General features: G+C 28.2%; 1 protein-coding gene across 1 annotated transcript; it reads left to right on the plus strand.

Annotated features, from left to right (window-relative positions):
• Positions 1-112,033: 112,033 nt before the first annotated feature.
• LOC129959637 (guanylate cyclase soluble subunit alpha-1-like) lies at positions 112,034-444,000 on the plus strand. Its single transcript, XM_056072516.1, has 11 exons — positions 112,034-112,114; positions 133,229-133,464; positions 170,154-170,224; positions 176,280-176,410; positions 266,589-266,785; positions 269,768-270,241; positions 296,734-297,052; positions 363,865-364,031; positions 370,968-371,111; positions 416,836-416,990; positions 443,292-444,000. The coding sequence occupies exons 1-11, from the start codon at positions 112,069-112,071 to the stop codon at positions 443,500-443,502; spliced, it is 2,151 nt and encodes a 716-aa protein (XP_055928491.1). The 5' UTR covers positions 112,034-112,068; the 3' UTR covers positions 443,503-444,000.
• The last annotated feature ends 132,716 nt before the right edge of the window (positions 444,001-576,716 follow it).

Raw genomic sequence — 576,716 nt, forward strand, 5'->3', positions numbered from 1 at the left:
TAAAATTATATTAATTCTTGTCTAACTTTTGCAATTTTCCTATTAAGAGGACGCCTTGAATAATATATATAATTTTAGACGAAAATAGATAAATAGAAAATCAAATAATACGCGATAGATGAAAATATTTAGAACGTATTCTTTACATAAAAGGAACAAATTCCTTTTTAATAAAAAAAGGTTTAAATTTTTTCTTGTAGAAAATGTAATCTATTTAAGAATCGGGTAAATGCAACTTCAGAAATTTTATTCAACAGATTAAAAATGTATTTAAGAACATTCAAATACCATTGTTCATGAAGTTAAAATCTTTTACTAAATAACAGGAATTGCAAATAAAACTATATGCATGTAACGATGATTTGCCATTTAAGAGAATACTTTTATTTTCGCTTGAACTTTATGATCGCCATATTTTGTGAATTTTATATATTTACGGAATTGCTCATGTTTCTTTCGAATTACTGTTTTCGTTTATTCGTTTGAATGTATTTGAGTAACGAAATGTGTTTCCTTATGACCTAAAAAATTGAAAAGTTTTCTGTTCTTATACTTTTAGTGTAAATATACATTTTTGAACTTTTTAGAAATTTTTTGAATGAATTCTGTTAATTTAAACCAGGTTCCACAAATAAAAATTCATCTCATTCAAGAATCTTGATTCAGATTTAAAAGTAAAACCCTGTGTAACCTGTTTATGAATTTGAGAAAAAATTACTTCCAGCTTTTAATTTATATTTCAGTACTAAATTTGAAGATTGAAAAGTAGAAAATAATAATGCGAAACCTACTTTTTTAAGAAACTATATTAACGGTACTTATAAAACATTTTCAGTAAACTGCTTCTGTACATATGGACATAATGCTCCTAGTACATATTTTGCAAAACTCAAATTTCAATCCATGTCTGCATATTCTATTTTTTATCAAAGTTCATTTTCTGTGGAGTGCTACAGACTTCTATTCTTAATGTAGCTGATTGTTATTGAATGAACAAATAATTGAAAATATTTCTTTTGAAAATACATTCATATTTGTGGCAAATATCAAGCTTTGAAAAATGTTAGTGAGCTTTAAACATAACTGGGTATTAATTACATATTGTTTTATATGAAATACATTGAAAATTTTGAATTGTGTATCATTGTACTAAATATAAATGTGTTGGTAATTTTAATGTGTTTTTATTTTCAAATATAAAGATGCGTTTGTACATTTAGTTACGTTTATCTAATTGGTAATTTAAAGATCTTATATTATTGAAACTAGATACTATATATTTTTGAAATTTAAATATGGTCTGATGCAATATAACATATTTCGCCCAGTTACTAAACCTAGTTTTACTTTTCACTAATTTAAATTCTTGTCTTAATGCTTTTTTATTTTAATTTTAATCAAAATATTTTTAGAACTAAAAAAATATTTTAATATCAATTAAGACTTAATATATCTATTTATTAAAATGTATTTTTAAGCAAATATTTTAAACTTAACGGATTAAGGAATCGTTTTACTGTTACTCCTGATTGTCTCGGCCGGCCAGGCAATCAGGAGTCCATTAAATTCGGGAAACATGATTTGATCACCATGCCTGATCACCATAGTGATTGACATGTTTCATACGAAAATGACTTTTTCAAAATTAATAAAAAAAAATAAGTTGAGGATAGCTCTTTCGAATAAACTTTCATCACTAAAAATAACGAACACGTGTAATGAACTGTAAAGAGTATATGCGCAGACTAATTTTTAACTTAAAGCATTTCTCTGTAGATGTTAAAAAAAATCTTCCGAATATTCGACTTCTATCAAGCTATTTGGTACCTTACTCTTTCTAAAAATAATTAAAGCTAATCTTCATTTATTTTCACTTTAGCTGCTTCTGCAAATCAATTGATTTTCTCCTACTCCAAATTGTTAAAACCCTATAAATGTGAAATAAATTATAAAAACAACTTTGTAACAAGAATTGCATCACAACTCTACCTATTATGAAATATTTCTAAAAATATTTTTAGAAAAAGGTTATTTCATTTTAAGAAAACAGCAAGTCAATAGATTAAATCGATTCTTTTAAATAAGTCTTAAGTTTTTTAAATTTCAATACGATTTTATAGAAGCTTTGTTATATTTTGAGGTCAAAGCTATAGTTAATATGGAATCGGAAATTTCAAAGTTTTTGTATATTTTGTTTATTTCTTAACCTGAAGTAATATGTAGAATCTTAATTTATATTGTGAACAGTCAATTTATGATATGCATTAAAATGGTTTGTCAAATTTGTATCCAAATATAAATTCTGTGTGCAGATTTTATAATTTTTGTATAACTTGTAAATAAAGTTCCTTGATGCGGTTTTTCCTGAATTTTATTTTTAATGTTTAATCGAGTATATTTGTTTAATTTAGTGTGTTGGATGTCTTTGTGGTTCAGTGTTTAATATATATAAAACCTTCAATCGTGCATTATACCTTAAATTGGAATTGAAAAATGAGCTTCTTAGTTTCTCAAATCGAGCAGTTAATTAGAAATAAAGGTTCGTTGTTTTGGAACAGTAAATTAGTATTGCATTGCTAAGAAAAATGTATTATTGAAAATCGATCATGCACCAGAGTGCAAAAAGAAACATAAATCAGCGAAAGAAAAGCTTAATAATCATGAAATTGTATTCCATTACTGTTACAATGAAGTAATTGCACTCAATTTTTCTAATTCTTAATTGTATAGTTAAGAAAAGTATAGTTTTGTATAAAATGTTCCTTTAAACTAAAGTAATTTTTAACCTGATTAATAATCTACTTGTATAGCTTTGCTGATGATTAAGAATTGTAGATAAAATTTCCGCTCAACGCCATACCAGGAGTTTTAGAAATCGGTTGAAAAGTTTTACATGGTGACAAACATGATAGCTTAATGCGCATACAAATTATTGTATATAAAAACTTTTTAGGTAGATAACGTAAATTTAGAATTTTTTTGTAAAGAGAATTTCAGCTATATATTAGCAGCATTAACATCAGCTCTGGAGGACTCTTGACTTTTTAAGAGGACTTCTGATGGTGAATGACTTTCCTTTTTTGAAATGCATTTCATTGAACTTAATTGTCACAAGATTCAGAGTGCTTCATATTTTGCATCAATTTAAATGTGTTAACTGAATCCGGTGCAATCTCTAGAAAACATGTTAAATATGGGACATTTTCATATCGGATAGGGTGTAATTTGTTGCGTGTAGGCATTATTAGGAATGAAATTAATTTCAGTTTGAATTATTTAACATCAAATAAGATTTAATTTGCTGGGAATGTTTTTAATGCCGATTCATATTATTTAAAGCCAACTGGTGCCAGGAATTGATAATTTGAATAAAGAATTTAAATTTCTAATTAGATATAACGTTTTAGACATGGAAATAACATTGTATAAGAGTGGAAAGAACACTTAAAAGAATCTTTTGAACACGCATAATATTTTAAATTAATTCAACTTGAATGTAGATGATTTGATGGATTCCTTACTCGGACTATTGGATAATTTGGCCAGTTTTCGTTGTTGTATTCACCATTTTTAAATCCTTGAAATATGAAATTTTGTAACCTAATTGCGTGAGGCATTTACCTATGATAACACGAATTTTTTTGCTATTGTGATTGAATTTTTAGATATAAATTAGATAAGGTGGCGAAAGATTTCAGTACTGGAAAGTAACCCTACCACCCCCTTTTACTCTACCAAATGAGAGTAATATATATGCTTAGAGCATACAATGGAAAGGAAACTATTGGAAAGCATATTAATCTATTGGCAAATAATGAGTCGAATTACTGAATTCTTGATACTTTAACTAGGTCTAATTGAAAGTAACAATTTAAAGCTCCTTAAAAGTTTAGGAAATTTGCTATTATTCGGTTTCGTGTTAATTAAGAGCCTATGGAAAAAATCTGTAATAATCGTTTCCATCTCTTTATCAACATCACAAATCTTTTAAAAATAGATTTGTCATTTCTTCGAGTTTTGAAATCCTAAAGAGAAAGATAGTCATAATTCAAAACCATGAACATTTCATTCTATATTAATTTCTTTTATCTATGACCCACATCTTGACTTTTTCAATTTAACCAATTTTTGAAATGTTTTCAAGTGACTACAGCTGCTGCTATTCACAAAGTTATCTTGAAATATTTTTCTTTTGGATTTGAGTATTGTAAATTTATTCCCCGTTGTAAATTCGTGTAAAATAAACTCCTACATTACTGGATACACTCGCCGGGTGAGGGTGATGAGTATTCCCGCAAGTAAGGGCATTAGTTTGGAGAAGAGGGGTGATAGCTAGTGTGTCGTCCTCGTAATCTTATAGGAGTTCAAAATTACCAGGTTCGCCCCTATATAGAAGTAGTGTTATAATCGTAAAATAGTCTTTTTAACGGTACGTTATTATAACTCAAACCGGAAAACCTTACCGTCAAATAAGATAGTTGCTAAAAGTGGCTGAAACTTTTCATTTAAAAATAGATGTTAACAAAAATAAGAAAATAAATGTACTCCAAATCGCTTCACCTAGATTAAATTGCAAAAATATCTTACTCTATATGTTTAAGGAAATTTTAAAACAATATATATTTAAAGATGTTATGAACAAGCATTTTGATTAGTCCATTGATTGATTGTAGGACATTTAAATTGCACATTTTATTCAATTTTTAATAGTAACTATTTTTAACTATAGTAAATAACTATAGTTACTATAGTTATAGTTACTATTTAACTATAGTAAATAGTAACTATTTTTAATAGTAACTATTTCTTAAGCAGCATTTAACGTTGTTCATTGAGATGTTATAATAAAAATTTTGTCCTACTTGTTTTGGTTGTAATTAGATGTCATATTATTTTTCTTTAAAAAAAAATTTGCCTTTAAAATCTGAAGTCTTAAAAGTTCATGTAGGTAGTTTAATTTCTTTTATTGAATGAAGTTGTTTCTTTCTAAATTTCATTTTTCAAAAAAAACTAAAGTCTGCCTTTCAAGGAGTAGATGAATATAAATTTCTCCTAAAATTGAATACCTTTTATGTAACTGAGTTTAATAAATTTCATTCAATTTTTCTTTGATTTTTCGCTGCAGATAATGTATTCAGAGAAGTACGAGCTTTTTTTAAAAATAGCTTTAATTGGGGCGGTTAGGGCTGCAATATTAACTGTCTAGTTGATTTATGTTTGTATGCATTTGATTTTGCTTCTTACCTTGTCCCCATTATTTTAAGTCGCCCTCTTTATCAAATATTTCTAAACATGATATTCGTTTTACTGAGCAAATGAAAATCTTTCTTTTCTATGTACTTCCAACCTAAGAAGGAATACAGATTCTAGCAAATGACTCGTGAGATTTAGCTAACAAAAAATAATGGAAAATTACAGAGGAGCAAATCTGCTTAAACATCACTGTTATATCCAGATAATCATTTTAAACATTTTCTGAATGGATAACAGGGAAAAAGAATGAGCGAAAATGAAACTCGGGTTCTAAGAGGAATTATGCAATCTTTTGTAATCTCCGTTGATAAACAAGAAGACTACGGTTGCTCAAGGGAGGGAATTTTAATTTCAATATTTCCAAAAGCAATGTTTTCAATTTGAATAAACATCATAATTTTATTCAAATGCTTTAAAATATTTCTCATAATAAAGATTAATGTATGCATTTGTGCACTGGCACTTTACTGGTCAGTTCTTTGACCAACATTTGGCACATATATACCTTGGAGGGTGGGAATGTGCACTTCAGAGCGATTTGTTAAAATTTTTAAATATAATTTTAATTAAAAATTAAGCTGGATTTTGGCATTTTCCTGTAATAATTTAGGAAAATATTATTGCACAAAAAGAAATTTTACACCGTTCTAAAATTTAAAGTCTTTTTAATGATACCAATTTAATAATCGGGCAAAGTTTTGCTGAATTTGGAAATTTTTTTATTTTTTCGTTTAATATCTAGCAATATATTAAATTGTTGCGTTGAAATTTAAACCACTTTCATTATTTCATCAAATTTTTAACCAAGTGATTTTTTTTCTATTGTTAAAAACTAAGGAAAATGGATTCTGTTGAATACCTGTGTGATTTACAAGACACACACACACACACACACACACACACACACACACACACACACACACACACACACACACACACACACACACACACACACACACACATAAAAAAAATGAAGTTGCGATTTCGGGAAATTTGGAAGTTAGATGAACCTGACATTTCAGCTAATAGCGCAATGATGTTATGGGACTGTCTCTATTGGAAGGGTTCATGTGCAGAATAAACAGAAAAGGCATGTTATTCTTTTTACTTGCTGTCAAATTATTAAGCGGATTCAAAACATGAAGTTATATCCAAACGATTCATCTGAAATCAAATATAACCAGTATTCCCAGCGAACCTTGCGATTGCTATAGGAATAAGATCAGCATTATATTAAGCAGTTCCCAGTGGATAATTTGATAACAATAAGCATTAGGATTCATTTTGCCCATTTATGATTTATTTATTCACCAGTAAACTAATGTTGGGATAGTTATAGCTAAAGTTGTCATATAAAATCTTAACGTAATTGCCAAATTTTGGGAAGTAGTTACATCATTGGGTGTTGAAAAATGCAATGAGTGATTGTTATCACAATAGAAGACACATACTAGAATGTGTTTCCATTTCAATTTTTTTCTAGAAACGTGATTGTCATGAGTAATTGCCAGCGTCACAAGCTTGACTTAGTGCATATATCAACATTTTTGTTACTATTTTTCCAGTAAAGTGAATGAAAGAATTTCCCAGAATTTTATAATCACTTGGCATTACATTCGATTGTGATTGTATGATTTTTTTAAAGTCATATGTATTGTCGAAATTAATTCGTTTGAGAAACGGATCTTAAGTGCTAAGTTGAATCATATTTGATTGTTTGAAATATAATTCTTAATTTATCACTTTAGTATTATTCACCTAACGATATTAAAAGGCGATCATGATTTACGATATTCTTCGTGAATTCATAGTCTTTTGTTCATATCATAGATGAAGATATATTGGAAAATTCGGAACATTTTATCGTAGAATTCGATTAATATCTTGTAATCATCCTTTCATGACGCTTACTGCTATTTGTTTTAGAAATCCCTCTTCATTTACAGATTATAACACGTTTTTAGACTAAAATATAAGATGGAACAAAAATAAAGCGACTATAAATTACCATAAAATTTAAAGGAGTCGTATTTATAACTTCCATAAATGTAATCTATTGTTTTGCTTACTTTATAACATGGTTTAACCCTCGCATTCCTAAGATGATTAGAATTCAAGTACAATGGAATACTAGATTGGAAAATCCTCGTTTCACTTTCAAAGTTAAGAAAATCCCTCCCTCTCCCCATAAAAGCAGCAATGACAACCCGTAGTCTAAAGAGATTGATATAGAAAAGACTAAGAATAGAATATAGAAAAGGACCAAGCTTAGCTAAAGACTATTAAGTTAATTTATGATTGGACATCTTTTGAGAGTTCTTAAAATAACTATACTCGAAACCTATCTGAGCAAGCGTATCTAATTAAAAAAGCATGCGTCTTGGTTTACAATCAATAACATTTATTGAAAGGGGAGGGATATCGCTGTGATATCTAGGCGTCTAGCATGCCTGTCATACATTCGCGAAACGGACATTAGTACAGATAGTTATACTTTGGATTGCCATTTTAAACAACTTTTCACTTAACATAAACTGCAAAAACAGAAGGATAATTTATAACGAAGGTTCAATAATCTTATTTTTCTATCAAGCCAAAATGTATAAACAAGATTCCTACTTCGAAAATGCAAATTCAGTTAGGATATACCTCATGAAAAACTTCTGTAACGTTGTGTTATTGATTATTTTCATCCGGAACTAGGAATCCCATGAATAAATAGCATTTCGTTTGAACAATTTATTTTTCAATTTTGTATTATTATAAACTCAAACTCTCTTGTTATGATATCTGTTCTTGTTATTTGAATGAATAATTAGGGTAATTAGTTCTTGGGAACCTGTATTATAAATATTTATCTAGATATCATTTTCTAATGACAAGTGGCTAGGGAAGTCAAATGGAGTCGATGTTTTTCGGTAGATCCGATAAGTTATAGCTTAGATATTGCAAATAAGTTGCTTAAATCTATTCAAATTTACTATCAAGGCAATCAAAGCCACCATAGCATACCCAATTCAGAGATTCAAAATGAATAGTTAATTTGGTTAGTATTATATGACACTTCTGCCCCATAAATTTATTATAATTATATTTGTCTAATAATTAGTATTTCTAATCAGATAAGAAAAGAATACCATTGCGTTAAGAAGGATCAGAATGTGAGTAAAACAATAGGATTTTAAAAAAGACTGCTGTGGAAACAAAATGGAGTGGAAAAGTGTTATCCTCATTTATAACCTACTTTCTGAAATACGAGTAAAATGATGAGGAGAGCACATGAATAATATAAAGCAAACAATTATTTTAAGCTTAATTTGTATTAGTTAGATATGTATCATTAGTAAAACACAAGCTTAATTTCTTTCCCGAGTTCACAAAATGTAGATTTATATATCCAAAAGAAATGAATTATTTGTACAGATTAAATGGCTCTCTATGATCAGTTTTAACAAAATATATAATTATATACTTCTTCTAGTTGTTTATTGATTCGTTTAAAATCTAAATCTAAATGTTTGTAAAATAATGAAAAAGGAAAAATACTATTACTTAAAAGGTAATGCATACATTGTTTTTTTTTTTTTTGCCGATTTGCTAAATATAAAAGTAAAATGGTCGCCTTAAACAGAAAAAAATATTAACAAGGGGAGGGCACAAGGTTGAAAATTCAGTTCGCGATGAGATTTAGCATAATGGTAGCATACATTTAAAATGTTCATTCACGAAAATATTAAAGCGCAATAGCCAGTCAATTTCGGGAAAATGACCCTCAAACTTTCTGCATAGCTTATATACTAATAATGTGTCGCCGTTTCCGAGGCGTGATTAGTATAGTAGTGAAGACACTGGCGTGGCATTCAGGAGACCGGATTTCGATACTCGGCTAGCTTTTTTTTCTTTTTTTTTCTTCTAATTTATTTCAAATTAATTTAACAATTTACAAACAGTTGTAATGAATGTTTTTCATTTTTTAAGCAAAAATAAATACTTATTCTCCTAATTCGTGAATTATAATTTAATTTTTAGAAGAAACTATTTTAAGTATGAATGCATTTTTTAAAATTTTCAGAATTGCCTAAATTAAATGAACATTTTAGAGATGGTTTCAATTAAAATGATACTCATTTTTATATGGAAACATAAATGTATTTTCATGTATTTACTCTTAATACCTAAATTATAATTTTAAAAAAAATTATCAACGCGTCTTTCTTTAAAAAAATTATTCAAATAAAATTACACAGTTTTAATTAATATTTAAATCTTTTATCAATCAAATATTAATGTTTAAAAAAATATGTCTCCCTCAAAAATAAATATTCATTCACTTAATACTTGAATTATAGCTTAATTTTTAGCAGGAAAAATAATTACATACATTACTTAAATGATGATAAATGTTAATTAAATTACTGACATCATGAAGATTTTTCATTATTTTTTATTATATACAAGAAAATGGTCAATGACTGCCCAAGTCAATAATCACTCTTATTAAATGATTCAAATTATTTTCATTAATGTAAATAATCAGTCTGATGCTAAACTTCCGTAGAGCCACTATTATTCGCGTGTGTTGTGTTTTCAGCCACTACTTTTCACTCCGATATCTCATTAACTGATCGTTTATTTTCATTGTAACAAAATAGTTACATGTCTCTTCCCACAGATGGTGCATTTGACCTTTGCCCTGCATAAAGAGTTTTCATAACCAGGCTTAACAGAACGAAAAAACAAGACCCCTTTTTACGCTTTTCAAATGGCAAACTTTTACCGTACGCGCAATTGAAGCTGAAATGAGACGAATCATCACAGAAAAGACATAATTTAGCTTTTGGGGTTTTACTATTATATATTACAAATAATTGACTCGCTGCCTTTTTCCATCCGCGCTCTTACCCAATTCGAATGATTGGCGTTTTGAAGCAGAAGTGGTTTCTCATTTATAAAACATAATTCAGTTTTCTCTTTCGCAACTAGAAAATCAAGCAAGTCGCTGAGTGAATATTTATCTCCGAATTCCTTATTAAATTCCAATACTAAGGCTCTTGGTAGGGACTTTAAAATCACAGGCGATAATAAAGTACTAAACGTATCTGATTCAATTTCTAATGATTCTAAACTTCTAATATGAGTTTGTATTTTATCGAACAATTGCCGAAAACTTTATACATCATTAGAGCGCTTAAGAGGGGAAATATATATCTAATAGCTGATTCATATGTGTATTTACTTATATGTATTTAAATCTGCAAGTGTCAATTTTTTCTCTATATTCTGCAGCAGACTAATTCTTTATCAATATCTTTAAGATGTAATATTTTCTCTAAATTAGAATCTCTTAATTTAAGCGAACTGATCATTTAGGGTTTCTACATAAAGTTCGAACTCGCTTTCATCTGTTGCATTTGCTTTAAGATCTGCTTCAATTTTATTGATGAGTTTTGTTACGGCCCGTCATGATGTTCATTTCTTTTTTAGTAACTCAATTTGCTCAGCGTTCTGCGTCATTTTTATTTTGCAGCTATTAATTAATTCAAACAATATGACATTCGAATGAGATTATATATATCAAATATCTTTATATAAACAAGCTCTCGTATCCCGGCAGGAATGTCATGCTGAAAAATTTCTTCTGATGTTCAAAATATATGTAAGTACAAATTATTCAAATAAATGAATTGTAAGTTCCTGCCTTTTTTTTCCGGGGGAAGACCTGCTCAATTTTTTGGTATACAGCTGCAAATAAAACCCATTAGTATAAAGCACTCGACTATATGGAAAGACGCTGAGCGGTGTTCTTTAAAGAAATATGTAGTCGAGTGTTTTATACTAATGGATTTTATTTGCAGCTATATACCAAAGAATTGAGCAGGCTCTCCCCAGGAAAAAGGTAGGAACTTTCGATTCAATTATTTGAATAAATTTTGTCTACATATATTTTGAAAATCAGAAGAACTTTCTGAACAATTCATCTATATATTTGAAATAAAGATTATATACTAAATTTCATCCATCTAGCTCAAAGCGGTTTTGAGTTATTGTGTTCGCGGATTTTCTAAAAATGTGTTTTTCTGATACATGGAGATTCTTCTGATACATGGAGATTCTTCAAAAACTCCACTTCTAAATTTTTGACGATTACAATACTTTATCTTTGCATGCTTCGTGTACGATAAAGTTAAAAATACTTAATGTTTAAGCATGAAATAAATTGATTAAATATAGAAAATAAATGATAAAAATTATTTTTCTTTCACTATCCAAACGTAAGTTTCATTGCAATCCTTACGAAAACATGAATCTAACTCATTTGGTATTTCCTTTGGTTGAGTAACAGGAGGCGATTTATAATGAGAGATGGAATAATAGTGTATTTTAAATATCTGAGTAAGAAATGAATTTCAATAATCAACACGTGTAGGGTTAACTTTAATAAATGTTCGAATGACATGCGCATATGAGTTATCATGTGTTGATTAGTATGAACAATATTCCTTACGCCATACTCTAGATTATGGATTTTCTAATCCCCACTTACATTTGAAAAGAAAATATGTTATTGGTTCCGTTTTTGTCTGAATTTTTGTTTATTTATTGCCTCAGAAAATAAGACCTACGAATTATTCGATAAAAAGAAAAAAATACTTTAATACAATTAAATAATAAGTATACATTTGTTTTATCTGAATAGTTTTTCTTCGGTAATACTGCACGAGTTTTAAACGTCCTGCCGACAGGTTTTCTCTGCTCCAATAGTACTTAAATATTTTAAATTAAGAATCCTTGTGCTATTGGTTAGAAAACAAAATTAATGATAATATGGGTAAAGGTTCTTAAGAGAATCGTAATTTTACATTTGTCTAAGATCAATAAAATAATCAAATAGACTTGTTTAAAATAACTTCGACGATAGCATTTTTAGAAAAAATTCTTGATTCAAGGTCAAAAATGTTTTTAACAACTGTTAAGCTTAATCAATTTTTATTAAGATATCTAAATAAAATGATATCATTTTATCGCAGTGCAATGAGACCTCATTTCTTTGTGGAATTTTTTAAAACTTAATTTATTTAGGCTATAGTCTTTATTTCTTTATTTAAAAATAATATCATGATAAGCATGGTTTGATTGCATTATGTGCTGTAAAAATGTTGAGTTGTAAATCGCTTACTTTTATAAATTTCTCAACAAAATAATGTTCTCTATATGCTCAAATTGATAAATTGTGATTTAAGATCTAGAAATGCTATTTCCAAAAACGTTTATCATATTGTGTCACATTTCCTTCGCTTATGAGCTTAAATTTATTTAACTATTACCGCAAAGAACGATTTTCCAACTGTTCCATTGCATAAGAATGCAATAATTTTCTAAATTTTTCATTCCTGTCAAATAAGACATCTTAGCATCATTTTTATTTATTCAGCTTTTTCATGCATACAAAAATTCCATCTATATTATCTCAGTATGCAACCAAGTTCCAAAAGAGCATAGTATGCCATTTTTCTCAGTTAGTGTGCTTGTAAACATCAGCTGGATATCTGCGTTTGACAGATTAATGCTTATGTCAACAGGACATATGCTCTCCTTTATTGCTTTCCTCATACTAATGTTCATAGAATATTTTCTTTATGCCCTTATGCGATGTTACAGTGGAAGCAAGGGCATTTTTACCTATTATCAATGTCACATAATAGTTAAACGATATTTCATCTGAGAAATATACTTTTTATTAAGGTTTCATTTTTAATGCATCCTACTTTGATCATTTATCATCATCATGAAACAGAAACTTAATATCAAGATAAGGGAACCTGACCCATCCATAGCTGCTGTGAAGATAAATAAATTAATATGGATAACTTTTTTACTATTGTATAATGAGATCTTCTTTCCTCAGTACTGGAGGAACTTCTGACTGTGAAAATGTAAAAATTTCATCAAATCTTTCGCATGCATAAAGGCTTTATGCATACGATGTGTAATGTACACTTTCTCTAATACATGTAATGAAGAAGTCATACTATATAAGAAAAACTGAAATTACACTTGTTTGCATCTAACGTTTAATTCATTTCTTTCAAGCCATGTCTCTTTTAGTTAAAGTAAATTTCACCTGGTCTTCTAGGATTATTTAGCTTAGAATTATAAATGAATTACCCGATAAAAAATTTTGTAGTTTGATTGAAAATAATATCGAGATGGAATCATATTTATAATAAAATTAGCTAATGTAAAGTGAAAATAAAGTAATTGTGGTTGAAATGTATAAGTTTCAACACAAACCTCTAGAAATACATTAACTAACTTCTAAACAATTTGAATATACTATAGATCTTGAACAAATAAATAGTTGTTCAGAGTAGTAACATGCTCGGAAAATGATTCCACCGAATAATTAGTATATAGTATACTATCTTTGAATTATCTAGACATGTTGTCATAGGACCATTTTCCTCGCAATGGTGAGTTATCGAAGATGCGGATGTTGGATCAGCTGTGATTCTAATTAAACGACTATAACGCGGATTGACAAAGTCAGTTTCTCTTATCTCTTGTGCTGTTGGAAAACCATAATTTGGAATATTTATCTTAAAATAAAGGATATGATATTAATTTCTAGGTATGTGCCACTTTTGCTGATTTTAACACTCTTAAATATTTTATCTTTAAAATAATTTATTATTAGTTCAGCTATGAAATTGTAAAATTGAAGTTCTCTCGCTTCCGGATTCAAAAAATTCTTCCGATAAGACAATTACTAAAATTGTTTATACAATTTTTCAAAATAAAAGCAGAACAGAAGTCTTCCAAACATTCATTACCTATCTAATCTTCTGTAGGAAATTATCAGAAGTCTTTCAAAAGTTTACCAATTTATATTCTTTGTATTAAAGCATAGAACCTTTTTTAAAGATAAGATTCCAATTGAAAATATGATAAAAGAATTAATTTAAAATTGCTTACTTTATGATTATTGCATAATTTCTTTGTATTACAAGATTGTTATTTGATCGAAGATTGAATGTTTCTATAAGAGAGAAATTATTTGATATTAACTAATTTAATTTGAAGTTAAATGATAATAATATTGATAATGTAGTATAAAATATTAGAAATAAAATTAAATCGCAAATTTTTTTTCCAGTTTATGTCATTCTTAATGTTTAATATGCATTTTGTCATTTTTTTTAAATTTTTAAATATCTTAAGAAGTAGAAAATAAAAGAATAAAAATTACTCACCAAAAAGATAGAGAATGGGGAAAAAATCTTTCAAAATATATTTTCTTAAAATATTTATGTGACAAAAATACACGCATCTTTTTTATCTTTTATTTGTAAAGAAGTGCCAAAAGAAAATAACTATCAACTAATGCTGTTTAACGTGAAATTGCTTTTATGAAGCCATAAAACAGTTATCAAAACCCGTTAGAGTGATAATGTTTTACCCTTAATTAAAGAAGAAACATATAAAAAGATGTATCGAAAGCATGTATGTTGAATTTTGAGAGGTAACTAAGTACAAAAATTTGTTATAATCCTTTTGGAGGAATTCGTTTACACAGTTAATAATAATGAAAGGCCATGAATCTTGCTCTGAAGAATTACATTAAAAGCACATATTCGTTTGAAAGTTTTAAATAAAACAAAGAAATTGGTACAAAATTTACATACTTAGATCTCATTTTCCCTATACGGTATCTCAATGAAATGGTTATATGGTTTTTTACATTTTGAATATTCTATAAAATGTAATTTTCCGTTAAGAATTTTTAGAATATAAATGTTTGTATTCGTGAATAATGCAATATTTGTTCGTAATGAAAAAAAAAAAAAAATCTGACTTTTCTGTTTATTAAAATTCTTGAAGACACGAGTCCTATAAAAATATTTCTGTAAGAATTCCTATAAAATGTTTTGGACAAATTATTTACCTCGCTTTATTATAAAGCTCAAAAGAAATTACTCATTCAGGAATACATAATGAACTAGTTTTCCAAGTGTATATTATTAAGAACTTTTAAGCTGAAAAAAGATTAAGTAACAGAGTAGTGTTAAAGTCAGATTTATCAAAAAAATAATAATAAAATAAAATAAAATAAAAAATAGAAAAAAAAAAGAAGGAATATCACCGAATAAATGTATTTTTCAAATTTCTAGTTGCAGTTAAGGTGATTTGAATGATAGCCACTCGAAATTTCAAAAGAAAATCTAAAATTGTTTAGTACAATTTGCATAATTTTTTCTAAAATATTCATAAAATTATTCCTCAAAAATTCAAAAGTATTAGATAATGACTGATAAAGTTTCACAGTTTCATATTTTGAATGGAACTCAAAAATTAAAGCCAAAGAAAATATAAAGTTAGTCTGATTAATTAAAAAAAAAGTCTTGCCGATATAAAAGTGTCACCATTATTATTAAATGTTATTTTGTTCTAGTTAAGGATAAGACGCTCGTATATGAAAATGATAAATGAAATAAATTTTAAAAACGGACCTAAAATTTCCATTATTTAAGCATGATAGTTTTTGAACTCATGCCAAAGAGGTTTTTTTTTTTTTTAATTTCCAAATTGCTCTCAAATCATATTAAAGTATCTTTGCTTCTTTATCGTTGTTTAATGTAAATCCACAAATCAGTTGTTTAGATCACCTAGTATGATTGGTTGAAAAATCTGGAGTTAAGCATTAAATTGAAGCCTATGTTCAGATTTATTTATAAATTTGTTATTACTTACATGTTACAGATGGTTCTTTCTGATATATATATAATATAAAGTACATTTTCACTCAAACCAAAACAGAACAAAACTAATATTTCAATTTCACGTGAGAAGAAAGTGAAATAAAACCTCAAAATAACTTTTCGAATGAAATTTATTATGTTTGCAACATTTATGAATGACTTAAAAAAGAATGAAAAAGGAAGTCCTATTGCATTCCAATTTTTCAAGCAAATTCGAATCTCATTTCATACTAAATCAGTATTGAACAACTATTCTTTAGTTTTTAATGCATTCCACGAAATCTTTTAAAAACCACGTAAATAGAAATTTATAAACGGTTTTAGCATATCTATTTCCATATTCCATCGACATTAAAACTTTTACCCGAAAGAAATTCAAACTTCGACGTCGGAAAAAAAAATGCAGAGGGAGAATGTATATTGAATAAAATATGAATGTTGGAAAGTACAGACAGTGTATAAAAGAATCTTAGAGTTAATAAAATACGAAACAGTCCTACTTGCTAAATTTCTATCAAGAAAAAAAGTGGTCAAGTTCATGATGGAAGCTAGCAAGGGTTTTAAATCAACATTAAAAGATTAATTTGAGCTTTGCGCTATATCATTTTCTGCATAACAATGGATCAGTATAGTTAAGCTAATTTCGCTTATAAAAAGGGAATAACAGAAATTGGCTTTAGATTTTTTTCTGATTATGGAGATTGCTATAAAAAGCGCCGATGATCGTAACCTATTCTGTGAAGGAATACGAAGTTTCTGTTACCTATCTTTTAGCTGTTACAAAAAAAAACATGCATGTTTAATTAAAATAAAAGAAAGAAAGAAGAAACTTAAGCAAATGTAATATTCTTCTTAGTTAAAAATCGCTAAACTTTACGCGTCGTTTTGAAAATGCGCGTTTTGGAGAATAATTTCCTTCAGCTTCTTAAATCTTCATTTCTTTTACAATAAGGCAGAGTCGCAAAGGTTTTATTTCTTCCAGATTTTTTTTATAATTCATTTTATTTCGTTCAAAAATCATTGAACATATTTTCTTAGACTCAATTGAATAAACATTATTCTAGAAAAAAGTCTCATTAAATTTACCAGATTGCTTAGTGCTTAAATTTATCTGATTGATCTATTAACAGATAAAAATCGCTTCTAAGGAAAAAATTGTTTCACCAGAAACATAATCCGTATGTTTCTGAAAAGAAAAATATGTCCATACAAAAACAATTTCTACAGATTACGAGACCCATAACAATACTCTATTCAGATTAGATTAAATAGAAGTACTAGTTATTATATGTTTCATATTGTTTTAAAGCATGATTGCAACTTGGAGTAAAAATAATCTAAATGTTACGATGAAAAAAGTCATTTCCCGAATCAACACATCCATAAGGTTACAAGTGCACACAAAAGTCGAATTCATTCTGACATTATGAAACATACTTTATTTACTAGAGGAAGAATTTACTAGAGAAGGACATCTGGAATATCATTTGCATTTGATTAAAATAAAAAATGTCGTTGTTTGAAAAACTTTCGAACTTAAAAATATAACCGGTTACTTACTTTATAACTCTACAATAAACAGTTTACTTACTTTATAAAAAACATTCTCTTAGCAATTTGGGCAAAAACAACAGTGTTTAAAAACATTTTTTAGTATAAAATTTTTAAATATATAAATGTTTAAGAAATATGGAATAATTAAAATCCTTTAATAGAAATGGACAAAAAAGTTGAAAAAATGATAAAGTACACTATTCATGGGAATGAAATGCTTTATAAAGTACTGCTTTTAATTAAAACATTTTTGAGAAAAAATGTTATATTTAAATGGTAATTTATAAAATATTAAAAATATTGTAGGATGCTGCCTAATTTTTATAAAATATGCACATAAAACTTCAGCTAGAGTATCCAACGCATTTCTGTTAGTTCATTTTTCCCATAATAAATATTGTATCCACTTTTCTCCTCTGATATTTTCAGAAAAGTTTCCATTAAAATGGCTTCATCGAAGTTTGGGGTTTTTGCTTCAGGGATATTTAGCATATCAGATTCGTACTGAGATCCCTCTGAACACTGTATATTCTGGAAACTTTTTTTTTCATAATTGAATCTCAGGCGTTTGATTTAATGTTCAATAGACTGTTTAACGTTGACAAATTTGGAAATATATTCTAGATTTATCATACTTCGAGTGTACCTTCTTTTTAACTTTCTAAATTTTTTTAGGAAATAATAAATGTGGATCTAGAAATCAAAGCCTGGACTGATTGGAGACGAAACTTAGCTTCAAAATGGGCTCTATGAGCCAAATATCACAAACATGGAAATAAACTAGAAAACAACAAAGAGATAATGACTTTCAGAGATTTATACTTTCCAAAAATACAAAAATGGAACGCCTTTTAGGTATAAAATCGTGTTACATCCACTATAGTGTTGATAATACTAAAAAAAAGATGGCTGAAAAGAAAACTTTTTGAATTGTTTCCACTAGATTGCAATTCTTAAAAAAGGATAAACTGATTTATTCCATATTTGTGATACTTCTTTTAGTATTTCTAGTATTGTTGCTTCATCGTTTCGAAATGCTTCTGTTGACATAATATCTACTGCAAATATTTAAAGCTCCCTTCTTGAAACCAAACTAATTCCAACTCAAATCTCCTGTGTATTCAGTCATGTGATCTGACCATTACCAGATATAAAGGCTTTGAACATCGATATTTTTATCTTACAACAACTGAACTTCCCTGAACCAAAACTTTAGTGGTTAGAAACCATGGAAACTATTCAATTCCAAGAAATATAAATGCATTTAATACCAAGAAATAAAAATCGATTCACTACCGAGTAACATAAATCCATTCAATACCAGGGAATATAAATTTCCTTTAGAAAAAGTTCCTTAGGCGAATTTTCTAATATGAAGCAACAATATTGTTATAATAAATTTAGAATTCGAGGATTAGCATTGCTGCAGTTGAGTCTCAGGGGAAAATTATTTTTCTATTTGCAGATTTCTAAGATAAAATTGGATATATATGATTTCCATGATGAATTATCATTTAAAATTAAATTATCATTTATAAAATAACAAAAATCAATTTCCATTTGTCTTTTCTGTCTGAACAATCAAATGAAAAATATTATTTTCTTGTCTTAAATACGGGGGAAATTTAAAGAAAATAATTATATTCTAAGTTCTATATTCATTATTTGATGAATATAGAACTTAGTTTTTATAAACAATCATTTAAAGGGATTAACAAATATAAGTAATTACTTAAAATAATTTTTGGATTATTTTATGATAGAACTTTTGGACTATGAACTCTGTAATCGATTGTGATTTTAGTGTGATTCTTATGAGTACTTTAAAATTCCTTGACTTATTTCTATCTGTTTTTAGTAAAATTATTTTATTCTTGAAAAAGTTTTGAAATAAATTTATGATTTTGAATAGATTCATTTTATTTCCAATAGCATAAATTCATTACCTGATAAATGACTTAATAAACTCCCAAAGAGAATTTTTCAACAGTTATTTTTATGGTTCATCTGAAAGCATATACAAGACATTTTGTTACTGCCTCCTTCTACAGCAGTCATAGCAAACATGAAGTATGATTACAGATCTAGCGGCTCACGTTTGAAATAAAGGTATACCGCACCTGGTGATCCCTACATAGACCGCCATGATCATTTTATCTGCTGTGCCATTATTACTTTTTCTAGAATCAACCGAATGCTTTATTGTTCAGTGAATGATAATGAGGAATTTATCTTATACTTTTTAACTGCCACGGCAATACAAGAAAGTCCTGGAATCAACCAGGATATTTCTGTTTTTGTGTGTCATACATATCAGGATATGCTCCTAAACTCGAACTTTTCTTGTATTAGAAATTAGCTGCATTTCCAGATATTGAAAATGAAATGACTTTCAGAAGGATAGAGCTAAATCCCACCAACAATTTGCGAACGCAATAATGGAACACTTTTTATAAGAAGGCGGAATTTGATGCATAACTGTTTATTACTATTTTAGACTGTATAAATTTTTAGTATATTCATCATAAAAACCTTATATTTTAAATCTCTTTGTATAATTTTTCATACTATAATCAGTAATATAATTTTTAAATTCCCCATTTTTATATTAAAATTCATCATCTGAAGAAAAAAGTATTTTTTTTTATCTACTTGATAAATAATTGGTTTTATTCAAAAAGCATAATTCTAGGAATTTATTTGTTAATAATGTTTCACTAATTATTGAGTTTTTACATACATAAAATGCGTTTTAATACATAAACGCATTTTATATAATAAAGGAAATCATTTATTCGGTGAATAGTAACCTCTATTAAAAAAAGTAGGTGCTTATTTACTAATATTAATTCACAATTGATCTATTTATTATACAAAATTGAAATCAGTTTGAGATATTTCAATGAAGAATTCATATATCAGCCATCATTTTAAAAAGTTAACAAAGAAAGTCTGCTGGCCTATATAAGTATGTAATGGAATAATTCCTAAAATAATCCAGCGAAAGTGGATTATTTTCACAGAACTTTCTTGCATATTCTCTATTAAAAATGTTATCCCCTTCACTAGCATTAATGGTTGTGGAACCTTGGTTAAGGCTGTGAAGGAATTTTATGGAACAATAGTTAAAAAATATAGATCTTTACTGGGAAATACAAAATCTGTTGTGTGATCTTTGCTATTTTTTTGGAGATTAATAACTTTCATGGCATACACATGCAATTACTTGAAAATTGAAGTTGTATGTTGTCCGCATTTTTTCCAACTAATTGAATCTAAAATTTGTTATAGGATCCCATGCCCAGTTTCATTTAAATCATTGCATTGACATGCACGATAAATTAAAGACCGATTGATGATTAACGCTTTGATAGATTTGTTTCAAAATTCGTTAAGAATCTACATTTAGATACTAAATCTGTGTTCAATTTTATCTGTCTATCTCTTTACATTTTGTAGTTACCAAGTTCTCTTGTACTCGAGAAATAGGACAGACAGACCTCCTCTGAATGAATTTCGTTCAAAATTCTAAGACATACACATTTTGTTTAAAGTCCAAACACCAAATTTCATCCATTTGCGTATTTTCGTGTACAAGCAGACAGAATGCAAAAAATGCATTTTTTTAGTTTCAGGGTAGTTTGGGAGGTGTAGTTCCGTCAAAATTTCATGTGCGAGTTTTTTAACGGTTATAGGGCTTTCTGTTTGCATACTTCGTATATGAGAAAGTAAAGATAATGTTTATATGAACAGCATGCATGAAAATAGGTCATTTGAAATAAGTTGTTCAAAAACTGACATTTTTTTTTATGAATGCAAGTATTAGGTGAAAGAAATTTAAATAGGCAAATATGAACCTCGACATAGGCTTAAAATATGTTTTAGAAAAATTAACTAAACGAATTTTAAAGGTGGTAATCTTTAAGTTTTTCTCAAAACGTCACGGTAATAATTCAGCTATTGCAAAATTAGTATTCTGAACTTGTTGCATGGATAACTTTTTAACCAATGATATTACTTTCATTCTTTCTAAATTCAAATTAGTTTTCAATTTAGTTTGGTTCATTAATCTGTAAATCTACTATTTCAATTTCCTTTTTCATGAGAAACATTTAAATCGCAGTCAGGCAAAGAATAGATTTTTTTTCTGGCAATAGAGGAAGGCATTGAATAAATTGAGAATCAGAAAGAGTGAATGCCCAATTATCGAATCACTAATTCGGAATTCTCATTAAATTTTACAAATACCCTATCTCATTTAATGACAATCCTATTTATGAACTGTAAACTTTTTTTTTACTCAGGTTTAGTTTTCAATAGTCATTCTGGAATTCCTTCAATTTACTCATTATTTTTTTATATAACTAAGTGTATTAAAAAAGCCTGCATTGAAAAAAATTATTCTGATGAGAATTCATACCTCTCCATTCCTATCGGATTTACAAAAATATCTTCTAACCAATGGTTTTCTTCATATCAGTATATATAAATCTATTAACAAAAGACAATTCAAGACCTGTTTCCCAGTTTCTTTGTGTGTGTGTAACATTTAAGTAATATTTTTTAACTTATTGACATGTGGATAAATTTCTTTTATAATTATTATGTAAGTTCGAACGGAGAAAAATTTGCGAATTAATATAGTTTTGAAAAATCATGAGTAACCTGCAAAGCATGATATAAATTTCAAGAGTAATTACAGGCAACAGAAAGGACAGTCAAATAGAAATTTCTGGTAAAATTGGATTAAAATACTATTATTGTCGATTTACGTATTAACTAAATTTGAATGTGATTTAATTGCTTGAATAGAAATTTCGATTGTATAATAAAGATTATCTTAGATAAAGTTTACTTTTAATGAACGAAATTTGATGCCAAAGTCAGTTAAATTTCTTATGACTATTTACTTTAAAAATTTACTTTTACTGTTATGAGGCGATATTAAGTTGCTCTTTACTTCTTTCAGGAAAATTCTAATACTATTATTTTTTCTGTGTTAGTCCTATGTTGTCTGTATTATGTACAGAATATCCTTTCCAAAACTGGGGCCGTGGTGACTTGGTGGTAAGGTCTCACCTTCCGGAACGGAGGATTGCAGGTTCGCGGCCCGATTCCTCCGGAGAACTCATCGTGCAAAGGACTTGGTGTCCGCGTATTTCGTTGGAGACAAGCGTCCTTCCACCTTTGTAGAACGACCGACTGGAGGTGGGGGAACCTCCCAATTTGGAGCAACTAAGTGCTGCTTCAGATTATGAGGTCCGTCCCAAAATAGCCGCGGCGTTGCTTTAAAAAGTGGACGATAATGTTACTAAACTCCCTTCAATAAGTTATCGTCCTTTGGTGAAAGTATTCTGGATGAATGACACATAATTTTTAGTAGTATTTAAGGCGAATTTTTTTAATTCTATTATCTCAAAGTTAGACGAAGTGAAATGTTCGGTTTATTTTTTATTATTTAAATGAATGAGATTGATCTGATTCACTGATCCTGAAATCGTTTCATTCGTGACAGAGCATGCGTTTCTCAAGTGAGAGTGGGCTTTAGAACGGTTTGTAAATGAGCATGGTTTTATAAGTAATCTGACTGTTCTGCTAGATATTATAAGCTGTTCGGTCGATTAGAAGCTGCTTTTCGATTCGGCATAAATTCCGAGATTGAAGAAATTTTTTAATGCACCCAAATGTCTCCTTACTTAATACTCTGTATAAATCCATGAAAATTAACAGTTATAATTTTAAAAATCAAAATGATTGTCAATGTTATAAAAGCACATATATTTTGTATCGATTTCAAAAATAGCCAACAGATAAAAATAACCCCATCCAATATATGTAAATTATAAAAATGTTAAAAGGTTGTTTACCTTTAATAAATAACAATATTTTATGCGAAAAATTAGAAAAAAATTATCTAATCAAAAACAATTATAGAAAATTGATTTTTTTTGTAACTCTGAAATTTTTATACTGCACCAGTTGAAGATAAAATTAAATAATAATGTTTAATAATGCTTATACCCAAAAGAACTATTTTCTTCAAACTTTTATTTTAAATTTAATAAATTTATTCCCAAGGAACAAAAATACTATTAATACATTAAACCAATAAGATAAAAGTTATCTAAACCAAAGTAATTGCCTAAATGAATTTTAACGTCTAGACAGTAAAGGAAAAAATTATATGCATTATTAATTTTAATTAAATTCTATCGTATTCTAAAAATCTTGAATTCCTATTGTTATATTTAAGATACTCATTATTGACGTCATGTATGTAAAGTTATATAATTTACTTTAATAAAGATTTTATTCGATATACTCAATCTAGGTTATTGCGCTCCAGAAACAAATATTTTAAAATTAAACAGACGTGAAAAAATGCATTTATATTAAAATTGTTTAACAGTATGAAGTGTTAAAATAATTTTAAGTCAAAATAGAATGACAAGAAATAAAGCGATGACGAAGGTAGATCTTCTTAGGGTAATAGGCAAATTTAATTTTGTATGTCGCGATTCATTAATATTAAAATTGAAAATATTTAAAAATAAAATTCAGCAAAATATTTATATCTAAAAATATTTAAAAATTATTCTTTAAAGGAAAACAAATTATTTTTTTATGAAAATATTTTTAAAAATTTAATTTTCAGAAAATACAAAGGTTTTAAAATTATTCTTTTAGTAGCATGTTCATTTTAAGAGATCATGCTATAAATATACCTATAACCTTAAAAAATATTTCATCTTATCTAGTAGATTTGAAGTAAGTAGTAAATAATTGATATTATTTTGTTAAGAGAAATGATGAAAAAGATCGGTGGAGAAAAATCTGGATACGAAAACATATAGCATAAGCCAGAGGATAATTCAAACAACGAATAAGAGAACATATCCTGATTGCATAGTTTCAGATATAAATTTGTTAGTTTTCGAAGCTCATCTTCTGAAAAACGTGTCACTGTCAAGTATACAACTAATCGAATTTAGGTTTTTATCTTCATATGCTGCTATATTTCTTAGTCTTAATCCGATTAAGTTAATTGTATTCAAGATTAATTAGAATCCCTTCTGAAATAAAAAGCTTTACTTCGTGTTTTTCGAAATTTCCTCTTAAGCATCGTTGTATAAGCTCGAAGAAAATACAGATCTTATATTGATTATAATGCTTAATAGGAATTTTAGTTGCATAAATATTTATGTCATACATGCATTATAATGTACATTTCAAAACTTTATTATGAATTATGTAGATAGAATTATTTGGATAACTGTCATACTTTTAAACTGGAATTATTGTTTATTACATTACTACTTTCATTGTAATAAATACATTTATGTCGTAACTTTGATACATTTTAAACGATATTTTTATTGGAAAAATTGGTGCACTATTTATTTAAAAAATCTATTGATAAAGTTAACGATTGTGTGCTTTTGAATCAGTTTCGTACTCTTCGTGGATCATTTGAATATCCATTTTGTAAGGAATAGTAATTCAAGATAAGAATTTTTTGGTTTTTAAAATATTATTCAAAGACAATGTAATAGATTATTTATATAGCACGCATTTCAATTTATTATTATTTAGCCTCAAATGCGAATAAATTTCCTTGACTCAAAATGTTATAACCTAAATTATAAATTCATAATTATAAAGAAAAGGTATGTATTAGTGAAAAAAGCTTTAAAATTTTAATTCTTAAAATCTAAAAATTGTTAAATCTTAGTAATGAAAAATTATAATTTTCTAGTAATTCATTCTGAATCTCCATTTTGGACAAAGTAATGTATGTAAATTATTAAAACATTTTTGATAACTAACTGATCAAGTTTACTTGGGAATTAGAAAAACTTCAGTAAAACTGTTAGTCAATAAACGACACAAATAGCATGCAAGTAGTACCCAAAAATAAAGTGAAAATGTGTGGGCCATCATCACTTGAGCAAATACATTGGGATCTGTCAAATGAGCGTGAAACAAATTCTTTAAAATCACATGCCCGATTATTTGTTGCTGGAATGTCTCCGCCACGTACGGCATTGGGGTTGATGTTCTTTGCGGAGGAGCCCCATATGTTGGAACAACATATTTTTCCAAAATATATCATGGTCTTCTTCTACCCAAGTTTTACGTTATCACAATTCTGGAAATAGAGAACAAACACATGTGCATTTCAATCATTCTGCTGTTAGCATTAATGACCAAAATATATCTTTTTATTTAGATCGATAATGCTCTGAAGCTTTGTAATTGAATTTTATCCGTACCTTTTACCGTATTTGAAAGAAACGCTATTTGCAAAAGAACAAAAATAAAAACACACACGTATTTTTCAATTTTAAGATATTTCTTAGTTCTTTTTCTTTCTAAATATGCAGATGGTCCATTCATACAATAACTATCTTAATAATGTGTTCGAATAATTAGGGAAATTTATAGAAGCCGATATTCTCAAACACGATTAAGACATTAATTCCTAATTATAAACGCCATGGAAAGTCAAATGGAATCCGTGTATTGGAGCAGATGTGATAATTCACTGTTCCCAGACAGCTTAAATTTCATGAATAGGTCTATCAAGAGAAAGATCCTTTACCATAAATAATCTATGATATCTGAATATAGCCTTGTTCCATGACTATAAATTAGTGCTCAATGTAGTTAATATAATCTAATACTATGGTTCATTCCTACTTATAACTAATTTTGTTTCGTAAGTGATATACTTCGGTGGATATAAAAAGTGCATTAGATAAGGAAGTTTTGATAAGACTGAAGCACTCCAAATTGATCACTACATAGAAAAACCTGAATGTTAGTTAATAAGAATGCTTTCTAATTTTTCTTGTCGAAGGAGAATAATTTTGAATTCCTTATTTTCTTTAAGAGTGTATGGACCCCGTTGGATTGTTATCTCGGTTTTATAAGTAAGTTATAAATATAATATCCTCAGTTTCTCTGGATGCATATTAACGGTGTTGTAACTGGATAATTGTTCCATAACTGATAATAGGATGGGACCCACTTGTGGGTAGAGCTTGGGTAAGTGAGTACGGATGAAACCGTTTAGAAATACTTAGATACATTTTTTCATTTCGAAATGTTTTCAATATATGGTAAATACGGTAAAAGGTCTGTTAATATTCGGTCCATAAAAATCTTTACTTTTCCATTTGAATTAGAATAAATTTCAATGATATAACCAAGAGTTTATTTTTATTAATTCAGAATTTTATTAACACCTTACATTTATTGTTTTAATGTGTTAAATATCTTTGCTACTGTTCCAGACTCAACGTTTCTTTCGCCAAGAATTTATTCTGATTGTTTTTCGCTATATTATTGATTGTGCTTTATATTTTGTGTCTTTCCGTCTCTAAGATTTAAAGATCTTATCATCTTGAGAAACTAACTACTTCTAGCTTCTCTGCCACACTTGGGACCACACTACGGATGGACTATACGAAATGACTCTAGACATGTAATTCACCGTGATATTTTGGTCAGTTGGCTGGTAAGTAACCCACAAATGGTTATTCTTTTCTGAATCAAGGGAAAAAATTATTTTCTAGGTCTTGACGTTAAGGGTAAACAATTTTCTCTGAGTTGACTTTGAGAGAATAAATTCCCTTTTGCACGCAAGATAGGTACCGAGACTGGGAATACCCAAAACCAGTAATAGTCTTCCATTTTTGGCTCCTCAAACTTGCAAAACCCGTCAAAACGTCATTATATTGACAAACTATTTCGAAATTTTAGAGTTTTGATAATTTCAGATTCCAATACGATGTCTCTGCTACATTTCACCTTTCGCAGTTTATAGATGGCCAACTGAAACTGCTGTTTGCGCACGAAAATCTGAGAAAGAATCGAAGTCAGATGATTTCATCATTGGAAGTGTTTACGCTTGTCTGATAAATTTCCCAGAATATGTTTATTTTGTTATTTGTCATTTTGTAAATATACCTATTAACAAAAATCCGTACCAGACAATATTTTTCGTAAGTAGTCAAAAACTGAGTCTCATCAAAAATAAGCTTCAGAAAACTATCAAAACTGAACAAATCCATGGTTCAAAATATCAAGATGTTATTCATTTCAGAATAATTATTATAAATAAAATATCTGACATAATTCCATTAAAAAATGTTTTAACATTCAATATGCATTTATAACCGAAGAAAGCTAGTTATCTAAATTTTAATGGCCACCCATTTGTATATTGTAATTCCCTATTTTCCATCTATTACTAATCTATGATCTTTCGTGAAGCTCTTGCAATCATCCAGCACTCGAAAACTGTCAAGAGACTTTCGCATCAACTTCAAAATTTTGTTTCCAAATTTGACAAGAAAAGAAGAAATTAATTACAATATTCATTCAGAGATAAATGCCCCAAAAATATTGCTTGGTAACTAGAAAATTTCTTCCTTCAGAATCCAAAATTATAGGTATTAAAACATAATCTTCTTTTCAAACAGAACAAATACCCACACAAACGGACCCAGTCCTTACTCTTATACCGTGCAACTCGCTGTGAAAAGTAGTATACAGATTTTATGATCTTCTCTTCGATAGCTTATTTTTCAAGAAAAAAAAAATGTGAACTCTGTTTCAGCAATTTTACTTATTTCTGAGAATTCTATCACAACACTTAATATTTCCGAAAATCAAAAATGGAATCTGTGTAAAATATTTCAGTAATTAGGTCATTTTGCTTGTTCTGATTTTGTATCAGCAAAACTTTCATCTGATATTTCACCATTTCGATCAGAAGCATTTTGAAATGGTCACTTCTAAGAGTAGACTAAAGAGAGAATGTTAAAATAGGTAACAAAATTAAACTGACTGAAAGAAAAAACTCCTGGTGTTGAAAAATCACCTATGACGCAGCTACGTATTTATGATGCAATAGAAATTTATATATTTTTTCAGGTGAGGACTGCACACCTACTGGTGTATATGAATCACCTGAAGATTTAGAAACAAGTCTCACTTAACCAGAAGGTAAAATAAATTGTCTTTTAATTCAATCACATGAAGTGATGTGATTGACACATGCATCCAATGGCAGAGTGTCTTTATTTAAATATGTATTACATCAAGGTCACAATTGATTTAAAATGAAAAAGAACTCATAACCTATGCAAATAAGATATGGATCAAGAATGTGAATTAAACCGACATAGATAAAGGATGTGAATTAAACCGACATAGATAAAGAGTGTGAATTAAACCGACATAGATAAAGAATGTTAATTAAACCGACATAGATAAAGAATGTGAATTAAACCGACATAGATCAAGAATGTGAATTAAACCGACATAGATCAAGAATGTGAATTAAACCGACATAGATCAAGAATGTGAATAAATGTAAATTCAATCAACTTAATATGTTGAGGTCACAAGTTACATAATAAAAAAATGGTGAAATAAGGAGGGAATAAGCATTTAAAAAACCTTTTGCTTTAAAATCTGCAGATTTTAATAATAAATATGTACCAGCAGGAGTGCTTTCCCCGAATATTTCTCAAATAATTTTCAAAAAAGGTCTTATACCTCTCCTTTCGCATAAAATTTTGAACTTGAGGTAAGGCCGCAAATGCTTTACATGACATTGGCGAACAACAGAAATATAAATGTTTGGCATGAATCTAGAATTTCTTCTGAATTTATTGATCTGATATATATTTTGGATACTTCTTTCTGACCATCCAAAACCAAAATCTGACAAGAAACTGCAATTTTAGTTACAAGATTACATACTAAATTTCATTGATTTAAGTCATTTCGTTTATAAGCTATTTTGTGTGCATGCATATAAATAACATTAAAATAGAGATCGAAGGATGGTCATCCACCTGACATATTTTGTTCAAAATCTGATTCGCATCTATATTTTAGATGATAAACCTGTACAACAAATTTTTATTTGTCTAGCCAAACTGACAGATTTCCTTTCTATGGATCTTCTTTAAAATTCGACAGAAATCTGCAAATTTGGTCTGATGCCCATTACCAAATTTCACCCGTCAACTTAAGGCGTTTTCGGATTATTGTGTCCACAGACCAACAGACATTATTCCTAAAATGTGTTTTCCTGGTTCAGAGAGGTCTGAAATTGTGAGATTTGGCAAAATCTCGACCTCAGATTTTTTGATGATTACGATATTTTCTCTATACTTCATATACAAGAAAGAGAGAAAGGTGATGCAGAGACAATATAAAAGATTTAAATGTAAGAAAATGAATAAAATAGAGAAAACAAACAAATTTTTACATTAAAATAAACGACCATAATGCCAGAATATTAGAAATAATGGAAAATGCTTGGGAATATTATTTTCTCAGAAAGAAAAGTCCTTTAACATTGCATAAATACACAACTATATTTTATATATCTTGAAAGGAAGATTCTCTAGCTTCTGCTAAAAGTAAGAATTTATTGTAATCCACATAATTTTAAGTATACTTCCAAAAACATAATTAGATTCTGTTTTCAAAAAGGACAGCCATTCGCCCCTCAAATCCAATGAAATGCATTGACAAATAGAGAATTAAATAGATTTATATTATCTTTATTGTGATATAGAAACAAAATTAATAAAATATTTTTTATTAATATCTTGAAAAGATTTGAATATTCAGCGGCTATCAAATTAATATTCAGGGGCTATCTCAATCGTCTTTCATTGTTAATGTTGAAACAAATTGTCTTCTTGGTGCTATATTTAATTTAAACTCCTGACCGGTATGAAGGTCTTGCGTGGGAGAGAGTTTGAACTTCTCGAGAAGAAAAAAGCCAATTAAGTTCTATAAATGGAAATGTTTGACATTTTTAAGTAGGTAGTCAAAGATTTACCCAACAGAGAACTTACGGAGCTGCATATATCCTCCAGCAGCAGTCAGTCAGTTTTTCTGTTCCTTGCTCAACTCTGTAATTCAAACAGAAAGAAATTAAATTCTGTAAGAGAATAGAGTGGGCATGAACAGAGGATATAGTTTAAGGAACAAAATTATATTTTGGTAGACAAATAAATGTAGTAATTTTGTCTTTAAAAATGCTAATAACTGCTAATCATAGAAGTTGACGGTTTCCAATACAGGAGTGAATAATAGTGATAATATTTTGATTAAGATCCATTATATATAATGAGTTAAAATGATCTCGGAATTATTTATTGATTATGCATTGAAAATGTCTCAAAATTAATTATTGAATGTCTCATGGTAAGAGGAAATAGTTTTTATGTTAAGTAAAGCACATGAAATTCTTTTTCGTATTAATGACTAATAGTTAGCGAGCAATGAGATGGAAATTTCCTTATGACATTGATCACCGAAATAAACTATAATTGTTTTTATAAAAAATAAATTTTCAGTATTATTTGTTATTTTCTGTGATATTATATGAATTCATCATTTAATTCTTTTTTAAGAAAAATTTCTTTATTTTGAAATAACAAAAACCTTATATTTATTATCCTTTCTTTTCTTAATATATACATATTTGATATTTTCTTTGTTAGATCATGCATTACAATATTAGTAAAACTTGCCCTTGTTACTTTAGAAAATTTATTTCTGTTTCACAGAGTAACTGCTACAGAATAAGCCTTATTACCCCCATTTTTATATGAAACACTTTATAGTCTATCTTAATTATTAAATTACTTAATTTTATTAAACGATTGAATGTAAATTGAACCTAAATGGCTAATTTTACCACAATATATTGTATGCTTAATTAGTATGTAATAAAAATTAAGAATTTATTGCGATATTAGAAATTAAAAATTTAATTCTTAAAAATGAAAAGTTAATAAATGAATATCCGTCAAGTGATTTAAATTACTTCAGAATAACCATATTTATAGAACAAATATCGTAAGATATACTATTCGTAAACATAACATTGAAAGTCGAAAAATTCTCTATCAATCCTTCATCTTAAAATGAAGAGTTTTACTATTAGAATTATGTAGAGTTTTTAAGATTTCGATATCATTAAAATGTATTTATTGTGCTTCTTGATTTCAGGCGATATACAATTTCAGTATATGGAATTGCCTGCATTGTCCGTAACGCTGGACTTAGTCTAAAAATATCTTTGCCAATACGATATCCAAACTTCTTGCGAATAAAATAAATAATATTCAGTTATGGGATCATATACTTCACATTTTATTGACAATTTTTAATGCTGATTGCAGCTAATGTTAATCAGTATATGGAATTGCCATCTTGTCTGTAATGCTGAGCGAAATTTCAAAATATCTTGTCGATGTGAAATCCGAACTTCTATTTAGGCATCTAGCGCTGTAGACAGTTATTTTTATGCGTGCGAATAAAATTAAGCATAATAAATAGTCATAAAACAGTACACTTAACGTTATATTGACATTTCTATGTTGATTGTAACATAGGTATGAGTTAATTCATAATATTTTTTCAGTTGTTGGTTATCGTTAATAATTTCTTCCAACATTATTTTTTATTTTGTTTTTGGTATTGCATTTTTTCTGTTGGTTAATCCTTATTTGTTTCAAATTGATTTTAGTAATTAGTTTTGATTTGAGTGTTGAATTGGGACAGATATGTTCCTATCACAGAGAATCAAAACATTGTTACAAATGACATTTTTTTAAGTGCTTTTTTGATGGTTATGAGATTTACTACTTCAACATTTCATTACTTATTTTGTGACATTTATATTCTAAATATTGTTAATTGGATAACAGCTCGTCTAAACAGACATATTTTCTAGCTGTATATAGTTAAAATGAATCATGTTAAAAGGAAATTCTTTCAAAAGAAATGCCGAATTATTCAATAAATAATGTTAGAATTTCAATAAAAATTTCTACAATTAAATCATCTATAAATATTACTATTTTTCTATTTTGTTAAAATCCATTTTTATGCAAACAATACTTATAACAGCGTAGATTCACACAACAGTTAAGTAAATAATAAAACAAACTACTGATAATGTATGATAAAAATTGTAGGTCGTTGTGATAACAAAATAAATGTTTTCCTCCTGAATGAAAACATATCAAAACTTCTGTAAAAGAATCCTTCACTAGATATAAGAGGTAGCTATCAAAAGTAATAAAAATAAATAAAAACTCTTCTAGAACAATAAAAGAAACTAAGGAAACTAAAGAATCTTGGCCAAGAAATCGATGATGATAAAATAAGTATTGGAAATTTTCAGATAACATTGACATACTAATACATCATCGTAGTTTTGAGCTCCAAAATACAACACTGGTAGGACAGCTTTATTTTCAAAATATGAAATGGAAAGTATTCCCATATGTTTATGTGATTTTATTATTTATAATATTTTGTTTTTATTTAATTACTTTATTTGTATTTTTGTTTCTTTGTATATGTATTCATACAGTAAAGATTAATACTGAACATAGATGGCGCAGTATGCGCTAACCCATATGTATGTTTGGAATGTGGGGGAAGCGCACTTAAGCTTTTTTTGTAAACACTTGACCCTGAGAGTTGGTGTGTAACTGGTGCAAGTAGGCACCGCTCGCTCTTTTGTTAGCGGCAAAAAGAAGTATTCGTTCGCTCTTTGTTAGCGGCAATTTCTACTTTAATTGTATATAGTATTATGTGTTACCTTATATGTGTGAAGTCATCGTCCATGTGTTGTTATATGTGTGTGTGTGCAAAATAAATAAGAAAAGAGACAAGAAAGCATCTTTCCTTGGCTTAAATACACACAACCAGCTCTACACATAAAAATTGGAGGCACCGACGAGATGTCAGCATGAGAAACAGATAAGTTTCTTTCATTTGTTTTTTATTATTATTGATTTGATGTTTTTAAAGAGAAGAACATCTGAAGAGTTAATAAGAAGTTCTCGAATTGCGAGCGAACATAATTTGCTTTAGTTTCGGTTCCGTTTCGCAAACGATTTGTTATATAATTTGTTTTCAACATGGACGATCCAAAAAGATATAAGGAACACATAACGCAAATTAAAATCGCAAGAGGCAAGGTTAAGGCCTCCTTAACTATATTAGAACATTCTGCAGATGAATTAGAATCAAAAAATGAAGTAGTGATTCGTTTGCAGAGGTTAGAAGAACTTTTGAAAGAATTCGAAAAATTAGATTCAGAATTAACTATTGAGGATTCTGAAATAGAGGAATTCGAAAATAGATATTTTTCCTTGAAATTAAAGTTTCAGAATAAAATTGATGTTTTTAATACATCACAATTTACTTCTGCTCAAACACAAAATTCTTCAGTGCAATCTATTTCGAATTTTCGTTTGCCAAAACTTACTATTCCAGTGTTTTCTGGTAAATTTGAAGATTGGATGAACTTTAAGGATTTATTTGTATCCACAGTTCATTCGCAGCTTTCACTAAGCAATAGCCAAAAATTTCAATATTTAAAGGGTTTGTTGTCTGATGAACCCGCTTCTTTAATTAAGCACATACCGTTGTCCAATGATTCCTATGAAGAAGCATGGGGAAAATTAATGGACAGGTATGATAAGAAGAAGAAAATTATTAATGCATTAATCAAAACATTTTTGGAACAAAGAGGCATCTCTCAAGCCAATTCAACGAATTTGCGAAATATAGTTGACACGAGTGATGAGGTTTTGAGAGGGTTAAAATCTTTAGGAGAAGAGGCATCTAGCAGAGATCCATGGCTAATTCATTTGTTATTGCAAAAATTAGATCCTGAAACAAGAAGACTTTGGTCCGTGAAAACTTCAGAAATAGAATTTCCTACTTGGGAAGAATTCTTGGAATTTTTAAATACCAGATGTTCATCTCTTGAATTAATGGTTTATAATGAATCTGATACTAAAATTCCTACTAAGTCTAATTTTGTTGCATGTGAAAATATTCAAAGAAATAAAAGTGATAAAAATTGTTTGAAATGTTCGGGAATGCATAAATTGTTTAAATGTATTAAATTTAGAAATATGGATCTGAATGCTCGGAAGAATTTTGTAAAACGAAACTATCTTTGCTTTTTATGTTTGAATTCTCATAAAATTAAGGATTGCTCTAATAGTCATTTAAAATGTACCATATGTAAAGGAAACCATAATTCACTCTTGCATGAAGATGTTAAAAGGGTAGTAAATAGTGCACGTGTTTCAGAATCCGAACCCGAACCTAACGATCAAACCCCAAAACACCCCTCCGAAGACGACATCCGCCCATTGGGAGAAACGCAACGCAATAAATCAGTGGAACCTCAAAGGCCTGTTAGTTCTAGCACATGTCTAAACAACTCCAAATTTATAACCTTCCTCCCCACGGCAAAGGTTTTACTGTATAATAGTGGGGGTGATTCTTTCTTATTCAGAGCTTTACTAGATAGTGGTTCGGAGTCCAGTTTTGTCAGTGAAAATGTAATAAATATTTTAGGACTAAAAAGAAAGAATGCTAGAGTGTCTCTAAGTGGGATAAGTGGGGTTCAAGCAGGAACCACACGTGGCTCAGTTAATTTAAAAATTGGGTCAAGATTTAGTGAAGAATGTGTGACAGTTAATGCTTTTATTTTAAATAAGGTTACTTCTCAAATCCCAGTTGAGAATATTAACATTAAAGAATTAGATTATTTGAAGGGCATCACTCTGTCAGATGAAGATTTTTCAAGGCCATCAGTATGTGATATAATTTTAGGCTCTGATTGCTTTTTCTCAATCCTTCGTAATGGAAAAATTAGTGGGTCTGAAGGACAACCAATTGCGCAAAGCACAATATTTGGTTGGGTTGTCGCAGGTCAGATTCGAAGAGATTCTATTTCATCATCGTACACACAATCGCATCTGATTTCCGTTGAAAATGATTGTAACATTGATTCTGTTTTGCAAAAATTTTGGCAAATGGAAGAGTTGCCGGATAAAAAGTTTCTTATGTCAGATGAAGAAGAATTTTGTGAAAATCATTTTAAATCGACTTACAGAATAAATGATAAGGGTCGATTTGTTGTAAGATTACCTGTTTATAAGGACATTAATCAGTTAGGAGATACAAAGGGAATGGCTATTTCTAGGCTTCTAGCTATGGAAAAGAAATTTAAATTTGACTCAGAATTTGAAATGGAATACAAGAGTTTTATGAGAGAATATGAAGAATTGGGGCATATGTCACCTAATAAAGATTTTGATTCTTCTAAACCGGATTGCTTTCTTCCTCATCATGCTGTGCAAAAGAAAGACAGCATTACAACCAAATTTCGAGTTGTGTTTGATGGATCCTGCAAACCGCCTAACTTTAATTCGTTGAATTCAGTTTTGGGGGTAGGAAAACTATTGCAACCAGATATATTTACTATTCTTGTCAGATTCAGACTAAATAAAATTGCTTTCACTTCCGATATAAAGCAAATGTATAGACAAATTTTAATTGATTCAGAAGATCAAAATTTGCAAAAAATAGTGTGGAGAAATTCACCTGATTCCACTATTAAGGAATACAAACTTTCTACTGTAACTTATGGAACTTCATCCGCTCCATTTTTAGCTACTAGATGTTTACATCAAATAGGCTTGGATTCTCAAATTATAAATCCTGAAATATCTAAAATAATTCAAAATTCCTTTTATATGGATGACTTGATGGCTGGAGCAAAATCTAATGAAGAAGCAATCGCGTTAATTCAAAAATTGTCGGAAATTCTAGATGTCCGAGGATTTCACTTAAGAAAGTGGCGTTCTAATTCTCCACATGTCTTAAATAATTTAGCTGAATGCCTGAGTGCTAATGAATCTAATGTGGAAATTCATCCCGAAAACTGTTCTAAAACTCTGGGACTTATTTGGAACTCTTCTACTGATTGCTTTGTTTTTAAAATTGACTTTAATTTTGAGAATGAAATCACCAAAAAGATCTTTTCTGTCACAATCAGCAAGGCTATTTGATCCTTTGGGTTTTCTTTCACCCTGCACAATATTAATAAAAATCTTTTATCAGCAGTTATGGTTGCTGAAACTTGATTGGGACAGTGCCTTACCGGAACATTTTGCAGTTAAGTGGCGTAAATTCAAAAAGGAATTTCAGCAAATATGTCACATTTCTATTCCGAGATGGCTTCTAACTACAGAAAAGGAAATTACTCTTCATGGATTTTCGGATGCATCGGAATCAGCATATGCCTGTGTAATTTATGCGGTTCAAAGAGCTGATAATGGTGTTACTAAAGTCACTATTTTAGCAGCTAAAAGCAAGGTAGCTCCGCTAAAGCCTGTATCCATTCCACGACTAGAGTTAAATGGAGCTCTCCTGTTAGCCCGATTATTATCTGTTCTAATTAATACTTTTCATGATTATGTTATTAATATATATGCTTGGACAGATTCTCAAGTTGTTCTTTCCTGGTTGTCTTCACCTCCTCGAAATTGGAAGCCCTTTGTTGCCAACAGGACTTCAGAGATCTTGGACCTCATCCCTCAAAATAGATGGAGGTATGTGCCGTCAAAGGAAAATCCAGCAGATATAGGATCCAGAGGTTTGTCTCCTAAGGATCTGCCAGACTGTCGTCTATGGTGGGAGGGCTCTACTTTCCTAACATCATCAGAGGCTGACTGGCCAAAGCAACCAGTATTCAAAACCAATGACTCTGTCCTTAAGGAAAAGAAAAAAAACTGCATGTGTATTTGCTGCAATTTTGAAAAATGACTTAATAGATTCATTAATTGAAAAATACTCGTCATATACTAAGTTAATTAATGTATTATGTTTTTGTATTAGATTTATAAATAATTGTAAAACTGGTAAAATTAATAATTCTACAGGTATAATTGAACCTATAACTTCAAAGGAAAGAATTTTTGCTCGTAATATTATTGTAAAATATGTTCAAATTGTATTTTTTGATGCTGAAATCAATTGTATAAGGTCAAACCAACCAATGCCAAAGAAAAGCCCACTATCAGCACTTTGTCCATTCATTGATAAGGACGGGTTGCTCAGAGTGGGAGGGCGTCTTCAAAATGCATCTTTGAAGTATAATGCAAAACATCCTATCATATTACCTAACCAGCATAAATTAAGTATTCTGATTGTAAAATATTTTCATATTTTAAATTTGCATGCATGTGGTAATTTGTTAATGGGTATTTTACGCCAAACATTTTGGATATTAAATGTTAAAAGAATAGTTAGAAAATGTGTATTAAATTGTGTTGTATGTTGTAGATTTAGAAGTAATATGTCAAAACAAAAAATGGGAGATCTTCCTGAGGGACGAGTGACTCTCAACAGACCATTTTTTGTCTGTGGTATTGATTATGCAGGTCCAATTTCTATATTGAAACACCGAGGCAGAGGAGCCAAAACAACGAAAGGTTATATGGTTGTATTTGTATGCTTTGCTACGAAGGCTTTACATTTAGAATTGGTTACGGATTACACGTCCGATTCCTTTATTGCTGCATTGAAACGTTTTTACTCAAGAAGGAGCACACCTAAACATATTCATTCGGACAATGGGACTAATTTTTTAGGAGCTAAAAGGAAGTTCAAAGATTTATACAACCATTTATCTAAAATTAATCTAGATCAAAGGGTTTCGTATTTTCTTTCTCAACAGGAAATTGAATGGCATACTATCCCTCCTTTGAGTCCGCATTTTGGTGGACTCTGGGAAGCTGGTGTAAAATCGGTAAAATTTCACTTAAAGCGAGTTTTAGGAAATTCAAATTTAACTTTTGAAGAACTTTATACTTTATTAACTCAAATAGAGGCGATATTAAACTCAAGACCCCTAGTTAGTGTAGATAATGATGATGTAGATAACTTAAATGTTCTAACACCATCTCATTTTATAATTGGAGATGTAATTAATAGTCCACCTGAGACACTGGAAGTGTCTACACTTTCATTGAGGAAGCGCTGGGATATTGTCCAAAAAATGAAATTAAATTTTTGGAAAAGATGGCATATCGATTATTTGAGCTCATTACAAAATAGGAGAAAATGGAAAAATTGTTATCCAAACATTAAAATCGGTGATATTGCAATTATTAAAGAAGACAATATTCCTCCAGCAACATGGCCTCTTGGTAAGGTTGTAGCTATACATCCTGGTAAGGATGGGGCCATAAGAGTAGTTACATTAAAAACTTTGAAAGGGCTTTTTAAAAGGTCTATAGTTAAACTGTGTATCTTACCTGTGCATCAAGAATGACTTCTTGATGGGTGGGAGTATGTTTATGTGATTTTATTATTTATAATATTTTGTTTTTATTTAATTACTTTATTTGTATTTTTGTTTCTTTGTATATGTATTCATACAGTAAAGATTAATACTGAACATAGATGGCGCAGTATGCGCTAACCCATATGTATGTTTGGAATGTGGGGGAAGCGCACTTAAGCTTTTTTTGTAAACACTTGACCCTGAGAGTTGGTGTGTAACTGGTGCAAGTAGGCACCGCTCGCTCTTTTGTTAGCGGCAAAAAGAAGTATTCGTTCGCTCTTTGTTAGCGGCAATTTCTACTTTAATTGTATATAGTATTATGTGTTACCTTATATGTGTGAAGTCATCGTCCATGTGTTGTTATATGTGTGTGTGTGCAAAATAAATAAGAAAAGAGACAAGAAAGCATCTTTCCTTGGCTTAAATACACACAACCAGCTCTACACACCATACTTAGAGAGAAAAAAAAAACACCTGCGAATGATATTTGTTTTGCTGCTGTGTATCATTATCAACTGCATGAAAAGCGAACCTAAAGAAGAGAAAAGCACAGTAGAAACATATGAGACACAGAATGGAAAATGCTGTTTTTTTTTTAAATTTTTTTTTGTTTTGCTAAAAAATCAATTGTGTATTAGATTATAAATTTCCTGTTTGTTTATGACATTTCTGTATAGAAATAATATGTATAAGATTTTTGAAACTTGGTATAAACAGAAAGTGTTTCGATATTAACTATTTTACATGCTACAATTATAGAATCGAAGAAACAAGCAGGCTATAGAATTTCCACTTTTTTTCTTACATATCTTTAACATAATATTATAGGATATTGAAACTCCTACCAACTATTTGGCATTGATATATCTATTTTGCATGTTATACGAAAATAAATGAATAAATTTCTGAATTCAAAGTATAAAAATTATTGCAACAACAGTACATGATTTAAAATACTTCATTTTTCAACATAGTCATTAAGCTTTTAAATGTTCTTTGTTCTTCATTGCACAAACTTTCCATAACCTCGTGAGCAAAAGTTTCCGGTTGAGCAGTAAGCAAAATAATCACCGCTTCATTCAGCTCTTGATCCGAGTAGCAAATCGCGTGATTTGTGGCAAACTATTGATCGATTGCACCTTGAAATATAATATATTCAAGTAGATCAAACTGATTGTCAAACGACGGGAATTGATCTGCATTTATGCAACAGGCTTCATACACTCTAAGTGCAGATATTGAAAAGCTTGAATGATGTGGTTGGTGATATATGGATATAACTTGTCATGTAAAAGAAACAAAAACTTGAGGGTTGTCCTTAATTGTCTTCTTCAACTTATTACAGAGTATATGCCTGCATCTTTAACTGTTTGCTATTGGACTCTTTCCCATATAATGTTCAACAATTGTCCATGGTGAGTACCAAATAATTGTGAACGCCACTGTTTCTGCAGAAAACTGACTCATAAATTTCTTTTTGATTGGAGATTCAGTATGTTTCGAAACCATGCTCACATTCTTTGTTCACTGAGTTGGATTAATGAATCCGTTTTCATCAGCAGTAGTCGTTTGTTTTAAAATGTTTCACAAAAACTTTATGCAAATTGAGCTTGTTAGGTATGATATGCAGGGCCATAGCTAATGTAAATATAGCTTACCGCTTCATTGCCGGCGTCCTGGCATAGGGGTAGCGCATCTTCCCCGTGATCTGGGCTCCCCGGGTTCGAGTCCTGATCCTGGGCGTGGTTGTTGTTCTTCTTCAGTGTTCTATCTGTGAGATGTGTTAATGTGTCACCCCCTCAAAAAAAGAGGCTGTGTAAGCGAATGTGATATATGAAGTAGCTGAGTCGTACTCTTGGCCCTAGTTGGCGCTACTGAAAAAACAAGAGACGTTCACTCGGCTTAAATCGCTGACAGATAACTGCCGGTGGACTTGTAAAGTGCCCTAAGTTAAAAGAACACAACTACTTCATCAATAGTCACATTTCGGTCATAAGCAATTAAGGTACAGATTTTTTCAAAGTTTGTATGAATATTAGATGTGGCTGAAGTACTGTACTGTACTATCTCCTCATTTAAAACGTTTTTCAGCTCGCTTTTGAAATTTTTCAATCAATTCACTGACAAACAGTTCGTTGTGGCAAAACTGTGTCCTCCACCTTGCTATTGGGCTAAAAACGGATTTAATTTTCTGGGACACTTTCAGAATACAGAAAAACAGACAACCGAAGGATGTTCTTCTTTGAGGCAAACATCGCAAAGTTATTACACTGAAACCTGTCATAAAAGGAGATAATTATGCCATGTACTGGTTAGTGAGAGCAAAATGCCGTACAGTCAACCTACAGACGATAAAAAAAATTGCAAATACATATTGACAATATATAAAATATTATGTAGATATTTTCCTTATATTTAGAAATATATATATATATATATATATATATATATATATATATATATATATATATAAATTATAAATTTCCTTTTTCTACGTCTTCTTTATAAAAGAAGTGTATCATTTTGTAATTTTTATCTTTTATTTGACATTTATAAACTTTCCTTTTTTTTGCTATGCAAGTTAAAACTGTTTTGAAGGATATCTAGGTAATGAATGATTTATTTGTGCATCTTTGGTATAAAGTCCGAATAACAAAAAGCAAATTAAATTTAAATATAATTGAGTTTTCAATAAAAATCCATAAATTTTTGGAACTTTATATTATATTAAAGCTTGTATATAAATTCAGTAGCAAGAATAATGATTTATGTTATAGTGAAGATAAAATTCGTTTCTTTAGTTACGGTAAGAAATTTACAGATTAATGTATCTGACTAATTACTTATTTTTTAAATATATTTTTTCAAAAAATGAGTAAATGCCAAACAGATTTTTCTTGCATAAATCAGAAACAATTTAGATTGTAATTTATATTTTGGTAACGTATAAGTTCGTATAAAATTTGTTGTTAAATTATTTATAATTTACTTTTAAATATTATGGGATTAATATTTAAAATTAAAAATTATTAAAATTATGGGATTTAGACATTTAGAAGTAATTGAAAGAATTCAGAAGCTGTTCTCTCTCATTATTTATCTTTGATAGGTTTGCAAAAATTATCTTAGTATTAGTCGAGTGAATATATCTGAAGAAATTGGATTACGTTACAAAGTATCACAATTATTTCTGATTGGTTAAGTCTAATGATGTAAATAATGTAATATGATAACAAATTAAATATGCCAATGCTATATAATCTCCATGTCATTCTGTTATAATTTAAATAATAACATTTTTAGTTTAGTATTTAAATCTATGACGAAGGTTTCTGTCATATTGTTTTTCCAGTCATTAAGAAGTAAACGGCAGTAACGTTCTGACTATAACATTTAAAAACTCGATTGAAATGATGCATAAGATCAAAGTGCCCAGGAAATAAAGTAATATATAATGCAATTAAGAATTTCGTCTATCATTCTGTCTGTTGACGGTATCGTCATATGTATGCTCGGAGTTCTGTTTGGAAGGTACTTTAGGGGCTTTCCTGATGGTTGGCCATACCTCAATGACCTGGAATCTTTTATCCCTCTTAATGTAAGATGTTCACATGGGAGTTCCCGATATTTCATTGTTGTTGTCCCCAGTTAAAGGTTTGCTTTCATATTGTATGCATACCTATGTAAGAGGATTTTAGTCATTTAGTACTGAATGAGTTAGACTAGCAACGAGAGATTGGTAAATTAGAGGGCTAAGTTTAAATGTGTTTAATTCTCAGATGTTCATTTTAAAGTTTCTTGATGTCTTTCAGTGTATGTTTAGTAGGGTTGCTTAGCACTGAATCAACAGCATATTAATTGAACTTATCTAATCCTGTAAATGGCTGATATAAAATTATTTAAAGAAATATATTCAGATAAGTATAAAAAAATCTTCATTAAAGATTTTTCTTTTTCATGGGACTACTGAAGAATGGATTGAAGGAGTAAGATTTTAACTAAGATAAATCAGAACGTATAACTCATTTTTTAAATTTTTATATTAGCTATTATCTGGCAGTCTTCTAGAATAGAACAGTTCTTGCTTTTTCTTAGCTTGGTAAAAGCAAGAATCATTAGTATCTTGGCAAATAACATACGAGTTATCTTTCATTTATAGAGATATTAGTTAGATAATATTTGTGTATCTATATCTGCAAAGCTGATAATCTCTGAAAACAACACTCAATAAAATAAAATGCCGATTCAAGTAAATAAATCCTAAGTGAATCAATGAAGAAATCCTAAATAGATTCTTGTTTTATCTAATTATTGCATTTATTCCTTTTTCAAAAGTAATCATCCTTACTTATCCTCTCTACATAAAATTATTGATTTTTTTAACTCCCTTGTTTTATACAAACTTCTTTATCCCTCGCTGAATTCTTTATATCCAGTTAAGTTATTACGAGGTCAATACTCATCCTCATTTTTTTAAATCTTCTTCTACACATAACACTTCATATTCTCATCTTCGCATAACATATAAAGGGACAATTATTTTAAAAAACCAAAATTCATTAAATGGTATTATTATAAATATATAGCGCACACATTGAATTGAGGCTTTTCTCTTTTTCGTATTTTTTTAAAGGGAAATAAGAAAATTAAAATAAATGTTATTAAATTCTTATGCCAAATGAAGAACTATCTGAATGAAATTAAAAATGCTTCTTTTGAATACGAATCTGCGATATCGTATTTGAAATTATCGTCCATTTAATAATTTTATGAATGATTAATTAAGATAAGTATTAATATTTCCTGAAAGTTTTATCATCAAAATATTAAAAAAAGTAAAGGCGAATTTCCTCTTTCAGAACTCCCAAAAATAAAAATAAAAATAAAAATATTTCATATTTTCCACTAAAAAGGTGATTGTAAACTAATAATTTTTTTTACCAAATTTATATCTGAATCTAGAGTTAGGATAAAATTAAATATTAACGTATGATTTTCTGCAAAGCTTATTCATATAAATCACATAATTTTGCATTTTTACAATTACTTAAAGTTTTTTTAAATGTGTTGTATCTTTTAATTTAATTAAATACGTACCAAGTAACTCTCCAAATCATCTCTCAACTGGTCGAAGGTATCCCTATGAAATTTCCATACATGTGGCTAAACTTGACGAAATGTAATTTGTTCTAATTCTTTTCTCTGTGATAAACATATTAATAACAATGATAATATGCTTCATTTTAACCATCTAGGGTGCCAGACGTATTATATAAATTATTGAAAATAAAGAAATCCCATAAAGAAATTACACTTTATTAAATTAGTCACTAAAAGAATAGGATGCTTGTTGTTAAGTAGAAGAATTTGTCGAAAAAAATATGGATAACTATGATAAATGATTATTTATATTACAGAGAGCTTTATATTTTCCATTAATCTACCTGTGCACCAATTACCATAATTAAGATTAATTGTCTCAGTAGTATGAAAGATATTTTTGATTTTCAGATATTTTCATATAAAACTGCATTTCGCAACAAACATGCAATTTCTTCATGTCGGTGGATTTCTATGAAAGAAGAAATATCCCGAAGGCGTGTGTGGTTTCTTCTGTCATTTTTACAACGAGTTCGTTTGTCTCGTTGGGTATCAGACATTCCACTGTCAGAGTGCATATCGATCTGGTTGTGTTCAGATTCAGAATTTTCTCATCTTTTGGCTGTGTTTTGCCTGACGTTTTAGAAGACTGATAATTTTTATGACAGGTGTGTATGACATTTATAGTATTACTCTGTCTTATCCATTTATTCAAATATTAATTTATGGCATAAAATGTAATGTTTTTCACATATTTCTATAAAAGAAGAACTTACCTAACTTGGACATTTATTTGAAGATAAAATTTTGTGGAGGAATTTACTGATATTAGTTTAAACTACTTTATGTCTAGAAACAAAGTTCATAGATACAAAATTTATAGCGGTAGAGACTTATTGAAAAACATCTAAAGATATTGTTTCCCAACCTAATTTAAACATTGTCAACCAAAAAAAAGTTGATTCGGAAATTTTCGAATTACTTCTCTTCGTTTGAAATTCCACCAATGAAAATATTCATATTTCAATTTTACTTTTTATATAGCTTTCTGGAAAACTATAAACATTGCGTTAAAATCTGAATTTAAGAATTTTTAATTAATTCAAATATAGAGAAATGAAAACATGAGAAAAAGAATTAAAAATATGCAACTGTTTCTAGCTGTTTAAATGTAGTTTCACATTTTTGTAATGTTTGATAATTGTTAAACATTCAAAATAGAAAATTCATTTAATATGGATTCCAAATATTGGAAAGCGCTATTATTTAAATGATTAAATGCGACTTCACAACCAGAATAATTTGCTCCAATTTAGGCGAAAATTGCATAAATTGTAAACTTCGCTATAGTTGGAAATACACCGAATGGAAAAAAGTTTAAAAGATATTTTTCATGTTTAAAAAAATGAGAAATTAAAATTTTCCCAATTAATCAGTATTAAAAAATACTTAAATTTCAATTTTTTTAATATTTTTTTTTCTCAAAATATTTTAATCATTTCTAGAAATGCACTTGTTAAAATTAGAGGTATATAAATTACTTTCCGAGAAGAAAAATTATTTTTAAAAAAAGTAAAGAAGTATCTTTTCTAAATTATTATTTTCCGTTTCTCTATTGCTGTAAATTTTTCATCAAACCTTATATAAAATAATTTTTTTGTAGTTCGAATAAAATGTGACGGATTTTGAGCATTTGTTGATGATGTCATTTCATATAATAAACAGATGGAAAAAATAGATTTAAAGTTATCATCATAATTTTATTTTAATAAAAGCAATTTATATTAAAGTTCTTCAGTACAAAAGTATCTAATGTTTATGTAAAACTTAAATCATAAGATAGTAACCTTAATGCAGATGTAATTTAGTTCAATTCCTTATCATATTTGTGAGATATACCAACAACTAAAAATATTTTGACAAAATTGAGATACTTTTAACTTTTGTTATTCTTTATATCTTTCTAATTCATATTAATATTAATTTTACCCAATTTAGTTTGAAGAAATATTTATTAATGCAATACAAATAATAACGCATTTGAATAAATCATAAGTAAAATTAATTATTCTGATATGATAAAACAAAAGAAATAAACATATTTATGGATATAAAAAAAGCTCATTTAAAAGAGTTTATATGAAGCATAATCAACAGTAAAATACGTTTTAAAATTTCGTTTTTGGCAACAAAAAAAATGTAACTATTATCATTTAGTATCATTCATTTTGGTTTTAATGTTTATTTACGGTTTATCTACAAATGAGACAGTTGAAAATTTGAAACTATTTCATTTGGTTTTTCATCTTTTATATTAAGAAAATTTTCGCAACTCAATTTATAGAAAGACAATGCTTTTTTCATTTAATTCGTAGGATTTTCAAACCAGCCATAATAAGAGTAAACTATGATACATTGAAACAATAAAAACGATTATTTTCGGGTCGAAAATAGAAAGATAAAAATTAATACAGATGCAACCATCAAAATAACAAATGTACATCAAGAAAGCATTTACTGTTTCAAAAAAAAAATATTTCTACAATTCACGGTAGAAAGTGAAGTGACTCATTATATTCCAATTGCTTAAATACTTAAAACTGTTGTACCTCTTTTAAGTTTTTAATTAAAATGGCTTCATTTTCAAAAAGTGAAGTCAAGGTTTCAAGGATTATTTTAAACATAAAATTAAATCGATGCTTTTATAATTTTTTCAAAGTTTTTTTAGTGCTGAATCTCCTTGATTCGTGATTTTAATATTCTTCTTTAATGTTAAGTAGATGCTTTTGTTGAAGGAGGTTATATTTTTGTTTTTAAATCAGTTAAGGAATTAGTTCGGTAATTTGATCTTTAAATTATCATGCCTCTACAACTCGAGGACTTTAGACCCTGTACAAATTCCATATTCACCACATCTGATTAAATGATGGCTTGTAAATGTTGTTAAAATATTTTTCTTAAACATTCTTCAACTTAAAAGCATATTTCAATTCATAGGAAGCGAGGAAACGATATCAATTTCATATAAAAAAATTTGGCGATAGTAAAACACAACATTACCAGAGACGAATACTGGACTGAAGATTTAGTAGATGGTTTAACTTTTTCTTTAGTAAGTTTTATCAAAAGAAAATTAATAAAGGGATCAAGTAACCTTAAGATTTATTATCAATAAATCAAACAAGTTCATAAAAAATCAACTAAAAAGAATTATAGCTGGAAATAAAAAAGTAATTTCACGTTACAGATTTTAAGAAAGGGCGTGGGGACGTTTAAATCTCACATTTTTTTTCTTCCAAAGAAATAAAAAGATTTTAACATTCTTTTCTGGTTTCAAATATTAGAACTTATGCCAGATAATTTTTCTATTCGTTTCAAATTTTGTCTCTATTTAAAAAGGGAGTTTTAATCTTTTATCATTGCGAATGCAGGATTGATTTGGTAAAAAAAACCATACTGGCATGTATTTCATTATTAGTGTAAATCTCGACATTTATGAAATACACTCTCTCTAGGTTAAAGCTTAATTTCAAGTAGTAATTGGAAGCAAATTATGTAAATATAATATAGAAAAGGGGTTTTTCTTCTTAATTTTTAGAGATAGAGGCCTTCTCTTCATATATCTTAGATTGTAGGCTTGATTGTAATTACTACGCAAAGTGCACACTCTAACTCTATATGACTATTGTCATCGTCAAATTTTTTTGTAATTTCTCTTTTTTCGGAAGGAGGAAATCAACATTTCCAAGAACTAAAAGGATAACTTCACTGATTTTGATATTTATGAGAAATAAAATTATCATATTTTTTCGATCGATTAATAAAATATATGTTTGTCATTGATTTTCAGCCATAGTGTTTTGACACACACACACAAAAAAAGTGTGGAATTGCTTAAGCAGATCTCATCATAATTCCTATTTTCGTCCCAAAGTCATATGGTTAAAATGACTTGTAGTTAAGGTTAATCGAACCCCTTTGAGCAGTAGGGGTGGTAACTTGTCATTATTCCTTTCTCATCGTGGAGAGGAAATGAACTTCGCCCCCTACTGAAGTAGATATTGAAAGGAAGTGGTTATGAAATGCTGAGAAAGAAGTGACTTGTTTTCAATCGCAACCTTCTGATTTCTAGCATTTTTCTGATTCAAGACTGAACAGAAGTGATTAAAATCAAACATATGGCAGGGTCTCATCCATATGATACAGAAAAATGGAAAGAATGTCATTCGAATGATTCAATGAATGGAAAATAATAAAAAATATTAAATGATAAATTATTGTATCAGCCTATTACTTTAAATAAAACTAACCGTAATGCACATTCCATTACGAGCGCATCGTTGATTGATTTACTTTTCCAATTAAAATATTAAATTTTGAAAGGAACTACCGCTTAAAAAAACTGATAGATCCAAACCCATTTTATCTCTTTACAAAAACAACTTTAAGAATTGTACATTTATTTTAGTTAAGTCTGAAATTTCTCTGTGGTATCAATAATAACCTTAGCTTGCTTTAATAGATATCTTATCTTTCAAAAAAGAAATATCTTCAGTGACAAAGCTCAGTAAATGGACGATTGAGCTTCAAACGGAAGGTGGCGGAGATAGGAAAGTTTTTTATATATATGGAAGAAATTTTTGATATCTTTGATACATAAAATCAACAGCGAATCATATTTAAACAATGGGCACAGAAGTTTCAAGAGTTTGGAGACCTCCAGCCATTTTTATCAAACGAAGTTCTACTATGGCACTTTCATTGCATGCAAATGATGCATCAAATATTTCTTTCTATTCATATGCTATATTTTGAATCAAACGTTTCTTAACCATTGATCTCTGTTAAATGGTTAATCTTATACTTATCAAAAGTGTCTGATCCTGAGGTTCAGAACGTTGTAACGATATTGTGGAACTGAAAGACTCAATATACCATTAAGTGTGAAGGGTGCCATGCTGATCTAGTTCTGACTCATGTGTCGTTCTCGTCATCGCTGATCAGATTTATGAGTTGTCCGTCCAAAATAACAGCTTCGTAGTTTAAAGAAGGAGAGTGACTAACAAATCAATTTTTGCCATTATCTTCATCAAAGTGTCTATTCATTACATATCTTTATTAAAAAGCTTTGATGCACACTCTGAAATTGGAGTAGTCTCTCTCATCATTAGACTATAATTTTTGTATCGTTCTTAGCCATTTCGTGATCTGTCAGTTATGAATATTCCTAATTTATGTGCAGCGCAATTATTAATTTAGGTAACAACACGTAGACTGACTACTTGAGAAGATTTTGAAATAACGAAAACCTTGAAATATATTTTTATTTCCTAAATCAGCATATATTTTTAAGCGTATTGGCTTATCTGGCGAAATTTTAAATAAAGATATCATATCGAAATTTTCATATTGCACGCGAAACAATGTTAGAGAATATGGCATCCATAATTTATTTCCAATATTTATGTTTTTACTTGAGAATGTAATGAGATAGATCAAGTTTCGAAACACAAGTGCGCGGAAGATGTAAAGAAAATTTTGTGCGTTAATCAACAAAATTTAAAGGTTGTATTCCAATAGGCGCGTCCTTTACTAAAGGAATTTCTAAATTATTTTTATGATCTGAAAGAAAACAGAAAGGAGTTTCGTAAATTAAAAGGGTAACTAAACAAATTAATTAAAATATCGATGATTCAAAGATTGGATAAATTGTTACCATAGTAACAGCTCATATTGCTTATTTTTTAAACACATTCTCCAAGACTACATAAACTGTAATTAATTTGTAACAAATTAATGAATGCTGAATAATCGAATTCTAAAGACTTTGAATACTTCAAATAATAAGTTTATGAAAATCTTATTTTTTATCTTAATCGACTGACATTTTTTCCCTATTTTGCTGAAATATCATATTTATAATTACGAGTCAAATGGCTGGAATTCAGTACCAAAGCGTAAAATCCTGTTAAAGATATTTACAGTTCATAATTTTTGCTTTCCATATCAATTTTCAACTTACCAGCTCTGATTAATTATTTTCATAAGCCTTATGAGGGAATTAATAAAATTTATTTTCGATAATTGAAAATATGCCTTTTTTTCCAAGACAGAAATCTAAATTATATTCTGACGCATAATCACAAACATATGCTTTTGACGGAATATTGTTTGGTCCAGAGAGGATGACAATTTTTTTTTTTTTTTGAAATTCGAAGGACCCCCCCCCCTTCTTTGGCGAAAGAAAACAATTATCCGAAAATATGGAAATGAAATTCTAAAAAAAAGCATTTATGGCAAAATATATTTCTTCGGTGAGGATAAATCTCTTTTGTTACACGAAGCAAACATAAAAGCATTATTTGGACCTGTATTCGTTTTCGTAACATAAACAAATATATATTTTTAATTATGCAGACGTATCAATGAATTTTAACTTTTTTCTTTTATTGAAAAACAAGGTTTTTGTTAGAACATTTTTTTTATTTGTTGGAGGATTTCCTTGCATCTATTTGCTTACATATGATACTGACAGTAAAAGAGCGATGTGACAAAGAAATGATTTACATAAAAAAATTACAAAAGCGAAACATTCTCATCAATAAAGCAAATTTGAATTTTATCCAAGTTTCTTTACATGGGAATGAATAAATAAAAGAACAAGAACTTTAAACGCATCAGTGCATTTTACATCGGTAAAATGGAACATAACATTAAAGAAAAATAATAAAAAAATAAACGTTCTCCCGCTTCATGCGGAAGACGCTCCATCAGTGTCAAGATGCAAAGAGAAAATCGTTTCAATGACTGGAATTTTTTCCGAGTAATATATTTATAAACACTGATATAAATAAATAAATAGTTGTTTTTAAGTATATGCCAGTAGTTTCTTGGAGGGACGAGTATGAAATCATTCGACTTTTTTGATTGCCTTTCGTTTGTAATTCGGCAATTTCAATAATTTTTGGAAATGGCATTTAATTATTGAATGAAATAAAAAAAATCCTTTACAAACACAGATATTCTTTAAATATTATTATATTGAAGGGATAATTTTCACCTGACCTTTTTTCCGTCAGAGTCTTTCTGCCTACTTGATCTATATTTCATACGAAAGGAAATGAATATTGACCATTTAATTCCAGAACTCAGCAAAAGTGCATTTAATCGAAGCATTAAAAATTCTACGAAAAATATAATTTATGAAGGTCCAGGTTTATTTCTCTCTCCTGTCCTTCAATTATAGTAATTAATAATACATTATCAAATAATAAATTATCAAAAAATAATAAATAAATTATCATAAATTAATTTCTTTATTTAGCAGTTTAAAGAGAGTCTTTAATTACGTATTTATTTCTTTATATTTATTTACGTATTTATTTCTTTATATTTATTTACGTATTTATTGCTTTTTTCATTCCTATTGAGAATTACGAAATCCTTAATTAATAGGCTACATGTAACTTCAAAACACACGGCTAATTTCTCTAATGAAATATATTCTGATTCCGACTTGGCAAACCGAGTAATATTTATAAATTATTAAAAGCCCTGTTTCTATTACACATTTTAAAATGTTCTTATAAGAAATAATGTAAGAATAAATAATATTGGTAAGGAATTTTTATTAAATTGAAAAAAAGGTTACAAATAAATTAAAATGTTATAAATAATAATAATTTGATATAAGAATTATTTTTAAATTTTATATTGAACAATGAACGAATCAAATTCACAATTAATTGGATTTAATTAAAAACCTTTTAGTTTTTATATCGTTATTTTATAATAGGACTTAAATTTTGCATATTTAAATATAAATTTATTAATATTTCTTGGATGGTTTTCAATGCTATGATATAATGATAAAAAAATATGAAATGCAGAATTTTTTGAATTAAAGCTCGCCCATTCAGAAGATTCTAGAACCAGTGCTATATGTCACAAAGGATCAAAATTTCACTAGTTTGCAATGCAAGTGATGAGCTCTGTAAAAACGAAAAACAAATAAATATTTCCGTCAATTGGTAGCGCTACATTCATATCTAAATCAATCGTTGCAAAATTTCTTTTATTACAAAATTGCCCATTTCAGTTTCCATAGTAATAATAAAGACACTGCCGAAATTCACATCTGAATGTAAAGTCTTTATTCACACCACTCCCCCCTTTAATATAAAAAGATGTACGAACTCACAATAATCCCTCAATTCTTCTTAAGGTTTCTGAAAACACATTTTATACAAAATATTATGATTGTTCTTTATTTTGAAACAATTCTTGGCCAGCACTATCACTTAATCTTACACTGTTCAATTTTCTACTATGGGATTTTTTTTAAAAAAATGCTTTGTGCTCAAACACATATGCCAGATGATCTTTGATCAGAAGATTTTAATTTCAAGATTTATGCTTGCTCAATACTACAAGACGTTCTACGCTGAAAAAAAATCAGAATGGAATGAACCATTAAGTATGATGGAATTTATTGCGCATGAATAATTTTACTTTTTTCTTTTGTTGCAGCAAAGCTGCAAAGTTTTATTCTTCTTTATTATTGTATATTGCATTACTTGAAATTATCGCGATATATTTTTCTGTAATATTTGGATCTACAGACCTGATGTTAAAGCTCTCTGAATAAGCGAATTGTAATTTTAATGAAAATGAAATAACTTTTCCGTTTTCATTTAACAAAATAATAATAATAATAATTTCAATCATTATTTATTAAATTTACCTTATTTAACACTCCCTATTGTCGAAACTTATACGGTTTTTCTATTTTTCAAATAGTGCATCACCTGCACTACGTAAAAAAGGGACTTTGGTCTCTTTGGAGCCATAGAACCAAACCCAAAGCTTTCAGAATAAGTGAATTTTTATTATAAACAATATATGTTATAAAATAACTGAATGGGATCAAGAGAAGATAAGGTGTCAACTACATGCATTACTTCATAGAATGAGCTTGTGATTAACTTAAATGATTAATAAAGAAATAAATTTCTTCTTGAAACATGAGACCTTTTCAGTATATATCTATAAGTTTTGATTAATATTTTTTAAAGTTGTTGAAAAATAGGCACAACACTACATTATAGAATGTCTCCTTACTATTAACTTATCATATGAGAAAGTCCTAGATAAGTTCTCAGCAAGAATGCCTGAACATATTTATAATCAACTGACTTTTAAGGCAGAAAAGGCGAAATATCTTCCAATGTATGTATCAAAAAGATCACTTCTTCTTATAAGCAACTTACTAAGTATCTTCATTCACGAAAATACAAAATTCTTCTTTCATATTCCACGCACTATCCAGCCCCAGAGCCCTAAAAATGTCTCACTAGATTACATGGGCAATACGTACATAAAGCTAACTTATTAATGCTTCTTATAAAAAAGAAACGTTCTTTTGATAAGACACATTCGTGAAAAATTATTTTAAAACAAAACCTGTTTAAAAATTATGAAATCTGAATACTTAACACTAAGATATATATATATATATATTCTCCATCGTAAGCAATGCATAAGTGCTAACGATCAACCAGACCCAGAATCTCTTTTAAAAAAATTCAGGCGTATTGTATTCACTTCTTTAAAGCTACTTCTTTCTCATCAATATCATCAAATAGTTGACCTTGAAGTCTGCTTTTCACTGGACGATCAGAATGAAGTCGAAGAATGTCAATATTGTGCTGCACGGTCAGTGTCCTTGCGTAAGGAAGTGGTGACCAATGCCTAATTTATTTGTTCTCTGTCATCATACCTGGATTAGCACTTACCATGATGTAATATTTTTGCCTTTTCATCGGAACCGCCCTAGAAAGTGACATAAACGCTTTAGGAGTTAGTATTCATATCACCTTTTATTACAAACGCCAAGGCACTTACTTGAGTTACTTGCTTCCCCCTCCACCATTATCCACTAAATACGGTGGGTGTGAGACCATGGATAAGCCTGATTTGGCGATCGTCTGATTTATTGATGAAAATGCACATAGTCATTTATTTTCATTGTGAATGTGGATTTGGGATTATAGGGAACTTTAGGGTCTCTTGGGACTATGGTTCACTTTTGCAGAATTTATGGATTCTGACTCCCCTTTTTACGCTAAGCAATTCAACCTCTCAGAGGTTGTAACTGATCTTCTGCAAGACGTGAATCATCATAAATATAGGTTTTCACTTTTTTAAACTTCCTCATCCATCTGAACATATTCATAAATGATTCCACTTCCATAAATATTCAGTAGACTTTTGTTGATACACGATAGCTTGCATTATTTCTTCATTAAATATTTAATGTAGACCATTGATTCGGTTAGCAATTTATTGGAATTGGGTTTGTTGAAGAAATTGCTTTCTAACATTTATCTTTAAAAAATTACAACACATTTTCTTGATAGATTCGTACAACCCTAATAAAGTTTCAGTTATGTAAAGCATCTTTAAGTGATCATTGTTGCGATTATATAAGCTCTCGTGCCAGATCTGTAACATCACTTAATATCTTATTTAAAAAAGTCAAAAAGCGAAAAAAAAAAGATTATTGCACTTGTTTAATTTTTAAGGATTCATTCATTCTGGATTCAGGGATATGAAGTAGATTTATTAATGGAGCGTCTGTAAAAATGATTATAGTAAATGACAGTGTAAACTATTTTAAAGATATTTAAAACAATCAGCTGATTAGAAGTTTTGCAACAGAGCCATGAATGTTAAAGATATTTATAAGAATTATCCATACGTCAAATGTTTCATCACACTAATGTAGGCAAGTGATGTCTAATTATTATGGGCAAAATTCAACTTTTTAAATTTTTTGCATTATTATACTAAAAGTTTTTTTAAGTCAATGACAGGAAATGTTCACGGATGTGCTAAACAACGATTATCTCGAAAAATAAATTGCATGAAATAGTAATTGATAGATTTTAATAACATATAAATTTAATAACATGTAAATTTACATTTTCTAAAATTTGAATCAAAAAGGTTTCTAAAAGGATTTTAAATAATACTTCCGGTTTTCCTGGTGATTATATTATGTAAAATTTTAACTGTCGTTATAATTTTTCAAATAGAGTTACAAAAAAAAAACAATACCAGCCTTTTACTATCCACTAAAAATACATGGCAAATAAAGGCGATAAATATAACATTATGTAATTCCATTTTTACTGATTTTTTAAATTTTCATTGCTTCCTTATACTTGTAAAATCTGCATTATTATACGCAACTGTTTATATACATTTTGGCATAGTTTAATTTGACTTGTTCATGTTCTGATAGAGGATATATCACAGAGGTAATTATTAATTAACGTGATGTACCTTCGGACAGATTTCATAGAATAGATGCCAATTCCATAATGGGATTTCAATCAGATTGTTGTAAATGTTATCAGTGCTTATACATAAGGACAGATCGAATACAAAGGTTAAATCTAAATTATATTTGAATTTCAGCGTTTCTGCAACAATCAATGTCGTTGTCCAAATTGATGTTTAGATGAAACACATTTTCGGATATGATATCAATTGGGAAGTCATGTAAACAAATGGAACACAAAGGTTTGCAATTGCTAAACCCTTTGAATAAATGAAGGCCTAGATTTCTTTTGAATGAAAATCAAATTGTTTTATACTTTTATGGATAACTTGTACCAAATAATTATCTAATCCTTTCAAACTTAGATTAAGATTATATTTCAAGGTATTTAGATAGTTTACCTATGCAATTTATAAGACAAAACATTTGTTAACAAATGGTAGAGATCTCGCATAAATATTTGAAAATTTATTTTAAAAGATAATAATGTTTTTTTTTTTTTTATTTCTTTGCGTTATTATGTGTGTGTTGGTTGTCCATTTTCAAAGAGCGACAATAACATACCACATTCACAGAATGATAATATCTCAAAATTCTCTCTCTGCCTATGTAAATTAAGTATTATAATAATTTAAAATTAAATAGTCTTATTGCTTTTGATCCGGTTGGTCCGGGAATTAAATGGTCCGGTTTATTAGATGCGCACTACGTGGGATTGGAAAATTGACTTAAGAAATAATTTTCTGTTAACATTACTTCATAATTTGTCTAAAAGCATGCTAATATATTAATATCGATCCTATGGCGTTTATTATTTCTATCGGATCAATATTTTAATATTCTACAAAACATTTCATTACAGTAAGTACTTTAACTCGTTTTATATTGTTTAAAATTTTATAAGTTTTACAATGATTAAGCACATTAATGGATTCATGCAATTATTGTGTCTTGATGTTATGTCATTTTGATGTCATTATACATGGAAGGTATGATTTTTTTATATGAAATTTTTACTTTGAATAATTTTAGCAAAGAGAATACATTTAAACTGATTAAAAGAGTAAGAGATAATCCCTCACAAATAATTTGGAAACATAATTTTTTATTTTTCAAAAATTAATGCTAGGACTTTTTAAATGTGTATGAATGGGTATATGAAAACGAAGAAAGATGAGTAAAAAAGTAATTTTACTAAACTAGAATTTATAACAAAAATTAATTGTTCAATTAAAATTTATTTTTAAAATATTCTCCATCTTCAGTTCAAAATGCAGCAAGCAAATTATTTTATGAGCCAAAGACTAACTTATTGGAAATAATTTTTTAATAAAGACCTAAAATGACTTTCATACAAATGTAAATCACACCGTAATGTCAGTTTTAAAGAAAAATGTTAATAGTTTTCTTTATTAGTTTGAAGTCGTGATTACAGCAATACTCTGTAAATTTTGAACTATCGAAATTAGAATTAATAGGCTTTCAGAGAACAAAGTTTTAAGATGGAAGAAGTAATTTTATTAAAATCTTTCTTTAACAGGCCTTTTATTTTGTATTTTTTTCTTATTATAAAAAAGTCTGTAAAAAGTTGAATGATATAAAAGAAAACGCAGAAAAAGCTCTAACTTTTTAAGGTCCATTAGCGGGTACTTTAACCTTAAGATCTCATTTAGGTCAAATTTGAACGGTGACGGAACGAAGGAGAGATAGAGAGAAACACATTTATTCTTCCCAAAGGAATTTCGGGATATCTTCACTTTTTAGCACGACAGAATTTTGTTCTCAATATTTGTGACTGAAACAAACAAGCACATTATTAATAATAAAATCACCACAAAACCCATTAATTTATAAATTAATATGTTTATTGTAAAATTGGTTTATTAGCTAAGGAAATGAATTATGAATTTTGCGTAATTCGGGAAGAAAGAATATTCATTTTCTTTTTAAATATTTTCTCATTCGTGTCTCTTTTCTTTTACAGTTAATGTCCAGTATAAATAAAAACTGAAGTTTGGAGATATTTCATATTTATTATGAGCCATTATTAAATGTATTGCTTTTTAAAATTTCCTTTAAGCCAATTTTATCAAAAAGGAAAATAATAGAGGTCGTGGATCAAATAAGCAATCTCTCTTTCCCACTGATATTTTTTATCCTCGTTTTCTTGCGAGGAGCACGAAGTGAAAAATCTGTTCTTCTTACTTATAATCACAAAAAAAACTGTACAAATTGCTAAGATTCTTAGATAAAATTAGACGTTTATTCATAAAAAAAGCAAGATCGTTGAAAAATGAATAATACCTGTATAAAATAATAGATTATTTTTAATTATATATACATAAGAATAAGATGATGCATCTTAATGAGATATTAATGCCTTTAATATTTACCATTCTGATTTGTGAATTAAATTATGAATGCCAATAAATTATATAAACTGTGTTGGAAAATATAGATGGATTGAAAGGTTTTTCATTTTTCTTTGACAGGATCTCTCTTTTAAAATTCTTTTTATATCGAGATTAAAATGTTACAAGCGTTTAATGCTATAAAAGAAAAAACCTCTTTTATCCTTAAAGAAAGAATTTCCTATTTTTAGGAGTATTTTTAAGAGATCATTTGGGCCCGTTTTAAAAGTTAACAAAGCGAAGATAAGTGAAAGTAAGAAAAATAATTTTCTTTTACCCAATAACAATTTTTTGAGCATAAAAAGCGTTGTTGAAGAGCGCTTGCAATATATATTCTGTATGGTTGAAAATAAACGCTCATGTAATTAAGAACAAATGAATTAAACGCAAAATGAAATATTAAATGGAATGAACCTATCTGATACAAGTTTTCATTGAATTCGATTACAATGAAAGTTCATTTCTCTTTCAAAAATTTCGATTTCAGAAATAAGTTCAATTTCAGTGAAAGAAAAAAATGAAGATATTTGCTAAAAGCAATTTAAAAAAAAAATGAGGATTATTTGTGAGTTACGCTTATCAAGTATGTATATCAGTTTCTCAATCGGGAACTAACGAATTAAACGCAAGGTTAAATGTTAAATGAAATGAGGCTATCTAATTTAAATTTTCTTTTGCAACGATTTCAATTCAATAACTTTCTTTTTTAAAAATCGGAAAGTCAGCAAAAGTTAAATGACCGATAAACAAGAGAGCTCCTTACTTTCTAAGACCTATTAATGAGTATTTTAGACCTTAAGAGCTCTTTTGGAGCAATTTAAAAATGTGGAAATGTCCCCGAGAAAGCCAGCTGTTCCCTTTAAATTGTAAGGTTTTTAGTATCCCCTTTGTAGAGATGTGAGCAAAATAGATTTATTTCTTCCACAAAACCTGTGATCGAAGGAAAAAAAAGCACAACTTATCGAGAATTCGGTAAATGCAAAAACACCTATCACTTATTAACACAGTGAAATGAATATAATTTTTCAAACTGGTTTGCAATCATAGATAATAGATTTTATTTAATAGAAGCATTAAATTTTTTCATTAATTTAATATAATATTTGATAATCCAAACATGAATCGCTACAGTTAGATTATAAAAAAAATTGGAAGGATTTATATAGTTTATAATATTGTAATATTCTGTTCATTTTTTTAGTTGTGTTGGATAACATTGTAATGAATTTTAAACCATTTTACTTTATTCAAGTAATTATTATTTTACAGACTAAAGATATTTCTTTGAAATTTAAGTTTAGAATGTATATTTTTTGAAACTTAAATATTTGAGTCAATGGTGAATATTGGGCGATTCGAAAAAGATGATTTTACCTTTAATATTCATATTCATACCTGTTTCGCAAATTGCTTTTAGTAGAAACCGAAAACTTAGCAAGCGTTCAATACATTCAAAAACTTCTCATTTTTCGTGAACCATGAGTGTTTTAAGAGCTCGTTTGGATCAATTTTGAAAGGTGATGAAATGAAAACGAGCAAGGAACGCTTTTGCTGCTTCGCAATGACAGTTTTTTTTTCTCAGTCTTCTCCTCTTAGTAATGCGCGTGAAGCGAATTTTCTCCTCCCTTTGCCTGTGGTTGAGAAGATGCATCCAAACGAAACGCGCGCAGAACATCCGCTTCACAACATTGGAGACCGCCTAGCGGGAATTCTGGGAGCGAATCGCTTGTCGTGTGATCGGCGCACCATTCGGAAAAAGAGTTCCAACTTCTGGCATGAAACAGAACAGACAGGAAGACTTTTAACGGAGTTCCATTCCGTCGGCGCTCTCAGAAAATCATCGGCCACTTGCTGGACGGCTCTTCAGGAGCACGAGTTCTGCTACTTTCAAGTTGTTTTTTGTCTTGCGAAGTTTGACTTTATTTCCAAACTGAATCCAGGTAAGAAAAGTAAATATTCTTTTTGTTTTTGTGCGCAAGTTTTACGAAAAACTTGATCCTCTATACGAAATTGAAAAGTAATTTTTTTAATGTTCAGAAAACCATTATTTTTTTAATGGGAGGGCAGTTGGAAATTAATTATTCTTTATTTTTCATAGTAAGAAGAAATTCTAGTCAGATTATATTTCAGCCAATTCTGCCACTATGTTGCTGATTAAAGACTAAACACGTGTTTGGATGGAGCTTATTGCGATTTTCAAAAATAGCTAAAAAATGATTTGCATGACGAATTAATATATATATATATATATATATATATATATATATATATATATATATATATATATATTCAGATGTTTCAGTATTTCTCTAAATTATAAAATTACAACTAAATGTATTTTGTTATCTTATTTAGAAGTAGCTGAATTTAAAATTTTAACATTTATATATTTAATTGATCCATTCAGCAGAAATTTTAAAAAGCTTTCAAATAAATTAAGTATGTTTCATTGGACGTCGGTTTTAAGTTTTAAAAAATGGAGAATGAATGGTTAAATATTTTTTGCAGTATTTTATATAGAATCGATTGCTTATAGTAAATTTATTTTACTTAACAATTAAGGAATGGCAAAAATATTATTATATTAAGCATTCATATATTTCCATCTGAGTATTTTATATTTCTGTTCCTCATTTTCGTGTAGTATTAATTTTTATTTAATTATATTCGTTTATTAATCATTCTCATTAGTCGGAATCAGATTATATTAGATACTTTTGAACAACATTTTAACGCTATTGAATTAGAAGGCATTGATCACAGCATGACTGTCAGATTGCTAGATGTTGAATATGATTTATTAATAAAGTTGTATTCAGTTTTTTAGAGTTTAGGGTTGCTATATTGAAAGTGACAGTTTGAAGTATTTTTTGTTAAGCAGTTGGAAACCTCATTATTAATTGTATTAGAATTCAGAATATTTTGCATTTGAATATGAATGAAGAAATATAATTTAATTTCTAGTGATATTTTTCTATACTTTTTTAAGGATAGTTGCCAGTTAAGATGACCTAATTAATTGCTAATTAAATAAATGTCTTTGATTTCAATACCTTCAAAAAGAAGAAAATATTACGTATTACTAACGAATTTCAAAAAAAGGTATTTTAATTTTATATAAGAATGAGGAATATGTAAAATGGTTTTTATATTAGAAACATAAGCGTCATGTTAACGAAAAGGGAAAAATTTTCCTATGAAGAAATGAAATTTAAGAGTGTTTTCTTAGGTGCTTAAAATATTACGGAACTGCAAATCTAAAATGCATCATCACGTTTAGAAAAAAATTGCATGTTTCTCCTAAATTTCTTATTGTTTTATGAATTACATTAGAGCTTATATATTGACTTACATATTGCGTAAGACTATTTTCCAGTGTTTTCAGGTATATATCTATTCTTGGGTGTATTTTTATTTTCGGATATATTATATATTATAACCAAAGTTTTCAGAATCGGTTCATATTTTAAAACTTTATTTAGAATGAAATTTTTGAAAAAAAGAGTTTAAATTGCGCACGTACTCTCAAGAGTGGACAATTATTTGAAAAAACGTGTAAAATTTTAATCCACAAAACAGTCTGTGGGCTATTGATGTAAGAAACAAATTTCATTGTTACGTCTAGTCACACATCAGAAAACCTCTTCATCAAAATATAAAATAAACAAACACATATGATGATTTTATTTATTTACAAAATGTATTTTCTCGCGTTTTGCACATTAATTCATTTTTCTTGGATAAATGTTTAAATTTTAAAAAAATGAATTAAACGAAGCTGAAAAAAATGGTAAAGACGCATGTGAAATATGAGGGTTTGTTTTCAAAAATATATTCTTTTAATCATCTAAAAATCAAGAACATCTTAGAAACTACACTATTTTTTTTTACCATAGTCAATATTCTTATTCGAAAGATTTAATGTTTGCGTTTTAATAAATATTTTCTTTAAAAGAATATTTAAAAATTTCCAAACATTTAAAAATGTATCAAATTATTAAATTCTTTTTGAAAAAGAATTAATTTCCCGGAAAAGGAACAGAAAAATATAATAAGTTTCTGCTTAGGTTACAAAAATTCGCATGACATCAAAGCAGTTATGCAAGCATTGTTCATACATTTGTTTTTGAAGTGTAAAAGTCAATTCATACGCAAAAATTTCTATCGCAAGGTGAATTATAAAATAAAATTATTATATAAATTAATATATTTAATTATTATCTATTAAAAACTCATATATTTATTTATTTAATTTATATAACAATCATAATAAATTATAATTATTATATAAATTAATACGTTTATAAATTTTAATTTAATATATTTCATTGTAATTATTATAACTGTTAATTATCATACTGAATAATTCTAGGAAAGAGTGTAGAAAGAGTTCAGTAATCAACTTTATGGATTTTCTCAAACCTTTAGAATATTTAAAAAATTTTTCCATTTTATATATATAAAATATACAAATGAAAATTACAAAATGAATTTTTATATAGACCATGTTTTGCTTTTTATTAAAAGTATCTTTATTCAAAAAAGTGACAGTTTCTACACAAGCAATAAAAAGAAAATTGTAACAGAATTATTGCTTCTTCAGCCAAATCATGCGAAAGAAATTAAATATTAATTATACAGTATTTGAATTTCACGTCACAGTTATTGAAATGCTAGTGAAACAGAATTAGCATAGAAATAACAGATTTTCAACTTTCATTGAGACGTTATCATTTCAACGAAGAAAAATTTGTACAGTAATAAATCAAAGATCAGTACTTTCCGGAGTATATATATTTCTTATATTTAGAATTTTTAGTGTTTCAGAAAGTTTAATTTAAAAATTTAACTTACTGTAGTCTTATGATGTGAAGTAGTTCTGATAATTTTGATAAACTAGGAAGTTTAGAAAGCAATTAAAGGTAGAAACATTTTTATAACGTATGCAAATTCTAAAATTTTGAGCAAATGTCTCTTGTGGAATTATAGTACGAAATAATGCCATTATTTATAATATAACAACGCCTTTTAATAAATAAAATAAAATTAAAATTAAATCAAAACAAGAAACCATATTAGTTTTAGAGAAATAGAAGCGGAATTCCGCTATCGATGATGTTTCTGAAGGAGAACTTTCCATGTATTTATATATATGTTCGTGCAGAGAACCTCTCTATTGTGTCTGTAAATAAATACTATAATTTTTAGGTAAATATATATATTATCCATCTATCTTTTCTCTCTCCATGCATTTATGATATATCTTCTTAATCATCTTTCATGATGTATCTTCTTATATTCTAACGTCATAAAGAAAATGCCCGTATATAAAAGATTACATATCCACTAAAATATTTTTGCAGAAATAATCGGTTTTCAGAAATAACCTACATTTAAAGGAAAAAAAGTTAAGAGGCCAATTTTTTGAGAGATAAGCAACTTCATCTAATGATTACATAATGAATACTTTAGTTTTTGAAAAGATGGCAATCATTCTTAAATGTAATAATGATGGTGCAATTATAATAATACAATTCAATTCTTCAAAGCAATAAGCAATCAATAAAGACCAAAATTATCTCAATGATGTAAGATTTATTATTACGTAATAACTTTGTCTTTAATAAATTCTTCTATTCCCAAAACTGTAGTTCTTAATCATCTTTCATGATGTATCTTCTTATATTCTAACGTTCTAAAGAAAATGCACGCACATAAAAGATTACATATCCACTAAAATATTTTTGGAGAAATAATCGTTTTTCAGAAATAACTTACGTTTAAAGGCAAAAAGTTAAGAGGCCAATTTTTTGAGAGATAAGCAACTTCATCTAATGATTACATAATGATGACTTTTGTTTTTGAAAAGATGGCAATCATTCTTGAATGTAATAATGATGTTGCAATTATAATAATACAATTCAATTCTTCAAAGCAATAAGCAATCAATAAAGACCATAATTATCTCAATGATGTAAGATTTATTTTTACGTAATAACTTTGTCTTTAATAAATTCTTATATTCCCAAAACTGTAGTTTTGTCCAAAAAGAAAGAAAAATAAATATGTTAGTGTCAATTGTAAACTAATACCTATACTATGAATTAATTGGAAAAAATGTTTAGTTAACTCAGAAAAATGTAACTTTTTGGAGATGCTTTTTTTTACTGTATAAATGGTTAATAATTATTCTTTTAGTAAATTACCGCAATATATTAGTAATAAAGAAAGAAATGATTCATTTATTTTTCAGTCATGGTTTACTTCTAAAGCTAGAAGTGCGATTTTCAGAAGTAAAGCAAATAAAATTAATAAATTCATTTAAAAACTAAAAGCAAAAAACGGAGATACTCAGCAGAAACGTTACTTTTTACTACGCACGTGAAGCAATTCAAAATACAGTAATGAAGGCTATATTCGTAGTTCAGATCATTTAAATTAATGCATGCGGAAATTTATTCTTTTTAAATTCAATAATTGCAGAACTACATTTATTTTATTTGAAAATCTGCAAAAGATAGTCTATAACCCAAGTGTCTGTTGAATGTTCCAAGTGCATACTGAAGAAATATAAGCAGCATTAAACGTATCATTTTTCATTGAAATCAGTATTTTATTTATATTTGCAAAGAGTTCGTAAGCTAGAAATCATTAAAAATTATTTTATATTAATATGATTTAGCTATCAAAGGCAATGCGCTAAATATATGAAGTATCTTTCTGAAATCAATAAAAATTCTAATAATATGTATATGAATTCTAAAAATTAATTAAAAAAGTATTTTACTTATGGATATAAAAACATTTTTGATTTGCAAAATGCCCCAATTAGCTTTTCTGTAGATGTTTTATTTTAATTTGTCAGTGATCATGATATTTATTCTCCAGTGAATTTTGTGAAATATATATTTGTGGAGAGATCAAGCCAAACTACTTTATAAAGTCATTTTCATATTTGAATTGATACAAATAAATTTATTTTGAATGAGATGGAGTAATAATTTGCATTAAAAATGCAGATAGGGACTAATTTAAAAAATTATCTTAAATAAATGCAGAATCATTTTTTTTCTTAAAATTTTCAGTTTAAGAAAATAATTTGGGATTTGCCAACTCTTTATCCAAAGTTTATAAAAAATGTGTAATTGTCTATATAAAATTTGGCGTTTGTGAAAATTTTATTATTTTTCTGGGATTATTTTTGTATTTATAGAATTACTTTATACAGGATATGTTAATGATTTCACTCCATTTAGAAAACATTGTACAAACTAAATGATAGAGAAAATAAAAAAATGAGTGAATGCTTTAAAAAAGTTATATATAAATATTTAATACTAAAAAAGCGCATATGACATAAAAAGTATTACAGGTGACTTAAAAAAATGTTAGATGAGAATGTTCCCTGATTTTGAAACCCAATATTTTCAAAAGCTTCAGTTAGATATATTCGTGAAAATTATTATAATGTCATAAAAAATTGTCTTTCCATAGAGTATCAAATGCTTTCTTTCATTTTCTTATCAATGTTTCTGAAAAATGTGAACTCAATTTAAAGTTTTATTAAATTTTCTTAAGTTACTATTTTCAAAAATGAGAAAACTCCTATTTTCATATGTTTTTTGAAAGATAATTCTCTTACGATTTCTCCTATTGAAACTTTAAATTTATCTAGAAACGAGATAAACTAATATTCAAGATTTAAAAGTACTCAGAGCTAAATAGTAAGAGAAAATTGAACTCGAGAATAATGGAAACATTTATTTCATCTGATTCATTCGTGCTTGTTTTCCTCTTTTGTAATAAATCAACAAATTAAATCTTTCAAATTATTTCTTTATTAATAATGTTCCATATTCTCCTACAGAAAGAATTATATCTCTTACAATATCTTCATAATTTAAAAAGAAAATATCGTTTTCTTTTACATTTACAAAAGCGAAAGATTCAGGACCAAACACTATTACTTATTCAAAGCTTGATGCTGTATCGCATTTATATCCTGTAAAAACTTGGAGCAGTTTAAGCTAATTAAAACTAAGATACGAAATAGTGACCTGCTCAATTTAAGATTTTCAAAAGGGCCAGAACATAATATTAATTAAACATTAACACAATGTACGAAAATGTTAATTTAGAGTCCTATTTTGCCGTAATGCCTGGAGGAAGGAAAAAGAGCTTTTTTCTCAAACGTGACGAAGGAAGCAAAATTTTATTCTTTTGTGTCTAGAACGTAAGGTATTGGTAGAAAAGAGTAGGGGATGTATTTTTCTAGAACACTGCACTGCAAAGCAGTTTCGTCTGAAACAGGCAAGGCTCCATCTCATTTCCTACAGTTAACTACACATTCTTGTATATCAAGAATCTCAGCTGTCCTCTCATATCTATCGTACTGTCTTTATTTCATACACATGCTTTGGTATTTATACATAAAATTCTACACCTATAAATCCCACATATAGTAAAAAATCTGCTTATAAGTGTTCCGCTTCTTAAAGAATAACACATTTAAATTCACAGTCTTCAAAATAGCGGTGTCTATTTTTAAGCTCATACAGATTGACTTTTTTGTAATTGGGGAGAATATGTTTGTTGCAAAATTGTTAATATAATAAAAGAAAAATTATTCTTTCTCTCTTTTATCTATAAGTTTAATAATTTATGCTAATCACTAAATTTTATTCAATTATAAAGAAATGTAATGGAAAAAATCCAAATAAAATTCTGAAGCAAAATCATTCATTTAGTAGTAGTGAAATAAATATCTAATACATCACCATGGTTTTGTAAATCTTTTGAGACTGATTTTATTGTGCACTTTTAGCAAAATAATGGGAGCAAACGTTTCTTTCAAAGAAAGACAAGAGAAGAAAATACCCAGTTCCTATGAATATTTATACTGAATTTTGAAGAGTTTATAGAAGGCTTCCGTTTTTGAATTATTAACTTTTCAAATTGATGATAGGTTTCATAACGTATAATCTCTTGTAATATATCTCTCAAAACAAAAATAACAATAAAAGTTTTGTATTTTAATAGTAAGTGTTTTATATGCACTTTCTTCCATTTCTTTAAAAATGTTTATTTTGTGAAGAAATTTTCTTATCAGGAATTCTTTATATTTGATTTGTTAAAAAATCGTCAGTTATGTAAAAGGAAGGTAATGAATAGATTCATAATGTATCATTAAATTAAATAACTCATAAATTCAACTAAAATCCTTCATAATGGATGCAATTGTAAAAGGATATTCCTGAAAAGTGAGCATTAAGTGTTTGTAGTATTGGAATTATTTCAATTTCAAAGAGTTTGAAAATGGGAAATTGGGCTGCTGTTGAAAAATGCATTACTTCAAAGCATGAATTATTTTATTCAATTATTATTTGTTAATGAATGAAATGATTATTTTTAGACGAAAAAAATACACCATTTTTTTTATCGCAGGTGCTCATTAAAGAGCTCCCTACAATTAAATTTTGGTATTTTGGCAAAAGGATACTCAAAACCAACAATCAAAACTTTTATATCCATACTTTCATCATCAAACTATGGAATAAAGAGTTAAAAAATTCGCCTACAATTGTTTTAGAACATCCTCTATGGTAGTTTTTAGCATTTTGAAGGAAGAAAATTGTTCTAGAGGCTTAACAAAAAAGATTTGAAGAAGGAAATTAAGAACAGGAAAGAAATTATTTTAAGAAAGCATTTTATTTCTATTAATATAAGATAACAGAATCCATCATGCTTCTAGAGCACCCAGTTCATCAAAAATCGTGAACTGTGACATAATAAGTGAAAACAAAGAAAAAATACGTTAATTGAAAAAGTCTGGGATAAAATATGGTGAATATTGTAAGTGATAAAGAAGGCAACTAATCACAAACTAACAATTAGGATATGGCTAATTTTAATAAATAGAGATAAAAGATTTGATTCATGTTAATATGGAACGGAAGATAACCTTTGAAGTAATGACCGTATTCTGCAAAAGAAAGTGTGACTCTTTTTCTTTTGAATTGATGATATGCAACCCTATCAGTCCAATATAAGAATTTTAATCTTTTCGATCTGATTCTGTTTTCTGAAGAAAAACTATATTCGTTTATATTTCTAATTTTTATTATATATTCTGTATTTTAATTATATATTTCTAAAAGGTTTCTTTAAGAAATAATATAAGAACTGTAAGGAAAATTTAAATAAATACTGAGTTGAATCTAGGTTCTAATTGAAATAAAACGTTTTACGGTAATATATATATTTCAAAATGTTTCTCAACTTTCTACTTACATTAAAGTGCAATAGTGACAAATATATTAAAATATCATGTTTTTTACACCTATATTTTCATTGAATGTCATGTAGAAAGTGTACTTTGAAAAGAGAATAATGACACTTTTATAGGCACAAAAAATAAAATACATTACTTTTCGAGATTGTCATTATCTTAACGTTACGCTTTTAGTAGAGAATAAAATATCAATATTTAATTTAAATTATACAAGTGCCGTTTTCATCATTAAATACGAAGCTGATAATTGTCGCATCTTGTCAAACAGAGGCATTATTCAATAATACATCCATGGAGAACCGAGAAATAGCGTGCTCACCATATATTGAACTTTTGAAGCTAGAGTTTTAGACAGTGGGTGATCTTCGTCTGGAATACAAATTAGATGTTGAGGCTAAAGCTGTTTTCATCGTTAATTGGGTACTTAACTATACACTTTATTTTTTAATGACTACAGAGCTGTCAATTACCTTGGTATTAAACAAAGCTTAAGAAAGGAATACTTAATACGAATTTAAGATGTTTAGTCTAGGTCCTGCGATCGAGGGAATCTACTGCAGGTCTATGAAAAAGAAAGAAAAAAAAACGGGTGGTAAACTTTTTGATATGAATAATGAATTAATTATGTTTACGGATATAAAATGGTTGAGAATTGCTGATAATTAATGTGTCACTAATTGGAATCCAAAATGTTTTTCAAACAAATTAACTGACATGTTGACTAAGTTTCGAAATTAATTTCACACCTTTTTTTTATGAAATTCTGTACTTTTAAATGAATCTTTATTAGATTTCCTACAATCCGTATACAAATGAATACAATAACTTATTTTAAATTCAAGCATAGTTTTCATTTTAATTTATAATTTTAGAAAATGACAACTATTATTTTTATTATTCTTGGGGGATTAATTCAATAATTAATCGAAATTGCAATTTTTTTCCGCCAGAAATTACAATATACTTAGATCTTCTTAGTTTTAAATTCATTTTATTTTAAAGGCTCTTAAGATATAAAGCTCTTATAAGGAATGGAAATCCTTCGAGGGCACCTCAGACTGATGAAAAAGAAGTTTCCGGAATGTTGGTTGATTCTCGCCGCCTTGGTGGCCACAGAAATATGTGACAGGGTTAATAAAACTACTAATTATGGGACGTGAATCTTACGAGAGAGGTTGTACCGTGGCCGATGATGGCCCTTAGGACTCAATCATAGTTCCTGACTATGCTGTCGTGGTGTCCAGCCATTCAGAATTTTCCGTGTATCTTCGGGAGAGTTGGAGTAGCCAAGTATGATTGTAAGGGGGAGAAGAAAAAAGATACCTTTATTCTCTTTTGACTCGTATGGAGAATGTACGATCTAGTTATAAGATATTACAGGTTGCAATAAAGGTGTTTAAAAAAGAGCAGTAAGCTATATAAATACACTTTTTGCTGCATTGTTTCTAAGAAAATAGTAAATTTTCTCCCAGAAAATTTTGAAATAATTTATAAAATACGGCAACAGGTGGAACTGATGTTTGAAAAAATTATGATACGATAATTTCGAAGAATCCACCACTTACTGCAATAGCATATCGAAGTCATCGAATAAAATTTATAGAAACTCGCATAGATATCTCTGCCTTAATTGCCTCACATACAACAAAGATGGCATTCTGTTTTCGCCATCATTTGATCATTGTGGCAATACATCTGACCTTTCAAATATCTTCAGATAGCTAAGCTGACCTGAAGCGATTAGAATAGACAACGCATATCGTTTCTTGTATGCATACGAAAGAAATCGTAAAATCTCCAAAATGTTTAGTGAGGAAATCTTTTGGAATTTGGTACAAGAGTATCTAATGGTCGGTGAGTTTCTAAGTTAATATTAGTTATAAATTTATAATATTGCTTCCCAGCGCATTTAATTTCATTGTAAAGAAAGCAGTTTTACAGAGAGCATTGCTAGATGTTGAATGGATGCTGAGTCAATGATCCCCGACCGTGGAGACAAAATTGACGTTTTCGCGATAAAATTCAAAATTCTAGAAATTACAAGAATCTTGGCGATAAGTTCATTATGAGACGATTTTAAGCTGTCTTTCAAGAAGCCTTTTTGCCTATCCATGGAAAATATAAAACGCTGGGAGCCAGAGTTCAAGTGATAGCTGAAGAAAGCTGATGAGATGAACTCAAGCGAAAAGTTGCGCTTCGTGTTGCAATTACAGTTATTGATTAATACTTTTCTGTTTGTCTGCTATTTTTTATTGCAAGTTCTGTTTTGTGTGCGCTTCATCATTGCTTAGCTTCAATGAATTCATGCTTACGTGGTGAATAAAGCTTCATTATTTGTCATTAATCCTGCTGAACTGTTCACTGTTCAACCCATGGACGGATTGTGGAGATTTTTTGTAACAATATACCTTGAATTCCTTAATCTTCAAACTAATTCTGGTGAATTGATAGCATCTATGGAAGTAGTATTATAGGGTGGTAGGACTTAAAACATACCCAAGGTCCACGTTTTTAGGGAGCTCCGACTTACGATGTTGCGATTATTAAAAGTACATGTGTACTTCGTCCTTTAAGGGATAAAAATGGAAAATTAGTTTATTTGCACTGCTGATATAAAGACTCTTATAAAAAAGCAGTCCTATTTAAAAAGACTAAAATAAGACTCATGTTCTACTGAAACTAAATTAAGCTAAATATTATATGCTAAAAAAGGGACATTATGACACCAGGAAAAAGCTTTCATATATCAGTACCGAACGTAAAGTTCACACTATATCTTATATTTTATATATATTTTATATTTTATTATACTATATAAAGGGAAAATTATTGATAAAAGGAAAACTTTAACTCTTAATCAGTTATAAATGTTGTAAAATCGGTAACCAATTATACCACATATCCTGTTTCAAAAATAAATTGTATGTTAAAAAAGTCTTTTTTCCCCCAAAACTCTTAAATTGTTTTGCATAATTCTTTAGAAATTTTAATAACATTAAATGTTGCATAATAAATTAAAAGCTGTTTTTCAAGTGAATCTTTAAGTAAAAATAAAATATTCACTCTTGTTTCAAAAATCGATAAAAGGGCTTTGAAAGTTTTTAATTAATACTTCATTTACATAGTAATTAATTACTGGTCTGAGGAAACCCCATTCGACATATTAATGCTAATAAATAGATGAAAAATGTAGAAACAGTAAACATATTTTAAGCCATTTAATATTAAAAATATTGTAAACAAAATTAGAGATATTTAATTGCATTGGCGCTATTGTGAAAATTATGTGATCAATATGTCATAAATAAAATTGGGTGATAAATGTTTTTTATAACATGTCATGATACAGTATATAACGATTCTTGTTTTGAAAACCAGTTCATAAAATAAGTCTTTCTAGCAAGTTTTCTTCAGTTTGAAGAAATATGAAAAATAAGAATTAGAAAAATTAACACATTACAAAATGGTTTTTATACAAAAAAAAAAAAAAAAAAATGTGAATTCATTTATTTCTTGATTGTAATCGTCATTACATTAAAACAAGAATGCTTTATTTAAATAATATAAAAGATTTTCAATAAAAAATTCTAATTTTGCTGTTAAATTGCTGTTTTGAATTTTAACAGCAATATATTGTTCACTCAGAATACTCGCAAAACTACAAAATTACCCAACAAATATTAAAGTTGCGGAAAAATATTGATTTCCTTTTTTTAAGGTTTCAAAAATCAAAAATGCAATTTTTATTTTGATTTAATTCATTTAAAATAATTTCTGCTTCATTGGCAAAATTTTGTTTAATTTACGGTAGAGTTATAATAGATAATCTTTTTACTAATATAGAGCTTGATGAAACACAATTCATGCAATTTAACTTCACAGTTAAATTCCATTTTACACTAGAAAGTTTTCAAGCAGGATTAAATGTTCATACATTCAATATTCAGACGTTGATTTTTTTAAATAATTTTTTTCAGTTATAAATAAAGTTAACACTGCACATTTTTAAATTAATACATAAGTTTGATGAAGAATAATTCATGCAATTTACTTCACAGTTAAATTCCATTTTAATGTTTTCAAACAGGATTAAATGTTCATACATTCAATATTTAGACGTTGATTTTTTTAAATAATTTTTTTCAGTTATAAATATAGTTAACACTACATATTTTTATATTAATATATAAGTTTGATGTAGCATAATTCATGCTATTTAACTTCACAGTTCAATTCCATTTTACAGTAAAAGGTTTTCAAACAGGAGCATCAGTAATTCTTGATTCCCAATAAATGTTCATACATTCAATATTCAAATTTTGATTTTTTTTTTAAAAATAAATTTATCCAGTCAACGAGCAGAAAATACCAAAACTATCTATACATTTTTATAAGAGCAGATAATTTATTATTTATGATAATTCAAAATAAGAGATGAAATAGGGATTTTATTATTTTGAATTTCTAGAAGTGATTATAAACCGTTAGCGTTAAATTTGAGCAAAATAACAAATTTATATAATTCGAATTTCTTGGTGCTAAAGATGGTAATATTGCAGTTTCGCTTTCAACATGATTTAGATTTTAAAATTCAAATCTGATAAATAATTCTTTTCACAGTTCTGGGCAACAAATCAAGTTCTAAATTCACATAAATTGTAATTCAGAAATTCTTTTGTTATTTGTTTTGAATTTTCAACAGAGATTCCATTTTGTAGTGAAATATGGGTTGTTTCTTGATAGGGTTCATTATTTAAACCATAATACACTCAATAGTAAATACGTTGCAACGAATGAAAATAATAAGTCTTATGAAAAAGAATTAAATTCATAGTTCATTTAAAATAAGATGCGTAAGATTAATAAATCATGATTAGTTAAATCGGAAAGCTTCTTTGTTTAATGAAGTTTTGTGCATATAAGCAAGCAGTCAGGTAAGCATTTCATAATCAGAAATAAATTTATATATTTTGTTAAATCACAATATTAAGTTTAATATGCCTACAGTTTACTTTACACATAATTGCCAATAATGAATGGTAATGTTATGATGATAATATAAAAATGATACTATAGCTGTAAAATGTTTCCATGATTTCTATAACAAGTGTAAAGATTGATCTAGTAACAAATTTTAAATCAGACTAGCTAAATTTAGCTAAGAAACTGAAAAAGAAGAAAATTTAATTAGAATAACTGAATGTTATATTTCAGTACCAAATCAGATATTATCACTAATTATATAAAATGCCAAAATAATAATTTTTATATAAAAATTCTCTTTTCTTTACATTTTAATTAAAAAATTAGTTAATGAGAATAAGATTCGAATGAACATTAATAACTTTTGAAAGGTATGGAAAACGGGCGAGTCTAAGTCTATTAAAAAGAATTCCTGATGTTAATTAATGAAGTTCTTATTATCGCACTTCTTTATGTCGGAAATCTTTATACATTCATTAAACTTGTTCGAAGTTAATAAATAACTTCAGTATCATGTAATTGCATATGTTATCTTCTGAAAAATAAGAGTTTTATGCTTTAAGTATACTCATGAAAGATAATTAAATATGTTAGAATCTTATTATTTCATCTTATATATATATTTATATCCATATAGTTTTAATAGATCGATCACAACAACGTTAAAATTTATCATTTCCCTATAATTAAATTCTTTGTTTGCTAAATTCTCGAAAGATTATTTCTTATGCTGTAAGAAAGAAATGAACTGAATTATTCTGAATCGCGTATAAGAATTTTAATAAATATTTATGAAGTTATTTCAAAAAATATACAATGTATCATATACTATACAATATGTTTTGAGGGGAACACTTATTTAGCTACATTTCTGAGGATGAGAATTAATAATATAGATATTTCTAATCAATATACCAATGAAACTATAAAATAGTCCATAGAGCAAACGTCCAAATTAGAACAAAAATGAAAATTGTCATTTAAAAGTAAAGATATATTAGATCATATTTATATATTCCGATCATGAAAGTGCCATATTATATAATGCAAATGTTTTAAATTATTTCTTTATTAAAAAGAACAAATTAAAGCGAACCTCTAAATTAACACTAACAAAACTCGTTTTGAGCTAAGAATTTATTTTTCTTCCATTCTTAAAAAACATTGCATTTTTTTTTAGTTGAATTATTCTAAATGCTTTTACAAAGCTAAACAATTAATACACATGAATCGTTTATGAAATTTGAAATTTTCAATCAATCAATACTTTTAAAAGGTGAAATGTTTTTTTTTTTTAAATAAAAACCATCATATCTGGTTGAAAATTGTGTGAAAAATTTTGTCATTTCTAACTACCTGTCTTAGTGTCTCTAATGATTCAATGGAAAGAATATATATTAGTTTCACAGTTGGGCTAAAATCTTTTTTATGCATTTTCAGTGAAAGGAAAAAATGTAAACATTCAAAATTTACAATCGGCGGCAGTGAGTTTTTATGTCTGAAAATGTTCTTATATTTTTAGAATATTTTTTTATATTATATAGGTTGTCTAAAACTTTAAGTAAGCATTTATTTTCCTAATTATTTCACCTAGAGATTTACTTCCAACTGCAGCATTTTGTTATATAGGTAAGCAATAGCATTGGATATTTTGCAGGTTGAAATTAAAAACTTTAAAATTTATCTTTTTATGCAGCCATAGTATAAAAGTGACAATTAGTAAAATGTTTCTTTTGTACTCATCTATGTAGAAGCAGAATTTCACGTTTCCATCTACAAAATTTGTAGCTATATGCTTACTTATAAATTTAAAAAGATTTATCACAAATTTAGATAAAATATTTATTGTATTTAAATTTAGTCATAGAAATTTATAATAATCAAATTTTGATGCAAGCGTTTTCATGTTGAAATTTCAATGTAAACATTTCATTTTATCATAGTTTAAGAAATAAAACATTTAATATATCTTAGAAAAGTAGCGTAATACCGAAGAAAAAAAAATAGTCTTTGTGAGGTGATATTAAGTTTTCTAATCTATTGATATTTTTCAGCAACAAGGGAAAATTTAAAATGTTGATGATTTATATTATATGAAATCGTAATAATGGTCTAATTTTCAGAAGAATTCTGATGTCATTTTCTGAATTTTTCGTATTTGTCTAGAAAATGTACGTACAGAAATGTTTAGCATTTGTAAATCACAAATTCTTACATCCAGGAGCAAATTATGTAAAAATTGCATTTTGGTCTATTTATTTTATAAGTTAGTCTACGAACACTTATGTGAAAATTCATATTACAAAAACGGCAATGAAGAGTATTTCAAAATAGTTATTGGCATCCATGGACAGCTACTATCAGATTATGATCAGAGTTTAGATTTTTACCCATTTCAAGAGGAATCGCATGTTTTTTTTCCCTCAGAAATGTAATTTGAGTAAATGAACTTTGCTTTGATTGCGATGAAAGTTTCAATAAAAAAACGATCACTTTTCAAACGAAAAGATTCCAGTCTTCGTACAAGAAGAACTAGCAGCAATTTAGTAATCATTAATATTTATTTTCTACAAATGTGTGGTATAGTATTTTTGGAAACTCTGTAATTTTTTTGTATAATATTAAGCTGAGTGGTGACCAATATATTCAGTTAGTTTTGAAGGGCCTTATTCGTAACGTTGGCTTTTGACATGAAATCTACAAGTGTAGTCACAAATAGATGGCGCAACTTTCTCACCATACGTCAGCTGTAAAATGTTGGATGAATGTTCCTTGATAGATGGATTGTTGAATTTCTTCATATATCACCTGACTTGACCCCTATTGTATTTATTTATGGGGTTATTTACGTTTTTCTGAATATAACACGTCTTCTGTGAACGCAGCAGATCTTTGTCTATGAATTCAAGATCCAGTTAATCAATTTGTGTTACTAGTGATGAATTGGATGGATGTGCGCTATTATCATTAGAAGAATGTAACTTTGTATAGGTACCAAAGCTGTTAATTTTGAAAAAAATATTTTAAGTGTTTCAATTAATGTTTTACCTGACCATTTTTCAAAATTTAATAAAAATTGATAAATGTTTCATTATGCAAATGCATTATAAATCCAAATATTTAATAATGTTTTGTGACATGTTTATAATCCTTGAAAAAAATATTACGAAAGATTTGCTCAAACATAAGTCTGAGGGCTAGAAAAATTATCTAACTCAATAAATATGCCTTTCAATATCTCGGAAAATTTTAAATAAAGAAAAATGAAATTTTGTGTGCTTATTGATGATTTTAAGAAAAGCATTTTCTTCATTGATACATTTTTGCTATAGAAGATAAGTAAAAATTAAATTTCTAAGGTTTTTCCTCTCACCCTCCACAGTAACCAAAGTATTTTCACGTGCTTGGGTACTTTATTTGGTGAAACTTTGCAATTGAAATTATATGTTCAATTACAATAGTTCAGTTTTAAATAAGCGTTTGTTCCCCTTATCTAGGACACCTAGTATAATCAATCGTTAGTTTAAAAATATTCATTTTCTAAGTAATTATTTTTAAGACTTTAAATTATAATGTGACAAAGAAAAATTATAATTTTATATGCATTTATTGAAAAATTATAATTTGTTTTTGCAATGACATCTTTATTTTATTTAATTAGAAAATAGTATTTGTAAATTTCTTAAATGAAAAAGTGTGTTTTCGTTACTTCCAAAGAGAATTAGTGCAATTCTCTTTTCCAAAAGGGCAACAATATCAATGAGATCATTATATTTAAAGGTTAAATGAGAGAATTGTTTATCTATATCTATACTTATAATAAAGCTCAATGTGTGTGTGTGTGTGTGTGTGTGTGTGTGTGTGTTGGCGCTCTACAGGCCAGGTCATTTGACATACAGCTATCAAATTTGGTACATTTATACCTTAGAGGTCAGGAATGTGCACCTGGGGTCCCTTTTTTTGAAATTTTAATTAGAATTTTAATTATTAATTAAAAACTAACTTTCCCGCCAAAAAAATCTTCCATTTTCCCCACCGCCAACATTTCCGCCAAAAAAATCTTCCATTATCCCCAGCGCCAAACGAGAAAGGCTTCAGTTATTTTTTCTCCCAACAGTAATGAGGCTAGGGTTAACATTTTTCGGCGGATTATTTCACACGATTCTGTTTATTTTCTTAATGTTTGATGCATTTAAAATTAAACATTGTTAATTAATCGATCCTTCAGATTCATTCTGAAGAACCTTTGAATAAAAATAAAACAGAATAAAGGAAATTAAAAATTTCTAATCCGCATAGCGTTACCCCAACTAGCGTAGAAAAAAAATCACGTATTTGCGTTACGTAACTGGCGTTGAAAATTCACGCATGCGCTTTGTGTTCTGAATTCCGCATTGTGTTGACGAATTATTATCAACCGATGCGGACTGGATTTAAATTTTTTTTAGGTTCGTTGCATGTTTTTGTAATTAAGTAATTTGTAATTTTGTAAGTTTTAAAAAATTTTGATGAAGAAGCTATTAAAGTAGGAATTGCATAAAATATTTAAATATAAAAATTTTAATGAGCATTAAGATTGGCGAACCGGTTGGTCGACAAATTCTTGAGATATTACATAAATTAAGAAAGATATTTTTTAGTTCCCATAAGGTTTAAATGCTCAGTGACTCTGTTTTCGTTAATCATGTTATTAAAAAAATTAACATTTATTGACGAACACGAACACACTGATATTCACCGTTACTCTGATTAGATATTATAAAATCTGAATAGATAAACATAAACGTGTAAACAGCTGTGCGCCGGTTTCTATGGCAACACAGCTGGAAAGGGAAAAGAAGTTTCCGAAGAAAATTCACGCATGCGCATTGTTCTGATTGTTGTCATGACAACCACTTTCAACAGACGATTTAAATTATTTTTAGGTGAGTTACATGCTTTTGTAAGTAAATTGTATTTATGTTAGTTATATATTTTTTGTATGTGCTTATAGTTTTAAGTACATCGTTTTTTAAGTAGTTTTTTTTAAACCTGTTTTCAATGATTTAAATTATTTTTAGGTTAGTTGCATGCTTTTGTAATTAAATTGTATTTATGTTAGTTATATATATTTTTTGTATATGCTTATAGTTTTAAGTACATCGTTTTTTAAGTAGTTTTTTTAAACCTGTTTTAGACCGATTATTTTAAACGATTCATTTTATTTTCTTAGTGTTTGATGCATTTAAAAGTAAACATTGTTCATTAATCGATCTGTTCATGATGAATCTGCGAAAATTTTGTTGACAAATTCTTGAGATATTACATAAATTAAGAAAGATATTCTTCAGTGCCCATAAAGTTTAAACGCTCAGTGACTCTATTATCAGTAATCATATTATAAAAAAAATGCTTTGTTTCAGTAAAAAATATTATTATATTAATTGCAGATGAATCATTTAAACTTTAATTTAAAGCATAAATTCTACAGAGGGGTAACAGAAAATTAGAGAGATACATATCAAGTTATGACTGAAGGCCTTTATAATATTATGAGTGAATTATATGACTATCAAAATTTGAAGTTTTAAAATATTTTGCTGAAGAATCTATTAAAGTTGGAATTGCATAAAATATTTAATTATTAAAATTTTAACGAACATTAAGATTGGCGAACCGGCTGGTCGCCAAAGGCGGCTAGTAGTATATAAAATACACGCTTAAACTTTTGATCTACTGAAAAAAATTATCCCAAACACGTATTTTAAAAGAAGTAAAATACAAAATTCTACAAAAATTTCTAAGCTAAGAATTTTGACTTTAAAATAGAATTAACCATTCCAAAAAATCATAAAATTACTGAATTTAAACTAACAAGAAAATAGTCAAAAAGATTTGGGCTTTCACTCTAAATATATTTCATCATCTTTTATATATATATGTGATCAGATGCATTCTGAATTCTGTTTGAGAAGCATTTCTCTGCAGGAAAATTTGTGTGAAATACGTTTGCATCTAAGCTATAATTGCAAATAAAGATCTATTTATTTCCGTAAAGTGAAGCAGAAAATTTACAATCTTAGTTTATTAAAATATGAGGAATATTTGTTTCTTACCGGCAGTGACTGTGGTTAAAAAGGGCAGAGGAGATATAAAATTCAACATCACATATTTTCAAAACAGTAATTTATTCATAATAGTTTATTAAAAGATACCACCTCTTTATTTCATCTATAAGCAGCAGAGCTTCATCATGATACAGCATTTTGTCATAAGTTCCCCCGATTACCAAAACCAGAAATATTTGTCATATAAAAATACCGAAAAAGACAGTATAGAATCAACACTTACAGACAGGTTACATTATAAGAACGCTTTTCTACAATGCTTTCCGTATATATCAACAAAAATGAGGTGAACAGAAAAGAGGAATGTCAGATGCACATAAAAACTTTAAGATCAGTGCTTATCGTTCGTTCATGGATTTGGAAATGAGCCTCTAATCAGACATCTTTGACCGACAAAAAATGCTGTAGCTATTATCTTGAAGCTTGACTGTAAAATTACAGCATCCTTGGGTTTAATAGTATCTACCATAAATATAATGTTGATGCATTGATGTTTATCTCAACGTTTCTGGTCATGACCGGCTGAGAAATGACTCTATCCCACAAGATTGGTCATCACGTAAAGAACTTGAGTCCATCTAATTTTATAAAAACATCCAATCTATTTTAACTCAAAACCGCTATATATACATAAAACAAGACTTTTATACTATATCTACATAACACAAAAATCCAAAGATTTTGAAGAAAATTGAGAAATGCTCTTAGTATTTAAAAATAATGAAGCAATCTAATAAAATCTACTTTAACGAGTGAAGAAAGAAGTTTTACCACATAATTTACATTGCATTGCATTTTATTTTCTTGAGAATAGCATGACACACGAATAAGGGAAAAATAGGTATATGAGAATTAATTGTTTATATCTTCACATGTGTATTAAAAATGATGCATTATTCAGTGAATTTCATGGAATAAAGACCAAATAAACTAACAAATGATGTGGGATGAGGATCATTTGGAACTGTGAGAGAAAACGGCAAAAGTCGATTTGGTATAGAATATCTTGCCAAACCACCTGTAATATCCATATTTCAGGTTGTTATCGCGCATTTTACTAACATACTTCTTGCATCAAAGTCGGGACACTAGATCCATATCATTGGTACTGTCACTGAAATTACCAATGAAATGGATCTCATAATGAAAGTACTATTACATGGAATATATTAGAATCTTATTATTATTTATCATAGCTTTTCTCTCTCGAGTCTGCTATAATTCTCCCACCACTTAAGCGAATTGGAATTATTATCTCTATGTTAATCATTTAAATTTTAAAATCCAAACTAAGTAAACCAATTTTCTACTTCTATGAGATAAATAGCAAGTTACAAAAAATAATTTTTGTTATTTTCTCTTTATTTATAACTAGCCGCCTTTGGCGACCAGCTGGTTCGCCAATCTTAATGTTCGTTTAAATTTTAATAATTAAATATTTTACGCAATTCCTACTTTAATAGATTCTTCAGCAAAATATTTTAAAACTTCAAATTTTGATAGTCATATAATTCACTCCTAATATTATAAAGGCCTTCAATCATAACGTAATATGTATCTCTCTAATTTTCTGTTAGCTCCTGTAGAATTTATGCTTTAAATTAAAGAGGAAAGAATTAATCTACAATTAATATAATAATATATTTGTACTGAAACAAAGCATTTTTTTATCATATGATTACTGATAACAGAGTCACTGAGCGTTTAAACTTTATGGACACTAAAGAATATCTTTCTTAATTTATGTAATATCTCAAGAATTTGTGAACAAAATTTTCTCAGATTCATCAGGAAAAGATCGATTCATTAACAATGTTTAATTTTAAATGCATCAAACACTCAAGAAATAAAATGAATCGTTTAAAATAATCTGTCAAAAACAGGTTTTAAAAATCTACTTAAAAAACGATGTACTTAAAACTATATACAAAAAATATATAACTAACATAAATACAATTTAATTACAGAAGCATGCAACTAACCTAAAAATAATTTAAATCATCCGTGGATAATGGTTGTCATGGCAACAATCAGAACAGAATGCGCATGCGTGAATTTTCTTCGCCAGTTACGTTAACGCAAATGCATGAATTTTTCTACGCCAGTTGGGGTAAAGCTATGCAGATTAGACATTTTTAATTCCTTTATTCTGTCTTATTTTAATTCAAAAGTACTTCAGAACGAATCTGAAAGATCGATTCATTAACAATGTTTAATTTTAAATGCATCAAACATTAAGAAAATAAACAGAATCGTTTGAAATAATCGGCCGAAAAATGTCAACCCTAGCCTCATTACTGTTGGGGAAAAAAATTGACGGTGGGGAAAAATGGAAGATTTTTTTTGGCGGGAAAGTTGGCGGTGGGGAAGATGGAAGATTTTTTGGCGGGAAAGTTAGTTTTTAATTAATAATTAAAATTTCAAAAAAAGGGACCCCAGGTGCGCATTCCCGACCTCTAAGGTATACATGTATCAAATTTGGTAGCTGTATGCCAAATGACCTGGCCTGTAGAGCGCCAACACACACACACACACACACACACACACACACACACACACACACACACACACACACACACACACACACACACACAAAGAAATTGTGAAGGATTAGACGAAACTAGTAAGAAAAACTAAAATAAAACAAAAACAGATAAAATTACTGCATTTAAATTAAACATTTTACTATATAGACGCCATTAAGAAAACGATTTGTGCTAAAACAAATCGAATACTCTAGAGGTTAAGTCCCCATTTCATGACTGCAAAATAGCAAGATTACGCCTGGAGCTTTTGTGGATATTTATTTTGAGCATTGTGCAATGGTACTGTTTCATAAATCTAATAAAAATAAAGATATATTATTCAATATTGATTGTAATTTAAATCTCATATCTTTTTGATGTCATTTGACATTTAAAATCTTTTGTTATTTCGAAAAATTCAAATATATGAATGAGTAATAAAAATTATATTATCATAACTGATAAATACAGTAAATTATTTAAAAACCTTTAGTTAATTTTATATCATTGAGAAATCTGATTCATACATGTTTTATTTGAAATTTAATTTGAAATATGTCCATTAATGCTTAATGTAGTAATATCACTTGCCAATTATCGCGCACAAAAGCTTCCAATACCCTTCGTATAGTCTCACAAGCTATTTTTCCAATAACTGGTTAATTTAATCTTCCTTTCTCACTCTCACATACTTTCAAAGGTTCAAATTTGTCCCGTAAAAGAGTAAACTTTTCTGTAATTGATAAAACTTCCGGTGACTTAATAAAATCGTCGTCAGACACTTCAGACTGAATTGTTTGTGTCTCATTTTCTAAGAGAACCTCTTTCCTTTTTTGTAGAGTACTCTCCGTTAAAGTGGCTAAATGTTTAGGAAACTTCGTTTTTCGCGATGCTTCTTCTTCCGTAAATAAATTACGTTTGTTCCAGTCTAAAAAGTTCTATTCTGTCTACGACTTATAAAAACCTAATTTGGTTATTGCTTCTGATTACAAGTAAGAAATAAGTGTGGAAGGGAAAGAATTTTTTTTTTTTTGCTTTCTTCCTAAATGTATTTCAAGGAAATCAAGTATATCTGCAGAAGAGTGAAATAAATTCCAATCAATCCGCAAATTGTTAATTATTGATGTTTATCATTACATAGCATGATAAATAAAAATTAAGATGCAGTTACTTCATTCCTTAAATAGCTCAGTAATTTAAAAAGGATTTTTATCTGTGCAGTATGTAGTTTCATGAATCAAATATAATATACTACTTATGACAGAAAAAAAAACGCACTCATAATCATTACATTATGTATTAGTATTGACAAGATTTGAAGTAAATTCCTATTTCTCCCAATAATTAGCAAATTTTTTGTAAAATAATTATTTTAAAGCATTATCTAATACTTAAACTATCCATACATTGATAAGAATAATAGTGTTTCATTAAGATAGAAATCTTAGGGCAGATCGGTATTGCATTAGAAAAATAAGAACTGTTGTGATCTATTGTTAATGGTAACGTCTGTGAGTTAATTCAGCAGTAATGATCATTGTTCTTGTAAAGTTTTCCTGTGGGTCCTCAAGTCCCTACAGACAAGACTCTCCAGGGTTTAAGGGAGAGTAGGCTGTACAGAGAATTCGATCAATATCCTCCCCTTGATGGGGGGTTACAACAGTTTAGCTTAGTAAGGGTGATCTTCATTGTCTTGTAAGATAAATGTTTCTTCTAAGCTCTGGAATTAAGACGACCAACAGAGTTCTGGTTGCCACCTACACATACACGTCTGTATAGACTTGAGGTTGAGATTTGTGTTAAACCAGGACACGAAGGTCGAGGTAGACAATTCGTGAAATCCTGAGACGATGTTATCAAATTTATGGTTATGTCAAATGAACACCCATATACAAAATAATTATTTGTCCTTTATAGAGGGAAAATTTATAACTTTGATAATCAAATTGGAAATAACTATCAAATAATTGGAGATAAACATGGCAAATATTAAGATGTTTATTTGAATTGATGCGATATGTTATGAAATGAAAAAGGACCATAAGTTATGAAATGAAAAGGAAAATTACAACTTAACTTATCTTCGGCAATAAAGAATAATTATTCATATTGTTTCTAATAAATTAATTCAACAAATATACTGAAAATCAATCAAATCTTATTTATCTCGTGGATAAATTTTTTTCTGAAAAATTGGTTGATGTGACCAACATTATAAAAATACGAGGTATGATCAAAGAGTTTGGATCTCGAGTTCTATACTCAAGGATGAAAAACGCCAAACTAAGGCGCTTGATCCCTTCTAAGAACTTACTTAAAATCATGCAGTTTCTGCCTTTACAGTACACAAAAACTTTAAAAAACATACATAATGTGTTACCACATATGTTATCATTATGACAGAGAAAGTTGAGCCGAGAATCTACATTAAATATTTCCAAAAGTTTGATGATGTCTATGATGAGATCAATGCAAAGTTTGTGGAGAAGATTGTATGAGAAACAAAAAAGCTTCTGATTTCCTGGACATCAAACCTTCCACTATGGTCGTGAAATGTGTTGAGAATTATGCCATCTGAAACACTGAAATTTAAAGAACTTCAAAAATATTTTAATTTGACAAAAATTATATAAAGTTTTCACCTTTTTCAGGATCACGGTTAAATGTGTGTATACTTATTAAATCAGTTAATTTATTTTTTTCGTTTCATAAGTAAAGTATGCTTAGAAAAAGTATTAACACTGCCAGAAAAAATAAAGAAAAGAAATCCATTAAAGAGTTTGATGCATTTTGAAGTTTCATATCTCCTTAAGTCGTAAAAACATTTCTTATGATTATGCGTATTAATCTGTTTGTTAGCTTATGTGTGTGCAAAATAACTCCAAAAACTCTAGGAGTTGAAATTTTGTACTGTTTTCATGTCAAGATAATAAAATTATATCGATTTTTGGATATAAATACGACTATGGATAGAGCACAATTCTAGCTTAAAAGTTTATAAACTTCTAGGAGGAATAGGGTGTTTTGAGACGATTCAGAATCCAAGGGGAGAGGGATTGGAAATGTGTTATTGACGTGGTAGTGTAGATATTAAACGCAAGAATGAAAAAAAAGAGAAAAAACGTGTTCATGACTCCTTATACTTACACATAAAAAACAAAATAAGTGCAAACCTAAAATACAATTAGCATTAAAGGAAGTATTCGAATTGACAACATGGAAGCTCAGTCATTCTCGAAGTTTCCAAACGTATACCGGATTCCCCGATAGTTCAAAGCTCGGTAGCTCATGAAATAAAGTCCTCGGTGCTGTCAACGGAGCTTTGATGTATTACTCCCAGAAGATGTAGTCACGGAGAATAAGTCAAGCTATCTGCCGTATCAATTCACTACATCGCGACACGTCAGATATGCTTGTTCTAAGTTCGCGTATTCTATTATATCCACTTGTAAAAAGGAAACTTCGGAGCTTGCCCCTATAAAACACCTGTGCCTTTGTTGTGAAATCTACGGTGCCAGGGCGGCGTTTCCTCCGTAGCTATGATGCCAATGATATGTGATTTTGAAACATCTCTGAGAACCATACATCTTTTAGAAGTTCTTAAACTTTCTGCTTGGGGACCCTTTAGATGATTATTATTCATATTAATTCCTAATATTTGTTTCCAAAGAATATAGATGAAATTATTATCAGTAACTGATTTTTAATAGGTTTAATAAAGGTGCAATTATTTTCAATGACTAGTCCTTAAATGAAAGTATATGAGATGATCCAGAAAAAACGCCATTCTTCTCGGAACTCTTATTATTTTTTTTTTAACTTTCAATATTCTAATATTGTAGAAGACTGCTACGCAGAAACAAAGATTATGTTGCTCTAATTTTAAAGAAATTGGATTTTAAACTAAAAAAATGTAACTATGAAAAGTTTTTGTTAAAAATAACTATAAAAAATCATGCTTAACATATTTACTGTCATGCAATTACATAGGAAAAGAATAATGTGCTCATAAAATAGTGTTAAGATTGCTTGCAAACTCATTATTGCCTATATATATTTTCCAAATGTAATCTGCTTCTGCATAGCATTTATATTTATTCATGGCTTAGATAATATATCAGTTCAGTAAAAGAAAAGAAATGGGCATCAAATCCAAGCCAATTCGCCTTGCTATGGAAATTTTTATGTTAAGTATTCGAACTTCTTAAAAAGTAAAAGAAAATTTATTAAACGGTTAAAAAAAGAATCGAGTGATAGAAACATCTGTAAAATCCATTACTATTTACTACAATCAACATTAAAATGTCACATATATCCGGTAAGAAATATGTATTTTATGAGAAATCTGTCTGCCTTGACATCTCAAAATGAAATACAGAAAATTAAGGCTCCTTTTTAGGCGCTATTAACTATTTATACAGTTATTTATTTATTTTTTTCATCTAGAAACATGAAGAGAGTTAAGAGCGACAGGGACTTTTTGCAGATTAAAATAAGTAACCGAGAATTTAAAAATATTTATAAGCCAACTATATTATGAGCTTTATTTTCCTATAAAATTTGACTTAAATTATGTCATTATTTTTCGGTCATATGAATTTCAAAATGCGTAATGAATTCTTTTAAATTGCGAGATAACTATTTACTACAGTTTAAAGTACTTAACATTATTTATGAATGGCATTTCAGCTATTTTGCTTTTTTCAAATATACAGCCTGTATCCATAAAACATTTGCCTGGAAGAATTCTAAAGTAAAAGTCATTTCTAAAATCCTGTAGCTGTATTTGAAGATTCTTTAAATGTTATTGTATTGTTGAGAATTTTTCAAAGGCCGTAATGAATTGTATTTAAACAGAAGCAGGGAATGTTAATTTAAATAATTCTGCATTCCATTTTAGTATTATTATTCTTATCTCAAATTAAGAGACAGGGAAATAATTTAAGAGATAACTTAATCTTAGTAAAATGATTAAATGCAGTGTCTAGTCTCACAAATAACCTGGGTATAATTTATGTAAATATAATTGAAAGATAATTTTTCTGCTTATAAATTTGAATCGTACTTCACAACAATTGCTATTTCATTAATGTATGACTTGATTACTGAAATATTAGACTGTAAACGGCATGGAATTGCAATGCCATTAAATGCCTCCATCGAAATTATTCATATCTCAGCATCGAAAAATTCTTTTTGACAGCACTTCTATAAACATCCTTTTAAACAAATTATTTTATTCTATCTAGAGAATAGCAATTGTAGGGATAATAAAACTGAGAAAAATGTCAGCAGAGAATACCACGTAATCCAAACTGTTATTCCAACACTGAAGCAACTAATGTGGACCTCGTGAACAACAAGTAGAGACTTAACTACTGAATCAGAAGATCATTTTCCACCTATTCCATCAAATAAATGCGATTCTAGTATTTAAGCATCTAACAAGCCGTAATGGGCCTGACAGTCTCAGCTTCTGAATCAAAGGATTACGACGACCTATAGTGACCAATGTAATCGTGGGTGAAATATCCTAATGATGGTAATAACTCGGAGAGTAAAAGACCTGATCAGGTGCCGTCCTATTCATTTATTTGTGAATCCTAATTGCCAAGCATTTTATGAATAGTTTTTCTCCTACTTACTACCGGTGCCGGAAAATCTTAAAGCTCTGAAAGGCATGGCACTGAAAATTGACAGCTTTTCGCCAACTATTAAAAAAGTTCAAATGTATTTGCCTTTCTTTTGTTGTGGAACGTGCATTTGGAGGAATATATAGAATTTTGAGGATATATTCACAAAGTGGTAGTCTGCTCTTTGTAAAACAAGATGCCATGTGTAGGGGAAGATGAGGAGGAAGGTCAGAGTCCTTGTGGATGAGAGCCAACTACTTTAAAAAAGAAAGCGAGACTGCAGAGAGTGATGACTACGGGCACGGGATTGTTTTGAACATGTCGCGTCCCTAGAGTTCGGGGAGGAGTTGGGAGTCTCTTAAAAGAATGCCAGCTAGGAGATTTGCCCAGTGATGTTGCCTGATGGTGATAAAGAAAACAGTCGGTCGCAACAAATCCTGTCGACATTCACTTCGTTCAGTCGTGGCGGGGTGGTTGACTATACACAAGAAGTATTTCCCCTGCTCTAAAATACACTACAGAATAATATTGTCATGGAAGAAATCGACAAGGCGTAAACTTATATGCTTAAGCCCCCCCCCCCTCAGAAAATAGAATTCGATACATGAAGAAAATATAAGATACACAAATCATCTGCCACTGGGAATCACTGACATTTTTACAATTCGATTATTGTTAAATATTAAAAAAATAAGCGCTGAAACCTAATCGTTGCACTTTTAATTGATGACATATAATTAACTCCAATTTTATACGATTTAAGTTGAAGTTTGATTATTGTATAGCTTTATAAATGTATCTTAATGAATAAATTTGCCTTATTTAAAATAAAAAGTAATTCAGCATACCACAATGGATATCTAATGCAAAATGTAAATATGAGCATATATATGTATGCACGGAAATTTTATACTTTGGGTTTAATGAAAAGAATGCTAAAAATTAAGTCATAAGTATTTAGAACTCAAAGAACAGTTAATTCAAGAGTTAATGTCTTATGTCGGAGGCTTAATTAGATTGCATATTTCATATTAAAGCTATGTATTGTTGCAACACCTTACAGCTTTGCTACAATACTAATTACACTGACATCAAATTATTATCAATTGTAGTATAATCTCCTCTAAGTTAGAAGTTTAATTGAATTGGATAGGAGTTACAATGCAGTTAAAACAAAGAATAATTTTGATATAGATGTAATTACGATTCGGGAACTTTCCACGACATATATGGTTTTCAAAAAAGGAATGGGGAATTTTAATTATACAAGAAGTTGTTACGAAATAAGAAAATTAAATTGTTTTCACTACGTACCATTCACTAGGGCCAACGCATGAATTCAATATAATTTAGAAAAATATCTTAAATTAAAACCCAATATATTTGCAAATTCACGACTTTCCAATATATAGGTGAGGTATTAAATAGAGCTTAAATGAAACATAATTAGAAATGAATTTTAAAAGATTAAATTTTTCTTATGGGCGATACAAATGATATACTAGAATATTTCTTACTTTTGATTAAGTTATAATGTAATTTATTTACTATTAGATTTTCATTCCCCTTTGAACTAGTTCGTCTTTCTTGTCTAAACTTACGGATAACTGTCGTAATCGTCGTGTTCCTGTAATTGTTAATCTAGTAAAGAGTTCTTAAATTCTGAATATAAAGGATTAATGAATTAATTTACTTAAAAAATACTCCCTAGAATGAAATTTATGTGCCACTTTCACTATAATTCTTCATATTTCTCAAAATGTATAGAACACACAATAAAATTTTCAAATATTTTATATCATAAATTTCTCTTCTGAAGTTCTGCTTAACTCATAAATCTAAATGAATGTTGCAGTTTTCACATTTAGGCCATAAACTTATGAGGAATGCAGTTTCAGGATATTATTGAAAATCGCTTGAGGGTATTAATTGCATTCCACCTGAAATGAAACGAGTGTTAATAATTGGTGAAGTTAGGTAATTTGAAGCAATTAGTTCTCTAATTTTAAAGGGAATCCCATCAGCAATTTTATAATTCATAAAGAGATCATTCCAATAATATTATAAAATATGATAGCTATACACAGCATTTTTACTTTAAAAATGTCTTATCACAGAATGGAATCATTAAACCAAAAATAAAAAGACAATTAAAACTTAAGTAGTAATAACAAGGCAAATTATTGGAATGTTCCAGCCACTGAATTATTTACCATCAACAATCGCGGCATTTGAAACAATCATTATTCAGTAATTACAGCACTTATTCTTCAAATATTATCTATTGTGATTTTTATTATTTTCATTCAAAACATGAACAAATTTCATTATTATTATATTTTTAGCAGAAAAGTAAATTAGATAATATCTTCGAGTGTATTATTTTAAATACGATACATTATATTTGATATGACTTCATTTTTTTTTTACATGACTATTTTTGAATTGAAAAAGTTTGATTGAAATTATCTTTGAAAATGTAACTGAGTCTATTAAGATACTTTATGTCCCCTAATAAAAAATATTTCACAAGGGCTTTTAATTTATCAAATTATTTTTAAAAAAGGTAAATTTTCATCACAGTATATTTGAGAAATTATGTGTCAAATTATTGTACAATTTAATTTCTTTAAGAAGGCTTTTAAATTGAATAAGACATACCTACCCAAGAATCACCTCAAATAAAATTGATCATTTATCTCCGAAGAAAACATTTTTGTATTGTCATGAAATCCAAATCCAAATTTCGCTTGGAAAAAAAAAGGGCATTACTTCAGTTTAAACGAATTAAATGCAATTTTAGCAAAAAGATATGCACTCTACTCCACATTGTTATTTAATATAATGAATGATTGCAATAATTTGAAGACATGAATACACCATGACAATATTTTTAAGTGCTACTTTGATCTAAAGCAGTGCATTATTGTACATTCTTATTCATTTTGTAGAAATAAACCCCATCATAGAAAAATAGTCGGATAAATATTAGCAAACACAAATATCCTTTCCATTTCTCTATAGAACTGAATATGAATGATAATCCGAACATGAATGCATCCGCTACATGAATGCATCGCAGATTTCAAGCTTCACTCTATGCTTTTATTTTCTTAATTTATTTTTTTATGCATATGTAGTGGAAGATACGTATACTTTAACAGACAAACGTGCTAAAAGGCAACAGACACAGATTAGGTATCAGATTATCTGAACTGAAATTCATACCATTTAAAAGAATTTTAATGTACCAGTTAACATTCGGAGCATTAGGGATTGCGCAGTAGGTATTCGGAGCTTTAGAAGTATTCGAATCTTCTAGGGTTTATTACTTTTTTTGCGATCGAATTTTCATAACAAAGATTGGATAAGAGTGCTGAAAGTATACACTTGATGTCCTTTCTTTTTTTATGTCGCAGAAAGTTCCTGAATTTTTTATTACTTAGAAAATGCCATTTCTTTTATATAATAATGTAAATATCAATCAAAATTTAAAAAATGATATGGCTTGAAAAATTTGAAATTTTTTCGTAGTCATTATAATTATTTTCAATAAAATATTTCTTATTAAAAATTTATTCACTGTCGAAATGTTTTAGAAAAATAAACCGCTTTCCTACAGAGTACACATTACGAGAAGCTCAAATAATGAACACAGTTCGAAGAAACATTCTTACAAACTATAAAAAGGACATACGAATTAATTAAAAAATAAATTATTAATTAAATTATTAATTATTAATCAAAAATGGTTATTGTTTTAATAATTTTGCCCAAACCAATTATTTAAAGAATTATTGTTGATTAAACTGCATAAATTAAAAGATTTTCTGTAATATAAAAAAGATGCGAGTCAAAACTTCTGAAATAATACGCACAGCAGGCTCTCTCATAATTTTTAAAAACCTTACCATTTTAAAAATCCAAACTTACAAAATAAACAATAGAAAACATAAAAGTAAATCGCGGCTACTTTATTCAATTAAATTTTGATTCATAACTATTAATAATTTTAATTCTTGAGACATTTTTATAATGTAATTTAATTACATTCATGAACATGAAATTATTTTACCTTTATCAATACACGTTTCCTAGTTAATAATTTATGTCATTACAATGCTCACAGTATTTGTCTAACTGATATGAAACGATGTCATTTGAAATCATACGTGCTTATAGCGTGGATTTTCAATTTCAAATCACATTTCTCATGAGTAACTTGTCAAACTGATTCAAGTATCACTTGCTCGTGACTTCTCTCTAATCTATTGGTAGAAGCAGTATTAATGCATTTATTTCAAGTGGGACAGAGATTTCATAGCCTTAGCAACATATGTAACATTTATAATGAACATCCCTATGGAAACAATCTTGAAGAATATTTTCTTTTTCAAGGCAAAATTCTGTCATATGATCTATAAAGAAATGTTGCTCTTTACTTCTCAGGAAAACATCATAAAAAACGCCAGTGAAAAACGACTTGAGTTCATAATACCATATTCAAAACAATTTGCATTCTATCGTTTTGCATTTTTCATTTCATTTTACTTAATAATATCCAAAGTGAATTTCAACGTGTAAATGGCATTGTGATTTATTTTATTACATCTACACAGATAAAAAAGAAATTAATAAAAACGACATGCTTTCCTTTAGGAATATAAAAAGGAATATTTCCAACATTTGTTCACCAGCATTGCATATCTTCATCATTTGAAAAAAAGATTTCAAACCGTGCTTTCACTTTGCTGAATTTATTGTAGTATTAATTTACTTTTGCCTAAATTTTAAAGTTATTTTTAATTTTTAGTGAATTATATTGAAATGATGTGATAAGCTTTCGTTAATAATAACCTCATCCAGAAATTTCCTAATATATATCAAATTCAATAATAGCAAAAATTAATCCAATTAGTAAAATTTAAATGTCAAGAAAGTAGTAATTTTGTTTTTTTTCACAGAATAGAAATGAATAGAATTAACAAAATGATTCATACTTTGATTACTGATAAGTTAAAATTTTTGTTCCTTATTTAATACATCAGATATAGGAGATTAAAGTTGCAAATGGCTGCTCTATTATTGTCTTCAGAACAACAGGAAATATTTTAGTCATTATATATTGTTCTAAATTAATTAATTACTTATTACAATATCATTTAAGATTTAAAATTTTAACAATGTAAGGAATATTAAAATAAGATGTCAATATTTTGCTAAAACGCAAGAAAATGAATTGTAAATTAAAAAAAAAAAATTATGAAAATACAGATTTTTTTAAAAAATTTTAATGTTTAGAAATTGTTATTTTAATAGTGGAATAGAAAGTATCAGAGCCAGATAAAGTTGGTTTATATATTATATTTTGGTTTGATTATAAATAAAAAAGCATTTTACAAATATTTGAATTTTATTGAAATAAAAAAAAATTTGAATTTAATATTTCCTTATCCATTGAAGATTATTTACAAACACTTTTGATTTAGAAGAAAATGTACAAGCAGAAGAAATTGAAAGAAAAGGAAAACATGGCCGCAGGTCAGCAGCAAGGGTAAATTCGATCAAGTAAGTATCTGAAGCGAAAAACATGTTGACCAAGGAAACACGCTAAGTAAACAAACTGCTTTAAAAGTAAGAAAGAAAATCAAAAAATCTCTAAAATTCTATGAAAAAAGTATCCATAGGAAGATTACGAGAATTCTATAAAAATGATCTAATAAAAGTTTCAATGTTTTAAAAGTAGAACAGAAACAGAAAAATATCAACATATTTAGGGCAGAAATGCGTAGCCCTTTATCTGTAATGAATCCTAAGCTACTAATTCAAAAATAATCCATCGTGAGATAAAAATAAACCATAATTAAATTCGCTAATAAGTCACTGAAGATATATAAATGTTGAACAAAAACAAGATTTAAAGTTTCTATGGTAGTTATTTTTTACTGTCAAATAACGCTTGCTGAAGAGTGACATATTGATATCCTATTTTCAAATAATTAATGCCAACAAAGATGGACCTGAGTTTCTTAGAAATAAGCACAAGTTCAAATACCACTCTAATACCGATATTTTAGTATCGAGAAGAGATCTTTTGCCTTTAAAATAGAATGCTTAATATGGGTGTTTTAAACTATCACTAATTTGATATAATATCAGAAACTTTAACCATAATTTAATTTCCCCTTCTAAAAATTAGTTAATTTGTTGTTTGACAAGGAATAAGAATGAATAATGGGCGCTTGGAGAGCTATTACATAGTTTAGGATAAATGGTTTCTAAAATTTCAAATGATATTTGAGTTTTCAGGTACAAATTTACTACATTTTCATTTCTCAGAAAGATTATTCATTTTGCATAAAAGCACCAGGAATATTTGATTTTCTGTAGATAATTGTAATAGAGTGAAGTTCGGATTCAATGAACAATTTCAGATACTGTCAACAAACGTTTTCACTTAAATAAAATTTATCATGAAGACGTCCTGCTTTTAATTTTTTCTCCATTTATTGCCCCTTTCTCTTTAACGACGTGATTTATTTTTATATGAGTTAGTCTTTCCCAATTAAGATGAAGTTTTAATGTCACTCAATTACGATTCAAGATTCCTGACATTCGAAAACTTAGAGAATAAATCTTTTCATAATGCGTCATTTTTTTAAGCCACTCTACAGGAGATATAGTAGATCTCATCCAAAAGTAATCTTTAAGTTTCATACATAGACATAAAACTAATGTAATGATTAAATAAAGTCCTAGCCTGCGAAAAAAAGTGGCAAAATGCGAAAAAAATTTCTTTTTAAAACTGTATAATAAGATTTTATGTTTAAAATTAAAGAGAATTAATTAGTTTACATTCTATGAATTAGACATCGAAGTAGAAATAATTAATTAATGAATAACTTTTTTCAAATACATTTTTACATTATACAAAATCTTTTGAACTCATAAAGATTTAATACCTTCAAATTAATATAAAAAAGACAGAAGATAATTTTAAATTTTAATTAAAATCGTTTTTTTTATAAAATGATGTTTTTTGATAAAATGATGAAGTTTTCTTGGATTGGATAACATGTAGGTATATTCTAATTGCTCTTGTTTTTAAAAACTACATAAATCGCATTAATATTATGAAGAAAATATTAAATTATTAACTTTCATAATTCTAATATACAAAAAGTCAAAAACCGATATTTCGCTGAAAATAATCTTAATTTTTTCCCTAATGGTTGAGGACAACAGTATTTGAAATACTTGAATAACATTTTTCATATAATTCTTATGGATTATATCATCATAGACACTCTTGATACTTGCCATTCTGATAGATAACAATTTATGATGGTGTGATTATAAAAATAAAGATTTTTAAACATTCATATAATAGTATTCCTAACTAAAATGGCAAAGAAAAATAATTTTTACTTTTTTATATAACGTTTTAAGCAAGTTTTTTTCTTCTTTTTTATTTCTGAGAACAAGTAGATATTTTAGATAATAAATTATTATCAGTTTCTTATTATTCACATTAAAAATTACTAGCAAATAAGTCCAATTATTTTTCATGTTCCTTTTATTAATAGATACAATTAATATTATTAGACCGTTACAAAATTCACCATGCATTAAAAACTGTCAAAAATCTGTAAATCAAAGTTTTCAACAACATATTTACACTTTAAATACCAACAATTTAGCACTAACTTTATGAAAAAAATTTTCATATTTTGTGCGACTCTATATTGTATCTTCCTTTATCGATAAACATTTCATATATCTTTCCAAAACATTAATAGATCCACCGCCCACGATGAAAGATGTTTATTTAGAAAGGATCATATGCCTAGCAAAAATGTGAACCTTCGTATCGCTGAAACACAACTTGAATGCAATCCTTTTTTTTTTCCACTTCAGGTACAAAATAAAATCTCCGTGGCTCAGAAATGCGGCAAATATTTGAATTTTAGAGGCACGGGGCTGAAGGTAATTTAGGAATGCAGCGTACTTCGCCTGAAATACGTCAGAGCAACGGAAGATTTTCTCTGTTCAGGTGACGTACTTTTGATGAAACGTCGATCAAGCAACAGCTCTTTGAGAAGGGATACGTATATTTTTGTGTCGGCTGATAAAGAATTTTCTCTTTGGGAAGAAATTCTTACTTCACGGCATTTACCTTGAATATCGAACATTTTCAAATGGTGCCAATGACAAATGGAGCAGATAACAGGTTGAAGAAGCATTCGTCTTGTGTCTGCTGCCATTCGACGTCTGGAGTTCGCTAATATTGCGGATGACGATTGATTTATTTCTTTCAAAAGTACTTTGCAAAGAGATTCGGTTCGTAGGTGGTATTTCGGAATTGGATGTCCGCACAGTTGCCGCATCATTTGCAGAAAGTCGATGGGGCTTTCTGTGTAAAAGATTTGTATTTAAATAAATGAGAAATGATATAATCCTCGGAATTTCGTTATGGATGACACATATTATTTGATATTTCTTATTCCGCATAGATGTCAGTAGGGATATTGTATCACAACGTCATTAGAGTCTTATTCTTCTGTTCTTTCTCTAATTATGTTCAAATATATTTATCTGCCTGTCTTAAAAAGATTCACAGAGAGTCTAGATTGGAGCGGGGTTTGGTGGTGTCATGTCTTATTGTATGACCCCGTCATGAATAATCCCTGGATTTATTAATGGCGATACAGGAATATGCGATATAACCGATAAAAAAGAAGTCAGAAGGAAAGATTTTTAAAGCAAAAGGATGAGCATGATTCCTGTTAAACATATGAATTATTGTTTTGGGAGGATATTTTGTACCGTCATCAAGAGATTGGTTCAATGATTTTTAACGTATCATTGAACTGAATTGGAAAAAGACAGAAATGGAGGTATGGTAAAAAAATATTCAAAAGAAGAAAAAATAATATGTTAAACTAACATCAACTGGAGTGACCTCTCTGAAACTTTCTCGTATATTCTTTATTAAAGAATTTTTTTCCCCAGCGTAAAATTGTGGATCTTGAGAAAGGCCGCGAATGCAACGAATGCGCAGATGTTTTTATTTTCATGCATGAGAGCTCTGTGCTTCTAAGTTAGAAAACCGACACTTGTGTATTAGCTGTATGCTAATGGACAACAATAATTAAGAAAGATCGATCTTTGACGTGAATTTGGATTTTTTAACTAAAGCGATCTATATCGTGCAATCTTTGGCAATGAATCGCTAGCACAGCTACTAACCAATCGAACATGTATTTTCATGGTTTTTTTCCCGACTGATTAAAATCAAAATTTCATATAGAACTACAGTTGTAGTCACAAGATCACATACAAAATATCATTTATTTAAATCATTGCGTTTTTGAACTATTGCGTTTATTTACATCATAAAGGACATGCCGGAAGATAGTCAACTCCTTCATATACGTATTTCGTTTCACATTTGATGAAAATCTACAACTTAGATGATAAATCTTCTTACCTAATTTTATTCGTCTAGCTCTTTTCAGTATGTAGTTATAGTGTTCACTTGAACATGTTCATTCTTAAATTTTAATATTCATTGGAAATAGCTTGGTACGATTGAAATATATCGAGAAGAAGCTAATATGAAACAATAAATGGCTGAGAATTTAAAATGAATGAATTAAATTTTTAAAAAATGGCGATTCTTACTTTTGAACAATGGAACCAGCAATCTGATTGCTTATTTTATAAAGAGCATTATTTAAATACAGACGAAAATCGAATCATAATCTTTTGTTCAATAATACTATTATTCAATGTAGGCATATTTTAAAACGCCAGAATTGATATTTTTATTTCTTTTTCTAAAAAAATGAAGATGCGTTTGAAAATTTTACAGAAATATTGTTTAATCAATAATGATTTTAGAAAGTGGAAAATTTCCTTAGCTGCTCCTTTATATTTTGATTCTAATTAAGATAAAGAAAAAGAGAAAATGCTTTTATTATATTTATTGTGATTTTTATGCTGCTGCTACTCTTTAATGCCAACTAAGATTTGTTGCTACGGTGTACAGAGGCGATATTTAAATTTCCCAACGGTTTAATACAAAAGATGCAGTAAAGATATTTGTAATCTCGTATCAGTGACAAATTCAGTATTTTAAATAAAGAAGAAGATAAAACTTCTAAGAAAAAAACTCTAAAAATGTCATTTTACTAAATTGCTTAGATTTCATAGATTCAATTAAAAAACTTCGACTGGTTTGAAAAATACAAAAAATATTTTATCGGAAAAACTCAGACAAAATGGATAGCTTGTATTTGCTTTCAGAACAGTCCAAGCCAAAGAAATGATTAAATAAACTACATTATTACATTACATTACATTAACATTATTAGAGTCAATAAAATCTAGTGAATTAAAACCAATCTTTAATACTACATTGCAGTTTCTAGCTGCAGTTAAAACTGAGGCAACAATTTTTGCGAAGAATTTGCACTCAACGAAATTTTTTGCATGAATTATTTGCCATGGAGAAAGTGATGATTTAAGGAAAATTGATATGATTTTTCTCTAAACGGAAATGCGTTTGCTTTTCACTACTGCATTAACCCTTGATGTTTTTCTATAGATGTTAAAATTGTTTTCAAACGCATATAAGCATGAAGTAAAATTATTAGTATTAATGAAATAGATATTCAAAATAGACAAATAGTATATGAAAATACTCTTTTTTTCTGTTCATTGTTGCAATTATCAATAGTTATCACTCATTTAGTAAAAATATTGATTAACAGGCTTTCAAAATCTTTTGCTTGAAATTTAATTGATTAAATTCTGTTTTTCATATTATTTGCTACCGTCGACTTTAATAAATACCATTGATGATTTCCATCCGTGTTTCTATTTTTAAAGGTATAGATATCATCTTGTACTCTTCTAAATCACTTTTCTCATGTGCTTTATATAAAATTTATGAAAATAATTCAAAAACTATTTTTATGTTGACAGATAAAAGTTCATTTCAAAACTTCGTATTTTATCAATTATTCTCTAAAATTATAGTACATTCAATAGATTCATTTTAGAATTTAATATTCTTCAGTAAATGTGCTTTAATAGTAAAATATAGTAAAGCGCATCTCGAAATTAAAATAAGAAATAAATATAAATGTTACATCTTTGCGATTTATTTAATAAATTTTTCAGTAACGCTCGGCAATTCGTAAAACATCTTGATTCTTTGCGAGGAAAAGTGGTATGAATCCGGACAGTTAGACCTCTTTTTCAGAGTGCAATTCTTTTCGCAAAAACGTAATTCAAAAACATTATTCATGAGCGCAGAATTTAAAATGCAATATGCTGTGTTGTGTTATCATTAAAATGAGTTTAACTTCCGACTCCTGTTTATGGACAAAGAAAGCGACTCTAGGGAGGGTCTCGCACCATACTGCCTCGCATTTTTGAAATTTAAAGGACGAATCAAATAGTACAGCTCATACAAACATCCACAAAATATCGAAGACATATGAACATGTACTAGAAAGTTAAAGACTAAGTGAAGATACGGTGAAACCTCTGAAGACGAAAGATATATTCCCAGCAGGAAGTTATGTAGTTTTATTGGTAGATTTCTTTCAAATTCTTTAGAATTCTTTCAGTTCTAGGAAAAATATTGAGTTCTTTTAACTCAGGGCACATCTGGTTCTTTTTATGTGCAATTCGGAAGTTATCTTTATTTGCTTCCTAAAGAAAGTATTATTTATCGTGAATTGCTTTTCTTTAATTCTTAAATCATAAATTTGATTATAGTTCTACAATACTCAGACTTGCAATTTCATAACATTCTTAATTTTATAAATTAGTTGTGAAACTATAATCTAAATCTTAGAGTATATTCAGTGTAGTTTTGACTTAAAACAACTCTCCTATAAATTGCTGTAATTTTTTTGGCGTTTCTATATATTAATTATTTAAATGAATTAAGTAATATGATGAGTTTCTGATATATAAAGACGTTATTTTATTTCAAATAAAATATCACCTTAAAATAATTTTATTTACTTTCGTATATACATGGACTTAAAAGGAATATTTTGAATGAATTTTCATATAAACATCATAATTCGTATTGAAATAGAAAAGAATGAAAAAAGTGCACAATCTAAAAATGTATGGGCAATTCAAAATTTCTTTATCTAAAAAGATAAATGCAGTTGGTAAAAGTAAAAACCAATTGTTGAAGAATTTTTTTTAACATTTCATTGTTTAAAATAAGTTTATTTTAGAGAGAAACAAAAATTATTTTCTCCTATAATCTGAGTACCTTTCCTGATATAATTTGTCTACATACTTCTAGTAGACATGAAAAAAAGTAAAGTAATTTATATCTTCTGGTCAAATCGTTGTGACAATTTTTCTATAAAACATAAAGATGATTATTAATATCATTACTATTGTTAAGGATGTCTTTGCTATCTTTGAATTGTTTAAGCATTTATATCAATTAATTTCCCTCAAGAATTATTACAACTAGAACATTCAATATAATGCTGGAAATCATCCAAAAAATTTTTTGAAGTTTTTAAATATTGAGTGAAACTGATTTTTTTATTGGAAATATTTCAACTAGACTTACTTATTCATGTTATCCTAACCGAGAATACCACTTTTCAAAAATTGTTTTAACTTTTTGCTTATTATGAAATTTCTATTATTCTTCACTGGCTATCTCCTCTAAGAAACATTGTCTTTCTATGGATTGAATAATAAACTGCATTTCACAAAGACAATGATTTAATTCAAATAAAATGTTGTCCCCCAAAAACGTTTATTCACTTTCCCAATTTTTTTACACATGGAGATAAGAGGTATATATTTTGAATATATATTCATGCATAAGTATAAAATAAATATTTCAAAATCATTTTGATTTAAATACCATGAATGAAGATCAAATACTCTGAGAATGGAAAGAAAAAAAAATATAACATAGAATTTTTTTTAAAAATTTTTCAAATAAGATTTTAATATATTTTCGAATTATACTATAAAATCCATCAAGCAAGCATTTTACGAACTTTTGTTAATGTTATAGATTGTATTTCGATCCACAGCAAATTTCGGACGAAATACTGTTTTTGATTATATGTATATTCTTAAAAACTACTTACCAGAAACATAAACACTGCATGAAGGGTTTTCTTTTAGTTTCTGTGTGGGGTTAAACTATGGACAACGCATTGGTCATAACACAACAATTGTATTGGTGGCGAGCTAATTCTGGATTGATAAGAAGTAATAAATCGATGTATTGTCCTCTTGTAAAATTTGATGAGATACACATAGAAGATATCCAATAATAGAAGATGGGTATTTATCCTACTAACGATCTATTTTTTTTTCTCCTTCATCTATAAAAAGGATAGTTGTTATGACATTGAATAAAAGGACTGTCCAAGTTGTTAACGATACTTCCCTTTCTGCATTACACAAAAGTGAAAGTTTCTCACATACCTTGCTTGTAATGGATTCAACTTATGGAACATTCTAATATACCTTTGTTTTTTTGCCCAAGAATATATCTTGGATTCATATGTTTTTTCCAATATATATGTGTATTGGCACATTCCAAACAGTTTGTTTATGACTCTAAGCAAGCTGTGGTAAACGGTGCATCTTCTGAGAGCAATGTATTGGCTCTCTTTAGTATGGCGATGTCCATATTAAAGAAGGCATCTGGAATCTCTATGTATTATGTCCTTTATATTTATCTTGTCAAGAAATTAGTCTAAGCGACAATTTTGTGAGGGAAAACAGTCATGATACGTAGCAATAATCTCTTTTTAATGCTGTTTATGTTCTTCCAGGTCTTTTCCGTTATGGTCGTCATCATCATATTTATACAAAATTTTATAAACAACTGCTGACCTCCATTCCATTCGTTAATTTGAGTTACTATGCATAATTCAAGCACTTCTTTAAAAATTCTTTATGAATTTTTAATTTTGTAAGTTGTATATATTTTAAAGAGATTTAAAATCATACCATTTTATTTGTTTGTATGAAGTATTGTATGAATTAAGTTGTTTCGAATAAATCTGCCCTTCAATCACAAACAGTGTTTTAAATCGCGTAAGTGGCGAAGAAATTATTAATATCTGCGTTTGAAGAAATTTTGCTTCAAAAATTTAGTTGTCCATATTTTTGAGACCCACCTTTTTTTTTTTTTTCTACAATTAGAATTTTAATGGCTGCTTCATTCGATTTAATAACAATATCTACATAAAATTAAAATCGAATCTAATATTATACTTAAAGAAAAATAATTTCAAATAAAAAAAATTTCTTAAAATTACTGAATTTAATAAAGATATATGAGCTTGCTGCAAAATAAATAAATAAATAAAATAAACTGTTTTATGACTTGTTTGGATTATTCAAAATATCTGATCCGTTAAAAGGTTTTCAGTTTTTATAAAATCTTCCAAAATCCTTCCGTTTATTTATCCTTGAGTAGCCTATTTGCACAGTTTTGTAAAACACTTGCTTCTGAATAGCTTCAATCCCCAAAGATAAAAAAAAATAACTTCATATTTATCGGTGAACAAGAATAAACATATCAAATACAACAAAAACTGCCTCATATTTTTTTGATGTAAAAAGGTCCTCTAATTTTCCAAAAATTTCAGAAATATGGTTTAATAAAAAAAGTGGTTTTTTTAGATAGTTGTTAAAAGAATGAAAATTGATTTTCTTAGAGTTGAAATGCTTCATTTAAAAAAAAAGCTTTATAAGGATTTATTTGCATTTGCTATTTAATTACAAATCTTAAAAGACTCTTTTAATTAGCAGGTGTAGTGGATCTCTTAAGATTCCTCAAAGGAGTATGTAGTTAAAAGCGAAAAATTAGTTTAGTCTCATAATAATTTTTTTAAAAAAATATTTCACATCACAATAAAAAGAGTTCAGAATCGAGCTGATTAAATAAATAAATCTAGTTTTTTAAAGTGAAAGGCATTCGAAACAGATTTTCATGAATTTGAGGTCAATTCTTCTTTTATTGAAGGAATATTTCAGCTGACTTTGACAGCTATATTTAAGTGTTTTAAATTTAGTTTAAGTAATTAAAAAAGCATCCGTTATATTGAATCTTAGAGTTTTTCATGATCAAGGAAGTATTCTTGAGAGTTTTAAGATAAAATAAAAGAAAGGTTTGCTTGGGAAATTTTCCGTCTAATTATTTTTCTAATAAATAATGAATTTTAGAATAACAAAAGAATGGTGGCGATGTGAAGTTTCTATCAAAAGTGTTTCAAATTCAGGTTTGACATAAAAATATTTGAAATGAATCGGAAACGTTCTGAATGAATCTGAAATTATTACGTGTTTTCGTACAAACATACGTATCTAAAAGAAAAATATTTTTCAGAAAATTATTGTTTTTCCTCACTAAGTGCGCATTTTTAGTGTACTTTATAAATGAAGTTTCATAAAGTATCTAGTACAAACTTTTATATTATTTTCTGTAACTTTACCTTACTTTAATTTACAGCTTAATATATGGAAATCCAGTTGACATTTTTGTCGTTTTATTACAAGATAATAAGTGATTTTACTTTAATTTATGATAAAATAACAATGGAAACTATAATAAAATTTAAATTAAACGCACTAATTATATTCCATGTACAACAAAGTGTTATTGATTTTTCAAATAGTAATAATTAGTCTTATATTAGTGTCCTTAGAAATAAATAAAAAGTGGAAAGTACATTAAAAATTGGTTGTCAATAATTTCTGGAAGATTAAATGTAAATTTATCATAAATGTAACAAAGGTATTTCCTTCGGGATGAACTAACATCTGCATGATGATTCAATAATAAATTAAAAAGTAGATGTAATACATTGACTAAACATTTAGATATACAAATATTTAATGCAAAATATATTTTTAAGCTTTTCAGCAGGCCAAGAAAAAAATGCTTACCAAACCCAAGTAAAAATTATAAGTTTATTTATTATTATTATTTCTTTATAGTCTTTCATTTTCAGGCTCAAATATTTTCTAATACTAAACTAAAAAAATGTTTTTTATGACCTGCAAATATCCAACTTAATTTTTTTTTAAACTCTAAGATGTGTTTTGAGATTATTTTTTTATCTTCAAAAAGACATGTATATGAATCGAAAGCACGTGTTTAAACTTAATTATGGAAAAGTGCTCGGTGTAGTTTGAAGCAACCTTTAGTTTATTTCGAAAAAATTTACTTTTAAATAGCCGTTATTACTATACCGTAAAAATGAAAATATAAAAATAATATCTTAATACTTTTTTTTTCATTTCCATTTCTAATTTCGCGATTTTGATTAGTTAATAATACAGTAAGATAGAACGTATTATTTATAGTGAATAAATCTATCTAGTAAAAATTCTTGTAAAAATGAACCATAATGAACTTAATAGTCATTCAAATTGTCACAAAAAATTCTTTTCTTTAATTACATTCCTTGTCTCTAATTAATGCTACAAAGTAATTAATGAAAAGAAAATTATTAACATTTCTTAAAATTTTACTAATCGTTTAAGAAAGAAATATCTGAAGCAGAATCGTTTTTCAGAGTTTTTTTCAACATAATTCTATAATGCTAAAGTTACAACATATTATTTGGAATGACTACTCTTCATTTTAAAAGTTCGTTCCTTATGTATAAAATGTTCAGTCTCCACACAAGAAAAACGATGTAACTACGTCTAATTAGACGTTTTTCTTGAGTTTTCCAAGCTTATTTCAGCATCAGGAAATTGCGGAAGGTCCTCTGCAAGTGAGTGAATAACAACAACGAAACACGCAATGCTATCTAGAACACATTTCATTAGGTAATTTTATCATTTTTTAAAATCTTTTTACACCTGGCGGAATATTTTCCTCATAATACTTTATCAGTAATCACTCTTTCGATTTTATTTATAGAATGTCAATATTTGAATGCGTGAGTGCAAATATTTCTAACCACTTTATCTAATCATCGCACGTAATAGTTAACCGTTGATAGTAAAACTGTCCAATCAAAGATTAATTCGCGCTCTGCCATTTAAACGATGTTTCATAAGTTTCTTACACAATCATTTCATGAAGATTAAAGAAAAACATTTCAAAACATTATCTTGACAACCAAAAGAGAGGCTTTATTAGGTTTACATAGACTATTTTTCGATTCGGTTTCAGAGACAATCAACAGATCTTATCTCAGAAATAGCTAATGACTTGACCAACTTTGTTAAAAGTTTTGTCATCGATTAGAATCTTCTTTTTTTACGCATACGTTGTTAATGGTCATTGCAAGGACGTTCCCTTTTCGAATTATTTGATTTTTTTTTTTCACATCTTGGATTTACTATCGCGTGATTCTATTTCAAAGTTTGTCCCCTTCAATATGCTCAAACTATTGGAGACTATAAAGTTTTTTTGATTATCTAATTTAGAGTAGATTTTCGTTAAATTTATGCTGATAGAATTCAGCAGAATTTGTTTCATCAACTATGTAAACTTTTTTCTTGGTTTTTGAAAGCGAATTACCAGAAATAGATACTATTTTGATTTATCTGAACAAATACATTTTTGGAACTACTGAAATAAGGTTTGGGAGAGTTTACAAATTGTGGCTTTGAATTCTTTCGATTGATAATTTTCTTTCTAAAGAGACCGCAGACCGACGTCGATATTAATATCAGATCTTGTTGATAATGATTGCTTATATAGAAGAAACAGATTAGTCTATTGTTCCGTTGGATTGGGTAAATTGTTCAACCATTTATGATATTATATATGGAAGGTTATGAAATTATAACATGAAAAACATTACTCACATCTTGGCTCTTAGAGGCAGTCAGTGATGTCATGACATTTAAAAGCTCAGTTAAAGCAAACTAATTTCCACTGAAATTTTGTATTTAAGTTCCTAAAAATGATTTTCATAACATCATATTAGATTATGGATGACATATATGCAGAAGGTAAAATATGTTATAATAAATGTTACTCGATTATTGTCTTTCTTTGGGCCTAATATTACACATTTAACATTAGAAACTTCTTGATTACACAATTCTAGAAGAATTTCACCGTCAGGAATATCTAATAGTTTTGGCTTAGGAACAACATTTCTATAAGTGTAAAAATTGCTGTGTGAGATTATTGCTCTAGAAATATTAAGCAGTTTCTTAGCTGAGATAAACCACTTGGTTGTAACAAAAGATTCTTCTTGGATTAGAATAATCAACTAATTTCAATATTTTGATGGATTTCAGATAACTACCAAATCCATGTGTGACATTTGAATAAAAAAAACAGACAATTTTGATAAAATGTTTTCTGAAGTTGAGACATTTAAAAAGCGAAAACTTGTATTCAAATTTTCTAGTAGCAGAAGGGAAGATACATGCTAAAAATTTCTTGAAGAGATTTATCTAAATATACTGAGTATTCGAAGCTCAAAAGCACTAATTAATTTCCAAGCCCAATGAGGGAAAAATTTAATGACCAGCCATTACCAGCCAAGGGAACTTACCTTTACGTGTCAACTGGAATTTGGGCTGCAAGGACCACTTCTAAGAATGTTAATTACTTATAAAGGCTAATTCTTATCATATTAAATTCTCAAGTCATAAACTATATATCTTAGATTGCGATTGTACTATTTCTCGAATATTTCGCAAAGCGTGGTCAACTCGTGGATTTATATAAATTTTACAGAGAACCCAGAAGAACGATTCTCGAGAAGTTCTGTGATGTAGTTTTGAATGAATGGTACCTAAAGCAATGTGGATCACCACACCTGTCATTACTCCAGACAATAAACTCCGCATCACAAAAAAATATGGGTACATCAGGCCTAGAACAGGTATCCCAACTTAAATTGACTGCCTGAGGGGTACATTGATTTGATAATCTAAAAGAAATCTATATTTAATGTTGTAAAACACATTAGGTTGGAAAATTTAAATGATTAGGAAATTTGACTATCGTGTGTGGTGCAGGAGTTTGGAAAAATTATCTTATTTATCATCTTTTTATTTTTCAAACATATACTTTTTGCTATAAATTCTACAGCCAAGTATAACCAGACATTTAAAAATGGGGATTGCTACTTCTTGTACTATTTTTAACAAATGCATTAACATTTTTATCATTTTATAGAATACAAAATGCACAGAATCTTAGTGATTTTGAAGGTCAATTCGGTTAAACTTACATAAGTTTAAACTTTCGTTTTAGTAGTAAATGGCTTTCTGTCTGGATTATCTTTTGATTTTTGACCAGTCAGTCATCTTCCGTTAAGTATTGAGAAACACAGAAAAAGGCTTTATTGTCCTTTATGATTTTAAAAACATATTATTGAAGTTATTTTAAAATCTTGTCTCGGAATAAAGTCAACAGACAATATGTTCCAACCTTTTAATATATATCAAGTTTTCTAAAGTTATATAATTTCTATTTGATTTAACTCTCCTAACATCCATTTTGATTCTTGGGTTTTCTATATCAATGCTTTTCAATATCTTGTTTTCTAAAATTACTTTCATAGAAATAACTTATTTTATTTTTCAAGTTAATCAAATATTTTGTGAAATGCATTTATTTCGTTAACGATATTTTGCAGTTTGTTGCAATGATATTTTGCAGTGAAGTAACAGATAGACGAAACAGCGTTAAATAACTTTTAATTTCGTATGATATTAGCTGTACTTTCTAAATTTTACATATAGTTTAACTTGTAGATGGATAAAAAAAAATAAAGAAATAAAGCTAAACTCATCACTTACCAACAAATTACAATATATATTCGTTACACAAATATTCTACCTCTACAGCTCAAAATTTGACTAAAATTAAATAAATATAAAAATTGTCTTTATTTTAAGAGTGTAAAATTCGGAAATGAAAGAATTTATACTTAACACCGAATTTAGCTAAATACCAGAATGTAGGCGTGATACAAGTTAAATTTAATATTTATTTAACAACCTCAGATTGATATGGAAAGTGATCAAAAAATTCATTTGTCTATATAATTTTACAATGATTCGGATTTATGTATTCCATCTACTTCTTCCGAGACGAATCTTCAGAATGTAAATCTAACTGTTCATATCAATAGTATTTGTCAAGGAAATGCTTTTTTTTCTACAATACTTTTAAGTATAGATCTTTTAGAGAATTTTGAACTTTTGATTGTATACTTGTCAGTGATATTATTTGTGTTGGTTTCCTTTCACTTCGCATTTTAATTTAAATAAACTCAGACTTTGCAATAATTAGTTGTCTTTTCTCCATCCGCTATAAAAACGCCTATGATTGTGTTGAGTCCTTTTTTCTGTTTGTCTATCATTACATTTTTTACAAAATACCACTTTCTTGTTACACTTTTGATGAGACACTCATTGGCTTTATAATTGTTAAATATCTTTACATAAAAAAGTATCAGAAATTTTCTTGTAAAAAGGGATACATTCGACAACAACCAAAAACTCAAAAAGGAAATAAATTATTTTGTTAAAAACCTTATTCTAAATAACGGGAAATATATAATTTTGAGTTAAACATTGCAAGTTGAAATTGCAATAAATATACTTTTTATAAAATCCAGCTGTTTTCAATAAATAATTATATTAATACATTTATAAGAAAACTGAAACAAAGAGAGAGAGAGAGAAAAAGAACAAGAATGAACAAAAATAAAAACTTAGTCAATTACATTTCTAGAAAATTACTAGTACGGAAAAAAATTTAGAAAAGTTGCTTGAATTATGAAAAGTTGAACACAAATCACACATACATTCTGACACTAGTATTAAAAAAGCGACAGCGAGTTAATCCCTTTTTTCGTTGAGAGGATCAGTTGTCAAATAAAGTCCACCCTGCAATCTTTCTAGAAAATTGGCTTTGACAAGGAAAAAAACCATGTAAATTATTTTCTGAGGTTTCTTTATTTCATTTTTTAAAAAATCCAAATGTTGTTTCAAGTGATTCTTAATTTTTTTTTACTAGAATGTAATCAGCAATTCGAATGAAATTTTTCATTAATTAATTTCAACTTTTCTTTTGAATAAATTTAAATAAATTTTTAAATTGTTAAATAGTACTTATTTGGATAATCTTTTAACAAGTACCCATACTGCACGATTATTATTATCATTATTTGCTCAAATGAAAGACACTATTATGCAATGAAAACGAATAAAATGATATAGGGTGAGTTTTCTTTTCATTTTAATTCAAACTTCATATCAGGTTTTAATAAAAGGACATACTTATAAACCTAGAATTCAATTGAAACTTGGTTATTGAATTATTGAAATTATGATTGATTGATTATTGAAATTATGATTAAATAATAACAGGAATCACAAATGTTTTAAAGCATCTTAACTGTACAAAAAATTTTCAAAAATTTTTTTTAACACTTATTGCTCCCATTTGAGGACAATTGCATTTTCCTTCCATGATTAAATTGAGCTCTGTTTTCTATTTGCTTAACATATCAACATGTGTTACTGAATTCGAAAAAGGTTTCAAGAGATATACATCACTCTTTTATCAAAGTAAAAATAGTCATTTTGAATTTTAAAATTTTTCTCCTTTTATTTATTTTCCAAATAATGCAAGAAAATCCATAAAAACTTTTATTTTTCAATTTTTTTATAACCTTTTAATTTGTATCTATGATTTGTCAATGATTGTTAGCTTAATTTTTGATTATTTTTCTCAAAAATGAAAAAAAAAAATTAGAATGAAATTTAATTTCTCATTTCTCCTAATCTTCGTGTCTGTAACATGACTTAAGAAAAGTTTTAATGAAATATATGCTTTTAAGTGCTTGTTAACGGGTTAAGGAAACAGTATAATCACTACATTATTTAATAAATTTCTTTTTAAATAGTTCAATCTGAAGTTTAAATTTCTTGCAAATAAGTGTTAAAGTGGCATGCATCACAATGCAATATAGGTTCCGTTTCAGTTCTACAATGCTTTCGAATTGAATCGTAAACTCACAGCTGCATGCGATGTCTGATGTTCAAGTGCGAATATGAGGCTACAGTATTTGCACTCGGCGACTGAATGATGGGTGAAATGAGAGACTACCTTTGATCATTCTGTCAAACGAAGGATTCCAAAAGCATGACCACGTGAGAATGGTGATTGGTCATTCCATGAGGCAACCGGAAATCAGTGAAGGATATCCTCGCTGCTCATATTAATGCGCATTTTGCAGTTACTCATCGGATTTTCAATCAAATGAGACAAGACTGATGGATAGTGATAACTGACAAATGACAGATGAGAATCCTTTTGAGCTTTCAAGATATTGGGGAAACAGATGGAACCAAGCTGCTCCTTTCAAACGTTTTATCAATATAGATTCAGCTGTAATGATATACACTCATAATTTGGTAATTTCAGATTAAAATGCAGTTTTGAAATAAATTCGTTGCATTTCAAGCTAAGCAAACCTTTTGTTTTAAAATATTAAACGATAATTCAAAGTAATTTATTGATACACATAACTTTACGTTGGATGCATGTATATGCATATCACATGTTTATATACACCTAAATAGGAATAAATGATTTAAGTATCACAAATTATGAAGAAAGTTTCATCTAAAGTCGTTGAATTTCTAATTAAGGAAACTTTTTTTTAAAAATATAGAGCGATAATTCAGGAACGTTCATTAACACATGATAAATCTATGGTACTTGTATATACACATATATTACATGCCTACACCATATGAATGCATATTGATTAGTTGAGGGCTCAAGACTAAGATGAAGTTTACGAAAAATTTCAATAATTTTCTAGATAAGTAGTTAATTTTAAAATATAATTCAGAATAATTTGGTTAGTTTGCATTTCTGTGTATGTATCTGCATATTTATATGTATATGTCTTCCCTCCAAGTTTGTACATGCATTTCAGAAATACCCTGTATAATATTGATGAATATTGAATAATATAATATCTTGCAATATTCACAATATGGGAACTGTGCTACCTGGGAAGCGTCAGTGAAGTAAGTTTAGCCATCGTTAGATATGTGTTTCTGCGCGGTTTTTATAATTTCATTCATTATGTTAACCAGCAAATAGATTCCGAATAAGGTTGTTCATAAAGTTGTTAATGAGTTGCAAAGATTCACAGTGTCGACAAGTAAAGAAAAACTAATGGCATTCATATTGAAGTATTTTAATATGATTTTTTTGAATTACTAAATAAAATTCAATAAGTGTATCACTTATTCTGTATCATTTATATAAAAATTTATCTGGTGAAAGATTTAAGGATAAAATGCATCTTTCTACCGGAAGTCAGTCACATCTGTTCCAAAATTTGGAAATTTATAAAATATTGTTGTAAAAGATACTTTTATTTAATCCGATTTCCTTGATAATTATCATTTGTTTGGATGAAACGAATTTTTAAATCATTAGAAAACCTTTATCTGATGATTGTTAGCGAGTGGGATACACTCATGTCAGAAATCCTGTAATTGATCAGTCTATTCGTTAAAACTTTGCACGGGCATAACTGCATGTTTGTTAAACATCATTTCTATCCTTTTTCTTTTCCAGTATAAGTATTTGATTATAATGGATTATAAATATTTTCGATCAAGTATTTAACTATAATGGAGTTTCATGAGAGTACTTTTGTGTAAAATGTATTCATATGCAACCTTTTATTTAAGTAAGTATTTCGGGTGATGCGGCACGTGATACTGGTATTGGGGAGGGGTCTCTCATTCGAAAATATATTTGAAAAGTAATAATTTCCGTACGAAAACTAATCGCTATTTTTTATACATCAGATCCATCAAAGGTAATTGATATATAATAAAATGTAATTAATATATTTTCTGCAACATCATGCTTTAGAACAAATTCGGAAGAGCGAAAATGTGTTTAACTTAATTTTAGATGAGATATCTTAATTTTACAAAGTTTATGTTCAAAATATTTAATGTCACGATGAATAATTTAATGTTTAAAAATGAAGAATTGGTTAATTTCCATTTTACCAATTATATATGCCAAATTAATGAACATTTTTGCATACTCCTAAGAAGAATTTATATGCATGATGCGGGTGTTTGCAATGAACCTCTTTTAGTGGGCAAATGAAATTTGCCTCTTTCATGCCTATTTACTTCATTATCTACTCTATCGCTATTTATGATGCAATTAACTAGCTACTTTTTAATCTCACAAGTCTCTTAAACTGACTAAAGAGTTTGGTACTTATACCATTTTGTTTCTAGTTCGTATTCTTTTTCATTATCAATTAGTTGTTCGTTAAAATCAGTATAATAAAGTTAGAAATTTCTTTAATTTTTTATGAGAAACATAAAAAAAACTTTTATTCATCCATTAGAAGAGTCTAAATCCTTACTAGTATCGTTGTTTGATTAATGTTTTAATTTCTATGTTCTAGCTTTATATGAGCGAAATCATCTATTAATTCTTCTTTCTGGAGTACTAAAGCAATTTATAACATATGAGCGTTTTTTAAAAGGTACAGGGAACGGAAGCTTTCAAATATTGTTCGAAAAGTTAAAAGTGAGTTTTATACGACATTAAAAGTTCCACATTCGATTGAAGTGAAAAGTTACACCGGAAAACTACATCGAAATCTACATCCGCACCGTCGGAGTAACTGCCATTTCCATCTTAATAAAACTTATTTCCCAGTAGGAACTGGCCTTTTATATTTTTTCTGTTAAACGGAATTCCCCCAAGTACAAACAATTGCCAAGAGCGGAACTGTAAACCGAAGATATGAGCTCTCGTGAATGTGCGTGTTTTATGATCTGGGTTATGCCTCTTCCTTATTGAGTCTCATTCGGATGGTGTGAGACTCATGAATGTCTGCAACAATCAACCGATCGGCTATGATTGCTTTCGAGGTACGTTAACTTGTTACTAGAAATTGCTCGGTGATAAAGTTATGTAGTCATGCTAAACACGTTTATTCTTCCTTAACGTCGTTTTATTTGCGGAAAATATATACTTTCATAAAATATAGCTATTTTGATTGCTTAAATAATATGTAACTTTTTATTACATTTGAAATGTGAATGAAAATAAGTTCTTATTTAACTTGAATATGTTTGAAGTATTTGATGCATACTATAAATAAGTTTGAAAGAATGTTTGAGTGTAATAGCTTTCCGGTTATGGTTTTTATTTATACTTATTTTTTACTTTAAAATTCATAAAACAATTTCAAAAATGAAAGATGAATAGAAGATTCTTTAATATTTTTAATTCATCAACAGAAATATCACACAGACATCCACCAACATATTTTAAATTCTATTTAAATTTTAATGTTTTAAATAATTTTAAATCAGTTTAATTTAATTTTTCTATGATCAAAGCATTTTACCCAAGCAATAAAGATAAAAGAAATACATACTAATATAATTTTCCATGATTTGTTTTTTTAATTTGTTACATTACTGAAAGAATTAAGAACTGCGAAAATATCCTATCTTGAGAATAATAAGTAAATTAAATGAATTATTCCTGCAATGTTAGCTTTAAAACTATAAATATGTCGAAATTAAATATTTCTGTAAAGCAATGCTACTTCAAAAGTCCTGTAATTGATATACATAATATTATTATTTAAAATAAAATAAAAAAAAATCATGCATTTCAGTTCTATAGAATAGAAGAGATTGGAGTTTAAACAATAAAAGTATTCACTTTTTTATTTCAGAAATATTTTACTGCTCATGTATTATTAAATAAGTATGTTGTGTGTATGTATAAGTATGTTGAGTAAGATAGCATAGATAGAAAGCACTGAAAGACATTTTATCAAGATATATCTGAAAATTAATTCGCTACCAATTATTTTAGTAAACGATACAGATTTAAGTTTGAGGTTTAGAGTTTCAGAAGAATATTTTGCCATAATTTTTGTAGTACTTTTACATAATTGGATTTACATAGTATATGTGCATTGATTTTTACTGCAAATATTTTTACTCGGTTTTTCAAATATTATTTACCACCAAAAGGGCCGCAGAAAAACTTTAGTGCTCCGTATTTAATTTAGAAGTGTTAAATACGAAGTCATTATTTACTTGTTACTAAAGAATCATGGAGTCGTGCTTCAAGTCAAAATAATCTTGAGTCACTTTTTACTCTTCTACCATATATAAGCTGATAGAAGTCTTAAAAGTTAAAACTTACGATGTTTGAACTTCTCTAATTCAGAATTACTAGTTAAAGTTAAATCAAGGATACTTAATACATGTAAGTGAAATTTCTTCATTTAGTTCTGCTTTAAATATGTTTCTAGCGAAAAGAAAAAAGAACTATTTCTGAATAATATTTATTAAAAAAATATTATTTAGCTATGTAGTATTTTTAATAGAATGTTTTATGTACTAAGAAAATTTATGTTAATGCTCTTTGCATAATAAAAACAGTTTTAAGCGAATCTATTTCTATCATAATGAAGAAACTTTTTGATGTTAAACTTATAGAAATTAGGAAGAATTTTTTTAAAAAAATAAGTTACATTTTACTACAATTAATTAGCACCAATTTTCTTTTTTATTTCAAAAAGCAATAAGGTGAAGAAATAAGAAGCTGTATTTTCTTTTTTTAATTGATAATTGTGTATAGAAATTTTCAATCTTTGCCAGTAAATACTGTCTTTCTTTCCTGTTCACATATTTACTATTTTAAAAAATCTAATTGAATCTTAAACGATTACAACTTTCATAAAAATTCGTTGTTGACATTCGATTAAAAGGCTATTATCTCAGAATTTTTCGGATATTTCGTTAAAAGCCATTTTTACTCTTTTCCTACGCTGAGATAGTCTTAGTCTTTCAAGTAATGTTTTCCAGCATTTAATTCCTGTTTGTATTTTATATTTTTTAAAATTTTCATTCTTTCCTTACGATTTTGCAATTATATCTTATCTTCTACAATTACTCTTTAACACGTTTGACGACGCCTTTAAATGGATTAAGGTTTGGATGTAATGTTAAAAGTGAGTAATTCTTCACCCAAAATTTTAGCAGGAATGTATAATTTCTTCGGTTTTGTTTTTTGGAGTGTTCATTGTGAATAACTGATTTTATGTTTTTCCATTAAGGTAGTAGATTGAAATTTGGGTTAAGCAAAGAATGTAACAAAATTCGAATTAATATACCCACGTTACCTTTATTTAATTCAACATTTTTGTCTATTGTACTTAAAAAAGGATAAATATTGAAAGAACTAGATTGGCTTTTATGAGAGCGTTTGCTTTTTATTATTTGTTGATGTACTTTTATTAGCAGATAACACAAGAGAAAAAGTAAATTAACTTTTTTGAGTATTACTTGATTTGTTTGTACATGATAAGCTGAAGCTTTAAAATGAAAATTACACAGAGCATGCTGGAGTCATTTATTTTTGCATGTTTTATGAGTATTAATGAGCTTAAGTTTTGCATGTTTTCTGTTTTACAGGTTTTTCCGATTAGCAGTAAAATATTAGAGAATGTTTTTGTATCATTTCATATTCAATTAATGCATAAATAATAATCCATTTAAGACATCGTTGCTAATAATCCATTTAGCATAAATAAATCTTTAAAAGTTATTTTGGAAAAAATTGGATTTAAATGCATATACATCTCAGATGAAACATGTATATGTTAAAACAAATAATACAAAATATAAAATATAAAATATTCAAAAATTAATCGCAATTTTGAAAATTGGTAATCCGTAAAAGAAGCACTGTCAGAAGATGCCGTTCACACAATAATAATACAAATGAAACTGGATGTTTTTTGTCATGAAGCTAGAATTATTTGGTACGATTATTTACAATTCTAACACCTCCGCGTAATTCAGTATTTGATGAATTAATGGACAATATAGTATTAAGACATGGGACAGAATACCTTCAATGCAATGGGAAGTCATGATATATATATTTCACACACACACATACACACACACACACACACACACACACACACACACACACACACATATATATATATATATATATATATATATATATATATATATATAATACACAGAGAGAGAGAGAGAGAGATTGAAGAATTGAAGACCCATTTTTACAAAAATAAACATACTTAAGTAAAACTGAACATGGTTTATGTCAAATTTATCATAAATAAGTATCTTCCCTCTCTTGATGTGCAGCAATTTGGAGAAGTGGAGGAAGGCAGGTCACGTGTCATCCGCTGCATCAGATGGCTGGCCAAAATTGAGAGGCTCGTCCCAAAATGGTTCTCACGTAGCACCCAAAAAAAATGTTAGTTACTTAAAATGATTGATTATATATTTCACAACATCAGCAACAACTATATGCAATCTTTATTTACAAATTTTATTGAGAAGGGAATTGTAAGAATATTTTTCGTGTTAGCACATAATATCCATTCACAAAGAATGACGTACTTTTATTGCTTCTTTCAAAAATAAAAAGCATCAGGACAGAAGAAATTATTTTTATTTGAGTAAGTTTCGAACAAATCTAGTCATACAAGTAATTTTGTGAGTCATTTTCTTAATGATATGTGCAAAAGTCCAGATGTTATGTCCCAAATACCAATAAATTACTTGATGTAGGAAATACTCATAATTGGTATAATTCAGGCATAGAGAGCATTTCATAGATGAGATAGTTTTTCTGCCACAAATCAAGTTCCTGAACTAGACTCTTAAAGCTTTTACTTCCAATACATCGACTTCTGAATGTTTTGATCTTGCTTTCGAATGCATTAACTGATTGATTTTTTTTTCTCTTTTACGCTCTGTCGGTTGAAAATTTTTACTGTCGTCTTACGTAATTCTGCAAAGAATAATTTGGTAAACACTTAATGTGGGAATGTATAATTCTACCTTTTGATAGACAGTAATATAAAGAAAACATGTTATCTTTCCGATTGATTTTGAAAAGCATTTTCGTTGTTCTTATTACAACATTTCTCCTTACAAAATGAAGACACAGAAATAACCCTTAAATTGCTTTGTAAAGTTCTTCCCATTTCGCTCTAACAGTACAACTCAATGATTATTTATGTTTTCTGGTAACTTTTATTAACCTTTCCGTACTTATCGACAAATTTATTAAAAAAAATTATCAAAGATTAAATTATAACCAGCAGGAATGGCCTCCTAAAAACTTTCTTCCGTATTTTCTAAAGAAGGTGTTATCGACCTTTGAGGAATAATCAAATAAAATTGTCGACCTTGGAGGAAGGCCGCGAATGCCTTGCAAAAAATAGTTACAAATATGGTTGTGTATCGAGCATTATTGAGATTATTGGCGATTAATCCAAGATAAGCGGTTTATACACAAGTACCCGGAAATCACACAAAATAATAGTCGCAGGATCACATGCCAAATCACTTTGATTTAAGTCACTGCGTTTCTGAATTATTCCTTTACATGCGCTTGAAAGTACTAGTGGAGTTGACGGTCACTGCTTTGTCGGATTTAGTTCAAAATTTAATAAAGATTTATATTTTATATTCCATGCCAGAGTACCAAATGGTATTTATTTACTACGTACGTTTTGTAGCTCTTGAGTTCACGTACAGACGGTGAGACAGACTTCCTCAGAATAGATTTCGTTAAAAATTTGATAAAAATAGAAAAATGTGAGGGAAAATTGTATACCAAATTTCATTTATCTTGTTTAAAATGTTTTTTGACCTATCGTGCTCACAGATAGACAAGAATAAATCCATAAATGGGTTTTTCGTATTCAGGAAGTTCTGAAAATTAGAGATTTATATAAATCAAATTTTTTGAAGATTACGATCATTTTTTTTTGTATACTTCCTACACGAGAATGTTAAAAAGACAATGAACATTGGAATTTTACATTAACACTGTTATTATAGTTGAAAATCTATTGTAAATGTATTTAAAAATTTCATTGCATTTTTTGAAGGTTTTGTGTTTACTCCAGTTTATATATGAAATACATAAGCTTAAAAATTAAATACTGCGAATGAATTGAAACGTTCATAATGTCAGTTGACAGTTTTGAGTCTTAAATAGTTCATGAATCTACTTTCATCTATCTTAGTAATTAATTTTCTTCTCAAATAATTTTTTTATTCAAATTCATCTTTTAATAGTACTTTAAGAAAAAAGATGGAATCGCACAAAATCGTTCACGCCATTCTTAGTGTGAAATGCGTATATAGATTTCATCTCATACTTTCCTTTTTTCATAGAGTGCCTAAATTCATTGTCAATATACATTATCTATATTTAGATTTTTCCGGAAAACCAATTCTCTTTTTAATTAATTCAATAGTAAAAAGTTTATTATTAGATAACATTACAGAAAATGTATATTTTTCAAGTTATTTCAAGTATATGAAATAAATTATTCCACAAAATTCATACCTCAACATTGTTCATCATAAAATAATGTAGAATGGTAAAAAAGAGAGTCTTATAACTTTAGCCTTATAACTTTTCTGTTCAACGTGTATATGAATCAGCGTAATAGAGACAACTCCCACAATATAGGGTGTTCATTAATTATTGTCGGGATTTCCGTACCTCATAACTTTCGAATAAAAAATATTACGCAAAAACCGATTACGTATTCGTAAATTACAACTCAAAGAATTTTATTAATGATATTAAAGTGTAAAGCTTGCACAATTTGCACTTTGTAGGCATTCAGCTGAAGGCGATTATGTATTCGTAAATTCGATGAACAAATTTTGACTCTTGATAATCGTGCGGGTTCTCCGAGCCCCATATTCTACAGTTATGTTTATTCACTTTTTCTGACACATGAAAAGTGGATTCGTCACTGAAGAACCATTTCAGAAGGTAATTTTCATCATCCTCAATTAGAAACAAAATTTGTTCAGCGAATTTACGAATACATAATCGCCTTCAGCTGAATGCCTACAAAGTGCAAATTGTGCAAGCTTTACACTTTAATATCATTAATAAAATTCTTTGAGTTGTAATTTACGAATACGTAATCGGTTTTTGCGTAATATTTTTTATTCGAAAGTTATGAGCTACGGAAACCCCGACAATAATTAATGAACACCCTGTATAATAGCGCTTAAAAATGTTATTGTCAGATTCATCATCTAGCTTTCGTGACATTGCAGTTCCACTTTGTTTTTAAAGTAATTTCCTTTGGTGGCCAGTAGATCCTCTGGGATTATTGATTGCCAAAAATTTTAAATGAACGAATTTTTAACTTGGTCTTGTGTGTTCTGTGTGACATATGGCACTTTACAAGCCCACCGACAGTTATCTATCAGCGATTTAAGCTAGGGTTTATACAAAAACAGACTTTTTGAAAAACCGGTTTTCGAATTCGATATTTCCAAAAAATCCGGGTTTTGCCGGTTTTCGAATTTTTGTCAAAGAAAAATTGAATAGGGAAAAATAAAATATTTTTCCCTATTCCATTTTTTTTATTTTATTTTAATTTATGTAAAATAACAAAAAACAAAATCAATATCAAAGTTAAAATATAAAAAACAAAATTAAAGATTATATATACATATTACTTACACAAAATAATGAAAACTGAAATAATAATTTCAAATATTATTTATATTATTTTCACTAATTTTAATTTCTCCTAAGAAAATAGGATTTAAAAAAAATATAAAATATCCACTGAACGGTGGCTAAGTCTCGTTCTTATTTTAGACACAATATTGCCTGAAATAGAAAATACTCGTTCACTAGACTAGCTACTGAGCTTGGCATCAAATTACAAATCTAAGTTTTTTGTTCTTTTATTAGTTTGTTCAATTAATGAAAATTCAGCTTTCAGTATCTTTGGATTTGTAAGTTTTTCTTCAGGGTCTTCAAGAAACTAAACAATTATATTATTTCCGACAGTTATTTTATCAACTGCTTTCAAATGATTATGTAGATTTCTCGTAGATGATCCTTTGCAACTCAACATTTTATTACAATGATTTCAGATTGCCTTGTCTATCCCGAACTTGTTGAAAGTATCCCAAACTTCCGACTTACTCATTTTTATCTAAAAATGATATTAAAGTTATTGAATAAATATTTTTGACGTTTATTTTACAATTTTATTATTTTAACTATTAATATTAATGCAATTTAAAATCTAATCTACACATTTTCTAGGAATTTTGAAAAAAAAAACAACAACACTTAATTTAATTCAGATGCTTGCTAAAGACATAATTTATGTTAAAACGTTGCGAAAGAAAATATGGGATATTTTAACACCCTGTGTTTTATTTAAAATTCCATTAAACAGAAACCAGAACTTTACACTAATTTACACTAATTTTTGATAGAAGAAATTTATATAATAAAATTTAAATTTTAAAATGTAAAATTGAAAATATAAACATAAAAATTAAACATACTTAATACTTACGTTATTTTTACCAAATATAACAACTTTATATTTTTGTTTCCAGTTTTCACCTTCACAATATTAAGCAAATCTGTAGTGACTCGAAACGGATCGGATTCTGAGGATCATTTCGACAATTCCATTTCATTAAGGGGTGAGACGCGGAACGATGAGCACATTTGACATTGGATTTCTCGTATTAGATACTTTTTAAGTTCTATTTTTTTCCACGTTTGTGTGAGTGTTATGTCATTTCTGACAGCATTTTATTTTAACTGAATATTTCGTATTGATATGGCTAGTTCAAGTGGTGTAAAAAAGCTTTCAGAAGTGGTACGAAGAAAATTTTATATGATATCATTAAATACTGTGATCAAGAAGCAGAAAACGGGGAATATTTTATTCCTTTCACACGTTCTTCGAAACGAGCCAGTCAAATTGCTGACGTTTCTATTAGCACCGACTTCATACCGATAGACAAAACATCCGGCGAGGAGCAAGAGATGAACTTTATCAAAATTTTGTTTCACCTAGAAAAAAGTGAAAAGGTATGTTCATGAAAAACATAAATTGACGAATTCGATTCGCAACTGTGCAGTGCAGAAGCACTGGCCAATGCAACTTGCAACGTTGAAAAAATGTGTTTGTTGCCCGTTGCATAGAATGAATAGCAAATCAAATAAGTTCAAATTTAATTTTTACATAACAATAGGAATTCTTAAAACCGGTTTTTTTAATTTAAAAACCGATTTTCGAATGTGACAAATTTACTTTAAAAAACCGGGTTTGAAAACCGTCAAACCATAATTTAAACCGAGCGAGCGTCTGTTGTTTTTATAGTAGCACCAATTGGGGCCAAGAGTACGACTTAGCTTCTTCATGCGTCACCTTCGCTTTTTACAAGGGGGGGGGGGCACTTTCACACACTTCATACATAAAACACAGATGAAGAAAAACCATGCCCGAACCGGAGGTCGAACCCGGTACTCCCAGATCACGGGGAAGACGCGCTACCCTACTGACTTGGTCTTAATGGCTTTTTTAGTCCTACAATATTTTTAAACTTGAAACTTTGATTGACATATAATTCATAATATTTTAGAAGTTCTATATCGTTTTATTCATTATGCTATACTTTTCAAATTTTTTTATCTACATATTTATAAGTTTAATTATTAGTTAATTATTATTAATATAGAGCATGGAAGAGCAGAAGAGTTTGAAAATAAATGTAAACCTTATTTATAAGAACGATAAAATTTTTAAAAAATATTGAAATTATACCTTACATTCAAATTTGCTCAGCATGAAAATTAGACAGAATCTTCACATCTCAACAGTGGAAGAAAGAGCGGAATTAAATATTAGTAGCGACAATGAAAATAATTTGAGTTTTTTTTCAACAATGAAATATAGTTTTTTTAAATACGCTTAAAGTGTTTTTAATTTGATTAAAATAATTATAGTGCTTCTATTCAAAAGATAATTTTTGGAATACTAATAAGAAATAAGAAGAAATAAAAATCATCTTTTGCTGTAATATTTTCAGAACTAATCACGGAAAAGCGCCAAAATTCCCTCAATAATTAATTAATTAAAATTCTAACTAAAACTTAAACACACACACACACAAACACACGTTCCTTTTTATAATGGGTAGAGAATTAAATGATTTAGTGAAAAATGAGGATCTCAATTTGTGATAAAAAGGGAGATTATAGTATTACTACTGAGTTCAGGAAACTAAATTGTATGACATTGAAATAAAACTAGAAAATATTTAAAGATTTTTTTTTTTTTGAATTTTGTAAATTTATAAATTTTTACTCTCATTCTCGGTAAAATCTCTCAAATTTAAAATAATTCTCACATTTGAAAAAAAAAGAGTCCCAAAATATTAAAATACTTCAATCATTTTTTTTTATTTTATTCCTTTTGAAGAAGTGAACGCAAAAATAATTTAGAATCTTTTAAATGTTTCTTGCTCTATCCAAAAAATATATTTTTGTTTCTAAGCTACGGGGACAATAATCAACAACACAGTTGCCTCAGAAAATATACGTGACTGCTTTTCAGAAACAGTGACTTGCTCACTTTGAATTCTTGCACGTCTCCGTGTGTGTATAGTCACAGATTTAAAGCTATTTCATTTGTTAACAAATTCCAAATTCTTTTCGCCCTTCTTCTTTCCATTCTGAAAATGGTGTCAGCATGTTTTTGTTATGTTTCTATGATTAAATTCCATATGTCAAAAAGCTGTGAGTTAAAATGATGTGTCTTATGAAAATACGAACCACATTTTCAATCCAAAAATATAACAATGGCAATCAAATAAAAAAGTTTATTTTCTTTATATGATTCGCATTCACCAAAAACTGAAGTATTTGCGACACTAATTGTAAGGTTTGGTTACAGAAAGAATCCTTTTTTTCAATTTCGTCAAAACACAGATTTAAACTTGATATATGAACGAGGAATTATTGAAGAGCTAAATCAAGGTTTCTGAATACGTTCGGGAAGAAATTTTTGAACAATATTATAAGATACTTAACTTTTTTCAGTTTTTACTTAAAATTGATTGAAAGAAACATTTGTGAGACAAAAAATATAGTTAAGTCCAACGTGTTTTAAAAATCGAAAAAATTATAGAGTGGAGTTGTGGAGAAGAGATAAAGACCAAAAACTTTCTAGCTTAGAAGGAATGTAACTTCTCAAAGAATGAATGTAGAATAAATTTCAAGCTATTTTATAAAGAAAGCTATTAAAGTATTAATAATTTTGAATAAAAAATATTTGATGTTTTATTGAAAAACATCGATTTTCCAACTTAATTTTCTACTTTATGAGAAGGAAAGATACTTTCTATTTAACTTAAAGCATCCATACAGACAGAAAGCCAATTATTCATTCAATATTTACTACTAAAAAGTAGATACTATTTCATAAAATCACAATGTGATAAGACAGGCCAGGTTAAAAGGTACTCTCCTGACTGATGATAAACTCAACAATGGGTAAGCTCTCAATTCTTTTAATGATGAATTGTGACCGTCGTGTTGGAGGCACAATGTCATTGATCTTTTGATGCATGGTGATTATGGCAGGGAAGTTATAGTGCAGAGAACAGTTAGCCTCATAATTTCTAGAAGGATTAATAAAAATAGCATTTAAAGAAGTTTCGAATCCGTGAATTTGTTTCTAATGTTGGATTGATTTTTTTTTCTGAAATCATTTTTTCCATTAACCATCAAACAATAAAAATGCCGCTTCCAGCCCGTTTCTCAAGATTACTATATGCTTAACATAAAGATAAATTATTATTTGGAATCAATTTGATAAAATATGTGGTGACATTTCAAATTAATCGATTCATTTAGATTGATTCTTATTATAATTATAATTTTAATTAATTCTATCTCTAGCTTATTAGCTTCTTAATCTAATCGCTAATATGCTATATCCTTTTAATGTAAAAATTAAAATTCTGAGATAAAAGGATGCATTTGGAACCTCCTATTTAGAGTTTTCATTGATTGTACCTTGGAAACTGATTTTATTTTTATATTCTATGAAAGTTTCGGAAAAAAAAATCAAACTTGATTATTTGTAGCCTTATTTGTTCATCTGAATTCAAAATCCATGACTCTTGTCCAAAACATTTCTGATCCAATCATGAAACACGTGCATTTGCTCCACCCACCCACCGCATTGAAATACACCGGCTTTGAAGCTTCCATTTGTGAGCAAAGAAAAGAAATTCTGGGTCAAATACATCTATATATTAGAAAGACTTTAGTTGTGTCGAAAGCAGGTAGATTGATTTTATTTGTACTGCTTGTTTGGTATAAAGAAAACAAGACCTACTTTTCTAGCAATCCACTGAGAAGAACGGGAAGAAAGCTTATTCTCTGTAAGGATTGACCTATGTGTAAAGAAAAAAAAACATATGAAGAATGATTGCTTTGGTTAACGCATACACATGTGAAAAATAACTTTAAAAGTCATGCTCGGATTCTTTAACCATCTTTTGGTGCAAAATGCATTTAGATCACTTGAAATTTTTCTGAACTTGAAACGCTGATATATGTTTCCTTCTCAAACAATGGATGAGCAAAACGTTTTTTAGTAGCTTCTGGGTTATTAATCATCGTTTTGTATGAGAACCATATAGCGCAGAATTTTATGGATATATCACTACTGCATTTTCAAAGTACAGTTGAGGATGATTCATAGCCAAGATTTCTATTCATATGAATACTTTAAGCGAGCGATCTTTATTTCTTATGCAGTTTTAAACAAGAAGAGATGCTCTAAAAGTTTTGAAAGCTTCGAGGTTATGTGTATTTATTGTAAGCTTTAGATAACGTTCCCCAATTGAATTTTGTTATCTGCAATATTCTAGTAAACATAACTACTAAGATGCTGAGAGTTCGCTATAGATCCAAGTCAAACTATAGTTATCCTACATTTATTTTACATCTAATAAATGCTAAATAAAAAAGTTACGCTGATTTTATTTAACAAGCGTTGATAAACCGAAAGCTATAAGTTATTGAGATTGAAGGCAAGAATCAGTAAATAGTGAGGTATTGAATAATCAGTTGGAATAAAATGGAGTATATCTATGAAAGCTAAATTTGTTTAATAACTTGTCAGTTTAAGCTGGTAGTAAAGACTAAATTCAAGCCAGGAACAAATGTAAGGAGAAAATATATTATTCTACAAATGTTTTATATGAATATCCCCCCCCGCTTAGTAATTCATCACTCAAATATATAAAAATTCTAACGGGAGAATTTTAGAACGAAGATTTCTTTATGATTTTCTATATTCATAAGAGGTGCTGCTTTCAATGATTTTACTCCTCTAAATGTTATAATTACTTGGCATGATGCTTCTACAGCTGATTCCATTGTTTATATCTATTCGCATTTTAAAATTTTAAGTATATGTATAAATATAATCTATTAAAATGTGAGAAGTAGATGAATTATTATGATCTATAGTAAATTCACGAAATTTTTCGTAGGAAGTATTAATTTTTTTTTAATAATTGATAATTTAATAATAATTTCCGTGTATAATTTCATACACATTCTGCGAAGATGCATGAAAAAAATTCGGAGAAAAGAAAAAAAAAATTAGAAATTTAAAATAATCGATAATATGTATCCCTTCTTTAGACTTTAATAACGCCGTCCTCCTGGTCTAGGGGTAACACGACTTCCCTGTGATGTGGGTGTCCAGGATTCGAGTTCTGGTTCAGGTGTGGTTGTTCTTTATCTTGTCTTCTATCTGTGAGGTATGTGAAAGAGCCCTTTTATAAAAAAGGGGTTGTGCAAGCGAGTGTGTGAGTGTTTTCTTTATTTGAGCTAGAAGTAAGACTTCTGCCCTTGGCTGTTGCGGGGCCTTTACCCTCAGACGCTATCTCACAAACTCGGCTTAAATCGGACTTGTCAAGTGCCATAAGTAAAAACAGCAGGCTTTAATATTAGATTCGAAAGTATATTCAGTCTTACTTCGATTTGAAAGGAATTCGAATGATTTTTTTTCAGTCAGCTAATTAATAATCGTTTACTATAAATACTTTTAAACTGATAAAATAAAAACCAATAATTTACTAATGTTAGTCTTTCCTAATATTTCAGTTTGTTTCTTATTGTTTGAATCTATTATCAATAGAATACAATGGGATAAAATGCAGTTTTATAACAAGCAGCGCAGGAAATTATCTATATTTGATATTATTGATAATTTATAGAGCTAAATACCACCTTAATTAAAGAAGCAAATTGAAAATATAGAAGTAAAAAAAAATAGTAATAAAAGAAATTAAAGTGAAAATTTTAATATATCAAATTTAGTAAATCAAAAATTAGACTTTAAAAAGAATTCTTAAACAAATTTATCTAAAATACAGAGTGGTTAAAATCAAAGTTCCACTTTGAAATGGTCAAAAAAGGAAAACTACTGGATCAAATGTTATCAAATTTAGCAATAGTTTAAAGGAGGTTCCAGAAATTTCTTCTCCGCCAAGAAAAAGGTTCAAAAACTCAGTACCAGGGCCAATATATTTAAAACAAAATAAGACATGATGAAGACATGGATTTAAAACGTGTGTAATCGTTTCTGAAATGAAACTCCATTTGGGGTTATACAAAACCGCAATGTCTTGTAATTGGCTTACGGCAGGAAGAGGCAAATGATTTATGCAGAGGCGAATTGCACGTCATTTGAATTTCCAGATAATAGTGAGCCTGTTTGTGAGAGTTCTCATTGTTACGAAAAAACAATTTCTCTAACCATGTAAGACCGTGCTTTTCTCGTTATATATTATTTTGTATGCAATAGTAATGAACGCCGTACTTTGGAAAGGTATCGTTTAGTAAGAGGAATATTCCAAGAGCCAATGACACTGCAGGACTTGAGGAAAATGATGGCAAAGTTTGAAGCAACGGGTTTGTTATCTGTTGGGATGGGAAGGAAATCTGCTTCTGTGGAAACCGAGGAGGCTGTTACATTAGCAGTGAGGAAGCAACAATGGAAAGCACACACGGTACGTGTAGCTGACGTGATGTCGCACCATGGAGTAAGGTGTATAAAATTTTCCTGTAAAGTGCTTAAGTTCTACCCATACAAAATCAAACATGTTCAAGAAATTCAACTTAACGATCCTGCTGCAAGAGAAACTTTTGCTTTGGAATTCCTTGCACGGATGGAAATGGGCGAACATTGATCATGGAAAAGTTTGTGTCCAGATGAGGTCCATTTTTACATAAATGGCGATGTAAACAGCATGGGTCAAACAAATCCCTCATGTTATCTACCCAGTTCCACTGCGTTCTCCTAAAAATATCGTTTGGTGTGGTATGATAGACAGTTTTATAATTGAACCATTTTTCTTTTAAGAGCGGTCGGCAGCTGGACCTGTTACATACAGTGTGACTGCAGCTCGCTTAAATTCAATGTTAAGACGTTTCGTGATAACTGAACTCCGGCAAAGTGGCATTTTAGATACCACAATTTTTTTGCAGGATGGGGCCCCACTGCACATTGGTACATGAGTCACATAGTTACTTAAACCATATTTCACGAATAAATGGATTATAGTCCGAAGGTCCCCCATTTCTTGGCCCCCCGGGTCACCAGACCTTAACATCTGTGACTTCTGACTATGGAGTTATCTCAAAAGTACTGTTTATGGTGATGATCTAAGCACCGATATGCGATTTAACTTGCTTTCAGAAAATGGTAAACGTCACATTGAACATGCTTTGTAACACGCTTCAAAAACGATTAAACACATTTTAAACCGATGTCTTCATGCCCTATTTTGTTTAACGATATTACATTCAGCGCCATCCCCCCCGGTGGTGAGTTCCCCTTCCTTCTTTTCAGAAATGAAATTTCCATGACATCCTTTAAACTATTACCAAGTTTGATAACATTTAGCCAGTAGTTTCCTTTTTATGATCATTTCAAAGAGGAACTTTTAGTTATATCCAGAGGAATATTTAGTTATTAGTTATATCCCTGTATGTCAGTTTTATAAATTTTACATAATTTTCATGATATACAGAATGTTCTTAAAGTCTCTTCAAAGTTAAAATCAATAAAAATTAATAATCAGTAATTAATTGATTCGTATAATTTTTATTTATTGCAATTCAAGAATTATGAAAAAATACATATAAATTTCGTATAGATTTAAAAAGCAAGTTTAGTATTTTATATCGAATATTTATTACTTGTCTGGGCATTTTCATTGAAGCTATACAAACAGACAGGTAACGAGGTACATTTAACGAGAATATGCATGTTGTAAATGTTGACTCTTAGTTGCAAATAGTTGTACTAATGAGAACTTTTGGTAATATTACATTGCTGAATAAATGATACACATCGCCCACTTAACATAACCATCCTATTTGTCGATATTTTTGATAAGAGCACTTAAAAGGAGAAGGTGTTCAAAAATGAATGAGCTGTCTAGCCAAGCGACCATATAGCAAAATACGGTTTCGGGTAGATTGAACGAGATTGCTAACTTAGAAGAAAAATGTCCTGTAAATGAGCTATTGCTGAAAGCAAGCGGATGAGATGATATATGGAATGTATTTTATAGAACTAGAATTATACGTTTCTTGCTGTCCATTTAAATTAAAATTTTAGAATAAACAGGGTGAGTTACCCCATTTTAATTTGAAGATTTTTTTTTGGAGTTTTATGCATTTTTGTTTCTATCCTTCTGAATTTTTTGAAATTGTTGTTTTCTTTTCATACGAATTTATATTCATGTTTATATCCATTATTTATTTTTTAATTAACGTTTAATATTCATGTTAATTTTGTATGTATGTAAAACATCCTCATCTATCTTTCAAAAAAAAAATAAGAAGAATTAAAGGTGAAATTGTTTTTTATAATAAAATGGTATTTTAAAACTTAATTTTTATGTTAAGAACATACTTGCGATTTATAAAAAAAATGTAATTACAAATTATAATTCAAATAAATTATTTACTGCTGCATGCTGGCAAACTAAGACTATGAATTATGTATTAATTACACCATGGAATGACAGTTTTTCGGTAACTTTTTTTTATAAAATTGTATAACAATTTAAATTTTTACTAAAATGTTGTGTCATAGTTAAGAAGGAATATTTTTTTGCTTATTTTGACCCTGAGAAAAGGGATATTAAAATATATCTTAAATATTAAATTAGGAAATGCTTATAATATTAACGTTAAATCTTATTTCATGAAAATTATTATGTGCAGTATAATTTCTTAACTAAATTTAAATTATATATATATTTTAACAGAGAAATAAACAACTACATACAGTTGTTTCCAATGAATGCTTTTTATTATTATATAATGCAATTATTTCATAGTAAAAAGTGTCTTTATTGTTAGATAGGGTTTATAATATAATGATTTACACTCATGTCCATAAATTAAGGATAATTCAGAGTCACGCGAAAATCGAGCTCTAAAATACATATATCACCCGTAAAATGACTACACAAATCTTCACAAATCTATGCAAATTGTAGGAAGCCACCAGACACCGATAGTACGTCACAATGACGATAGTGATGTATAAGGAAGACAGGCAAAGGAGTAAAACTGTTCGCAATCGCTTTATAAGCCTTTCAGTGAAATAACCGCATAGTTATGACACAAAGGACACATTTGGATGATTTTTTACATGGTAGAATTATCGGCCATCTGGAATGGGGGCGTACCCAGCTGGAAGTATCCGAGGAACTTGGAATCGCCCAGAGTGTCATCTCTAGGCTTTGGCAACAATTCCAAGATGATGGTAATGTGAGTAGACTTTACAGCACAGGTCGCCCCCGTGTTACAATGCCGAATGAGGACCAGTATTTGGTAGTTACTGCCAAAAGAAACAGCATCAGACTGTCTCGTCAGCTTTCTTCAGCCACTGGTACGACAGTTTCAAGGTAGACCGTGCACAGACGCTTAGGGCAGATTGGTCTATATGCTCGTAGGCCTGTCAGATGTGTTCCACTTACTGCAACTCACTGTCGTCTGCGGTTAGCCTGGAGTACAGAATATGCACTGTGGACACCGCAATAGTGAGCTTGCGTGATGTTTTCTAACGAATCCAGGTTTAGCTTGCAGTTAGATTCTCGCCGGACTTTCATATGGAGAGCGGATGGTACCCGTTACCACCAAGAGAAAATCATTGAACGACACCGTTACGGTGGTGCAGGATTGCTCGTTTAGGGAGGAATTATTCTGGGTTCCAGAACTGACCTGCATGTTCAAATTGGAACCATGACAGGCCTAATCTATCGGGACGTCATTCTGGAACAACATGTACGTTTGTTTCGCGGCGCCATGGGCTCAGAATTCGTGTTTATGATGACAACGCCCGTCACCAACGCGCGAGCATTGTAAACGAATGTCTTTGATCGGAGGATATCACCTGTATGGACTGACCAGCATTCTCACCAGACTTGAATCCAGTAGAACATGTGTGGAACATTCTTGGCCGACGAGTTACATCCCACCAACCACCTCCTACATTTCTACCGGAACTTCGGAAAGCATTGTTTGATGAGCGGTGCAATATTCCCCTAGATCAGATCGATAATTTGATACTCAGCATCCCTAGGCGTTGTACGGACTGTATTACATCGTCTGAGAGACATACTATGTATTAATCACCATACCAACCATGTAATATTCGTATTTGTAAATCGGTTTTTTTTTTTTGTAATTTGCTCCAAGGAGCAAATAATCGCAATTTTTATTAATGATAACAAACGTATAGCATCTTTTTTGCTCTTTACCTTTTGCTTAATATATAGGCTTTGCAAATAAGTCACATTTGTTTTGCTTCGAACTCTTTTTTTCATGAACTTGCATTATCCTTAATTTATGGACATGAGTGTATATTTACAAGTTATCATGGCGATCACCTAAAGCACAAACAAATTTTAATTTTCTGATATCTGTTCATTTTAGTCACGATAATAACTGTGTTTATAAAAAATTAAAAACTTCAAACTTAAATTTTCATTAAATATAAATATCTTTCAGATAGAGCAACTCCGAGTTTTCAAAGATAATGAGAAAATAGTTGAATTAAATTAATGGACGTTATTATTACGAATAATTAGTATGTTACTCGTATCGATTACATTTGTAAATAAAACAATTATTTTTGTTTATTCAAACATGAAAGCATGCTTTAATGCTTAAAACTCTTGAATTGAATAAATCTTTAACATTATTAAATATATTCATAAAGCTATCAATTTCTTGTTTCAGATATTTACCACACGGGGTTATTAAAAGTGACATCTTAATAAAGCTAAATAAAAATAAGCAAGAACTTCGAAATCTGGGTTTTATTGCATCTGTTGAAAAATGCACTTTTTAATCTACAAATAAACCATGAATTACATTTGCGTAAATTTGCAATCTTTCAAAAACAGAAATCTCATATTTATTCTTTATCCTTTACTCGCTTTCTATTTCAAAGGCTCTTGTTTCCTAGAATAAGCATTTCTTTCTTGCTCTTTCTCTTATTATATTCGATAAATAAAGTCAGTTGATGCCTATCGGCAATGTATTGCCTATTATTCTTAGCAGCATATTAAGGGAAAGCCATAGTCATTAACTGCGAATAACTCATTTCAGATAACGCTTTTGTCATAAGCGTTATTCTTCCCGATTTTTTAAATTATTTAGAGAAGGCTAATCGTGGCTAAGTCAGAACTTACAGAAGATAGAAAAATGCAATAATAATAATAATAACGATACACAAATCTATACAATTTTGTTAACCCTTATGTTCATTTTGTATACCATACATACAACGTTATAAAAATATACTACCACTATAAAATAATTTTTATAAAGTTGTATGTATGGTATACTATACAAAATGGGATGCTATACAAAATGAGGTATACTATACAAAATGTATAGCTACCTATATACATTTGTTTGTTTTTTGCTTTTCTTGAAAAAAGCAATCTTGCCACGATAAGGGTTAAATGCTAAATGATAAATTTACAGAAAATGTTTTTGTTTTAAAATGTTTTTTTTTTTTGTTTTGTGTCTTTCATTTTAGTGAAGGAAGCCTAAAAGATGAAAAACTGGTAAACAAAATAGGTTTTTCAGTTTATCGGATTGTAAAACATATTGCTTTACTTTGGAAATGAGAAATAAAGACCTTGTTTCTGTTTTGATTTATTAAATACTGCTCAAAAGGATGCTCTTGAATAAATAATGCGCAAAATAATCGAATGTAATTATGTGTAAAGTCAATTCCTGTAATAATGCCTCAAAGAATCTAATGTAATAATCTCTCAGAATACTGTTACGCTCAATTAATGTAATAGTGTAATGGCACTGGTTTTGAATAGTATATTTATAGCTCAGATTGAGTTTCTCAGGATTGAATGATCTGATGCTATAAACAGTTAAATCGTAATCAACTATTTATTGACTAATTTAATGAAATTAAATGCATAGGTTGGATGAAGTAACGTTTAATATGGTATGGAATAGTTTATTTTTAATACATAAATGACAGAATGTGTACACTTTTCAGGCTTTCGTAAATCTTTTTTAACCAGTAGAACATGTACTTAAATACAAAATCCTGATCTTAAGTTACTGTATATTAAAGTGTAACAATTAATCACAAATATAATATATTCCAATAAAAATAACAATAAGACAGTACCGTATGATGAGAAAAATGCCTAATGATTATTGCATTCCATTTCATATTTTTTTTCTCTCTCTAAGTCTTTAACAACGACTAATGCACCTTATTTTCTTCATAGATTAACAAACTTGTAGATTTCATACCTTCCGGGGAAAAAATTTCAACCAAATGAATTTTTTTTCCGAAATAAGGTTAACTATTTTATCTTGTACACTTAACAATTTAGATGTATATAACATTAAAATCCTTTGCCCCTTTGAAAAAGGATTTAATATAGTTATAAGGAAAATGATTTAGTTTAATATAATTTTAGTATAGTTACTTCGAAAACAATAAATGAATTGGAAATTGGTGTTTTTTTATTGTAGAATGTGAAATAGGAGAATGATAATAAAGTCAAAGAGTTTTGTTGAAAATATTATGACATGTTGTTTGAAAGGAGACACAGTACATGGAAGGGATTTTTTAAGTCCTTAAAACATGTTGTAAAGGTTGAAGAATGGATGAAAAATTGAATTCATTTCTATCCAGCGTATAGTTTCTTTGATTCGTTGATGGTAGGGTAGAAAATAATATACAAGCAGAAGAGTGAAAGATAAACGTCCGTATCTACCGTGAACATGACTGAGTCCGTTACCACTGTCTATAATGTAGCAATAACTTGCAAAATGGAACTCATTATAAGTTTCCTTAATCTTGTATGACCAGCTGTCAAACTAGGTCACTGTGACAGAATATTGCATTTAATAATGAGCGAAATATCTTCCAATATTTGATCAAGGACTTTGAATAAAAAAAGCTAAAAAAAAAAAAAAAAAAAAAAAAACAGAACATGAATTGCATTATTAAGTAAGGTTTTTAACAATTTAATGGATAGTGCAAGGAGGGTAAATCTCTTACTAAAGCGTTTGCTGTGACTTTATTCGAGGGAGGGAGTGCAATACAAGACAAATAAGATATATTACGTCTTGAATCAGACTTTACTGCTTAATTGAAAGTTCCGATTTCGATTTCATATAGTCGTACGAACTGAGTATTAATTTTGTAGATAAAACCGATTTTGATCATTTAAGGAATTGTTTCGTTTATGAATAAAAATAAATATTGCCCAAAACAATGCATTGGATTTTAAAAGGTCATATTTATTAACTAAGAATAATTAACATATATGCTGCTCAATGAAATATCAATTAGATACAGTCGAGTAAGTATAATAATTATATAAAATGTAATTAAATGCGAAGCAAGCATATTTCTATTTCAAATTTGTTGTATTTGATTTAAAATCCTTTTTCTTAAATCAAAATTATAAAATCTATTTTAAAGAGGGGATTTTAATTATTTAAAATGGTGAGTATATTCTCACATGTCTATATATGATTATTTTTTCTCTAATATAAAGCTTTTTTTGCAGAAAGCAACATGGGAATGGGTTGTCCCTTCCACTGCTCAGGGGACCGGGCTACCTCTACACTTCCCACATCGAGTAACACGTCTGGAACGCAGGAAACTTCATGCCGAGAGAGAATTGGTGAGAAGTCTAAACTCTACAGTCTTTCCGAAGAACACCAGGATGAAAATGAACACGAAAATGAACATTTGAGCTTAAAGACTCTAGCCACAGCTGTCAGGGTTCTCACTTCTCCCCCGGTAAGTGTTCCCTTTCCACACATACACAAAATCCCTTCTGTCTTCTTTAAAACTTTCTTCAGATTACTGTTTTCCTTCGGGCGTACATTCGAGAATTCAGGTCCTGCGATGAACGCTACAAAAGAAACGTGTTCCTAGAACTTCATCAAAAATTTAGAGCGAATTAAAGAGCCTTCCTTTTAAGAGATTGAAAACGTTCTAATAAATTAATCCTTTAAGTGGTGGCTTAATCGGAAGCTTTTATATAATTTTTTTTCCTTCTGTTCCCCAGCGTCTTTGGATAATATTTATATATTGGATATTTTTTCTTTAATATTTCCTTGCAAGAATTTGTCACTTTTCGCGATTTAATCTTTTGTTGTGCAATAAAGTATATTTTTATATATTTTTTAATCATTTCAATTAATTTAGAATTATTTAATATTTTGCTATTAAGTAAAACTCAGTTTTCTTTGAAGTACAAGAAATTCTTAATTTAAGAATTAAAGTTTGTAACTGATTATTTTAAATAAACAATTTAGAATTTTTGACTAATCAATTTAATCAGAAAATTAAAGATTTTAAGTAAATTTCTTGATGGAATTTTTTATTTCATTAAACTCTAATAAAAAAATAGAGCTTGCCAATTAGTAATTTAAATTTTTTCCATGCATTCATTTATGTAAATTTACAGAGTTGCAATTAAACGATCATAAATAAAACAGTGTAAGTTTAATTATCTTAATTAATAAATAGGTTAAAAAGGCTGGCCAGAAATTGAGTTATTTTCTCTGTGTCAATACATCCAGAATTATTTAAACGAGTGTAGTTATATCACCAAATGGTTTGGACTAAAGTAAGAGATCGAAGGGGCCACCATTGACACACCAGTCGTATTCTCTTCTAGCATCCCATCCCTTCTGAGGTGGATCAATACCTCACACTTGCTTTATGCAGCAAAGGAGACAGAATCCATTTATATTGTAACGCTCTATATACATACTCTTTGTATCCTTCTCCAATGGGACATGATTTAAGTAAGATGTCTAATAATGAATAAACTATTCTAAATTAATTAATAAATTAAAAAACAGACAAATACAGTAATGCATTCACTAACCAATAAATTTATGCCTAAAGATAGAGAATCAAAATTCTAAGGTGAATATTAATTAAGTATTCTTTGTAATTTGTGAAACTTCTGAATTATTTTTTTAAATATTAGAAGACAAATACAAAATTTTATCTTGTATGCGAGATAATATTTTTTCTAATTTCAACCAAAACTATTATGTAGTTTTCATTAAAAAATGCTTTTGATGATATTAAACTTCCTTAACAAATTAAACACATGGATTAACAATAAACAAGTGCACGAATCTATAAATTGAGCTATCGACCTTCAAAATTAATTTCTTAATTTTTAAAAATCCTCAAAATTAATAGAATTTTTTCATGTGTATAACAAAATATAATTTTGATCAATAATTTATCCTTAAATCTTTAGGGAAATAATAGTTAATTAGCTGAATTACTCTCAGAATTTGCTCTGCAAACACTCTTTATCAGTTTCGTTCATTCATTTATCATTCTTTTAATTCAGTTTTGAAAATTTATGAGCTTTCTGAAATAACCCAGTTTTTCCACCTTATAATGGAACATGTAAAATAACGATACAATTTTTTTAAAAATTCTGACAACTAAAGTGTTAAAATGTTTGCAATGTTCTTTTTTTAGGAAAAAATATTGAAGGAATGGGTTCTTGAAGATTAATAACAAAAAAAAAAAAAAAAAAAAAGCATTTGCTTTTTTGTAAATCATTACTCTACATTAAAGTCCAGCATTTTTAAATCGATACTTTTTTTGCTGCTTCTACTATCTGAAAAATCTAACTACAGTTTTTTTAATGTTTCAAAGATTACATCAATTATTTTATCATCATGCCTGCAGAAGTTGTATTCAAAATGTTTCATATTTGCATCTAATGTATTCATGTAGGTGTTGGTGATTTTAATATTTTTAGGGAATATAAAATCATTTTAACGTCTATATTAAATTTATTTATTTATTTTATTAAGATAATAGCACATTTAATGGATATAGCAAGCTGTTTTACAGCACTTATTTATGTATGTACTAATTTTTTTCAACTGTCAACAACAACAGCAAAAATGAGTGCCATCAATATTTGTAGATTTTTTTTTCTCTCAGTACTAACTATTTCTAAAACAACACATCTCTAAATATTTCTTATTAAACCTTGAGCATAGAATATAAAGATATTTTAAGTCATCTGTTATCAAAAATTTAAATAAGCAGAATGACTCTTAATGGCATTTGAAAAGTGATTCATAGAATTAGAGCCAAGTTCATTTGATATTAATGATGATTTCTATTCTAATAAAGATTATATAACATATGTATGTTATATTCGAAGTATTTTTTTTTAAATTCAGGATAAATATATGAGTTTATAAAGGTAATCCTAGCATTTTGCTAAAAATTATCTCCCTCGATGGATCCATATATTCTTGCGATTATTAAGTATCAGGAATGTTTCATTAAAGATGTATTAGTGCTACACATCCTTTGCAAACTTTTAGGAAGTATTCTTGTATAAATATCCAGCAATACAAAGTGTTTGCTTTTAAATTGTCTTCTGAAAATAAATCTTCTTTTAATGATATAAGAATTTTAACTTTGTTTATTTCAAAATATCGAATATAGCTTAATAAAGAATATGCATCAGAGAGGGTTTCTACTGTGCAATGATATCTAAAAATATTCGATATGTTTCAAAAAGACTTTAAAGTTAAATATTTATCTCCAACAAGAATAACTGAGTCACATAAAACGTTTAATGAGATAAGAATCCATATATCAAAGATATATCATGCTCTGGTAATCAATGAACTTATAACCATCAACATATCTATTGGATCAGATGATATATCAGGCTTCGTGATTGTCTTTTAACCGTTAAGGACCTTATTAATAAGTTCTCATATTTGAAACAACTGAAATGTGTAGGAAAAATCACATTATTTCCAACATAATTATGCAAGTTATTTCCAACATAATAATGCTCCTTCCCACAGTACAATGATTATTCTTGATTTTTTTGACAGAAAAATTATCAAATACAGTTCCACTGACCTTGTATTCATCAGATATAGCAGTTGTAGCTATATTTTATTTCCTTGTTTGAAGCCGCCTCTTTACTATTAGCATTTTCAGGCTGTTGATTAATCAAAAGAAAAATCGCTAAGAATTCTGAAAATGTTTCACGAAAACTTTCAAAAACACGATTCAAGGAACGAAAAGATGTTGGCAATAGTACATTGGAGTCAGAGGAGATTACTTTGAAGGAGAAATTGATTAATTTAAAGAAAGTTCGCTAAGAATTGTAAACCTGTGTTACAAAAACTTTTAAAACTCCGTTTCGAGGATCGAAAGGATTTTGTCAGAAATATAATGGGGTCAGAGGGGATTTATCAATAAAATTATAATTTTTGTTTTAATGACAATATTTTCGATACATTTTGTTAAAAGTAGTATAAACTAATTTCAAAAACCCATAAAATTATTTTTCTTTTGCATTTAAATGCAAGAAATCTCAAATAATTTTAAGTTAAAATTTATAATCGTTTAAAATAAAACCCTCACAAGGATTCCATTGCTCTAATTTTGTAGAAAATTCAAATTTTTAACATTGTATGCGTTTATAAAGACTAATTTTTTATCGAGACCTCATATATTGTCTCCAAAACTCCAGCTAAGAGTTAAAGTAATATAGGGATATCCAGAATCATTTCGAAGTCATGCGATGAAGAAACAGATGGCCCAAGGCTTTGTAAGATAGACTACCTCGCTTGTAAGAATTCTTGCAAGTCCTTTTAGGCTTCTGGGGGGAACTCATCAATGAAATTGCGAAATGAAGCTTTTAATGAAGGTGCTGTACATTGCCTGACGCTGGATGAAAATCTCGAGTAAGGCCCATTCATCTTTATTGAGCATTAAAGCATTATTAACTATTTGAAAAGAAAGAAATGAACACTGTTAAATTCTTTTTTTATTATCTTTTTGGTTCTGCGGGATAACAGGCTCTTACTAATTGTTCTGTAACATAGTTCATGCAGTTTTTAGGAACCTATTTTAGTTGTAAGATATATCTCTTTAAAGAATCTTCTTTAAAGAATTTGGGTGAAATATCTGAAGCCATAGTTATTAAACTAGAATTACCTGCAGATATCTTGCGTCAGAAAGAAGATAAAATATATTTTAATGATACCACATTCTTTTGAAGAATTATAAGCATTTTCTTAGCGTAAAAAAAATTGGTATAATCATGATTATGATTTATTGATTTCACTTAGCTGAAGACTAATATTTTGGTGGTTATTAATGAACAAACTTATTTAAATAATTTTAATACTGATGTATCAAAAATTAAAATTTATTTATCATTAAATTTTAATCAATTCTTATTATTTTCAAGAAAAACAAGTTAAATTCTCATTTACATAAGATCTAATTATATGAAATTTAATTGAGTATAGTCTAGGATCCAAGTGGTCTTTTGTTATTTATTAACGATAGTTTCTCTTTCTCTTTTGATTTTGCTTTCGTAATGGATTTTGAAATTGTATTTCTGTTGAGAAAATATATTTTCATTGTATTCTATTAAAGTTTTTAAAGAATTATTTTTAATCTGAATTCAAACACCAATATGTACAAAATATCCTCAACAGAAGATTATAAAATTGATGCATAACAGATTTATGATTAAAAAATTTATAAAATGACACAGAAATGCGCCCTATTTTTAGAATACCCGAATTCATTATTAATTTATATTAATAAATTATTTTAAAATTAGTTTTAAATAATACTAATATTGTTATACGAATAGCATTTTTATCTATAAGTTTTTCAATTAAATTAAACATTCATTCGAATATAAAAGTGTTGTGCATATATATAGTGGCAAAGGCTTTTATTATTTTTTAATAATCAAGCGTATTAAAAATTTCTAATTTGCTTTATATGTACAGAAATATATTCAAGAATAATGTTTTATTGTTCTTTCGTGGATTTTACCTTGAATACTAATTTAAATATATTAAATATTTTATAATTCATTAATATAAAAAGGCTTTTAAATTTATGTAGTAGAGTTTTTGCCAAAACAAAAGAAAATTCAGAATCTAATCTAATTCATAAAATGTCCCCAAAGAGCTATTTTCTCCGCTTCAAAATTAAAATTTGATATTCAGTGAATATTCACAAGTTGTCTTGAAGCTCATTAGCGAATGTTTAATCATAAATTTCTTCCACGTGTCCAATGCATTCTTTGCTTAAATTTTAACGTGAAGCCGCTGTTGTCGAAATCAATTTTCTTTTTGTACAGTAAGTCGTAATTTTTAAATTAAAACACATTTTCTCTCAAATTAACATTTGTTTGTTAAAATATTCTTGGAAACATACCTAAGACAAGTCATATTCCATTATAAGCTCTGAAACACCAACAAATGCAGAACATTAAAATTTTGATGGGCAACCATTCTTCTTATGAAGAAACCAGAGCTCTGTTTGTCATCTGTAAATTAATATAGGTAGATAGCACAGTTTTTTGTCATTATAGGTTTTTTCTCTGTCTGTCATCGTAGGTAGGTAGCCCAGCATGATGCACAATATTGTGTGAAATTTTGTTATATTATTCAGTATTCAACAATATTACGAATACGGTTTAACATTATAAAATATTGTACAATGTGTATATACTACTAGAGCAATACAATAATTAAATTTTCATACACCATAGAAAATCAGAAACCGCCTTTGTTTAAAAATGTGCCAAAATTTGAAATTATAAACAATCAGTGCAAATGGATTTTGTATATTTGTTAACGAATTTTACTGAACAGTAATGTGCTTTTTTTTGTTAAATGAATTCGCTAAAACTATTTCCCAATTTATTTGATGCTCACTACTGACATTGATTGCTAGAAATAAACATAATATCTATATAATATATTTAAATATCTATATAATAATATATAATATAACAATAGAATTAAAAATCGAATTTTATAATTCACCGAAAAATAAATCACATTGTTATTAAATAATTTAATACAGCGTATTCTTATAAGAGGTTTATAATTGTCTGGCTAAACAATTATTGTTTAATTTAAAGACATGCAAAAAATAGCATTTTTTTTTCAGGTTGGGTTATTTTTTTCCAAAAACAGAGGGACTTGCATACAGTTTTGATAGTTTCTTCATGTTATATACAGTTTTGAGAGTTCATTTTTAAATTTAAAATTCATTTTATGCTTAAGATTATTATTGATTGTCTACTTTAGTCATAATGTTTTTAGAGTATGTTTTAGGTAAGCATTGAAGTTATTTTAGAAATAAATAACATTGGAAAATATCTACTAAACAAATCTGAAATAAATTGCCATAATTATGAACATTTCAATATTATTTTTGCTTAAAATCTTCAGGGCAAACTTTTCTTGCATAAATATTTAATAACTGAAACTAGAATAACTAACAATAGTTACTAAAAATATTGCAAAAAGAAGTAATAAAGAAAACTTTAATTTTTGAAGGTGTTCTACGTCCAGTTGTTAAACGAATTGCTTTTACAGAACGAGTTATCCATTTTATAATATTAAAATATGTAAAAGTATTCAAAAAGCTAGCTATATTGTATTTATGTGTTGTAGAAAATGTTGTTATGCTTTATTTAAGTTTTTGTAATTTGGTAATAAAATAATATTGAGGTGCATTCTCATTCAAAATCAGTGTTATAATTGTCCATAGCTATTAAAAAAATCTTGCGGCTCGAGTTTTTCCTTTATTTACAGATATTTAATAAAAGTGACTTTTAAATTGTAAATTAGAGCAATTTTTGTTATTAAACTTATTATTTTTTTTGCATTGAGGCATTGATACTCAACAATGAAAAATTCAATATAAATTGAGGAATAGGTCTGTTGAGAATCAAACGTATTTATATTTCCGTGATATTCAAACCATATTTAAAAATAAGCAGCAGAAAGAAAAAAAAGTGGGGAGGGGGGGGGGTATTTATAAAGTATTCACAAGTAAAAAGTTCGCAACATCCAATTCCGTCTCACAAAATATTCTTGCTGCAGGTGAAGCGCGTTGCCATAAGGAATGCTATTCACAGGCCTTGTCATTCCTTTTTGTGAAGATACGCCTAATATTATTTCTTTAAAGGTTTAAAATTTTGCATTTTTTATTCTTCATAGATAAATGTATCCTGTAAATATGTAATAAGCATTTGCAAAAAGATTGATATTGAAATAATCAGCATTTAAACATTCTTCAGTGTGCATTTAAAAAATAATATCATTATGGAATAAAATGTAGCAGGATATTTCTACCGTTACAATATTTATTTGAACGATAATATTCATGTTTAATTTATCGGTTCTCATTCTATGTCTCATCACTCTCAAAGCAAACCTCAAATACTCATTTTAACTACTTGATTGCATAGTGAAGTTAGTTCTAATCTTCAACCAATTTTAAAGATGAAAAATTTCCATTTACTATAGTGTGATGGTTAATTAAGAGATTACAGAGTTTTTTTTTTCTTTCATTATTGCTTAAAAAAATAGCTTGCCATCACGCGAAGTTCCGTGATTTTGCCTAAGAGACTACCTAAGAGGATTGTCTGCCGTCATTTTACATCTTGTAGGTAATATTTAGAAACTGAATATGCGGTTACAAGTTAGTTTGCCATTGAAAATGAATTATCGTGATTAAACTTCAGCAGAACATTTTTTTCAAGTCCTTCGCTTGAAAATTAAATAACATAAATCACGGAATATAAATTTTTCTGTCTGTCCCATTTTTTGTCTGAACTCCTTTCGATGATTTTCCAGGTCCATATAAAAAGTCGTCTATTGAATAGAATTGGGTTTTCTTTAAATATATGCTATAAAATCAAGGAGGAAAAAAATAAAAGGTTTGGAAATAAAAAAAAAGGAGATGAGTCTCTAAATGTTTAATTGGAACCCATAATGATGTAGTTTTTAATTTAAGTAATTTTTAATGTAAAGAAACATGATTTTAGATAAAACTGATCAGGCATACTGATATACTGTGAATTTTGAAACATCAAAATTTTTTGATGCGTTAAAATCGTTTATATTAACTGAAATTGTAAACTGACGCTTAACTGACTTCAAATAATAAAAAAAAAGATTATGTGTGTTAGAACGTTTATTTTAGAGCTATCATATTTGGCGCATATATACTTTTGAAGGAGTCAGTGTACCTCATTGAGCCTTTTTTTGGAGCAAATTTGAAATATTTTAAATTAAATTAGATTTTAGTGTTGTTCTTCGATAATTTTTTAAAACACTGACAAAAATGATAAAAAAATATCCTTTTAAAGATAATAATTTAATTGTCATGTAAAATTTTCTGAATTTTAGAATTTTTTTCAATAATTTTTAACAATAGATTTTATGGTTTCTATGGAAATCCAACCCTTATTATTATCTTATCAAATCTCGGGATTTTCTAAAATGGTTAAAAGCTAAGGTAGAGAGATCTTTCTTATTTTTGACATAACTAACATGAGGAATCGAAAAGAAGAATAAAACTATATTACCACAAAGGGTCACTTGGAACCTCAAATAAATTTCACAGATTTTTCAGATTTAATGGTACTATTATATCATCGAATTCAACTCCATTTGGAATGTTCGCTTATAAAATAAAAAGAAGCGGTGAAAGGTTATTAAAATAATACGACTTTAATGTCTGTGGCGATTTATTACTTAAAAACATCTCGCTTAGAGAATCATGTACATAAGAGTTTTGCAGAAGATATTTATTTAAAATTTAGCATAATCAATATTCCCAGCAAATCATCTGGTCTCCAAAGGCGGTAAGTTTTCAATAAAGAAATTTTGCTTTAATTTAAGAAATGCTTCATTTCAATTTTATTCATTTATTTTATGAAGATAATTTCAGTGGGTCATCCTTAAAGAAGATGCCATTTCGAGTATTATATTCGAGTGACATTTGTTTGTTTTAAGTAGAAGTATCGACAGATGAAACAGGAACAAAAACGGTTCTCCATTTCCGTAAAAAGAATTTTCATTTAGGTAGATTCTAAACTTCTGGCACAAGTTTTTGAAAGTCATTCAAGGTCAATCGAATGAAAGTCCTGCTGTTTGAAATAAATGACTCTCTGCTTTTGTCCTGCTGTAAAGAGACATTCAGCTGCGAATGATAGATACTTTTCAATGCAGTCTATAACTAGGTTTAGATTTCTTCGGTGTGTTAACCTGAAATCTAAAGAAATGTCAATCTTTCTTATACCATAGGATTAATAGATTCCTTTTCTATAGAAGTAGAAACAGATAAGCGATCTTGTGTCAAAAAACCTATAGAAAATGTGAATTGCTAACAATTCTTTATTCATCATTTCACTTTATACCTGAGAAAGTTTTTAACCATACGTTGGAGGGTTTGGTATATGGTGCAGTTTCAATCGGGTGACTACAGAGTATGCCAGGTCGGTTTTTTTTCCATCTGTTTCAAGTTTCCATCTAATTATGTCTCCATATCATTTTTGTCTTATTCATATTAGAAAAGAATTAAGTAAAGAATGAAATAAAAAAACAGAAAACGGGAAAAAATTGTTTAAAATAGACACTAAATTTGAAATAACACTATAACTGAAGGGAAACTTTTGAATTTACATATGCTGAATCGTTTGTGAAAAACAGGCATATGTATATAATAAATGTGATAAACGAAAGAAAAAATTAAAGACATTTTGAATACTTTAATTTCTTCAGATTGTTCGTTGAAGCCTATTCTGAAAATGTTCACTGTCTTGCATATGTGGTTTTTGCAAGTGAAATTATATTCTTTGTGCTAAAAAATTTCTTCTAAAGTCAATGGGGTTTGGAAGTTTCAAGGAAGGGAGCTTGGGTGGAAAGAACTCATCGACGCATTCTTTAAGCCTTTTATCCGCATCACTAAAAGGCTAAACCTCTTACTACTAAATAGGCTTCTATACTGGACGACTGGATTTGGTCCGGTTTTTGTTGCAAATGGGGGTGCAGGTTGTAAAGCAAGTTATCATTAAGAGCGTCTTCGGTGTGGAGTTGTCAACAATTCACATTTGACAATGATAAAGAATTTTGCTTGCGGGATCTTCACAAGATTACGGAAAGAAATAGGAGTTAATATTAAGAAGTTTGCAATTGTGAATTAAAACTAACTATCAAAACAAGAAATATTAATATTAGTTTAGTTACTTAGGATTTTGTGGCACAAGAGCCATATCTGAGTATGCTGGGACAAATATTAATATTAAGCAAGCTATTATTTTTTTTTTAAAAATCTCTTTTCTATGAATTAAAGTCTATTGATTTGAATGAGAAAAATATTAAAGACTAAGATTATAGAACATAAATTTAAATTTTCGAGAAATTTACTTATTGAAATTTATTTTTTGACTATAGTGCTCTGCAATATTTTATAATTAAATAAATTGCTAGAATACAGGTTAAATAAATTTGTATTGAGAAAAAACCCCTTATTATCATGTAAGAATTGAAAAAAAAAAAAAAAAAACTTGCTGTTATTTCCCGTCATGCGCCTTCTTTTACTTCCTTAAATAGAATAACAACTGATGATTCTCAGTCACAACTCTATCAGTCAATTAGTGACACCTGCAGAATTTCTAAGACAAGACAAGTTCATTTCAGTTTTCCATCAGTAAACAATTCATCGTATAACAATTGAACTTAGATTTAAACTGTCTTTAGGAGAGAGAGGGTTAAGCTTATTTTAAAGATAAAGCAATAAAATTATAGAAATCAGAGGTGCTTAAATGGAATTTTATTCGTTCTAATTTATTATTTTGTATTTAATGGAAGTTAAATCTTATTTTTTCAACTACCTACATATCAAATATTGTTACAGGAATACAAGAGCTGTGTATATATATATATATATATATATATATATATATATATATATATATATATATATGTATATATCACTGAAAGTAAAAAACTTTAATATGAAAGCGAAATTAAATAATCGGAATGAATTATTTTCAATTGCTTGCGTTAAAGAATTTTTTTTTAATTAATTTTCCTATGAAGGAAAATTTTTTTAAAGTAAAAAATGATACATACCCATTTAATTTAATCCATCTTCATCTATTTAAATTTAGAACAAGAATATCCCCATGGTAATTTCATGCGTGGTTTACTAGCTAGAGCTTCTGACACCTGTGCTTTAAGCGCCAGTTAGGAGTTTGCATTCTATTTTTACCAAAGAAGCTTCAAAATATCTCCGCATGGAAACTTCTCCGATATCCAACAAATACCAACAAGAATGGCTTAGAGCAATGTTCTCAACCTTATAATATAATCCAACCTATCTTATGAGTTTTTTTAAACATTCCAGCTTATTAATATTTTCCCTTTCTTGTCGATAAGTTTCTTTAGTACAAAGCAGCAGAGAAGTATTTATTCTTATAACGTTACAAAAGTTTTAGAACCATTTAATTTTACTAATCTTCGTCTATTTAAGAATTAATTAAAATATTTTTACGTCAGTAACGCTGTGAACATTATGTAATGTATATGGTAATATTACTTTCCCTGATCTGAAATCCTGATGAAAATCGGCATCTGAGATTAAATAACTTAGTAGAAATATTAACAATAGGTTCGTATTTTGAGTACATGTATTAAAAAAAGTTTATGTATGAAATTTATTTATTATTTTCCTTGTCTGCTCTGTATTCGAAGATAACATTACGTTTATATAAACAAGATATGAGACCTATTCTCATGTGTACATCTTCCATCTAGGGGGCTGGTAGCTAATTGCTACAAGGTGCAAATAATCTAAAATGAACTTCTGACTATTAAAGAAAATGCACTCTGGTGCATGAGAAACTCAATTATTCACTCTCACTTAAGAAAAGAAAGAGTCGAAGAACAGATTTGGCTCGAAAACTTTATATTGGCCTTTCCAATTATCCAAATCCACTCATTCGTTCTTACTTTCTATTTTCTTAAAACAATGCTAAATAGAATTTTCCCAACACAACCACTAAGTGGACTCTTCCTCTTAAGCTTTTTTTTTTTTGCATTGTCAGACGAATTTTCTATCAGTCATTTAAATATTGGTAAAATCCATATCACTCACAATAACTGTGTTTTCAATACAGTTACTTATCTTTTTGTTTGGTGTATTTTTTTTTTCTTAATTTAATTTCCAAACTTACTGTTTCTGATGGGTCTATCTATTATGGTTAAAGCAATAATTTGCGACTGAGCAAAAGCACCTACTTCTATTGGTATTTATACAGAAAAACCAACCTTTGTAGTCTGTAAGAACTTTGCATGATCTGGTTCAATTTATTTCATGCCATGGCATATAAAAAAGCTATCACTATTTTTGTTATTTTACCAGAAAAGCTAAATTTAATTTGTCTTCCTTTAATAATCTTTCATGAATTTTGTATGTTTTAGTTGACTTGAAGTTTGTATTCAGATTTTATGCCTGTGAAGCCATATAGGTAAAATCAACATTTCACTAATATATTCTGTCATTACATAACTTTCTTATATATCATGCAATTATGCCCATAAAAATTAAAACATTTTGGTACAAAAAGCATACATTTGATATTTTATCTAAATATATCATATAATTATAGTAACTTAAATTCTGCAGAAATAGATTAAACAAAAAAATATTCTTCATTTTGTTTTCATAATATCTACAGGCTTCCGACAGAGAGAAAAAAAAAGAGATTTAAGTCCAATATACACATATAAAACGAATAAGAAAACGGCTTAAAATAATTTTATTTTCAACTTCAAGTTTATATCTGCTTAGGATTTTCAAAGAATTTTAATATTCTTGGCAAATAACCAACAAGAGTCGCTTTATGTATACCCAAACGTACTTTCCTCTAGTCCATTAACCCTCTTCTTATTCAACGACACATCAGGTGAATATATGTTCTATTTATGAGCTGGAGTACAAATTTCAACCATAAATGCTTTGTAGATGTTAGTTGCCTTGCATTTTCATAGCACTCGTTACATACATAATAAATTCCGCAACTTTGTTGTAGAATATATCGTTTTTTTATTTAATGGGCTTTTTATTCTTTCATTTTTGTATATATATATATATATATATATATATATATATATATATATATATATATATATATATATATATATATTCATTTAATATTTATTTTCGTGGAGAAATTTTGTTGTCTATTTATAAATAATAAATACGAGCTGTACGAAAAATCAAAGACTTAGGAAAACCTTGAATAAAAGTTACATATTCCAAAGCTATTGAATTACCAAGTATATAATAACGAATTTATTAGTATTTAAGTAAAACCACAGGAAATATAAAGTAATGTAATATTTTGTAAATGGCTTTTCAAGTTGTTTGAGGATTAATATTCAAAGAATTGGAAAAAACAAATTGAATTCAGAAAAGAATATACGTTTATGAATTATCTTTCAATGCAAAAAAAAAAAAAAATCACTAAACAACAAATAAATAAGAAATAACCGATCAAAAATTTTAAATCATTATCCTGAAACCTTTAAAGTAAATTTGGTTTCTACGAATAAGAATCAAAACTTATGGAATACCCAAACTCATTTCATCATAAATGTGACTATAGTCCAGAGGTTTAATTTTGTTTTGCCATTAGTGAAAAGTCATATATAATTGAATTTATATTCCTTAATATTTCATCATCGTTATAATGAAATGCTTCAAGCATGAGATCAAAATTAGCTAGCAGAACAGGAATGGAGAGAAGTATGCATTCAGCATATTTGAACAGCAGAATGTGATTTATCTTCCTAATGAGTTGTTTGAAACTCTCTTTAATCATTGTTGCCACTTTCAATTATTTTACATTACATCGAATATCGCATACCGTAGAAACATTGTCAAGTTTAGTTACTGGCATAAGATCCTATTTATGATAATTTCAACATGTTGATATTTCTTTATACATAATTTCTATTTATCGATCAAATTACAGGAATGATTAAGAAAGATGTCTTGATTAATCACAAGAGAAATAAATAATATGTTATGAAATCTATTTTCGTTTTTTAATCCTGAAACTAGATTGGAAAAGAGTATGTTCAAAAGTTTTCAGCAATCAAATCACTAAACACTTTTATTTAAATTTATTTGCAACAGTTTTGTTAAAATAGCATATTAAGCTTTGTATTTTAGTGAAACCTATAATTTTTTTTAACAAAAATGTTATTTATGATTTTGAAATTATATTTTATATATGAGTATTGAGATATTCAAGATCTATTTATTTGCCATTATTTTTGAGGAATTTCTAATATATAAATAAATAATTTCCAATATTCGTTATTGCATGTGATTCTAAAAAGGTTTTACAGAAAAATAAAACTTATTACTTATATCCATCAGGAGCATCTAGGATTTGAGAATCAGAAGCTGCTAGTTAAGTACTTGATTCTCGATTCTTTGATTGGAACAATAATGTTGTCGGATCAAGTTATCTCTTTTCCAATGACGGGACATACGTCCTATTGAAATGTTCGTACAATGGCCTGTGATACCCTTATTATTCAACCTTAGGGTTCACTCCTGAGCTGTCATAATTCAATTAGACTGGATGCTTTGACGGATTGTGAGAAACTCACTCGTGATCACGTGCTACCTATGAAAATCTCAGCAAGTTGCTGTTTATTTAGATAACACCATTTCTTTTTATCCTTGAAGCTACAGAATTGAAAGGAAAATTAATTTGCATGGCCATCGGAATGGCAAATTAACAGATATAAAAACTAGCTTTCTTTTTTTACTCTCTCTCTCTCTTCTACACATAAGTAAATAACTAAAAAAATTAGTGCTTTGCTCTGGATGTTTAATTTTAATACTGTTTGAAAATTTTGTAGTTTTTTTATGATGGATTTTGAAGTTATGTTGTCGATAAATAATAACATGAGAATATTGATCAATTCCATCATATCTAATTCACACACTGCAGAAATTCTTTTTGAAAGGTAAAGGAAAACAAACTGTTCTTCTTATTAATCATTTAATATAAAGACTCTCCAAAACTATTATTTTTCCAGTGGCTTTCACAATTTTCTATATAAAAATTGTTTAATTAAACATTACAAGAAAGGTATAAGAAATTACAAAAATGTAGGCAAAGTTTTTATGGCACAAAAATATGACTACACAAGACAATGTGCTTGTTGTTTACGAATCAGACCACATATACAAGAATAAAAGAATAAGCAGCTCTAGCTATAAAAATTCTACAATTCAGTATCTATTTAACCAAAGTTTATTCTCAATAACAGCAAAAAAGAATAAACTTAATGTATTTTTTTGTTACATTGTTAATTTTTAACATCTCAACAAAAACAGTAAAAGCGCAAAAATCTTTAATTATTCTTAAACAACTCATAAGACATTTTTTAAATTTATGTAATACTTTATAAACTTTAAATCAGAATGATTCTAGTGGAGGTGGTTCTCATTCCGAATTTCTGCACTATATTTGGCTCGTCAATGGGTAAAGGATTCATGATAAAAAGACAATGTTTTCTGGTGATCAAAGTGACCTTGAAGTTGGAAGATAGCATTGAGAGTCTAGAAGTCTTTTAGGGAAACTACCTCATATTTATATTTTGAATAGAAGAAAATTAGGTAATACTGGCATTTATCCTGACAACAACGAAAAATTCATTACGAAAGTAAACATCGCTCTTTCAGTTTTTGTATACTGTTGCTTAGGAGCACAGATTGAGTGCAAATTAACAATATATATTGTTAACATATTGACTACTTTTGGCTAAATATATACAAGAAGAAATAGTGAAAAGATAAATCTATTTCGGGCTAAGTTTTACAAATTTTCAGATATACCTGGAAACCAAAAGTAATGAGAAAGAAACATAAACAAGGTTTTCATACTTTACAATTTCTGCAAATGCTGGAAACAACATTATCAAAAAAAATCAACATAAAAAGAAATTTAAATTATCTACTCATGGAGTTTTTAAAATCTTTTCTCTTTGGCTGACTATCAGAATCATTTTCAAAATAATCTAAAGGACATAAGTCGAAAATTCAGGTCAGCCCGCACTTAAGTTATAAATATCCCTGTCTCACCAATACAGGAAAGAATTTATGCGTCATATGCAGAAGTTTGCAAATTTTATTTTTTTATGATGGTAAGTCTCCCCATCAGTAAACAAACTAAATAACGACAGGGAGACTTATAAGGCAGACAGAAATTCTAATAAAACGTAGAAACTCTGAGTGTCTTTTTGAAAAATTTAATTCAATTATTTATGCTGAATTAAAGTGAATATTTCGTTACTTCAATCTTCTTGTCTATTTTAAAAAATTCTGATTCAGAAATATTAAAAATTATATAAGTTGCATCTAGGAAATAAAATAATATATTTGGATACATCCAAACAACATCTTTGGATGACAATATAGGGTTTCTTCTTTTTAAATTTAAGATCTATGATTTATAATAGTGTTTATTCTTTCATTAATGTTAAAATCAATTTTTAAGCTGCATATTTGTATTTTAGACAAATATTTTCACCAAAAAGACGAAATAATAGTTTTAATACTATGAATAAATTCAATTAAATCTATATGAAGTCTGACTATAAGCAGAAAATTATTCCTTGTCTTTGCTGTTGAAGTTAAAACGTTTCTTAAATAATTTATATAAGCTAAGGAAAAATTTAATTTAGTAAAAAAGCTTATTATGAATAACAAGCATTTAAAAATTTTTAATTTATGAATATTTAAAATGTATAATATATCGTATCGAAACTTTTAAGAACTGTTTGCTTATGATGGTGGTTTGAAGAACAATAAAATTATTTAATTGATAATAATAATAGAAATATATACAAGCCTACTTTGCAAGAAACATTTGATATATAGTTCATTATAAAATTTACATAAATTCTCTAAACAATGGAAAGTTTTTCAGGAACTGAACTTGAGCTAATTTTTAAAGAGAAAAACAAAATACATAATTTTCGGCAAACAAACAAGTACTAGTTTTTACATAACGTTCCTTTCATTTGATTTTTGGAATTTCGCAAAAACTTCACTTATTAATTGTGAATGTACCAAGAATTTTAGTATAGAATAGGAGGCATGCAATTCCAAGAAATATGATTTCTATTTTTTAATATATACAAATATCTAGGGATATGACTTCGAGTAGTTTTATGATCAAAACGTTTTTTGTTTGACTTATGAATTGTAAACATATACAAAAGAGAAATAATATTTTTATCATTTCATTTCAATATTTCATATTTGTCCACCCGAAAGTGATTATATTTAATTTCTTTTTCCCATATTATCTTCATAGAAATTCACAATAAAAATATTATTTACAATTGAATAACTATAAAAACTGGCAATTACTACCGAGAAAAAAGTGAAAATTAGTTACTCACAAATAACTTAGGTAGTCCATATTTCATATGTTTTAATCTACTTGTCTAAGAATTAAAGGCAGCTATTTTTATATAACTGAAATAGTTTATTTCTTTCAAATTATCCTTTTAGCTTTTTTTTATAGTTTAATTTTCATTCTGATTTTTTTAACAGAGGTCTTCTATTATGCTTTGTGTACTTTTAACAAATAAAAAAAATGTTGTCAATATTTAGACAAATTAAAATAACATCATGCTACTTCGAAAATTCGGGCATTCTTCTTGATTTTTTAGGCAGATCAATTTGGTAAATGAATCGGGTAGGTTCTTGTATTATCCATTAAACAACAAACATCAAATAAATCACTAAGCTCTATTTAGGCTAAGCCCCGCTGAGCTCGGGAAAAGAGCCAGCAGCTATTTAACAGATGAACTAAAGTCATTGTTAATTTCTTTTTCTTTTTCCTGCATTTTTTTCTGATCCTATCTAGAATCTTGCTCAAGTTCATTTTCCTAATACCTATATCGAGTCCGTTTTCACATTGAAAGAAAAATAAATAACAAACATTGATCGGATATATTTTTCTAAAGTTTCGCAAAACCCTACATAATACCAGGCAATAGACTGATCAAGAACATTAAATAAATGAAAGCACTATGCATTTCTTAAACAGCTTAAAATGATATCTTATTGGTAAATACGGAACTAAACGAGGATATTTTTTATTTGAAAATCAATTTGGCCAACAAAAAATATACAGATAGTAAATATTAATAGACATCTATTTCAAAGATTCAAAAAAGTCAGAAAAAAGCAAATTATAAATGAATAGAAGCAAGAAATTAAACTGCATAAAGAATGATTGCATTCAGAAATTCAACTAGATTTTTTTCAGTCACTATTTTCTAGAAATTCATGTAATCATTATTTCGTTATTTTCGGGAAATATCTAAAGCGTGCTCCAAAAATGATATTTTTCTAAAATTAATCCAATAATTCAAATAGATATTATTAGCATTCCATTAGATTTACTTTTAAATATTTAATTACAGGCATATTCATCACGAATTTATTCACATATGTCTTACTTTATCTTAGTAGTATATAGAATTAATAACTGGATTATTATCAAATCCATATTTAAATTCTACGATAAATATGAAGAAAAACTGCATTACTAATTCAATATTTTTTTTGAAGAATAATTATAAAAATCCACTGGATGCATTCATTTAGTGATTGTTGTAGGAAAAATAACTGATTCTGGAATAATTTCAGATATATTGAACGAGACCACGAATTTTAATCTCAACATTACTAACTGCAATAACTGACCCTCTTATCCCTCTTCTGAAGCTCTTTTATCTTCTTATTCTTTTATAAGCTAATCTTCAGGACTTTTGCTCCTCGTCATCAGAACTTTCCCCCAAGACGAAATGATTCCAAAAACTCTAGGAAAAGTCATAACAAAATGTCAGGGAGATGAGTGATGAACCATTCAATCCAAGAATGGACCTTCACTCATCATTTGAACAGACACTGACGACTCAGCATTAAGGTACTGGATTTACTATATCCAATAATACTTCACCTGAGAACTTCCACTCTGAGTGTATATTAATAAACTGCTGGTATGAAAAAGATGAAAAGGAGATGAGGACTTTTATTAAAAGGAAAACATTTATTCTTATTTGAGCTTGCAAAACCCTTTGTAGGTACAAGATATCCCTGATCTCACTTTAATTATGAATACTTGTGAATTTGAATGTTTTTTAAAAGCTTACATTATATCGCTAAAATTAAGAAAACGTTTTAATAACCACACTAATATCTCTTACTTTCTTCTACCCTGATGATGAACCTTTCTACTTTGTGTAGATTCTGAAAAAAACCTTGCAGACATGAAATATTGAAACATTATTACATTTGCGAAACAACAATATTAATTATTTTTGGAAAACCATTTTCCTCTATGCTAAACTTTATTTTACGTTGCCTCTTGAAATAGCATAGTGAGATTTGACGAATTAATATAATGCATAGTTTCCGATTTCTAATTTTTAATTATTATTTATCCTCATTTTTAAGAAGAAGCTAATGCAAAGACTGTGGGATACTAAAAAGGTTACTCCTATTAAATAACCTGAAATATTTTGTAAAATAGCGTTATTGAGGAAGAATTTGCATGAATTTTCATGTAATAAAAATTCTACTGAATTCATTTAATCTCGCCCTCAACAGTGTAGCATTGCGATTTCAAGAACCGTTTCTATTGCAGATCTGTTGAGTACGTGGGTCAAATTGAGAATGAATGGACAGAACAGATAGTGATGCAAAGAAAACTAAATGCGTAAAGTAAATTTATACGAATTTGAGTTGTTTGGAATTTTGGAACATTCCAAATGGTTTTTTCGAACCCTTAAGCTGTTCACATAACCAAATATTACACTTATTACTAAACAGTGCAATTAAAAGTATTGAACAATTAAGAAATCATCATTTGAACAATCAGTTACATACTTCTCCGGATTATTCTTGCACTTCGGAGAGGAAAAAACATGGAGACCTAATCTTGTCTTAGGTATTGAAAGAATGCATCCAGTGCTCATGAAATTTGCAGATGAGTGAAACGGCCTCACATTGCCGGTTCAGGGCTTATACTGGTTGTTTGCCAATGGTTTGAAATGGCAAGGCTCATCTCCAACAGATATTAATGAAACAAAAAAAATGGAATCGTAAAATAATTTTAAATGCAGTTTAATTCCAAGTTTTCCAAATGATTTTTTAGAACTCTTTCGGTTGTTTTCAAATTTATTACCCAAATAAATATTACCATAACAGATCGATGCACAAATAAATTTTCATTTTTCAATAAGATTTGATTTTATCATTCTGCATATGCTTCTGGTATAAACACGGAATGGAAGTAACTTGGTGACTAAATCCGATCCTAGTTGATGTTGAAAGATTTAGAGTTTCAGAATTACTTTTATTGAAAAAAAACTCATGAATGCTAATCTGATAGAAGTGATCTCAATGAGTTTGGGTAAAACGTTCACATATTTTTGACTCCGGTCTCACCCTAGTTATTTGTCGAAGATTAAATATAGCAAGTTTCCTCTTTAATATCCTTAGAGTAGCTGTGAAAAAAGTAGTCGCATCAACAATTCAAATTATATGAATAACTGAATTCAGATAATAATACCGGAAAATGTTAGCATGAAAAATTTTGAAATACGTTAGCTGCGTTTCATTTTCAAATGTTCTTTTTGACCTCAGTTTTTTCTGCACAGCTAGATAAAATATAATATACATTTCCATATCAAAGTGAAAATAAAATAAAATTTCTATTTTAAACACATCCAGTCGAATTTTGTTGAAATAATGAGAGACATGGGTCACCAGATCTAAATTGAGCTGAGAAATGAAATTTCTCTCACAAATTTCCAAACAAATCACATGTTTACTAGATAAAATTCTATATATCCTCTTACACACAGTTTCCTATATTGGAGATGGCATTGCCAGAGAAAGACAGACATGCTTGACAGCTCTCATTCCAAGGAGTTACAAAACAACCTTTTAAGAGAAAAGCTTGTGTGTCAACTTATCGAATGTAAAAGTATCCAGATAAGTTCAAGAAGCATTTCAGAGGTTTTCTGAGCGTCTGAATTCCTCACGTATTCTTTTCTTTTTCTCACGTTATTTCATTTCTCGCTAGATATCCGGTTCAAATATATCGATCTCACATGCCCAAAAACTCTAGAAGAGAATCTAACAAAAATGGAGAGATATCTGATCTATTTTTCTTCCGCTCTGAATAATGATCAATAGTCGCTATGATTTATTATTTCCTTCTAAACTTTCTTAGGTATTATGTAGGGTAAATTGTGGGTTTTATGAAATAAAATATAACCTTATTCATAAAAGAAAAACATGGATATTTATGCAAAGAATGCAGGTATGCAATGGGATACTATGAAAAGGATTCATTTTTCAAGAAACAATTTTGTATCTTTGATTAACAACCATAAAAAATAAGAAGAAAGTGAATGGAGGAATTCATTTTTCCAATTCTCAAAAAATCTAATAATAATGCTCGAAGATTCGTCAGGTACCTCACATAATCTGCGGTTAAATATGGAAACTAATTATTCATTGTCAAATTTTTCTTCTTAAGCGTAAGCTTCAAAGCTGTAGTTAAATTGTTGAGAAATTCTTTCTAAGCTGGTTTTTAATAGTTATCTTCTATACAAACAAAGCAACGGACTAATAATAATTTTTCTTGCGATATTCCTTTAAAGTATATTGAAATGAAATCTTCTGAGTATGGACGGTAGGAACAAAGTTGGTCCTTTGCTCCTCTCCTTAGCGTCTGGACGATTACCATCAATATTGCCATAAAACGGCATCTGCGTAAGTAAATTGATTGTGCGTTACATGGGGAAACTACTTACAGCGTCACCTGGTGGCAAACTAGAAAATTAGCATTCCAATCTCAAAAACATACGCGATAAAAAGAAAAAAAGTCAATTATAATGTTGAGAATATTATAATTTAGTACAAAAAGAAAAAAAAATTGCTTTGTGGACAAGGATACAAAGAACAATATGCCTAATTGTTTTGAATATTTATAATTTAGTTAGGTATTCAGTGCAGGTCTTAAGTTTTTGTACTCTTGTAGTACGATGGTGAGATTCATTATTTGTCTGTATGCAAAATGTAAGTTTTGGGCATTCAAATCACAAAAATCTTTTATTTAACTTGGTTTACAACATATTTGTAAGGATAGCATATTGTAGCTGATTTTTCACTCACTTTTTGGCAGAGGACAATTTTAAAATTTAGTGCACTAGTTAATTCACGAAGAGAATACAGTACTTTATTATTTTAAGAAATTAAATGATAATTAAATTTCAATTCATTATATCACGTACTTATGCATAGGCACACTAACGCCCTTATGGTGGTCTTTGTAGATATAAATAAAAGTGTATTTTGAAAATTGTTTCTATAAAATTTATTTTGCTTGTATGAGGTTTACTTATTTGCTGTATTAAATAAAAAGAAATTCATAAATTAGTTTATATTTTTACTCCTTAGCAAACGCGCATTTTAACGTGTTATTTTCTGTTATACTATAAGCCACTTAATAAATTAAATCACAATTATTTATTATTAACCATTTTGCAATATTTTACATAATACTAAAATAATTTATGCTTTACATTTCGCTTATCAGATAATCTACATTTAATTTAGGAACAAATATTTGTTTCTTCACCTTATCTTATTTTTGAGATATTTATTTTCAACGATGACATGTATTGCAACGAACCAGTCTCTCATGTACTCAACGAACCAGTTTTCACACAGTTTATTGACATTACAGCCAAGAAGTAAGAAAATTTCTTTTCTTTTAAGATTGAAACGAAATGCAGCTTTCTTCACCGAGTTTATATATTCTTCTTTCTAGGCAGGGAGATATTTCTTATGTATAGAAGCAGGCACAAATGTTAGTTGCCAAATGAATGCATTTATGACTGAATCTGCTCAATAGGCATGACGCAGGGCGTTTGAATCTGTTTAGTAGTAACATTCAGACTATTGGGAGAAGGTAAATATATACTTTACGGGGACGGTATTGCCTTAGGCTGATTTTGGCTATTTCTATCTATCTATTTATCCCGCTTTAATGATTCGCATGGACTCTGTGACTTGGTCGTTTCAGATCAAACATACATTTCTTCGGTATATTGTCTTGATCTCAAACTATTCCCTTTATTTTAGTGCAAATGAGCATTTTTTTTAATAAAATTATTTTAATTTTATTTATTTTATTTTTCAGCCTGTTTATAGCCATTAAACTTAATGGCTATAAATAAATTTAGTTTTGCCTCAACGGAAACAATTACGTTGCGTTTTTTTATTACTTTCAGATTGATAATATGGCTTTTTTTTGTTTTTTTTGTTTAAGAATGCTTTAATTTTTTTTTTTTTTTTGCTTTATAGACCAAGATGATTTTTCTCCAAGTGTTAAATGCATTTTAATTTGGATATATTTATTGAAAAGGTTGATTTATCATACTAACCGGTGGTTTTGAACACAAAATTTGCTAAGTAGTTTAGTAATTGAGTGAATTATTTGATATGCGATATTCACCTAGTCTATAAATGCATTTAGTATTACATCAATGATTGAATAATTATTCGTTATTCCTTTCTTTACCATTTTATTATTTAGGAATTCTGTAATTTTCTCAATTACAGATATTGATGGTATTGCAAGTATTCGATGCATTACCATCAGCATTACTATAAGGGTTGGAAATGCAAAGAGTAAATTAAGTTGCATGAACGATATAAAGCGAATCCCGCAAAAAGGGTAAACTATATGTAAGTTTTAACCCATACATGTCTATAAACAGGCTGTTTATCGAAATCCATGTGCAGCTGTTATAATGCATAATAAGACGTTGTGTCTAATTCTGCGCAATAATGATGTACCATACTCGTTTGCAGCATATTCTGATGGAACACCTAGGTATGAGCAAAGCTGTGGACTCCGCAGCTTTTAAACGAATCGCATAAAATGATTTGATTCCAAATACCATAGATATTTTTTCACACCCATTGTTCACAGCGTTACAGATTACACTGGAGAACTAATGTTGCGTAAGAAGTAATTATATTGTTATCAATATTAAATTTTAAATCGTTTTATATGACAGATGTTGGAAATATTCCTCAGGAAAAAAAGTAATTTTTGATTCTTGATGATATTCTTTAATTTGAATTTTTTTTTAAATTCTATGAAAGGATTTCATTGAGATGAGCATAGAATATAAAAGAATTTTTACTTACAACAGAAAATTCAACAGATTTGGAAACGTGTTTTTATAGTCCACGGAAGAAAAAAATTTAGTTTTTTTTTATAGCTAGAAATCCAAGCTTCCCTTACAAAACAGTGTCCTTTGAGTAGCACTAAATCTCTACTTATATTGCTTTTTGGTCATCGCTTGTCTAAACTTTATACTAAACTTTGGGTACTTTTATTTATGATACGGGTAAGGAATTGTGCATTTTTAACATCACTCTTGCATTTCAGCTGACTTCCAAACGCATAAAGCACTGGCAGGGATGAATCAACGGAGTCTATACTGTAAATCACACCAAAGAAAATTACTTTAGGTTTCTTGTTTATAACTTTTTTCTATGTTTCCAAGTAGAAGTTTATCAGCTGTAAAAAGATAATGCTTTCTTACCCTTCCATTCCAAATTTTCCTATCATTATCAAATTGAAATACTTGAGGTAGAGGTTTGATCCGAATAATCACCACTTAGGCAACTTTGTGTTTTAAATTTTGATAAAACAGTTGATTTTTTGAAAACTTTTAACCTTCTACATTAATTGTATTGTACTTGCAAAAGTCATTTTTGAATTCTAACGTAGGATTATTTTGCGTGTTGAAACAAATGAAGGAAAAGAAGGAAAATTAGAGCTTTCTGTATTCTCATGTAGTTATGCAAATTATTTGAACATCCATAATATAGAGGTTTCCTTATAGCCCTCCATTTCAGAACACATTTTGCACAAATATACGTAACCTTAATAAAATATTCATTATTTAAGGATTATAATTCTATATTTAACTATAATACAAATAATGATTTCATTTGATGTTGAAAATTCCAAGATTCCATGAAGGTCGAAATTTTTAAGTTTAAAGGGTTTCCATTTTTTAAGTTTCCCATTTTATTTAGAAATATCGCGGAATTCATGAACTCTTTAATCGTTTCATTAGCTATAAATAAGGAAAGAATCAAAACTCGGATGAAAATCTAATTATGAAAAATTGTATGTTTCGCATACCAGTGGAATATATTAAAAGTCAAGCTATTGGAATAAATATTTTATATTAAATAAATATCAGAGATATATAGCTAACTTTAATACAAACAATTTTTCATAGATTTTTTTTTACTGTGGAATCTATCTTCTAATATTTCAAAGCAGTTTTAATAAATTCTACAGAAATTAACTATTAATTCGCAATTTAGAATTATTTAAGGAAAGAAAGCTGACAAGGATATGGAATGTTTGATAAGAATGTAATTGAAAATCAGGGTGGTCTTCTTGCCAATAATAGTCTGCACAATTTTCATTCAATTTCACAATTTTTATTTTTTTTAGTTCAACATGAAAAAAAGCTATGAAAATTATTTAAAAACATTTAAAGGGTCATCAGTAAAATTAAATGTATAGTAATAAATTCCTTGTTCTGGAAATGATGATGTCTCTGGGGTATTTATCAAAACGTCAGTCAAACATTTAAATACTCAACATTGAAGAAATTTTTGCGTTTCATTTTTTAATTTTAAGAACTTCAAACTTCTGCAGTTCCAACTGGATTATTTAACAAATAAAAATATCCATGATGAAGTAAAAAAAGAAGTTTACTTAAAGTAACAAATAAATTCTTTCAGAAGAAATTCTATTCTAAATATAACACACGATTCCTAATTATTTTAAATATTTCAGGATAATTCACCGACTGTTTTCTAAATGATTTAGGAATAAGAAATCCTTAAACATTACGGAACAGAGAGGGTATCATTGAAACGTATCCTCGAGAGATTTCAAAATCGACTCCCGAAATTTCTTTCATGGTAAAGATTTGAACTGCTAATAGCAGCTTTATCTTTATTGGGTTTCATTCAAAAGAAAGAACACGTTTTTACGTATTCGTTTGCGAATTACTATTTAAAATTTTCTTTTGAAGCGTGTAAAGAAAGCTTTATTCTTGTTTTGTCCTTTCCTACGGCTTATTTTTTTTTCTTGCTTAGAGAACGTTGTAAGGAATAAAGATTACCAATAAAAGAAAAAAAATCTAATGTTTGATTTAAAAATTTAATGTTTGATTTTAAAATAAAAGACTTAAATGCACCATTTTAACTAAAATAAAAGCATTTTAAGCGTATCTTTGTAAGAAATGTAAACATTTCAAAAATTATAATTCGTACAATTTAAATGGAATAGTGAACTCATTTGCTTTGATTATCATATTAGTTTGAAGTCTCACTGTGAGTTGTCAGGAACAATTTCTCAATTTCGGAAAGTCAATTGTTAAAAATCATCACAGGCTTTAAAAGTAAATAATAGCAATTCTTGCAAACGAAGGTACCGAAATTCCTTTTTTATCATATTCATGATATGAATATTGTATAATTTTTACATGTATATTAGTGTGAAACGAAAATGGCCTTATTTTTTTTTTTATTTTAGTTTGGTAATAGTGCGGAAAAGTTCCCTGTTAGGTTCAAAAATAATATTTAAAACTTTAGTTGGAAAATTGCATTATCTTGAGGTGCCGCAAAAAGCTTGAAATTTGCAAAAAAAGTGGAAAAAAAAGGAAATTTTCGTGAAGGGCCTTCAAAAATTTTTTCATAGATTTTAGTTTGGCAATAATGGTGAGAAAATAGCTTTTAGGTTTAAAAATACTTTTTTAAAATTCTGGTTGCAAAGAGCTTAAAGTTTGTAAAAAAATTGAAAAATTATAAATTTTGATAATATATTTTTATGAATTTTTGGTTCATGAAATGTTACAACAGATGATTTTAAATACATATATAAGCATTTCAATTGAAAAAAATTATTAATTGTAAAGTGTAATAATAATAAAAAATATTTTTTATGTCCAATTTTGTGTTTCTTACTTCTGTATCCTTAATGATTACAAATGTTACAGCTGTAAAATGTTTGTTTCTACTTCATCGTCACATTTAAACTATTATTTTTTTTATATTAAATTTTGGCATATTCACACATTTTTGCTCTTATTTATCCTTCTCTTATGATTGAACCACAGACATTTTGAGCCGATTCGGCTATCAGACTCAAATCTCTTTCCACTGCTTGCATGTGACAAAGAAGCTGGAGTAAGTCGATAACCGAGCCCCATATACTATTTGGTTCAGCTTCAGATGCCTTCTGTATAAAGATTTAAAATATTATTAAACCACAAAGTCACTTGGTAGTTGTATTGCTTCTTGTCTATTTGATGGATCTGGTTGGCTTGCCTCTTTTTGCAAAGTACACTGTTGTTCTTCAGCCTTGTCATTGTCGCCAGTAATAGTTTCTGATGCATTAGTATTTTTTTGCCCGTTCTTGATTAAATTTAACTATTCTCTGTAGTTCTTTGCTCTTTCTTGCTTCTTTCTTCCTCAAAGCTCCTGTGATAGCAATATCAATATTACTTATAACTATTTTCCTGTTAGAGTATTGGTCGTTTAAAATCTTTTATTTCATAAGTGACACTTTTTTTTATACAAGTCAGCAATACAAAAAAACGTCTAGCTTCTTCTCTAAATTCTGCGAGGCTGGAATTAAACTTATCTGAACATTTTCTGCTTTTAGACTTTAATAAATTCCTGTATTTAGCATGATAAGCTTTTATCATTTATGAAATTCTTTTGCTAGAAGCAAAGGGAGTTGAAGCTCTTGACCTTATTTGTTCTATTTTGGAATTAAAGTGTCACATATTTTGCTTACGGAAGAATCCTTTCGTGAAGAAATTTTGTCTAATATAACAGTAGCACTAGATTCGTCAGTAAGTGTTCAACTTCAAGAAAATCACTACTAAATTTCTCAAAAATATAACACTCCGATATTTGTCTTGTCTTCGTTGATTTAGACTGAGTCATTTTTACTCACAGCAAAGCACAAAGCACAAAGTAACAGATCAGTTACGTTAATCAGTTGCACAATAGACGGAAGGGAGACGCCAAATCAAATGAACTCGGCAAAACTACTGATTTGAAAGCAGCTCTGTCCTTGGTCACCGGAGGTAGACAAATCACCGCCTTACCTCAATTATAACCGCTCCGGTGACGATTCAGTTCCATGCCAATGCAATAATAAAACTATTTTTATACTCTTATTCATATGACAACGCCTATTTAATACTTTTTATTTCATAATCGAGACACGCAAAAATACTTGAAAAGTTGCAGAAAGTGTATTTTTATGAAATTTCAGCGTCCTTGCGACACCTCATGACTTACTCTAACATTTTTCATATTTATAATTTAATTTATCTACCCAAAATGCAGCTTTTCCACGCTGTTACAAATTAAAAATTGATTTTTTCGCTCCCCCCGTACGATGTGTCGTGAGTACTTTAATAACAATTTCAAATAATATTTATTTAATATTGAATTTTTTTCTTCTGATTCTAATTTTTTGGTTTCAGATATTATCTGTATCTGGAATAGCTATTCGTGCGTATGAGATTCGTCTGATGCATGAAATTTTTAGTATCATGCATCAGACGAATAATCAAAAAATTTTAAAAGAACTTCTTTATTAAAGGAATTCATATAATGCTTTGTCATATAGGTTGCAATATTTCTAGCCAATTTTGATTCTGAATTGCAGCTGATATGTTCATATTATGCATTGTGCTTACGCTTCTATGAAATTTTATTGTCCCATAAATTCACATATAATGTTAAATATAAAGAAAATCGAAATTATTTAACTGATGTGAAATTGTTTACTAAATATTGGGGAATATTTGGAGATTAATACATTCTGGATTTATATTTGTCATTACTTTTTTATTTATTTTTACTAGAAATTATTGCGCACATTCACTCAAACATCTTAACAACAGAGAATTTACAAGAAAACTATATTTTGAAATCAATTAACTTTTTATGAGGAAACTGCTCATGAAAGCAATTATATTTCAACTTTAGAGGAACGAAAACGGGCAGCTTTTCTATGTAGTATGGTTGAATGATACTCTGGTAGAACACAAAGAGATAAAGATTAAAACGAAATCTTTTCTACTTTGGTCTTTATTCAATTTTTTTTGTACTGTTAAGGAAATACTATCATCTCTTTCTTTATAACTTATATATAATTAATTGGATTATATACAGCAGTGAGATTATTACAAATTATTGAGATCCAATTCAGTTTATCATTAAGTACATCTGCACAATTGCAACACATTTTTTAACAGGTGTTTTCTCAATTTAAATATGAAATGTCATATATTAATTACATTTATTTCAAAGAGGCTTTCGCATTCCTTTGCATACGTTCTTTTATTCGCCTAATTGCCAGAATGAGTTGAAAAAGGTGTTCTCACCAATCCTAAAGAATATGCATGACAACTAACTGACAGTAAGTTTGATATTAGCATTCCTCTTGTGTTAACTGTCTTCATTATTTTTAAGATTTCTAATACTACTTATAATAATAAATATATATAAAATAGAATAAATATATATAGAGAGATATTACTACGTATATAAAAATAAATATATATAATATTACTTATAATAATAACTTATTAGTAATAAAGTTAATCGCTTAAATGATCTGAATCCTTAAAACTTTTTTCAAAAACACGCAATTCATTAGAAACTTTAAATTATTCGCACTAATAACTGGAATGTGTAAATTTTATAAATAAAAATAAATAAGCTATAAATGTAAATTGTGTAATATATAAAATAAATTCGCCTTGGAAATAAAGTCATACTGATCTGTAAGCCAATTTCCGATTCGTATAGAGGTATGTATTTAAATATATTGAATTCGAGTCATTTTTTAATATATATATATATATATATATATATATATATATATATATATATATATATATATATATATATATATATATATATATATATATATATATATATATATATATATATATATATATCATTATGGAATTTGAAAAAATTCAAGAATTGTATAATTATGAGCAAGAAATAAAATATTTCATTTTAATCTTAAAACAATGCTCTGAAATGCCAATAATCAAAATATCAAATGTATTGAACTGATTTTTTTTTTCTTTTTTTTTGCAATCTGAATGCAGAAAAATATAAAAATTTTCTATCTTCCTGATAATTTCAAGTACTGTAATAAATTATTTCACCTTATTTATTAAAAAAACTTGAGTTAAGAGTTCAGCATTTATCTCCATTTAAACCTGTCACCCAGGCTAATGTATCAGTGACATAAATAATGTTTTTATCAAAGAACATATTGATTCTAACGCATACAGTGATGTGTCTGATGCGAGCATCGAATTTCTGAATTTTTAGTTTTAAATCTGAGATTAAATGAATGTATTAATTAACTTTAAATGCAAAAATCATTCAGAAATTTTTCTATATCTCAACTGCTCCTTATATTATTATAAAGGTTAAAATAACAATTGGAGGATCATTTAATGAGGAAGTTAAATAAATATGTAGATAAAAGTACTGAGTGGAAATACCAAAGGAAAGGAAATACCAAAATCTAATTAAAGAAATTTAATTAATTTTCTAATTTTTGTCTTAATTTTACCCATATTAACTTCATTATAAAATATTCGCTGATTTCCTGAGGCAATTCCCATTTTTTTTATTTATTTAATTCTGCATGCGCTAAAACATCCTTAATGCTCTCAAGTTTATTTTTAAAATACCTAAAATTCCTATCCCTAATAACACGAAAAAGAAAACCCTGTCAAAATCCCTGTGTTAAAGAAAGCCCTGTCAAAATCTCATAGCCAAATCATTGAAGGGAAAATGTTTGGTCTCTTCTGCTCTTTGTGTCCCAATGTAGACTGACGCATGTTTTAACTCTTTTAATCTGTATAAATTGTGCCACCGGAATGAAATAATCGAAGTTAAAATTTTCAAAAGTTTCTTCTATTCGACCACGTAACTGCTGAAATAGGAATATATATTCATAATTTTTTATATTATTAAGCAAATCCTTTGGAAGATTACTTTATAAACACTTGGAAACAGCTTTTATCTATGAACCTGAAAATATATCATTAAAAAATAAATTTTTCGAATTTAAAATAAAAAACTGAGAATAAATGATAATCATTATTATATACTATTCACACTGCGAGAAAAACATATTAAAAGAAATTTCAAAATTGTGAAACTATTGAGCCATGATAGAAATCAGTTTTGTTTGTATTATTTTAGATGCATTACTCTAATCCCTAATGACTGCGAAAATCTTTCTGTATTTCTCAGACCTTGATTAATGTGATAATATGTTTTCAAAGTATCATAAGTATGAAAAGTAAATCTAAGCTTGAAGAATTTTACTTTCCAAAAGACAATTCGCATTGAATTAGAATTAGATATTTAATTGTATATGTCATCAGAATTTCTGGATAAAGGAGCTTGAAGTAATTGAAAGATAATTTCTCCTTCTAATTAACTAAGATTTGAGTATGCTTAAAGGACTATGGAAATAATCCAGGATTATAATTATGTTACGGTAATGAAGAATTAGTTTTCCCGACAAATTTGTTATCTCTGAAAAATGCAAGTGCCCACTGTTTAATGAATTAGATAAATTAGCATGTTCCAGCTTCTGAGAGGCAGCATGCATCTTTTTTATCTATATAGCTTATTTTATTCACTACTGAAATTTATTGAGCAAAATTAAATCATCAGTAAAGCATATATAATATATTAGTAATCCTGAATTGTTTTAACTAAATGGATAAAATTAATTTGAAATAAATTTTTTGTACTTGTAAATTTTAAGCTTTTGACGCACAAAATTAATTGTTTTATTCTATATAGTTAGCAATATATTTACCACATTTTTAAGTTAATATGTATGTGTTTTGGAAGAATATGACATTAAAAAGAATGTCATTTTAACACATTTAATTGGTCAATAAAGCAATTTTGAAATTTTTCTAGGATTTAAAAATAGCTTGAAATATTTCAGCATAAACGATACGTAACTCTCTATCATGATAAACAAAACCTTGAATAGTATTAAAATAAGTTTAAGTATAATTAATTATAATATTATATCATGATCAATTTTTTATGAAACATATAATATTTTTATATGTGAAGTTTTTCTATCTGCCTAGTTACTTTCATTGTTATATCAGTATAAGAATCTTTACTATGATTTGAGCTGAATTCCACTTAATGAATGAATTAATAAGTAATAAATAAAAAGATAAATAAATAAATGTATTTAAATGCAAAAAGGCATTTAAAATTGTGCGCTATTCATGAGTTTTGTAAGATGGATGCATTAAAGAAAAGCGTTATCATCAACTGTATCGTCGTTCACATTGTTTGCCATAGAAGACCAAGTACCTATTTTAAGAAAGCTATCACAGATTCTTCACCCGAATAGTTTGCGATCAAATATGAATGCGAAAGCGTGTACATTCTGATTTCGACAAAAATCTCGTGACAGCATTTTTTATAGCCCTTGTCACTTATCCAGCTAGGTAATTAAATTAGAGAAATTACATGGGATTTTAAGCCAACTTGGTGCAGTCTGTTGAGTAAATATGGTTATATAGTGTAATTATTTAGGAAAATAATCTCCATATTTCTACCTGTGTAGACAGTTTTAGAGAGCATGAATATTAAGTCACACATCTTCATTAACTTTTCTCTGTATTGTAAAATAAAGTCAATAGCTGATACTCTTGCACTACTGGAGTATTTCACGAAGGATTTAATATTCTTCAAGGAATATTTTCAATTAAATTATTCGAGGAAAGAATAATTTCAGCTGCTTCATATTTTAAAGGTTGCGCAATGTGTTTTTAATAAATGCATCTGTAGTCTTTCGTTGGATTTCCGTGATTTTAAAAACACTTATATGGCTTCAGAAAAACGAAATTAAAGAGCTTAAAAAGAAAACTTAAAATGAAGTGCTAACAGAGCAGCTTGGGGAGATTGAGCAATAAATGAAAAATGGATGAGATAATCCTTTCAAATATCGCAAGTATCATTACTAATACATATATTCTGATGAAGGAAATGAATTATATTTTGTTATATATCATTTTTTTTTCAAATTTTCCTTGTAATCAATTCTATATTCTTAGAGATTTCCAGCAGTTCTTTCACCATAAAAAATTTTGGGAGTTTGGAATTATTTTCTGTTGGCAAAGGAATGATGTAACTCTTTTTTTAAAACTAAACTTATTGGGTCGTGGTCCTTGTATAAAATATAACACAATATAATAGTGATTTATGATAATATATTTACTAAAGTAATAACAAAATGATATTTCTGAAACACTTTTTAGAATATTTTTAATAGAAAATATATATATTTAAGAGTTTTGCGACATTAATTTCGCTTTCCATTTGTTATGTAATCAGTGTAATATTCATCTGAAAATCATAAAAGTAATGACTTCATTTAACGCTTTTCAAAATATATCAATTTATTTCCTGAATATTTTATCTCACTTCTTTAAATATAGTTTTTTTAACCGAAAGTAGTTACTTTTGACATTAATTTTTCAATTTTTTCCCATTTTTATATGAAATTAAAAAATATAATATTTAGTTTCAGAATTTAAAAAAAAATTGGTTCTCTATCAGAAGATACAAAGTAAAAATCCACTTTTATATTTGAATTAAACAAAACCTTGAATATTATTAAAATAAATTTAACTGAACTTTAAAATGTAAAAAATGTGTAGCTTTGGATTTTTTTGAAAAAAAACTTATTATAATTTAATGTCGGTATTCAGGCATTACTGAGCACAGCTTATGTATATGAGAAAAAATGCCGTTTAAGTAATTTTCAGGAAACATAAAATTAAAATGAAACGAAGCGAAGAATACTTATACCCAGAGAGTGAAACCTTACTAAGAAAAGAGAGGAAGGAGGAATAGAATTAAAAAGCATGCGCTCTTACCTCGGGGAAACTCACCTATAGTTTAAAAAAAATATATAATTGTTTTTTTCTCAGCTTGGCTAACTTTTGCTTTCAACAGACCCACTAAGTGAAATGAACATTAATTAGGAAATGAGTAGCTTTAGAATAAGTCCAGAAGATGTCTGATGGAATGACGCTTTATTTTTAGTTTGCCCGCGAGAATAAGATTAAAAGCAGGGAGGAGGGGTATTAGCGTAACAATGGTCTGCTTCCATTTTGAGAGAAGAAAATCTGTTTGTTCATTACGCTTCAGAAATAAGCAGTGCATTTAGCATGAAAACGACTTAGCCATGAAAGAAGTTTAACGCGCAGATTCGCTTGCAAAAAAAAAAGTTTTAATTACAGACGTAATTTATGAAATTCATTTGTATGCTAGTATTCTCTCATATGTGTTCACATATAAGCAATGCAAATACACGGCTAAGTGCACTGCAGTAGTAATAAGAAATTAGAATGCAAAAAGATTAAAATTATGCTTTATCAAAAATAAATTAGTCTAGAAATAAAAATAATTAATCATTTTTAATAAGCATTGAGATCTTACTGGAGGTGGGATAAATTGATTCTTGAATTCTTATAAGGGACTGAAGGATTTTTTCATAAAAAATTAATAAAAAGCATGCAAATAACTATTATGTACTCTCTATCAAAAGAAATATACTGGTTTTAATATAAAATCTGCTTTGAAATTACAAAGCTGAAGATCTTTTCAAAGTGCGTAGTAATTGTTTTAATATGAAAAGTAGGAGAAATATATATTTACCAGAAATTTGTTTCAAGAAAGGTCTTTTCCGCATCTGAGATTCTTCAATTAAATTACTCCAGGTAAACTTACCTATGTGCATATCCATTTGTTAAAATGTGCAAATTAATGGTTTAAAATGGGAGTGTGTGTAATCAAAACTTTACCGAATACTTCAGCATTTAAAAAAAGAGAGGAGAAAAGAAATCGGAAAAAAGTGAAGGAATTTTAGTTTTCTGAAATGTATGCAATAATTGCTATCTTAATGAATGTTTTGTTTTACAGTAGAATTGCATTAAAGGTTCTTGCCCTTTTTGAAAGCAATCTTTGAGAATTTCCAATTTGATGCATTATTTACAGATACTGAACAAATATAGCTTATAATTAATTCATTATTAACCTAAAATGAACACTGGTACATTGAAGGCTATAAGCAGGTTTAGAGCCTGAGAAGTTATTTAGATATAAAATTCCTAATCTTCCAATGCTATTGTTTTAATAAATGAAGATATAAACCTTTTTGAGTGGATTAGTAAAATGCAAAGCCTATTTCTCACGTTTTTGAATTTTTTAAAAATTTTGATATAAATTAAAAATGGCTACGGAAATTCTTACCACTTTATAAAAAGTTTCTTATAACAAAGGATTTTATTTTGCTTATTTGACTGGATACTTATTTTATATATGCGGGGAAGATGCAGACATGAAGAACATAGAAATTATTTCCAAAGGCACCTGAAATCAACAAAAATGTTTTGCGATAGTGTGATCTGTGATAAAATCATGATTCTTCAGAAGTAATTTTTTGTGCAAAATAACTTGGAAATGCGGAACTTGAAGAACAGTGAAATAATAATTTTTTTGAATTACATCCTAATCATTCATTTAATGGACAATAACAAATCAGGGCAACATTAGAATTGCCATCGTTTATCCTTAATGGAATGCTTAAAATAAATGACTTAGGATAATTCATTTTAGACTTCACAATTTGATTTCTAAGAGCGGAGGTTGTAATTCCTACTAATTATGTTTGAATCATCAATAATTCTCTTTCTTTTGAAACTAAAAGATATTTTATTTTGCATATCATACTATTTTGCATAACATACTTGCTACAAACCAATTCTTGCAATGTTGTATTTTTCTGTCACACAATAAAAATAAATTCTTAGCAAATTATTAAATAGCCCTTTAAAAGCTTAAAATAGGGATGAAGTGTTCTTGTTAAAATGAAATGCAGTTTAATTCTCATTATTACTTTATATTAGATGTCATTTTGTAAAATTATGCCTCCAAAAATTAATCTCATCAAATAAAAAATTCGAAAGGAATCCATGTGGCATCATAGTCATATGACAATATTTAGTACACCATCAGTCTTCGCGTTATCATATGCTATATAGTGATGTAATTAAAAATACATTGAAAAGACGTTCAATGGATTTTAAAATGGAATTAAGTAGAGTATTTGATGCATATCACTTGAATAAGGCTTAACGCCATTACTTCAAAGTGTATTGAATTAAAAAAGTACCCATTTTAAAAATTAATCGTTCATTTTCATTATGTTAGTTGTTCTTTATATTTGTATTATCTTATCAATGTTTTACATTGTAGTTTTAAGAGCATCAAGATTGTTTTTTAATACTTCATTTCTTTTTTAGGCGCACTTGTTATGGATAAGCTTAAAAGAAATCCTAGTTGCTAAAGATCCGGCATTGTGGGCAGCTATCAAGTAAGCATTATAATTACGACTTTAAATAAATAAAAATAATTTTGCCACCAGTTTGAAAAAAAATATTTATAGAATGAAAGAAATAAATTCAAAATAGACAGAAATTTAATAAGTTTTTTATAAATTTATAGGCAGAAGAGTTGAATAAAAAAGTGAACTTGCATTTTTCAAGCATTTTAAATAATAGGTATAAAAAGCATAAAATCCCATCAGAAGCAACATAAAATTGCGCGGAGCCAAGTTTGAAATTCGTTTAAAAATACTGTTTAGAAGATAACGAAGATTCTTTCTTATGAAACAAATTGCTTTTTCTTCGATGTCTGTTATTTTTTTTTAAATTTTGGTCTCAAGGGAATGCGTAGATTTAAGAAATGAATCTGAATTATTTATGTTACATTATACTCTTTTTGAAGGTATGGAGATTTCACAATAAAAGGTAATTGAATGTGGATAAATAAAAGCTATATCAAGAACAAGCACATTTTTATATCGGTAGAACATATATTAATTTAAAAATGTAGCGCAATATATAGCTAGATATAACCATTCTTTTTTGTATAAATATAGACCTTGAAGTTTATACAGAATGCTTCCATTTTTATTGTTCGTAAATATACAGGAATAGACATTTCAAATTTTACTTCTTTGAATAAACTAAAAGAAATCAAATCAGTCAAGTAGATAAAAAGTAGTTAAACTTTTAAGAGAGTACGAAATATACAGGAACAGAAATATATAATAAAAGATATTCTATGTCGATAAAAAACTTATTACAAAAATTTATTATTAGCACTCTAATTTTTAAAGATTTCTCTTAACTTTCAATAGATTTCTAAGTTCATCTACTTTGATTCCCAATGCCTTCTAACTTAGAGAACTAAATTGAATTTAGTTTATATAGAATGTAGGATAGATATTCAGGGTTTTTTTTTTAAATTTATAACGAAGAAATAAATAGCTTACGGACGAATAAATAAACAGAAATTAAGAAAAAATATATAATGAATCATTATTCTATCTAGTATAACTGCTTTTTGCGATTTCCAGAATTTTTATTTCCTTTCTGAAAAAGGAAACAACACAAATAGCTATAGTTCAATTGATAAAAAAGCATTGTAAGTACATTATATCACCAAGGGAATAAGGAAATAAAGAGGTATTCTGTAGTAGTTAAGTAATTTTCAAGTTGATAAAAACCATTGACATCTTGCCAAGTTAAACGTATCTTGATGATGCGGAACTCTGATCATTAATATGCGCTAAAAACTCCAGAAAGAGTATAATGAGTTTTTTATACTTGAATACTATCTATTCAGAACGAAAATAAATGTAACATTCGCTAAGAAAGAGACATTGTCGCCTGTTTAGTAAGGATTCTTAATAAGAAATTCAATTATTCCTGTTCATTTCGATTATGTATTTGAAAAAGTGTGAACAGAAAAACATCTGAAAAAATTCCGATGCGGAATAATTATCTAGTTCCAGAAACGAAACTCAAAGAATAATATAAACCGCCATCAGCTTCTCTGGAGAAATGTTATCAATAGTAGAAAGATCTCCTGTAATGATCTTGTCATGTCTAAAACGTGTAATGATTTCGTTTCATGTTTTGGAAAGTTTCCCGACAAGAGACCAGATAATGGAGAAATTATGGACAAAAAGGAAAGTAAAAGAAAAAGAACGATAAGTATAATTGATAAAGAGAGAAATGTTTCAGATGATGTGTGATAAAAAGCTGAAGCGATTAAAAAATGAACTTTGGAATATTTTAATCACTTTGTATTTGTATCGATAATTTAACATTGAAGCTTAATCCTGGAGATACTCATCATCTTTTTAATGACGATTTCTCTAAGAAATTTCTATAAGACGATTTCTCTCTCTCTCTCTCACTTCTGAAATTATTATTACGTAATATTGCGTAATATTGTAATCATTCGGTTACAATAGAAATTGTATTTTATTTACAAAATTGAATGCTTTATAAATGAATCAGTCTAAAAGTCTTCGAACTTAATATTGATGTCTGATTAGTGATTTCTGTTAAAAAAAAATTTTCCAATAAAATCATTACAAATTTATTAATAAGCTTTGTTAAATTCTCGGAATGAATATATATTGAATAATATTTTCTTAACTGTGAAGAAAAGGTATTCTTTGATATTTCTGTACCAACTATTATGATCAAAATATTACCGTTTTTCCGAATATATCAGTAATTCGTACTTCAAGTGCTTCAGTAATTCGACTCTTCTGATCCGTTTTAATCACTTTGTGATAGTCATGTGTATATTTTTACCTATCCTAAATATATTTCGAGTTTAGGTAATTTTTTGGTTCATTTTGCAAGAAATTGTGATTTGTTGGTATGATATGAAGTAACGGAATAAATTATATTTTAAAATTATATGTATTCTATAAAAAGGGCCGAATGAGTAACATTAAAAAAAATGTCATAAGAATAACTTCAAAATGAAAATTTAACTCTGACTAAATAGCATTCAAAGATCTTTCTGTTTTCTGCAGAAGAATTTGCCATATTATAACAAATGACATTTCGAAGAAAGTATTCATCCCTCTAGTCATTCTTCCATTATATTTTATTTTAAGTGGCTTTTATAATATTTACCTTCTAAAACTCTTTTAGAAAAGTGCATGAGAGCATAGATAATGGCTTTGCCATTACTCTTTTCCATTTAAAAACTTGAAAAATGTATTCGAGATGTTTGAGGGTACCGAATGATAATTTTTAAAATTGTCTAGAGGAAATATCTAAAATTTTTCATTTATCACGAAGAAGCATACTGAAATACAGTATTATAAAACGTCAACTGCCTTACTTGCCACTTTGATTAATGGCTCAGGGTTGCACTTTTAAGTGAAAAAAAAATTGTTATTGAGCTTCAATGTTCTTACTTTCTTTTGGCAACATAGTGATATGCACAAAAAGAATGTTATCAAAGAAATTGCTATGGTTGCTTTTATCGAAAAGACATATCGATATGAATTAGATCATTCCCTTTTGCACACGCTTTTGCTCATTCAAATGTAACATTATCGATATAAAAATGCGAAAAATTGCAAGAAATTTGATATATTAGAAAAGTTAACAGATAATTCAACTCATTTGAATATGAATAAATATTATTCGCACCTCGAAAATGCAGGGACTAACATCTATACGAAGTTTATGCAAAAATGCAAGATTTATGAGGAAGACTGTCTGCGATACCGAGACGAAAATTGCGTGCATTTTTTATTTAAAAAAATAACAATAAGGTATTTCGAGGAAACGAAATGTAAACTATGCAAAGAGAAAAATTATGCTCAAACATATAAAATAAATAATTTCCTTTTTGGGAGATGACATACCATAAATATTGTTATTAAAGACAGAAAAATGGGCCCTTTTAAGATTACAGAAGATTGAGGAAATAATTGATGCAATTTAAACCTTTTAAGTTCGTCTTTTTAAACTGAAATTAGTATCATTTTACGTCAAATTTCTTATTTAGTTTCTTAGCTTCATGCAATAAGCTTGAAAAAAGCTTTATATTTAATCTGATTTTTTAAAATTAAATATGAAATTCCAGTATGTAAAGGATATTTTTTTCAATGAACAGATAAACGAATTATTTATACACTTTTCAGATCTTCAATAATATTTTGGATTAATCTTTTTAATTAATTGTAGCGTAAACTGACACAAAATGCGTTTGGAAAAATATCCTGAAAATCAGTATCAAAATTAAACTTGAAAAGTCACTTAAAATTCGGAGTCATTGGAATAGCGATTTAGAATTTTCTGTGATTTGTTTTGAAATAAAACTACAAACTTTAACATTAATTCTTATTGAGAACGGATGAAGTTTATGAAAAAATCATAGAAAAGGTAATAAAAACATTAAAATGAACATTAATATAATTAAAAAGAACTGAATTTATTTATTTAATGATATGCTGTTTTTATGATGTTTAATAGAATCTCTTTTTATCAGATTTCAAAAATCTTTCGGAATGTGCCAACTTGGAATTGGCTTAGGATTAAGAATATTGAAGTTTTTGCCGAATCTCTTTTATGCAAGACTAATAGGCCTGGTAAACGTCCATTCTGATGCTTTCGGCCAAAAGTTCTTGAATTGGTGTGAAATAGGAAATTAGAAGTGGATTGTCCATTGAATCTTTGTGGCTCTTGTTTTCAGATTACAATTCTAAATGTAGACTGTTCATGTTCATGTTATTCTCCTGAAATGAATACAATTTACGAATCCATCGAACAATTCGCAAAAAAAGGTAATGTCACAGAATGAATTTAACATTTTAATCAAAGTGAATTTATATTTTATAGGTTTTGAGAAATAACATTTTTCAAACGACTGTGAAGTCACCAGAATTTTCGCCTATTTTCTTAAAATTATTAAGGATAAAAGAGATAAAATTACAGGCAAGCCAATCTTCTAAGATTAAAATGCATAATTAGAGGTATTTTTACTACGAGGTATGCGTTTAAAAATACATGGAATAGCATGCATTTGCTACATTTTTTCTTAGAAATATAAATGTTAGTTTGATGTATGATGTAAGAATTTTGTCTGATAAAAATGAATTAAATAAAACAGTTGCTTTTAGTTTATATTATAATTATTCTATTTGCGGAAAAAATACTGAAAAACCAATAACCGCCAGACCACCGAACCAGTTCAGTTTAGTTTATTATAGTGACACCCCGTTTCGGAATAAAAGAAGTGCTTTTTTTGGGACTGATTTAGTGATTTTATTCTGTTGCCAGATGACGACATCAGATGCGCATCTTCCTTTCCAAAGTTCCGCTCTACACTATAGGGAAGAAATTTACCCCAGCGGATTTAACGTGCGCCAGACCAGCTTACAGGTTCTTCGGTAGGATTGGGTTCCGAACTTGAAACTTTCCTGCCTCTAGGATGATACCTTCCATCAAATCACCCCGATCCACCAGACCGTAAAAATAAGTGTTTTGCTAGAAGCTTGGAGTTTTTCGGGGTGGGGGTGGGGCATCATTCTATATTCAGTCATTTATGAAGATTGATGAACGAAGACTCAATAACACATTTCTTGAGAAACTTGTGTAAAACTTTTGCTAAAATTTGAGTGAGTTCAGGCAAATAAGAAACTTAAGATTTTAAAATGGATCAAACTGGAGCAAGGAAAATGCTATGTCCATATTAAGGACCTACGTCTGACTCATGTAATAAGGAAAGCCTAAAAAATTGTAATATCTGTAGAGAATTCTGACAGTCTTCTACTATTCAGATGATTTCTTTAATGAGCTGAATGTAGAAATATTGCATGTACAAGCGTTTCAGATAAATGATTTCATGTGAAAAAAAAAGTATGCAAGAACAATTTCATGGTTCTTGACATTCAAAAGTGACTCGGTGCCAGTTTCTATTTGTGATTCGATCGTTTCACTTTGTCACCCTCCCTACTCACCAAACACAACAGCTACACACATAATTTTGTTTCTGAAATGCAAAATTAGTTTGCGACAGCACCTCTGGAGTGATTTGTATACGCTGAAGCGTGAAACGAAAAAGCAGCTGATGGATCTGATTTTTGAGAGTTGTTAAAGATGTTTTAAATAACTGAAATTAAAATTAGACAATTGTATTACTCTAAATAGAGATTATTTGAGTCAAAAAATAGATGAAAGCAAAATTATGAAATAAAATTGCACGACCTCATTTGCATATAAGTTAAACAACAACGTATAGTTAAAAACGATAATTAAATTGTCATTTTTATAATTATAAAATAATATTTATAAAAATAATATATCTTCCAAACTAAAATTTATATTAATTGAAAAAGCGCAGTTTATACCTGCTTTTTCTAAGTAAAACAGCATCTATTTAGGTATGTGCATTTTTTAATAAATATAATAATTTTACCAATATTTCTGTGGTTTAATACTTTATGATCAATAATTTATCATCTTTTTTCTTAGAAAATATTTAATATATTGAAATTTCCCAAATCATAAACTGATAATATCAATTTTACTTCACTGTTTTATTAGGCACAATATCAAGCTCAAACATGAGCCCCCTGAGGAAGTTTCATCGATACATGAGTTGGTTTCCCAGGACGATAATGAAATTCTTGACGAAATCTTTATCGAGGCAGTGGGATTCATCGCTCGTCGATACGGTAAGTTATAATGATTCCGAAAGAAATTATCTTGCTTGCTTCTTTCCGTCACTCAAAGTCACGTGCAGTTTGAAAAATATTAAAAATCTTTGAGCTTTCTTTCAAATTTCTACGGAAAAAAGAAATATTTAAAGTTTTGTTTAACAAAAGCTGCGGCAAACAATAGAAAATTCTGATGAAAGAAAAATTTTACCAAAGAATTACAGAAGAATGATAATATAAAAAAAGGAAATACCTGTTTCCGATATAACGGCTCAGCCAAAAGAAAAGAATATTATTCTCTAGACAATATTAGCTTTCTGGACGTAAATTCTTGGATTATCACTTTTATTTTTGTAAAAAGATATTAAAAACAGCGCCATATTAAGATATTTTTGGATGAGATGAGAAGAAAATTTCTACTGGAAATAATAAAGCCTTTTCATTATTTCTTTAGAGTTTCGTTATAACCAAAATGCTAAACAGCCTTTTGTGATTTAAAACAGAGTATTTCCTATTCTGGAATGAATGTGTATATTTTTGGACTTAAGTTTAATATAGCTTTCTCAATTAAATTAAATTTCTCATTTCGCTCGTTTTAAAATTGGGGCTTAAGAAAAATATAAAAAAAAAAATCAAACTGTAAATTAAACTTCTTTATAGGAGTTAAAACCACTGAAAAGGTAGATTGATAGATAGATAAAATATAAAGATATGTAGAAAAGGTAAATTGATTGATAGATAGATAAAACACTTGACAGATATTGACACAAAGATCAAATTGTTGAAATAAACAGTATAATTGATGATTGATTTTTTTAAATTCATTTTATAATTATCTTAAAGCATTGGAGGAACAACTATTTAAACCAAGAAATTTAGGGAGAGAACTCAAAATATGAAATGATTTTAGATCGAAATTTATTTGAAAGAATTCCCTATTTTATTGTGAAATAAATCAAAACTGTTCTGTTTCGTTAATAAAAGAACTTGTTGCATGAAATAAAACAATTATATTTCGAAACACAAAATATAATTAGCAATATAAAATACAGATATTATAAATAATATGGTATAATATAAAACTTTTCGAAATGATTGATTTTTACTGAAATACAATAAACTTTACTTTTAAAACAGAGCTTTTTGAATTTTTTTCCTCTTAAGATGAGTTTTAAAGCAGAAAATGTCATATCTTAATCACATTTTTTTATCATAATTTTGTCTTGACATAAAATTTGGAAACGGTATAAAGAATGAAATATTGATCAGTGATAACTAAAAAAAGATTAATCGAGAGAATAAATTTCAAATTGAGAAAATTTTTAAAGTCTGTATGATTTCCTTAATTAATTTTGCTTACTAATATTAAGATATCTGCAAAAAGAAGTCATTCCGTAATTTTTATAACATTAATATTATTTTATGCGACCGTCTGACCTCAAGATCCACAGTTTTAGAAGATGTGATGACACAGTTTTGAAGCTCATTAAGCTTTGCAATAGGAAGCAGATTTATAGGAAAAATAATATTTTTATATCCTACTGAATTTTTATTATTGACTTATTTAAAAAAGATTTTTTCAGAAATATTCTCAAAATTGATGATTAATCTATGAAATACTACTTTAGATATAAATACTTATAAAATACATAATATAATGGAAGCAAATATTCCGAAACTTAGATAAAATACATACACTGATTATGTTGGCTAAATTTGGAATAAATATATTTCCCCGAAGTTTCTTGTACTTTTCGAAACAAATAAGCTAAATAAAAGTCAAATTCTTTTTCTTTTATAGCTCCCACTTTAAAATAAAATAAAATTCAATTTTTCTCTCGATCGGTTCAAAATGCTGGAGTATGATTACAAAGCATTTCTGAAATCACCTCTTGGTAAAACTTTCTTCGAACTACGCAAAAAGTCTCCAGAACTTGCCTTTTCTAGCCTAAAAAAAGTAACTTCTCTTAAATTTTCTGCGGCGAGTTCTTTTTCAATCTTTTGCGATTCAATAAAAGAAAAGTTCTTTCGTAGTATGTTTTATGACACAAATGCTCCGGACATTCACAGAGCCAACGTCAAGATCAAGTTTCCTTACCTTCGTAAAATCACTGAATTTGTCACTAGAGGTGATTTATCCGATCCTGAATCGCAGCCAATTTTATTTATTTTTACAGATATCCTATTTTAAGGCCAATTTTTTTCAATCTGTTTCGCGTTGTGCGATTGAAACTTGAGAAATATTTGTCTGTTCTTATCAAAATTCTCAGGCGCTGCAGTTGAAAGGATGAGTTTCAAAATTCATTTGATAATATCAATAATAAGAGACAGTCTTAAAGTTATTATTTTAGTTATTTTTTAATCGTTAAACAGCATCATAGGATGTTGAAAAATATGAAAAAATTTAATGCATAAAATTCTATTTTATATAATGATGATAAGTACACTACGGTGAAAAACTAAGCAACAGACTTGTTTTCATTCCATCACATATTCTGAGACTCACTTATTGAGTTTGAAATTCTTATTACGTCTCTCTAAAAATTACAAACCAACGGCTATTGCATAAATGAAAAGTGAGCAAACTGAAAGTACTTGAAAAAGATTGAGAGTTACTTAAAGAAAGATCGCCTATAAAAAGTTTAATGGTAAAACATATACCCGTAGTAATATATTTCAGCCGTTAGCTGCAATAGTTGCTAAATATTGGTTCCACATCATACAGGAAAAAGATTGAGAGTTACTTAAAGAAAGATCGCCTATAAAAAGTTTAATGGTAAAACATATACCCGTAGTAATATATTTCAGCCGTTAGCTGCAATAGTTGCTAAATATTGGTTCCACATCATACAGGAAAAAGATTGAGAGTTACTTAAAGAAAGATCGCCTATAAAAAGTTTAATGGTAAAACATATACCCGTAGTAATATATTTAAGCCCCTTTCCGTTAGCTGCTAAATATTGGTTCCACATCATACAGGATACAAATTGATCGAGAAGTGTTCATCATATTAGAACTCCCAATTTTGAAGAAGATGTGTTTTTTTATCCCTCTAATCAGTACACAATTGTAAGCCACGCGCTACCAATGGATGGGGAGGAGCAAAGATATGCATATTAGCCAACAACATGTGGAAAGATAACCTTCACGAAGGAGCTTGTTCGCATAAATATGGGAAGTAGATTGACACACGTAATTGCTCAATCGTTTACCGGTAACAACTTCTTTTTGTATTCAAAATGACACAATTCCATCTGTTGTTATCGCTTTTCTAGTACCAGAATCCTATATTTTTAATACATGATGATTCAAAAGTCAAGTGCAAAATGTTATGAGAGGTGGAAAATATCCCCCCCCCCACGCACATAAACTAAAAACTAAATAAATAAATAAACAGAGTCGCAAATAATACATGAGTTGGTTGCAGCTGCCACAATCGCTGGATTTCATAAGCCTTTATTTCTCTTTTGTAAGGGATCTTGAAATTCATGGTTTTAGAGACCATCATTGTTTCTGACATCAAATTCGTTGAAAGAATCACCATCGTAGATGCGCAAGGAGGCGTGTATAACTGTATAAGAACTTTGAATACTATCTTTAAAATTTTATAATGTAAAGTATCTTAAAATAAAGAGTTTTTCAAGCATTATTGACTTATCTTTCCTATATCTTCACTTATCCTTTAACTGATCAATTTGCAGTTTGAGATCATACATTCCTGTGTGATTCTGTTTTGCCTTTATGTTTTCTTTCTCCTCTAAATCTTTTAAATGTTTCATGTTGAAGTATGAATCACCCTGTATTTAAGTATAGGACTTTATGCTACACAAAATTTATTTTTTATTTCTAAAAGGTTTTTAATCATTATTTAAATTTATTCTCAAATTCAAATCATAAAAACCAGGTTTTTATTATTCACATCAATAATAGTATTAACATTTACACATTATTATCAAAATAAAGCAATAGCGCTGCTATATTTTTATGATCCTCACGTCCCAAGTAAGTCTCAATTGACTGATTAAATTTTATCGCTCACTGCATTAAAGTATATATTTTTATCCTCAATCTTGATTTTTCTTCTGTAAACGATCCATAGAAAACAGATAAAAATAATGGACTCGTAAACAGAAGACCAACAGCCGGTGGCTACGGAAAGAGCATCGAAATGTCTCGTTAATGACGAGATCGTCTAAGAATCGTGATTCGGCAACGGATCTCTGATCAAAATCATTTCGGCCGGAACACATCTCGGCATACCAATTCACAAAAAGCTTATTGTGAGTAGATTAAATGCGAGTAATACAATAAAGGAAGTCACTCCCATTTATTTCCCATCAGGTGTAATTCTTTATACGTCTATATATCTGTTATTTATGTATGTCTTTGAAAAATATTGTCTTAATGATATAAAACAAGTTTAATTGAAATACAGCTATTTTGACGATCTTAGATTAATGAAGAAGTAATTGCTTCCAATCAAAAGAATGAGTGCCGAAAAGTCATGAATTGAGTCTAGAAATTACTTAGTCAAGTCTATTAAGAGGATTGTCTTTTTAATTAACGGCAAAAATGCATTTCTTTTATTAAAATATCGAAATTTCAGCTTTATAACATGTAATACATTACGTTTATTGCATTTTAATATGGTTATATATGTTTTTGTTACTTAAAGCTCAGTCTAAATGATATATATTAGAAAAATTATATTTTCACCAATTGCATTAGTCAACGAGTTTCATATATTTTACAAAATTGGAAATTTAGTTTGTATTGAAGTTCCTAAGATAGGAAAAACAATGACCTAAATTATTATGTTTTATTTTATTTTACTTAATAACACACTTAATTTTATTTTACTTCACGCTTCTGATTTTCTTTTATAATTAACTAAAATTACTGTTCAGCAATTACTTTATATCTTTGGGCAATTGAATCATATCTAACCATCAATAAAATGCATTCAAAATACATACAAATAATTAATTTTAATATTTACAACTTTCGAGACATATAAACTGCTTAACTTTCCTTGACATTCAAGAGTGCTGCCTTTAAAATTTTGCTTTATCTTAAGATTCGATTTAACTCGTTGTTGATTTTGTGCTGAATTTCTACCTGCAGATTCTTAAATATTTGAATGCCTGTATTGTAAATACAAATTGATTTCGTTAAACATATTTTTAATAAATAATTCAATAAACTATAGGATTAGGTACATCCAAACTATATTATACATTATAGTAGGAAACTTCCATATACTTATATGTAATTTTTTCTACATTTTAATATCAAACTTTGAATTTTAAATTTTTATTAGGTTTTTTTTCAGGTGATTCTTTTTTTTATGTTATTTTTTTCAATAAAGATGTTCCAACAAATGCTAACACACCCACATCCATATATATATATATATATATATATATATATATATATATATATATATATATATATATATATATATATATATATATATATATATATATATATATATATATATATATATATATATATATGTAATATTATGAAGGCAATGAAGATACTTTTAATTTCGTGACGTCGTTTTATTTCATTTTGAAGAAGCAAGCATATGTACAAGCGACGAGCACACAGAACGACACAGAAAGGAATGAGGGAAGAGCTCTCGGACATTTTATCCCTGGTCTTATATAACCTATGATTTTGATAGGGAAAACATTTCTTCACAGTGCTAATGTATTATGAGATTTCGATAGGGATTTTCATTACAGGCGCCGAGAAGGTAGGGGAAACAAAGGGAGATTTTAAAAAAGAATTTGCTTCATCAGCGGTATGTTATCTCTTCACGCGTATTGTGGGAAAGTTAGAGTTTAGCTGATTCAACAATTTAACAAAGCTTCTCTTGAATTAATTAAGTAGAGACAGTGGAATTGGATCACGAAATAAGAGAATATTTTAGAATGAAGTTACTATGGGCTAAATTAAGATGAAGTTACTATGAAAATTAATTAAATTGAAATTAGAGTTAAAATATCATTACATATATATATATATATATATATATATATATATATACTGCATTTATTTTCTTTTCAAACAATATCTGAAATACTGAAATGTATCCCAAAAACTGTGCTGCAGCTGAAAAGTCAGTCAGTCAATTTTGTTTAAAAGGAAGAAACAATGAATTAAACTTCGTAGTTTTAGAAACACATTGTGAACTGTATTCCATTTGTAAGCCTTTTATAATATGAACAATAACAAGAACGACATTTCTCTTTGACAACTAGCGTATCTTAATATTTTACTTTCTGCAAGAATTCACAATCTGCTCTTAGAACCTTGAACGAAAATGGAAATAAAATATTCTCTGTTCATCCCGTTCGTGACAAAGTGTCAAGCAATACTGAGGATTACACATAAAATATATTTCAGAGGAGGGATCGAATCGACAAATTTCCAAGTCAAAGATGAGCAGACTTCCGCTTTTGCGAAATTCACCTTTTCCTTCACATTTATTTCACACGAAACACCCAATCACTCAGTCCCAGAGGAACTTTTTAAACCCATCCTAAGTAACGATACTCCTTTTTAGAGTTCCGGTAACTTTTGCTCACATTTTTCTCTGAAGAGGAAACCTTTTCAAAAGCAGAGTTGAAGAAGTTTTGTCAGGTGATCAAATTCCCTTAAGATATATATATCAAGAATTTACTGTCGAAAGGAGCCAAAGATAGCAAAAAGATATTAAATCTAGTGATAAACGAAATATATGCACATTTATCTTTGAATTATCATATTTCTGCATCACTAGAATTTTTAAATCGTTTATGGATAAAAATGAGGTGTATGAAGAATATATTTTTTGCTATTAATTGTCTTTTTTTTTGCTTAAAATCAATTGAATGAATATGAGGTCCATTATTTTTTGCATATTATAACACGAAAGTAAATGAAACAAATAAAAGCAGACTTCAGAATTTGCCTTTCAATTTTTTTTTTCATTTAATAAGGAATATGATAATTTTTTAATCTGCCTCAGTATTTTAAATTGAATTTCTTCACGCATTAATACATTCTGGTAGAAATTAATGTATTCTTATATTATTTGATATGAATGATTTTCTCTAAACATTTTAATTTGAATTACTTCAAAAAAAGGTAATCAAAACTGGAGCAAATGTCAACTAAAGCATATGGATGAATTGTATATATTATAATTACACAATTCATTACCCAGGATATTAATTTTGAACTAAAGAATAATAAAAGCTTTTTCCAACATTAAATAAAATAATATATCATAATGTTAATTAATTTTGAATGATATAGGTGCAATTTATAAATACTAATTATGATTATTTTTGAAATTTCCCACGTACAAGTATTGCCTTCAAGAAATTTTTATGTGTTTCGAACATTATCATTTAAGCTATTCTTATAAGTCAATCTCTAAATTTATACAATCTGTAACGACAGGTATTTGATTTAATAATTAACAAACAAGATAAAAGTCCAAATTCATTATAAAGGTAATCCTTAACCGAATAGAATTTTGACAACACATTTTATACTTCATAGGTCAACATAACTACTAATCATTTACTCATTCAGTTTAATAGATATAGTGTATCTCATATTACTTTATTGCTAAGAGATAAAACTCTTACATTTCAGACAGGTAAAATTTGATATTTTTTAAGCCTTCAGTTATATCAATGCCTTATAGTTATAGCTGAAGGAGTTATAGCTTTAGTACAAATATTAACTATGAACTGTTATCAGTAAAACTATGTTTCCAAATTCTGGTGAATTTTCTAGTGACTGCTGCTTTTTATAAGTATAACTTAGCCTCTGCACACAGGTTCACTTTTTAAACTCCTTTCTAAAAACGTTAAATATTTCGCGTTCTGAAGAACATTTTTATGTATTTAATGTTTATGTATTTTTGTATTTTTCTTTTTATTTTCATATCTTTTCTCAGAGATTTTTTTATTATCGGATACCTTCAAAGTAATTAATTGTTAACAAGACATCTTCTTACTTTGACTGAATCAGAAGTCGTAACTGAGAATCCATTAACAATCGATATCCGATTTATTCGGCAGTTACGTATATATATATGTACCACTCTGAACATTCAGGAAGAACCTACAGATTAAATCCATGATTGCGCTTCATGATGGTTTTTTTCCCTGTCGTTATTTCACTTACCATTGAAATTACGAGAAAGCTTAGAACATTAAACAGTACTTTTGGATGGAATAAAGTGCTTTTCTGCGACAAATGTTCTTGGTGAAATAAAATATGACAAGAGTTGAATATTAAGTAGATTTTCAACAATGCGGTGCGTTTCTAGTCTATTTTAGTCCCATTTTCTTTTTCTTTTAGTATTTTAAGGTATTTATGGATTATGTAAATGAGCCTTATGTAGAAGTACTTCGTTATGATGATATTGCAATGAATTTTATTTTTATTGCAATTGAGCAATTATTTTGATCTTGGAAATATGCTTGCAAAGAATATGCAAATATTTACTTTGCATTGTTTCGGCCAGCCGTCGATCTTTCAGCTGCTATAATCTGTTTTATATAAATTTAAATTAATGTTCTTCTTAGAATTTGTAATGAGAAACTGCTAATTGCAGACATCTGATCCTATAACATAATTTTATAACAGTTATTTGAACAAAGGAAAATATTAAAAAATTCAATCAAAATATTTAGTTGCAATTATTCTTTAACTATTCTTAATATTCATAAAATATTATATTTAAATATACTTAAAATATCCTTTAATGTGAAAATAAATCAAATTCTGAATTACATAAAATAACGTATATTTAAATATTTTATCGTTTATATAAGTTAAAATATCATGTGTCTTTTTTTTACTTTAAATAACTTTCAAAATTTTATCAATACTTTAGTTTTACTTTTAAGTATCGTATTATTTCCAGATTTTAAGGTAATACTCTTCAGAAATACCTTTGTTGAAACTATTATAAAACCAAAGAATTCCTCTGAAACAACAGCTGTTGACTTATTGAAATTGGAACTTCGACAGGCTGGTTCCTTTTTCTTAGATTAATAATTTTTCAAAAAATGGATAAATAATTCAGCAAAATCATATTAAATTTTACTGAACATTCATACTGTCAATATATTATAAAATTACAATAATTTGATATTGCTGGTATATTATAGACATAAGATGTTATAAAATCGTAAGCATAAGTAAATCATGTAATCCTAATGATAATATTGTTATCGTAATGTTTTAAAATTTCCTTTTATTTAAAAAAAATATTTTTAATATAAAATTATCAATTTTTTCACCAAATGGCATATTTTTTTTCGCACCTACTTCCCCATCCAAATGCTTACAGCCTAGCAAAAAATTAAATTCATTAATGAAAGTTTTCTTTTATACTATTAAATATTCAGAAATAGACAAAAAACTGTCCATTTTCCATTAGCTATAGCGAAATTGCCCGTTATTAGACATAAATGAGAGCTAAATTTTTATGAGAAAAAAATGCCAAGTGAAAATTGAATAAAAATTATTTACCACATTGTAATCATTCGGTTTTTTTTTCCAAAAATCTTAAAGCTTCGCCGATTTAGTTTTAATCATTAAAAATATTAAAATTTCACTTTTTCTAGAGAAAAGTCAGTGCTTTATTTTTTTATTTCTGTATCACAAATGAATTTTCATGGCAAAAAATATCTTATATGTAAAAGTATGTTGATCTTTGCCATTGAAATGAACTTCCTTCGAATTGAAAGAAAAATGCTCATTTTTTTCAGCAGAGCACTTACACATTTTTACAAGCTTTTCAAGTAAGTTTAACGACAACAATACATCCTCTTGGGACATTAGGAGAAAATGCCATTCTCGTTAAACCTGCTTTAGAAGTCCTCTCAAAGTTTGTGGTAATGTCTTCTTAAGCTTAGGGAAGCTTTAATGGTATGCATTATAAAAATGTACAACGCCCATTATCTTTGACAAAGAGTGAAGCATTAAGGCTGCCACCAAAGATTAAATTAGAAACAGCACATAATCATTTACATGGAGATGATGAGAAAGTTCTAAAATGGTAGTTCTTCAAAGATTGAAAAAAGTTTCACAATCGGGATTACAGCAGATAAATCTCATATTAGCTGTTACTGAATGTGATCTAAAGAGCCTGCAAGAAAAAGCTATAACTATAAATATTCAAAAAATAAGTTAATATATGACAAACATGTCGATGAAATTGAAAAGAAACAACTGTTGTTTTTTAATAAAACAGGGCAAAGTATGTTGGATATAACTGGATGTTACATAGATGAAGTATTGATTGAGGATAAAAGAATGCCTCCGTTTCCTCTGCCATAAGCAAGAAGAATGGAACTTTATAAATCTAATAAAAAAAAAACTGCTTTTGCTTATAAAATAATTTGCAAAAAGCAAAAGAGTTTGACACACCTGAGGATGAAATGAACTTTTGTTCTTTTTACTTTCTCCCATATAGAGTATGAAAAGAGAAAGCATTGTGATCGTCAAAAAGTATGAGCTCGAGCTATTGATGAATCTCTATGTTTCAGATTTCCCAGAATTCAGAAACACATTTTTGGAATTGTGTCTATTTCTCTGTAAATACCATTACTCAAAAATATTGTGAACTGGATGGATAAAATTTGGCATATGATTCTTACAGCAAATTTGCATTTTTGCATCAAATGATGGACCAAATACATTATGAGAAATTTGTCCGGATATCCGAATATGAGTAAGAAAATTTCAAAAAAGAATATATCTAAGTGGATAAAATTTGTTACATAGCTTTAACATCTAAAGTGCAGATATACATTAAATTTGAAACTAAATTCGTTCAAAGGATTAACGGTCTGCCGTTCTGTACGCTTACAAGTTAATTAGGTAAGTGAAACTCGGTTCTAAATTTTAGTACCTACAGTGTAAATCTTTTTCTTTAAATTTTGAACCACATAATCAATCACGTATACGTGCTTGTGAAAGTACGGACCACTGCCGGTTCGTACTTTCACAAGCACGTATAATTGATATCTCAGAAACACAATGGCTTAAATATCTGAAATTTGGTTTATGAGTTTGTAACCACAGTTGTAGTTCTATATTAAATTTTGGTTTCAGTTGGTTTGGTCGAAATAAAAAAAAGTCCGAAATTGGTATTCGGTTTTCTGATACTTATATATTAACCGAATCTCGGTAATTCATATCGATAACAGAAAAAAAATATCGACATTGTAATTTTATAGGCTCCTTCGTAACTATTGTTTACCAATGCCATGTCGGCTAATAATACATAAGTACCTACGTTTATTAGAGAGCATGCGAGGGGGTTTCGGGCAAGACATTCCAACTGGTTAAAATACATTTATGTAAAGTATATGAAAAATGTGTACACAAATTTTTAATTGCGTTTTTAAAATGCTTTTTCGTCCAGTATTTTATTACAAAGAAACTCTGAGTATATTCTGGCATTTGATTCAATTGAAATTATTACATGCTCATATACAATTAATTTACAAAATGACAATCATTCGGCATTTATTGGATAGTACACTTATCTGAATGAAAAGACTATTGAGAAAATTGATTAACATTTAAAAACATTTTTTTTTAATTTGCGAAACATAATTCGATATGTTGTTATTAAGAGAAAGGGGCAACTATGATAAAATCAGACCATAATATTTATAATAATATTTCCTTTTAAAAGTATTTTCCATTGTAAATATCCTTAAAACACCTTTAATACGCTTCATAAATACGATTTTGAATAGAATAAGAGAGTACATAAAAATTACGATTTTTTTTAATATTTTTCTTTATCATTTTTGACTTTTTGACACTTTTCTATGCTACGTCATTTGCTAATTTTAAAATATATTAATGGAAAACAGCATTAGTTGAAACTAAGATGATTTCCTCTATAGAGTTTCAAAAGTAACTATTATGTAACTTTATTTAAAGTGGTGGAAAATTTATAACTGAAACAAGCTAAAAGATCTCAGATTTTATATCCTTTTCACTTTCCTTAAAATAGATCAGAAAAAATCAAAATAAATTTAATTTCATGCAAACGTGAACTTAGTACAATTATTAATATATTTGTAACATCATCATGAAAGTAGTAATACATTAATGTGGAATATGCAAATTTTTCTTTATTTTATGAATACATTACTCTTCTTTATCATTATAGTATAGAAATGAAATGAGTTTCCAGAGAAATGATGGTGATTTATTAGAAATAATATAAAGAAATCGTATAAAAATATAAAACTCAATTTTTCAGTTCATGAGAAATTATTGTTAACGAGCTTTATGTCTCAAAAATATGTCAGATATAATCAAACAGAAAGAAAATTTTAAATATTAAATGGGATTTGTTTCCCGATTTATTCTCAATCGAATTCTATTTACATTTTCTGTCTTAATATATATTGATAAAAGGATGTTTATTGGAATTGCAAGAGGCTTACGAGTAGAATGGAAAAATGGTAAAAGCTATTTTTAAAGCTATTATAGAAGTCTGAATCTTGTTAAGTCTGAAATCTGAATCTTTTTAAACCTTAAAATTCTGTAACTTTTAATGACTGTCGTTTTCAGTAGCCTGTTATTCGGTCTTTTCTGTTTATAATGGGATCTGAGTCTCCATAATCAATGTAAAAGAAGATATTATAAGAATTACTGTTGTATATAATTACAATTAATACGTATGCATCAATTATGTTCCATTCTAGGCATTTTTATATCTACTTATTTTTAGAATATTATTTAAGAAATATTTATTAATGAAATTGGAAGAGTTATATGATTTAAGTTTTACTTTTATTCTAATTCAATTATATTTATTACACAGGGGTATTTTTGGAGAAGTAAAAATAATATCTTATCAGAATACAAAGAATTTTAAAGAGTAATCGAGAGTCCATATCATATTTATAGTTGCCATAAGCGTCATGCAAAAGAATCAATTAACTTCATTGTGACCTCAAAATTGTGACTTGTTCAAGCACAAAAATAAATAAATAGACAAATGAAAAATCAAACAATACATTATCATTTTATAAAAAATTACGATTGTTAAATTTTGGTCAAAGAATTTTTCTACCTTATTAGCAAAATGCTGGAATGGAGAAATTTAATGAAGCATTGCTACCCGTGAAAAGCAAAAGAATTATTTTTCTTTCAAGTTTATTTCTCAATTTGATAAATTAAATTATTTAAATTGCTATTCCTATGAAAGTAATACTTGCTTATCAATTCTTAACAAGCCTCAAAAATAATTTTCTAATATGTATAGTATACAATATTATGTATTGTATAAGATTTTGAATGCAAACGTTTGTTCATTTTACTACATACTAACCATATCCAATGAATGAATGTTTCTCAAATATCATATTTCTCTATCCTGTCTTATTAACTTACTTATTCCTGAGATGGGGTTTCAGCATCGAAGCTTTAAAGCAGAATTGCAGACAAATCTTGATTATAACAGCATGGGCACTTAAAGTGTCAAAGAAACATAACATTCATAGCTAGGATTCAAGGATTTTACAAGAGAGAATATTTAACTTAAAATATTTCAATAAAAGAGAAGAAAATCGAATGGAGCACTGATGAACCAGGGGGAGTTGTCTTCCCAAAACTTTCTCTCATACACTCTAATAAACTTATTATGCCAGAGAACGATTTGCATGGCATTGGCGTACAATAGTTACGAAATATTAACTTTTGGCGTGAATTCAACATTTTTATTGAGTGTATCGTGTCATCTTCGCCGAGTTATTTGGCAATTAATCCCTTGCATGTGTCAACAGTATACAAAAATGTATTTGTTAGACAAATTTTTGAACAACATTTTGACAAATTGAAACAAAAATTTGGCGCAAAACTGCATTTGTAATCACAATGTCCAACACCAAATTAAATATATTTAAGTTTTTGCAATTTTGAACTATCACGTTTACATGGTTCTGTAGGACAAGTAAATATGATGGATAACCCATCAATCCCTAGTTGGATTTGGCTCAAAACTTGATAGGTATCTGCTCTATAGATGTTAAATTAGCGAACCAAATTTTATCTACCAAGTTCTCTTCATTTTGTAATTATCATGTTAACTTATATTCGAACAGCCGGACTTCCTCTGAACTTTACTTAAAATTTCATAGAAATCTGCAAATTTGAAGTAAAGCCCGTATATCAAATTTCAGTCGTCTAGATAAAAGCGTATTAGAGTTATCTTTGTCACAGACAGACAGATGGATTTTTTACTATACGCTCTCTATACTACGTAAACGAGAAAGTAAAAATGGATGACTTCCAGTTATCATAAAACTTCAATAAATACCTGTCATTGTTTTAATATTTCTCAATGTGATGTGCTCAAATCCCTCAGTATTGCCGAAAAAAATATTCAATTGATCCTTTTCTTCATACACTTCTTATCATCACATCTTAAGAAGCTTTAGATTCGCTTATGTGTATTATGTTCGGAAATAAAAATGCTTTAATTTGTTATGAAGAGTTTTAATATTATATTAGCTGGTTATTGAAAGCATAAAAAAATCTTTTGCTTTATTTATCACCTTTTCTTGGAATTTTTGTCACCTATGGTGATTTATTTTCCGTTTTTTAACAAATTTAATAATGTGCTACATAATTTTTAGGCATGTTTTATGAACAACAGCCTTGTTACAATAATTGATTTAGAGAGGTAATTAGAATTAATTCATAACAGGTAATTAGAATTAATTTTGGAATTATTTACAGTATTAAGGAGTACTTTATGGAATACCAAAAAATATATAACGGAACTCACTATTGATCAATATAACAAACGTTTCGTATTTTACATTATTTCAATATTGTATAATCCTGTTTCTTCCACATTTTGAAATATTATGCAATATATTACGTTTTTTGGTGTTAATTGAAATCTTATTACATTATAACCAAGTTAAATGGACAGCCTACGTTTTTTTATTGACTCTTGGCACAATTTTAAAATCGACTGCTGACATTTCCCGAAAACTCCTACACTTCTGGAATACTTCATCTTTTCCTGTATTAAAACATTCTCCTGAGTTCTTAGTAACGAGATTATTAACCAGAAAGCCAAACACGGAACATACCTTCGTACAACAGACAATAAAAATCATACCAATGAATAAATGGTCTTTTAAAATCTTTTCACTTCACGTTTGGAAAGATAGATGGAACTCATCAGAAACCGTACCGAACTTTTCCATTTATTTTCTAGGTCAAGCGCTATAAAGGGAATGCTAGTTTCGGAGACGAATTAGTGAACCACAGCCTCGATTTCTTATCCCTTCTGGATTTTGATTACAGCATTTTTAGAAACGTATTTTCGGTTCATTTATTTATATATGATTTTGGTGATATCAAAATGGCGTTTGGGAAGATAATTGAACAATTTTTTCACTGTAGGATGACAATTGTAATTTTAGATGGCTTATTTACTAATTTTAATGTCGAGTTCACACCTGATAGAATAAAAAAAATGTTCTTAATAAAAATATCCAGGTACGCAGGTTCTCAACTTTAATTAGTCCCAATAAATGCCTTTTAATTTCCCTGGTTCCAAGAATGCTTTAAATGTATAAAAAAATAATATTTCATGTTGTTTAAGTAAACAGATGTCTTGCTGAAGACGATTTAGATTTTCATACTGATTTCTAGTTCATTTAATCTTATTTAATGAAATATTTCTGATACACTAAAATTTTAAACACTGGAGTTAAAGCTTTCTTCCGGTTTGAATAACACAATGTTAAGCTATTTATAAGATTTCATTGGTTGCATCCAGGAAGGTCTTTCATCCAATAGAATTCGTTTCCTCGAGATGATCGTTGATTGGTCTAAGATAATAAAATTCGGAAGTATATAAATTGGTCAGTTGTGGTCGCTTTGAGTTTTTTTTCTTGTTTAATTTGTTCTAAGAATAACATAATAGTCACACTAACCTAATCAAATGACTAATCTAACTAAATTAAGTTTAATAAAATTTAGTTTTTTTTTTGTTTGTTTTGTCTGATGTGTATTCATTGACTGAAACAATATAAAATGTAATTCGTTATGGCATTCTAAGGATTTATTTTATTGGAACTATAAGACTACCTCTAACAGTTTAGAAATTAGCTATGCGATCACGATTAGAGTAGAGATCCTGCATAAATTTGAATTTATTGTTCCCTTTTTCTTAATGGTCAGACATATATTCTGCTTTAAAAATGTCAAACTTTTTATCTGCATGATTTCATGCTTACGTTATTTGGGAACACAATATTTTTGAAGAATTAAAAGTTCCACTAAACTATTTAAGATGTAAAATAAAGGTTATTTTTACTTACGTGTACATCAATAAATTATATTTTAACAGACAAATCTTTAGTTAGGGATAATAAATTGTTTGCTGTATGCGTTTTACTTGCCAGAATTTAAGCGAAAACATAATAATTACTACCCTTTATTTTTGATGAATAACTTTCTGCGAATATCTACGACACAAAATTCGTCTGTGATACGTAATTTTGGTTTGTTAAAACGTCAGCGAAAATTTGTTAGCTCGAGCTCCATTAAGATACCGGAAGGTACGACTATCTGCCACAAATTCAGTATCCATTTTCTAATCATTAACGCTAGTAAAAGCGATTTCTTGCATCCTCTCACTGCGTGGTTGCAAGTTCAACAGACCATTTACTTCAGCTGCTCTTTCTAGTTAGAAAGGAATTTAGACTGCAGTTATCATCACATGTGGTCATTTGTTAAGATGGAACTTAATTGTCTCCCTTTCCAATCTGTACGCACATCGATTTTGAAAGCTTTTGTAGTTAACGAAGCAACTTGTACTTTCCTATATATTTTGATTTCGTAACTGAACATTTTCAATAATGAAGAATATTTGCATATTAAAACAATAACTTGAAACATCTTTCACACTTAGGAATATAAGTAAAGGCTTAGAAAAGTCTTATGGGTAGTAACTAAACAAATAAGTACATGATTATTTTCAATAGAACATTTGAAGAATGCAATTCTAGGAGAATATTAATATCTTTTTTTTAAATAATAAAATCCATTTCCTTTGCATATCCGTGAAGGGTGCATTCTGAATTGTGCAATGTGCCATAATAAAATTTATTCTTATTTTTTATTAGATATTAAAATCATCCTTTCCTAACTACTAATATCTGAAATTTTAGTTATAATATTTGTTTTCCTTTTAGCCTTTCAGTCATTATAAGAATTGCCTAATTTGAAAACCAGTGTTATAATATTTTGATTATGCTTTGTTATATTTTGGATTAAAAATATACTTTTTTTCAATCTTATAATTTTCTAAGAAATACCACATGTGACTTTAAGATATATCAAGTTCATTGCACAATTGAATCATATATTGTTGCTATTGCGCCTATACATTCAACCACCTAATAAATCACTTAGACAACGATTTCTTTCTTTAAAGTGTATCCATTTTTATTCACTTCCAACAAATTTACTGGTAGGCTAATGAGATAAATTTATTAAATTTTACATAAATTATTTAAATAAGAATAATAAATGATCTGGAAATCAAAGAAATTAACAAGCTCCATTCGCCAGTTATCTCAAGCTGTTATTGTACCTATATACTGGTTCGTACTTATAAAACTTACTTATATATCTCAAGTTCGTACTTATATATCTCAAGCTGTTATTGTACTTATATACTGGTTCATACTTATAAAACGTCGAAATATAAAATGTCTGCCTAATTAATTCCTAAATTTTAATTTTTAATTTTAGTTTCCTAAGTTTAAATTAAAATTCCTAAATTTTAATTTAAAAATTTAATTGCAATTAATTTGTATAAGATTACTTTCAATTGGTTTAAAAGTTTTGACAACCTATCAAGGAATCATTTATTTTGAACATTCGGAGATTATACTGATTTTATTCAAGTTAAAACTTGGCTATTATTAGTGACAATAAAAACTACTATGCTATTATTAGTTCTAAAAGGAATTACAAGCATTTGTTTCTCTTTTAACCGCTTTAAAAAAATGTAGAACTATAATGGGAAATATAACTTGTTATTAAATGTTGTCGTTGTTTTAGGCACCAGAGTATTGTTCCTTAATTCAGCGAATAAAGCTTTTGCCACGAAAATAGTTCAGCTGCGTTGACAAAATTATAATTTTTTTTTTTTTCATTTGAAGAACAGCTTTAAAATATAGGTAAAATATTTTATCTTAAAAGTGTTTAATAAACACCAATAGGAAATATATTCTTAAGTTTTGCGTAATTTTTTATGTATCATAGAATGAGAAGCAGAAAATTAGGTGTAAATACTTTATTTTACTAAGAAAATAGGCAATCATTGTAATTCTTGTGCTTTATTTATTTCTGTCTGTAGTGCTTTACATTAACTATTTAGAAAAGGAAATCCAAAGTTCTGGTTACTGCTATCACAGTGAACTAAGACAATATTTATTACCTTACTATGAAAAATGCAGACTAGCGGTATAAGGTTGTGAGGTGTACTTTCTTAAAGGTATGCAGTTAAGAAGTTCAGCACCGTAATAATGTTAGAATTACATGATTGCAGATTTCCATTGGTGAAATGATTGAGATATTTTGAATTTATCTATATAAAGTTCTGCAAATGTTACATGAATGTTTTTATAATACAAGCTGTTGTACTACATATTTCTTAAAAGATAATATAGGTTGAAAATTCTTTTAAACACAGAAAGGAAAAAATCCTTACATTTTTATCTTTCGTGAATTGAAACATGAATCATCATTTTAAGTAGTCTGATAGAGCTTCTATAACGTTCACTTGAAATTTAAGAATTATTTTTACCTTATCGTATATGAAGTACATATAGGGAATATTGTACTCGTCAAAAAATTCGGCAGATTTTGACAAATCTGCATATTTTAGACATCTATGACATTTTTGGAGTTCTATCTGTCTGTATGTGAGCAAGATAACTCAAAAACGCTGTGAATTAGGTGGATGAAATTTGGTGTATGGATTTTGCATCAAATTTGTTGATTTCTGTCAAATTTTAAACAAAATCCATTTGGAGGAGTTTCCCAAAACATTGGAAACATTTCCCCAAGTTACATGTAACCGAAAAAATACAAGGACAGGCATTGTCGGGCAATAACAAGGTACCTTTCGATAGCGGTACGTTTCTTTTCTTGCGAATTGCTTAGAACACTTCTCACATAATCGACCGCCAACTTCGGCAACTTTTTAATAAAGTTTCAGAACCCAACGATACAATAATCTCTATTCAATCATCTATTCTGCTCAGAAATACCATCTAATCCGCATCGGAAATTTCACGCAGTGAGAGCTTTTGTTACTTTAATTTTTGAGCCACTTTCGTAGATTTTTCAACGTTCTTTCTTCATATGTTTATCATATTTCATCAACGATTCAAGCATCTTTCAAAAAATATAGGATGAAAAAAAATACTAATTAAATCTAACACTAAAACTCTCTTTTTTCCCGACCATTTTTATTATTGGTTTATATGTAGAATAAACTTAAAGTTTTGATTCTTCTTAAAACCCTATGTAAGTGCAAAGCTAGTGCATTGTTAAGTCGGAAATCACAAGCCTCATGTTTGGCCTGACTTGTAAGCTTGCTAGGACAAACGATTCTCATCTTATGACAATAAAATTTTGCAAACCATGAATGGTAACCCTGGAGTAGCTTCAAACACCACAATATAACAAATCGCATTAATATGAAAAAGACAATTGTAATTTTTATAAGCAGTATTCAGATTTAATGTTCCATACAGTAATGTTGTTTGTTGCTCAAAGAATATGTGCCATTGAAAAATTCTTAGTTTCATTTGTTCTGTAAAATGATTATTGATAAAGTTATTTTTTAGAAAAGCGCTCAAGCATATAAGAACACTAGACGAAAGTAAGTTTTTTTATCATTTATTAAATTAATACCCTTCAAAAACTATTATTTTTCTTTAGCAATTTTTTAATTTACTTTTTAAGTAAAAATCTCGCCGCATTGTTACAATTGAACAAGATCTTTCAATGAGTGGTTTTATTCCCAAACGTGATGCTTTATGTAACAAACATAAAAGACCCAGAAAAGAATAAGTTCCTTTCGCTTTATCTTAGCGACAAAAGAAAGCTCTAGATTTGTATCCTTTGTTGTGTTGGTTTTTCTATCATGTTTTACGCTAAGATGGGCACGGAGCTGCTTGGTTGGCTTTGAAAAAAGAAGCTGAAGTCATATATATTGCAGCCTCAGTTACAGAATGAATAATCGTACTGATGTCTTTTATTTGCATGATAAACGCTCTACTTGGATTAGAAATTATGAACACATCTTAAATTTCATTTGATGTCAACAGAATTATCCCAAGATAGAATTACCCTTTTCATTTCTCATTCTTCAGATTATAGCATTTTCTCTCATGAAGATATTATTTTGGATTTGGGACAAGTAGCTTTATGATATAATACAGATGTAAATATCGATGTAAGCACACTATTTCAGCATTAATATTGCTACAATGCTCAAAATGTCCCAGAACTTATTTTAACATGCAGAAATGTTTATTTGGTATTTGATGCTTCATTACTAATTTAATAAAAGAAAATGTGAATTCGAATTACAAGTTTTCTTTTGCCTTATCCTCCATTGCTTATCCTCCTCGTAGCTGGTACGAACTCTCACTTCTTTGAATTGCAAAATTATTGATTCGTTTTAAAAAATTCACTTATACGAAGATGAGTGGAATGTGCTGGTAGTGTAAATATCAAATTATGTAGTTTTGGTAGGTGATTTTACACCAAGCACTTTATCGTAGCGAATAACAACCTTTTCTCACACCCGTTTCGGGACGTTTGGAATGACTAAAATCAAGTGGGCTGTTCGTATTTAAACTGAATGACACCACTTCTGACTAATTAGTCACATAATGTTCTTGCTTGTTTTGCGGGAAACAGAATAATTCAATTACATTTAGAAAATATTTAATAAATTCCGGGAATTTCTGTGACGCATTAGAATATGAAAGTATGAGTGCATATAATTCTTCAATTGCAATATTGACAAATTAAACCATTTAAAATTTAAATGCATAATTCTTCGATATACTGCTTAAGGTCAAACAATTTTAGCTTAAAACAATTAAAAAGGTCTTTTAAAAAAGAAAAAAATAATAATAATAAAGTGGAAATTGTTAAGTCATGTAGCAAAGGTTAATCTAACTAAAATCAGGTTAATCATGGGCACTAATTATGCATATTGATATATTCAGTACATGTTTTAAAGAAAAAAAAACTGTTGCAAATTGTGGGAGAATTATTAATAGCGAACATTCTAAAGACAGAAAACGCCATTTGTAGAAGTTCACTGCTCTTACAGATTTTTTTATTTGACTAATGACGCCAAATTCAGATTACAGCACCTAAACAGCTACAGAATGTATGAACTGGAAAAGGAGGTCCAACTTTTTCTGATATAAATGTTTGATAAAAGATTTCAAAATCAGGGTATTTTGTGAATAATTGAAGAGTTCTGAAATGAAAGGAACAGGAGATGGAATAGTGGATGGTATCTTTCATAAGGTTTTTGCCCCGATACCGATTAATAGGTCTATGTCGCGCTTCGCCATTCACTCGTTGACAGTTTATGTGCGAAAAATAGGTCTTTGAAATACTTGGTCAGCAGTAAACTGCTGTTGAATTTTACAGAAATTGTATGTTGTAAAAGCAAATGCAATTGAATATTTCAAATATTCAAAGAAAGCCTATTATATATTTCTGTTTCTAAATGATTCTCAAGAAAGCTGGAAACATTTGTACATTCAAAAAATTGATTTTTCCATTTTAGTCTAATAAAATGGGAGGTATTTCACTGATTACAGGAATGTATAATTTGTATAGGTTTGAAAAGTTAAAGTTTATAAATTTTCCTTTAAGAATGAGTCTAAGACAGTGATTCTCAACCATAATGCCACGGCACTTTTGTGTGCTGCCAAATTTTAGAAATGCATATAGTAAAAATTATGATGTTTTTTTTATTTCGAGTAAATTTGTTTAAATTAAAGAAAAGTACATTGTAAAAGAAAACTTTCAAGAAAAACAGTTTTTAACTGTTTTTATCTTCGATAACTAAAGAGGGAGAACTAATTTCGCTTTCTAATAATTGAGATATAATTTTAAAATATTCGGAAGAATAAATTAATTTCTTTTATATTAATATTAGATGCGATTATTCCATGATAGCCAAAAATGCTTTAAAAAATAGTGTATTATAGGTAAGTAAACAACTTTTAAGCATATCTTTTTCTTTGTGTGCTGCCAAATTTTGAAATCGTTAAAAGTGTTCCGCGACAAAAAAAAAAAAAAAAAGAGAGAGAGAGAGAGTTGAGAATTACTGGTCTAGGAGGTGGAGCTTTTTTGTTTTTTTTACCCTTTTCTCGAAATTTGTAGACACAAAATCCTTTCTATTCATTACAATCGTATGAAATTTTTTACAACAATATTTACAAATATTCTGCATCTGTTAAACATATTTTTATTTTTTTTTGTCCAATAATACTAATTTTTAAGGGTTATTTATCTTGCATAACGTCATATATTTTTTAGATTTTCACGTTACACAACATTCGTTACTTTTTTAATTTTTATATTAAGCAGATTTAAATGAAAATATGTTTACTGTATTTATTAAGCCTATGCTCACATTTTAAGCTGATTTTGGAACGATTTTAAGCAGAATTATTTTTTCTGAGCATACCGATTTGAGGTTATGAGCTTGAAAACTTTCGAATCATAACACATATTCGATTTGTCATTAAAAACAAATATGTTAAGAAACAAACATTTTCTATTGTTTTATAATTAAATAAATCATTTGCTTTGCACGTCCTAAATTTTCTATCAAATATTAAGTTTTGCTTGTAAGTCTCCTTTATATACAATTAAAATTTTAGCCACTTTCACTGTCGAGAACATCACACAACTCCTTTAAAAAATTGACAATATTCTGAGTAAGCATCATTTGATATGAAAATCTATATTTTCTATGAAATATAAACCAAATATATTAGATTGAGGGAGCAAGATAAAAATAAATTCATTTTTTTTAAATATAATGCTTGAAATAAAATTATTTGTCAATTGAGATCTGATTAATATCACATTAAAATTAGATGAAAGATCTATAATTTGAGAGGTGTCTAAATAATGACTCTCGATTCTTATTTGTTTTAAGATTTAAAATTCTTTCGTGGTTGGCAAAATTGCATATTTCGTATTTGATTATTTACGAAAGGCTGAATATTCGCATTATTTATTCACGTATAAAGAATTTGCAGCATAAACTTGTTTTTTTAACGTCTAATAAACAAAGAAATCAGAACTCCTTATCAGCATAACCATAAAACCCAGACAGAATTCCTCATAATTCTGCTTTATTACACCAGGAAATTTTTTTTCCCTACATGTAAAAATGGAAACAGTCGAAAGAGAAATTTTTAAAAGTTAAAAGATTTATTTGTTAGTTAAGTTTCTTGAATCTTTTTAAAAAAGTTATTCAAGCGAAAATGTTTTCCCCCCTTTTACAGGTCTTATCCATTTTTTAAACGACAAAGAGAAAGATAATTTAAGAGCAGAGGGTCAGACTGTCTGATGCATTAAATTCTATGAACTTGATTACGACAACAATTAGCAAAAGATCAATGGAATATTTTTATTGCCTCGCTGTGGGTATATACATTTCTTTCTTTTTTCTTGGGTAATGTTCGAAAATATCTAAAGCACTGATCAGTCTTGAGTTTTCTTACAGGCTCTTGGTTATATAAATCCTTTCTTTGGTTACATTATCAAAGGCAAATTATTAAACAACTTCTTATGATCTACATAAATAATTAGTTTTATAAGAAGGCACACTTTACGAATAAGTAAGAATGGATTTGCGTCATAATATATTCATTTTGAATCCTCTTAAAAATTCCTTTTCTATATTTTAATAACTACTTCGAATTCACAATGCATTGCGGTGATACAAATGACTTTCGGGATACTGAGAGATGCCAATCAACATGATTGCAGAATTTTCCATAACAAGTCAAGCTTTCGAACAAAAATTTTATTTTAGCGATCTTGAATAGTATTTTTATAATTTTGAATATATGCATTAGTCTGTTCAAAATAATATGGTTTATTTCTTATAATCTAATTTTTGATTATCTCTTTTAATTTCTCATAAAAATACATTTATTTGTCAAAATACAATTCCGTTACTACGAAAATGCAACAGCATTTTGCTTATTGAATACCCATCCTTCCCCGAGGAGAGAAACAAACATAGCAAAAGAAAAAAGAAAGAATACGGTGAATATTAATATTCGGGAAAAAATTAATAATTCAATTCAAAACAAAGAAATGCTCGTTTTTCTCATCCATTAACACCTCATCCTCAGATATAGATAGATAAAAGGAAATGAGAGCAAAATTATTTCAATGACAAGTATTTAAATTAGAAAAATTCATTTAAGAACGCGGTGTTAAAACAACATAAATAATTTCTCTGGGGTGAGATAAAAGATGATAAAATAGTGTGTGTCTCAATCATGAAGACGCAAGAAAACCTGTATTAAGGCATTGAATTAACTAAATAGTTTCCGAACAATATATATCAATAATGTATATATCGTCAGTGTATATATATGATGACTTACAGAAGTTGAAATATTATAGTAGAATCATTGGTAAGGGATACGAAATTCAGATAGAAAGGATTTCATTAAGACATATCAATAAGACACTTTAGTAGTTGGATAGCATACGAACATTTAAAATATGCGTTTAGTAATTATTATTTAATAATGCATTTGAGACAGGAATAAAGACATTAGAATAAAAATATCCATCTACAGGGATTTAGTAGAAGAATTATTCAGGAATTTTGAAAATCATTAAATTATTTTTAATTATACATGTTTATAAAATGTGAGTTATATTTGTTTGAAAATAATATTCGAACAATGACTACGAGCTTTAAGTTTTCACTCTTAATTTATAAGCAATAAAATTGCATTATAACTAAAATTACTTAATAATAAAGAACTGATGCTTTGGAAAAATAAAATCATGCATTTGTCCGTGATTAAGGGTTGCTCTTATACAGGATATGAGCAGAGAATAAGTGTGATTCTAAATGTGATTTTCAGTGTAATGTCATCTGACCTTTCCTTCGTAAATTTTTGAATTATCAAAAAACAGTTTAACAAATTTAGTTTGTTTTTAGATTTGGAACATTTTTGTTCATCAGTTATAATTCTCAAACGTTAGAAGATTATTATATTCTTAAACATTGAGAAAAACATTACTGTTGTGTTTTATGCTACACACGGGGTCTTCTGTTAAAAAAAATCTCCAAATCTTCCTGGATAATTTCAACATTTGGAGTATAGTTCCAATGAAAAGAAACATTGATGAACAGAGGAAACAGCTCTTATTTAAGTGATAACTCAAAAATTTTAATATTTCCGTATGTATCATAATTTTGGGGCATATTTTCAATTGATATTAAACTTTTTTCTGAATTTAATGAAAACTATCTTTTATTGTTACATCTGCCATGGCAGTCAACTGCATATTGACCGAAACAATCGTGTACATGTATTTAAAGACAAACGAAGGAAAGCCTTGAAGAAAAAGAAATAATCCATATAAAATTGTACAGTAAAAAAAGGATTTCCCAAGGTATTAGATACGTATATGAGAGTGGTATCAGCTTCTTGATTTCGACGACGATCGAAATTTCGATAACGGATAGAACTTGCTACGCTTTTAGTCTAACGATATGTTCGATATTTAGGAGCAATTTTTCTTATTTATTTCTCTACATTTTTTTTTTAATCTTTGAAAAGAAAAATGTATTGAAATAATAAGATTTTTTAGTTTAGTCATAACCCTTTTTGAAACTACATAATGAGTATTTTGAGACGGACCATAACAAATTTAACCTTGCTCAAAAAACTCGGAACGAAGTCAGAATTGGCAGCCCCTTCCCAGATGATTACGAAGAAGCTTTAAATGCAATTTTGAAACAAAGCAGATCTAACACCATGATGAATCCTTGGTGAAATAAGAACTCCATTGTATGATTATTCAACCCTGAAAAGATGATTTTACTAATATAGAAGTGCAGATGTTACATTATCTAGTACATTATGGAAAATTTAACAATATCATGTTTGACTTTTTATTATATCGCTAGATGCAAAAGTCCCTTATGAATTTCAAAAATGTACGTCAGCTTTCGAAGTTCAATTAGTTCATCTTTTATAGAAAAAGGTTTGAAGTTTTATTTTTAATAAAAAAAAATATTTAAAAAAAAAATTTCATTCTTCTTCGCGGAGATGTAATTATTCAGCGCCTGAAAAAAAATATGTGTTTTTTTAATTAATTTAAAACTTGTTTTTAGTTCCTCGGTTAGTTAAACCATCCATAATACAGTTTGAAATTTTTCTCCCAAGAGTTTTGGATATTTTTATGCAAGATTTTCCAAACTGCTTTTAAGTACCTTTATAAATATAAATGCAACGGGTTTTTTTATTTAAAAAAGGAATTCAATATTAGAGACCTTTTATTAATATTGAAAAAAGTCATCGGCAGAAAATACATACCAAAAAAAAAGCTGATTGCATATTACCTTCAGTTCCTTCCTAAAACTTTCGATTTTCTTCTTTGTATCTTTGTGTAATTCATTCAGTTTGGGCATAAAAAAATATTTAATATCATAATTATATAATGTAATGTTGATATTGAATTAAAAGTTTGTTGAGAATATTTTGAGGATATCGAAATGTTAAAATGAAAGCGATAAATTAACTTGTGATTTTTGTTCGTTGAGGACTTCGATAGAAAGTGATATTTTTCAGAAAGTTTTCAATCATGCACCAAATTTATGATTTTAAATGATTTTGTTTCTTCGTTATTTTAACAATAAGGATTCCAAAATTGACATATTTGAATACTGTAATAATTCTTTTCGTAATTAAAAATTGGTTTCTAAATTGGCAAGGTGCAGACATACAATTTTTGACTTCCAATGATTTGCTTATACTTTTTATACAATGTATAACAATGAAAAAATTTGAGTATAATGAATATATTGTACAGTAGTTTTCATCATTATACCATTTGTAAGAAAGTGCAATGAAAAGGATAGGGGAAATAAAAGTCCGAATTTTTGAGTAATTCAAGGGAAAAATTTGTCTGTAAAGAGTTTAAACTGTCTTGTGATATCTCGTAAAGAATTGCTTCATGCTTGCAAATATGAAATTTTGATATCATTTTTCATACATTTCCTGATGAATCAAGTTTGAAATTTTGTGCGCACTTTTGTTTTAGATAAATATATATTATTGTAATATTTCAAAACTTGATTATGAGTCCATTATTTTAATTAGTTGAATTTGTACGTAACACAAGAGACTCTAACCGGCAGTAAATTTCAAATTAAAGATTTATTTCAAGATTCTATGACATTTATGATTATGAATTTTAAATTAAAGATGGGAAAGTAAAATTTTTAAATAAAAAATTTTATGTTATATTACATTAATTAAAATGTTTATGTTAAAGTGGTTTTTATTAATTTATGAACATATCTATGTGGGGTATCATGTATCATACATCAACACTGATATATAAAAGTAAAACATAGTAATACAAAAACATTTTGAAAAAAACTGAGCATAAGAGGACCTCACTTTAGTAACAAAATGAATGAAATAAAAAAATGCTATTATAATTTTATAAGGTGTCTGGCCATCTCTGAGAGGCAGGTATGCTGAACAATGATTCCCAATGCTTGCTATGACATTGTGGATGAATTGTGGGTTTAAAGAATTAGCCAACGCCATGGTGATCTCCTTTCAGAAGACATTCTACGCATTTTAAATAGGATTCAGATAAGGTGATTCAAATGATCACCGCATGCCTTGGATATTTAGTGTTTCAAGGAGGAAATTATCAATAAGGCATGCATGTGGACGAGGTTTATTATCATCCGTAAATAGGAAGTCAGGATCAACAGCACTTCAAACAGGCATGCATAAGGTTCAAGAACTTCATCTTTGTAGTTTTTGGAAGTCAAAAATCTCGTCTAAAAGATATGGAGGTCTGATCGGCAGTCCATCATGATCCCTACCCACACCACAACTCCACTTGAAGGAAAGCGTTATAATTCCTTGTTTTTTCCCTGCTGAAATCGAGTTCTACGTTCTTGCCATATCTTTAAACTTTTGGTTGTGTGGTTATTTGAAGGACAATATCTACGGTCAAAGGCCATCATCTCTACCAGATCTGAAGGACAACATTCGGCGCCATATTCTCAATATTCCAGCAGGCTCACTCAGGTCATTTATAGAAAATATGGTTCTCCGATTAGAGCATATTGTTGAAAATGAAGGAGGACATGTTGAGCAATTATAATTTTACTTTATTTAACAATTATAAACCATATTAAACGGCTTTATGTGTATTACAACGCCACTTAACGGTAAATTTTTGCACTCATTTTTTTATTTAATAAATGTAAAGCACATCATCTCAATAATCTGTAGTTCAAATTTTATCTCATTTGGATCAATAGAACGCATTAAGAGCTCTCTGAAGTGGGTAATTTATTTATTGCTAACCCTGTATATTTGTACATCATTTTCAGAAGGGTTCGAAGGATTTAGAATTTAAAACAACGGTATGATCTCATTATCTTTAAGAAGTTGTATACATGAGTTATGAAATTTCTACATATAAATCATAAAATTGATATGAAATTTTTTGTTTACAATAATTTAATGGAAAGAAGTTTAGCTAATTTACTGGCTAGAATAAATAAAGTAATAAATGGCTAACTTACTGCTACAAATACTGACACTAAAATGAGAAATAAAATATTCATTTACAAAATTAAAGAAAATTATAAATCTAATGTTTGCCCAAAGGTTTTACGCTTATAAATCATTCCAAACTTAAAATGATAAGCAAGAATAAATTTTACTAATTTATAGGATTCGAGCTGATGCATTTTGTTTGGTTGCCAATGCTATATTTAAACGCAATTAAATCATACATGAATTAAGTATTAAATTCCTGAGTTAATAAAAATAATTTATCGTGAAAAATAAGTTTTCTATTGATGTTATCATTATCTTAAACTAATTTAGTAAATTTAGATATATTTCGTAACAACTGCCTTGCTTTCAATACTTATCATTATATTGATTTGTGTATTATTATTTAAATTCTTCAAAAACAGTATAATAAATCTAAGAAGCGGCGAAAATATTTTGCTAGTTTTAGCTCTAGCAAATATTAACCTAATCAGTTTCTATACACTCAACAATCTTATGATATGTTGGAGGCAAAATCAAACAAGCACAAATTCAATTTTCTATCCTAGAAGGAACATTTAAAAAAATATCGTATGTCAGATAGATAGAGAGATTATCTTCCGTAAATCAGATTAAAGGAACGAAAATTAAGTTTTCGAAGACTATTTTTTTAGAAACTTTTAAAACAAATGAACAAACAATCTTCTTATTTTTTCCGAGAACGTATGACGCTGAAGTGATAAAACTTCACCTCCAAATTTAGAAAGATGGATGATTTATTTCGCTATCGATCTATTTCAGTCTGAGTTTGAAGGTTCTGAAGCTGTAATGCAATACTTCTTGGCCCGTCCATGGTATGCATAGAAATTTGGAGCAATGGAAATTCAAGGAGCTTTGCTCCCGATAATTTATTGTTCATTTAATGTTGAATTTTTGCCTAAAATGCAGCATTAAATCTGAAAAAGGCAAAGTATATTTCATGCAGTCCTTTCATTTAAATTTATGGTTTTAATTATGCTAAATATATATTTTCACTCATTCAATTTGAAAACAAAAAGAAAAATTAAAAACTATTCAATATATTTTTTCTTATAAACAATGTATTATTACATCATTTCATATCACATGAACTTAGTTCCATATTGTATATATGAAACCAATAAATTAACATTTAACAGTGAAAAACATAATTTAATTGCTTGTTATAAAATGTATATTAACCTTTATCAGTTTCCTTATATTCAGGACATATGTCGTACCAGTAAATATTCCCATTACTTTTGAGCTCCGTTATGCCATAGCACTTAATCATAAATAGTTTACTATCCACTTGAGAATAATCGAGGAGAAGCTCTAACTACTAAGTAGATAGTTTTACCTCGCTTTCCAATTTTATCATCACATATGTATTGACTGAATTCATTTCGAAGGTGGAAGGATAAAAACGGGAAATTCACGTCATTCAGAAGTGTCAGCATATCTTATATTATAAGTGATATTTGAGAAAAAGACTCTTTATTATTTCTTCTTAAAAATACATATTTTAAGGAGACATCTCATGATTCTATTTAGCCATCATGTAAAAGTCTTATAAGAATTAAATTTTTAGTGGGCTGAATTTACTTCTAATGTGGAAAAATAAAAATGGAAAATCCGATTAAAAGTGACGAAATGTCTTATATTTTGAGTAATGTATGAGAAAAATTTTTCACTACTTCATCGTAAAAATGCACAATGGAGACATTTCGCGATTTTTCTTTATCGTAAATTAAAGGTTTTATCAGAATTAAATTTTTGAATCTGTTTTTCTTATTTTAAATTAAAATATGTTTACATTAGTTCATATGAGATTTTATGCTGGCATAAAGCTTGGTGTAATATTCTATCCAAGAATAAAAAGCAGTTACATACAGAAAATTCTCCAAACGAAGTTTAATTTTTCACAATAAAAAACAATTCAGTAATATAATTTTTTATCGGCAACTATTCAATGCATCACACATTTTAAAACAAATATTTATAAAATGTTACAAATTCAATAGCGAATGTCAATCGAAAAGGGTGAGATTCTGTTAATGAGAGCCTTTCATCAAACTTTGCAGAAACTTCCAAGAAACTCAGGACATGATTCATTGATCAAAATACCGTTAACTACATATGTGAGAGAATCTTTATAGGGTGAACTAGATGCATACGATGACCACATAGGCTTAGCATGGCTAAGAATTTGCATAGATATTGCATTTCTCAATGATTGTTAAAGCTCCCCATTCAATCTATGAATTATAGGCATCAAGCTTCTACATTAATTTCATCTCAGGCATAAATTCTTCCTCCTCCATAATAAATTTTATCCCTATGATGGTGACTGAGCTTTCAAAATCAGTAATGAGCTACGGAAATAGTATCAGGTGTATTCATGATGTTAAGTATTCAATAATGACATTGTTGCAGATAAATTTAAAAAAAAATATTCTCTAAACTAAAAATGCTCTCTAAAAAAATTCGGCGAAATCTGGGTTTGCATGTGAACAAAAATCATTAGTAAATAATCGTAATTAAATAAGCTATAATCTTAAAATGTGTTTTAGATGATAATATATATTTGGGTGATTTTCACTCTATTTTATATATTTTTAATTTATCCAGCATTTAGTTTGACTCAATAAATAATATATTGAATTCTGTTAATTGTGAAATTGAGAGTTTACATTTACAAATGAGTAATTAAAATTATATAATGCATTCATTGAGCAAAATTTCTAAGAAATAATCAGACTTTTACTATATATTTATCTGAAAAGATTCCAGTCATCCCTTTGATTATACAAGAATTTTTTTAATAGAAAAGATTTGTGCTTTATTATTTCAAATTTTTATCGACAAGTAACAAATAATAAAAATATTAACTGAGGTATATACGACAAGTCAAGAAAACGTATTTTTTCAATGCTTAAATACGCATTATCATTCTAATTATACATTTTAGCTTTTTGATATTTTTTTACCATATTCGAAATTAGCAAATTACTTGAAATTTATTTTCGTATTCATTTCATTTTGCTTGCAATGTAATAAAAATAATGCATTTATTAAATGAACCAGCATTACCAGATAAAATAAAAGAAAATTCTCCACTTAAATATTCATATATTCTAGAAGTTCTCTACGCTTTTTTAGACTCCTAGAAAAATATGCCATAGTTCTTTTTTTTATTTTTCAAATGAAAAGAGCCAAAAAGTATATTCCTTCAAAATCTTCTCACAAACCTGGTATTTATTTTTTTTCCTTAGTATCGTTGCAAGCTATTCTTTTCTAAAGCTCAACTCCGAAGAAATCCTGAGGTAAACCCATTTAAAAGCGCTCCTGCTGTTGTGCAGAATTTGTTTCCTCATCAAAAATACAAACTGCCAAAAGTCGTATCAAAAACTCTATACAGCTTCAAAGCAGTGTCAGAACAAACATTTTCGTTATTGATTATCTTCTGAAAAAATCTTTTCGGGAAAAATGTCTCTGAGCTATTAATTTAAGACAGTCATTAAACTTTTCCCAACTTTACGTTCGTTTTTAACATGAATGATGAGTAACTCATAATGGCATGCTCTTTTTATTGTTGGAAATCCTGAATTTCTGCGTTGTAAAATCGTTCTTTTCATTCCAGTGATATTTCAAGAATAATAATTCCAAAATATTGCTTGGAAAAAATTCCAATTTTGTTATTTTAATGCAGATCAAATGCATTAATTTGAAGAATGGATTAAGATATTACTTTTCAAATGACAGAAATGAACGAAACATATTTTTTAAGCTTTAATAATTTCAAAAACTCTCTCAAAACTGTATATCAATCTATTAATTCCTGGCAAAGTGCTCACTCAATGGTTTCCAATCATTTATTTAACCCATGTTTATTATAATTTCAAACTATTGTTTGAATCGGAATTAAAAAATATTTGTATATTTTTCAAAACAAAAAGTATTTTTATAATTTCTAAGTTTATTCCTTGATTTCTAAAATGCAAACAGTTGTAATTTGATTGTTTGCATTTTACAAATATAACTGAAAATTTTAGTAACACAAATACAAAAATCACCCATCTATTTGTAATAAAATATTTTGTACCTACACATTTAATTCCAAAGAGCGAAGGGACAAATGAAATGACATGCTTATAAGTATGTAATGGAAACAAATGATTCTAGATGATTAATGAAGAAAATAATCAGTTGGTTTGATATTTTCTGCTTGAATTTTTTTTTAGTTAAAAGCGTTTGTATTCAAGTTTGGAGGAATTCCAAGTTTCGATATGAGTTGTAGTCTTCCTTAATGCTTATATTAACTGGTTGAATTAAAATGAGATGCATTTTTCGGAGCAAATACTTCAGATTCTATAATAATAGCGTAATTCTTTCAAGTCTTGTTGCAATTGAATTTGTTCTTAAAACTGACCAGAACGTTTTTGGCAGTTTGCTGGAGAAAAATACTGGGTGCAGTTTTCGAAAAGAAGCTACATCCTTTGACCTGCACGAAAATTAAATAATTGACTGCTTAAGTTAAAATGAACCTTCATAAACATATATAGGTAGTTTTCATATTTTAATGGTTCGTACACTGGGTGAACATAATTGAAGTCTAACCGGTTAGAGCTCAGTTACAGAAACAAAAATGCTGGGTCAGACTATTTAGCCCATGGGGATTTATTTACATATAAATAGTTTAAATTTTTTTCAACTTTGAGCAAAACTGTCTCTAAAGGCTGAATTTAAGCAATAAAGTTGAAATACCAACAAAAAGAGGAACGTTTACATGATTGACTAAATAAAATTACCATAGAAGTGTTTTTAGCAATTACGTTTGTTTATTAGATATTTATGGTTTATCTTAAATATATATATAAAAAAATGTGAATTTTGCCATCTGTAGCTCACGTAATTTGCGTGTCAGTTGAAACGATTAGTGAACTCTAAAAACGTGAGTTATAACTCATGTTGCCGGCTATATTTAGCCGATTTCACGGGCCAAATAAATGAGTGAGCTACGTGATCGTGAGCTAGATCGATAGAGATGTGGGCAATATTGCTGTGAGAAGAAGCATCATAAAATAAGAGCAAAGAAAACATTGTGCCCACATTTTATGAGATAAAGAAAGGAAAGTTGTATAAAGTCAGCTCTGACTTGTTATGTCAATATGTGAACTACGAGTGTATAAAGATTCTGTTAAATACTAAAAAGAAAATTCAACAGACCAAATTTTATTTTTATCTTAAAATGCAATTAAATTTCCTTCTGTTACATAAAAGTGTCCTTTATTTAAGTTTTACATTTATTTTATGCCATATGCCTTCCAAATTGTTGAAATTGTGAACTTTTCGTTTTCTTATATATATATATATATATATATATATATATATATAATTTGATTATCATGATCTAAATCGTATGCATACTAAACCGCGTTACATTTGGCCCAGTGCTTGCTTTTCGGTTGAATTCTAAACACTTATACTTTAACTGTGATTGAACTGTAACCGAAATTTACTAAATGCCTCGCGATTAATTTGAACCTTTTGCATGTAGGTAATCTGTGTCTGAAATAGTTTTTGTTATTCATCAATGTTGCACATTTATTATTGAATAATTCATAACAGTTATTTGTAACCTCACCTAATTATTAGAACTATCAGACCAGAATCTTCTGTTAACCAACACAATGGGAAGCAATAGCAAAACTAATTGAGACATTATTAAACAATCAAATCGATAGGTTTTTAGACCAAGGGAGTTTCCCAAATAACTACAATGAAAGCAAGCACTATCCATAAGATCAATTACAAAATATGTCTCTATTATAGCCCAGCATGCAGAGGTGCTATCTATCAACAAATGGTATCAACTTACCAATTCGTTCTTATTTAGTTACCGATTGGCGAGGAACCCAAGTAATGTATATTCCTGTATCCTATGACCTATTTAAGTTGTTTTGTTCCCCTGTTTCCCTCTGGGACTTTCATTATTGAAACAACTAGGTTTTTTTCACGTGTGTTATAATGGACCAAATATGTGGTTATAAATGGGTATGGGAACCAAATATGTGGTTCCTTCAATGGGCAAAACCAGACTTAAGACTGCATGTTTCTAACCTTTTGATTGAAGTACGTTTCTATACATGTTCCCAAGATATTTTGCTTTGGAAATATTTAAACTTTTAAATAAAAAATGTTGAATTTTTGAACTTATACGAATTTATTATTCTAATTTTAACTGATACAGTTTTTGATAATTACTTTTAGCTAAGGATTCATTCTTGTTCAAAATGTCAATAGGGGCAATTTAAAAATGATTAACATATTTTTAATTAAATCCATTAAGCTTTCTGAAATTGAATTGCATTAAGCATTGTTGAAACTGAAATAACTAGAATGTTTAGGTATATGAAGATGCATTAGAGCGATAACAGTTTTTCTTACCATTTATCAAAATGACGTTTTCAGCAAATTTGTGAGACAGGAAGTTTCCTGAAAAGAAATTTTCCTCCCGTTTTGATATTTCTTTCCACATTTTGTTTATAAACAAAAACTTGCCACAAAATAAACATTTTTTCCTTGTTGTTTAGGTAAAGTACTGTACTTCATTAATATTTATATTTCTTTAATTTTACATGAATATTTATTAGTGTGAAACAGTGTTCTCCTGAACAATTCACGCAACAGCAAAATTTACGAAATTCCTTAGCATAAATAGATGTAAACAAATTCTACAGTTGGGGAAGGAAATTGGCTACGGGATTTCGATATTATCATAATTTTTAAAATATGACTAATTATTTTCCATTTTTATGAAGAGAAATTAGCCTTGCTCCCCTATACACGCCTACGAAATGGGTCATCAGTATACACATCGCTAAATAATGAATGACATAATAAAAACTTGAAAAATAAATACCCATTTTTCTCACCATTCAATTTTAATTATTGAAATAACTATACCGATATTGTTCATTTAATGATATAACAGGAGACAATTGAGATTTCAGTATAATTCATTCTTTTATTAGTAGTATTTGATTCCATTATTATGAAGAAATTCGATAATTAGAAATACTCATTTCCAAATCAATTGACAGAATTTAATTTTTTAGAAAATTAAAATATAATTAATAATGCATATGATTTAAGATATTGAATTACTTGCTTTTAGATTATACGCCTGAAAATGATTGACCTTTTTAGAACCTGCTAAATATTAGCTAATAAGTGTCCATCATTCTAAGTAAAACAAAGCATGAAATATTTAATAAACATATTCTATTGTATTCATTAAATAATATTTTAAAATTGCATAAAATAAATTTAATAAAATAACTTTAAGAAGTCGCACGACATCCAAAACGTACTAAAAAGTAGATTTTTTTTATTTTTTATTTTATTTTGTAATTGTCTTTCCTCTTTTAAATGATGATTCACTTGCTGATATACCCAACGTTGTTATTAATAAAAATCCTTTCATGAATAATTTTAACGTACAAACTACTTATGAATAAAATATTATGATATACAAAATTCTTTTATAGTCTAAAATAATTACTATATGCTTTTAATTAAAATTAGAATTTAATTGAGCCAGATCTTTTTTTAAATCTTTATTAGTGTACTGAAAAGTAAAACTCTTATTTTAATTTCTTTCTACTTACAGTCTTTAATTTGTGATTCATTATCAAAAAAATGACAAGCTTTTTAATATTCATGATCAGATGAAGTCGCATTCAGGGATTCAAAACTGTTCTTTTCATTGTTAATTAAGTTCTGAAATTAATAAAATAGTATACTTTCTTCGAGAAGTATGTAAAATTTTAAAAGTCGATCACATCCGGGAGTGAGTGAAAAATCGACTACGGAACTGTATCTTTATAAAAGTAAAAATAACTTAATCTAAATAAGCAGTATAAAAAAAACCGGTTTCAATAGGCTAAGAAAAAATTTATAACAAAATTCCTAAGTCTCATAAATATTTTCAACTTCTTTTTATGAAATGGTTTCTTTACTTGATGAGAATAATTTGTAAAGACGGAAGCACTAGAGGAAACCTTTTTTATACATATAACACAGAAAGGGTGCCGGCGTCCTGGCATAGGGGTAGCGCGTCTTCCCCGTGACCTGGGCGTCCCGGGTTCGAGTCCCGGTTTGGGCATGGTTGTTCTATCTGTGAGATGTGTGAATGTGCCCTCCTGTAAAAAGGGGTTGTGCAAGCGAATGAATGATGCGTGAGTGGCAAAGTCGTACTCTTGGCCCTAGTTGGCGCTGCTCTAAAAAATAAGAGACGTCCCCCTCAGGCTTAAATCGCTGTCTTCGTAACAGCGGGCTTGTCAGTGGCAAGTGCCATAAGAAACAAACAAACAACAGAAAGGGTTGGATTAGAGTGAAAAACTGATCTGATTGGTTAAGGAATTTAGTTACCTTAAATTGTAGAGCCACAAGAAATGACAAAAATAGGCATTCGGTATTTTATTTTACTCTTATTTTTAAGTTGAAATTTTGAAAGAATTTTTATTTTTTCTTAAACAAAATGTACTTTTATTCAAAATTTAGATAGAATCTTAATTTTAGCCTGTGTAATTTCATGGTAAATATAAAATTGTTTTTATTTAGAATAAAATTAGTTTTAGTTAGTCAAAGATGAAATGGGATTCGAATATTTTTTCAATAAATATGATTTATGTAAAGCTCAATTTACAAGCTTTCATCTTCAGAAATCGATTCTCCATTTTTATCATAAAACAATATTTTTAAGTTCTAATATTAGAAATGCTGTTCCCAGCTTTGAACTAAAATGAAACCATTTTATTCTGCGGAGAAACATTTAGCTTAATTTGCATAATTCAGACTCATGTACAGATAGACATTCGCATGTACGAAAACTAATCCTTCATGTCTCGCAAAACACTTCACAGTATCGATATAATTCCATTAAATCACTTCAGAAATACGTGACCGTGCAATAAGCAAACGGCTTAGATATGTCCCATTGGAATCGACGTTTTAGGCATTTACAAATTGTGTACAAAACATCCATTTGAGATGAAGTTTCTGAAAATGTCACTATGAAGAATTACTGCATCCAACTTGATAAATGTAAAGATGCTGATTTTGCAAAATTTATATCTTATAAAACTTTAAAGGATGTCGTTAGTAAAACTTAAATGATCAGAAACGGCTTTAATGATTTAGACAAAAAGAAATTTAGAGCTATTTTGAATACCACAGTATATTCTGCTTATACAGATTAGAACATACGTATTTTCGACTGGTATTAATTTCTAAGAATATTAGATCGGATTTTGACACACATAGATATTTACTCTTAGCGCATAACTCATTCGACTTTCCAAATAAGGAAAGCATTCATTGGCATCATGATAATAAATCAGTATTTTTATTTTTTTCGTTCAGATATTCAGTTTCGTTGAATGGTTAAATATGATAATTATTCTAGTTTCATAACTGAAAAGCTGAATTAAATTTTTCACGTCAATAGTGGAGAAATTAATTAAAACAGTCAAGATCATTTAAACTCGATTTATTGTTTCTCATCTTTAAAACCTGATTTGATTTTACTAACTACCTTTTAACCCTTTAACGCACATTTTTTTCTCTCTCACGAAGACGGCCCCAAAAGTCATTTTTTTAATTACTGATAATTGATGTGCTAATACAATTAAAGGTAAAAAAACAGTGCAAAGCAAATGTATCAACAATATTTTATAGTTTATTGATTATTGAAAATTCAATTCTGTGTAATATGTTTTAAAATAAGGAACATAAGCCTACATTACATTTTTCACAATAAACGCGAGCTTTCTTTTAATCTTTTTTCCCTTGCTAACCCTTTTACTGAAGCACGAAGCACACCGGATCTTGTCGGAGCAGGGGTTTTTTTTTTGGGGGGGGGGGGGGCTGGCGGAATGCATTCTGGAAAATGTCGTTCCGTTAGCCTGAGGGGCCCTGGTTCCTTTGGCCTACCGTGAGCCTTTATTCTGAATGATGTTTCTTTATTATCTGCTGCACAAGCGTAGTGCGGGAAACCAGATTTTCTTTCTTGCCACCATTTTTTGATATAAAATAAATGCATTGTATAGAAATATATCGAGCAAGTGAAAAAAAGTTTTTTTTATAATATTTTTGTCCCTTTCTCTTTTTACCGGGTAATTATGGAGGTGCTGATCTAAACGATCAACACCTCCCATTGTATTATTGTAATCCTCAACTAGCTTGGGTTTCATGATATCATTACCACATTAGCAGCCTTATCCACCTTCATTTTTTGAGTATTATGTATTGTTGATAAGAAACAAATATCCTTCTTATCCCGCCATTTCCTTGTCATTACTTTACCTCTCTGGAATGCAATGATATCTTTCCTTCAGCTTTGTTGTTTGTAATTCCTTTGGAACTTTTTTATCAACACTCATTGCGCCATATATATCAGTTTATATTGAATAAGATAATCGGCCATTTCTGGAGATGTGTAGAAATTATCTGTAGTTATGCAATAATCTTGGAAAAGTAATGGGTCAGCTAATGATGATTTGGGATGACATAGCCATGTTTTTGTATTTGTAGCTCAAAATTGTGCCTTTTTCTGTGTATATAATAAACATGTATACACATCCAGTAGAAGATTCACAAAGAAGATAGAATTTTATTCTAAATCGCGCACGTTTCAGTGGTAAATATTGTTTTCATCCTAATCTATCTTTGAATACCATAAGGCTCTCGTTCACTGAAATTTCTCTTTCGGGCACGTATAAACTTGAACATTTTTTAGTTATGTTTTCTGGCCAAATTTTGTTTAGTTTTGGATTTGGATGAGTAGAGGGGTCATATTCTTCATTATTGCAAAAATGTAAATTTTTCTTTATTTGTAAATACCTTCTTTGTGACATAAGCTTCGGAAAAACTGGAGTAGACAATATTTCAGCTGAAGACCGGTACATTCTCTCATCTGGTTTCTTTACTATTCCTTATAGTATGTCGATTGCCAAAAATATCATGATATCATTCAAAGTAACTAGTTGCCAAAGATTCGATGTAAAGTTAGATGATGTTGTTCAGCGTATCTATTTGTTTCAGTAACAGTCAAATTCAGCAATGAATTGTCAAAAAATAATCGAAAATACTCCAAAATATCGGTGTCATTTTTCACTGCAAATGTGGCACCTGGATTCCCCCAAAAAGGAAATCTGGGTGGTGGCGGATTCGGTGCGATTGTGCTTAGTTTGCACCAAACACTTGAAGAAATAGAATCATCTTCATCTGCAGATGCGTCATTGTTGGACGAAAAGTCATCAGGCATTAACTCAAAATCTTCTGAACCGCTGTCAGAAACTTCCACATATTCAAAATCATCTGTATCATCGTCACCTGAATTAGACATTTTTACTACCCCTGCAATTTCAAAAAGAAAATAAATTATAGTTTATATAATAATTTATTATAGATTATATACCTTACGTATACGTATATGTCGTTCGTTGCTGCATATAAGAGTATTGCTGCATATAAGAACATTCGTTGCTGCATATAAGAGTAAGAGTATTGCTGCATATAAGAACATTCGTTGCTGCATATAAGAGTAAGAGTATTGCTGCATATAAGAACATTCGTTGCTGCATATAAGAGTAACCATAAAATTTTAAACCTCCGAGATGAACTCGGGCTTCCACAAATTTGCCAGTAACTCGTACCCGAATCGTACTCGGGTTTACGCGTTTAGTGGTTAATTAAACTGAGCACTTATTCGTCACATTTTTTTAATCATCTAAAATTAAAAAAATGTGACGAATAAGTGCGCATTTTGTGATAAAATGAGTGAAATTTCAAGTACTTTTGCAAGGTTCATGATCAAATTAATAACCCATGTTAACGTTGGATGCAAGATTGGCAGTTTCAAATCTGCGTTATTATCACGGAAATTTATTGATTTGGAGAAAAGGCCTATTTCTAACAAAGTTACAAATGGACTTCCTCATTAACTCGATGTTCCTAGGATTTAAACAAGATCTTTCTTTGTTTGTTACTATAAGATTTAAAGATACTTCTAATCAGAAATATTTCTGAGTTGAACTAGCTTCTTCGCATTTGGAGAGAATCTTATCTGTGCTTGCGAATTCTCGAATGAAAATTAATCAAGAAACAACATATTTGTACTGTACCGCGCGCGGTATGAAGTATTCCAGAATAATCGTTTGAAAGGCTATTTCATTTGAGAAAGCTAATTGAAAGGTGAAGAATTTCATTTCTGGAGGATTCTCATGTTATTGATTGAGAATCCAGTACATCGTAATATTATCGTTGATGTGTAAGGCTCTGCTTTGGAAAGAGAGGACGAGCAATTTATTATGTGGTTCCATGCAGCAGTTATTAATTAATTAGTTCCGAGAAATTCTACTGGTCCTAAAATAAAAGAAGCCGCTTTGGATGAGCAGCTTTAGAAGCATACGGAGCCCATCTAATTCATTTATTTTAAAAGTGAAAAGACCCAAACCGTGTCGTTTACTGTCTAGTTTCAGCTAGTCTTTCCTACGAAAATAACAGGAAAATGCTAAACTATTTAGTTGAAACAATGTAACATTCGTATGGAATATGGAAAAGAGTGTTCAAATAATGACCATGAGGGATTTCATTTTCTGTCTAAAATAAACTGCTGTGGTTTAACAGATTGGTTTTAATTTTATTTCTGTATTTCTAGAACGAAGTAATAAGTACAATAATGAAACAATTAAATAAAAGATTTTCAGTTATGACTTTGGAATGAGAAAAGAATTGAATGGAATTAAACAATACTTTCAAAAGTTATTTAGCCTTTGCACTCGGAAAAGTAATTGGATGCCTTATTATTCAGTTAATACATGTATTTGTTTATTACTCCAAAATTAAATATATACAATTGTTTTAAATTGAGTTTTCCTGAGAAATTAATCTACATCTTTTTACCATTCTGTAAGTATTTTTAACAATTAAAATGAAATAAATAAATAAAATGTCAAAATGATGCCCCGTCTTGAAAGGAGTTTGGGAGAAGACATTTGATTGCAAAGGGTTAAAATTCTTGGTTTAATTATCTATTTGTGCATAAATTTTCATTTTTCTAAAATTTGGAATTTATTCTATGGCAGAGAAGAGCATGATGGTTTAATTTTCTCTTCTTAAAGAATTCAAGATAAAATAAATCTGAAATATAAGATGATCATAATTGGCCTCTATACATGTAACTAAAATACGGATTGATACAAAATTTTTTAGATAGGCAATTCAAAATCAAAGGATAAGTTAAATTATTCCGTAACTGACGAATGTGAAATTTATCATAAGTGGCAATTTTCTATAAATGTGCGATGTGAATTTTTTTAAAAACTCCTTGGTTGGCTCCGTTTTGTACTACATTATTCCCAATGTTAACTGATATATTGAGTTAGTTTTGATTGACATAATGCCTGAACTAAGAGATGAATTGGTTTTATCAGTATACGTTTTATAAATCTTTATCGACGAATTCAAAATTTCTATATTTAAGTCACAAGAAACGAACTCGATTGATCTTATGCACGTATTATGAAGAGAATGCAATTTTGTATAGGTTCTAAGATACTCATTTTGAACAAGTTTTAAATATTTCAATTAATGCATTATCTGGCCATTTTATAAACTTAATGAAATTTAAAAATTCGTTATTATTTTCTGATATCTCATGATATGAATATTATTTCTCAAAATTGCAATAAAAGTCTCGCTCAAACATAGTTAAAAGAAATGGAAAAATGGTCTAATGCATAAATTACCTAATAATATCTCAGCAAATTTTGCAGATACTAACAGATGAGTGCAGGAAAAACATTTTACTTATTGAACATTTTTTCGTTATAAGGGTTGTCAAAAATTTAATTTTTCGAACTAATTATTATCCGTCCCCCTTCCACAGAAAAAAACCTGATTGATTTCATAAAGTTGGGTACCTTATTTGATGGAGCTTTGCAATTGGAAGTATAAGCTTAATTGCAATGGTTAAGGAAATAAGCGCTTGTTCCCTTTTATATATATATATATATATATATTTAATTAACATTACTTTGTATAACGATCAAGCATTTAGTTAGAATTTTCTATCTACCTAGTTTACAATAATCTTTTCTATTTTAATCTTAAAAATTGCTATTCAAAATCAATTTTAAAGCGAAAAATGTATTTAATAAAAACATTAATTAATTAATTATTAATTTATTCAAAATTAAAATGAAAATGACAAAAATGTATCAATTGCAAGTAAGTATACGACACGATGGCGCAATATCGATTTAATTTTAATTATGCGCAAAATACATTGTTTATTAACACAAGCTCCAATTTTTCAAAATTGCATAGCTTGTTCTAAATTTAAGGAATTCTTTTCAGTTGATCACCTGAAGTTGTGCATCATAAAAAGTTTTCAATAATGAAATAAAGGAATCTTGGAATATTTCTCCTTTTCATTTTGTTTTCATAAATGTATGCTTAGATTCAAGTAAATCTATATCTTAATATTGTAAAATCATTTTACTGTACATCAAGATTTTTTTTCCATTTGGGAGAACTCAGATTTAATGAAACTCAATACGAGAAAAATTCATTATAAGGAAATCCGAGCTTTTCAGTAAATAATAGTTTGGGGCGGGAAAGTTGATAATAATTACTTGAATCTAGGAGTAAAAGTACCGTGAAAGAACTAATCAGTTAATTAAGTTAGCGAGTTACATGCCAACCCGATGGATGTAATTGCTTATCTATATCTATACTTATAATAAAGCTCAATGTGTGTGTGTGTGTGTGTGTGTGTGTTGGCGCTCTACAGGCCAGGTCATTTGACATACAGCTATCAAATTTGGTACATGTATACCTTAGAGGTCGGGAATGTGCACCTGGGGTCCCTTTTTTTGAAATTTTAATTAGAATTTTAATTATTAATTAAAAACTAACTTTCCCGCCAAAAGAATCTTCCATTTTCCCCACTGCCAACTTTTCCGCCAAAAAAATCTTCCATTATCCCCAGCGCCAAACGAGAAAGGCTTCCGTTGTTTTTTTCTCCCAACAGTAATGAGGCTAGGGTTAAAATTTTTCGGCGGATTATTTCAATCGGTTCTGCTTATTTTCTTAATGTTTGATGCATTTAAAATTAAACATTGTTAATGAATCAATCTTTCAGATTCATTCTGAAGTACTTTTGAATTAAAATAAAACAGAATAAAAGAAATTAAAAATTTCTAATCCGCATAGCGTTACCCCAACTGGCGTAGAAAAAATCACGTATTTGCGTTACGTAACCGGCGAAGAAAATTCACGCATGCGCATTCTGTTCTGATTGTTGCCATGACAACATGTATATGCTTATAGTTTTAAGTACAACGTTTTTTAAGTAGTTTTTTTAAAACCTGTTTTCAACCGTTTATTTTAAACGATTCGTTTTATTTTCTTAGTGTTTGATGCATTTAAATTTAAACATTGTTAATGAATCGATCTGCTCATAATGAATCTAAGAAAATTTTGTTGACCAACTCTTGAGATATTACATAAATTTAAAAAAATATTCTTTAGTGCCCATAAAGTTTAAACGCTGAGTGACTCTATTTTCAGTAATCAGATTATAAAAAAATGCTTTGTTTCAGTAAAAAATATTATTATATTAATTGAAGATAAATTCTTTCCACTTTAATTTAAAGCATAAATTCTACGGGTGCTAACAGAAAATGAGAGAGATACATATTACGTTATGACTGAAGGCCTTTATAATATTATGAATGAATTATATGATAATCAAAATTTGAAGTTTTAAAATATTTTGATGAAGAAGCTATTAAAGTAGAAATTGCATAAAATATTTAATTATTAAAATTTTAACGAACATTAAGATTGGCGAACCGGCTGGTCGCCAAAGGCGGCTAGTACTTATAATAAAGCTCAATGTGTGTGTGTGTGTGTGTGTGTGTGTGTTGGCGCTCTACAGGCCAGGTCATTTGACATACAGCTATCAAATTTGGTACATGTATACCTTAGAGGTCGGGAATGTGCACCTGGGGTCCCTTTTTTTGAAATTTTAATTAGAATTTTAATTATTAATTAAAAACTAACTTTCCCGCCAAAAGAATCTTCCATTTTCCCCACCGCCAACTTTTCCGCCAAAAAAATCTTCCATTATCCCCAGCGCCAAACGAGAAAGGCTTCCGTTGTTTTTTTCTCCCAACAGTAATGAGGCTAGGGTTAAAATTTTTCGGCGGATTATTTCAATCGGTTCTGCTTATTTTCTTAATGTTTGATGCATTTAAAATTAAACATTGTTAATGAATCAATCTTTCAGATTCATTCTGAAGTACTTTTGAATTAAAATAAAACAGAATAAAGGAAATTAAAAATTTCTAATCCGCATAGCGTTACCCCAACTGGCGTAGAAAAAATCACGTATTTGCGTTACGTAACCGGCGAAGAAAATTCACGCATGCGCATTCTGTTCTGATTGTTGCCATGACAACATGTATATGCTTATAGTTTTAAGTACAACGTTTTTTAAGTAGTTTTTTTAAAACCTGTTTTCAACCGTTTATTTTAAACGATTCGTTTTATTTTCTTAGTGTTTGATGCATTTAAATTTAAACATTGTTAATGAATCGATCTGCTCATAATGAATCTAAGAAAATTTTGTTGACCAACTCTTGAGATATTACATAAATTTAAAAAAATATTCTTTAGTGCCCATAAAGTTTAAACGCTGAGTGACTCTATTTTCGGTAATCAGATTATAAAAAAATGCTTTGTTTCAGTAAAAAATATTATTATATTAATTGAAGATAAATTCTTTCCACTTTAATTTAAAGCATAAATTCTACGGGTGCTAACAGAAAATGAGAGAGATACATATTACGTTATGACTGAAGGCCTTTATAATATTATGAATGAATTATATGATAATCAAAATTTGAAGTTTTAAAATATTTTGATGAAGAAGCTATTAAAGTAGAAATTGCATAAAATATTTAATTATTAAAATTTTAACGAACATTAAGATTGGCGAACCGGCTGGTCGCCAAAGGCGGCTAGTTACCAATAAAGAGAACAGCTCCATTTTATGCTGTTCTTAGTGATAAACATAGTTTTATTCATTCCAAATCACTAATAATATTGTACTAATTAGAGTGTTGTGTATAATTTGTGAATATTTTATGAATTCATTCTCATTAAAAAAAAATACAGTTTTTAAAAAATCTCCTATAATTATCTTACAAACCAGAAATTTCTACTACTTTACGAAACCAAATGTTGCGTATTAACAAGCATACTTAATCCTTATTAAAATGATCATACATAACGAATTAATAAAAAACTATAAAATTATATTATTATAAACACAAGAAATCAATTTATAGTAAATCAAAGATGAAATAAACAATTTATCGTATCACGTTTTGATAAATTCATGTTAAAAATATAGCCTCTGATTGATAGTTTATAGTGTGATTGTAAAAAGTCAATTTACGTTCATTCCTGCTTAATACACAATATGCTTGATTTCATTTGCATCTGAATGAAAAGAAATACGAACAAAACTGCAACATTCACAGCTGCATTACTTATAGACAGGAGTATGATGTTACCTCGGAAAAAATTTCAGTTATTCATCATTAATGATGATTAATATAAGTTAGTTTCATTTTATAATTATAATTTTCATTCTTTGAAATTATCTGTTAATAAATCGAAGCAATGTATCTAATATATTTTCAACATATAGTATATCAGAATCAGTCAATTAAGACTAAGAGTTCGATTCCTTTCCCCGCCAAAGATTATCATATATTTTGAATCAGTCATGAGGCTTGCTGGTAGTTGTGATGTGCCCTCTCAGATGTCGTTCTGCTATGGTACTGTATGTCCGTCATTAATAGATCAAAATGACACTTCAACAAGAATTTCAGAACAATTGCTTAAATATTGAGGGATGCGTTTCTGAATAATAGATCAAATGATGCTTATGCATCGAACAAATACTAACTTATTTAAGATCATGCTTTTCAACAAAAGATCAAGATAAAATTTCAATACAAAACATATGTAACAAACTATTTGATCCCAGATTCTGAATAAATTCATTTACTCCTTTAATTTTAATTCATTAAATTACACTGAATTCAAGTATATCGAATGGATTTTAAATCCTGCCGAAATATGGATTCCTTGCCTCGTTACATTCTAAATGAAATTTAATTAATTCATCAAAATGTTTTGAAAGTGGCATATTACAAAAGAGAGGTTTGAAAATAATACTCATCACATGATTAAGAATTTATTGCAGCATTTCGAATTATTTCATGCTATTCAACAAATGAATTAATTTATAAAAAAAAATCTCGACCGCAATGATTAAAGCGAAGTAAAAGTCACCAGATAAAAGCATCCGAGATCCGTTACTACGACTTAATTGATTACTCAGGTCACGCTCTTATCCATCTCGCCTAACTCGTGTTTTCTTTCCTTAACACCTTTCAAACCCTCGCTTAGTGTAGATCTAATAGCTAGTTCCGCCTTTCTTCATTTATCCTCCGGAGATGACTTTCATTGCCACCCTCAAATTGTTTCCTAAAATTTCCAAACTGACAGTCAATTACGTCGTCATAGATGGATGTGGCAAAAGAGTTTCCTATGTTGTCTTTTACCAACGGAATTTCCTTATCCCATGCCGTGCATACAATCTCCGTTGTACGCAATTAAATGTCCCACCTTCCGTCCCAGACCGATAAACCATGATCTCATCCGGGACGCGGTAACATCCATTTCTGGAGCCTATGATTATCTTTGAAAGGGAAAGGAAGGAGAAGTCGTAATATCTGGTGCTAAGTGCCTATCGAGAACTGATCGTTATTAATATTGCTTGTCGTCAACCCGATATTGTGCTCTGCTTGGCGATGAAGAAGATCCCACGTTATTTATACCTCATCTATTGATCGACTTCTTGGATGAGATCTCCACGAAATCCGCCAGCTACTTTGCTTGAAAATGCAGTTATTAAATTTTATTTCTGCGCTAGTTTAGTTTATGATTTCGAAGATCTGGGGGAAATGAAATCATTAACGGAGTTTATTCTGCCGTACTAAAACATGATGCATTTATGGCTGTCAGAAGTGGTGATTGGTGGAACAAGAAGAATAGGGCATATTTTTGAGGGAAAGAATCTCTTGAAATATACTTTATAGATGCATAACTGATTTTAATCTTTTTAACTATAAAACAAATGTGTTTCCAGCTTCATTTTTAACGATTTTAGAAAAGCAAATAAATTGTAATGTTTTAAATGTGCAAAATTTAAAGGGTGCAAAATAATGAGATACAGAGTGAGGATTTGAGAAAATTGCTTTGGAGTTTTGCCTTAAGGGGGTCCGGGACACATTTTGAAATTTTTTTTATTAATTAATTTAAAATTTTGAAATTTTTTGTACTGATTAACCATCTTATTAATAAGCAAAATCACAACATAAAAGTTTTCAATTTTTTTTTTTAAATTTAAAATTTAAATTTTTTTTGAAAAAAGTGACATTGTTTTAAATGATATAACTCAAAATATTTTTGATCAATTTTCAAAATTTTTTCATTAAATCAAACACAAATATATATTCTTTCATTTTGATTCGGCAATTTAAAAAATATTAATTTAAAAAAAATTAAAAAAATTTGAATGAAAATTTTGAAAAAATCTTTTTAAAATTTGCTGAATCAAAATTAAAGTAAACAGTTTGAAAAGTATGTGTTTCAAATTTCAGACCTCTATCTTTATATGATCTGGACTTATATCAATTTGATCACAACAAATAATGAAAAAAAGCAACATGGTTAAAAATGCGTTTAAAGTTTAAAAATAAAATTTATAAGAATTAAAACTATTTAAATACCTTTAAAAGCTTCCAGATGCATAAGAGACACCTCCCTTCCTCACAAGTGCTTGGTTTAATTTAATTTTTGCAAGTTCAACCTTTTTCCGATATAACTTAAAAATCTCGGTCGACTTAAATAATGCCTTTCGGAGATGTCGCGTTTGCACTTTCTTTAACATACTGAGAGACGATTGGCATGGGGAAAGGAAATCAGAGTTGAACATACTTAAAGTTGAGGGTTTGATTCCCTTATTAAAATCTGTTATTCCTCTAGCAGCAGCAATGTCAACTCTAACTTTTGAACCGTTCATATTTTTGGGACAACGGGTCCAAATCATGTTGTGCAGAGACTCATTTCTGTTTTGAGTTTCCCCTTTTGAACAACGCTCTAAAAGACTATCCGAGGCCAGTCTTTGAAAAATAGGCATCATTTTCACAATTATATTTTCACGCAACGGGGTTTTTAAAGCTTTTTTATGTGCAGCAGGTTTTTGATTTGAAGCAATGTCTCGTTGATAAAAACACCAAGATTCTTTTCCAGCAGGGCAAGTCGTATGTTTTGGTTTTGAGTCTGTAGAGCTGCAGTGTTGAAGAATGGCATAAATATCCCTTTTCATAGCTTTAACGTTGTTTTTATTTCTTATAATTGAATTACGGTAATACCTGGTAATTTTTTTTATTGTTGCGTCACTTAGACTGCCATATTTCTTTCCACCGAGTGTAAAGCCTCTTTTCTTTTCAGCATCTACTAAATTTCTCAAAGCAGTCCCCATCCTTTTCCCAACATGATTTATGCATTCTATTTTTTGTATCGAGACTTCCTTACCATAAACATTTGAAGCTTTTAGCTCGAGGAATGTTTTAGTGTCTCCATCTCCAACCAGTTCCACGTATCGAAATCCTAGTTTTTCGGAATTCTTCCATAATTTCAAAGCCATATTTACCTCCATTCCTCCAGAAGATCCAACGTAATTAACATCACAAGATGGAGCATGACCTTTTTGCCACACAGCGAATTCCGGTGAATCTTTACCTAAAGCTTTCTTCGTTTGAATACAGTGATTACAAACTTTCGATGAAACCTGGTGATCAATTACATATCCGGTCAGCACGTCGATCACACACCCCACAGCGTAATTTGACGTGTGACCTCTTTTATGCCAAGTAGCATCATAGCTTACAGCTATATCCAAAATATTAGATGAAGATTTGGATAAAAGGGCATGAACTTCTTTAACTTTTTTTAAAGTGTCTTTCTGTTGTTCTTGAAAGTTTTCTAGAGTAGAAGAATGAAAAGATTTTAAGTGTCTAGTGAAAGATTTAGAATCCATGCAAGGCAAGTTCATTATACAAGAAAATTTTTCAAGTCCTGCATGTCCTTTTCCGAGTTCAGTCATAGCAACCACTGTTCTGCGATTAATATCGTATGAGCTTTTCTTATTTTCAATCACATTCGTAGAAGAGTTCTTTGAAAATTTAAAAAAACAGTTCTTGCAAGTTACATTTATATCTTGGGCCAAACCAAACTGTTTGCCAATGTGAAGTTCTAATGTATTCTGTTTGCAACAGATACAACAACAACTTAATAAAATATCATGCAATACAGACTGTTTTAAAATGATGTAATTTTCATTTACTTCTTCAGGCAAGTTTTTCTTCACTGGAGAAATTATGTTTCGCTCATCCAAACGTTTAACAACTTTGCTTTCAGCAGCTACCAAAGTATCACAATCCAAGTTTTGTTTTCGATTTTTTTTTCATGATTTCAGACCGCAAAAGTTGAGATTTCCTTTTTCTACCCATTTTAACAGCTTATAAAACCAAATAACTGCGTAAACTTTCAGAAAAAATTAGAAGAAAACAAACTTTAGAGCAGGGAACTAAAAAGCACGTTGTCTCATGAAATGTAAACACAGAGATTCAAATAAACACTGAATCTCTTCGTTTCATTTCATTATTGAAGGAGTTGAGTTGTATACAAACTAAATCTAGGATTTAAAATAAATTCTTTAAAAATTTATTTCCAAAAAATCAAAAATTACGCTAAAACAACGCAAGGAAATGTTTGTTTACATTTAAAGAGATGAAGTTGCCATGGCAACGCCTTTTTGACAGTTGGAATTTCAAAGCAGTGGTCAACAAAAATTATGATATCTCCCGTTCTAATTAAGATAGAAACATAATTTTAATGTTATTTTAAGCAGAAACGCATGCAGGATTTTTTCAGCTAAAAAAAATTTCGAAAATTTGACGATTTATGTGTCCCGGACCCCCTTAAAGAATAAATGTTTCCTATTTTGTTTTTTTAATATAAAATATCGTTATTCACGCATATTAGTATTTAAAATAAAATTGAAACAATGTTACTAAGAATCTCTAATTATTGCTCATTAGATACACTTTCTACAACATTTCATTGTAAATGAAAAGCAGAGAAAAAAATTAAAAATTCATTTTTTAAAAATTATACTGAATATAAACTTACAGAGTGCTTTACAATGGTTATTGGAAATGTGTACAGCCATAAAATAATTGTTTTTAATAGATTCTTTATAAATTTATGAAGCTAAATAAATTAAAAATACATGAAACTAATCTATAATAAATTCATAAAAGAAGGCAAATTTTGAGTTTATTTTTTACTGTTCAGAAAACTAAAAAGCAATTCAAGTGGGGTTTCGATAAATATGCAGACTTTCTTTCTTTTCAATTCAGAGATTCACATTAGATATAAAACACATCTAAAATGGAAATATAATATGTAACGGAAAACCAAAATATAACATGTAATTTTAATAAAAGCAATGAAGCATTATTTTAATTATTTATTTGCATATATTAATAAAGTTCAATAATATTTGCATATATGAGGATGGAGGGAATAGAAAAAGTAATATAATGTTAGAAGCATACAGGGTTTATGCTGCTATCTAACGTCCCTATTTGGAAAGAAAGTCAAATAAATGAAGTTGGGAAACCGCCAAATCTAGTGAAGTTATATATTTTCTTGATTTTCCATAGTCTACTTTGAAGGCAATTGTCGGACATTATTGGATTTATTGAAAATGACTGTGGAGAAGGAAAATATCTTAGCTTAAGGTGAAAATACAAATGAATGCAGATGGCTTGTGACTCACCATTTTTTTCCAATTTTATTAAAGTATTTTCGTTGATAAGGATAGTTATTAAATGATAAATGGATGTTATTAATCAATAACACAATCGCATTGTGTCATGAACATAGAAACAGAAATTCTAAGTTTAATACCTATTGATAGTCATGAACATAAAACATGATTATCATTTTCGCACCATGTATCTTTGAGAACCCATGAATTTTTTTTGTAAATGCTGTATAAAAACATTGCTTAAATAGATATAAAAAGTTATTTCATATTAAAATCTAGAATGTAAAAAAAAAAAATAATAATTTTTACCAAGCTAAAATGTATGTATTCAGTTTTACAACTGTTAACTGAGTTTACAAACTTTTATTTCCATTTATTATAGATGGCATGTTATTGTTTGAGTAAGGCAATAAGAAAAAATAAAACTAATCATTTTATACCTGTGATGCTATGTAGTTAAGAGTTTCTTATAACGGAGTAAAAAACCATCTTCTCTGATTAAATACTTTTATGAACATCAAATTAAACATTCTTTAAATATCTTAGCTTGAAACTAAGAGTAAAAGCTAAAATTGACTTTTCAAGCCAATTGCCCTTAAATTAAAAAGAAACTTTGCAACCTTCTGATATAATTAGAATTTTCCTTTGGATTTAGATTTAATTAATTTCTCATACATAGTTCCTTTGAAAAGACAATTTTCCAATATCGTTTTCAAAACTTTCAAAGGTTCCTTCATAATTAAGCATTTAAACTAATCAATAATATTATGCTATAAATACATTTTTAAAAAATTGTTTGAGGAATAAAGGAAGTCTAAGAAGTTCATTTTTTACAAGAAAACTTTAAAACAAATATAGCTCACATGCTCTTTACTAGAACTCATTATTAAACTGAAAGTTTAAATTACAAAACTTTTTAAAGTTTTAGCCTGAACTTTAAACAAGAACTGAAATTCTTTCTTTTATTTTGAGAAAATTTTAAAATCTCTGTTTCTGTAGAGGAATTTGAGAGTGCCAAGATTATACAACTGTCTCATTTTTTGAATTAAAAATTCAAAGTAAAAATTGATGGAAAAATACATATATTTATTTTTTATATTTCTAAAATAACTTTTCAGTGTAAAGCAGATGGGAAGTTACCCAAAGAGTCTAATAAGTTTTAAGCATTTAATTGTAGTTTAAAATTTACATATGTCAATAAATGCTCTTGGATGATTAGATATCTATATAAATTTGGTATAAACATTTTTTGAAAATCTTTACTTAATTTAGTAATAACAATAAAATCTTGATTTTGTTGTTATTACAAATATCAAATTAAAGTAGAATTTGTAGAAGACTTTTAATAAATTTTTTTGCGCTGCAATAAAATTTTGAATGAATGCTTTTTTTTTATAGTTTCATCATGATGTTTCTTTGTGTATACACTAAGGTGGTAAAAATCATGGGATGCCACCTAATAATGTGCCGGGCCTCCCTTTGCCCTTGCGAATTGCATCACCTCGACGTGGCATGGACTAAACAAGTTGTTGGAAATCCCATGCAAAAATATATAGCCATGTGCGTTATATAGATGCCCATAATTGCGGAAATGTTGCCGATGAAGAATTTTGTGCTCGGACTGACCTCTCGATTATGTCCTATAAATGTGCGATGAGATTCTGGTCGGCGCCAAATCATTTGCTGGAATCGTCCAGAATATTCTTCAAAATAACCGTGAACAGTTGTGGCCTGGTAACATGACGCATTGCCATCTGTAAAAATTCCATCTTTGCTTGGGTACGTGAAGTCCATGAATAGCTGCAAGTGATCTCTAAGTAACTAAACATAACCATTTCTAGTCAAAAATTGGTTCAGCTTTACCATAGGACCCAGTCCATTACATGTAAAACAGCCCACACCATTATGCAGCCATTACCAGCTTGCACATTCCTTGCTGACAACTTGGGTCCATGGCTCCGTGGGGCCTCGAACACTACCATCAGCTTTTACCAACTGAAATCGTGATTCATCTGACGAAGTCACGGTTTATCAGGCGGCTAGGATCCAACCAATATGTCACGAGCCCAGGAGAGACACTGCAGGTTATGTTGTGCTGTTGAAGCACTTGAGTCGGTCTTCTGCTGCCATAGATCCCTAAAGCCACATTTCGCCGAACTGTCCTAAATGACAAGTCCGCCGTACGTCCCACATTGGTTCCTACATATATTTCAAGCAGTGTTGCTTGTCTGTTAACACTGATAATTCTATACTCACGTCGCTGTACACGGTCTTTAAGTGCAGTCAGTCCGCAAATGCGTTTTTCCTGATGGAAGGTTATGACTAAAATTAGTTACTTTCGGCACACTCTTGATACTATGGATCTCGGAATGTTGAATTCCCTAACGATTTCAAAAATAGAATGTCTCAAGCGTCTAGTTCCAACTACCATTTCGCTTTCAAAGTCTGATAATTCCCGTCGTGCGGCCGTAATCACGTCAAATACACGAAGCACTTGAATACAAATGAAATGTATCGAATACTAATGCACTGCCTATTTATACATTTGTAAACAACATTATTCCTATCTGAATATTTGCATATTGTTATCCCACTACTTTTATCGCCTCAGTATATAAAGGTCTTTACAAAACATATGAATATTATTAAGCCTAGATTTTACAGAATACGAAGTTGAGCCATTTGCAAAATTCATAATTCCATTTATTATATTAAGGACGTGTACGCAAAACAGTTCAGGCTCGATTTTCAATATTTTTCTTCGGGAATTTATTTTCTAAAAATCTAGTATCGTTAGAGAAGGTTGAAAACAAAAATTGTAAAAACAGAATAAATTAGTTGTTATTAGCATTATCTTCCATTAAGGTGCATTGTTAATATCAACATAATATTTTCTAATAACTACGATAACTATAAATGCATCAATAAGAAGCTTTAACCCTTTAAAAGACCATTTTTTGTAGTCATGGTACATAAAAAAATTCTGATTGAGATTTACTTAAGAAAAGTAATTAATTTAGCTTATTAGATAAATTTAATTCGGTTAATTAAATAATTTGGCTAATTTATACTTAAGTAACAAATTAAGACATATCATTTTGTGTGAGATAAGGAACTGAAGCATCTAAGTTTCAGTCTTATTGAAAAAATTGTCAGAACTTATGCCAACCTACATAACTTCATACAAAGATTGAAGAATTTGGTGGGAAGTAAACTTTCCACGACCCTAGAAAGGATTAACTGAAAAATATGGGTTGTTTCAATGTACTACACTGATTTAAAGGACAAGCATTATATCTTTTTCTGATAAGTAGTCTAGATAAGTAATACTTGAAAGCTGCTCCAGCTAATAGGCAGATTTGATATTTTAGAAATAAAGACCTATTTACCCTATTTGAGAATACGTGATCCTTTTAAGAATAACCCATAAGTTAAAGAATCTTTTTCCAAGCATTTTAAAGCATGAAAACCTATACATGAAAAATTTTTATTAGATATTCTCGAGTTTTTGAAAGTTAGTTTATGAGAAGAAAATTTTCATCCTGTCAATTGCTTTTTCGCACTTTCATGTGGTAATGCTTTTCACGTACTTCGTCAATGTTCAGAGTGGAGCAAGTTTTATTATGGTAGACTTCTGTTCTGTGACTTTTTCTCTAAAAGAATGTAAGTGTTTTTTTTTTTTTTTTCGCTATATTGGTAGGCGAATAAGTTAACAACTGTGTCCGTGGTTATATGTCAATGATGCTACTTACTGAATTTAAATGGCATTAATTTAGTAAGTTACGGTAATTTTCAGTATTTTTTTAAATATTGTTTTGTAAAAATATATATATATATATATATATTCATAATGAAGGTTATGTTTTTTAATATGCTGTTTTAAAGACACACTGTCCTGACAATTCCTTAAAACAATATTAATGGTATTATATTATTATTTTCTTCTCTAATCATCTTTGGATTACATAATTTCATTTATTATGTAGTAGTCAGGAATTAATAATACATGTGATAGCTAAAATTACTAATTTTGAATTAGTTAACTTACTCAAATATTCCTTTTATTTTCTCTGTGACATCTCGCATTAACATCACATCATCAATTTTTATAAAACCAAATTTAACATTAGTTTATCAGTTTTTATAAACCTCAATTATAGGTCTGTATTTTTCTTTTAAACATCGAGATTAGATTTGAGTATGAGTTTCGTTATCATTTTTTTAATCACCTGCAGCTTTATGGATTCAATTTGCGACAAAGTTTTATTTTAAGTACAAAAGAAAGTTTGAAAGCTATTTCTATAAATTTGTCTTAGTATCCCAAAATTCATTTGAATTGATTTTGATAACTCTGAGAATAGAATTGTTTTTAACAATCAATATTTTCAATAAGATTCTTTTTCTACTGAAATTAAATTTCTCTCCCCTGAACACTTGCAAGAAAAGGAAAAGAACTTATAAAGTTCAGGTGCTTTCATGAACATCTAATTTTTGAGAGAATTTTTTATGAGAATATATAATAATTGCCACTTTTTATTTTTTTCTCTTTAAGGCTATAGACAATCATTTAAATAAAGAGAAGTAGTAATCTTTTATCTTTTTATTTTTAAAATGTAACTCATTTTTTTACATTTTTAGAATAATTTCCAATTTTATATTTTATGACATCAAGTCCTCGATTTGTAATAAAATTCGGATCGTTTTAGGGAATTGGTGTTAGAAGCAGTTAGTTGAACACGCATTATTTAAAGCGCTTTTTTTTTAAACTGAAAATTACTGGAATAATTGGCAAAACTAAGAACCGTTCTATCTTAAAACAATAATTGTTAAATACATATGAAAAAGCGCTATTTTTCTGAAACATCCTTTTTCTTGCTTACAAAAATCCTATCACATTCGTCTTGTGAAATCCATAAAATTTCTTTATATATAAAGATCTATTTAAAAATAATTATTATCAGGCATTTTTTCATTATAGAATTTTTAGGATGAAAACACAAGAAAATATTTTTGAAATCTAAAAATTGCGTATCATGAGAATATTAAATATTTAAACTATTTACTTGATTTAATTGAAATATTGGTACTGCTGAGTATTTGTAAAGTACTCGCGGCTGCATATTTTCATTTCTATTTCTATAAAAGTTTAATTTTTTGAGTTTGGAAAGAAAGCTTTGTTAAAAGTTAATTCGAAGTCAGTTTATCTGCAAAGAAATCAGTCTATCAAATTATTAATATAATAATTATTATCTGTCTAATTATTCTGTATAAATTCTATTCTTAATCATGTCACTGCTATATATTTTATCAATGTCTCTTTGTTCATTTGAAAAAAATGGGGAGAGAAAACCTTTGGTTTCAGTACAGATTTTATCAGAGATATGCACTGTTTGGAGTCTAGTGCATATTAAATGCACAAATTATGTATATATTTAACACAATCTTGAGTCGTTGAATATTAGTTCCTATTTGAAGCTGTCTGTCACAATTCGGAATCCGAATGACATAGATAAAGATACAATACAAGAGTTAACTCGATGTCATAGGCGTGGGTTCGAGTCTCCATTCTGCTATTTGCCCCCATGTTTAGCTAGAAAAGGAGACGTCAGTCAAATAATTCAGAAACAAACCAGCCTAAAAAATCAACCATTCCTCTAAAAATATAGCAAGTTTTAGACATTTTAAAAATAAACAAAAAGATGTAAATTTCTTTTCTTTAAAATTCTTACTGGAATCAAATCTGTTATTTGACACATCTTCTAATAATTAAAATGAATTTAATATTTTTCCTACATTATCAATCTTTCTGCACATTGTAGAGTAAATTAGTTGCTAAATTTTTTCTCCTTATTGACTTATTAAAAATTGCATTACGAAAATGACTCATTTATATATTGCTATTAACTAAAAATGAAAGCATCCGTTTTTGTAGATTTACTTATTAGAATTATATCACTCTTCTTTACAGCACTAGTGAGAGTAAAACTATTAAAATAACTTAAATTTCGTTTCACAGATGCCATGTCTAAAAAGGAATCTAAGAAGTACAAAAAAGAAAAAGAAAATGTGTGGTTTATGTGCCACTGTTTTGTGACAAAGTTTTTTCAATCTTTTTTTTTAAAGAATGCTGTATGATAAAGCACTTCAACCTGTTTTTCAATATTTTATACCTGGAACAAATTTCTTTTTCATGTTGTCTCATTTCCTATTGTACACAAAAAAGCTTCTGAACGTTTTATGCTTTCCCAAAATTCTTCCCTTGAGTTCCATTCCTTTCAGAGATCCGTTGCTTTGAGTACGGCTCAAGAGGTAAAAGGGGAATCAGAATATCGAAGCGTCTTGTAAGATCATTGATCTTACTTGGCGCTGAACGCGAAAGATACCAGAAAATTGTTCCCTTCCAAAGTATGCAGAAAATATCGAGATATTTTCCTTTCCACTGGATCATCATTATTTCATTATTCATCCATCATTTTTCATTATTCATCCATTCATCCTTCTCTTTCTTTTATATAAAGCATCTTTTCTTCGTTGTTGTAAATAGGATATGATACCATATTCAAGCATGTAAAAAAATTCAAAAGTCATTAAATAAATATTCTTAAAACAAAATGATATTTCTGCAATAAGAATATATCTTAGAAATTTCATTCTGTTTTAATTGTAAGTTGTATTGCATTTGAGATGATTATAGAAACGTCTTCTATCAATAAAATACTTAATTCACTGCAGTTCAAAAATCAATAAAAACTATGACAGTAGAGTCAAGGGTCGGGAGGTCGCACTTACATTACAAACGGCATTGAACATTTAATCTAATACTCCTCTATCTTATGTTGTAGGATGACGCCACAACCTTTTTCTTCCTTCAAGATGCCCAAAAATGTTCAAAATTAAATTGGTTTGGTAAGTTATGACGTATCTGATGTAAGCATGATTTGATATCATGTTAAAAACAAAATTAAAATTATAAAAAAATGAAAAATTATTACAGAATTTTAAAAATAATAGTATAAATATGTCTATAACACCAGTGGTTTGATTTCCCTGCTAGTTTTATAATATAGGAGGAAGGAAAAACTTCGTTATAAATTGCTTAATATAAATTATGCAAAACTGATTAAAGAAGAAAATTCAAAGAAATGAATTTGGTGACATCAAAATTTATTTTTTTCTTTAAGAAGTTGAAAAAATAAATTTTGTACAATTATATGCTCCGAAGTGGTTATGGAATACCTTTAAATATCGATTAATGTTTAAGAAATTGTTAATCTAATCAAATTTTTGAAAAATGCTTTCTTAATGAACCTGAGATAAATACTTATTGAATTTCAAGTTTCTTGGTCAAGTGATCTGGGGTATTTCATGATGAATAAATCAATTACATAGTTAATCTACTCCTCAACTCTATTATACTTCTCCTTTATTTATCAGTTCTACCATGTTTCTTGAAAATCAGTAAGCTATTCTACACTTTTCCTTTATCAGTTAATTCCTTTAGTTCCTATATCAGTTAGCTCCACTTCACTTCTTCTGCATCGGATTAATTATTTATTTATTTTATTAAATTTTATAATATATGTACTCATTTCCACTGCAATTTTATACCATGACTAAATTTTTTTTTTGTCTGGTTCTTCGAAATCTGTTTATATTTTTGTTAACTGTTGACAGAAATTAGAATTATATATGATAGTTTAGTGCTGTATTCGTCTATAAAACCTCGATGTGATCACAACTACAGTCTTGAGACGCAGTAAAGTGCATTTAATTGCTTCCTCAGTTTTGAAGTTATATGTTTTAAAGAGAAAAATTCTTTAAAATGCTTTGGAGCTTCTTTCCAACCATAGTTAAATAAATTTCTCAAAATCATAAAAAAGTCCTCTTCATGCCAACACAGCCACATTAGTCAGAATAATTGCTTTCGGAAGCCGTTCCGTCTTTTATTTAACGCTTAGTCGAAAATAATGTCCATATTGCAGCCTGGGAAGAATAATGAAGACTTTCTTTCCTGATCTTCTCCTTTGGGAATGTTTATTCTAAATTTATTTCCTCGCAACTCATTAAAGATTCACACATGTGGTTAAGGAATCGAGTTATCGTTTTGTAGTTCCATAAAATGGATTTAGTAATGACTGACCATCTATCAAATGAAGCAGTCTTCTTCAATTGAACCTTCAGTTTCTCAGTCTGAGTTGCAGAGTAAGCGCTTACGTCTCAGCCAATAAGTGGGAACGAATGCATATTTTATACAGAAACAATTTATCGTATCGCACTCACTTTATTTGTTTATTAATGTTAACAGAAATATCTTACTAATAAGAAATATCTAAAGTCGAATAAGAACACCATTCGTGCTGCAATTTTTCAGATAAGTTTTAAAGTAGATTTGAATCGTAGGTCTCGTTTCTGTTTCAAGCAAATATTTTACAAGAAATGGCATAACTTTTTTTACACTTTTACCGCTGTAATTATATTTTGGGAATGCTTTAGATAATTATGCAAAATGCAATTATTTGCTTTAGTTTGCTTAAGTTTTTCGTAGGTAATTTCATATTTAATTCTACAATTTGTTGCCATCATTTCATTTCGTCTCGTACAGTCGCTATGTAGATTTAGTTTGACAGTTCAAAGCAGTATACTTTATTTATTTATATATTATAGAAAATAAATAATTTCTATATACAAAATTATATTACTTATTTTTAAAAACAAATGTCTTGCGAATTTCAGCTTTTGCCACCAGCAAAGTCATTGAAATGGCTGCATGACTGAAAAAAAAAAAAGAATTGAAATCTTCTTTCACACTACACGATCATTTTTCTTACTTTTGCTCCACCAAAACGCACATTTCTTCCCTTTCTTTGCTGCACCAAAACAGACTTTTCTCGTTCTCTGAGGCTCCAGGGGATTCGTACGCTCCACGTGAAGAAGCGTCCTGATATCTATGCTCTGAACCTAATGGAGTCTCTTATCAAATGGCGAGATGCTATGAAGGTTCCGCTTCTCCTTCATTTTTTTCTATGAAGAACTCAGTCCAATGGACGGAAGGAGAGCATCGATCAGGCCTTCGTTCCTGATTTGCGGTGTCATCACGATTATTAATCCCTGAAGCTTCGACACAAAGATAGACGAAGGTCGCTTCCGAAAATCTGACAACTCATTTTTTTGACCAATGGTGAAACATCAAGATGGATTTCATCTGTCACAAACGATGAATGTTTCAAAAAAGTGTATCATTAAGAGTTAAGGTAAATGGCATATATAGATATTGGTACTTTCCAAAGTGGCTTGTGTTGAACGATATCATAAATAAAATGAAACACCATGGCATTAAAAGGTAATGTCAAATTTACACAAGCATTAAAATCCGTCTAATGTACCGTGACAAATTTTTTAAATTATAATTTTTATGAGTGTTTTGAAAAATTAAATATTTATTAGCAATGAATATTACAAACGGATTTTAATTTTGAAGTCCAAATATTAATTGAGAATGTTTGCTTAGTTTTAAAGCAGTATAACTGCTCTCTATTTTAAGAATTGAACTTGTATGCGTTGCTTAGTAACAATGAAAAGAATCCCTCGATTTATTTTGAGTTCAAAGCATTCTTACAACCTTATTTTTAATAAAACCATTACTTGCTTCAAATGCCTGGATTTAAGTCTAAACAACAAAATAAAATACGGCATATATGAAATTATCACTAGAATGCAATAAAATTTTATTCTACATTTTTGGGGTTATTTCTCTATAATAAACATTTTGCCCGAAATTACATACTACATGCACAGCGAAAAGCATTGTCTGTGAATTGCAGTCTTACAGCGTTTCACGTTTTATATCGGGTTAAAAGCCAATTAATTTATTCTCATGGAAGTCAACTATTTTTTTTTTTTCATTTAAAAAAGTATAAGAAAAGATAAAGCATGGTGGTTTGATTTTTATCATTTTACAAAAAGTAACTACTAACAAAATCGTCTTACGAAATTTCATTCGAAAATCAATAATTTTCTTTTTTATTATTAACGGAAGTTTGACGAAACACTTGTTGAAGGCACCTTATTTAAATCTCGGAATTTAATTACATCATGTATTTCCTAGCCACGGAAAAAATATCTTTTAGAACTCAAAATTAATAAAATAACATAATGAAATAGAGTTAGCTTTTTTATAATATCCTTATTAACTGTTAATTATTTAATTGATCTCGAATTCTTTACTTTGCACTTTAATCATTCTATAAAAATATTTATTAGAAAATGTAATAGTTTTTTTTTCATTTACAACGTTACACCACTTCCAACAATTTGATTTACCAATAAATTCCAATGATTAAGATAAAAATACAACTTTTAATTCACTCTTATTTCGAATATGCTTACAAAGTAATTTTTAAAGAATTCTCCTTCAAATAGCTTTTTTGTGATTAAACTCATCATTTTTGCATGTAAATCAATAGTTTTTGTGATGCATAGTTAGTACTGAATATTCAATGCTACTAATTATATTAATTAATCACTTTATATATTATTTATATTATTTCTCTTCGCATTTTCATTTTTAAAACAATTATAGATTACGTCGATTACGAAAATGAAATTTTTAATGGGCTTTGCCCTGAAAGTGTCAAGAATGGTGAAATTTAAATTATGAAAGCTGCTTTATCCTAAATTGCTTTTCTTCTTCTGAAAAGAAAGTGTACGGTTTGTAAATGGCCATAGTTACCTGTTAAATTTTAATTTAGACTCTGTTTTATAAATTTCTTTGCCATTAATCAATCACGCCATTTATTTTCAAGATTGTCAGCGAGTACTGATAAAATGCACTGGATTGAGTGTCTGTGTTGAAAAACATAAATTAATGTACTTTTTAAAGTATTAACTTGTTTTAAAATGCCGTGTTTTATACGCAGCGAAAATAATTCGTAAAAAGTTTAGTTCTCAGCTTGATAAATAAAGGCAAGGTAATTTAACTCTCTTTAAATGTCATCGAAATTAATAGATACTTTTCCACATTTTTTCGGAGTATTTAAGGAAAGTTTCTATAGGTGTTTACTGCAACAGGCAAGGGCAAAATATGTTGTAGGACATGTAGAATAATGGAAAATTTAACATAGAATATGCTTCTGACAAAGATAACCTATATTGACAAAAAATAGAAATATTTATAATTTTTGAGAGTAGTATGCAATAATTTTTCCCTTCTTAGAAAACAGGAATATTTTTAAAATACACGATTAGTTATTAAAACTATTGCAAATATCTTTATTTAAATAATATTTAGAACAGTTTCGATGAATTTAAATTAAAAAATTTTGATGCTGAAGTTAATTTCTTTATAATGCCATATAGTGTTTAAAAAATTAGCTTTACATAAATATATATTTAATGATTTTTCAGCAATTGTTACGAAAATAAGCCTTTATTTATCCGTGAAAAAGAATTAATATAACAGAGATTTGCATGGAAATTGATTGGCGACTGAATTGATTTTTATTTCAATACATGCTCATCGTTTATTAAGATCCGAAATTTATATTTAAAGTTCTATAGTAAATATCAGACATACTAAAATGACATAAACAGGGTTGGAATTTTTTATGTTATAAATAATAGCCGCCTTCGGTGACCAACTGTTCACCTATTATATTAGTTATTAATTTGGTCATTTTAATCAACTTTGATGAACTGAATCTTCTCATGAAAGAAGAAAGTATTAACTTAAAATACATTTGCACAATAAATATTCTGATTGGTTAACGATGTTTTCAAAGTGACCAAATTAGTTGACGAATAAAAAATGAATAAAATTTAAAAAAAATTGATTAAAGTAGTCCTGTCAAAGTTTTATTTTGTGAACATCTTCAAAAATAATCGAAGTGAGGCAAAAATGAATTACATATCTAGGGATGTAAGCTTTCATAAGAAATAAAAATTAGCGAAATTGGTTTGAAAATTTTGGCTAGGGAACTCTATCAAGGCTTTATCTCATACGGAATGTACATTAATTTAGGTTTTTTTTAGGTTTATATAGAAAAAATTGGATCGATGATGAGGGAAAAGGCGACCAATGATTGCATATATAGGGACCGATATTTTTCGTATAAAATCAAAATTAGTGAAATTAGGACGAATTGCTGGAACTCGATCTGGAACTATTTATTTGATTTTGCCAATTGTTTTAAATATATAAATATGTGTATTTTGGTAGGAGGTTTCAATAGCTTTTTCCATTGAAATATCAAATCTGAATCGTATTTTAAATATATTCAAATAAAACTCTTTGTCAAACTATTAGTTAAATTGCAGTTGTAAACAAAGATACATGATATAATATTGTCAGTTTTCTAGATTTTCTATTTTTAACAAGTTTCCCTATCCTTCAAGCTACAAAATTATGTCAATTTTTTGACTTCTTACATGCACCGCATACTTTTAGAAAACTTATATTTATGAAAGAAATACAGCTCAATAAAACTTCTCATTTATGAAAATGTATGGCTCAAATTAATATGAAAGATTTATTTTCGAAATTGGCAAACTGGATTTGAAACATTTTTACAATTACCACAAAGGAAAAATATTTTCATATAAAGATCAATAATTCTAATTAACGATATTTTGAAGTGTCTGAGATGGAGATTATAATAACCGTGAAATTTGAGATTGAAAGAATGACCTTTTCTTTTATTCTTATATAAATGCGTGTGCATTCCCTCTTTCTAATAGAATTGTTTATTTATTAATGAAAATTAAGGTATTTAATCCAAATACTGGTAAATATAAATTTCAATTTCAAAAATGCAAATTATTTATTATTCTTTGGATTATATGACATTTTGGTAATTTGAAGCATTTTCTCGAAAGAAATATGGTCAAAATATTTTTTATACAATGTGTTATAAATAAACAATTTTCTAGTGATAAGGTCTTTTTTTTCAATTTATTTCCATTGATTATAATGCTGTCAAATTTTTATGTATGAAGTTTCAATTCTCAGCAAAGAATGAAAGATTCAAGTTCTAATGCGTTACACCAAATAAAAAAAAATAAACATAATTTGAATTTCGCCGTACTAAAAGGCTTACAAATTTTTATTTAAGAATATTTTTGGATAAATTATTAGAATTCATTTCTTACTGAAGACGATAAATTTTCTTGGGAAATTTGTAGCTTTTTTATACATACAAAAAAATTTCGCCTTTATTTATCTTGTAGCATTTCCGTATGATTTTCCGAATATTTTACTAACTGTAAAGCTGATTCAGAGCTTAAATAATGACAAAAAAACTAAGATTTTCAAAACTGCTCAAAAATTCCGAAAATTTATGAAAGCACAAAAATTAATCGAATACGCGAAGGTTACTAAAATGAAAAGCAAATGTTTCGTTTTCTATGAAATTGTCCTCTTAATGTATATTTATTATTTGAAAGATTGAGTTAGCTCATGTATGTTTGTTATTTGCTTATAAAATATTTGTGCACAATTGCTGAAATGAAATATAAGGAAATCCCTTAGAGCTATAAGATTTCTCTAAATTGCTTTATTTCGGAAAAAAGTGAAGTAAACGAGTAAAGTTAAAAATTGCTCCCCAAAAGTTTCAAAAATAATAAAGGTTGGAAGAAGTTCGACCAACACTTGGCATTGTTAGGAGATAATTACACCAGATAACATGAGATCAGTTGATCGTTAAAGTAAACTCTGCCTGGAAAACTGTTTCTAGAATCTTTAAGGTATTCTTTAATGAACTCTGACACTGAAAAAGAAAACCTTATTTGTACTCAAGTGAAACTCCCAAATGCAATTTCTATTCTAATCAGGAACTCAAAACTGTTTCATGGTGAGTCTAAACCAAATCACATTTGGTTGACAAGTACAGGTTTATTATAGTACATTCTGAAGCTTCAAAATTGTCATGATATGCATTCAAAGAATACCGGATTTTAAATATATTCTTTAAAAAATTCATCTATTTCTTCGTTAATTTATTGTAAACATTTAATCAAATGATTGGAACATAAAATAAAACAAATGCTTTTTAAGACAAATTAATGGAATGTATTTGACTTAAACAACAGCTGAAATGAATTTATCTCTAATTTTGTCATGATTTATCAAACATTCAGCTTTGCAATTAAATGAAAATAATGTCATCGAATTTTATGCCGAATATTCGCTCTAAATTAAGGATTAATACCTTATTTCTAAATTATCAAATCAGCATATACTTTCAATTAATAAAAATGACTTAAGTAAAGAATTACTGTTGAAATTGAAAATATATGCATAGAAATTAGATTAGAGTAGGCAACTTTGTGTGTGTATATGTATGTATATATATATATATATATATATATATATACACACACAATCAAAAGAGAAAAATATATAAAAATATAAGAAAAATAAAAAAAATAGAGTGAAAACCGAAGATGGAGCGTAATAAAGAAGAAAGGAGCAACAGACACATGAAAAATCTTCAATTGGAAGCAGGCAGCAGAAGTAAATCGTAAAGAAAGTGTAAATAAAATGTAAAACGGAACGTGGGGCAATTTTATCAATTAGCGCATTAATTTCTCATCAGGGGATGAAATGAATGCGGATCGCAAATGGAATTATAGGATTTTCTGCAAGCAGTATTAAACAATTAAGTGAAAAGATACCGTTTTCACTCCAAATGATATTGTGGAAAGATGCAAAGCTGAGATGTCATATAAATAATTGAAAAATAAATATGCAAAATAGATAGGGATAAATCAAATATGGAAACAATGGAATGAAATGGATTAATTAAATATGGAATGAAAGAAAATAAAAATATGAATATTTTAGTAACAATAAATAATACTAATCTGAGTTACATTATTTGAAATGTGCTGTTCCTTTTTCTGTCTCCCTCAAGGTTTTAAAATAAAATCTGCAATGTCATATACTTTTTGTATTTATTTCCAACAATAAAAAAATGTATGAGAAAGAACATTGAACTATATCAATGTAGCAGCAATTTCAAACAAAAAAAAAATACTTAAGAAATAAAAAAAGAATTTCGATGCTCTATGAATCACAGAAACATAGTTCTTGTTTTTGAGACCAAAATCTAGTCCAGCGTTTTGTGAAGGATAAAATAAAATCTTAAAAAAACCATAGAAAATATTTTCCGTCTCGTTCCTATGATCCGATTTTCAAAAAATATTTAAGGAATTATTTTATTTAGTTGCTTCAAAAGCATTTAAAGGTTTCCTGAGCAATCGGGTAACATTTTTAGAATGATTTCCTGTTTTCCTTGATTTTCCCAATAAAACTTTCTCCAGCTATAGAAATTAAGTTTCAGTCCAAATACAATTGTTTCCGTTCTGTTATCTTTTACAAATTTTCTTTACTTACGATTTTATTAGATCTACAGAAGCGTTGATGGAACGAGTTTCTATTGTTCTATTCACTTCTGCTGCCAGAAATTTAATTTTGTTCCTTCGAGATTTGGAATTTCTACAGCACTTCGGAACAAGTTCATTAAATAATTATTTGTTGATATATATAATACAGGACTTCGTTCATTTCAGGGTTTATTAGGTGAAGCTCAATTAGTTTCGAATTAGTAGTATGTAATTTAGTCATGTGAGAATTTTGATAGTGATTCAAGGGCTAAATATATTATTCAAATGTATGTGTTATTTAAAATACGGTTAATATATTAAGTGGAGGTGGATTCATTTAATTTTGGTACTTTGAGAATGATTTTGACTCATTAGCATAAAACTAACCTTCTGAATGAATATGTAAAATTCGAGGCAAATACTGTCATAAAAAAATTATCAACTTGAAATACATGAAAATAACAAAATATAAAATTAATGAGACCACGTTATCATTGAAATGGGTTTTGTTAATCTATCGCATTTTTTGATTGGGATGATTCTGAATGTAGATCATGAAAAAAGTCTAGATTATTTTTGACATCTTAAATAAAAAAAAAAAAAGTTCTATTCTGATGATAATAATTTTGCTTTTTCTCGATAACTATAAAACCATATAATCATCTGAAGTTCTAATTATCATATCAACCTATATGCAAAATGATAACGTAGTCAGTAGAGAATGGCAATTATATAGAATTAAGGAAATATGCAATATTACTGCATTTAATATATAGCTCGCGATATTTTTTTATAATATTCCGTCAAAAGAAATGGCACTTCCATAAACACTCTCCATATGAAATTTTGAATTTACACCTGAATACGTGTCAAAGAGGCTATTTCCTGAAATATAAGTGCTTTATTTTGCCTATCATGTTGTCATGATTCAAACAAAAGTGTAATATATTTTAAAAATATGTCTCTTTGTTGTAAAAGGTTCCAAAATGCTTTGAAAAGCATTTGGGCACGCACTAAAACTCTTTGTTGTCGTGATTCAAACTGAAATATTATAAATATTATAACGATCCTTTTATTGTAAAATATCTCAAAATGCATCGAAAACCTTTCAGATACGTACTAAAGCTGGATCAAATGTGTTTCTGTGATACTTTTAAGTTTCTTTCAAAATAATGCGTCTAAAATCGTTTCACTGCTTTTAAATTTGTCCTAGACTTGGAGGTATTATAAGTATTCCACCTAAACTGTCATTCATTAAAAAACAGACAAAATTAAATTTGAGGAAAACAACTGCTAAAATATCTTTAAATATTTAATGGTATTTTTATAATTGTATATAGATAGCATTTATTAGATTTACTTTCTAACTTTATATACATTATACGTTGAGAAAAAAAAAGTTTAAATGCAATATTATTACATTTCATGTTTTCTTACATTATTACGTCCATTTTAACATATTATTATTTTTAAGAACTTTGGAATTAAAATTTTCATGTTAGCCGGTTCGTTTTTAAATGTCATACTAGAAGTTACTTTTATCCAATCAAGAATATGGTCTTTTTTCATTTCAGCAATTTTAATTCTACAATGAGTAATACTTATCTAAGTTTTATCAAATCTATCTAGTCTATCTATCTTATCTAGTTTTTTGAAGGAATATTTTAGTAAATGTTAAAGGTCATTATGATCCTAAAGGGCTCACTTGATTTGAGTAAAGCTCACCATTATTTAATTTCGACTGACTGAAACATATTAGGAAACTTTTGGTCAAATGGACTGTTTATTATAAGTGTTTAGATGATTCATCCACATTCTGCCTGGGGTTTGTGTTAAATTTGACTTTAACCAGAAGCAATTTTAGACAGCTGTTGATAAGCATATGTACAGATGTCTGCTATTGCTACTTCTGTAATCTGCTACGTCTAGAGGAGATGAGTTACAAACAGAACTTAAGCAAACTCACAAATAAAAGTGAAATGGAGTCAAATAAGGCGAATATAGGATTGAATTCAACATGCCCTTCTAAGCCAACCATCTAGCAAGTAATTCAGCATTCAACCATCGTATTACAGCCACCTGTAGTAATACTATCAAAGTCCAAGGGGTTCAGACATATTGCCTTCCCATAGAGCATACTACTGTACAAAACAGGATCAATCAAAGATCTTCTAAAAATGTCATACCACACATTTGTAGAAAATTGTTCCTAATATATTTAAACATACTAGTAAGATAAACAGGTGTCTTTCGTTTGAAAAGTAATCGTTTCGACGATTGAGGCTTGTATTTCTATTAAAGCGATGTTCGTCTTTCGAAATTATATTTCTGAGAATCGAAATATTCGATTCCTCCTGAAGTGGTGCCAATTTGTAAAACTTTAGATGCTGATCAAAAAGGCGTTGTCTCTGTCCGTAGAGCCCACGAATCCTATATGGAATGACTCTGAAGTATTTTCTGTGCTTCTTTTAAATGGTAAATTCTCAACTAAATGTTCCCACACTAGCATGAGGCAACTTGAAAAATAAACAAATTAAAATGTCAATTTCTATATCTATTGTATAAAACCTTGTTATGCATGAGGAAGTAATTATCCTGTTTTCTGCAATCGCTTAAACGTTCAATAAGTTTATTTTCTAAAAGGATGCTGGAAAAATAAACGACATTAGTATTCTTCTGCAATTAGACCGCCATGAATATAGCATACAATATAATCTCAAAATGTTTCTTATAGCTGAAATATATTATTCTTTTCTGAAAGCGTAGTATCACAAAAACAATTGTAAATAAGTTTTCTTTTCTCTTTAGGTATTCTGTTACTTCTCTGAGACATTTTAAGGATTCAGTTTCTCAAATTTTGATATAATGAACGTTGACATCGAAATTTGAATGTAATAAATATTTCCATACAAAATCGCGATAAGCCCCAATAAATTTTTAAATAAGCATATCTCAGCAAATTTTGTAGATAGAAGCATCAAACTTTGTGTGTACATAGATGAATCTAAGAAAGATATTTTAATTATTGAAACATTTACACTATGGGGCCGTATAAAAACAGAATGATTTGTCTTTACATTTTTCAAACCACCACTGAAGATAAATTACTTTAATAATATTGTCTACTTTTTTTTCATAAAATTTTACATTTGAAAGAATATTTCTAGGTGCAGTATTTAGTAATATAAACACTTGTTCCAGTTTTGGGGGGCATCTTATATATATATATTCCCTGTACTATATATTACGCTCATTCTTTCCAATAAACACTCAACCGTTCCCACATAAATTTTTCTATTATAAGTATAAAGTGAAACATATATTGACAAACTATATTCCATGAAAAGCAAACATACATTCTATTGGCATCTCGTTCAAAGAACATTTCCGAACTGGAACTTATGAGTACAAAGAAAAAAAATAAACCAAACAAATAGTACAGGCATTTTTCTGGAAGTTGTCATGCATTTTTCTACATCTTCAATTGAACGCATTGTACGAAATGTAAATAATGTCAAGGAAGGTTTTTATCACATCCTTTTTCAATTTCCACTTCGATCATATGCGGTAGCGAGTTACCACGTTACATGTAACAAAAGGAAAATAGAGGTCTTATCTAGAAACTGATAAGAAAAATTCCTCTGAAATGGAAGACACCCTGTTATTTATATTTTAAAAATAAATTCATTTCAGTCTCTCAGACTGTCTGCTATTCCATTTCCGGAGTTAAAATACTATTTAAAGATAACTTTATTTCCCTCTGAAGAGATGCAACCAATTTTTTTAAACATTTCTATTGAAATCAATAATAGAAAAACATTTTTTTTTATTATTATTATTAAAAGGATTCAGTGCTATTGGGGTAAGCGGGTTTTTCTTAAACAGAAGGAAAGTGCTGTACAGAAAACTTTTAAAAAAAGTTTGTTAACATTTATTTTAAGTCTTGCTTTCTTTTCAGTACTATATGCAAACTACGAGGTTTGGTAACCAAATCTCGACATCAGAATGAAAGGCTTTAAGTTTCGAGATTTAATATGACTGAAGATTGTATATATGGAGTTTCGGCTTTTGCTTAATCCATTGAAGATTAGAAATACTTCCGATGATTGTATACCTATTCGTTGTCTTAATATAGCTCAAAATTACCTTCTCTGGCCTCAAGATAGTAAGCTTGTAGCTTAAAAATTGTTTTTAATATAATTAAATTAATATTGTATTTCTTTTTGAATATCACCTCTCTTTATTTCAGTTAATTTACAATTATTTCCATTTCTACTGCATAAGTAATTATTACCTGTTTCTGAAAGGAATCTAAATTGAAAATTGCAAGAGTGAAAGCTCTATGTACCATTAAAAAGTGCTAGATTTCAAATTGTCATTTATCCAAAACCATCTTGAAGTTCACAGACTTTATATAATAATTCCCACAGAGAAAGTTACCAAAATGAAAGAGTCAGCAGACAAAAATCGTGGCTAAATTTCTGTTGCTGTTTGCAACAGTTTTTAAAAGCAATTTTTTTTTATTCATCGTGATATTATCAATGATACCTTCAAACATGTGTTTTTGCGTGTTTAGAAGTTTATCATTTGTTTATAATATGGTTTGATATATTTGCTAAAAATACGTGTCATTAATTTAGACATTATGTTAAAAAATAATCCCAGAAAAAGTTTACAGAGCCACACAAATTGAAAATAAATTATCAGTAAAATTTTTGTGAAGTATATTCCAAAACACAAACAAATATGAAAAGATTGTTTCTAATCAGTTAAATGTTCAGCAAACTATTCATGTTTTCATTTCAGTCCACAGAAAGAGAACTTCGGGAATTATCTATAGATAGACATATGTAAATCATTAAAAAAAAGGATACTTTAGTCTAGTTTGAAATTAAACAGTATATCCATGTTTGCAAAGTTCAAAGATGGGATTTTTTTTTCAAATAAATGTATTCTTCCGTTTTGATGCACATATTCAAGAAGAGCGTGTGAAGCCCCATCAAATGTAGAATGAGAAAACTTTGAATTTCCACGCAAACTCTCAGATAAGAATCCTATGGATCTAAATTTAGGTACTCCGTATATTAGACACGCAAACAGCCCCGAACCCTGATTGTCTTCTGCCTAGATATGTTTTTATATACATTCAAATCATTCCTATTGCAAAAAGATGGAGAAATGATGGTGAAAAAAGAGAAATAATGCATTCAGAGTGAGACCATAAAAAATCTAAATGTTTGAAAGACATTTGCATTTGGAAATGGGGAAGTTGTTCATCGATTAAATCGCTCCACTCCAAGAGGATTCTTTTTGCAATCATGTGGTGTTTTTCAGAAATAAAGCACAGACATTTCTCCTCGTTTATAATAATAATAAATATATCACGGATCGTTATTTTTTAATAACGAAACTGTAATTTTAATAAACATTCTTCTGTATTTTTCAAGAAGCTGGTGAATAAAAGTCTAAACAGAAAACAGTAGCAAATATAATATACACAGTGTGGAAAGAAATGGCAGATTACTTTGTTTTCATTAAATAATAGATAACTTTTTCTTGAAACACTTTTATTTAACTTGACTTGTTTCATGTTTGTGAAACAGGAATTTAGTATTCGATTTTTGTTTACTTGCATATATATGAGAGCTTTGAAATGATCTATTCTTCCACAATCATGATAGTAATAAACTGTTTTTAATGTTTTAAACTGTTTTTAATGTTAAGTAAGTAACTTAATTTAATTCTATAGAAATGGCTCCACCTGATAGTGCATTTGAAAGAAATTAGGTTTGAGTTTCAATACTAGTTATAATAAGAATTAAGATCTACATTCGAAAACTAGAAAATAATCCAAAATTATTATTATTATTATTTTGTTCAGTGCAACCTGAAAAATTGCACAATAATAGGTCAATATTTGCTAAAAAAGAAGGTTTTGCACTTTTGATTGTTTGAATAACCATAAAATTACTAGACAAAAATACAATATGCATATAAGATAAAAAAAAGAAGATATTTTAGGGTATATTTACACACCTCAACATAGAACCATCCATTAATAAAATGATGTATTAAGCCTATCTTGAAAATATTTTAAATCCCAGGACATACAGGCATAAGAGGAAATAAGGTCTGAAGTCTGTGAAAGCACTATTTTTATGAAAAGAGCTTTCAATCGTCTAAACGATGTCAAACGAATTAATAAAATTCTAAAGAAATAGAGATGGATAAATAAGAAAGTACGCTTTATACAACTACCATTTAATATTATCAACAAGCTAATTGTAAAATTGAATAAACACAAAATTGCCTTCAAATATTTCATGCTTAAACACGTGTTAAATAACGAATCGCATCGATAGGTAACACGTGTAAAATATATTATTCATTGTACGCATTTTGAATAAACATTTCAATTTTAATTAATATAAAATCAAATATTTCAACTATCCAAATCCTCGCTGGCAGATTTATTGAGAAATATGCAAAAGCGTTTTATATTATTTAGAATTTAGGGTTCAATGATTTCTGTGATTTAATTATTCAAATAATCTCTAAATAGATATTAAAGTTGATATCATAAGTCTTGAGCAGATTGATCAGGCTTGGAGTTTGCTCTATAAAAAAATCTGACCAATCCTGTTCTTTAATTAATATCATTGATGGCAAATTTCTATGATCTAAATCACAAAGAGTATGTTTAAAGTGGTTTTATTTAGTAACACTCTAGACCATAATATTGCAGTGCATATGCACTACAATATTATTCCTCGTATCTGCAATGAATGATAATTTACTTAATTTCCAATACATGGTAAAAAGTTTTTTTTTTGTCTCGTAATTAAATCCGGGGGGGGGGCACCTCGAAATGATGGGTGGATCTCGCCATCCTGGAGGGTACACAAAATGGTGGGGGATCTGGCTCTTCCCATCGATGACTGGATGCACTTCCTTACTCGTGGCCGGTGATGGCCCTTAGGACTCAACCACAGTTCCCACCAGTGTTGCTGTTGCGGCGGTCCGGTCATTCAGTATTATTTATCCGTGTACCTTCGGGCAGGTCGGAGAGTCAGTGATATGACTTGTCTGGTAATTGATGGTAACATTTAGATGAAAATACGTAGCAGGTTTCAAGATAAGACACTTATGTTCAAGTTGGATGTTATTCATATTTCATGCTATAGGATATTGTTCTTCATCATTCATCAGTTTTGCATTTGTAGATGCATTGTGGATGGATAGTTAGAAAGCTTTGTTACGAGATTAATTATAATAATAATCGTTTAAAACATCATAGATAAGGGTGACCGGGAAAAGATGACGATGTTAATAGTTAGCCATTTTTATTAAGTTCAGCCATAAAGATGAATTGTTTTTATTTGCATATGTTATTAAAATATCCTTTTCTTGTAGCGCACAAGTTGGATGAATTTTTATTTGAATATAATCAATACAATATTCCTATTTTAAAATATAATACTAAATCCATCAGATATAGCTTTTGCAAAATTCTGTCCTAGTTTCCTGATTGAGAGTAAAAATAGGTCTCATGCTGGAGCTTTCTTAGAAAGTTTCAGCTCACGTGTGTCAGGGAACATATTTCAATTCTTTAGTAAAAATTCTTTTTGTATCTCAATTACTTCGCTTTTGTTGCTCTAATTCTTCTTATTGCCTTATGTAATTTCTTTAGAACTAACATATATCTCAATGGTGAGATTATTCAAATATTACTTGTATATTTATGCTACTTACAATATGGTTTGAAGCTGTTTATTAATCATATTGATTAAAGAAATTCCACAAAATAAGTAATAAATACATATAAACATCAAATAGAAAATGATAAGAAGCACTTGGGTCAAGATGATGGAGTCGTCAATTTATCCCTCCCATCTTGCCTCAACTAGAAATGTTAAAAGACTAATTTTTGGTAGGTTAAACAAGAATAAGTTACACATGAATAATGATTATAAAACTACATTAATCAGTCTGAGGTAGCCATGTATAACAAAGAATAACTCAACAAGTATTTTTACTAATCAGCGAAATATTGCGTTGCATATCCTGTAAATTTCAACACGTTAGTCAAAATGCTCGAGTATCATGCAACAATAAAATGGCAGCAATGACTTCTTCGTGTGATGTTTTTGTGTTTAGCAGTGTGGAGTGCTGGCAATATCGGTAAATAATATGAACATAAATTAAGTGATTTTTTTATCTTGTTCTCGTTAATTAACTTGCCCTATTTCCCCTATATTATCTTAAATATCTTTGAACCAGTCTATTCTGCATATAACAGTGTTAGAATTATATAAAAAAAAAACTATTATTGAATTCATATGAGAATAATTATATTTTAAATCTTGGCTGAAAGCATAATTTGATAAAAATCAAAACTCATATCTTAAAAACTTTCTCTTGAATGTAAGGAGAAATACTAAAAATAAATTATTCTATGTTTCAGAAAAATTTGCGTCTAATTTTTGAAATAAGTTTATTTCTCTTGAATGAAAAAGCGTTAGACTAAATTTCACCACTTAATATATAAAAGATTAAAAATTATTCATCAATTAAGTTTCTACATTAACCAATTTCACCACAATTATATCTCATCAGATTTGCTGTAATTTATCTTATCAGTCGCAGTTGTCGGTTACAGTAAATGGAACAGTTTTGTTGCATATTTAAAAAAGAATATTGAAATTATTTCACCGCAATCACCAGATGATTGAACTATCACTTCAATGTGGATATTAAATTGTCATTTTTCATTTGCCAGATTGTGGCTGCAAATTAAATTAGGTTCAGGAATATACATCGAAGTTTAATAGTACCTTCGTGATTAAGGATAGTACGAAATAAAACGTTAGAAAAATGTGATTTACAGCTATTTATATAATATATAAACAGCAACACGTTTATGTCAGCTATAATAAAAAAATTGTATCCAAAATTCATATAGCCTGCAATTAAAGAATTCAGTTAGGTTTCAATACATTGGTAACTTTTTATTTAGTTCGAAAATGTAGTTCCGATTTTCATCACAACATTTATATCTGAAGATGATTTAAAATATAAGTTGACTCTTTTAAAAAACTAAATTAAATCTAAAAGAAAATATTTCTTAAAGTTGGAGCTTACATTATTTCTCTTAAGTTTTTAAATTTACATTCATTAGCGTATTAAATTAAATTTAATAAAATTAGTAATTAAATTTTATTGAAATATTTATTTTAATTTAATTCCTTGCCTTTGAAACTTATGATATTTTAATAGAGCATGTTTATTTTCATTTATTTTTTGGACCAGTAGAGCCAATGATCAGTACTAACAGCTTGTTTTGTAGCGTGAGTAACTATATATCTATTCGTTCTATTTTATTTATTTTTTAAATTTTTTAACAAAATATCATCTCAGACAAATAATATATTTTTTCCAGCAAGCATAAAAGTATTTCTATCATGAACAGCAAATACTGATTAGTTTTTTTTTTTCAATAACTCAATGATATAATGTCCTACATTCCAGCTTGATTCAAATTTATATTTCCACGAGTTTTTTTTATTGCTTTTTAAACCGATCATTTTATTAAATCTTTTCCGAAAGTATTAATCTGTAATCATATAGTTGAACAATAAGATAGTGCGTTTTATAACATCACTACTCAATGTTTAACAGAATGTATTTGGAGAAAGATATATTTTTAAAAAATCCTCTCTTTTGAGAGTTATAAAGATGAAAGAGGTGATTCTGCAAACGAGCAATTTTTTTGAGTGGTATTAAGTGAGAACCATTTGCATTCAATCGGATTTTAACTTCTTTGAATGAAGAAATGAAACGTAGGCATTTCTTGTTTCCCTGTCAGGTGCTTTTCCCAGCCACTTAATTTTTTTTTATTATTTACCCAAAACCGATGAATAAAGCTTTGAAAAAACATTTTTTTTTCTTTCAACGTAGGGATATTTTAAAACTGCTTCATAGAACTTCACCTCATTAGAAACCAAGAATATTCATTCTCCTAATGTACGACTTGTATTTTTCTTTTAATTTAAAACTGCCAAAAAGAATTAAAATAATCAGTTACTAATACAGTCTGAGATAGGTGAGATATATAAAATTTAAAAAAAAAGGAAATGAAAAGATAGGTCAACAACGATAATAATGTGATTTAGATACTTTTCTGGATATCAAATAATTTCCAGGTTCTTTAATTTCAATATTAGGATGGCCAATGATTGAAATAAAAAACATAATAAATGAAGTTAGTAATTAAAAATGAAATTTAAAGAAACAATGGACGCATTTCTAATGTAAACTTTAAAAAATCTGAAGGTAACACCATTTGGAGTCAATTGGATTTCATCATTTCGAATATTGAACATGTTTTTAACGTATAAAGCAATGCTTATCTTTTTAATACGTAAAACACAATAACAAACACTTAATCGAGCTGATAATGCCAAATGAATATATCTGAAGACAATATCATTTTGAATCAATATCATTTCATCATTATATACGAATTGCAAATTTATATTTGAACCTCATATAAAGTAATATTTATAATTTTTATACAAAGCAAATTATTTAGTCATTAATATAATGCAAATAGTTTTAATTCATTTTATCAGTTTGTATAATCAAGAAAAAGGATGCGCATTTCATAAAATTATGCTTCCGTTGTTTATCAGCATGAATATGCATTCATCCAAAGAATCAACAAAAATCGGTTGAACCATAAATTCTGAAAATGAAAAATACATTATTTGAAAACTAAAATTTGCTAAAATAAAATATTCGATTGAGAGTTCACAATCTATATTAATTAGAAATCGCAAATATTTCTGAAATTATGTTGTTATTTATGAAATGATAAATACGACTTCTCATGGCTATAAAGAAAGCCAGTATGAATATATATATATTTTTTTTATTTTCCAATTGGAAAAATCAATGCGTGAGCATTCTTAGCCTTGAGATATTTCGAATTATAAAGGAAACGAGCATTTGGAATTTTTTCAATATATTGTTGGTGTTGATGTTCATGCGTTTCTATAAATCAAATAAAACTTTTCGAAAGTGGTATTGATACCGAGAGAATTAACCCGTAGTATCCTGCGAACTTTTTTACGTGGGTGGGGGGTCAACTAAGGATAAAGTGTTTGTTTCAAAGCTGAGTCGAAACACAATTCTAACTAATGTTTCCAGTTGTGGCATGAAAATTGTCCTTTAAATTATAATTACAGGTGTGAAACGAGAATTTTTTAAGAGATGTGCCATCAGAAATGTTATCTCGCCATCTGTTCACAGTTCACAATTAAAAAATTCAATTCTAAATTGTACTCATGCATCTTCTTTCATATAGTGGGTTAATCTAACTAAAAAAAATAAGCCTTTAGTTTAAAACTGTAGAAAATAATAGGCCACTTATTATAATTTCAATTTTTAAGACTTAGTGCATATATTATTTTGTGGTCATTTTTATATTTTGGAATTAATGAAATGCAGATGGTTGTGAAGTATTATAGCTCCCGTAGCATTTGATTTATAATTTTTTGGAAATCATGTACTGCCATTTGTGTTTTAAAATTGCAAATCGCATACAAGTTGACTTATCCTTTATGGCTCATATTGAGATTAAATGTACTGAAATCAGAATCAGTTATTGATATGAATTTACGAAATATTTATAGCAAACTAGGAGAAATACAGAACCACGCAATATGAATGATATGTAATGAAATAAAACTAGTTCTAGCTTTTGGGAATCAGATACATATATGTTCCCAGTTTCCTACTTAATAATTAATTTATTTATTCAGCTGATTGATTCCTTCTCCTTTCATGATGGAAAAGGAGACGGATTCATAATACAGGAAATTGCAATCGATATACTAACCAGTAGAATTTAAAATGATATTTTGCGAGCAATTTAGCAACCACGTGTTCTAAAATATTTAAATTGACGTCTTCCTCAAAAAGGGAATAAAACGTTCCCTGTATGATATGGAAATTTAATATAGGAAAGGTAATCATATCTTGTACCTTTAAAAGAGAGTCGCTCTTAATATCCTACTGGAGTTATTGGTTTTTTTTAAAGCTCGAAAATTCAGAAAGCTTTCAAACCTTAAAATTTTTGTTTTTATTCTAGAGAAAACATATTGCAGATTTAATGTAAATAAAATCGCGCGTAATTCCCAAATTATATGTAAACATTAAATTAATTGAATTGAAGGAATGTTAGAGAATTTTACATTCCATAAGTTAAATGAACTATTGTGCATCAGAGTTCAGGAAATATGTATAAAAAGTTTGATTCAGCTTAGAAATTCATCATTTGAAGCAAATGCACCGTTTTTTTAATTCTTTGAGTCTAGAATTTTATATTGAAAGTAAAGGGTGATCAAGAAATAACAGGAGGTATTCGGAAGCCTGTAGCGTGTTATACACTGGACAAAATATAACAAAATTTGGTCACCATACACATTAAAGTATGCGGTTTCGATTTATCAAGGAAAAAAATAGTACCAAAAACGCCGATAGGGAGCGCTGGAAAACGCATAATATGTGGAAAAAGAATACATAATTGCCAATGGAAACAGTAAATAGCAAGACGCCAAATACCAATGAAAAACGTTTATTATAACAACTTACAAATCTGGCTCAAGGTGACCACCAACTTGATGTTCCAATAATTGCATACGGTACACGAGGGTTTCGACGGAGGCTCGTAGCATATTGGCATTTATTCGTCTGACTTGTAATGTTATTTGAATTTTTTAAGTAGGAATGTCAGGAACAGGTCCTTCATACACAATGCCTTTCAAGTGAACCAGAACCACCTCACAACCAGAAATTGCCAAAATTCTGATCAGTTGATGAGTGTTATCTTATATGGATAAAACTTCAGGATCTTACGCAATATCTTCTGCATCGTCGAGCATATTGCTAAAAATATTGCTGCATCGTCTAAGCATATTGCTAAAAAGTTTAAGCTTATAGTTGAAGCTAAAAGTCTGTACGGTTTTCTTTATTAGAACTCCTGGTTTTCTCTATTAGTCTACAAAAGCATATGTATTTTTTACAAAAATATCTTCAAATTTTCATATTGACAATGTTAACGATTTTTTTTAATGAAATTAAGATGTTTCATGTTGCCTATTTTTTTCTCTTACATAGTTAATTAATGTAAAAAAACCCAATGAACTTTAAATTTGTATCTAAGTAAAAAGTAGTATCGGTTAAAAAATGAGGAGTTGCGGGAAGATTTTATTTGAATCAAAAATATTTTTAATAATTTACTGTTTTTCTTTTATCCTCACAAATCATAAATTTTCATTTGTTCAAATATTTTAGCATATCACTTTAAATCAATAAATCAGCAAAGTTTTTATTTTTTAAAAATAAATTTTCAGAAGTTTTGAAATTTTGAAAATATCCACTGGATTTTAAGAACAATTTTATAGATTAAAACGATTTTATAGATTAAATTTTTCATAATTGTAATATACATGCATTTAAAAAAATGTATGTAAAATGTATTAAGATGCTTGCAACTATATGCAAAAACTTAATTATGCAATGCATTATAAGTTTTTATTAGCTTGATATTATGTTTTCTTATTCCCAATTATTTTTATCACATAGAAAAATATGTAATGACAACAAGAAAATTTTAGAATTAGAATGAGGAAGAATATGTAAATAATAAAATTCCTTTGAAGGAAATATTTAAATTTATTTTTTCTCATAATTCTTCCGCATTTATAAACTATGCTATCCCTGTTAAAGTTATTTCTTTTATTCATAATATAGATACAGAAAACAAATAATTTTACTATTTTATATTTTAGTTCTAAGTTAGGTTCACACTTCATTTCACATGAGTAGAGTATCATAAATCCTGAACTTTTTAAAATAAAATAAATAAAGCCTTCGTCTTTATTATCCACTACAGGTTATATTTAAACACGCATTAACACATCTGCTTAATAATCAAAAATTTAAAATTCAACAAAGTTGACTTTTGTAATATTATTTTCAACCTATGTCTGCTTTTCGTTTATTATAGGCTGAGATAATGTAGAGGTAAAAGAGGAGACATTTAAAGACCAGCAAAATATTTTAATTAAAAAGAACTTGCATATTTGAATGTTGGAGAAAATGCCAAACAACATTTTGTACCATTATCTTTATCTTTTTTATATATATAAAATAGAATGTGACACATTCTTCCCCAAAAATTTTAGCCGGAGGAAAATGAATCGGTACATTTTCACTAATTTATACTAAACAGTCTTCCTTGTTTAAAGAATTTAGTCATTCAGCCATTTAATTTTGGATTTCATAACCCATCTTACAAGAAGTATGAAGTGAAGATGACACTGTACAACGAATAAAAAAGCAGATTTCAATTTAATTAGATAACAAGCCGAATTACATCCATCATATGAGAGTGCTATCAGGGGAAATGACTCAGTTATGCAGCAAGAATCCACTAAATTAGATAATTGAAAGGTTTTGAAGGTATTAAAAGTTACGTGTATCAAAAAATAAGAAATATCATTAACAATTTCTAAGAGATCATTTACAAATTAAATATGAATTTAACGTCATTTCAAAAGGCTCTCAGGTGGAAATATGTAAAGTATTTTCATTTTATATTCGTTTCTTTTTTTACTGTTTTTCATTCTGTAAATAATAAGAAATTATGGACATTCCTGGAAGAAATAGAATTAAGTTAGGAAAGCATGGCAAAATGGTAAAAATTATTTCACTCATTTGAATTTATTTATATGTAATATCCACAGATTTTTACTACAGGATATTATTTTGTGATCAAGATTAGACTTAGCAATTCTCTTTAGGTAATGAATGAATGATATTAGGAAATACATACAACGATACATAAAACGTGTCATCTTGGGCAGTTTCTTTCAGCGTGTTTTTTAAAACTATCAGTCAAAGGAAATAATATAGAAGGGAATATTCTCGACAAAAATGTCACGTTAGCTACATTATTAGTAGTATCATGAAAAAAGATGAATGGTATGCAAGTGAAATATTTTATGATAATACTTGAATTTTTGTTATATTTAGAGATGCAATGGAAAGAAACTATTATGAACTAATAGATATCAGCATTAATCGTTATAATTGATGACATGGATAAGGAAACTTCTTTTGATGGTACAAAGGTACTTTTCAGATTAGAAAATCTCGGATTGCAAATATTTAAATGGCCTTTAAATGCATATACAATTGCACACTCAAAAAATTAAATCCGTATGTACTGAAACTTGATTTTCAACGGTAGTTCTGTTAAATTTGAATGTACTGAAACTTGATTTTCAATGGTAGTTCTGTTAATTTATTAAATTCTGGAATCCCTAAAGTAATGTTCGAAAGGATAAAAGAAAATCGTATCTTGTTAGTTGCATAAATGCGATTAAGTCCTTTTTTTATTTACAAAAAAACAATTATCTGTTATAAAAATTTAAGATAAATTTATTCAAAATATCTATCCTTAGAAACTACAATATTTGCATTTTTTGGGTAACAAATATATATTGAGAAAAAAGTCTAATTGTTTAAATGCAGTCCAGTTATCAAGCTAATTTATGATATCTGCATATAATTTGAGCTTCTCTGAAGAAAGGGCACTTTGTATGAGTGAAACAAATAGTAGATTGAAGGAGCAACATCTGGTAAATACAACGTGCTGGAGATTTCTAAAATTTTCTCACAGGTTTGGCGACACTTCAATGAACAATGTCGTATTAAGAAAACAACCTTGATTTGTTTTTCGCCAAATTCTATATGCTTCTCCTTCAATGCTATATATAAATGAATTATCTTTTGCTTATATCATTCACCACAAAATATTTTTATATTATTATCTTTAAAAAAATATTTTTAAATACTAAGCAGAGGTCACACACTAATTTGTCAAGGTTGTCAAAAAGTTCAAATGGAACTTTCCGGATTTAGTTGCAAACATGCAATATTATGTACACAATCTCTTTAAAATGATGGATTCGCATTTATATACCTAATCATTAAAAACGATTACACTACGAATATGTAAAAATATTAAAATTGCAGCCATAAAACTTATTCTTGTTTTAAGCTTCAGAGACATTTGCAAGAAAGTTAGCTGTAATTTTTTCAGATTCAGAAAACAGTATTGCTAAATTTAAAAATAGACTTAACGGTTTTGAATGAAAACAGCATTTTTATAAAAACATTTAAACAAAAAACGGCCTTATTTAAATAATACAAATCTTAGCGTTTTTGGCTTATGAGCAATTCATGGAAAGACTTTATATGTTGAAATTATTATCTGCATGGAACTTCATTCAATTCTAAAGTACATGCATTTTTACATTTTCTTTGTTAAATAAATATGCTGACGCAATTTCTCAATGTCTTGATTTAATGGAAATAATCCAATAAAATACTTTTATAATTGCAGTCGCCAATTTATTTGGAGAAGTAATTTTCTTTTTTTATGATAATTGAACGGAACGTTTTGGAAATTAGATTTTTGTAATGTGCATTGAATTCATCATTAATACAAAATTTCAAGCTGCAAAGAATTCGCAATTTTTAAAGAAACCTTCAATAAAAATACTTTTGAGGATGCAATGAAAAAGCAATAATTACTTTTTAAACAATTATGGAATTTACTAATATTTCTATAAAAATATTATGTAAGTATTAATTTTATTTTTGGACTGAGAACTGGTGCAGAAATATCCAAAATTCCAAAAAGCGCCCTTTAAAGTTTAACCAATATAATTATGTCTTCATAATGTACATAAAGAAAGTAGAGGAAACGGTTGTGAATGTGTTATTTGAAAATAAATGTGAGCATTTTAATCTTTTTACCTGTAAGAAATATGTCTTCGATTTCAGTTTCAATATATTTTCATTATTTTGAGATGTCGAAATAGTGTAGTAGCTATTGAATTAGTTTTATATTGGAGAGTTAGTTGTATTTTGATCAGAATTTTCATTAAATATCTTCTATGACGGACCTTATTAAGTAAGCTCAGTCAAACCCCCCTAGCCCCGAAATTGGTAGTTAGAGGTTGGGCAACACATGTTTCGCCTTAATTAAAGGAAAAAATATTTCTTAGGTCTTAATATAAGTAAATTTATTGAATTTCTTGAACAATATTGTTACTATTCTTATTAATTGTTTTATTTAAATATTAAGTTTTCAAATGCTGCTTTATTTTCTCACTCTTCCTAACTCATTTTTATAAACCAACAAAAATATCTGAAACCATATGACGCAGCAAGTTGTTAAAAGCTTGTATTTTGATTTAAGTAGTTAAAATTTCTGCTTTAATAGTTAAATGCACCATGAACTATTACATTTCTGTCGAAAGTCTACACAAAGAGGCTAACGGAAGTCGATGCAAAAGAAAATCTGCAATCTTAATTGATACACACAAAAAAAAAACTAGAAATGAAAAAAAAGAGATAATTAATAAGAAATTAAAATAAGGAAGAGAAAGGAGAGGCTAGGAAAAAGGAAAAGATTAGAGAGGAAAAAATGGATGAACAGAATTTTGAACTCAGAAGCAGATTCTGCAACACAAGAATGAATTTGCTTTACTTGCAGAGAAACCTATTATGATTCTGATGGGAAAAGAGCGGGTATAATGCTTAATTTTTAAAGTGATGCAGCGCCCGTTAAATATGTGAGATTGTGTTGACTGTAATTCTGATGAAGACTGACTTTTATGTTGATAAATTAATTTGCTTTGCAATAAACCATTTCATATTATTTATTGGTATTATATCAAGTAGTAACTATTGAATTTCTTTTGTGATTTAATTAATTAAAGAATGATAGCGAAAGAGCATTTTTTGTACATTGTTGTCGTCATCATTATTATTTTATCACTTTCAGAAAAAGTTGTATTTTGAAAAAAAAAAAAATTAATGTTAATTTCAACTAGTTCACTAAATGTATTATGAAGTATATGATTAATGAATATTTATGACTTAAAAACTAGCTGTAATAAAAAATAATAGATGAATAAAAAAATATAAACATTTTTCAAAGTTGTTTACAGCTCACCTTTAGCTGCCCTAGGTCAACAGTTTACAAATAAAAATAAGTCAAATGAAGGCATAAGAAAAATACGCTAATCTGAACCCCTGAATATGAAATTTATTTACTATAACGTGTACTTCTCAAAATCTTTTTCTTATTTTCTATTAAAAAGCATTTAACAAATTCTGAAAGACCTAGCCATTTTGACAGATTAATTGGTAAAAAAACATACAAAATACTTATTTTAGCATATTAGCCTTACAAATAGGGTGAAAACCAAGTTGAAATGGAGTATGAATATGCTTTTCGGCATCGATCATAATCATCTCAAAATGATTGCCTCTTCAATAAACGACGAAAAATATTACGCTCGAAATGGAAATTCTTTGTTGACATAGAGGGATTGTTAAAACAAAGTGAAGCAAACTTTTCTCTGCTGCACACACAAATCAATATTCTACTGAATTCTTATTCCTCTGAAATGGTAAAACAGTGTTCTCATTTACCATACGTAAATATCCTAGTCTAAATGGGTGGAGTACAGAAGTTGAATAAAAATGGCCCACTCTTCATAGGTCCACTATTTTAAAAATATTTGCTTTCAAACAGTGTCATCAATTTTTCGGCTTTTAAATGCGTCTAAGCTTAATTCTTTTACATGAAGTTTGCTATTCTTTCAATTCAGCCGACTACAGCTCATGAAAGTGTTCAATGATTAAAGAAGAATGACAGAATATGCGATATACTAAGATAAATGAAAGTTTCCTAATTTATTTAGTTCATCTATTTTATTTAAAAGTATTTGATAAGACTATAATATAGCGAATTTCTACAGACGAGATTATTTCTATTCAAAGACTACATAAGTGTATAGAAATTTGATAAATATAAGCCGCGCGTCTTATGGCAGATACGATAATGCTGAATAAGACACAGTATCAGCAACAAACCCTTGAAGTTTCTAAATCACTGAAAGTGTTCAAAGGGCTTCTGAAACGATGCAAGTTTCTCCTTTAGTTATTCATGAAATTAGAATATTGCACTATTGTAAATTTGTGTATCAGAAAACCTGTGTTAACATGGCATTTTCCTCAAAACTTGATTAAGGTTATAATTTCCCAATAAATATTGAATAATTTTGTTCCATAAAAAGAAACTTATCTACTACTTATGCAGAAAATGCAGGTAGGAATCACAAGCACCACAAGTTAGGCACCGAAGAACAATGGTTTCCTTCATGAAGCATCTTGAAGCAGCGTTTAAATTTATCCGTCAGTTATCTCCAGCTTTCTAATTTCAAAAAATTAAATAAATACATAAATAAAATAAAAAATAGCAGGAAATATAAAAATATTAAACATTTTAAGCCACATTGCAATTAATTTATGAAAATCAAATGCACCACTTTCTTATCTGCCAGAGAAAGATCATTTTTCTTTTTCTCAAATATCACTTCTTCGATTCCTAACTAATAAACTACAGAAAAGCTTTAAAGAAAAATGTTATTTGTTATGATAAAGCAATCACTAGAGAACTTTCAATTATCTCTCTATCTTCAATCGTATGGAAGTTATGCGGTAAGGATAATTTCAGCTTCCATGCCATTTTGATTTTCTCTGAGTTGACTTATCCTTCACGTCAGATGAGATTTATATATATATATATGTAGAGTTTTAATTAGTGACCATTATCATTTCACTGTTATACTGAACGCATCCAATTTAATTTAGTTTTATTATATTGTAATAGATGGCACCATGGGTTCTACTAATCGAAAGTGCTAAGTCACGTGACAATAAATTTTATATAAAGCGAGCTGTTGGCATTCGCTCGAGAGCAGAGAAGGAAAGAGGCGTTGCATAGTTTAGCTATGAGTAGACATCTTGTTAGGCTTCGCCCTTTGTGCCATCTAGATATTTTACTTCTAATTTTAGTGTAAATAATCTTTCCCGCTTGATTGTTAATGTCATTTTAATCGTGTTTACTGTAAATAAATTATTTGTTTTTCTTTAAAAGTTTCTTAATCAGTACCCTAGACACTGATCCAAATGGGATTGAATAGGCATTTTGTCACACCCAGTCCTACATATATAAAGAGAAAGAAGAATTTAGGAAAACTCAGGAATTAACTAAATACGTATTTCCCCGCATCTTTTGTTCAGAAACTGAATAACATATTTGGAAAGTTAGGTAAAACAAGGGGAAGATGCCTATGAACCTTCCATGTGTTTATTATCTGAACAATAATTTCCAGAAAATTCATAACCTTCAGGATATATTTTAATAAAGTTTTTACTTCTGCTTGCTCAAAAATTAATAATACATTGAGCTAAAAATAAAAAAATAGACTTCATTCTTTAATCATTCTAAATAAATAATATCTATCTTTTAAATATAATCCCGTTTTAGTCTATATAAATTTTTATCTACTGCAAAATAAATTCATTCCACAATTTTTAGTGATTAATGTTTAAAATTATTCGATAAAAATGTAGCAAAATCTGGAAAATCAAAGAATTCTCGAATTAAATCATGCTGCAATTTAGAAAGCTTTAAGCTTCAAATATTTTGAATCGAATTTGTATCCAGTGACATCACTGTAATGTTTATACTTTTTTATGTTACTCCTATTCCAACATCTGAAGTCAGATTCTTCAACATTATTATAGTAATGAATGTATATTACGAAATTGTTTATACATATTCTATAAGTTTTCATTAAATTTTTAGAAGTTTTACATAGTTTAATGGTTTTATCGATATAACTCTTTATATTGCATTTTTTTTCAAACCATTCACTTCTTCAAAAAATTGAAAGCATTTAATGGTATTAAAATTTCTTCTGTTACATCTTTTTTTGTTTGTCTTCTTATTCAAGTATCTGTTGTTAACACTGAAAGATTGAAGGGTGATTTCACATTTGATTCTTTGCACAAATGGACTAGTTTTATAATTAAGTCAATAATATTACCACCAAAGGCATGAAATTACTAGAAATTCCATATAGTTAAACAGTTACCATTGCATTGTTTCTTTTCATTCAGGAAGTAAAAAGATATATTTTATCTAAAATATAAATATATATTTTTTACATGGAATTAATTAAAAACCCTATTTACCTTTCTTATACCAAACTAAGGTACTTTTTGCTCCTTCGCAGGTCCTCGGTCCAATTGTTGCCAAATGCTGTTTACTTGCTCGTATATTAGAAGACGTCGAAAATAATATACTATATCCTCCCAAATAAATTTATTTATTTTCAATTTATCATTTCGTAAGAATATTCATTTGAAAGAAATATGTCTATAAAATATATGCATTTTTGGATGTATATAAATACATTCATTATGTGTTAATTAAACTTACATGGATTTAATTAATTTGATATCATAATAATTTTTAAATTAATTCAATACATATTTCAATTTTTCAATTAAGATAGTGTTAAACATCCCAGAATAATCCTTTTGGATATCAAGTTTGAAGCTTGAAAAATTCAAGTGAAGTTCTGAAACTTTTAGACATTTCTTAACATTTTCATAAACAATTTGAAAGTTATTTTCAATTTCTTTAAAAACTTTGAATACATTGGAATAATTTATGAGTCTGATAAGCTTAACTATCAAACTACAAAAACATTTCTACTACCAAGTATTTACGTAATTGAATAATAGCTATAGAAAAAAAAACTATATTGATCTTGGCAAATAGTACCATATTTCCTTGTTGGTTGCAATCAGGAATAGGAAATAAAGTTATTTCCTTATTTTCATATCGAATATAAATAATTTTAAACCTTCGTTTATGTATCAAAGATCCAGATCTATTTATTTAGGATCCCTATATGTGATTCCATCCTTTCTTGCTGCGCAAATTAGATTTCTTCTCCTCGATTGACTAGTTTAGCTTTCTATTTTCTTTTCATTCACTACAAATGTGGGTCATGTGGGAGAAAAAGACTTCCAGAAAAGTCCTTCCTATTTTTTTCTTGTTGGTGAGGTCACAAAGCAGGAACTTATACAAAAAGCAAGTGTCTTTATTGTTATTGATCTAATCAATAACCCGAAGGATGATTAACTTTGTTTATAGACCTCTGTCATTTTTTACTTATTTCTATATAATTTTCTTATTTAAATTAATTTTTGTTGCAAATTGATTGAAAATGATTTTATCTTAACTATCCCTAATCTTAATATAGGGATTGAAATTTTTAAAAATGCATTTAGTAATCATATAAATTATTTTTCGAATTAAATTTAAATATGAAGATTTTTTTAAGGTTACAGATTTTGAAATAAAGATTTTATTTAATAATTTTCTCTCAATAACTTTCCCTTGCTTGAAATTAAATATGGAATTAATATTACATGGCCTTCTGGCTTCAAAGTATTTTTGCAAGCATTGCTGGATTATTGTTGCTTCACATCGTTTAAGATTTTTGTGAAACGGTCATTTATATGCGCGTTATTTCCAATAATGTGAGAGTTTGAACAACTATTTGAATATTGTATCATGCTAATTATTGTTAAATGCTCATTTGGATTTTCAACTGAAATACAATTTTATTCATAATACGAAATATAAAATAAAAATAATTAATTAAGTTTGAAAAAAGAAATAAATAATCAACAATTCAAAACGATCTTCAAAAACACGTTCTTGCATTTCATATGTTAGGAATTTTAGTTAACTGCTATGATTATTCAGAAACTTAATTATTCATTTTTAATTTAATAATTCTTTTCCTTTCAGGAACAACTGAAGAGAAATTGCTGGAGAAAGTTGGCCATGCAGTTGCTAACAACTGCCTTACTTGGTTTCGGAAAGGTTTAAAATTTCTCGGGAATACTGTTGAAGAAATGTGGCTCAGCGTTGAGAATGTTCGAGTCGCTGCAGCAGAAGGAGATACATCTCTCAGAGTTGAAGCTATACCAGATGGGCCATTGCAAGTAAGTCATTTAGATCTTAGTATTAGAGTATGTATTTAGTTTATCCATTTTCCCAAAGGAGAGAAAATTGCTATATGGTATATTATTAATCATTCAAAATTTGTAGGAAGTTGTGATAAGACAAAAATTAAATTTGCAGGAATATCTACGAAATATTTCTAATATATTTATTTAAAATGAAGGCAACTAAATTTCATATAATGTACTTGAAATATTCCTCGCCAGCTAATTTTGGAGGGATACAGGGAACATCACAGATCAATTTATGGTCTCGTGCAGGTTATATCAATGTTATTTACGAATTTATATCAGGTAATGGCAACCAAATTCTTTTCCGTGATTTTTGTGATGCCTATTGTTCAAGTTGAACTTAAGAGATCTATTTAGTCATCGCCATTTTTGCTCAAAAATTCTTTTTAGTAACAGTTAAATGATTCTTAATATTTGCAATAAGAATCTTTTATGATTTATCCTATTAAAATGCTCCTAATAAATGTAGTGATATGCTAAAAATAGTACCAGTAACAAAGTCCTTGTACAATTGTTGAAATCAACTATTGATAAATGACACTACTGTATTAAATGAAATTATAAATTTCAGAAATGGGGCTGTTGCGTTACATACCAAAATTTTTATTTTAGGATTCCAAATGCGCCTTAAAAACTAAATTCAAAATTATTTAAAAGCGTCAAAATGTAAAATATCTCTATATAAAAAAATTATTGAAAGGGATGAGAATTATGGAATTTTTATATTAATGTAGACATTCTGTAAAATTGGCTTGCATGAGGAATATAAATAATTCTATTATATAACGTCTATTACAATTTTTATTTAATAGAAGGTAGAGAAAACGTATAAGGATCTGTCTATTTAATAATAAAGGTTCCTAAAATATAAAAAATGATATATTTATATGATGTGATATATATAAAATACAGAGAATGATAAAAATCAAATTCTTATACACGGAATCATCAGATTTTCTTCTACTAAGTGCGGTGAGAATTGTCGGAATTGCTTTTTTAGAAAGGCGCAATTTTATTTTTCATCATTAGTGAAAAACTAAACCGTCAAATTTTAAACGATGATAAAATTTTGCTGTGAATACATCAATTAAGCTCTGAGAAAGAAGAATTGGGAGAATAACTACTTTTAAATATCTTAGTTGATGATAACATGGCACATTTCGATTTCAAAAATATTTTAAAGCATTGCTAGAGAGTTTTAAAACTGCACAATAAAGTACTTGAAAGACCATTATGAAGAATAAAATTCAAATTCATTTATTGCTTTCAGTGACTTTTACGTTGATAACTCAAGAATTATTATATTACTCTACTATTTCAAAGGCGTTGTTGAGTTTACATAAATATTCTGACTTGTGAGAAGGAAATATACAAAGAAGCACTCAAACATTCGTCGAAGAATGTAACTTTATTTAAATAATCTTTTTTGAGCTGAAATTAGAGGTATTTCTCTTTTCTTAGAAAGTGTCGAGCGATGAATGTCAAATGACGAGACTTTAAAATTCAAAGCCTTATCAACTCATTTATAATAGCTTCTTCTTCCACGTTTGTTTAAGTATTTCCATTTTTCTTTCCATTGGAGAGTGATATGGTAATTAAATTCATACGAATTGCAAAAGATAATCTTATATAAATAGAGTCTTATGGCCAAAATTTGGATGATTTTTACTAAAAATTGAAAATTGACATCCAAATTCAGCAAAGAATCGAAAGGAACGGATTTCAAATTGCATAAAAACAGAAAATGTTTACTTCGAACCACGATAACTCAACAACAACATAATAGGTCAATGATTGCTAAAGATTCCTAAATAAATACTATTAAAGCAAGAACTTATAAACTCAAACCATATTAAAATCAACCATAGGGAATTGCCTCCCCGAAACGTTTTCGAATACTCCCTAAAAAAAAATTACTATGCACCCCCCTGCCGCAAAAAAAAAAAAATTACAAACCTTCAGGAAGGACACGAACTACCCAGGCGCTCAGATTTTTAATTTTAAAGTCCTGTATATCAGTGTTTTGGACTTCATAGAATAGTGAAGGAAACTAAATATGTATTTTGAATGGGTTTTTTTGTCTGACGAGCTAAAATTTTTCATAGAAGTGCAGTTTTCGTGTTCAGATGCATGTTACAATAGAAGCTAAGGAAATTCTAGAAGCACTTCATTTGAATCTGTTGACCTTCCCCCTCACCCCCCCCCTTCACACATACTTCTGCTCTATTCATCATATGTATCATTTGTTTCAATCTGGAAAAAGTGCTCGTTCCGGAAAGTATTCAGTTTTTATGTTAAAATCCACAATTGTACTGTTGGACAACGGATTCAAAATAAAAATTATTTTTTAGGTCTCGAGATTAGTTTACTGCCTCATATATTAATAAATACTTTTATTAAAAAACAATTAAAGTTTCTTTCATTTTTTAAAGTTTTTTTTCTTTACTGGAAAAAGGATGAAAGGATATTTATTCACCTATTATACGGCTACAAAAACATACATTTTCAATTAAAACTTATAAGAGGAAGTTTCATAATAAAGGAAGTTTCAAGTTAGGTCTTTCTCTCTCTTTCAAAAAAGGGAATAGGTATTTTTTCTTAGGAAAGCATACTTTTGATTGCTTTCAAAGTAAAAATTTTACATTTTTGTTTAATTTAATATTTGTGATTTTTTAAATTATCATTTTACAGGAAACAATGTTGCCTTATAAAGAAAACGACTGAATAAAAATATTTTATTCTATTAGATCTATTTGAGTCAATGCAATAAATCAAATTTATTGTTTCGATGAAATTTAGTTTCGAATATATTTGTTATTTTCCTCCTTTGTTAAGCAGAATGGACATGCAATAATATATTATAGAATTATCTTCTTCTTGTATTTTACTATATTGTTCAATATAATTTAAAATTTTATTATTTATCAACGTTTCGAATATTTTTATTTTCAGATTCTACATCATCCCCATAAAAAGTATTTTGCTCCGGCCATGATTGGTATCATTCGTGAGACGGCAAAGAATTTGCAACAGGTAGATGTTATGGTCAATCTTACATCTGTTGGAGAGGATTTTTTATACCAGGTTACTACAGTTTCCACTTCTAAAACCATGAATACTGACACGGAGAGATACATTGACAAACTCTCCAGGAATCCTGATGATCTTGGATTGTCCATTTCCGTCATGTGCAAAGTATTTCCGTTTCATATCATTGTGGATCGAGACATGAAGATAGTTCAGCTTGGAAAGGGTCTCTTGCGAATTTTCAAGTCGAAGCTCGGCGATGGAGACCGACACTTCAGCTCATATTTTGTCATACAGTCACCCAAGGTCGCAGTTACATTTGAAGACATTTCACAGCTGTCCAACGTTTCATTTGTACTCGTCATCAAGACATCTCATCGAGACAAAGAAACTTTGCAGGTGAATCCTTGTTTTTTATCAAATATAATTATTTTTACAACTATTAGAAGATTAACCTCTTTATGTTAATTTTTGCAAAAGAAGGTAGTAGAATCTTTTAAAGCGTAGAGTGAAAATCAGCAAACAATAACCTTGGTAACCTTATTAAAGTCAGATAAAATGGTATGTAATAGTGTTAGAACGCTCATTCAATGAAATAAAAATGCTTATTAGTTTTTCATGGAAATTATATTTTCGAATCTGTCACTATCAATTTTAAATTATTATAGAAACTTAGAATGTGTTCTATAGACGTATAAAAGCTCGAAAATCAAGCTATACAGAGGAACATATCAGTGTAACTAAAAAAATACAGGGATCAGATGCATGTTAAAAATTTATCGCTCTTTTCTCCTCTACACTTCTAACTACAAACTTCATTTAATTTTTATTAATTTTTTTTTATTGTCCCTCATATGTCGCTAATTGCACTTGCTGCAGTATGCATGTATCCTCCACAATTACGCCTTCAAATTGTTTTCCTATTTATAATGTTTCGAAACTGAATAGTCACAGATCCGGTTGTCGCTTTCGCAAAGATTCACCAAATATGTGGGTTTAAGTTTAACGAATTTTAATAGCTCAATCTCTTTACATCAGGTATCTTCGGGCTCAAATATTCTTCAAACACATCTTCTGCCCGCTGTTAGATGAAAGACACAAAACATGGACTGATTAAGCAAAAATAAAACTCATTAATAAAATAATGTACAGTTTTGTGCTACTTCTGTGAAAGGCGACATGTTCTGTCCAATATCATACCTGTTATCTTTAATAATTCTAGCCATATTCCAAGTCTTATTAACAGACTTTTGTTTGATTTATCACGACTTGCACCCGCCAAAGCTTATAAATGCAACTGCAGAAGTGACAACTTCTTATCACGACAGCACGATTTTAACATTAAGTAATGCTTTGCATAACGAATGACTGCTTTCCTCAATTCGTCATTCCTGACTACGATTTATGGTTAAGCTTCATCATTTTGATGAATTGTTTTATGGTAAACTGCGGAATTCTCTGTTCAGAACTCTCTAGAATGAAACACTCATTATTATTTCAATGCATTTGCTTGCGTCATTATTTAGGCTTTGTGTTTATAGAATGCGAAATTAAACATCTCAGATAACAAAATTAATTTTAGACAATGTGTATATCATTCTTCATAAAGTCACTATTAACAAATGATATGTACTTTTATTACTTAAACTTCTTTAACATAGATTGAATTCGAAAGCAATTGAATGTTACTTAATTAAAAGTAATATAACAACACTTCTTGAGATTCCATTAATAACAGTTGTCAAAATATTATATAACTATCCTCGATATGAAAGTTGTCTCATTTCAGTTTGTAATATTTAGATCTAAATGAAAGCTGCCTTAAGCTACATGTGGCTTAAGCAGAATATATGCAACTAATTTAATTGTATAATTTGTAGGCACAAAAAATGTCACATTACTAATCATAATTCCTTTGTAGTTTCCGAAATTCTTTTAGACTTTCTTAACAAAATTATTTTTATAAAAATATAACCTATATAGGGCACAGAAAAATTTCCAGTAATATAATTGCAAACCATTGCAAAACAAAACAAAATCATAATTGGAAAAAAAAAATATTCAATGCTTATTTAAATGAAACATTTTATAAGAAATTTTGCTTATTTATTATAAATTACATTTTCCAAGTCAAATGGGAATATGCCTATTACTTTATGAGGATGAAGAATAAAATTCCAGAAATAATTATTTGTCCGAAATATTGTAGTGGGTAAAAATAATAATAAGTAGATATAGAAACGGAAATTATGAGTAGCAAGTCAGTCGTTCAATGATTGAAAGCAATGTTTTTTATAATGAAATATTTTTGAAGAAGAAGGAATAGAATTCCATCTTATGAGGCCTGAACCCAAAGGTTTCTCAAATTGTACTCATTAAATGATGATTTTAATCTCATAGAATTATGAAATTAAGAGTACTCGTGACGTTTTCTTTTGATCTAAACTGCTTTAGAGTTTCTAGACAGTATCTGAGGTAAAAATCTGATTTATCAGAAAGTACGTTTCTTTCCTAAGAGAAATTTCAAAGGGGGATAGTGCATTTATTCTTTTGAGGGAAAACTAAGAAAACATCCAGTAGATAGCCAGGCCTGAATGAGAGCTCGTTCCTAAAGAATACATCTGTCTTTCAGTTTTTGAATAAAACTGATTAAAATCACCGAAAGAGGATAAAATACGACCCCTTTTTCACCGAATCATGCTCCTCAGCTAAGTCATGCCTTGACATAATGCATTATTGACAACTGACACCTATGGGCAGTTTAGGAAATAGCTTAGATTGAAATCTTTCGATCGGATTTCGAAACATTTATATGGTGTACTCATGTTTTTGTAGCTGTAAAGGCATAATTGCACCATAGGATTATCATCAGGCCTTCCATAAATTCCGTGTATTTATTTTTTTATTTGAAATATATCCATGATATGATCCAAAATATTTCAAACAAAAATTCGAACTCAAAAAATATCTATGGAACCGCATAAAAATGTTTTTAATATCCCAGAAATGACATAAGAAATGAATTATAAAGACATTCGTTTCAATTCTAGAGAAATTCGTATCGAGTTATGTCGTAATTTTTAGTCTCGTTCAAAATGAATAACATTCTCGAGTAAGAAAAGATGCTGGTTATTTCACACATTATACGCTGAGTTCAGTTATGACGAAAGGCGACGAGATCACGTGACGAGCAAGTCAATGCTATGAATTGTTGTTAGGTTTCTCAGTTCGAATTTTTTTCTTTATTGTTATGGGGCATTGTGGGATAAAATTCTATTTATTTCTTCAATAAAACCCATTTTTTTCCACACTCCAGCTCTTCAAAGTATTTCAGAATTTAATATGCCAGTCTTTTCAGCTTCAAATGAATTTCGTGTTGAATTAGAATTTCGATTGTGTTTTTAATTTCTTTTGCTACTGGAAAAAAGATTATGTAAAATATTATCTATAGCAAAATATAAATTAGTTTGGATAAATTTTCATTTATTTCAAAAAGAAATATAACATTGGAATCAATATAACATAACTATAAGGAAGTGGAATTGAAGGGTACAAATAGAATAAAATAAGCTTTTAATATATTGTAATATATTGCGCAATGTAATATATTGTACGGATTCTAAAAAATCTATATCAGAGGTTCAGTTGTTGTAGCCTTTGTTATTCCATCTTTATTGTGAAATATTCTTATTGTAAGATAAATTATGTCATCATTTCGAGTGGTAAAATGGTAAAATTCCTTACATATGTTTAACTATGGTCATTACGTAAGTATTTAAATACTAAATTATATACATTAAATTACGTAAGTTTTAACTAAGGTCATCGTTAGTTTGGAGAAATATATAATTATTTCGTAATTAATCAACAGGGTGTATAAAGTATTTAGCCTAATGATATTACCTTATTACAAAGATATGTACTAATTCATGCCAAGCAACTTTATTAAGAATATTAATGCTTTTAAATTGTAGAGAAAACGCCTCATTTTGTAAAAGAGCAAAAAAAAAAATGAAAATAATATGTCAATATGATATAAAATGTATTTCCTTGTTGATTTTTACATTGTTTATAAGAGTTTCTTTTACTCTTTTTGTAATTTTACAAATTCCGTTCTCATTTAGAATATTTAACATAAAATTGAACAATTGTATTATTGTTTAGGTGATGATGAAAAAAATAATGAATGTAATCTGCAGGATATAGTGAGTTATTTGAACAATTTGCATAAATACTAATTTCACATCTTCACAACTTAATATTCCCATCAGCACTTTTTCGCATCATTTTGGGACTAAGCATTATGTTATTTTTTAAAGACACATCGTAAAATATTAAGCAACATATCTTTTAATATTTTCTGAAACCTTTTACAAACTTTCTTACTTAAGACTTTTTAAAATATTATTTAATAAAAAAATATTTTGAAAATGCTTTACTTATTTTTGTATATTAAACTTCCATTACAATTTTTTTCTTAATCTTTTCCAAACAATTCGCAAAAATTGTGGATTTATTAAATATGCAATATTATTCAAATGAATTCCCTATATGCTTATTTTATTCTTATTAATTGTAAGTAGAAACCATTTTTCCAGTATCGTTAACTCTTTTTATTAAAACGGAAATTTACTATTGTCTTCAGATTGAAAGTAATTTCTATTTCAACAAATTTGTTCTGCCAAGAAGTTTTATGTTCTTTCTGAGTCTCCACAGTTTGCTTCAATTAAATTTGAAACGAAAACAGCTTCCTCTATAAAAATGATTAACCGAAGTATGTCAAGTTTTAATGTAAAGCATTAAATTTAGAGTTATAAATGGTAAAGTCAGATTTTTTTTCATTCGCTCGGACTTCTCGGCGCCGGTCGTCAACGGGGCGTTGCCGTTTTATCATTCGTTGTGTGATCAACACAAATGCAACACTATTTGTCACGTGAATGCGGAATGCATATATAAGTGACGTATTTTTGCTACTTTATTTGCGTCAAATATATAAGTATTTATGGGTAATCTTTAATTAATCTTTGAACTATTGTGGATTGAAATTTAAATCTTAAATAAGTTGGAAAATATGTTTATTTATTATCGATTATCTATTAGGAAAAATTTATAACCTTTTTGATATTTAAAACTTATTTATAAGCAAAATTTTTTCCTTTATTTTACATAGTACTATCTTTATTCAATGTTGAAATTGCTAACTTTTGAAATCTCATTTTTTACTTCTTTTCTTTGCATAAAAGTAATTATATCCTTTAATTTTTATTCTCTATGGTGCGTAATTATAAAAAAAAAAACTATTATTACAGCTCAGTTCGTATCTTCATGATGAAATAAAACGTTTTACTAGAACGCTGAAGTCTTTTCAAGAAAGAACATTCTTTCTATCTTTTGAGAAAAAGAATCTAACTCTTAAAATCAGCCATGAAATTTGGCGATCTGTTAAAACATCTGATATTGCTATGGTAAGGTAATGGAAAAAATAATATTCGGCGTATTTTAAAGTCCAAATAAAAAATCTTTTAAGTATAAATCTAATAAAAATGCGACAAAAGTGTTTTTTTTTTTTTTTTTTTTTTGCTAATTGTATAAGGGAGTGCTCTTAATGCGTTTCGACTTTTTAATTAATAGAAGCATATCTTCTCAACAACTTTCTGTAAGGGTTTCATAACAGCACTAAATTATTACAATATTTTTCGTAAGAGATAGGATTAAATTACAGAAAATGCAATTTGTCTTATTATCATTTCATTAGCATTTCTGCAATTGGATTCATATTTTCCTAAAACGAATATTCCTGTTTCAATAAAATAACAATGTAATGTGTTGTCCCAAGGAAAAAGTGTTGGAAACATTTTTTAATTTTAGTGCATTATTTTGATTCAATCTTAATTGAAACAAATAAGACAAAAATAAACAGAAAACTAATAAAATTTAGAGACTTGAAATTATATTTTATAGAATTTCTTGTAATATAATTCATTCAAATGCTGATAATTTTCTTTTAAATTACTCTTAGATTCAGTACTTTCTAAAATATCCTCTAGAGTCTTAGCAATGAGACTACATGAAATAATAAAAACAGCTATCATATGTGAAACGTCCGTGTACATCCTAGTAGTGAACGTACTCAAAGTTATCAATAAACATTCATTTTACTTTGAAGAAAAATAGTACCCAACAATCAACTAGATTAATATTTTTTTTAAATGTTCTTTTGAAATCGTATTTATATTCTACTGTATTCTAATAAAATTAAATTTAATTTAATCAGAAAGCAATTATAGGAATTAAGTAATTGAAATTTTACAAATATAAAACTGAAACATGACAGATTTAACATAGTGCAAACTTTAAATAGTATTTTACCATTGAGTTTTATACAGAAGCCAAATAATTTTATAAATTAAAATGAATGAAGCTTAGAAACAGTCAGAAAACATAAGACAATGAAGATGACAGGATCACATTACATAATAATATATTTCAGGAGTAAACGGAGAGATTAAGTATTAATTATAATTAAGAGAACACCTTAAAGCACTCAAAAACATCGATAAATTATTAATAACAGAAATAAGTCATATTTTCCCTATTGAAATTGAACTCTTAAACGCTGGAGCTTAAAAATTGCAGCATAAATATTGAAGAAAACAATATCGAAATCCCAAGAAATGAAATCTAAATCTACCATTACCACTACCATTGGAGTGGCATTTCCTCTCTTATCCAAAATTACTACTTGAAAACTCTTTTCATAAAAATGAAGCATTTCGTCTCCAACCACATAAGTCACTGTAAACTGGTTTGTCCACTCTCAGGTTAGCTGACAGAGATCCTTCTCATAGGTATCTTCTATAAAAAAAATAAGCTAAGCTAAAATATGATCCCAGACACAGAGTTTAATTGTTATGTGTTGAAAATGTTAAAAGTCCAAATGGTACATTTTTATGTAGAAAATATTTTCATTGCATATACTTTATTCGCTCAAGATTCGTTTACAATTCTTACGCCTTGTTTTTTTTCTCTTATAAATGTGCTTAGAAAGAAATATTTGTTTTAAATTTCAAATTGATGCTACTGCTCATTTATGGTTATTACTTTCCTTTTATCTTCCTCTATATTTTCAATCTATCTTTGTTGAAAAGATGTGTATATTGTATATGATTTTTTTAAAATTTAGATGTAACATAACATCCTTTTGGCGTTAAAGTACTATCTGTTTGGTAGTAAGTGCACTGCAATAAATGTGCTTATTGTTCACTTTGAAACTTGTTTATATTTTCCATCATTTGTTTTTATTCATATGATATACTTTATAAGGGACGTTTTAAGAACACAATTAAATAATAATGCATTTCAATCTCTCTCCTATTGATTTCCTAATTCTTATCATAAAGATAAGGAGAATATCATGAGAATAAAAATTTACTATATAAGAATTTCTCAGAAATAACTTTAGTTTAACGAATTCATTTATTTGAGTCAGGGATTCTTAAAAATATAACAGTTGATAACTAAAGTTCGTTCAGTTGCCAAAGAAATCCCACGTCTGAAAAACCAGACATCTTAAGCTACTTTTAGTTGTCTGGTGATCACAGAAAAAAAATCATTTCCTCAAGAACTTATATTTTTAAGGAAATAAAATAAAAGTTTTCTTGTAGAATGAAGAAAACCTATCGTAAAATGCGTTATGATGTGTCATAGATTTGACCTAAAGGCAATAAAATTGAATTTATGTTTTTAACAAAAGTACACTTTAAAAATGAAGCTGTAGACTTCAAATAAATTGTGAAATAAAAAAAAATTGTCGAATTTTCAATTGGTAAAGAAAGAAATGACTTTTTTTAGATTGAAAAAAAATATTGCATTGTAAAATGATGTTTTTATATCAGATTAATAATGTTCATGTGTATTATGTTTGTAAAATGTTCATGTGTATTAATTTGAAAATTTTCGTTACTAAGAGAGGGCTGATATGTTTTTCCAACTCTCAATATAGATATCAATAGTTGTATTATATATAAAGACAGTTATTTGGCTGCCTGCGCAAGGCATGTATCTGCAATGGTTAAAACAAATGTACCTGAGTTTGCATATTTGTTGATGATGTCATAGTTGAAAAATTGGAAAACATTTTTTAAAGCATAAGAAAGGCTTCGTGGACTCTCTCTCTTTCTTTCAATTTTTAAGGTTTTTAGAATGTTTTTCGTGATCAAAGAAATCTTTAATAGTTGTAATACTTGATTTCAACTCTCCTCAAAATCATTAGCTTTAATATATTTGATTAATACTGGCATAAACTCATAAATAATAACAAAATAGTAATCAGATTAATGACGCCTTCATCTGCTTTACTGTTAGAAAACAACTATACCCGAAATTATTCAAATAATATCCAAAAAGGCCTTGCTTAGCAGCAATACTCTATTTTCAAAATAAAAGCAAATATGAAAATGTAGCGATAATTTTTGAATGTATTTAACAAACACGTTAGTAATTTAAATTCAGAAATTGCTGAGTCTTTTTCATACGAATAAAACTAAGCAGAAACGATGGTGGAAATCATTAAATGAAAACCAAATTTTTTACAAGCAAAATTTATGCATATTTAACTTACTATAAAAGCTTTCATGGCTCATTTTATGAAACACACACATTAAATTTTTAGATTGTTTGGTTATGAGGCATATTTGGCGCCCGCTATTTTTGAAAATAATTTGAAAGTATAAATTACCAAATGAAAAATGCTTAAATGGATATTTTATCTCAAATATGTTTATATTCAAAATTATTTTTGAAGCGTTTCAGGTCGATTTATTATACTGGGAAAATATTTATTCTCATAAAATTGTAATATAAATATTCTTTTATTAATTCCATTACTTATCCAGTAAACGCTTCCAAATTTTGTTAATAAATGCATGATGAAATAAACTTTTTATACAGTTATTGCTGTTAATTTTGTTATTAAGCTATTAACTAATCATATGCGCATAGTTAAATAAATATATTTTTAGTAATTTTAGTATGATATTTCGTATGACATCAAACCATCAATTATAATTTTGGTTTAGTTATATTTATATCTCGTTCTGAAGCAACACTAGGTCTATTTTAGGACGTACCTCCTAATTTTGAACCTTGTTATAATGACGAGGAGGATTGAAGAGAAGTTTTCCTATCCAGACTTCCGCGCTGCACCCGTTTGAGGACATTTAGTTCAAACGGATGTAACGTACACCAGAGCAGCGTATTTGGTTCAGAGGATTTAGCGTACACCAGAGCAGCGCATTTGATTCAGAGGATTTAGCGTACACCGGATAGGCATACATTAATGCTTTGATAAAGTTCGATTGGGAATGAATCAAAATTTTAAGGAAAGCAAATAAAGAAAGAAACGGAGAATAACAGATACCAAAATAACAAACTAATTCAATAATGTTACTTCAACCCATAGATTTGTTTGTGAGAAGATTTTCTGCAGAATATCAATTGCTTAGAATATAAGCATTTTTATTTGTTTCTCATAAGTTTGCCGCCAATAGCTGAAAAACTGGGGGGAAAATCTTGCTAAAAGAATTTCGTTTTATTTTACGTTTGCAACTTAATAAAAATATTTTAGAAAATGTTTCTTTGATTTTTTTTTAAAGTATTGCTTATTCACAAAAGTCCTTTAAAAGGATATATTTTAAATTTGCGAGAAATCTTCCTTCTTAAATTAAGACCGCATTTATTCAAACTCAAATTATCTAATTTCTTTCACCACAACATGAGCGGTAGTTGAATAAAAATTGTAAAAGTGAATAAAATTACAATAATGATGGCAAGTTATTAAAATATTTATACTTATGACTGTAATTTCTCTTGAAAATATCGTTACTTTAAGAAAATAGACGTATTTTTTTCTTGATACAAATAAGCTGCTGTAACTTCTTAAGTTAAAACAATTCCGATTAACAGTAAAGATTTTACGTTTCTAGTGTGGCATGTACTTTTTAAATTAACAAAACATTATTATCTCATATTATGCGATAAATAAAGCTAATAAAACCAGTTTTTCAATAAATTTTTACTGTTTTTAAAAATGAAAAAAATTATTATAATTATTAATTATTTTTTTAGTTTTTAATTTATAATTCATTATTATAAACTTTACGAAATAATAATATCACTTTGTTCTATTTTCACTAGAAAGGGGCACCACCCGCATGTAATCAATTAACTGAAAATTAGGTTCTTAAAATATTAATTTTTGACACTCACGAAAACACTCAAGTATAAAAAATATATAAACTCTTAAAAATTAGGAAATAAGTGAAAAGAGGAATATTAAATTCCCTGTTTGCAAAATTAAAACGTTTCTTGTTAAATAAAGTCAAAGGAATAGAAATTTAACTAAGACAAACCAGTAGTTATTACACCTTCAGTCTGTGAAAATATGCTTTTATCTTTATCAATTATGCAAACAAATTTCTGTCAAAAATATTTGCAACAAAATTTGATAAGAACGCTAATACATTCAGTAAATTGGCATTTTTGTACATTCAAATAAAATAATAAATATTTTTTTTAAATTAAAAATGAAGAAATACGATTATTTTTTTAAAATTTATTTTTCATAATAATTTTTTAAATAATGATTTCTATGTTAATATTGCTGTTCTCATAAATTCATCTGGCGAGAAATAAAAGTTTTAATACGAAAAAAAAGATATACATTTTTCAAGAGAAAATTTTTTTTTTATATAAAATTCGCATTTTATTGATTTAAATAATTTCCAATAAAGAGTTATGACAATTACAATAATTAATAAAAATCTTCATATTTTTTTTACAATATGTCATGCCAGAATCCTTCTTATAATTAATCATCAATATTTACACATCTATAAGATATATAAAATGATAAAAAAGAATCCCAATATGCATAAGAAAGCAAATTTTACTGCTAAACAAATTCATGAAAAATCATGATGAACACAATGAAATTCCAAAATTGCTTCATAAATTTATTTCAAGTTGAAAGTGCCCTTTAAGTCTGTAACTATACAAGTCTCAATGCACAAATCGTTTGTTAAGCGTTACGTGTATCAGTTTCTAAGAGTTGCAAAATGGCATAGGTTCTATTCAGTTAATCATTATAACCTATTTGTTGAGTATTGTGGGTGAACTGGAAAACCGTTACATCCTCATTAGCATATTTACTCTCATTTGCAAGTAGTCTGCATTTTATCTGGATAATCATCCTCTCATTTGCTGGTATCCAATTTACACTGATTAAAGCTGAAAACATGCGCAAATCTGTAACAGTCTACTTACTCTACACTTAAATATTGAATTTACCTTTAAGAGCATTTGCATTTGTGAAATAATTTATATGATTGCAATATCTTTTAGTATGACAGTTCGTTTGCTAAAGATTTCTCACTGAAAGCAATAACATAATTACACATTTATTTGTAATTATTTGAAATAAAAATGAGATTTCAAGTAAAAATAAACATACACACACTTAGAATAACAGTACTTATTATGATTTAAATAACTTCATATCTATTGAAACAGAGCAAACAATTTGGTTCCTTGGAGATGATTTTTAATTGGTCAATATTTCCTTAAAATATTATATATATATATATATGATTCTATCTAATTTGTCAGACATTAAAACGGAGTTTGAATGCTACATAAGTTCTATTCACTGTTTAATGAACTTTCCTTATGGAGATCAATCTCATTATTTCGTTACATTGTTAAAAACTCAATTGTTTAGTTCATCTCTCTTGTAACATTCATGGTAATGTAAATTCTATTTTTATTCGACTTCTAAACTGCACATATATTAAATAGAATACTTCTTTCTTAGCTTTCAAAAAAAAATCATAAGATTTTATATTTTATGAAACAAAGCAAGCGATTTGTATTTGAGTTAACAATATTATCAATTATTGGAACTTAAGCAAAACAAAGTATTTAAAAAACTGCACTACTATTAAATTAATAAATTTAAAATGATATATTTTTTTTCTAAATTTTCATTTTAGAATTAAAATATCAAAGAAATTGCTTCGCTTTCTACTCAAAAAGATAACGCAAAGTATATATATATATATATATAACTTAAAATGTTAATAGTTACAATTGTAAATGTTAATAAGCAGTTACCCCGGTATGCAAACAATCGGAATTGGTGAATAACTATCGTCACGACATCACGGACGCTGTTACTAAGGTTAAATCCTAATAGACGTTAGTGATCATGGTACAGTCCCTCCTAAAAGGTCTATGTCCCTTCATTAAAGTGGAGATAACTTGACTCAATGACTCCATTACACCCATGACATAAGTGAGAACCAACCCTGAAACTTTTCATCTTTTTAACTAGGGCTTCCACCCATGATGTACTCTACCGTACAATGTAACATTTAGTGGTAAAATTAGATACATGCATGTTCAGGTATTTTAAGTGATGTTACGTGAAATGTCTCGAGTATTTAATGATGCAATACTTTCTTCAGTTTTCTACTTTAATTATTTTTCACATTTAATTGCATTGGATCCAAACAACTGAATCAATCATTATTTTATTTATTTATTTATTTTTTGAAAAAATACTGAATTCTTAGTATTTTATGCACATTTCACAGATGACAATAAAATGTGCGATAGGAATATTGATTGAAGAGCTATATTAGGATGTGACAGAAACTACAAAGAAAATTTGTGATTTTGTAAATTAATACTTACCTTAAATTACTCTCTTCTAGCGAGCTATCTATCTATTTAATGGCTATCATATCTTTTGCTTATTTTCTACTTCTTTTGATATGAATCTTCTTTATCACAACTACCCACTGATAGAAAATCCTCTGTATTATTGCATATTATTTTTTAAAGAGAATTGAAACTCTGAAATTTTAATTTTATACATTTGAAATACAATTAACACATGGGCGAGTTTCACAATGATTTCACGCATATTTAATCTTTTTAAACAAGTTTCAATCTAAACTTCGGAATACTGGCAATCATAATCAAAAGTTCATTTGCGTTTGCCTTGGTTCTGTATAATAAAATTAACTATGCAATAGATAATTATTCTAATGCACTCTCAATGCTTTTATTAGGAATTCATAAATTTAAGCACGTGTTGTCTTGAAGAATGGAAACTAAACCTGTTACCATTAAATTAAGTTCTCTACATATGGTTTGGCGGTTAATTTTAATTTCTCACGATCGATAAATTAAATTGTTGTAAACAGAATTCAGCAACTTATTGAGCTTTGGTAAATGGTGAAATTATAAGTTTTATCAAAGTTTGTTAGTTGTACTCTTGGGTTCATATGTAAAACAATGAATTGTTTTTCAATAGATTAAATGCTAATATAACAAGTATATTTGCATTTGAAATATACGTGTGCATTTAATACAAAAATATGAAAAATTCGTAACGGGAAAAACTTTCCTCATATGAAAATTTGGCTATGAGAAATATCTCAAATAGCGAATAAATCTAAGTTAGATAATTACAGAATTATAAATATCTCTGACTTATGATTTTGATCAATGGTTTCAATTTTTGGTGACGAGGCAATAAAATAAACCTTGTGTTGTAAATTGATTTCCACACTAGATAAAGCATTTAAACAAGTGATATATCCCAAATCTTTTCCTAGAATGTACCATTAAAAGTAATCATGCTATTGTTGGTGGTGATAGTTTTCGCATTTATTATTTCATTTTTCTTTATCAAAAAACTGACTTTTTTCCTTAATGATATAAATTTTGTATTGAATTATTTAAATATACAAAAGAGAGACTTGCATTTCGAAACCAGAACTTGCAAGTTAACTTAAATATATTTTACAACTTTGTAATTTAGTTTGTCACTTTTAATACAAAAGGAATTTCGATTTTATTTTAAATTTCAATTCAATTGAAATGATACGACAAAGTTTAAGTATCAACAATAGTAATGGATGATTGTCGTTCTAAGAAAAGTAACATTATACCAAATAAATGAAGATTTTCGAATACTTAATTGTTGTTGGAAAGATTGAACTTTGAATGTATTCTGTACTTTGAGTTTGGTAAAATCTCTTATAATAAATTCCCGAAGTCTTTTAATGCTTTCCCGATGTGGATTGATCTACTTCCAAGTTTTCAACAAATCATATGTTCTAAATTGTTTCAACAGGCTTGTTACGTAATTCTAATTCCTCAACGGTGAATAACTTCAGTCCATCAGCACATAGTTTTTTCTTAAAATTCATTTAGAAATCTGAAATCAAGAAATCATATCATGTAATCGTGTTGTGTCACAATAAGTTGAGCAAAAGGCTTCTTTGCATTTTGTCTTGATGGAAGATAGAAAAAATATCGAATAAACTAACTAACAAATTCAGATACGTAATACTGTTTAAACACAGTTGTTTTCTATTGTAAATTGCAAATACTTTAAGTATTTTCAAAATTTATTTTTAAATTTAAATTATTTATTGAATATTATTAGGGTTAAGTTTTAAATAATTAGCTTTCTCTCTTTTGGTTGCTTTCATGCGTAACAAGAAAAACTGGAAATGGCATTAATCTGAGTGTGCAAGTCTCGTTTACTTATTCTATTATTAAAAACTAGAAATAGCCATAAATAAAAAATACAGAGGTGAAAATTTTATACGTAAGCACAACAAAAAAATTTTTTTTCAAGAAAAACTAAGTTTGATAGATGTTTCTAGAATTTCTAGAATCGTTTATAAAACTTGGAAAGTTATTCAGCTCTTTTAAATTTAAATTTTCTACAACGGATGAAAAGGGGAAATTTCGTGTAAAATAATCGTGCTCAAAGCGAAATAAAGTTTCAACTTTAAACCAATTTTAGGATTCTTGTAAAGAGTTCTCTTTTGAGAACAATTTCCAAATTGGAAGTTAAACAGTTGAAGCGGCGGAATGCGTTTTGTTTCCTAAGACTTGTGCTTAGTAGCTTCAGAGAAGTAAATTAAAAGTTGATTCATAAGATTCTAAAAGTATGAAGTCACATTCACATATTTAATATTATTAAAGCTTTTAAATTTTAAATGTGTTGCATTGAAATATATTCGACTGTATTTCCTCATTTTAGTTCCATTTTCAAAAAGAAAAGTGAATGAATATCTGTTTTGCACACTTTTATACTATATTTATGACGTCGAAAAAAATGCTGTTATATGTGACGTCGTGGTTCCGTTTCGTTCCAAGCTAAATCATAACACGAGCAAAAGCAAATAATTAAATTGTTGCAAAACAATTGAATTTTTACACCCTGCATTTAACAGTTGAATAGCAAGTATATCTCTTTTATGAAACACTAGCCGCCTTTGGCGACCAGCCGGTTCGCCAATCTTAATGTTCGTTAAAATTTTAATAATTAAATATTTTATGCAATTCCAACTTTAATAGATTCTTCAGCAAAATATTTTAAAACTTCAAATTTTGATAGTCATATAATTCACTCATAATATTATAAAGGCCTTCAGTCATAACGTGATATGTATCTCTCTCATTTTCTGTTACCCCTCGTAGAATTTATGCTTTAAATTAAAGTGAAAATGATTAATCTGCAATTAATATAATAATATTTTTTGCTGAAACAAAGCATTTTTTTTAATAATATGATTACTGATAATAGAGTCACTGAGCGTTTAAACTTTATGGGCACTAAAGAATGTCTTTCTTAATTTATGTAATATCTCAAGAATTTGTCAACAAAATTTTCTCAGATTCATCATGAACAGATCGATTAATGAACAATGTTTCATTTTAAATGCATTAAACACTAAGAAAATAAAATGAATCGTTTAAAATAATCGGTCTAAAACAGGTTAAAAAAAACTACTTAAAAAACGATGTACTTAAAACTATAAGCATATACAAAAAATATATAACTAACATAAATACAATTGACTTACAAAAGCATGCAACTAACCTAAAAATAATTTAAATCATCCGTTGAAAGTGGTTGTCATGACAACAATCAGAACAATGCGCATGCGTGAATTTTCTTCGCCAGTTAGGTAACGCAAATGCGTGAATTTTTCTACTCCATTTGGGGTAACGCTATGCAGATTATACATTTTTAATTTCCTTTATTCTGTGTTATTTTAATTCAAAAGTACTTCAGAATGAATCTGAAACATGGATTAATTAACAATGTTTAATTTTAAATGAATAAAACATTAAGAAAATAAACAGAATCGTTTAAAATAATCCGCCGAAAAATATTAACCCTAGCCTTATTACTGTTGGGAGAAAAAAGAAATGAAGCCTTACTCATTTGGCGGTGGGGAAAATGGAAGATTTTTTTTGGCGGAAAAGTTGGCGGTGGGGAAAATGGAAGATTTTTTTTGGCGGAAAAGTTGGCGGTGGGGAAAATGGAAGATTTTTTTGGCGGGAAAGTTAGTTTTTAATTAATAATTAAAATTCTAATTAAAATTTCAAAAAAAGGGACCCCAGGTGCACATTCCCGACCTCTAAGGTATACATGTACCAAATTTGATAGCTGTATGTCAAATGACCTGGCCTGTAGAGCGCCAACACACACACACACACACACACACACACACACACATTGAGCTTTATTATAAGTATAGATGATTGTTTTTAAAAATGCAATTTACCTATACTCACAATTGAAGCAAAAGAAAAAATGCAAGCCGTTTTTACACTTTTTTAAAATTTATGATTTAATAATTTAGTAATTTAAAATCTAGATTATATAGAATCAGAAACCTGAGAACTACGATTTTCGGTAAATACAAACTGCGGTCAACGTTCTTTCAGTGTACAATGAGACTGCCGTAATTGTATTATTCACTTCCGCAAAAATTTCTGCTGGGACAGTTGGTCTCCTGGATCGAGGTCGATCGCAAGTGCATCCTGTTTCTTCAAGTTTTCTTGCCAAATAGCTCGTCTTTGCTAGTGATTTCGCATAGCTTCTGCAACATTTTCCCCGTTAAGATAAAAATCAGTGAATTTTAAGGAGGTTGTGAGAATTATTAGCAACTCAAGCCGAAGTTCATTAAACTTCGTCTGAATGAAGTTTTACCGAGAAAGAATGCATTGATTTATGATTGAAACTGAAGTTAGTGAGCAAAAGAATCATCAGATAACTGTAAAGAATATATGAAAAAATTTCAATCAATGAAAGTGTGTTACTCTCTGATTGAAGTCTTCATTAACTTCACGTTTCTTTTGCATAGGAAGTGATATTTACGTCCAGGAAACTTTCCAAACAAATACCTTACGAACTTTGCTTCTATTATCCTAATCTTTTGCGTTTTTCGGTTATCTTCAAAAACGATTGAAAATGTCTGCCTTCCTCAGTCATTTGTCTGACGAGATTTTCGAAATTTTAAAAATTAAACTTTTGGTATCTATAGAAATATTATGCTCAGCTGTAAAAACAGCATACAGGAAAATATGAGGCTTGTAAACTATTGTTCAGTCGTTATTTGATATGTGATACCATACATATATGCATAGTTTCGAACATTACGAGAAATACTATAGTATGAACTCAATTCTACCCTATCTTGTGTCTTCTTTATATCTAAACAACGATATATCTTATACATTACGTATTGATATATGCATATATGTGCTACTGAGTGCAATTTCTTGGATTTGTCCGGCAGTTTCGATGCAAATACATTTTGACGATAATTTGTCAAATATATTATATATCAAGTTAAAATATTTTATGATTGTTGAAAAAATTATAAGAAGTAAGTATTGTTAAAATTCTGTATAAAATAGTTATTAAGAAGCATTAAATACATGATATGAAATTATTTAATTATTTAAAACAGCCGTTTTAAAATCTGATCTGACAATTTCCAGATTCAATAGAAATCAATATTTCTGCAAAAGTTAAATCGAATAGACTTTCCATTTTTAAAACATTATTTCTATGCAACTTTGTATTTCTAAACATAAATGGGATTGTATCTTTGTTTCTAATAAAACTCATTTCTAATAAATGGAATTCGTAACTGCATATTTGGGACATCGTTAATTTAAAAATATAAGCATGAAGACTGTAGCTTCCACTTAGTAAAATATTTGATTGATTAAAGTAAGGTAATAAGTAAAGAGCAAATTTTATAAGAGGTAAATATCTTACATTCATGAAATCTAAACTTTTATTACATCTACTGATAAAAGTTATTGATCATTTAATTCGTAATAAATTTTGTTAATTTTCTTCTTTAAGTATAATAATATTTAGATAGAAGTACGCCATTTTACCATTTAGACTCATAAAATGTTTCTTATTTTTTTTTATTTTACTTAAATCAAATGCAGACTACTTAAAAAGTCCAGTTACAGAATGCATCACAATAAGAACATGAAACACGCGTAAAATAATAGTTGAAGTACTGACCCACAAATCCCTTTAAAAAAAACATATTTGGAAAATCTATATATGATCAATCGAACAACATAGAAAAAGGTTATAAGGAAAGGTTCAAAGGTCAAATATAATCAATCTAAAATAACCTGAAAACACATTCGAGCTTTAAAAGTTTAATTTTTTTTATCTTAAAGGCATTAAGAAACTTATTAAGATTTAAGAACATTAAAATCATTCAATCCCGAAACTGCTTAAAAGCAAATTAGTAATTTAAATATTTTGAACATTTGGTCTTAAAAACACCAACGGAAATTATTAAATTACAAATTTTCAAAACAAAAATTCTTTGTGGATAGTTTGTAAAATTTACATAATTAAAATTTACCAGTATAATTAAATTTGACAACCACATTCTCAAATCAGTTGCGAACTCTAAACATTCTTTATTGAATATAAGATATAATACCAAAATAAAATCGAGCGTACGAATAATGAATCTTCCTTTAATAATTCCCAAACCGAACACTTGATTATTCTAATTTAAGTTATGGATCTTTATCTTATGAAATCATGCATTTTATGGAATGCCTATTAATATAAAGATGTCTGCAAATCCCACATTAACTATGTCTCCGTCCAAAAATAAGGCATAAACTCAAACGATATTTGCGGTACGACAATTTATATCTAACACATAATGTCTAGTCGGTACGACCTTCATCGGCAATATCTTGCCGCGGAATGCTCGCATCAGAATCCTCCTATTCCGAAGACAGGGTTATAGCTACTTACCCTGACATAAACAACTTCCCAAGATCCATTCCTAGATCTCTTTAGAGCAGCGATTTCTGCAATGTTCATTTTCATAGATGGAAAATGCGTGTTTCTGACACCAGAGTTAATCAATAAAAGTGTAGGTAAGGGTGCGAGATTTACTGTGACCTCAGGGACATGGGGTTTAAATCCAGAGAGGACACATTTCGATCTTAGCTGGTCAGATTTATCAGGATGGATGGATTATCATAAAATTTTTCACCACATATTCTGTGCACATACAGTAGGAGGCTACAGTGTTGTATCTTAGCTTAAACTCTATAAAATGTGTATACTATACAATACTGAGATGGATTTAAATATTGTATATTATTTTTATTAATAAAAATCACGAGTTAAAATAGTATTTGAGTAGAATTCTAATATGATGAAATAGTAACATTTTATTATTTTTACAGATAGACAGTTTTATTTCCATTTTAAGAATAAATCTATTAATTGAATATATAATTCCATATTCAGAATGACCAAGCTAATTAACATAAAGAATCGCATAAGATAGAATATAATTTCAAACATATCTTTGTCTAATAAGAAAGTTTGATTTAATTGTATGAGTACAGAACCAACAAAACATTTTTTTTAAAATATATAGATATCTGCTCGTATTTATTTAAAAATAAATAATGTATGTAAAATCCTCAGAGAAAAAGTAGCTTGTAAGACGCAATGCAGTATATTTTTCGATCGAAATTTAAGAATTTGTTTATTAATTTACTTTTAAACATCTGAAATTAACGAATTTAGTTTATACTATATTTGAAATATCGGACATGGCCTTTTTCAATACAATTAAAGAATACACTTATATAAATACTGCTCAGTAGTAGCTATAGTAGAATAATCAATTAAATACTGCTTAGAGATGATCATATTAAAATTTCAATAGTTTAAAAAAATAATAATAGTTTATAAAAATATGAAAAGAAAAGGAAACGGGTATATTTCCAATCCATTTTCTGTACTCTGTTATGGCAAACCTGACACCCTTTTGAACTAACATTCAGCGATTGATAAAACTGCAATTTAGATTAAAATTTTCCCAAATTAAATTAATGTTCTTCAAATAATATTGAAATGTAACTGACGTCAAAATGGTAATAATATCTATAATTTAAACGATAATAATTCCCTCCAGCTTCTGAAATGTCTGTTGAATGAATTCATAATTGTAATAAATTTTAAATATTCTCATATTTTATATGATATAGTATTTTCAATTTAATCACATTTCAAAAATGTTGAAAAGGAAAAGTATGATGACTTTGTTCGGCAGCAATCTAAATTTTCTTTCAGGATTTGTATAATCAATCAAACAATTATTCATCCTTTATTAAAATTATTTCTTTTTTTTTTCAAGATTCTAAACTGATTTCTTTATAAATTCCAGCTTTAGACCGTTTTATAACTAATACCGAAATAATTATAACAAGTTAATTAATATATTCCATCCAGTTTTTTTCCTTATACAGATAAATTTGAAAATCAATAGTTTTGTATTGATATATAAATTTGAAATTAAATAGTTTTGTATTGATATATAAATTTGAAAATCAATAATTTTGTGTTGATATATAAATTGGGAATTAAATAATTTTGCATTCATTTATAAAATTCAGTTTGGAAATCCAAGAGGGAGCAGAAACAAAGATGAACCTAATTTTAACCTGTTAATATCTAGCGTTCAATTTATGGGATATTTACATATTATTTCTTTAATGAAACCGAATGTATTTATTTATTCCTTTTTTTTTAACCTAAGAATGCTTTCTGAAACCTAAACAGCTTTCAACTGATATATACATCCCAATAGCTGGGCTTTGAAGTCAAAGAGTCATCATTTTGATTTTTTTTTTTTGTTTTAATTTAATTTAGAGTCGTTTTATTCAAATTAAAGTTGTCTGAATTCTGCTTATATGTCCATAAACAAAATAGAAATTTACATCTGACAAATGCAGAAACAGTTTCATCATGTTTGATACATTTTATAATTCTTGATTTCAAAATTTTGAATCATTAACCCTTTGTTTAAATGTCCCATATTTATACCAATTCTGCTTCATGAAACAATTTCTAGGATAAAAAAACCATCATGTTCGCTAGAAACATTACTTATATGAATAGTTTTTGTTTTATATGCAGAACATAATCTTAAACGCAAACTGATAAATGATAATATCATAATTGCATATGAAATCAGCAAGTATACTATTTAAAAGATGCTCTTGAATTTAATGTTTTAAATTGCTAACTATGCTAATATTTTACTATTTTTCAAAATGTTTAGTTGAAATTTCCAGTGGTGCAAAGTAATTGCTTCGAAGATTTCAAATAAAAAATAAAAATACATGTAATTAAGGAATATATATATATATTCCTTAAAGAAATGAGGTAATATTCAAAATTAATATTCTGGTGATAACACTGTAGACTCTAAAAAAACCTATCTGAATTTCTCAGCTTGAAATCGAAGATCAGAACATTGAGTTACTTTAAACCTTTTAAAGCGGTTCTTGGCTAAAGATTTGGAAGCATTTTACATTAGATGCGATCACTCATGCAAGGAAAACAACATTGCTCGATAAAATTGCAAACCAAATTTACCACGCGACTGAACTTCAGCAGAACTTGATGAAAAATACAAATACCAGAGAAAAAAAAAGGAAGCGTTTCTATTGGATAACAAAAAGGGAATGTAAATCATTGATCGCAAAAAGCACAAACGCTTTCTATTCGAAACAGATTGCATTCACAATAATATATGCAAAAGTCATACGTAAAAAAAACTTTTTTCACATGCACAACAAGAAAAGTGCCTTAAGGCAAAGTATGGGTACTGTTAACTTCAGAATGTGTTAGTATGTAAATTTCTTTTTTTTTTATGGAAACCAGGATTAGTTTCTCGAAGAAATTCAAATGAAAATTAAACTCCTTTTATGATCGATATGTTAAAAAATTATGTGGCAATATATTAAAACTTTATCTTAATGAATATATCACTTTGATTTCAAAAAAAAAAAAAGGTTAAGGACGAATATTGAAGTTTTCAATGAATTCGCTTATTATATTAGCTGTTGTGTCAGAAATATTCTGAAAAAGGCAGTGATGATTAAATTAAACTTTAGTTTTAGCAAAGTTTTTCCATTTCTTAAGGCTACAAAATTTATTTATTCAAAACCCCCTAAAAGCATTCGACAATGAAACAGTATTTATTGATTAAAATGTTTTATTCAAAAAAAGACTTTATTTTAATATCAGATGATTGCATAAGTTCCCTCCCGAATTATTGATAACAAAAGAAATTTAGACAATATAACATTATTAATCAAGAATATAGTCTACGTTATTATGTATAACAGATTTCAATAGATTTGTAAGTTTGCCAATGTCTTTTTGATGAATAATATTTCTTTTCTTGAAAAAGAGTAATGAGTACTTTTGTACCTTTTCCCGCGAATTCTAAATGGTTGCCTTTTAAGCTATTTTATAAAGATCAAAATTGATGGTAATCAAATGACGCAAGATCAGAGAACATCATATTTCAAATGTTGCAGTTTTCTCGGCTTTTGTTATGCAATATGTGGCTGGGCTTTGAAGTGCGCGCAGATTACAACTACCTTGTTTGCCAGAGCTGGAAGCTGAAAGCTTAGCTTAGTGAAGTTTTGAGAAAAGCTGTTGTTGCTGTTATTTTTATTAAGTTCGTTTTATTCATTGATTGTTAAGTTCTTTCATTTTTGAAATTTTATCCAGTCAAGTTCTATTTGATTACAAATTTTGATGCATGATTTAATTTTGAGATTAAACATTCAGAAGGAACTTTTTTCATAGACAATTGAAAATAAACGACAAAACCATGATTTTCAAAATGGTCCATAAGTATTATAAAAATGAAATTTTAAATCTTATTCTTGGAAACTTAAATTTCCAATAATTTTAAAACTCCTTTGTACACGAATGTTTATTTTGTTTTCAAATATTCTCAAAAGCCCAGTTTAACAAGATTTTCAATCACAAGCATTTCTAGTTAGATTTCATTAACATTTTATTTACTTTATAAGCATAAGAAACAGGGTATAATAATTTGAATTTTTAAAAAATTCTTTTTTATAATATTATTACAGCGATAGCAAATATTCAACATGCACTGTAGGGTAGGGTTTCAGGGTAAGACTTTTACCTAATCGTATTTGCCCACTTCAACCGACCCATATCTAGTCAATCTTGGAAGCATTTGTGATTCTTTATTACAAAACAGTGAGCTCCGCCATTTTTCGTCCTTTTCCTACTAATATCCTTTCCAAAAAAGAAATCAAGCTTGGTTAGTTAATCGACTTCATGCCTTGGTGAATCATAGGCAGAAGAAGATAAGTGGGATCGGAAGGTAAAATCTATCCATTTCTCTGGCTCAGATATTTCTTCCTGATATTAGCATTCACCATATCATCGCATTAAAAGCATAAATGTATTATTCACTAATTCAAGCAAATTAAATCATAAATGGTTGAATGTGTAAAAAAAGAAATAAAAATTTAGATGAATAGGTCTTGGGATTATTAAATAAGTTCTTTGCAACATGAAGAATCAAAAGTTTTAAGTAAATCATTAAGATCTCACCACTGTCAATTCTTTAAGGAAGATTTCACTCAAAAGTTGCTTAATTTTATTAACCTAATCTGAATACTAGTTATTAAACTTCAGTCTAATTTCGCTAAATTCATAAAAATGATCGTATATACTAAAGATTTATGTAGTAAAAGATAATAAATAATAACCTTCTCCGAACATTGGAGTGTATCTGTGCTTATTTGCTTTTGTTTGTAAGTGAATATATCTTATTATGACTTTTTTTTTAATTTAAAAACCATTTTCTCAAATTTTTCCGTGTCCAAAAAGTTATAATGATCTAGTTAAATATATTTTAAATAAAGTGGAGGATTAATGACTTCAGTAGCCGTAAACTTCTAACAATTAAACTGTATTTGATAAAAGATATGTCTGATTTTTAACTGGAATGTGAGTGAAAAACTTTAAATAAGAAAATATCAATGAAAAATAAATGGCGAAAAGCTTTGTAAAAGAATATTCTCAAAAATATTATATATTTCTGTTTCTTTTTCTCATCACATCCAATTATATATCGAGCTGATAATTTCGTTTTCAAATAATGGTGCACTTGTCATTAAAGTCAACATTGAATTCATAATGACTTTCTTAAAAACGTTTCTTGACATAATGCGTAGCATAAAAAAGCCCGAAAACAAATTATTACTTTTCATAATTCTTTCTTAGTTGTTTTTCTGTCTAATGATTTTTAGAGATTTTTTTAATTGTGTTTTTTCTCCCTATGAATCGCTTTTTTTATAAGATCTGAATGGCTTTAGTGCAATGCGGTGGTTGTTAACGACGTTAATAACGTTCTATCATAATTTGAAGATCGATTGATGGTGAAAATTCACTTAATATTATGTCAAAAAGTAAAAGATTTTACTCTTTACGAGTTGGATATATTGTTGAAGTTTATACAAACTTGCAGAGAAATTGTACATTTCTTTTTCTGAATAATGTCTTTTATGTAAGGCTTGACTATTCTGCGGGTATTTAAAAAATTGGAATAAAAATCGAGATGATGAACAAATAATTGCAATCATTCTAATGGAATCACTTTTTCTCTTTTAAAATATTCCCTTAGGCATTTTTGAGGTAATTGAAATCTTTATTTAGATATAGAAATAAGATATGATTCATTGAGTGCCTGATTGTTCTTTTTAATGTGACGTTCGTATGTTTAATTCAAAATTGTAGTTTTTATCGATAGTAATTCTGTCTTTTATAATAAAGAAAAGGAAGTTTGAAGAATCTTTCTGAATGGATAAGATGTTCATAAATTTCTGAATGTTGAATTTTATACATTGCGAATAAATTGAATTCATTTGATCTTAATATTATTTTTTTTTACTTCATAAGCCTGTTGGAGTGGCATTCAATTTATCAAAATTTCCTCCCTCTTCCCCCCCCCCCCCCCAAATAAACAAAGCCATCTTGTATCTTATGAGACCCCAATGTATGAATCGTGACAAACGATTTAGTACCTATGTATTTAAAGATCATAGTATAATCTATAAATGTTTTGAATAAATATTCGATTTAAGAATATATATTAATGGTCATAATTAAAAAAAGCAGTAATATTTTTAAAGGTAAATTATTTGTAGTAGTTCTATGCGTATAAATGTACCAATATAAAATAAATAAAAATGTCTGCAAGAAATTGCTAGTGTACGGGAGAATGGGCGGAAAGAATATACCATACGAATAATAATTAATTCATGAGAAAATATAGGAAACACAATGTACTGAAAGAAAACATAATGATTTGTAGTTTTTAGAAATGATTCAAATGATCATATCAATTTAAATACAATTTTTTAAAAAACCCATTAGTAAGTAAGCCCACTTCAGAGTCCAATGCATTTATAACATCGATTGTACGTACTTTTGATGCCATTATTCAAGATAATTTGTAGTCGATTTTTCCTTATCTGGTTTAAAGTTATAAATAATTTTTTAAACGTTATTTTCTTTGTTCTGAAGGTTTTTCATTTTTGTTAATGTTTGCAGATTTCACTTTTGTCAAAAGTCTACTATATGCATTCCATGCATGCTTTTTGGGATTATCATTGAATGAGTATGCATATACTCTATTTAATATATCCTTTCTTTTTCTAAACGATTTTGAAAAAACGCCCCAGGTTGACAGTGTGCCCTTTCGTTAAGATAAAAGATCCCAATAACACTTGAACTAATGCGTATGTAAAGAGCTATATTATTCTTTATATACGCAAACATATTAGTACACTACTAATATGTTTGTTCATAATAGTCCTCATTATTATGATGTAAAGGCCTATACAAATGTTCCTCATATACATACATAATTTAAGGTCTAAACTATGCACATGGGATTTTTTTAATAAATGTACATTTATAGATATTTTCAGTCTCCAATTCAACTAATTTTCATAATTGCGATAATAAATAGACTGCGAGTATATTTCTATCACTTTGACTTTCTACGTTCCTGATATGCAGGATTAACTTAAATTAAATTGGCTAATAAGTAACTAATATAGTAGCAATAAGATCGACTTTCGATTATAAAACTATTAAGAAATCGATTTCCTCAATTTGAAACTTAATAATCCTTATAAAAATGCATTGATTCTATTTTAGACACTCTCTCTTATGATTTGATCATCATAAATTTATAATGTCCGCATAATTTTTATAGACAAATAGAAAAGAATATCAAAAGATCTCGATAGAAATTTAGAATTCGGGCTTTATTTTCTGAGTCTAGTGGCTAAAAAAAATAGAGAGACAACGAATAGATCTGAATATCTCTTCAAATGAGAAATTAAAAATTCAGGTACCCATTATAATTATTTATAATATAATAATAATTTTATCTTGTGTATGTGCACAAACAATCAAACACGCTTTATATCCAGTGATATTCATTTTTAATCTATAAGCATATAAATTTCATTCCCAAACTTGTGAAACTGACAATTCTTAAATATGCTACATTTACTGCAGATGTTAGTAATCTATTCTTCTTACCTTGAGATCCCGTATTCACACTAAAATTATATTTTACTTCTTCCAGGGAATGAATATAAAAGGCCAGATGATCTTGTGCCCAGAATCGCAATGTTTGCTATTCTTAGGTTCGCCTGTCGTCAAGGGATTATCGGGACTAGTTGGGAGAGGGCTTTACATCTCTGATATTCCAGTACATGATGCTACGAGGGACATAATGCTGGTGGAAGAACAAACCAAAGCCCAGGATGGATTGAAAAAGAGAATGGATAAGCTTAAAAACTCCATCCAAGAAGCGAGCCAAGCGGTCGAAGAGGAAAGGCAGAAGAACGTGGATTTGTTGCATCTGATATTCCCGGCTGAAGTTGCTCGAAAACTTTGGAGAGGTAAGCAGACTTAACTGTAATCCGTTTTTCAGTTCATGCATGTTGTGCAGGAACTCTCTTTTTTTATATGTAATTGAATAGTGAAATATTTTCGAATAAAATATCCCTAGCATTTTTAGGTATTAAAAATTATTAATAATAGAATTCAATGATTTTGTTTCGCAGTATGTTAAATAATTTTTCCAGTCGCTGATTTAAGAATAAATTTGAGATAGGTAATTTATTACTGAATAAAGATAAACCTACGTTTGATATTATTATTGATTATAAAGGTAAGTAGAATGTATTACTAAATAGACATATCAATTCGGTAAGTTTCATTTTATGTTTCAATGTATTAGCAACTATATGTCAGAACTATATGTAACTATATGTCAGAATAACAAGTCATATGACCCTTTGACTACGGAAAGTACTATTAATATAATATTATCAGCTATCATTTATTTTATATTTTATCATAGCTGAACAAACAGAACTAAGAATGACATATTGAAATAAAATGCTGAAATGAAATGCTGATAGAATTTCTGAAATGAAATGCAGATAGAATTTTCACGTAATTTAGCAAGAGTTTACTGAAGGTCTTAGTCAGACTTAGTATTTTTAAAGTTACAAAAAAAAATGTAAATTTATTTTTATGACGGTTATTTAATTATTTCTAATGAATGAAATATAAATAAATTAATTTGTGTCATTTTATAATTTAAATTATAAAATTATTTAGACTTTCAACAATGATTATAATCGATGATTATCTTGTCAAGTAACAATCAACAACATTTATGAATTTATACTGAGATTGTTGGAAGTCTCGGACCAAATTTTAAAATTTTATTGAAATTTTAAACAAATTGCCTAAACATATTATTTGCGAGTAGAATTTTAGATAAAAAAACTTTTAAGCCTTTAAACTTAAAAATTTCTTTAATTCAATGAAGTAAATTTCGTAAAAAGAAAAAAGCTTAGAAAGAAATTGTTTCTTTTAAAGGACATAAAATGAATCCGGACAAGTGCGCAATCCTTTTTATTTAACCAAGTATCTTTTTAATCCTCTTGTGAACGAATAAGAACAAATCCAGGCTTGTGTAGCCTGTCACTAACAAATCACCCTTCAATTCCCACAAATCCCTTTCCGTGTAAGGATTTTAAACCCTCTTGACGGTTATCAGGAAGTGAAATGTTTTATGGAGAATCATGGCCTTGTGTCTTTTGGTTTTCTAACCAATGACTCATACGCAGAAAAAGAGGAAAGTTAAACCAGTCTTTGACCAACTGTTATGATTAACTTGTAAACAATATTTTCTTTACTGAATGCTTACGCAGTGATCACATCTTTCCTAAAATATAAAAGAATTTTATTTACACAATACAATTTATTTTCTCAAATTAAATTAAGTATGAATAATATTTTTCAAAACATCTCATTTGCGATAATAGTTTTGAAGTTTAATTGTTAAGTCACCGGTTAATTCATAAATGGGAGAAATTTTAATATATATATATATATATATATATATATATATATATATATATATATATATATATATATATATATATATATATATATATATATATATATGTAAACTCTTCAAATCAAATTTAAATATTCATGTAAAAAAGAAAAAAATATGTAAATTAAATTTAAATGATTGTCTAAAAAGTCATTTTTTTCTAAAATGCTTTAAATTTGTGTTTTCTTTCTTATATTAAATTTATGTTTGTTAAAAAAATATTACAATAAATATTTTCACATTTTCGAATGTATATGATGGAATGAAAGTATAAATATTTTTTTTAAAAGAATTGTTGTTATAACATCCAAAATACTTTATATCGAAGTTTTTCAAGTACAGCCTACTTATTCTAGAATAATTTGAAACTATAAAAACTACTTTTAAATGATCAGAATTCTTCTTTAGAATGTTTTAAAGAGAACGAATTTCTGTATTATTCACTATGATCAATAAAGCATGCAGAAATAGCAGTGTATATTGCTGTTAATGTGAAAATTATGAAAATGTTTTTTTTTAAATATGTAACAAATATTATAAAAACTGACCAGTCTCCATTTATTGAAGCTATTTTAGAAAGGGCAATTTTTTTTTAAATTCTTGACTTCTGAATGAAAAATATATAAATTATTTGAAAAAAAGAATCTTTGATCTTTATTTATTCACAAATGTATTGCAAATTCTAAACGTTATTATAAGGTTGCTTTAAAGTGGCGCATGATAATAAAGTAACTATGAGACCTCAAGTTTTATAATTTTCTCGTCGAAATTTAATTGATTTTCAATGCTTTGCCTTTTAAATACGCCAAACTCTTGATCTCCAAAGAATGACTTTTGAAACGACATTAATTATTCCCTTGGTCTAAATTATATTGCGAAACTGAAACTTTCGCAATTCAAAAGCATATAAACATTTTCTACATTTGAAAACAATTAGGAACCCTTTGGCATATTCAAAAAATTATTCGAGTTATAAAAATACATACACTTTCCACATGGTCTGATTTTTTAATCAAATAGATGTTAAAAGTAATGAATATATATCAAATTTAAAATATTTTCCGAAGTTTTGGAGTGAAACAATTTCTGTTTTTCATGTTCAGTTCAAAAGCAATGTATTTAAAATTTTAAATATCCATGGATAAAATATTCTTAAGATTTCGGAGATATAATAAAATATCTCTATTCGTTTATTTTAAAAAGTTAATATTTCTAACGTGGCAGCAATCAAATAAAAATAATTGTGTGCTTAAAGGGTTAGCGGAAATGAATTAACATAGATCTTCATATAATATATCTTCTTTACTAGTGTTTACTTGTGCGAAATGTTTTAAAAAATTATCATTTAATATTTAAGAGTACAAGAATTTTGAATAGTAATAACTGTAGATCTGTAGAAAAAAATAAAGCTAACTGGCTTCATATATGAGTGTCTGATATACAGGGTTTCATGTATTATATATGTTTTAACACTAAAAGTGACTGCATAGCTTTAAGTATTTCCAAAATTTTCCATAGATGTTCTTTGTAACGTATAATATTTTGTTCGACGTTATTTCATTACAACGCCTTAAAAAATTAAATCTAATTATTAAAAAAATAGAATCACCAACAAACTACGAATAAATATTAAATTCAAAGAACAAATAAATGTTATATTCATGAATACTTAAAATAATAGAATGAGCGATGTATGAACTCATCTATTCCTTTTGATCTTTCCATCTAATAGCGACGTGCCATGATTTTCAATGAGATGAGATTCTCTAGAAATTGCCTTCATACCAAGTGTGTGTTATTGATAAAGTTACAAGAAAAAAATAATTAATTAATGTTATGAAAAAGATGACTGAAGTTTAAAGTAATATGAAAAATTTTATTAGATCAAACATTATATTACTTATTAATTTTAATAATAATAATATTAATAATAATAATAATTTTAATAATAATAGTTGTAATTTTAATAATAATAGTTGTAATTTTAATAATAATAATAATAATAATAATTTTAAAAATAATAATAATAATAATAATTTTAAAAATAATAATAATAATAATTTTTAAAATAATAATAATAATAATTTTTAAAATAATCATAACAATTTTTATTATAATAATAATAATGATTTTAATAACAATAAGTCAGTTTTTCCAAAAAAACTTCCAATGGCCCTTGTATTTCCAAGAAACTATGTCTAGCAACTCTCTAGAGATGATGGGCAACTGAAGGAGTTAGTTAATAATAGGGATGTTATTAGATAACGCGGTAAGAAAGACAGAAAGAAATGAGGTTAAAAAATAAATTTACCAAACAAATTTTTTCCGACACTAAATTTAAAACAAATACTTGCCTGCACAATAAATATCCTTATTTTTTTACTATATTTTAAAGTATTTTTAATACAAGAACTCATTTTTCTTGCAATTCGTTAAGATAATGGTTCTATCTTAATATTTCATAAGACATATTATAAAAGAATAACAGCACAGCATCCGTTGAAAATTGTCACCCTCATACTTTCATTTTTAATGTCCAGAAGTCACAGATGAAACCTCTGGGTAGTAGCGAGATAAGTATACTTATTCTTCCACTTTCAATCTCTCGAATGTAAAAATCAGAAAAAAACATTATTCTGTGGTTTCTAAATGTAAACTAGGGAATAAAACGCTTTTGATTCTATGTTATGATAACAAGCCGAGAAGAAATATAAGCCTACATCACTCTCTTTTAATTATGTAGCGTTATTCGGAAATGTAAGAGCGATTGACATGTTTTTTTTTCGGACAGCCTATGTACTTATTGCCACAAGTATTTACTGTCATAAAATGACGTTGCGTCAAAGAGATATATTGATACTTAGAAAATTGCTTTCTTGTAATAGAATAAAAGGCATTTTTGCCAAAAACTAAAATAATTTTCAATCTCCATAGAAAGATCAGAATAATTTCACCATAATTTCCTAATTTATGAAAGAAAAAGCAATTATGTAATTTTTGGAGCTTAAATTACTTTCAAAATAATAACAAAAAAGACATCTTTAAATATATTTTTAAAGGCGCTTATGATAGAAAATTAATTATGAAACATCTTCAAAGTTATAAAAGCTCATGCAGTGTTGTGTAAATATTGATTAATCTTTGTTTAAACATGAATAGAGATTTTTTAATTTACTCTCATATAATTAATTCACTTTCTATTAAAACGACCCTGAACGATTTTCTTCAGTGTTAAAAGTTATGTTAAGTAAAAGATTTAATTCTTCATATTTTTAGATTTATTTTCAATAATTTGTTTGGACTGGAAGCAAAAATTATTTAATACAATTTTTATTCTCCTAGTAGATTAAAGGTTAAATAATATACATATATTTGAAATACTGTCCTATTTAAAATTATACATTTTAATACTTGCTATTAATAACATAACATAACATATTACATAAACATAACATATTATATAACGTATAATGGTAAAATGAGGCAATGAATAAATATTCGAATGACATAGGGGAGACTGGGTCAAGATAAAAAGTAAATTAGTTTATATTTATACTACACCAATTTACATATACTACTTACTACTCTTACATATACTACTAACGCTCCATATTGTTAAAAACTAAACATTCGCGTGGTGAAGTCATTGACACGCCATTTCGTTCTTTCTTAGATGATATTCGTCTATTTTGATAAACATATTGTAATTTTCAATATCTGCAGTGGAAGATCTTTCTGACTAGGAGGAATCATATTTAATTATTCTTTTTAATACACGACTACCTTAGGTAATACACTTTTTATAATCACTATTTATTTATATGATTCTTGTTAATTCTAGCAAATGCTTGCATTAACGACTGCATATCTTACCTAAAGTGTTCTTATTTCAATCTATTTCGAATTTATATACATTTATTACTTATTTTATGAGATTCTCTTGATCAACAGGATCCGTAAACTTTTTAAAACCATATTATAAGTCACAAAGTTAATATTAAGACAATCCCATCTTTGGAAGATATGCCACTTTCTAAAGGAACTGCATAAGGTACAACTACAGCACTCAAAGCAACAGAAATAAGAAGCAAGAATGCAAAAAAAAAAAAAAATAGTTTCTACTTAGAAATTCAAATATATTTCTAGACATTCATGATATTAGCTTAAACTTCCAATGAAAAAAAAATACAGTTTCTGTTTATTACATTTTCTGGGATTTATTTTGACTCTCCATTAGAAAACTATATAAAATGTTCCAATCGTTATAAATAATGCCCAAGGGATTTTAAAATGAGGTGAATTTTTTGCGGTTTATTAGACAATAAAAAGTCTTATATTTTGGGTTATTAATTACAATGAACAAGCGTTTTAAAGACAATAAGGCTTCTGTTTTAAATAGAGTACCTAACAATGCTTAATTAGTTAATGTATTTAATTAATTGATCTTCTAAGAATTAAAGTATATTCAACTTTTGCCAGGAATGCATTCTTTCTTCAAGGTCAAAATCATTTTGCTCTACCACAATTATCTTGTTTTGCTAATCCCTACTAACAGGCCATGATAAACTTTAGCATTTTCTTTTTATAATGAAAAATAATATTGATTATATTAAAATAAAAATGTACCTAACTAGTTCATTAAAAGAGTATGTTAATATATATTAGAAACACTGGATTTCTGGATTTTCAGATTTTTTTTTTATTTTCTATATTTGGACAATTTTTGCCTATCTAATAAAACGTAAATATTTAAGAAACGTAAAGCTTGAAGATTGTGACCATATAAATTCCCAAGTAGCTATTCGAATCTGTCGTACTCAAAAATATCGATGTTTTGTTTGGAAAAAAAATTGCCAACGAACGCATAAGTTATTGAAAATTCCACCTTTTAGGGTGAAACATGGCTTGATGGCGCGCTTCCAAAAATGTATATATTAAAAATCTCCGAAAGAAGGAAATAAAAAGTGTATCCTTTTATAAATAATAGGGGAAGATATAGGTAAGAGATCAGTTTTATTATGCTTTTATAAATGGTATGATAATTAATTCTCGAGAAAATATTTAACTGTATGTTTCTGAACTTATTTAGATACAAACACTGAAAAATATTAAAAATTAATTGATATTAAATATTACGCATCTTTTCAGAGGATTAGCGTAAGTTTTAAAGAAATTTTTCTGTCTATTCTTGGTATATTTAAAAGAGGGAAAGTTAGAACAAGGCTAGAATTTATTTAAAAATTATTAATATGGAATTTTATCATGATGAACCTCGAAAGAAATCCCATGATCTGCCGAAATATCAAGAAAAAGGCATGTTAGTGTATCCCTATCAAGAACATCTCTATTTTGAGAAAAAAATATTTTTTAATAATGTCAAATTTATGACCAAAATAAAATTTATGAATTGCCAAATGAGCAATTCTTTCGAAATTTCTCGTGGAAGGATGGATTAAAGAATAAACGCAAAAGAGCCATAGTCACTAAGCCTAGCATCTCTGATAGTGTTAAATAAATCGTGTACTATGAAGAAAGCGATATATTCTCCATTACGATGCGATCCATGTTCTACACCCCCCCCCACACACACACAAATTTAAGAGGTACGACCTTCCTTTGGAGTGGAGGTAGCTCTCATCCCCAGCACATTTTCCCCCATCAGGTAAGCGAAAATCTATTTACTTATACGGCTCTTCACATGTCTATATTTGAGACTTCTCCAGAATTAGAAAATAGAATTAGAAAACAAAAAGAATTTTGAATGAAAACAAAAGAATTTTTTTTTTTACATTAATCATTAGCTTACAAGAATAAATATTAAAATATGTGGTTGTACAATAAATATTTATTGGAAATTTTTGACACCATGAGGTTTTTGGAACGTATTTGGGTTGTCTAATATTTTCCTAAAAAGTATGACATACAAGTTTTATTCATTTATCATCTCCTGTCATAAGAGATATTTAATTTGCGCTTAATGATAATATAAAATTAGCGTTGAAAATTTTGCAATTGCATTTTATTTTTCTTTGAAGAAAAAGATGAGCCATGGCTTCATGAGTCCTGTTGGCTTTGTTACGGATTTTTAAAACAGCAGTGAACTTAAAATTGCTAATAAAAAACCATCCACCCATTATAATCCAAATGAATGCTTTCTCCGACATGTCCTATTGCCTTAGTAAGTGTAAGTTTCTTTGAAGAAGAAACTGGCATTCTTTATTTCACTGGATTAATGATGGAGTTTAGAGATTCTTTCTTTATCTTTATACTCTCTCCCGGAAAGGGTGGGAATAAAAATTGGTGTGGGTTTGAGTTCCTTCCACTCCAATGACGTAGTATACGTCATGCGGGAGACATTCGATCGTAACATTAGACTGTTAGAACTCCACCTTATGATTTAGAGTTACTTCGTGGCGAAGATGAAACAGTTCACTCCAGGTTCTTTGCCAGCGTGAGGTAATAGTTAAGGTTATGATTATCTTAATGGTGGTACCATTCTTTTACAAAAACGTTTAAATATCCTCTTGCTAAAACAATGTAATAAAATATGTAGTGCCCAGATGGTAACATTAAAAATATTTAGGCATCCCAAAACTTCGGTACATCAGGATGTAAAGCAGATATAAAAAATAGCTTGGCAAATCAATAAAATTATACATAAAAACAATTCAATAAAAATGCATAAAATGAAAAAAGAGTAATTTTTAAAAAACAAGACATTGTAGAATACAAAGACCTAATCATGCATCAAATCAACGTTTTTCATTAAATTGACAGCTCCCATTTTTATTCCCCATTACGACTGTCATTTTATTCAATGTTCTTAACTTTTTTTTAAAAACAATCATTTTAATTTTCTGCGTTTATTTAGTAACCACTTTGCAGGGCAGCGTTCTCGAAAAAAAAATCCGAAACAGAAAATATTCATTATATGAAGAATGTTAATTTCTAAATTAGCGAACCCCCTAAGCCGTTAAATTTAAAAGAAAACTATTACACCACGAAGGCAAACACTCGCGCATCGTGAGATTATGCTCTAGATCCCATCTACACCCATGTAACGTGATCATACAACAATTTGAATGTAAAATTCTCCTTTAACAAAGGGATTATTAACTAATATTTTTTTATTCTTGAAAAACGTCGTTCCAGAACCAGTAGTAGAATTCTTGCTATATAGCAATTTCCCATCATCCCACTCAAAGTGTTCTTCAAATTTAGGACTTAGGAGTGGTGCTAAGAACAGGATATCATGGCATCAATAATGGACTCCATTCTTTTGGAGGAATGGCAGAAAAAGATAAAAAAAAATAAAGCTTTTAGACGCATATTTATTTATTATAAAGTATGAAAAGCTACCCTCAAACTTAAAATTATATTATTTTAATTTTACCTTTTAAAATGTTAATAAATCACATTAATTAAATGCTTTGATTTTAAACCAAGGTTTGTTTAGTATTAAACAAAAACAATCAAAACTATATTCTAGAAGTATATTCTTTTATTCAGACAGCAGGCTACATTCGAGGAATTATCAACTTATTAAGATTTATTAATGCACATTTTAGGTCATGATTTAAGCATTTTATATTATTTAGAAAATGCTTCCGAAGCGATATGTATGTGCATTAATATTTAACGAACAATACTTAAATTTAATTTTTCCTTGACTTTCTAAAAAAATATTACTAATTATGTTAAATTCTTTAAAACAGATTTGAAATAAATAAAAATCATTTACTAAATAAAGTCACATTTCTTTTAGCACATTCTTAAAATGTCTATGTTAGCAGTAAGTAACCAGAAACATGATCCTGGGAAGCCATATGAATAAACGGAACGCCAAACATAACAATAAATGATTCAGATTATTGAGTACTTAAATTATTGTTAGATTCGTAGCGCAAATAATTGTTATTTATTGTTATAAACAATTCAGTAAGAGCAAGAGTGCATTGAGAAATCGAGATGAATAATTAAATTTATTGTTTCGAAGATAAAGGTGCTTCAAAAAGAAGCTTCAAATAGAACAAAATATAAAAATCTAATGAATTAATTCAAGGAATTATTTATTCATTCCATTAATTTCAAAATCAATTTCATTTATTTACATACCGTTGTCATGTTCCTACATTATTTGATTTCTCTTTAACGAGATGAATTGTGAGAAAGCTTTTCCTTGCGATAAATACATATTTCTCTTTCTGGCCATTGATTAAAACATCACTGTAGTAAATTTGATAGAAAGTTTAGGTATTTGCCTTCAACGTAAATATTTTTAAATACGTGAGCTGGCATTCCGAAACATGAAACGTTGTGTACCGAGTAATTATTTTCCGTAAAAGACTAAATATATTTTGAAACTTAAAAACTAAGCAATTTTCTAGCTTTGAAGAATCCCGAAGTCTTTCATTTAAATGATGTTTATTTGTTCGTTCCTTTGTTAAATGTTTTAAATTCTGATCAAGTAACAATGAATTAATTCCGCTCAGTATTTTGAAATAAGTTTATGAAATCATTTTTACTTCTTTGGACTTAATGAAATTTTAGCACTTATATTCTTAGTTTTGATCACTCTTCTTTACTTAAATGCAAATCATATACATTTTTTCTATTATGAAGGAGCTAAATTTTTTTCACTCTCCAATATATAATTTCTCATAACATAATTTAAAAAAAAATTACATGCCAATCAACTTGTTCTTTGAAGATAAGACTTTAAATTAAGTTTAATATTTTTAGTGAGTTAGTCACTTTTTGTCCTTTTTTATAATATAAATAATCTGATTAAATATTCAAAGTTCGTTTATCTTTAAATCTCTGTTTTTCTTTCTAAATTATTTCTATCACATTAATTTTAATTTTAGAAAAACATTGAAATTAGTGTAAATAGACTTCAAACTGCAAATAATATTTATAGAATGTATTTGTATTTTAGAATTGCATTACTTAATGATTTGGAACTGCTCATTACCTTTTAGAGATTAAGAACAATTACCTTTTAGACATATCTGAAGGAAAAATAATGATATGATATAGAAAAAGTACTTTTAACTGTTTTGCGGAAAATTAAATATTCTGAAATTTTTTATCTTGTCTACCTTATTTTTGCTTCTTTTATTATTTATTTATTTCTGTTCTACTTCTAAAAGGAGAATTTAAAATTTGCATTTAATTTAGATTGCTTAATTATAAATTCAGATTTAGTCCCAGGAGTATTGGCATTTTCTAAATTAAAATGCAAAATAAATGTAGGAAGTTTTCCAGATATTTTACGTTTTAATTAATAATAATAAAAAAAAAACATTTTTTTAGAATAAGGATGAAATTTTTAAAATAATATTTTTCAGTAAAAATATGTTTCGAAATCTCTTTTATTTTATATTTGTTCGGCATTGATAAACAGCAAAATGGATGGAAATATAATTTAAAAAAATTAAAAATGCTACTTTTTTTTCTATTTAACAGAGAATTTTCTTTCTTGTATCTTCCAAATTAGAAAAATTTCTCAAAATAGAAGTATATTTATGTTATCTAATTACGACCAAAAGATGGCATAAAAGATTAAAAGCCCCTTGAACTTTTCAGACTAACAAACGTATTTTTGAAAAAACAATTATCTTGTTAAATTACAGAATACCAATGTAAAAAGAAAGCACTTAAAAAGACACCAGATATTTATCATTAATTCATTTTAACTAAATCTTGTCCATTTTATTATTCAACAATTTTTATTAACAATATTTTATAGCTTGCAGTGTATCAACAACAAGGAGTTTGGGAAGTAGTATTTTAAATCATTCATTAAAAGTAGTGTTGAAATTCAGCTGCAGCACAGGCTTTAATTTGTGTATCCCTCCTTTCCAAACAATTAATAAACTAAATTTTGAGCAGCAATGCATATATAATCTTCATTTTATTAATAAGAAAAAATAATTATAATGCAGAGGATTCTTGTGGTATATTTCCTATTCATTCTTTCGTGTCTTTACTGTCACTGTAGTCTAACTTGTATGTCTCAAGGTTATTAATCATGCACAGCTATATAACCTACATATGTTCCAGCATTCATAATTGTATTAACTGAGTTTTCCTTCATATGTAATTTAAGTAATATGACATACAAGGTGAGATTTCGAAATGATATTTGTTTCAAAAATGTTCTTACGCATGGAGATTTCGCATGCTTGCAAATACGATAGTTCAAATATGCAGGGACTTAAATAAATGAAATTCGGTATGTAATATTGTGATTATAACTGTAATTCCGTGTCAAATTTTGTTTTTCAATCAATCAGAAAAGCAATGTCTGTAATACATGTTGTGTATTAACCACATACCAGGAATGAATCGCCAAAGATAACACCATGAGTTCTGCAAAATTCATAGATTCGCGACAAAAATCTATATTTCTTAATTATTGTTAGCCAATGACATGCGAGGCTTCCGCGATCTTACCTAATTACGGCAATTTTATGCGAAAAAAGGGATAATATCATTATCAGAGTGTATACGAGAAAAGTTTTGAGAAACCATTCCCGCTAGTTGTTCCTTGTTCTCTTGTTTTCTTCACGACAAAAACAGGTAGAAATACACTGTCTGTTTCTTTCAGATTTCAAATGAGCACGAAATCAACTTTCTATACCATGACTATTTTCTGATATCTCACTTGACCCAAGACTCGAAGAAAAATAAGTTATTGAAGTTAATGACGCTAATCTAGAAATATAAGAGTATTTTCCTCTCAGATTATTGGATATGGAGAATTAAAGTACAAAAAAAAAATCAACAAAAAAACTATAAAACTTTTTTTTGTGTCTGTGTTAGTGATTTATTCCACTATTTTAAAGAAGATTATTGTATTATTGGGCAAAGAAAAACTTATCTTAAATCCGGAGTAATCTTGAAACATTTTTAAAGCATAAGAACTGAGACGGGTCTTGCGCTATTCGATGATTTTCTCAAAATAATGACCATTTTATACGAAACAATAAAGCCGCAACGGTAATATTTTGATTAATTGCCTTGTGCTTTATAAGCATAGGACATTATTTTTTAACATATCCTCCTTCCACGCAATAAACTTTAAGACTATGAGATATGGATAGCTGAACTGAAAGTAAATTTTAGATTAAATCACATCATATATCCAAGCTGGAGAAGCACCCAAAAGTGGATTTCCCTGACTTCAAATAAATATCATTTAAAACGAATGAAACTACTTGAAGGATTTGCATAGGATTAAATTCATAAAGAAAGGATATTTTTCATTAAATAAGGCGAATAACTTACCCTTATTTGCTCCTTTTAATATGCAAAAAGAGCGGCGTACAATATATTCGCTTTTCCATTCCATATTTAAAAAAAAAATCTGTTAAAAAAAACCATTTCTGAAATATAATTGCACATAGTTATAACTATTAATCTTTCTCTTTCTAACTGCTAAAGGCGTTTCAAGAATATTGAATTGTAAAATTTGTTGAGTGTAATATTACAGCAAAGCATAAGTTTTCCTAGATCTAATCATAATAGAATCCATGGGAATTCACAAGAAAAAAATTAATAATGATGACGAAAGCATTTTACACTCTTATCTGCTCATCACTTAACACTAAATTTTCATGCATTTTCTCTCAAAAAAATATTTAAATTTATCTCATTCTGCATCTGATTAGTTAAAATCTAACTCCCAGATCTTTATAATGATTTTTACAACCTCTTAGGCTTATGAAATTGTACCAGGATGTCAAGATATTAAGAAATTGGATCTTTTCCTCATAAGTATTAATATGATTTTAATATCCATAGAAATCCTATTGTAATTAAAACATTTATTATAAAGCTCGATTCATAGTCCTTACGACCGACGATTTAAAAAAAAAAATTTCTTCTAGTCTTTCATAAATTGCGTTTTAAGGAATTTAAAGAATATGTCTTCATTGTTCATAAATTACGTTGTTTACTAAGTAATTTTGGTAGAATTTTAAATAAATGCTAAATTCGAAATAATGTGACATACAATAAGTATAGAAATTAAAAGTATAATAATATCTTAACACCTGAGATATTTTTAATTTTATATAAAACTGTTCCAAAATTTTAAATGAATGATGTCTCTGCTTTAAAATAAGTTTAAAGATATATCAGGTAACAAGAAATAATAAAGAAATAAAAAGAAATATATATATATATATATATATATATATATATATATATATATATATATATATATATTTCTTTATTATTTTCTTAATAATATACATTCTTAAATGTATTAAAAGGGTGGGTAAAAAGAGGCATTAGTGTGAATGGTTATTATTTTTTTTTCAATTTTCCTATAACTTCTTCATTGGCGTCTCTTGGCATCTTCTATGAACATGTTCCATTTAACATCGGCTTAAGAGTTAATTTGTCTTTCCCTAATGTACCAATGGAACAATGTATTCAGTTTCTAACCCATGTTCAAACTTACTATCATGTATGCATTCCTAATCAAAATTCAAACAAGATGATTCTTAGAACGAATTTGCAAAGACTTGTAAATGAAGTCCCAAATCGATATTTACTCTCAGAGAATTAATTCGATAGAATTTTAATTTGAAATTCTTCTTCAAGACACGCGCGGAAAGCGTCGCTTTCGAAGTTTGTTTCCCTTAATTATTTGATCTAGGGTCATGGTGTTGAATTAAATTACGAGTGCTAAACGCTAAAAAAGTGGAGTACGTCTCGATTCTGTAAACCTTGTGTCTTGCTTAAAGTACGTCTTAAAGTAAACATTAACGAGGCTTAGTTAACAAGGCAAGCGTGAGATGTGTCAGTTTCGATCATTAAATGAAGATTAAAAGTGTTAAAGAAAATTTTAATAGCTGTCCTCAGGCAATTCGAGCTTTCTTGAAACCACTGCTGTTTCTAACAGCGCAAAAGGAGATTAGATAAGATATGTGTCGGTTGCAATTTTCTTAAAATTTTCTCTATCCCTAGAGATAGCCATTTTAATGGTGTTGTAGGAAATCTAATAGACTGCTTTTCTCTTCAGGTGAGTTTTAAAAGATTTATACCGCTTTACATCTCTTTCGGATATTCTTCGGAAGACTTTTGCTTCAAATGAATAAATCAATTTTTCAAGTATCTAAATGCCATTCACAACTTAACTGAATAGCTTTCTCAGTTAAAACATTTTTCTGCTAAATGAGACGTTTACCTAACTTTTTTAACAATAACATATTTATGGGCCTACTGTCCGAAAAATTTGTTTCTCAGAGAACTTTAGAATGCTGCATAAATTTATTTAAACCATTTAAAATACGTTTATATTTATAGCTTATGATACTTCCATATATTTAATGCATTATTTTGCTGTAGGGAACATTAATTACTAAAAATGAAAAAAAAAATGCACAAACCTATGACTATAATCAGAAGATTACAATTAAATATGTGAAAGATTATGAAATATTTCCTATTCGGTGATTTTAAATTTATTGTATCGATTTGTTTTGGCGGCTTATGAAGTGAGATTCAAACGAAATTGATAACCATAATTCTCAATTTTTAGAAATCTATTTAAATGATCATTAGTAGGTTCAATACATTTGTTCTGTTTACTACTTCTGTTTGTTTACTAAAAATATTTCTATGTATTTGAATAGATTAATTTTTAATACAAAAATATTTATTACCATTTATTAAACTGGTAGGTATTATGTCAATGATTGGATATTTTTTTCAAGATTTAACTCAAGAATACTCTATATATTTAACATGTTCTTTATTATGACTCCCGCCTGTGATTCACTCTTTAAAAGTGACCTTTTCTCTATTATTTCTAAATTATAATAAAGGGTCATCTAATTAGACAAACGGTCTGAATAACATATGTAAATCAAATGGCATGAATAGCAGTATATATGTACAAAGATGAAAAAGCAATGACTTAAAATAATATTTTATTTGTTGGGTGAATTGCTCAAATTGGAAATTTGAATTATTATCCTGCTTTTGGGAAACCATTTTAAATTGATTACATAAGGTTTCTACTACAAATCCTATATTCCCTGAATAATTTTTTGGTTTATAATAATTCGCTATTTTGTATCAAACATTTTGTCAATAAAAAAGTGCAGAGTTCTATAACAGATAAATACAATAAAACTGTACATGACAAAATTGAAGATTTGAAATCTGTTAAAATACAATATCTCTATGGAAAATTAAACTACAAATTATCTTCAAATTGAAAATCATCTTTTTGTGGTCATTTTTCCATGTATGTTTATTTGCTATGGATCTCTGGAATAACTTACAACATAAGATTTAAGAAAATATCTCCAAGAATGAATTAATATCGCCCATTATATACCGACCACTTCTATTTCAATTTATTCTAATAATACCCACAAACTCTAGCTATTATCCTGCCATAGGCATATAGGCAAAAAACGTAAATTAATTCATACCTTTCAATTAGAGATTACAGAAAATAGGTGAATTTATTAAAAAATTTATCATGCAGTGTTGGGAGTGGAAATTTCTAGACTGAATTTTTTTTTCTTAAATTAAGCTTACATTGTCCAAAACAATTTCATTCAATATGTATTCTATAAAAAAGCGGATATGATGAATAATGACTAAATAAAAACCCAGAAGTTATTTTAGTCTATTAAATGAATTCTTTACACATCTCGTTTTCTTCCTTAAATTTCAAATGTTTTACAATTTTATTTATTTTATATTTACAGAAAACGAAAAAGAGATGATAAGAGATGATATTGAATTTTTTAATATGCAAATAGGATACTCCAGATTTTAATCCACAATCAGTTGCAAAATATGGTTCTATACTGTACTGATATAAACGAAAAATGATTCTTCTAAATTTCTAGGCAAATGCTTAAAAAATGGATTGCGAGAAAGCGAAGAATAAAATTCCTCTAACTTGTATCTTCTGAGAAAAATAGGAGAAAAACGTCGTAACTCTGTTCGATGATTCAAAAAAGAAACGGGTGCATAACTGATGACAGCCGCTCCAATAAACTTTATTATAAAATATGTTATCCAGTAAACGTTATCGATTTGCTTGAACTAGAGTTTTCAAAGAGAAGTTATAAATCTTATATTCTATTTTCGATAGATGTCTAAAAGATTGAATTTCTCAAGCAGCCTACATTATGATAAAAGTTTGTAAAAGCATTGATGCGCTATATATACATAACAGACCAATGGATAAAATTGTACAAAAATATCTAACAGGTATTCTACGCATGCTCTTCGAAATTATTATTATTATATAAGTATCGCAGATCATTTACCATAATTGCGTTTCATGTGTATGAATTTGGTTACAGATGATACTTTGAAATGTGGAGATTATTTTATTGATGGTTATACCAAAGAAAAATTTATTCTTCTGTTCTATTCTTTATTCTATGTTTTTAAATATTGTCTAATAAAAAATATTGATTATACTTAATTAAATAGTTAAAACTTTTTCTTCATTTGTTATTTTCACTTAAAATTTAAACTGTACAAAAATTTAGTTTCCATTATTATATTTTCTTAGAAATATTACAAAATCTGTGAACATCTTTTTTCTAAGACTTCTATAATAAAAGAAATACTAAGCTGAGAACTTGAAAAAGTATCACAATAGAATCAGCTTACTATGTGCGAGGAAAAAAATATATCCTATATTTGAAATTTCTTGTAATAAGAACACTTTAAAATGTATGCATGCATATCTAAAAATACCTTTTCTATAACTACATCTAGGGTCTTCTCCAAATTTTGTATTTAACACAATTCCATTTATCTTTTCCTAAAACAAAACTCTTAGAAACAATCTATGACTTTCAGAAGGAAAATATAAGTTAAATTTATTCCCCAGGTTTATATTTTAGTGCAAATTTGTAGATTATGTTGATTCAATTCCAGTTTCAATTTCTTTCCTAAAATAAAAGATCTTGAGAGATTTGAAATTCAAACCCTGGCGGATGTAATCTCTGTGGTGAGAATCCGTAAACTTTTTACCACACTTGTTTCTCTTATTCAGCGATTTTAAAACTGTCCATTATTTGTTGGTGGTTTGTCCCCAAGCGGATTGGTGAATTTCATTCCAGTGCTGCGTCTTTGTACTGAAGAAGACTCAAGCGACCAACATTTCTAGATTGTCTTTTGAAATTGAAACTGCCAAAAGACTCTTATTGAAGTAGTTTCAAATAAACTTGTGGACTTTTATATTATATTTAAGTCTTTTCCTTGTTTTTCTGTCAAATCAGGGAGCCCTGAGTATTTTTATTCCGGCATTTCCCCTGACAATTATACGAGGAATATTTCAATGAATAGATAGATAGATGTTTTGTTGCCATTTTCAGAAATTGAATTAGGAAAATCGCGGATGAGTAGAAGCTTCGGATTTCATGCTTATACAAAGTAAGCAAAGCATAAAAAGATTGATGTGATGTACTTTTAGAGTTATCCAACCAATTTATTTTTTGTAAGAATATTTAATATGATAGATGCCGAACCAAAAAGTCATACGATTTTTTTCGTGTCTGACATTCAAATGTATTTTGTGATGTCTGCTATTTTCCAAAGCTTTCCTTTAGCTGTTCTGAGAATATAAACACAGTACAAACGTATAAACAAATATGTTTATTCGAATATTTTCAATGCGTTCAGTTATATGGCAACTCAAGACAGATTAATGCAGTTCCAAAATTAGTGCAAATCTAGTTAAAGTATATAAAAATAATTAATGAGAATTTCAAATAGAAAATGGACTAGAGTTTGCTTTGTTAAATTTCCACGCGATTTCTTTAAATTATCCGTCAAAACTAAAAGCACATGGCTTGACATATTTGGCTTTATATATTTTTTTTTATTAAAAACGATTTCTTATATAATATAATAATAATTTCAACAATTTACTTTTGAAAGAACGAATGCTATGAAATAAAAATAACTATAATATGTTTAATAATCCATTTACACTACATTAACAAATGAAATTAATTTAAAATATTTCAGTTTTATCCTCCAAAAATTATAATTCAACTTAAAATATATAATTGAATATTAATAATACTGTCTAATTTGAAATAAAAAAATATTTTCGATTTCAAATTATTTGTAACTCCGAAATTCATTACGAAAGACAAGATTTTAACAAAAATCCAAAATAAAGGAAAGAAAAAAATACAGATATGTGTGTTTGAATAAATCGGAATTCAATAGGATAAAAACGATAATTTTTTTACATTTTTTTTGTGATTGTATGTGTTTTGTTTGATTGCTTTTCCTCTACAAAATTCCTTTCATCACTTACTGACATTTTTGAATGTGTACATTATTTCAGCAAGCATCATTTTATTTTTCTGATGCAAAGGTAATTATTTTTGCATTAAAATCATTTTTATAATTTTTTTTAGATATAAAAAAAATGTTTTTGCTCATGCTCAAATTTATATAAATGTATAAAAATACTCAAATTTATATGGGTAGTTTCTGTTTCTGTAGTGCATTCAGGGGAAACTAATTCATATTTGCGATTCGGAAGGATGGAAAACAAGGAAAACTTTCCCATCTAGTAATTCACTGCCAAAAACACACAGCAATTAGTCCTTTTCTACTATTGTTCATTCAGGATAAATCTCACGACCTTCTTCATCTGACTCATATCCTTCAGTCACATGATGCCATAACCACTTTGTCACTGACGGGAAGCTACGAAAATAAACACACTTATGATAAACACAAAACTACTAATAGGAGACAAAGAAAGAAATGCTACAAAATATATTAGAATGCCAGTAAACACTTTGTTTCCTATAGCCTATTGCTTAATGTAAAGTTTTTCCTTACTTGTCTAGAACTTAATATAGGTTGCATTTGAAATATTATTAATATGTGTTGCAATTCAAATCCTAAGAATTTGGTGTAACTTTTAGAGAAGTTATTCAGTAAAATTATATTATCTAGTACATGAATTAGAAAATAATTTTCTCATTACTCAATGAAAATGAAGAAAAAAGGATAAAAACGCTGAAAGACGTCTGGAAATATTAACTTAACAAATGCTTTATATCTTTCAATCACAAACTTAGAAACAAGAAAAAAATATATTAAATTTAATACGAGTTACTTTGGGAATAGAAAATTCTAAAAGTAGCAAATTGTAAGCACAAAAAACTTTCTACACGAAAAATAGGATCTATGCCAGGGGATAGATAACAGTATGATAAATGGAGTTTATTAAAATGAATAGTGTAGTGTGTGTGTTGATAAGTGATAAAGAATTCATTTAGGAAAACAGATCTCCTTCCTTTCGGAGGTTTCAAAATTAAATAATTGGTTGTTTCATCCCATAATTATTAGAAAGAAAACCCGTAAAACAACTTAGAAAGTTAATTATTTAATTTTTTCTCAATAATAATTCCTCTTTTATTTCTCTGTGACAGAGTTATTTCTTAAGATGCATTAACGATTCTCAAAGGATATGAGCTTGCTCAAATGAATTATTTTTGTAAGGCTATGAATATATCATTTGCCATGATAGGTAGAGAATTTTAGAAAGAAATGTTCCTCTCAAATACTATTGCCATAATTAACTGGATTATTTTCTTTCAATTTTAATTGTCACGTAGTAAAGTTGTAGTAAATACTTGTTATGAAAGACATAATCTAGATATTTTTAATGTAGTTAATTATTTAACTGGAGATAAATTTCTTTTGCAGTGAGTAAAATATACAAATTATGACTTTTTTCAAACCAAGGTTTTTTTTATCGTCAAAACTTATAGGATTATTTGATTATTTTGTACCGATATATATATATATATATATATATATATATATATATATATATATATATATATATATATATATATATATATATATATATATATATATATATATATATATATATATATATATATAAATATATATATATATATATATATATATATATATATATATATATATATATATATATATATATATATATATATATATATATATATATATATATATACACTAATACTAAATATACTATATATACTAAATTTATATATACGCAATACATTTAAAACTCGATCCATGCGGATGCTCTTAAATTTTTGCATAGTTAAAATAATTTAAGAAATGATGTAAACTTACAGGCAAAATGCGTTTTAAACAGATACTAATGATGATGCTTTTTGGAAGTTATAAATTTTCCTTTGTGACAGTGATGGAATCTTTTAATAAGAAGTGATAAATTTCAGATGTTTATGTTCTTAAAAATGCTTGAATAATTTCCTTTAATTATTCATACTGATGATGGTAAAAATCCCTACAATTTGGAATATCATGTATTCTCAAAATTAACATAAATGATTTAATGGAGTTACTTGAATTCGCTTTGATGAAATATCAAAAAATTTCATTCATTCTAGTCATGAAAATTCCATTTATGCTGATCCTATTGTTCATTATTGCTTGCAAAATTCATTTAATCTACAACTGTTCGAGATAGTGTGAGGAATATGTATCATCAATAGATTAGTTTAATCATATTTATATTCCGCTTAGGTGTTTGAGGATAGAGTTGCAATTTTTGAATCTGCTCAGAGAGCCGTTCCTAGGTCTCCACAATCCAGCAGCTAGACGCCACCGTTAGATTCTAACTTTTAAAATACATCATTCCTACATATCTCTCGGTTTAATTCTGATTTTAAACCACGAACCTCTAATCCTTAAGAAACAATCACCACCACACCTCTTTATCTATTTCCAAGTTATTTACAAAGCATAGTTGCCATTCATTCTAAATGTTCAGCTACTATTAATATCATGAATGAAAAATTATCTCAAATATTTTCATTTACAGTTAAATGCTAGCTTTAATAATGATATGATATTAAAAATATTTCATCGACACTGGTGAAAAATTTGTATCGACATACTCATCAAAATTGGGCCAGTTACCGGGCTTTCCTGCAATAAACATGGTCGTTAATGTTCGAAATTATCGATAAAAAATTGATTCACTATCTATGTCAAGTCCATTAAAGTGACTCACGATTGTTCATAAAACTAAGCCTTTTTATGGCGCCGTGATGTATTTTGTTGGGTTTGCAATTATTTATAGTAGATTTTTTTTTTATTCTGAAGGAAATGCATTATATTTTTGCAAGAAAGGATATAAAGCCATTGTATCTCTATCATTATTAAAAATGAAGGAAAAAAGATTTGAATATAATAGATGTCATGATTCATTTCAAACATTGGCAGCGTTTAAAAAGGTGCCTGGAATGTGTAGAATTAAAACCGCTGCATAAATATTCTTTAATTGTAAGGATTCGACCATATATTTCTCCCAATTAAATGTGAGTTATATAGAGTATTTTATTCTTTTTATTATCTTTACATTTTGTCGCAAAAATAAATTCCGTAATGGTAAAAAAATTGTAAGGATTTGAATGAATTTCATTTCTCAAAAAAATTAATCGCGTGGCAGCCACAATATTGGGCGCTTGAAATAATATGCATTCTGTGAGGCTATTCAATAAATGTAAGAATATCATAAGCAATTGGGTTTCGAAGTTCTGAAACTACATCATTAAAATTTGACAGCATACCAATAAAATATAGACGCATAGCCCGGATACTAGAATTTAATGGGGAATTTTCTCTTAAACGCGAAAAAATATCTTTCAGGTACGTGATTTATTTACACAATGTGAACAGGAGCTGGAAAAGTCAATTCAAGTGATGATATCTGGCTCAAAATATATTTTATTCCCGTGGTTTTAGCACTCATTGGTTCAATATCAAAAAATGCCGAGGCGATATTACCAACGAATAATAAAAGAGACGAGAAAGTTACATGCCACAGCAAAGAATAAATGACACTTATATTTGAAATCTGAATTTTCTTAGAATTTCTTTTTGAAAAATTTTGACTACACGTGTACATTTGTAAAAATGAGTTTCTACCTCTATGAGAAAATAGTTTTGCATTTGATATATTTTTTTTTTTTGCTTTGGATTTAAGAATACATAAAAGCAATAGCCTACATTATTTCCTATAATAAAATATAAAATTAATGCCTTTATACTTAATAAGAGCTTTATTAACTTTAACTTTATTTAAATCAATATTTAAATCATTTAAGTTTTTTCAACAAATATAAAGATTATATTTCAGTGGATAACCTTGCTTTTTTCTAAAACTTGAAAATGGAAATAATCCGTAGAACTGTTATATTTGTTACGAATATGGAAAAAGCGCTTGAAAATATTTTAGAGAAGGGAACAATCAGGTAAATAAGGGATTTTCTTATGAATGAATTGATTGTTTTTCTTGAAAAAATAAACAATTAGGTAAGTGTAAAAATTATATTTTGTAAAAGCAATTTTAAGAAAACAATATAAAAGTAACAATACCTTTATAATTGCTTTAATTTCAGCTATATTGAGGGTATAATTTCTATAAAATCATCCAATATGTTACATATAATACACGAAGGGAAACTATTAAATCGAAATTACGATTTCTTTGTTTGTTTTATCTATCTTTGTAAGATAAAAGAGATAGTTTCATATAGTTAAAAAATGCGATTATGTAAGTGTTTTTCCTTTATATTTGTACTTAAATTCTTGCTGTGTGAACATATTTTTTTAAATGAGATAATTTAGAATAATGATAACGTAACTTAACTCAGCTTTTCAAGTCAAATTTCAACCTGGATGGATATTTTTATTAAATGTATAAGTATAGTATTACAAATTATAGAAATGTATGCATTTATCAGTGGTAATAGTAATAGAGTTAAATGAATTAAATATTATGAATACATTTTGATTATATTTTATGCGTTCAAAATGAAAGTTCATATATTCATTAAAATTATTACATTGATCAAGAAGCGAAGACTAATTGAATTTCATTTAACATCTAAACTCAATAAGAAATTAATTAAAGGAAACTCTTTATAAGGAAACTATTTGAATAAAAAAATATAAAGTTATGGATGTCGACGACTTTAGCACTTCTTGTATTATTCGATGATGAATTATAAACATATTTGATGATGGAAAATAATTCTACCTGCAGTCTGGAGAAAAAAAAATCAATGATTCAAAATATGAGATCCCCAGCGTTACTGAACTTGGTTATTAAAGGGAGACATAATTTATGTAGTTCTTCAGCTATCGATTTTGGACTTTTATTGCTTATTATTATTCAAATAAATTCAATACCACCTGCAAAACCTTGAAATATAAAAATTATGCTTTTATTGAGTGCAGCTACTGATTTATTTCTCTTTTATCTACTCAGCTTTGTTACCAAGTTTAGTGGTTTTTCTTATATAAATCTCTGCAGTAAACGTGGATTGCTTTCATCTTCCTGAGTTAGTTATAAAGCATAGATATGGCTAAATTTTATTATATTCTTCTGTTCAAACCCTAAGGGTCTGGAATTTATTTTTATTACTGCTCGCACCACTGTCAAAAATCTCATAAAGGGAAACAAAGTTTAAAGTTTTAACTTATGTTTGCTCCTAATGAATATTAATACCGATATTTTATAATATCATGCAATAATAAGTCAAAATTAGGTCGCGGATATGTTTTTTTAAAATACTTGTTGCGAACTTTCTGCTGAAAATCAATCTTGGCAAATAAACTTTCTGTCAATTTTGCAAGATTTAATTTATTTCAACTTTCATTGAGAATATTTAATTATCTCAAAAGCACTTTTAAAACTCTTTAATGGAAGATGTTTCCCATCGGAACCCCCTTATTAGAGAACTTCCTTACCCAAATGGTAAACGTTTGATGATACATTAGAAAAATGCATTTTTTATTATCTATTAAAAACGAATAATGACAGCATAAATTCTTTATTTTTATTCATTTATACACCAAATAATATCATTTTAATGATAAAAAAAATTGTTTGTGTTTCGTATAATGTGATTATTTATCTAGAATAATACATTAATAGTGCTTTCTAATTATAAAAACGAATAATTGCCGCAGCAATTCAATATTTGTAACGATTTATACACCAAATTCGGCTAGTCTGTTTATCCGATTACAATTTTACCTATAGAATTTATCTTTTTAAAGTATGCGTGTTTGATGTAAAGAAGAAAGTTATTTTATATTTCGAATTAGGATGCCCCACTGGACGGGGTATGGGATAAGAAACTACTGATTTTGTGGATAGTTCTTGCTTATTGGTGGCTATAAAAGGGTGGTAATCCTCTGAGTTCATATCTGATGATGGGTCGTACTTCAGTATCAGGAAAGGCGGATGAATGCTTCGTAATGGGGGCTGCTGTGCGTCGACTACAGATTGCTATTCATGGCGGTCTTATCATTCATCATGCAGTTTTGTGAATGATTGGGGTATTCTTATATAAATTAAAAAAACATATGGTTTAGTTAACATTATCATTAGCACCCAGTTTGAAAGCAACAGTGGAGTTATTTTGAACCCGGGTCAGATTATGAAGATGACATCTTCATTTCCCTTCCGAAACTTCTGCACCACACCAATGGAAGAATATTTGGTCCCAGATGTCACATTTAGAATACAGCACGCCTATCTACAAGACTAATGTTTAATGGTATCGTGATGTGATCCCTGAAAGATGATCTGTGCAAAGTTGAACCTTTGCATCAGGACCCCAGGGCCCAATTTGAAATGGAATTATATCTATTTCAATAAACATCAAATTTTTTAACGCATTAGATTCACGAAATTATAGCGAATTTTAACGAAAATATTGCATGCAGGATTTAGCTTCCTTTAATTTAATCGTATCACCAGAATTATTAAGCAGACCCCTTCGAATTACTTATAGCTAACTAAATTTTCAGTGATATAATTTTTCGGTACTTTGAATAAGAAATAATGTTACAAAATCCATTGAGTTTGCTCCAATAAATATAATACGCATATATAAAATAGTCTAAAAATGTGTTATGGAATCACATTAAAAAATCTATTATTTTAAATGCGTTGTAAATCCAGATAACGAGTCAATTCCCATAATCAAATATTCAATTTTATTAACACTGAAGACTAACAATATATTTCTCGGAGCATTAAGCGTGTCATAAAAAAGTTCTTCATTTTGTTAAGTCAGCATTTTATTCGAAATGAACACACCATTATATTTTTTAATAACTGGTTAATCATATTTTTGCTAATCGTCATCATTTCTCGCTATTACGATTTAGTTAGTTTATTTAGTTCAGCACCCTTTACGTGGTACATAATTTTGTAGATTTAGAAATTGCGAAGCACTTAATTCGTATTTTGGACATCGTCTTTTCTATATGTTTAGGAAATAGTTATTATAAATCATATTCAACTTCTGAACGTTAGATAATTTGATGGTGTATACCATAACCAATTATATTAAATCTAGCATTATTTCTGTCCGGAGAGCAAACCTGCTCATATATGTCAGATATAACTTTTTGCTTATTAAGCATTTCAAGATTACCATTCCACCTATGACCCCAGAATATGTTCCTCGTTAAATATTAGCGAGTTCAGCTTTCTTAATGACCAGAGCTTCTGCTCGAGGCAACGTCTTTCGTCATTAACAATCGATCGTTTGGTCATTTACCAACAATCAGGCCGCTTTCAAAATTACTAAAATAGTATTAGGTAATTACTATCTTAGGTACGAATGTTTGTATGGAGCCTTCCGAATATGACTTGTGGAGATATTAGGAATCGTGGAATCATGGAATGGCTAATCTAATCTTAAATATAAATTATAGGTCTGTAGAGATTGGTATTGTAAATGATTAATCCTTTCTTTAATCTTGTGCTTCAATTATAGTATCATACATTTCTCAATTATTATTATTTACTGATATAAAAGTTAAATTATTAACAAACATTAAATTTCTTTATAAGAAATCTTGAAGATTTTGTTGATGATATCTTGACCTTGATTTTCACCATTAATCATGAAATATATTCATATCATTATGTTGATTGATATTCTAAGGATACAGTTCTTTAAAAAATGTAATTTAACACTTTAAAATAGAAGATAAAATACCTAAATTAATGATTTAATTCATATTATTGTAAAGAAAATTATATACGTTCAAAAACCTATATTTTACTCTATTGTAAAGTAATCTTGCCTTATGTTTTTGATAATGCAGGATGTTGTAAAGCGGAAGCCAATCGAATTAATATAAAATGGGAATATTGAACCAAAACAAATTATTTAGAAGAAAAATAGTCAATTCAACCTTTTTTGGTTTCATTTTGCCGGTAATTTGAATTTTCCTAAGAATACTAGAACTTAATTAAAATTGTTATTTACTGTTTATTCAAATCACATAATAATTTATTTATTAAGTTTTAAGAATACTAGAACTTACATTTTGAATTAAATATAAATATCAAAAATTGCAACTTTTGATTTCTGAATATTTTTTTGTTATTTAAATTTCTTCCTACTGAGTGTACTTAATAAATCAATATTACTAATTTTTTTATTACAATTAATTCATTCAAGGACTTTAAACAGTGCATTCGGTCAAAAAAGCAATTAAAATTTCTATTCAAAATAATATTGAATATGTGGAGATGTTAGAATGTATTAGATTGAATATATTAGTAAGAATTACAAATGTTGCATTAAAATTGTTATTTACTGTTTATTCAAATCACATAATTATTTATTTATTAAAATTATTATTTAAATAAGTGCAAATTCAATCAATGATAGAAAATGATTAGTTATTTTTTAAGCTTTCGATACGTTTCGAGTTGTTGCATTTCTGCAAAATACTAAAAATTCAAATGATTTGCGATATAATTATGCGTATCTGAATGTAATCAAGCATAGATTATAGACAATTTTACGAATTTTTTTGACAGTTGACGAGGTGGTTCGATTCCAAATTTTAAACTAAAAAATTTGAATTTACTAGATCGACGGCGCGTGTAAATGTGAAAATTAATTAATGTAAAAAGTTATTCGGTTTTTTTTTTTTTTTTTTTTTTTTTTTTTTTTTTTTTGTAACTTTGTTTGGTAAGCGTTGTTTCAGTTTTTAGACATTTTATAAAACCTAAAGAACGAGAAATAAATAGTTTCGTAGAAATTCAGTGCATTTGAAATATATTTTGTGGATATGCAACATACGGTTTTTTTCATTTTCAATGGTTGTAAGTCTATACTATATATTTTAAACTATTTTGCCTGTGATTTATAGGCCTTAATATAATTTTAAATATATATTTTAAACCAGTAAAAAAATTCTCGCATTTAAGGGTTAATTATTACTATTTAATAGTAGTAATTATAATATAATTTAATAAAATTAATTAATAATTATATTTTATTTATTAACAATATATTATTAAAAATAATTAAAATAAATTTGAAGTATCTTGAAAAATTATTGTTCTACTAATTTTTAGACCCATTTCTTTTCTGAATTCGAATTTGTGAATAAATCGCATTTTTAGTAGAGTTCCCTCAAATGTGAATTATCCAAGTACCATTCAGATACAAATATTTCAGGAAAAGTTTTTATTTACATGTCTATTCATATGAGCAACATACACAATATCCTAAAAACGTATTGTTAAGAATCTGATAGTTTCGAAATATTATATTTACTGTAGAAAGTCCACCATCTATTACATTCTCAATATCACGAAATAAACAACTTAAGTAAAATAATAAAAGAAACGTCAGTCCTAAATGCATAAGTAAGGGAATTTTATATGAAGGATGCATTATTAAGCATACCACAAACCTTTTAATTATTGAAATTAAAGCGAAAATCCCGAATTATGAATTGTGTTTATAATATCATCTACCCGCATTATGATGATTAATTCAAAAGAAAACTAATAAAACTTGGCACACGCATTTCAATCAAGTTGATGCGGGTATTCTTTTGTTAGATAATCAAATTTTTAATGATCAATATAACATTAAAATTTTAAATTTTGAAATCTGATCAGTTTCACATGGTTTTAGATTTTTTTATATTTATTGTCGTACTCTCGAATATTTTATTATAAAAGCGAATAATGGAAACAAAATTTTTGATCTAAACGGAAATATTCGCTAATTATAATTTATCTTTTTGTTTTAAATCTCTCTTATATTGCTTTTGCAAACACCATAATATAAACAATACATTTAATTGTCATTGGAAAATGTTATATATTTCGTTAATCTTCGTCAGTTTTTTTCTCTTTATTCCTAAAACATTTATACACCAATATTTATACTTCAGGATAATCAAGAAGTTAAAATTTAATTAATCTGATAAAGTTTCATTAAATTAATATTTAAAAAAATTATAAATTTTTCAGAAGGCCTGTTTTTAATACATGGAATTTGAATATATCTCTTTTTTGAACTTCATTGAACTATTCAATTTCTAGAACTATTATTTGTTTTAAATAAAATCTATATTTTAAAACTTCAATTAGTTAACTGATACTTTGGTAAAAATGTGAGCGGCATGTCAGGTTTTCATCGGTTTCTTTGCTGTGGATATGCAGGATGGGCAGTGGGAATATCAGAGCTAGCAACTCTCTTGCCACGTTGACTTCCTAGTGTTGATTCGTTCTAGGTCCGAATCAGCAATACATGGGCCAGTAAATTCCTAGTTCAAAACATTTACGTTTTAGGGACGTTTTTAATTCCTAAGAGATAATAAAAAATATTAGACATTCCACTCTGTATCATTGTTCTATGTTGAAAAAGCTGTTATTGGAAGTACTGATGATGTCAAATCCATGAGTAAATTTCGATTTATTTGTGAATTTTAAGGAAATTCAGAAAAATATTAAAGTTTTGGACAAAACGGAATTGCATATGTGTAATCATGCAACATCTTGATTTTCCAAGAGAGTGATATGTTTTGATTGAAGGATTTCTAGTCGCAGTGGAAGAAGTACCAAATTTTGCCACGTCAAAAAGTGAGACACATTCGGCTATATAGAGAAATGGGCAACAACTTGACACAAACAGCTTTTGTTTTCCTTCCCTAGAAAAGATAGGTTTTGATTAAAGTAAAGTATATAAAAATAGCTGTGAGGCATTAATTTCCGAATTCCCTGTGGAGTATTTAATGCCAACGCTTAGATCATATCGAGAGATGATCACTTGTGACACTTGGGTAATGGCAGATCAAGAAAACTTTCAGCGAGTCACGCGAAGAATATAAAAGAATTATAAAGATACTCATTTTTCTTTTTTTACTCCCATGTGTTTATTAATAATTTCGGAAGAAAGTTTATATAACAAAATAGAAGTACTTGGGTAATGGCATATAAAGAAAACTTTCAGCGATTCACGCGAAGAATATAAAAGAATTATAAAGATACTCATTTTTATTTTTTTACTCCCAAGCGTTTATTAATAATTTCGGAAGAAAGTTTATATAACAAAAGAAAAGTACTAAATTCCACAACCTGAAGCGAAGCGTGTTGTTGTAGCCTATGCTCTATTATTTGCTAATGATTAGATGCTAAGATTAATTTTAAAATGATTGTTATACAAACAAAGACATCAGAAAAAAAGTTAGATTTCGCATTAGTCATTGCCATTGCCTTTTCCCAAAGTCTATTAAAACTAATTCTAAACCTCATCCTCGTAAACATTATTCTAAACTTCGAAAATATCTGGCAGTGAAAGATTTCAAGTACGACCTTCTAAAAAGTATATTCTGTGAAATTTAAAATAGTTTTAAAGAAACCCCTGGTGTTGAGATTAAAAAAGTCAGTCTTAAAGCATCAGGAAATATACGTAAGAATCGATTTTTAATGTTCTGCACTATTTTGCTTACTATCTTTATATATTTTATTTACTACCTCTAAACAAAAAATAAGGTAATTTAGGAAGCAATTCTAGATCAAATGATTCCAAATAGAGATTGAGCAACTCTTCATTCTTTCGACTTCAGCTTAGAAGTAAATAAATGCTTGATTCTGCGAAAGTTTTTTAAACCCAGAAATCTTTTGATCTAAGATTACCATACAGCAGATAAATTCAAAACATGAATCAAAATATGATGAAATATAGATAAGCAGTTACCTCTTTAAATGAAACACTATTCTTTAAAAATTGTAACAAACTGAATACATTATACTCAAATGCAGTATTTTATATTTAAAGCAAAGCAACAGCAAGTACAGTAAATTCTGATCTTTTTCTTTTTGTATTTATCTTTTACAAGAACAAATTTTTGGTCAGTTTTTCAAAAGATATCTGGCCTTTTATTTAATAGGGAAAAAACTTTTTTTTTCTTTGTTTAAAGTAACTGGCTAAATTCAACAGTATGGGATTTAATCCTTTGATGATGTGATTCAAAATAGGCATTTTCTCCAAACCTATTAGAGTTGGAAAGACGACAGCTCCTTCCTCTGTTTTCCTTTTTCTCACATCGGAATCGATTTCTTTGCACTTCTGTGAGAAAAAAAGTTCAAAGATCCATTTATATGGAGAATCCATGATAAAACTTTTGCAATTCCTGATTTTCTGTCAGGATTGAGAATTGGCTCCTTAGTGTGAAGTGGCAAACTAAAGCAAGGAAGAATGTTATCTTTTCTTTTCTGTGATCAAAGAAATGGTTCTAAGGAGCACATCGGTCGCATGTAAGAAGAATCAGCATTTTCTTTCTTTCTTTTTTTTTCTATTCAGATTGGCTATCCCTGGAGTTCTGAGTAACGGTGTTCTCGAAAACCCTTTTGCATCTCATTTTATACATTTCCAAAAATTGTTTGTCACATTTCCAAGAAATGCTTCATGCATAATATTTCCATTATGGATAAGGACATTATTATTTCAATTAAACTCCAAAATATTGAAATTTATGTGATTTAGATTCAAACTTTTTGTTTCTGTTTCACGTAGCGTAAAATTAAGCAAAGATTTATTGATTTCTTCGACTCTTTAACAAAATAATTGTTTTTGAATGGCATTTTCACCAATCTGAATTGTTCATTTACATTTAATAGAAGAGAGACCTGTATATCCCATATTGTATTATAAAATCTAACGAAAAATTAAACTACTGATTTTTCGATATGAATTTGTTCCACTATGCAATAATAAAATTTAAATAAGAAAAAATAATGAACCTGTATGCTAAAACATAAACAGAAACATTATGTTTTACTTTAAATTGCTTCTGAAACAAAAAATGAAGTATGGAGGTATGATTCATTTATAGGCATTCCATATCGAATGTTAGATCAACTGACACTCATTTTACGCAGCGTGTTTTTCTAAAATGTTTAACTAATTTTAATTAAAGAATTTCTTGCCTTATAAGGTACTCCTAAGCTGTCAAACATGCTCTCCCATATTATTTTATTTTACTTATTTTAGTAGATTATTTTGCACACACTAAAGTTGAATAAATTTTCAATCTCTATTTATTTTTACATCGTGTTATTTAAACTGCAATGAATTAATGTTTAACTATTGTAAATGTTTTACTACTGTAAGAATATTTCTCTTATGAAGATAAATACATTTATTCTTTTTTTAAAATTGCTCATATTTATTATAAAACATTTTAAATTTTCCAAGAATCGTAAAATATATGATTTTTTTTCTGTTAATTCAAGTAAAATTACTGCATATAGTTAAATCATCTCAACAAAAAAAAGTGAAAAGTATCCAAAGTGAAAGGCCCACAGAATGAATTTAAGATTGCAGTTTTTAAGTTCATTCCTTAAACAATTTCAATCGAAACTTGGGAAAACTTCGTTTAATGGTAAACTTCAATCCTATAGCAATGACAGCTGTTGCTGGGAAATAGCAAATACAAAAGAGTTCCAAAGAGCAGTAAATTTTTTATGCCCTGCGTAAATATCAATGATGGCAATGAGTTTCCTGATAACATTGTCAACTTCTTGAGCAAAATTATGTCCGATCAAGAAGAAAACGTAAGAAATTTTGTGAAAAGAAGTGAGAAATTTTGTTAGAAAGAAACGTAGATTTAATAGCCAGAGAAATATTCCAGAGGCAGTTAATTTCAAGAAAAATTGGAAGTTTCCTAACTTTCATCTGAAGAAAATCTTTGCTTATTATTTACTTCTTTTAGTCCAAAAGACTTTTACAAGTTTCGTCTGTCAATGAATGAGTAAGTTTTAATAACTTTTCACTGCGTTTTTGCAGTCCTCATCATTTCATTACAGTAGTGTTTGAATATTTTTGAGTTCTTTTTTTATGATATGAGGAGAAAATTGGGTAAGTTGATTTTCGTAACTTATTAATTGTAATTCATTTGCAGCTTGGAAGATAATCAACGATTGGATTTTCCCAAAATTTCTAAGTAGTTTTCAGACATGGCCAAAAACGCATGAATGTTTAGCTAGTTTCTATACAATCTTTACTTCATACATTATGATGGACCTCATTCGTTTATTGAATTACAGAATTTTTAATATTTAAATTTGTAATTAAGTCAAAATAGCAAATATTTAAAAGACGAAAACAATTGTGCAAGAATAAGTATCTCAAATATATCTTTATATTTTTATATCGATGTAAAATATGAATAAATGTCCAAAACAAGATGTGCCCTCTCAGAAGAAGGTAAATTTTTAAGTCAAAAATTTATATAAGTCTTGCCGCTATAATAGTTATCTTACAAAAAATAGTTTTTCTTCAATTATTTGAAGTAAAAGTCGGAGAGAGAAACTATTTATAACAGCTTGCTATAAAAGCAGGTCGAGAATTTACCTTGTTCTTTGAATAAATTTTAATGCAAGTCGAGTTTCATTGTTCGTTTTAAGACATTGTAATGAAAATAACAAAATACCATATTCGGCACATCTTGCTCTGTGATTTCAATATTGGTAACAACACAATGGAAAATTACTGTCGCATATAAGGATCAGACAATAAGCTTAAACGAAAGTCAAAGGTTATCCCAGAAATTAGAAATCAGAAACTACATCCTAGTAAATAAGCTTTGTTCTGGAAGATTTTTAGAATTCGACGAAGATGTCTTTTCAACCCTATGGAACAAAGTCCTTAAGTAACTGTTCATGAATTAGCCTAAAAGCTTTGATTTAGTCCTTCAATCATTCATCTATATCTACCAATCGGAAAATGTTCAATGGATTTCTCACAAGCTTTCAGAGTAAAATCATGAAAACAGAGAAAACGTGTGTTCTATGTTACAATGCTCCAGGAATGAACCTATTTTGTATTGGATAATGACTGATGGCGAGTAATGAGTTCTTTACAAAACATCAGCACCGAAACCAGTATGGAGAGACAAAATGAATGCAAGATGAAAGCATCCTAGATTAAAGGAAATCTTCACTAACTGTTGTTATATCTTTGGTGTTTTATAAAAAGTTTTGTCAAATTTCAAACGCATACTCAGAAAAACAAAGAAGATCTATTAGTAGAATAAAAAATTATATCAGAATTTAAAAACCCTCATTGTTTAAAGATAACAGGCGTCCTCCCATCAGGAAAACACTCAGCGACATACAATGAAGATTATATTACAAATGCTAGAGAAGTTTGAATAGAAATGATACCCCCCCCGCATTGACGTAGCAGGGTATTGTCCCATTTGATCACCGTTTATTCTACAGGCTTCTGAATAATTTAAATATGTGAATTATTTGCATTATATATACGAGGTCAGAACGTAAAAGCGTTTTTCTCACAGACAAGCAAATTTTATATTAACGTCCCGTATGAAAATAATATTTTAGCTAATTTAATAATTTTTAATATAAAATATCTAGGGCTATTTTTGAGCAGAACTCGTAATTTTAAGCCGCTCTTATGACAAAGTCGCCGCTAAATTGGAATTCTTCTTTCCAACGTTCGCATCTCGACGTGAGATTTATCGTGCACCAAGCTTGCATGCACGACTGATCTTAGGTGGAATCGGGTTGCTAGCATTAGGTGGAATCGGGTTGCCCAAGACCAGACTTTATGACTATGTCACCTCTGTTTCAATAAATTTTGAAGAGAGTCTTTGTATTTTACAAAAAAGACTAAAGAGAATTGTCATAAATACCAAAGATTGTATTTTCGAAGAAACATTTTTCTTGGATTTTGAAAAGTATAAAAAAAACTAGTAAAGGAAAGTATAAGAATGCAGTTTTGAAAAAGTATTAAGAAACTGCATGCTTTATGGAATAACCCAATATTAGCTTCTTATCACTGTTTCATTTTTATTTAATTACAGCATCATATATGATTTACCTTTTTTTAACTTTTTTATGTAATATTTTTGGTTTACATTGATAACAAATATCTTTTTACAATGCAAAATAATGGAAGAAATAAATGTTAAAAAAACGGTTATTAATTTTTTTTGTAAAATAAAAGGACTGAGAATCTGATATGAAATTTTGAAAATAAAATATGCAGTTTTCAGTTTTGCTGAAATGAATTGCATTATAAACAAGGGCATTGCGAAAGAAAAAAAGTATTGTATTAATGAATGAAGTTTTAAATCCTGGATTTATTAATTTACACATAATTATTTATATTGTCATAATCTTAAAATGCATAAAACTGAAGAATATTACTTTAAATTGTTGGAATATATCAATATTTGTTCTGATCAAAATATTTTTAAGATAATAAAAAGAAATGTAAGAGAAAATAAGGAAAAACAAAACACTTCTTATGTAACAAAAATAGGAATATGAAAAAATCATAACATGTGCACTTTAGAAAAATCAATATGTCACTCTTATTCAGTTGTATGAAATAAGTGTAACAGCTGAGAGAATACATTATTCTTTTTCGACTAGTCTATCGAAAAAGAGCTTGAACTTTCTAGATGTTTATAGATATACCAGTTTTCTGCACTATATGTGCCATCACAGACCATCAAAAAGGGAGCAAAATGCAATTTAATCCTGCCATCTGACGCACGAAGTCTTTTTATAATGTGTTAAATGGAAATTTATTGAATGCATTTTTATTCTCACGAGATAAAAAGCGAATCACAAGTTGAATTTTTGTTATTACCTTTTTATGAATAAGCATAGAAGTTGATTTAGTAAACATTCGCCTAAAGCATTGATGCTGGAAATCTAGTCCAATGAGAAAAATAAAACATTGGCTTCGACCGCTTCCCTGATTGCTGCGGCATAAAGCAGACGCCATTAGATTCCACTGTAGAGAACAACAATCTAACGGCCCACTGAAATAAACAAATAAATAAAAGCGCATTCACGGAAAGCATAACATGAGCCTTTATTGTTCAGAAAAGCAGTCCGCTGATGATTTCATGTTCAGTAAACTGCATTCGAGGGCAGTTTTCGGAATGGAATAAAATCATCAGTGCGGCCGAGGAAGCTAAACTGCGAACATTTTTGCAAAAATGGGAAGTAATATTTTTATTTCGCCTTGAATTATTATTGCAGCAAACAAGTAGTCATGTGTAAGTAATTCTAACATTATAAGGATGATGTCTGAATTGTATTGTGAGGGAATTATCTTCGCGGTTCTTGTGAAATAATTTTTTGAAAATCAAATTGCATGCATATTTTTTTTCTGAGAAAAAATGTTGATAATAATGAAAAATTAAAAACTAGAAATGTTCTTTTATTGAGCTATCTTTATTTCTTGCACCATAATTTTTAAAATTTTATTGTAAACATCTTCCTTTAAAAGACAAATGTTATGAATGAGGAAAAATCAAATTTGGAAATACAATATACCTGTATGATGTTAATGTTTTTCTTGATTTAAAGTGAAAAAAATACAATTGTTATCACTATAGAAATTTTTATTGTCCTGTTGCTCATTATTTAATGAAACTCTTTTCTTCCGAATTATTTAACTTGAATTACATTTCAATTCCAGTGGCAGAAATATGCAATGTACAAGTAAAAAGTGAATGCATCGTTTTTACAGAATCTCTCGATAACTTGAAACAATCAATTGACCACATTTTGAATTCTTTTACTGAAGAGAAAAAAAGGTACACTGATATTGTGTCATTTTCAAATAATAAGACAGTTCCACTCAAAACTGAAATGTACATAAGCGTATAACATTCAAAAAGTATAGAATCTTTTCAAATAGCTTTCATATATAAAGGAATTGTGTCATTTCTTGCCAAACAAGTGAAGCGTATTATGTGATCAACTAGTCAAAATGGTTTCATACAATTCCTTATATATGTGGAGCATGCACGTAGCTTGTGATTGAAGGTAATCAAAATTTCCCGTCATGGGGAAGAACAAGTCGTGGGTGCTCCAGTTCCTTATGTAAAAAGGCTCCGCTACTCGCCACGATCAGATCATATTGCGGTCCTAATACAGTGTGATTATCCCTTCTCCCTCTCCACTTATGACTTATTCATTGAGTGAAGAATTTATCCAAGTTGCAATGATTTTCAAGTCCCGAAACAGCCCTGGTACAAAGATTCTGAAGGATCCTTATTAGCACAAGATATTATACGATTTCGTGACAGCATTGTTAGTTATTTAGTGCTAATAGGGATGACAAAAGTAGAAATTCACATTTGAAATTCACATCTTCGTAGGTCCAATGGCAAAAATCTATAATGAGGCATGGAGGCTCCATCTATGTAATCCATAATAATATGATTTCTGAAACCTCTTAAAAGTCGTAGTGTATTATGTCATTTGAAATGGTATGCATAATGTGTATCGAAGTCATGGGATCTGAAATGTCTCACTGATAAACTTATACTATTGTTGCAGATTGCATTTATGTTCACATTGTTTCAAAGAAAAAGGACTACTAATTATTCCGTATTGATGAAGTAATTTCGTTGCTAGAAAGGCCATCTAGTTTAATTATTCACCCTTCAAACTTCAATATTTTTTTAAATTCTCATTTCAAATAAATACTCGCAGAAGTCAAATTGCATAAAGGTGGTAAGCGATATCTTTTTTATTTATCAGTTCACAAACATCAATTTAAATGTTACAAATTCGCATGGTCTATGAATGAAATGTCACTAAATATGTTAAAATATTTGCGTACCAAATATATTCCGTATCTACACCATTTTCCTATATCTTCAAGGCAATCTTGCATTTTATAAAATTCAAGCTTTTGAAATACATTAATATTAGAATGCAATTTAAAAGCAAACTTCAAACAAATTAAATAATTTAGGAATACATTTATAAAAGAAGGTGTTTATTTAAAAGAATTGCAATATATCTTCATAAGAACTAAATCGAGTATTCTTAGAAATATTCAAATCCTTTTAAACTCTATAGCAAAACATAAACACTCAATCATACAAACTATAGAAACTATATCAAATAATAATATTTCAATAATGATATTAACAGTAGTGAATTGGTTTAACTATCAATGCAGTTGCCATATCTCTTGAACTAATATTGACTTATACATAAATAATGACACAACATAAATTCAGTTTCTGGCGTAATACGAATAAAGGAGGAATATTTATTTTCCCGAAGTTGTGGTTTCGTTTCCTAACTAGAGTTTCAATTAATTTTAAGTAACCGCTGAGAAACTTTGTCTTCTAGATAACTTTCTTACTGGAATTGAATTCGGAGCACAATTGTGCGACACAACCTTTATGCTCGACTTAAGTAGTTCCAACTAAATAGAAGGATTATGTAAATAAACATTATTAAAACTTCAAAGTTCGATGAGCTTCAGTTCAGATATTCGTTTGTCTCTGTGACGCAATTTAGATGGAGAAGTCTATTGATAAACAAGCCTACGAGTTAATACTTTTTAAATTGCAAAGAAATTTTAACCTATATTTTAAATTTAAATTTAATAAACGATATTTCCATGTTTTATAAAATTTGATAACATAGAGCATAATGCGGAATTTACATGCTGAATAAATTGCTTCTGTTTGTTAATAAAACGCACTAGAATAACTTCTGTTAAACCCATTTATACAACAAATCTTATGTAATAACATTTCTATATTGTGTTTCTAAATAATCAATGGAGGATTTCCAACAAGGCAGCTGTTTATAACATTTGAATTCAGAGGGGGTGGAGAGATGGTTCGTAAAATAAATAAATTCCATGAATAATAATGTATTAGGATAATATTAATACTTTATCAAGTATAATTGGTCTGGTTCTTATATATTTCACTACACACACTTAGTTATTAGAATACTTATAAAATTGGACATCTGCTTCAATAATATTGAGGACAAACATAGATGTCAGTCAGTTTAGAATCATAATAGATAAATTGAAACAAATGGATGTTGAAAAATTTAATGAAATAGAAAATAATATCCTAAAATAAATCATTAACATATTAAAAATGAGCTAAAATGTAAACTAGCTATTTTATTAAAATAGGGACACCATAATATGCACTACATATGTAAGTAAAATATCTAAATCTACCAATACAAATAACGATGAATAATGGAAATAAACAATACTCATTTGAAGCAAATTAAACTTCAATATGTTTCATGTACATGTATTCTAAATGAAAAAAACTACAAATTTTAAATTTTAAATAATTATTTTTTGAGTAATAAATATATCACAAGATATAAATAATTGTGAAGTTTCTTATTTAAATATAAATTACTCCTCTATGCAAAATTGATTTTAAGCAATTCAAAGAAGATATTCCTATAAATCTCTTGTCAATTTGAATCATATTCAAATTAGTTGACAGCCAATAATTTCGAGGGGAAAGTCATAAACTTGGTCTTTGCAAATAATAAAAAAAAATTCCACTCCTATTTTTCTAAATATATATCTACAATTCTCTTCTTACCATACTACACCTCGATAGTCAGTGGGTCATTTCCATATAAGTAAATGCGAGTGCACTTTTATTAATATTTGTAATGAGTTCAAGTATTTAAAAAACAGGATATGTATGCAATTTTGACCTAAAATAAGAAATTTAATATTCCTTTAACCATAAGGAAATAAAGAATAGATAAATTTATTGTAGTGTGAAGTTTTCATTTAAAACTATACAAATTTTGAAATGTTAACAGAATTCCGATGAAATCTATATGAGCGCATTTATAAAAAGGCGATTTATTTTCTAAACTTATTCAAGGAAATCAGATTTAACGCTTTTAAATAAGTTAAACCTATATAGTTAACACATGACATTTCTATTATTGAGCCTTAACTTCTGCAATAATACCTGCTATGTTTTTTAATGGTTCTAGTGATGATAAAAGGCAGGCTGAAAACCTGAAGGAAAATCAATATATTCCTACATACACAAATTCATTACATACCCAAAATATCAATATAGTTGTATTGATATTTTGTGTATGTAATGAAACTATTCATTTCCAAAATTCAATCCCAGATATATATCTCATGTTCCGTAAAAATTCTTTTCAATATTAACATCCATTTTCATCACAAACCTTCTCAAAAGAGCATGTATTTATGTTTTGTATTTGGTCAATGTATTATAGTTGATTTATGCAGAAAAATCATATTCAAATATAGTTGGAGAAATAGAATGAAAAACAATGTTTTAATTTGATTAAAAGAATAACTATTTTTACTTTCTCGTATACGAAAGAATATTATAGAAAATTTTCTAATCATCAAAAAATTCGCACTCTAGATTTTAATTGATCTCCACATTTAAAACTTTCCTAAGAACGAAATACAAATTTTGAAAAAAAAAATGCCTGTCTGTATGCGAAAACGTATATATTGAAGTCGCTTTGAGCTGGAGGGCCGAAATATAGTTTTTTTTTTTTTTTTTTTTTGTAGATTTTTTATCAAATTTTGATAGAAATCCATTCAGAGGAAGTCTAAGCCTAGCTGTCCAAAGGCAAGGTACGGTGATAACTAACATAAGAAAAGAGCTAGATAGGTAGAAATTTTGTGTATAGATTTAGCATTTAAACTGCAAATCTGTGTCAAATTTTAAGACAAATTGGTCAAGGAGTTGATCGTTAGTTGATCTGCATTTTCACAATTATGTAAACGTGACATCTCAAAGCGCAATGACTTAAATATATGAAATTTGTTTTTTGATTTTATGATTAAGTTATAATTATGTGTCAGGTTTTGATTTTAATCAAAAAAGTTCAAATTCACATTCATTATTCTGGCTCTTGTGTATTTATCGCATTCTAGTGATTAATTGCCAAAGATCATACGCTAGGTTCTTTCGTAACTAATTTTTGCCAATAGTTATCCATAGTAATGAGTATACCATTCTCATTACCACAATAAATACTAGAAAAATACTTACATATTAAATAATAAAGATAATTTCTTAAATTTCTCTTAATTACTATTGATGAATACAAACTGATACATTTCATTCTTTCTTTTATTATTTAGATAATTAGTTTATGTTATTTTTTAAGTAAAAATATGATCGGTTTGTTTTAATTTAAATGCATTTAACCTATAATAAAAAAAGCTGAGATATATTTTACTGCATTTTGCCATAATTTTGAAAGTATTTCTCAAATTCTTTATTCAATTGAATACAATTTAAATTTTTAAACTGTCCTTATTTAACTAAAAAGGAATTTAAAGTAACGTAAGGACAATAATAGCGAGTGAAAATAGGCAGATTACAAAAGGGACATGTTTTAGAAAGCCATTTAAAAAAATGGGAAATATTTATTGGTTAATTTACTATAAAAATAAATAGCAATTCAAATTTATTATTTAAAAATTATGTAATACTAATATGATGAATGAAGCTGTAACTATATTTCTGAAAGTTCCTCGTAACTGTTCTACTGGATGTATTGATTAAGCTATTATTTCAATATTTTGGAATTAGTGAGATACTATTTCAAACTCTGTAGCTGACTGAATTGAGTTAAACGGGTAAGGATTGAACTCGGCTGTATAGGATTTACGTATAAAGAATATTATTTATTAGGAAGGAAGAAATTATTTTTCCACTCACTGAATATGTTAAGAACTCTTGGATTCCTCAGACAATAAACTTCAGGATTAATTATTTTTATTTATTTTACGTTATATGAAGAATAATTTTAGCTACTTTTACTAGCAATGGGCATTATAAACATTTTAATAAGTAATTTCCAATTGAATGAAAGAAAAATTAGATGCAGTTTAATAATCCAAATGTGGAATATTTTGGATATAGACAAGCATTTAATTTTAACTGAAATCAAAGCACATATGAATCCAGTGTAAAAATAGGGAATCACAATAAACTTTTAAACCTTTTAATTTTCCTTCACTTTTTTTATAATGATAACTGTGCTATTCATCGATTTAGTAAAAAGTGAAAATTAAATATTTTGCCCGAAATACATTACTTTATGCATTATCTTTTACTTAAAATTATCTAAGAAAATTTATCGAAAATAAGAAACTGCATATATTATCGATTCTCAAAAAAATAAAAAATAAATAAAATAAAAGTATATGTATTTACAGTTTCGTGCAAATTTATTTAGGCAGTGATACATAATAATTCATTTCAAACATTCATGTGAGTAAAAAACAGAAATAACTCAATTTAAATCCATTTTCTATAATTTAAAATGGGAAAAAAATATACGTAACATCCCTTATTGAGTTATTGAATTTCTTAAAAATTCTGAACTCAATAAAAAGTATTCATGAGGGTATATTTCGAAAAAGACATCAAACAAACATCAAACTGCCTGCTTTCTTCTTTTGAATAATCGTTAATCCTTCGTACACACATAATTTAATGAAATTAAATTTGACGAAAAGAAAGATCTCTTTGAAATGAAAACGCTAATACTCAGTCACTAACATTCACCTGTTTTTAAACAAAACTCCTTTACAAAGAAAAAAGACAGCCATTGCGCTAACGAATCGTTAAAAAAATGTTTTCTCAGCGAAGAAAAGCACTACAATTCCTCTTTGTTCGTTTCAGAGTTTTCTTGTTACCAATGGGATCTTATTTAATCCCTTTTTGGGTGAAATTAAATCTACAGAGTTACTGGAGGACTTTCAAAATATGGTAAAAGTGTTTGAATCGATTGACCAGCAAAGAAGTAGCGTCGGTTTTTACCGTCAAAACAAAGTAAGAAAGTTATGAAAAGAAAAAAAAAATTATGTTTGATCCCATTCTCAACCGAAAATTGTTCCCAACTTCAGTGCTAGAAGGAGAAACTGCTTTCTATTTTCATTTTTTGTGTTTGTATGTGTGCCTTTTTTTCCCTCGGACAAATTCATTGATACAGCTATATTTATAGAGAGAAAGTTTCCAGCAATTTTCTGTGAGGTGTTTCTCTTGGAAATGTGCTGGAACCGTTAAGTGTTCTTTTGGAGTGCTTTTTTATTTGTTTATTCCTATTCTTATTATTCGCACGCCGAAAAAAGAATAGAAAGGAAAGGCAAGCCGCACCCTGAGGACAAGTTTTGTTCGAGCGTAAAATTAGAACACACAGAAATTCTAAAGTGAAAAAAAAAATATTAAAAAAAACAAACTTTCAAATCAAAAAAAGGGAAGATGTGTTTTTTAAGTATAAAAATAAAATGTGCGTCTTAAAATCATAGAAAGCTGTTTGCTTTCTTTTTTTAATTGAACTGAAAGAAAGAAATAAAAGCAATCCGAAGCTTGCTTTTGTTTATGGAGTTTTTGATATTCAACATAATACACACATAATTCAAACTTATAGAAAAAGAAGTTCATAACAATAGAAAAGTTCAAATCTTTCAGGTATTTTTTTAAATTTGTTTAATAAAACTGAAATTCTCTGATTTCTCAGATAATGTGCAGCTAATATTAAAATTTTTGAATGCCTATCAAACAAAGAAAAGTATTTTTAATGAATATTCAACAAGTATGTCTCATTGCCATTTTTATCTGCGCCATTAATAAAACCGAATGCGTATCTTTTTGGTTGTTGATGCTCTATATAGTAGATTATTGAGTCTAGAGCTCCAAATTTGGCCCAATTGTGATGATAATTATAGCTGACGGTGTTTTTTTTCTTACGAAAATATAGAAACATATTTATTATTAGATTAAAAATGTACTGAAATTTTAGCCTCTTTCCTAAAACTTTCCAAAAATATTATTGCAGAGAAACTGATTCTCTCTATTTTAACATTCAAAAGATTATTTTTTCAGTGACTATTTTTTCAATTATTTTCGTCATAGAGTTTTTTAACTATGAATTTCGGCGATACTTTTTCTTGTTTCCATAAAATTCAATTTCTGTAAATTGATGTTTTTCAGCTGGAAAAAGTGACAGAGAAATCGATTAAAATAAGTTTTTGCTTTCTCTTAAAAAATAATAATTATGTTATCACTGGTATTTAATATGTTTCATGGCGTGAAATTTTTTTGTCAAATTTTCTTCTTGGTCTTTCTTGGTAATTAATACTTTAATTTTCCAAAACTTAGGCAAGTTAAAATTTATTGACATAATGAAATTACTATTACTAAAGTGATTTCCTTAATTAGCTGCTCACTAAACCCGCAGTAAATGCAGTATATTATTGTATTAATTTTTGCCTATATTTGTATCCGATATTATAGAATTACAAATATAACCATAATTGTTCATTGAATTCTTTAAATATTTCTTTAGTTTTAATAATGATTTTTAATACGGTGATTCCGATCTTTACCAGAAAAAGCAATAATAATATTAATTATGACATGTTTGGTAAACTCATCTCATTGTTTAACGCTCTGAAAAACTTTCCTTTGAGTGACTTCTGCAAGCGAAGGGTAATTTTCTCTCTTGACGATCATGCTCATTACTTCATTGGTTCTTTTCTTTATTCAAATGAAAATAACCTTGTATTCTTCAGATCACTTTCAAATTCAAAACGAATATATTTGATTCAGATAAGGATGACATGCATTATATTTCAAAAACGTATTTTTCTTACTTAAGAGTTTTCTAAAGAAAGTTTTACTGTTGAAGTAAAAATGAATATAACAGAATACATTGCTTTTTAAAATTTCTAGAATTTAAGATTTATTCGTTGTTCATAAATGGCACCTTCACCAAAAAAATGCAATACCTTTTTGCACATGTACTTCATGTTTATTTTCAGACAAGGAATGTTGGCGAAAAACAGTACTTAAATTAGCATCAATACTTATGTCCTCAGATATGTAAATTATAATATAAATTATTCTCTGAATTTTGAATTTTTAGTAAGAGAAAGAAGCTAAAGACATATGTTTTGAATAACAGAAAAGTATTTCGTTGTAGCATTTGAATATCATTTTAAAGATTCTTAAAAAATATTGAGAATACAAAAATGTATCATTGTAGGAATGTCTTTCTTGAAGCCATTAGATAGGATATCCTTTTTGATAACAGCGATAGATATTATCTTTCTACATTAACATTTCTACATTTATTTCTCTACTTTAATCTTTTTTTAGTGAACCATTGTAATGAGTATGGGACAGTTCCAAAAATATTGCTCTCGTGACACTTGGGATTGTAATAAATGCTCCATACCAATAAATGATCTCAAACATTGTTCTGAAACGAATTCCAAATGATATGATGAACTGATACATTTAAAACTGATGCATTTAATGAACTCATACATTTAAAAACGAAATTTTGAAGTGAACAATTTTGCCAACACTTTTGAATAATTTAATAAAAGAGATGAAAAGGGAGCAAACAGTTTCAGTAAATCGCATCAAGATTAGCAGTACTATAAAGGAAACGCAAATCCTTTTGAGGTGTTTATATATAATTTTGGGAACATAAGATACATTTTTGTTTTCTTTTTCTTTATATTTTTTTGTTTATATTAGCAATGTTTTCCTTAAATCCTAACTTAATTTTATATCGAACAGATTGTACATCTATCAGTAAGTGTATATAAGGTAATTGTAAACTCCAAAATGTTCTTCCTTTAAAAATGGCTCTGACGACTTTTCTAGAAAAACAAAGTATCCATAATATAGTATTTGCATTGTCTTACGTAAAAAAGTAAAACAATACAAATGAAATGGACACAATGTATGAATTACCTTAAAAAATTAAAGGAAGTAAATAATTTATCAGCTTAATGCAAAAAGATGGAGCTTAATGCAGAAATGCAGCTTAATGCTGTAAAACTCAAAATTCAATCTAACCGTGTTTGCGCGTATTATAGATTTTATTCTCTTATGGAATAAAAATAATCATGATAGTTATTTCCTTATTTATAGTAGTTATTTTATCCTCAATGAAATTTAAAAAAAACAATTCAAAAATATCATGGTTAATCCAAGTCTCTTTCTTTTCGATGAAATAATTAAACGATCATTGCAATTATTTTTAGTTTCTTTATTTAAAATAACAATAATTTATATTGTCAACAGAACTAACTATAAGGAATACCGAAGTAATATTATAAGACTTATCTTTGAAATATTTAAACTACTTTTTATAGGTAAAATTTTTTCATTTCAAAGTTACAAAGTATTCCAGATGTGATGCATTGCTCTGTGATCTTGTCGCTATGGAAGTTGATATCTTCGTTAACAGCATTGTTGATATAAAAATAATTTTCCTCTTTAAAAATTTTGTCACCTGCAGCTTTATATTCCCTAATCTAATCATGGCAACGAATGTCTTGGCTTCATATATACTTAATGGCAAAGGGCGAAAATCAGAAGTATAAAAAGGAAATACGGGTTATTGCTGTTTTGCAACACGTGCTGACAAATTAATAAATTTAAAACAAAAATTTCTCTTTTTCATCGAGTTTCTGATATTTTTTGATGTTAATTTTTTAAAGTCGAAGTTAAGACTCAAATTTTCTATTTATTTAGACCCATATAAAAATCTTGTACATATTTACATAAATTTTTCAATCTATTTTTTAAGCCTGATCTTAACTGAGAGCAGACAAAAATAATTTTTAAATTTAGTATGATTAAGTTCGTTTATATTATAAAATAAATCTAAAATTCTTGAAAAGTAAATGTGCATGATAATCTTAATGGACATATTTCAGATCTTAAGCATGTTAGTAAGTAATATATTTCTTACTATCAAAAATATACCGTTTTTAGTTAAAAAGCAAATTAATAAGGATTTTTGCTGAATTTAAAGAGTTTTTTCTTAATCGAATGTCTCATTAGTATGTATTCAAATAAGTATAAAAAAATTTCAAAAAAGGTGCTTTTTCTGTTAGAAATATTAAAATCTCGTTACCGGTAACGGACTATTTATTTTTCAAGAAATGTAAAATATTCCCGTTTATTTAAAATACTGAATGACATCAGACGAAATTTTAATAGTATTTATTGGTGAAAATGAAATAAAAGTGAAAACAGAAATAGAAAAATGGAGTCTTTTCCTATAAAATAATTATTTTAAGATGTGATATGCAAGATGAGCCTTTCTATTCGAAACTCTGAGTGGAATTTTCACGCGACTTAATTTAGAACGCAATACTGAGTTGTGTCATTCCATTTCCTAGATCCACTCATAGAAGTGATGTTATTGGTACAGTCACTTGATTCAATTTGCTCCATTTCCGAAGGCAAGGTGATAATCAGTAGAATTCGCATTCAAGCATTGAATGTTTGGTACACAACACTGGAAATCAATCAATGAGTATTTACAGCCCAGATAACAATAAAGAATCAAACGAAAATGTATCTGGATGCAGAATATGATGAAAATGGGAAAGATAAATATTAATGTGGATGAATATTATATTTATATTAAAAATAAAGTTAGCGTAGATAAAAGTATCGATTATTTTATTTCGATCAAAACTTTCTTTATGATATCAACTGAATAGGATATTATGAAAAAAAACACTTCATGATTCGACTAATATATATTTGATATCACATATGTAAATTTTGGAGTAGGTAGAATTAAAAATAAAACTATATGGCTTCAAAAATATTATTTATGTGTATTTGCTTTTGTTCTTCCATAAATTATAACATGCTGAACACAGAACGCATTTCTTTTGGAATAAATTTTATACTCTAGAAAATAAACAAGAACTTTTTAAAAAATATTTCCCCATCTAATCTGAATATTTTCTCAATAGGAAATTATCTGCTTTAACTTTTGGAAAAGAAATAGTATTGCATCAGACTTTGATAGATTTCAGAGGGATGTATATATTCATTGAATTCAGGCGTTGCATTGCATGAAAATTAGATAATACTTTTTAAAATCATGTATACCGGTATAAATAATTCGAATATTTTTGGAAAAAAAAAACAGCTAATATATTAAAATAAGGCTAATATGTTATAATATAATGCGCAAAACTTCAAAACGTAGTTACACTGCATGTTCCAAGGCAGTTCCTTAAAAATTTCTAAATTTATTTCAGATTATATATATCAGGGGCTTACACCATTTTGTCACTTTGTCTTTGTATGGAAACATTCTTTCTCAATGTTGTTCGACATAAAAATACGTTCATCATGTCAAATTACTACCATAATAGTGCCTTTTTGACAGCATATATTTTGTCTTATGAACACTATTTCGCTCAAGAAATAAAACAATTTGCTAGATGAAATAACTGAAGTGGAAGAAAATGTCGTTTGGAAAGGATTACGTTGATATGTTATGGATGTGTCCGAATTTTAGTGTTTGCTTCTGGGAATTATGAACACTAGTAAGGCTTATAATACAAGTATTTCTAACTCATTCCAGATTATTTTAAAGTTTTATGATATCAAAATCTTTAGAAATAGTTTGGTCATCTAGCATTGTGGTTTTCAAAGTCTGTTAATTTTCGTCATGCGGCCATAATCGCGTCAGAAACCTTTTCACATGAATCACCTGAATACAAATGAAAGCCCTGCCAATACACTGTCCATTTACACATTTTTTACTGCTATCTGTATATTTGCATATTATATATTTGCCCAAGACTTTTGTAACTCCAGTGTACATCTACACCCTTTATGTTTCAATTTAAACGTTAGGGTAAGCAAATGTTACAAGGGAGTATAATAAACAATAGTTTTACAGTAAAATAAACAAATGTTTACTCAATTCATTAATTTAAAGTATATGCATGGATTGATGATTGTTAAAATATAATTTTTCCGAGCATTACCTAATTATTATTAAAAAATGTAGCTGGATATACGGTATATTATTTGCTTTCTTAGATAATTCTTCACTACAAGGCCTTGCATTTAATTTTTATTTCGATTATTAGACTTATTTTGTGCATGATTTATTTATCTTAGAGTTGATACAACTTTCAAAGTAGTCTTCCTATTTTCCAAACATAATTCAGTGGACAGAAAAGTATATATAAAAATCATCTTTAAACGATTATTAAAGAGAAAATCAAAACATTTTCACACGGTTGAAAATTTTCCTATCGATCTCGTGCTTTTAAGATGCATGAATATATATTTTATTTGGATTTGTGCTAGACCAATTTATTGTACGGCCAGAATTTCCAGCTATACTATGAAGGCCATTAGATAATTTTTTCATATATATTTTTCTGTGCGCTTATTTTATATCTTGAAAAATATCTACTTATTCGAAATCTCGAGAAAAGTTAAAAAAATTACGTATACTTATATATTTTTTTAAATAGTTCATTTAAGAAATAACTGTTTAAAAATACAGGGATAGAGATTATTTTTTCATATCAAGCCTTATAAAAATCGGTATACTGCGCATATTTGCGGAATGCCTTGCATTTCGTGTGAATTGAAAATCAATTTTAGAAAAATATTTATCTGCTGTTTTTTTATTAACAGACTCTAAATACCGCACCGTTGGTGAGGGTGGGCTCCTGAACTGAAAGCACAGAAAATGAACCATCAAATGTTGCGTACATTTTGTTCACAGAATAGCGAAGGTAAACAAATATACGTTTAAGACTTTTCTCCATTGATAGATTGAGTACAAAATTTGATACGTTATAATGTGAAGAATAGATACCAAATTCCAACTAACTGGCGTGCTGTTTTTCGTTACTTATCGTATTCAAATTCATGCAGATAGACAAATAAACGGTCTTGGCTTGAACTGATCGAGTCTAAAATTAGACTCACGCTTTGAAATTTTGATGCAAAGCATATGTTAAAATTTATTCATGAGATTGCCTTTCTCCAATTTTTTATTGACTTAAAATTTTAATGACAAAATCATTCACCTTTCATTAATATACCTCGACCTTTCCTTTCATACCTTTCATTAACATAGCTCGATGTGTTTTTGAGTTATTGTTGATCGCATCCATACGAAGAAACAAACGGATCTGATTCCAAATTTTATAGATATTTACAGAATTGTTTAGAACATTCGAAACTGACATTTCTGAGATGAACAGTTTATTAATTGTCATATTCACACATCATAGCTCTAAGATTCCTGAAAATTTCGATACAGAGTCTTTTATTTTTACAGACAATTGATCTTTTTGAACAAGAACATAAAATCGTATAGTACTGGCATAAATGATTGTGAAGATATAAATTTATTGAACAGGAATTTAATACAACAGAAATAGAGTCGAAGAACTGAATAAAGTGATACTGAAGTTACTATGTCAAAAGTTCTAGTGCATGAAGAATTTGGCGCAATCTAAGAATAGAAAATTTCAACCTCGTATCCAAAAGTTTTCTACTTTTAGAATAGAATAGGCCCTTCGGTACTTACCTTGAGGCATTTTTCAGGATGTGAACTGACAGAAGAAATGGCGGCATCAGCAATGGTTATCGTTATGCTACGCGAATAGAAAATCAAGGGATAAAGCGTGAAGAAGGAAGCCCGTCATTAATGAATGTAATGTATGTAACTTCTGTTGAGATACCGTAAATTACATAATGCCACAACAGATCTAACATCAGATTTTAAGAATAACTTAAAAATCATAATCCAAATGTTGTTTTGAATTTTACGAAACTTGTAGAAACTAAAATACTTTTAAAAAAGTGATAATTTTTTTCAGAATTTTTCCTTATAAAAGTAAATATGAAACTATAGATGTCAACGCAAAATATTCTAATGCAGATTTTCCCCTTAAGAATTTTAACAGGAAGCCAATATGTCATGGAGAAATAAGAATTAAACAGAAACTTTCAAGACTTTAGAGAAACATAAACTACATAGCCTCCATTTTCATAAAATATTGAATGTGTTTGAAAGTATGAATACATTATAAAACTGATTCAATAAAACTATACATGAAACCGTATCATCTACAGCATCTGAATTTCTTAACGATTCTTCTAAATAAATATAGGGTTTTAAACTTTTCGAGCAGCACGTTTTTCGAAAACAATTCGCCTCATTGTAGAATAAATTTCAATTTCATATTCAATTCACTTTTCACTATAACAAAATTTATTCTTTCTCGATATATTTTTCCATCCAAAAGAAAGAAAAAATTCCGCTTTTCTCACTAAAGGCAATGTTATAATTGAAACTAATCCATTCTAAGAAATGAATATTTGTTTATGCGCATGAGAATTGTTTTATAAAGCGATAGCAAACATGAAAGAATAATTGCTATGAAAGAAATGTATAAAATGGATGAGCCAAATTGACTCGATTTTTGGAGAATGAGATTTCTCGAGAATAGTGAAAGAAATTGATATTGCTCGCGCTATTCAGGGTTTAGTTTCTGTAAATTTAACCATCCAACTTTAAGTTTCAGTATCACGTGAAAATAGCTTGCGAGTAAAAAGCTTAGCTAACTTTAGCTAAAATCACTTTCACGAAGGAATATAAACACTTATACCTTTTTCATGGTATTTTTTCCATATCGCTATAGTCAATTAAATATTGGAAAATATTGATTTTTTTTAAAGTACCTTTAAAAACTTGTTAGAAAACGTTATTTCTACTTAATAATGAACAAGAAAAAAATTGTAACTTAAAGACATTGAGATGATGACTTAGGTGCGAAGATGAATTAAAAACTGTGACTTTGACTTTCATGCTTATTTGTTTAAAAATACATCCCGCATAAACATAAACATCCATATTAAAATTCAATCAGAAAAGACTGTTCTATATATTTTAAGTAAAAAATATTTGAAATATGTTCTGATATTGTAAATTCAATATTGGTAAGAAGTATTTGATTATAATCATCAAACTATCAGCAATAATATTCTTAAAAAAGGCAATAAATATACATTTACAAGAATATCAGCATTAATATATCATAAAAGAAACTAAGTGCATTAGCTGGGTTTATTACTTATTCTATATATCAGTTTGAAAGAATAGAGTCTATTCATTTGACATTTAGTCTCTTGATAAATATAATTACGCATATCCTCTGGACAAGTAACTATTGTAATGCAGTAGACAACCCAGTGAACATGTGTGTGTGGATGCAACATCTTACGCTGAGGTATGATTCTAATTTTCTTTACATTTTGTAGAAATGTTTACAACAAAGAAATTTTTAACATTATTGTTAACATTTTGGTTATTTTAATAAAAAAGTGAAAATTCATTAACATACGAAAAAATTTTCTAGCTCAATTTAACAACCTGAATTATTAAAAACATAAAGAGAAATCGTTATGCTTTTAGGCATAAATGCTTCTTCAAAACACTCTTGTAAATATTTGTTAGTTATATTAGAAAAAGTTATTCATAGTTCCAAAGTTATCGATTAAATAATTTAATTGAAGGAAATTAAATGCGTTATAAATTAAAAAAAGGGACACTAAATCAATCTGAATTAGCTGTACTCTGAAAACAGCGGGAGTGGTCATTTTAAAACTGTCTCGCTTACTCTCTAATAAAAGGGTCCCTTCCGGTCCATAACACCCCCTATAAATTTATGGAACTTGGGCAAGGTAGAGAATGCCATGAGTGCTTCGATACCAAGTGTCGCACCTGAGAGTTGCGCGCTTCATAGCATAGTAAATAAAATAGCTATATATGTATTAATTGCTTGGCGTTGTCGATAAACAGATGAGACATAGCGATCTTTTATGAGAATCTTGAGGATTTTACTAAATCTAGCAACCGATCTTTGAGGATCTTTTTTTTTATGATTAATCGTTGAAATGTGTTTATTATTCAGACAATTGGGTATGCATTTTCGAAGCTTTTTTTTCGAACGAGTGAAACCAAAATTTGTGATAGAACTGCAATTGTAGTCATAAGATTGCATACTAAATTTCATTTATATTAAGTCATTGCGCTTCTGAATTGAGTTTCTGAGTTCTGATTTAACCAAATCAACAGATGGTCACCTCCTTGACGGCTTTATTGATACGGATAAAATTTGATACGGTTATACATTTTAGATGCTAAACTTGCGAGCCAAATTTACCAATCAAGCTCTTCATGTCTTTTAGTTCTCATGTTCACTTTTAATCTGTAAGTCAAGAAAATGGGTTTTCTGAATGGTTTTTTTTTTCTACGAATTTGACAAAAATCTATATTTTTGGTGTAAAGGCCATATACAAAATTTCATCTGCTTATGTCAAAGCCTTTTTGAGTTATTATGTTCACAGGCAGACCAAAAATGAAATTCTCGAATTCAGCGATATGCGAAGTTCATGCATCTAGTTCTTTATGTTTTGCAGTTATAATATTACTTAGCATTCATATAGCTATATAGACAGTCTTCCTTTGAAATGATTTTTTTGAAATACTGATAAAATCTGAAAATTTGTTGTAAAAATCATATACTAAATTTATTCCGTCCAGGCGAAAGCGTTTTTGCATTAACGTGTTCATAGACAGACAGACCTAATTCCAAAAATGTATTTTTCGAACTCAGGGGGAGATCTGAAACGCAGAGGTCAATCAAACTCACAAGTTTAAATATTTTGATTATAACAATACTTTTTATTTGCATACTTCGTGCACAAGAAAGTAAAAAATATATACAAATAATAGTAATCTGATTTCAGAATTCCACACAAATTAATTTAAATTTCAGAAATGTTCTTCAACTTAACGCTAAACATTTGGGAAAAAAGATATTAAAAACAATTTCTCATTTTATTTTATACTTTGTATTATAACTTCTTTTTTTCATTTTCTCGCATTATTCAATGTCACACAAATACTCAAAAAATCTTTGAAATGATGCATTCATTTAGTTTTTTATAAAAGGAATGAAGTAAACATTAACAATAAAAAAAATAATAGTTGCCATTCAAATTTTTGAAAGAATGAATAATGTTACCCAGCGAGACAATAATATTTTCAGCTTAAAAGTGTTGATAAATGACAGTATTTCGTTTTTCAACCTTAAATAATAAACTTACCATCAGAAAAATGAACGTGTCAAAACACTTCACCCATATACAGTATTTGAGCCTAAAAAAGCCCTTTTTAAGGCTCAATTATTTTTTAATCTGAAAATAAAGATAGCGTAAAATATTATTCACTTAATTTCAAGGAACATCTTTCATTACAAGAAAGAGCTTAAATTTTTTTTAGCAAAGTAAGAAATGTAAAAAACCACATTTAACTTTTCAAATTAATTTTCTTTTCATCTTTCGTTTTTGCGGAAGAAAGAAATTGAATTTTAAAACTTCATTTATTTTTTCCTTCTTGGGTCACTGCCTCTCTTCAGACCTTCCTGCATTGATTTTTTTGAATACAAAAAACTAATACTAAGTTCTTTCTTTCTCTTAAATAAAGCATCGTTTTTATTATTTTTGATCATTATTTTTAGCAACAGGATAAATGTTTTCCATGAAATTATAAATGAGTAAAATAAATTGGACTTTTAAAATTTTTAATTCAAATTTTAGCATACCTCAATTTTACAAGTCATATTTAATTCAAGATTACAATCAATTCTTGACTTAAACTTAAGATCAAATTGTGGAATAATAAAATGGTTAATAAATATCGCGAGTTCTGAAGTTAAACAATATTTGGCCAGAAACAAAATGAACATAGAAATAATTATTGTATTTATCTGGGTTACCTTAGAAGCATAAAAATAATATATTATATTTTTGCGATATTATTCATTAACTGCAATAAAACAATAGTATGGAAAATTATTGTATAGGCATTTGTTACAGTTTGGCCTGGAATTTTCGTTTGAAAAAGATATTATGTCAGCTATACTGTGCCAAAAAAGTTTTAACTCTTCTCGATGACAAAATCGAAATAAATTTCAAAAAATTTGCGATCTTTGGATGCGTAAGAGAGAATTAAAGCAACTTCTGGCAAACCAGTAATTAATCGAAATGGTCATTATGAAATTCAAAAAGTAGTTTAAATAAGTGAATGAAATTTATAATATTTTAAAGAGGCAAAGAGCTAAACATGTGAGCTTTTACCAGACAACAATGTAAATGAGTTTTTTTGGAGATGATGAAAACATTAGATGTTAAAATAAAGACATTGCGTTAGACTTTTTAAGCCCTGTAATACCGTAGGCACAATGTGAATATAAAGGCAATTAGTATTATCCAAGTACTACTTATATATGAATAAATTTCATATTTTTTTAATTCAGAAACCAGTTAAAACCGTGACAATTTTTCGGATGCTTAAAGAAGGTCAATTTTCCGATGGAAGTTTAGAAACAAGTAGTTTGTCTTAAACTCCCAAATTTCATTGAATTTGCCATTTTAAATAAAAATGTCTTTCATTTGTTTCTTCAGATCGCATTAGAAATGGGCGTCTTTAGGAAATGAGATACAGATTTGACAGTTAATATGCAGTTTCCTTTAAACTACAAAGAAAGGATCCAAATTAAATTATTCAGATTGCACCATTTATTTACTGCGGTATAAAGAAGAAATATTTAAAGGTAAATGTCCTTTAATGGAAATGTGACGCTCACCAACCATGCCTATACCAATGTACTAATGTGCAGAAAGATTTTATTTCTTAGAGTCAAATCACGCATTTTATTCTGCAATATTTCAAGAGAATTGCCTGTTTAAGGGCATATAAATGAATTATGGGATCGGAACATTCCTCGATAATTCAAGACCGAACATTCATTTTATTTTATAAGGGAAGACCGTATAAAGCAATGCTTTTCTTTCACAAATAAAGCTTTATTTTTCAGTATGTAATCTGTTTTTCTTTCGTGTCAAAAAATCAATCTTTACCATGAAATTATTCATGAAATGCTTGAATCGGAAAAGAATCTTTTTATTAATCATTATTTCAGTCTGGCTTAGTGTTTCCTTTTCCTTCAGATTTCTAAGAAAGAAAGTTATAAATATGTCGCATGAAATTAACAGCTAGAAGGAGTAAAAATATCCTTAGAAATTTTGCCTCCAAGGAAAAGTTAAAAAGGATAATAAAAAAGAGATTTTAATTTATCTGCAAACATTCACGGCAACCTATATACTTTAAAAATGTAATTGAAAAGATTAAAAGTAGAGCAGAGTCTTAATCTTCTAAAAAATTTCGTCTTTGATGCATGTATTTTTCAAACTTTAAATTTACATTTTCTTCAACATCAAGCAATTAAATGCAAGTTCTTATTTCCATTATACGTGCAAAATTATCTTTTAAGGAATTGCAAATTTTAATTCGTATTTAAAGAGATTTGTGAAATGCTTTTAGAATCAACATCACTAGTAAAATAGTTAATAATTAAAAAATATAAGAGATATTTTAATCGTGGAAAAAGCATTCTTTAATTACTTGTAAAAAAACGGAACGCCCTCCCCCATTCCCTTAAAAAGTATACAGTTTCATAGAAAAAAAAAGCATGCAAGAAAGTTAATTCCTGCATAGCATAAATTTTTATTACATTTGTTAAATTTATACTTTTTTAATTCAGTGCATGGGGATTTTATTGCACGAGATTTTTTTTCTACCTTGAATTACATTTCTTTCTGGAAAGTGACTTTACTTTCTCGCAACCCAGAACAATTTTCTTTGAGTGAAACTAACTGAATTTAAGATTTAAAACTGAAATAATTTTCCTTTATTAGCGTCACGAGAAAAAGATTAATTGTTTCCTGGAAAATAATGCTGTTAATTATCTTAATCCTTAAAACCGTTTCAAAATTTCTACACATCGCCACTCATTTTTAGCAGGTCTCATTATCTATAATGATCCTATTTTACGAACTTTGTCCCTTGAATGATTAATTCTGCTTCGTATTCGTGTCAAATTCAAATAAAATGAGTAATTTATAATAAACACTTTTTGAAGTAAAATTATTAAGCTGCAAGTATATATTTATATAATTATCAGACTTTGAATTTTTTGACATCTTCCGTGCAGATATATCTTAGACTTTTACATAAAAAGGAGAAAAAGTGATATAAATGATGGATGCTTTTTCCTGCGTATCTCTTTTTTTTAATGTTTGCAAATAAATCATTTTGTTCAATTTGTAAAATTTAGAAATCGCATCATTTTTATTTCTAAATTGACATTTAGCTTGCACATTATTTTTAATCAAATTCAGTTTTTATTTTAAAATAAAAATTTCATTGTGCCACTGAATTTGAATTAGTTTCAAAAGCACTATATGAAATATGTTTTCATTTCACATACTCATTCAGGTACGAACATACATCAATCCTTATTTGAGCAACCCTAATAGTCCCCTTTGAGTCCCTAATATTTTTCAGAATAATTCATTCTAAGCGCACAAAAAGCAATATAAATTTTTGTGTAGTAATTGATATGAAAAATAAGCAAAATCAAGCACGGATTAATTTTTAAATTGCAAATTGAATTTTGGCATCTTTTTATTTAATTAATATCAGCCGCATTACTTTTATTTTCATTCAACACGTTTTTTTAATACAAACTAATTTAATTAATAAAATCAAGCATTGGCATATAGAAGGTGTCCAATGTATAAGTCACCCATAAGCAATTAACCGTTAGAGTTGGGAATATACTTCTAATTGGAATATATAACTTAAATTTAAAAAAATAATTAAGTCATTTAAAATATATTACACTTGTTTAATTGCTTGTTATCAGAAAATGTACTGCTGAAAAATTATGAAATTTAAATTTTTATGCTATTTTCTGATTCTGTTTTGCGCTCTATATTTTTCTCAATATTTTTGACATTAACATTTTTACAAAAAAAAAAAAAATCCACTTTTCTACGAGTGAAATCGACAAAGTTTTGATGCTTTGAATGTTATTATTTTAAACAATTCAACGACCGATTCTAACAAACGCAGTAGTTAATTAATGGATCTTCTTTGATTCGGTCATCGGAAAATCTAAAATTATGATAAATGAAGTTTCTAACTCAATCACTTTTAGTCACATATGTATGAATTATTTTTTGCATAAAATGCTAGGGTATCTAAAGTATTTTACTAAATAGTATTGATAGGACCAGGGAAGTAAATAAAAATATAGACTTTGTAATTTTTTGTCAATACATTTATTAACCCAAGCGACATAATTTTTTTTTATTTAAAGCATTTTTCCAATTGAAAATGTATATATACATAACTGTAAGGATTTAAAAATTCTTAAGTTCTTAAACTTAATAATGCACATTGCAGTGCAACCAATCTGTTTACATAACCATGGAAATAACTGCATATAAAAACCACTTTATTTTTTCCTAAATATCTTCAATTACTGTGAAAATTTAAAATTCATTACATCCTTAATATATATCCTTAAAGTTTAACACTGAACAATGTTCTGCAATACCTTAACTTACAATACAGGCTTGGGGAAAATAATAAGTGGTCATTTGATGCCTGAGGGGGATTATCATACCATCATCAAGATTTTCTTGGAACTAAACAGTTAGTAAAATAACATTAATTAATAAGTCAATCTATCTTATGTGTCTTAGGTTAATGTTTTAGGTTAGGTTAGGTTTGAGTATTCTTCTGATTATCAATAGTGCTTCAAGTGTCTGTCATTTTTAATAAAAGTACGGGCTTAAGCTCTGAACAACCATTAAATGCAAGAAAATCTCGATTAATTTTGCAAAATAAACACATCCAGCAGAAAAGTAGGTTCTCGAAAACAGCCGTCCTCGCTTTAATATATGTAAAGTAAGTTAACGGAAAACGTTAATGGTTTTCAAAGTTCTCTCCTAACGCTCTGTGGATCAATATTAGCTTGTCGTATTCAGTGGATTGCTGGCAAGTAGATGCTTCAGCGATGAAATATTTTTCAACATTATGCAACAGGCAAATATTTTGCATATTATAATAAAATTTCAATGAAGAAAGCAAGGATATTTTAATTATAAATCGTTAATTTCATTTTGAAGCACTTGATATTAAATTAAAGAATAAAAGGAGAAGGTAGGCTAAATGAAGTTAATATTGATGTTGTTTCTTCAGCTTAACCATGAACATATATCATGCATATTGTTACTTTAATTTAATTATGTTGGCAATTTCGATTTCTTTTTCTATTGCATTTTAAATCACATAAATTCAGAAGTAATTGATTATAAAAGGTATATTTCGAAGTATTAAATGCGATTTTTCTTGAATTCTGAATTAACAAGAATTCTTTATCACAAACTAAATAAATCACTCTAAACTATCTGTATTCAAAGCATTTTAAGCAATACGACTAAATACTTCACTTCATGTTATTTACTAAGATTTTTGTTTGTTTTTTTTCTTTTGTTTGATTTAACCAAGTTGGAAAATAATAGCCACATAAATTAAAATTTTTCTTGTACAATTTAACAATAAATAAATGCGAGTTTCAAATAAGTAAACCAGCCCTGATAACTTATTCTCATTCTCAATTTGTTGTTTTTATTATAATTTTAAGAAACTGGAGAGAATTTAATTTATGTTTTGTTACTTTAGATTTATAAAATATTTACTCATTTTTTTCTAGTTGTCTTACTTAAGCTTACATTAATTGCCAAAAAGCTATCACTCCAGCTATTGTAAAATATTTATGTGTTATGCGATGGTTCCACTCTGTTTTGCAATTAATTTTTAAATTAAACTTAAGTAATCAAATTCAAACCACTGCAATCTTAATGATGAAATATAGAGAATAATAATATAAAAGAATAATTAGTTTAAATGAAATAAAATAAATGATCAAAAAGTTTTTTGCAAAAAGTGGCTTCACATCACACTGCCTATTTTTGATAATAATATCAAATTTGTGGCATATCGACACTCTTATATTTTTAATTTTGCTTTGGTTAATTTTATTATTTCTTATTAAACTTTAGATTTGTGAATATAAAATTAAACTAAAAGATATTTTTTTAGAAAAGGTGGGCAGAAAGATTAGATTTTGGGAAAACATTTAAGAGAAAATTTAGGTAATCAGATGTTAGTTTAAAACACTTCTGCTAAAGATTTGAGCCATTTATAAGTAAGATTTGAGCCCTTTGTTCCAGGAACAAAAAATATTTTCTGATACAAGGTAAGCATAATTTAAAGAATCTCTAGCTTCTTTTTATTTATTCATATGTTCGAATGATATTCAGTATTGGCCAGAAATGCAATACGTATTCAGTAAGAATTACATGCTTTTTCTAACACTTTCCGATACCTTATAACTTTATATGAATGATTTAGAATATCTTAATGTTTTTTACTTGCTTCTTGTGATTACTTACATGAATTTGGAATACTAGTTTTCAACAAAATGAGGGAATCTACTTCAAGGTAGTTTTCGACTAACTAAATAGTCACTTTTTATATGAAGGGGGTTCGTTTCAATCATGTGTTAACAGCTATTCTAAATTGGTAGAGAGTTGGTATTGCAGTTAGAAAAATACTCTAAATAATATATAGAATTATGTTGTATATTGTTTACCAATAAATGAATTCCAGAATAGTTTTATGAAATTTATTTGTTTATATAGTTTTTATCTGTCCTATTAGACATTACAAGCAAACAAATGTTGATACCCAAATATATACAATTAAAAAAATGCAGCAATCAACTGAGTAATAGCTGTTTAAAGTAACTTGGAGTAGTATACAAACTTATATAGGTAACTATTATTAGCTTTATGAAACAATATCAGGAAACAATTATTAGCTTTTGGAAAGTCAAAACATTTAAAAGAAATGAAAAATGGTCTTTCTTTTTTTTATTATTTATATTTAATTATAAATAATAATTATTTATTAATAAATAATTTAATTATAAATTATTTAATATTATTATTTAATTATAAATAATAATATTAATTTTATTATTTAAATATTCAATATAGAACGTAGAATAGATCCTCAGCTTATAGGGGAAAATAATACAATTTGTGTAGTAAAAGAACTGACTCATTTCATTGCAAAATAAAATCCTATTTAAAATACGATTATAATACTCATTGGAATACATGCGGACATTTTATAAACTTGAAATAATAGTCACTTTACTGCAATGTTTTCTTGAAACGATTTTCTTCTGCATAAGTGCAGTAACAAACTCGCGGAGCATTCATTTTTTTATACTGTGCAACATTGTGGGTATCTGTTCTTCTCGTAAATTCTCTTTCGTAGAACTTTATTATTTAAACAGTGTCGAAAAAGGTAGTAGAGAGGCTTTAAATCTGATGATGGAGAGATCAATTAACCTTCATATTCAATAAGACCTTCATATTCAGTGTTAATGTATATTTTTCATGTTCAAGTTATCACCAAATTTATTGTATAAGAAAGTGTGAGGTTGAAAGATTTTTGAGCTGGTTCTCTATCATGCTTAAACCACATTTTTGATGACTCCCAAAGTAAGGCAGACTAATTCAAACGAAATTTACTACAATATTATGATCCGTATGAAATAGCCTTGTGGTTAACAAAAATTAAAATAAAGTCAATGAAGAATGACTCAATCAAAGTGATCTTTCAATTCTGCTCCAGATATTCACAGAATATAATAATCGGTGCATGTGTGGCCATATGCTCTTCTAAGGTTAAAACGACGATTTTCCAATGGCTAAAAGCGACTATGTATAACGACATTTCTTTGTCTTGTATCACTCGTCAGTTCATAAAATTCGTCAGTTCAGAAATATAAATTTCTATCTTGTTTCTGTAAATAAATTATCAAAATCAAAGCAACAATTATTTTCTTCAGACATAGCTCTTGGCCTATTATAAATAGGTATGCACCATATTCGCTTAACATTTTAGATCAGTTAGAATAGGTACACGCTCTGTTGATTTCTGGTAAGTTATTTTCAAGATGAACGAGGGCCTACACTAAATTTCTTCATCTAATATGCAAACAGTTGATTAAGAGAAAAATTTCAACATATTTTGCAACTTAAAACACAATTTTAGGTTGTAAAATATTTTGAAAAGCATTGAACTAATATTTTGAAAAACATTGAAACCTGTTCTACTAATAATTTACTTTACTCTCGGAAGTTAGATGTTTTTATATGAATCTTTGGCTCATGCTTATCTCCTACGTTAGATTTTGCTTCTTGGCCTAAGAAAAATCTCCTAAGGCGATATGTAGAGTAATTGGATCTTAATATTCGATTAAGTTACGCGAATGGTCAAAGAATAAATTAATCAAAGTCAAGTTAAACTCAAATTTGGAAATATGCCGCTTTCCGCTCACAAGACTAGTATTTTCAAAATGATACTGAAATTTATCATTTATCTTCAAATTTTAAGTTATGAAGGTTTTCTTTACAAAAAGATTTGTATCGAATTCTCCATGTCCGAAATATTCTTTGATCTAAATCCAAGTATTTTTCACTGAATATATTTAAATTCAGTTTTAATTTCTGTAACAAGGCAAATACTTTTAATGAAAAAGGTTTTACTTGAAATTTGAAATATTCTTATTAATATCGTTACGGAAGATTCAACTCCATTTTAAATGTATTTAATACTAGTAGATTATAATTATAATTTTGAATTCCTTATTCTGCAGAAAGCACATAAGATATTATTAATAAAAAGTATAACTTGTAACAATTTTTTTCTGTTTTGTGACCCCTTTTGTAGTCATTCATTTATTTTAGAACGAATTTGTTTCGAAATGTTTAGTAGTTTAATTGCACATATATTTTTACTTCTTAGAAATTTCATTGCATTTAGCAAAAACTGTGGCAAGCATTTAATAAGAAAATTAAAGTACTAATTTGCCGAAATTTAAAGGGTAAACATTTTAACCAATAATCCTTTTATATCCTTTGCATCCTTAACTAAACGATAAGTCAGAATGCATACATGTTCCAATTTAGCATGAATGATCGCTAGCAAGCATCTTTACAGCCTTTAATTTCATAAGTAAATCAACCAACTTGTAAAATTTTAACGTTTTCTTATTTCAATAAATGATTTTATCATCATAACCCCACTTCATAATTTTCCATATGCTGAAATTATTCCGTATTAAAAAATATAAAACATTATGCGTCTTCAAAGTAAATATATAAATGTTAAAAATCGCCTCGAAGCCGTAAGAATAACGCCTCATGCCAAATAATCATACGAAATTTAAAATCAATCGCATGAAAATGCATAATTGCGTTTAGGACTTACTTTTTCTTAAGAACGTTTTTGTGACCTCAGATTTTAACTATTAGAATCATATAAAATAGTGATATTCCTAGTGTCATATTTCAGTCAAATATCATAGCAGAAGGCGGATTTTTTTACACGTTAGTGTGTCAGAAGAATTTTACTAAATATGGCTATTATTCTATTAAAAGTTAATCTTTTATTTCATTGGTTTAGGTGCCATTTTTTTTTGTTAGATAAGACTTATAGTAATGGAAGATAATATAAAAATTTTAAAGTTTGCAACTTTTTTTAGAATACAAACATTAAACATCATAAAATATACTATCTTATGTCATTTAGAACCTTTTTCCAATCGGAAACAGACCATTTTCTCTCTAAAGGCGTAGAAAATAGTTACTGCCGCGGATTTTTTGTATAATTTATTATAAATCATTATATAACATTAATGATTTTGAATGAGTTTTCGAGAATTTTATAAGCCCAACTTTTACTTATATTTAAAAGATTTCACTTACCTTTCCTAGTTTTTATGACACTTATTAATATCTAAATTCTTAAAAATTAGCACTATGTGATATGATCTATAAACCAATGCGAATGCCGTAAACTACTGAGATTTTTTATTGTAATGAAGAATGTAATGATATTTTCGTATTATTGGCATTAAATTATATACTGATTGTAATTTTTTTCCTTAATTTGCTAATTATATCCGGCTAATTTCCTATTATCATATTACTTTTGAGAAATAACGGTTGATTGCATTTCGTAAAATTTTTATTAGCAAATTGGTAGTTGTTACTTATTAGTAACAAAGTCAAAATTTCTTCAAAATATTTCAACAGTTTTTTTTTTTTAATTTTTGCCCTTATTTTAATAAACAATTTTGAGACAAATTATTCATAAAATAATTTATTTTGAATAAACATACTTTTTTAATTATTTCATTCTTGTTATGCTTGTTATTTGCCTTTTCTTACTCTCGTAGGCTTTAAGAATATTTATTTTTAATTAAACGGAAACTTTTCACTCATACAACAGATAAAAGTTGATTAATCGGAGAATTCTAATAAAAAGGTAGTATAACTAGAAAAAACATTTAAAATTTAAAATAGGAGTCTTCCAATCATTTTATTGTTGAATAAACCAATGCAATTCCCATTGTGAACTGTTTATTATGCTCTTATTTTTACCCCACTCCTTGCTTTTGAATTGACTGAAGTTGAAAATCGAGAAATATAATTTTTCTTTTTTTTATCCATCACAAGATATATTGTTTGCTATATCGAGCTAAAGATAAGTTTTTTTCATTTTTGAATGCATGAAGTGAATAAATCTAAAAATACACACAATTTTCTAAAAAATATTTATATCATATCCTTTAAATTTTCTTTTAATATTTATGTTTTTAAATAATCTTTGCTATGTTCTTGCATTTTTACTTATTTAATAACTGCAGTGTATAAATTATATAAATGTATATTGTCTTTCTCATAAAAAGTCATTATCCTTACTGTTAGGCAAAATTAAAATAATTTCAAATTATTGTAGTAATTTGCCCGTGGTCTTAAAAACTTCTGCTCTAAATAAGAGTTTATTTTCTAAAGCAAATATATTTTTGAATAAAGAAGTTCTCAAACAAAAAATAATTTTTTCTTGTATATGAATTTAATAATTAAAAATATAATAATATATGAATTTTCAGTCTGAATATAAGAGTAAACACATCGAATTAAAAAAAAAACGCATTCATTGTGTGTAAAAAACGCATTCACATCGTCTATGTATTATTTTTACAAGGACTCTAAATAACTTTTAGAGTCCTTTTATAAATAATATAAAAAATTCTTTAACATTTTCATTTCTCTATTCAGCACAACTAATGAATTGTAAATATTATATAGATAAGTTATCCTCTAAGAAATGAAAAATATATTTATTTTGTAAATGACTTTGTTCGAAATCATTATGAATAAAAATAAAAATAATATTTGAATATCAACTGTTAATTTTTCATATGACGTACAATTTATGACAATAAGCCAGTATCTTTTCCCTGGTATAAAAAACAAACGAATAAATATATTGAGCCTATTTGCTCAGTAAGTTTTATCAGGTTTGAAAATGTAATTCTACGATTGACTTGCAATTGCGTATGTGCGTAAAAGAAGTAGTTTCATAATTCCTTTCTTTCAGAATCGGAGAACAAATTTTAGCCAGATCTTTAAGCTTCTCTGGGTTAGTATAATAGTGCCACAATGGAGGATTTTAAGCCTGTTGAAAGGAGAAATAGAGATTTGAATTTCAAGCACATGCTCTGGGGTGAAATTTTCTCACGTTGATATAGAATTGGTGTATAGGTGGTGGTCACGTTGATATAGAATTCTTTTTCTTTGGTGGGGGGGGGCTATCTTTTTGACGAAATTGACTCCACTTGCTACCGAGGAGCAAAATAGCTTCGGATAGCATCTCTTCATAGGTGTTTCAGAGATAGCATCGATTATGGTTTCAAAACTAGATCTTTTTTTTCTCACAATTAAAAAAATGTTTCTGTGGATAGAATTAAGGAATGGATAATTGTTGAACTTTTGAAAGGACAGCAATAATATGCTTGAACAGACTTGAGTAAAGAAACACAAAAACACTAGTTCCGCACTCTATTTCCACTGATGATAATCTGTGCAAATGGTTCTGGGATGCATTCGCTCTATCACAGTGTTTCAAATGTCCTAACCTTGGTATGGAGCTGAAGAATAAAAAGTGAATTTCGGGTTCAGTTGTTCCTTTTATAAATTAGCATCATTTCAAAATTATGAAAGCTGGCCAATTTCGTAATAAGACGGCAATCTAAAAACTAATATTAGAACAAATGAAATGTAACTACGAAACTGGATAATAATCTAAAAACTAAAATGAAACATGAAAATCTCAAAGAGAATTGGGTTACAAATTATTAATGCTATGCATCTCGTCTCGTTTCTCTTTTTAAATGATGTTTGAAATCCAAACAGTGTCATATAAGAGTAATAACTAATTTCTCACAATTTTTAACTATTTTACAGCAATATTAAAAAAAATTAACCATTTTAACTTTTAATTTAAGTTTAATCTTTATCTTTTAATTTACTGAGGACTGCAATTCAGCAGTGTAAATGTTCTGTTAAAATTGAGGTTCATAACTCATTATCTGAGCAAATTATTTCTTTAAAATAATGCTGAAAATTATGAATTCCTCATTAATATTTTCAAAGACGATAAAAATAGTAAACTATGGAAAAAATACTAATTTATTTTTATGATTCCCCGGAATAATTACCCTGAAGCAAAAAAAATTATGCATTTGTTAGCTACGTTTATAAAAAAAATGCATAATGGAATCACAGAAATGATAGAATGAATTATAAATGTTCGAAAATAATGTCAATATATTGTAGTGATTATAAACCAAAATAATAATATTTTTGTCATAAAATTCTCATAATACCAACATAATAATGCATATCACTATTTGAAAATTGATGATGATTAAAGATAGTTAAGGATAATATATTTAGAGACCACTTAACTAAATCACACATTTGATCTAATAATTACTCCATAAAAATGTATAAAATATTCTAAAATAGCAACTTCATCAAGATCCTTAAAAATGTGATGTTTTACTTCACTTAATTAAATATGATCTGCTTAGCTCCTTTCTTCTGCTTTAATAGTTCAAATTAATAATAATGATGAAGAAAGATAATGAAGAATATTATATTAATGAGGTCTTTAAATCATACAATAATCAAATAATAAGACAAAAATAAATGAAATATTTTAAAGCGATAATTGCATCGTTATTTTATTAACATTTAACAATACACATTCCAGACAATTTTGTGTGCTCAATTACTTTTTTTAACAAAATTACAAACTGAAAAGTCTTTCCTTTGAGTATTATAGAAAATATATGTTTGCCTGTTTTCTGCATTCTGAGTATGTCATCCTCCAAACAGGTGAATCCGTGAAAGCTGAACAAAGAGAGAACGTGACCATGCTGTTTTCCGACATCGTCGGTTTCACTTCGATCTGCTCGACTGCAACACCTCTGATGGTTATTGATCTTCTAAACAATCTCTACACTCGATTTGATAACTTCTGTGGAGAGCTGGATGTTTATAAAGTGAGTCTGGAACACCCTTTTCTAATCATTTGCATATTTACCTTCTTGAGATGTAAGTAGCTTGAACTCTTAAGCACGCACAGGCCATAGAAATGATGTATCCTTAACTTTCCTCTTCACTAAAGAATGCTTCAACTCGTTTAATGTTCACCAAAGGAAAATAAGTTCTGCATCCTAAAAGGTAAAAGCAGAAAAAGCAAGTACTCGGAGTTACCATCATCAGAGAAGATAAGTAATTTTGTAAGTTGCTTAGTACTGTTTAATTTGAGTTCTGGCGGTGAGTGAAAATTAGCTGAGTTATTAATTGTAATCCTTTTCTGGTTTGTGACGACAAATTTTGAAGTACTTTTGAGTAATTTCCTTTTAAAAATTCTCTATGTCTCTACATCTTTCTATCAGATTTTCTATAGATTACTTGCTTTAATTACTTTTAACAGTCTTCAAATATTTTTTTCTATAAAAACAAAAACAAAAAAAAACCCCATGAAAGATAAGTGGCAATTTTTCAAGGCGAAATATAAAGGTCTCACTATGAAAAGTAAGTGCATTTTTGTCGAATGTGAATATAATTGGCTGCAAAGCGCAAATTGTAGATAAACTGCTGCTTATTAGTCCATTTATTTATAATTTATTATTTATCTTTAATTTTTTTTTGTTTCAGGAGTAAAACAAACCATTGAAGGACATAATTAGATATTTTAATAAAAAAGCATGAAATTTCCAATTTTACACAATCGAAAAGCTAGGACAAAATCTCTGATCTTCGACTATTGCGATAACATGATGAAATTTTCAAAGATGTTTTTATTTCACGACCATAATTGTATGTTACTTAATTCATAAACGGAAAAACCACAGCATCTCTTATAAAAACAAAACCCTTGAACGGGCAATTTAAACGAATGTAGTATCTTTTCATATATAAAATAATTATAAACAGGAATGTTAGTTACATTTTGAAAGGAAACTATCAAAATTAAATGAAATTAAAATATGTGCTTATTTTACTTTTCAAATTGTACTTAGTAAAGAAACAGAAATCTAATTGTTGTTTTCGTTACATTTCAGTACAAAATATTTTAGTTTTTAGTTGATAAGATGATAAACATGATATTATAACCCATTTTGTCGATACACATGATTATTATAACCCATTAAAGTTTGATGATTAGAAAAGAGATTTTTATACTTTTATTCTGAATAAAAATAATAAACTTGGTAACTAATTTTAAACAAAATTTAAATTTTATGGAAATAAAATAAAAAAACACAAGATGTAGAGTTAAGAATAAAGATAATGAAAAAATACTATTAATACCAATAATATAGCATAAGACTCAAATTTTAATTTCTACAGAAACTCCATCCAAGTCAAAAAATATGTTTCTTTAAATATAATGAAAAGACTTTATGAGTCTTTCAATTTTTAGAAACTGAAATATCAAATTAAATTAAAATTAACTAAAGTTTATATGTTTTAAAACCAAGGATTATATGTATGAACAGAAATGATTTATCAAGTTTCGATAATATTACCATTCTTTGCACCGAATGAACACATTTTAAAATATCGCTGAAGCAAAACCGAATTCCATAAAATAAGAAAAAACGATTCAACTTGTTATCTGAAAAAGAAAGAAATATATTTAAATGAGCAGAAGGGCTTTATTTGAATTCTTACTATAAATTATATCAATTAAAATTAAAATTTTCCCATCTGAGTTGAGTTCATAAACCATACGTGTGAGTATAAATAGTTGACAAGATGGAAAAAAGGAGCAAATAAAGTTAAAGTTTCATGCTTGCCTTAGAGAATGTAAAACTTTCTTCAAAGAAAAAAATCGGATTCCCTGATCTGAAGTATTTAAATAGTATGAGAATGTAAATAAAAATTCTAAATCAAATATTTTAAAAAAATCCTGCTTATTAAGTAAATACATTTTTCGCATTAAATTTTTAAGAAATCCATTTTCAATTTCTGCATGATAAATGTTTTAAAATTTATTGTGGTAAAGGAATTTTGAAATGATAAAGGAAGTATTCATTATCATCATTTGAATAAATTTTTAAGAAATCAATTTTCAATTTATCCTTGATAAACGTTTTAAAATTTCTTGTGGTAAGGGAATTTTGAAATGAAAAAGGCAATATTCATTATCATCATTTGGATAAAATTTTAAACCAAAGACTGAATGATTGACAGAAGAAGAGAGAAGAAGATACTTTAAACATTATAACTGATAATTGTAGCTTTCTTCTTACTTTTCAGCCAAAATTTTATAATGAACAATAGAAATAGCTAAAAACACTCCATATGTCAACGTTTTGTGAAATTTAGTATAAAAGTATTTGAATTGTGGAATCAAAATATCGTCTAGGTCAACGAATGAAGGTCAAACTCCTTTTTTAAGCAAGCTGTCCGAACATTTGTTTCTAAAAAGTATGGTCAGAATTTGCTTGTGTTTTATCCATTAATCCCATAATAATATTTATTTAATTTAAATTTCAAAAATCATGCACAAATCGTCTGTTGTTCAAATGACAATGGAAAAAGTATATGTTCTGGACGTAATTAAATGCCTGAAAAAGTATTCGAGACTGTCCAAAAAATGGATGAAACATCATATTAGCTAATTTTCTTTTTAATGCAACATTTGAGAACTAGAAGTCTTTCATCTTAATATAAAAAATGTGAAAGAACTATAATGAACTTCTAGTGCAGTAATCAAAAGAAGCATTTTTCCTGCCTTTCTACTGACATTTTTTTCCCGAAAAAAATGTACAAAACATATATGTATAAATTTTCGTTAGTGACATGTCAAATTAAAATATAAACCTGAATTAGTAAAACTAATTAATTAAAATATATTTAAAAGTCCTCCTTATTTCTTCTTTGAAGCCTCTTATGATTTTTCGCTTCTGATCAAAATGTCAGAAACATTTCCATCAATAATTGATGATTTCATTTCGTTTTATTTTCTCCTTCACTTTCTGGCTATATTAAATTATTTAATTTTTTTAATGTCTGATTTTTACATGAACTCTTTATGGAACGGTGCATCAGTAACGGTAATTCGCTAAATGTTATTAATAGCAGTTATAACAAAGGAAATATTCATGAAAACCTCTTTTCAAAGAATCTTTCAAGGAGACCTATTCTGAAAGAATCCTTCAAGAAAATCTCATTTCCAGGAATCCTTTATGGAAATTCTTATATCAAGCATTCATTATTTACTAACGAAGTATTGATTCATTTTAGGATCCATATTATTCTTTCAAAATTTTTATCTAGAAGCTTAATAATTCGTTGTTTTTTTTTATTTTTTGATAATGAATACACATATTGGGAATATAAGATAAGAGGATTTACCATTTTAATAGTGTATAATATGTAATATCGTGACTGTAATGATAATTTTTCGCACGCATTATTTAAAAATAGTAAAATAACACTTAAATCTTCAGTAGAACAAGTCTTAGATTGAAGAGTTTTCATCTTTTTAAACTCAAAAAAAAATATTCATCTATTGATAACAATAACTGTCTTTTTAACATGGACCCACAACTAAATATAAGTGAACAGGGTTTTTTTTTTCAGATTAATCTAAGTTAATATGTTACTAATTAAATGAATACTAATTAAATAAATGATATTAAATCAAAATTAAGTATTGATTTTGATTCTATTTGCTATATAGAACAATAAAAATATAATGTTTAATACTTTAGGATTGCATTCAATTTTTTTCATCAAGAGGACTGAACAATTTTTTCAACAAAAGTAGAATAGAATAAATTTAAAAAATTCCGTACACAGTTTGAAATTAGAATATCTGTAGTGATAGTCACTTTTGCTAAACTTATATGGCATGCTTGCTCTCAAGTTCACTGCGCTAAAGAATTTAGCTAGATTGAGGCAATTCAATTTTAATATTCTTTTTCTTTTTAAATAAAAGGATAGACATCTATGATAAAGAAAAAAAAGCAATCTCAATATAATTTTATCTCTGTATCAAAAAATTAATTTTTGTTATTTATGGTATTAAAAAATATTTTTTAACGACAAAATGGTTCTATCAAACATATAAAATAAATGTCAGGCTATTATTTAGAAATCTTTTTAAGAATAGAATGTTTCATGATCATTATTGTAGATAATAATGTTTTTCTACAGAGACTTTGGAAGACGCCCTGTGTAACAGTTGACAAGACTGAAAAAATTGTTATTATCGTAATTGAAAGTATTTTATGGCCACACCTCTGTCACAATAATAGCTCGTCCTTAATGATTCAATTGTTGCTAGTAAAAGGATGAGTTTTTGCAAATGCAGCTTTAACAAAAGAAACAATTTCGTGCCTCTTAGATATAATTCTTCTCTTAGTACTTTATTCGACTTTTTTTTTTAAACAATGCTCAAGTCCTTGATTAGAAATTCGTCAATTGTCAGTATGTAAAACATATAAATATTGTGAAGCGCATATGTCTTTACCTGAATATTATACAAATTTCAGCAGAACGTTCAGTAAAAAATTGCTTGGTTTCTGTTGGCAAAAACCATGAATTTTAAAACACATTTGCCCATTTGCCTCTTTTAGAATTACGTATAAGAAGTAAAATCGGAAGCTGATTAAATCAATTCTAGAATTTTAATGCTTTTCATCTGGAATATAGCATCGCTATTATAGAGCAAATATGAACTAAAAAGCATTGGAATATGAACTATGTTGCATTGGAATTCTTGCATTGGTTTTAATTACAATGTCATTGGTTTTAAATTACAAGGAAATAAATGATGAAAATCTTAGGGTGCTCTTATAATAATAAATACGTAAGGGCAATATAACAAGTGAAATGAGTCGCAAACTTTAACAAGAATTTTATAAAGATGTAGCTGGTAATAAAACACATATTCCCTTTGTAAATCATTTTTGCATATAGAAACGTTATCAGAGTTATTCATGATATATTTATTACGGTCTACATCATTAATCTGTTGTTAAAATAATAAATGAGGTAAATGTTAAAAACAACTTGTAATTATTAATAATTGGTAAGTTTGATAAATCCATCGATCAATTTTATAGATTATGATTAATTATAATTGATTAGTCATATTAATTGTAGCAAATACATTCATTAATAATTATTATGGTCATTTTGGATAAAGGTACTGTCAATTCTTCATAGCCAGTAATCGAATCTTTAACAGAAATCTAAATGAAAGCTACTGAAGAACATATGAAACTATTTAAACTCATTTCAAAAGTTTAATGAATATATTCATAACTATCTTTTTGAGGAGCACCGAAAAAAGAAGTTAGGACTACCATGCTTTCCTGAGTTATGTCGGAAAAAGCGAAATTATTTCTTTTACTTTAATCTTACGTTTTCAGTGATTTTATGAAGCACGTACAGATTCTGCTTCGCCTATATTAAAAGGAAATTACTATCCCAAAAATATTTTAATTGGTTTTTAAAATGGAAGATAAAAAATACAATTAAGAGGTGTTACCACTTTTGCATCCCATGAAAGATTATAAATATATAGCATGATAAAAGAAAAATTGACAGCAACATTTATCATTTACAAAAGCGTCCCTTAGTTGTAATTTCAGACCCCATGCTGCTTTAATTAATGGATAAAAATCACTGACCTTTGGTCGCGAAGTGTTATTTCAAGGATCACATTCTCTCAAATTAGATTAGGGAAATCTTAAATCATCAGAATTCTCGGAATATTTCTTTCCTTAAAGAAACAGCAGATTGGGAAAATATATTTCCGGTTATCTATAATTATCTAAGCGTAAAAATAGACAGTGGAATAATTTTTACAATATGTACAGAATGCTTCATATTTTGAAAGGAAGCATATAGATTAATACACAGAATATGCAAATTAATATCCAAATGAAAAATTTTATTAACAAATCAAATTCCAGGAAAGTTTTCAGATTCGTTTACCGTAACTGTTAAAACCATCCAATAATAATATCAATGAAACACAAAAATTTCTAAGAATTTTTCTTCGATATCTAAAGTTTGTGAACAATTAAAGAAATCTTATCGAAATGAATCCATTTGTGAAACTTTTATATTTTAAAACAATTATTATAGATAAAACCTCTATTGCTTCAATATTTTCTAGGGCAATGTATGATGTCTAGATTCTATTGCATACAATTTAATCTGAATTATAGCAATATATAGAAATTTTGAGGAAATTTAATTAGATGATAAATTATAGGCTTGATAGAAATTTAGTTTAAATAAAAATCATATCACATAAAATTGAAACTCAAAAGATGTTAATATAAAATTTCATGCATGGAAGCAGAGGTCTGAGACGGCGTTCAGTTTCGTAAAAAATATGTAGGAGACAAATAAATTATTAGACTTAATTGAAATAGATTTCTACTTTAAATCATTGCAACAATTTCATCTTTTCTTGCTGAAAACAACATATAGGATAAATGTAGGGTCTTAATATGCTTTCAAAATATATTAACTCTGACAACACTGAAAGGCCCCGAATTTCCTATCAACGAAACTACGTTAGACGCCCTGGTTATCACTATAAATACCCGAGAAGAGTGCTTTATCCGTTAGAGGCACTCGCCCAAATAAGTTTAGAGAACAGGGAAGTTTCATGAGAACATTCAAATGGTAGCCATTAGCTAAGCGGAGTCCTTTGTTGTATAGCAATCCCTTAGTCAATAAATACTCCAACCCGGTCTGTCATTGCGGTTTTTGAAGAAGGTTCAGTAATTTTTTTTTTAATCTTTGAAACAAAAACTCGAGTATTTCAGTATTTTTAGATAGCTAAATTCGAATAATCTCAGGAATAATAGGGTTAAAGAGATTTTTTTCTCGCATTTTACTTATTTCAAATGTTTCTAAAATAAATCTATACACATCTTTTTTCGTTCTATTTTCAGACGGAAACTATTGGAGACGCATACTGTGTAGCCGGAGGACTTCATAGATCTAGCACTACGCATGCCCAACAGACTGCATGGATGGCTTTGAAAATGATAGAAGCAGCTGGACAAGTAACAACACCTGACGGACAACCTGTGAAGGTAGATAAATAAATTTTCAAGATGCCTAAATTATTTCTGAATACAAATAAGAATCGAAACCTTTTCATTTGGACTGAATTCTTTTCTTTATCTATGTTTTACATAAAAGAAAATTAACTTATCTGCACGCGATTAACTGAATTTAATTCTTACTTTGAAGTGCGAAACACAGTTTTTGAGATTTTAAGCATGTAGATTTCATTCTGATTTTTACAGCTCTGAAATGACGCTTGAACATTTTTGGATTTTCACGTGACTGAGTAACACGTGAAAATCTTTATATCACATTTTCTATTAAGTAAACTGATTCCAACAGAAAAACGAAATTATCTTAATTTAAAATTCCGAAGTTGTGGTAAATCTCAGAATGTATTTTGAAATCTCTTATATTCAATGCATCGTATGTATTCTCTTTAGCCATACAGTCCGCATATATGGATCTCTTTTCTTTGTCTCATAAAATGTAAACCCTTTAATGCTTGGATATTTTGAAGATAATTTTAGAAAGTTGAATTATGTAGTTTTTTTAAAAAAAAAACATATATAATGATGAATTTAATTTTGCAAAATGGCTTCAAGACAGATTGGACGAAAACGTCAGTAATTTTCAAAATAATGAAAAGTACTTAGACGCCTTATAATAGTAAATTTGTGTCATGGTTGATTTTTAACTTATTAAGAACCATGCTATGTACAGGTCCACGTATGTGGACATCAATTCTATACAGAATAAACGAGCATTAATAGTAAATCCTAAATTTGTACTTTCTGGTATGTGAAGTATACAAAAAGAAAACATTGTAACCGTCAACAATTTCAAACTCGAGATTTTGACGGCGCCTCAAGTTTCAGACCTCCCCGAGTCCGAAAAGAACATTTTCTGAATCATGTCTGTCCGTCTTTGAATATGATAGTACAGACATTTAGACGGTATCGAGTGAGACGATATACAGAAATTTGGTATATACTTTATTAGACCAAAATGTTGGATTTCAATAATATTTCAGCGAATTCCATTCAGATGTATTCTGTGTGTCCTGTTGTCTGTTTGTGTCAACTCACTATCTCAAAAACGCCATCATTAAAATAAATAAAATTTGGCATGTGATCTTGTAATTACATATATATCAAATTTTGGTTTCAGTCGATTGGAAATCTGACGTAAAACACAGATTCGATTTTCGGGTACTTGTGTATAAACTGCATGCCAGCTATAAATTGCAAAAAATTGTTCTCTACATTTAGTACATATGTTAGTTTCACAAAAATCTATATTATGTGGCCATTGTTCGCAAATGCCTTGCTAGTGGTTTATGACCTTACCCAGAAGTTTGTATTTTTATGAGGGGGAAGGGGATAATGCCTTATTAGGAAGTTAGCGAGAATTTTTTTTTTGGGGGGGGGAATCACTTCAGCTGGATTAACACAATTTACTTGGTTTTTCTATTGATATATTTTATATGAATTTAATTCCTTTTAGAAACATTAAGAAGTTTTCAAATATATGTTTTTAAAAGATGAACAAAAATCTTTTTTTTTTTTTCCTCGTCAAAAATGAGATTTTTAGTTACTCTTATTACGTTATTTTGCATGGTGACGAAAAGAATTGAATCGAATTAAAATATTTATGTTGAATATTTTATTATTAGATTTTCTTTCATTTTTTTTTGTTATAATTTGCCATTGGCTCTCTTTTTATGTATTTGATAGAACATTCCTTTATTTTAGAAATATTTAGAAAATTTTATATTATATATATATTCTTATTAAAATGAGTGTTTTAATTGCCCTAATGACATTATTTTGCATGATGATGAATGTTTTCCTTGCTTATGAATGTTTTTGCATGATTTTCAATGTTTGATTATTTTTTTATTAGATTTTCTTTTTTAGAAGTTTTAAACCAAGAAGAAATTTTATTTGAGCAAAGCTATTTATCTGATAAAAGCAACAAAATAGGAAAAGCCTAAGAAATTGCACATTCAAAGTCGTGGATGGAACGAACTTGTCTGGGATGACAAAAATACTTGCATTTTCAAATGGAAAGAAAAAAAAATCTTTCATTTTACCTCCTTCATGTGTTGGATGTGAGGCTGTTTCTACCTGCAATATGTGGTCAAAAGAAGAAAAGAGAAAAATCAATATACCAAAACCTGTCATTGTGCATTCGTACAATAAATACATGAATGGTGCAGACTTGTGACAGATATTTCTTATATTACATATGCATCGTTTCCTTTTGACCCCTAAATTACGAAATACATAAGACCAGCAATGATAAAAATGTGCCAGCGAAGCACAGAACTATTGTAAATTAACAGCGAAAGATGTGCGACTAGATGGAGTAATGTATTTGCCAAGATTTAGAGATGAAAAAAGTACTACCAAATGTAGATTATCATAATGTAATTCTATGACTAGAGTAATATGCATAAAATGTATTATTTACCATTTCTGTATGATAAGGAATGGTTGCTTTGAAAAATATAATTCTAGATTCAAAAAGAAGTTCAATATGTATATTTTTAAAATCAGTATAAATTTTTGAAATTTTTTTTTGAAAATTCTTAATAATAATAATCAAAATAGTTGTTGTTGCATTTAGCATATAAGTATTTATATTTTAATCCATTTTAACCCAGTTTAGAATATTTTAATCCATTTTAAACCGGTTTTGAATATTTTAATCATTTGGAAATTTTCCAATACCTTATTCCGTTGAGATCTGCAGTCGAGCCATGTTAACCTCAAAATACCAGACTCTAAATGATCAATTTCAGAAAAAAAATTTCTCTGATATGTGATACCACAGTATATGTATAAAAGCCACGAAAGATAGTTTATATAACTACTATAACTTTGAATCTGTAAAGGATGTATGCAGCGAAAAAACACGCTTTCATTAGTGCGTAAAATAAAGGGTTTTTATTTTTTAATTAATAATTCATTGCAATAAGTACGATATAATCTTGAAATTAATTCACCATATTTTTCACCAATTCACTACCAGAGCATGGTAATGGTTGGATCAAAATTTAATTGAATTAATCAATTATTTATCAATTAAAGTATTTGAGAACTCTGTTTTGATGGAGAATATTCAAGGGTAAGTAAGAATTCGAAACTCTAGCACATAAGGCAATGAGTGAAAATTCGATTCCAAAACTCTGCTTTTCTAAACATGAAAAAAGTAAAATCAAATAAAATTGCATGAAAATAAATGAAAATATTGTGTTCTTTTATTTCAGTAAGATCGATAATATAATCAAGGCAATTAAATTTTATGCTCATATACAGCTAAAGGTATTCTCATGACTATAAGAAATAGAGGGATTCTCTCTTAAAAGAATTCGCAAACTCTTTTTAAAACATATATTACATTCGCAATAATTTGCTTTTGTTTTAATTCGCATTGCAAGAAAAAAAATCAAAAATTATATTTATAAATTCATTAATTGGTATCATTAACTAATTTAAATGCTAGCGGCTCAAATAAAAATTTTGTAATGCATAATTTAAAAACAAATGTCAATTAAGCAATAAACGTTTGATTATATCAAACAATTTAAAAAATAATGGTATTCAGTAGTAATTTCGAAAAGTGAAAAAAACTTTATAAAAGATTATGATTTACTGAAAAGTGTACATAGTATTCATAAAAATTTGAATAAGTAAATTAACATTTCAGTTGTTACTTAGATAATTAATACGAAAAATAATACCATCTCTCTTTTTAAACCAAAAAAAGAGTAATTAAATGAAATGAATATGTAAAGCCCAAATGAAAGGATATTACAAAAGGGAAAGAATTGAAAGAACATTAGTTGAAATGGTTCTATGGTTTCACACTAAATTACGTGAAAATAAAAAATAAAAAAAAATTATCTAGCTAAGTAAGTAAAAAGGAAAAAAATATTTAAAGAATGAAACGAGACAGTATTTTTTGCGTGAGTTAATAAATATCGAAGATTATATAATCTATGTGATTAACCGAAGGATTTTTCTAAAATAAAATGCATTTAATATCATAACAGTAAAAATATTAAAGAGAAAATTTACCACATTCATAAAGCTTCATTTATTTTCGAATCACTGCAATCAGAATGCATAATTCTATGCATCTTTTTTAACTGAAAAACAAAATTTTCGCATTATATATTCTAAAAGAAAAAAAATGCTATGATTCTATTAGATATTAAATTACTCTGAAAATAAAAAGAAATATTGAATGTATAGCATTTTATTAAATATATCTAGTTAAAGTAATATTTGATATTACATACAGTATGTGAAAAATATTTTTAGATAATTTGAATGGCAGTAATCTAAAATCGCTGATATATTCACAAAAAAGGCATAAGTGGAAAATATTGACTTAATGAAAAATGTAGATCATACTTAAGAAAGATTAGTTTATAGAAATGCATGAAAAATGCCTCATCATTCTTCAAAGTGTGTACATATTTTTTTTCACTTCCCTAACTACAGGGTGTTTCAATGAACCGTTTCAGAACTTCTAAGAGGGGTAGGGTACATCCTGACGAACCAAAATCATATACCCATGGGCAGTCAAAAATGCTTTCCTGACGTGGTAGATTGCGTTGTGCGAAAAGTCCGAGCTTTCGTGCAAGGAATCTTCATTTCGCACAAGAACGCCGAGTTAGTAGGATGGATGATTACACGATCGCAGAGTTAGCCGATGTGCATTTGGCGTACGGGGCTGCAAATTGTAGTGGGCCAGCCGCACAGCGCTTGTACGCTGAACGATATCCGACGAGGCGTTTTCCCAGTCATAATTTCGTTGCAAGACTGCACCAGAGGTTAGCTGAGACAGGTTCATTAGAAACAGCTCACAAGGACAGGGTGAGAACAACACGGACTGCAGACGCCGAACAGAATGTGCTGCAGCATGTACAGGGGAGTCCAAGAACGAGTACACGAAGTGTAGCAAACGCAGTCGGGGTTTCCCATTGCAGCGTCTGGAGGATTCTCCGAGCAGAAGACATGCATCCGTTTCACGTGCAGCGGGTCCAGACACAGAAACCGGAGGATTATGTACCTCGTATTGCATTCGCACAGTGGTACCTGGGAAAATGTGCTACAAATCCCCTTTTTCCTGATGAAGTGTTGTTTTCCGATGAGGCATCCTTCACAAGGGAAGAAATTTTCAACACGCATAACGACCATATCTGGGCAGTCGAGAACCCTCATGCAATACGACGTCTTGCAGCACAGAATCGATTTTCGGTCAATGTATGTGCCGGTATTGTGGGAGATTACCTCATCGGACCTTACCTGTTACCGGGTCGTCTAACGGGACCTACGTACTTGCTCTTTCTGCAGCAAGTATTGCCACAACTTTTGAGAGATGAACAGATTTCTGCATCGACGCAACAGGCAATGTGGTTCCAACACGATGGAGCCCTTGCCCATTATAGCGGAGATGTTCGTAACTACCTGGATGTCACATTTGGTCAACGGGGGATCGAACGTGGGGGTCCCCTGCGTTGGCCTGCTCAGTCACCCGACTTATCATGTCTTGATTTTTATTTCTGGGGTCATATGAAATCGCTAGTTTATGACACCCCTGTTGACACTGCTAAGGAGCTCGTTACAAGAATCGCAGTAGCTGCCGGAGAGATTCGAGATATGCCTGGAGTATTCCAGAATGTTCGGATGTCCATGCGTCGGAGATGTGAGGCGTTCATTGTAGCCTGTGGAAGAAACTTCGAACACTTACTTTAATCCATGTACCTTTTGCTTCTTTTCATGTATTATTAAAACGATTTCTCATTTACGGTCTCTTTTTTTTATGGTGCTTCTGTGTACAACACCGCTTCAGGAAAGCATTTCCGACCCCACATTGCTCTTTGATTTCGAGTTGTCAGGATGTACCCTACCCCTATTAGAAGTTCTGAAACGGTTCACTGAAACACCCTGTATATCGGTTCAATAGATGGTTATAGTCATAGTTTTGTAAATAGATGTAATGAACAATGCAGGTATAATTCGATAGTTGGTTGTTTTTTAGCAACTTTGTGTTTATAAATCTTTTTGTTAGAAAAAAATAGAAATTAAAAATTACATACTTTGTGAAAATTCTATTGTCTCATAATTTCTCAAGACGAGAAAGAATTTTTTTGTGAAATTTGATTGGTTTCTTAAAATTTTCCTCGTGTGTTTGTATATGAATTCGACCGACAAATTCTGAGGGGTGATAGTAAGCATCAAGAGGATAAAGAATCACCATACAACATGGGGTCCCAAACCATATTTTCTAAATTTCTAAAAACAAAAAAATTATACTATGGTAGAATCAGTGATGTATTTTGCAGAAGATATCGTCTTCTTTGATTTAAAATGTTCCAATGATAAGGAAACTTTTAAAAGATATGTGATTACATAACCATGTTCTGGATGGTTCATTAAATAATTTATTCATTAATTATCTAAATTCATTTATCAATTTCTTAGCCTAAGTTACAGTAGCATTTATAATTATACTAGTATATTCCTAATCATCCCAGAAACTATGTTAAATTAGAACATGTATTTTAGTATTTAGAACATGTATTTAGGAACTAATTGACATGAGCAGAATCTATTTGAAATTATAAGAGACTATTACTTATTACCTCGGAATTTATTTCACTGCCCGTTTTTATGTATCCTAAAGTACTGTTAGCTTTGTAACTGTTTTTTAATAAAAATTTAATCTATGTCAAGGAATATCGCATATCAATTGACATAACTCTTTAATACCTTCAATTTGGGGTACTTTATAAACAATATATCCTCAATTTTGCTGGGAAAAATTGGGAAAGGAATGTTATTTCTGAACAATATGAGGCACTAGAAGTATGTATCTAAGACATAGAAAGGCATTTTAAAATTAATAAATACAAGAATTGAATTTAATGGAAGAAATTAGTTTCCACTTAAAATATAAAACGTTCTCTCTTCTAATGAACTCATTTTTCTCTGACATTTATAGTACCTTAAAAATCTACTTCAATGGCGGGATCAATTGGTATTGCTTTTATATGACGATCAGAAATTTCAAACTGTCATTATCCACCAAACAAATTTCGACTTATTCAAATTGGTGTTTTTTAAACCACTGTTAATATCCATCTCTCAGACATGTGATTAATGAGTCTCTGTTCTGATACCTTCAGCATAATCGAGAAATATATATATATATTTGTTCAAACCCCAAATGTGGAAGATTCTAGATGTTACTTTTTCTATCTTCACAACCTCCGTTTTATATTGAAAAGATTACAAATCATCATCTTCAGTTTCCTCTTACAGCGTAGCCTTTTTTTTTCTTGATGTCAGTTTTCTTGCTTTCTTCTATACTGAATGTTAATCAACATCAAATCGTTATTAATAACTCGATATCACTTGCGGACGTTATTACGCATGCAGATCATATGGCAGATTCCTTACAAAATTAATTAATTTGGAATGAAATAATAAACATTATTGACGGGCTAAGACACTACCATGTTCTTAGATTTAATACCACTTCCTATTATAAAATTAACTATCCAAAATGCTTGAAAATATTAGTTTTTATAAGATTAAAAGATTGTTCCTAATTGCTCCAGCGTGAAAATTGTCAAGGATAATTGAGAACAATATCTAATTTCTCAAGAGAAAATCTCAAAATGCAAAGTATATTTTACTTTTAACCGTTATATTCAAAAGACCCAAGAAATGTACAACTTATGAACTAACCTTGCACCTAACCGTTGTAGGTAATGAATAATGACACAATTAGAAAATATCACTGAATAAAGCAAGAAAGTATTTATTGTCTTCCTTTAGAATGCCTGGGAGAAGGTGCATGCTTTTCCGTTCATTAAAGCTTCAACTGTGCTTGCTATAGTTAATGCTTCCAATTACCTCTTGTTCCCAATTACTCTCACTGATCCTATATCAACCTTTCTAATCCTTTTTTATTTCAAATTCAAGTTATTGCATATACTTGTGAAATCACAACAGCATTAATTTGCACACGAGCTTTATAGACTATCTAAATAAATTCGTAAAGTAAGAAATATTATTTACATTTACATATACAATTTACTCTGTACTATTCTTGAGTACTGTAAGTACTTAAGTACTGCAATTCTTCTGAAAGAAAAGCCTTCACTATATAAAAACACTCAGATAAAATATTACAAAATCAGGATTCAGTGAAATTTTGTTGCTCCTTTAAAAACTGCAGACAAGCTAGAGTACCCCATTTGCTAGCACATTTTAAAGCGTCTCAATTTTTCATCTAGTAGTATTAAACAGTTCCAAAAAACCACAATTCGTTTTTGATATACTTTTGCTCATTTCAGTATGCGAATTTTTTTAGGGGGGAGCGATACGAAGACGTCATCGACATATTGGGATGAACAGTTTCTTGTAGCTCAGCTCTTGATTTAGGGAGTTTTAGACACAATATGGCACTGATTAAGCATTAATTTGACGCAACAAATTGAAATTTTCTTGGAAAGAAATTAGAAATAGCCACGAGCTCCACCTGCTGACAGTTTCAGGAGGAAAATATTCTCTATGTACGCCATTTCATCTCCGATAACTATTTACTCGAAAGAATCACCATTTTTTAAGGAATGTTCTCCATTCATTCACACACAGGAGAACTGGTTCAATCCTTTGGTTTTAGAGACCATTCGGCAGAAAAATTTTCCATCAAGAAAAAGGCCAGATATTTATTAATATAAAACAACATATATATAATAAATAAGTACGGATAGTAAATTTTCAAATGCTTAAAATCTTACAAAGTCAGATGGATTTTAAAAGATACCGAAATAAGAACAACAAATATAATAATACAGTATATAATAAATATTTATAAATAACAATTATCAAAATATAAATGAATTTCGAAAGAATTATGGTAGTGAGTAAACGAATAAATAAAAATTACTAAATATTGTAATTAGAGAAGAAAAAAGGACTGGAAAATAAAACAGAACCTATTTACAATACCAAGCGTTATATGAAATAAAAACGTTTGCAAAACAGAAAATATAAGCAAATTAAATATTAAAAGGCAGGGAAAAAATTATATACAATTGCAAAAACATATATTTTATAGAATTTTGCAGATGCCTGGCCGAAAAGGAGACACTTTTGGAATAAACAATTTGCTTTTCCTTGGGAGGGCATTATTTGTACACGAGAAAGAGCGATAAAATGATGCTTCTGTCTACATCGCAACAAGTGCCCCTTTTGAAATTTTTTTCATCGGATTTTTATTACGAGATTCTAATAGGGATTTCTACGACGACCGTCGGTTTAGGAACGGGTATTTTTGAAATAAATGATGGGCGTCAAGAATTTTCATTCCATCGTTCTAAATATAAGAAACTTCAATGATCAAAAAACTTTTAGACCGCTTGTTAGAAATAATCAAAGTGGAATTTAATTCAGGAAATAAGAGAAAATTCTAGAATAAAGTAATATTGGCTAATTGAAGATCAAAACTAGGAAATTAGTTAAGATTTTATTTTTAAGGGAAAACGCTAATTTCCAAAGCTCATAATAGGATCATCAATTTGTTTCGAAATCTCACAACATTTTCTGATCCTAGTGACCCATTGCATTGTAAAAAATTATCAAAACAATAGAATTTTATTTTGTTTTAATGGTTTGGTTAAAGGAATTATGACACATTTAAGATCAACCGAATTCTTCAAATGTTCGTCCTTGTACCTAACCAAATGCTATGAGTTCAAACTGCCAGACATTTCAGTTGTAATCCCTTTTCAAATTTACGAAACTGCAATACATATCCATATCAAAATTTTGTAACACTTTATACTGTACTATATTAGACTTCTATCTCCCTCCCCCCTACTTTCCTATGATTAACAAGGTACGCTGCAGATATGTACTCCTGTATTTCATTGCAAATGCTCATTTTATAATATTTTCTCCCAAATATTTATCAAGAATGTAATACTGGTCGAAATTCATTTTGCACAAAAAAATAAAAATGGAAAATATTCAATAAGCAGAAAAGGGAACTTATATCTGGCTTATCATTTTTCTAAATGACAAAGAATGCATTAGTTCAAATCTTCTCATTATCAAAGCTTTTAAATGTATCAAAGCTTTTGTTCATCCTGCAAAGCTTTTAAAATGCAGATCCTGCTGTTCTCAAACGTATTAAGTATGGAAAACATAATAAGTATGGATATCAGAAGAAGAAAATCACCTCTGTTTATGATAATTTTCCGAATTTCTTAAGCACTGGGAATTTTTAAATAATTTTATGTCATTTATGATTAGTGTATAGAATTTAAGCTGTCTAAATACCATTATTATTTGCTGAAATACTGTTTTACTGAAATATGTTTATAAAATGAAATACGAATTAATATGAATATGAAATAATGAAATATGTATTTACTGAAATATGTTTTTATATGCAAATCAAAACTCGGTGATTATGAAAAATGGCGGAGAGATTATTTCCCCCCATTTTATTTCACAAGAGATTATTAAGGGTTCACGAGAAACACTACTTGTAAAGTATGTCAAAATATTTGTAACCAGCTCAAAATATATACGCTGCATCAGAGTTTTTGTTAAAAAAAGTTGGTTCATTAATCACGCATTTTCTTACCACTCGACATAAAAATTATTGATCATTGTTGCCCTATTCCATAATTGATTTTTTCACATAGTCACTAAAAGAAGCAATGTAAATGTAAATATATATATATATATATTGATAATGTTATAAAAAGAAAAGAAAAGAAAAGAAATATAAATTTCTATAAGCAAATAATTAAATAACTAAAACAATTTCAAAATACATAAAAATAAAAAAAATCAGTTCTTACTTAGATTATTTACCTTAAAATGACATAAAGTAAATTTTCCAACTTTAATCAAATTCATAGATTCAAGTAATAGTGAAAATAAGATGTTTATTGAAGATTATTGCGAAAGACATTCCAGATTTCCACTCTTAACATAATATCATTCTCTGCAACAAATCCGAAGACAGAAATATGTATAAAAATTTTGAATTTATTATAACATCCCAAATTGAACAATTTTAACTTCCGAGCAATTGATTAGTCATTTTCAGATTCATAGAAAACGCGTTGGCCATGAGAGTATTCATAAGCGAAGATTTAATGTATGCTATTCATTCCTTTTTTTTATTAATACGGAGCAAATTTTAAATGAGATTATGAGCCTCATTTCTCAGTGAACAATTTACACATGAATGTTTCCTTTATTTATCAGTTTAATTTGCATATACTTCCATATTCATCTAATTTTCATTCATGCTAAGCATACTAAACTCAATTTGCAAAATAATCAGTTAATTTATCATTCAACTTCTATTTTAATGGAATAATTAATTTTAAACAATATTTCGGATGAATTCCCAATTAGAATTGTTAGGTTATGTCTACACGAGACAAGTCACTGGTTATGAAGCACAACTATTCTGGAGCGCTGAATAATTTATCGAATATGTCATTAAGCCCAAATGCTGAATGTATTTTAATTAGGACTACAAGGCACGTTCAACCAAATATTAAAAACATATTGTTTTATCATTCATAAACCAGGGAGGGTATATTCAATTTTGATTCAGATCCCCTTCTCATTTTGTAATTTCTCTCTTTAAAGATCCAAATAAATTGTTTCCCAAATCACTCTTACATCGCTTCTTTATTCCAGCTAAGTCCAATGGAATAAATTGTGAATTGACTTTCACTCAAATTCCACGAAGAGAGTGCTTTGCGATTTTGATGCGCACTCAATTGTCTCCTAAGCTCAATTTCAGAAAGGGTATTAAAGGATTTCACCGAAGAAGGTTTTCTTTTATCTGCTGAGCGAGTAGTTACCATAATTAAATTTCTAATCCTCGGAAAGTCCTGGAATGTATTTCTGATTTTCGAATGCTCTTCCACACTCTCATTTTCCAGTTTCACTAATTCGAGATGTAACAGAAGTTATAATACATTCTCAAGCATTATTTTGCATTCTGGCTTATGGTTTTGGCTTTTCACTTCTTGCGAATGTCACATTCTTCATTCCAAGCATTTTCCACCTTTAGGGAAAAAATTTTAAGTGATTCTATTTATAAACATTGCAATCGAGACTGGAATTCATTTTTTCATTGTTATGCATGTAGAAAAGCTTGGATATAAAAGGAATAAGCATCGTGTTTGAGAAATCGTCTTTAAAGGAATCACAAGATGTAGGATATGATTAGCACGAAAGCATTTCAGTAGAAAAATTACATTAATCATAAATGCTTGTCTAAAAATTTTGAAATGATGGTAATTTTTTGAAACGCGATTCATTGGACTTTATTATATGCTCGATTCATAGCATATCTTTTCTAATTTTACGATATCGATGCTAATAAACAATCTAAGTAATGTTTGGATGGTTAAGATTTTATTATTTTCAGATTTAAGTCCTTATTAATTGAGTTTTATAAATATTTAATTTAAAGTAGGGGATTAATATATTTATTATATACTCCACATTTTCTTAACTTTTTATTGCAAATTGATTTGAATCTATTAGAGGCACTTTAAGAAAAACTACGGGCGTTGGATCAAATGTAAAATTGACCGAAAATTAAAAAGTTGAATAATACAGATATACATGTTTAATTTAATAACATACAAGCAATAAATTATTATACTTCTGCCTATCCTTTCTTTCATTAGATCCCCTTTGAAACATTTTAATATCAAGTTATGCATGTAAAAACAAAAAATAAATGTGTTAGTTTTTGAGAGAGTGCTCGCGTTATCTAAACAATGAATGAATGAAAAAAATTTAGAAACATAATTTGTAATGTAGTAAACAGATGTACTTTTCAGTGATGAAAAGATCATTAAGAGACGCGAAATGGTCTGAAAGATCCAAGAAGAAATTACTATTGAAAAAAATAAATATTTGGAATTGAGAAGTAGCAAAGGAACGTCCAACAATAACTAAGCAATGTACCCTTCTAGACGAGATGTTATCGTGTAAACAATATCAAAAACACTATTACCCCAAAATAACTAACGAAAGTTGAGTAAATGATCTCATACACATTGGAAGAGCGCTTAAGAAATAAAAAATATTATGTGTAGCACAATTTAGGTGTAAATATACATTAACATCAAATGACATAAAATTTTGCTTCCTTGATTCTTTCCTTTTGATACCTTGCAGTAAAAGGTATCTCCATCCACAGTGTTCATAAGCATTAAAATCGAAACTAAACCTAAAATCATTAATAATTATCTACTATAAAATAATAAAAATTGTAGTTTTCAGCTCATTAACCTTTGCTACATTTCTGCATAAAAATTGCAAATAAAATGTGAAGTCTCCGATCCCATAGCTTGTTTTTATATGTGCTTAGCTTTATTCGCTCATCCATAAATCAGTCAGTTTAAACACAAAAGTTGTTCAAACACATCAGTTCAAAGGTAAAAGTCAGTGTCAGTTGCTAGACACTAAAACAGAATTTCGGATTTCTCATACGATAAGGACATGAATCAAAAAGCGGGATATTTTTAATTCGGCCAAGTGTTACAGATGGCGGTGGACGAATTTATATACTGGTTAGAAACTCGGCTTAAAGTATAGATTATTTTACTTTCACTATAACACTTGTTACAGAATAGTAGGATAACATCTTATTTGATATTAATATCGAGAGACGCATTAGATCTATTCGGGTATTTTTTAAGTGCTAACGATATGCACACCCATCTCGAATGCAACGGATGACGTACTTGCATAGGTGAGAAAAGCATAAGTTTTCATCAAACCAATACCTGGCCGTCAAACTTGGAAAAAATTCACGATTGAGACTTAACATTCCTAAATATTTAGAAATTCATAATTTTAAATTATGTTAAAGAAATTCACATGTTATTATTTTTTACAAACGAATTTTATAACTTCAGAGGAAGGTTGTGTTAGTAAAAGAAACAATTACGCTTAATATATAATTTCTAAAAGAACTAAAAATAATTAAAAAATATAATTAACTGAAAATGCAAAAATGCAGTTTGGAGCATATAACTTAAAATATTTGGTTGAAACTTTGTAAAAATTTATGTAATTTGCATCAGTAGTTGGAATAATACTATAGTTAAATTACAATAAATTACTATCCTTAATAAAAACGCAAGCTTATTCTCCAGAAATCAGTTTTATATTAATATTCAATTTTCTATTATAATATCGAGTAGTGTTAATAGAAAGAAACTCCAATACTCTCATCTCGGTACCACTATTCGCAAGATATGCAGAAAATATGGTTTAGAGAATTTATATTAAAATATACCAAAAATGCAGCTTCTGCTTACTAGCGCAAAACGACGAAATATGATGCCACTTCCAAAAGTTAAATTTCGATTCAAAGAAATAATCAAATTCTCGGTTCTAGATCCTCAAATGGTAATGTAATCTTGTATGACTTTGATACAGGGCGAATTTGATAATATTCATGATATTTCATTGCGCCGTTTTGCCAAATTCTCTATCTAAAGCTTGAAACTCCAGCTTATAAGAGAGTATATCATTTCGGAACTTTCTGGGCATCCGAAATTCATTCCAAAATTCAAATAGAATTCCGAAATTGAGGTCCCATGTTCGATGAAGCTGTTTAAAGTGTTTGAAATGATACAAAGCAGTTTTGAACACAAATCAGGCTAAAGGACGACACTTTAATCAATAAAGTACTTTCCAAAATTTCAGGTGGCGTAAATGTAATGACAGCTGAGCTTGCCGGAATCAATGTGATGCAAATCCATATACCCTTTTGAAATTTAGAGAAACACAGACTTGAATTAATATTCTCTGACTACAAACCTAAGATGATAACATTAAAATAATGTGACAACTAATTTTTTTCAAAAAAAAGAAGCTGTAAATATAGGCAATTTTCAAAAATTTCATAAAATTCAAAACGATTTAATTTTCCAAAAATTTACGGTATTCACATTACAAAATATTTAACACTCTCATCTGGTTACATTTAGGCTGGCTTTATATCTGTAAATTTGATGACGTGTGATGGAAAAATCTTTACACATGTTTGTGCCAGTGTTGAGAAAAAAGAAATCGATGAATCAAACCTAAAATATTATCATGCTACGATGTTTCAGATTCCGGACTAGAATTTGAGTTATTATCTCAGGCTGGCGCTCGGTTATTTATAATTTAAAATTCTCTTCTCATAATTAAATGGTTCTTATGGATTGTACAAAATCTTTAACTCACATAAAGACAATCAATCGTTTATACTAATCAATTGCTGTTATTCCATTCCCGATTTTAAGTCATAATAGCTAAATTTCCACTGTAATTAAATCAACTTTTTCATAGTTTTACACCTTCAAACACTTATATTATCGTGTGTGAGATTGTAAGGTAATGCTTTTTAGGGAAGCCAAGAATCAGTAACTTCGTGGGCTGTCACAAACAGCCGAAATTCTTATCTCCCAGTGACTTGAAAGCGGAAAATTATTTCTTATAATACAAGTAGGTTTCCCATTTTCTACCCCTGACCTACACATTTATTTAAGCTCCTAATTCGATGGCATATCCGATTTTGGATATTTATTGATATTTCAATTCTTATAAGAACGGCGAGGATATATGAGACTCTTAAGTGTTTCTTTTATATTAATTGTTGGTTTGTTTCATGCTTAAATATAAAACATTCTGTGATAGATGAGACCGGCAGGGGTTAAATGAAAAAATAGAGCAAATCCTTAGTAACATAAAGTGTAATATGCATCTTGTATTGGAAAATGAATTCAGATCCACTAATATCCTAGACATGGTTGAAAGAAGTTGAAAGGGAAACTGAAGCTGGAATTTACAATCTTTAGACTCCATAACAAAGGTAACAGAAGACTTATTTCACACCTACTCTGCATCTATAATACACAATAAAATAAACCGTTTCTACAACATTCTGAGGTTTAATCTATGCATTTTATCATTTTTTCCTAATAAAGTAATAGTCAATGTGTAACTATTATTATATAATTTGGACTTTTCCGAGTGTGAGTCAATAAAAGGCTTAGAGTGCAGGAAAGTTTGAGGAAATATAAAAAGAAATAAAAGCTGACGCAAAGTTAAGATTTTACTTAATGATTGACTGGACAGTTACTTATCTTCTTAAATAAGTCAGAAAACAAGATTTATCTCAAAACAACCCAATTATGCAAAGTTAGCTAAAACGCTTCACATGACAAAATCCTCCTCTTATTGTTCATGTGAAGCCAGTGTAAAAGTATTACAATAAGGCAATTCCAAAGCATGAATGAAGTGTTAAAGAGTTGCGAAAGAAAGTTACGCATTTAAGCAATCATTCCACATCTTTTCACATCTAAAGGAACCCCCTTTTCTCTATTCCTAACTATTTGTATTCTGGGAGGATATCTCTAAAGCCTCGATTGTAACCAAAGTGAATAATAAGTACCGGGAGAATGGAATAGGTAAAGGCGGATGGTACAATCTAAGTTAAGCTTCCTTTATTTGAGCCTTCATTATCCTCGATAAGTTTGATCGGCAATTCCTTTCAAGTGGGCTTATCCGATGCATCAGAAGAAATAAATAAGAGGCACTTGAAGTAACTGGAAAGACTGATTAGCGAGAAAGCGGTGACAGTGAAAAAAAATTTGCTGAGTGGTAAAAACTTCCAGCAACTTTTGGTAACGAAAAAGTTTTTAGCCTTACAGCACTAAAACTGAAAGCTTGCATTTTGATGCAGAAAGTTTACACGATAATATAGTTAGAAAGTTTTCTTCAACGCCGCACTGAAAGTCCATCTGCAGGTAGGTTTTAGCATTAAAGATTTATTACCAAGTCAACAGTTTTGCTGTTGGAAACTAAAGTTTGCCTGTTTTATAAATAGATATTAGATAGTTAGATGGTGAAAATTTATTTGTGAAACCTGAAAACTTATCATTCAATGTTCTTATCTTATAAAGCAATTTTTTGCAGTTATTTAGATGTTGTCAGACAGCTATAAATGAACTAATAAAAATAAATAAATAATAAACTAATAATCAATAAATTAAATAATATTATTTATAATTGCAATAACAAAAAAAAGAACAAACAAATGAAAATTAACATTGCAAACTCTATCATAATACAATCAATGTGAATGAATTTCTAATTTTAACTCTTAATGTTTAAATTCATTTTATTTTATATGGTATTTGAGATTTTAAAGCTTATGCTTAAAATTTTTGCATTTAAAAAAAATAATCAATATTTTTGAATAGTTATTTCATTTCTTGTATTTGACTTATCTTTGATGTTCTTATTCAATCATATTTCATTACTTCATTAGTTTGGCAAGGTACTTATGTAATTACTATTCCCACTGGGGAGCAACTCAGAAATGGGGATGAGAAGTCGTCGTAAAAGCAAGCATATATATATATATATATATATATATATATATATATATATATATATATATATATATATATATATATATATATATATATATATATATATATATATATATATATATATATATGGAATGTTTACAAGGAATTTTAATTTACATTTCTTGAATTTCTCCAGATAAAAAGATTTAGTGTTCTTAATCATCTCTGAAAATTCTCATATTTGTGAAGTTTGAAGCATTTTTACAGTAATAAAACTCTATATTCTTTGTGTATCTGAAGTAATTCATCATATTATAGGAAGTAATATTAATTCTAGGAAAGCAGCAATATTCGGTGTCCTCATAATGTTTATTCTCTTATATAAAATTAATAACAGACATTTAAAATATAACGACCTTGTGATGTGTTTTCTAATTACTTTTTAGATATAAAAATTAGTTGTTAATAGTAATTTAAATCCGTTACATATTTGAAACATAAAAGAATATATGAACACGGATTATGGGTACCCTCTCTCTTCCAGCGGGGCGGTTTAAGAATTTTCCCTTTAACTTCAAGTCGGACAGATTTGGGCGCCTGCATCCGTTTTAGGGTAGATAGGTATTTAAAGCGGCTACTGTATTAAGAACTCCAGGAGATCAGTCGAGGCTTTCAAAAATTCAGCTTGAAAAATTTATCATGACAGTTTATACTAAAAAATAATATTTATGATGAACTAAAGTAAAATGTCCAGGCTGAAAACTGAAAGAATGTATTTGTGAAATATATTTCGCTGAGTAGTTTTTTCGCAGATTTTATCGAACAGTTATTTTTTTTTGTATGTTAGTATTAAATGAAGTTTTAAGAACATGTTATCTCATTTATCGAATTGCTTTGATACATGAGATATATAACATTTGACATAATATGGTCTCTTCGTTTGACAAAAATTTTAAAAGATTAGTAAAAATGAGGTGCAAAATAAATATATTTTTGAAATGCATATTTATTTCACATTCTTTTTCGATGATTTAAGTAAAAACAAGAATGCGTAAGGTTTTGGAAACAAAATGTGAAAACTTCTTTACAAATTTAATTAACGGTCTAAAAAATATCTTTGCATTACGATTGGAAATTCAAAATAATATTTTATAATCAAAAATTCAATTATCATAACAGTTTATATTAAGAAAATGTAATACTGAAGAAAAAAAAATTCTTGGCTGAGTGTTAATATTCAACGGATGTTTTTATTTCTGTATTAAATGAAGATTTAAACATTATCTCGTCTATTACTTAATTGTATTGACATCTATACTATGTAAAAATATCCTAATTGCATTGATATACCATATACTGTGTTTGTCATATAACTGATATTAATGCCAGTTTTTATTTCAGTGATTTAAATGGTTTGGAAATCTAATATAAAACTTTAAAAAACCTATTTTCTAAATTACTTTATAAAATAAATTTCAAATATTTGGTATTAAAAAAAATACCCCCAAAAGTTGATGAACTAAACGCTTAACACTAAAAAAAATGAAACTCTTCAGCCGGTAGACAAGGTAACTCGTTGTCTGAAAACCGCAAGGCAATTGCTCAAAGTAGAATGATGGCAGATTTATTACTTCGGACCACGGGAAGTAACTGTCCCAGAGCTTGGAAGAGTTCATGTCTCCCAGAGACATGCCGAGAAAGTCTGGAAGTTAAAGGGAGTGCCGCTTGAAAAGTGCTTGGGTGTTAAAGAGATAAGAGAAATCTGAACTCAGAAAGGAATCTGATGACGATTTCGATTCATTTGAACAAGAAGCAGAAGCTGAGTAAATGGAAGAAATAACTTATTTCAAATCATCCATGATTTGTTTTCCCTAACTATGCATATTTTGATCTTTGCCGTTGAAGATGCCGGAAAAATGTTACATTACTAGCCCAGCTGCAGAGTTGATGTGGTTAAAGAGGGACAGATTTGCAAAGTACTAATTTAAAAAATGGGATGTGTTAAAATTTATTTTCCTGATAATGGCTAGTTTCAGATTTCCACGAAGCAATAAAAGCTACATTCCCTGATCCTGTAGTTGTAGATAGTAGGAAAGAAGTATTTATTTTTTCAGTAGCGTCGAAGTCGATGAAAATAAAGTTAAATAGTGAATTGATAATTTTATTTAAAGTGATAATTTTTCATTCTTCTACTAAAGCTAATTACTATATTTAACTGATTTTGACAAACGTTTTTTAGCCAAATATTTCTTTTTCATATGTCATAATATTATCATTTACATTTCTTTAAAAGTTTATTTTCCAATAAAAGTGTAGACCAAATTGCACTAAACTATTCCATACTGAAAATAGTAAATAGTTATGATACATTGCATTCTGTTTTTCATGAAATAGAAGAAATGTTTGGTGGCAAAGAGTCAATAAATAGCACAGGAACTGACAATAAAGTGCATTTTGAGGTTACAAAGTAGTTTCTTATTATTTCAAATATATTTTCATGAAATAAATTCGTTTTAATTAGCAGAAATTGATATACATATATACATATCCCCATTATAACGTTATTTATGAAGAAAGAGGAAAGATTTCTGTAAGTGAGGCTGGTTAATTAATAAATTACTTTGAGAAAACAAATCATTGTTTAATTAATCCAACAGAAAACATACTCTATATCATATATGGTATTAAATGGATAAAAAGTAGAATGATTTTGTATGCTGGTTCCGCCTCCCTTGGGGGAAACAATGTGATAACAATGTCTTTTTAAAAAGTATATATGCAGGGGTCGGTGATGGATATTTTGTTACAAACTACAGTATCCATAATGGATATCATCCAAATGCATCAAATGATTTAGAGTAAGGTGCGATAATATTTTAATGAATCAATAAATCGCTTCGATTAAGATTTGGAGCTTGTTGTGAGCCTGGATTTATATGTCATGAAAATATGAAGTCACGTGAATTAAATCCATTATGATAAAATACTGTTACAAATTCTGTTAAAATTGTTCTTAAATCTATGACAGAATTATTTTTGTGAATTTGAGTGCGATATTGAAACTATGCTCATAAAATTCACATAAGCATTCAAACAAACTGGATTTGATAAAATAAACCACGCAGACCAAAACAATCCAATGGTTCAGAGTTTCCTTTTTGAAATGGCAAGCCCGTTTCTATTGATGTTTTGCGTATGTTTTCCTGTATGTTTCAATTATATTTTCAAGGGCTTTTCCTTTTTTCTGCAATAAACAAGCAACTAAAAAACCTTTTTTGTGCAACGTTTGAACGCTGCTATCGAAACATTTTATAAAAATTCCTAGTTTCTCCGTTTTATTCTTTTCTGTCTTCCCGTATCGACCTATTTCACCTGAAATAACAAACCACTGCAAACGGAATATAGAGAAAATATAACACGGAGCTTAAAAGAGTACCAAAGTTTTAAAGAACTCCCTGGATGTAAGATAAACCTCTCCAGAACAACCAAAAGAAATCGCTTGCAGAATAAGTTTAAAATTGCTACTGTCGTTAAAAAAAACTAAAAAGAGAAAAGAAGTGCTAGTTTCTCTTTTATTTTTCTTTCAAGTTCCCTGCGGCCTTTCTATGTAAACTACTCCTTTTTTTGCTGTAAAAACTTTTTTCCCAGTTTTTGTTCTACGCATTTCCCTAGTTTAGGATAAATGGGGTCATTATGATTTATTTATAAATGGTAATGTAGTGCAAATTTTATTCGCTAACAAAATGTGCGATGTGTCATATTTCAGGTTTTACTCAAAAGATTATTCAAAGGGGAAATATTTACATTGTTTGGATGAGTGGAATATAGTCACTCATTAAATATTCTGGCATTGTATCATAATGCTAAGAGGCAATTTAATTTTTTTAAAAGTGACGAAGGATTTAAGATATTTTTCAAAATTACTTTGCTAATAGGTGTCGCTAAATAATAACCTCTATACCTGCTGTAAGAGAAGCAAAACTTTGTATTCAATCAAGAAATTTCTTGTTTACATTTAAAATGGGTTTTTTTCTATGTACCGTTACATTTTACTTTTATATTATTAATTGAATTCGAAATTACATTTAATTATATTGAATACAGCCATTTACATGATGTCTGAGAATTTAAAAAATCATTACAAAATGTTGACATAACAAGAATTTGTCATGTGATTACTGTTATATGTAACACCTTGCCAACAACTATACCATATTTATTTTATTTTATTTTTGCATGTATATTGATCCTCGGTGTTCTTTAGCCACGTATTAAAGGGCCATTATTCCAATAACTTTCCAAACAATTGTTCGCACTAGCATAAACCCAGTGTCCGTAGGACGTATTTAATCCAACGAGGAGACAAGACCTTGAATCATTAAATTCTGTCCATAAACACTAAGTTCATAAAAATAATATTTAAATCGATGCTCCAAAATGTTTCACAAAATTTGAATTAAGTCTAATGTTTGAAAATCTTATAAATTCTTCAAAATAATACTTACAAAAAACCCCATCACAAAAAAACCCAAAAATAAAGTGTATACTAACTGTCAATGACCTTTAAAAGCTTAGATAAAATTTCGCTCAATACATTTGGGCTGATAAAAAAAAAAAAAAAAAAAAAAAAAAAAAAAACATTTCACAGAATTTTGAATCCTTTATCCCTTTGTAAAAAAAGAAAAACCAGTTATATATCTTTGGGTCATTAGCTTTTCACTTTTATTAGTCTTTTTATACAAAAAAAAATCACACATATTCCGAATAAACACTTAGTCTGTGGTTGAGCCGACATAAAAAGAATCTTTTAAAAATCGAATTTAATTAAAGTGTCTTTTTACTCGAAAAATTGGAATTTAATTCTTCCTAAAGCTAATATTCACAGTGTTAAAAATTCATTTGGATTATTGACTAATTATTGAGGAAAAACGTCTCATAATTTATTTTTTGTCAAGTTAATCATCAGCAATTAGTCTTTGGAAATTTGTTTCAGAGAAAAGAGAAAGTAAATGACATTGAATACTTGAATGAATAAAACATTTTATAGAAAAGAAATGACTTTATTTCCTTATACAATTGAGTTTATTTTGTGTGGAATAATTCTTCCAGTCTTAATGCGTAAAGTTAGTTCCATTTATAAGATCATAAGGAGTTCAGGTATTAAATTGAGGAATACAATGAACATACGCATATTTGTACTGATGTCTTTTTGTCTGTCCTTCATTTGTATGGTTAAGTCTTAAGGCAAAATTATTAATATATAGGGTGTCTCAAAATAGGGGAACAAGCGATTATTTTCTTTAAAATTGCAATTAGTCATATTCTTGCAAGTTTCATCAAATAAGGTACCTAAGTGCATATAAATATTTTGGCCTCTGTAGAGGGAAATAATAAAAAGAACAATTATTTTATACTGTCTCCATAACGAAAAAGTGTCAATGAATGTATTGTCTTTTTCACACTGAATAATCAATAAGAATATAAAATATCACGATTCTAACTGTAAAAAATATGCTGAAATATTTAAACTCAAATTTATTGATTAGACAATTTTTTTATACATTTAACTAGCTTTTCAGTGAATCTTTAGCTTTAACTTTCAAAGATAGTATACATGTCATAGAAGATCATTAAATAGGCAGAATTAGAAAATAACTCTTTTTCCGACGTCTATGCAAAGTTATATTCTTTTAATAATACATGTGTATCTGCGACCCAGCTCATCATCTTTGAAACAAAGACAGGCTTTTTGAATTTGTCGGCAAACACATACAGTGCGTGTGCTCCAAAGTTAATTCATCTCTCAGTTCAGATATATTGCAAATCAAAGCTAACTAAATATGCCGTTCACCATTGAGCATAGCATTCTACATAATGGAGCCAGTTAAAGAGTTTCTAAAACTTGAAATTCATAAGGCATTTAGAGAAAATCTCTACTGATTATGAGCCTCTTGTATGAAGAATGGATTTTTAACGCTACAAAAGTGATAGTTTTGAAAATTAACGTTTTCTAACTAAATAAAAGCAATAATCGTCAGTTCAAATTACAGTACACATAAAAGCATGATTTGATTTTACCTAAGGTAAGACCCAAATGTTAAATTCCAAGCGTCGGTTGTGCTGTTGTCAATATAATTGTTATATCAGTTCTTGCACTCCCCTAAAAATGTATGAATGACAGCTATTAAGTTCAAATATTCTCTACACTGTCCGTTTTAGAATGTCGAACTCTAGACTAACTGTTCGCACACTAGCATGATAGAAACTTGAAAAATATTCCAAAGTATCAATTTCTGCATTACATATATGACATTTTACCACTTGCCATTCCTCTCCGAGAAAGTAAGACTTCTGTTGATTGTAATCGATAAACTATTCTATAAATACAATGTCTATTATACATCATTGATACACTTCAGAACCGATTAGTACGTGATACCCAAATTACAAATAATAGCTAAAAACAGGAAATATGGAAAAAGATAAAAATGTGAAAAACTAACGTATTTTAAAATCAGGAATTCTTATGATAAAATTTGCTTAAATCAGAATTAAAAAGTTTAGTTTTGGTAGTGAAATAATTAATATAATTCTAAATAATTAGACTTTTTATAACCCCTTTTAATATTTGTTTTTAACAACCATTTAAAATGCTCACGTCCAGCATTTAAAACTGAACTTTTTAGCCGGTGTTATTCCGAATGTAATATAAAATGTCCACAAATGTGTTTCATCACTCTTGGCTACACATTCGAACACAATGCGTGTGAAGAGCTTTCAAGCTCTGAATTATTCATCACATCAAATACAAGAGTGGCAAATTCACTACCTATTTTTCCTCGGGGAAGAACGGTCCTTTAATAAGTTAAAAAGGAACTCTAGAGAGGAGATTTGAGAATCCCACCACTTTTCTTTCACTGCTCAGGATGCGTGAAACGTAGAATTTTTCTGTAGGAGAACGGAAAAAAAATTTGCTTATGTAGGAAGATGGAAAGAAACTGCTTCAGCTTCTTTTGTGTTCTTTAATCACTGGGAGTATTTTTTTTTTCAGCTGAGTCTCTCTGTTTTTATTCTTTTCCTCTCCCCTCTCTCCTTTTCAATGTGTTTGCCAAAGACAGAATATCAAATCAAAGATGCAAAATTAAGAAAATGTTGTTTATAAATGGAAATATCGAGCAAGAACAAAATTTGGAAAAGGAATTTTCATACATTTTTTACTTTATTCCATCTTTGTGAGGATAAGAAAATAAGTAGAATACAACTATAAATTAAAAAATGCCACAATTTTTAACCCTATATATATATATATTAGAAGGTTCTCAACTTTCTGAATTGATATTATTTTAAAGCTAAAAGTTTGCAAAACCATTCTCTTTATCCCAAATTAAAACTGTAACTATTTCTTACTTTTTGAGGTTTATGATTTCAGAAGCATTGGAGTTCAATAATCATATTTAATATAAAGCAACTCTTATTGACTTGACATTAGAGAAAATTCTAAGATATTTTTCGAATGATTTTGAGTGCAATTATCTCAAAGTTTTTTGCATATTGAATTCTGAAAAATTTATTTTGTACATATAAATAAATTCTTCATTTTTTTGTATTTTTAACATAGTTTTGAAAGATATAAATTTATTTTCACAATTTTAATTTTTCTGAAGAATCGTATCTTAGCCGAACGACAATATTCATGATTATTCTTTATAACATGATTGTAATACTTGCGGAAAGTTCTTGTTCTTTTTCACATATATATTTAAAAAGCATGAATGATTATTAAATTCCTAGATATAATTTTCAATATTTTGGTATTTTCTTAAGAAAAATTTCGTTTTCTGAATATTATCAATAACTTGAGGAAATTTCAGTCAGAATTATCAAAAAAGAGTAACATTTAACTTTACTGGAATTTATCATACATTTAGTAAGAATAAAGTCGTTTTAAACTGCAAGAAATGAAATTATTTAATGAGAATCAACTATCTAATACAAGTTTACAGACTTTTAATGCTCACACCAGTCATTTGAAAACCAAAAAAAGGCTGTAAATAAGATAAAGATAATAAACAGCTTTTAGGGGAAAAAACATACTTTTAATGAACCCCACGATCATTACACAGGCTTTTTTAATGGTTTAAAATCACGCAAAGAAATTTATAAACTAGGGTTGTATATCCGGTATACATGTTTTATATGCTGCAAACCACAAATCCCATGAATAATTTTATTTTTATTATTGTTCACCTTTGATATTGGTCATTCAGAATGATAAGATTATAATTATTAAAAAGCCAGTGAAAATCGAATAAAAAATAGTATTTAATTTTTATTTCAGTTTTATTATTTATATGTATGGTGTAAAGTTTGGCACAATAAAGAACACATAATTTAAAACAATAATCATTTTACATCCTATTATAAAAATATCATCATATAAAACATTTACAACATATAAGGAACCGTAGCCTTTTGTTAACACAGTGTACAATTTATAACGATTTAATAACAGTAGATACTCTATTGAAAACATGGTCAAATGTTAATACCCTAGTGTCTAATTGTCTTTCTAATTTATAAAAATAAATCTTACGTCTTTTATTTTTTTTTTATTTTAAGAGTATAGTGAAGACTTTTCATAAGGTAAAAAAAAAAATGAATGGATGTTCTTTTCAAGGATTTTTTTAATTATAAATTTTGTGCTTTTACAGATGTATTGCACCATTCTAAACATTTTAGTCAAACCAAGATATTCACATTTTTTATATCCCAAAAAATGATTTAAGAAAGGTTCCAACTTTATGTTTTCCTCTTTTCAAGCTTTTATTATGCCCTTATCTAACTCGATTTGTCAAGATGGGATTTTGTAATCGATTTTTCGTTCTTTTCTATGCATACTAGAGAAACCTTCAAAAGGAATTTTAAAAAAAATTGAAGCCTAGGTGTTGCCGATGACAATACAATATCTCAATATTTGTAGAACCAAATTATCATTTAATCGACAGACTTTAATAACATTTATATTCCGCATGAGTGGTGGCCTCTAATCTTGAATTTGTGAAAGAAATACTTTAAATTTCAAAAGATTTATAAAAGAGTGAAATTTCTTTAAAAATAAGAGAAATTTCTATAAAAATATGTGCTTTTATTTGTGTGCTAAAAGGAGGGAAATAAAAATTATTGTTAATCAAAAATATAAATATGAAAAGGAAATAGGAAAGGCATGTGGTAGTGGAACAATATCATAAAGTGATTAAACTAGAAAGTATATGTTATGAAAGGAAATAACTAGCCATTCTCTAAAAATTTAATATATTTCAGTTGTAAATCTGTTACCAGTTTTTTAGTTTTTAATGCTTCAGTTAAAAAATTTTACTTTCTGCATTTTAGCACCCTATAAAAAAATTGTTTCTAAGAATGTTCGTTTTGTTTATTATTATTTATTTTACTGTACATGTTTTCTAATCATAATCCAAACCATTTTACTGTGATTTGATTTATGGTATCGATATCATCTGTGCAGTTATATACGAATAAATAAATAAAATTACTCTAAAATATTTGAATTCTGCATCTATCAAACGACCATGGAAATTCAAAATCAATGTATCGTTCCCCCTGATATTATTTAGGTTAATATACCCAGTTAAGTACTTTACGATATGTAATAACATTAAATATACAGTTTTCATTTACGTTTCGCCTTCTCTTTTACAGTCGCTTGTTTTAACTACTCTTCAGAGGAGAGTATTCCGCAGACAAACTCTCCCGTTGTTGCAAATTTTATTACCATTTCCAAACGCTGGAAGCATTGAAAATGCTACTGAGATGAAAGCGTTTAACTTTCAGCACCATCTGCCTAGTTGAAACACCTTTTCTGTTTAATCGGCGAAACTTGATACCAACGTCCTTTTCAGAGAGAGTAAAACTCCTTAAAACTTATTGATTTCTTCTGATATGCAAGCACGTTAGGAAAGAATTTTGTAACCACAGCTGTTCTCTATCGAGTCCATACAACCATGAGGTGACGTTATTAGTCATCATGATTCCTTATTTTTTTTCGACTAGAAATTACCATGTTATAAAAAATATTCGTAATGGAAGAAAATCATAGATGAAATGGCACTACGTTTATACAAAACTAACCGACATTGCTTGGAATTAAAATCCTTTCATGTATACTATTTTAAGAGCTCAGAGGACTTTGAAATAAGCAGCGAAACGGGCCATTTTATTTTTATCGTTTCATCACCAAAATATATGTTTATATTCAACTTAAATAGCGCTACAAAATGTACTTCTCAATAAAATAAATATTTGAAGGGTCAAGAAGAAAAAAGCACATCGCAATGACTTTTCTCAAAGTGATATTGTAATTATATTTAAATATCTCTGAAATGTTCCAGGTGTCTTATTTTTTGAAGAAATTAAAGGAAATTGATTATAAATATTTCGGTTAAACATCAAAAGAAAATGGGGCATGAATTTTATGTTTCGAGTTTTAGTTCAGAAAAACATAAAATTCCTATAAAAATTCAGTAAGTGTGCATAAAAATATTTCTCAAAAATTAGCATTTAATAGGAATTACAAAATCATACGTATTTTTGCTCGAAATAAATTTTCAATTTGTAATAAGAAAAAAATAATAGGAAAAATTAAATATTAAAACGCCTGGAATATTTTAAAATTAAAAAAATATATTTATCTTTTAAATTTTTTGAAATAATTTATTTTGTTTCAAAGTGGTTTTTAAAGAAATTTGACTTATTTATATTTTAATACATATGCATAAAAAATTTCATAACCCTAACTGAATAATTCCCAAGTGTCTAATAGAGCCCACCGTCTCCTTAGAAATGAAAACTACTTTTGTATAAAATATTATAAAATACGATACCTTTTTATAGTCTAAAATGTTTTTTCAATTAAAATTATAATATCAAGCGGACCAGACGATTTTTAAAAACCCTATAGCTAATTTTCTATATTAATTATAAATATTTGTTATATTGCAATTTTTTTTTGGAAATGCTGAAAAGGAAAGGAAAAGAACCATTTGAAATAATTAATTTATTAGTTGATATATAATTTGTCATTAAAAACATTAAAATGAACCAAATAAATAATTATCACTGATGCAAATTGCTAATCATCAGTTTTTAAAGTTTTAGTTTAGAATTTTGCTAATATGTTCCAGGATCAGCTCTTTGTATATATTGTTGTTCTTCAACAATAAAAGCATATTTGAATTGCTTGTGGAATATTTACTTTCATTATGTTGGTCTGAGTTTGAGTGATTAACTTATGTTTTATTTTAAGCATCGTTAAATCACCATTTTAAATCTTAAAAAAAAATTATCGAAATATGCATTCTAAAGCATGAAAAAGATAGAGAACAATTAATTCTAAGTTTTTGCACTGCTCATCAAAGAAGGACCCACATATTTATTTTAAAATCTCATGCGCTAAATACTCTTAAAAAGTAATAAGATTTGAAGAAAAAATGACACTGAAATAAAACTAGTAGCGCTGAAAAGATCAAACATCAAATTTTGAAATTATGTAAAAACATTTGTTCATAGTTTCCTCAATAGTTACTATGGAAGAAATGTCAAATTTGGTTCATTTCTCATAACTTGGAACCGTTGTTGGGCATCTGTTTTATATATTCATGAAAGCCTGATTTTTTTTTTTTTTTTTTTTTTTTTTTTTTGCTTTTGTGCGAATGGTCGATTTCGGCATGTTTTTAGATATCATTATATTGCTTCTTTTAAAGCAATAGAAACATAATCAACATATATGTATTAAAAAAAAGAGGTTTGTTTTAATATGTATTAAAATAAAAGAAGAAAATAGTTATAGAATAGTTTAAGTTCGTACCGTTGCCTTACTAAGCAATACTTATATATCTCCTTACTTTTTTAATTCGTTTGCTCTAAATGTTTCTTAAATAATATTAGTTGAAAGAAATATTGCACCAAAAATAAAGTGATATCGTTGAAAAAGTAAAATTATGAATTTTCCGATGGTGTAAGAATATTTTATTTTCAGTAAATTCCTCCGAAGTTACGGCGGATAAATGCAAATATTTTAGTTAATTTCTAATTTATTGAATATTTAATTAGTTTTTTTATTTTGAAAAATTAACAATATTTTATCTCTTGTCTTATCTTCAATAATAAATGTGTAAATTTGATTGATTCTGCCTAGTTGTTGAGGAGATCATACATACAAAAATACATGGCCCCAAAGTATTTTATTTACACTAATATTATTACGTTTTTGTTTTGTCCAAAATTAAATTTCACGTTTAAGATGAAGCATCTGAGGAAATTCAAGATCAGCGTATCTTCTCATGAGATTATTTATTTTAATATATTTCTTTCATATACTTTTCAAAGTAAAATGCTTAGCAAAAATGATGCATTCTTCCAATTCATTTCGCCATTTATTTCACAGTCTCAAGTTTAACGAGATTACAGAAGGAAATATTTCGTAATCAAATTATAATATTTTTACCGATTTTTTTAACATATCCAAGCATTCAACGCATTAAATGTGCTACTGAAATGAAATTGTTTAATTCTTAGCACCATCTGTTTTGTTGCAACACGTTTTCTGCTTAATGAGAGAAGCCTTATCTCTACTCCTTTTCAGTAGGAATAAAAAGACGTCCACAAATTGATTTCTTCTCATATGCAAGCAGGTTAGATAAGAACTTCGTAACTGCAATTATTCTCTATCGAGTCGATGCAACCATCTGGTGGCGCTATTCGCAATCATGGTTTCCTTTTTTTCTCTCTCTAGAAATCGTAATGATCTCGAAAGAAACTTATTCGTAATGGAGGAGAATTATGAATGTAACAGTTCCGGTTGCAGCCAAAATGAAGCAGAAATGTTTTAGTGACCGAAATTCTCTATTTCTTTAACGTGTGCAAGAATATAATTTTCCCTTAGAAAGGAAATATTTCGAAATAAAATCGTACGACTCATTATTATTTTTTAACTGTTCGAAATGTTAATTCTAGAAATTAGAATTCCAATATAGAATAGAAGTCGTAATTGCAACTGGAATTTGAAAGCATAGTTATCAATGATGAGATCTATTCTAAAAAAGTGAATATATGATAAAAACAATCTAAAATGTTCTGTTTTATTTAATGCTCTATAAACAGAAAATAATTTTTGAATCTGGAATTTTCATTACGATGAATATCAAAAGGTAGTGATTTTTTTAAATTATCAATGCGATTTTAATTATAATTTACATAAAATAGTTATACAAGTATCTCACGTTTTTATGTTTTTTGTTTTGACCTTCAGATGTACAATAAAAATTATTAATTTCTATTTTTACACTGTAGTGCTTTAAAAAAACTTATTTTTATTATCATGTATTTCTTAATTTTCTCAAATATAGATTTTTTAGACCATAAATCATTTTCATTATCGCTTTTAATTCATCTTTCATATCTTAATTTTTGTAACTGCCAATCTTCTGTATTTAAAAAGAAATCTTTTGATATATTATAGAATGCTTCTTATTTAAAAATACAAATAAAAGCATCAAGATTTTCCTCAACGAAATAGCTGTTTTTAAATAAAATATTATCTAGTATTGAATAAGAAACTTCTGATTATTAGAAAATATCATCCAGATGCTGAATGTCAGAAAAAAAAGGAAATCATTACTTAGATATTTGATAAGTAAAGCATAATATGTGCATGCTTTATAAGAATTATTTTCAAATGCCCATGAAGTAGACACAATATTTTTATGTATATTATTTAGACGCAGAATCAATAATAAAAGTAAAGAAGTTTTTAAAAACTTACTCTTATTAGCGTCCTAAAAGGTAGAATTATAAACGTCAGTACAAAATTATAAAAGAACAAGGTTCTGATAGTGATATTGTAAAGAAACTGAATTTTCAATCACATTTGCTGTATGGTATGATATGATGAATAAGTTATTTTCATTTTTAATATATATTTATGACCTTTCACTCTTATAAGTTTTATGGCTTAACTTCCTTCCCTATTATGTTCTCAGCGTCTCGCGTGTTTACAGTTTAGGATTTCTTTTTCAGATTTTTAATTAAAAAAAATGTTTTCTACTTTTAATACACCATAAACCTGCTTCTTCTTGTTATTAATTATTATTTTCTAATTTTTTTTTTATCTTTAAAACTTTTCATAATTCTTTGTTATAATTATCATGGAATCTCAAATACATTACCTGATTTTACTTCTCATGTTATTAACAACTAATCTTTATTAATCTCTAAACTACTTATCATATTTTCATTGGAAACCCACAACTTTATAAAATCTGAGAAATTTAGCGCATCAAGAATTCGATGAAAAAAAGATTTAAAAAATTGACCCTTACAAATGAGAACTTAATTAACATAATAGATCTCGATAAGAAAGAAATATAAAAAATCAAGATATATAGATAGATAGAAATTTCGTAAGAAAAATATTTAAGCTTCTGTTATATAAGGAGAGAGAACTGAAAACTTCCAAACAACAAATTTTCCTGTATAAGTTCTTCAATCAAAACAATCATCATTTATTTTTTCTTACAGAGACAAATCTTTTATCTAAGAAATTTTTAATGTGTAGATTAAATATTTCAAATATTCCACAAAGTTAAACAGTATAAATTGCTTTAAGGTTGGGATGACATTGATATAACACAGAAATTTTTCTAGATGCCGAGAACTCTCGAATTTCTAAGATAAGGGAATGATAAAATCGAAACTTTCTCTTTTTATTAATGGAAATCTGAATAGGGGCTGTGACATATCTTTGGTGCCACGTTGTATTCAATACGGAAGTATCATCATTGAAATTAAATTAAATAAAAAAAAAGAACCGTTTTTTTTTTTTTTTTTTTTTTTTTTTTTACTTATTCAAAATTCAACCTTCAATGGACACTCTTCATCTTTGATTTGAATCGATTCTTGCTTGAACATTTTAATCCCAATTCTACACTGATTATTGTTCATTAAAATAATTGGATTTTATTTTATTTCCTGACATGAAATATTTAAATTATTTTCGAACTCTTTAAGTAAATTCTCTCTTATTCAGTTCCTAATTAATGTTGAAAAAAGATTATGCTCAAACTCTTACAGATGTTTATTCCTTCCATGGTCAGTCCTAATGGAGAGCATCATCTAATATCCGTGAATTCTCAAACGAATTTCTGGTTTGTCATATATAAAGCTTGTCTATAATATAAAGCTTTAGTTATTTTAATATTTTTTTACTTTCTGGAATTGTTTTTGACACCAATAGGTAAAGGATTAATTTGAAACGGTTATTCGATTAAAAATTTCCTAATGGAATAAAATTCAACTTTTAGTTTAAAAAAAAAAAAAAAGCATTTGTCCATTTTTTTTTTTTTTTTTTTTTTTTGTCTCTCAAGTAATAATAATTGAAAATTACATTCTTCCAGGTTTTCTTTTTTTTTTATTCAAACGGTAATAAAATTTTTTAAAAAAATCTCTCTTCCCAGAAATAAACTGGCATGCAGCAGAAGTTTAATCTACTTGTTTCTTCGAAAGTTTAATAAATATTTGAAATTAAAAAAAATACTTTGCATCAATATAATGTGTATAGAATCTAAAGGATATTGAAGACTGTTAAGGTTTTATCAGGTTATAGGACTGTTAAGATTTTATCAGAACATCCTCTTCAGAATGGGAATATGAATGCTTGACTTACCTGAAAATTCAATCTATATCTATACTTATAATAAAGCTCAATGTGTGTGTGTGTGTGTGTGTGTGTGTGTGTGTGTGTGTGTGTGTGTGTGTGTGTGTGTGTGTGTGTGTGTGTGTGTGTGTGTGTTGGCGCTCTACAGGCCAGGTCATTTGACATACAGCTATCAAATTTGGTACATGTATACCTTAGAGGTCGGGAATGGGCATCTGGGGTCCCTTTTTTTGAAATTTTAATTAGAATTTTAATTATTAATTAAAAACTAATTTTCCCGACAAAAAAAATCTTCCATTTTCCCCACCGCCAACTTTTCCGCCAAAATAATGTTCCATTTTCCTCACCGCCAAATGAGTAAGGCTTCAGTTTTGTTTTTCTCCCAACAGTAATGAGGCTAGGGTTAATATTTTTCGGCGGATTATTTCAAATGATTCTGTTTATTTTCTTAATGTTTGATGCATTTAAAATTAAACATTGTTAATTAATCCATGTTTCAGATTCATTCTGAAATACTTTTGAATTAAAATAACACAGAATAAAGGAAATTAAAAATGTATAATCTGCATAGCGTTACCCCAACTGGCGTAGAAAAATTCACGCATTTGCGTTACCAAACTGGCGAAGAAAATTCACGCATGCGCATTGTTCTGATTGTTGTCATGACAACCACTATCAACGGATGATTTAAATTATTTTTAGGTTAGTTGCATGCCTTTGTAAGTAAATTGTATTTATGTTAGTTATATATTTTTTGTATATGCTTATAGTTTTAAGTACACCGTTTTTTAAGTAGTTTTTTTTTAACCTGTTTTCAATGATTTAAATTATTTTTAGGTTAGTTGCATGCTTTTGTAATTAAATTGTATTTATGTTAGTTATATATATTTTTTGTATATGCTTATAGTTTTAAGTACATCGTTTTTTAAGTAGTTTTTTTAAACCTGTTTTAGACCGATTATTTTAAACGATTCATTTTATTTTCTTAGTGTTTGATGCATTTAAAATTAAACATTGTTCATTAATCGATCTGTTCATGATGAATCTGAGAAATTTTGTTGACAAATTCTTGAGATATTACATAAATTAAGAAAGATATTCTTTAGTGCCCATAAAGTTTAAACGCTCATTGACTCTATTATCAGTAATCATATTATTAAAAAAAATGCTTTGTTTCAGTAAAAAATATTATTATATTAATTCCAGATTAATCATTTACACTTTAATTTAAAGCATAAATTCTACGAGGGGTAACAGAAAATTAGAGAGATACATATCACGTTATGACTGAAGGCCTTTATAATATTATGAGTGAATTATATGACTATCAAAATTTGAAGTTTTAAAATATTTTGCTGAAGAATCTATTAAAATTGGAATTGCATAAAATATTTAATTATTAAAATTTTAACGAACATTAAGTTTGTCGAACCGGCTGGTCGCGAAAGGTGGCTAGTACTTATAATAAAGCTCAATGTGTGTGTGTTGGCGCTCTACAGGCCAGGTCATTTGACATACAGCTACCAAATTTGGTACATGTATACCTTAGAGGTCGGGAATGTGCACCTGGTGTCCCTTTTTTTGAATTTTTAATTAGAATTTTAATTATTAATTAAAAACTAACTTTCCCGCCAAAAAATTCTTCTATTTTCCCCACCGCCAACTTTTCCGCCAAAATAATGTTCCATTTTCCCCACCGCCAAATGAGTAAGGCTTCAGCTTTTTTTTCTCCCAACAGTAATAAGGCTAGGGTTAACATTTTTCGGCGGATTATTTCAAACGATTCTGTTTATTTTCTTAATGTTTTATGCATTTAAAATTAAACATTGTTAATTAATCCATGTTTCAGATTCATTCTGAAGTACTTTTGAATTAAAATAACACAGAATAAAGGAAATTAAAAATGTATAATCTGCATAGCGTTACCCCAACTGGCGTAGAAAAATTCACGCATTTGCGTTACCGGAGCTGGCGAAGAAAATTCACGCATGTGCATTCAGACTGTTGCCATGACAACCGTTATCAACGGATGATTTAAATTATTTTTAGGTTAGTTGCATGCTTTTGTAAGTAAATTGTATTTATGTTAGTTATATATTTTTTGTATATGCTTATAGTTTTAAGTACATCGTTTTTTAAGTAGTTTTTTTTAACCTGTTTTCAATGATTTAAATTATTTTTAGGTTAATTGCATTTTTTTGTAATTAAATTGTATTTATGTTAGTTATATACTTTTTTGTATATGCTTATAGTTTTAAGTACATCGTTTTTTAAGTAGTTTTTTTAAACCTGTTTTCGACCGATTATTTTAAACGATTCCTTTTATTTTCTTAGTGTTTGATGCATTTAAAATGAAACATTGTTAATGAATCGATCTGTTCATGATGAATCTGAGAAATTTTTGTTCACAAATTCTTGAGATATTACATAAATTAAGAAAGATATTCTTTAGGGACCATCAAGTTTAAACGCTCAGTGACTCTATTATCAGTAATCATATTATTAAAAAAATGCTTTGTTTCAGTAAAATATATTATGATATTAATTGCAGATTAATCATTTACACTTTAATTTAAAGCTAGGGTTAACATTTTTCGGCCGATTATTTCAAACGATTTTGTTTATTTTCTTAATGTTTTATGTATTTAAAATTAAACATTGTTAATTAATCGATCTATCAGATTCATTCTGAAGTATTTTTGAATTAAAATAACACAGAATAAAGGAAATTAAAAATTTCTAATCTGCACAGCGAAAAATTCAAGCATTTGCGTTACCGTAACGGGCATTGGAAATTCACGCATGTGCATTGTGTTCTGATTGTTAACAATATTATCAACGGATGATTCTTGATTTAAATTATTTTTAGGTTAGTTGCATGCTTTTGTAATTAAATTGTATTTATGTTAATTATATATTTTTTGTATATGCTTATAATTTTAAGTACATCGTTTTTAAAGTACTTTTTTTAAACCTGTGTTCGACCGATTATTTTAAACGATTCGTTTTATTTTCTTAGTATTTGATGCATCTAAAATTAAACATTGTTAATGAATCGATCTGTTCATGATGAATTTCAGAAAATTTTGTTGACAAATTCTTGAGATATTACATAAATTAAGAAAGATATTCTTTAGTGCACATAAAGTTTAAACGCTCAGTGACTCTGTTATCAGTAATCATATTATAAAAAAATGCTTTGTTTCAGTAAAATATATTATGATATTAATTGCAGGTTAATTCTTTCCACTTTAATTTAAAGCATAAATTCTACGGGAGCTAACAGAAAATTAGAGAGATAATATTACGTTATGACTGAAGGCCTTTATAATATTATGAGTGAATTACATGACTATCAAAATTTGAAGCTTTAAAATATTTGATGAAGAAGCTATTAAAGTAAGAATTACATAAAATATTTAATTATTAAAATTTTAACGAGCATTAAGATTGGCGAACCGGCTGGTCGCCAAAGGCGGCTAGTTTATAATAAAACAAACTCTTATGTTTGGTTGTTTATAAATCTGGTAATGTAATTAGCATGCATAACAATATCGAAAAAATATGTATTTTTCTAATATGACTGACAGTTTATTAATGAAGCATTATGTCTAAAAAAAATTTAAACCACATTCATTAACTCACTAATAGTGCTCAAATTGCCACTGTAATAACGCATGTTTATTTTATTCTATGTCCTTAATACTGATATTTTTGCAATGTCATTCCAAATGTGATGTACCACAATGAAATTAGTTTTAAGAATATTAATTTCACTAACTACAATTCTTTAATGAAATTTGTATAAAATATGAATAGAGCTAAGATGACCTAAGATGGAAGCCTAACTTAAATAATTATTTAATTCAAAGATATGTTAATGGACTACAATGAATTAAAAAGTATTACTCAGCATCCGATCATATGTCGACGTAAGGGAACAATTGTAATAAAGAAGAGTTTAACTTGCCATACATGATTTTTATCTGATCATTATTTTGGATATTTTGACTTTGTGTTATATTTATTTTTATCATATTGATTTTTTAAAATTATTTATTTAAAAATATTTAAATTATTTTTTGATATTTTCCATATGTGAAAACATCGAAAATGAGTATTTAAATTGAATTATAACGCAGGTGTAGACCGAATATTTATATGTAAAGTAGTAGATAAATAATCAATTCATTGAATAGAATTAACTTTAAGAAAATATATTTAATTTTATCAGATCAGTTATTAACAGTTTAAATATAATTCAAGAATCCACTCGTTTTTTAAATACGTATATATCTGTATCCAAAACATGTCACTTTTTAAAGACTAAACATTTATGTGAGTTAGGTTACAAACTACTCTGAGATGTTCAAGTAAGCTTCTTAGGTCTGAAATTGTCCGGATGATATTTTACATCATTTTCTTCCCAAAAGCTCAGCATCAAAGATTTAATGCCTTCATGATTGTCATTTGTGGCAGTGCTTTTATCGTGATACGCTTAAGTCCTATTTCGAAGCTTTATATTTGATAGGTCATATATTTATTTTTTTTATAAGCAAAGGGAAGATTTCGAATTAGAAGCTTTAACAAGCATGGGATATTTTAAATTGATGAGGCCCATCATATTTCAAAATGAACTAACTAAAAATGATAACCAGTTTTCTCAGTTTTGTACTTAAATACTCTAAATTTACAGAAGTAAGTAACCATTTTCATTTATTATACCATTTAAATTTAAATGTACAATGATAAGAACCATATTTAGTTCTTAGATATAAAATTTATCTCTTGCCCATTATTTTTAAATTGGCTAACATAATTTTATTGTTAAATAATTTTTCAACAAAACAGATTGCAGATAAGAACTGAATTTTCTAACGACTTGTTCTTAAAAATGTTTTAGAAATTAACATTTAATTTAATTATTTTAGTGGGGGCGGATATCATAATTGATTCCTTTTCTGGGTGTAGCTTTTCTAATCAATTTTAAAAGTACCCATTCTTAATAATTGTGTTAATAATTAAGTTTATTACACATTCATTTTTCTGTAAGGGCATAATAATTTTATTTTGATAGAACTTTTAATAAAAATTAACCTTTAGTTCATTGTTGTTATCGAATAATTTATTTCAAAGAGAAGAGTGAACATATTAGAAATAAATAATTGGAATAATGGCAAATCCAAAGCATTTTCTTATTCTAGAGCGTAGACAAAATCATTTTCTCTTTTTTTTAAATTTTGGGAATAAACGAAGCAAAAATAAAAAAGGTCAACTATGCATTTCTTAGAATGTGATTTTCTATTTCAGAATACTAAATGCAACTACATATGTAATATATTTGAATGAAAAAGCAAGGAAATCCTCCTTCTCTTGATTCCCCCCCCCCTCAGAACTGATGTAGAGATTCTAATCCTATACTCTCAGCGAAATTATGATGCGAAAACTTTAAGGCAAAGCTTAGCTATCAGTTCCGAGTATTTCGGTTTTAATTAGCATACATTAATAGACTTTTTTTTTGTTAAGATAGAAATGTTTCTTTTCTCATAATCAGACTTTTTTTTAGATTGCATAAATTCGTTGCTCAGTAACATTAAAAAAACAATCAAAAATACTGAAGAAATGCTTCTCTTTCAAGCATATATGTCAAAATACCCATATGAATCAGTTGTATTTTGATGGAATATTTATTTTAAGTTCATAAAATTTGATAAATCATCTAAGATAAATCAGAAAATTATTTATCCGAAAACTGAAGACCTTTTAATTTCGTTCTGTAAGCGTCATCATTTGAGATGATTATGAAGTAATCATTTTCAAATGCATTTAATGATATAACTACAATCAGAAACAGAAAGTCAGAGTAATAGTTGATAAAGTGACTGATCATGTAAATGAATAAAGAAATAAACTGAAACCATAGCTAACCACATTACCGTAAATAGCCACATTTTATGTCGATAAAGTAAACCTTTAATAATCTCAAAGTCTTTTCATTCTTTTATGTAATGCTCATATTCCTCGTTAGAAAGGCTATGCCATTTCATATCATAATCCTATATCTGATATTGAATATGCAATACATTTCCAAACAAAACAATAGATTTTATTCTCGAATTTACCTATGTCCATATCAGACCATCATTAAAATAATGATTTATTTATATTTCTTTAATATGAATTTTCTTTACCTGACAGAAAAGAAATTGATGTATGTGGTTTGGAAATGATAGCTCTTTTTAGTTTCTCTTTTGGCAAATTTCAAACTTCAGATGCTCAATATATTTTTTAAATATATGTATTTTTTTTCTTTTTGCTTATGAATGCGCTATTATATTATCAATATCATTGAAATTGCAAAATGATAAAATCGTATATTACGACAATATTTTTGAATAAACTTTTTCACTCCATTTTCAAATTTGAGAATTTATCTAAATGGTTAAGTACCAAGAAAATTTCTAAGTTGTTTTAAAACCGATGTATTTGCTTCAGATTCATTTATCAATTTCACTGATAACTGAAAACAATTGAAACTCTTTTCGATTAATAATTTCAATAATATGTGAAGTTGAAATAGTATTTAAAATACATTGAAATAATCATTTTAGCTGTTTTGTGCCATGTAGATTCCAGTTATCGAGTATTTAAACTATGGCAAAATTTTCAAGTTGACAACTATCCTAAATTTCCGTTGTGTTCATAAATGTACACTTAGACATTTCAATAATTGTAAAAGTTCTAAAATATTACCTTAAATGTCTTCCATATTTTATGAAAGCTTTTATATTACAACAAATCAAAGGATTTAGAAATCTTTTACTCTATTCTTATCATAATCTGCAGAATACAAAGAAGCAATGAGAGCACTTATTGCTTATAGAATCGAGCAACTCTGTTTAAAAATATTATTATCTATCAATTGCGCCATTCTTCCTCTAACTTTTGTTCCAATATTGATTTCAAGCTCTGTTCACTTACTATTCATCCTAAATTTCCCAAATATATAACATTCATTCATATTTAAGAATTCAAACTTCCACAATTGGTCGTAAATATTATGGAGCGTTTTCTAAACAACTAATATTAAGCCCTTTCCATAAATATCTTTCACTTAAGGAATATAATAAAAATCAAGCAAAAACTTCGAAGCTTTTCGTTCTATTCATAATTCAATTTTACCATTAACAGAGCAATGACGATTGATTTTATAGAAAAGTTATTTGTATGTTGCCTTCATTCTACTAAAGTATCATTTTAATGTCATTATTATAAATACAAATCTCTGCGTGAGAATTTAAGGATTCTTAAAGGACTTGAGATATGGAGAATTCCAAAGCTTAAATGAATTACATTTTATGAATGTGATGGCTGTGAGTCTAATGATATTACGTCTATCACATCTATACTCCATCAAATTTGGACACATAATAAAATAGAGTGTCGCTTTCATTTCGTCAAAGCGACATTAGATAATTTAGATAGAAGTTTTACTTAACTCATTTATAAATGGGTAAAGATTGCATATAGGTCTTTCATGGAAAACTAGTCCCCATTTGTGTTTAGCTTGGAGAAGAGACGGGGAAACTTCCAGAATCAGTCCGATTTCTGTGAGACAATAAATTACATATAATTCTAAAATGTTCGAGAGCGTAACCTGAGGACAGCACACATAATCTTTTTATTCCTATTTATGTTTCCCTTCTTTAACACATTATATCAATGATGTTCATTTGCTTTAGCCGTATTTCTTTAAATAATTCCTTACAAAACGATTTATGTTTCGGAATTTTCGCAAAACCAAACAATTAACCGTAACATTACTATTTATTCTTTAATGGTTTATAGTTCTGAAACCGAAAAATTAAATTTCACAAATTATTTTCATTTTCCAAAAGGCTTCTAATGATGTTCAGAATTATTAAATTTACATCCTGATAAAGCTTTGCTTCGGGAACTGAATAAAATGGGTGCAATTGGGAAGTGCATTTAATTCTCAGTTGAAAGAAAAATACACAAGAAAAAATCTATGTAATTCAATTCTATTCTGTTTATTGAATTTTTAAAGCATTTAACGCATAACTTCTCATTATGTATCTACTGCGAAAATAATTAATTTCATACAAATAATAGCGTAAATAACTGTTAAAAGAAAATTGTACAGGCTGTGGAATGTACACCGGTATACATAAAATAGAATATACAATTACTGGTACGCTTGTAGCTACGTATGAATTTGATTGTACTTTCCTTTTTTCACAAATATTCCAACTTTTTAAAAATGAATATTATGTATTTCTTTTATACATAAATGTTATTGCTTATTCATTTAACAATTCCCCCAATTTAATTTTAATAAGAGTTCCATTCCTTCATTTTAATTTTAATATTTCAATTTAATTTCCTTCAAACTAATTTTAGAGATAATTTATAAAGAACGGCTCTCTTTCCAAGCACTTTCTATCTAAATGACGCAATAATATTTGGTAAAACTACCAAAATCATAATAATGCAATTAAATAAATGGCAACAATTATAAAGGTTTTTGATGAATATAGGTGAAATTAAGAGAATTCTGCCGAATTCTAATTTAATTAATACAATTTTTAAAATTAAGTATTTTTTAGTCATGATGGTACGATGTAATGGTATAAACTGATTTAGTCGAATATAGTTCATGAAATAACGATACAGAGAATTAAGAAAATGTATTTCTCTTAAATATATGCATTTACTGGGGAATTTCTTAGGTTGTTTTTAACAAACACCACGCTTTATCTTCTCGATATATTTTTCAAAAAAGACTTCAATACAGTTTGCGAAGAGATACTTTAATCTGCACAAAAGATATATCTTTCTGAAAAAAGATGCTTATATTATACTTTTATTTAATAAATGTATAAAACTTATGTATTTATTACTTTTTAAATCAAATTGGGCATAAGATCCTATAGCATTGAAAATCTCTTATGATGTCCAAAAAGTTTCTAAAGTGAAATATAAAGTATCACTATCAATCTTTCATTACATATTTTGTTACTAGGTTTATCCACCAGGTGTATGTATCCTCAAACTATCTACACTAGATCTCTTCTGTATTCTTGAAGTATCAGCAAGTCTATTTATTACAGCGTCTTTATACAGTCTATCTAATAATGATTTGAATAAATGAAACTGTGGAAGTAAAATCACTGTGAGAATATCATTTATACTAGATTGCTTCATTTTTACTCAGAACATATTTGAGACATTGGAACTATCATAAATACGTAAACGAAAAACCAGTATGGCATTTATACTGTAGTTTTACTCTATAAAATATACTATGGTTTCTAATCAAATTTTGGCCTTAAAATTAGAAACTAAATAGTAGGAATAGGGTCAAAACTTATTCGGAATGTTCCAAAATTCAATGTTCAGATTCCCGGATAAGCTAGAAAACAAAAAACTAATCTCAAATCATATGAAATGTATAAGCAGAAACGTCACATTAGTGACGTTTGGCGTTAATTACAATTGGACCATACGAAATTCTAAGTTCTTAACATTCACAGCTATGCTTTTATTACAGCGGTGGCACATAAATTGGCCAGCCCTTTCAAAAGTATCTAGCATTTTTCTAATGTTTGCAATGATGATGCAGATTATAACCTTAAAGCTTTGTAAATTGGCGTGTTATCGATGAAATTTTACATTTTTAATATTTGCAGCACAATATTTCAATTACAGAATATTAATATTTTCAGAACGTAATTTTATATGATATTTATTATGTGAATGCTTCAACATAAATATAGGGAATCTATCCTTTTTGAAGTGAGTGAATGCATTCTTTAATTGATAAATGTATAGTAATTGGAGAAAGATGGATTTCAAACTTTAAAAAACGTTTCTGGATGAGGTATCAACTAACTCTATTTAATTATCCTATTATTTATCATTCCTACAGTGGTTGTCCATCATTCTTTAAAAACATGTGAGATAAATACTTCAGTGAAAATTGACTCCATGAATTTCTGACGGTAAAATTTCTTTAAACCCACTGTTCTCATCAATGATTAGCCCATTTGACTTGACAAGCAATTTTCATGCACATTTATTCGTTTCGTGTGTCTGCGAATTGTTTTTGAAGTGTGATTAACCTTGTTTGGTAACGTATCGATGTTGTTTAGTTGCTTTCTAATCCATCTTTATCAATCAAAGTAGAAGACGTTTTTTTCACAGCCGCGAGAAAAATATGTTTTATGGTTCTAAAGTAAAGAACGATAGGAAGGGTTTTAAAGCAATCATAATTTATCGCCAGACGCGTTCTTCGATTCATTCGGTCCCAGGCCTGTTTTCAGTCATTACATATCATAGATATTTCTTTAAAAATGTGTTCACATCTTAATTACAATGCGATTTAAAATTTTTCTTTATATTGCTTAAAAGAAGAAAAGATTCACATTTTTAATAAAATACTGTTATTTTAACTTCGAAAAATTTAAGTTGGCATAATACAAAATAATAATGTTTAGTTTCGATAATCAGATGTATTAAATTACCAAAAATATATACAATTTGTTCCCCAAATTTTGCTGAAAATTAAAAATGAAGGACCAATGGAATTAATGTTCTAAGATATTATGAATTCATGTACTTGAAAAATGGAGCAAATATCACTATAAATTTTCTAATACTCTTTAACCTCTAGCGCTTTATTAAAATGTAAAATTAAATATATTATGAAATTAAAACAAAAATTCTACTACGGAGTAAGTGATTTGCAAAAACGCATGATTGAATGTTTTGATGGGTGCACTTGAATTCCTTTATCGCATTTAAAACCATTTATATATATTTTGTATCAAATTGAATTATCAGTATTATATTAAAAGGGAAAATTCTACGGGAACAGCAATCAATATATACATATATAATTTTTTAATTGATAGCATAAAACTGTATTCCTTATTTCGGAGGAAAATGCATGCCTACGAATATGTTACTGAGGTATTACTCAATAAAAATCTATCAAAATAGGTAACAAAAACCCTTCAGATTCTTCCTTCTATAGGCAAAGAGGCCTCATAGTGAACGTTAGCTCATTGAATTTATCATATGAAATGCTGCTCTTTCCATCGACAAAGAAAGTCGGAATTCCTAGCCATTATCGATATCAGACGTTTAATTATGAGATAATTTCAGTGGTTCAATTTGTCTTATCTCTCCAGCGTAAGAGAAAGATGAGGAAGTTTTTAATCGTATGCCAATGATGGTTTTAGTTCATATGAGCGCATTAACTGAGGAATTTCATTTACTTATAATAAGATGATGTTAGTGGCGGCATTATAAACACGTACACCAGGCTGTGTTATTAAAGATTCTTGCAAAAGCATCATTATTTTTAGGGAGCTTTTTTACGAACGTCTTAAGTGGCACGGTATCTTAAAAGTCGTTAATCCAGTAAAGGAGATAAAAGCGAAAGCAAGTCGTTAGAGAGGGTAAAAAATATTTATTATGAAGCTGGTAGCTTATGAAGTGCATAGGAGAGTAGTGCAGAGTTATTAATGATGGAGACATTTTTCTACAGTATGGAGTGTTGCACGGGAGTCATATATCTTAAATAAGTATGTTCAAATCTAAGAAAAGATTTCAAAGGTAACAGTTTTCTTTACTTAAAATCTTTTTGAAAATATAAAAATAATTTGCGCAATGGAAAAAGGTTTTTCGTATGTTTTCAGATCTAGTTTCGTAGCATGCAACTGAGAAACTTAGAATAATGATGCATTTCTGATACGAATTAATATTTGTAGGCATAGAAATTTTATAAATGCAAGATATGCCAATTTACATTGTGTGTTTTATTCTATGACGATGTTTATTAATCTATAGTGTATTAGGTTTATGAAAAAAAGGCAATATCTTGCGAATAATTGCTCTACATTTTTTAGATTCTTTACTAAATGTTTATCCATATGTGTGTTAGTAAACTTTGCTACACCTATATCCGTTTATATTCCAGGTTAAAACAAGAATACGTTAGTTCGTTTCAGTAATAACAATTATTCATAAAAGAAAGTAAAATGATATGTTGTTCTACAGTTTCAACGATCAAATAAATTGACATTTGTTTAATAGAAAATTGGTAATATCATACTATCCCTAATTCAAAAATTTTTAAAGATAATATCTAGATTCCTAGTATCAACGATGGGCAATAGATAAATAGCAATAGAATTTGCTGAGAAGGAAAAATATATTTACTCCTTAGCCTTAAATGATCGTACATATATAATGCAATTTGTAATACTTTACAGTATTTTATGTAATATTTAGTGCTTCTTAAGTTCGAACTGAAATCAATTGCAGTTTTTCAATAAAATCCTTGCAATTTTTATTTATCACTATTAGTAATCGAATTTTAAATATCAAACTAATCGGTGGTATTGAATCCCGAAAAATTTTTTTGATTCTTATTTTCTTTGAATTTTAAGCACTCCAGATTAACAGTAAGTATCCTTATTTTTTAAAAAAAATATTTTGTATTGAATATTTTCTTAGCTTCAGTTTAAGTATTTCTTTTTTACAGATGCGCATTGGCCTTCATACAGGTGTGATACTTGCTGGGGTTGTGGGAACAAAAATGCCAAGATATTGTCTCTTTGGAAATGATGTCACGTTGGCAAATAAATTTGAGTCAGGAAGCATCTCTATGCGAATCAATGTCAGCCCAACAACATACGAGTGAGTATGATTTTATAAAATTTTAAAATCGGATTTGTATCGCAAATTTCTGTGAAATAAATAATAAAGGAAACAAGACCTTTTTTTTTATCTCTTTACTATTTAAGAGAAAAAGAAAGATTTTTTTTTCTTCATTGCATTATTTTATCATTTTTAAATGAAGGAATATAAGTCGTGTTGTTATTATAAACTAATGTTAATATATATTAAAGCATATATTTGAGAACATTTTCATTACACTCATCCGATACCCTTAAAATAATAAATTCTTCATAAATATTCAGTTTAAATTTAATTGTAATTTAAACAACGAAGGCATGGAAAGCGTTTATAAAGGCTTAAAATATTGATAAACGATAAACTAATATTCAAGAATTTTCAGTTTTATTTTCATTTTATTGCAAAGTTTAGTTAACGCTCCGTTCTTGGAAATACTCAAGTGTTGATTTTTCTATCCACCAATTTTCTATTGATCATCATGCATGTAATATTATTTTCAACCCATTCATATGGAATTTAGAATTATCCAGATGTGTTCAAATAGGATTAAGATATTAAAATCGATAGTTTTTATTGGTTTTAAATAAAATGTGCAGTGTTTATCGATTAAAATTATCCACACATTTGAGTAACGACATTTAAATTTAAATATATGTTTGCATTTCTATTTCATATTTTAATTACATTTTTATAAATGAAACAGGGTGACCATAAAATAACTTTATCAGTGTCGAGGCATCTGCTGTTACAACTAGTTAAAGAAATAAAACCAGAATTCCTATACATTCTGTGGAAGGCATGTGCACATGCATCCTCAAACAAACATATATCGAATCTCAACAAATATCCGATGTGCTGACCTTCTGTGCAATATGTATACACTGAGACGATCAGTACATTGAAAATGTTCCCCATAAGTCAGGGTACTTAATGTCGATTAATAAAAATTATTTACTATGACTTTCTTTTTGTACATTCTTCATTTATATATGTGTATTTTTTTATCAATCGAGCTATATTAAATTTTGCATAATCCGTTTGCGTGTGTTCATTGTGATCCTCTTTCACTCAAATAGCGTTGAAATCTCTCCTACGATGATATTAGTTGCTCAACTGTTTATGCGAAATTCATTTTTCTGCCTGCCATAATCTTTATGTGAAACTGAATTTGTCTGTAGAAATTGAATCTACAATTAATATATCTGCAGATTAATTTTAATCTGCTTCAGAAAAGTGCTGCTTTTCTGCAAACGATTCAGAAAAGTAAATTTATTTTAATAACCACCCTGTGTTTTTTTTATTAAACCATTAATTTTTTTATAATCTGTTTAACTATAAGTTTGTATTTTTTAATTAAAACAAATAGTTTCATTAACGAATCAAATAATGTTTTAACTGTAAGTTTCTAGTTTTTCTACTAACAAGTTTCATTCACATTGACCTATGTTTGATTGTACAAAAGAGAATTCTTTAATCCAATATGAAATTTTCTTAATCAATTCATTTATATTAACTATTTCATTTTCATTTTTTACAGTTAGTATTGATAGTAGATGAAGCTGAAAAGATGATTGATTATCATATTCAAAACAACTTGTTCCTTTTTAAGCAAATACTCATTGATTCACTACTAAATGTATAACTATGAACGACTCATTTAACTCGTAATCAGTCTTTTAATATGGCATATAAATAATAAATTTAGCGATTTATAATGATAACAAATAATTAAATAACTCAAATATACAAAATTGCATTAGTGTTTCATGCGTAAGGTCAGAGTTAATACATACCAGGATGGAAAAGAAATAAAATTCAAGAAAAGTTCGTTTTTTATATATATTATCTTATTTTCATAAATTATTATTTCTGACTTTGAAATTCTATAGCTCTATATATTTTTATTTAATCTTAACCTCGTTAAGATGCAAACTATTATATTATTAAACTAAATAAAAGTTTCACTAAAAGCACTAGTATTCAAACACTAGTATTCAAGGAACTATGTATTAAATCATGTACTACCAAAATACATGTAAGGAAAGTTTGCTAAGTATCAATTACACAAACTTTTTTTTTGACAAAATAAAAATGTTTATCATCACAAGTAGTGTTTTCCTTTTTTTCTCAAGAAGGACATATCATCATCTTTTATTCATACCTTAGATGGTAATATTTGCAATGTTGTAAGAAGGAAATGCGAAAATGAACTCATAAATATTGGAAATAGTGCAGATAATTCCAAATGAGTAAAGAATACGATAAAACTGGGAAAGAAACTGAAATCTAATGCATTTTTCTGTCTTTGAAAGTATACTCCGGAAAACACGCCACACCGCCTCGGAGAAGAATATCAAATAAGTTTCAATGAAACGGAAACTTGGCGGTTCCCAAAAGAAATGTTATCATCGCAATCTTATTTCAGCTTTCTACATATTTAAAGGGAATATAGTATTTCTCGAGCAGTTTTTTATTCTAGCAGATTTATCCAATTATATAATTACCAATACTTTGGGATAAATAAAACTTCGAATGTTTATTCAATCGTACGTTTTGAAGATTTTGCAGAAAGTTACAAATTAAATATATCGCAAAGTTTGATCTTCATAAGTACATTTTTTAGAATATATTGAATTGATGATTTGATTGACAAGTAATCTGGCTAACATAGTGTATTGAGTAAAAATTAGTAGTTTCAAAGATTGATTAAAAATAATTTTTTACAAACATTAAAATTTCTGTCACTATTTTAAAAAAAATTCTAAGTTGCTGAATAAAATTGGATTCAAACCTGCTGTTTAAAATGACTTTAAAAATACAGGATAAAACGTATTAAAACTTTAATGCTCATCGTCTTGATTATATTACATTTACATGTAGCTTCATTATCTAAAACAAATATATTGCTTTGAATTATTTACTTTTTTAGCAACTCAATATGCATTTTCAAACTCCTCAACAATTTTCAGCAATCAATTTTCAATACTTCCCACAAGTCAGATTTCTAGTAAAGTTGTTGTCATTTAAAAATTTTCTTTTTATCTTTCATTTATTTCCGAGGTAATATAAGAAATTCGAATATAATCTTTAGTTTTCAAAATTTTAAAATTCTTTGAACGTATATCTATAAAAAATTTAAAATTTTTTCTACCCATTTTTTTTAACATTTTCTCTAAAAGATAAAAAAAAAGAGACACCCGAAATATTTCAGAATTCCATTTTATTTTATAGCAATCATAATCTTACTGCTTTTAAAATAATTATTTTTAAATATTTATTGAAATCTATAATTCGAGAGTGTGAGGCTAATTGTTACAGGGGCATGCCAATTGTTTGCTAGTCTTTTCCAATGGTTATAAATACGTTCCGACTCGTGTGACTTTTAGCTACTAAATGACACGTTAGTATAATACTAACTTGAAAAATTTTATCAGAAATTTTCTGTGTACGGTTTTTTGGAGTTTGTTCCGTGTTGCCGTCCTCAAAAGTTTAAATCGATGTAAACGTTAACTTGCTAGTTATAATGAATTCTTCTATGAAATGCATGCCAAATCTATAATAGACAGCAACTCAAGTTGATAACACAAATAAAACTAAAAATAACCAAGTTACTGGTGATAGGAAGGTATAAAAATAGTTTAATAAATAATAATTTCTTGAAATATAATTTCGTTAAACACGATATTGATTGTGATTATTTAAAATTAAAGCATGTTAAAATATATAAATTCGTTTTGAATACATTCAATCATTATCAATCTTTTTTATTGGCCATAATAATAAATCGTATAACTTTTTCCTTACTGTCAACTCAAATCGTCATTAGACACAGTGTTTTATTTGAATATCTTTCAAAAATATCTAATGATATACATGGGAAATTTCATGTCTGATTAACTTTCATATTAAATAGAGAGGTCCATATAAATAAAAGAGATCATTTATTCTTCGAATTTAAATGAAACGTGCTGATCAATGTACCGTGATTATTAGTTATGTGTTCAAACTGATGAAGCGAAATTAAAATATTTTGGCAAGACTAGGCTTCAAAATTTATTAAGGAAAAATTCCATTCCTTAATTTTTCATATTTACGTTATTTTAAAGCTGTTGGTGTTTCATATTACTTTTTTTCTGACATATTAATTTGGTCGTGAAAAAGTTTTCCCCATAATATGTGTGTCAGTTTTTAAAATACTTAAAACGTAATTTGAAGAAACGCAATTCAGTTAATTAGCATTAAATTTTTAATGAATATTGACATGAAAAGTCAACACGGTTAAAAGAAACTACCTGTTAATTAGAATTTTGCGTGAGCTATTCAGTTAATAAGCTAATAAGCTTTCACGAAAATATCCATAAGAAATAATTCTAAAAGCTGTACACAAATCCTTTGCTGTATGTGAGAGCGTTTTTATATTTCACCGCATGCTATTAATAATATACAAGATTTGACCAATATATAAGGTTTGATTAACTTTCCAGAGCATTCAACGATTTTTTTTCCAAATATAACGGCCAAATCTTATCTTGAGATGGGGGGGGAGGTGACTGTTTGCTTTGCTCACCCATCTAAGAATGATGTCAGTTAATCTTTTGAGTGCAAAAAATGCTGCCAAAAATGTCCGACAGATTCAAAAGGCCTCTAGAATTAAATGCGTGCTTCGATGACATTTTGTTAATGAGGAACAATTAGCCTTCCCAAATTACAATAAGTTGTGCATTAAAATGTGCCTTTTAATATTACTCAATTGCCTTTTGTTGCTTCTTGGTAACAAATTCTTTTTTCCCCTTGTCAGTTTCTACTTGAATCAATTAGGTCATTGCGAGTCTTATAGTAGTTTATTTTATACACGGCTTTTCTGTATCAGGCAAAATTCTGAAAATAAAATATATGAAATATGCTTTGAAACGTACTGCTCATTATTACTAGGCTGCCATTTTTTCCAACCGGACACAAACTCTTAATTTTTTTTTTAGTGATCTTTACTTGGATTTATCAGGTCATATTAATTTTTTGATTGCTTGTTTTAGTTTACTAGGGAAAAAAATTTGTTGTAAACAATTTCCCTTTGGAAGTGATTTCATGTCAGTTTTTGAATGGTGACAGTGAGTTCCGAAAGGTTAAAAAGTTGGAAACAAAAGTAGAAATCATAAATGGAAACTAAGGAAACAATTACCATTTTTTCCTTCCACCAAATAAGATTTTAAAAATGTGAACTTTTGATTTTCATATACAAATTAATACAATAATTTTACAATTTTTAGTGTATAATGCTACATCCGTGATTTATAATATTTTTCCATTATTATACAACGTGCTTCCCGAAATCTGAGGAAATTCACATTATATAGATGTGAAATGAATGTGGGCATAAAAATTCTTCGATATCAAATTAACGAAAAGGCGCATTTTACTAATGTAAAAGTAATACGATATTATTAAAATTTGGTTACAGTACGCATACTTATTTATTCTATATGAATTGTATAAAATTCCCTACATTCAATGTTAGAGGGCGCAATAAACTGGTATCTAACCACAGGCTCCGAAGGCTATAAGTAAAACATTTACATTCAAAGCAACTTACGTACAAAATTATTAATTATTCGGCTATAAGAACTTCGTATAAAGAAATTTTATGTAGGAAAAGCAACACATGTGCTCTATAATAGCTTTTTTAAACAATATTATAAAATTTTAAAATATTATTTTTAATTTTCCCATTCTCGAAGTGGGATGCATTCCCCGTTAAATGATTGCGGAGTAACAATTTGTTAGCATTAGAACGTAAAATAAATTTAGAAATCAAATAATTTTTAGCACACAGTTTATTACTTTAAAAAAATGGCACCATTCAAATAAGTAAATACCTGTACGTAGCTCAGAAAGATTTTAAAACTAACTATATAAAATTTTGAAAGAGCATAAAATAGGAAATTCAGAAAGAAAAGTTAATTCTAAAGGATATAAAAAACAGAAAATTTCCCATTAAATAAATGACACTCCTATTTTTATTCATTTTCTGAAAAAGTCCCTTTTCTTAATTGGTGAATTCAAATAATTCAAAAGTCTGTATATAGTAATTATATAAGTTTAAAAAATCATTCGAAGGACATACAATAAAGATTGATAAGGAAATATAGATTTTCCGAAAAATAAATGGAAAGAAATTCTATAAAAATTGGTATGTAAGGATGTTTCTAAAGATGAAAGACTGAAAGTTTTGAATTAATGTTATAACTTTTCCATTCTTATTCATTTCTTTTAGAAATCTTAAAATCCCTTTTCTGATAGTAAAAACCATCTGAAAACCGAAATTGGAAATGAGGTAATCTAAACTTTGCTACCTGAAGTGCATGAAACGAAACTCATTCAGTGGACTGTAGTAATGCGAGGTTACTTTATTGCTTGATCTCTTAATAAAGATGTCATAGGCCTCTAGTCGTTAAGGAAAAGGCAAGATTTGTCGCCTTGTGATTGAGAGAGACAACGTCTAAATGTCCGAAACAAAGGATCCCATTAGTCAGAGCGTAACTTAAAGTGGATTGTTAGCGAATGGCCCTGCTTCGTGACACGCAGCTGAAATGGAACTTCTAGCTGCAGATAAATATTCATTAAGCGTTAAATACCTTCCCCTTGAAGCTCACCGGTTTTGGAAACTTGGAAACACTTAGCAATCACAACAGATTACAGGGAGATTAATGTGTCCTATAAATTTTGTTTTGGGAGACTTAATTTGGTTTGGTTCCTTATAAAGCGGTTTAACTAATGTTATTTGTACTGGTGACGTCTGCAAAATAGACGGGCATTTATTTCTCAATGCAAATGAAAAGGTTTATGTTGAGAATATCTTGATTAGGGAACTCCAGGAAGTAAAAACTAGAAGATTTCTTTACTATAAACTTGTATGCCAACTATGGCTTAAGATGAATCGCTATTGGTAATATGGCTAACGCAGTGAACGATTAAAAGCTGGATTTGCTCTTAATGGATGGTCTTATTTATAAGGAGTGCTAATAGATCTTACACAACAGTAAAAGTTTTATTTTAGCTGCGCTACATTGACATCTCTGAATATCTTTGCATATTTCAAAACTACTGAAAGGACATTAATAAAATGTTACGCATCCAAAATGCGATATTTTACTCTTGCAAATTTTCGAGGTAAAAATATAGCTAATATTTGGGGATATATCAAAAGAAAATGAATTCTTGATTCGACATTAGATTTTTAAATTTTAATTGCCTTATAAGATATTGTTTCTTTTAAATATCAGAACTTTGTATTTATTCGAATCATATTTAATTTCTGAGTTTATTTATTAATATAGTTTGTCATATTGATAGTTTCAATAGACGATTTGGTTGTAATTTATCTACAGTGACAAATACACTAGATTGTAGTCAATCGACAAATAATGATCTGCTTTCAGGTATTTTTTAGTCAGATTGTACAATGAATAAATATCTCAGAAACTGTCAGCAATAATTAGTTGAAATTCTAAATTTTTCCAAGTTACCTCCATACAAGATTTGCAGGATTTCTCCAGTGTAAATAAAAATGCATACCTATAAAGCTTTCTTTGTTAGATTTTGATTCCAACTAGTCAAAAGTTGAATAAAAATATGAAATGATTCAATATTTTCTAAATATTAATTATATGTAAAAATATAGTTCTGATACTCTTATGAAAGAAATTTTATCTAAATGAACCTTAAGCAATGGATTTGCTTCCAAGTCATTATTTGCTAATTGAAATTATAGATTTCTCTAGGGTTCTTTTCTCTTGATCTCATTTTAATAATAATTTTAGAAATTTCTTGAAACTTTCGCTAAAATTTTCTCAATTTCAAATGAACAATAAGTTAAAATAATTACTCAGAATATGAAAATAAATTTTAAAAATACGTTTTTATTAGTATTCTAAAATATTTTTTATTCTGTTAATTTTATACTTTTTAATATTTAATTAATTATTAGAAATATTACGGAATCTAAAAATCTTTTTTTAATTTACCACCCGGTGGCTCCACTCATATGGAACAAAAATTTAATAAATTAATTGATACACTGATAATTAATTAAGTATAGTAGCTATTATAATAGTGTATTGTGTTGCAGAAAATACAAATGTGCAAAATAGCAAAACTCTTCTATATTAGAAAGCGAGTGAAAAATTGATGACAAAACTTTATCTTTACAAATATGAAATAGGTTATTTTGAATAACTTATTTCATAAGTATTAATTATAAGCGTATAATTATAGAGTAAAGTGTTATAAGTGTATAATTATAGAGTAAAGTGTTATAAGTGTATAATTATAGAGTAAAGTGTTATAAGTGTATAATTATAGAGTAAAGTGTTATAAGTGTATAATTATAGAGTAAAGTGTTATAAGTGTATAATTATAGAGTAAAGAAACTATTCCGATGTAAATTTCCTTCAATGATACGTAGGATATGAAAGAACTATGCAAAATATTTCAAGAAAAAATATAATTTGACTGCTTTCAAATACCATAATATCTGCAATTGTTCCGGAAATTCCTCCGATGCTATCATCAAATAATAATTAAAAGCAAACTATGTTTCATATGATAGATTACAGCGCCCAGATGTTTCTACAAAAAATCTACCCATTTAATTTACAAAGAAAAGAACCACTACTTCTATCATAATAACAAAAAATATACCTCACCTTTAAACTTTTTGTCAGTTTCTAATCATTTAAAATATTTTACACATTAATTTTGGAAACGAGAACGTAAAATCAAAATATTTTATATCTAACGCTTAATTCTTAATTTAAATTTACAGGAAAGAGGATACCTATTTGGTATAATTATTTGTTAGAATATTCCACTTAACTACAAAAATATTATACTCAAACTTTGGAAAACTGACATAATTCTTTTTTAAACATTCTTAAAAAAGAATAAAATAATCTAATTAAAAAGAATATAATTAGTTATCACTCGTCAAACTGCGTAATTATTTTTGACGTCTTTTTCAGAAGAACAATACTCTTCTTAACCAATTATCTTTTACATATCTCCAATCAACGAAGACACTTTAAGGAAATAAGCAAGCAAAGAAGAAAATAATAAACAATAAGAATCATTTATGAAAAGAAAAAAAAATCAGTCTTATTCAAAAATGAGAATAACCATGATTAGCCTAATTAAATAAGATCGATTCTGAAATCATTTAATGACCAAGCATATAACTAAACCCATCAAATATCTCTTAATCTATTTTTTTTCTATTATTTTAACAGAACTCCTACTTGCGTCAAGGCTTTCAAATGGATGAAAGCTTCCATTACGTATTTACAGTGATTTTGTGTGAGTATTTAAATTGGATAGTGTGCACAAAAAGCATAAAAAATACTCAAAAATATTCTCATCAACATCTCTTTAAGTAGTCAAAAAAAAAAATTTTTCCTTTGCATGTTTAATTTGCAAGAAAACGACAAAGGCACTATAAAATATTCTATCAAAACCTGATATATCAGGTTAAAAATTTGCTTAGTGTATGTTTCACTTTCCCTTAAGGAAAATTTCTAGCCTATTAGGGCAGATTTGATCTTCTGCGAAAACTCTTTATTTCAGTGTATGCGATATGAGTGCTATGAATAGCAAAAGTTTTAAATACTCCTTTGAACTATAAGTTTGAAAAATCAATATGAGAAATTTCTAGCACGTAGTGGAGAGACTCTGATCAGCATCAAAAAATTGCAAAACTGATATTGTAGGGATGTTATTCAGATTTAAATATTTTCCGCAATTTTAAATTAAGTCATTCTATAAATCATTTAAATATTATAATGCAGCATATATTTTTAGGATATGTATACCATAGGATATTTTAATAAAATGAAAAAGAAGAACTTGAAAAACTTAGGGAGAAAAATTATAACTATAAAACAAGTCTTAATATTGATCAACTAAAATTATAAAGTAGTTTATACAAGATGAATAATAAAATAGGAATAAAGAGGATATGATCTGAGTAGCTTCGAACAATGTATAATAGATATTTCGAAATAAAACTCTGCATAAAAGAAGATAAAAAGTTTAAATTTACCTTAACGAAAATTTATTCTTCGATATCCAGATTTATATTCACTGAATTTTTGATAAGCTGGGAGGAAATATAATATGCAGAAATAGATAACTTAAATACGTTTTCGAATTCGGAAATCTGCTTACATAATGTAGTGAAGGAAGTAGAATAAACGGATGAAAGCCGTTATCACTAAAAGTAACAGAATTGTCGAAGTAAAATGTTCCTAGAGGAAAAGTAACTTGAGAAAAATGCAAGCATAAAATATGGAAAAAGATAACATTTGCTTATATATTCTGTGTTACCAATTCTTTCAAATACAGATAAGGCTTGAGGGGCTTCATTTTTCTTAGTTGAAAATTTCTTATTTATCCAAATTATTGTAAAAGTATAATATAAGAATAAAATCATCGTATTTCCTCTATAGTATTAGACCACTTTTATTATTTATTATGGATAATCTTTCCTCTTAATTGGATAGTTATTTCAATATTTAACTTCTTTTTACCATGCAACTGCACAAAAACGTTTTAATGAGAAAAAAATCTTGTAATACAATTGTTTCTATTTTTATTTGAGAATATTTTTAAGCATTAAAGAGATTTAAAATTCTAAAGTTTCAAATAAATTTTGATAATTGTTCAACAAAAACTTCATTTTATTTAAAATATTTCCAAAAATTAGTCTCGCATTTTACCTGATAAAGGAAGTTATGGATAATATTTGTAGAATACTTTGCGATTGTTTCATTCATTTGAAATCGCAAAAAATGGATTATCAATTTTTAAGGCATCAATAGTATCAATGGAAACGAATCTCGAATTAGCAACCTATCGATATCATAATTCCATAGAAAAATTCTCTGTATCTTCATTTAAAGAGCCATCTCATGAAAAATATGCTTTTTATTGAAATTATATAATTCTGATGGCTTGATAATAGAGTTTCGGATCCATATTTCACAAATTCAAGATTCAATTCCATTGAGAATCAACTTTTTGCTTGTTACTAGTTCCGGATGAATTTGAATCAAATATCACAAACATTATAGCGGGTTTGAACTTTTCACTCCGCTGTTTATTGTGGTTGGAAGAAACGTGTGATTTCTTGAAAATTTCGTATAACTAACCTGAGATTTTTTTTAGGTGGTAAAAGCAATAATGAGTGGGAAAATTGCGAAGAGAGGGATATTGAAGATTTTGTACTCTTGACATGTAAATTTCCGTGATAATGAATATTTCCATCATGCTATTTTTTAATTATTTTATGTAATATATTTATACTAGGATTTTTTAAAACATTGTTCCTTTAATCTAGAGCATGAATTATATCACACTGATTTATTTCACAAAGAAAGAAAAAATCAGGCAAAGAAGGGTTAAAACTTTGCTTCCTTTATTTTGCTTCTAGTTTACTCTTGGAGTAAAAGGCAAAAGATTTCTCATTTACCCAAATGGGATTTACATACTAAGAAATCACATGTATTCGAAATATTTGTAGTTATTTTCAGACTTACTTTATTTTATGCCAGGCCGCTTTTTTTTTTCTTGAGAAAAACGAGCTCAACTGTCCCACTACGTGTCCTGGGAGACGAGGTGTCAACTTCTGGATTCTGAAAGTTCTCACATTTCTTTTGGTCTCGTTTGCTCGTATTTCTCAAGATCTAAGATTTCAAACTTTTGGGAATATATCGCATGAAGGTTGTCCGTCATTGTCTTCTTTTATTTGAAGTAAAGATATATAGAAGTGTTTTAAAGGAAGGACAAATCTTTTCATCAAAAATATAGCGAAATGTGTTGGTTTGCAAATGGAAACCAACAATGAACGAAATTCGATTTTTCATTCTTCACTCAGATGTAATCTTTCTAAAATTCTTGCGAAGATCATCCCATTATACGATTATGTAGCCGCATTTAAAAAAAAATTAGAAAATATGCTAACTTCTCTATTTTCGTTTCCAGAAAAGAAACATTCTGTGAAATTTCAATTTCTTTAGAAAACATTTGCAGTGTAAGCACAAAGCATCATTCTTTTTCCAGGAATAATGCTTTTAAATTATTTTTAATTCTACATGAAGACTTTGGTTGTTTGCTTGATTTCTTCAGTACATGAATTTTTGAGTTCTACTCAGAAACTTTTTATAGGATTGTAAATGAGTCATAAAAAACATCTTTCCTTTAAGAGTGGGGTGAAACTTGGACTTACGAAACCGCCTTTGTGCAATATTTGAAATTGGTTATAACTCCATCGTCAAATGAAAAATTTAAACAAGCCTAACTATTAAAAATATCTACCTCTCTTGATCAGACTAATTAACAAGAAAATATTGATAAAGAACATATTTTTTTTATTTTGCATATGTTTGCTTCTCTACACGAGAAGGTATTTAAAGACTATGAAACAATAATTGCCCTTACCTTCTCATATTATTCCACACAGAAAACCTCTAGCGCAGGAATGAGAAGTTGCCTGAAATAATACGCAGGATCACGCTTCTCCTGAGAATACAGAAATGCTGGTTAGACTTTTCTAGACAAGAAGGTATTTAAAGACTATTAAACAAAGATTGCTCTTACCCTCTCATATTATTCCTCCCCAGAAAACTTCGAGCACAGGAATGAGAAATTGCCTGAAACAATATATAGGTCCATGCTTTCCCCTGAGTACAGAAATACTGGTTAGACTGGTAAAAGGTCCTATTGCTACAGACGGCACATACCTTCTTGTGAGGATTCTGTGCATGCTCTGTTTGTAATGGGCCTATTTTACCAAATTGCAATGCAAGCATTATTATTTTCAATGATTCGTTTATTAAAATTATACCGAATGTCCTAGTTTCAGAAGGTGCGGTAAGCGTATTCTTTATTATTATTTGAATGATTAATTATTATATATATCATATGTTAAATAAGAAAATCATATCATATTGGTTACTTTTCCCTTGGTAAGTCGCTGCTAATTCATAGGGTAACTGAAAAGTTTCTTTTCTCCTTTCCTACTTACATCAATTGGATAACCATTTTTCTTTGGCTGCACTAATTTATTGGTGCAAAAGAAATAGTGGACCATATTTCTGTACCTGTGAGACTGAGATATAAAAAAAATCCCCTGATGGAATCCAGTTATCTTTCCACGAAAAATTATGTATCATTTTATAATATGATTCCGAAATCGCCTTACGCCGGCATAAATTTTGCAATTCAGATAATCTGCTGTTATAAAATTTTATATCAGCAATATAACATTTTAGAAGAAAAAAATTTCGCATCCAGTAAAACTTCAAAAAATGAAACAAAAACATTTAAAACTCAGTAGCGTATCTTTCCAATGATATATAAAATTTTGTTGCATACCTAGTAAGAACAAAATTTAAAATATGATAAAGCATAATTTATTGATATGAAAGGTGATTACATTTTACGAAAAGCACTATTTTATGTTTCTGAATCATCATATTTAAAAGATAATATCTTCTAAACTCAAGATTGTCTACTGCTGAGAATTATGTGACACAACTCTATTTATATTGAAGATAATAGGAGTACACTTAAAAAAACTGAAGGAACTGAGATACGAAAAAATATATATATAGCTCTTGAATATTTTTAGGTTTCTTGTTTTAGAACTTATGATGTTCTGAATCTTTAGATATGATTTTTCTTTAGTAGACACATAATTTCTAGTAGATACATTATATTCTTGCTGAAATAAAATATAAAAATGTTCTTGTATAAATTGTATATAAATTCTATCAATTGAAATATAAATTTTCGCATATTCTCTTATTCGGTATAAATATATTCTTGTCTGCGAGGTGCTTAAGGTGTAGTACTAAATTTTAAAAAATATAAAGAAAGTTTCTATATTTACTGAAGTTGAAGAAATAAGATTTAACTAAAGAATATTCAAAAAGTTATTTTGATGTATTTTCCATCAACCGAATCATGTATCAAACATTTTTACAAAATAGCCAATACGATTTAATAACCATTTCATCGGTTTCATTTTTTCGAAACATTAATCTCGAATTAAAATGTCATATTTTCTCAACAAATGAAAAGTTGTATAAATGAATTTATCTAGAATAATCATTTTCCCCATTCACATATGTTTCTTTTACTGTTTAGTATCATGAAATAGATCTAACTTTTTCTAAGAAAAGTGCATTTTTTAATCATTTTGCACTGTACTACTTTATTTTAACTCTGTTAACAAATGTATTTCATATAATACTTAGACCTCCATAGAAGTTTCCGTTTAGAGGAATCTTTAATTACAACTGAATAATTCGAAAAGATTTAATAATATATCTATATATGAAGTAAATTAGATTTTATTTTAAAATTCATTCAATTCATTGAAGACAAAATGTAATAATCAGTGAGTTTTAGAAATACAATTGTATGGCATTAAAAGAACGTATTGAGTTCTTTTTCCTTTTAATCAGTGGTATTAAAATTGCTATATTCCAGAAATATTTGTTGAGTGATGAAAAGTATATGATAAAATTGTTCATTAAATAGAATGCTTAGAATTTTAAATCCTATAATACATTCTAAATGCAATATTTTGTACCAAATGCGGCATTTCATTTAATAATGCAGTTCATTTAATGTAAATAATCTAGAGGGATTAATAACCATTCACCTCAAGCGAAAAAAAAAGAAACAGAGCCTGCAGAAATGAAATTAATGATATTTTTAATCTATTTATTTATATTTACAAAACTGGTAGCATGCTTATTAAAATTGTCTATTTCCGAATATCTTTCTTCAAAAATTTAAAACTTTATAATACGTTTTGATAACTGGCTATATATATATGATAAAAGCAATTTGTTTTCCATTTATGCGTATGTTTAAAAATAATTTACTCTATTTAATTTTTAGCCTGATTACAAAAAAATATAGTTGGTAGGATTATTATTTTTTACAAATATAATCTAGTCTTATTTCGGGAATATGTCTTTACTAAATCTAATTTTGATAATTAATTGATAATTATTTCATTAATAAACCTAGTTAATATATTATGCTTATTTTAATTTTAATCCTTTCTTAAAAGAACAAAAAATCGAATTTTATAGAATGGATTAAGTATTTTAATGGAACATGTTTTATTTTTATCTGAACATTCAGTTAAAAATGGGATCAAAAATAAGAATTCGCTAAACTATTTCCTCCAGTTTCGAAAAAAAGTCTAACTATTTCCGTCATTATTGCAATTATGGCTCTTTTATAAAGATTTTTATGGAATTCTCACTAAAATGGATGAAAAAGTTGTAGAAATCATTAGCATGCAGTAGATTATATGCATACAAGAAAGAAGAGCTAAGAACTTAAATTTAAATAAAACACGTTTTTCTTCAAATTAACGTCACTGTCTATAAAGAAACCCACCAAAAAAAGAAGGAAAAAATGAATTTAACGGAAAAGTGATTAGACTAAGTAAACACGTGCAAAAGAAACATAAGAAATTCCTTTATAAATGCTACTTAATTTTCAAAATTATTCCATTTCTCACAGACTGCTTTCTAATGCCTAATGGAAATGGAAAACCACTTTGATTGCTACGTAATTCAATGTTACAAGGGATTTGGTTGTTGATAACAAAGAATTGCTTGCTCTTTGGAAAGCATTGGAAAATATATTTCCAATGCTTGCGTTGGAAGAATTAGAAAAAACGGAAGTATTTTATAAAACTGAATTTACTGATCTTAATGAATGAAAGCAGATGGCAGGAACTGCCAGTTTTTGTAAAAAACTCATCAATCAATCGAACAATATTTGTTTATTATATATTTTAAAAGAAAAATAGCAAGATATTGTGCAAAATTTATAAAATTACAAGATAGATTACAATTGCATAGAATCAGTCGTTTAATTTTTAAAAAATTCTCTTTTACTTTCTTGCGCAATAAATATTTGTATAAAATATTCAAATTGCAAGTCAAAATCTTTTTATGCTTCTATTTTAATGAGGATTTATTCGAATGATTTAAATCTTGTTAAATCATTGTTCTTTTAAATATAATTACATAATAAATGTATAAGGCACCTTCTAGAGTTAATATCTTAAACACCCTTAATTTCAGAATGACGATAGCTATTATCAAGGTGAAGTTAAAGTATAATAAATTTGCTTAATGATGAAATAACTTACAAAGCCACCTAGCGGAAAATTCAGAGTTAGCTTCTTATCCCAGAAATGGTAAGAGAAACGTGGGGAACGTCAATGACAAAGTTGTAGAATACCATTGATTTAATACAAAAAAAAATATTTTGCTTCAAGCTGTGTTATAGCCTCGATCATAATCACTTTACTATAGTTTAATATGTTTTATGATTATAGATGTCGCCCTTCTTAAGTTAAAGAAGGAAGAAGAACTTCAGAAGATAGCTTGTATATATCTATTACGTGCTGATATTCGTTTCTTCACAAACAGTCTGTTATCTGAATCAACTATAACCACAAATTCCTTGCACAAGTTTTATAAAATGGTAGTGTGCTACTCTATGAAGTACCTTGCAGTGCTTTATAGTGGCAATTCCCTTAATTAGTAACTCAAAAAATATATAAAACGCCATCAAAGGAAGGATCGATTGCGAAGTTTTTGACCATCACTCATGAGTTTGGCTAGTTGAGAGAGGAACTAATTTACCGAAACTTCATAGTGATTGCAACAGAAAAAAAGAACTTTCCTAATCGCTTTATCATTGCGTCATCATTTCCACAACGAAATGATATTTTTCCCGTTGATTTCCATCATGTGAAAGTGTTAAAATCGTGAAAAAGCCATCAACATTATACGCTGCCTTAGATTTCTTACTAGCAAATTCGATTCCGTTCTCTAATCATTCCAACAAAGAAACGCATGATGTCATAGGACATTAGTGTCTAAAAATTTTTACATATCACTAATTAATCCTCCACGTTTCTTAAATGCTTTCTTCACGTATACAATTAAAGTATCTTAATTATAATTCTGCGTTAAAACTGCATAGTACTTCCGAATGTACAAAATAACTATATTTGCAAAGCAATTTTCTTCAAGCAGTCGCAATTGTTGCAGATTAAGGTCATGGAGTTTAAGAACACCATTCACCCACAACATTTGGTGATTTTCTTAGTATTCATGGTGAAAGGTATCTTATTTTTATTGGAAGAAAGATTCTCTACAAGACTGTGACTAATCATTTAATTTTACCTATTCGACGTGTAATTCTGGAATTTTGTCAATAGAGGGTACAGCAAAATGCCTTATCTTTTAACACAAAATCATTTTACAAAATCAACCCCCCCCCCATCCCGTTCATGCTTATAACAAATCGGAATCAACTAGTTTTTTTCTACTGAAGCGAACTTAAGTATCCACTCATTTTATACAGAGAGACTAGGATTAGTTCTATCAAATTTTAAGTTTTACATATCAAAACAAACCGTCTTTACACAAACAGGTATAAGTGATAGTATCATGAGTAATACAAGAAAAAAAAGAAACGAGTACTTTCCTGAAAGGTTTACAACTGCATGTGTACAATTTTAGTGCTCAATATTTTCCACTTTTAATTCTAAAATGTCCAATTTCACAATGTAAATGCGAAAGAAACTGGCACGTGTTAAGCATATGAATTTTTGAAAATCTTTCATGATACAGTATCGCCGTTATTTTGGAATTTCCGTTCGGTAATCCATGTTTTAAAGTAGTTATACCATTTTATCTTTTTGAAGTCATTCCACATATATCGTTTTTTGTCTATGAATTTTTGAAAATCTTTCATGATACAGTATCGCCGTTATTTTGGAATTTCCGTTCGGTAATCCATGTTTCAAAGTAGTTATACCATTTTATCGTTTATGAAGTCATTCCACATATATCGTTTTATGTCTATAGTAATATAAATCTCAAATTGAAAAATGAAATCGTTGAAAAGAAAATTATTTTGAGCAGTTTGAAATTGAAATGCATAACTGAATAATCATTTTTGCTTTTGGGCCATTCTTTTTAGTGATTACGTTAATTTTGTGCATAAAAAATTTAAAAAAATTCTAAGGCGATATACTTTTATGAACCTTTACTGAATGTCTTAATATGTTTCTTAATGAAAATTAAATGTACTTTTCAGATGGTGACATTACTAGATTGTTTTTCAGATCATAATGAATTTCATTCGCTAAAATGTGAACAAGTTCTCCAAAATTAATAATATGAATCGATATATACAATGCTCCATATTCTTAAATAATGTTAAATTAACTGAATCACTGCTTTCAGTTATTGATTCAGATTAATTATAACAGAAATTCTGTGAAAATAAATTATTTAGATAAATTGGATATATTCATACCTTTTAAATGAAAATTGTTTCATATAATAATAATTATTATAAAATAGTTATCAAAAATGTAAATCACATTAGCATTTAAAAATATTCAAGATCAGAAAATTCAATGCTAGAAAAAGTTTTAGATATAATTATTTTTTATATATTTGTCTAAAATAAATGAATAACTGAAAAAATTAAATTATTAGATTAAGTTTTGCAAATGCTTCTATTTTTCAAATAGTATATCTAAAGAATAATTTATTTAGTTAATTTTATATCGTTTAATGCATGCCCGCTGACTAGCTAGTAATGAAATAAGTCTGATTTAGTGATTCTTAGAAACTTAATTATAATGCTTTGTTCCATACTAATAGTTTCATAGAAACTATATAATAACTATGAAAGCAATTTTACGCGGCTGTATTCACCAACACTTCAATTTAATTTCGCTTCAGATCATAAAGCTGGAAAATATCTACGAGGAAGATATTTCATCGAAATATTTATCGGATAGCAAACAGTTTTAACCATGGACAAACAGCTCTGTTTAAAATGTCCATCTAAAGCTCTCAGACGTATTTGTCTACGGTTAACTTCACGAACTCTCGAACTAAAGCTTGAAGGTTTGGCAATGGCTAAATATTTTCTAGCTCTATGTTAGAATTTACAAAGGAGCAAATCATGAGATATAGAGATTCCACTCGTTATAACCAGAGGACACACATGTAAACATTGAATTATCAGTTAAACTAATTAAAGTAATTTTGGAAATATATTTAATAAATTTCCTTTGTAGAAACCCAACAATGATAAAATATAAAACTCTTAAATTCTGTTTAAGAATTTTGTAGTATAAATAAAAATTTGCAGTGAAAGAATAAAGCATATATATTATGTATTCTATGAAAATAATTGTAGTAAAAGAATAAAGCAACTCATGAATAAAGATATTGAAACAAAAAGGAGAGTAAGATAAAAAGATTGGAAAAATTCATCTATGAAAATGGATAGATGGTGTAAAATTCCTTTTGTTATGTAAAATTTCCATAAATAATGGCAAGAAACCAAAGCTTCGCTTAGCTTGTAATTAAATAAAATTGAAAAAATCTTTATTAGTGTGCATTATCAGCCTCGAAAGTATATCTGTGTCAAATTTAGTCGCTCAAGGCCGAATGAAATTCTACATATTGACAACACAAACACACATTCATGCTTGTAGAAATTTATTTTTGTAGAAACACAATTCGTTTTATTTAAAGTCAAAGGTATCATAAAAATTTACAAATTCACTTGTAACGATTAATAGTTATTTTGATTTCACTGAGTAATGTAAATGTAAATACTATAATGTAAATTAAACATAAATGATTTCATATACTATATTAAGCATTAATTTAAAGAGCTACAAGTTCTTAGTTTATGCATCAATGGTCTTTAAAGAACTACAATAAAAGGTTGGCAAGTAGATGAAACAAGTTCTTTTTATTTTCCCCAAATTGCTTGAATCATGTTATTTAGACATATTTGTCACTCTTATATTACTTCCTTATAAGAAGAAAGAAGTATAGTAGTATTTGATAATTAGATAGCCTAATTATGGAAAATCTTTATGCATTAATAAGTGAGAGTTCAAAAGGAGAGGTAGCAAAATTTCTAACTTCTGGAAGCGGAATCCAGAACTTTTATACCATTATAACACATCGATTCAAGAACAAAGCCTTTGTTGACTCAGAGAGATATGAGACGGAAAATAAGCTCTGTGCTTCAGAGAAGACGGAAGACTTTAATGATGGCTCGTCCCAATTCATGTCTACAAGAATGGTAGTAAGAAATTGGAAAGAATACGTTGTTTAAGTCAAGAGCATGTGGGGAAATCTCTCGTTACGGTGAAGAATTGTGAAGTGAATTGTCAGTAAAGTCAAGAGGCAGCAAATTTGGGGATCGGGTTAATAAAAGTGGAGGGCCAAACGATTTCTTTTGTGTCAGTTTTATCAGCATTTCTTAAATAAAATTAAGAAATGTAATAAAGGCTGTACATATTGAAAATGCCAACATATATTTGTATGAGTTTACAATTTAATGTTTTTTAAAGTATTTTTATATATATAAATAACTCTGATTCTTTTATTTAACCTCTATATGGCTGACAGAATAAATCTTAAAATATTTCTTTAAAACGAGAGCTCAAAATGCAGAAACGAAAAGAGCGCCTTCATCCATTTTCACACCAGATGAAGAAAGAAAAATACCATCCCTTAAATGGTTTTTTTATCTTTTCTTTTCTGCAATGAGCCAATACAATGGAATCAAAGGTTGAAATTTTGTACTATGCAGTTAAAGATTATGATGCAATTCTTCCAGAAAAATAATCAGATTCTAATGCTTCCATCAGAGCAAACTCTCATTCAAAAGGGAAAAAAAGGGGGGAAGGGGGCAACATATACCCTGCCTATTATGAAAAGTTAACCTTCAACTGAAAATTTCCTTGTTCATTCAAATTTGTACATATTACGCATCTACAAGGCGAATATCTATTTAAAAGTAGATAACTATTTTAAAGGCTACAATTATACAAAAATATGTATATATTTAGTCACTCTGAACTTATTGTAACTGAGCTTGATGAAAGACTGCAAAAAAAAATGTTGTAGACTCATTGCACAAAAGCGTTGAATAAATTTGTGAATATCATACAAAGATATAGTTTCTGAGATAGTTTAAATGATTTAAAATTCTCCTGCATCTTTTAAAACTATCAGAGTCCAATATATAAAATCCGGCTTTTAATTCTGGTTTTGAATAATTTATTCATTTTTGAAACCAAAAAAAGAGCTGTTTTCTATAAACAAAGTAAAATTTGGGAATTAGCTTTTGAAATATCTGCTTCTTTTATTGCAGCAAGGAATATTCATTTATAACAAAGTCTTAAGATTATTTTTTTTCTTTAAAAAATGGAAACTCCCTAATCCTGTTTACGATCTTAACTTTCCGGCCGGAAATACCACCAAAGTAATAATTCAGATAATCTCTCCACCCGTAATTACTTAATCATTTGCACAAAGATAACTTTTCTTTCATACTTTCTAGTTCTGTCGTAGCACAAAAGGAAAATCGGAATCTTTTTTTTTTCATTCTTTTTGAGCTCAAAGAAAACCCAGAAAGACTTTCTTTCGTTTTTATTCTTCTAATGGTTCTCAGAATTTCCGAATTCACTCCTTGTGGACACACATTTCCTTTTCGCTTCTTTACGCTTCAAAGGTTACACTTTCTGTGTGAAAGTCATTACAAGCGATGGGTATTATCAACAGTATTTATTACTGAAGAACTTTTGTCCACATCAGTATATAAATAGCCTTGTGTTACATAAAAATAAAGACAGATGTCGTATAAGATTTCAAAAATTAGCTGAAAACTTCAATTCTAGGTAAGTAAGTAAAGAAAACGAGAAAATAAATTCTGTCTTTATATAACTTCATGGAATATGTCATTTCCTCTTGAGTAAATAAAATTCCAATCTGAGCATTTAATTCCAATGTAGTATGATTCCTAAGATATGCCTAATTAAATTAAACTGGCATTCATAAGTGAATATTCCTTATATAAATAAGTGAATTATTCTTTATATAAATATATTTTCTCATTTTTAACATGATTTCAAGAATGTGCATTGAATAATCATGGAAGATTTCTGTGAATGCCTCTGTCAAAATTAAATAAGACTTTAGGAAAGATTCAGCCATAAAAACATTTAAAAATATACAAACATTAAAGAATTTAAAGAAGCATAGATATTTAATTTAAATTTATGCAATATGTTTAACTGTGTATAAGATTTATTTAAGTATTCTTATGAGATAATTTTATGTCCATATATTTTTAGTTGTTCCTGTGATTCTTATTGATATATGTAGAACGTTTCGATATCTATCAATTTTGTTTCATAATCCTTCTGATGCTAATGAGAAGAAATGATATTTGGATGCAATAAACTTTCTTGCTTGATTTCTTACTACTTGTTCTCTTTTCAGTATCTTATATGCCGTAGTAGAGTTCGAAAATCTCGTGTTTCGACTTCGTAAATACCAATGCGATATTAAATCTATCTTAGGTTCTAACTGAAATAGCTTCGCGTAATTTTAATGTATTTTGCATGCTTAAACGCTATTTGAATATATTAATACATGAAATAAAGTAAATTTGATTTTGTAAATGTTTTGACGAGTAAGCCAAATTTGTGCAAAAAGAATATGATTCATCGACGCTTTCGCCCTAACTTTTTCTACAATTACAACATTTGCGCGTTTTAATTCTATCTTTTCATTCTGTATTGCTTATGCTTCTGTATTAGTCTTACGATGATTAAAAACGAATTATTTTTACTCCTTAATATCATTAGTGAAATCTTATTTAGTTACATTTACTAGGATATGAAATTTTTCTACTAGCAGATGGAAATAGACCTATACGAGAGCATAATGCCAAGAATTTTTGAGTTTTACTTGAAAATAAAGCTAGGTTGGAAGTAACTCATTAGAATTAGTACGGAAGGTCAGATTTTCAGTTTATCGACTCAACTCAACTCAGAAAAATAATGTTAGTGATGTGCTACTCTGGTCATAAGACTGAATTCATTTTACAAAAACTTCGGTGTTATTCTTTATTGCATTCGTCTGGACTGTAGTATAGACAAAAGCTTGTCACGTTAGACGGCCTGTAGATAATCAGAAGACAATAAGAAATAAAAGGATGGGGAGAGGATAATTTTCTATTACAAATACTCCTATCAAAATAGAACGTGACCCTCTTCTTGTCATCGGTTTTGGATTCTTATGGGATGCTTGCCAATAGTCTATAAAAACGTTATGTAGGTATTCTCAATTTTCTTAATGTATTATATCAACAACCCTGGCTGGAAACGCATTAAAAAAATACATACTTGGTATGGTACCATGATTATTCCCCTTGATCATAGATATTGCTTGTGCTTAGAAGTTTATCTTAATGTTAGTTCGACTTTGTAAAATAAAATACGGAATAGTTAATAGACTGCCATTCTTTAAATTATAAAGAAATCCCTTCACAATATTTGGTCATTTTTAAGAAGACATAATTATATAATGAGATTTGGCCAGATTTCATTCAGTTTCTGATATGCCCGTTGAGGCTCACATAACATATATAATATTCTGGCAAAAATTGTTTGTTTAACAAATATACGCCAATATTTAAAGTATGACAAAGGATCAATTATAGAACTAAACTCTTCCAAAATCATATATCAAAAGTGCATCAGCCCTTTAAAAATACTCAATTCAGTATTTACAGATGTAGAAAAATAAGAGAAAACAACTCATTCATTTTCATGATTTACGAAACATTAAAGAATCCACTGGCCAAATGTTAGTAAAATCAAGCCTATTCGAAAATAATTAAATTCTTCTGTTTAAAATAATCAATTTCTTCTGTTTAAAATAATCAATTTCTTCTGTTTAAAATAATCAATTTCTTCTGTTTAAAATAATCAATTTCTTCTGTTTAAAATAATCAATTTCTTCTGTTTAAGAAAAGGTTTCAGGTTTCAAAAAGATGAATTTCATTTCCTGTGGATGAAGAAATAAAATGGAGAACCAATATTGAATTGCTCATTTGAGATCTGCATACATATGGTGTCTCTTTAAATGAAAATAATTCTCCTTCAAGTAACTTACACATCACAAATCATTTTGTGTGAAATATGTTTATGTTAATCATGCTTAGATCACAGTTAATAACTAGTAATAATCAATATGAAACCATGACATATTAACTGAATGAATGAAGTTCTGAATTATTTAGTTCAATCATTAAATATTGATAAATATTCTGCGTAATAACCTGTACAATAATGTTAAGGAAATGCGTTCATGTTATGTTAATAAGTTATATTCGAAATTTATAAATATTATTAAAATTTATTTACACCAGGAGGGAAATTTTCGCCTTTCAATGCATAATGCTTCATGCATTATTCCTTTTTTAGTTTTCAAAAGGCTATAAATCTCATTAGACGATTTTTAATGATTTATTTTCCTTTTTATTAATAAGACACGCTATTAAGAAACTTCACTTAATTAACTCCCTTGCATATTTAAAAAATTATGTCGCAGCATTTTTAATTATTTTAATTTTCTAAACTTACAAAAAAATTTAATATATGCCCTGGTAAGTAAATTGCCTGACGAACTACAATCTAAATATTTAAACAAGAATTTATATTTATTTTCGTTTAAAATTATCAGATAGAAGCTGATAGTGAAATAAGATAGGATTAAATAACAATGTGTTTGTACAATATTCCTTCTTTTTGAATTTCTTATGCAAATATTTGCATCTGCTATTTTTTACCCATACACTATTATTGGTTATTATATGCATATTTATTATTAATTGGCAATATTACTATCATGTGAATGCGCTTTGTCATACAAAGATTCTAACCTTTTTCAAATAAGAATTAAAAAGGAACATTAGAAATATATATCCAGTTGTAATGTACTAATAAAACTAAGAATATTTTGAATTAGAATGATTGCGGTATTAGAATTTAATCTAATGTCATAAGTGCCAAGTTTGACAGTGCTGCGCTTTGCAAATTGCATAGATTAAATCAAAACTGAAAACTTGGTAAGTAAAGAGAAAAGTAGAAAGCAAGGGGGAGAACATACTAGAGAATAACCTGGAAATAATATTTACCTCACAGTAGAGATATCGATATTTTCTAAACCTGCCATCGATGAAATTACGAAATATGTTCTTTTCGCCAATTTCCACTACGAAAATCGTATCTTTATATCAAATGCGCATATGCATAAAAGGAATTCACTCGTAAATGCTAAATATGCTTATTTCTATCATTATTTCCCTTATCAGTTTTTGATGTTGTAAATAACGAATTCTATCCCATCCTAGATATTTTTATTCGTCAGTCCTTTGTTAATTTTTATTATAATCTAAAATTATCTGTCGATTTTTTTATTTCTCTTTTACATATTTCTATCTTCCTATTTATATAATCCTTTATATAATTTGAGATGCCAGTTAATTTCAGTTACTTTGTAAACTAATAAAATAAATGCATTAGGAATTGAAATTCATGAAAAATATACTATGAAATCTTTTAAACTGTACATCATCGCATAAATCACATATTAAAATTTACTTTAATGTAATCCAAAGCCTTAAAATACTTCCAAATTTTTTTACCAGGCATGCCAAACATTTAGCACTAAAAGTGAAATTGATACTTTTTGTTTTATATTTAAAAGCGGGAAGCTTGCTAGAAGGTTTCAAGGCTTTTACTCAGCAGGATTGCTAGCTGAATTTTTCCATTATCTTTTATGACAGATAATTTAACATTTTCTTTTATGCCTAATATTTTATGTAGTGCATATATGTACTACAGAGCTTTGCCATTCCTAATAAATAGAATAAGAAACAGCATATTAATATTTCGTTTCATGTATTATCCAAAATTTTCACAGGAATATGATCAGCTCTCACGATACTTTTAAGAGGATAATATTTTCCACGTTTCAGTTTTAATATAATTCGTAATTTAACGCTGCAAATAACATAGAATCCATGTAATAATATTTAATCAGATTAAATTACTATTAAAACTATTAAAACATTGTGTGAGCATCGGAAATGCATATATGTACTACAGAACTCTGCTTCCTGGTATAAAGACAAGTAAGTTAAAAACCGATTACAAAACTCCATCATTACAGCCATGAAATTATTAAATTTGCAAGTTGTTAAATTAAATTGCGTAAAAATACATTCTTCTGTAAAAATACACTTCTCTAGGAAATTAAATACTTTACATTTTCTAATAATTGTGAAATGATCTTTTCTTTATTTCAGGCTTCTAGAAAAAACCCGTACCTTTCTCTTTACGCCAAGAACCAGAGCTGATCTCCCAAAAGGATTTCCAGAGGACATACGAGGAATTCCGTACTTTTTGGATAATTTTGTTCATCCTGAAATACCTCTGGACAAACCGCTTTCGGATCACATCGCTGCTGCCATGAAAGATATAGAAGTACAATCAAAGCCTTCTGTGAACAACAAGTAATACCACACGAAGGATCCCGATATATCTCTTCAACAGCTACTTCAAGTAAAATCCGAAACTCCCACCTTGATTTTCTTGCCAAAGAGGGCATTGTAAGGGGGGGGGGGGAAATACATGTGAATTTTTTTTAAAGCAAGCACAATGCATAACAGATTCGGAAAATGCAGCACCATCATTAGTGTCATACATTTGAGTTTGTTTTGTGAGGTGCCAATTAATGTAGTGTTATACCAAAAAAAGTGTTAATGAACTCAATGTGTTTTGACATATATGTAAAAGTTATGTAATCTCAAGCTTCAGGTCTAAGCAACCGAAATTTTCGTTTGAAATTTTATCAAACCTCGAATAAAATGAAATTGGATCACTATTGTTTTGCAAATTTATAGATGTTCAGCATGAAGTTTGTGTAACATTTAAAAATATTGATTCTCTGTGTATTGTATGTTCCGCCATTTTATTATGTATTGCACACGCACACCAAAATTTCATTTATTGCAATGTATGTGAGTGCATCTGTGGATCATTAAATGTCATAAACGTATTTAAATGTAGTTTATTTTAGTTTTGAGAATCGCACATCAAGTTGAATTGAATTCTCTTTCAGTAATTTTTTATTTCTTTCTCTCAATAACCCACCTGTCAATTATTCTACAAAACGTTATTCTATTAGTTAAATATCTGGTTCATTTTTCATAACTTACTACATCATTTATTCTCAAAAATCACGTCATTATTATTACTGAAAAGCAAAATTTCGTAGCTGTGCAAAATAAATGTCAATCAAATTTTTATTTTCGAATTCGAAAAATAAATAAAAGGTATTTTGTAAAAATATATACTCATTGATTTTTAATCTTATTAAATAATGCGAAGGCTAAATGAAAATCCTTCAAACTACGTAAATAGTGCAAGAAAACTAAATAAAGGTCCTTCAGATTATTTAAATAGTACCAGAAGACAAAATGAAAGTCCTTTAAATTACTTAAATAGTACAAGAATGCAAAATTCAGGCCTATAAAAATATACAATTCAGCTTATGCTACTTCCTAAAACCGATGCATTAAATATATTAACTACACACTAATGTTATGCCCAAATGCTCAATTATTCTAAATTTTACCAAAAAAATAATGGATATTATTTGTTATATTACAGGTTCCACGCCAAATCAAAAAGACTAAAAATCTTTAAATACAACACTGCGACGATTGTGGTTTGGGTGCTTACAAGATTAAATAAATTAAATTAAAAAACTTATAGTACTTTTATAAGACCGAATTCTAATACCATTGCGGATGATGATTCTAAAATGCGTAATTATGTGTTTAATGCATAATAATGTGTTTAATCTGGAAGTTGTAATGAGATAAGGAACCAACTAACCGATATTTTTAGATGTAATTTTTTGTTAAAAGGCAATACGCAAATAAGTCTTAAAACTACTTTTTAACTTTTTCTTAAAACTAATTTTCCGGCGATCTCGGTTCGCGCAATTTTTCTTCGACTAACGGCCAAGCGTTAGTTTGAGGTGTGCTGACAGGGGTCGTTTTCTTACTTTACCTGTATGAGAGTGGTAAGAGTTGATTAGTTGCATGCAAGAGGCAGAGTGCATATCGTTGTAACCTAAAATGCCTGTTATGTTTTTTGCGCTCCTCGGTTTTTTTTATTATGATGATATGCTTCTGTAGCAGTTGATTAGCTGAATGTAAAATGGGTTTTATGTTAAAACACTCCTCTCAAAATGACTAGATTTTTCTCCCTTTTCTTCACTATTCCAATGTTTTGTTTTTTTGTTAGAAAGCTTTGTCTAGAACTCGATTTCATATGTGTCTGTTAGGGATTTTTTTCCCTTGAAACATTTGATTGCGTAAAAATATATATACTTAAAATAACACAGATTTATAATAACCGTACTAATTAGAATTGACATATACTTTAAAATACGCCTATCATTATTACTAAAATGTGGTTTATTTGAGGATTTTTTTTAATTCCTATTTGTCAAGTCATTGCATAGTGTTTTTTTTCTGTATGTTCCAAAGATATTGCAGCATAATTAATATGTTGTGCAACCAGTTATAGTTTGTTCAATTTGGTAAATTAAATTATCCGCACATAGGAAGTGTTTTGTTTTATGAATCCGAAATGCAGAACAAGATTTTTCGCTCCTAATTTCATAATGACTTCCAATAAAAATATTGCAAATAAATAAGATATAGAATAAAAGAACACATTTTGCATTAATGTTTCTTATAATTTCCGTATTATGTTGCTATAGAACGACTTCTCATATCCTTATGCCTATAAGCATAATGGCTATTGAACAGCTGAATGAGTATAAAAACGTCACCATTATTCAGAATCACACGTGAAAATTTATCGAATTTCTTACTACATTTCTTAGAAAATATAGATGATAAAAAAAATGAATTGAAAAAATTTTGAATAGCTCATTGGGACAAAACAAAATCTAGAGCTTGAAAATCGTAAATAAAACGAATCAAAGGCTAATAGGGCGGAAAAAAGGAGATTCTACACATTTTGCACTGAAAGTATAACAACGGATTTAAAAATAAAGATATGGATATTACTTAATATACTGGAATAAAGAAAATATTCAAGAAAAATATATCATAAATAGTACTAAGACATAATTGAGGAAAAGGAATTTAGATTAATAGAGAAAAAAAAATTAATACAGAAAAATTATAAATATATATACAAAAACAAAGGTTATACTCAAAAGTACAATGGTGAAGAGCATTAAAAAATTCATCATTCAGAAAAAATAATTTAAAAAAAAGAAAATAAAATTCAGTTCGTATACGAACCTCTAAATGTCTAAATTAATAAAAAAATTGAAAACTGTAAATAATCTTTACTTCACATTCACAATTCATGGGTCAAAGACGAACACACAGCGAAAATGATTAAAGAAAACTCAAGTCTACTGAGTTCAGCCTATTAAAGTACTCAGTTTTTCTTTTAGAGAAAATTAAAGATAAAACTATTGAAGAATTAACCGTCGTCTTTTGTAAAAAACATTTGAACCTTCTTAAACTAAGGATACATTTTTCAGCATATTTTGATTGATGATATTTTGCCATATGAACTTCGCTGGCACATATAAGTAAGCTTTGCCATAAAGCTAACTTACAAAATTATTTCTTATACAGAATCAAAATAAAGTGAGAATTATAGTTATTTTAATGAAACTGTAAGCTTTAATTTTAGAAAGACAAGAACATTCTGTTAGCTCCTTCCAGTGTAAATTATCTAAACCTTCTAAAATATGAAGCTACTGAAAAAGTTTAGCATTTCTAAAGCTTCCTAATACATTTCCTTATATCAATGTTCATTAACTATTAATACACTAAACAATCCATAAAAAAAGCAGGGTTGAACATCAAAATTCACTAAAAATTTATGTCAATGCTTATCTTAAATATGCTAAAAAGTTTTTATTTTAAAAAAATTCTATTATGAATCAATTCTTATAAATATTTAAGCTTGGATCTTTGGCAGAAAAGAATTTTTTTATGCATCTGTATAATGTAAGGATAATCATGAGCGATAATTCTGAAATAAATGACATAGTAAATATAAAATTATAATACAGTCTACATTCTTTCTTTTTCTTAATCTTTCATATTTTAAACTTGCTTATTATTTTAAGAGACAACGAGCGTTAATTAGTGCTTCTATTGAATTAAATTAAGCAGAAAAGACTTTCAGTACCTCCATGCATTGTAAAATAAAAATATTTCTTCGGTATTCAAAAAAAAAAAAAGGAAAAGGAAAAAAATGAATAAAGTTTGCCTTCAGGATTAATCTGTGTAGCATAAAAAAGTATTCAAAATTTTATAAATAATTGATTTTAATGGATAGGCTTTAAATTACCTTTCTGCTCTCAAACGCATGTCTTGAAAATTTCTTCTGCGTCTAAACAGGCAAAACTTGTTCAGGAATATTATTTTTTATAAAAAATATACCCATAGTTTTAAAAAATTATTTCCAAAGCAGACTTTTTGATTTTTAGAAAAAAAGAAATGCTGTTTCTTTTATGTTGTTCTGCTATGAAGAAAACATTATTATTGCTTTAGAATGTAATTTTAATTGAAAAGAGAAAAATGCTGAATTTTCTCTAGATTCCCAAGGAATGAATTATTTCTCAAGTATTTTATACCACTGATATTGAGTAAGAAATACAATAAATTAAGATGGAAAACTGCCACGAAAATAAATGGCTACTAAACGTTTGTGAGAGTCCTGTTATGAAAACTTTAGAGGGTTCGGGATATAATTATTGAATTGATAAATTCATAAATTGCGATATTTCATTTAGGCGCTAAGTTTTGTTCAACTTAACGAGTGGAATAAAATGGTTAATGGAAATCTTAATGATACAAACATAATTATGGATTTGGAAAGATGTATATGATTAACAAAAAGGATTTTTTACACTCACTCATTTAACATTATTCAAACTTTAGCAACGCCTAATGCAAAATACTTCAACGTTCGACAAAGGCAATCTAAATAAATTTGTTGAGTAATGCATTTTTGTTACACTGAAATAATATCATTTGAACTTTCTTTTAAAAAATAATTTATATCATTATATCATGTGATAATCTGTTGCTCCGAAATTATCCTACAATATTTTTAAATTTTTTCTACTTATAATTAGCTCTCAAATAATTGCATACGTCCTACCTTCATTTCTGCAGATTAGCACAACAGTAAACAAAAATTAGTTTTCTTTAAGTAAAGAAATTCATAAACATGTTACATTTATTATAATAATAACCAAGTCAATTATAACCTTAATATTACTGAACATTATTGAATTACATGAAAGTTTCGATGGATGTTTCGAATATTCGAAGATGAACAAAGATGTTTAGTTTGTAATCGTACAACACAAACGTGAACAAAATGATGTCATTACAATTTTTCTTATTACTTGTTTCTTCAATGCTGAGACCTATGTTTGAGAAAATAATACCTTGTATTAGATCTCTCAAGATGAGCAAACAGCAAATTAAAAGTTCCAAATGAGAGTCTTAAAATATTAAAATAGTACAATACAAATGCAAGTTGACAGAAGGATAATTAAAGGAAGTACAAAAGACTGAATATGCAGAAGCGAATGCATATTTAATCATTTTCAGACATTTATATGGAAATGGGGAAACAAATTCAAAAATTTATATTAGTGAAACTTATTTTTTCCAAGCCTTCTGCGTAGTCATATTCTTAAGAAATTTACTTAAAAAATTATTGTGAAACTTCGAATGTGCATAATTTTCAATTATTTACATATTTTAACTGCATAAAATGAAACATTGATTGATTGTACAATTCTACAAAATCGATAGATCAATCATTGCAGATTTTCAATGCAGACTTTTATTATATAATTGTTAAGAAAGGATATTTGGTTTTGTTCTTCAATGATTTTAAGACATTGGTAATTTCTATTAAATTTTTCTATAAATTATTTATATAAAATTTATGAAATTTTAGATCTATATACACTTGAAATAGTTGTATCAATTTCTTAAAATTTTAATCAAAATATATTAATTTTTAAAATCTAACTAAGAATAATGTTTTTAAATAGTACAACAGGTTTCTCTTTTACTTTTCATATAAAAATGCATTTTGAATAAATTTATATAACACTTTCTTTTTAATTTCATTTAAAAGTAAATATATTTGAATCAAATCATAAGCATATTGAAATTCATTCAAATTTATTTTTATACACTAAAACTTATTCGTAAATGCATGAATAAATTCCAATAAACTTAAAGGATTCTCGAATTTATTTCAGCGTAAAGTAAGAGTCTTAATTGTAATATTTATGAAATTTTCTTAAAACTTAAAATACATTGAGCACTTAGAGACTTTAATATTAATAAATGATATTAATTAATATTAACCATATCATATAATCACATAACACACCACACCATATAACCACATAACACACCACACCATATAACCACATAACACACCACACCATATAACCACATAACACACCACACCATATAACCACATAACACTGGACGTAAATTTACTCGTTTGTGAAATATATTTCTGATAGTCCATCAATATTAACTGACGCAAATGGCTAAATTTATGATCGAGAGAAAGAGAAGCATGGATCATGATATTTCTTTTCAAATTTAAGGATTCAATAAACTATTGAAAATTTGTTAAGGAAATCTCATAAGTTTCAAGCTTATAATTAATACTTTCGATTTGTTTTTATTAACGCCTTTTTACTCATAAGTTGGTTTATCTATTTTTTAAGTCCAAAATTATTATCTTTATTTTATTAATTCTTCAAAAAAGTTATAGAAATACTCTTAAAAGAAATACTTGTTATTGGCATATTATATTGTTTGCCACTTTAACTAATTTGATATTTTAAATACTGATAAAAAAAATAATATCTGCACTAAACGTTGTTCATTTATTAGACGTCATAGTCATGTAGCAACTTAACTGAGCGTAATATCTTACGTCTAAGTGAGATTAAACTCGAGTGAAGCTTTTTTGCATATCACGTGACAATATATTGCTCCATTAAAACCAGGAACCTTAAAAGGTTCTTTTTTTCTGTATTAAAGGGATTAAATTCTGGTTTTTAATTGCTTAAATGATTTAAAGGATATATCTGAACTTAACAATAGCTCACATTCTTAGAAAAATAAATTAAAAAATAAAATTTAAGAAATTTTTTTTATTCAAAATTTAAAAAAAAAAATTATAGAATCCCGTGATGTTTACTATACAGAATTGTGAAATGTAGTAAGGATTTGAATACATAAAACTATACAGATTTTAAAAATATCTTTATTAATGTATTAAAAAATCGGAAAATATATTCTGATTAAAACTGATGAGACCATTACAGAATTTTAGAAGTATGCGGTTCTGAAACATAGCTATGGGAAATAAAACTACACTGAATACCACTAAATATTTTCACATATTCATTAAACATTAAATTACATTTTAAATGCGATTAAAATTCCAAGTTACTTAAAATATGTCTGTAGGCATCTCATGTTTTTACGATTTTGCTTTGAACTACATCGTTTCAAATAAATAAATTATATTTCACTTTTTAGTTCACTTAATAAAAATGTTCTTAAACTTTTTACCTTTGATTTTTAAATAGTTTAATTCTCTTAAGAAAACGTTCTTCAACGACATAGTAGTTTTAAATCGTTAAAATAAATTTTTCCAATCGAAGTTTCTGACAGATACAAAATAACTCTCGTTTTAATTTCACAATATCAAAGAAAAGAAAATAGGTAATTTTGAAGCATATACTATTATTTTGTGAACTGCTATCTAATCTTTTTTGTAGTTATTGAATAGTTCTATATTTCAGCTAAAATAAAAATCCATAGTAGAAAGCGGAAAACTAAAATAATGTCAATAATTTTTATCGGTAAATACATATTATTAAAAATAATATCAATATTGTTTATTGATAAAAATGTATTATCCAAAACTAGAACATGAAATTTACATTTAATTGGATATTTACTTTTTTAAAAGTAAATCCAATGGTAAAATTTATCAAAATAAAAAAAATAAAAAAAAAATCTCAAAATCCTTTTCGAAACTGCTTTTTTATGGCTTTCAAACATTAATATTTTGCTCTCTTTTTTAACTAAAATCAAAGAAAGCACCAAAGAAGTTTCAAAAATGTGGTGGTAAAGTAGAAAAAAATCTGAAAAGATAAAGAATCAACCCTTTTTTGCGATAAGACAGAATAACTGACTTCCAAAAATTATAGGATTATGTCCTACCTAAGTTTCTAAAGTTCATTTAAGTTTGTGTTTTACGAATGAAATAAACTTTACATAATGTAATGAAATGACGTAATCTTGTTGAGTTATGCAGCGAATGTCCTCACACATTAACTTTTAATGCTTACAGTAACAATATTTATATTTCCATACTAAGTTATAGTTCTTGGCATCTTAAAAGACTGCTTGCATTTTTTTTCCTTCCTTATAAGACTTTTTGAAAAGAAAAAAGTACAAAATATTATCATCTGTAATTTTGAATAAACTTTGGATTTATCGTTCAACAAATATTAGAATTCTTTCAAAATTAAAGTATTAAAATCGTTGTAAACAATATCTTCTGATATAAGGATACAAATGAAGAATACATATTTATATACCTTTAACAAACATATTTATAAAATTTTATCAGTTAGTTTTTTATTTATACCAAGTTTCTGGTTGCAAAGTGAAAAAACACACACTTGTTTGAGCGTACCATTAAGTATAGAAAAAATTAAAGCTTTACAACAGGGTTTATGTCAATAAATTAGATATATAATTCTTTTTATGCTTGATTTCGGAAAAGTATTAAGAACAGAAATTTTGTTTCGTAAATTATTGTAATTATTACAATATACTAAACATCAAAAGGACCAGTCGGAGGATATTCGTAAACGATAGGGTACTCTATTAGCCTTACGCAATTGGTTGTATTACAACTGATTGAATCGGTGAGCATTGGATCTAATGGGACCTATTAGTCGACTGCAATCAGTGATACAGCCGAGTAGCTAGTTTCAGCCTGTGATCTGAGCAAGATCATGAACAGAACAGGCGACTTTTAGTCACCCTAAAACGTGATAGGAAATTGCAGGTAATGGTAACCTATTAGCCGAAAACGACAAGTGCCAACACTGAACGTCAGAAGTATCTGTGCCATTATATGAACCATCACTGTAACACTTCCTCGTAACTACACAATCCTTCGTCAGCTTGTTAGTCATATCTAGTTTACTTGAATTTTATGATTTTTTAATAGAATTGTGAATAAAAAAAGAACAGCAAATAAAAGAGGAAGTCCTCTGAAAGTAGAATCCAATGTGGATATTTAATGTTTGACGATGAAAACAAAGTACCCCCTTGGCTGTACACTGAAGGTTACTCAGAAATGATTGAAAATTTTAACTCTTGGAACGACAAATCAAAGAAAGTCATTTCCGAATCCTTCTTTAACGGAAGAGCAAAGAAATGAAAGTCACCATAAAAACCAATTTTTTTAAATGCTTATTTAGAAGCCATGCGATCAACTAAGAGATTAATGAGTGCTCCGGAAACTACCACTGCAATCAGTAATGCAAATTGTCGCCCCACTAATAGCTCTCGACTAATCGAGCTCTAAGGAATTTCAAGATCTTAAACTTGCAGTAATAAATAATTGAAAAATAAAATCCATATAACTATTATTTACATATTTTATTTTAAGCTGTTTTCTTCATATTTTCAAACAATATTACTGAATTCCTCATAAATAAAATTCGGATCATTAGCACAAACATTTTATATTCGTTAGCATATTTGCAAAAGATATATGATACTGAATTCCTGCTTGGTAATTTACTTTTAATTTACATATTAATCTCCCTGATTTGCAACTTCATTCTTAGATTAGATTAGATTTAGAAGTTAAATTATTCACTAAGTTTCTGAGAAAATCAAAAACTCTCAATAATTTTTTTCAAATAGCAATTTGAAAAACAGACAAAATTACTCAGAAAGAGTATATTACAAATGAATATTTTCAAATATTTGAATAAATAACTCCTTAACAGTAAAATTTCTCGAGTAATAAAAATTCCGTTAATGGTTCAATATCAAAATGCTGGCACATTTTAAGATTTAAATTGAGATAATTCTAAAGAGAAAGCATGATATAAGTAAGTTTATATAGACAGTTCTGTTTCTTTCACACAAAATATTTTGATATTGTCAAAATATCAAACATATATTGGAAAAACATATATTTGCCGAGAAATGTTCATCTAAATCACTATACGTTGTAATGAATATTCATTACAAAGTGAGCAAATACACAGCAAATTTTTGAACATCAAATTAAAAAAAACTTCCTTCGGGTGGTTGTAAGCATTATTGTGGAAATCGTCCTGTAAGTGCGGGGTGAAAAACGTTCAGCAAGTCGGATAATAGCAAACTAAACTTTATTTTACTTGAAAATTCAGAGCCCAGGTAGCAAAAGCACAACCATGGCGTACACAACGAACAGCACTGGTAGAAACTCACAACACAAGCACACAGCAACAAGTGTCATATTGCACAGCTAGAGACATAGATCTGCGATGAAAAAGATTCAATTCTCTGAAGAGATAAAAAAGAATCAATTCTCGTTTGAACCTCATTGTCTTCTGACAAGGTATGGAATTTTACAGAAAATCTCAGTCATGGTTTCTAACAGAGATAGGGACATAATTCTTCCATTTTTCAAAACTTTCGTTTTTGTCACCAAAGTCACCAAACGATGGCCATACTTGACACCAAGACCGGGGTCACAGATTTGGTATCATTCAGTATCCATTAAAAATTCCTGTAAATATTTCCAGCGATTGAGAGTCATATTGCAAACAAAGGGTCTCGCATATTCGTAACAGTATTGAAATTTTAATCTGTAAAACGAAAATGTAAAATGTAAAATTCTAAAATGTAAAACGAAGTATGGTTGATTATATTAACTTTTTAAATTTTAAATAATGTTTACGGTTTCTGATATTAATTAATGAACTCTGGTTGTCCAATAGATCAAAAGATAAAGGTCTTAACATGCAGGAAATTTTTCTATAAATAGCATCACAAAATATAAACAAGTACCTTCTGGAAACACATACATATTCAGTTGTCAGGAAATACTTCTCACCCGGCATTTCTCAAGTCTCATTGTTGCCTCTAAAAGAGATATTTTTGCAGTTTACAACATTCTCAAAATTATCGCGAATTGAACATAATAAAAATTGCTTTGGAAAATAAAAAGGTAGCTAAAAATAGAGGAATACAAACAAAATAATACATTAATTTTGAATATTAATAGTACATACATTTTTTAATGTTGTTGACTAATTTCATATTATTTATTATTTTTAAACTTTTACCTCTAAGCAAATGATGATGATGATAAATAGTTTGACAAGAGAAAAAAAATCCTTTTTTTTTTTTTGTTCATAATCAAAAAACCTTACAATGGCATAGTTTAGAATACAGAAACGATTAAACCATTTTCTGAAAATTATTCTAACTAGAGTTTATTATAATATGGTATTATTACATATTCAGGGTAACATTGCTTTTAATTTATGTTTGCACGTAGCACACGATTGAGAAATTTAAATATATACATGAAGTTTTGAATATTTTATACAAATGTATCAATACAAAGAATATCTTGGCAGTAATTAGTACTTCTTAGAAATTATCGGTACTGAATCAGTACTCAGTACTCAATCTTACGTAATATAGTAAAAAGGACTCTCTTCCTTCAAATATTGTGTTTGTGCATTTTTTGTAACTTTTAAAAGTGGAAAAATAGTTCAACTCTCAAAAACTGTGCTGCAGTAAACAAAATTCCAGATTTTTGTAGTTATCTCATTCTCTTTAAATTGTGCTGAAATCCATATTTCAAAAGTTTCTTCACCAAAGGCTTTCTAAAGTTGAAATTACTATTCTTCCCTTTCAGAAACTATTTTGTTTCAAAAGAGACAAGTCAGTAGCATACATTTGCTGTAAAATATGTTTCAAGTAGGGGTATTAGGAGGAGAAAAAAGGGGGATATGATGCATTCTTCACGGAAGATGAAAGCTATTTTATGGAAAAAGCGGCAACGCGTCATACGGGTTTTGATCGTTCGCACAGATATTTTTATCTGCAAAAAAATGCGTTTGCCCAGCTGACACTTTTTGACTGTTGACTCAAGGAGTTTGACGGATTCCGTTGGGAGAAAAGTAAGTTTACGTGACAAGTGTATTGGAAGCTTTAGTTTAGCTTCAGTTCCTCTACGTAGTTTCCACCTTTACGGGAGAAGGAAAAGCAGTAATGCTTAGTAAGGTGATACCATTTATGCATAATATAGGGGGCACATAAAAATTTAAAATGAAAACACCTTGAGAAGTCAGATAATATATTATTTTAAGCCTTACTTTATATATAGCGATGAATAATGAAACTGATATATTCAAAGAATGATCTTTGTGCTTTCAATTTTTCCCGTTTTATTTCAGTACTTTCATTTTTTTCTCGTTTTTTAAAACTTGTATTGGAAAAAAGAAATCATAACTGATATTCTTAAGGCATGTGACAATGCTCGGGATGAATGTTTGAAAAACATTCAAAAATAGTTATATTCTTCAATATTTGCATGAAAAAGATTGAAAAATTCTATGAAACCAAAATATGCCAGTTAAGTAGCAAAAGTCTATTTTTTAAAATTGGAATAAGGGGGGGGGGGCTAAAAATAAGTATAAAACAAAATTTTTCTAAATTAGAGGTTTATCAAATGATTTTCTAAAAAATTTGCAGATACTTTAAGAAATATATTGTCTAGGTCCTGAATTAAAAAATAAGTCGCATTCCTATCTATTCTTTAAATATTGGAGTTCAGCTGATAAATAACACAAAATTTGTAATTTTTTTTCTCATTCTGAACTACTAAAATATTTCTAAATGAATATATTACTTATTTTCTAGTTCAGAAACTACAGAACATATTGAGAAAATATTGTCCCAAATTTGAACAAAAAATATGCTTTAGATTTTAATTTATAAAATTTTTCATGAGAAAATTCTATCAAAGATTAGAATTTGAGAAAAGTATCTTAGGATGTAAAATTGCATTAAAACACATGTAAAGGGAAATATAAAAATTAATGTAACTTCCCGAAAAAAAACTTAAAACAAAATTACAGCAGTTTTACAAAGGAACCTGTTCAAACATTAAGAATATTAAATTTAAAAAATTAATAAGCTTAGCAAAAAAAAAAATCGTTACTTTCTAATTTAACATGTTGGTTACCATATGAAGCAGATGCATCTCGCACGAAATTTATTTGTTTAGGCCATAGGAATCAGCCATGATTCTCGTGATTTTTTTTCTTTTTTACCCAATCCTCAAAGATTATTCAATTGACCATGTAAAGGTATAATATATAATAGACCACGACCTAACGCATAAAATAAGCTGGTTAGCCTACTGTTTAGGGCATGTTTTTAACTGTTTTGATAACAGCATATCATTGCTGGGATATTTGATGACGAATCACTGAATTCGAGCTCATATTCCTCCGTGGAAGAGTGGAATTGATCATTCTCCACATCGTATGGAGTATCATCCATTCATTTTTAGAAACGTTGTTGTTCCTTCTAGTAGCAAACCAAATTTCTTTAAAAATGATATATAATTTGTAGTATATTCTTTATTACTTATACTTTACTTTATTACTATGCTCTTTACTGCACTGCTAAAAGAAAGGGGACTGCTAATAGATGAAAAAAAACCTGAGCCATTCGTGATTTGGATCACTTGTACTTAACTGTTTTGATCTAAGAGGCTGCTTGAGGTACACTTGATTCACATTCGAATACATCAGTTTTGGTACCTTTTATCCAAAAAATAATTTTTTAATCATTGTTATTTTTAAATTTTTATAGATTTATCAGCTTATCCGGTGACCCAATCTATTCCAAAAATTTATCTAGTAGCGATTAACATATTAAACTTAATATGTGAAAGAAACTATATTTTTTATTCAATATATTAAAGACGAAATGTTCATTCCGATCCCGTGCTAAAAATAGTAAACAAAAACTAAAATTCACTAAAAATAATATAAAGTATTAATAATGTTTATTCTTTCTGATAAACTTTATTTTTCTCACTACCTAAAATATTTTATTTAAATAAAAAAATTCTTAAAACTCACGTCCGAGAATTCCGGATGTATCTGAAGAATTTTGACAGAATGAATGATTTGCGTATCTATCTAAGATTTAACGGTATATCTGAATTTCGATCTCGTGCTAAAAATAGTGATCAAAAACTAAATTTTACTAAAAAATAATATAAAAATATAATATATTAATAATGATTTCTTTTTCAGAAAAACTTTATTTTCCTTGATACATGAAGCTGCTTATTTAAATATTATAATTTTAAAACCCGTGCCTGGTGTATCTGAAGACGTTTGATTACTTTAATGATTTTGTGTATCTGTCAAAGATTTTAAATGTATATCTATATTTCTTTTTTATATATTGAGTATTCAAGAAAGCCAGATATATTTTCATATCTTAATTACTATAAAGGTTGGGAATAAACGTTTCTTAGGAGATCGAGCTATGTCTTCTCTTCCAAATATTTCATTGTAACTTGTTTTATATAATAATGCTAGTCATTACTAAGATATTACTTGTCAGGAGGAGAACGTTTTAATCAGATCCTTCGGACTGTGATATAAGATGACAGGGAAAAGAATTTCACCGAACTGTACAGCTTCGACATAGTGCAGAAGTATGTATTATTCGAAACAAGACATTCCTTGAAAAGTTTTAACCTCATGAAGATCCTAATATGTGAAAGGTGACGCGGTGAGACCTCAGTGGACCATTAATTGCGAATTGATTCAGAATATTTTGCATAATACTTTTACTTTTTATTTTCTCTTTATATTTATGATTTCTTATTCATACTAATATTTCGGGAAGTAGTGTGTTCTTTACACGGGTAAGGTCTTACACTCTACCAATGGAATAATAATAATAATAATAAAACATCATCGCACATCTGATTTCGCCATCGCCATTTTTCATAAGATTCTTTACATTTTAGTGGAGAAAATTAATACATATATTAATTCCAATTATAAATGTATTAATTATTGTGTTATTATTTTGAGAAAATTTCTTAGAAAGAATTAACCTAATTGCTGGGATATGTAGTCTATCCAAAGGAAATTCATAATCAATAAAAGTTCCTTTTGATGAAACTCCATTCAAATTACTCTTCCATTATTTATAAACTAATCTTATCTTGTCTTCCAAATGTAGAATGCTTCAAGAAAATTCTTATGTGAGATTGCACATATCGAGCGATACCCCGCGATACTTATTGCTCTATAGTTTAAAATCGGCAGCTCTTCAGAGCAAATTTCGACTTCGACAGCACAGTGTCAATTCTGCAGAGAAGCATGCTGCTAATGACAATCAACATCTCTTCGACCAAAAATTCATGGGTTATGAGTGATAACATGTCATCGAGTTCTGATACGTTATCACGATGAATCATCCTGTTTTGTTCTACAAAGTTAAAACTACTTGAGTCGCCCTTTTTTTAACTTTTTCATGTCATTCAAGCCAAAGAGTATGTTTATTGTTTGATCACATTTCATATGAATTCGTAATTAAGGTTACCTTACCGAAGAAAGGCAATCAATATCACCTTAATATTCAATTAGCTATAGGGGCTTTTGAGTGTGTGTATGTGTATGTGTAAGCTAAAATTACATTGTTTAAGCAAAAAAAAAAAAAAAAAAAAAAAAAAGATGCCAAGGAAATTTCAAAGGTTTAATGGTATTTTGGATATTTTGATTTCAAACTGATGCCATTTTTATGAAAATGGCTCCAGTTCGAGAAATAATATACTTATTTTCAAAATTTTATAGGTGGCTTCAACCGTTAATATATGCTACTAATTTTAATTTGCATGTATTTTATTTGGCCATCTTATATATTACATTATTTAATTTATATATTAAGTAGCAGAAGCAAATGTTAACGAATACTTGGGCCAAACTTGGAAACCAAGATAAACAGGGACATTACTCTAAATTTGTAAAATCTACTCACAACGTTTACGATGATAGAATAAAGGCAACAAGGTCTCCCCAAAACTTTATCGTATACTTTTTAATAAATCCTTTTCCTTTTTTTAAAATCCTAATCCTTTTCTTTCAATGGAATGTGTCAATGCAGATAATCCATGTGGTGCCACAGTCCCATAACAAATGTAACTCGACTTGTCATTCATAGTTGTAGTGAATTGTTGAACACTAAGACGCAGAATTTTCATTACTTGCTTTGCTATTAAGATTTTTATTTTTAAAATCAGCGGAAGTGGTTTCCCTAAAACGTTCTCGAATACTCTCTAATAAATTTGTCATGCCAGACGAAGCCTTACATGGCACTGGCGTACAATAGTTACAAAATATTAACTTTTGGCGTGAATTTAGCATTTTTACTGAATCTGTCGTGTTTTCATTGGTGTATTATTTGGCGATGAATCCCTGGTATGAGTTAATAGTATCCAAAAATCGTATTTGTGTTTAGACAAGCTTTATCAACTTATTGAAACCAAATTGCACTTGTAATTACAACAGAATTTGATATATCTATATCATCGAGTTTTTAAATTATCACGTTTACATGTGTTTGAATGTACAGACTGACAGACAATCAACCCGTTATGGGATTTAGCACAAATTTTGACAGATGTCTAAATTATAGATGTTAAATCTGTGTACCGAATTTTATCTACTTACATCTCTTTGCTTTGTAATCATCGTATAAACTTATATTCGAACAGCCGGACAGATGGACTTCCGATGAGCAGATTTTACTCAAACCCCGATAAAAGTCTTCAAATTTAGAGTAAAGGCCGTACACCAAATTTTAACCGACTAGCTCAAAGTATTTATAAGTCATCTTTATCACAGGCAGACGGACATTTTCTAAAAATGTATTTTTCGAATTCAAGGGTGTGTAAAACGTGGGGATACATCAAAATCCAGAATTCGAATACTGTATATACTTTATCTGTACTATGTATACGTGAACGTGAAAAGGTAAGTATGCAATGGAAAATGAATGATGAGAAGACCACCTATTAATTGTCATGATAACTTTTTGATAACTTAGCAATATCTTGATATGGAATCAGCAAGATGATCTATGGCACAGTATGTCTGTTAAGATACACCTATGATATACCATTACTGAAAACTAGTATAGAATAGCTAGTACTATGCCTGTTCTCTTTTTCACGTCATTACCTTTGTTGGATGGAGATAAATAGGACTCTAAACTTAATAGTGTAAGCAAATTTGAAATAAGGTAGGTAACCGCATAACAGTTCTATGGAGATTTCAATAATTTGATGATTTTTATACCGGGACTATTAAAAGCAAGGTTTGGACTTTTTAGCATGTAAATTGTAGGAAAAAAATTAAATAGACTCTGATAACAGCTTACATATCCAGAGAAGAGAATATGTTGCCCTAGCATTTACTCAAAATCAAGAGTTTGTGTATTACAGTAATATTCCTCTTTTTATCATATGGAGATAGAAAATGAATCAGAAAATTGGAGGCGCTTTATACACAGTTAGACGTTGAAATGAAGTGTTAGTTCCCAACGACAATAATTATTCTTCTTCTCTGCCTGTAACTCACTCTGTAAAAGTTCAGGAAGAATATCAAATTGATAAGGAAATCTTTCAGAAGTTCTAATAACAAGGGTGGTCAGTCTATTTATGTTAATCTAAAAACGGACAACCTTCTACTGGTCACCTTCCTACTTATATCTGAGACAGTGAAAAACAATTTTTTTTACATCATTTCAAGCATTTTCATAATTAAAATTATATAGGTTTGTCTGAAGTGGATGAGTGTGGGCAATCTTTGTGATAAACTGTTTGAACAGATTTTTTTACTTTCTTAAATATGTTGAAAACGCCGCATATTTGTTAATTTAAGCTTTTTTGTCAAGTTTATGTAAATTAATAGAGCAATCTAATATAATTAAAAATGCCTTCATTTATCATTTGATCAATATTCATGAGCAAATGATACTTTTTCAACGAAAATAATACTGTTTATTTTCATATTTATAAATCATAAATTCTAACTCATCATTTCATTTCATTTACGTCAAATACAAATAATTACACCATGGTAGGAAAATAAGACACTAAATTTTCATTTCTTTATTTGGAAAAGGGATTTACATTAAGACATAAGATTATATTTTTAAAATTTCAGTTTTCTGAATTTACATATATATTAGGGGAATTAAATAATTTTTGTGAATACATATATACTTAATTTAAATGTTAATAGCATGCTTAAGAGCGATCATTTCGCGTAAAAATATAATTCACCATAATAAGAAAGCCAGAATTCAAAGCACGAAAGTAAAAGAAGACTCTTTTCTGTCGATTACAAACATTTGCCTTCCGTTTTTTGAATCATGATTCATCTGCCACTTCTTAAAAGAGAAGGATGCGAAGGAAGCAAAAATGGATCAGTAAAGACCAAAAAAAGAAATGAAGCGAAATAAATATGGCAAAGTTTTCGTTAAAGGAACTGTTGATACCTTTTAAACTTCTAGTTTTCGGCATTTTTTATTCACTCTGTATAAATCATTTTATTCACTTGTATTAATCATTATTTATATCAATAACATGCGCATGAGTCTAATTACCACTTTAACAAATTCATTAGTTATCTAGTGGTCTATGCTGTAACCTTGCTAAATTATAATGAATAAATGAGTTGTGAATTCAGTGTCGTCCGACTAAACTGAGTCAAGCTTATCTAGGCGTGAATTTGTATAGATTTACCAAAACGTTTTATTAACTAAAGAATAAGAAAAAAGTGTAAATATGTCAGACTCCTGATGAAGGTAATAATTAAGTATAAAAACAAGGTGGAAATTATTTGTTAAATAAGCCCATTTGTAGACGTAAAATCTCTATTGCGTTCCTTTCCTCTATAATAACCGCTAGTTCTTTAAATCAGTGCATTTCACATGAAAAACTTTTACGGTTTTAAGTCAAAAAATTAAAAGAAATTTCTTCATTATCGAAACAGATGTTGACTTTACATTTGCCAAATAGGTGAAAAATTTAAATTTTCATTTGTAAAATTCACATGTCAGTAGTTAAATAATTTCAGTAGTTAGATATTTCTAGTTCTATTCCGAATGATTTTAGCGTAATCTCAAAACGAGATGTAAATGTAACGCAAATGAAGCCAACAATCAAACTGTATTTAAAAATAAATAACAAGATATAGATTACAATCAGTTTAATGAATAATAAAAAAAAAGCAATGACACTGCTCTTAATAGAAATGTTACGAAACGAGCCAAAAATGGTTTAGTGAATGTAGTTGAAGGTTAAATATTTGCACATGCTTTTTAATAACTAGAGCATGTATTTATATAGAAAAAAAATATTTATATTCAAAGCACAAGCCAACAATTTTTCTATTGAACAGGTATGGAAGTAGAATAAAGAGGCCACAAATACTTTTATTGATTCTAACACTTTAGCTAGAAAATATTAGCAATCAGAAAATATTGCAGAAGAGAGAAATTAAAACAAAATCAAATTTGATAGAAGTTAACTTACAGTAAACAGAAACAATAATTTTCAATGAACAACAGTTATGTTCTTCTCCATCTCCCATTATCAGTTTCCCTTAAATGTAAACTTCATAAGTGTGGAAGTGGATTACGAAACTTTTCATTGCCTAGGAAATGGATTACGAAACTTTTCATTGCCTAGGAAATGGATGCTTCAGAGTAATGAAAGATCTGCATGTTGTCCAAATTTCTTTGAATAATATTCCTACAAAGTTTCTAGCACCATTACTTTAAAAACTTTATTTTGCCAAGCGATGAAATACAAATTTCATTTGCTTTCCGGAGAACTTATTTGCAATAATCTTATATTTATAATCAGCAACTAATTCTTATGCTAGTCTATACTAGCGTTAATGCCTCAAATATACAATATATGATGTAGCCACTTATGTGTGAATTTCTAATTATCTCCAAACCTATGAGCCTGTTTTCAATCAAATGAACTAATTTTAATAATAAGAGGTTTCAAGCTCTTTTAGTTTGGATAAAGGAATGCTAGTACACGACTCTTGACGTCTTTTAAAACAATTCCTTTATTCCAACAGGTAGAAATTAATAGAGAGACTTTACTGAATTATGCAAAAACCCCGCGAATTGGAAATGATAAATTAATTTGGGAAAAGATAGAAGAGCATCCTACTAATGAAAAGTCGATTTTAATCAAATTGCATCACATATTATAATTAGCATTCCTCTAATGGTTAATATATTTTCTGAACAGAACGTCATACTTTTGTAAGTTATAAAAATTGTCTGACGCCTCTAAAAATTTAACTAAACCTCATATTACATGGATTACATGGAAATTTAATATTTAAGAAACAGGTCATCCATTTTTAGACGACTTGTATGATGAATTTAAAGCTCATACTTTAATTTCATTCTTTAATTTACATTGAAAGGCACTTCTGATCATGGAATTACACTTGAAACTAGAAAATTTTGCCAAATATCTATTCAACTGAAATTGCTAATAATTAAATTCAACTTTCCATAATTTTGAAATTTAAGGTAATTCTCATTTCACAGAAATAAATCTTGTTAGTTTATTATTGAAGTACGGCAGAAATCAATGGATAAACCTTGCATCCAGATACGAACAGTAAGAAAAGTTATTTGATATTTAAGGCTTACAAGCAGCGTACAAAATGATAATATAGAATAGACAGTAAGCCTCGTATAAGATCAAAACGCGCTAACTAATTTGAATTTATATTAAGCAAGTAAAAAATTGCAAAACTGTAAATAATACTTTAAAACTATGATAAGACACGGATTTATATTGTATACCTTAAAGTGTACAATTTAAAGTAAATTTAACTTTACAAGTAAATTTTAAAATTTCATAAAAATGATTAGAAGCTTCGACATTTCTTTTATTAGAAATTTAATAACTCGAAACTGAAATAAAAAAATAGTTCTTCAAAATAGCTGTTGCCACATGCATTAACTAGAAACGGAAACGCTTTATGCTTTTAATTGACTCAACAAAACTCACCAATGAATCTAAAGAAGGACCTTAAACCCTTTTTTTGTATATTATATAAGAAACAAACACTACTCAGAAATTCTGTATACAAGTAATTAATAAAATTTCTAAAAGTAAGCATTTTTTTTGCAATATGGACATATGTCAATAGCAATGAAAATTAAGTAAAATTCAAATACTGAAATTTCTATACATCAATATATCGCCATACCTGTTTGTTTGTTTGGGATTTTCTGGTACAACAGCCGTGATGATGACCATGCTGCGCCAAACAATAGGTAAAATTACATCATTTTAAAACAGTCATCGAAAGGAATATGAGGAGAAGCTAAAATGTAATCAAAATTCAAATAAATGGATAAAAAGTATCACTATGCTAGGAAAAAGAGACTGAAACAAGATAGTTGATAACATTACTCAGAAATTACATATGATAACAGGACCATTGATAACCCGATTTACTACAGCTAGATGACTGCATAAATGCAGGCATCCACCCAGAATGCTACATATTATTGACGGCAAGCCATTGGTACTGTTTACAGTGTTATAATGAGCACAGACATCTCTTCAATGGAGTCATGTCCTCTTTACCAATACGAATAATTTTAATCTTACAAACGATTTTCTATATCATTTGATATAGAGATAGATAGGGACACGTTTTCCATCTACTAACATCTGGGGGAAACACCTTTGAGGTTGTCCTGGTGTACTTATGTGGAAAGGTATAAAGATGAATATAAGAGCGAAGCTCTACATATTTAATACAGATTCGGTTACCAGAGATCATTGCCGTGATAAAATTATCCTTGCCAATGTGTATCTGTTCCGAGGTGTCTCATGTTCAGACTTTGTGTTTTGGGACAATAACGACCTACCTCAAAGGACACTTCCTTTACAAGAACTTCTGTAAATACAAGAACTTCTGTAAATACAAGAACTTCTGTAAATAAAGATATACCTCGAATGGATTGTCCAGAGTTCTTCCCTGATTTAAATCCGATTGAAAAAATTTGGTATGCTTTGAAGAGTTGCGTGAGACACAACAGTATTCTCCAGAAACAGAGAGCTTATACAGATACTTGTTAAGGAAAGCAATATGAACAGCTAGTACAATCATTGCAGTTAGGGGGAATCATATCCCTTACTAATCCCTTACTAAGGGGAATCCGTTTGTTGTCCTTCTTATCCAGACGCTTTTTACCACTGCCAATCCAGCAATAAAGGGATTTTTTTTTTTTTTTTTTTTTTTTTTTTGCTTTATTCTCGAACGTAAAAGTTCTGTTCATCCTTTTTTTTTTTCGATTAAATAGTTTTCGTCCTTTAAATTCTAAATTGTGTCACTGTAATATATAACGTCAAGCTTGCATTTTACAAAATTATAATAAAATTAAGAAGATTACTTAAGCTATATACACTGATATATATTAAGAAAACTATATAGCTGTACTGATATAAAGCTTTTTCACTTTACCAATACCAATTTCTGTTATTTGAGCAATTTTTAACTCAATTTGTTTACAAAACTTTGCGAAAGAACTTTTGAATTTTCTATAGTTTTTTCCAACCACAAAAGGCTTATAATTCTATAAAAGTCTTTTATAAACTTTGTTGTTATATTTAAAATCATTTTCTCTTTCTTTTATCTTGGAAAAAAATTTTAAATTATTTTTAAAAATTTTCTTGATTTTCTCTTAGTCATGCATGGAAAGCTGAAAAGTTGTATATTAAAAACGAATCATATATATTTATAAATGATACCTATAATTGTGTCTTCATTTACAAAGCAAAACTTTAACTTAAAGAATGTAAGCACATTTAAGGAATTGATGTTGAAGTTGTCAGAAGCATAAATGTCTTTCTTGTAAGTAGTTATTAGAGAACAAAATTGAATATTTAGTAAAGTATTTTGTCCTGAAAAGCATTATGATTCGACTGTAACTATGAGAAATGTTTCATAGCTCATACCATTCTTTTTCTTTATTCCAAGCAAAGCAATTTCATTTCGGATGTGTACCAGAGAATTTAATTCGAGTGGCGGATATTCTAATGAAAATCTTTTATGTAGAAAGCTGCGTAACGAGTTAAAACCCCGATAAAGAGGAGGGGGAATTCATTTTGAACAACAAATGATAATGTCTTCCGGTCATTTTCATTCTTGTAACTGGTAATCAAATGTACCTATTTAAATTCCTAATTAAACCTCACCTGAGAAAAAGATTAAAACGGTTGTGGGTCCCATGTGAAAACGGGTATGAAGGATTTGCCTGAGAAATTAAGTAATGGAAATGATTAAGTAAATTTGAGGTAAAATAAACAATTTAAGTAATAGGGGAATTTCTGTTTGATTAACCGGTTTCATTTATTTAAAGGCTATGAAATAAAACAGGGTATAAAAGTTATGAGACATCGTTTCTACTCAACATTATAGGATTCTTAATTGCAGCTACGACAGTAAACTTCTTTTTATTAAATCATCATTCTACGTCATCGTTTCCTGCACATACTTCTAAACAAGTGCTTTAATTTTAGTTTAAAATAATTTTCATTATTACTTTAGTTGTCATTTTAGATTAGAAAGCTCTTAAATGGGTTTAGCAATAGGAAAGAAAAGTAAGAATGTTGAATATTATCTTTACGGCACCGAAAATAAATTCGCTATATTTCTATCATGATTACTTTGAGTTAACAAAGAAAAAATAGATCAAAAGATGAATCGATGGAATAGTTTTATCCGCAATTCGTAAATTTTTTCATAAAAATGGCTTTAAAATATACTAGTACATTTTCTCGCAATTTAAATACTTTCACGTATAATATTGTAATGCAAAAACCAATTTTGTGAAGTTATTATGAAACGCACAATCCTTTTGTTATATCACTTTGCTTAATTAACTGCTTTTTAACTAGTCACATGTAACTGAGTGATACAACCCTTTTTTTTTTTCATTTGTTCTATGCACACTTAAAAATCAACTTCAAACTAAAAACTAAATTCCAAACAATAAGAAATAGAAATTTTCAAAAACAGCGAATAATTAGAAAGAAATTTGGTATCTCTAAAATGTTAAAATTTTTAGTTTTAAGATAACATCAACATATTCTTGTAATAAATATTCTTGTTTTATATAATCTTGTAATATAATTTCTCCGAATTTACTGTTGAAAAGCACCAAAATTTAAGCTAATTACTATTTAATTGAATATTTAATTTCTTTTTGCACTTTCAAAATTTACTGTATTCTTTTAAAGAATAAGTATGCAAAGTTTGGTTGAAATTTGTCCAGTTGTTTAGGACAAGATGTGCAACATATATGCATAGCTGTAATGACTTTCATTTATACTGACAAATATAGATTTAATTTAGGAAATGATCTTCACATGAAACAAATATGGAATGATATGTAAAATATATCGGCATCTTGAAAGCTATCTCTTTATTATTCTCCGTTGTCATGACTATAACCGTAAGGCAGCGTAGAAGCTTTTACAAATAGATTTGTTCCGTATTAATTTCTAATGCAGTATACATGATATTCCGAAATTGACTACTATATATGGTTTAACATATGATAAAATGAATATCTACCAATCATGAACAACGCTTTTTCTCAAACACTGCCCAAGACTGTATTTGTTAAGAAATGATTGATAAAAAATATTCTGGCGACATTAACAAAAAGTTATCTATGATATTTACCAGAAAATATTTATAAACAACTCACAATATAAGAGGGGGGAAAGTTACTCCAGAAAGGGAGCGAATGCCCTTTGATGGGATATATTTATTTTCTCGGAATATTTCCTAGGTTGTCATGTGAGAAAGCTGTCAAATATCGGAGAGATCAAGGTATAACATTTTCCGAAAACGCAAATGTAAGATTCCATGTCTAAATGAATATAGAAAAAGGTTCATATTTTAAAGAAAAGTTTTAGTATAAGGAATTTGAAAAGAATGATTTATTTTGATCTGAATAAAAAATTTTTGACACCTTATTAAACAAACTTTGAAAGTAATGCACGAAGTGGGTATGTGTTTATATTTTGTAAAATAAAGCCTCTTTTCATTGCTGAATTTCATACATTTCCTCATTCGTTTTTAGTACCAATTAAGCTCCTGTTTGCGAAACTTCTGCGACTTTGGCTCACTTAATACATTCTAAATACTTTCTTTTATATCTTTTAAGACAATTATGATTTAAACCTCTGCAAGATATATCTGCATAACTTGGTTTTAATACTTAAAAAGTAATGGTTAAATATTGTGCTCCAATTATAAATGGAAAGAAATATAAATAATCTGAGTTTTGCCTGAAGTAGAAAGATATTTATTAGAAAGGATAAATCCACCCAAATAACTATATTTAGAGTCATCCGATTGGAAGACATTCGAAGAAAAAAAAACTGTTTCACGAAATACCATGGTAAATGCCCTGATTAATTCGTCGATAAATCTGGAATATAAATTGTTAATATTGCATAGTAGATAAATTATTTCAAGGATATTTGATCAAGAGTTTATAATTAAGAAATTCAACTTAGAGGACTGATATTAATCAGAAAAATATGAAGTTTCGTTTCGTAGATTGTTTAATTAATTTTTAATGTTAAACTTCTGATTGAAACAGCTGAAAAATAATAAAGCAATGTATAATTTTCATTATATTATTCATTTCTAAGTTGATGAGATATCTTTGTAAAGCCAATATTGGTACTGCTGCTGCTTTCTTTCGATTTAATAATGAAAAATAATAATAAAAAAATCTGTTTGTGTTTTTGGGCTTAATGAAATGAACTGATGTAATGAAAAGGAAGAGTTTTGAGCATATGCGAATCTAAAATTAAAAATTCTACATAATTTTCATATTTTACCAAACTTTTTTTTAATTTATGAGTTGAAAACATTTTGTTTATTTTCATTAGCACTATTTTTTAATTCTCCGAATCATTTAAAATTCTAAATTGTTATCGTATTTCATTAATTAATTAAAACTATCCTTTCGAAAAGTTATGAAAAGGCAGATAATATTTGAAGGTGCTCTATTTCTGTATCTCTTGAACTTTTCTGCAAAATTATCTCTTAAAATATTTTCTGACTTCTAAAAATACTTGATATATAGATTTTAAGAAGCCTTATTTCGTTATGCTTTTCTTATTTAATTCTCTCCTGTATATTTTATTTAATATATTTACTGTTAGCATTTCTGTATAAATATGGTAATGAAGTTTGAAGACATATGAAAAATTCAAATAGGTTGGTTATGTTTTCAAGTACTGTCAAAACTTTTAGAAACCATTTAACTTTAAAAAAAATCAAACTTTCATCAAATTCTGTTTCAGTTAAATCAGTGATAAAATATATATCAGAAAAACTGCGGTAGAATTTTAAAATAAAAAAAGTTCTTATTAAATAGAATCATCATACAATGAAAAATGTGTTTTTTGTAAAGATTCATTATTTTATTCCAAAACCAATGATAAAACTTGTATATAATTGTATAATATTGTTATATATACATACTATATATTGTGTGATTAATAACCTATTCAAATATATTTAAACCATTTGATTATCTCATATAATTTGTTATAGGGTCTTAGGAGCATTTTTCAATTATTCATTTTCATTCTTACATTTAAAGGTGTAATCTACTAGCTTCGCATCAAAGAATCTTATATGCAATGAATTATTCAGCTATTTGTTTTCCAGTTACTATTTGATTTTACCTTTTTAAATTTCATGGTCATTTAATAACAATCTCACCTAAGCACAGGTTATCTAAAAAGGCGACTAGGAAATAAGATTTGTTCAACTGCTTGTACACAACATGTTTTAAGAACACAGACTTCCAGACAGAAATTCTCGCACTTGGTAAAGCAGAGGATCACAACTTACCTCTCCAGACACAACAAATCTAACAGACAATCAAGCCAATTGCAGCCAGTCCAAAAACTCACAATGCTATTTTCTGAAAAATCTTTAAGTTTCTCTATTCCTTTCGTTGAATCAGAACATCGAGGGTCAAAGAACACATAGGTTATACCATGTAGGGTTTGATCCACGACGAAAGAGAATAGGCTTTACCATTTGAGCAAAGTTAAATAAAAAAAGATTGGCTTAGGAGGCAGAAGAAAAGGAAAATTGCACTTTGAGCATCACCAGTGTTATCGAACTCCCTCATCAAAATAATCATGAATCAGAAGATAATGACCCTCTGGCAAATGATTTGGGATGATGGAAGTACTGGGAGACACATTTATACCCTTATTTCTAAAGTACGCTGGCAACCAATCAACTGGCGACGAAACGAAGAGGTGATGAGGGCGTTTCCATCGTATCTCCACAGATTCAGCCTTGTCGAAACCTCACATTGCCCTTGTGGGATAATAGGCATTCCAATCCCTTATACCAAGGAATGTCCCCTCACAGTTTCGCATCATATGGCACCACACATAGCCTTTGCCTGGCTCCTCAGTGTAGCCAATAATTCAAGATCAAGAAGGGAGAACCATGACCTGCGTAACCTATTCCCAAACGAAGCCTGTCCTTTCTGTCCTAACTCCAGGTTTGAGTTTAAATGTTTTAATCTTTTTTTACTCATATCTTTCCTTGATTAATTATATTCTTCTGCGCTTTTTTATTTTTTATTTCTTCTAATTGTATTTTCCCTTTTTTGTTGTTTTAATTAACTTCTGATAATTTTTAACTGCTTTGGTTTTTATTGCTATAGATATTCCTGCCAAATTCCTGAACTCTTATTCTCATTTGATAGTGATTTAATCACTTGTCAAGTAAATTAAATACTGAGAAAAATCACAGTTTACAGTGATAATTTAGGTAAGACCGAATAGCATGTGTATTAAAAGACTGAAGATCTAATTGCGTAATTCTGTAAATAATGTTTTCTCTTTTCATTATTTCCTCCTCTTTTTCACTTTTCATAATATTTCATTTAGTAAACAGCATTTACTCTCCTCTTACAATTTGTCTATTTTCTGATTTTCTTTTGTGACTATTTGTCATGGGCTTTTGTGTAATTTTGTACCTTCATAATTCTTGCGGTCAGTATGCTTCTGTCAAGCTTAGTTATGCAACACACAAAAGTCATCCAGACTAATGGATTCATTACTGATCAATCTTCTGTAAATTTTTTCATGCTAAACAATTGTATTTTGGCGCTAGTAAACTAGTGAGAATCAAAAGATATTATTATCTTCAGGAGATATGATTTGTCTTTCACTGTATTCTCTTGACACCGCATAAAACCGTTAGGTTATAGTTTCAGGGCTATATTGGGGTATTATTGTATGAATGCAACATGAGTATTTACTAGGAGCCTACTTCTTGCTTATAGAAATTCATCTGATTTCTTTTTAAATACTTAATTGATCACTTTTCCTCATCGAATACATCAATTTTCTTAAAAATAAATTTATTGAATATTTTTTTTAAATATCTTTATTCATATTATTTTTAAATTATACCGTTATAATTTTTTAAATATATCTTTATTCATAAATCACGGAATAAATTATGCGTATTGTTTAAACAAACTTATACTAAAATTTGGTGGCAGAATACTCGACAAAAACATACTAATAAATTGATTACATTTCAATCAAGTTTCCTTTGAAATGGGTGAGGAAACTTCGGGAAAAAATTATGAGAATTTGATTTCGTGTTCATGATAATTCGAAAATACTTTTTATTTGATTCCAAAATTTAATATCCTATGTTTAAATAAAGCAACTTTTATTTATTAATAAAACTAAGTAAACTTCTATATTTTAAGGAATCTTCTTCTTAAAAGTTATTTATGAAGCCTTTTTTATTCGAAAATGCTCCACCCTTAAATTAAAACAAATACAAATGCATAAATAAGTTTCCTGAGTAAAGATAATTTTTATTCATTCCCCACTATATAATATTAGTTTTAAAAGTTTCTAAGTACTATTTCATATTTTACTGAATCTATATTTCAAAATTATTTACAAAATGCCAAGAAACTTTTTCCACTCAAAAATGCTCCACCCTTAAATTAAAGATGAGTAGAGAAATGAGATAATGTTCCTGAGACGAGTTAATTTCCTGTTTCAATATTTGGTCCCATCTCCATTGATCTAAGTTCTGCCACTTTAATCGAACCCACACAGGATATATTTCGGCAACGAGTGTCAATGGACTTGATTGCACATCCAATTTCCTGAGAGTTAGCCTTCCAGGTGTATTGTTGAACACTCCTTGTGTCAGTCTGCATTGTTATCGATCGTAAGCAGGAGTAGGCTGTCAATCACCATCAGAATTACCTTGTCAGAGATCGTTTCATTCGAGTAAGGGGATGTGTGTGTGAAAGGAAGGAGCCAATTTTCGTGACCGAACGACATTATTCGATTTTAGCGAGGTGTATTACTTGTAAGCGAGAGAACTGTCACTTAGCTTAACCGAAAATACGATGGATGACGTCGAATAGAAACATGAGAATAATTGTATAAACAACTCACCGGAAAGTCAGAAAATTGATATCTTCACTTAGTATAACTTTCAAAAATATTTACGAGGTTGAATCAAATATAAATATAAAAAATATTTATTACAAATCCTTATCTCTGGTATTTCCTGTCATTTTCTATAATGTTTATTGTTTACTCTGTCGTAAATTGTTTCTTCTAAAAATTTTTATTCAATCTTTTTATTTTTAAAATGTCTGGTTTAACAAATTTTATATAGATTAACGTCAACCTTTGAAACAACAGGAAAGATGTTTCGAGATATCTATATCATAATTTGAATTATGATCATATGAAGAGGACGATAGTTTTTACGTCATTCTCGAAAACCTTAATCCTACCATGTAGGACCTATACCATCGGCAGGTTCCACGACAAACCTTAGGAAAATCTGTCTCTATCTGGTAGTGTGCTTACATAGAAAACATACAACCCTCCTTCCATGCAGTGAAAGGAGTCATCATTTCAATTCTGAACACAATTTAAGATTATGTAAAGTAAACAGAGAGGGAAACCACAAGAAAGTTATATTCGTCTCGTCCCACTCGAAACATAAGGAGTTAGTGTGAATGATCTGGACGCCATGACATCATTGACGGGAACAGTGGTTGAATCTTAAAACCATCACCCATCAAGGTACAATGCCTTCTGTAGGAGGCGCATCCCATCATCGGCTAAAATACCCTCATCGGTATTATAGCAACCAATCGCCATACCAGTAGAATCTCATCTTCATGTCTGAGAGGCTCCCGGTGGTAGATAAAGAGAGGAAATAAAATCTGTTTCATTATTGTTATTATATTAAAAAAAAGTTTACTGATTTAGTAGAACATTTTTTATTCAACTGAAATTCAGCCTAATCTACAATTTCGCCTTTCATTTCGATGTAGGATCGTTTCAGGGCTAAGATGGGTTATTGGTCAAGGCCGGAGTGCCGGAAAATTCAAAATTCTATTTCACTAAAAAGAGCAATGTAATAAAGTGCACAGTGAATTCATCGGTATCAAATGCTCTTTCATTGGAAACATAAAGTAGTGTGTGTAAGTCCAGATGTCGTTCTCTGTGTATTTCCCAAAATTACGAGGTACTCCCCAAAATAGTCCCCGCATCACTTTAAAATGGGGTGTAAATCTAAGTGAATTCAACATTGTATTTTTGATGCTCTTTGATCGATAAATGAATGTAAAGCAAAAAAAATCAGTGGAAAGAAATTATGCAATTCTGAATTATGCATCATCTGTATATTAATGAATAAATTTTATATAAGAAATACTACTTATTTTTGTATTTTAGAATATTCTAAAAAATGTCCTGAAACAAAGTGCTAAGTAATTAGTTTCAGGAATTTGAATTCATCGTTATTGATCTTGAGGTATTTTAAAGCACTTATTCGAAACCACAATGCATAATTAATTATGTTGTATCACATGCTAATTAGAAGGTATATTCTTGAAACTGAATCGTGTTTTTTATTTATCGACCCTATTGGAAACAACAATAAACGTAGAATAAATTGGCTAACTTTATATTATTTATATATTTTTGCAAAACATTTAAACACATCTGTAAGAAATACGAAATTTCAAAACAAAATGTTTTTCAAAGATAAACACACTGAGATGTCGAATTATTTATATATTATGATTGAAAACATCCTTCAATGGATGGAAATAAAATTCTATTTATCTATTCAGGAAATTCATCCAACAGAAAAGTTATAAAATTATTCAACTTGAAGATATAGCTTAAACACAATTGTCTTTCTGCCTGTTCTACTTACAAATAACGCAATTTTTCTTATGCATCCGTCGAAATCAGCCTTCTATTCTCGAAAACTGCAATGCAAAAATTCGTGTTTTGAATTTTTCATATCTTCTAGACATGAATAAAATGTTGAATTTATGACAATATATTCAACAATCTATTCCACGAACCACTTTTATCCCTTAAACAATTGGAATTGCTTATCATGTATGACATGTTTTTAGACGAAATTATACTATTTTCTGTGGAACAAGGATTTAATGTTCCTCTTGCCTTTACCATTTAATGTGCAGTGCAAAATTTTTACTAAGTAGCATTTATAGAAGACTAAACTATTCGAGAAGAAAGTAATAAATTTGTTTGTCTGCTGAATTCTTCCGAATAGTAATTTTTTTTCGAAAATCGCTTATTATTAAAATGCTAAAAAGTGTGCCAATCTAGACTGGTTGTTATTCTGTTAAAATGATTCCTAATATGATTTTCATAAATTAATTAACGAAAGTTGTAGAAAATATTATGCACTGGCAGAATGCTTAAGAAATTAAGAAAAAAATATATTATTTGTTGTGCATTTTAGATGTAAATATACAGAAACATTAAAATTTTTGTTTACTTGCTATGGGATCTTTTCTATCCATAATGTTCACGAACACTAAAATCAAGACAAATATCTAAATTGATTTGAATATAAAGTAATAAAAATTATAGTTATCAGTTCATCAACCTTTGGAAATGGCAGAATTCAAAACTGATAATCACAAACGGCTTCTTCGCACCACCTGGTTACTCAGAACGCCATGACATCATAGGCCTGAACTATGTCTGAGTGGTAAGGAGCCTTAACCGCATGGTATAAATCCTCACTTAGGAGGCATGCCCCGTCATCGATATGGGATAGTCGATTCACATCATTTCTGTAACAAATAAGCGGCGGGGACCAAAGACCATTTTGAAAGCTTCTCATTCCATATTTAAGGTGGGGGAGGAGATGATAAAAAATACTATTTAAGTTTATGATCTCACAACTAATTTTTTTAAGCTTGGGTTTATTTGCACACAGATAAATCTGCTAATTTAAATGAAAATAAAAAACTTGTATAATTTGCTCGATGCCAAAAAGGGAATTGAGTTTTCGCATCCGATAATAACGCAGATCAAAAGGGAGGGGATATTTTTTAACTCTATTCAGCGTTCTAGTAGGCGATTATATATACTAATTGCAGCATAATGATACAAAATAGTTTGCTGATTTCGATTATAGTAGTACCCTTTGAAAGCAGGTTCAAGAGCTTTATTGGCAGAAGAGTTAACTTACTCCGTTAGCATCAGCATGTCTCCAATTTTATTAAGTAAATTTCGAGAAAGTAGACAATTAAACCGGTCAAGCCATCTTATTTTAGAAAATATTTAGCTATCTAAAACAACTTTTTAGTTGGAATTATAATAAATTACAAATTAAAAAAGAAGGCTTTAGAATGCTAATTATAATTCTTAAATCCTTAATAGGTAAATTTGGAAGCAAAGACTAATTTTAATATATGTCCAAATCAAAGTTATGTTTATCAGAAGAAAAAAAATTGATTCATTGATATTTTCTACAAAATAAAGTGCGGCAAAAAAAACAATAAAAATGCCCGTTACAATGTCTAGATTAATTATAAAGACATTAAGCTGAACATTTAAAAAAACAACAATAATAGAAAACCATGATTTTTATAAAGATAGACTAGAATCTAATCAAACCCTCATATTATAAATTTTTTCAATCTATTTTATAATGCTCATGTACAATCTGATCTCTTTTCCATTTATATATATTCATAATAATTCTATATTATTAATAAAAGTTTATATATTCATATTATAAACTTTTTCATTTATATATATATTCATTATATATAATCAAATGATAAATTTTGCAAACAACTGTTTAAAAAATCAGTAAAATAAGTAAACATAGAATATCTTTTATTAAATAAATTTTTAGTAATTTTCATGCTTCAGATATGTATTTGTAATTTTCATTTTTTGGCAATTTTCATGTATAACTTTAGGAAGAAATAAATAATTAAATCAGTATTATAATTTCTTGTAGCATTATAAAAATATAAGCTTTTTAATAATAAATTCAAAAAATCATTGTTAAAAAGTTGGTTAGATTTTGTCCATACAAAAGGCTGTATTATATAATATAACATCAAAACTTCCCTTCGGATATGGAATCTTGCATCCTTACACCAAAATAATTATATTTACTTAATTTTAAAAGACATGCAAAATGAATACAGTGATCTAAATCTTAATAATTAACATCCATTAAATAAAATGTTCCCTTAAGCAAGATTTCTTTAGTTTATAGCAAAAGTGACTCTGAAACTCTAAGATTATTCTAATAATTTGTTCAAACTTTTGAAATTTTATTGTAGAGACTTTATGTATTTAAGGGATTCAGATGCCCTTGAAGACTAGTTTTAAAGGCAAAACAAATAAAATCCAGTTTTAGAAATGTAAGTAGAAGGAAATGACTTCCTGTCTAATATCACTGCAAGATATGCGCTCTGTGAACGTGATTTGGAAACAGAAGCCAATAGAAGAGGCGTACAATGGGTGAATATTAAAGTGAAACGATTTTCTTTTATTATTTTGTGAATAGGGTCCACTACTTACTAAATTTGGTTCTACGGAAAAGACGAAAAATCATACTCTAGATTATAAGCATTGTATTGTTTAAAATGCACATTAAACTACGTGAAGGAGTTATATTTAAACTGACTTATTCAATTTTAATAAAGGTGAACTTTTGCAATCGATTTTTCTCTGACTTCCTGGTAGTTTAAATTTTTATACACTCGTGTATTCTGAATTAGAGTGTACTATATTCATGTTTTCTTTATTTAATTTCTAATAGATCATTAATTTAGCTAAATTCTAATTCCGTCCAGTAGCGCCACCTGAGCAAAAGTTATCAATTTTAAAACGACGCAAATGATTAAAAAATTATGTTTAATACATTAATAAAAGCATAAAATTAAATTGTCGTTGTTTCTTATGGCATTTGCCACGAACAAGCCCGCTGTTACGAAGACATAGATTTAAGCCAGAGGGTGGAGCGTCTCTTGCTTTTTTATAGCAGCGCCAACTAGGGCCAAGAGCATGACTTTGCTACTCACACATCACTCATTCGCTTGCACAACCCCTTTTTACAGGACACATTGTACAGGACACATTCACACATTGAACAAAGGAAGAACAACCATACCCAAACCGCGACTCGAACCCGGGGCGCCCAGATCACAGGCGCTACCCCAATGCCAGGACGCCGGCAATCAGATTTCAAAAGTTTTACTCAGAGATCGACAAAAAATATTAAATTGATATTTATTCAGTAAATCTCAAACTATTAAGGGGTATTCTATCTTGAAAAAATTTATTAAATTTCCATGCCACTTCAAAAATATTTAATGAACATACTTTTTGATAGAAAATAATGGTTCAAGGGAAAACATTCATTCTTTGATCAATTGTTAAAAGAATGCCTGAATAGTTCTAACAATTATGTTTAACTTATATTCATTATACATATTATACCGATGGCTATGCATTTTTCAGTAAAATACATAAAAGCAATTTATATTTTATTTTTGATTAATTTAATTAAAATTTTGACGTTCTTTCATGTTTCCGTGAAACCGCGAAAATAGTAGCTCACATAACTCAAATGCATTCTTAGGTCCAGAATTTTTTCAGTTTTATCAATTCGTATTAGAATATGCTTAAAACTGAAGATTTACTGGAAGAAATTTCAAACAATCTTGGTTTTATGTTTGATTTTATTTAATAAGTTCATATGAAGAAAGAACAAAAATCCATGTCTTCCAAAATAGTGTAAAATTTCTTTCTGGTATTAATTACAACTCAATCTATAACATTTTAACATCTATAGATTTAAAAGAAATTATTAGTCCTTCAAGGTTTCAAATTTTAAATTTTATTTTTTATTCCGTGGATCTTCATTTATTAAAATTTCCATTACTTAATGATGGATTACAGAAATGATTAGTCCTTCAAGGCGGCAAATTCTAAATTTTATTTACCGATTCCGTGGATCTTGATTTATTAAAATTTCCATTACTTAATGATGGATTACAGAAATGATTAGTCCTTCAAGGCGGCAAATTCTAAATTTTATTTACCGATTCCGTGGATCTTGATTTATTAAAATTTCCATTACTTAATGATGGATTACAGAAATGATTAGTCCTTCAAGGCGGCAAATTCTAAATTTTATTTACCGATTCCGTGGATCTTGATTTATTAAAATTTCCATTACTTAATGATGGATTACAGAAATGATTAGTCCTTCAAGGCGGCAAATTCTAAATTTTATTTACCGATTCCGTGGATCTTGATTTATTAAAATTTCCATTACTTAATGATGGATTACAGAAATGATTAGTCCTTCAAGGCGGCAAATTCTAAATTTTATTTACCGATTCCGTGGATCTTGATTTATTAAAATTTCCATTACTTAATGATGGATTACAGAAATGATTAGTCCTTCAAGGCGGCAAATTCTAAATTTTATTTACCGATTCCGTGGATCTTGATTTATTAAAATTTACCATTAATGTTATCTCGGAAGTTGAAAAAGAATAATTTATAGAATTCTACTAAATTCTAAAAATTACTTAAAAATAGCCAAAAAGTGGGAAACGGTTTTTCTTGAAAAAAGTTATTTATAGCATTTTGGTTACATCTGAACACAGAAGAAATCAAATCATCGCTACAGATAATTATAGATAAAAACTGAAATTTAACGATGTCTTTTCTGATACATAATTTATCATTACTATTTTATACTTTAAGCACACTCTATTACTCTTTACATTTTGTTTATTACCAATAATTATTTTATACGTTTTATATATTCGTCGTTGTCACTTGAATTTCACACATTACCATTTCCTTTTAAACAGCACTACCTTTCAAAACTGCTGAATTTTACTGTTTATCCTCTCCCTGGGGTGGAGTAAAATCGTCCAAAAGTTAGGTCAGGGGTTTTGAGCGAAGAGTATTTTGATACAACAAAATGTTACATTCAATGTTTAGTTACATTAACGTTCCTTTTTAAAGCAACGCTAAGGATATTTTGGGACGGACCTCGTAGCTTTGAACCGGGGACAGATGATGTGGATGGTATATGAGCTGGCACCCCCCTCGTTACCCCAAGCGACATCAGTGGGAGGACATTTGACCCGGACTGATTTAACTGGCACCAAACCCGCTTACAGGACAGTTCATCCGTGGAATCGGGTCCCGAACCTAAAACCCCCGGTTCCGAAGCTGAGACCCTACCACCAGGCCACCGTGGCCCGGTACAGGTGCTGAATTAATTGAGAACGAAGGTTTTTAAAAACATGAAATAAGTATTTGCGAACCCAGTAGCATATAAATAGAAGACAGTTGTTAAAAATGATAAGATATACAAAATCAAATTTCAAACACTATTCTAATTTGAAAATTTACTTTATTCATTAATTTGACTAAGGGAATATCTGCGGCAGGAAAAAATATATTGAAGCTATGTTCAAAACAAAGTGAAGACATTTTCTATTACCTGTGATCGCCGTATTCATCAAAATTAATGGTGCATCTTGAAAATAAAAAGAAAATATTTGATGGATTGTTAAATATTTTTGGAAGGATAAATAAAATATGAAGATAAATTTTCATTTAATTGCTTCATTTTAAAGATGATGAATTGTCACGAAATACTTTACTGGGTTCATGATTCCGCACTAATTTCCCTAGGCAATTAAAAAGAAGCTTTTATTTTTCTTGAAATAATAATAATCTAGCTAAAAACGATGCCTTTTTTTTAATTGTACTAAAAGTTAATTAAAAATAATGCATCATTTTTATCTGGATCATTCATTAATTTGACTAAGGTATTCTGTTAAAAGTCTAAAGAAATAAATTTTGTCTTAGGTATGACTTAGAAACTCTGCATGTAACAGAGCATAATCAAAAATGTTAAGCTTGAAGCATTTTAATTTACAGTTTTATTCTTAGAATGACAGGACAGAAGGCACAGATTTTAAAATTTACCACCGAAATTTTAAATTTACTGTTTCAAATTATAGCATTCCTTCGTGACTTTTTTTTTTGTTTAAAGCTGAAATTGTAACAAAAATGTATTTAAATGTGATCATACATAAATACAGGAAATGGGCTTGAAATCCAACTTCAAATACTGCAACAATTTTTCAACGAAAATCGTGAAACAAACATTGAACTCTATTTGTTTTTAATCCCTTTACATTTAAAATCCATATTTTCTAACTCATTTAACAATAAATGCCCCGGCTTCCTATTATTTTCTAAGTTATGGCAAAGGAAAAAACATCAAGTTACATCTCATACACTTTACAGCTTAATTTTAATTTTACTTTGTTAAATACACTTTGTTCAGCAGTTACATTTAAATTTAATACAATATGAAAAAGAATTAATTATAATCTTATGAGATATGAACTTATTCTGTCTTGTATATTCAATTTTTTTCAATCATAAGTGTTTTATAATCTATATTATTCAAAGTAAAACAGTTTCTCAGTGAAATGTTTGAGAAACACCTGTGTAAGATTAAAATTTTTTAGAAGGTGGATAGAGAGCAGGCCAATTGAATAACAATAAAATTAGAATCTTTAATTCTTTCAATTCTTGAACAACTGAAAGTTTAAAATTTTTGTCTGAAAGACAATATTAGTGACTTTTGTTTTAAAAAATTATTTCTATTTATTTTATAAAACTTTGGTTATTATATAAAAATAATGAATCGCATTCGTTGATCACTAATACATCATGAAACGTGATCATTCATCATTCTCAGCAATTCTAAATTTGAAAAAGGTATAATTTAAAGTACCAAAAATAATAACTTTTTGAATTTTTATCCTATTCTACTTCGAAATATTAGAATCTTCCTGGATAATCATCAGTTCATCAAAAAATATCTTGTTCATGTTAAAAAAACAAAGCACATATGAAATTTCATTAGCCTAATAAATTCATTGGATTTCATCAATGCGTGGAAACTCTCAGAAAGAATATTTAAGATTAATGATTGTATTTGAAATTCATGCATATATCATTATTACACAAATAAAACAGAAAGCTTACGTGGTTCTTTTGTAAGGATAAGAATATATTCAAGCTATTGAGATAATTTGCATATTTACCATTTTTCAACATGTCACCCTTTCACCTATCCATAATTAATATCAAGTTAATCCGCAATATATCTAAACGCCGTGAAATCGTCATTAGCACGCACCCGTGAAATTGAAAGAATTTTCTCGGTATTCTTATTTTCTCCAGAGGATAAGGAGGTCACCTAAGTTGCCAGGTCAACCAACCAACCATTCAATGCCCACCTCTGTAAAAAGAAAATTCCAAGCCCCAAAGAGCCTTTATCTTAATTACTCTTATAGAAGAATGTAGTGCGCACAAATATATTGCTTACTTTAGGAGAGCAAGTAAGAAAGTTAGCTAGTTTTCTGTATGGATAAAAGGAAGTTCATCTATTAAAAAAACTAGCAACTTTCTTGTCAAAAAGAAATGTTTTCTCTCTCAGATTTTTTTTCTATTAAAAAATGTTGCTAAATAAATAAAGATGGAATGCGTATTTAGAATTCACAGCAAACATACACTTTCTTCACCGATTTATTTAATCTATGTGCAGTAAACCCCCTCGAATTATTTCATTTCGGATTCCACAAAATTTAGCTTATGCTCTTGAGCTTTATTCATTCTTCTAGCATATAGTTTAAAGGTGCTTTCTTGTTAATATGGTATGTACATCAATTAGGTTACATTTAATTTCAAATTTTATAATCAACTTGAAATATTTTATATCGTGTAATTAAAGATAAAACCAATTTTCTATTTAATAGGCATTTTACATCACCAAATAGTACATTAAATCGAAAGTTTTCAGTAATCATGAAAACGACATAAAATTTAAGGAATATCTAAATTTTAATTTTAATAAGTGCAAAACATTAATTTTGTCAGTGATTCCTTATATCAGAAATCAGACAATTTAATTTTCTTCTTGTAATCTGATTAAAATTTAAGAAAGAAAAATTTCATTTTAGTTATTAAAATTTTTGAAACAGTGGAAAATGTTCCAGAAACCAAAATATTTCCACATTTTGGAGAAAATTTAACTTTTAATTTATGATGCAGAACACACCTGCAAGAATCATCTTAAAAATTATGTATAGTATAAAAATTAAAACAAAAAATATTTTCAAATGACGTTGAAGAGATTATGGACATAATTGGAAGTTTAATAGATATCAAGATGAAGTCTGACAATCTTATAAGCTGAGATTTTCAAAAATGGACAAATTTTAATTTTTTAAAATTTGATTACTGGTTAATTTGATCATTTTTAAGAATAATTAAATGACCTACAATGACTGTTAAACGCAAATATTGCAAAATATACGAAATTGTTTTACCTTGATTCAACTCTTCAGCATTAAAAGCAAGCTATTTTCTGAAACAATGATTTCAGCTTTAGGTGGATCGAAATTTCAATTCAATTTCACCAGCTTAAATTACCTAGAATATGAAACTATAAAAAAGAAAAATATGATGATTTTGTTTATTCCATTCTTTATAAATATGTAAAGCGTTCCAGATAACCTTTTAGTAAAATATCCAATATAAAGTTTCATACAAAATGCGCGTAAATTTTAAAAAATGGCATTTAAATTAATTTTTTATTAATTTAATATTAATTAAAATTTAATTTAATTTTTCATTTCTGTAAAAAAAAATTAGCAGTAGTAACAAATAAAAATAAGCTTATAAATAAATAAAAATCTAAGCAATAGGAAGCTTACAAAAAATGCAAATAAGAAACAAAATAAAAAGCAGTTAAATGAAAGAACAATAGCTAGCCTGATTTTCTCTTCTTTGCACGATGTACTTCTTTTGTACAATGCTTTAAATATTGAAAATAATCAACTTGTTTCCCAAAGGAAGCTATATTTTAACTTTTCTATACAATTTGGTAGGAAAAACTATTAAAACGATGCATGCGAATAGCAATCCCTCTTGTTGGAAAAATGTTTGGATTCATTTGAAATCTTTGCATATAAATTACAATTAAAAAGAGCCCGTGGTTTTAAAAAGAAAACGTAAAAATCATTCCTGGCTTGAAAACATTTATTTAAGTGAAATACAATTCCTATTTATAAAAAAGGAGTTAAACTCCAAACATTTTGCCTCATCTGGATGCAAACAATCCTCCAAGCTAAAATTTATCACATTTATTGCCATAATGTTTATTTTTAAGTATTTTAAAATGGCTTGTATCTTTTTCTTTTTTACACATTCTTGCTACTTAAGCTGGGGTTATGTCACTAAAACCTGTTAAACGAAAATCCATATTTAACCGCTTCAGGTGATGAATCCCTACTTAAGACAATTTGCATAATCAAAGTTTTTACAAGCTTCCATTGTATTCAGCTATGGGTATGAAAAATTGATCAGTCTTCCAAATTTTTCGATAAAAAGTTTTAATCTCGCAGCTGCTCTTATTTAATCAGAAAAAGTTTTCTAAGGGAACGGAAACGTCTGCCATACCAGACTGAGCTCCAGATAACTCATTATTTCAAAGAATTAAAACTCTTGTTTAATCTAAAAGTTTGCTTTGTTTTAAGTGAAAAAAAAAAGTTAAAATATGAAAATTTCAGAAATTCTGTTTCTTTCTTTTCCTCTTAACTTGCAAAATTGTAATTTTATAAATATATTTTATAGTTTTGTGTGAAATCTTAAGCTGTTTCATATTTTATCAGCATCTTTCAGTTGTATGAAGATTTAAAGGAATCTAAGACTTTTTTTTTTGGTTTTAGTTGTTTTTATATCTTTTGAACTATTAGATCCCGAATGTTGCCAATAAGCAATTTACCCAATTTTGTCTTTTAAATATTATGAAAGCGAAATTGAAGCTCTAATCCCTGTTGTTGCTAATATAATTTATACTGAATATGTTATTATATATATTCACAACATATGCATAACAGCAAGAGTACTAATGAAAAAAAAAAAGAATAAATAAACTGATATTTTTTGCATATGGCTGCATGCCCGTTTTATATATAGGATTGAAAATACCATATTTATTTTGCATTGTTCAAGTAAATGTTGTTACATGAAAAATAAGATATGCAAGTCTATATTCATCGCTCTTCACAAATTCTTTTATAGAATTAAAATCCAGTATTTCCAATTGGTAACGAACGGTTTCTTAACCGCAGAGCTAAAAATCTTTATTTTTTTATTAATGTATGTTTTTATTCCCCTTAATTCAAAAAAAAATTTAATCGTTTTTTTTAATCAGGCATTTGAAGGTTATAAAAAATATTTCTAGTTCGGCAGCGAGTCCATAAATTTATATTCTTTGGATTTCTTTATACACATATTTATTTTTTAAAGCTAAGCATCAAGAAGCATTCGTCTTTAACACTCCAACAGTTGCTAAAATATATTAACAAAAATTTAATATCATTTTTATTGATACTTTTTATATAGAGCTTTAAAAAATATTTCAATATTCTTGCGCATTTTAAGAAAAAACGACTCAGCTTGGAGCGAGAAAAAAATTTGTCAATTAAGCATAAATTTTTCATATTTTTAAAAAATTGTTCTTTCACAGCAAAAGAAATGCCTCAAAATGACAAATTTCCTCAAATCTGAAAAAGAGAAACCCAAAAATTCGGATAAATAATTTTTAAATACGTCTTATTTTTATTATTTTTTTTTCTTTTCAGAATAAAAGACAATTTATTAACCTGATTCATACAATATTTAAGTTACTAAGAACAAAGAATTTTTTTCTTTTCAAAATAAATGACAATGCAGTAGCGTGGCCCTAACAGTAAGCAAGTTGCAAATAATGCAAATCATAAAACAATGATTCCATTTTTTTTTTTTTTTTCAAATTTGTCGGTGGAGGAAAAACGTGACAACTCAATGAAAATACATCTCACACATCGATAGATAGAAAGATAGATCTCCCTGGATACGTTGAATAATTCTAACACGTAACAAACCGTTGCAGCTCCTGCTCTTATTGGTTCGTATACATAATCGAAATCAGCACCGGGTCGCTCAATATACGAATTTCAAGCAGAAACAACTGATCTCTTCTGCAGCATGTGATACATCTCTCACTGGAACATTGAAGAAACTTCGTCCTCTGAGACAAAGAAATCACGAAGAACCCGATGGTTTATCATCTGGTCTGGGAGGATTGGTAAAGACAATCAATAAATGTCACACAAACAATTGTCCAAGTCCCGTACTGATTTAAGATTTTGTTCTTTTAGTTTTGGTCTCATTTCTTCTTCTTTAGAAATATATTTGGATAGAACTATTTTGTTAAACCGAGTTTCTTTCTTTGAACTGCTCATCTTGATCCAATGTATTGATTTGCAACCTCTTAAAATTTGAAATTTATTTCTCAGTAACTAAACATTAATAATTTATCTACAAGCGTATTGATATATTTTTTCCTTAAAACTTGTTTTTACCAATGTAAAAAATTATACGTTGCCTTTAAAATCTTAGTGGAAGAGGGAGAAAAATGGTCGATAGATTATTGAAACTTTATGGTCTTGTTTTGGTCTAAATCATATCTAACAAAAAGAAAATGAAAATAGTCGGTCTTATTTACAGAAGATGTAAAATGAAAACAAAAACCTATCATATTATTAAAATTCCTTTAAAAAAACTAAATGTGAAGTTTAGGAAAATACATTTGTAGCAACAAAATCAATATTTCTATAAACCATACTTACTTACTTTAAATAAAACTTTTTGAAAAAGGATTGAAGATGGTTTTTTATTGAATTTAATATACTTCTATTTACATGAAAGAAATATATTTATAATGCAGAAATATATATCAAAGCATCTTTTTTTTTCTATTATTTTGAAGTCCTGGAATTGTCTGCAAGCCTCAGAATTATTTTATATATACCTCTTTAAATTATGTTATTTTATTCAGTGCTGTTTTAGTATATGAAATAGTGAAATAGTATGATTTTCATCTGAGAACAAGCGGTTAAAATACCGCTCCTTTTCCGTCTAATATTTCTTATTTTATTATATAAACAATGGAAAATGCTTTCATAGTTGATTTTATTCAAAAAACTTCTTACAGAAGAAATTCTTCGTTTTGTTTAAATTGCTTTGAAGGAAAAAAACTAGTTTCATTTCACCAAAATATTTCAAGTTTAAATTTTCATATAAGTTAAATTTTCAAGTTTAAATTTCTGAGATTACTAATTAAATTTAAAGAAATGATTTTGTAATAATGTAACAGCGAATTATTTATTTGAAATGAATGATTACTTTAGACAGACTGCAACTCAGTATTGTTTCCTTTTTTTTCTTTTGAATTTTATGCATCGGATTTTTTTCACTTAAAATAATTATAATTTAATATACGTACAAAACTTACATTTATGCAGCAATATCCTTGAAGAGGTTAAAAATTCCCAGATAGATATTTAAATTCTACGAGGTACCTCTAGGCAGCAAAACCTTTGAGATTTCAGTAATGATTGAAGTTGGCTCAGTTACAAGTAAGCGATGGCAATATCATAATGTGGTAAACATATCAAATATTCCCTTAGATGAGTTTTTTTCTACAGTAGAATCTTGGAAGTGTGCAAACCTACGTCAAACTCCATATTTCAAATTCGAAATCATTGTCGGAAGGGAATGCAGAAATGATATATCTAAGTTAAAAATCTTAGTGGGATATTTTCTTCAACAAAATTGACAAACTTTCTTATACCTTTTTTAAGTCTATTTTAAATTTCTACTATAGTAGCGAAAATAAAATTTTGAGGTTCCTTAAAGTTATAAAAAATACCAATTTTGTCCCCTCCAGCAGTTGTGATAATGTGTTACTAATCGAATACTTGTCAGAAATATTCTATTAGCCTTCGAAAGTATTACGTCTTTGTCTGCGAATAAACTACAAAATTTTTAGGAAAAAAAAAGCTTTACATTCGAAAATTAGGATAACTTCAACTGCGCCCGTGCTCCCGATGGCTGTTATTTGTGAAAAGATCTATTTCTCCTCTTCCACATTATGCTTCCGATGGCTGTGAGAAAGGTACATCAAAACTGTATAAGCAAAAAAATCATATTTTACCTTGTAACTCTTTCCCCACAAAAATAAATATTCATATCTGTGATCAAATTGCATAATAGACTTCCAAAGACTATTAACCTTCTCATTTCCATGATCGTTTGATTTCATGTATCCCAAAATACTGGAATTCCCGAGTGACTCTTTCAAATATAAGAAAAATTTCCTTTCCCCTCAAAAACCGTAATGATAGCTCCTATTCTTAGAGGGTTAATATATAAAAGAGATGCCCGTCTTAATTACTTCTCCTCCTCCCGCTATTAAGAAAATGTAAGTTTGGATATCTTTCATGATATTCCAAAAAACCTCACTGCTCTTAGAGGAAGGAAAATGGACTTGCTTTGTTAAACATATTATTCTTTTCACATACATTCGAATGTTCAGGCATTCTATTTGACTCTGAAGATTGACAAAATTTGCCTTCTATCCAAGCACCATCCTTAATATGAAAAGAAGATGAAAAGTTGGTTTACTACCTTAAAAGATGCAAGTACTTTATCTGATAATATGCGAAATTATCAACCCATTACGAATCAAGATATTCTCAATGTCTCCTAAAAGCGCTCCCAGTTACATTTGACTCGAAATTTGGACTCAGAATTCACAGATGAGTTATCCTCTATTGAATGCATCAAAAACTCTAATGATATAATAAGAAGCAATTTTTCTGAAAAAATAGATGATATAAAAAATTTTACCAGAAAAACACTAACAATACCTGATTTTAAATCAGATTGGAATTACATTCCAGATGTTTTAAGGAAAATAAAAACTTCGGAGAAAAATTTGAGATCTGTTCATTGTTTCATTCATGTATTTTAGCAGTATTTTGGAGATAATAAATTAACTTAGCTTTGCATTTGTTTTTGTCATTAACACTTTTTAGATGTATATATTGATCAAAAAATATGATTATTCTATTTTTTTATTTTTACTTTCTTGTAAACGAAGTATACAAAGAAAAAGTATTGTTATCGTAAAAAAAAAAAAAAAAAAAAAAAAAAAAAAAAAATCGAACTTAAGATTTTTGCGAAACTCCACTTTTCAGACCTTTTTAAGTCAAAAAATAAAGAATTACGTCTGCCTGTCACTCTGTCTGTCGATATTCAGCCCCAATAATTCAAAAACGCTTTAAGCTGGATTGATAAAATTTATTATATGGAATTAACATCAAATTTGTGGATTTCTATTAAATTTTGAACTAAATTCATTCAGAAAAAGTCTATCGGTCTACTGTCCGAGTACAATTGAACATGATAGGTAATAAACGTGAAGGGTTAAAAAGATAAAAATTTACATAGGTTAAACATCTACAATGTCAATTCGTATCCAATTTATGCCTAAATCAGTCAATGGGTTGACTGTCTGTTGTTCTGAGTTTTTGCATGTATGCAAATGCAATGACTTCAATAAATGAAATCTGGTATATGAACTTGAAACTACAATTGTAAATCTGTGCCAAGTTTTGGTTTAATTGGTTCAAAATATATACTAGATTTTCTGGTACTTGTGTATAACCCATATGCTATCGATTAATCGCCAAAGATCGCATGCTCGATTCACACAAAAAAATCAATATGCCATAGCCATTATCCACCAATGGAATGCAATTACGACCCAAGAACTTGTTTTCTCTATTATATTACGAAGCACATAATTGAAAATCTTAACTGCCTCGGTCTTATTCTAAGTCCAAAATTGTATGCTGGAAAAAAGTATGTGAACGTACATCTTTATAATACAGTAAAAGTAAATACTTATGCAGTAAAAGTATACAAAAGAAACTCTGCAACTAATACTTTTAAGCCTTTCATATCAGCTTGTTGTTAGTTTACCATTTGCTTGTAATTGGTAACATATGTTCGACACAGCATAGTCGACTTTAAACTTGCCTCCATAGAAATATAAATAAACTAATTCACTGGAACTGCATTCATTTCTTAGAATTCTTTTACCGTCTCCAGCAGAATCATGTTTAAAACAAACGTATGTTTAAATGAAATTAATTAAAAATCTCGATGACATTTTCACGATTCTGAGATGATTTTGGAGACCGTTTTTGGAAGTGTCATTGAAATGTTATGTTAGAAATCAATTCTAAATCATTTGATACCTATAAAGAAGTTAAATTCATTTCAAATATTAATTTGCTTATTAAAGTTTTTGTCCTATAGTGCATTAAGAGTATTTAAATGGCCACTGATGAGTCATATGTATCTTTTGGAGTTCACGGTTTTTCTTTATAAAGTAAATATTACTTTTGTTGGATTTCTGTTCAGAATATTTTAAGTACAATTTCAAAATATACTGCCATCTTGTGCGTTTCATAAATGTTGCTAATAAATCAATGATAACTGAACAGCAATTTTCTTTAATAATACTAAAATACATTTCATTAGAAAAAAAAGTCATCCAGGTACAGCATATTTGATTAAAAACTGATCTTATAAATACTAATTGCAAAGCAATGATATAGAAAAAATACTGTAGAATAAATGGTGGAAATAGAACCCTGTTACATAATATGTGCCAACCTACTTGAAAGATTTAGTTAATGAAATTTTATATAATGTCAGCCTCATTTTAAATAATAAAAAAAAACATATATGGTTAAAAATGATTATTATAATACTTGAAATTATTGATTCTGTTTTTTATAAGGATTTCATAAGAGATATTGAATTAACATTACTTTTTACTGTTGTAAAATGAATTACTCCTACCTACTCATTTTCGTTAAAATTAAAGCTTCTTTAAAAGTAATCAGTTATGCATGACTTACTGCTAGCATTATAATACAATACAGAAAATAATAATCTCCTCGTCTGTACTCCTTTACTATCCTTTGAAGGGCGAAATTATAGGCCTCTAATTCTCTGAAATCATTACATGCTTTCTAATTCTTATTCTGCTTTGGAAACAATTATGGATCCTGACCTTTGTGGCCTTGCAATTACAAGCTGTCATTCTTCAGAAAGATTACTTTACACTAGAATAACCTTAATGAAAAGGCCTATTCCAATGTCATTCCAAGTTAATACGACATGATTTAAATTGTTATCATGAATGGATAACATTTTTAATCTAAATGAATTGCTATGCGTATTTCATGCTATTATATTATATGACTTTTAGATATTTGTCAGTTAAATGCGAAATAAAATTTCAGAATCATTAAACTATTTCATCTATTAAAAATAAGCATTCAGCATTCAATAACTAGTAACATCATTTAATACTAAGTATTTAACTTAATCTACAATTTTCTTTTATCAATAAGTTTTTATTCTTCACCATGTTAATTTCTGCCCCAATTATATTATGTTTCTGCCCCAATTATATTATGTTTCTGCCCCAATTATATTATGTTTCTGCATTAAAATTTTTCAAATTTGTGCTGTTATTATATTATGTTTCCAATTATATTATGTTTTTTTTTTTCAAATTTGTGCTGCTTTAAAAACAAACAGCACAAATTTAATTAGTATTTGAATTTTTAATAAATATTTAAGTTATAATCTTACATATATTATTCAGTCGTAATAAATATTTGATAACGAAAAACATTTACAGACTTGCATAAGAATATAGCAGAAATTTTTATTTATAACAACAATTTTGATTCTCGTAGACAATCTAAAAGACATTGATTATCTGAGTTAACCCTCCAAGTGATTAATCCGCGAGTAAATAAAAATTATGATCTGCTTTGTTTTAGATTAATTAGCTAAATGTCTTTTATAGAAACAAAGAGAGAGATTATTTTCAAAGAACTCGTAATTTTCAGCCCTCACACACAAGACGAAGGAGACTCCTCAATTGACATCCACCAATTCACACTTCCATGCACGAGTAAGTTTGACCCTCGAAGTCGACCAAATACGTAAGTTTATTCGCAATAGTATGAAAGAAATGTTAAACAAAAGGATAATATTTAAATTTTTTGATAAATCTTTAGATGCGGCTAGTACACACAGTGCAAAAAAACCAAATATTCAAACAAAAATATTCCAGAACTTCTGAAATACGCTTACTCTACAGCGTGCGTATACTTGTTTATTACTTTTTTCTTCTCACTTTTATACATTTTATGTAATTATATTTTGAATATGCGAGAATAACTAGATAACTTGCGTCAGGCTAAAAAGATCTTCGGATGCACGTACTCATTCATTCATCAAATGTCTTCCCTGCTAATGCGTATTTTTCATTGGTAAATGACTCCTCAATTGAACGCAATTATTGTAATATTTCAAAGAAAATGATACTTTTTTTTTTAATCTTTCAAATGAAATTAATTCTATTTTCTTTCTTCGCTAGTTAATTTAATAATTTCTAGGTTTGAAAATCACAAGCTTCTTCATCACGCGCATAATTACACTAAAATAAAGCTCATGAAAATAAAAATTTAAACCATAATCTTGATTTTTAATGAGAATAGGATGCAAGATCGTTCAATGCTTTCATTCTGAAAGGGAATGCTTGTTAATTATAAAAGATAAGAATACAATGGTTACTTCATTTTTCTTGCCTTATTAGTATTTTGAGTCTACTTTCTCAAAAAGAAAATATCAAACATAAAAAAAATGATAATGAAGTCTGACAACAGATATTCTTTTAATTTCAATGATGCTTTTTTATGGCACTTTTTAATACACTATTTTAACATTTCATCCAATTTCTTTGTAATAAATTTATGTTATATTTGTTATTGGGGTAATGAAATTATCGAAGTTTTTTAAACCGTATTTTAACTAATTTCAGTTATGAAATAAATAGGAACACTGATTATTCTGCTTTCAAATTATAAAAAAATTGAAATAGATTTCGATAAATTTTTAAAATTCAAGTATGATTATAAAATTCCTTACTTTTTAAATTCAGATTAAGTATTGAAATATTTAAAAAAAAATCTCCCCTTTAGAAATTATTCCAAAAAATTCTACAATTATTACCTAGTTACTCAAATAAAAAAACTTATTGTGATAATACCTTATAAATCTAATGGCTCATATATATTGTATAATATTCGCAAAATTGTATAATATTAATGAATAATAAATATATATTAATGAATATTAAATAATAAATAAAATAAAAATAAAATATAATATAAATAATGATATATATAATAACAATATTTTACAATATTGTGCAACAAGTTGTGCTATCTTCGAGTATAGTACTTTGTATATTTTTTAAAATTTTAAATTAAAGAATTACAGTAATAGAAATCCTCAACATATCACAAGATTTCCCTGAAAAATCTATATTAAATTTTTTCAAAACATCATCAGATAATTTATAAGCATAACAAAAATTTACAAATATTTTTACATCTACTTTATTGCAATCCCAAAAATGCTCTTTTTTTCTAATTAATAAAAAAATACAATGCGTAACAAAAATATATAATTTTTGAAATATTTTTTCAAAAAACACATTCCGACACCATGTTGATATTAATAAGGAAATTATGTTTAATATAGTGTTTTTAACTACAAATATATCTCGGAGGAAGAGGGGAATACAATAGAATTCACAACCAAGAGCGATTGCTATCACTGTACTAGCAACAAATAAGTTCTAGTATTTTTTAATAAAAATACAGATCTGTTGGATACAGCACTTCCAGAAATGTAAACTACCTCGACTATAAATATTCATTTAACATAAAGTAATTTTAAATAATTCTTTTGATGGAATATTGTGCGTATTTATAGAACAAATTTGTCTTCGGAATCTGACTTTTAGAATAACATAAAATCGTTAATGTTATGTTAAAAAAAGATTATATATTATTTTTTGATTATAAGAAGTGTCGATGAATATTTAAATTTAAATACATTTTAAAATAATTATACTTCAAAAATGTAGAAATAATATTTATCCATTAAATTTAAAGAAAGAGAAAGAAGATGAAAATAACTTTATATAAGAAGGTATAAAAGAAAAACTTTTGATTGGCTGTTTCATTTGAAACTTGATAAATTCTAAATGTAAAGTGCAGCCATGGTGGTATAATGGTATAATTCTATTAAAGATCCGTTGTGTGTGTGGGGGGGGGGGGGTCTGGTGCACGTTAAATCTGATGTTGTGAACCAAACGTCTTCGCGTTAATATGGTGTGATATTTCGTCGATGTAGTACCAGCTAAAATACGGTTTTCATCATCTCATCGAGAATCAAAATGTCTAGATCCGCCCCAAAATAGCCCTAGTATTGCTTTAAAATTGAATATTATTATAAATGAATTAATATAAATAAAAAAAATGAACAGGAATATTCATTATCTGCTTTAGAGCCCTCTCTGTATAAAACTGGAAATATTTTAATTCTATTTTCAAGAAGATACACATTTCAAAAATTAAATTCGATGCGTTTCTCTAAATATTTGTCTGAGAGACACTAAATGAAATTCTAAAATCATTAAATTAACTTAAGATTTTCAAAAATTTTAAGAATTTTTATTGCTTTTCTAAAGATGAATAGTATATTTTAAAAATTCTTTTCCTGTAAATATTCTCGTTGAAAAAAAAGGAAGGCTACTGAAATTCATATAATAAAAAACTGCTACATTGCAATGTTTATAAATAATATTATTTATATAAAAACATACCTTTTGTAGAAAAACTTATTTTTATCTAAAACTCCTTCCAATTCCTCTCTTTTTTATGATTTAATTAAAATTCTGACAAATAATTTGCTTCAGATTAAAAGGTTTCTCTTCCTGGATTATGGATTTAATGAATATTTATATTTCATTCTTTTTCATATTCCATGGCCATTTCTAGAAGCTCTTATATTCTCTATAAAGCGCGTGCTGAAATCTTTATAATAAAATGTGGCTGAAATAATTCATTATTAAAAAATTAAAAATAATCTGTTATATCAATATGAAAATTTTCAATAAATCCATTCAAAAATAATCAAAAGATAATTCGAGCATATGTTGCCGGTGTAAAAATAGCATGAATAATATAGAGATATCGCTTTTACAAGGGGTGTTCAAATGGAAAGGTACGAAACGACACTGTGAGTATAAATGAAGGCTTTATTCAAAGTATACACCATAGGCCTGAGCACAAAGATCTCATTGATTAAGAGCCGAAGGATTCCTTGTTCCCAGAATTCCTGTGGCCGTGACGAGACCCAATTCTTCACAGCGTCCTTGAGTTCGCCGTCCGAGTTGAAGCGCTTCAATTTCAGATGTCTTTTTAGGGGACAAACACGTGAAAATCGCAGTGTGACATGTCCGGGTTGTAGGGCGCGTGGTCGAGCTGCTCCCACTTGAAATTGGCCGGTTCGCGTATGTGACCTTGGAAACGTATGGACGTGCATTATCATGAAGCAGAACCACACCGTCCTTGAGTAGCCCGGTCTTTTTAACTTGATGAACCTTCGTATTCGGAGTGTCTCACAGTACACATCGGAGTTAATGGTTCAGAAACGCTTAGAAACATAACAATTCTGCGTGAAACATGAATAGATATCACGTTGTATAATGCGCCGATTGGTAAAAGATGGGATACAAGTGCTTAAGAAATAGATATTACATATCACAGACATTCAATTAAATCGACTCATTCTCTTTTCCAGAAATGTTCCAAAGAGCTTTCTAATTTGTTTTATAACAATAATCGTCAATTTCGTTCGAGCAGCTTACATAATTCACTTGTTTTAATTCGGAATAATAAAAAACTGCAAATCTGATTTCCATCGCTAGCATCCAAATATTTTCCCTTTCTGAATTACTTCATCTTTCGCTAATTTTTAAGCTCTTTCGTGTTCATTCTATTATGAATAGACAATCTTGTGACACAGCACTTTGCTTATGAAGATAGAAATAAAATATCTAGATCAAAGAAGAATTGTTCCTCTGCCAGTTCTGAATACTGACAATATATGATTTCTCGAAATTTTGACAAAAGATCAAAGAAGATTCATCAACTTCCCTATGAAAGATAATGGAAGTCTCTTAGTAGCAATTAATTACTAATGCAGAAAATTTACGCAACTTAAAGGCAAGAATGGAAAATAACTAATTCATTAATTGAGTATTCATTTAATTGACTAAAATAACTCAATAAAATAGATTTGTGTATTTCCAAGAAAGGGTTCTTTTAATTAAATATTGAAATTCTTATAAGATAAGCATGGTATTGCTTTCTGAATATTTGAGAAATATTGTGAATAAAATATAATTAATTCATGAAAATCCAATGCATTTGACGACTGTGAAATGGAAAGTACAGTTTTATATCTAGAAAAAAATATCTAAGACGGAATATCATAATATCCTTTTTTACTTCGATTAATATGTTGGGTAAACTCTAACTACATACTGTTTAAACAAACTTTGAAGAAATATTTTAATACTATTAAAATTTATATTCAAAATAATGATACTTAGATTTAGATTTTGAAGTTGAATCTGGACTTTTATCTTTGAATCTTAATCGAAATTTAATAGTTAATTGAAAAGCATAAAATATTGAAAAGAGTGAATTTTTTACATTCAAAATTTGTAAGAGCAATCCATTGTGTTACAATATTTCTATTCTTTATTTAAATTAGAGTTTCCTTTCGAAAAACTGAGATATATCTGGGTGGGGAGGGGAAGAATTGTCAAACGTGTGCCACAGTTTCAAAAGCATAACTCAATTTGAATTTCAAAATATATTTCTGCTCAGCAAGAGAAATGCTTTAGAGCTTTGAATGTACATTTTTGAAATAAATCATCCATTACAAATATCTTTTTTTATAGGAAAGCAGAAAAACAGAAGCAAATCTAAGCAAAAAATACGAACAGCTGCAAAGCGGAACTCGACATGAAAACATGAAAAATTTCAGCTTCATTTTCCATTTGGAACTGCATTGTTTATCGGAATAAAATTATTAAATTACACCCGCATGAGATCTTTCGTAAAACAATTTTGTTTTCCATCAGTCTCTCACGTCAGTGAACATCTATGAAGTGTTTAAATTTGATTTTCCAGTATTCTATCATCCTCTTGTAATCAAATTGTTTCTCGTAGGTACTGAAAAGAAACTGTAAATAACAGTTTTAACTTCCATTGCACGTGTGTGTATAGCCTTAAAACGTTACTCTGATTGTTTGTATGGTGTATATTTTAAAAGTTTCTATGTGAGAATAAACATAGAGAGGTTTTTTAACAACCAGATTTCTTTCAAGATCATCTTTTATTCTTTGTGACCACAAAAGAATTGTGAATTCAAAAGCAACTGAAGAGTAAACCAAAATAATTTTTATTCATATTTATTGGAGGTAAAGAGTAAACAAAAAAATTGTTCGAGCATTTTTTAAATTTTATTTCAATTCTTTAAATTGTAATGAACTTTAAAGTTGTGTGCTTCTTATAAAACATCACTTTATAATATATTTAGTAAATAGTTTAACGACTTTTCCATCCAGAATTTAGCTATCAGTTGAATTATACCTATCTTGTATTTAAAGGAAAGTTTTATGAAACAAAATAGTAATAAGCGAAATTTCATATTTTTTAATTGATTCCAAGGAAAAAAAAGAAAATTGAAATCATTCCATTTTTTTAATTTATATTTCAGAGACACTTTGAAAATAAACATTACAAACACGTGATGACTACTCCAGAACATTATAGAAAACGACAAAAGGTATTGCATTATTTGAAAACGCAAATATATTTAGGTGCTGTGAAAATCAAAAAAATGCAGTCCATAAAAAAAACTCGGAGACTACAATTATGATCTGTAGTGTAGGTAACACAGCCAGAGCAGTTGTAAAATCAGCGCGCTCTTTCTGTTTATACTTAGCTTAAAACTTGCTGCCCATTTGGTGATTTCTTCTAGTAAACCAAATCTACGTCTCTTGAAAGCAGGGCAATCACTCAATGTATTTTTATAACAGCAGAAATAGTTTCTAATGCATTTCAATCACATATTAATTAGAATGACTGCTCTGTTAGTAAGAATCAATTCATAAAATTTCTATCATAGTAACTGCTAATAACAAGAAAATGTTCATTTGGCTCTTGACTAATCGAAGTCACGCTTACATTACCCTTTGAGCATCACATATAGAGAACATCTGCTTCGGTGGAATTTCACTATTCACGACTTGTCACGTGATAATGATACATTTTGTATATAAGAAATTTTGATTGTCTGTAGATTTTTCCAAGAGACATTAAACCAGAAAATATTATTTACCTGTTGTAATTCTTAAATGTAACTAAGGGATTGATTAATCTGCTGCACTTAACATACTTTAATGGTCTGATATTAAAGTAGTCAATATCTAAGTAATAAAAGTAATCAAGAATTTATGCATAGTTTTGATCATTTTTATCTGTTTCAATGTGGGTAGTGATGGGTTTAGTATTAAGGTGTTGCGTTCTCTAGAGCTGGATTAAGAATTTTTTTTATTTCTGTAAGTAATGAAGGCATATTAACAATAATGATGTTTCAATGCATCTTTATGAATCCTTAAATTAGTAAATTCCTTAAAGAGCATTTTTGGTTGATAATTTAATGATTCTTCTTAAATAGAAGTGTAAAAAATAAATAAGTATAAATTTACGAGCTTGGCTATAATATGCGATTCCACGTTCAGTAATATAAATACTTTTGGAAAGTAGCTAAAATAGAATTTAATAATAAAGTTAATAAATATTAGTTAAAATGTATTAGGTAAAAATTTTGAAACTTCTAAAAATGTAATAAGAGAGTTTAAATATTAATTGAAATTTTGATATTTCTAAATGAGCTATAAATGCAACGCTTACTAAATATGCAAAAATTACAGATACATAAAACTGAAAGTAAGCACTACTATTACAGGATTAAATTTATTTATAAAATAAAAACTCCACTTAGTTCTTGTAATTATGACCATCAAAATATTACCTAAACTTTTTTACGTATTCCTAAATCCGAAACAAATCACTGCAACTTTATTATAATGCAGATCACTCATTTAGACCAAAGAATCAAAAAAAATTATAAAATTCCATGTTTTCTCAAACGTTTCATTAAATTTATCATATGACTTATATAACTTTTTTTGGTCTGACATTTTTTTTTTAAAAAATTGAAAAAAAAATGCTTAATAGTAGTTAAGAAAGATTCTTATACAATATCAACTATATTTAGAAATTTTTTAAAGAAATATCATTTTTTTTATCATCGTACAAATTTTATAAAAAGTATGGTGGACCATATCAACTATATTCTGAAATTTTAGAAAGATTAATCCCTTTTTTTTTAACTTTGTGGAGCAAGTTTAATGATCCAAAACCAAAGAAAAATTTGATACCAGGTTTATAAACTTAATGAACTTCAACCGACAGTTTGGCAATACTATACGTTCACCAGAATAAAATTAATGATAGTCTAAAAAGAAAACTTTTAACAACAGATGGCAGCTAAACAGCATCGACAAACGAGTCAGTTAACGGATAGAGCTTTTTCTTGATCACAAAATGAAAGGGCCAAAATTGACATACCACACCAAGAAAGTTTGAATTGATTTTCGATCATCTACTCATGTAACCCCAAACTAAAAAAGGATATATGATAAGATTAGCCAGTATGACATATGTTCACTTTTTATAGGGAACCTAACAAAAAGTTTGATATTTAATATCTGACATACCTATCATAAATATCTTCTGGAAAAGAAATGAAATTTGGGGCAAGAGAATCAATGGATCGACTTTTTAAAATCAATCAGCATTTCGGAGGGTTTTCCTAAACGTTTTATTAGTTTCTTAACTATGAATTCTGATCCAATTAAAGTCGTTAAACGTAAATTTTGGAATCTCAATTTAATTTGAATTTTTCAATTAACTTCCCATTTTGAGCTTTAAGAAAGCTCTCAGAATCGAATCCGATGCTTTTGAAATACAGGGTGGTTATAATTAAACTTCCCCCATAAACAACATCATACAACTCAAACGGATAAACGGATTGCAACGTAATTTGGTATATAGACTATAAACGAGATACGCTCACGGAATTAAAAAAAAAAATCAATTCCAAAATGTCCACCAGAGGGCATCTTTTCCTGAAAAACATTGTTTAACACAATAAATGACGAAAATGGAATGCAGAAACAATATTAACAATCCAGAACTAAAATTATGAATAATAAAATGTAAAACTGGGAAAAGCTGTCAGTTCTTATAAAAAATGTCGAGGTTTGCATGATTGCGATCAAAGAGGAAACTTTATGCAAAACAGGTTAGGGTAATAAATGTTTTGCAGTTATTTTCACGTATCGACGGTATCTTGTTGCGACGTAGAATGACTTAAAAAACTCCATAACGCTTCATGTGCAACGCATCACAACTCATCAGTTACGATCTGCTGTTGAGCACATTGTCCATCGACTAGAAATTTTGCAGATAAATGAGGGTGGTGACATGGAGAACCTTTCCCAACATCATTCTGGACACAATTAGCAATTGCTCCTCTTGTGCAATTTCGTCCTAATCTGTTCTTGTTTCTGAAAACTGAACTGGGTTGTTTTTCCCTCAAACTGCATACTGTTCTTTTTTCCTTATCTTTACTTAATGTCGTTCGATGACAAGCTGATCAGAAACTAGTCAATAAATGTTAATATTGTTTCTGTATTCCGTTTTGGTCATTTATTGTGTTAAAACTAATGTTTTTCCGGAAAAAATGCCCTGTGGTGGATATTTTGGAAGTAAATTTTTTTCTTCGAAATTCTTGGAGCGCATCTAGTGTCTATAGTCTATATACCAAATTTCGTTGCAATCCCTTCAACCGTTTGCGTTCTATGATGTTGTTTATGGCGGAAGTTTAATTATAACCACCCTGTACATTGTATAGTGAGCATTGCATTGGATCTGTCATTCCATATTCCAAAATTACTCGCACGCAACAATGTGAGAATTTTTTTCACCACAGATTTTATGTGAATCGCGATCTTTTAGGCTTTGATTCCTTCATCAAATATTTCTCTTCACAAATATGCAATCTTCGGTCATAATACAAAACTTTATCTCCAAGTTAACGAGACCTTTTAAAGTCACTAATACTTTCTCTTTAGTTATCTACAAAATGATTTTAAAAAAAGCACGAAATCGATTTAGCTTAACTCATGATACTACATTTCATTTTGCTTATCATTAATTATGTTCATTAACATATTATGGTCTTGGTAACAATTTGTTTCAAAAAGAGAGGATATTTTCCAAAGAAAAATTTCGTTTTAAAAAATTAACTCCACATCATTCACCCCTGATGCATTTAATGTTTCAATTCAATTTACTGATATAACTCTCCTAATTCAATAAACACTTCTTATACAGAAGATGTAATCAGACATAAATCTTAAGCGATATGATTGTTTTGCTATTTTCATTGCCTGATTAATGAAGTTTGAATTAATGTGTGAATTGGTAAAGTGGTACATTCAGTATCAGTACAGGATACGAGGAATTTGATCTTCCGGTGGTCATTTATTGTCATTCCAATGATAATGTTACCATTGACTCAATAATCAATGTTCCCGTATCATGACTAATACACCGCTATTTCCGTAATGCAAGTGAAATGAGCTAAAATCTAATTGTGGAAGCTCATGAACCGAAAGTTTGAGAAATTGTTGAATAGAGAGCTCATTACCATAATTTACTCCTGGATGCACTTTCCCGTGTTCTTAACTGACCGCGTGACGATGTGAATGAACAGCTGAGTGATGATATATATTTGCTGAGATATATTGAAATTAAGTGAAAATTGATGGCCGGATATAGAAGCAAGTAATCCCACGAATAATTCCTAACCCACAGGAAACTCTTATAAATGTAAGTTTTTACCTCGAAAATATATTTCAAAAATAGTTCAAATAATTTTGTTCAGGCATAATTGCAGGAATTCATGGTCATAATAACTTCATTTCTTTAAATATTACAAGCAGATTCACAGTAATTTAATCTCATCAGAATTTTAAGTAATATCCTTGATTTATCAAATGTTAGAGATATTGTAAGAGATGGTGCAAATAGAAAAGTAAAAAGAAACAATATTAGGATAAATAGCATTATTATCCTTTGCAGATTGATTCATTAAACTGTTCGTAATATTTAAAACAAAGAAGAAAAGTGAAATCTGCTAGTTTGTTTGTTTGTTTATGATGTTTAGTGGTGCAAGGGTCATATTTGGCCATGCTGCGCCTAGGAAATGGTAAAAAATATAGTGAAGTCTGCTAGAATTATACAATGCAGTCATCAAAACAAAAATATAGATTGTCTTGCTTAATAAAGCAAGACAATCTATAAGCGCCTGAGATTTCTCTGAGTAACAAAGCAGGAGAAACAGTTAATGTTTTGAATTTGAATTTTAATGTCGAAATTTTAGTACTAAATATATTAAACAAATGCAGATTTTAAAATTTCACTTTTATTAGAATATCAAAAAGTAAATTATTTTTTAATTTTAACATTTTTTCTGGTTTTTGTTTTTAATTTGTAATTAATATTTATAAATTTAACGGAATATCATAGTTTTTCACACTATTCATTAAGAGAGTGCGACACTCTTTGGAAAAAAATTAATTAAATTAATTGATTTGCTGATAATTCAGGTTCAAAATATTAAAATAATGTATTGTCATTTATTTCAAAACTTAGAAACAATAGCCTCTCATGAGTAAAAAATCTGTTGCGAATTTTTTTTATTTATAAAAATGAAGCAAATTAAATAAAAGTGCATCAAAACAAAGCTTTCTTATTCGGCATTCGATTGTGATTGATTCAAACGAAGTGATAAATTTCAACTGTCCAAATATTGTCATTTCACACTGCCTAGTTTCAAATTAATTGAACTTTTATTTAACTATGAGCTATTTGCATTTGAACTAAAAGGTCTTTTATAACTGAATATATCAACCTTTAGACAGATGACACATTTTTTGCTTGATTTGAAAGTTTTCTAGATGAATAGTTTCTTCAGTTCCATTTTATTCTACAGATTTAATAGAATTGTAAGACTTTTTAAAAATATTTCCAGGCACACACAAATTCTAAAAAATACCTTATTATTGATTTTTCACACTGCATCCTTAATCATAAAGATTCATGAACAAAGTTCTTTCCTTCAATGGATTTTTAAAAGCAGAAAGTCGTCAATCATATTCTGTTACGTTAATAGAAAACTGTTTCCAGAAAGTTCAAGAATAGGAACCTAAGTGCATTTCCGTTATTGCATCGACACTCTTCAGATAAATGACACGAGCTCAACATTCCAAATTCTAATAAATTCACAGGGAATATTTCTCTTAAGATCGCGGAAGAAAATATTTCGAATTATTTGATCTCGAATCCACTTACGTCACAAAATTTTCTTGGACCATAATCACGCATTTAATCATCGCATTTTTTTTCTAATATTCTGTTGGGACGAATTAATGTCTCTTACCTCAGGTGATGTAGAACTCGGACTACAATAATTTAATACAATTTGGCAAGATATCGTATCATAGAAAGAACATATAGAAAGTACTTCTCTCTGTTGCAGAAGTTTTTCTACATATTTTGAAGGTGGCGCATATGAATACAGATTAAAAATAGTTCTTGGTTTGATGTATATAAAGTTAAATATCGCCAGAGGTTGGAGAATTAATATCTTTCCAGGTTAAAAAAATGCATAAAACTTAGAACGTCTGTTCCATGTTATGTAATGCAAAACTTTAAATGGATAATTTTTTTTTACAATTTATAAAAACAATAATACTATTATCTCATCTTATTCTCATAAAATTTATTATAATAAGCAAACCGGAATTGTGTATATCAGAAATTAATTAGATTTACATTCCTGGGTTATAAAAAAATGCGAAAGAAAATTTTGAAAAATTCCGATAGTTGTTTAGAAGAATAAATACCTATGCTTATAAATTTCATATGGAACAAAATATGTCATAAGATGAATTATCTTAAATCTATAGAGGACATCAGAAAAATGAATAAAAATTATCCCAATACAAATAGCCAAAGAAGAATTTATATAAGACAGAAGTGTGTCAAAATTTAGGGTATTAAACACACTTCGCGTTCATGTAATTATGAAATCAGATAGTTATAATGATATAATTGCGTCTTTAGTACAAAATTATTTTTTCCTCTTGTTATATAATTACTATTAGTAATTGAAGAATAATGTTAACAGCTTGAATGGCATTTGTTTGAAAAGTATTATCATACCTTCTGTAGAGTCAATTTTCATGACATCTTAGCCACATGACAAATTTATTTGCGCATGTCTACTAACATCTAGCTGGATGCAGTCTTAATTTTTTTCCTTTTGATACATTTAAGACTTTAACAAACTTTTAAATGTAATCCAAAAAACTGTAAATACATAAAATTTTGACACCATCATATTTCACTATGTAAGTGATTAATTAACTACTACTGTTGCTCTTATAATAATAGCCAAAAGAAATCATGTTCTGCAATCTGCTATGATGGCATGGCGGACCTGTTTTCACAATGATCAAAAGTTTCTGAGATTAACAAAGCAGAGAAATCCTTGATATTTTTTTTAATTTGAAGTGAAATCAAATTCAAATTATGTTTATAATTTGATCTCAAATAGCAGAATTTTTTATTTCGTATTTGATTATCAATTTTTATTATTATTCGACGTTCTTTTTTCCGATCAATAAATACCGTCACAAAACTTCAAGATACATTTCTAATCGTTACCTCTTAATAACTTAGTATGGAAATATTTCATGACTAATCCCAAAGAATATATTACATTATTTTAAGAATAAATGGGAAGCTTGATCCATTTTTTAACTTTTGTATTCTAAATCTAATAAAGGGTTACTAGCTAAGATGAACTCACTATGGATAATCAGACTAATATTCACACCAATAATATTTAGAAAGCTCTTTAAAATTTTACAATGTTGAATTAAATATAGCATCCAACTAAGTTCTGTAAATTTCTTTGAATAATTTTTGTTGTTCTATGCGTCAAAATACTGAAGAAATAAACAAGTGTATAGGCTACTATGTGTTGTAATTGAGGTAGATTCATTGATTAAAATTACAATGAATATGAAAAATTTTATTATTGAAATATATGAAGAGGTTCTTAAAATATACAAATAACTGTTTCAAGAAATCTATTATTCCTTTTGGAAACCTTCCGTAAAAATTCAATGGAATTTATTTTCTTTTAATCTAAGATTCTATTTTTCCAATTCAATAGCCAAATTGTCTAAAAAATTAGAAATTAAATTTTATAAAAACAAATTTGAAAAGAACATACTTTGCTTATTGATAATTTTATCATTTTGAATTGAGAACATTCTGAATTATAATTTAAATAAGAGAAATTTAGAGAAAGTTGATAAGAATAGAACATTTTATTCATAAAGTCTGAAAACCTTGAAAGCATAAAAAAATGAGTAAAAATTTTCCTTTTGTCGATTTGCTTTTGAATGCTTCATAAAACTCCTAAATTACCTTCAGACTGCTATCAAAAATAAATTGATATCCGGGAACATTTTTTAGTTAATGAGCAAGTCTTACTTTTAATCATGTTTTTCTTCCTAATCAAATTTCAATTTTCGATCGATATTTCATCAACGCCGAGAATGAAATGAGGCATTACAATTCATCGTACTCATTTAGTTTCTCCTCGTATGATCAAACAAATTATTCTTCCATTAACGCATAATCTTTTTTGGAGTTAATATTTTGACAGTTTAATAAAGAATATATTAAGCAATCAGATTCTTAATTCTATTGAGGTTTTTTTGAATAGTCGGACATTTCTATTCTTTCATGTCGTTTATTTAGTTTGCAGACAGCGGTAATCAAATTTAAACTGACTAATGTCGGTTGTAATGACGCATTTCATTCGATTGCAAACTGACATTTTTGTCATTTCATTATATAATTGAAAAATAAAAATAATAGCCCAAAAAGAGCGCAGAATTAAAACATGGATGCGACATATGAACAATGCTTTTTAATTACTTATTTTTTGGAAGAAATTCCAGTATTAGTTTTAATAATGCATTTCTCACAAATAATTTTATTACATTCTGTCTTCACTCATAAATTTTTGAATCTTCTACATTAATTAATATTAAAATTCGTTAATTAGTATTAAAATCCATTAATTAGTATTAAAATCCATTAATTAATATCAAAATCCATTAATTAATATTAAAATTCATTAATTACTATTAATATACTTTTTGATTTGCTCATGTGTATTATATTTATTCCTATTTTAATAGTGCTTTATTTTTGTATTGTCATCTCTTTATGTTTATAACACAATGCTTTATTTTCATTCTCATTTTAATATTTAATTTGATTTATTTCTCATGTTTCCGAGCTATTGTTTTGTTATTTTGCCCTTTCCTTTAAGAAGCAACTCCCCACAGGTTCAGAATCAGGAATTTAAATTTCATTTCTATAAACAAGAACTAAATAAATTCTGAAATGTCTATTTTGTTGATATATTATATTCCCTACTGAAGAAATTCGTTGAATTTTAACCTTATGTTTTTTTATTATTATTATTTGTTCCTCTTTCTTCAAAAATACTATATTTTTTATAATACAGAGGGACATTTTTAAAAAGATTTCGATAAAGAATTTTTAAAAAGTAAGTGTTTTGAAGTAAACATTTTTGTCAATAGCTTATTATTTCAAATGAGAAATATTGTCTGCTACTTTTAAAATCATTATTCTTTTAAAATGTTGCATGTAAACAAGATTTGGATTGAAGAGCGTCTTTTTGCTTAAATATTTCTAATCCAGAATTGAAAACATTATGAGATGCGTGGTATTAAAATTTCTAAATTCAGAACAAGGAATATTAATAATCGGAAATATAAAACCGTCATTTATTATTTCAACTGGAAGCAAGATTCCAAATGAAAACTGTTAAAACATAGACCCGTTACAAATATTTCTAAAGTGAAATCGCTGATAACAAAAGGACATCCACCTACACATAGATCAATCACAATGTCTTTAAATATATCTGTAGCAACAGTAAATATAATAATAAACCATTAATTATAGCATAAAAAAATATCTAAAGCATAATACTCACGAGCTTTTGCCGATACATGTAGCTGAGAGAGAACAGTTTTTAGAACCCTGCATGAAAATTATTTAATAGAAGATAAATAGGATTACATTTAATCCTTGATAACGCGCGAGTTTATCAAAATGACTGCAACAGAAATAAGTCTATTGAATACGGAAAACGAAGAGAAAATTTATAAACCTGATTCCGTCAATGCAGAGAAAGTTTCAGTAAGGAGTTTGCGTTATCTCTTTGCTGTCCTAAAATCAAAAATAAGAAGAATGGGGAAAATATTAAAATCAACTCAACATAATATCAAGATAAAGACTTACCCTCAATATTTAAGGGAGAAATTGTATTTCTTTATCACAATGACTTTCAAAGAGTATATTTCATCACGTTCATAAATTATTATTATCGATATTATGGATGAATCAGCTAGTTGCCGAATAAAGTGATTAATAAACATTCCAAACAAAATAAAGGTTTTTTTAATTCAAAGACATAAAATCTCCAGTTTCAAGACAGTTAAATCATGAATCTATATTTTGGCAATAATATAGATTACAATTAATAATAACACTGAAATCAACAACGACAAATAAAGAAAATATGCCAATCTATGATTTGCATATGCTGACCTTTTCATTCTCATTTTCAACTTTATCATCAAGTAATTCCATGCAAATGAATACAATGAGATCCGCCTTCCCAGTTTTCTATCTTGTTTTCTAATCTTCACTCATTTGCCATTTGTTCGTGTAATAATTATTTGCTTCGGCCTCCATCCCCATTATTAGACCATGCAAAATGCATATCATACACTCTTTCCTAAGATTCATTATTTCTACCTTTGACACGAGGAAATAGATATGAAATATCGTTAATCTCGAGACACTGTTTACGAAACAACCTGCTTCGATATCACAATTATCTTAGATACTTCATAATCATTATGCTTGTTTACTCATCTCCAATCAAGGAACCGTCGCGTTTCGCCAGCTGTTTTTCTTATGTCAAATATTAGAGTGATTTTCTAGAGAATAAACTGTGATAAACATGTAGGAAACGTCAACATGCTCCTATTATTATCAAGCCTTAAAAAAGTAAAGTGTTTATTATTTCATGAAACTCTGGGGAGAATTCCCGAACAACATTTCTTATCACCTTATAAATATTAAGTTTCTAAGACTTCACCTTATGTTAAATTCTGTAGCAGATAACATGGACTAATTTTCGAAAATATTGTGGAAATATTTCAAATTATTTTCTGGCTTAGGGAATATGTAACTTTACATCCATTTTGCATCAGCATGAATCAATATTTATCTATATAATTGTTTAAAGTTACGTTTTATTTCTTACTAAATTCTGCATATCTCCCTCCCTGTTCTATATTTCTTATTCCATACTTTTCTTGATTATTTCTTTGATATATATACACAACTTTGTAGATTTTAAACCTTTTTCGTATTTTAATTCTTATATTCTTATACTCTCATTCTACAATGCCTTCTTTTAAAAAAATTAACTGTATATTATTCTCTTGAAACGATATAGGTTCACGAAATCAAACGGAATTTGATAAAATCATGCCCATTTACCAGCAACTATGGTTTTTTTTTTTTTTTTTGATAAACAGAGCATTTAAAACGTTATAAAAACAGTTTTTCACAAAGATAAGATAAAAAACATTACACTTTTATATATCAAAGTATACTAACAGTGGTCTCTAATAAGCAACTTTTCGATTATATTATTAACTCTACAAGATATAATTTCCTTCTAAATATATAATTTTCACGTGTGTGTGTATAAGTGTTGCTAGCAGACTTTGCATAAATAACTTTAAATAATCATACGCGCTTAGATAAATTATAATGAAAATTTCTTCAGTCTCGCTATTTTTTCAGTCTTTATATTTCTTCAGTCTTTCAATAATAAATGCCAATCAAACTTTTGTCCATCTAAAAATTTCAACAGTGTTTAACAGCTGTTGTAAACAGGTCGACAAAAAGGCTGAAAAGTGTTCTAACAACAAAAATTTCTTAATTGCTTTTCTACTGAAATAAGATGTTCCTAATGTGAGAATTTTCTTTAAATGGACAAATTCATTAAAAAAACGGTAAGATTTTTTTATGCGTCCTGCATTTCCCAACTCCCAAAATTAATTGAGAATGAAGAGAAAAGAAAAAGAAATGATAAATGAAAATTTTAAGCAGATGGCAAGACAATGAATCCGTATTAGGAGGTATTAAATCCATGCAAACAGATTTTTTTTTTTTTTTTTTTGTCTATTTTACAAAAGTAAATTCTTACTAATCACAAAAAAAAAAAAAAATCTTCTTTTCAAATTCTGAAATCAAAACTACAAATCTAAGCACAAGATACTTAAAATAAAAAATATATATCAAAAAGTTTTTAAATTTATTCAATTGACAAGGAAACAATGTCTCAACATTTAGCAGTTAATTTAATTTCGATAATATTGGAGAAAAAATAGCTGATATAAACTGGCTATATTGTAAAAATAAAGTAATATCAATGACAGGTATATATATTCTTCTCACAAAAGTATACTGGCCTAAAACCTAAAAATAAAATAATTAAAACTTAAAAATTCTCAAATGTTAATTATAATAATTAAAGATATATGAATTTACAGGTTGTAAGCTTATTTGGAAGCAAATATATCTTGTGAATGCTATTACTTTTTAAATTTCAAAATGTGAAAGATATTTTCTCTCCTATTTGAATGTGAAGAAAAACATAAGACCGACAAATTAGAGACATTTATATATGGAACAAAGGATTTTATATAATATCCGTATATTTCTTTGCCTCTCTACTATTCATATTTCTGACACATAATTTATTATGCATTATCTAGAGTTTCTCCATGTCTTAATAAAAAAAAATTGCCGCTACATTATGAGCCAAAAATTTATGATGGATGGCACTTGTAAAATAATAATTGTAAGTATTTATTTGTTTTAAAGTATCGACTTTAATCCTAAATGCTGATGCGTATTTTAAAACTTTTATGAACTTCTTTCTTATTCTTAAGACAGGTACCTTCAAAATACATTTTATCGCAAAGTAAAGTTCAAGTAAATTTGCTCTGGAAACCTTTAAATTTTTCATCATCAATTCATGATAAAACTTTTCTCTTTTAAAACGGGGAAATTTTCATCTATGGTTGACCAAAGATCACAAGCAGAATTGTCTCCAGGGGAATCGATGCAACGTCTGTTGGGTGTGCAAAATATATTGCTGATAACACTCTTTGTTAAACATCGGGCTTTTAATCAAACAGGTTTAGTCATTTTTCATTATACACGGCGTCCCAAAAAGATTGAAACGCTGTTTAATTCTTTTGAGATAAGCTTATTAGAGATAAATGGATGATGTAAATTGAAAAATAGTTCAAAATAAAGTAAAGAATAAGACTCTATTAATAAAAAAATTTGAAATTAATTTTCTGAAAAGTTACATCTTTAAAATTTTTTATGCTATGCCTGGTTGGTTATTTGGTCAGAAAGTTTTTTTCTTCCCCCTTTATTTTTACAATCAAGAAAATCTTTAGACCGACGTCCTGGCCTAGGGGTAGCGTGTCTTCCCCATGAACTGGGCGTTCCGGGTTCGGGAATGGTTGTTTGTTGCCCTGTGTTCTACATGTGAGGTGCGTGAAAGAGCTCCCTTCCCCCTGTAAAAAGGGGTTGTGAAAGCGAGTGCATGAGTGTCAGTTTCGTATGACCTAGAAGTCGAACTTGTTCAACCTCGGCTTAAAATCGCTGACTTCGACAGCGGGCTTATCTATGATAAGTTCCATAAGTAACCACAAGATCATTAGAAAAAAAAACGCATAACTGAATCTTTAAAACCAGATGAGTTATGGTACAGTAAAAAATTGACCTATGCCATTTTTCACATCACGTAAAACTCTGTTTTTTCGGGCAGTATACAAATTGATAGTGGAAATTTTTAGATCAAAATTGCAATAGCGTGTGTCAAAAAATCCCAAAAGCCATTTAATAAACAATAAATGATTTGCATGTATTAATTTTATGTTTTAATTTTTACAAATAAAAATGACACTCTGAACAAAAAAAAAAAATTAAGAATACGTGACGATGACGCAAATATGCCCTAAACTGGTAGAAAGTGTTTTAATGGAAATATTATTATACATTTTATAATTTGTAACACATTTTATTTCTGTTTTTGTATACGATCTCTATGCAGCGCATTCAATTTTCAATTAAGTATAATTCACTCAATTTTGAAGATACAAGTATGCGCTTTTTGTAATGATGTTTTTGCATTAATGATGATGTTAAAAAATTAAAACTTTCTAGCTGATTAAATTTTTTCTAGAACGGAGACATAAAAAAATAAAAACTGTAAATTCTAGGAAATGAAAATAAAAGAATTTTTATTAGCAAGCTCATGTTTCGTATTACTTTGCAATTTACATCCCCCACTTAAATAATATATATATATATATACTGATAAATAATATATATATATATATATATATATATATATATATATATATATATATTCTTGTCGATATTTGTTTTAGGAATTATATTATGTATAGGGAAATCTCCCTCATTTTAATCAGGAAACACTTCAGAGGATTTGATAGAGGTCAAATTTCTTTCTAGGTTTGTAGAGGCTCATCTTTCTGAAAATTCTTAATAAGATTTTTTTTTTTTTTTTTTCGTTTTCAAGAATTTTTAGTGGATTGTTCCAAATACAAATAAAATAATTGTTCCCACCAGAAGCTAAATTTTTTCCCGGGGGGCGGGGATTAGACTTTCTATTCCAAATCTGCGTAGAAAACAAGAGAATATAAAACAAAAAATTACATTAAATTGTGATAACGACTTTTGCTCAGAAATTAGGACGTTATGTTGTCCATTGTTACAAGAAGCGAAGATTTACATTTTGTCCCTGCATTTAAATATCAAAGATCTGCTTACTATTAAGCTTCGTACATTTAAAACGCAATGGGTGTTTTGGGGAAATATTTCACCAAAATAAGATGATATTTTTTATTTATTTTAAGAATACTAAAAATCATACGGCATCCTAGCAATTAATTCATGCTAATTAATATATGAAAAATTAACTAAATATCTTCATCAAGGCAAATCTTAAAGTATGTGAAAATGATCTTTTTAAAATGTAACTATTAATTTTTTGAATCGATAAATCTTACAATTCGCATAGTTTTTTTTAATTATTAAATTTGAGTTCGATAATTATGCTTTTTAGTATTTCTGAAACAGACAATTACAATTTCATAAATTCATAAAATGAAAAATTAAAAAAAAAACTATTTCGATAAACAGTCATTTTAAATTAACAATAACTAATTTTTTAAACTTTTGTCACTCGACAATCAAAGAAGTTAAGAATTTCTAAAATATTTATTTACGAATAATATTAAGGCATAATCTCTTTTCGCTACAAGGGATCATGGAATTAATCCGATTCTCTTCATTACAGTTAGATTTAATTTTTTTTAGAGTGAGATGTTTTAAATTTTTTTGTTAATTCCGAGATGGATGGAAATAAACCTAAGAAGCTCTATTTGCTCAAAAAGTTTTAACTCTCAGTGAATAGAATATTAGGATGATCACTTTTAACTTAAAATTGATCAGACTTTTGACTTAAAATTATTAACATTTTGAATTATTGAGGAAATATTTTGGCACTATTCGCATTAAATGATAGAAGACGTTTACATTATTTTCTAAAATCAGCTTTCCCTTAGTCGAGTATCTATTATTTGGCCTAAAGGGTACTGGGCTTTTCTTTAAATATTCTCATCTTTCAATGAAAATTCCTTTGTGTCAATTCTTAAAAATGGAGGTAACTTTGGGTTGGTTTTTCTTACACAAAAAGTCGTTGAATGGAAGGCAGTTATCGTAAAAACCGCTTTCCAAAGCCTTGATATCTCTTTCAGTAAGTAGTATGTAAGCAGTTCACTCAAATTTGCTGCATGTATTCAAACAAATTTATTGGTCCAAAATTTTGGTTTAGTCACTGGTAGGAGATCTCATAGGGCTAAATGACATTTTTTTCTTTCCATGATTTTTATATTATATTTCTATGTTTGAAATCATGTTAAGATTTATTTGGAATTATATTTCATATGTAAGGTATAAAAAAATATTTTTGAGTAATCATTTTATTAATTGATTAAGAAGAATTACAGCTCTAAAATTGTAATATCCAAGCTTGGTCAAACTATGTCAAATATTTTGCATAATTCTTACTGTAAAATATTATCTTATACTAAATATAAGCAAAATAACACAAAACAGTATTCTTTAATTAAGTTAACACCTTTCGAATTGGAATGACCTCCACATTTGAGTTGTACACACACACTCCCAACTTGCCAAGGTATGGGAGATAGTTGAACATTCAAGGCATGGGAGATAGTTGAGTCGGCGTGACAATTTGGAGGTAAGAACTGTGGTTGGATTCAAAGGGCTTTCACCCACCCATAATAAGCTGTACATTCCATCATTATATTACCCACCAAGGGAACCACCAGAACCTCCCAAATTACCCAATAACTTTGCTACCACATATTCTAAGTAACCACCATTGGTGATTCAAGTTTGAATAATTAACCAAATCAATTTACTTTTTTACAACCAGTTGTGCTCCAAACCAATGGTGCAATTTTAATACTATGATTGCAACATTCCAAACAATGAGCTATAAATTTTCAGTTTATATTTAGAGTTAATTTTTACAATATTTGATTGTAAATTACATATTTATTTATAATAAGTACAATTTATTATTCTGTAGAAATACAAAAGGAAAAGTTAAGTAATTCCCTTAAAAATTTCATTGAACACTTACAATTTAAATATTCTATCCTTTAATCATAAAATATAAATATTAAGGGTGTTTGTATACATCGCTTATAAGTCAAAAACAAAATTTAAAAAAATAATTGAAATTGTATTTTGTATCACAATATATTTCACATTCAATTGCATATCTCAAAAATCATTTTTATTTATAATTAAAAGTCAACACAATTTCTTTAAATAATTCAAGTTTCATTAATTTGTATCATAAACTGCATTCAGAACTCAATGAAAAGCTTACTTTTGCTCAAAATTTCCAAAGTTTTTGATTAAATTCAATATTATATAAAATTTCAATTGCTCAGTTTAAACTATATTCATTAAAAAAATTATTAGTATTTCGCCTCAAAGAACTATTAATTAACAATCGGAATTCCTGGAATAAACAATTTTATTTTAAATAAAAATCTGACACACTGGAGCAAGTCATTAATGAGTAGTGAGGTATAGACATTTGGAATTAATTTTAATAAAATAAGTAAATACTGCTATATCCAGTACTTCTCAAAATTTAATTAATGAATGGCAGTTACAATTTTATATTAATTTGGAAATCATTCCAAACAAAATTATTGAATGATTTTTAATTTAAAGATATTTTCTGTTTTTTCACAATGCTCACGTTAATAATTTGTGAAAAGAAAGATGTATAAATTGTTATATCAATCAATGCCGAGGCTGGTAAAATTGGATTGTGAAAATTTCAAATTTTTCATTTCATTATTAAGATAAACAATATTCAAGGAATTTTCATTTCTTTCTTTTTTGAGAAAGGCGAAAGTAACATTAAAATTACATTTCAATTCGCTGTGCGAGTAAACACTGCCCAAATATAATTTTTAATAAATCCCTTTTGCATAATTCTAAAATTTTATAATGAGACATAATTATAATGTATTGGCTCCTAAATTTATTCAAGCATGAGAGACAAGAGAAACAAAATTCATATAAAAGTAAAATAATTATGTTAACATAAAATACGTTACAAGAATATCTTTCAGGTTTTAATGGTAAAATAATTGCTTAGTAAAGCAGATGTAATTTTAACCATAATGTTGTTTAAAATTACGTAAATATTTCTGGGAATCTCAAAGTTATGAAGTAAATTTAAATTCGGAAGGCGTATAACTTCTTAAAATAATAATTAAATGAAAAATCCATCAATATATGCAAATTTGATTTATTTTCTATAAGTATTCAACATATACCTTTCATGGCAGTTTTTATAAATTTTGTTTTATAGTAATAAGCTCATTGTATTCTAAAATAATAAATTTTTTTATGTTTTAGTCTATCCAACCTCGATTTAAATAGATACATTTTTAACGACAGTATTTCAGTATTGAAAAAAATAATAAAACCTAATATATATAGAAGACAAATTTAACAGAACTATATTTCAGAGAAGATGATATTCATTTTAGACTTAAAAAATTTTCTTTTTTGCAACATATTTTATTTTCCGCAGAAAACAACTTTGATGCACAGCAATTTTTGCCCTGCATATCTTTATTTGAAGTAACTATTTTTGCATAAACTGTTATTTAATTATAAACCTAAAAATAACATTTCTCTTATTATCATACCGGCTAAGAAATAACGAAATCAGATCCCTTTTTAAAACAAAAAGTATTAATAAAAAAAGATTATTATATGTGAGCGTTATTTCGCAATAAAAACAGAAATGATAAGGCTTTTTCATTCATCTTTTTAATTGTTCTGATAATAAAAACTTTTGGATTGGAAGGCTGGCATTATTGCATGCAAAATTATTTTATGATAAAAATAATTCATGGCCCAATCGATATATTAATTAAAAGTGGAATTTTAATAAATACATAGTTAAAGAGTAAATAACTTTTAAAATGCAAATTTGACCGGCATAACTTTACTTTAAAAAAAAGATTGAAGATTTTCGTTAAGATAGTTTATATGATTTTAATAGAATTAATAAATCAGCGCTTTTCTTAATGATTTTTAATTTTTCTTTTAAATGTACTTGGCAATACGAAAAAGTCGCATTTTTTGAATTGTAGATTTCAAAATAAATGCGTTCGAACTGCCTGTTTCATAAGGAATTTCTTCAATGTCTAGAATATACAATTGATTAAGTAGCAAATTTAAGTCAATATATATCATGGCTTTCAATGAATCCTGTCATTCCTCCTAAAATCTTTCGATTTCATAAACCTCAAAATCCTGGAAAACCCGAATTTCTTGTCCATAGTTAAGAAAAATTACCTCCCCCCTCCCCCCCCGAAAAACGTAATGACAATCAATGTCTTTAAATGACTGATATGAGGATCCTGCGTAGATGATGCCTATTAAGCAAATGTATGTCTTGTGTAAATCTCAGAAAACCTCCCTATCCCAGCGTAACATATCTAACTAACAAAGCAGGCACTTTAGTGTCCAATCAATCACCTTAAACAAAGAGGGAAGAATTTCACAGTGATATACATGTGTCCCGGGAGTCCACCGTAGTTTCCTTGTTCAAGCGTTTGGGGAAGTTCAACAATAATTAAAATATGAAACATCCAATATTCGGCAGATATTTAGAAAAAATAACAATAACAAAACAAAAAATCAATTTTACAAAGTAACTAAATTCTTAACCGTTCAAATGTTCGTCATTACGATCCTTACACCTGTGGTTCGAATTAATTGGACTAATTAGTAGTGGTGAATCGTAATCGAGTCTCATGGCTACCAACATATTAAAGATACAAATTAACCGTTTCCTTTTTTAAATACCACACTAAAGAATGCAAGTATTTCTCAGAAGAAATGTGCTGAATTCATATATTTATTGAAGAAACTAATTATAAAGCCTACCGTTGGCCATTTAATTCTAAAGAAAAATTTCAATTAAATTTCTATACTAAATGTTTACATTTTTTTCGCTGTGCTTTTTAATATCCACAACTATCGTTACATTTACTACTTATCACAATTACGAAGGAAAATATCAACTAAAATTATGAAATATAAATTATTTAAAATGTGACAAACAATATAAGAAGTATAATTCTCGCATAGCATACATTATTAGCTTTCCACTTTTATTGTATGTGTTTCGAAAAATCTGTATAGAAAATTAAGTCCATTTAAGAAAATGGGGATTGATTTCTTTCACATTCGACCATTCACTGGAAATTTCTAATTGAGAATGAAGAATAACCACACGAGGGACTCTCCTCTACATAAAAAAATACTTTAAAGTCATTTCCTTAGTATTTCCCTTCATGATTTACAGAACGGTGCTCTTCCTCAGAAGAAAATTGGGGGAAAAAAATGCATATTTGCATAATGGAAGCAGTGGAAGTAGAAAAATAACAGAACTGTATTAAAACGCCTTGTAAGTTGATAGTCAATTAACTCGAAGTAATTGATTCTCGAACATATTAATTTTGTTCAATTTGACAGGGTATATTTGGATTCACGCTTGATCTCTCTTTTGTTTCAATTTGAGTTAGGGGGAGGGAGACTATAAGAAAAAAAATGTAGAACGAGAAAGGAATTCATGCTAATAATACGTGGAAGGTCTTTTGATTAAAGATTTCTTTTGTTGTTTTCCAGAAATTGGATCCTTAAATCATAAAAAAACAAGGCTTTTAAAAATAATGTCTGTGCCTTTTTCTCTATACTTTTTATCATTTATTTCTTTATTGGATCATCTTTCTCTATCAAATTCATTCGCAGAATTTCTGATGTTTAAAAAAACAAGAGAAAATAAAGTCATAGTATTTCTTAAAGAAAAAGATGAATTATTTTGTATGAAACTTAATATCATTTATAAAAAAAAATTTATATATACGCAACTAAATGCATTTGGATGATTTAATTTTTTTTTAACTTAAAGTAGTGGGTATGCCTATAGAATGTAAATATTAAACATAAAATAAAAAGCTTTTTTCTCATTAGTGATTTAATGTAAACTCTGAGCGCTTTTTTGAAAAGATTTAATTAAAAAAAATGATATTTATTTTCTGGCAAACATAAGCAATCAAATATAGAATAAGTCAGAAATAAATTTTTAATTAATTAATTTATTTATTTCATAGCTTTAAGAATGGTCAATGAAAATGGCGCAAGGGGTCAGATTTGTTTAGATATACAAATTGATAAGCCGGGCTAATGAACAGAATTAATTAGTTAGTTTCTCAAAGTTTTCCCATTATTCCTCCCGATTTCATCTTCTCAGTCGATTACACGTTATAAAATAAGTTCCTGAGAAAAAAAATTCTACGCTTTTGATGAAAATTTCGAGAGTTATAAGGTTTTTGGAAAATGATGCTTCTGATGTTAAATAAGCAGTAAACACATTATACATATATTTAAATATTTCGCTCTTTAAAAGAAAATAACTTTACTAAACAAAGTTATAAACTAATTTCAGAAATAAGAAAATACATATTTTTAAACACGACTCTGAGAAAAAAGTGGATTTTGACATAATAAAATTTTTACATGAAAACAAAGTTGAGACACTAAAACATATAGGAATCCTAAATTGTACTTGTATATTTATAACAATTTTTGAGATATTTATAAAAAAAAAAAAACTTTAAAATTCCCCCGCCTCGACAGCCTATTTAATGAGAGACGGTATTTTATTACTCCTAAATATTTCTATCATTCGATTCGTCGAAATATTTAAATGTAATTATAAAATCGTCATCCAATAATTTTCAGATCAAATTATTTTTAATTACGATAGAATTTCCTTTCACATAAAAAGTAAACATAATTAATAAATTGATATAAAGTGAAGTTCAAGTAGATTTTCTTATTTGAAGAAAAATAATTATGCCGTGGAAATGCGTTTTATAAAAAATTATTATTTCATTATCTTTCGATCTTTATAAAGATTTAGTTATCAAAGATAGTAGAGCATAATGTTGTGCACATAATGCATATTTATGAATTTTTAAATGATATTTATATATAATTCCTCTTGGATTTTGCACATCGCATATCTTAGATTTCATTTGCTATACGAATTAAAAATGAGGATATAAACACTACTCTATTTATAAATAAAAATCAAAGACTGTTATAAATTGTCTCTATGTATTATTTTTATTATTATATTCAAAATAATGCCGTTTATATTTATTTTAGATGCTCTAATATTTGGAATCACTATCTTATGTGCTTTTGAAATAAAATTTTATATTTTTGCTAAAATATGGAAATTAAATTTTGTAAATCAATGAAATTAAACCATTGAATCTATAAAATAAATAGTAGCGAACTAATTAACATAATTATTGAAGTGAATAAAATTTATTTTTTTATGTCACAGAAAATATGAATATGTATTTTGAGTTGGGCCACATTTTTAGATAGTTTTATTTGAGAAATTTCGAATACAGATATTATATGCGGTGCCCACCTAAGTTACTACTGACTAACCAGCTTTATGATAAGTTTCATCTCTCATGATGCGAATGCGGACTTCTTTTCTGACAAACGTTATCACTTTTATGATCCTCCTGAGGCTAATTCAGCCATCTATTCTTAAAGAATTTTTTCTTTTATATAACTAAAAAAGCTGTATTCATTCATGTTAATTTGGTTAAGTATGATTAGCATTACATTCTCATTCAAACCTAAATGATAAATCACTTTTTCCAAACGCAACATTATTATGATGGTCATGACAACGGTAATCAAAATACAATTTTAAAAAAAATAGATAAAAATTATACACAACACAAAAGTATTTTTTTAAAAAAAATAATGATATATTGGTAGCTCATATTTAATAGAATTCTGAAAATTGCGATTATTCTCACATTATGGTTTTGATGCCTGTTATCAGATTGGAATGAAAAACTTTAATGTCTCACAGCATATGCAAATTAATGACCGCTTGATTCGTTTTTTGGTGGCTTTTGTTTGTTTGTCTGTTTATTTTACTTCTATTATAATTGCCTTGATATTTATATATAATATTATGCCTGTATTGCAATTGATTGCTATTATTTGCAACTTGGAAGTAAAAATAATTAGTAAGTCTTTTGAAAATTAACTGTTTAAATACAAAATTTTATTAAATGTTCCAAACCTACATTCCACATTTCATATATCTAGCATGTCTAAGTAACCGTATTTGAACACTCGGGCTAACAGGCTAACAACCAGCAGTTGGCCCAAAATTTGACACATATGTATGAGCCTTAAATTAAAACCTTATATCAAATTTTAAGGTCTAACATTGTTGGAGCTATCGTGTTCACGTACACATGAATGGACAGACATTCATAATGATTCAGATTCTGTCAGAAACTTAAATAAATTCTACAATTTCGGTGTTAAGACCACATACGAAATTTCGACACTCTAATTCATTTAATTGTTTTCCCTTTTCGCCGACAGCCGGACAAAATTCAAGAAAGTTTTTTTCGACTTCAAGGAGTTTTAAAACAAAAAAGTTTCAGAAAATTCTAAGAGTCAAATTATTTGACGATTATAATGCTTTGTTTTTGTGTACAATATAGTAAGAAAAAAAAAGAAACTCTAAAGAAATGAAAAAAAAAAAAAAAAAAAACTTTAATCTAAGTAATAACAAGCTTCCTCACCGTAAATAACGCCCTTAAGCAGTTCTTTCAACCAAATGACGTCAATTGAGTTTTCTTCCGGAAATTAAACTTTATTTCTGTGTCTTAGAATCTTAACATTTACTCATTTTACTGATCTGATTAAAATATTGGAGCAATCCGTTTAAAACCAATCATCTAATATCTTTATTATTAAGAAAAAGTAATTTTCAGTGAATTTCTTATCCGATTAACAATCGCGCCGATCCCTGAAAATAGATTTTCTTCCTTAAAATAAGGTCGGATAAATTAATTGGCTTAAAATACCATTACACCCATAGTTTTTTCCAGTAAAGTTATATTTCTTTTAAAAATGTTAGAATTAATGCATGTCACTCACAACAAAATTTGCTGAGGCTTTTGAAATGTCTTTAGGGTAGGATCAATTTTAGAGGCGGATTGTAAGATATTTTAAGTAATGAAATATTTAAATTTCCAATAAAAAATCGTAAATTAGTTGGAATGTGAAAATAAAAGTTTATGTTAAAGATAATCTAAATCATATTTGCTTAATCTTTTGAAATGACGGTGAAAAAATCTCGAAATAAATTCGGTTTCTACTTTTAACAAGCTGGGATTTACTTAATATATGGTCCTTAGTAGCTTGGCTCCTTTCGGGCGCTGTTTTAAGCGAACAAAAGTAATAATATCTCAAGAACTTTCACGAATTTTCGAATGAAATTTGATACGTATATAAAAATAGGCTTATCGGATGGAAGTATTGAAAAATTTCTGATTCCGTAATGGGAAAATTCCAAATTCTAATTAATTAACTACGTTCATTAATTTAATTAATCAATTTTTCTAACTATGAAAACTGGTCCTCTCGAGTAATTACCATTGACAACAATTATATTAAAATGCAATAATAAATAACAAAGTTATAGAGTTGTCCCATTTTTTTCACGACTGAACATTAAATAATGAAAATATCCCGCTATTGAAGTCAACTTTCCCAGATCTAATATCTTTTAATTTTTTTTTTTTTTTTTTTGCTGTCATCTTAGAACAAAATAAAATTTCTTGAATTAACAAATTCTTTCCATTCCATTTTCGTTTAAGTATTCCACCTTCTTACATCATTTAGTTTTTTTTTTTTTTTTTTTTTTTTTTTTGCATTATAATACTTGATTCTTTAAAGGTCCTTATCATTTTTAATTATTGGAATTATGATATGGTGACATACGATGACAAAAGGCTCACTAAAGAAAAGTTTTATTTAAAATGATTTTATTTCTGTATTTGCAAAACGAAAACTCATAAGAATTTATCTACTACAATATAGTATTTTTTAAAAAATATTCCGATTTTTTTTATCATCTTTATTCGAAAGCTTCATAAAATCAAGGAATCGAACAGAGATTTCAGAATTTAAAAACACTGTTTGTGTTTCCGATGGTCTATACAGATATTTAATTTTTTATAAGTTTTTTTTCTCTCTTTTTTCTTTTTCAATGGAAATGTCATAAATATATTTGAAAATGCGAAATTCAAATTCAAAGTACAGTTTCGTTAGATATCTTTTTACGCTTCGTAAACAGAAGATAACAATATTTTTCTTTTCATATTAAGATTCATTAAAAAAAAAGATATATTTAAATAAAAAGACATCGATATATTTTGTTATTAGAAATATTGAAATCGTAGCATTATCTATAACTTGAATAGCATTATCTATAGCTAGCATTATCTATAACTTGTGTTGAACAGAATCTATAAAAATCTATATACTTTCTCTTTCATCATTAAATCTCAAAATTTATTTCAAGTTTTCCAGTTTTGCTTACCCAATTATCACCAAAAGGATGTAAGAGAGGTCAAGTTTTTCTCACGCAGCATGCACTAAACGAATATCATTTTAAACACATGTATACATAATTTAATCAAAAACTCAGTTTAAGTTTAATTGCATCGCAACTGACAACATTACAATTAAGGAATTCACCACAAATTGGCTTTCTTGTGAGCAAGGAACATCAAGAACAGAATCATCAGCTGATGTATTGGCTTTTATTGGGGTTCTTTGGAACATCGTAATTTTTCTTTGCAATCTGTACACAAAATCAATGAAAGTAAGAAGCCTGTTACTTATAATTAGAACCTATTTGTTCTATTGCAGCAATTCTTAATGGATTATAATCTTACTGGATTATTTTAATAAGTAAGCTACATCAGTTCACAGCGACTTTTGCCAAATGTATTGCTTTATTGTTTCTCAAATCAAAATATTTTGAGTATGTGCAACGACAGAAAACTTAACCTTGATCTCTGTCAGTACATGTATGTATGTTACTAGTTCTAGAAACTACTATAAATCTAAAACTGACTACTTTGTGAATTTAACATTAAATGCTATCAATGAATGTTTTGTTAAATCCTGCGTGGTATACAATTTCTACATTTTACTCAACTTCAAATATTTATCGAAAAGTGAGCTGGTCGTGTTCTTTTTCTTTCATTATTTTGGATTTGGTTAGTAAATTCGAAAAGTAAATTTGAAAAATGTTTCCTCCTATGACGAAAACTTCCTTTAAGACATGTGGATGTCGAATAAATGTCTTTTATATTAACTTTGGTAAGCAAATGAGAAATTATATAAATATTCTGCAGATTAAATGAAAGTCTTTTCTATTTCTTTATTCATAATCTAATTCCAACTTGCTATAATCTCCGTTTTCTTAATTCTGTGCAAATTCTTATTTAATATAAGGTACTAAAGAGAAGAAATGTTTCAACGTTCGGTAGCAGAAATCGATACAATTTTCTTCATATAAGAAATTTAATAGAAAGTATTTATTACACAAACTCGAAAAAATTCTTTTTTGCACTTTTGGAATTAACGAGAAGGATATTAATAAAACATGATTAAACAGCTAATAAAAGAATTGTTAATGACACTGGAACTATACATATGGGGAAAATAAATCCCTATTTAAAATATTTCTTCAAAGCCTTCCCCAGAATAAATTAAATAGTTATTGCTCTGAGGTCAATCTGTCCCCTTACATCGGCTGTTCAACAAAATCACATAGGTATTCAGAAGTGATGTCAAAGAGATCAACGAATAAATTTATACTCCAGATGAAACTTCAACAAAGAAGAGATCGAAAAAAAAGTTAACTGGGATTTGGAGTTCTCCGAATTCCATTTTCACAGATTCCGTTGGGAAATGATATGATGCATCACTCATTGAAGAAATAAGTTTGACAATTACGCTGTAGGAAGTAATATCAAATCATTTCCTCTGATAGGAAGTCTAAGAAAAATTGATTTCACCTCGAAAGTGCGCGATAGGAACTTTTTATTCTACACAAAGGGGAAGAGATCGAAAATATGAATGAAAGAAGGTTTTGAGAAAAGGGACTGGAAATGAAAAATGTCCTCAACTTTTTTGATCAAGTGTTTCTAGATAGGAGAAAATCTCCCTAGAGGTTCTTTACAAATATGGCATACAATATGGATATGGACTGAAAAGGTGTGTTTATTATTTCCTCATAATAAAAGTTCGAGAGTATTTTAAGTATCGAACATAAATGATTTCTTCCTCATTCACAGTTAACTGCTATTTTAGTTTTTCCATTAAGAATAAAACATGCTATTAAATGATTAATCTTCTTCATTTCATGAGAAATATTTAATAATTTACATTTTAAATTTAAATTACACAAATTTATTTAAATAAAACAATATTTCTAAAATTTATGCAGAGTGATTCAAGGAAGTTCCTTCAGAAGATGATCCACAGAGTAATTAAAAAAATTGAACTGGTAGGACTCATCATACCAAAGAAGTTTGAAGATAGTATGTCGGGTTGATGATAGAAACTGTAGGCAACTATGTGAAATAGTGGATGTTTTGTGTCTAGAGAAAATTCAAGAACGACAGAGAAATAATAAATTCAACTTCTTTATTCTTTATAGGATTAGCTCAAAAGTGTTAAGTATAAAACTCTTATAGAATTCACACATGACCTTGTTATCAGAACTGTTGAGGTACCTCTAATTACTAGAAGTTTGTCTGACCAGACCCTCTATTGCCGTTGCGAAGCGTTCATTGAGGCTGTGGCTACAGCTTTCTGCTCATCTTTTAGTAAATAAGAATTATTATATTTGAATTTATCATTGATTATGTTTGTCCATTGCATTCAACATTATACATCATTTATCCTTCGCTTCTGACTCGACAAACCTTAGCGAAATGTTTTTTGCTAATTGTATGATTCCAACCGTCTTTTTTTTAAATCATCCGGTATCTTGAGATATTTTCTCTTACTAATAAAGATTTCTTACTGGAGTTTCCATTTTTAATTTTTAACTATCAAACAACACAATGCTATTTGTTTCTGCTAGCATATAAGATTTCAAATATTCCTGTGTGCAAATTTTAATGATTATAAGTAAAAAAAGAATGTTTATAATAATTTTTTTAAATGCAATTTTATCAATCATAATGAATTTTTCTATTAGGAAATAAATTTGTCATCTCAAAATGCTAATTGTAAAAGCCAATTTATGCGATCATTTGATAAATGCCTTAGTTGCCATTTTGTTCTTGATCGAAAATAAATGGCGAATCCTTTTACTAGAACATAGAACAATAAAAATCGAAAGCATATATTTAGTATACATTAATAAATTTCTGAAGAATTCAGAGAGTACATTTGTATTCAAAGAAAAATTACCATTTTCTTCCTTGGGGGAAAATATATTCATTTGTTATGAGATCTCAAACAAACTTGTTGTTTGAAAAACATCATCTATCCTGTATTTTAATACATCAAATATTTCAGTGAAAAATAAAGGGTTTCCCTTTTCTCACATATCTTTATAATTTGCGATTTTGCTTTGATATTTAAACCTGAATAGTCGGAATATATCAATAAATAATTTGGTAAAAATATTATTTGAAACAATAATACTATACAATACATGGAATTTCGAATCAAAGGTCAATTTTCCATGATGGGAATGTTTGAGAGTGTACGGTTAAATATTTCTAATTTTGATTATTTCTCTCTCTTGTGTCGATTCTTGTGTATCTCTTGTTATTTATTCTTGTTTGGGGGGAAAATAACAATAGAAAAACAGAAATATTCGCTTACTAGGAATAAAAACCAGCTGGGTGGTCTCGTCGAAACTTTTTTACATGTTTACATAATTTAAATCTAATAAAGATATCTTCTTTTCTACTACCATATAAAGTTACGGACTTGGGCAAGACCGTCAATGCCACAAATGCTCAGAATTTTATTGTGAAAATCCCACTCTTAAGAGTTTTCTGCTTCGTTGTATAGAAGAGAAAAACCGGGACTTGTGTATTATAAACTACATGTAATTGGCAAATAATGGTTCCGAAAAGGTATATTAACCAACGATCTTTAGCAAATAACCGTAGGGTAGAGGATAATACACAAGTACCAGAAATCCGAAAATGTGTTTAGAGCGTCATATCTAAAATCAATTAGGCACAGAACCGCAATTGTACCCCCAAGACCATATATCAAACTTTCTTATTTTATGTCATTACATTTTGAGTAATTATATGCATGCAAAAGTGCAGACTGACAGGCAATGAACGCATTGACGGATTTGGTTTAAAATTCAACACAAATTTACACTTTAAATGCTAAATCTGTTTACCAAAGTTTATTCATATAGTTCTTTTCGTTTGTTACTTTACATTCGAACAGAAAGAAAGACAGTCTTTCTCTGAGCGAATATTTTTCAAAATTTGATAAGAGACAAAAAATTTGATGTAAAGTTTGTATACCAAATTTTTTCCGTCTCTCTTAAAGCGTCTTTAAATTATCATGTTAATAGATCGATGGTCTGACTGAGGACAGACATAATTCTAAAAATGTGTTTTTCTGACTCTGGAGAGCCTGTAATGGGAAGATTCGTTCAAATGTTTTGACAATTATGCTGATTCTACTGTCTTTACTTCGTAATTGATATAGTAAAGAATGAAAATAATTTGAAGAATATTTTGAAAATTATCAAACTGTTTGTAGCATATTATGTAATATTTCTACAAAAAAAATTATTATATGTATGAATTTTTACAAAAGTAAACCTCCGAATATTATTTGAAACATTGTTTTAATGTTTGAAGCTTTAAAAATTTTTTTTATTAATTAAAATATTTTCTCGTTAATAAAAAATAGCAAAGCATTGTATTTTAAATTTCAAATACCAGGCAGCCATTTTCATGTTAATATTCTTCTTTCCAACGAAAGAAATGGAAAGACGATACCTGAGAATGAAATTTACTTAGAATTGTTTAAGTACATGTGCAATGGGAATTATTTTTTCAAATTGTGTATTAGAAACGTTTATCAAAAGAAACAATTGCATAAACTGAAAAGAGCATGAAAACTTTTTCCTTTATTCAACTGTGACAGCAACTAAACTTGGTGTAAGGTTTAAAAACAATTATATTAAAATTTAATCATGATAAATATCTCATCGGAAAACATTTCCTTGTGAGTTTTTTAATAAATGAGAATATTAGTTGCTTTTCTGAAATTTTATTAAATAACAATACTTATAAAAAGTATCTTCAATAAAAATGCTTCTTAAAATTCATGAAGAAATTCAAGAATTCTTTCTAGAAGCTAACTGACTATAAAATATTCAATTTTTCTAAATCCTAATTTTAATCAAAATGTTTTCAATCATAGTAAAACTTATTATTCAGATGAAACGTGATATCAATCAATTCTTAAAAACTTTTTATGAGAATTTTGACTACTTTTCTTCCCAGATGTTTGTTTAATGTAAAGATACTCCCCCAAGTTTGTACAGAAATACCTTAGAAAAATAAAAACATTCATTTTTCCTCAATTTAGCTCTTCAGCTCTTCAATTTAAAAAAGAATTCTTATGGTAAACCTTTGTCTTATAATACAAGATATATACGCATATATGTCATGACATTTTAATTTCAATTAATATGTAATGACACGTAAATTTTAATTAATTTCAAAATTTTTATCTTAATTTAGCTCATATTAACTTCATTCTAAAATGCTCTCTTATTTACAGATCCAATTTCCTCTTTTTTATTTAATTAATTCTGCACGCGCTATGTAAAACTGCTGAATTCAGCTTCGAGCAAAAGGCTGAAAATCCTTAATGCTTACAACATTCTTTTAAAGATAACTAAAATTCCTTTTGTGTCAAAGAAATCCCTATCAAAATCTTATTGCAAAACCACTGAAGGGAAAAAATTTAATCTCCACAGCACTTGCATCACGCACATCAGTTTTACCACCGCTTCTTGTACATGAAATGCCTCCCGTAGTGAAATAAATCGTTTTAAAATTTCAAGCCTTTCTTCTATTCGGTCACGCAAATGCTAAAATATGTTTATATACATTAGGATATATCTATAAGTAAAAAGAAAAAACCAATTTTACAAAAATTACAAATTCTAATTTTTTACACCATACTCCATTTCTTGCAATTATATTTAGTAAATGTTTATAGGTAATCAAAAAAATGAAACATTAGAAATTTGACTTTTGTATGATAAAAATTCATATATTTCACCTTGCAATTTGATTTAACTCAATCTATATGGGCATTTTTGTATCAAATTGAATTATATAGAATTAATATGAGAAATTACGTTTATATTTGAAGAATTGTGATTCGCAAGTGCAATACTCATTATAGCACTTTGATCGTCTGCATTTCATTACCATTTATTGGTTCTGCCTGAGCATTTTTCATTTTGCTGATTCTAATTTGAAAAAACCCGTTTGCTCATATTCTATTTGAGATATAGAATTACAGATACCTCAATATTCTTCATCATTCTCTAATCAAATTAAATAATCGTTAAACTAAGCAATTAATATAAATTATATTCTATGAATGCCTCAAATTCCTGTTTCTGTATTTGGGAGACTCAGAAACGAAAGCATTAAACTCTTTCCTTCTGTCACAAATAGATTCATTTTTTCGGCTTCTTTTTTTCCATAATCTTATATGATTAATTGTAGAATAGTTTTATGAAAGCGTTTCAAGTTTTTAAACGTCAAAAAACAATGCGCCATTGTAGATCTTCCAGGGATAGTTCGACCAGGGAAAAGATAGAGTGCCCAGGGCCCAGTAGATCTTCCAGGGAAAACTTTAATTCATTATTATGCTTAAATGAAATCTTAAGTAATAAACAGTAGAGAAACTACAAGTAAAAAAAATGGATTCGGAAAAAAAATAGCAACGTTGTACAATAGCGAAGATGAAGTACTGGAATAGCTTTCTCCCTGTATTTTTTGTGATTCAGTAATGTTATTAGTTAATATTCATATGCATATGTGGAATTTCTAATGTTAAAATTTCCCATTTCGTTATTTTCATGGTTGTTTCATCATTTTACACAGTCAGACCATATACTGCATTTTTTGTTTGTTTGTTTCTCAAGGATGCAATTTTGTAATGGAAGACACAGAGATGGTTGAAAACTACTTGAAAAACATTCATAAAACTTACTGAAAGAAAAACATAAAACGGGAAGTATTCCGCTTTCTGTTTCCAAAGCAACGGAAATCAAGAAACCGTTATTCTTCATCACGTTTCCATGGTGATATCAACGTCTTTTTTGTTTTTCAAACAGCGCGACGAATACTAGCGTATTTTGAAGTCTATATTTTTTCATTCGCGCAAACTTTGCGTGCATTTCATCGCATTCGAATCCTATATCTATCATAACAGCGATAACTGCTTTGATAACATATTGTGTTCCTAGTGATATTTCATTTATTTCAAATCGATGTTTCTAAACCCTGTTTTGACGTTACGTGTTGTGATGAATTCTTATGTCGTACTGACATTTACTAATCAGAAAAATATATTACAGTTATTTTAAATAATCAATAAATGTCTAATTCTTTTATTTTGTTCACTTTTTTATTTCATTCCTTCTTTCTTTATTTATTTTATTCCATTTTTACGGGATGTAATATTGTCTGAAGCAGTGAGATCAAAATAAATGTTATCATCAAAATGTTATTCTACAGATGATGACAGACACACGTAACACTTTTTTCTATTATTTAACTTAATTATTTAGTATTAAATGCTATAATAATAATACTATCATTATTACTATGATTTGGTGATCTTCAAGTATCAAGTCATTCCGAAATTTACTTACATATCGCTGTCGATTCAATTATAGTCATAAATACGTAATAATCAATTTAATAAATAAATTTAGTATATGCTATACATAAAATGTAAAAGAGAAGATGACTTAGAAACAAATAGATAAAAAGTTCTCATTTGTCAACCAAGTAAAAGAAACTGCAATACTATTCTGTATAATAGCGTTTTCAACATCTTCACATAACTGATTTATCGAGACATTGTTTGCATAAAATGCAAATCCTTCTTCTATATATGAAAAGTTAGGAATAAATCCCAGGTTACCTTGCTTTTTAAGTAATTTTACATAAAAGTGAGTCACAAAGGTCTAGATCTGATGAACGAAGTGACTTTGTACGAACGAATGCACGAGTATTTACTCTATATTCTGCAAAAGTCTATCTGAATGATAGCTAAACAATATAATGACGAGGGAGGGAGAAGGGCTCTATCATTTTAAATATAGTAAACCACAATAATTTTCGTTATTGGAGCATAGGAATAAACGAATTTACACAAAGTTAGCATAGAGAAAGAATGAAGATAGTTAAACTCGTTCATATTTTCTATTGTCTAAAATGGGTTATTTCAGAGTTGACTTCTTTACACAGAAAAAAAAGTGTGCATATCATTCCATAAAACATGGAATTCGGTTAGAATTATCTGAATGATCGCAAAGAATTTTAATAACTCAAAGATATCTGTAACAAAACCTTACAAGTTTTAGGTATGTTATAACATTACTTTTAAAAAATGTCTGCAAACACTTTTGTGTTGTTACGTTAAAACTCCGAATGTCTTGTCGGATGTGTACAGTTTTGAATAATTTCGTTTCAATTTATTTACTTATTTTGAATTTTTGAAGGAAATGACGATTAGTACGCGTATATATTGAGGCACCTCCGGAACATTTCGTTTAATTATTACTATATGTATTCTACTTTGTAACACTTCCGTAAAGTTATACTATTATAGGAACTTATTACATTTACGGACAAGCACATAGCTCTGATGCTATGTGCTGCATAGCGAGCTCGGAAGCACGCATCTTTTTAAACCACTCTAAAGGAAGGCGTACAACACTTTTCCTCTTTTTTCAGGGCTTTTTTCTAACATTTGTTTATTTAAACAAACGTTAGTTTGAATAAAAATAATCTAGCTCCACTAAAATAGCACGAGGTGTAAATAAGTTCTTGCTATTATTCTTTGCTATATTATATTTTTTGATTTAATAATGTTTTCACTCTTTATGCTTAATCTGAATTTCATATACTATAATTGAAATTCAAAATGCAAGCAAAAAGTATTTTTTGACATTTGAGTTTAATATAAACAATCCAATATTTGCTTATTTTCCAGTCTGTAATTATATTATTATTTCCTTATCAAAACCTTGGATTTAAAAGAAAGATGTTATTTAACATGATCCATTTTTTATAAAGATAAATTGATTTGAATTGAAAAATGAACTTTTATTCAACAAGAGAAAAACGCATAATTTTAAATGCGTATTTTCGAAGTAAATTGTTTATTTTAATTTTTTACCTTTGTAGTTAAAAAAAAAGACAGAAAAGCAGAGTGAATTCGAAAATAAAATACAGACTGCAAAATGAAACCCGATGTAAGAACTTCAAAAAGAAATACAGCTTTACTTTTATTTTGAAATTGCAAAATTCATCTGAATAAAATTACTAATTTACACACGTATAAGCTTTTTGAAGAAATATTTCAGTTTTCCATCGGTATCATACGTCAGAGAACATCTATGGTGTTTCAATTTGATTTGTTAGCGTCTTTTCATAATGAAGGTATTTCTTACTCGTTTTTGACAGAAATTGTAAATAAGAGTTGACTTTCACTGTGTATAAGCATATATCCTAATTTTCGGTATTAATTCTATTTTTGAACTTACAAGCTTGAGAATAATTTCTTTGTGACTAAATATATATAGAAATCTCATAAATAATTGTAGGATACCTGTGCAAATCAGAAGCCTTTCAAACTACTATTATCAACAAAGAATTTTGAATTAAAAATTTCATTTTTTACAAAAATGTATTTTTTGTTTCATATTACAAAAAAATACATTTTTTTTTGTAAATATGAAACAAAATTACCGACATATTTATTGAAGTCAAGATAATATGTTGTCATGAAGCAAGAATAATAAATTCAGAAACAAAGCATCTGAGTATTTTTGTAAACTTTTACAAAGACTGATTAAAATTTAGAGCTTTGCATTTTATATGCTTACAGATTTCATGCTAATATTACACATAACTGCATATGATATTCATTTTTATGCTCATACTGCATATTTAATCAAACTTTCTACAGAATTCTGTTGATTATAAGCGGAGACTGAAGCTTTTTAAAACAAATTATTGACTTAATTAGTAAAGTATTAATTTCTTTATGAATTTTCATTTTAGTTTTATTTTTAGTTAAACTAACGTTCAGTTTTGAAACATCCCAAGGGCTATACTGGCATGAGTCTCTTAATTTTAAGCCATTCACATAACAAATTAGAAGCCTGAAATAGTACTTCATTTCCAAATATCAGCACTAGAGGGAGAAATTTTAATCATCGATGAGTTTAACGTACACGACGTCCTTTTCAGGAAATCAGGCCTCGGACTGACATTTGTCTGACTATGAAACCAAGATATTGTAACAGTTGTCTGAGTTAAATTCGCCATAGTAATTAATGTTTGTAAGACTCAAGATATAATATGCATATCATAATAACAGATAATTATATGTACAGTGAAAATTGTTTATAACGGTACTTTAGAGGATTAGAATAAATATTGCCACGGGTAGATTGTCGCTAGAGATATTTTTACACATCCTTTGTTTATGCATGTGTAAATACACTAAAATTATATATTATTTAATTTTATTCTGCTTATTAATTTATTTTACTCATACTCATTCATATAAAACTGCTTACATAAATTTTAAATTATTTAAATTTTTTTATAAAGTTACAAAGTTAATTATTACGTTTAAGCTAAATTGGGTTTAGATGCAATTAAATTTTTTGTTATAAAAGGGTAATTCAAGCATACTTTAATTTCATAATTACAAAAAAAAACTTTGTATTAGTTCATGTAAATGGCATTATCAAACGTTAAGCTGTTCTAATGTATATTGGGAATATTTAATATTATCGAGCCAAAATCTTGTACAGTTTTAATTAGAGATAACCACAAATGGCAACTCCGACTCGCCGCTAAGGCACACGGATTAAATCTGATTGACAGCATTGCGCGAACGTTGGCAACAGTATTGGCAGGAACTAATGTTGAGACCTTAGGGCCATCACCGGCCCCGGTACAACCCTTCCCGTAGAAAGAACGTTCTGTCATCAGTAAGAGGTATCGGACTACCACAATTTCCGTGTCCACCAAGGTGGCGAGAATCAACCATCATACCAAAAGCTTCTCAACCTCAAATCTGATGTCCCCCTTCGGTTTGAGGTTAATTAAGGATAAGAAATATGTGATTTCTCATGCAACCAAAAAGCTGTTGCTTTTTTATCATTCATTTCACTTAGAATTAACTCATCAGAAACGAAATTCAAGAAGCAGGTGACAATCCAAATTGCTAATTGAGAATAAACAGATCGAAAGAGTCTACTTGAAAACAAAATCTTCAAACAAAAATGAGCATTTTAATCATACGATATCCTATTACAACACATTCTGGACTATAAGGTATTTTTTTCCCGTGCAAAAAATCAAAGTCACACTGTACCAGTATTCTAAAAAGGTAAATTTATAAAGTGCATCTGAAACATATTTATTGTTTAGTCAAATTTTAAATACATAGAATAAATATAAGCTCTGTCGAGAAGAAAGAAAATAACATTACAGAAGGTTTGCGGTTACAGACAGTATCGTTATATTACCTTATATTACACTGGTGGACAAAATTAAGAGATGGAAGATATTTTCCCAAATATCTCAAAAAGTACTGAATATAAATAAATGAAATTTCGTATGGATATAGCTTATACCATGATAATAAAGTATGCAAAACAAAAATGAAAGTGCCATTTACTGGCAAGACCTATTGCCAATAAATCCAATGTAGTCTGAACTTAAGGATAAAAGATGACAATAAAAGTGAGGCTTGTACAGTGTGTGTTGCCTCTAGTATTGTGTATGGTCACCCCTGACAGACAGACAGCATGCACAACGAGTATGCATGCTGTTAATGAGGGAGTTAAGGAGGGGTTGTGGAAGACCCTCCCATTCTTCCACCAGAGCAATTTTTAACTCTAGAATGGTTCTGGGGGGAGGTTGGCGCATCGCAATTAGCTCTCCCAAGAGCATCACAAGCATGTTCAATAGGATTCAGGTCAGGGGATTTGGCTGGCCAATCCATTCATTGAATGTCCTCGCTTTCCAAATACTCATCAACCATGAGAGTCCTATGTGGTATCGCATTGTGGTCCATAAAAATGAACTCAGGGCCAACAGCGCCCTTGAAAAGATGCACATAGGGCTTTCGGACCTCCTGCCTGTACCTCTGGGCATTCACGGAACCATTGTCAAACACATGGAGCGGTGTGCGATTATCCTGCATGATCCCTGTCCAAACCATGAGTCCTCCACCAGCATAATGGTCCCTTTCGATAATGTTTCTGAGATGGTATCGGGTTCCAGGTTCCCTCCATATCAATAACCGTCCAGAATCAGGTTGTAGACTGAATCTGGACTCATCGGTAAAGAGAACATTAGCCCATTGAAGTTGTGTCCAATTCTGATGTTGTCTGCACCATTCTGCACGCGCTCTTTTGGGGGAAGGAGTGAGTGGGATGCAAATAGCGGGCTTCCTGGCATACAGCATACAGCCCTCTTTCATGGAGTCTTCTGGAAACTGTCTTACTCGAAATTGATGTTCCTGTAGCAGCCGCGAGGTTCCTAGAAGATTGAGTGGCTGTAGCCGTCCTCTGGCGCTTAGCTGAAACGAACAAATACCGATCTTCATTGGCCGTTGTAGCCCGCTGGCGACCTTGTCCTGGTCGTCTGCATACTGTCCCACTAGTTTTAAATCGACTCCACAAATTGGAAATGACGCTTGGCGTTATATCCAATTCCCTAGCAACCTGAACTTGGGACTGGCCTGCCTCAAGTATACCCACGATTCTCCACCTCATACCGTCGTCTAAACGATGATTTTCACTCATTTCACCTAAAAACCAGCAAGAAACAACACGATTATTCAAAAATGCCCTAAAATCTGCAACTGGCTTGAAGAGTGGAATGAGATGAACAGCTCGATGCGGTCATTTATACCTCCTGCTGGCTTAGCAACGCCCACAAGAATACGTTAACTTATCTCAGTGCCAATAGCGCTTCAGTGACCATACATGGCAATCAACTGTCCAGGTTTTGTGCGGTATTTTTAGAGAAATGTGCGAAAATGCTTTCCATCTCTTAATTTTGTCCACCAGTGTATTTTTTATTAGAAACAAAGAAAAAATTATTTATGCTAGTAAGTATATAGGTTTTTCCATGTTAGCATTAGAATCGAATAAAGAACTTCAAATTATGTTGCCACTTTTTGAATTTCATAGTTTTATAGTTTTAAGTCAAAACTAAGAGATAATTGGGATCAATAATGCATACAGAAGTCACGTAAATTTAATAATGCTTACTTAATTTTTAAAACCATGTACAGCTTGCATAAGGAGAAACAAAGCAGACATACAACGGAAAATTCGCAGTAGGATGTTGGATGACGTACGTGGTTGCATCATCACGGAGCAGTTTTCTTTTGTTATTGAAAGCATTAAGAAAATACGTATGTCTGAATAATTACCTCGAAAATTTATAGTCAATATAAGAGGTGACATTTAAAAATTTTTTAAAAAAACATTATTCAGCTGAATAATGTTAAATAATCACCTAATCAATTTTTATAGTGTATAATAATTTATTGTGGAAAAAACCATTCGTTTATTTTATCAAAATATGACGTTTTATCAAAAAGGTCACTAACATTCTCTTAAATAAATATTTCAAGTGCATTAAGTTATCTCGATGGAATTTAGTTTCAAAAACACTAATACTGTGTAAATTAAAAATATTTATTGATGCAAGAAATGCTTAATGACATGACAAAAGAATGATAGAATTAAGTTGCACATTTCGCAATTTTGGCTCCCTATTTAATTTTATCCCATCTATCACATTTTAAGATATTAATAAAATTCATTGCCATTCTTTTTCTAGGTAATGGAAGGATTTTCTAAATTTTATATTGAAACCGAACCAAGTTTAGGAGCGAGATGAGCTAAGAATGAATCAGTTCATGTTCATATTACTCAAGTCACCTTACGGATACTGCTAATGCTCCATACTTCTAGACGTTAAAAATTCTCATAGGGAAACCAGTATTATCATTTCATTGTTAATTAGATTATGCTTCTTGTATAATGCACAACAAGAACTTTTAACGGAATAAGCGCAAGACGCTCGAAATGGGAAAAAATGAATTGTTATTAAGAGACTGAAAAATGTTTCCTGACTCTCATGATTTGAGCTGAAATTCCTTGAGCTTGAAAAGAAAGTACAGAGCCGTTCCTGCATATTATGAGGTCTATTTTGACCCACCACCAGAAAGTTAGGATAAAATGATTGAAAAGTTACACTTGATTGTACAAAGGATTCTCAAATTTAGAATAGGAATAGATGTTATTTTTTTGATGCTAAGAAATACCGATTTTGAATTATATTAATTAGTAATGAGCTAGAATTTTAATTACAATAGCTTTATCATTGCATATAATTCCAAAAAAATCATACTTATACATACAAAACATAATGTATAATAATTAACATATTGTCTTACATCTTCTAAAAATTAAAATTATTCTATTAGAAAGTAAATACCTTTCCGGTAGCATACGCAAAGAAAAACAATTTACCTCCAAAAATCACTGTTAACATTATCATCTTGGCCCAGTCGTCCCTATACAGCTTCACGATAATAGCAGTAATACAGATAAATTTTTAAATTAAAGAAAACATTACATTTTCATATCTCTATGAAAATTTGGAGTGTTAAATATTTTTTTAAATGAAGTTTTAAAATTTTGGGTGGAATCTCAATGTATAAATGGTTTGAAGAGAAAGAAGATAAGAAATAAGTTATCAATGTAAGATCGAAATAAGTTATATTTTATATTTGCGTCTGATAAAATAAAGCATAATATATTCGTTTTTGCATATGTGATACGTTTAATATCAAGATGGGTACGATAAAATCCAGAAATTGAACTTACAAAATATTTATGCCCCATAAGCTAAGATGAAACCGCGTTATTCATTGGAGGCTCACCGTTGGTTTACTTAAGTAAATCAAATTTAGTATGATAGGAAAAAGGAAAAAATGTTATCTTAATTTACATAGACGAAGGTAAATATCACGGATACTTTTTCTAAGAGAGAGATATATACTTTTAAATAATAGATACATTTTTGGGGATATATTGAACTTGAGTATTTTTCTTTAATATGTAGAGTAAAAATAAAAATGGAACTTAATAGAAGAATTTAAATGACATGTTGTATTGATATTAAATAATTTCCACGATTTATTTAGTGAAAATGAGGTCACTCAAAATGTGAGAAAAAGCTACTAAAAGTAGGTCCTTCAAAAAAAAAAAAAAATGCCGCTAAAATTTGAAATTAATATATAAAAAGTTTGGCAAAAAGTTTTAAATGCGATTCCTTTCATTATTTTTCTTGCCGCGGTGACCTGGTGGTAAGGTCTCGGCTTCGGAACCGGAGGGTTTCAGGTTCGAGAACCGATTCCAACGAAGAACCGTCGGGTCTGGTGCACGTTAAACCGCCTGCGTCTAACGTCCTCCCGCTGGTGTGGTGTGGTGAGGGGGGTGCCAGCTCAGGTGTCGTCTTCGTCATCTGACTGAGGTTCAAAATGACGAAGTCTATCCCAAAATAGTCCTAGTGTTGCTTTAAAACGGGACGTTAATATAACTGAACTAAACATTTATTATTTATTTGTTCATAGATTATTTTATTTGCATCGTAACAGTTTCCAGTAAGCAGTTGGAAAATGCAAATTGAGTTTTTGGAGGAAGGGAAAACAGTGTTGGGACAAATGTTGAAAAAATAGGTATAACTGCATTTTTAATATGAAAATAAAAAATAAAGGTAGAGTTATATGTATTAAAATTAAAGAGATAATGAGAAATGTTGAATTTAGTCGCTATGATTATATTGAAATAAATATACATGCTAATTCTCTCTGAAATATGTCCACTCAAAATAAAGTTAATAATGTCTCACTTCAATGTAATTTAAAAACATTCATAAAGAAATTAATTTATTTATATCACACCATTTATTATCAAATATAAAAATTTATACTCTTCTGTAATTGAGGGAGAATCCAAATTTCTATTTCGAAGCGACAATAAAAGAATCATGAAACTAATATTATATTATGCATTAATCGATGTAAACATGCTAAAGTTAAAGTTACGAAAGTTAAAATTTAAAGCAAAATGGAAACGATCCATATGTTGGCTTTTAATAGCAAGGAAGATCATTTTAACCTGTACCATTATATTGTTAAACTTGTTTATTTTAGATTGTTTTGTTTTTTTAATTTTGAAAAAATAATCATTATAAATAAATTAAAGCATTAATGCAACCAAAACCATGTATTCCCTCTGGTAGTTGCAGATATGATAAATTTGCATATCTTTATTCATTACTTTTACCAATATTTTGATTAATTATAAAATTTTATACTTAATTTTTTAGCACATGATCTCAATAAAAATTATGAGCAACAATTTTCAGAAGTATAATACTCATGGATGCTTCATAATAGGAAGAAAGACTAGTGTATTATATCAATATTTATTCTGCAATATTTGGGACCCGTATAATATTTTTTTGTCCTGTGGGGTAAGTTAAATGACCAAAAGCCAACAATAAAATTCAATACAAGATATATATTCTTCACAAACTTCAACCGACAGATTGACAATACTACCATTCGGCAAAAGAAAATTAATGATAGCCTGAAAAGAAAACTCTTAAACACAGCTGGCAGCTAAAGAACAGCGACAAATGAGTTAGTTAGCAGACAGAACTTGGGTTTGATCACAAAATGAAAGGTCCACAAATAAATTCTTCAACCCTGAAGGTTTGAATTGATTTTCGATCGTCTACTGATGTAATGCCAAAATGAAAAAATAAGCATGATAAGATTAGCCAGCATGACCTTAATAGACAGCCCAACAAAAAGTTTACTCCTTAATATCAGAAATACCTTTCATAAATATCTTTTCTGTCGGAAATCATAGCGAAGCAAGAAAATAAATCAATAGCATCAAGAATGTTTTTTCGAAAAGTTTCGATCAAAGATAAATTATATTGATTCTTTTACTTAAAAAAGCATCTGAATGTCTGAAATCCGATCCCAAGTAGAAATAACAGTCATCAATTTTAGGGTCAGGATTTGATAAATTTCGTGGCTTTAACGCTTCGTTTTGAAATTAAGGACGACTATTTAATGTTGTAATTTTTTGAATTGTGTATTACAACAATATTGACGCAGTATCCAGTACACCACAATTCAAAATTTCTCTCTTTACCAATATAAGGATGTTTACCAGTAATGCATAGATTTTAAATGTGTATTTTATTTTATTATGTGTTGATTAGTATGTGTGTATTTTATAATGTGTTGATTCGTATGTGTGTATTTTATTATGTGTTGATTAGTATGTGTGTATTTTATTATGTGTGCATTAGATTTTATTATGTGTTGTAGTACAATTAATGATTAATATGCCAATCACTTGGCCTCAAACAAACGATCTCTTTTACTGTTTCACAAATTTGAGCAAAACACATTCTTGCTATGTTCAATATTAATATCAAAAATATTTCAATCAGCTTGGCAGTTGAATTTCATTTTTATTTTAAGTCTTGATGGGTTTATTATGATTTTGAAGAATATTTTTATTATTTCAATACTGTTATGAACTTTTTTTCAAACTGAAAAGGGGTCAAATATGAAATAATAATTTAAGAAGATTAAATATCTTCCATGTCTACATATTTTATATTTTAATTTAAAATTTAATTAAGTATAATTACTCATTTCTAAACCATGCTGCCATAAAAGACACTTCGAATGCAGACAATCAAACCGAGCAGATTTAAAATTTCTGGTACTTGTGCTAAGAGTTACTAATGCATTACACGAATTTAGTAAAATGATGCAATTAGTTACAGGATTTGATAGGACGAATTTGATCTTCGTGCTGTATAAGTATTTAACATTTTAATGATAATGTTACCCTTGATTGTATAGTGAATATTCCTCACGAACACATCACTATTCAATTAATACAATTGAGGTTAGATCTAATTGACCAAGCTCTTCAATCGAAATATTCCGAAATTATTTAATAGAGTGTTCATTAGCATAACTTATGCCTGAATACATTTTCTCATTTTCTAAACCGCAACCCTTATGATGTAAATTAACAGGTGAATGAAGATATATATTTCGTGAGGTACTATACCACAAACTTTATACAATTAAGAGAAATTTGATGAATTGATTTCGATGCGAGTTATCATACGAATTATTCCTCCACCAAACTAGTCCGTTCGCTACATACAGTGAACACAAGTTGCTACTTATCTAGGAAATAGTTTGATAAATTTATATTTGGTACGTCAGTAATCTCATTCCATAAAATTTTGCACTGAAATAAGTTGTATCTTGTCTACTAATAAATTGTATTTATCTCCCTTCTCCTTTTATGAGAACTTTTCTAATTACTGTTGTGTTTGCAATATATTTAATGAGACAAAGTCTTCTAGTACAAAAAAATCAGCTGAATACTTCTAAATTTTAATTTCCTTTACTCTCGTTTCATAGTAATGTTAGCCTTATTTTAGGACGTATCTAGATATTTTAACTACAATTATTTGACAAGTTTGCCACTTGAGCTGGCATCTCCTCTTCAAATTTCTGCATCACACTGACGGGCGTTTCACCTACGATCAGTGTTAACAAGTACCAAGTCCAAATCCACAACGTATTCTGAATGAAATCGTGTCTTAAATTTAAGTATATCCCTAATGACCACAAAAAAGACCCAGTTTTCTGCTATATTAAATTCAGAAATTCTGGACTAAAAACTGTTTCCTCTAAATTTCTGGTTATATTTTAAGTGAAAGCAGTTACAGCTTAACATAATTTGAATATAATTTATCGCTAACAATTAGTATACTGTATTGATTTGGCATTCAATGGTGAATAAATGAAATTCAGTTGCAAATTTCAATCCTTCTGACTATGCTAGCATTTTCTGCCTAACTTCCCCAGCTGGTGGAAGATTCGTTGGTTTAGAATTAATTTTGCGGAACCGAGTAGTCTTTTGAAACTAACACTGACATTTTTTCACTTGTTTTTACAAAATTTATTATTTTTACAAAACCATTTAGAGAGATAATTCATATAGTTTTAGTTCTTCAGGGTTTTCGAAACGGATAACTTCCAGGAATTTTCTGACTTTATCGTACAAATTTAATAGAATTTGAATAATTTTTTGAAATATTCCTCGGCATTAAAAACATCTAGAATATATTAATATTCATATTTATGCTGCGTAAGTTTTATTAGCATAAATTTACGAGCAAATTGTACATTTTTTGTAAATACTAATCTGTTAGAATATACTAATCTAAACTTTTATTCCGCGTAAGCTCTTTAATCATATAAATTTATGAGCAAACTGCTTTCTTTCAATCGATTTTTGAAAACTGTAAGCTGTAAAACATATTCTATTAATTTAATGGAAGAAATGTTTCTTAGTAATTTCAAAAAAGTATACCTGAATATAGCCCAGTGTTAAAACTTCGACACTCTTCAGATAAATGGCAAAAATATAATATCTCTAAGCACTCAATTTCTTATAAAATTGCCATGAGGTTGGAACAGATCGAGAACAATTAGAAGCATTTAATTCTCAGATTCGTACTAAACTAATTTTGAGCCATTGACATGGATTACTCATTGATTTATTTATAAATATATTTTTCCGATTGCACTTAATATTTTTCGGTTAAATTGCTTTTTTTACTTCTTAAAGCACAAATCATTTAAAGAAACCCAATACCTTTCAGATAATAGTTGGTTTGCCACCTAGTTACTATTAGATTTAAATATTCCAAAAGATTGCTTTGGTAAATGGCTTTTTTCGGCATAATTTATTGAAAAAATATTTTACAAGAGAATACCAAACATACTTCTAAATTAATTGGAGAAATTTAAGTAATTCATAAAAATATCTAAAAAGTGTATACAAAACTTTAATAATCGATTGAAGGTATAAATATATTGCATTTCAATTTTGTATTAATTAAAATATACGATGGTAACAAATTCATGCATAGAGTTTGCAATACTAAAATTTCCATGATAGAAACTTTATGACAAATAAAGGAAGACTCAAAGAGAGGAAATGAAACTGTTCCTAATTTCAAACTCTGAAGAAAATATCAAAATAAATCAGCATTGCAATAAAATGTAGAGCTGAAAATTATGCATAATTAAAAAGTAAAAATAAAAACACACAAAAATCTCAACAATAAGAGATAAATAAAATACTTTTCTATTTACTTTAAAAGTCGAGTTTTATGAATAAAATGAATATTTACTGTTCCAAGCAAAGACGACGTGTTGGGAATCATGATATTGAATATTCTATGGCTGAGATTCGTATGTTATCATACATACAAACCATACATGAAGATATGTTATGATACATATAAAGCAAAAAATTATGAAATTAAATTTTTTAACATCCTTATTATTGGAAAATTGGATAGCACTTTTTAATTTTACTGATATATTTCGTAGTAAAGCAAACAGAAGATTTTTAACTTTCTTTTAATTACAATTAAGAATTGACTCTGAGAAATTATCTTAAAAATAAATGAATGAATTAAGTAAATAAATTCCAGATATAGAAACAAACATTAATTACAAAAGGAAAAAATACTATGTAGAGAGGAAATAAGCTGTTGCTGTGACAACTTTCTAGAAATTGTAACACAAAGGTTTACTTAAAATATTTTCCATCCATATGAATACAGACGTCTTTTTTGTCTAAAAGCAATTCTGTTCATTTAGTCTGTCTCATATTATGTTAATAAGAAATATTTTTTTTTAAAATTTGATTCAAATATTATTTGTATATGCATGCAATTCTGCCTTGTTTAAATGCATGTGCTTTGCAAATGATTTCTAAATATAACTTCGTAATAAACCCTGTAGTTTCAGGAATTGTTTTTTCAGGAATTAGGCTTCTGAGAATGTCGCAAATAGAACAGAAAATTAGAATTTTTACATTTGCATATATTTCGAAATCAGTCACTTTAATGCTCTAATGTTTATATTTTTATTTATGATCAATTCCTATCGGCATTTACAACTCTAGAAGGTGGTTTTTTTATAAAATGCTAAAAAAATTGTATAAAATCAACTTTAAAAACGGCGATCGTTTTACTTGTAGTATAACTAATAAAATAACCAATTCTGAAGTGAAACTATCTTTAATACACATTTTTTTATTTTCACTCTAGAATTGTTCAAAACAATTTTAGTGTTTTATTAAGTGAATAAATATCACCAAACCTATTCTTGAGCTTCAGAAACATCAAACAAGAGGATTGCACTTGGAATCATTCTACACAAAGAAAATAAAGATATGAGAAAGCTGAAAACTTTTTTTAAAAAAATCTCTTTCGAGATCAGCCATGGCTTTAGCTATGCTCTTTTCCTCGAAACGTAATGAAGTTTTCAGCGGCACCCGTAAATATATCTAATTAGAAATGACGACTGATTTGGAAATCAGGTTTTATGATGCGTTACTTCGAGCATAAAATTGCAAGCTCATCATTTATAATTAAACGATGCTACTGATTTATGAATATGAAGATCCATTTTGTCGGAAGTTTTCTCGAGGCTAAATGCATAATAGCAAAAAGGGATACATTTCGGAAAAAGTAAATCCCAGTTCCTCTCAAAAACTTAGTTATATTGATTAGAATATTGTATAAAACATTATTCTCTTAATACCTTGGAAAACAATCAATTTTTCCAAGAATTTAAATTTAGTCTACAAATGTGGTTTTAAATGTTAAAATTATACACTAACACTTCTCTAAACAAATATATTTTTTCTGTTTCGTCTTTGATAGTCTTCTGGTCGTGTACCAGCCTAAAGAAAGGGTTTTTTTAAGCAAATTTAAGAGGAAATACATTTATGTGTGTTAACTTAATTTCTTAATAAAGTGAAGCAGTTTTGTTTGCCGTATCATTTAGATCGATATTTGCAGAATATTCTTAATTTCTGACATATTTTTTAAATTATCATTAAAATTATTCTGAAAAATAACACAAAATTAAAAAAAATAATTAAATAAATTTCATGTAATATTAAATAATAGTTTTAATTTAAGAAAAAATATGGAATGGAAATATGGAAAAACTTGAATATGAGAAAGACATTTATAAATTATTACATCTACAGAGAGCAGATATACATTAAAAATAATTCAGATGAGCACACTCATTTTAATACATATAATATTCATAGAATTATTGTTTTATTACTTGGGTTTTAAATTTTCATATATGCAAAACGATCTTAAAAACATACTTGTTTTGTTTTCCAAACTGCCAATAGAAATTCAAAACAGAGATATTTCGAACTGTTTTTCCTTTTCTTGCTTTTTTCAAGATTTGTAATTGTAAGTATCAATTTTGGGATTTTCAAGTATAGTAAATGAATTTTTCAATACCTACGATAGCCAGCTGCTATAAATTAACTGTGCTCATTTCTCTAAAGAAACCCCCGATATTTACATGGTGACCAGAAATAAGTGCCCCAACAACTGTATCCCACAACAACCCACAAAAATGTCTCAAAAACCACATAAATCTTCGAAACTTTGAGAATAAACATTACTAAAAACAAATTTAGAATATATATATATATATATATATATATATATATATATATATATATATATATATATATATATATATATATATATATATATATATATATATATATATATATATATATATATATATATATATTTATATATTTCTGTAATTGAGATAAAATCTATTCATTGTCCCTTTTTTGTCGTTTCATTTTATTTTTGGGGTGCATTTCTACGGTCACCTTGTAAATATCATGATATACAAGTCAAGTTGTCACTAAATTTCACTATTACAGGTGATCTGTTTGCTAAATGTATTGTTCCTCAAATTTCGTATTCAATTTTAAGTAGAATTCCGGAAAGTTTAAATATTTAAGCGGATTCGGATTCAATTCTAAGTAGAATCCCGGATATTTTAGATATTTAAGCGACATTAAAAAACATTATAATTCTTTGGATTATTATAAAATCATTCATATAATTTTGCTTCATTATAAAGGCCTGATAACTCTAAAAGTATGCATTCTAGAGTCATCACAGCTTTATGTTATTGCTTTTCAAATACTAAGCATTTCATGTGAAAGCAGTATCCATCAGTAGCCAACAGCTGGTGCAAATATCAACAGACAAAGGTACAGGGAAAAACAATAATTGGAAAAACCATTGGACTAACTCAAAATATTATAAAGCCAATATAATGAACTCGTTAATCAAAAGTTGCTAAAGAATTCGAAAGTTTCAAATAATGACGCAAAATGCCAAGTATTTAATCATATTAGTTTCTCGTTTTAGAGCAACAGTAAGACTCGTGAGATGGACTGCGCAATTTTGAACTTCAGTCAGATGACAAGAGAACCTGAACTGACACCCAATTTTCCAAACTGCATCATTAAACATAGAAGGCGATTTGTCATGCATTAGATTTACCTACACGGTAGTTTTTTAGTGAAATGAAACCTAGAAACTAGAACTCTCTAATCCTGAACCTGAAAATCTTACCATCAATCCACCACAGCACACAAGATGTCTCTAAAAGCTTTCCTGTTTTTTTTACTCTGAAATATAATTCAGAAACAACATTTCGTTGAGCTATTTTTCAGTTTAATAAAGGTGGGATTGGTATATTGAGTGTACTAAATAAGTTGCTAGCGAATATTAGCAAGAAATTTTAAAGTGTTTTGATTATGAACGTATTTACAGTTCAAAAAGACACTCATTACAACATAAAAATGTCAGCAGACATAAAATGTGAGCTCTGCTAAAGAAAAAAAATATTCGATGTTTGAAGAAAAAGAAAGTTTAAGGTGTGGAAAATTTTAGACCATTTTTTAAAGAGGAAATGCTTTTTTACAGTAACTACAAATTGTAATTTTTTCTCAATATAATTCTTTTGAAATAAATGATCAATTATTAACACAATATCTCCAACTAATTACACTCATTTTCAGGGAATACTTTGTATATCATTTTTAATAAATTAAACAAAATTTTAATATACATTGTATACCTTTTTATTTCTAGCCTTTTTTTTTCATTAGAAAATAAATGGAATATTTACAATAACATCCATATTGTAACATATAAACCTTTATAATATTTTTTTTGAATTTTTATTTATCTCTTAGATTTTATTTCATTTTGTAAATAACTACGTATGTTATGTGCGTAATGAGAAAAGAAAATTATAATTACCCATTAGAATTTCATGAGAGTGTTAGGCATTTTACTTAAATTTTGCTCAAATTTGTCAGTTAAAAAGAATAGGGCTTGTGCAGAAATTTGCTTTTTTCAGATTTTTATTATTTTTGTGTACTCAATTAGAAAACACCAAACAAAACTTTAAAAATAACTTTAAAAAAATGGTCTTGAATGTAGGCAGTCATTTTAATTTCAGTAATGTTAAATTTTTATTGTAATTGATAATGTGCTCTTTAAGACTTTCAGTACTTATGAAAGCAATTTAATATTCAAGTGATTAAAAGTACAAACGAATTTGAATTTTCAGTTCTATCAGTTATTTTTCAAACCAGTATAGAATTTTGATCATTAACTTAAATTTGGTATTAATTTATTAGATAATCTTTATTGAAAATAGTTTATGAACAATTAATAAATATTTGTATAAATTTTAGACAGAAATTAAATTAATAATTTTTCTGTTTTTATGACAGCTAAGAAACCACTTTGCTAAATTATTTAAAACATATAGGCGAACCAAATGATCGACGAAATTAGAAAAGCTATAGATATTAATTATTAAACACAAAAATCTTTTATATCAGGAAACTCTGAGGAAAATTCTCAATTAATTTTCTTAAATTGGCCAGTAATAAGTGTTTAAGATTTCTTTCCATGAATGTTTTTTAGTATATTGCGGATTCTATTTGCTTTCAATCTTGCCTTCTTATACATATATTTATTTATATTAGCGTGAATAAAAGAGCCACCTTCTTTCTAGCATCGCTCATCGAATAACCATAAAAAAGTGCTCCATTAAAAGAATGAATGTACTCTTAAAAAATTTTGAATTGAAAAATTCTTAAGAGTTAGTCAATGTATTGAAATAAAACCAAACTTCAAAATTTCCTTTGACCGGGACCACTTTACTCATCAAATTTCAAAACCACTTCTACAAAATACAGAACTACAAAAATTCTTGCTGAAAACAAAATTTCATTAGTTTGGGTCTATTCGTTTCTAAATTATGAGCTGATAAAATTTTGATCTTCTAATATTAAAATAAAATTTGGGGAATTTATTCATACCTTAAAAATAGCATATTTACTGACCTAAATTCTTTTTTTATGAAAATATAAGGTAGTCTACACATTTTGCACACATATTTATCATTAAAAAATAATTTTAATAAGCAAAACGTGAAAAAATGTTTTAAATGGCAATATATTTAAATCTGAGCATCAATCGAAGGACATTTTATGGAGTCATACAAAATTTCAGCTCTTTCGTACAAGTAGTTTTTCCATTACATTAAGTTTTAAGACTAAGAAGTTTAAGTTGTAATTGTATTGTCTCTAAAATGATAGATTTAAAGGCGCTTCCAAAAATTTCAAAACATTTGTAACATTTTCTTTGGCATTTAAATGCTATTAATAATATGTTTCCCGAATCAAATATTATTTTCCACATCGTTCTTATGTAAGAATATGTATAAAAAATTTCGTCAACTTCAAAAAATAGGAAATCAAGGTTTTAAAAAAATTCCACTTCCTTGATATTTTATTCCTGGTGGGTGTTTTATTCCCAAGAATATAACGTCATTTACAGAATATAACAGATTACTGAAAAACAGGAATTTTACTTCATTAATAAATAATTTGTAAGATTGTACTATCTAAGAAATAATTTGTAAGGTTAATTTCGCAAACATACAGATCAAATTATTTCTCTTTACAATTCATTATAATGAATTCTATATTTTGTAACAAGAAAAGGCTTATTTGCATTTGTCTTTTATTTATGATTGTTTACGTGCTCGAAGTATCTTTAAAAAATCTGAAATTTCATAAAATTAATTTGCCATATTCTGCATTAGTTTTTGGATGCAAAATATATCTTACATTATTCCCTATGCATGTTAAAACGAAGAATTTCAAATAATTTTAATTATTCACGAAATACTGATTAATATTTCAGTTTATCCTTATTTTTGTCAGAATAAAATTACGCTATTTTTCCTTAATACTTAATAAAGGGCAGAAGCAGATCAAACGAAATTTTCAAATAATAATTTCCAATTTCTGAATAATGAAATGGCTAAATTTCTTAAAAAATAAAGTTTTGTAAGAGCTTATCTTGAAAAGCAGGAATATCTTATAACAAAAAAAGTTGCATAAGATTTCAAATGCAATCCATTTTTACGATATTGCTTTTAAAAAAATGTTGTTATTGAAAATGTTGATACTTACAAAGAAAAGAAGAGATTACAAGCGACTTTTTTTTATATATATTTGCATTCACATTTTATTTTTTTTTACTTCAGTTGTATGAATAAAAGTGATTAGTAAAATTGTCCTGTTTAACGCAATGCAAAAATTAAACATTTAACTATTATCAACTTATTAATATAATTATTTTGTTTTTGATAAATTCCATTTAGATGTATTATTATTATTTGCAACTTTTGCCCATTGATTTTATTACCCCATTTAATATATTTTGTTGATAAATGCCAATTTAATTGAATTCATTTGACTGACTTTAATAAATAAATTATATAAAATATCAATTGTTAGATTGGATACTACTTAAAAACATCACATGGAAAAATTATTCTCAGTTCAGTTCAGTTATATTAACGTCCCTTTTTTAAAGCAATATTAGGGTTATTTTGGGATGGACCTCATAATTTTAAACCACGATCAGATGACGAAGTCAACATCTGAACTGGCACCCCCTTTCTAAACATCTGCACCATACTAGCGGGTGGACGAAACATTATTCTCATAATTGTATATATCATAATTATTACTACAATCATTTCTGCTTTCAAATTTCTATTCATATTAAAAACAAAAAAGTATTCCATCTTTTTCGCTCCATATTTTTTTTCTAATCATTTACTTTATACATATGCAGAAAAATTCTTAGAGTATTTATTTTGAGCATACATGATGTCTCAGTTTCTCTTGCATTCAATAGACATTTATGATATATTATTTTCAATAAAAAATAATATTTTACTGTTTAGTTCTTAAAATTATTCGTTTAGAATGAGCGAAGTTCTTTTGAGTCTTAAGCATGCTTACTGAAAAGAATAGATTAAGTGATAAAATAGGATTAAAAAGTTTATCTTTAAATAATGTTAAAACTTTAATTATAGAAAGACGTGGATGAAGTGTTTTTTTTTTGTTTGGTTTTGTTTTCAAAACAATGTATTTTCATTTCCAAAAATTTAATTAAAATATAATAACGCATGTAAAGGTAATGACATGTAAAATACAATAAAATGTAAACGCATAGCTAGAAAAATTATGAAAACTGATAAATATTCATAAATATATTTGGAAAATTAATTATTTGATAAACACTAAGATATTTCAAAAACTGGAAAGGGTTTATAATCCTAACAATATTTTAAAATTCTTGCTCGCAATTCTTTGATTAAAATTAATCAATAATATTAATTTTGTGACAAAAATTTAAACTGGATTATAAAATTCATGGTTTTAATTGTCAATAAAGATTTCAAAGAACTTTTAAACGAAATTTTACTTAACAAAAGTGTAAAAGTAAACAGTTTAATCTTCCCTGATGCAGTACCCTCACAGTAAAATCTTAAAACATCTATTGTAGTATAAGAATGAATATTCTTAAAAACCACAATATTGATTACTTTGCCATGATTAAAAGCTCTGAATTTTTTATTTGATGCAGCTTTCTGGCTGATAACAGAGGCATCTGGATGTACTCATATTTTTAAAACTTGTTTTTCTCGAAAGTAAAAGTATGAGAGGCAATACGAAATTTTTCTCATTTGTAATTCGTCATGAACAATAAGTAAGAAGCTTTAAATGTGGCAACAATATTCTGACACTCAGACTCGTATTTATGTCGACGAGCCGTAGTTTATTAAAAAAAATGTGTACCATCCTGTTTCTGTTTTTCAAACATTTCTTCTATTAACGAAGAAAGAAACCATAAATGTCTTCGCATTCACCTGTTCAGTTCTAATATTTTTATTTCTTTTGATCTTTGCCAGGGACTTGGATTTAAATCAAAATGTGTTTCACTCATTGTTTAATTTTTCTTATATATTTGAAGAAAATAGATTTAATCTATGTCTTCCTATCCATCTAGTCTCTAATATTTTAGGTTCAATTTTTCTCTGCATGTTCTTGCATGGTATCAACTTTTTTATAATGAAACGACATAGGCTAGTTAAAAAAGATAGCGATATGATGAAACCAATGCTAGATTTTTCCAATATCTTTTTTCTCAATAGACAGGATATTCAAATTTTTTGTGAAAAAAGTTCAAATAAAAAGAATTGTGACAAAGAATACAAATACTATTTATCTAGGGCTACATAACACAAGTCTTAAATCAAAAAATTTCCATATGTATCATTAAATTATTTTATTGTTGCTTTCTTTTTGATGCCTTTTCCTTTTAAAGTGAAATTCTTAATGTAACTTCACAATTTATTTCGAATGTTTATGACAGTTACAGTTTCACTTCTCATGAATTCGATGTTAAAGAAAAGTGAATGGCTTTTATAAATTATTTCGAAAAACATCTTTCATTATAAATACACAATTAAGTGCAAGTTTTTAATCAATTAATATTTTCATTGTGACAAAATATACAGCATTCGTTAATATTCAACTTTTCAAACCTTCTTTCAAAATACGAGAAATGTGAGCCCTTTTAAGCGGCCATTTTAGAAGTTTGAAGGGTTACTAACAGCTGTCACTAACATTCAAATTTATATTTACAAATACGTACAACAATAACTCTTTTTAATTGCTTTTTTCCGAAATAAAATTTTTCCAATCTGGGATCATTCTTAAGATGGAAAAATTCATTAAAAAGCAATAAGTTTTTTATTTTGCTTCTTGCATTCCCCAACTCCAAAAATAAATTCAGGGTGAAGTGGAAAATAGCATTCTTTGAAACGAAATAAAATACAGATAGAAATTATAAACGAGAATTCCATGTGGGTGGAAAGATATTGAATTCGCATCGAATCACGGGAATATTTCTTTTCTTTAACATTCTATAAGAGTCCATTTATTGAAATATGAAAATAGAATTCGAAATTTATATTAACATGACGAACGTGTTTTTGTTTCCTCAAGATATGTAAGGGTGATTGTACAATTTAATTTATCATATAGGATACCCCACAGGGGCAACTCAAAAATGGAATTGGAAGTTTCCAGTATGGTTGTTTGTTCTCGCCACCTTAATGGGTACAGAAATGGTGTGGAATTGGCTACCTTCTACTGATGATGGCCTTAAGACTTTTTTATAGTTTTCGCCAATGCTATCGTAGTGCCCTGGTCATTCAGATTTTTCCAAACATCTTCGAGGTGAGACGAAGTAGCGTTTTCTGTTTATCATATAGGATAAGCATTTGCACTCGTCAATTTTTTAATAGCGTAATGCTTTTTTTTATTTGCCAACATTATGGCGTTACATCGAATACTTCAAATACATTATGGTTTTCATCGAATACTGCTCACAAATTTTATTAAATTGATGCTTAATAATGACAAAATCTATCAATCGTTAATATGTTTTAAGTATGTAAATAAATGGCAACATATTTATACAAACTTATTAATATTTATTTAAAAATAACTGTCAGTTATACACGCCATTCTATTTTAGAGAATAAAACATGAGTACAGTATTTCTTTATTTTATTTATTTAACTTTTTTTTAAGTTATAAACCAAAGATAAGTAAGAGAGTAATTAGGAAAGATTTATTGAGCAGAAACTGTTAAAATAACTTTTCGCTACTTTTCCACACAATTACTTTCCCAGATACATTTATTGCACCTTAGCTAGTCTTTGAGTCTTTATCAAAAAGGCAGCTATCAAAATAAATAGAAAATAATTTACTATTGATTGTCCATCGAAACTTTAAACAATTCCTTACGTTCGCATGGCAAAAATTATGTGCTTCTGAAAGTAATTCCATGGAAAATTCAAAGAAAACTGCAAAGAAATTATCCATTTGTTTTCATATTTTATTCTTCTATATTCTGAACAACTTCATCTGTTTTTTATGGGCGATTGTCGTTCACTGAAATTTCTAGAAAATAACTCCAAAAGACATATGTTATGATAAGCAACGGTATGATAGGATTATTTTCTGATAAATAATACTCTTGCAAAAAAGTCGCCGATCAATTTTTCAATAATATTCGTTTCTAAAAAGTGATAGACTTAAGGTAATCATATTAGTTTAAGATATCATGTTAACTGGGCCATATAAAATAATTATTACTCATGTTACGATAAATTTGCATTTTACTTTCAAGTAAATCATTATAAAAATATAAAAATATTTCAACTTTCATAAACTAAACTATGTGGAACATGATTAAACTTACTGCAGAACATCTATGAATATAGCAGATATCCAAACTTCTTCAAACGTTAAAGTGTTAAAGTTTACAGAATGCATGTATAAATCCCATACACAGGTTATCTCTCATTCTACTTTCTTTAGAAAGTCTTACTAAATATTAAAAGGGTGTTATACTTCAATTTAAAGGGCATTTAATAAATTAAGTAATCTTATTAATTTCAGATATTTAAAAACCTTTTTTTATCATTTTTGCGCTTTAAAATGTAGGTATCTTGAAATTCGACTTTATGAGAACTTGTGTGAAATCGTATATGACAATCTGTAGGGTTTTTTACCAAAAACTAAATTTTTTGAAAATACGCCTAAGATAAAATTATTGATCAGAATTTTAACAGAAATTCTGATAAAGAGAATAAAAAATAACTATTATTGATGGAGGATCACAAGCAAAATTGTCTCCAGGCGGAAATCGATACAACTTATTTGTCAAAAGTTTGAAAATGAAAACATAATACGGGTCTCGCTCCAGGTAATATTTCAAATCTTAAGTCCCTCTAGTTATGGTATTTTTGAACAGGCATTCAAAACTTCTAAAGAAATTGAATAGCTCAACGAAATGCTCTTTGTAAACACGTGTCAAATGACAAACAAACTATTCCTTGTTCCCCATTTCCTTCCAGTAATTAGTTTGGCTGTTACATTCAGTCTTGAAAAAAAGATCTCTCTCATTTCATCCTCAAAATTTTTTACATTCCTTTGTTGAAAATTTTCATTACAAGAATTTAATCTTTTCTAATATCTTTAAAATCAAAAGTGCCAACACATGCTGTCATCTGGGACACAGATATGGCTTCAATTAGAATCAATTAGAATGACAAATTTAAATGGTTTAGAATATATATATTATATTTGTTCAGAAATAAACCTTTCTGATAACATTCTGATCAGGATTTGAAGTTGGAATTAAGTTCCAAGTATTAATTTATGTATGAATTTATGTTCAAAGTATGACTTTAAAACGCATGCTTAAACAGGAAGTGTATCTAATCAATAATCCATCATTATGATTCAAAATAATATTTTTCAGTTTTTTTCATGAAAACTATAAATCTCGAAGCTCGACAGCAAAAGGATGAATTTTTACCCATAAATATCTGATAATATAATTTGAAAGCTTTGTCAAAGACAAACTTTACGTATGATCAGCTGTTCCTGTTAAATATAATTTAATAATTTTTCAATTGATAAAATGACAAAGTAACATATATTTTAATTTGTTAAATGGCTTCATTAAGATAATTAGCAATAGAATGGTACATAATATTAATTTGGGCAACGAACCAAAAACCGCTAATTATTAATTTTATTTAAGTATCATTGTGACTGGAGCGCTCAAGTTGCTTCAGCTTCTAAAAATATCAAATATATAAATTCACACATCATTACAATGTGAATACAAATATAAAAATAAACTGTGAAGAATCTGACCTGAAGATATCAACAGGATTCCTCTCTGGTCGGGAGGAGGATTCAAAGTAAGGATTTTTTTTCTGTGAGAGGTCAAACATACTTGTGTGTCAACATACATAAACAGATTTTTCTGTGAGAGGTGAACAAAAATTGACAAATTAACAATGTTTTTGCAATTATGTTACAATAACTTTGTAACTTTGTGTCGAGATTACAATAACTTTGAAATTCTTCAAATACAGCAAAAGAACTCCTTATCACCCTTATCACTGATAAGTACTTTCTTTATATCCTCCCGAATCTAAAATAAATCTTTAAAATTTAATTTTTTTTACAAAAACATGCATTATCTAGGCATTTGTGTCCCTCAACGTTTAGTTCACTCTGTTAAATCTTAAGGGAAAGTTTTAAGATTGCACATTTAAATGTTCCTGAAATCCAGTCTACGATTTAAATCAACAATATTTTCATCCAAAAAATAAATATGTTATCACTAGAAATAAAAAAAACACATAATCATAAAAAAATTTCCTTATGTTCTTAATAGCTGATCTATGATCTTAATTCTTTTACTAAGTTATATAAAAGTCAGAGCAACATAATTCAAATCACATTCCCTGCTTTGAATTGTATACATGAAGCTTTTATTTTTAATTTTTAATATTATTATTATTATTACTTTTGATTTCTACAGTCTGATTTATGTTTACATTCTCTTGGTTAGTTACACTTATTTTTTTGTTACCGATGTTTTTCTTGAATTTTTGTACATATCTTCCCTTATAAAGTTTGAGATAATCTTGCATTTTATATGTATATTGATTTCTTTTCTACACGTATATCAATTTTCTGGGACTTCCATCTTCACGGGATTTTTGGATTAAGAGGGATCAATTTTTAGATGTGTATTTGACCTCTTACAGAAAAAAATCGCTACTTTGAATCCCCACTGGTTGTCACCTTGACGAAGTCTCCAGACCGGATTCTTAACAATTTCGGTTTTTGTCTTTTTCCTATTTCCACTTATGTTTATATTCAATACGATAATTTTATTTTTCCAAGCATTCTTTGCAAGAATGTCAGTCATTTTCAAACAAATTTCATGCTATACATGATATATGAAATCTTGAAAACATATATTTGGTAAACAATAGTTTTTAACTATATTAACTGACCCATTCTTATTATATTTTAACAAATAAAAGTGCTTAGCATTTCTAAACACTTTCGCTCCAAATCGATTAAGATTAATTTCCTTTCTAGAGAATCAAAGAATCAAGAAATGAATAACACTCTCTTTAAAACAACTAAAAGATTTTTCTGTTTTGAAGAAATTCAGAGTTAACAGTGGGTTGTAGAATGCAGTCCTGAGAATCTGTGGCTGCTCAAAAATTTTCTGTTCTGATTCGATTGATTATTGGAATGCTTATTTCAGTTACAGTTTTAACTTTACAAATTATCGACTTTTTGGATTCTTCAGAATATTTATTCAATATCTTGAAATTATTAACATTTTAAATTGGCGACAGCAATTCATTTTAGTTTCCGAAATCAAGTTTCTCGAGAATCTGAAATCGATTATTTGGTGCAACACATTTCGGGGTTCGAAATTCTTTTGGTATGTAATTTTGTCTCCACTGTAGAGATTTCTTATTCTACGTTCTTTCACAATCTTCACTGGTAAGTCCCTCGCGCCGATTCTTGAAAAGGTGGGTAACTTAAGATTGATTTTTCTGACAGAGTGAATCATAGAGTGAAAAGCAATCATTATAAAAACCGCTTTCAAAGAGTTTTGACATATCTTTCAGTAGGATGTGTGTAAGGTTCACTAGAAATTTATTACGGAAACTCAAACAAATTTGCTGAGTTTGCGAGTTTTGTAGATATTTAATTTTATAGATATTTTCTTAATTTGATGACATTTTTCCTTTTTGATTTCGTAATTTTAAAAAAAAATCTTAAAAATTAAAATAAAACACGTAAGCGTAAAAAGGTAGCATAAAATTAGTGCAGTATTAATCCTGATTAAATTTCTAAATATTTTTTTCATCATCAGTAATCTTATTCTAACTTTTAAAATAATTTTTCCTTAATTGATTATTTAAGCAATTAGAAAGAGCGAGATCGATTGAAACTATGAAGTCATGGAATTACAAAATATTACATTCAAATTATGAATATCACAATGCGTTCATTAGTAAAATTTCTCTATTTCCCATTGCCTAGAAACTCTTGTATGGGAAAGGGATTTCATTTAAGAAAATGGGAATTGATTTCTATACTACTCTATTATTATCTAGCTGTATTCTGGAATTTCTAATTCAAAAAGACGAACAATTACATTTGGGTCACTTTCTATATATATAAGAAAAATACTTTAAAGTTATTTCCGTAACGATTCACATTTTGATAGTTTTCATTAGAAAAAAAAATGGGAAGAAAAATCGTATTTGCAGAGTGGTAGTTCTGAAAATAGAACTATTGACTTGAAAATGTCTTGTAAGTGGGTAGTCAATTAGCTCGAAGTAATTGATTCTGGAACATATTACTTTCGTTCAATAAGACAGAGTATATTTGAATTTACGCTTCCTCTTCTTTTGTTTCAGTTTAGGGAGGGTAGGGATAGGTAAAAGCCGATGGAACGGAATACGAATTTCTTTCGATTAACCATTATTTTCTTTTGATTGGATTCGTTCTATGGGTTCTTAAAATTGTAAAAAACACGCACCTCAAATGTCTCCTTTTGTTTTCTCCTAGTTTTCTTCCGTTTCTGTTTTATTTCTTCTTCTTAATTTCCCTATGCTATTTGTGTTATTTATATAATTAGTAAAAAAATGGATAAATCCATAATATGTTTATTTCGCAGACGTTTCATATTTACAACAATCTTTGTATGGAACTTAATATCATTTATTAAAAAGTTATGCTTAGAAACAATATTTTTACCTATAGTTGATAATCTGCCCCATCTGTAAAAGATAAGGAAAAGTATAGTTAAGGAAAAAAGATTAGTACCATTTTTAAATTAAACACGATTCGTTCATTTATTTTAATAATTAAATTAATAATTAAATTTAAATATTTATCAGACTAGCAAGTTCATATTTTTTTTATGAAAAATATCTTACTAAGTTTTCATAATAATTATTCCTTGGATATCTTCAATTAATGCATTTATTATCCAGATTCCAAACCATCGTGAATGAAAGCGCGTTAATCGTTTAATTCGCGTTTCTAGATTATTGCTTTTGAATGGTAAACATTCTAAATTAATGATAATAAAACTGCACTAATTTTTTTTAGAAATAAAATTTTAGATAATAGCTTTAGATAATTTATTTGTCTAAATTTTTCGGTATTTAATCATATTACTTATAATCCTGCCACCTCTTACTGTTAAATAAAAGAAAAATATTTCTGTAATTGTTGTCGTTAATTTCAATGGCGAAATTGTTTTCTGAGGTTTTTGTCATCTTATAGAATGTAATGGATATACTCAGATCAACAAAATGAGGGCATGAATTCTTTTTCTATACTTATAATAAAGCTCAATGTGTGTGTGTGTTGGCGCTCTACAGGCCAGACCGTTTGACATACAGCTACCAAATTTGGTACATGTATACCTTGGAGGTTGGGAATGTGCACCTGGGGTTTCTTTTTTCGAATTTTTAATTAGAATTTTAATTATTAATTGAAAACTAACTTTCCCGCCAAAAAAATCTTCCATTTTCCCCACCGCCAACTTTTCCGCCAAAAAAATCTTCCATTATCCCCAGCGCCAAACGAGAAAGGCTTCAATTTTTTTTTCTCCCAACAGTAATGACGCTAGGGTTAAAATTTTTCGGCGGATTATTTCAATCGGTTCTGTTTATTTTCTTAATGTTTGATGCATTTAAAATTAAACATTGTTAATGAATCAATCTTTCAGATTCATTATGAAGTACTTTTGAATTAAAATAAAACAGAATAAAGGAAATTAAAAATTTCTAATCCGCATAGCGTTACCCCAACTGCCGTAGAAAAAAATCACGTATTTGCGTTACGTAACCGGCGAAGAAAATTCACGCATGCGCATTCTGTTCTGATTGTTGCCATGACAACGTTATCAATGGATGATTTAAATTATTTTTGGGTTAGTTGCATGCTTTTGTAAGTAAATTGTATTTATGTTAGTTATATATTTTTTGTATATGCTTATAGTTTTAAGTACATCGTTTTTTAAGTAGTTTTTTTAAACCCTGTTTTCGACCGTTTATTTTAAACGATTCGTTTTATTTTCTTAGTGTTTGATGGATTTAAATTTAAACATTGTTTATTAATCGATCTGCTCATAATGAATCTAAGAAAATTTTGTTGACCAACTCTTGAGATATTACATAAATTAAAAAAGATATTCTTTAGTGCCCATAAAGTTTAAACGCTGAGTGACTCTATTTTCAGTAATCAGATTATAAAAAAATGCTTTGTTTCAGTAAAAAATATTATTATATTAATTGAAGATAAATTCTTTCCACTTTAATTTAAAGCATAAATTCTACCATTTTCAACCGTTTATTTTAAACTATTCGTTTTATTTTACGAACATATTACGTTATGACTGAAGGCCTTTATAATATTATGAATAAATTATATGATAATCAAAATTTGAAGTTTTAAAATATTTTGATGAAGAAGCTATTAAAGTAGAAATTGAATAAAATATTTAATTATTAAAATTTTAACGAACATTAAGATTGGCGAACCGGCTGGTCGCCAAAGGCGGCTAGTATTAAATAATTCGCAATTTATATTGCTTTACTGTACGACCTGCTCTTTTAGGTACTAATACATAATACAGAAATTGTTCTATAGCACAATTTTCTCATAATATAAATTTTTATTTTTTATTTTTTTAAATCGTAATTTCTGATTATTATTATTATTAAGGCAAATTTGTATGCTTTAATTTAAAACAATTTAGAAAATCTCCATTCGATACTCACTTTAATTACCATTGTTCTTAATTAGGACTATTCTTTTTCATTTTTATTATTATGTCAGTTCTAAAAGGAATAAAAAAATTTCTCTACTTTTCACTGTCCATTATTACTCAATGCTCAATTTGTTCTTATCAATCTGTTGTCCATATCAATTGTATCAACCTTTATCAGAACAGATTGATCAGGTTTTGCAGAAATGTTAGTAAAAGGCAATGAATTGATAATCTTTTTCATAATCTTGTAATCTTTTTCATAAGTATTTACAACTGAAATTCGATATACACCTGTTTAGATATATACCAGTGAGGACAAAGAGATAATTTTTTTTCTTCACATATTGGCAATAAAATGGCATTTTCATAATATCAAGCATTATTTTTTACGTTTTTCTCAATTGTCCATAATTCCAATTTTTCATTATTTGTGGGAACACTAACAATCGTAAATTTCTTGCTTTAAAACATCTTTTGGTCGTTAGCTGCGAATAAAATATTCAAATTTTATCTTCCATCTTCATTATTATAAAAAAAATTATACCTCAATCGTGTAAACACATGAGTAGCAGACAAGAAATGCAACAATCTTAATTGGTATGAGGAAATTCTGAGACATTTTTTATTATTCTTTTGAAAGATTATCAAGAAGATCTTCTCGGCACTACAGGTCCCGGTAGCCTTGGTCATAAAGTCATTTCTTGTAGAACGGAAGGTTTGACACCGATTCCAAAAATTTGGAAATGACAAGGTCTTCTAACTTCCAATTTCCATAAGTGTGCCTAACATAGCTAAAACATTATTTTATTGAGAATTTTGATCTCTCACAAACAATTATTAATATTTCCAAGTGGCAAATTTTCAATTATCTTATATGACATGAAATTATGAGAAATTATTAACAGAATCAAAATATTAAAGCTGATTACTAAATCTCTCATAACTATTCTGCTGTGCTTGCGAAACTCATTCCCTATTTTCAATAAGAATTTTAAAAAATAGTGATAAATTACCTGGATTAAAAATTTACTTGCACCAATGTAAGATAAATAAAAGAATGTTGTACAGAAAAAATGTTCGTCTGACTGCTAAATTTCTTTGTAGTGATTGTTTTCCAAAATATTTTCAACTTAGTGGTACTAGGCAAACTCTTGACATCAATCTGAAGATTTTACAAATGAGTTAGCAGGACTGCAACCGTACTGATCTCTAATCGGATTTATTAATCATATATAGTTTCAATGAGATCTGTAAATATTTTCATTCTATCCTATCAATAAAATCTCTTAAATAGTTATTTATAAACCAAATATAGTAATGACTCCTGTGGGCTCAAAATGGCTTAAACCATTTCTTTCCTCCTTAGAAAAAAAGCGACATATACATTTTCAAAAAAAAAAAAATTAGTTATGTACTTCCTTTAATAAATAAGTCACTCTTTAAAAAATTAATTTATATAATGCTGTAACTAATGCTTATGTAACTTCACAATGAACAATGTGATCGAAATTTTTTCATAGATGCTAAGCTCCTCTCTAAAGCTATTTGCTTTATCATATTTAGTGATAAGTATGAGATTAACTGTTTGTGAATCGACAGTGAATCAACACAAAGGCGCATATCTGCAGTTAACTTACATTCTGCTAATTCACTATATTCTATATTTTGTGTTCTTTTATCTGGGTATAACCCCTTTCATACGTGTCAATTTCAACCAGATGGAACTGGTAAGCTGAATAAGTGAATGGGAAACTCTTTTACTTAAACTTTATAATAGTGTGTATGACTTATACTGACGCTTTCTCACAACATCTTATTTGTCTACCATACTAATAAACACTGAATTTTAAAAAAAGTATTTTCTTTTTAAATGATTTCATTTTTAGAACACATTATTAATTGGTTTTAGTGTTGTGTATGATTTTTAAATTTTTATTATTATTTATGGAATGTATAAATGTTTAATTTTCGCTTTGTCTGTGCAGCTTTAAAAATATTTTATACTTTCATGAGAATGCATTATTATTTACATGAAAATCTTTATTTTTTAAAATAATTTTCAATATAATAACAAATTACTTGTTCAATATTTAAAACTCATTAACCTCTTTTAGCATAAAGAATAAGATTTAACGTAAAAGGCACGGCTAGCATTTTTATGAGTTGAATGCTGTTCCTGAACTTAAAATTTTACCTCCTAAAATTTTGGTTTTGAAGCTCATCAAAAGACGCTACAGTCATCGAAAATAACTTGTTTTTATTGTTTTTATCTGGTTTCGGCTCTTCAAAATAGCATGAGTGTATTTCCGAAATTTTCTCGTATAATCCTGAATTAAGATGATATCCCGCCCCCCCCATATAAAATTGTGGTCCTTAAGTACGTCTGTGAATGCATTGCATGCGATTGACGAACATTAGTTACAAAATATAGATCTTGGTATGAATCTAACACTTTTACTTAATCTATCGTACGAATATATATTTTGGACAGCTTTTCTCCGACTGATTGAAACCAAAATTTCACAGGTGGAACTGCAATTTCATTTCGTATGAAACATACCGAATTGTGAAACGATTTATGAGTGCTTACATGTTTGCGAATGAGCAGAACGAAAATGGTCAACTCTCTGGCAGATTTAGTTCAAAATTTGCTAGAAATCTACACTTTAAATGATAAACTAATGTATCAAATTTTAATTATATAACTCTTTATATTTTGTAGTTATTGAATTCACATGTATTCATACAACGAGATATGAGCCACGATGGCCTGGGAATTAGTTGCCGGTTTCGGAATCAAAGGGTTTCAGGTTCGAGACCTTATTCCCCCGAAAAACACTATTTTTGTTACTTGCTTCCCATCCAAATAGTAAAAGCTAGGAAACAAAGAGAGAAAACAACGCAATATGTGAAAACAACCATGACACGGTAGAAACTCGGACAAAACTTCGTCATTCAGTAAAACTGTCTAATATAAAAAGGGTTCAAAGTACAATGCTGTAAAAGTTCGAAATTATTATTAATTCTAAGTAAATTTTAATCATAAAGGCCAAAAACAAGAACGCATAGCCCATTTGTCCGTCAGATAAAGTGATACAATCGTTTTAAACGTTTTTAAAAATAGAATAAATCACAAGACACAGAGCAAAGATCTCTTGCTTGAAATTTCAAGGATATCTATAATAATAATAATAATAAAATATATGAGCAGTTTTTTTAACAAATATCAATCAGAAATCTCAATAGGTTTGGTGATAGAAGCTTCATCAGTCAGATGACTGGAATTGAAAATACAAATCAGAAATTTTCTAAAGAACGTTCAAGAGAATAAATTATTCGTTTACTGTTTCAAATAAAACCATTTCCCTTACATCTGTTGATTAAAAAACTTGCATGATATGTATGGAAGTGATGTCAAAAATATTAGTGTATACATTTATATATTCTAGTTTAAGCATCAACAAAACAGGAAATATTAGAAAGGGTTCTCGGATTTGAAATTCTCGCTCACGAATTTCACAAATTCTGTTCAGATGCAACATGACGGGTCAAACAATGAAGATATAAGAATTGTAATTAAGCTGTAGGAAGCAATATCATATCCTTTTGTCAAACAGGAAAACTGGAAAAAAAACTATTTTATCTCGGAAGAAGGCGATAAAAACTTTTGATCCGACACAAAGGAAAATGGATAAAAAAAATTATGAATTAATGGAGATTTCGAGAAAAATGACTAGAAATTGATAGTTAGAACTATTAAGAACAAGCGTTTCAAGAAGTGAAGAAATCTCCCGCGTTGTTCTGTCGTAATTACATTGAATTGCAGAATTTTAAAGGAGCATCTAAACATATGAATAAAGTGCATTTAATATTGCACTATAAAGGTGTTCTCAAAAGTAATTTTATAAAAGTAAATATTATTTTAGTTGAAGGGAGCTGCATTACATTTCAGGGGTTATATGATTAAGCCATAAATAATATTTTTTTATTGATTGAAATATATCATCACCCATTTTTTATTTAAATTATAATATTAATTTCAAATAAAGATTAAGACATTTTCACTTAATAATTATGATTTTTGATTATTTATATTGGAGTTTCCCTTTTCTTTTCATAAGTACTGTAATTACCACTTCGTCAATGATGACAAAGTGGTAATATTAATAATGTATAGAATGAAAAGTTGAAGGTACATATAGCAATAAAAATCGAAAGAAAGTAAATTTGATTGATATATTATTAGCGCCTTCTTCCTGGTAAATTTATACACTTAAAAAATAGTGTCACGTGAAAATATACCGAATTATAATGAGTTTTCAAGCAAACTTATGGTTTTAAAAAATGTGATTTATTCTTCTGCAATCATAAAATAAAGAAAAACTTACTCAATCCATATAAATTGAATTTTTCAAGGGTTAAAATGGTTTTCCATTTTCTCAAACTATTTGAGAGTTTTCGAATTTACTTTGATATTTAATTCAAAGCAGATGGATTTCATCAACAAATAATCTATCGAATGTAATGTTTGCAATTATATTTTAACTGAACTGGCATAAAATTTACGGAATTTGCACTAAATATCTTCTTTCTAAATAAAAATATCTGAAAGGAACAAATATTTATTTCATATTTTGATTATTTATTTCACATCTTTATAAGCATCTTTATTTTAATTCTTGTGAGTTTCTCATGAGAATTCATTTTGTTTATTTTTCAAAAAAATTTTACATCTTTTTTTGTGCTCGACAAGAACATATAAAGCGAATAAAAGATATATTCAAGCATCGCAAATACAAAAGGTGAAAATAAAAACAATATAATAAACATTTTTTTTAATTATTATTATAACGCAAAGATTTTTTTTATTTTTACATACAAACATTTCTAACGAAAATACAATAACACTCTGGAACGCCAGTGTTCATTTCTAAGAAAGTTACACAATGCATTTTTCAGTATAATTTTACATTTTCTTAATCTTTTGTTAGCAAAACAACAACAACAAAGTTGTTGTATCAATCAAAATGAAAAAAATTTTCATTGAAAATCAAACAAAGTTATGTCATTTGTATCTTAATGCTTTTTATGCTGACAGACTGTCAAAATAAGAAGATACATCCTAATAAATTGCATTTTAGATTGGATACGATACAAAAATTAAAAAATTATTTTTAGAAGTTTAAAGAAATATAAATATATTTTCTTAAAAATGGATTTTATAAAATAAAAATCTCATAATTAGCATTTGACTTATCTTTGCATGAAACAAAATGGTCATGGCAGCTTTTAAATATTTCTGTCTGAAATCGTGAAATTTGATAAGTAGAAAAATTATTTTCAAATTATTGCATTAAAAATGACAGAGCAGGATATATTTTGTTACTAAATTTTTTTGGGAAGAAGTATATCCACTAATTTTGAGGATTTCATTTAAGATAGAACATTTGCTAAAAAATATTATGAAAAATCTAAGAATGAACTTTTCGAAGCAGCTTATTAAAGAACAAATGAAAAAAGATTTATTCTCTGTTTTGAATGAGATATTTATTAAATTTGTTACAAACATATCTTTGTTCCATATAGGATTACAATATTAAGTATACAACTATCTTGAATCAAAATATTTCACTTTCCATTTAATAAATGAATACTTTATGTATTATTTCTTAAAATAGTATTTATGAAAAATTTTGTTATTGCCCCTAAATTGCGTACTGAACTAAAATGCTTTACAATATAATTACGCAAGTAAATAGTTTTTCTTAAATTAATTAACTATCCCAAAATTTATTAATAGCATCATAGCTAAAAAATTAAATCCGCAATATTTAGTATCGATCACAAAAAGAATCACATATATAATCAGATTAAAAGAACTGCTTCATTACATATGTCTTTTAATTCCAGGTTACATTCTAACATCTTGAGCTGCAGCGGAAAAGAACAGGTATAGTGAATCATATACGCCATATATATGAGTGTGTGTGTGTGTGTGTGTGTGTGTGTGTGTGTGTGTGTGTGTGTGTGTGTGTGTGTGTGTGTGTGTGTGTGTGTGTGTGTGTGTGTGTGTGTGTGTGTGTGTGTGTGTGTGTGTGTGTGTGTGTGTGTGTGTGTGCGTGTATGCGTGCGAACGTGCTTTAATCTTGGAGATATATTGCAATTATTTTCTGTTTACAATTCTAAACACTCTATTTTTAAATCTGTATCAAATACCTTTACTGAAACAAAAGATCTATTACTTTCTCACAAAATATACATTAATCAAATCCACTTTAATTAATGCATGCAAAAATTGAATAAAAATATCAAACTCAAAATTTACTAAAAAATTTAACAAAACACTCAAAGTGTCCATTTATCAAAAAATCTTATAATACGTATGTGCTACAAAATGAAGAGAATTTTAAAACTGAAATTGATTTTAAACCCAAAATTTTCCAACAACTTGACATATACCTCATATAATCATGTAAACACTACATTTAAAAAACCTTATTTATTCACTAAAATCCTGTATCTAATCCTGCTTTTACGCCATATGCGATACAAAAAAGATACCCCAGCCACTTTAACCTGGTTTAGAACAAATAAAAAACAATTTATAAATGAAGCGTTAACTCTGCTTACACTCTTTGAAATTCACAACAATCTTGTTTCTTCACATATGAAATTAAAAAAAAGACTTTTAAATCCACCCATTGAAGCACAAATAGATTGACTTTTTTTATTGCCACTTAAATAATCTTGTTAATTAATGTCTTGATAATAGCATGAAAGTGTTTCACGGTCTGAAATTCCAAAAAAATAATGCATCGTTATAGATTTTGCATGGATAGTTACGATGTCAAACTAAGCTCATCATTATGCTTAAAAGAAATAATCGAGCAATTAATGATTAGAGAATCTGCTAGGAGAAAAGAGATAAGAAAAAATAGCAAAGCTGAGTAGTAATTAAGACGGAGTGATAATTCTTTTCCGGTATTTTTTTGACGTTTACTTATATTATTAACCTTTATTGATACACGTGTACGAAATTTATAATGCTGAAAATCATTAATCTTTTATTTATATTATAATTTCAACAGATTATAGATCTGAATCAAGTATTAGATATTTTATGTAATTATGTATTTGAATAAGCAGAGATTACAAAACTTCAACGTGAAAAACATTCATTGCCTGGAGTGAAAAATTCTAAAACATTTTAACATCGTTTTTAGTTTCTCTAGTAAATAAAATCAATCAATAGTGATATTCTATTATATTTTAATAGTGATATCGATATCTTTTTATCTTTTTTAAACTACACAACGGAAGAAAATATATTTTTAGATCTTTACCTTATCATATCAGACAAAATTTTTGAAAATATTTTAAATTATAATTGCATATATATCACAAAAGTAATACAATCTTCTATTTTTATTGTAGTAGTATATGTGTAATGCCGGCGTCCTGGCATAGGGGTAGCGCGTCTTCCCCGTGATCTGGGCGTCCCGGGTTCGAGTCCCGGTTTGGGCATGGTTGTTCTTCTGTTGTTCTATCTGTGAGATGTGTGAATGTGCCCTCCTGTAAAAAGGGGTTGTGCAAGCGAATGAGTGATGCGTGAGTAGCAAAGACGTACTCTTGGCCCTAGTTGGCGCTGCTATAAAAAAATAAGAGACGTTCCCCCTCAGGCTTAAATTGCTGCCTTCGTAACAGCGGGCTTGTCAGTGGCAAGTGCCATAAGAAACAAACAAACAAATATGTTTAATAATATTTGCAAGTTTTTTTTGTTACATAGATTACATGATGGTTGGATGCTTTTATATTAAATGGGCACTTATTGATAAACAAATATTTTTGAAAAACCTTTATTTAACCTTTGGTTTCGCGTTATTTTTAATGTAGTGTTTCTTGGTTCAGCGAAATGAAAGTAAAATATTTCGCTATCATATGGCTGCAAAGATAATGATAATGATGTAGGCACATAAACATTTTGAACTATTTGTATCATTTAATTTGTTTGCATTGTTACTTTTGGATATTAAATACTAAATGCAAAAAATGAAGTATCTACATATTGACGAATTTAATTACTTTTTATGTCATTGTGGAGACTGGTATTTTAATTATTTGAACTTAATTCACAATTCAACTTTCAAAAGAAAGGTGATTATAATTATCATAGCAAATATATAAAAAATGTCTGTGTTCTTGAGTAAAATCGTAGCTCATGAACACCTGACATTTAATCTAGAGTTCTGTGATTGTATTTTGTTAATAAAGGTAAAATATAAATAATTTAGAATAAAAAATATAATAATCTCCTTAGTATGCTCTCAATACTTAGTGGCGTAACTATTTTAATATTAAAAAAGATTTTTAAAAAAATTAAACAATATTCCCCTCAAAAAATAAAGGAAATTATTAAAAGCTGTTAATCAATGTTGCAAAGTTTTCAGATTCAACATTCGAAATCATTCAGTGTGGACGAATTCACTTAGTTAAAATAACTCAAAGATATGTATCCTTCCCTTTCTTAGAAAATACTAAATATTTAAATTCCTTTTAAAAACGCATAAAAATAGCATTTAAAGAGAAATATGAATAAAATATTTATTCATGAAAATTTGTAAATGGCATATAATGAATCTGGTTTGCGATATATTAGTCAATAGTCAATATAGTTGCCTTTTATTCATTAAATACATCGCCTAACTCTGTGGCTATTAAGTTAAAAATTTTCTCTAAAATAATTTAGCTCAAATACATTAAAATTTAACGTAAAATAACTCGAATTGTTGATAACAGTTTTATGGAGAATTCTTTCAGTTATTTTTTTTTTTATGTTTTTGAAACTTGGTCTGAATTTAGTAGGTCATTAAAATTCAAAATCTTAGCAAAAGATAATATTTGAAATGAAATGTTTTGAAATTTATAAAAACAATCCATGTTTGCTCTATTTCGATTCTGTACTTAGATAAATATCTCCCTTCGCATAACATGGATATTTAAAAAAAAGAGGTTATGAAACTTAATTTTATTTAAGTATGTAAAATTCGCCTCTATTCATCAAAAAGAGAATTTTGTAACCTTCAATGCACATTTTGGAAGTAAATTATTCATTTCGTGCATTTCTTCTTTTCTAAAAATTATCAGTAAAAGAGAGAAAAATTCCGAAAAGAAATGCTAACAACTACTGTATTTCCCGACATTCCAACGGAAACAAATCTGAAATATAAAAAAAAAGATTTGTTTCACTTTGGAATCACATTATTTATCAGAATAAAATTATTTAATTACAATCACATGAGCTCTTTCGTGCAATATTTATGTATACCATCTATCTATTACATAAGTGAGCATCTAAAAAGTGTATTGATTTGATTTTGTAGTATTTTATCACTCTCTCACAATCATATTTTTCCTCTTAGGTATTTGAAAGAAATTGTGTATAAGAGTAAATATTTTTACTTTTTATGACCTTTTCAGAATAGTTTTAAATTTTTCTTAATTTTGATATGGTATTCGGCTTTTAAAAAGTGCATTTCTATGAAACAGAATTTCTGATTTGCCTACTAGTTGTAGAAAATCATAGCGCTTTATGAAGAAAAGTAAATAAAATATGTAACAAAGAATCAGAGCACTGCTTTATTTTTAGTTTTATTTCAGACATTTTAAAATCATAGAAAATTAATTTTTCTTTTAACTTTGTATTCATATACTACTGAGAGATATAGGGTGTTCATTAATTATTGTCGGGGTTTCCGTACCTCATAACTTTCGAATAAAAAATATTACGCAAAAACCGATTACGTATTCGTAAATTAAAACTCAAAGAATTTTATTAAGGATATTAAAGTGTAAAGCGTGCACAATTTGCACTTTGTAGGCATTCAGCTTAAGGCGATTATGTATTCGTAAATTCGCTGAACAAATTTTGACTTTTGATAATCGTGCGGGTTCTCCGAGCCCCATATTCTACAGTTATGTTTATTCACTTTTTCTGACGCATGAAAAGTGGATTCGTCACTTAAGAACCATTTCCGAAGGTAATTTTCATCATCCTCAATTCGAGTCAAAATTAGTTCAGCGAATTTACGAATATATAATCGCCTTCAGCTGAATGCCTACAAAGTGCAAATTGTGCAAGCTTTACACTTTAATATCATTAATAAAATTCTTTAATGTGTAATTTGCGAATACGTAATCGGTTTTTGCGTAATATTTTTTATTCGAAAGTTATGAGGTACGGAAACCCGACAATAATTAATGAACACCCTGTATTAGAATATAATGAGTATTCAATGGGGATTCGAATTTTAACTTAAATATTCTTTTTAGTAATCGGTGTGACAGTTATTTTGAAGCAATTAAAGTCTTAAAAATAAAACAGGATTTCAGATTTGTCCGGATTTGTCAGATTTCTAAAAGCAAAACACATTTAAAGGAATCTCTGTAGTTCAAGACTTATTTATTAATTTTGAATTTCACTTTTTCAAGATAAATACATCTATAACTCGAAAAGCATAAGCTACAAAATAATTACTGACGAACGTACTAAATTCTTGAAAAAGCTACATATTTAATATATGACATATGAAAATCTCAACAGGAATCAAAATGTGTAAATATTTATGCCATTTATAAATTGATTATTAATTATTTCGAAGCAAATTAAAAGCTTAAAAATAAACATTTCAAGCAAAAGTTTCAGATTTATTCATAATAGTTTCTGAATATAAAATATATATTTAAACAATCTCTCCTAATTTATATTCGTTGGTTTGATATTACAAGGGTCCTTTTCAAAATAAGTATTTTTATAACACAAAAAGTATATTAGACAAACTATTAATAGAGAATAGTATACTATTATTATTGAACTTAGACCATATAAAGAACTTTAATAACCATACCCTATTTCGATCATATAAAGTGCATTTTACTGTGAAGATTTGAACAAGAAAATATTTAGGGAACCGACTAGAGATTGACGAAGGAAATAATTGGACCATATATTAAAATATATTGTACATTCAAATTCGAAGAAATATTAATATTTGTAGCAAATAATCTTTAACTTCGCGTGTGAGAAATATAGAATATTTTATCATAATTCCGAAACCAATTATATAAGGCAGCTTATGTAAAAATCCTATTAAGTCTCAGAAAGATACCGGCAATTCAATGAACTGCATTCAGTTGTTCTCGGAAAAAACAAAAAGTTAAAAAAAAAGACTTTCATTAGATTATTACTTTTTAAATTTGAATCATAGAAAATTTATATTGAAATGCATAAAAATTTAAAACATACTAAATACTTCTTCATAATTATGAATGAAGTGCATAATCTTAGTATCTAAGGTGTACCTTTCAAGACTGGAACCAAATCCGTCAAGGAATTGACCATCTGACGGTCTATGTTTTCAAAAACATGTAAATATGATAAAAACGCAGTAACTTAAATATATGAAATTTGGAATGAGATTTTTTAGCTACATTTGTCGTCCTGTGATAAATATTACTTCCAGTCGATTCGAAAGAAAGCGTCAGAAATATACATTTGGTGTTTTGGCGTTAGTGTATACATCTCAGCGATTAATCACAAAAGATCACACACTAATAGGCTCTTTCGTAACTATTATTTGTCAATGGCATTCAGCTAATAATACACAAGTACATTTATTAGAGTACACGAGAAAGCTTTGGGGAACCACTCCCGTTGGGTTTTTAGAATATTTTTTCAGAAGTACAAGCCATTCTTGTAAAAGTAAATTGGAAGGCTCTTTTACGGGCATGAGGCTTTGTGATATATCTCAAATTTGACCGTCTAGATCGTCCCGCAAATACTATACGAGATTGTGACAACAGTTCCATTCCTAAATATCCATGTCAGCAAATTAAGTACCTTATTGAAATAAAAATACATCCTCTTCAGAATACATTTGCAGCAAAATGTCTATCTAGGCTCTTGTGATCATGATCTTATAGATAAAGCATAAACTGCGCAATGCTAGAACTAAAACAAACAATTTTTAATCAAACAAAACAAATATCGATAAAAAGGAAATTATGTATTTAATAAGCAGGAAATAGTAGCTACTATACAATAGCTTTACAGTACAGCAATGTTATTATTTCAAACACTTAATGCGTTTAATTTGTTTAACCTAAGGAAACCAATAGTCTATGTGCGAAAGAGCGAAAAGTTTTGTCAATTTTTGTAATTTTCAAGAAAAAAAAGGAAAAATTATATATTTAAGTTAGTACACAGTTTTTCAGTTTATAAATTAGATCAAGTTAAATTGAGAACATGAAATTATTTTGACTTTTTGATGATACTTAAGCTTGTATCCTTTTAATCCAAAATAGACGCATAAATGGAGTCGATTTCAGCTCACAAGATATATCATACTGACTGAGCAGTCAGATTATATTATATATACATATAATATAACAGTCCCTAAATAGCCCCTTGTGTTGCTTCGAAACGACGCATTAATATAATAAAACGCAACTAAACTCTTGAAAAATAGCTATTAAAAATATCTCTGAATGTTAATTAAATTGAAATGAAAAGCTCAAAATTTCTGCTAAATCAGATACATACATATTTTTCTACAAGTATTAAAAACGATATTTACATTTCATTACTCATTTTGTAATTAATTATCAATTTCCGCACTTATCATCTTTTCACTCATAGTCTAAACAAATATTATATCAAAAAAAATTCCTATAATGGTTCTGCAAAGAAATTCGCTTAATAGAAGGTAAGAAAAGGCTATAAACTGAATTTTTCAGGTAATAACCTAAATACCACTTGTTGTAATAAGTTTAATCATCCAAAATCAAAAAGAAATTTGATTTAAACTATAAATTCTGCATAAACTGAAATCGATAGATTCATAAAAGTACTACCATTCAACAAAGGAAAACTAATAATAGTCTAAAACTCCACCTTTGATGCAGCTGCTAGCTATAGAGCATTTACATTGCTTGCTGTATCCTAATTTAAAATTTGTTTGTAACTATCGAAATTTGCTGAGTAAAATTAATGCGATACAAAATCGAAAAACGAATACAGAGGACTGTACAAGCATACAACTTTAATGATCTGGGTTTTTTGTAATATGCGATATCTAGTATATTTTTCACATTAAGAAAAAAAATGTAAATAATCAAGAGATACATGCACTTACATATTTGGTATTGGTTTGGTACATATTGGTTAGTGGTAACATATTTATCATTTCAATAATAGTGTTACCCCTGACTTTACAATCACATAATCACTAACACATCGTGTACACTTGAAATGAGCTTACATCAAATTGAACAAGTTGATGAATCAACATGTTGAGAAAATATTACATTGAGAGCTCATTTCCATAGTTTACTATTGGATGCGCTTTCTCGCTTTCTTAATTGACCGTGGACAATGGGGCAATGTGAGTGACTAGTGAATGAAAATATATGAGATGTATCGTAGATTCTGAAATAAAGTGAAAATTCGTGTCCCAGTTTCAATCAGAGTTATCCTAACGATTATCTCTCTACCGCAAAGACCATGTACAAGAAATATCGTGAACACAAGCGTCAACTAATAAAGGAAGTAGTTTCATAATTTTTTTTATATTTTACAATACATTATAAATTTGAAAAATATTTAACTGGTAATAAATCAAGAATTTCTTGCAATTGATTTTGGTCAAACATTCATTATTATTGGGGAAATTTTCCAACAATATGCAATAAAAAACATCAACCTGTACAATAGTTGTTGCTACATTATACATTTTTAGTCAAATAATTGTGTAACAGTTTAAATTTTCACAATAAAAGAATAGATAGCTAAGAATATCGATAATCTCCCATTTTGTTTTCAAATTTCAAAAAAGTCCAGGTTTTCTTAATATATGTAAAAGTTGTTATAGGATGCTATAGAACATTAAAAAACTTGTTTATAAGCTTTTAAAAATCTTCTATGCATATCAATTAGCAAATATTTTTCAAATTCTGTTTTTGTGTACTTCATAAGGGTTTCAATTTACCTTCGGAGATATTACGGCATTCTAAATAGCAAATTAATGTCTTGGTGCATTTTTTTTCGGTTAATGAGTAAGTGTTACTTTTAGTTAAGTTTTTCCACCAATCAAATTTTAATATTCGATCGATATTTCATCAGCGTCTAAACTAAAAAGAAGATTCATATTTAATCCGATTCTTGAACTTTCTCTTTTTCAGATCAAATTATTCTTCCGTTAAAGCACAACCTATTGTAAAAGTTCACATTTTGGAGAATTTAATAAAATGTATGTTTGGTAATCAGTCGATTGAGGCTTTCCTTAATTATTTGAAATTTCATTTCTTTAAGATTTTTTTTCACTCTTCACACAGTAATAATGGAATGTTAATTGCCAAATGCCAGATGCAGTTAGCATTGCATCCGATATTAGAATATAATTTTTGCTATTAAAATTCATGATTAAAAAAGGGAAAAGTCATTAGTTAAATGTAAGGTTGAATTTAAATGCATTATTTAAACAAAGATTTTTTAGTTTTCAAGTATTTTGGACGGAATTCTCCAAATAAATTTTAATTGCCCAATTTTACTAATTATTTCAAATGCATCGATCAGAGGCACATATAATATTAAAAAAGAGCCTATATTTTTATGCTATTGAATTGTGCATGTTTATATGAAGTTTAAATATTTTACTTTGTAAAATTATAAGCATTAGCCTTGTAAAAGTATAAATTGTTTTTCACAAAGCATTTCTAAGAATTTCGTAAATCAAACAGATGATAACAGACAAATATTCTTTGTATTTACAGATATTTCTGCAGTATGTAATATGTGCTGATGCTGTAAATATTTGCATTCTTATTTATGATAGAATGTTTAGTGGGTGAATACGTTTAGTAGGTGAAAATCGTAAAAATATATGGAGTCGGAGAACATGGCTGCAACATCGGTACCCGTGTTTGCAGATAGCGTTGTTATATTCAAAAGACAAATTCAGAGCAAGGTTAATAGGCATTAAGTAGATGAAAAAATACTAGAAAACTATGGTCTCAGGTAACGTTTTTCAATTAAAATCATATATAGGGCGGAGTTTACACGCTGGATGCTTTATGCCACACAGGAAGATGCACACTTTTCTGCTAGAGTTTTATTCTCAGATGAAGCCTGCTTTACGAGATAAGGTCTCTTCAATACGCACAATGCGAATGCTTAGTTATTCGAAAATCTCCACATTAGTATTTCTTCGATCGTACAACATAAGTTCGATATTAATATTTGGGCAGAGTCATCTATTTGAACCGTATCATCTGCCCGAACACGAAGTGGCAAAAGGTACTTTGTTTTCTTCCAGCACGTTCCTCCGGATTTATTGCAGGGAACACCGACAATTTGGTTAATGCATGATGGAGCACCAACACATTTTAGTTACATTCGTGAAATCTGACTTGCTGTTTGCGAATGAAGATCAATTTTACAACGCTCATTAATGAATACTTGCTCGCTGCTCCTATTTTTTTTCGAATGCATGAAAATTTACATACAAGAAGGTTTCTTCTCGATTACTTCGTTCCTAATCCTCGCGTTCATAGGGCCATTCTCTTCGCCAGATTCATTGTCTTTTCGACGTTTATTTTTGCGATTTTCACTGAATAAACGTTATTAAAACCCTATGTTTTCTGGTAAATTTTCATCTACTTAATGCCTATTATCCTTGTTGTCTTTTGAATTTGACAACGCTCTCTGCGAATATCGGTACTAATGTTGCAGCGATGTTTTCTGATTCCCATTTTAGTTTTTCTTGAATATCTTTAAAACTTTCCAGTTCTCACATTACACATTTATATCAAATTATAGACTATAAAATTCCTTACATTTTCAAGCTCTAATTTTTTTTCAAGCTTTAATATTTTTTCAAATATGGGTTCTAAACTACTTTTTCGTTTTCAGTAATTTACGACCCCCTAGATCATCAAATCTGCATGTTACCAGCATGAAAAAAATACCTTTAAGAATGTGCTTTCACTTAAAAAAATTCGCAGTTGAAACACCATTTGTTATTTTTTTATTAATTTTTTACAATTTCCAACAGTTTCCCGAGTCTCTATATTTTTGCGATTTTCTCCAATTAAACGTCGTTTGGGACCCCATGTTGTATGGTAATTCTTTATCCTCTTGATACCTACTATCACCCCACTGAATTTGTCTGTCGAATTCGGCAACACCCTGTATAAATTGCTAGTTACTCATTTTATTATTTCAATATTTATAAAAATATATATTATATGTACGTATGAATGATATTACAATTGATTCATTATTTTCTTACCTCTCATTCAATAAATCGAATTTCGTTATATTATTTTTATGAATATGAATGGTTAAATATAATTATTCATTTTCTAAAGGACAAATAAAATATACCAATATGTTCATTCTACGAAAACATAGTACCAATTAGAGAAAGAATTAAATATTCTGTAATGCAATTTTACAACATGTATTAAAAACATGTATTTACATAAACATGTACAACATACATTAAAAACATGTATTTACATAAACATGTACAGCATGTATTAAAAACATGTATTTACATAAACATGTACAACATGTATTAAAAGCGTGCATTTACATAAACATGTACAACATGTATTAAAAGCATGCATTTACATAAACATGTAAAACATGTATTTCCAAACAAATACATATATTTTAAAATTTAATAATAATATCATATGAATATCTAGTGTAAGATTTAAAGCATTTAAATTACCTGTTTTTTAAAACATCTCATCAAACGTAGCTAGAAAAGGACACTTAAGATTACATTTTCAGAATATGGTTCCTGATGAACGAGTTGATTCATGTGATGGTTATGGTAACTTTAGAATTGGCTATAGTATCTTATTACTATCATGGAGGCAGGTCACTTAGACAAAGCGCATTTATAAGCTGCTTGTATTTTACTCTCCTATAGTTACTTACCATTACAACACAGAAAAGTCAATGTTTTATATTCCTCAATACAGCTATTAATACAGTGCATTGTTGAAAGTTTATTTTGGCATAAGATATCAGATTCAAGATTCTTAGAGAATACAACAACATTGGATCTTGTACGACGATTATAGATCCAAAAGTTTATATTTTTTAATGCAATCTCTTGATAGAGAACTAAAATATTTGAAAGATTTCTTTACATTTGCCAAAGCCATTTACCTCGAAGAGTAAGAATATGAAAAACTATGCGAAATTTATCTAACTCTTCTCATGTCATCCACTAATTTTTCTTCATTAGCCAAGAGGTTTTCCTTCTAGAAGCTAAAGCTCTGTGATTATATTTATGCATTATAAACCTCATTTCATTAAACATACATTCTACTAAAACAAAATTGTAAAAAAATTCCGATGTTCAAGAAAATCAATTTCTTCTTATTTTTCCCATTTGCTTATCCAGATCTCTTTTTAGAATAATTTTACGAAAATTGTATTTTTATGAAATGACATGCTAAATTATTAAACTAGACTCCTAAAAGAAAGTACATTATATTAAAACAATGCAATGGTATTAAAACAATTCACTTCCCAACAATGTATTTTTATAAAGAGATTATATTTAAAATATCTCAA

The sequence above is a fragment of the Argiope bruennichi genome, chromosome X2, assembly GCF_947563725.1.
Source record: "Argiope bruennichi chromosome X2, qqArgBrue1.1, whole genome shotgun sequence".
NCBI lineage: Eukaryota > Metazoa > Arthropoda > Arachnida > Araneae > Araneidae > Argiope > Argiope bruennichi.

Bases quoted from the DNA above. Each gene is read 5' to 3' on its own strand.
- LOC129959637 (XM_056072516.1), top strand. From the start codon at position 112,069: ATGAATGTCTGCAACAATCAACCGATCGGCTATGATTGCTTTCGAG. The intron at 297,053-363,864 runs GTAAGCAGACTT...TCCTCCAAACAG, and splicing joins TGCTCGAAAACTTTGGAGAG to GTGAATCCGTGAAAGCTGAA. The intron at 364,032-370,967 runs GTGAGTCTGGAA...TTCTATTTTCAG, and splicing joins GAGAGCTGGATGTTTATAAA to ACGGAAACTATTGGAGACGC.